Raw genomic sequence first — 576716 nt, forward strand, 5'->3', positions numbered from 1 at the left:
TGTTTCTGAATTGTGCAGGTGGGAACTCACCCTGGAACAATGACCCAGCCACTGTTTCTCCAGATCAAATTATTTCTGAATGGTAAGACTAAAGCAAGATTTGAAAACTCCTACTGAGAAGGTCTACCTTGGAACTTCTTTCACCTTAAAAGAACTGGATATAGTTTTCAAATATATCAAAAACAATACAGATGCAGGATCTACATCAGTAGTCATCAAACTTTTTTGCTCACAAGCCAGTACTGACATTGTGCTATGGTACCTCGGACTGCATATGCCCTGTTCTTACCATTAATTGGTACCCTACACAAATTAGTATGTTATGGGCCCCCAGTAGACTAGCTATAGTAAAGGTATGATAAGTTGGCCACCAACTCACAACAACACCAACATTTTAATATGTAGGCACCATTCATAACACTTCATGTCTACTGTTCTGTTCCAGATCGGCAACTCTCAATGACCCACAAGGTTGTGACCTTGTGATTGCCTGATGAAGTGTTGTGTTTTTGTGTGAGCGGATGATTAATTGAACAATAACAGTAATGATATTTATATTTAAATGTATTATGCAACATGAGACATAACCATTAATGTTTACTAAATGTTTTGCATGTCATTTTTCGTCTGCTCATTGTGTTGTATTACAATAGCCTTAATTTAATTTCACATTTATAGCTACAAATACATAAGACATGTTCATTCATTAATCCATGTTACTTTCGTTTGACACTAATACCATAGCAGTGGATCGGTATGATGCGAACATGCCCAAGAGGCAAAAAATAAAACGTTCCGCCTCTCATATCCTGTACTCCCACAGTGGCTACCCGAATTCACAGACAATTAAAATAAAGCAAAATCTATAAAAATTACTACCTCTATAAGCAATTTTGTTTGTTACTGAGAAGGAACCCTACACACTAAGAAGTTATTAACATTAGTTGATGGTTTTGGATTCAACTGTGACTTGTTAGATTCATATATTATACAATACAGCTGAGAACCAAGGGCCAACAAAGAGCTGATTAGTGCTGCATGTGGCCTGTTCGCCACAGTTTGATGGTTGCTGGTCTAGATTAACAAATTAAAATGTTCAATCTGCTACAAAGCAGTGGCCATTAAAAATTATGAGCACTTGCTTTTTAAAACGTTAAATTCCCAAATTGTATCAATAAGCCAAAGCAATGGGACTTATAAAGTCTGGGGTGGGGGGGGGGGGGGGGGGGGGGGTGTAGTTCCATCCAGTTTTACTTCTTTGTCATTTGTATGTGATGGAAACACTGATTCTAAATACAGTATCTGACTACAGACAAATGTCTCATAAAACAGCAATCGAGCTTTTGCTCAGTAAGGTCTTCCTGTTGAGGGGTCCTTAATTCTTTCACTGCTACAGACATATTCTTTGCATTTCGTGCTGAGGTGCCTTTTGTTAAGGCTGTACTACTTGCCAAATGCTGGTGTTTGTGCTGAGAGACAGTGTTCCAACTGATATGGAGTTGTTGCTTTTGTTCTGGTCTTCAGTCCAAAGATGTTTGATACAGCACTCCATGCTACTCTATCCTGCACAATCCTCTTCATTTCTGAATAACTACTACAACTTACATCCTCATGAATCTGCTTACTAAATTCCAGGGTGGCTATTCAAGACTGGAAAAAAAATTCCCTGTGAAATGCAGGTGCAAGCATGAGGGGCAAGATGGTCTCAAGAAGCTCCTGGTAAGTTAATGGTGAGTGGGGAGTGGCAGCACATCACAATAATGAATTTTCTTTCCTTTCAGCTAAACTACATACCAACAATTAGCAGTAATTTAAACACAGTTTTTAAACATTGATAATTTATGTGGAATAATATTGATATAAATAACACACTTTGAAACCTTAAATATTTTAAAATTTGTGATTTATGAACTTAATAAAATTCAATTTCAAGGAAAGATTAAAAATGCAAAATTCTGAGATTTTATCAAATTCCCCAAGATTTTCCTCCTCCCCCCCCCCCCCCCCAAACCAAGTAAAATGTAATCCCCTAAGAATTCCACACTTTCAAGAAAAATCAACAACACGTATTCATCTCCTGGTCTCCCTCCACAATTTTTAGCCCCAACATTTCCCACCAGTAATAAACTGGTGATCATTTGATGTCTCAGAATGTGTCCTACCATCCAATCCCTTCTTCTAAACACATTGTGCCGCAAATTCCTTTTCTCCCCAGTTCTATTCAGTACCCCCTCATCAGTTATGCCATCTATCCATTTTATCTTCAGCTGTCTCCTGTAGCACCACATCTCAAAAAATTCTATTCTCTTCTTGTCCAAACTGTTTATCGTCCATGTTTCATTCCCATGCATGCTATACTCCAGATAAATACTTTCCGAAAAGACTTCCCAACACTCAAATCTATATTTAATGTCGAAAAAATTTCTCTTCCTCAAAAACACTTTTCTTGCTATTACCTGTCTACAATTTATAAGGAAAGATCAGAAACTAATGCACAATAATTTTATTGCCAAGAAGTTTAATATGTAATAAAACAAAAAAAAATCACAAATGGACTTTTATCTATTAGCTACTTTTCTACGTAGTCACCAACATTCTCAGCACATTTCCCTCACTGTGATACCAGTTTCAATATGCCCATTTGGTTAGAGTATAGCCAACTATGGTCTGCTGATTTCATTTCCACATCTGTTGCAAAGTGTTGCCTAGCCAGGAATTTTTTTAAAGGAACAAATAGATGAAAGTCCGACAGTGCAAGGTCCAGACTGTATGGTAAATGCTGGAGCACCTCACAGTCAAATTTGGTGATTTTCTCACGAACAAGAGCAGTAACATGGGGTTGAGCCCTGTCATGAAGTTTGACACTGCCAGTATTAATATTGTGACATTTGTCATGAGCTTTTAATGTAGGCTACAGCATTCACAGTGGACCCATGTTCAGCAAAGTCAATCAATAACACATCATGCATATCCCAGAACACCGTCACAAGAACTTTCTTAACAGATGTAGTCACTTAATTTTTTTCGTACAGGGGAGCCAGCAAGTGTCCACTCCATAATGGCCTGCCTGGCTTCAGGCACACAGTGATACGCACGACTCATCAACAGTGACATTTGGTTTCAGAAAGTCATTCCCGTCTGCAACATAACACATTAAATGATCCAAGTCTGTCATCATTCACTGGCCCTTGTAGTTGTACGTCAGGTTCTTAGGCATCCACTAAGCACCAACTTTATTAAATTTCAATGTGTCATAAACAACATTGTACACTGCACCACAGGAAATGTTTAACTGTTGCAGTAAGGACCATGTGCCGGTCATTCAAAATTGCTGCCTAAATGGCTCCAACTTTCCACAGGTTGTGCTGTTACAGGCCACCCAGAGTGTGGCAAATCACTAAGGCTCACATGGCTCTCTTGGAAGAATGCACACCACCTGGAGACATTGCTACAGTCTGTACAGTCGTCCCCATACACATCATACATGTCCCTGTGAATTTCACTTGGCTTATGCCCTTTGGCCTAAAATTATCAAACAACATTTTGTTGCTCTTCACAAGTTGACGACAGTAACATGCATGCCATGTTTGTTTCGTAATTCAGGCTTCTCTCGCCAGAGCTGCACATAAATACAAAATACCTTCTGTAGCGCAAACTTCAAACAATATAATAATGAAATTTCAACATTCCAGCTACAATACCATGAGAGGAAAATAAATATTCTGTGTGACTTTTCGATCCTGCTCCACATGTCCTCTCTACCTCAACCATCATCAGTTGTTTTACTGCCCAAATAGCAAAACTCATCTACTACTTTTCATCTCTCATTTCCTATAGCAATTCCCTCCCCATCACCTTAATTATATCTACTGTATTCCAAAACACTCATTCTTCTTTTGTTAATGTTCTCTTATATCCTCAGTTCAAAATATTGCACATTCCATTCAAATGAATTTCCAAGTCTTTTGCTCTCATCAGCAAACCTTAAAAATTTAATTTCTTCTCGTTGGACTTTAATTCCTACTCCAAATTTTTCTTTTGTTTCCTTTACTGCTTCCTCAATATATAGATTGAATAATATCAGAGTGATAGACTACAACCTTGTCTCACACCCTTCTCAACCACTGCTTCCCTTTTGCCCCTCGACTCTTACAACTGCCGTCTGGTCTCTGTACAAGTTGTAAATACCCTTTTGCCCCCTGTATTTTACCCTTGCTATCTTCAGGATTCCAAAGAGTGTATGCCAGTCAACATTGTCAAAAGCTTTCTCTAAGTTTATGAATGCTATAAACACAGGTTTGCCTTTTCTTAACCTATCTTCTAAGTCCAGTTGTAGGGTCAAAGTTGCCTGTGTGTTCCTATATGTCCCAAAATCCCAACTGATCTCTGATGTCAGCTTCTACCAGTTTTCCCATTCTTCTGTAAAGAATGTATGTTGGTATTTTGCAATCCTGACTTATTAAACTGGTAGTTCAGTAATATTCACATCTGTCAGCATCTGTTTGCTTTGGAATTGGAATTATTATATTCTGCTTGAAGTCTGAGGGAATTTTACCTGCCCCCTACAGAGCCCTTCAGAGCTCTGTCAAATTATTCTTGCAGCATCATGTCTCCCTCCATCTATGTCCTCTTCCACTTCTATAATACTGCCTTCAACTTCATCTCCTTTTTATAGACTCTTTATATAGGCCTTCCATCTTTCAGCTTTCTGTTCTTTGCTTTGGACTTTTCATCTGTGCTTTTGATATTCACACGGTTGCTTATCTTTTCTCCAAAGACCTCTTTAATTTTTCTGTAGGCAGTATTTATCTTTCCCCTAGTGATATATGCTTATACACCCTTACATTTGTCCTCCAGCAACTCATGCTTGGCCATTTTGCACTTCTTATCAATTTCATTTTTTTAGACATTTGTATTCCGTTTCACCTACCTCATTTGCTGCATTTTTATATTTGTTCTGTGATCAATTAAATTCAATATCTCTTGTGTTATCCAATAATTTCTACTAGGTCTTGTCTTGTTCCCCTATTTGATCCTCTGCTGCCTTCACTACTTCATCTCTCAAAGATACCAACCCACCTTCTACTGTATTCCATTCCCCTCTTCTAACTAACTGTTGCCTTATGCTCCCTCAAACTCTTAACCACCTCTGGTTCTCTCAACTTATACAGGTCCCATCTCCTATATTTCCTATATTTTTTAAATTTCTTCAGCTTAAATCTACAGTTCACAATGAATAAAATTTGATCAGAGTCTACATCTGCCCATGAAAGGTCCTACAACTTAAAATCTGGTTCCGAGCTCTGTCTTCCCATTATATGCTGAATCTGAAACCTTCATATGTTTCCAAATCTCTTCCACACATATAACTTTCTTTCACGATTCTTAGTGTTAACTATCATTAAATTATACTCTGTGCAGAATGCTACCGTGCTACTTCCTCTTCCATTCCTTTCCCCTCATTCCATACTCTCCTACTACTTTTCCTTCTTTCTCTATCATCGAATTCCAGTCCATCACCATAAATTTTCATCTCCCTTAACTATCTGAATAATTTCTTTTATCTCATCATGCACTTCTTCAATTTCTTCATATGTAGAGCCAGATGTGGTGGGTGTGGGCTTCGTGTCTATCTTGGTAATGATACGTCCTTATCATGCTCATAAAAATATCATAATGTCAAGAATGATTCAAGATACCGAAAAGAGGTTTTTAGCAAGTGATAATACACAATGAGGCATATATGTTGCATGATAAATACTCTAATTTTTTTATGCACCAAGATATGGAAGTAACTCATATGCAGCAATGAGAGGTCAGTGGCTGAGGATTCATTCAGACATCCACAGCATTGCAGGAAAGCCTGCGGTGCTCAACAGAAAGTGCTTTGGACATCTGGCACTATGATTCTCCCCATCAGAATATCCTGCAATGATCTGGGAGAATTCTACACACACACACACACACACACACACACACACACACACACACACACACACACACAAACACAAACACAAACACAAACACACACAGAAAACAGCAATACAGTTAGTTTGGCCCATAATATTGAGGATGGATGTTACAGAGGTCAACTTATAGGTGTCGCTTTCATTGACCTTACAGCAGATTATGCTATGGCTAGCCACAGAAAGCTGGTTAGAAATGTGTTCAGTCACAAAGGATTACCACTTAACACAATTCATCCAATATTTGCTGCAAAATAGGAGACACTTTGCCACCCAGTAGTACCAAAAAAGAGTCAATGGAGGGTTCAGAAAAATGGCGCCTCTCATGGAACTGTGTGTATAATATAATGTCTACATGAAGAGCAACAAACAATGTCTGGAGTTAAAACATTTCATTATGCTGGTTATACAGGGATTGGTGCCAAAGGTAAAGTCTTTGCGGAAGTAAAATTGAAGCTGGAAAGAGCTGTCAAAGACCTGATGATAAACATTTGAAACCATGATCTGGAGTGACAAGTTTAAACATTTCATCTAAGAAATACGGAAGCTGAAAGGAAACTGAATATCAGCTGGAGAGGAGAACAACTATTTTGTTGTAATACTCTCAAATACTTTGGCATAAAGGTGGACCATTCCCTTACAGTCAAAGCAAAAAAAATAAATCAAAGTACTTGCAAGGAACAGAAACAATCCACAAACCTACAGGAATAGCCTGCGGTGCTCAACAGAAAGTGCTTTGGACATCTGGCACTATGATTCTCCCCATCAGAATATCCTGCAACGATCTGGGAGAATTCTACACATGCCAAACAGGTTGATACAGTTTCAAAAAAGACTGGATAAAGTGACAGGCTGTATACAACCAACTGCTTTCAGTAAACTGGACCAAATTATGGGTGTAGTTTTCTGATTATGATGTAAGCAGTGTTTGGATAACAACTGTGCAGTTAGTAGCATGTCACAGTCGGGAATCATAAGGAGTGATAATTCAGCAGCTTGAGTTCAATTCCCACTGCTATCCACATTTTTTATTCATTGTATTTTATTCCTCACAATATTAGACTATCAATTATAAAATTTAAATATAGTTTAATAGCCCAATTTATATACAAACAAAATTAATATATACAATTTACAATTTAAGATTATTTTGATCTGAATGATGAATATAGTTAAACTGTTCATTTTCATAACTAGATGAAGTTTTGAATAAAAGCAATATTTTCAAAAATTCTAGTAAGGAATTATCTTCATTCTGTTTATTACAGGTTGTGAACAATATACATGTTTTAAATATTTCTTTGACAATTATCACCCAAGAAAAGTAATGTTACAGGGCATAACACTACATTTTTTGGGTGACAGGAGTCAAAGAAACATTTAAAACATAAATATTGCTCACACCAAGAACATTTTGTGAATGCATTTTTTGGGTAAGACCATTTTTTTTAAAAAAATATGCTTGAGTGGAAAGCATACTTCATTCACATTTATGGGAGTCTTTCCTCTGTCAATTTTGATGCATACCGAGCAGATCTAATCACAGGGATGAAAACGGGAGCACTGAATTGATACTGCATGATCAAATGTACACTACTGGCCATTAAAATTGCTACACCATGAAGATGACATGCTGCAGACGCAAAATTTAACGAACAGGAAGAAGATGCTGCGATATTCAAATGATTAGCTTTTCAGGGCATTCACACAAGGTTGGCGCCGGTGGCGACACCTACAACGTGCTGACACGAGGAAAGTTTCCAACCCATTTCTCATACACAAACAGCAGTTGACCGAGGTTGCCTGGTGAAACGTCGTCATGATGCCTCGTGTAAGGAGGAGAAATGCGTATCATCACGTTTCCGACTTTGATAAAGGTCAGATTGTAGTGTATCGCGATTGCGATTTATCGTATCATGACATTGCTGCTCGCGTTGGTCGAGATCCAATGACTGTTAGCAGAATAGCAGAATATGGAATCGGTGGGTTCAGGAGGGTAATAGGGAATGCCGTGCTGGACCCCAATGGCCTCGTATCACTAGCAGTCGAGATGACAGGTATCTTATTCGCATGGCTGTAATGGATCATGCAATCACGTCTCGATCCCTGAGTCAAGAGATGGGGACATTTGCAAGACAACAACCATCTGCGTGAACAGTTCGACGACGTTTGCAGCAGCATGGACTATCAGCTCGGAAACCATGGCTGTGGTTACCCTTGACGCTGCATCACAGACAGGAGCACCTGTGATGGTGTACTCAACGATGAACCTGGGTGCACGAATGGCAAAACGTCACTTTTTCGGATAAATCCAGGTTCTGTTTACAGCATCATGATAGTCATATCCGTGTTTGGCGACATCAAGGTGAACGCACATTGGAAGCGTGTATTCGCCATCGCCATACTGGCGTATCAACTGGCGTTATGGTATGGGGCGCCATTGGTTACACATCTCTGTCACCTCTTGTTTGCATTGACGGCACTTTGAACACTGGACGTTACATTTCAGATGTGCTATGACCCATGGTTCTACCCTTCATTCAATCCCTGCAAAACCCTACATTTCTGCAGGATAATGCACAACCGCATATTGCAGGACCTGTACGGGCCTTTCTGGATGCCCTAGCCAGCACATTCTCCAGATCTCTCACCACCTGAAAAGTCTGGTCAATGGTGGCTGGGCAACTGGCTCATCATAATATGCCAGTCACTACTCTTGATGAATTGTGGTATCGTGTTAAAGCTGCATGGGCAGCTGTACCTGTACACGCCATCCAAGCTCTGTTTGACTCAATGCCCAGGCTTATCAAGGCCGTTATTACGGCCAGAGGTGGTTGCTCTGGGTACTGATTTCTCAGGATCTATGCATCCAAATTGCGTGAAAATGTAATCACATGTCAGTTCTAGTATAATATATTTGTCCAATGAATACCTGTTTATCATCTGCGTTTCTTCTTGGTGTAGCAATTTTAATGGCCAGTAGTGTATGTTAATTGAATCTTCCCTTGATAATAATTCTCACTGTTGTTGCAGCAAACCAAGGGCACTTTGTAATCTTTTAATTACATTTTTGACTTGGTGATAAGAATAGTCATCACAGGATTAGTAAAAGGAGTAAATTTTGGTAGAATAATCTTCACAGTAAATGTTAGCTTGCCTTCCTCATTGCTGAATGTCTCACAATACACCGTCAAAACTGCTGTGCCATTCCATGAAGTATAATATTGAAAATAAATAAAATAAAATAAAATAAAAAGTAACAGTGGGAATCTAACTAAAGCTGCCGAATCATAGCTCTTACACTTACCGACTGCACCACACCACTAACTGTACAATTGTTATTCAAACTTTGCTCACAAAGTAATCGAACAACTTTCAAGAGTGTTTTCTGTTTTCCAAGGCCCACTCAGACAAAATATTTCACAAAGTTCAAAGTGTCACACACTTGCTTCTACTCAAACACTGAGCCAAATTGGTTACATCCGTCCTGTGCCATCCACTCGCTATACTGTGCAGTACTCATACACCCAGTAAGTAAAAACAGAATTAATATATATGCCAATCAATTTACACATGACTTTATGATGAGCTTGAAATATAGAAAATATAAGACCAGTATATAATGTTCATTCAGTTCATGAAAATGGCATGTCTAACAAATGCAAATTACAGCTAAAAGAACTGCATTATCAAGTCACTGTTTTTCACACATGTAATACTGTTTCGGTTAGCTGTGACACCATTAAATATATAGATACATCTCTATTCAAACTGTTTACATGACACAAAGTAACATGTACCTCAGGAGCACCAGCAGTTGTGGCAGCAGGAGGAGGAGCATTGGGAGAAACATATGATGGGGCAGCATTTTCACGAACAGCAGCACGGGGAACAGCAACACCCTCTGGGAGACGCAAATCACGTGCAAGCCTCGAGTATTCCACATCCATGTGTTTAATGAAAGGACTGTTGAGTGCTGCACGAGCATTTTCAGCATCTTCTTCATCATAGGCTTGTAACAACATCTCCAACGTCTGAACCTATAGTAAGAAATGGTAGAGGAAAGTCATGTATAATTATTTAATTTATAATGCAACAGCATTTGATTTTTAGAGTTTTTTAAAACATCTTAACTATGAAGATAGCTCTAGCAAGCCTATGTAATAAGACCATTACAAATCTTCCTTTTTATTCTTTATGTTTACAAAATAGAGAACTGATCCGAATGTTACAGATTTTCATGATTTTCCTTTACTGGTGGAAACAAAAAGACAAGGACAATATTTGCATACAAAAGGGATGGGGGATAAGGTGGAGGCCAAATATTTAGGAGCCCACCCTCCCCCCTTATATAAATAGCACAAATGACCCGTACACAATTTAACTTTGCTGACAATTTTTATCAAATTTAAAGTACATTATTTACTACAGTGATTCAGAAAAGAGTTAAGCTACCAGGAACAGCAAAGCTGGCTATTGCTGTCCTTCTGGAGACAATTTATCATACTTGAACCAGAAAATACTATCTCAGCTTTCGAAACTTAGGTGCCTTCTTCAGGGAGGAAAGAGGAATTGGTTGCAAAGGTGAGATAGGTCACACAGACAACAGGTTAAAGGTACACACCCATTGTGGGGGCAAGGGAAAATAATGATTAAAGAGAAGATGTGAGAGTAGGCTATAAAAGATAATACACTTGTCTCAGGTTCAATGTGGAGATAACAGAAGAGATAGCAGTAAACATAAAAATTAAAAGAGCAAGTGGGAAGTGGAGAGAATAATGCAGTTAAAAAAACATGTTAATATAACCCCACACCCCTTCCAGATATTCACTGTGTTTGCCAATTTTTTTTAATTTATTCTCCACCTGCATAATTGCTCACTATGCCTTCCCCTCCCCCCTTCCCCCCTTTTCCCATGTACTTCTCACTCTACTTCTCCTTTCTGTCATAACTGAAGAATACTGGCACAATGGTTACTAATATTTCCCACTCCTTTTCCTTCACCACTGTTTCTCCCCTTTCGATACATGGTGAGCCCTCTTAGCCAATTCTCCACCACATCTTCCTTGCCCCATCATCTCCACCTCCAACTAATTAATCTTTGTAACCTAAGCTAAGAGTGTTGTCTTAAGGACGTAAAAGTCCTTTAGTATTAGTTTAGCATCATTCTTGCAGAACCTTTCAATCCAAAGAATCAGCCTTCATCCGCCGACTGGGAATGTGTAATGAGTATTTAGTAGAACGAGTGGATAAGAATGTCAACACATCAGATTGGAAGATTCTGCAAGAATGACGAGTTGCTAGCACTCAAAAACATTGAACTTTTTTTCCAGCAGTATGGTCAATTGTCCTTGTTAAAAGCACTAGCTGCCACCCCATCTGTCTCTGTGAATTTAATAATTTTTTTCAATTGACATTTTTTGATTGAAGTCTTGTTGAATTTGCTTCAAAACAGCAATTATTTGCATGTACAATATATCCAGCATGTGTAAGTACATTACACTTCACAATCTATCCCTGGTCCCATGGAAATAATTCTAATAGTATATGGACGTATGTTCAAGCAAAAACTCAAATTCTCCCAATCTTCTGGTTCTTATATGCGATGTTCAGATGTAGTTATACTAATATGAGTACGGTCGACTGTCTAAGGTGTACCTAGCTGTGAGGGTAAATCCTCGAATTACAATTCTGAATGTTATTCAGAAAGGTGATGATGAAGGATGAAAGATGACAACATGAAATTGTGAAGATGGACACTTTGAGAATTGAAGAAATTGGCTGAAGAAAGACAAGGGCCATTAAAGGCATGAAAATGAAAGACACCCTAGGCCTCCATACGTAATAAAATCGGGGTCATTAAAGAACAAGGGCTGACCAAGAGAGGTCAGATAAGACAGAGGAAAGTGAGGGGCCGGGCACAAGTAATTGTAAGCAACACCAGACCCAGCTTGGGGACCCGTGCTCGCCACAGACATCACGCAAGATGCATGATGGCCCTCGATGACATCATGACAATCTGGCAAAAAGAAAATCCATGTAAAATCAAAATTGGAGGAAAACCAGCAATAAGAGCAAACTTCCTTGGGTTTTCTGACAATTTAGCTCTCTTAGCCCTTGACATGGAAGAAATTTGTGCTCAGATCACAAGCCCCCAGAAAATTGCTTCAAAAATAGGATTACAAATATCTTTTGAAAAAACTGAAATCATGCGATGAAACCTCTTTGCATGGATAAAAATCTTCTTAAATGATCAAGCAATTAACATAGTTCTATAACTTAAATATCTTGGAGAAATTATTTTGCACAACTTGGGTGAGAAAGCAACATGATAAGTAGAACCAACAAAATGAAAACAGCACAACTTGGGGTGTAATCTGGTCAACATATAATAAGAAATGCCAGTCAACAGACACTAAGACCCAACATTATAAAACTGTAACACTCCCAAAAGCGACTTATGCTTGTGAAACTCTGTTCCAAATTAAAAATTAAAGAAGAACCAATCAACCCCTTAAAACTGAATGAAGAATTATCAGGACATGCGTCAATAAAAAAATACAAGTTTGATGGAGTCTGGAGAATCCTCCTTAATCAAACTGTCTATTGTAAGACACAACCTCCAGAACAATGAAGAAGAAAAGAATCTCTTATTTCTTTCATGTCTTACGACTGCCTGACAACAGGATTTTGAAACAACTGGTGATGAGAAGTCTTGGAAAGAAGACAGGACAGGGGGTCAAAGAAATTCAGAAAGCTCTTGAAGCAGTCGGACTTAGAATTAATGATGCAGAGAACAAAATCAAAATTAACACTCTCCTTATGAATCATGAATTTTCAGCAGAAATGATGCACAGAATACCGGTAGAGATTTCAGACGAGTTAGGAAAATTGCATTCAGAACAAATGAAAAAGTACTGGGCTGAGCGCAAGAAGCAAGCAGTCCAATCTTTAAAGAGCAAGTGAACATAGACTGACAAGGGGTCAAACGTGGCCAATCAAGTTTAGTAATAGTAATAATAAAATAATAATAGTAGTAATAATGGCTATGAAAAAAAAAATCATGCAAACACCTATAATTTTATATGTTAGGCTATGTTTATAATTAGAGCTATGACAACTGTTAAATATTTGAAATTAGCAAGGTGTGAGGAAAGAATGGTATCTGAGCCACTACTGACTCAGAAAAAAACGCAATTAAAGGAGGGACTGTTTGTTATGTTTCCAGAACATATGTTCCTGCCCCACATGAAATGTTAAATTAATTCATCTGTTTATATTTTTCAAATGTGACCATCTCTGAGGCAGCTACAGTCAAGTTACATGATTAAGTGAGACAGATATCTGCCCTGTGTCCAATAGAGCTGAAGGTGTGATTTACATCTGGCTGTCATAACAACTGAAATACAATATCCACTGAATGCTGTGAATATATGACAGAACCAAGCACAAATTGTTTCCTAATGTGTGAATCTTAGCTGAAACTATAGCAGAGGGGTATCTGTGTAGAGGCCAGACTAATTCATGATTTCTTAAGAGGAGCTGCAGCCTTTTCAGCAACTGCAGGTGCATCAATCTGGATGGTTGGATCATCTGGTCTCGTAAGAACAGCCAACATGACTCTGCTGTTCTAGTACAGCAAGCAGCTGAAAGCAAGGGTAAACTACAACAATAAACCCTCCACTCGCCCTGAAGGCATGTAGCTATACAGAATGACTTAATTATGTTCACATCCTCTCAAGTAAAATATCCAGGGATAAAATAGTCCCCCTTTCAGATCTCCAAGCAGGACACTACTAAGGATGATATTGCCATCAGGAAAAACAAGAGTGGCATCCTACAGGTCAGAGCATGTAGTGTTAGGCCCCTTAATTGGGTAGATGTGGTAAAGAATTTAAAAACAGTAATGGATAGCCTGATGTGAGAAATAGTGGGAATTAGCGAAATGCGGTGACAGGAAGAACAGGACTTTTGGTCATGTCAGCACAGGTTTACCAACACAAAATTTGATAATAGTAAAGCAGGAATAGGCCTAACAATGAATAAGAAAATAGAAATGCGGGTAAACTATTAACTGCACAGTGAGCACACTGTCATAGCCAAGATGGATGTGAAATGGACACCCACCACAGTAGTAAAAGTTATTTGCCAACTGCCTCTGCAGATGAAGAGATTAAAAGTTTGGTTGGTTTGGCGGAGGGGACCGAACAGCGAGGTCATTGGTCCCATCGGAGTAGGGAAGGATGGGTAAGGAAATCGGCCATGCCCTTTAAAGGAACCATCCCGCCATTTGCCTGGAGTGATTTAGGGAAATCACAGAAAACCTAAATCAGGATGGCTGGATGCAGGTTTGAACCATGGTCCTCCCGAATGCAACGCCAGTGTGCTAACCACTGCACACCTCGCTCAGTGAAGAGATTAAAAGAATGTACGATAAGATAAAGGAAAGTATTGAGACAGTTATAGACAATGAAAATCTAATTGTGACGAGACTCTGAAATTGGCTAGTGGTGAAAAAATGACATAAAAAAGTAGGAAAACATGGGCTGGTGGAAAGGAATGAGAGAGGAAGCCATCTGGCAAAATTATGCAGCGGATACTTTCATCATTCTTAATACTTGGTTTAAGAATCATGAAAGGCAGTTGTACACATGGAAGAGAGCTGAAGATGCTGGAATGTTTCAGACATATTATGTAATGGTATGACAGATATCAAAACCAGTTTTTAAACTGTAAGCCATTTCCAGGGGGGCAAATATGAAATGAATATAATTTGTTTTCCACAGCACACAACAAATAAAAAAAATTGCAAAAAAGTAGGAAAATAAAGAGATGGTGCCTGGATAAATTGAAGGAAACAGGGTCATGATAGTTTCAGAGGTATCATTAGGCAACAGGGAAAAGGAATACAACAGGAAACATATGGGTAGCTTTGAGAGATGAAATAGGGAACACAGAAAATCAAATAGCTCAGAAATCAAGGCATAGTGGGAATCCCTAGATAACACAGAAGATACTGAATTTAATTGACAAATGGAGGAAAAATATGAAAATGTGGCAAAAGAAGCTCGCAAAAGGGAATATAGACCTGTAAAAAATGAGGTCGACACAAAGTGGAAAATGGTTATGCAGAAAACGATGAAGGACGAATGCAAGGCTGTAGATGCATGTGTAACTAGAATTACGATAGCTGCTGTCTATAGGAAAATTAGAGACACCTTTGGAGAGAGAAGCAGCTCTATGAAACTCAAGAGCTCATAACAAGCCAGGACTAAACAAACAAGGGAAAACTGAAATGTGGAAGGAATATACAGGTGGGAGTGAAGATGATGATGAGATGGAGATACGATACTGCAAGCAGAATTTGATAGAGCTCTGTTTCACCCTGTATGTGAAACACGTGAAATACTCTCCAACTTTGGGAAACAGCAAGAATTACAACTGCAAAGACAGAAGGTGCCAAAAGTTGTGAATACCGCCAAACCATCAGTATAATAAATCAAGTTTGTAAAATACTGACCCAAATTATTTACAGAATAATGGAAGATCAGGTAGAGGTTGACCTTGGGAAAGATGAGTTTGGAGTCTGGAGAAATGTTGGCAGACACAAGGTAATATTGATCCTATGACTTGTCTTAGAAGATAGCTTGAAGAATCACACACCTACATTTACAGCATTTGTAGATGCAGGTAAAGCTTTTAACAATACTGACTGGACTACACTAGGAAATTTGAAACCAGCCGTGATAAAATACAGTAAGCAAAATGTTATTTACAATTTGTGCAGAAACCAAATTGTAGTTAGGAGTCGAAGCACATGAAACGGAAACAGATGTTGATATGAGTGAGTTGTACCCTATCACTGATGTTATTAGGCTGAACCAAGGAGAAATCTGGAAATGGAATTACAGTTATTGGATGAGAAATAAAATATTTGCAGTTTGAATGTGAAATTTTAATTCTATCAGAGTTGAACAACAATAGCAAAACAAGGGTAACGGAATGTAGTTGAAGTACACCAGGCTGAAGGAATTAGATTAGGAAATGAGACACTAAAAGTCGTAGATGGAAGTTGTTATTTGGGAAGCAAAGTATCTTGTGATGGCCAATGCTGAGTTGATATAAAATGCAGACTGACAACAGAAAAAAGATGAAAATGAAAAAGAGGAATTTGATAACACTTGATATAAATTTACAAGTTAGGATGTCTTTTCTGAAAGTTGCCTTGTATGGAAGTGAGATGTGGCCAATAAGCAGCTCAAACAACAAGACAACAGAAGCCTTGAAATGTGATGCTATACAATAATGTTGAAGATTGGACAGATAGATAGAATAACAAATAGAAAGTACTGAAATCCATTGGTGAAAAAAAATTATGATGCTATTTAACAGAAAGAAGGTTGGTTGGTTGGTTTGTGGGATTAAAGGGACCAGACTACCATGGTCATCGGTCCCTTTAAAAAAAAAAAAAACTATAACCATCCAAAAAGAACAAAAAACGAACAACAGGAAAGACAGCAGATGAAACAGGACATGAAATACTCTGACAGAGACCAGACAAAACAAATTAAAACACACAGTGTGGTGGTGGTTGGCCGACCATGGAGAAAAAAAAAAAAAGGAAAAGCCAACCACCAAGAACATATTAAAAACACAGTTTAAAATCAGAGGCTGAAAGCCAGAATCAATACTATAAAACAAACATTCAGATTAAAGTATAAAAACCCCCTGCCTGAATAAAACGCAAAACCAAGTCCACCATGGCAGAGTCATCTAATAAAAGAGCAGAGAGCGTGTCAGGCAGCTCAAACGTCTGCCTGAGCACAGATAAAAGTGGACAGTCCAGCAAAACGTGGGCCACTGTCAATGCCAAGCTGCAGCGGCATAGACGGGGGGTCCACACAACGCAATAAGTGGCCGCGAGTCATCCGTGTGTGCCCAATGCGCAGTTGGCAGAGGACGACAGACTCCTTGCGAGAGACTCGCATGGAGGAGTGCCACACAGTCGTCGTGTCCTTGATGGCACGGAGTTTGTTAGGGGTGGTCAGACCGCGCCATTCAGCATCCCAAAACGAGAGAACTGTGCGGCGTAAGACTGCTTGCAAACCAGTCGCCGGGAGGCCAATCTCCAGAGATGGTGCACTGGTGGCCTCTTTCGCCAGGCGGTCAACATTCTCATTGCCGGGTATCCCAACATGGCCTGGGGTCCACACGAAGACCACAGAGCAGCAGCAATGCGCAAGAGTATGCAGGGACTCCTGGATAGCCATTACCAGACGAGAACGAGGGAAACACTGGTCGAGAGCTCGTAAACCGCTCAGGGAATCGCTACAGATAACGAAGGACTCACCTGAGCAGGAGCGGATATACGCTAGGGCACGAAAGATGGCGACCAGCTCAGCAGTAACACTGCAGCCAGCCGGCAATGAATGTTGTTCAGAATGGTCCCCTAGAGTTAGTACATAACCGACACGACCAGCAACCATCGAACCGTCAGTGTAGACAATGCCAGAGCCCTGACACGTGGCCAGGAAGGCCTCCGGAGGGACTGAGTCCTTCGGGCCCGTGCCAAGTCGAGCCGAAGGCAAGGGCAAGGCACACACCATGGGGGTGTACGCACAGGGGCCCAGAAAGGAGGTGGAACAGGGAAACACCCAAGCCCGTAGAGGAGCTGTTTGACACATATGGCGATCGGACAACTCGACCGGAGCCGACATTCTGGCAGATGGACGACTGACTGCGAGAATAGGACACGATAATTTGGATGCCCGGGCAAGCTATAAACATGGGCAGCATAAGCAGCCAGTAATTCTTGGCATCGTAACCGCAGTGGAGGGACACCTGCCTCCACAAGTATGCTGTCCACAGGGCTGGTTCGGAAGGCACCAGTGGCAAGGCGTATCCTGCTGTGGAGGATTGGGTCCAGCACCCGCAACGCAGATGGGGATGCTGAGCCATAAGCCAGACTCCCGTAGTCCAGACGGGACTGTATTAACGCCTGGTAAAGCCATAGGAGAGTAGATCGGTCGGCGCCCCACCTGGTGTGGCTCAGGCATCGCATAGCATTTAGATGCCGCCAACACGCCTGTTTAAGCTGCCGAATATGAGGCAGCCAAGTCAACCGGGCATCAAAAACCACCCCCAAAAACCTATGTGACTCCACCAGTGTAAGAAGCTCGCTGTTGAGATAAAGCTGCGGCTCCGGGTGAACAGTGCGTCACCGGCAGAAATGCGTAACGCAGGTCTTGGCTGCCGAAAACTGAAAACCATGCGCTACAGCCCAAGACTGCGCCTTGCGGATTGCGCCCTGTAGCTGACGTTCAGCAGCTGCAATGCCAATAGAGCTGTAGTAAAGGCAGAAGTCGCCAGCATACAGGGAAACGGAGACAGTATTTCCCACGGCCGCAGCGAGCCCGTTAATAGCTATTAAAAACAGACAGACACTGAGAACAGAACCCTGTGGCACACCGTTCTCCTGGACTTGGGAGGAACCATATGAGGCTGCGACGTGCAAGCGGAAGGTACGATACGACAGAAAATTGCGGATATAGATCGGCAGAGGGCCCCGAAGACCCCATCCATGAAGAGTAGAAAGGATGTGATGATGCCATGTCGTATCATACGCCTTCCGCATGTCGAAAAAGACAGCGACCAGATGCTGATGGCGGGCAAAGGCAGTACGGATGGCCGACTCCAGGCTCAGCAGATTGTCGGCGGCGGAGCGGCCTTGACGGAACCCACCCTGAGAAGGAGTCAGAAGGCCCCGAGACTCCAGTACCCAATTCAAGCACCGGCTCACCATCCGTTCAAGCAACTTGCAAAGAACGTTGGTGAGGCTAATGGGACGGTAGCTGTCCACCTCCAAAGGGTTCTTCCCTGGTTTCAGAATGGGGACAACAAGACTTTCCCGCCATTGCGACGGAAACTCACCCTCGACCCAAATGCGGTTGTAAAGATCGAGGAGGCGTCGCTGGCAGTCCACTGAAAGGTGTTTCAGCATCTGAGAGTGGATGCTATCTGGCCCAGGAGTGATATCAGAACAAGCGGCGAGGGCACTGCGAAATTCCCACTCACTGAATGGACCATTGTACATTTCAGGATAGTGAGTGCGAAAAGAAAGACTCCGACGTTCTATCCGCTCCTTAATGGAGCGGAAGCCCAAGGGGTAGTTGGCAGAAATGGAATTCAGAGCAAAGTGCTCTGCCAAGCGGTTTGCAATGACGTCGGATTCAGTACAAACTGCTCCATTCAGTGAGAGCGCAGGGACACTGACAGGGGTCCGATAGCCATAGAGATGGCGAATCTTGGCCCAGACCTGCGATGGAGTGACATGGAGGCCAATGGTGGACACATACCGCTCCCAACACTCCTGCTTGAGTTGGCGGATAATGCGGCGGTCTCGCGCACGCAGACGTTTGAAGGCGATAAGGTGGTCGATTGAGGGATGTCGCTTGTGACGCTGGAGCACCCGCCGGCGAGCTTTAATCACTTCAGCGATCTCAGGCGACCACCAAGACACAGTCCGCCGCTGAGTGGACCCAGAAGAACGGGGAACGGCAGATTCAGCGGCAGTAACGATGCCAGTGGTGACTGATTGAACCACTGCATCAATGGCATCGTTAGAGAGAGGCTCAATAGCGGCAGTGGAAGAGAACAAGTCCCAGTCAGCCTGATTCATAGCCCAACTGCTAGGGCGCCCAGAAGACTGACACTGTGGCAGTGACAGAAAGATCGGAAAGTGGTCACTACCACACAGGTCGTCATGCACTCTCGATTGGACAGACGGTAAGAGGCTAAGGCTACAGATGGGAAGGTCAATGGCGGAGTATGTGCCATGCGCCACACTGAAGTGTGTGAAGGCACCATCATTTAAGATCGAGAGATTGAGCTGCGCCAATAAATGCTCAATGATGGCGCCTCAACCTGTTGCCACTGACCCACCCCACAGATGGTTATGGGCATTAAAGTCGCCCAGTAACAGGAAAGGTGGCGGCAATTGAGCTATCAGAGCAGCCAGGACATGCTGCGCGACATCACCATCCGGTGGAAGGTAAAGACTGCAGATGGTAACAGCCTGTGGCGTCCACACCTGAACAGCGACAGCCTCTAAAGGTGTTTGGAGAGGGACAGACTCGCTGTGAAGAGAGTTCAGGACATAGATGCAGACGCTACCAGACACCCTTTCATAAGCTGCCCGGTTCTTATAATAACCCCGATAGCCACGGAGGGCGGGGGTTCGCATTGCCGGAAACCAAGTTTCCTGCAGAGGAAAGGATGAAGGCTGATAAGTTGGCGGAGCTCAGCTAGATGGTGGAAGAAACCACTGCAGTTCCACTGGAGGATGGTGTTGTCCATGGCTGAAAAAGGCGTGACAAGACTGGGAAGGCAGATTACGCCACTGGGTCACCTGCTGCCTCCGATGGAGCACCCGTGCAAATGCTATCCATTGCGTCTGAGGGACTGGCAAGATTGAGGTCCTCAGCAGACACAAGAATCTCCGCCTCATCCTCAGACGCGGAGCTTGTAGGTAGTGGTGGAGTAGGAGCCATCGCAGGTGCCTTGGTCTTACGGGGCTTCAGTGTCATTTTGTCTCGCTGTTCCTTTGGTAGCCGCTGCTGATAGGGCTTATTGGAGTCAGTCTCCGGAACCGAAGATGATCGCGAAGCCCGATGGCCAGCGACCTGTGGCTTCTTCAGCCACTGGTTGGTGTCTGCTGTGTCACTGGTAGGAACCTGGGAAGGGAGTGACCCAAGAGATCCCTTCCGAGCGAGAGAAGCCGAAGAAGACTTACACTTCTCCGGCTTAGAAGTGGGGACTGGTGTCCCCGGTGGTTTAGTAGGTGCTGCTCCCGAGGTAGATGGTGTGGGATCAACAGCAAGAGAAGGGGCCCCTATCGTCAAGGGGGCAGGTGAGGTCCTCTGACGGTGAGAGCTGACTGACTGTGGTGCAGCTAAAGGAGCTGGAGCAGGAGTGACAGTGGAGGCATAAGATGACATCATGCGCACGGGATGTAGCCGTTCAAATTTCCGCTTAGCCTCAGTGTAAGTCAGTTGGTCCAGAGTCTTATATTCCATGATTTTGCGTTCTTTCTGTAAGATCCTGCAGTCTGGCGAGCAAGGTGAATGAGACTCTCCACAGTTGACACAGATGGGAGGCGGAGCACATGGAGTATCGGGATGAGATGGGCGTCCGCAATCTCGACATGTAAGGCTGGAAGTACAGCGGGAAGACATATGGCCGAACTTCCAGCACTTAAAGCACCGCATCGGGGGAGGGATATAGGGCTTGACGTCACAACAGTAGACCATCACCTTGACCTTCTCCGGTAATGTATCACCCTCGAACGCCAAGATGAAGGCACCGGTAGCAATCTGATTGTCCCTCGGACCCCGATGAATGCGCCGGACGAAATGAACACCTCTATGCTCTAAGTTGGCGTGCAGCTCGTTATCAGAGTGCAGAAGTAGGTCCCTATGGAAAATAACACCCTGGATCATATTTAAACTCTTATGTAGTGTGATGGTAACGTTAACATCCCCCAACTTGTCACAAGCAAGCAACCTGCGTGACTGGGCGGAGGATGCTGTTTTTATCAAAACTGACCCAGAGTGCATTTTAGACAAGCCCTCCACCTCCCCAAACTTGTCCTCCAAATGTTCTACAAAGAACTGAGGCTTCATGGATACAAAGGATTCACCATCAGCTCTGGTACAGACAAGATACCTGGGCAAATACATGTCACTATCATTCATTGCCTTTCGTTCCTCCATGGTGTGGCCAGGGATGGGAACGATTTGGGGCCATAAACGTTAGCTTTAAAATGAGCCCTTGAACACTTAGAGACTGCTGGTGGCTCGCCACCAGCAAGAGATGATGTACCACGCTTCATTGCGGGACATCCGCCCTGATGCCACTCCGACCATGGGCCCTCCCCATGGGTGCCACCCAGCCACAGCAAGAGCCACCTGGCAGGATGGCCATTGCCGGGAGTCCTGATGCCCCAGGGAGATGGGCATCTATTCCTTGGCATACGTGGGGAGTAAACGGCACAGGCATCAGTAGAGCGATCCCTGTGTTGTCAGGGGGCTACAACCAACAGAGTACATGGTGGCCCCACCACAACGGACTGGCTACCGTGCTGGATCTTAGGAGCAAAAATGTATACGGTCGTTGTCGCAGTGGAAAGCAACACTGCACAGTGCAGCGTGGTAATCGCACCCAGGGACGTATCCTTGCCCAAAAGATGGAAAATGAGCGGGACACCATTGCAACAACGAGAAAGCTGGCTAAAGGTCTCAATGCACCATGTAAGGCGCCCTTCCCCAATCGGCTCGCTCTGCGGAAAAATTTTGAAATATGGAGGTAAAACCCGAGAGGGGACCATCACATAAGGCCGAAAAGTTTGAGACTCCTTTTAGTCGCCTCTTACGGCAGGCAGGAATACCGCGGGCCTATTCTCACCCCCGAACCCGCAGGGGGAAACTGAAAGAAGGGATTGGTTGTCACACACCTTGAGGTGTATCAGTTTGATAATCAAAGGAAGTGTGGGGCTAAAAAACTGTACAGGGAGACCAAGGTTTGAATACAGTAAGCTAGTCCAAATGCATGTACACTGGGTAGTTATGCAAGGATAAAAAGGCTTATACAATACAGACTTGCATGGACAGCTGCTTCAAACCAGTCTTCAGACTGAAGAAAAAACAACAACAAGTGTATTACACTCCACCTCCTTAAAGAAGATGCCCGAATACTCAGCCATTCTGCACATTCCCCTCTATTAACCTCTGGCAGTCAATAAGATTCATTCTCTTTACATGTGGCTAGCCATGAATTATGAAAATCTATCTCCTGCAGGCTGCGCTCTTGCCAATTTTGTGACAAAGCAATTTCATTCCCAGAGTGATAAAATTATTCATTCAATTGTCAACATTATTTTCTTGCTGCAGTATAGCTATGAACGTATATCTGTAAATGTGTTACTGTGGTTTTCAAATAAATAATTCAATTGACTGCAATAAAGTACTTCACAAGTAATCAATGGGGATTGTTTGCAATGTTCACATCTTCTTCAAACGTGAAATGAAAGCGGGATGCTTACTGTTGACATTTTGAAGACACAAGAACATACTGCACAACCCTGCATTGTCAGCAAGAAAACTGTGCAGCCAGTTCCAATTGAAAGAGTCAGACCCATAGAAACGTCAAGACGAGTTTATTTTGTGTCACATGGAAAGCATCGAAATTGCAAGAAGCCTATAATACCAATGGAGGTTCTGACATGGATGTTTTAAACAGTGAATATCCAACTTCACTTACACTTGTTAAAGTTATGCATGAGAAAAACTTGTATTTAGGTGTAAGAAAAACTGCAGTGACCACCATTTGGAAATGAATGCTGTCACTTTCAAGAAGTAGTTCACAGTGCTGTTTTTGCCATGCCATGCTTTGCTTTAAAGTCAGTCATTGTAAATGGATAATACCAGTTATCATTCAGCTGTTACAGAGAAAACACTGACTACCAACAAAAGGGTAGCGGATATAGTGCTCCGGCTTAAAAATAAGACCCCACACAGTGTAAGCCAGGCTCCTGCTGAACTCTCGCAGCTCATTAATTTAAACAAGTCATGTGAGAAGACGTATGAACTTTATGTACTTGCATGTGAGTGTGGTCACACAGTTTTGTGAACACCACCATAATACTGTCCTATAATCCAATTGGATTATAAAAGAACGAAATGTTCAAGATAGCAGACACTGGATCACCTTGTGTATCAAGCACTAGACAACATCTCCTACTCAAAATGGGCAAACTATGTATTGCACACTGAAAAGTTTCAGGAAGAGGACTTTGATAGAGAGGTGAAGCTGGATACAAGCATCTAACCTATAGTGACAAATCTACAATCAGATTATTTGGACAAAGTCTCAGATACCTGTGACTGTGATACTACAATGTAGACCATGGAGCGAAGTAGAGTGATATTAGTTCTTAATTTTAAAGAGGCTCCAATTTAAAAAAGCGTTTTTGTTTGCCAGAATATCAGTTGCATATACAGTAACTTCTATGAAAATGTCGTACCCTTTATTGAATGGGAATTTGTATCCTAAGTAGTATGCAGGCATTCAATTGTTATGAATGACATGATTATAATTTGTGATTTATTGCTATAGACGCAGCTAGTTAGATTTGAACTTTAAGCTTTTGCCACCGTTTACTATGCTCTAATAAATTGCGACAATGCGGCCAGATAAATTTGTCGAGAACTCCAATATTCTGACAGGTAACAATCAGTCATTTTCAAGGTATGAACTGGAAAAGTCTTAAAATGGCAGGGAGGGGTACCTGTTGAAGTATCAATGGTTTTCGATGTACAGGGTGGTTATAGTTTAACTTTCACTACTTAAGCCAGCACAGATAGATAACTGCATACTTAACAGATATCCAGCTTTATAGGAATGATTTTCAGGCTGTGCACTGCAGGATTTAAGACTTGCCATTAGGCACCAATCCTGATATGACAACACAGTTTTGAAGCACGAACATAAATGTGCATTACAGCTGCAGACATTATACACGGGCCTAGACAAAGAGAGCAGGGATTTACTCATAAAACTGTTTGATTGAAACAACAACAATAGTGCTGCTGCTCTTCATGAGAATTGGCACTTCAAGGCAATATGCACTGAGGCTGGTGAACATGATCTGGAAGTTCACTGCTGAGAAGGGAATTGCTCCTGGGGAGGCCAACAGGCAACTGCACCAAAAAATTGTTGAAGTAGTTACTGCTACCATGGCTGAGAATGCTGGACACAATGTGTTATCTTCAAGCAGTCCATAAGCTGTGTCACCACAGCTGACCATTCCATACTTCACTATCATTTTGAGCAGTAGTAGAGCAACCTCTGGTGTGGTTGCAGGCTGTCATGCTTGCAGACAGTTATCACTTTGAGCGACATTTGTAACCAAGAATGTAAGCACGGTATGCAATTAAGAAATATTACCCTCTCATGTGGAAATTAAACTGTATCTCTTTGAACAGTCTATTCATTATTGTTCTTCCTCAAATCCTTACAAATGTTTCCACAAAGTTTCATTGTGTATGATCACTTGTTTTTCATGGGAGGGCCCTCTCAAGTAGCAAAAATTTATAATAATCACCCTGTACATACCAGTAGCATTCTCTTGAGTTATTTAAAAACTATGGTATGTTGTTGGCTTGTTCCACTGATAATAAATGTATTCTCTCACTGTAATGTGGAATGAGTTAGTTTACACTCTTCCTGCTCTTTGTCAGCAAACAATATGACATTTTGACTATTTACACAACAGTCTTTTGCGTTGATCTCTGCTAGCAGTAACACTTTCTTTTGTATGAGATGTGATTTATATTTAACCACACACACACACACACACACACACACACACACACACACACACACACACACTTAATGATTGTGGCTGAATATCTCAGCCATTACTGTGCCCAGCTGTGGATGACTGGTGATCAGTCTTAAGAATTTCTCTACCTATTACATTAATGATGAATGTTCATGTTGTTTTTGAATTGCTATTGATCACTGAAAACAAATTACATACAAACATGTTACAAACAGTGAGGCTGTTGACATTACATCTTAATGTTTAAGGAGCTGTCTTCACAAGATTCTACAGTGGACATAACATATTATCCTTATTACATACTTCTGTGTGACAAACATTTTCTGCCTCTAAGAAAACAAAGAATATGATGCCATAACAAATTAGCAGACAAAAGCAGAAAAATTAAGTAGCTTGTTGACATTTTCATCTACAAAGTCTGTTGTTAACCATAATACAAAAGATGTAGAATTAGATGCTCAGATCTGTAAAAATGAATTCCAACACATGTTCTTATTAATAGGCAATTGTGTATTACATTTTTACTTACAATAAAGCCCAAAACACACCACAATACAAATATGGTAACCGGTTTCCATGGCTTTATCTTTAGACAGTCCTTCTTTTTAATAAAAACTGAACTTGATGCTTTCACAAAGCTGTGGCCGGCACGATATGGACTGAGGCTACTCTCACAGTGGTACTGATAAGGGTCATCAGATGCCGTCACAAGAGGTTGCCTGATAACATTGCCGACAGCTTTGTCATAGTGCATCCCATATCTGTCAGTTTTAAGCAGTGTCAAAGTGGTTAGGTTAGGTTAGAAACAACTCTATGTATGAAGTAGTTTAGACTTTAACCTCCTAGGGTGGGATGGATACACGACATCTCTGTGCTTCGACAGAAGTGTTCCATCACAGCTTTTGTTATTAAAAAGATGCTGAATGCAAGTGAACGAGCTATATCTGTCCCCAAAAGAACATGACAAGTACCATACACTCTTTCCCCATTTACTGGGATAACCAGACAGTTTTAAGAACATATGAGGTGAAGGAAGAGATGTTCTATTATACATACATATTTGAGATGGTTCACGATGAAATTGAAAAGCAAGATTACAAACACACTCAACTTCAAATAAATGCAGCAAAACAGACAAGTCAACTAACCTTCAAAGCATAAGTCTAAAGGGAAAACAAATTCTAGAATGAGATATTCTGAACACACAGTACTGAAAAGGAGAAAAAAAGATACATTTGCAAACCACCTAATATAACAGAAACTCTACCCTACTGACATAAAAACACCAGTTGTTGTTGTTGTTGTTGTTGTTGTTGTTGTTGGTGGTGGTGGTGGCAATTTGTAGACAGATAATGTCCACTTACCACAACCCAAAAAAGATCCACTACAGTAACTTTAAACATAATATACACCATGCTTCTCACGGTAAAATATTAATTTTTGTAGGTTACAATTTCAATCTAAAATTTCTGATGAAGGTTGTGCCTACTTGTGGTTTCTATTAACACCATGATTTCAGTCCACAGATTCCGATCTATATCTCTATTATGATGCTTTTCATCCTCAGGATTCCACTACTTCTCTTTTGAATTCAACTTCTCTGTTTCTCACAGTCCATATTTTATCTGTGGGAATGTCAGTTGATTCTACAAAAGAAAACAAACTCCTTTGAATTTCACCAATTGTATTCCAAAAGTCTGTACATTTGAATGGTGAGGTAAGCTGCATTTTGACCGCACATGTACTGTCATACTGATTTGACACCCTTGGTCCTTTTGAAAATTTACTGAAGTTGGTGACACTGTGACTGCAGTCTTAAGCTGTGTATAAGTTGACTCAGCATTGTCAATACTGAAGTAAGATTTCTCACACACAGAAGGTTGATCAAACTGATTTTTAAAAAAAAAATCCAATGTACTGTAAGCAAATTAAACTGATTGTTGGCCACAGCGACACTGTTCAGCAACATAGCTTTTCTTTGCCCACACTATGCCTCAATGCTTACGAAATCCTCATCCCCTCGATGCTTCCCTATTGCGCCACCTCTATGTGTGGAAGTGCCTTCCCACATGACACAGCTGTAACATCCGATTAAGCAATGCATGAATGAGTATCATTCAAAATTTCGTTGTTATTGACATGCTGACACCTGTTTTCTGGGTTCTGTCAGGCAGAAGTGCAGCTCAGGTAGTGTGATGACTGTAGGTCAGCAAGACAGGTTTGGTGGTTACAAGTCATGAACAGGCAGATTTCATAGAGACTATTTGGTCACAGTAAACTGTGGCATTCCAAGCTGGAACAAACTTAATAGGTTGGACAGTTTTTTGATGTGGCACTGAGGGTATTCATCTAGTTGCAGGGCAAGGATTCTGGACTAGAGGATAGAAATTTAAGACCGCAGAGCTGGTGTGTATTACAAACAGACAAGAGATGTACTTTGACGGTGTCATTTGTTGGACTATGCAAGTAAAGGTCCAAGACTTCTGAAACCCAGACATAATTGTGAAAGAAAGGTTTGCAATCAGAAAGGGGATTTTGAAGGTGACAATGGAGTGGAGAAATCCTGTAGGTTAGACACTAATATACAGCAATGACTATTCATGCTGTGCCCAGAAATAAGGCTACAGGAAGATATCATTCCTTATAAATCTGTCAGATGCAAAACTCACAAACCTGATTTTTTTCCTACTGAGCCTGATATGATGGCAAGATTATCCCACTACTGGGTCAAACACATAAGAAGTATTCAGCTTGCATTTCTGGAACACAATGACTTAAGAAAGAAAAACATTGTTTTATTTACATAAATGTAATATACTCTGTTTCAGTATAACTATTTTGGAACTGGTACATGAAAACTTTTTTGTATATCCATAAGGGGTGGTATGAAATTCTGTACAATATATTCCTGTTACACATTTATCGGTCTGTTGTTTATCAGTTTCATTACATTCATATTTTGTTTGTCATTACCTTTATGAAATTTGCAATCCAGGTCTGTATCTTCACATTTTATGATCTCTGTAATATGTGCATTGCGCACTTCCACAGGTCTTTGCAAAAGTTGCAATCATAGAAAAATGGCATTTTCACTTCCATGTATATTCTGAGCCTTTGTATTTTATTACCTTAGATCTCTAAGCAATCTTTTCCACACAAGAGAGTATCATCATCATCATCATCATCATCATCATCATCATCATCATCTTCTTCTTCTTCTTCTTCTTCTTCTTCTTCTTCTTCTTCTTCTTCCATTCATTCATTACAACTCATTGCTGCTTACTTAACATCTCTGTAAAAATCATATCAACCAAACACAACTCCAGAAATCATATAGCTGCTCTTTTCTTCAAGTCGGTCTTACAGAGATATCAAACACTGGCAGCTAAAAATGTGCATTTACTGACAAGAGTAGCCAGAAACAAGGATGTGCTGTTTGTTAATTTTGTATTTTTATTACAATCACACAAAGGTGTAAGAAGACACAACGATTTGTTAATTAACATGCATCCAATTTGATATTTGAGGTTAATGACACTTAAGGGAAATGATCAGAGCATAATTTAAGTACAAAAAAGTGACAAAATATTAATATACTGATTATTTCTAATTAAATATTCAAGTACCAATTTCATATAAACAGAGATATGATCTGTAATTCTATACACTGATTATTTTTATGCAGTCATACATCAGGTTCAGATTTAATTTAAAGTAAATTCAAGGAATGTAGTGGTAACAACAAATAAAATTCCAATTTCAGTTCAGCTCTTACTTTACCATAACACTATCTCCCAAGTTCCACAACCACAATGAAGCTCATTTTCTTTATTAGCAATACCTTAAATGCTTCAGCAATGAATTTACCTCTGCTGGATCACAGCAATTTCCCCACTCCTTAAATGCTTTTTCTGCTGCTACTGTGTCTCCTCGAGCTAGCTGAACAAGTACAAGTGCAACAGCAAGCCTTCCAATTGCTGGTATGTTGTCCGACTGCTGGTGCAAGCCGATTTCTCGCCGAATAGCATCTGCTGCCTGATCAAACCTTTAATCATGAAACAACTGAATTTATTTAAGAAACAATATATGATAGTTCTTAACTACAGTTTTCTCATTTTATTATTAAGCACAAAATTAAAAAATGAAACCTGCACAATGCAGAACTATGAATTACAAACTACTTCTATGCTGAAAGACTGTCAGCGATGTCATAGGAGACTAACTCATATGTGGATGTTTACAGAGCAATCTCACGCACAAAACTCATACTGGCCAGTAAAGCACACTTTATCTCATTTTTTTTTTTTTCGAAAGCTACATGTCAGTGAGTTGTGGAATATTGCTGGACACTGAAGTATACATACAAAATCTTTGTTATTGAATTATTATGTAAGAGGATTTATTACAGATCAAGTCTTGTTTCACATGTTCTATTATTTGTTTGAGGTATTTCATGTGGGCTCCATGCTGTTCCAGGAGCATTAAAGCTTTACTTGGTGTCATGACATGAAAAGTAATCTTAAGTCTTATACTCAAAAGATTATAACAATAATGTGTATACTGATGTATTGAGACATTTTTTCTGGAATGTTTGGAATTTGCTCATACGAATTATAGCTAGACTATTAACCTCTGATCGCATTTTGTAACTGAAGACACAACAAAAATCCTCCTATAAATTAGAGTTAATGAGTCCTGGTTTTGGCAGAAGTTGAGCTCTCCTACAGACATAAGAAATATCAATCTTCTCAGATCTGAAGACCAGCTACAAGGTAATTTATAAATTAACTGAACTATTTCATGTGGCGGCCCTAGTGTGAGACAAACTGGAGGATGATTAAGCTATACTGGTACGTGAAATTGAAAATTAAATAGCAAGATTCAGCATCAATAAGGAAGAATTTGGAATGAAAGGAACAGTACTGTTATAACAAGTACCCATTAACCGGTTAAGACTGAAATACCTGAGGTATGCATTGTTCTTTCCAGAAATAATGATCTTAAAGGGTAACTGGCAAAACTGACATTACTATCTACTGTCGAAGACAAACAACTGCACAATGCTGTAATACCACAAAGCAGAGCAGACAAAGCCACAAAAAGTGAAATACAACAGATCTGAATAATACATGCTTTCACGCTGACTTTTTCATATACTGGAATGAATAATGAATGAATAAATAAATTCATTAATAAAGCTGCTTATAGCAACATGATTGGAATTCAGTTACTAAGCAGTTAAACGACCACGGATATACAAGAATACACTGTACAACCAGCAATAATTTATCAAATCTGAAGACAGGATTTGAACTGCAACAAATAATACATTTTTGGAGTGGTTATACTGATAATTTCAAACAAGTTACTAAGCAACAATGAAGAATTTCTGATACATCTACAAAGATACAGACAACCAAAACATATGCAACAAACAGCCCTATGTCTCGTTCAGAGTATAGAAGGTTGGCAGCTGTCTGCGAGGTTGCAGTTTGATGAACCACGATGAGACAGAATGCAGCATCAGTAGCAACAACAGCAGACAACGCTGACAGCAAGCAGATTTGCAGTCATTCTACATGAGAAGCAAAATGTTTTACCTCAGTGAGTTCAGATTTTTTCTTCTTCAGTGCAGTCTGGTGATCACATGAATGCAAAAATTAAAGTGAAGTATAGCTGAGTAAGATCAGGTCACTGTGACACTTAAATGTTCTTTTATTACAGCGAAGGCTGTCACATATAGTAAATTACAACTACACCATTACAACAAATACAAATAAACCCATTCCACTATTATGACAACTGACATTGAATACAGGTCACTGTAGCTACACTATTATGATATGTAGATATAAATTTTAGTTTGGGAATAATACGTGGCCAGCAGAGACCACAGCATGGCCAAGGAAGAGTTAATGCAGTCAGTTTTACAGCAGTTGGCTCACTTACACAATGCAATTATGCATATGTACAACAAGTTCATGCAAGTTGAAAACAGAGTGACAAATTGAGACCAGACTCATGAATTTAGAAACATTGCTTAATGAATTCACTATCCAACTTAATGACAAAATAGATACATTGTAAACAAGATTTACATGGGCCACAGTCATGTTTCCAAAACAGATATGTGATTAGAGATATCGGAAACCAAACAAGATGGTACTTTAGAGTACATACATTTTATCAAGACAGAAAGTTGCAAATTAGTACGGAAAAATTAGATGTTAGAAAAAGAACCAACAGATATGAGAGCAGTGTTGCGAACTTATACTAACAAAAAAATTGATGTTTTCTCAGTAATAATTAACGAACTGGAACCAAGATTACAAAAAACTTGAATTTACTAAATATGTACATTGTACAGGAGTACATACAAAAACTACAGAATTCGTAGACAACAAATCTACATCTACAATGACAACATGTGCATTGTCAGGAACACCAACAGTGTAAAGTAGCATTAGTTTTAGTGCAAATACAATAGCACTTGTGATGAAGCAAGCTGGAATCTCTAATCTGCATTTCCATAAAAGAGAAAGGTTGGCCACCAGTCTTAAAGAATAATAGCAACATGTCTAATTTTGTGCTTGGTTTTGTGTATGTAATTAATTTCCTAATTTATTTTGACTATTCCTACTTAATATCTTTTGCTTTAGGGGGGTGAAGTCAGCAAATGTTTCGTGACTTAAATGCTATTGTTGGCTTATAAACAAGTATAAATTCTGTACTAATTACAAATGTTTGGAAGAAGAACTATTAAGATTCTTAAAGCATTTATTTGGCTCTACTTGAAAACATATTAGCAAAGCCAGCCCTTAATTAATTTCAAAATAATTACCAGGTTTGTGAAAAGTATTGTTTGTATAACTATAGCTGTTAATTTCATTATTTAAACAAATGATTCGGCCTAACTTTTGTGATAGAATGAACTGTTAAATAGGAGGAATTTTTCTATGTATTCAGAAGAATTGAATGAGTTATGTTTTAATTCTAATTTCTTTAATTTAAGCATCACATAATGTATAGTTTTAGTGCCTATTATAGTGAGGATATATAAAGGATCGATTTTTGGTCCCAAGGCAGACAATCCATGGCCAATTTTCAGATGGGAATTATGTATTGGTTAAATTAACAACATTGCTTCAACTTAAAAATTGAATAAGTGAAACACAAATAGGCCGTGTGTTAGGACAATTAATGACAATTTCTGTTCAATTTATTTGAAAAATAGTGTCACATGTACCATATTATTCTGCAAGAACTGTGAAATATGTATTTAGTTTTTTACTGCTCATAGATGTTCAACAGCAAACTATTGTAGCAGTATGCTGCTGTTGCCTGCAGCCTTTTAATGAGCCTCATCAACATTTACCAATAGTGAGCTGGCCATACAATTGTGTAATATTGGGGGGGGGGGGGGGGGGGAGGGGGGTTGTGAACAGTGAAATTAAAAGAACTGTGAAATACAATTGTGCAACTGTCAGTTTCATCATTTACAGTAGTCAGTGTTGAACTTCCAAACCCATTTTTCAGCCAGTATAACAATGCAGTATATCGACACCGAGGACTACCAAGGAAGAAATAAAGCAGGCGAACGTCACTCATTAACACAAAATAACACCGAGCTTACAGGAGACAATGAAAGAATTATGAAAAGAGAAGACCCATAATTAAACAACATGATAGTACCTAATAACTGCAATGACTTTATCACAACACTAACCAAAGGAATAAATCAGAAATTCCCCAAATTTTCACCTTCAGGTGATATTCCACCCATTATTATTTCTCAAGTCATTTAAAAGGCACATTGCACAATAACTGGTTACATTCTAATAAGATGCAACTGGCTACAAACAGTCAATGCTGCACAGTGGGGTTTATCACAGCTAGAATAATTCACAACTTACACTGCTTTTGAAATTGCGTTTAAGAGAACATTTAGTGGAAGTTATCATTAGCCAATTATCATGGTATGTAAGGGACAAATTGTTAGGAAAGGACTGGGAAAAAGTGAACAACTTATTGGAATATCTGGAACAGGTGGACACAGTGGAAAGGCAAGCAGAAAGACGGCACAGAGGCAACACTACCAATAACAATGACCAACAGAGTAATGTTAAGAAAGGATCTTGCCCTACTAGAGAGGATGCTACAAATGCTGAAAACAGGGTACACAACGAACATTATTATAATCATTCACAGAATAGATACAGAAATGGGAACAGTAACAGAAATTATCACAACACATTTAACAGTACTGTTAACAAATCTCTTCTAGTTTAATTAGCAATGATTACAACCACAGTTTAACAGCTCTCTTACTGCATAAAGATAACACACAAACAGAAGAATATATGAAACCAAAACTGACATGCATTGCAAGTAACTTAACTGTGGTAGTTGTTTTTGATTCTGGTAGTGACATAAGGAGATCCCTACAGCAAAATAATTCACTGGATATCATTTGCTCGGTTACCTGGCACAGGAATAAGGATAAAAGGAGTGACAGGTGCAATAGGTAAATCAGTGCATGCAGAATTGTTCATTAAATTTACATTAAAGAGACACATTTCAAAAAACAGTGTTCGTAGTGGAAGGTTTAAGTGTATCTATGATTTTAGGCATAGTTTGGTTGTCAGACAATAATGTATCATTTAAATTCCAAGACGGAAAAGCAACATTCACATATGGACAACAAGAGTACTTTGCTGGTGTACATTTGTGCAAAGCAACCCAGCCAGACTAGGTTACACTTTAACGAAAGAAGCAATGCTCGAATAGAATGACAGGCACAAATTAGGTGCAGACATGGTACAAGAGAATGAAACAGACATAACTGATAACATTAACAGATCAAAGAACCTAGTCATTAATGAAAAGGAGAAGACGATTTCCTTATTATGTAGATATATAAAAATATTTTTAACATGCCCAGACATTATTAAAGACTTTGTTTGCGGATTGAAAATTAAACCACAAAATCCATTTCATGTCAGACTCTACACCGCATCAGTATCAATGAAGCCATTTAGTACAAAAATAAATCACAATAATGTTACAATGGAATATTATAGAAACATTCAATAGCTGTTATAATAACCCATTAGTAGTTGTTAGAAAACTGGAAGCCAATGTATATATAGTGCTGGATGCATTAACTGCAAATAGGATACAAGAGCCAGAGAGGGATAGGTCCCCTGTAATAGAAGAGTTGCACATGAAATTTCAATGGGTGCATTATATCAGCACAATGGATCTGAAGAAGGTTAATGGCAGATTGCCCTAATGAAAATTCACATGAGTATATGGCATTCTTGTTTTAAGGAAGGTCATATCAATGCCAAGTGCTACCATTCAGCCTAAACATATCAGTCTCAGTTTTCTTAAGAATGTTGGATAAAACAGTAGGCAAAAAGTTAAGAAGTAAAGTGTTGCTATACACTGACAATACAGCAGTAATATCCACAATGTGGGAGAAGACCTGCAAACATTGGGTGAATATTTCATAAGATTTCGTTCTCAAAGCGTCATCATTAAATTGTCAAAATCACAATTTGGGAGAAATAAGGTTAAGTACTTTGGACATTTAGCCTGGTCCACAAAGACTGAATGCTATCATGCAGTGCCCGCATCCTTCTAACAATAAACAAATCATTTTTCAGGATGGTGGGATTCTACAGGAAATTTCTTGCCAATTCAGTGTTTAATTCACCACGTTTGATGAGGTTACTAAAACAGAGCACTCTATGGAGCTGGGATATAAACTGTCGTGAAGAATTTTCGAAACTAAAAGAAGCGCTGGCAGCATGCCAACTAATGGTTCACCTGAATTTTGCTATTCCTTTCCATATGGCAGTGGGTACATTGAATTATGAATGAGGCTGATACATGTTCCAGAAGTATGTGATGATCACACATCAGAGAAAAATCCAATAGCTTTCTCTAACAGAATGCACATGCAACATGAACAAAATGGGAGCATTACGGAAAAGATTTGTTGATTGGCTAGTTTAATGATAAAAGGAAGCCAACTACGATGTTATCAGTCCCTCTTACGAACAGACAAGTCTTGTACACCAAGGAAGGGCCTAATGTGCAAAACTGAAGGAAAGGAAACCCTAAGATTTACTGAAGGTCAGCAAAGCCTAGAAAAAGAAACAATGAAGCAAAGGGAGGAAAGGAAGAAAGGTGGGCTAGGTGCCCCATCCAGTGAGCACCCAGAAGCTCCCAAAGGCAGAAAGTGTAACAGAGGACATACCCAACGCCACATACCAGAGGTACCCCATCCAACAATTCCCAACACAGAATAGCAACACGGACAGGGCATGAGAAACACATGAAGAACACTGAGTCAACAAGGAGGAAGAAGAGCAAACGAGTGGGAAGGGCAAGGATTGAGGTGTATCACACACCAATCCCAGAGAGCTGCTGCCCTTTCAGTGCAGAAGAGGCAACAGGGCACCCAGTCAACCCCTTAACTGGCCGACGAAGCTAAAGCGCCCTCTGTTTTTTTCATCAGTCTTGTGACTGGTTTGATGCGGCCCACCACGAATTCCTCTCCTGTGCTATCCTCTTCATCTCAGAGTAGCACTTGCAACCTACGTCTCCATATTCACTGGATGTATTCCAACCTTTGTCTTCCTCTACAGTTTTTGCCCTCCACAGCTCCCTCTAGTACCATGGAAGTCATTCCATCATGTCTTAACAGATGTCCTATTATCATGCCCCTTCTCCTTATCAGTGTTTTCCACATATTCCTTTCCTCCCTAATTCTGCGCAGAACCTCTTCATTCCTTACTTTATCAGTCCATCTAATTTTAAACATTGTCTGTAGCGCCACATCTAAAATGCTTAAATTCTCTTCTGTTCTGGTTTTCCCATAGTCCATGTTTCACTACAATACAATGCTGTACTCCAGATGCACATTTTCACAAATTTCTTCCTCAAATTAATGCTTCCTCGATGTACAGATTGAACAGGAGGGGCAAAAGACTACATCCTTGTCTTACAACCTTTTTAATACAAGCACTTTGTTCTTGGTTGTCCACTATTATTATTCCCTCTTGGCTGTTGTACATATTGAACATGACCTGTCTCTCCCTATAGCTTACTACTTTTTGCAGAATTTCGAACATCTTGCACCATTTTACACTGTCAAATGCTTTTTCCAGGTTGAGAAATCCTATGAACATGTCTTAATTTTTCTTTAGTCTTGCTTCCATTATTAACCGCAATGTCAGTATTGCCTCTCTTGTGCCTTTACCTTTCCTAAAGCCAAACTGATCATCATCTAGCACATCCTCAATTTTCTTTTCCATTCTTTGGTATATTTGTCTTGTCAGCAACTTGGATGCATGAGCTGTTAAGCTGATTGTGCGGTAATTCTCCCACCTGTCAGCTCTTGCCGTGTTTGGAATCGTGTGGATGATACTTTTCCAAAAGTTGGACAGTATGTCGCCATAGTCATACATTCTGCACAACATGAATAGTTGTTTTGTTGCCAGTTCCCCCTATGATTTTCAAAATTGTGATGGAATGTTATCTATCCCTAATGCTTTATTTGATCTTAAGCCCTCGAAAAATCTGTTACATTCTGATTCTAGTACTGGATCCCCTATCTCTTCTAAATCGACTCGTGTTTCTTCTTCTGTCACATCGGACAAATCTTCCCCCTCACTGAGACTTTCAATGTATTCTTTCCACCTATCAGCTCTCTCCTCTGCATTTAACATTGGAATTCCCATTGCACTCTTAATGTTACCACACTTGCTTTTAATGTCACCGAAAGTTGTTTTGACTTTCCTGTATCCTGAGACTGTCCTCCTTACAATTATTTCTTTCTCGTCGTCTTCACATTTTTCCTGCACCCATTTCGTCTTAGTTTCCCTGCACTTCCCATTTATTTCATTCCTCAGCGACTTGTATTTCTCTATTCCTGAGTTTCCCGGAACATTTTTGTACTTCCTCCTTTCATCAATCAATTTAGTATTTCATGTGTTACCCATGGTTTCTTTGCAGTTACCTTCTTTATACCCATGTTTTCCTTCTCAACTTCTGTGATGGCCCTTTTCAGAGATGTCCATTCCTCTTCAACTGTACTGCCTACTGAGCTATTCCTTATTGCTGTATCTATAGCCCTAGAGAATTTCAACCGTATCTCATCATTCCTTTGTACTTCCATAACCCACTTCTTTGTGTATTGATTCTTCCTGCCTAATGTCTTAAACTTCAGGCTACTCTTCATCACTACTATATTGTGATCTGAGTCTATGTATGCTCCTGGGTAGACCATACAATCCAGTCTCTAATTTCAGAATCTCTGTCTGACCGTGATGTAATCTAACTGAAATCTTCCCGTATCAACTGGCCTTTTCCAAGTATACCTCCTCCTCTTGTGATTCTTGAACAGAGTATTTGCTATTACTAGCTGTAATTTGTAAATGAACTCAATTAGCCTTTCTCCTCTCTCACTGCTTGTCCCAAGTTCATATTCTCCTGTAACCTTTTCTTCTACTCCTCCTCCTACAACTGCATTCCAGTCTCCCATGACTATTAAAGTTTCATCTCCCATTACATTCTGTATTACCCTTTCAATATCCTCATGCACTTTCTCTACCTGTTCACCTACAGCTTGCAATGTCGGCATATATACCTGAACTATCACTGTCAGTGTTGGTTTGTTGTTGATTCTGATAAGAACAGTCCTATTGCTGAATGTTCACAGTAACACATACTCTGCCATATCTTCCTGTTCATACAGAATCCAACTCACGTTATTCTATTTTCTACTGCTGTTGATATCACCCTACACTCGTCTGACCAGAGATCCTTGTCTTCTTTCCACTTCACTTCAACTACATCTAGATTGAACCTTGCATTTCCCTTTTCAGATTTTCCAATTTCCCTACCATGTTCAAGCTTCTAACATTCCACACCCTGACTTGTAGAATGTTATCCTTCCATTGAGTATTCAATCTCTTCCTCATGGCTAACCTCCCCTTGGCAGTGTCCTCTCGGAGATCTGAATGGGGGACTATTCCGGAATCTTTTGCTAAAGAAACGATCATCATGACACTTCTTCAATTACAGGCCACATGTACTGTGAATAAATGTTACATGTCTTTAATGCAGTGGTTTCCATTGCCTTCTGCATCCTCATACCGTTGATCACTGCTGATTCTCCCATCCTTAGGGACAGTTTCCTACCCCAAGTACAAGAGAGGGCCCTGAACCTCTGTCTGCTCCTCTGCCCTCTTTGACAAGACTGTTGGCAGAAAGATGGGCGACTTCTTATGCCAGAAGTCTTCGGTCGCCAATGCTGATTATTAATCAAAATTTAAGCAGCAGCGGGATTCAAACCCGGGACCAAAGACGTTTTGATTATGATTCAAAGACACTACCCCCAGACTACAGAGGCAAACCCTCCCTTAGAGAGAATGACAAAAACCCGCTTCACAAATAAGCATAAAACCAAGTCAGCCACTGAGGCATCATCCGCTAACACTACGGGTAACGCGACAGGAAGATTAAGTGTGTGCTGTAGGGCTGCTAGGTTATCACAGTCCAGCAAAATGTGGATCACTTTCACATGGGCACCACAATGACAGATCCTCATGATAGGGGGAATGACCATGAGTCAGCTAAGTATGGACAATGCAGAGCAGACAAAAGATTGAGTCCTTGCAAGAGCTCGGCATGGTTGGCCTCCACAGATTCGTGGCCTTCTTTATCGGTCATAGTTTGTTTGGCAAAGTCAGAGTATACCATTCCACACCCTTGCAACATGACGGCATACTATTGATCAAAGGTCCAATTCTGGAATACCAATCTTAAAAGGTAGCTTGTCAGTAGCCAATTTTGTTAGCCTTTAAATTGTGTGATACAGGATCCATACAAAGCCCATGAGCATCCACACTGTTCGGGGGCAAAAAGTGAATCCTGGATAGTCATGACCAAGGGACAGTAAGGGTAGTACTGGTCAAGAGCTTGTAAACTGGTCTAGGAGTCACTACAGATGAAGCACTCACTGGTGTATGGACGGATATCCTTGAGAGCGTGAGAAATGGCTAACAACTCCGCAATGAAAACAGTGAAGTCATCGAGCAAGTAGCAGAGTTCATTGCATCCCACATGAACAAAAGCAAAGCCAGTGTGACCGGCAACCATTGAGCCATCAATACAGACTATTTCTGAAGCCCGAAATGCACTGAGAATGGAGATGAATTGGTGGGGGAGGGCTTCAGGATGAGCTGAATCTTTTGAACCTTGTGATAGATCACAACAGTGTTGTGGATGAGGAATGCATCACGGACGTAAATGAACAGGCCTGGAGAAGAGGTGATGGAAGGGACAGCTTGTGTTCAGAAAAAAAAAAGAGGGACTGGATGCGGATGGCAATCATAACCCCAGACCTCGGCCGCCATTGCAGGGGGTATCTGGAAAGAGGAGATGGTAGTTGGGTGATCTGGGGCACAATGGGTGCATAAGGCAAAAGCGACCAAATGTTGTTGGCACAGAACCAGCAATGGTGTAACCCTTGTCTCCACTTGGTGGTTCACCACAGGGCTAGTCTGAAAGGCACCAGATGCCAATCATATCCCAGGATGGTGTATCAGATCCAACATTTGTGATACTGAAGGTGATGCAAGCTGTGTGTGGGACTCCAGTAATCTAGATGGGACTGCATCAATGTTGTGTAGAGCCATATCATAGTAGAGTGGTCCATGTCCCCACTGGTGTTGCTGAGGTATCAAAGAGCACTGAGGATCAATCATGTCCTCTTTAGTTGCCGATGATGGGGAAGACACGTCAACTGGACATCAAAGGCCAGTCCCAAAAAACAATGAGAGTAAATCACTCAGGGATGTGCCATCAAGGTACAGATCTAGATGGAGAAGGACTGTATGTTGATGACAGAAATGTACAATGCAGGTCTTGGCAGCCAAAAAATGGAAGCCATGAGTAAGAGCCCAAGATTACGCTCAGTATGTTGCTCTCTGCAGTCTGTGTTCCGCAATGCCCATTGTGGATGAACAAAAATAAGTGCAAAAATCATAAGCATACAAAGAGGGAGCGAGCCACAGATGCCCCTCTTGTATAAGGTACATGGATTTGGAGGCATCATGTAGTGTCATAAGCTTTATGTAGATCAAAGAAGACTGCAACAAGGTGTTGATGTCAGACAAACACCAATCAGATAACAGACTCAATGAAAACCACCTCGGTTGAAGCCAAGCAATCCCTGAAATCAAGGCTCCAACCAGCAATTGACTCAACATACATTCAAGTAACTTGGAGTGGTCACTGGTTAAACTGACAGACAATAGTTGTCCATCTAAAGAAGTGATTTACCTAATTTCAAAATTGGTATAATGGCACTTCCTCATCATTGTGAAGGGAATTCCCCCTCACTCCAGAGGTAGTTAAAAAGGGCACATACAAGACACTGGCTGTCACAGACAGGTGTTGAAGCATTTCCTTGTGCACCCGTTCCGGTCCAAGAGCCATATCAGCACAGAGAGCAAGGGTGCTGGCACATTCCCACCTGATACACAGGGCGTTATAAGGATCCAGGTCATGAGGAACAAAAGACAAAGGGAGTCTTTCCAGATGGTGTTTGAGAAGATGGAATGCAGACAGGTAATGGACCAACACTAATGCCATGGTGAAATGCCGAACAAAATGCTCAGCAATAGAGTCCGAGCTGGTAAGGATAATACCATTCACAGACATTCCCGGAACGCCTATCTAAGGATGGCAAGCAAAAGTAAGCCTGATCTTTGCCCATATCTAGGAAGGGGGAGTACGCACTCGTGTGGCAGCAACATATTATTCCCAACAAATCCATCTCGGGCCTTTAAGAAGATAACAGACCTGAGCCCAAAGCTGACAAAGCTAGGAGGTGGACAAGAGATGGATGCCATTTTAATCATTGGAGCAATATTTAATAGCCGCAGCAATTTCAGGGGTCCATCAATGGACAGTCTTCTGTCGAGTGGGCAACCAGATCATAACAGAATCGCCAAAGAGGCTGCTGAAAGGGCAGCATCACCCAAACTCCATGCAGAATCTTCAGTGTCATCATGTAGTGGAACAGTTGGGACAGCAGCCGAGGAAAACACATAGCAATCTGCATTAGTAATGGTCCAGCAGTAAGGGCAACCAGGCAAGTGATGGAGAAAAGATAAGACAGTCAGACAATGGTCACTGTCACACAAATTGTCATGAACTCCCCATTGAATTGAGGAGAGGAATCCAGGGCTACACATGAAAAGAGTGATGGCTGAAAAAGTGTTGTGTGCTGCACTACAGTGTGTGGGGCTACAGTGTTGAGGAGACAGAGATCAAGCCCTGCCAGTAGGTCACCCCAGTCGGTGATTGCAGTACCATCCCGCAGAGGGTGGAGGCGGAAGGAGAGGAGGGGGCTGTCGAAGGAGAGCAAGAAGTGTAAGAGGCAGATCTGGGAGGAGATAAAGATTGCAGATTTCAGAGTCTAAATAGGTCAAAATAGCCATCACTTCCAGTGCTGTATGAAGAGAAACCTAGAAACTACCAATGCCCATGTGGACCAACATACAAACACCACCACAGGCTTGCGAAGAGCGGATGCTGTTTCAGCAGAAGGGCTGGAAACCACAAAGAGATGACAAATGAGTATCCACAAAATAATGTTCCTGCAATACAAGACAAGTTACAGTGTAAAGATAAAGACAAGATTGCAATTCCAGGAGGTGACAATAATAACCATTATGGTTCCACTGAAAGAGACTGGACTGACATTGAACTCTGTCATTGTGGTGAGTCAGTGTCCATCACCAGTGAGGATTGAGTGACATCCACGAATGTAATATCGGACCCTGATTGAGAGGAAGTGGGCAGCACCCCCAGGTAAGTCACAAAAGAGGAGGGGGGAGGAGGGCAGGGGTGAGGGTGATGGAGGAGAGTGCTCATCTTGGAAGACTTATGCATCTCCTCCTCCTCCTCCTCCTCTGGAGGGTAAGAGGTGTGGTTGGGATGAGACAAAGTCACTGCAATATCAGGATCCGAAAGAGAACAAGTAGCCCTGAGGCCCACCGAGGAGGGGTCCTGTGTGTGACTCAAAGAAACAGGCTTCTGGTCCTCAATTCACGGGACAGGAGAGTTCTTATAGGGAGTTCCATCCTCAGCGGGTGTCAGAGAAGAGGGTTTTTTTCTCTGGCCAAGGAGAAGGAGTGGTTCCATGAGGGGATGGAATGGAAACCAACAGAAAGGAGGAAAGGGATGAGAGACGAGAAGGAGCTAAGGAGGAAGGAGGAGGAGGAGGAGGAGGAGGAGGAGGAGGAGGAAAGGCTGCAGCAGAAGCAAGGCTAGATGTTAAAGAGAATGGGTGGAGATTGTTGAATTTGTCTGTCCTCACAGTAGGACTGATCTAGAGTTTTTCCTTTTTATAGATCAGGCAATCCATTGAGCAAGGAGAATTTGGTCAGGAACAGTCCACGCATTTTTGGCGGTGGGGTGCAAGAACTCTCCATACGGAGAGAGTTAGTGAGTGGTGCAGCAAATAGGATTCGCGTCACATTGCAAAGACATGTTACCAAAACAGACACATCAAAAATAGCACACTGGAGGTGGGATACAGGGCTTCACGTTGCTATAGTTAACCATATCTGTCTTTTTCCGGTAGAGTATCCCCCTCAAAAGCCAGGATGAAAGCACTGGTATCACTGCAATTGTCCTTAAGACCTACTGGGACTCGTTGGACAAAATAGAACCCCATGGCCTGCCAAAGTAGCCCTGAGTTTCTCGTATTTAAAAGGGGGTGGGGGGCTGTGGAAGATAATGTTCTAGGTAATATTTGAGGACTGGTGAAGATTGATGCTCAATGGGATGTCTTCTAAGTGGTCACAAGCTCAAAGGGAAGCTAACTGACTGACAGAAGAGGTTCTAATCAGCAGGGAACCAGAGCGCATCTTATTGAGTCAAATTCAACTAAGTTATCTTCAATATGTTACACAAAAAAGAGCCATTTGGTAGCAGTGAAAGTACCCTTATCTGTCATAGAACAAACCCAATAATGGGAAAAGGATTTCACTCCAACCTGGCTGGCCTGGCCCTCCTCCCACAGGCTGGGCAGGGAGGGGAAAGTGGAGGAAGCAAAAGTAGGAGCAGAGAGGGAACTATTCCTGTCTAAAGAGACGGCTACACAAGAGCAGCCTAAAGTACGGAGCTTCATGAGCAGAGCGTCCACCCAGCCACCCATTCTGATTAGCGGCTCACCCTGTGGGCCCCACCCAGTCATGGCAAGAGCTGCTTGTCATAGCGGTCATTGCCGGCAGTTCCAATTCACTGAAAAGATGAACAACCACTCTTAGGCATACATGAGGCAGTGGCAGCTTACATACCATAAGTGTGACCCCTGTGTTGTCATGAGGTTCAGCCTGATGGTTACAAAACAGGAAACGTCAATGTGCTATGTGACCCATGGACTGGTGACCTCTGGTGACCTAACAAGCAGTTGGCACTATGGCGGGGAAGGAAGGGAGGAGGGGGGGTAGTGATAGGAACCCACACCAGAGATACCAGGGAGAGAGTTCTTCCCCATGTGGTTAACACTGTCAAAACAATTTCAGACTGGTTAAATCCCAAGCGGGACGGAGTGAGTGACACCATGAAACATGACCAAAAAGGAAAAGCAAAACCAAGTGAACACCTGGGTTGTCATAAATGGAAGCACTGAGGGAGAAAGGGGGTGGGGGTGGGGGTGGGGAGGAGTGGATGTGGGGAAGGGAATGCAGCCCGGGGAGAAGAAAGGCTGCAATACCTCGGGGTCCATGCACACCAAAAACATACCACAAAAGAGCAGTGGGTTCCCTGGGGCGATTTGGGGTGATTACAGAAAAGGAAACATTATCAGTAGTGTGGGTTTCAAGAAATTTAAATACCAACTAGAGCGATATGAGATATTAATATATGCAGACAATAGTGCATTGACATTTCTATTGAAGAATAAACTTTTTCAACACATCAGGCTAACACAATGAGCTCTCTTTCTACAGAAATTGTGCTTTACTATTACTACATAAAGCAGCAAGATAATACAAACCCAATGCACTGTCTCAAATACCTGTAGATTTTCAATTGAACCAAATTAAAAAAAAAAGAAAAAACAAAGTTAAAAAAGAAAAAAAGAGGGACAAATCTGCTACTTATTTTCTGAAGGTAAATACGTACAAAAAAAAAAAACCAATTTTTGTAGAAACTTAGAACATGGACAAAACTAAGACAGTCACTTATATTTAAACAGAGACGCCTTGCACCAAAATCATACTGATACTACTGAAAATTCGAAATTGCAAATTTTACGACATCAAGAATATTAATCACCTAGTCAGAAGAATCCAAGAGAACCTGTTAGATGTGTCAGAAAGTTTAGGTACAAACTATTGGTGTTCACACTAAATTGTATCCCATAGCTCCATGTAATTTGTGGGGTGTATCGACCATGGACTCTTACGGTCCACTGTCTCTTGAGCTGGGGAGGAATGATGTGTGACTTATGGTATTTGAATACTGCGCCAAACTAGTAAAGTTATACGCTTTAAGGAAGGCAACATCTCACAATGTTATAACAAAATTAACATTTTTAAAATGTGTGTAAACCGAAAAATTTGCTGTAGGATAATGGGACACAATTTCTAGATGAAGAGTTTAAAGAATTTTTGACATGGGAAGGTGTGAACAATATCTTAATTTCTAAATTTTATTCCCAAAGTAATCCAGTAGAATGAGTCATGCGCAAATTGGTCATGTTTTGTCAGACAATTGCACAGGCAGGCATTCAAAATGGACAGATGCGGTGATAGAATTTGAAAAGGTATTAAATGTGATGCTTCATTCAGTGACGAAGGGTTTCTCAATGGAAACAGGAGAGCGAAATGAAGGAGAATCACTGCTGAAGTGGGTGGAATGGCTAAGGTGGGATGCTGGTGCACATGAATTACTCATCAATGATGTGAATAATTTGCTAATGAGAGGGGCTGGGAGAAGGAAAACGAGATAGGAGAAAGATACACCTTTACAGTACAAGGTAGGGGATTTAGTTTTAATTAAGAGTAATAAAAAGAGTGAAAAAAGTGAACAAATCGTAAATGACTCGCCGTTTATATGGGGGGGGGGGGGGGGGGGGGGGAGTGATTCTTAATAACTAAGAGGCCAGTTGTAGTTGTATTAACTGAACAGGAGGCAGGAAAAGATAAGAGTATGTATAGCATTCAAGACTAAAGATCATGCATTAGTGAATAAGAGATGAGCAATAATAATCCACATAGTTTCAAAACTGTCTAGTAAATCAGTACATCACGAAACCTAAGAAATTTATTAATTATGAGAGAATGTATTTACTATTCAGCCAAGTCATAAGATTGTGTGAGATTATAAATATTCTCATGTTGTACAGTATGGAAGTATAAGAGGAAAGATAGTCATACAGATGAGACAATCTGTAATGTCATTACTGTTTTAGGGCTGTGAAGGAGCACGTTTCAAAAGGAGGCCATGGGAAACGTATGGCATTTGGTGTATGCTTATAGGATTAGAGGCGATAATGTAGTTGTTTGTAGGCAACTTTCGATTCTTACTTTCTTTTGGAGAGTCAACTAATCAAGTTTACTTTGCAGCCCTGTTTTAAAAAGTTGGTGTACCCAAAAAGTAATGATTGGATATATGCTAAATAGTGCAGGGAGAAAGCAGCACTTAGGAAAGAGGCTGTACTTGGTGTTGAAAATGTCTATACTTGTGTAAAGAATACTACAGGTGCGGATAGTGGTGTGGAGTGGAGATGTGGACAATAAAGAACACTGGTAACAAGAAATACCAGAGCAGCCTTAAGAACTGTGAACAATTAAAATGGATGAAACTTCAATCTTTACACAGCCTCTTATCTATGGAGGTCTTGCCCTAAATAGCCAGATGTTATGCTAGACCTACAATGGGTCATCAGAAAAGATAAATTCTTTTGTAACAGTTTAGTTAGTAAAACTGTAATTGAAAGAGTTTGTTTTACTCTTTCTTGAACACACGAGAAGTGTTTGCATTTCTTCTATGCAGAGGTAATTTTAATTTCAAAACACTTTATAGTGGAAAGTTTAGTACCTTGTTCTTATTTGTACAACACTGGCCAAACTGACTTCTCTTTTGAGGAAGAGGAATAGTAATAGTGAAACTTTCAAGACCATATGTGGTAACATGTCTTCTGATATGGTATGGAACTACTACAGTACACTGGACAAAAGAGACTACATGTTTGTAACTGTTGCATTAGTGATTTACCTGTTTCATTTGGTTATGCTAGACAATAATAAAACCACTTACAGTTGTACATGATTTTGTATATGCTGATGACACTCTTTTGATTGGTCTGAAAAGGAAAAGAGTGAGACACAAGCTGAAGAGCAATTTATAGAGTATAATATAATTAATGAACGCTATTTTCACGGTGGAAGTTGTTTAGCAATCAACACTTGTTTATTTACAAGGAGGTGGCAGGTGTGAGGTATGATTTTCCAGATGCTTAGTAGCCAAAGTTTTGTAAATAAATCATTTCATCGACTTATGATGAAATCTTTTACTAATTCTGAATATAAATGAACAAGCTTTATTAGCAGATCTATTCATTAGAAAAAATTACCGAGAACTTCAAAGGTTTAATTATTATGTAAGAGGATATATCGTGAACAGATCTTGTTTCGTATTATTTGTCTGAGGCACTGCATGTGGACTCCACCCTGTCCCACGAGTGTTAAAGCAACTTTATTTTCCAGAAGTTTGGAGTTTGTTCGAATTACAGGCATTATAAAAGCCTCCCTGTAAATCAGAGTTACTACTCACCAAACAGCAGTAGTACTGAGTCATTGATAGGCACATACAAAAGAGAAAGAAAACTTGCTGGCTTTCAGAATAACTTTACACACACACACACACACACACACACACACACACACACACACACACACACACACACACACAGAGACGGACAGACAGACAGACAGACACACAGACAGACACAGTGTCCACATAAGCTCCTGAAGGATTTTTCTGAAATCTGTAAGGTTGTTTTTTGGTTTTTTTTTTTTTGTGCCTATTAACAACTCGCTGCTGCTGCTGCTGCTGTTGTTGTTTGGTGAGTCTGCCCCTTTACTCCTGCTTTTCCTAATTTCTTAATCAGAAATGAAGATTTCGAAACAAAATTTCTCTTATACCCAAGAACTGACTATATATGGTAAGGATATTGTACGTATGCAACCATACTGCAGTTTAAATTATGTCAGAGTTTTTAAGTGGAAGCACGGTGTTCCTTCGAGTCTCCTTTACATTCTGCCATCAATGGCAGCATAGGCTGTCTGGGATACGTAATGACATTTGGAACTATCACCCGACAAAACCGATGAACCTCCCTGTACAGGAGAGTAGGAGATCATACTCCCTCTGACACTGTTGACAATCTGTCCATTGGATGAAGGTGCAAAGCTCAGCAGCCACCTTGGTGATATTTGAGTAACCTATGTGATGGCACCAGGTTTCACACTCTTCCTTCTCTGTCATCTCTATCACCTTCACCACAATTACAACATTACACCACCATACACAAAACAAGCATATGTGACAGACATTGACACTATGCATCCGCACATCAGAGAAGCAAATAACTGAAATGGTGCTCATCAGAAAAAGCTTGCACCAGACAGTGAGCTACATACAAAGGAATTACACAACAGCATCTCTGAAATCAATGATGCAGAAAAATACTTTGAATAGTTCCAACAACTCAATGACATCAATAGTGGACATTTGTAAGGACATAGTACTCCAGTGATGAATGATTTGATTTCTCTGATATGTCAATTCCAGTTTCACATTGTAAAAATTGACATCTAGACTGCAGTATACCAGCCAAGCATTATGGATCCAGAGCCCTTTGCTAAAATATGAACTTATCAATTTCATTAAGTACTCTGCTGAATGACCATGAACTTATGGAATGTTATTTCCAGCAAAATCTAACATCTCTAAGCACATCTGTGTGTGATAACGAAGACTTCTTTCATGGAAACAAGGGCATTCTCTGTTTTGTGCAGTGGTCATAACTAAAGTGCAGTTATTCACTGAGGTCCAGTGTGGGCTATAATTATTGCATGGGAGCAAAAGTTTGTAGATGTTCTAATGCAATACTGCAGAACCAATTTACGCTGGAAAAAATTAGTTCCAAGATGGAAATCTGGTGCTGTGAATGCAAGAATGAGGTACAGAAATGTTCCCATATGTATTTGATTAGGAACAGGACATAAGCAGAAAAGATCAAACAAGTGAGAAGAGCATAAAGTTGATAATGCGAGGGTTGTCCAGAAAGTAAGTTCCAGTCGGTTGTGAAATGGAAACCACAGTGAAAACTAGAAACATTTTATTTGCAACAGTTAGGTACACCTTCTACCTACTTCTCTACATAGTCACCACTCCAACTTCGAGTGTTGTTGTAGTGTTGTACCAACTTTCCAATATCCTTGTCACAGAAAGCAGCCACCTGTGCTTTCGGCCAGTTATCTGCACTGGTCTGCAGCTTGCCGTCTGTGGAAAAATTCTGTCTGCATAGCCAGCAGTTCTTGTGAGCAGAGATGACACTCAGGGGGAGACAATTACAGACTGTATTGTGTGTGATCAAACACTTCTCATTGGAAACACTGCAGGAGTGTCTTCATTGCCCTGCAGTGTGCAGCCAAGAATTGGCATGAAGAAGGAACTTCTAGACAGTTGTGCTATGTGGGCTGCACTACACAGGCGAAATCTCTAACCAGGCCCTCATACTTGGTGGGAGACTATTCCCTATGCATCTTTACGTGCCCACTGTTCACTCAAAACTGAAAAGACCGACGCGACACAATCGACAGGCATACTAGAGACACTGCCCAACACATCTGTGTAAAGCTTTACCAGATTTTCCCAATGGTATCCATTTCGCGACCGATTGGGACTTACTTTCTGGACAACCCTCATATCAACAGCTGCTTACAGAATTTGTTCAATATGAGCACTGAAGACATTTATGAGATGCTGTACAATCCCAGATTTACACCTGTTTGCCAAAATATAAACCAGTATAAAACAGTTCCACATTAACACATTTGCACACCAAGTGTCACTGCCATCTGATAACAGCCCACATCAGTCCTCGGTGAGTAGCTGCACTTTAATTATAGCCCCCGACACCTTCTTGTAACAAACATAATATTTCTGAGAGTTTCCATTTGGAACGTGTCATTTCTGACCATTTATGGAATGAATCAGCTGGCTAATGTAAACAAAATATACTTGTTCTAAAGAGGTCAAAACCCATACATAATCTTGAGCTGAATTTGGTTGAATGCCATAAATTCTACAATTCTATCAACAAGATTCTGTCAAATGTATTATAAAGTAATCATTCGTTTTATGTAGCACATGTGAATTACACATCAAGGATAGTAACAATCTTGGCATCACATTTACTAAAAGAATTTAACATGCAAGTGCTAAAAAAATTTACTACCAAGTATTTTTTTTACTCGATTCCTGTCAGTGATTGGTAGATAATTATGCCAGTAATTTTCATTTGCTGTCTATCAAAAGACGTGTTCTCTAATTATCACTCAATAATGCTGCAGCAGAATTATTCTTTCTACTTACATCTGAAGTTTCACCATGATGCGAGCCACTTTGCTGACAAATTCAGCGCCTTGCCTGGGACTATCTTCTATCTGGAAATTTCATAACATTGTATGAAAAATTATTAATACTTGGGTATAAAAACTGACAGCATTCTTGTCTTACACAAGACTTTCCACAAATTATTGTCTTCCTTTTTTAAGGAATGTATGTAAATCTAGACCAAGCACTAATAGTGTGGCTGTCTGATGGTATTCAACAGTAAATCTTATTGTATGAATTTAATGTCTTAATATTAGCTTTAGAGACGATTGCTTTTTTTTAGTTAATACTACAAATGTAAAGAATAATTGCACATATTCACATCTACATGTGAGTGAGTACTCCAAAAGGCAAGTGGTGCAGAGTACTTCTGATGTCACTATGAATTACACCCCTTCCTGCTCCAATCAATAATGGTGGATGAGAACAACATTGGTAAGCCCATGAATGAGCTCAAATTTCTCCAGTTTTCCCATTATGGTCCTTTTGCAAGATGTACATAGGAGGAAGTAATGTGTTGCCCAACTCGTGAAATAAACATTCAGTGCTGCACAACATTCTCTTTTAGCATCTGCAGCTAGAATTTGATGAACATCTCCCTACTTTAAGTTACAAAAAAAGGTTACTCCCACATATTCCATGTTTGTTACAATCTCCAGCGATTTACTGTCTATAGTGTAGTTGAACAGTAATGAGTCTACTATTCCATTTAAGCACAGTGTTTTACATTTAGCTGCCTATCTCTGTGCAAACTGATGATCCTTTACACATCTTCCTGCATTTCACTGCAGTTTTCTGGTGTTTTAACTTTTCTGTTTATGACAGCTTGAAAGGGCTGTTGTTATCCAAAATATAAATTGCATGGAGTGTATATTGGTTGGGTATCCACAATCCTCATGCCAGAAAAAACTGTGGGGATGTGTAAAAAGATTCATAGATGCTATCAGAATTTGAGAAGTATTATACTTAAGCATCCTACATGAGAAGAAGAAAAAGTGTCGTACTAGGCTTTTTTTCTCTTGAAATTAGAAGAAAAGATATCAATTTTTAGAATACAGTCCTCTGATCAGGAAAATCCACCAAATTTCAGTAAATTGTTACTGGTTAGGCAGTGTCTTACAAAATGCATTCAGATGCTGAACAGTAATGTTCAAGAGTGATAAATGAGCCAAAATGAGAATTCACTACGTGGGAGCCCTGTCATTCTATGTTTCTTGTCATGGTCACCACAACTGCACCATGGGAAGTCTGTCACTGCAGACCTGTTCAGAGAGGCCACAATCGACAGGACACGGCTTGAAACTAATCTTACAATCTCATGAACTATTCAGAACATAATGTAATGAATAGTAATGTACATAACTACAACATACAGGGGAAGAGAAAACTTTCACAGAAATGCAAGTAATAAAAAAGCTGCAGACTGCAGTAACATAAAATATGGACATTTTTTACAACATACTACTATTTGATTTTAAGACATAATTTACACACCTTAAAGAATAAACTGTAGCACTTTTTGAGAGAGAAACACTGTTATTCAACTTACTACGAGGTGTGACTATAAAATAATGGGGCTGACCATCTCACAGAGTAAGTACACATGCATCAATGATGAACAACCAATAGCTGTTAAGCTTTCTCAGTCGAATGCAGCATCTCTGGAATCTGTTTACAAATTAGTGTGGTTGTGGCCTCCATACGTGTAAGAGCTGCTATTTTGCTTTGATGGGTAATGAATGGATATGCTTTTACTGAAAGAAGTTTATGACAAAGACTGTTTATCATATATGCGAGTTTATGAATGACTCAAGCATTTCCAAGAGCACTGAGAAGACACTGAAGATGACACACATGGGACATCCTTCAAAACATATTGAAAAAGTAGGTAATCTGATAATCGGCTGAGTATTTGATTGATTGCTGAAACTGTAGGAATTGACAAAGAATGCATAAGACAAATTGTACACAACCAGTTTAACACCAGTAAAGTGTGAGCAAAATTGGTGCCAAAAATTTTCACGATCAAACAAAAAGAATCTTATGAAAATTTATGTATTGACACTTTGAATACCACTGAAAATGATACTAATGTCTTGGAAAGAGTAATAACATGTGATGAATTATGGTTTTTCACTTATGCATCAGAAACTAAATGCCAATTAATGTAATGGAAGGGTACGACTTCACCAAGAGCGAAAAAATGCTCAAACCAGCACATCGAGACTCAAAGCGATGATTGGAAAATAAATAAATAAATAAATAAATAAATATTGAAGGAATTGTGTATCTTCACTTGGTTTCTGAAGGTCAAACTATTAATCAAGATTACTACTTTGAGTTTCTTGCTCAACCCTTGAGAGAAAATAAGAAAATGCCACCCGAACTGTGAAAGGACAAGTCATTGGTTCTGCATCACTACAATGCATCGAATCATACCGCATTTCTGTTAAGAGATTTCTAGCAAAGTTCAACATCCCATAGTTACACCAACTACTTTATTCACCTGACCTGGCACCATGTGGCTTATCTATACCCCAAAGTCAAGTCGGCATTGAAATGAACAAGACTTCAGTACACTGAAGCAGTGAAAGAATGAGCAGCATGCGTCAAGCTCACAAAGGAAGTCCCCCTCCATGGTTTCCAATGGAAAATTCACATGGAGTATTGTAAGGACAGAGGAGGGAAGTATATAAATAAATAAATAGGTTTCTTAAACAAAAAGCCTTTCAGCAATAGTTCCACTGAGATCTCGGGTTGTCGGGTGTTCTGTCGGTTATCAGCATCATATTTGTACGTTATTTCGGTAACATAACTGTTAACGTTCATCAGGTGCGACCTGGTCCAGGTCCACTTCAGGAGCAGTCTCAGGTCACACTTGATAAAGATTACAAACTGCATTACTGAAATATTGTGTAAGTATGATGCTGATTGGTTGGTTTAGGGTGTAAAGGAACCAAACTACAGGGTTATCAGTACCTTTTTCCTGATGCAAGCATGGGTCAAGGTACAAAAACACCCAACACCACACCTAAAAAGGAAACTAATGGAATGAACAAAATATGGGGAAAACATACGCCACAAGAAAAAGAGGAAGAGGGTATTAAAGCCATTAGAGCATATGGTCTGGGCTGGCTGATCACAACAAAAGAGAGGAAGAGCCAGCCACTCGCAACACATTAAAATGTCTACCCCAAAAAGACAAGGTTAGATGAACGCATGTAGGGAAAAGACAACCATCAAGACAAACAAATGCAAAGAAAGTGCAACAGAGTTAAAATGGAGGGAGGTTGGCAACCTCAGAGAAGGCTAAATGCTCACTCTAAGATGGTACGATAAAAACCCCCTCACGAATAAAACAAACTAAATCTGCTATTGAGGCATTGTCGCCCAACACCGAAGGTAGGGTGCTGGGAAGGTTAAAAGTCTGCTGCAGAGCAACAAAGTGAACAGTCCAGCAAGATGTGGACAACATTTATATGTAAGCCACAGTGACACTACGGTGGGTCCTCCCAACACAGGAGGTAGCCATGTGTTAGCTGTGTATGCTCAATGCGGAACCGGCAGAGAACCACATAGTCCCTGCGAGAGGCCCGCATGGAGATCTTTCACATATTCGTAGTCTCCTTAAGGACAAGCAGTTTGTTGTGTGCACTGAGATTATGCCATTCTGTCTCCCATACCTGAAAAACCTAGCAGTGTAATAATAATCACAGTTCAGTTACAGGGATGATGATCTCTTGAAGCAGTTTCCATGTAGCCTGTTTGGCCAGCCTGTCAGCAAGTTCATTTTCTGGGATTCTGATGTGGACTGGGGTCCATATAAACACCACAAAATGACTGGACCATTCCAGAGCATAGATGGACTCATGGATGGTCACTAACAAAGGATGATGGGGGTAGCACTGGTAGATAACTTGTAGGCTGCTCAAGGAGTCAGTACACAGAAGAAACAATTCACCAGAGCATGAACGGATGTGCTCAACAGCACGAAAAATGGCCACCAGCTCTGCAGTGAAAACACTGCAGCCATCTGGCAAGGAGTGCTGTTCAATATGTCCTCCATGAACATACGCAAAACCAAAGTGACCATCCGCCATCAGTGTAAACCACTTCATAGTCCCAGTACATGTCAAGAATCAAGAGGAAGTGACAGCAGGGAGCTCCAGGGTTAACTGAGTCCTTGGGACCATGTGAAAGGTCCAGACAAAGCTTCGGCCTAGGTGTACACCATGGAGGTGTACGTGAATGGATCTTTGGTAATGGTAGTAAAGGCAAGGACGCCACTTCAGACAGAAGAGATCAGACGCAAAACAGCAATCTTAAGCCCTGACCTGGGCCTCCGATGTAGGAGATGAACCGCTGTGGGTGGGAAAAGGAGACGGTAATTCAGATGCTCAGGAGAACTATGAATGTGTGCAACGTAAATGGTGAGCAGTTGTGCACATCTAACCTTCAATGGAGGGACTCCGGCCTACTCCAGGATGCTGGTCACCGGACTCGTCCTAAAAGCTCCTGTTGCCAGTTGAACCTCACAGTGGTGCACTGGGTCGAGTAAACACAGCACTGAGGATGCCGCCGAACACTAAACCACACTCCCATAGTCAAGGCCGGATTGAACAAGGGCTCCATAAAGCTGCAGCAGCATAGAGCGATCTGCACCCCAGTTGGTGTTGCTCAGGCAGGGGAGGGAATCGAGGTGCTGCCAGCACTTCCACTTCAGCTGACAAAGATGAGGAACCCACATCAACTGGACAGCGAAAACCAGTCCTAAGAATCGATATGTCTCCACTACAGTGAGTGGATCATCATTAAGGTAAAGTTCTGGTTCCAGATGCTCGGTACGATGCTGACAGAAGTGTGTGACACATGACTGGAAGCAGTGGGCAGAGGACTTGACTGCACCTTGTGGATGGCTCCCTATAGGCGCTGCTCGGCAACACCAGTACTGGAGGAGCAGTATGAAATGCAGAAGTTGTCTGCATACAGAGAAGGTGAGACCGATGGCCCGACAGCTGCTGCTAGACCGTTAATGGCCACTAAAAATAGAGATACACTCAATACAGTGCCCTGCGGGACCCCATTCTCCTGGATACGGGGGTAACTATGGCAGGTAGCAACTTGGGCACGGAAAGTAGAAGTGACAGGATATTTTCGATAAAAATCGGGAACAGGTCTCTGAGACCAGACTCGTATAATATGGCAAGGATATGTCGCTAGGTCATATCATATGCTTTTCATAAATCAAAACAGACAACAACCATGTGTTGGCATCTGAAAAAGGCTGTTCGATGGCAGACTCGAGGGACACAAGATTATCAGTGGTAGAGCGACACTCGCTGAAGCCACCCTGACATGGAGTCAGTAGGCCACATTGACTCCAGGACCCAACCTAACCACCAACACACCATACGTTCCAGCAGCTTACAAAGAATGTTGGTGAGGCTGATGGGCTGATACTATCCACATCAAGAGGGTTTTTACCAGGTTTGAGTATCAGAATGATGGTGCTCTGCTGTCATTGTCATGGAAAGATGCCACTGCACCAGATCCGGTTGAAGATGATGAGGAGATGTCATTTGTAGTCGGATGAGAGATTTTTGATCATCTGACTGTGGTTCTAATCTGGCTCAGGTGCTGTCGTGGCAATGTGCATGAATACTGAGGAGCTCCCACTCTGTAAATGGAGCATTATAGGGTTCACTGTCACATTCAGTGAACTAGAGGGCTTTCCTTTCCATCCGCTGCTTGAGGGTGCAAAATGTTGGAGGTTAATGCTCTGACAGGGAGGCTCGAGCATAGTGCTCCGAAAAGTGCTCAGCAATTGCATTTGCACCAATAGATAACATGCCATTGATTTTAATGCCAGTAACACTTGTTAGGGTCTGGTAGCCACAAACACGCCTGATCTTCGTTCAGACTTGGGAAGGTGACGAATGGCACCCAATGGTTGAGACGTACCTCTCCCAACATGCCTGTCTCAATTTTTTTTTACAAGCTGGCGAATGCAGGCACTGAGCTGTTTAAAAGCTATTAGGTGTTCTAGGGAAGGGTGCCGCTTATGTCGCTACAGACCTCGCAGACGCTCTTTAATGACCTCAGCGATTTCTGGCGACCACCAAGGTACTAACTTTGGCCAGGGGGACCCTAAAGAACAAGGGATTGTGTTTTTCGCCACAGAAACAATCATTCTTGTGACCTGCTCAACTACCATAGCGATGGTACTATGTGGGGAGATTCAACAGTGAAAGCAGAGGTGAAAGCTTCCCGGTCTTCCTTGTTTAAAGCCCATCTCGGTAGACGTCCAGGGGAATGGCACTGGTGGAGTGACAAGAAGATGGGAAAGTGGTCACTACCATCATGGGCACTCCAGTGGAAAGATTGGAAAAGTCCTGGGCTGCAGAGCGATAAATCAATGGCCAATTAAGTGCCATGAGCCACACTGGATGTGTAGGGGCCCCAGTATTTAAGAGGCACAGGTCAAGTTGAGACAGGAAAGTTACGACATCTCTACCTCCGCCAATAAGCACAGTGCCAACCCACAAGGGGTTAAACATCATCATCTAGGACAGTTTCCAGCCTCTGACCAGGTCTGTATGGAACATAGGTCTCTCCATCATCTTCTGTCTTTCAACCATCTCTCTTTGTCTTCACTTTGATCCGGCCTCCCCTTTTCTTCTGGATCCATTCCTCTACTCCTTTCAGCCATCTGTCTCTCAGTCTTTCTCTTGGTCTCTTTCCTGCCAGTTTCAACTCGTGTATCCTCCTGGGTATCCTCTTCCCCTCCATTCTTTTAACGTTTCTAAACCATCTTAGCCTTGGTTTCTCTATCTCCTCATATAATGGTTCCACCTTTAGTAATACTCTGACCCTTTCATTTCTTAACGTGTCTATCTTTGTCACCCCAATACTGTTTCTCAAGAATTGCATCTCACTAGATTGTACTTTGCTTTTCTCTCTTCCTTTCGTAACCCAGATTTCTGATGCATAAGTCAGGATTGGGACACAGTATGACCGGTATATAAAAGTTTTGCTGATTTGCGGTACATCCTTGCGCCATATCAGGCTTCCGACACTCTTCAGGATTGTGCTTCGGCTTTTCTCCCCTGCTCGTTTATTTCTATGTTGTTTTTTCAATCTTCCTGTATCAGGCTTCCTAGATACTAGAAACTCTCTTCTTAATCGTTCCCCACCAATTGTTATTCCAGTTGTTCCTCTCTCCTTCTTTCTTGTTGTGATAATCATCTCACTCCTACTTATGCTAAATTCCATCCCATATTCTTGACCTGTACATTCCCATACATCCAACTGCTCTTGTACTTCGTCCTCCTTATTCCCCTAAATCATCAGATCATCTGCAAACACCATAGCTTTCATCTTCCTTTCACTAATTACTTGTGCTACTGTACTCATTATATCATCCATCACTACAATGAAGACTAATGGTGAAAGTGCACTTCACTGCCTCAAGCCATTCTTCTTTTCAATCCAAGCTGATCTCTCTCCTCCGACTTTCACACAGCTCACACTTTCATGGCACATTTCCCTTATCCTCCAAATAATCCATTTTGCTACTACTCTGTTCTCAAAGACTTTCCACACTTTGCTTCTACGTACACGATCATATGCTTTTTCAATGCCCAGGAAGGTCATTAGTAGATCTATTCCATATTCATAGTGCTGTTCCTGCAGTTGTCTTACAGCAAAAACTAGATCCACTGTGGACCTTCCTGTTCTGAAGCCATGTTCCTCTTCTCTCATTCTTCCTTTTAGTTTTGCCCGAATTTGTGCTTCCAAAATTTTCTCAAAAATCTTTGCACGATTCATCAATACTATCCCCTGATAGTTCTTGCACTCTTCTATTTCCCTTCTTAAAGATCGGGACAATTATTTCCTTCTTCCAGTCTTCTGGGATCACCTTCCGTCTCCAAACAATTTTCATTACTCGATATAGCCACTGTATCCTCACCTCTCCTGCTGCTCTCACCGTCTCTACGCTTAGCTCATCCAGACCTGGTGACTTCCCTCCCTTCATCTTGCCCAATGCCTCTTCCACTTCTCCCTATGCAACGTCTTTTTCTATTTGCTGTTCCTCCTCATCCAGTTCTCCATTCAGGTTCAGGAGTTCTTCAAAATACTCCTTCCACATATTCTTGAGTTCCTCCTCATTCTCTATATCTTATTGACTTTTGTTCACCATTCGAGCATAATCTGTCATACTGTTCTTCATCTTACTTTTAATCATCCTATATGAAACCTTTTTTGCTCTGCCACCACTCTTTTTGCTTCTTTCTTTCTTGCCTGATACTCTTCTCTTGTCTCTATTGTTCTCTTCTGGAACCATACCCTAAAGGCTCTATTCTTCTTCTGTACTATATCCTTTATTTTATCATTCCACCAGGGTGTTTCTTTCAATCTCTTTTTGTTGCTTGTCCTCCCACAAATTGCTTCCCCACACTTACTAATGTTCCCTTGAATCTACCCCATTCCTCTTCTACTGTTTTTGAGGCTTCCCTTTACTACTTGTAGGTACTGTAGCCTGCTTTCTTCCTCCTTCAACTTCCATACCCTTACATGTCTTTCCTGGTTTCTGTCCCTTTTTTATCCTTAGTCCCTCTCAGGTACATTACCAGCAAACGGTGTTCACTATCCACAGACGGTTATGGGGGTTAGGGGCGTTAAAATCTCCCAAAAGTAGGAAAGGTTTAGGGCATTGATGAATAAGTGCAGCCAAGGCGTTCAGAGGTACTGCACCATCTGGAGGAAGATATACGTTGCACACAGCTATTTCCTACATCATCCTTATCCTGACAGTCACAGCTTCAAGAGGGGTTTGAAGGGGCACAGGTTCACTGCATACTGAGTTCAGGACATAGACACATACTCCACCTGAAACTCTAGTATAGTCGCTATGGTTCTTGTAATATCCCTGATATTTGCAAAGGTCAGGGACCTGCATTGCCAGGAACCAGATTTCCTGGAGGGCACTGCAGAAAGCAGGTGTAAGGCTTAACAGTTGCCATAGTTCAGTCAGGTGGTGGAAAAAAAATAAAAAATTAAAAAAATAAATAAATGCAGCAATTCCACTGGGGATGACATTATCGTGAGGCTGGGAAGGCATGAAGCATGCAAGGAGGCAGATTACACCTCAGGGTCACCTGCTGCCACTGATTGAATATTTGTATCCATTCCTATTCTGGATGAGGCAAAAGTGAGACCCAGGCCCTCAGGAGACACTAAGATCTCCACCTCATCCACAGGTGCAGAATTGGTAGGGAGTGGTGGCGTTGGGACCACCAGAGGGTCCTTTTACTTAATACACATCTGTTTGCTTGCCCTCTCACTTCTCTTTAGGAGCTTGCTGGGAGGACTTCTCTGAAGTAGCTTTAGGTATGGAGGAAGAGTGTGAAGCTCTCCGTCCAGTAGCTTTTAGCTCCTTTAGCCACTGGCGACTGTCCGCTGTGGCATTAATGGAGACCTTGGGAGAGAGGCTCCCAAGACACCCCTTCTGACGAGAGGAGTCTGAGGAGACTGTTGTTTCTCTGGTTGGGGGGAGGGGACAGATGTCCCCTGCATTTGGGGGAGAGGTGGTCTTGCTCCTGAAGTAGGTACTTTGGGAGCAAAGGAAGGATATTTTCCCCCTACCATCAAGGGGGCGGATGTATTCTGAAGGCCGACAGGACCCACTGTTCGTCGCACAGAATGTGGTACGACTGGTACTTATGATGGTGATGGTAATGTAGCTGCATCATATGTGGACATCAACTGAACAGGATATAATCATTCAAACTTATGTTTAGCCTCATAGTAAGTCAACCGGTCCAGGGTCTTGTACTCCACGATTTTCCACTCCTTTTGGAGTACTGTGCAGTCTGGCAAGCAGGGGGAGTGCTGCTCACTGCAGTTGATACAAGTGGGAGAAGGCACACAGGGAGTATCTGGATGCAGTGGACGTCCGCAGTCTCGACATGTGGCATTGGAAGTGCAGAGGGAAGAAATGTGCCCGAATTTCCAGCACATAAAGCACCACACAGGGGGAGGCATGTATGGTTTAATGTCACAGCAGTAAATCATCATCATAACCTTTTCAGGCAATGAATCACCCTCTAAGGCCAAGACGAAGGCACCAGTCACAAACCTTTTGTCTTTGGGTCCCCCATAAACGCGCCGGATGAAATGAATGCTGCGCCATTCCAGATTGGTGCAGAGCTCGCCATCAGACTGCAAGAGGAGGTCACAATCGAAAATAATCCCCTGGAACATGTTGAGGTTTTAGTGAGGAGTGACAGAAACAGGAATATCAACCAGCCGGTCACAAGAGAGTGACTCCCGAGATTGGGCAGGGAATGCTGTCTGAATCAATACTGCACCGCTTCTCATCTTGGGCAACACTGTCACTTCCCCAAACATATCCTCAAGATGTTCAACAAAAAATTGAAGATTCATAGGTAGAAAGGAGTCTCCGTCCATTCCGCTACAGACTAAATACCGAGGCGAATTGGTTCCGTTCTTTCTGTATCCCTACATTATTCCCATGGTGTAGCACGGGAAGGAAACGATTTAGAGTCATCTCTGTCAGCACTGTACTCTATCTTGCCCTTCTTAGAGACTGCTGGCACTGTACAGTCACCAGCAAGAAATGACAGTCCACTTCATTGCGGGTCATCAGCCCTGATGCCACCCACTCCGATCAGGGGCTCTCCCCATGGGGGCGCCACCCAGCCACAGCAAAGGCCACCTGGCATGATGGCCATTGCAGGGAGTGCTGATGCCCCAGGAAGACAGGCATCTACTCCTTGGCATATGTGGGGAGTTTACAACTCAGGCATCAGCAATGCGATCCCTGTGTTGTCAGGGGGCTACCACCACATGGGTTCATGACAGCCCCACCACAACGAACTGGCTACCGTGCTGGATATTGGGCGCAGAGAAATCCAATATTATCATGGGGTGAAAGAGGACAGGAGACAACGGAAGAAGATGACATACTCCACAAAGTGTCCTCGCCGAAACAGCTGAATTGCAAGTGGAGATGCAAAGCCATGACAAGAGGTTTACGAGATCAAATCTAAGGGCACTATGGATAACTCATGCACCAAATAAGGTGTCCTCCCACATTTAGTCCCCATTTCTGTAGAATTTGGAAAGTGGCAGGTCAAACTATAAAATGGGACCTGAACTTCTACGGCCAAAAACTGTGAGACTCCTTTTAGTCACCTCTTATGACAGGCAGGGATACCTTGGGTCTATTCTAACCCCCGGACCCGCAGGGGGATACAACGCTGATATTCGGCAGAATACCCGACAACCCAAAATGTCATTAGATTGTTGGTAAAATCTGAAGAGTTGCAATAGTGTTGTTATTTTATAGCCACTTGTCGTATTTCAAATTGTAGTGTCTCCTTGTAGAACTGTTAGTTTATACAGCCATAACCTTTTTTGTAAGAGAAAACTGATAATTTCTGATCTTCACTATTTATATCAATATATACATATATCTTTCAGTAGTAAGATCTACATCTACATCTACATAACTACTATGCAATTCACATTTAAGTGCTTGGCAGAGGGTTCATCGAACCACAATCATACTATCTCTCTACTATTCCACTCCCGAACAGCGAGCGGGAAAAACGAACACCTAAACCTTTCTGTTCGAGCTCTGATTTCTCTTATTTTATTTTGATGATCATTCCTACCTATGTAGGTTGGGCTCAACAAAATATTTTCGCATTCGGAAGAGAAAGTTGGTGACTGAAATTTCGTAAAAAGGTCTCGCCGCGACGAAAAACGTCTATGCTGTAATGACTTCCATCCCAACTCGTGTATCATATCTGCCACACTCTCTCCCCTATAACGCGATAATACAAAACGAGCTGCCCTTTTTTGCACCCTTTCGATGTCCTCCGTCAATCCCACCTGGTAAGGATCCCACCCCGCGCAGCAATATTCTAACAGAGGACGAACGAGTGTAGTGTAAGCTGTCTCTTTAGTGGACTTGTTGCATTTTCTAAGTGTCCTGCCAATGAAACGCAACCTTTGGCTCGCCTTCCCGACAATATTATCTATGTGGTCCTTCCAACTGAAGTTGTTCGTAATTTTAACACCCAGGTACTTAGTTGAATTGACAGCCTTGAGAATTGTACTATTTATCGAGTAATCGAATTCCAACGGATTTCTTTTCGAACTCATGTGGATCATCTCACACTTTTCGTTATTTAGCGTCAACTGCCACCTGACACACCATACAGCAATCTTTTCTAAATCGCTTTGCAGCTGATACTGGTCTTCGGATGACCTTACTAGACGGTAAATTACAGCATCATCTGCGAACAGTCTAAGAGAACTGCTCAGGTTGTCACCCAGGTCATTTATATAGATCAGGAACAGTAGAGGTCCCAGGACGCTTCCCTGGGGAACACCTGATATCACTTCAGTTTTACTCGATGATTTGCCGTCTATTACTACGAACTGCGACCTTCCTGACAGGAAATCACGAATCCAGTCGCACAACTGAGACGATACCCCATAGCTCCGCAGCTTGATTAGAAGTCGCTTGTGAGGAACGGTGTCAAAAGCTTTCCGGAAATCTAGAAATACGGAATCAACTTGAGATCCCCTGTCGATAGCGGCCATTACTTCGTGCGAATAAAGAGCAAGCTGTGTTGCACAAGAGCGATGTTTTCTGAAACCATGCTGATTACATATCAATAGATCGTTCCCTTCGAGGTGATTCATAATGTTTGAATACAGTATATGCTCCAAAACCCTACTGCAAACCGACGTCAATGATATAGGTCTGTAGTTCGATGGATTACTCCTACTACCCTTCTTCAACACTGGTGCGACCTGCGCAATTTTCCAATCTGTAGGTACAGATCTATCGGTGAGCGAGCGGTTGTATATGAGTGCTAAGTAGGGAGCTATAGTATCAGCGTAATCTGAAAGGAACCTAATCGGTAAACAATCTGGACCTGAAGACTTGCCCGTATCAAGCGATTTGAGTTGCTTCGCAACCCCTAAGGTATCTACTTCTAAGAAACTCATGCTAGCAGATGTTCGTGTTTCAAATTCTGGAATATTCCATTCGTCTTCCCTGGTGAAGGAATTTCGGAAAACTGCGTTCAATAACTCCGCTTTAGTGGCACAGTCGTCGATAACAGTACCATCGGCACTGCGCAGCGAAGGTATTGACTGCGTCTTGCCGCTTGTGTACTTTACATACGACCAGAATTTCTTCGGATTTTCTACCAAATTTCGAGACAATGTTTCGTTGTGGAACCTATTAAAGGCATCTCGCATCGAAGTACGTGCCAAATTTCGCGCGTCTGTAAATTTTAGCCCATCTTCGGGATTTCGCGTTCTTCTGAACCTCGCATGCTTTTTCCGTTGCCTCTGCAACAGCGTTCGGACCTTTTTTGTGTACCACGGGGGATCCGTTCCATCTCTTACCAATTTATAAGTACAATTAGTACAACCTCGTATCTCAATATATATGTGAACTAAAACTAAGACAATTTTTGAAAATTGACGTATATGGACAGCAAATAAATAAAAAAATCACTCATTTAATAAATTATTTCCCCATCATAACTATGTAGCAGCATACCAAGCAAATGCACACAGTCCTAATTATGCCATATTTTGACATACAATTAGTGGAGCCTTCACCAAATTCTTCAGAACACAATATTTGCAACTTCTGATTCTTCCTTGGCATGACTTGGCCTCTATAATGGAAAGTGTTTAATGACAGAAATTATTTTTCTCCTTCAATGTAGGATCAGCAGAAAACAATTCAGAAGCCCATTTAGGAAGATAAGTCAGTCACATAAACAAATGTTGTGGCACCTGGGACAATAAAGTAAAGAAACGTTGAATTGATATGCTATTTTGATGCAATACAAATTGTATGATATTGATCACTTAATTAAATATTGTATTTTAATGTAATGTGACCTGTCACTGTTGGACTTTACTCATTAATAACACAGCATGAGGACCGAGAATGATAAAATCTAATCTCAAAATTATTAACAAAACAATAATGAATATAAGATTTTAACCACAAGCTGGAAATCTACATTTGACAATCATAATTGATTTATCAGTAACTGCAAGTTTATAAAGAAACTGGTGGTGTCCTTTGATCAGAACACGTAAAGTTCTTAATAGAAGTTACCAAATTAATGAAAACCGAGGACTCTTCTATACAGTGATAGGCAGCCAAGAAATGAATTTTCAGTGCAAGTAAGAAAACAATTATTGCACAAAAATATTCCATACCATCACAACATCTGCTGCTTGCTGATACAAACGCAGTGCCTGATCTGGCTGAGTTGCTTCTAACATCTTTGCAGCCTTATCAAGGGCAGCAGCCCCAGAATCTGGTGACCCGTGCTGCTGGTAAAGACTGCAGGCACGTTGTGCCAGTTGTGACACTTCTCGCAAATCTCCCAGTTCTTTGCAGATGAGGATTGCTTGTTCCATGCATCTATTTATAAAATAAAATTATTCAATAATACATTCCATCTGTGCTTATGTTACATCAATTTTCATAGTTTTTGAGATCATATTCATTAGTTTTGTAACCAACTCATACAGCAATAGAAATTTTCTATGCATAGTACAAATACAAATCTGAGATCAATATGTAAATCCAAAATTTTTAATGAAATGAAACAAACGAGAAAGTTTGCAAAATATAAGTGAGCATGAAATAGTTAGCAGCTACAATGACATACCAAACATGTGATTTTAATATTGACTACAGTTTTGAACAAGATATATGACAAAATGCATATGAAACTGATTCTGTCTCAATAAAATTCACAGCATGTAATGCACTTTTGTAATTGTGGAGATTACTGATAAACAAAGCAGGGTGTTGACAACTCTGAGCATCCTGCACAAATCTCGAAGCACTTGTAGGATGCATTGTGCTAAGTTGGCTAGTGCTTAATATTTGGGTGTCACCCTCAAGTGTTTGTAATAGATGCTTCTTAACTGTTTTTTTCATTACCATCCCACAACTACTTCACAAACTATCTGCATGAATAATGCAAAAACACACCATTTGTACACACATTCAGTGTGAACAGCAGTCACATCTTTGAATTCCAACATTCCTATGTGAATCTTTGTGTGTATCTGTAGGTGATAGTCATCATTAATCATTACTGGTGGTTTATTAGCAATTCTGTACTCTATATACGAGGGTCACTCCAAAAGCAATGCACACTATTTTTTTTTTCCCCAGAGAGATTATAGCTGACACAGAAGCATACCGACAATCCTTCTTTCCATAAACAATACGAGACTGGAACAGAAGGGAGAACCGATAGAGGTACTCAAGGTACCCTCCGCCACACACTGTCAGGTGGCTTGTGGAGTATGGATGTAGATGTAAAAGTTTCTTCTGTGTCGTCACATATGCTTCAGAATTTATGGTGGTTCCACTTGGCATGATGTCCATAAGCAAGAGTTCTTCGGACTCAAAAAACACCGTACCCATAACATTTCCAGCAGAAGGTGTGGTTTTGAATTTTTTTTCTTGGGTGAACTTGCAAGGTGCCAGTCCATTGATTGCCTCTTTGTCTCTGGTGAAAAATGATGGAGCCATGTTTAATCACCTGTCACAATTCTACCAAGAAATTCATCTCCACCATTCTTGTACTGTTCCAAAAGTTCGTTGTATACAGTTTTTCTTGTTTCTTTGAGAGTCACTGTCAACATCGAGGGAACCCACCTGGCACAAACCTTTTTTAACGCCAACACTTTCAGTATTCTGCAAACGCTTCCTTCCCCTACGCCAACGTAGCGTGACAATTTGTTCACTCTGATGCGTCTGTCAGCAGTCACCAATTTGTTAACTCTCTGCACATTGTCTGGAGGGTGTGCAGTATGAGGCCCGCCGCTGTGAGGAGAAACCTCAATATTGCCGTGCCTGCTTTCATCACGTAACCTGCTTGCCCACCGACTAACTGTACTACGATCAACAGCAGCATCTCCATACACTTTTCAACCTCTTGCGGATTTTCCCACTGTCTTGTTTTCACAGCACAGGAATTCTACGACAGCACATCAGAACGTCAAGTGTAGCAGCCATCTTGAAGGCATGCTGTGACGGCACCACTCATGGGAACAAGTTGAACTAAGTTTCAAAACAAGCAGGAAGGATGTATCTACACAATGTATAACTTTCACAAATTCACAATGAAAACTGTATTTTTATAAAAAATAGTGTGCATTTCTTTTGGAGTGACCCTCGTATATAGGGGAAAGATAGAAATTTGAGCTTATTTGCCAAGTAAAAATTCAAGCAAGCAAATGAAGTTTGAATTGTGGAAATATATTGTCATCTTCAGTCTGAAGACCACTTTGATTCAGTTCTCTGAGGTACTCTGTCCTATGCAAGCCTCTACATCTCCAAATGACTAATGCAAGCTACATCTATTTGAACCTGCTTACTGCATTCACCTCTTGGTTTCCCTCTACAACATTTATCACCCACACTTCAACATTATAGCTTCCCTTTCATGCCCTTCAACCCATGTAACTGCCACCTGGTTTCTGCACAAGTTACACAACTTGTACAGAAACCAAATGGCAGATATACGAGTTGAAGGAGATGAAAGGGAAGCTATAATGTTGAAAAAGTGCGAGACAGGGTTGTAGCCCACACCCTGTCACTCCTTGTATTTTATCTATGCTATCTTCAGAATGCTGAAGAGAGTACTCCAGTCAACATTGTCAAAAGATTTCCACTGTTGTGTAAATAACCCACATTCATATTTTGCAATTATGACTTATTAAACTAATAGTTCAATAATATTCACACCTCTCAGCACCTACATTCTTTGGAATTGGACTTATTACATTCTTCTTGGAGCCTGAGGGCATTTTGCCTGTCTCATTCATCTTGTGCATGAGGTGAAACAGTTTTGTCATGGCTAGCTCTCAAAGGACACCAGCAGTTCTGAGATAATATTGTCTATCTGGTTTTGACTTCCAGTACTCTGTTGAATTCTTCACTCAGTATCCTATCTTCAATGGCGGTCTCTGTTGCTTCATGTCTGTATGTCTTATGTTATAATACCCTACCTATGATCCCTGGATGGTGCTAAGCAAGCAACAATATTGGCTGCTAAACAATCCTTGTGATCTTGCAGCGCAACACATCATTATGGCTACTAATATCAACAACTGTTCTTTTAAGGACCAAAGGCCTAGATATTTTGGAACCACTACTACAATTTTACGGAGTAACATAGAGTGTGTTAGCAGATGTAAATAATGTGGTGAGGTACTATACAGATGGGGAAAAACTACCATGTGTACAGCACCTGTAGCTTTCCAAGAAAGGCTGACAGGTAGTGATGAAGGGTGCCCTCAAAATTCGTACCCTGGAAATCCCTCGGACTTCTTGGACACAGCAACAGATGTGATTACTTACATAGATATGTCTGTAAAATTGTAAATTATTTACATATTTCATTTATATTTCAAAAGTGATGTGTAACTGTCAAACAGTTAATAATATATCCTTCAATATGCCCAGTGTTAAAAATCTATACCATATTTCAACTGTTCCTTGACATACTATACCACCACAAAGCTACTGAACATTGTTATCAAATCAGAAGGCAAAAGTCTAGATCAGGGCTAATGGCACAGTTACTTGCTTCTTGCAGCAATGCCAGCACTCACTGTGAGGTATGATGGGAAGGAAAGAGGCTGTGTCAGCTGCTACGTCTACACAGCCAGTGAAAGAGTAGCAGACAGGTGATGTGTTTGAAAGGAATACTGTCACATCCTCATGACAATACACCCCGAAACTGACAAACATTTCCTGAGTATTGTGCCACATCATAATGTAAAGAACTATGCCAGAAAAACCAACATTTCGGCCACAGTTACAGTAGTGTTCTTGTGGGTTAACTGTTGTGCTCTAGCCGTGTGAGTCACTCATATTTTGTCATTGCTGCCCACTGGGCATGGTATGACATAATTTTATAAGGTCGTTGCTTTTGCTTGGTCACATGAGGCGAAAGGAAAGAGAACTTTATTGTAATAGATTGCTACAGCAGAGGGAGTGGGGATCTGTTGTTGTCTATTGCTTCTTGCATTGTTTGCTATGATCTGTGCTCATCAGCAAGTAAGGTGTGGGCTCCTGTTTTCCTCCTGCTGGATGCAGGCTGCATGGCGGCAGTTACTCACCACTAGCACTCATGTCACATGTTGTTGGAGCATCCTGCTGGACTCAGAGCTGGCAGCCAGGATGGGGCAAGCCTGTATTCACCCTCTGTACATGTTGTTAGGGTGTTTTATTATTTCTATGGCTTCTCTGAGCTTGCATTTTGTTAAGGCCAGCTGCTCAGCCAGTATGCAGCTTTCATTAAATTTGATTTTCTTGCCGCAGTCTAGCCAGTGTATGGCCACTGCAGACTTGCTGTGCTGCCCCAAACGATCCCCACTCCTTCCACCATTAGAACCTATTGTAATAAAGTTGCTGCTCCTACCACTTCGAGTGATCAATCATACCAATGGCCTTTTAAATTTATGATGATGTTAAGCTCTATGAGCACCAATGGCAAAATATAAGTGATTCCACACAGCTAAAGTGCATCAGTAAACCCACAAAGAGGTCACTGTGGTTTTGCCTACAGTAAATATTTGCTAGTATGTAACCTTCTAATATAAAATATATTATTTCACTGTATTTTAGCCCATGTTCTGTTATTACTAATACATGTGGCAAGTGTTCCTCTATGAATATTTGTAGAATGTCTAGTTTGTTTCCGAGATATTGCACATTTAAGTGCAGTAACGTTAAGGGTGTTATCCCCTCTTGTTTATTTACCATCTTACATGAATCAAAACTGTTTGAGTTACACTTTTTATGACATTTTGCATACACTGGCTTTTTAGAACTGACCTGCAATGACTGATCACTTATTTCACAGCCTGGGTTTTCTTTGAATGAACAGGACTCAGTCAAATCCGAAATATATCCCTGAAAACTATTATTAATGTCCTTTATTCTAAAAAAGTCCCGTGGTTGTAGCCAAGAGTAATTGGAGCTTTCTCCATACTGTCTTTCTCGCACAGTTTGATTATGTGGGAAACTAGCTTGGCCTTGCCTTTCCTGTTTAAATAGAATCCATGTTTTGTGTGTTCATCACGACTCCTCTTACGTAAGTCTATCAAATGTACATGGCTAAATTTATCACACAGTTTCTTTAGCTCAGAATTGTAGTGTCAAATCTCTTTGTTTACACATGACCACAGTGGTAAATCATGTCGCACTGGCACGTTTGTGATGACAATGGTCATTTGAAATAGTTTTGGTAATATGTTATGGAAACATCACAGGGCTCTCTTTCTTTCGTTATTGTATACGTTGTTTTCGTCACCAATAATCACAACATGAGCGTCTTTGTTCAATTGGCTTGTTTCTGTTCTAATACTCTCCACCACTGCATATAATGTTGCACCAGGCTCGTTTTTTGTGAAAACTGAATGCTTTGAAGGCATACGTTTGGATAGATCTATTCCATGACTGTCAGCATACAGAAGGAGCCCTACGGTGCATCTTAAGGTTGGCAAGTTCTTTTTTGGTTCTTTAGTGGGAGTTTTGTGATTACTTTCTGGTTCGTTTATGTTTGTTGTGTTGCCACAATCCACTACTAATGCTGAGAATTTGTTTGATAATGGTATCACTGGAGCTGTATGTGTACCACACACCGAATGCTAGGTTGGTGGGTGGCGGAAGAGATATGATCCAGCTTCAAGGCAAACTGCTCATAAGTACACCTGATGAAGGCAACATGGTCACTTGACCAAATATTATGCCTGTTAGACACTGCCATTAAGCCGTACACCCATGGACTATTTTGTCTTCAATATTGTATATTAATCACTACTGATTTTTGTGTGTTCAAGCCTTCATGAGGCACAAATGGTGTTTGAATTGACATTTTAGCTGCTGTTTCCAGTTATGGTACAGCCACACTTAATAATAATCCACAACCATGGAATCTAAATGCCTTGCAGCTACACTGTATGTAGTTGGTCACCACGTATTCTTACTGATGAAACCTTGAGCACTCAGAAATCTTATAGCAATTAATAAACAACATTACATACAGCTGTAGGAAATGAGTATTGCAGTAAACAGAATAAACAAATAATTCATTATTTCCTCAACAAGTAATATTTGACACTTTTCATTAGTAATCACATTAGATTATATTTTCCAATGGCCTAATAAAGAAAGCTAGATTAACATTTCACTTATTGAAGCCATGAGAACTTAACCATTACATAGTAAGCCTATTTAGAATTACGTAAAGTAGAAGTAAGATCATACTCACTTGGCAGAATGGAAAAGCCTTATCTGAAGTTAAGGAAATTATCAGCTTATGACACATAATACAAAGAATATGTAGTATTTTGTGTAATACTGGTATTTCATGAATAGCAATGGATTCATAATGTTATCGAACACAACAAAAGCACTAAAAAAATTAAAAAATTGATTTCATCATCTGTGCTAAATGGACAATTGAATAACGATAGTCCTGAAATTTACCCATAACCTCACAATTGCACCACAAATAACAATTTTCCATATGAAAATCAATTCAATGAGAATATCCAAATTTACAAACGAAATACACGAATATATATATTTTAAAAAATTATGTGTTTGAAACTCATGAAACACACGGGAAGGAGAAATACTGTTCTGCATTCCTTTTGTAATCATTAACACAGCAAATTAACAGCCCTTCTCACTGAGAGTCTCAGAATAAACGTTTACCAGCTGCATATGCATTAGCAATTAAGCATATGGTAATCTGCAATATCTGTTAACATAATTCACGTTGATGCATACATATAGTTTGAATATTATTCTGTACTTCAGTGTCTATTTTTATCAGAAATAAATTCCTCTGCAGAGTTTCATAATGCAGTTATCAAAACTATCATCAAATTTTAATATTAGTGTAAGTGTAGACCTACAAAAAGTGGCTACTGCAAGTACCAGCTGCTTTTTAATTTAAAGTGGATTTTTCTAAACATACTACTATTAATTTATCACATAATGGTACTGATAAAATACTGCAGTTAACTTGTCTTAATTATCTTCTAATAGAATAATTACCTTTTATTTCATTAATGTTTTTAATACTGCACAGCTAAATTTAATGATGTGCAATCTCTGCATTAACATTAAACTTTTTAAAGGAATCATAATCCATTTTGGAACAAAGTTTTATTATACAAAATTATTTGTTACAGATTGGACCTCAACTAAAACACTTAGGATAACTTTATTACTACATTACATTACATTGTATGTTTCACTGCAGTGATAAAACTGAAAGGCATTTAAAGGATACGCTCTATTTTGCCGATGACAGTCTGCAGCCTTCATTAAACAATCCTTGCATTGCTCATATGACTTAGCATTTTTGAAACACGTTGCTGGAGGAAAAAATAAGGTCATTAATTCACAACTCTCAGAACTTTTACGATGAGACAAACACTATGGTAACTGGAAAAATATTTTTATTAACCTGCTTTCTGGTATTCATCTGCTGCTGAATCATAATCTGGCCTCCACTTCAATAGTGATGTCTTCAGACTGAAAAAAAGATTAAACATTAGCAGCCAGTCAGATAACTTTGTTCATTCTTGTTTGATAGTGACAGCCACGATCATTATTCAGAGACTGGAAGAAGGAAATGTACTACCTACAATGAAGTCATTAGAGGCAGTGCACAAACTGTCGAAGGAAAGAGATATAAACCAGCCATGGTCACTTCAGAGAAACCAGGCAAGCAGCCTCATACTTGTGTTGATTTGTAAAAACCACAAAAACTAGATAGTCAGATGAGGACTTCAGACACTATCCTCTGAATGTTAGTCCATAGTCACTTTGCTCAGAGAGTGACTGAACGATTACATAACAATGAAATGCGCAGCAAATCAACTATTTTATGGATTCAACTCAGTGCAGCACTACAACTCAAGATCAGTATCCTATAAGCCATGAATACAACACTTTAATCAATGAAGTTAGTCATATTTCACATTAGCTCTGTGTAAACAAAGGTTGCCAACACTGCAGAACAGAAAGAGGTCACTTTCTACAATAGATCAAAGACGTCTAAATTACTTAATCACTTAATAGTGATCAGAAAAGTATGACTTAATGTCATGGAGATTGTCAGATCACCCAAAACTAATATTCAGAATGAAAAATAATTTATCACCTGACTAAAAACAGTCTTAGCCGCCGTAAACTTTAACAGTACCAGTACATATGCTTGTAGTTGTGGCACTTCCTAACAAAGTGGCCAACTAATTATGATCAGCACAGATTTAGAGAATGAAATGACTTGTATCTGTAGTTTATCAAACTACATGGAAAGGAAGATGGGAACACAAACATGAAAAAAATTATGAATGCATAAGCAATTTGCAGGATGGATAAAAGAATTAACTATGCCCATTTGACATAAAAATATTTTAGAGGTACATATTGACAGACGTAATGCAATATGTTCACTACACGTGAAACTGAAATGTTATCACAGAATAAAATTAAAAAAGGTAGCCAAACAAAATCATAATGACAGAGCACCGAAACTACCGTACATACCTAAATACTTCACAAAGAATACAAATATCGTCCGACAAAGAAGAAAAAAAAAACTTTACCAGATGAACTCTTAAGAAAGTAAAGAGGCCATATCACTTTAACATTTTACTGGTAATTGTTAGCAGCATGGGAAGTGAACTGCACAAGTTAATGTAACATATGTTCATAGAAGTTCGTCAGTAAATAACGCTTGGAATAAATTACGCGTAAAAAAGGTAATGAAACAGTATACGGCAAGTGATTTTGCTTTTAGTGGATAAATATCTTAACAATCAACAATTCTTTGGGAACTCTAGAGGGCAAGGAAAGCTTTCCTTCCGACTAAAGTACACACTCGTTACCTCTGGAAGAAACTGGTAAGTTAGGCGCTACCCTAAACCATTCTGCCACTGACAAATCTGAACTGACCACAAAAATCGACATCTACGATCGGGAACAACATTCAGTTTGATGAGCACTATATTGTGGGTTTGAAAATTGAAGAAATACCTTTACAGTCGTCTCTTGCCACCTGTCACTATACAGTTACGGAGTTATTATTTGACAAGAAACAAAAATAAATGCATCAGATTACCCGTACTTTGGAGAATTATTTGAACATCTACATATTATCTTTTAAGCTATCCAACAACGCGTTACTGTGCACCCTTGTATTTATAGGATATTGTGCATCCTTTTATACGAATGTGTATTTTTGCACAAAATGCACTTTTTTAACGAAATGCTTTGTAAATTGTCTCTGGATGAATAAACTACTGCAAGAATGGAAATCGTAAAAGCGAATACTATCTCCTTCGCCTTGCTGATAATCTAATATGGTATTCATAAGAATTGCTTAATAATATAAGAACGTTGTGGCAAACTATGGTAAATATAACCACACAACTTTTTGCTGCAGTTCATATTCAATATAAATCTTACTAGATGCAATTTTGCGGTGCACACTGCATGAAATACAGTATAGCATTACATAGCACGCACAATTTCATTGCACACCTAGCAATCCTCTACTATACAACCCGAAACAAAAAATTCAATTAGAATTATGTGCCGTTTTACTACTTCGTATTTCTTGATACCTGTTTAAATTACATTGCTAACGGCTGTTTAACTCACCTTTTTTCCGCACATTTAATATGATCCAATCCTTCCTCTATTTTCTTGCTGCTTGTCATTGCTGTAGTATGACAGCCGGCAAGAAACAAACTGACGAATTAAGAAGAAAAGTTACGTAGAGCCGGGAAGACAACAAAATCAAATTCTTTCTTAATATTAAGCCGCAAAACTATAAACATAAATACTATCCAATTCAATGCAGACGACACTGACAACTGTGAAGCAGTGACAATTGCCTGTCAAACATAATCGCACAAAGATTTTCCTATGACTTTCCATAGGAATAGACTGTGATCGATAACTATTTCAGTAATTTCTATCAACACCTTTTATTATCATTACAGACCTTAATCCTCATTGGCAAATCTTATTCACATTAGTAGTTTTGGTAAAAGTTACACAATGGATCCAGCTTGTATTTTTCGTAGTTTGTGTGCTCTAAATGTTCAAAGTATGCGTCAGAATACTTGTCAGAGGCGTGCACATTCTCTAATATATGTTTTCTGAATCTATCTTGCAGTTTTAGTTATAATCCTGAAAAAATCATTAAATGTGCTAGCCTATAGTGAGTTTAAATAAGAATCGAAAATAAATATTAGGCTACGCTATAGTCAATCTGTTATCACAACAATTATTTGCCATAAACATTCAACGGTTATCCAAATTCTTAACTAGGTCATCACCCTTCAACCTAAGCTAGATGCCAGACTTCGTTACAGACCAGCTTACCAGCGCAACCAACATTTTATGTGCCAAATAACATATATTTTATTGCATTCTTTTGCGAACATACTTTCGGGATAAAGGGACAATCATTCTTTCTTCCGATATTTCGACTGACAACTGTACAGTCATATTCATCTACATCTAAATTTATACTCCGCAAGCCACCCAACGGTGTGTGGCAGAGGGCACTTTACGTGCCACTGTCATTACCTCCCTTTTCTGTTCCAGTCGCGTATGGTTCGCGGGAAGAACGACTGTCTGAAAGCCTCCGTGCCCGGGCGAATCTCTCTAATTTTACATTCGTGATCTCTTCGGGAGGTATAAGTAGGGGGAAGCAAAATATTCGATACCTCATCACGACACGCACCCTCTCGAAACCTGGCGAGCAAGCTACACCGTGACGCAGATCGCCTTTCTTGCAGAGTCTGCCACTTGAGTTTGCTAAACATCTCCATAACGCTATCACAGTTACCAAATAGCCCTGTGACGATATGCGACGCTCTTCTTTAGATCTTCTCTATCTCCTCCTTTATTGATGGACTACATTTCCTAAGAACTCTTAACCTGGTACCCGCCTTACCAACAATTAATTTTATATTCTCATTCCACTTCATATCGTTCCTCACGCATACTCTCAGATATTTTACAGAGGTAACTGCTACCAGTGTTTGTTCCGCTATCATATAATCATACAATAAAGGATCCTTCTTTCTATGTATTTGCAAACCATTACATTTGTCTATGTTAAGGGTCAGTTGCCACTCCCTGCACCAAGTGCCTATCCGCTGCAGATCTTCCTGCATTTCGCTATAATTTTCTAATGATGCAACTTCTCTGTATACTACAGCATCATCCGCAAAAAGCCGCATGGAACTTCCGACACTATCTACTAGGTCATTTATATATATTGTGAAAAGCAATGGTCCCATAATACTCCCCTGTGGCACGCCAGAGGTTACTTTAATGTCTGTAGACATCTCTCCATTGATAACAACATACTGTGTTCTGTTTACTAAAAACTCTTCAATCCAGCCACAGAGCTGGTCTGATATTCCGTGGGCTCATACTTTGTTCATCAGGTGACAGTGCGGAACTGTATCGAACGCCTTCCAGAAGTCAAGCAAATAGCGTCTACCTGGGAGCCTGTATCTAATATTTTCTGGGTCTCATGAACAAATAAAGCGAGTTGGGTCTCACACGATCACTGTTTCCGGAACCCATGTTGATTCCTACAGAGTAGATTCTGGGTTTCCAAAAACGACATGATACTCTAGCAAAAAACATGTTCTAAAATTCTACAACAGATCGACGTCAGAGATATAGGTCTATAGTTTTGCGCATCCGCTCGATGACCCATATCGAAGACAAGAACCACCTGTGTCCTGTTCCAATCATTTGGAACCTTCCGTTCCTCTAGAGACTTGCGGTACACGGCTGTTAGAAGGGGGCAAGTTCTTTCGCGCACTCTGAATAAAATCGAATTGGTATCCTGTCAGGTCCAGTGGACTTTCCTCTGTTGAGTGATTCCAGTTAGTGACAGAATAAAAATCGCATAACACATATGGCGTAAATGCATGCTCATTTGCACCACACTACTGTGTCATTTGGTTTCGATTATGTCACCGAGTCAGCTTGAAGATGGCTGTGCATTTTTCAGCCGAAATACTGAAGAAGCAGTAGTACTGTCTTGGATGCATACCTGAAAGGTGATAGTAATGTGTGTGTGTGTGTGTGTGTGTGTGTGTGTGTGTGTGTGTGTGCGAGTATATTATATAACGCAATGCTTCATATTAACAGCCTTCCTTAACGTTATCAGGTGATTTCTGAAGTATACTGCTCCTCACAAGAATAATCTGTTAGCATCAGACTATGGCAGTCCCAGGAAACGCTTAGTATCCCCTTGCCTGATGATGGTTTAGTTTTTGCTTCTTTCGGCAGTGGTGAATCCATATGTTTTCAGAACTTCCTTCATTCCTTTGTTTCAGGATGTAGTGACGCATCCAGCGCTCTGGACTGGTCTAACACAGCTGTTGCTACCTTAATTCGGTGTCCTTTTTGAATGACTGTCTGTAGTCGCGGAAACTAGCAAGCGACGATCTTTCACATGTTCAAAATGTCAAGTAGCATGTCAAAAACCGTTTTTTACTTTTTCACCCGTGAAACACCTAGGAGTGTCCAATAACGAAGTTTCTGATAGTGCTATAAATTTCATTCAGGCAGAGCTTACGCAGAGTGTCCCAGGAGGAATGGTCAATATTCAGAGACCTGACACGAACGATCATTTGAAGCGAGAAATTTCATTTGAACATACACCCTTTTCTGAATGATATCCAAGATGGAATACATTCAATGAATATTTTTGTTTATTTTCTGTATGATTTGATACATTGTCAGCTTTAGACATGTACAATAGTAAGTAAATGTTACAAGTGTTTTACAAGATGGTAACTGTGAAATATGTATCGTTGTCAATTTACCTCTAAGCGTTACCATACACATCACATTACAGCTGTTGTACAGTACACAATAAATATTTGGATATCCCAAAATCAACTTTGCTACATATCTGCCCACTTGAGATAGTATATTGAATTGCTTATCTGAGAGTCTCTGCATGTTCACTAATGAGGGCAGCAGCATCCATCATGTGAGCAGGCTGTTCATTCGCGTATTCAGCTTTCGTTTGTACATTTCAGACTTCATCGAAACCCATGACGTAAGCTCTGGCGATCTTGGAGGCTGGTTAAGTGTAACTCAATGGCCTCTATTCCTTTCGGTATAAAAGCTGACGTGTCATAGCATAGACTATCTTAAAAGCAGAATTGTATATTAGATAGGAAGTGTTTCTCTTTATAATGGCACTGCAGACGTAAGAGACAAACTCATTTGAAGACTCTTGATAAAGCCATAAGAAACCTTATGGGTCGTAAAAAGGAAGTGGCAATTGGCCCGTCCCTGCTATGGGAATGGCAACAACTTCCATTCAGCTGGATATTGCATTCATCTCAATAAGCTGTTAAGTGCTCCTGACAAGGTGGTCATTTACATTACCATTTCACAGATCACAATATTTTCCAGATGCACTGTTATTAAAGCATTTATTCATGTTTATATAATTAAGATTTCTGATAGAATTCTGTCTAGATTGGAGAAGTATCAGTCAGTGTGAGTTTTTATGATACATGCATATGTAATTTATGAAATACAACGTAGAATATGTAATGTTGTGTCTGTACTGGATGCACCTGGTGGATATATCTACAGATACGAGTCTCTCAGAGGGATGTTGGTGGGGTGAGCTGTGGAAATGGTCAGCTTTCCAGTGGGCAGCTGCTGTGAGAAAGATAGTAGGTCATAAATGTACACCACTGTAAAAAAAAAATCCGCCTACCTAGTACTTTGCAAGTCAGTAATGCTGACATAGTTGAGCAACTACATGTCTAAGAAACTACAGAACCAATAGCGGTAGACAAAATCCAGACTCAGTCCAGTTCAATTAAATCTCTTTACTCATCCATTACTTACTTACTTACTTACTTACTTACTCATCCATTAATAATATACACTGCATTAATGTGTCAATTCATATCCAGAGCTAGTTCCAATTAAATTTATTATAGTTTGGTTGTTTACAAACTTATGTGTAAATACAACTGTATTTTATCAGTACATGTAAATAATTTTACTTTTTGAAATGCAATTATTCTTCAGTTACATAAAAGCTATGTGTTACACATACATCGTTGATAGCGTAATTTAACACTATACCTACTGACATAAATGCCTCCTCTGAATATCTGATACTTCCTAAGTTTTTTTCTGAACTGTGTTCATTCTGTAAGTTATGAAGGATAATATAATTGTATAGGCTTCCACTACCAGCCAGTTGACATAAAAGTTTTCTGGGTATTATTCAATATCATATGGTAAAAAATCATTAAGGATAGAGTTTTTTAATTAAGGAATCTAAATAACACAAAAACTGGCAAATGATGTCTGACAGTACAGTGTGGTGCACATTACAACATAGGTTGAAAATTATTTGAATAGTTATATTTTGTATGGCCATTATACATAATAATTAGAAAGTTTTCTTTGTACCATTTGTTTGGATCACAAAGTACTACCCAATCACTATATTCAGGAACTGGTCACTAACTTTTAACTATCCCCTTGAAAATATCAGGTTATAGTCACCAATATTGGTGACTGTGAATGACTCACACAGACCTTGGTTGCAACAGTGTGCATTTTGCTGTTAGTGAGTAGTTCCATGCTGTTAGTCATATTGCCATCATTTTGGAAATGACTATCTTGGAGTGATTAGTTCAAACAAGAAAAGAGGAAGAAGTATGTAGGTGACACATCAGAATAGTAATGGTGATGAAGCAAAATCTGGTACTCCAGATGAACAGCATTTCTAACTCTGTCATATGGAGCAAAAAGAGCCCATTAGACAGCTTCCTGCAATGCTTCATATTGACAGACTACCTTAACGTTATCAGATGCTTTCTGAAGTATGCTCCTGTGACGATTTGCTCCTCACAAGAATAATCTGTTAGCATCAGACTATGGCAGTCCCAGAAAACACTCCAGTATCTCCTTGTCTGATAATGGTTAGGCTTTGCTTCTTTCAGAAGTGGTGAATCTATATGTTTTCAAAGCTTGCTTCATTCCTTTGTCTCAGAGATGTATTGACACACTCAGCACTTTGGACTGGCCTGACACAGCTGCTGCTACCACAGTGTGGTGTTCGTTTTGAATGAAAGTCTGCAGTCGCAGAAACTAATGAGTGACAACTTTCACACGTTGAAAATATCAAGCAGCATATCGAAAACCGTTTTTCACTTTTCCTTTTTCACATTGTATGTGGTACGCCATTCTTTGAGCATCAGGGCATCCACTTCTATTGGCATTATGCGTTCTTCCCAGAAATGATCTGTCACTTTGGTCATCATCATTCAGACTTCGCTGACTTTACTGGAAGCATTTGTGCCAATTAACCACTATACCTTGTGATGTCACACTGTTGTGTATACTTTCACCAGTACCACATGGACTGTTGCAATGTTGTTCCCCTTCAAATACAGGCAACGAATTACTACATAATAGTCCACTTTATCAATGGACCTCTACATTTTATTTTGGCTTCTCTAGTGCATTCTTGTGATACTGTAGCGTGCTATGGCACTGAAGACTTGAATCGGAAAACAAACAAAGAAGAGTAATGCCATAATTTTATTTTTCTGTTTAATAATTAACACTTTATACGTACACATTGTGTATCACATGAATCATTAGTAATAACTATAGCATCTAAGCTTGATTGTAAAGGGAGCAAATTTATGCACATTCCATGTATTGATGAACAACATAGCTTCAAAAAGTACTGCAATTAGGCATTTCAGAATCAATTTTCGGTAATTCATGGGAATGGTCCTGTAAAGTAGAAAATGCTGGCCAACTTATAACCCAGTGAGTGAGCGAATTTTGTAGTATTATTTTCGACATTAAAAAGAGCAGAACCTGTGGTGGTTTAAGATGTGTCTCAGTGTAAACGTTTACAAACCTATAATTCTTTTCACCATAAAGGCTGCAGTAATATAATATTCTGGCTAAACATTAATTTGTACTCAAAGTTTTTCACTGTGTAATCGTGAAGCTATTAAAAGAATTGTGGTAGTATTTGGAAGACTGTTCGTGCTAGTCCATTGGAACTTTGAATTTTATCATTACCAGCAACTGCATTGTTATATTATTATATTATATATAGTAATATTATTATATTGCATGGAGTGTTAGGGAATCATTCATGTTTAAAAGTATGTGAAGACTTTCAATGAATTTCAGTGAACACACACTAATTTGGAAATCTGACTGAATTATTCATGTTGGGTAAACTTCTGCGGTTATTCTGTCTATGCAGTTCCTGATAGTGACATACTGCATAATTCTTTGCTTGCTCCTATAGCTTATATAGATGCAGCAGCCTCCTGTCTGCTTACTGAACCACTGGATATGGATTGACATTTAACTGTGAATTCATACACCAATTAACTGTTTATGTTGATGACATACTGTTTCCTATATCTCATTGGCTGGAGCCTTGTCTGTTGTTGAATGAAGTCCTGATCACCATGGTCGCTGGTAGCCTGATATTTAAATTAATTAACATCGAAGATGGTGCGAAGGAAATTAATTACCATGATCGCCTGAGTGGCGAGATAGGTGAAGTTCGAATCTCTATAAAGTTGAGAGCCATTCAAGAACTTAGTAGTCCAAAGAATGAAAAGGAGTTACAGGACATGTTTCCTCAATTTGGAATTTTCCGCTGAGTTGTTTGGATCTAACTGTCATTGTACTGTGCTTCATTCAGTTATGGAGTCACGAAACTGAACAAGCTACTGAAGCTATTGCAGATAACACTCAAAACGTCAAATCCAATCAAACATTCAAGTAAAATACGACATAAATTGAGAAAACTGGTTTTAAGTCTTTGTCTCTCTTGTATTGCGTACTTCTGGAAACAGAACTGTAGTTTACAAAAATCTCAAAACTTTCTCAATATTCATATTAAGATTTTTCCATATGTCACTACAATCAGAAAATCTTATTTGTTACACATGATCTCTTTCACTGATACATGGATGTTGTAGAGACATATCATGTGTTGATTTGCATGTGCACTTAGCTCTCCATCTAACCATGTCATCATCAACCAACAGGTGTCATTGGTTTCAAATATGAAAGGGCCTCTCGGTCGTTGTCAGTTTTCGTGCTTGGAGCCGCTACTTCTGAGTCAACTAGCTCCTCAAGTGGCCCCACAAGAGCTGAGTGCATCCCATTTGCCAACAGAGCTTGGCAGACCCAAATGGTCATCTATCCAAGTGCTAGGCAAGCCTGATACTTCAGTGATACGATGGGGAATGGTGTAACCATTGCAGCAAGGTCATTGGCTTTTATATATAAGGAAATATACCAAATAAAGTGTAACATATAATTTTTCATAAGAAATAAAATCACAAAAGCCACATAAAAGGCATAAATCATATTTAAAACCTTTCTAGTGTAACACTGTTTCAGTTCTGTTAAATAATATATGGAAATCTAATTATAACTTTTTATATACTCAAACACTCTGTTGTCAAAATGTATCTTCACCCTAGATCAGACTAAACAGTGATTTAAAATATCATAGCGGATTAGAATTGAATGTGAGGCTCTTTGTCTTTTCTGGGCAAGTGCTCCACCAACTGAGCTAAGGAACTAGATAAATACTCACTCTCTCAACGATCTCCAAGTGTTTAAATAATACATTCCTCCAATATACCATTTTTCTGGTTGGTAGAACTTCTGTGAAGTTGAGAAGTAAAGTTATGGATATTGGTCATCAGTTGTACTGGAGAGCCTAGTCAGTAGAGCACTAGCTCATGAAACGCAAAAGTGTGATCCAGCTCACAGTTTCATTTTAGCTGTAAGTTGTTTCTGGAATATTGCACTGCAGTGACAAACTTTCATATTTTGCAATTATTTTTTATAATTTCCTTATTTCTATGCATGCAAATATTTGATCCCTGTAATACTTTGCAAGATTACATTTGGCTAAAACTATTTAATTTATGGCGATAAATTGTGTCTGTATTTATATATATATTTATTTTATTACTGGACTAGTGTCAGGTGCATATCTACGTTGAGCACTTTCTGTATTACAAAGATAAAATACTTTTTACAAAGCATTTTATCTCTAGTGCACAGTGTTTCATGTGAGATAATCATAAAAAATGGGCTGATGAACACATGCAGCACTTCCAAAGAAATAAGATTGCATAATTCACACTTGTTCTTAGCATATAAAAGCATTTAAAGAACCGTATTTCCTGAACTGCATAGCGAGACTAGTACAATATTCACTACCATACCTATATCAAACATAACATTCACACTACAAACCTCAGAAAAACAGCTAAAACGAATGTTTGCATAAGACAACAAACTTACATTAGTGGACAAAATGAATACTAAAAAGATAAACATCAATGAAAACAGAATAAAAGAGAACATTGTCCTTGTGGAGACACATCACAGTGAAGACATACGATAATAAATGTTCAGCACTCTGTCATACCACACTGAGGAAAAATATCAGGTAACATTAGAGTTACAGTTCAAGACATCAACCTGAGGATAAGTTTCAGAACACAGCACACAATTCAATCAAATATAAGGAATTCTCTATAAGATTCAGTAAGTTTATCCATTCAGCTGTTTAAAATGTAAACTGTGTGACCATATACATAGGACAAACATGAAGAAATTTCAAAAAAAAATTTAGAGAATATTTCAGTTCCACTTACATGAACCAATGGTCCTTTAGTTCACAGCTAGAAGAACAAAAACCCACAGCAAGTGACATAATACAATGGCTGTCAAGCGCACACACCATAGAAATTTTCACGTATGTGATGAAATAACCTGATATTATCTGAAGTAATGGATCAACTTAAAAAAAGAAAAAAAAGTGATATATCTCACTGGTATTCTTGCAAGCATTTTGCCATTAAGCACATTCGTTTGTTTCTGTTATTGTGATAACACAAATAAAACATATTATAAAGGTAATTACACAGCAATCTATGGTATAAACATTTCATTCATAAACTACAGATCTAAAGCACATCATGATTGCCAAGTGTGTAACATTCTGTTTTTTATGCTGGTTATCATGATCATATAACTGGGTAATCACAATAACAGTATCGGCAGAAGTCTCTGGCATCTGCTAAAAAATCACCACATGTTAGCCAAGTAAAATGTAAAAAAATAGCATTCACTTTACATCATGTTAGAAATAAACATACTGGTATAGGTGTTTTGTGTTCTCTGATATTATTACAGATATATGAACAATATATTTTGTATGTGGGGGGGGGGGGGGGGAATGCGGACTGTATGAAGTGTAGTAGACATCTATGAGTGTACTTTGCACACTCTGTAGCATTATCTTAAGTACACACTTTAATACACTGTTCTGTCTAATTAAGGATGTTAAAATATACGTAGCTTGTCTTATTCCTGAAGTTTTGGTATTCAGAATTACTTATTACGCTCTTCTAGTTCCAACGGGTTATGGGCCCAGGACCCACTATAAGTATTCATACATATAGAAGGAAATACCATCGGAATAGTCTTCGAAGTGTGGTGCGAAAGCTTTCGGATTGGTCCGACTGTTGTGTAATTACGATTTGGGGACCTAGTGAATGGTACACTGAAGCCCAATCAGCAAAATTATACAAATAAGGACTGGAATGCAAGGTCAAAGCTGATATTACTGATTGATCCAGTGAACTATGCACACATAGAGAAAGGTGTGACGGCAAAATAAGTTTGGAACAAGTTATGCAGCACATTTGAGGATGGTGGCCACACAAAAAAAGTTGGGTTACTCCATGAACTTATAGCCATGAGACTGGATAACTGCAAGAACAAGGACAAGTATGTCAAAAAGATAATATTCACATCAGATCGACTAAGGGACATAGAGTTCGAGATTACCAATGAATGGGAAGGTACATTATTGCTAGAAGGACTGTCCAAAAAATATGCAACCATGATTGTGAGGTTAAAAACCTCAGGTATACCGATTATGGGAGACAGTGTAAAAGTGAAGATCCTGCAGGACGTGAAAAATATGTCAATGTGCCTTAATTCAGAGAAGAAAACAGTTGCAGCACTTTATTCTAAGAAGAAAAGGAAGAAAGCACTCAATTGCTACAACCGCCAGAAGAGGGGTCACACTGCATCCAATTGCCGTCAAAGGCCAAGTACAAACGGAAAAATGTTTAATGCCCATCGTCCAGAAAGGAGCACTGGTGATCATAGTAAGACACTCTTCATTTACTACTCTTTTACAGTGTTATGTAATAGAGAACCAGAATGGATATTAGATTCAGGACGTTAGTGTATACTATTACAGACAAAACAGCTCTTTATGATGCTACTAGTAAAACGCTTGTAGGTATATCTACGGTGGATGGTTCCAAGTATCAGTATGAGCTTGCTGTGGAAGTTGACTTTACGATAACTGTAAAAGGAGAACAAGAAAATATTATGGCAAATTTTGTTTACTGTGTAAAAGGTGTCGCAACTAATTTGTTATTTGTGAGTGAAATAGTCAGAAGGGAAACAGAGTAACTTTTGATATAAATGAAGTAAAAATAGTTAAACAATACAGGGAAGTTATAGCTAGGCAACATATGAAAGGGGCTTTCATGTTGAAGATGTAAGTGAAGATATAAACCATTCTGTGTATTCTGCATAAGGTAGCATAGAAGACTTGGCCACCTAAACAGAAAAGACATGTCGTTATTAAAGTATATGGTGACAGGAATGGAAGACTGCCATAAATAAACACACACCTGGGCTCTGAGAGTTCCGGAATCTGTACAGAAAATTGGGAAAGAGATCAACATAAACATCATTTCCACCATTTTTATTCCTCATGAAAACCACACACTGCATGTTGTACCACCGAGACCTTCAGAGGTGGTGGTCCAGACTGCTGTACACACCGATACCTATAATACCCAGTAGCATGTCCCCTTGCATTGGTGCATGCCTGTATTCTTCGTGGCATACTATCCAAAAGCTCATCAAGGCACTGTCGGCCATATTCTCCCACTCCTCTATGGCGATTCGGCATAGATCCCTGAGAGTGATCGGTGGGTGACACCGTCCATAAACAGCCGTTTTCAATCTACCCCCAGCATGTTCGATAGGGTTCAAGTCTGGAGAACATGCTAGCCACTCTAGTCGAGCTATGTCGTTATCCTGAAGGAAGTCATTCACAAGATGTGCATGATGGGGCCGAGAATTGTCATCCATGAAGAAGAATGCCTCGGCAATAGACTGCCAATATGGTTACTCTGTCGTTTGGGGGATGGCAGTAACGTATTGTATAGACGTTATGGCGCTTTCCCTGACCACCAGAGGCCTACGTCGTCCCCACATAACGCCATCCCAAAACAGCAAGGAATCTCAACCTTGCTGCACTCGCTGACTGGGTTGCCTCAAAACATGCCTCCAACGATTGTCTGCTTGAAGGCATATGCGACACTCATTGGTGAAGAGAATATGCTGCCAGTCCAGAGCGGTCCATTGGGCCCATCTGTACCTTGCTGTATTGTGTTGTAGTTGCATAAATGGTCCTCGCCGTGGACGCCAGGAGTGAAGTTGCGCATCAAGCAGACTATTGCGCACAGTTTGCGTAATAACACGACAAAAATCATTATCTAATATGGTGGCGTTGCTGTCAGCGTTCCTCCAAGCCATAATTCGTAGGTGGCGGTCACCCACTGCAGTTGTAGCCCTTGGGTGGGCTGAGTGACGCATGTCATCAACAGCTCCTGTCTGTGTGCATCTCCTCCATGTTTGAACAACATTGCTTTGGTTCACTCCGAGACGCCTGGATACTTCTCTTGTTGAGAACCTTTCCTGGCACATAGTAGCAATGCGGACGGCATCGAACCGCGGTATTGACTGTCTAAGCATGGTTGAACTACAGACAACACGAGCCGTGTACCTCCTTCCTGGTCGAAAGACTGGAACTGATCGGATGTCGGACTCCCTCTGTGTAATAGTCGCTGCTCATGCATGGTTGCTTATATCTTTAGATGGGTTTAATGACATCTCTGAACAAGGGACAGTCTCTGTAATACAATATCCACTGTCAACAACTATCTTCAGGAGTTCTGGGAACAGGGGTGATGCAAAACTTTTTTATGTGTGTATACAGAAACTTGTGAAATATGTGTGCAAGAGAAACACGCTAGATTATCCTTTAAGCCTAGCAAAAGCGGCAATACACAAGTCTTTCAGTTAATACAAATTGACGTATGGGAGCCCATAGAGGAGCCATTATTTAGGAGGAAGCCATTATTTTGTTACCTTTACAACCGACTATTCAACATATAACTATGTTTATTTTTTTAGTTCTACAGATCAAGTGAGTGATATTTTTGAGAACTTTCATGATATGGTAGAAAAATAAATGGAAAAGAAGATTAAAATTATCAGATTTGATAATGGGACAGTGCATACCAATCAAAAATTCGAGGAACTTTGAAGGAAGTAGTCATTAGACACCAAACCACCATCAGATACAGTCCAGCCCAGAATTAGCAGAGAGAGCAAGTAGGAATATTGTTGAAAAAGCAAGAAGTGTGTAAACTGATGCTGGGTTACATAAATGTTTTGGGCATAGGTGGTGGCGACAGCTGTGTATTTGATCAATCGATCTCCTACCTGTGCCGTAAAAAATAGTTGCCTCTATGAAGTTTGGACATGGAAGAAGCCAAATCTGAGCAACTTAAGTTTTTTCATGCAAGGCTGAGGTACATATCCTGAAACAACTAAGGCGTAAACAGGACCCAAAGTATAAGAAATTTATTTTAGTAGGTTATTGTGAAGACTCAAAGGGTTACCAACTCGTGAATCGTACAAAGAAGAAAATAAAGACTAGTAGAGATGTACTCCTTGAGAATAATAAAAACGAAATAGATGACGATCATCAAAAGAGTACAACCGCTGCATTAACGTCGTAAAGTTCAAGAAATACTAACTATGGAAATGAAACATAAAATGAAGAACAAGAAAAAACAGGAGAAGGTACAAGAAACACATAAATCATAAATATGTTCTATGAAGATGAAGATCGAGAACGTAAAGATTTTCAAACGTTCTTCTTGTATACCTAAACCTAAAAAATACCCTTATTATGAAATGTCACATAGAAGAAGGTGTATTAGATGAATCACGAACACTAACTGCACTTAACGAAGGTTTACTCAGCACTTGCACATACAAGAGTGCACAGCAAACTGCTTCCAGCCAGAACACAAACAGTATATACACAGCTTCAGAACATTCCAGTACAGTTATTCTTGACATTTGTAGATACTTCTAGAATGTGCTCGAACCGAATATAGAAATTAAAATTGTGAAGTCCATGTAAGTTTTGAACACACAGCCCTCCATGCAATAGTATTGTATCATATCCACTACAAGACAGTGCTAATCAGGTTCTGCTGCGACATTGCCCCCTCCTACAGGGTCCAGCGTTTCTGTGTTACGTCGTCCTAGTCCGGGAACGAGTCATTGGCCCTGCATACTCGGGCTCCTGATGACGAATTCTCATCCTGGCGGTGATTTTCTTAGAACATCTTTTGGCGCTACGCTCTTCGTCACCTTCCCGCTTGTTGCTTGTCGGAGGAGCTTCGAATTTATCCTGTGTTAAAGGATCCTTATACGGCTTCATTCGAAGGACGTGGACCGAATCTCTGATCTTTTGTCGTCTTGTATCGGAGTCGAAATCTCCAACTTCTTAAATAACATCAGACAACTGTCTTACAATCTTGTAGGGTCCACAGTAGCGCCTGAGAAGCTTCTCAGAGAGACCAATCTTCCGAACCAGGAGTGAAGAACCAGACGAGGTCACTAGGCTGGTAGACAACAGGGCGGTGGCTAGTGCCATACCTTCGGCGATCGTTTTCTTGAGCCTGCAGTGTGCGGAGTCGAGCTAACTGCCGAACTTCCTCAGCTCTGATTAACATCTGGCGCGTGTATTCATCGTCCACGTCATCAGGATATAACGGAAAAACAGTGTCCATCGTCGTAGTCGCCTCACGCCCATGCACCAGGAAAAATGGCGCAAATCCTGTGGTGTCTTGTTTGGTGGTGTTGTAGGCAAACGTCATGAAAGGTGGAACCTCATCCCAGTTGCTCTGCTCAACATTGACGAACATTGATAGCATGTCTGCTGAGGTCATACTAAGGCATTCAGTAAGCCCTTTAGCTTGCGGAAGGTAAGCAGTCGTCATGTGATCATGTTATGAGTAATGATGCACCGACGGTTTATCTCTGTCACAAGATTCGATTGAAAAACTTTCCATCGATCCATAATTAGCGACCTTGGGGCACTGTGTTTTAATATGATGTCTTCCACGATGAATTTGCTTGTTCTTACGCTTCGGTTGTTTTCACGCCTTTTTTAATAGCATAGCCTGACAGACAGTCAGCGGAAACAATAATCCATCTCTTGCCACAAGCAGGCGTTGTAAATCGTCAGAGGAGGTCAATCCCATCACGCTGAAAAGTCGTTTGGCTGGTGGAATTGGTATGAGTTGGCCAGGTGGTTTCTGAGGAACTGTCTTTCTCCTCTGGCACTCTCGACAGTGCAACACATAGTGACGGACACTCTTAAATAAACTTGGCCAGAAAAATCTCTTGCTGATTCTTAATAAATCCTAAATGTCCAGACTCAGGTGTGTCATGGAATTTCTGTAGAACATCAAAGTGCATTTGTTTAGAAATCACTGGTAGCCACCTCTTTCCAAACGGATCAAAGTTTTTCTTGCAAAAAGTAATACATTAACTACCTTAAATTGTCCTTCCACATCCTCCAACCGATTTAAGACAAGCATAATTTAAGATGTCTTGGCGTCCTTCTGCTCAGCAAAGAGATCCTGGAGTGCAGCGAGACAGTCACTATCTTCATCAAAGTCCTGATGGTCTTGCACAGGGTTTCTTGAGAGACAGTGGCATCTTGATGTTTTCTTCCACTTTTGTACACTATGGTGATGTCATACTCTTGAAGAGCTAGTGCCCACCTGGCGAGTCGTCCTGTTGGAACCTTAAGACCTGTAAACTAACAAAGCGAATGATGGTCTGTAACAACTTGAATGGCCTTCCATAGAGATGCTGTCGAAATTTGCGCATGGCCCAGAACACAACAGGACATTCTCTTTCTGTAGTTGAGTAGTTTATCTCGGGTTTGGTAGTGTCCTAGAAGCATAGGCTATAACCTCTTTTCCATAAGAAATTTGAACCAGTACAGCACCGGTCCCATACTCGCTGGCATCTGTGTGTAGTTCTGTAGCTGCTCTCTCATCATACAGACCAAGTACAGGGTCAGTCGTCAGAGCTTTTCGCAGCACATCAAAAGTATCTTGTTGAGCACCACCCCAGTTAAATTTAGTATCAGCTTTTAAGAACTCTTGGAGTTTCCTAGATTTAAAGCGATGGTAGTAAGAACATAATCTGAGGAAGCTTCTCACATCTCTAATACTTTTAGGAATAGGGAATTCCGTTATAGATCTCACTTTTTCTGAGTCTGGCCGCACATCTTTGTTTGACAAAAGGTGTCCAAGGATTTTGATTTCTTTTGCTCCAAAACGACACTTTCTTGGATTATTTTTCTGTCGTCCTTGTTGGATTCACTTAAGAACGGCCCTCAGTCTTCTTATATGTTCATCAAATGTCTCTGAGAACACTATATTGTCATCTAAATAACAAAGACACATCGTCCACTTCAGGTGCCTGAGAAGATTATCCATCATCCGTTCAAAAGCTGCTGGTGCATTACACAAACCAAACGGCATTACCTTAAACTCATACAGGCCCTCAGGGGTGATGAATGTAATTTTCTCACGATTAACCTAATCTACTTAAATTTTCCAGTATTCCGAGTACGTCTAGACAATCTAGAGTATCGTCAGTTCATGGAAGAGGGTAAACGTCCTTTTAGTTATCTTATTAAGCTTCCTGTAATCAACACAAATGGCAAACTGCCATTCTTCTTCCTGACAAAGACCACTGGTGACAACCATAGGCTCTGCAAACGCTGAATGATGTCATTCTTCATCATTTTCTTTACCTCGTCGTGAATTATTCGACGTTCCGCTGCTGACACACTGTATGCTCTCTGGTTTATTGGCTGACGGTCTCCAGTGCTAATCCGGTGTTTCACCGTCGATTTCTCCAATTTGCTCTTCACCTGTGGAATTCTTGAAGAATGGCAAGTAGCTTCTTCTGTTGCTCGTTAGTGAGATCTGGTGATAGTTGAGCTAGAAGATCTTGTCTCGTAGTAGTTGTGCTAATTTCGCCCATAGACTCTGGGTGGGAGGTTTCTATGATGTTCAGCTGTTCAGCAATTAACAGCTCAGCGTTTGATACACACATGCGTCTTGGAAGGATCTGCAGTTCTCGGCAACAGTTAACTATCCACAATTCACCGAATCCATTCTTAAACTAGACGGCAGAGGCTGGGATGGCCACCACAAGATCCACGGGTTGGTGCATGGCATGACACATGACAGTTACCTTTCCAGTGCTGACTGCAGGAATGATCACTTCATCCAGCACACACAGTCTCCACACACTCGGATGCGCATCTTCGTGTCCACAGTATCTCATCTCGTCTAGCATAATCTTCAAGTGAGCACAGTGTATAATTGCCTGAGAAGCTTTCAAAAAGTCCCATCTGAGAATGACGCATTGGCTACACTCTTGTAAGATGATGAATTCTAAGGGTTGTGTATGGCCACTTATAACCACATGAATGGTGCATCTTCCGGTAGCTTTTACATATTTCCCATTAGCCACCTTCAGCAGAGATGTTTTGTTGTCAATGAATACGGTTTTCTGCAACTGGCGAAGGTATTTCTCCGAAATGACTGAATACGATGCTCTAGAGTCCACAAGAGCTTGGGCTGATCGGCCATCCATAAGGATATCGACGTAGTTTCCTATCATCGACGGTGCAGGATTTTTCTATTTGGAGGCCTCACGTCCAAGGTAGGCTGCACCCTTCATTTTTCCAGGTTGCAGCGGCTAGGTGATTGGCCGGAGCTTCTAAATGGCTATGGAGACCTTGATCGGCTGGTTGTGGAGCGTCCTCTCCAGCTGCTAGTTTGCGGCGATGGTGATCTACGTTGTCCTGCACCCACATTTAAGTGGTCATCTTCGTCGTCCCAGAGTTGGCATCAGCTAAGATTGGTCTGTTGTCTTCTGGCGTGGGCGTCAGCAAATATTCTGGGATGGCCACAGTGGAAACATACTGTTTGATTATCCTGGATCCTCCAGACGTCAGTCTTCCTCGGTGCCCAAACAGGTTCCTCATGCGTCTCCGTTTTTTGCTCGCCGTGCAATCCAAGTGCCTTCTGAACTTCCTCTCTCACTATCTGATGAAGACAACATGTCAAATCAGCTGCTTCCTCCATCACAGACATCGATACGATGTTTGGAAGCCGTTCAAACTTCTTGCCTGTAATTCTTTTTTGATGCATTGTCTCGATATACTGGCACCATTTTATGGAGTCGTCTGCTGTCGAAACCTCCTTCAGGAGTAGGATTTGATACATGTCCTCAGCAACACCCTTCATGAGATGTGCAACCTTATCTTCCTCCTTCATTCTAGGATCCACTATTTTACACAGTTCCAAGACGTCTTGAATGTAGGAGGTCGTAGTTTCTCCTGGACACTGTGCCCTGCACTTTAATTTATCTCCAGCCTTGCACTTCTGTCGTTGTGTGTCGCTGAAATATTTGAGCAGTTCGGCCTGGAATGCTTCCCAGCTTGTGGTCCTCATACCATTGCCTGACAGTGGCCTCCAAATAGGAAAATACGTTAGCCAAACACACGGTGTCATCCCATTTGTTGAATTTGGCTATACATTCATATACCTTCAGCCACATGTTTCGATCTTGGCCATCGTCACCAGAGAACCCGGAAGGACGTCTCATATGGTGGCAAACAGTTGCTGTCATCGTATCGTCCTCGTCTTCTTCTGTCTCCGATAGATTGCGATCTGTTGAATATGACTCGAACTCGGGTTTCTCGCGACGTAAACGGCGGCTCTGTCGTGACCTCATTGGAGCCAATGTGTCGTCGATAATGTGCGCTACCACAAGTTCCAATACCCGTCGCCTTCACCAACATAACGTCACGTAGAAGAACGTGTAAATAGATGAAAGACGAACACTAACTTCACTTAACGAAGGTTTGTCCAGCTCTTGCACATACAAGAGCGCGGAGTCAACTGCTTCTGGCTAGAACACATACAGTACATATACAGCTACAGAGGATTCCAGTACAGTGATTCTTGACATTTGTGAATACTTTTAAACTGTATAGAAATTAAAATTGTACAGTCTGCGTGAGATTTGATCACACGACCCTCCATGCAACAGTTCTGTATCATATCCACTACATCACGGTGCTAATCAGCTTCTGCTTCGACAGTATCCTAAACTTTTAATCATGAACCTGCAACAGTTAAAAAGTCTATCAAAGGTCAGAATTCTCAACCCTGGAGAGGAACTATGGAAAGATAATTAGAGTAATTTTATCAAAATGAACCTTCTGAATAGGTTGGAAAGTTATAAATGAAAAAGCCGTTACAATCGCAATGGGTGTTTAACACAAACAATCATGAGAGTACAACAACAAATATAAAGCACTACTTGTAGCCAAAGGATGTTTACAAAAGGAAAGGATAGACTATAGAGAGACGTTTGCTAGAAATATTCGTCTAGGAAAAGGGAAGATCTGTTAAGTGAAGAAAAGTAATTATGGACTAAAACAAAGTGGCCAATTGTTGGCACAGATGTCTGCACGAAACTGTTCTAAAGATGGATATGAAACAATCTAAGGCAGATCCTGGCCTCTATTAAAGAACTAGTAAAGAGGAGTTCACAATAATGGCTGTATGAGTGGAGGATTTCTTCAATCTAACTAAGAATGAAGAACAGATAAAAGTTTTGAAAGGCAATTAAAAAATAAAGTTTAGCAAGCATGACTTGGGAGAGGTATATCAATACTTAGGTATACAGATTTTTAAAAATAAGAAGACAAAATAGTTATACATAGACCAATCATCATAGACGAAGAAAATTTTGAAAAAGTTTGGTATGAGTAACTGTAAACCCATTTTTACACCAATGGAACTAGAAGCCAAGTTAATTAGCAATGAAGTAGATGATTCTTGAGTTTCTCCCGGCGTATTTGATAATCAAAATATCCACAGGTGTACTACCGGTCTACAGTGTCCAACGGGCACAATATTTCGGCGATCAAACATGTCACCATCATCAGGTGAACTGACGGACTGAGCTCCTGTGAACGTGCCGGCATGGAGATCCGTACGCTTGTGAAAGTGGCATCTGAAAATCTGTTCCAAAGGGGTTGTTTGAGATGCATGATGCATGAATATTCTATATTTGAATGTGTGTGCAGCAAATAGTACTAATAGACCTGTGTCTTTGCTTTGCATACTCTGTGGTGTTACCTTAAGTACAGACTGTAACACACTGTTCCACGTAATTATGGATATTAAAATATAACTTGCCCTAATCCTGCATTTTTCATATTCAGAATTACTTGTTCCACTGCCCTAGTTTCAGCAGATATAGATCCATTGCAGACAGGCATATGCCTGATACTAGTCCAGCAATAAAATAAATAATAAGTGATTTACTCTGTTAGGCAACTACGAGGGTTGCCCAGAAAGTAATGCACCACATTTTTTCTTCAACAATTCCTTATTGAACATAATAAGAATTTTACACACAAAGGAATGGCGTTTTATCTACACACCCTATTTTTCCAGGTAATCTCCATCCCGTTCTATGGGCTTCCTCCAACGTGAAACAAGTGTGTGTATGCCCTGTCTTCCACAAATGGCATCATTGAATGGCCAAAACAACACCTTGTTGCAACATGTCAAGAGCGGCAACCGTGGATGGTCTCCACAACTGCTGCAAATCGTGGAGCTCCATCAAACAGGCTTCTAATGTCCTCACCCTCTGTGCCCAGCGACTACCTCTACTTCTGTCGACAGCAGATGCTCCACAGACTATGCACAAGCGTTTGTGAATATTTCCCACAGTTTCTTTCCCTGCAGTGAGAAATTCAATGACAGCACAGTGCTTGTAATGTCCATCACACCTACAGACACCATTTCGAAACTGTTCAGCAGCTACACTGTCTGGTTGGCGCGCTCACTCAGGAAACTTCACGTAATACATATGTAACGTTTTGCATCGATAGCATTGTTTTCCACTGAGAAAAAAATTCAGTGTATTACTTTCTGGACAACCCTCGTATATGTATATAAAGAGTGGAGAAAAATTGTATCATGAAATTTTAGCCCTGTATAGCTGAATCCAGTAGGAACCAAAATTACTAATGTTGTGTAGGTCGACAATGCACCATTTTTAAACTACAGAAGCCTGTTGCCACGCACTCCGATTGGTTGTGGGATTGCCCTGTTGCCATTCGTCAGTTGACAGGCAGCACTATGGTTATCAGTTCTGGCAACAGGGCAAGCCGGCGGCCAATCGGAGCATGTGTAGCCAAGTTCCCATAGTTCAAAAATTGTGCGTTGTCGACCTATGCAACATGACATATTTTCAATATTTGAATGCTGTCAACTACAGACAAGCTTAATTTCTGGTAAATAAAATTATAGTTATTCAGCATTTATTACCCTGCAATTCCGAAATGATAGTTCAATCACATGCATATTTGAGCAGACATTACATTCAATCAGACACACAGAAGTATTACTTACCTTCAAAATGATGACGGTTGGCACTATTGTTATATTGGGCACTTTTACAATTGATGCAGTTGATTATTCATGGTCAAGGCATTTATGACAAAAATACTGTACACAAACATCCTAAGGCTAAGATGCAAAGACAGACCACACATAGTAAAAAAACTTCCATCGATTCTATATGTTTTCAGCATTAATACATTTCAACAGTTCATTATAAAATCAGTTACAGATAATTTTATTAACAGTTTTCTGAGACTTCTTATAGAGTATACCATTTAGTATTTCCGCTAATGTTTAAGAAAATTATAGTCATTTGCGCAATTTATACTAACACAAGTATATAAATTTTTAACATAAAGCTCTCTCTATATAAGAGCATCCATATCAAAGATGGAAATATGATCAGATGATGGAAATTGAGACATAAGTTGATTCCTGCAGAAACTTATATGCTGAATCAAATGACGCTAGTTATTTGCGTCAAATCCGGATATGAATATAAATAAATGAATGTTAATCTAGAGTAGTTCAAACAAAATGTGAACATATGACAGTATAGTTTCAACCAAAAGCGGACACTTGATTAGAAACCTATCAAATATCTAGATTTCATCACATGACTGGCTAAAAACTTTGTAGGAGCTACTATTATGTTTCCTTTTAATGTGTATGGACCTAATAGATTTTCTTAGCTTCTTTCTGTGTAAACATTCTGTTCAAATGAGTCAGTTCTAGTACCATTCCATCAAAACTGGAATCTTCAAAAGAAGAAGCAGCTTCCTCTACAGTTTACAACGTAGTGCACAGAATTATTGTACTTTTGTTTAATATATTTACACTAAACATTAGTTGGTAATGTATTTTTGCCCTTAATGTAGGTATTCAGCTAATGGTGCACCTTTGTATCCAACAAACAGCCACTAAAGCCAATTCCAATGAAGGTTGTTGCTCACTATGAAGGATATTAAAGAGTTCTCTGATACAGGGAAGCATGATACTTGATACTGAAGTATGGGAGACCTAACGTTTGTAGGAAGGTGAATACAGGATGTATTCAGAAACCTAAGGGCTTTACATATGAGTATACCATTCAAAACCATGCTCATAACTAAATGTTTGTCTGTCGAGATAGTTTTCTAAAAGCCCTCAAGATTACTGTGCATAGAATAATAGGTGTGTTTAGAAGATTGAAAAGTGGTCAAGTGTCTGTTGAAACTCGTGGAGGAGATCATAAGGAAAAAAGTATGGAGGAAAGCGAGAAGCCAAAAATTATTTTTAAGGGTCTGAAAGCGTGTGAATCTCATTACAGTAGGGTAAAGTGTTCTGGGATCTATCTTTCATCTGGTCTAAGTGTTGGAAAAATTTTCAAAGCCTACCATGAAGAGAAAGTTTCAGAAGGGCGATCAGACTTACAGGTTAAGAAGTCTCTCCTTTACAGAACTTTTAGCAGTAAATTCAACATTGGATTTTCCGCACCTACTGTAAATGAATATAATACATGCTTGCAACTTGATATCTAGATAGAGTAGGTTAGAAAAACATTGGTAGGAAGAAACAACTGCAGACTCTGGAAAGAATTACTAAAAAACGAGCACAGCTTTTTCGACACTTGAAAACTAAACACGACATTTGTTTTTTGATCTCTTATGACTGTCAAAAGAACCTTGTTCTTCCAAAGCTTAGTAACCAACCTGCATACTATAGTAGGCAGCTGTATTGCTACAATTTGTCAAGCGATTCCCTGAACCCTAATAATGTTACGGTATACACTTGAAGTGAAGATCAGTGCAAGAAATTTTCTAATGAAGTTGCATCAGTTATTTTTAATAAGTTGAATTGACTTAGTCTGACAGATTATAAGAGTGTACGACTTACTGCTGATGTTGATAGCTGCACCAGCCAAAACAAGAGCATTATCATTCTTACTATATGCAGCACGTGGTTATGTGCTCATGCACCCACTGGTATCACACAAATGGAATTATTTTTTCCCATTACTGGTCATTCCTCCTTGTGTGCTGATCTTATTTTTGCAATGATTGATAAAAGGTTGAAAAAGATGAAAACCATTTTAAAAATTGCAAAATACCACACTGTTTTTATTGAACATGGGAAAGTGAAGGTGGTAGTGTGGAACTGGAAACCTTTAAACTTGAAAATTGCAGCTTAAGAGTCAGTCAATTGAACTGAACAATCACATTCCAATACTACTCAGTGGAAGAAAATCATTCTTCATAAAACAATAAAAGGGAACATTCTATTCCTAGTTGAATTCACATATAAACTGAAAACAAGTACAGCAAAGTCAATAACAAAGAAACGGAAAAACCTCCAGGACATGCAACCTTGTGAGATTGGTCTTGGAAACACTGTGATAGAAGACAAACTGCACGATGTGAATAAACTGCTCCAAAAGCATTTTAGTACAGATTGGCGAGATGTAGAAAAGCTTAAGTGGAGCACAGAAGTACTTACAATCAACGAGAAAACCTACTGCAGTGACGAAAATTGTGGTGAGTGTGAGTGCCTGTGGTTCATGGTTTGCTGACCAAGTGGAAAGTGTGGCAATGTGTAACGCCCCATCGACCACCTTAAAGTCAATTAAGAAATAACAAGAAGTAGAGAAAGTTATCTAGGCAGTTACGACATCTTTGCCGATGAGCTAACACCAAAGAGTTTTGTCAACAACTACATTGTACACCACTGAATATATCTGTTAGCGGAAGAGAAAGAAGAAACATCGTATTTCAGCAATGGACAAATTTCCATGAGACAAATGTGAAATTAATATCTCAAAAGTTAAGTCCAAAGTAATGTCATCAGAGATGACGTTTATGTGGAAGAGAGTTGTAAGTCCAACGAAGCAATTCAATGAGCCTACAATGCTCTTCCACAGAAGAAGTCGCTTGATAGAACTCATCCAGTGCAGAGGTACGAGAGCAGTTCTGATCTGAATTATTGAGATTGCGAATCGTGACGAGATTGTTTTCGAGTTTAGAAGTGTTTGTTGCGTGACGGGATTCATGGCTTAAGAAACTGATTTTATGAACTGAGACAGGAACAGATTGACTCATTTAATCGTGCACTATGGGTTCATTAAAATCTAATAACGGAATTATTGAACATTGGACTTGACTTTAAATTAATTGGACCTTAAGGAGAAGTGAACATTTCGTGAAAGAATACATGCAATTAGTCTTGAGTAGGATCCAAGTACACGACATCATGAAGATAAAACAATTATGCTAAAATGTTGAGTTGTGGCAATTGCCAATAAACTTTAACACAATCGGACTGACTTAACTAAACTATTCCATGTGAGTATGGTGCAGGAGTTATAAGTATTTAGTTACAAAATAACAATAAACTGTTCGTTACCAGTTAAATACCTGGTGCGTACTACATCATTAAATGACTAAATCAATGACTACTCATGAAACACTATTTCATTGAAATGCAAATATTCACGTCATTAGTTGAGAAGTGAACTTTACAATATTTTCGTATTATGATGCAATCTTACAAAGACTGAATCAAAGAGTATCTCTGGATGTCGCTGCATACCAGCACAGCAATTCTGTAGCAATGAGACAACAACGTAAGAAAAAACTGTTAACTAAAATATTTCACCGCAAGGAGTGGTCTGTGCTATGCGAACGAGAGAAGAATTAATATCTACTGCAAATCTGGGAAATTAACAATACAATATTAACAATAAAAAGCATCAATTATAAGAGTTCGCATAAGTGGAAATGCATCGGACTTGTAATTGAGATACAACGACTATGCAAGGAACGACTTTTCGGAAGTTTTACAGGTTTTTTTCTCCCGTTAATCTACGGGGACTGACATTATATCGTATCGTGTCTCTACTCTGCTGCGAGAGCTGTGGCGTCGATTACATCAGCACGTGTTTGTAATCTGTGGGCACGTGAGATACATGGCAATTAATTATTAATTAATTGTTAAAAATTAAACCTATTTTTTCAATTGTTCTGTAGTTTTCAGGTTTGATTTTATGGAGACACCTCTTGAATATTTTTACACTGCACGTGAAACTAAGTTCCATTTGATATATTATTATTTATGCCTATTCACGAAACACCTAATAAGAAATTTAGTTATATTCATTTGTATTCTTAAGAGCGTGAATTCTGTATGAAGCATAACATTTTCTTATCAGCCCTTGTAATTGTAATTTAGCAGTAATGATCAAATTGATGACAATCTGTGTATAAAACACTCTAAACATGTTTGCTCCAAAAGCAGACTTCTGTTGATATTTTTAAATCAACAATGGACAAACAGCAAACTCCCAATCTTCATTTTCAACAAGAACACTGAAACACGCAATGTGAAGTAATATTGATAGCATAGTTTTTGAAAGTGATTCACTAACTTAAGTTCTGAAAAATATTTACAACATGTATATGAAACAATAAATTGTCTCTCCAGAAAAATTTTACGCTAGTTCTCCCATATTCATTTACTTCTGTTACATTCTATTGTGTACAATCTACTCTTCTTCAGATAAGCTGGATTTCGTGTATTATGTATTCTCTTACATACTACTGAACTATGAAATGTCCAGTACCTGTACATTTTTACCTTACATTATTAACTTTCATGTAACATTCTTTGTAGGATTATAATTGAATCAAGATGCAATTTTTAACAACTGAATACGTGGATATTGATATTATAGCAAGCAATTCATGAAAATAATCTGATATCAGTGACGTTAATGGCCTTCTGTGGTATGCGTAAAAATAACAATTTTTTTTTCTCATGTAACATATAATTCATAGAAGAGGAGTAATAACGAAGTACAGTCAACCCTAAAGACTGGAATACACCAGTAAACCGAGAGAAAAGCCACTGAAAGTGTGGCTGTAATGTTGTTTTTACTCAGTGACAGTTTTTTTTTTTACAATATGATGTGGCATGATATGCAGAAAACATATATGTGAATTTTAAATATGTTACACGTTTTTCATAGTTCAGATTAGAACTATTATACAGCAGACTTCCATAACATTATGTAGTTTTATTCCATTGCATCTGAATTACATAAAATGCACATCTATAAATTCCTTTCATACAGAGTCCACTCACCATGGAATCCATTGAATATGACCAAGGTAATACAACATAAGACAACAGTAAATACCATGCACTATAAATTAACTCCCTTTTTAACAATGCAGATAATGTCCTCGAAAGGAGCCAACATCATTAATATTGAATGGCTACCAAATTATAAATAAAGAATGTGATTTCACAAATTTGTAAAAAACATTATAAAATGTGATTTTAATTTATGTAGCTAAATAATGGCTTATGGGCTACAAAATTTCTAAATCACATGGAAGATGTACTGTATTATTGATACGTTCTACAGTAACAGAGATAATCAATTTACATATATCATAATTTTTAAATGACGATTTTCTTCTTGCAACAAAAGTAACACTTCCCATTGCTCCAATTTCTATGACTGCTGTGTAAAAAGAGCATAATTATTGTGGCTAAGAAACATTAATCAATGTAAATATAAATGAGTCTCTGCAAACGAGCATAAAGCTTGAGACAAAATTTCATCTATAGCTGTGTGCAACAAGAGCAATTTTGTGTCACTGAAGCAAAATCCTTGTACAGGTTCTGACAGTTGGTAACCATCCATGACCAGTTTTGAGTCGCTGCTTGAACAACTTACTGTTGGTCTGGATTTAATCTAAGTAGTCAGTAGCATTGTTCAAATGCTATTTTTGTTCTGCACATTGATGTGTCTGCTTCGAATTACCGCTCGAACCCACCACCATTCATCAAGAATTGGTGCTTGAAACAATACTGTTTATAATATTTGTAAATTACCCTGCCCAGTACATGTAACGTAAATATGTATGTTATGCAGATGACACAGTTTTCACTAATCCGGGAAAGGAAATCAACCTAAACTCACATCTGCAGAACATGATGAAGAAAGAACTGTTTCTCAAAACACAAAGATCTATTTTGGCTAAGTAGGGGTGTAGAGAGCTGTCATTTTCAATGAAAGCTATACTGGAAGTTTCTTTTTTCTTGAAAACGAGTGTAATTGCTAAATTGAATGCTTACAGCCACAATTGAGTTTTTGCTGCACTCCTCGGTTTTAATGTTGCAATTTGGTTATGTTGATAGTCACGTCTATAAATCTTACTGGTGGCATCTCAATAACATCTCAAACATGTTATATTTGATTTACGTATGGGCTTATATAAAACATGTTCAACACTCTGATGACACACAGAGCAAGATGTGCATTGGAAAGAGATTGGACTCGTATTTTGGGGACATCGATTCAAATCCCTATCTAGCAGTCCTAACCTGAGTTTTACATGATTTCTCTTAATTACAGAAAGCAAATGCTGGGATGGCACCTAACAGAGGGCACAACTGATTCTCTAGCCTCTTCTTCCTCAATCTGAGGCTTGTGCTCCCTTCCTAATGACCTCATCATCCATAGAAGCAAGAGAGGATTATCAGTCAGAGATGTGGCAGTGATATGTTAAAACAATTATGCATAGAAGAAATCAATTTGAAATTTATGTAAATGGATGCAAAATTCCATTAAAGTAAGATTGGTGAAAAGTGTATCATGATCAGAGCAACAAATCATGAGATATTATAATTTTAATTGAGCCTAATGATTCGAATTCAGGATAGCCAGTGGCAGATGCAAACAGCAATTGTCCACTAGGAAGGCATAGATGCTTACAAAAAACACGTCACCATGGTAGGAATTCATACTATTGCATCTGGAAATGGGGGAGGTGGTATAAGGACATTAATAGTGACCAAAAATAAAAATGTGGCATGGTTTTCAGGGATGAACACTGTCCACTATGACCAGGCCCTCATAAAATTACAGATTTTCAGTGTTAGGAGGTAGGAGAAATTGTCTTTCCGAGAGTCTCTCCCCTGGAGACCTCAATTTACCATTATAATATGAGGAGTGAAAAATCAGTGGACTATTGACTAATTGGCTCACAGCTCTCTGGACTCCATACTATCCAGCCTACCTAATCTGGCCCACTTAAATCACATCATAATAATACTTCTCCATGATAAAATGAGAATTAATTTATTGTGTGTACTGTACTTTTCCAAAGCTTTAGGAAGTGGGTGCCAGTTTCAATGCTGTGAGGTCTTTCAAAACGGATTTGGCATCTGTTGTGCTTCTGGAGCATCTGGAATCGCAGTTACAAGGAACATAATGAATTTTTGATTCTGAATAAATTACGTATACCACACTTCAAGAAACGATACTTGGAAACCCTCATGCAGTGCTCAGAAACAACAATAAATACATGTTGAGAGCAGCTCTGTTATCAACACTGTGCTCTATGTTCTTTCAGTAGCATATAAGGTGTCCAAAATTGTTATTTTGGGTGGTGCTTTGTGATTTAATTAAGAAGTCCGAAATTGGTGATAAGTGAAAGGAACTTGTAGTGACTGTCAGTCATAAACAAAGTGCTGTAATGCCACTGGATTCTGGTATAGCACCCAAAATAAATTCTTTGGAGTTTGGGTTAGGAGAAAATTGCTGTTGGAGACTGGAAGAAAAATCGAGGAGATATTGAAAACTAATGTGCTTCCAAAGCTACTGAAAGAGGAGAAAAATAAGGAACACAATGTTGAAAGAAAAGTATAAATACGCTGAGGGAGCTTTATTTTTGTGGCATGAACATATAATAGAAAAAGGTTTACCTGTTACTGGGCCAATAGTGCAGGAAAAATAATTGCAATTTCAGCCGCAGATGGAGCGAGAAGATCCACAATTTGCTGCTAGTGACAGGTGGCTGGATCAACGCAAGACCGATTTAGTATACACCAGATTACCATTAGTGGAGAGGGTTTATCCACTGACAAAGAGGCTGCACCATCACTGAAAGACTAGCTTTCAAAGTTAATTAATGGTGACAGAATTTGCACAATTGTGATGAGAGTGACTTTAATTACAAGATAATGTCAAAGAAAATACTTGCTCCAGAGAAAGGAGTGCTTCATCCACATATAAGAAAAGTGAGGAACGAGTTACCATACTGGTTTGCAGTAATGCAATTGGTAACTACAAGCCTGGGCTTAGATTAATAGGGAAATCACAGAAAACTGGAACTTTCAAAAACCTTAAAATTCAGGAACCACAGTCCCTACGTTGTATTCCTCAAAGGAAACCATGGATGAATTCAGAACCCCTCAAAACCTGGTTTCGAAATCAATTCATACGGGTTGTAGACAAATATTTGACATTTTACTGAGCAAAGTCTTGCTGCTTTTCACAACACGCCTTCGCATCCTGTCACAGACTAACCCACAAATGGAGATATCAAAGCATTACTTTTACTACCAAATGTGACTCCCCTCTGTCAGCCAATGGACATCCGTGAAATGCTGTAGGAGAAGTAATGTCGATGTCTTCCCAGTTTGTTGATATCAGCTGTTGATAATAATGAAGACTTTGTAATTATTCTGAAGAGGATTGACTTGATTAATGTCATAAGGTGGTTGGCTGAAGTCTAAGACGAGATTTCGAGCATACCACATGTAAAATCCTGAAAGTGTACATTTTAACTTTGAATCCAAGTCAAAGAGGGAAACAGTGAGGTCGTTTTATCCCTCAGAAATGTACGAGGCTATGAGGATGTATATGCAGAGGACGCCACGGAATGGATGGCAAATGATAAAGTTGATGAACAAAGTGACTATGATATTATGGAAATGGTGTCCAGCAAGAAGTAACACCAGAAAAGGAGACAAACTTAGACGACAGGAGAAATCTCATCCCACAGTCAGAGGGGTTCAAGACGACTGAGGCAGCTCTGAAGTATATTGGCGAGCAGGAGGAAGCAAGCCAGATGATATGATCTGTTTATACATGTAAGTGGAGGGATACTGCAGCACACAGCACGCACCATGCAGCAGAAAAATAGTCATCTACCAAATACGTTTATAAAATTTCATCCATAGTTCATACTTTACAATGCAGATCGTTGTATGTTCCTCATAATGATTTGTGAAAGGTGCCATATCCATATAACAAACCCTTATCACTAATCTTGTATTACATAAGACGTCGGAAAATGTTAATAAAATTGGGGTCTGCTATAAAAATGGGTGTTTTGAATAGCACAGCTGGGGATAGGAGATTTATTGAACCCTGGTAGATCTGGATTTTTTGTTTACTTGGGTTGTTCTTCCATCACATTAGGCCAAATAGTCAAGAGTGTACTGTATTCCAGTAGTGAATGGTCTGACGTTTTGGCAGCCCAGAAAGATTAGCAGTGGGGGCGACAAACCATTGTTCAGAGAGAATACTGTTGTTGTTGAAAGAGGTCAGACATGCAGTGAATGTCAGCTCCATCTCTTTGGCATAAGAGTCTTTGTTTTTGCTCATGTTGAGTTAACAATGCCTAATCAACTATAATCGTGTAGGCAATGAATTCAATTGATGCTGATAAAGTATATTTTGATTTGTGATAATCTAAACAGACTAATAAGGTGGTTTTAATAAACAACACTGATGTCATGCTATACTCCATTACTCTAACACATATCGTGATGCTCTGCCTTTCCAAGTGTTTCTGCATCAGTGTTGTGTGTATATCGTCACTGATGATCACAGGGTCGTGATGGTGAGCTTAGATTATTTTTGTGTCTCTCAGAGAACATCGAGTTCTTAATTGCCAGTAGATCCTAAACTATTCTGCCTGTCTGGTTTTAGGTTCTGCATTGCAGAGTGTATAAATCATAGACTGCAAAGCATAGCTGAGATATGGCAGTTTAGAATTGTAAATTCATATGTGACTAACTTTCTCTTTTGTGTCTATAGGAAAATTGATCGAAACTGTTTATGGTCACGTGTGCTCCCTGAATTGTGGTAAACAGACTTGTAACTTTGTGCAACTGGTCTTACAAATGTACACCTACAAAATTGGAGGATGCTGGGCCTCAACAACATAATTAGATTTTACTAGAGTTATTTACTATTATAGAGGACTGTGACCTTGGTCTCTACAGTCATCAGTATAACATCACCGAGCATGCAGTACCGAGAATCTTTACAACGCCTAAAAGCATTAGGGAACCATTAATATCGGTTTATACATTAATTAACAAGTCTTCCTTAGATCACTGGCAGCCAGGCCAGCCAGCAGAGCGTTAAGCAGATGGTATTTGCTGGCGTTGACATGTTCCTTTGTTGGCATAACAGTGGAGCAGCTCATGCAGTGGCTGCTATGTCAGGGATGGTCGTCATCCCAGTAGTACCACAAACACAGCCAGCACTGCTCAGTGAGAAGCAGGTCTTCTACTGGATTCCAAGGGCACTGTCATTTATATTGCAAGCTGCACCTCGGAAAGGCAGCTTGTAGCTCTGCACAATATAGAGTTGTGCAGAATTACGTTACTGCATCTCTGAGAGAGACCAGCCTTTAGTGCTGGAGTTGTTTATAGCTGTGAGTCAGGAAGCAGCAATTACTGTGCTCCCTCAACACGATGGTGGTTGATCATCTCACCAAGGCCCATAATCCAAGTGAGGCCTGTAGAGGCCCTGGTATTGAAAGGGGCCAAGGTGTTCCTATCAGCCACGGAGCATGAGGCAACAACATCTCTCAGTAGTAGAACTGGCGATATATTGTAGCTTGTATTCATCTCAGTAGGCTGCAGATGAAGCATCACAGGTTCCACCTCAGTCCTGGTTGCTGCAACACTGAAACAAAACTGAGAACAATTGAGAACTAAGCTGTGGAAGGAAGGAATCGAATTGAGGCACATTAGAGATGGAGAACAAGCTCAGATTGTGTCAAGCATCGGGAAGGAAATCGACCATACAATTTCAAGGAACCATCCTTGCATTTGCTGGAGCGATTTAGGGAAATCAAGGTAAACCAAAATGTGGATGGCTGGATGTAGGTTTGAACCATCATCCTCCCAAACGCAAGTCTAGTCTGCTAACCACTGCACCACCTCGTTCGATACTAAACTGTGGAAGTCAGTAAGTATTTGTTGATCGATGTTGATGATGTTATTCTTTGATAGAATGTGCCCCAGTTTTCTGAGCTTCTCAATACAATAGGTACTTCAGGATATTGCAGCTTCACCTTTCAGACACACTTTTACACTGTGTCAGTAAATGAGTAGGTACTCTCATGTTATATCTGAGCTTTTTTGTTTATTTTTATTTTATTTATTTATTTATGTTGACCCTCTGAATCACACATTGAACAGAAATACACATCATGATATAAGACAGGTCATTTGATACATCTTAGGATTTATAACAAGAGGTTCATGTCTATAAATCTATAAAATGATTACATATTTATATCACATGTGTAATGTACTTAGGTCTTATATTTATTCTGTATCAGAATTTAGTATTTATACCAATAAAACTTACAATCAGTTATGTTACGTTAAGTCAGTAGTTTGGGATCCATTATCTGATTTTTTGCTGAACAGTTCCTTATAGCAGTTCTTTATAGCAGGTTGTTTTCTAGGAATTCCTGTATGCTCTAGAGGCAGTGTTTAATTGTGAGTGACTTTAGTTTTACTTTAAAATCTTTCACTTGTGTAATGTTCTTCATTGCTATTGAGAGATGATTGTAGAGTTTTATTCCCATATATTTGACACCTTTACTGTATAGTTTTTTTGAATGGGGAATTTCTCATATAGAATTATTTGACCAAGTATCATGTTGGTGCTAGTTTGAGTTTATATCTAAGATGCTCATATTTTTCTTGGTGAAACATAGTAGGTCCAGTATATACTGACATTGGAGGAGTAATGTTCAGATTCTGGAACAGTGGTTTACAGGATTCTTCCTGCTGTTTGAATAATATTATTTTAACTACCTTTTTTTGAAGCTTAAACAGCCTCATTGCTTCTGCACTGTGGCCCCAAAAGATAATACCATAGTTTGTATATAGTGAAAAAGAGCATAGTACATTGATGTGAGGGTACTGGTATTAACAATATTTCTTATTTGTCTAATCATGAAACATACGTTACTCAGTTTGGTGCAGATTATATCAATGTGACTTTTCCATGTAAGTGTGTCAGTAATGGTAACCTCCACAAATGTGAGTTTCCTTTACATAGTTGATTTTATCATCACTCAATGATATATTTGGTACTGGTGTTGTTTTTATTTCGGACTGTCTGGAAAGTAATACCAGCTGTTTACTTGTGCTGTGCTCCTGTTTATTGCATCTTGAAGATGTTCATTTGAGTCGGTTATCATAATTGTGGCATCATCAGCAAAGAGGAAGGTTTTGTTATTGCGTAAATTTAAGGGGAGGCCATTTACATAAAGTAATAATATTAAGGGTCCCAACACAGAGCAAAGTGGAACTCCGTGGTCTGTGATTTGGGTAGATGACTGTACAGTATTAGTGATTCCTGGTCGATTGGTTGCATTCATTTGGAGGTATTGTTTTCTGTCTTTGAGGTAGCTTTTAAATTAATCATGGCCAATGCCCCTTATTCCATGGGAATAAAGTTTTTGCAGCAGTATATTGTGATTGACCATATCGAATGCCTTTGTTAAGTCAAGAAAAATGCCTATGGCTGGAAGCTTCTTGTCAACTAGTGTTAAGGTGTAATGTAGGAGTTGCTGTATTCCATCAGATGTGGCTTTTCCTCCTTGGAAAGCAAACTGAGCAGGTGATATGACATTTTTTTCAGGAATGAATTTAGTGTGTCTGCCATACTGTATTCAAATATTTTTCTGAATACTGAGAGTACTGCTATTGGCCTGTAATTGCTGGTATCATCTTGACTTCCTTTTTTATGAATGGGTATGATTTTTGCGGTCTTGAGTTTATTAGGAACTATGCCATTGAGGAATGAAGAGTTTATTATGTGGGACAATGGTTACTTATGAGGTTGCTACAGTTATGGAGAAAAAAGCAGGGATCCGATCTTGTCCTGCAGAGGATATTTTCTTGATTTTTGTATGAATAATTTTTTCTATTTCTGTCTTTGTTGGTCATAAGAGCGGCGTGTTGGTGCAGTTGTTTTGTTCTAAGTTGGGAAGGTGATTATTTTTAAGGTGGTTTGTGAGACTTTCAACATTTTTAATAAAATATAAGTTAAATTCATCTGCTATTTATTTTTCGTTTGTGTCTGATTTCTCATTTATTTGTAGGTTCATATTACTTGTCAGCTGTTGATTTCTGCCACTGTGTTTATTAATGACTTTAGACATGGATTTGCTTTTGTTAGCTGATAATTTGAACAGGTTATCAATTTGCAGTTTTGCCTGCATTAACTACATTTCTAAAAAAAATTATATTTGGTAAAGTAATTCTCAAATTCTTCAGTATTGCTGAATTCAGTCTTGGTGAGGTTAACGAGTTCTCTTTTTCTTTTTGCTGAGGTGATAATACGTTGCGTTATCCACTTGGGGGATTTATTGTTATTGGAATTTTTTTATTTTTGAGGGGAAGTGGTGGTTGAAATAATAACTAAAAGTGTTTAGAAAAGTCTCAAATTTGTTATCTAGATTTTGAGACTGACATATATCCTGCCAGTTTTCTGTTTGCATGTGGGACAGAGAGGTGTGGATATTGCTTTGACAGAAATTTCTACTTTGTGTTGTAAACGTTTTTTGAGGGGGGTTACTTACTGGTATCTGTGTAATTAGGGCATTGTGGCCAGAGAATCCTAACTTTACAGAGTATGCTGTGCTTTCTGTGTCAGTAGCTACTTGGTCAAGATAAGATTCACTGTGGTTGGCTCGACTGGTTGGGGATTTAACTTTAGTGCCAGATTGTAGAGATTGATAAAGTTTTTGAAGTTTACATGATCGCTATCTTCTACTATGAAATCTATGTTAAAATCGCCACAGATTACAATTCTGTAGGATTTTCCTTTTTTGTTAGTTTTTCTAATACCAAGACCAAGTTCTTATAAAAACAGCTTAGGTTGCTTGCCTGAGGGTGTTCGGTATACTGATATTAACTAAATACCATGTTCAGTGTGTTCTATGCCCGATAATTCTGTCTTTTTCAGTGCTGTGGGAGTTGTGTGTGTCCAGTGGTATAGCAATAGTGCTGCTTTTTACAAATATGCAGCTCCCTCCACCCCTGAGTTTGTTCCTTGAGAAATGTTTTATCAGTTGCAACTGTGGTATCATAACACATTCAACTTCAAAACAGCTCATAAAGTGCTTAGTAATACATAGTATTTGCATATTTGATAATTCACTGTTAGTTTTTAATTAAATTTCTATTTCACTCACATTGTTTCTGAGTCCTTGTACCTTGCAGAAGCAAATTTGCTGGTTGTAAGAGTCAAAAATTATTGAACACTGTTGAGAGATTTTTGGTTCTACTTTACATGCTGCAGCTGCCTGGGTGATGGCTTTTTCCTCTTCAGTACTGTCAATAAAAAATTCATTGAATCTGGGAGGAGGAACATCAGTTCTTCTGTTGACCACCGTTGCTTTATTGCCACACATTGTGCAGTCAACCTTATGACATTATCCCTCTGTTGCTGTGATGTCAATTTGCTATGTTTGCTTGCTTGAGAACTCAGATTGTACAAATTATTGCAATAACGACTGTGTCTGCAGCAGCTCCATCAGCATTTTTCTCGAGCTAACTTTCTGCCTGCACGTTGACCCACTCTGCTTGGCATCTGGTGTTGTCAAGGAAGAATTTTAACATTTTTAAAATATGTGGCTGGAATATCATTCTGAGGAGCAGTTACACGTGTACCAGCCTTATTCAGAGTTCTGTTGTCTTAGAGTACTGTGTTGTCAATTTTCATATGTTGGAGGGCAATATACTGCTAGCTACACTGCAAGTAAACCACGTTAAGTTTAATAGGTCTAGGATGTGAAGCTGGACTTTGAAGATACAGTATGAACAGGTAGGTCAGCAATTCAATTGAGTCACCCACACCAGTTATGCTTTGGCTTCCTGGTGCAGGCAGCTCATTCATTGTACAGTACATTGTTAGTTTCGTTTTTTAGGGTTTGGGCTGTTATTTTCTCTAGATGTTAACCAATGTGTTTGTTCAAATTATCAATTGAAAGACTAATCGAAATTAATTTCATATATGAGAGGTAACAAATGAAATGTTTCAAAGTGGTGTACTGTGTTGCTGGAAAACTGTATAGAATACTGCTATGTCATTAATGCTCCAAAAGCTATATTGAATATCGTCCAAGAGTAAGTTTTGTTTTTTTAAAAGCAACACTGACCAGTATCAGCTGGAAGCTGCAGACTGAAAGGCGTCCTGCTTGCAGCAAGAAGTGAGAGTGTGATAACAGGCTGGGCAATTTAGTGATCTCTGATGACATCGCCGAATCGGTCATAAAAATGCTGCAATGGGAGGTGCAGTAGCAGGTGACGCGAGGGCGAGGTAACACTGGGCATATGTCGAGCTGAATAGCAGAATGGCCATTCACTTCAGCAGGAGAGGCGACATCTGGAGCCGTTATTTTCTCTCGAAGTAAACTACTATGTCTCGTTTCGATTATCAGCAAAAATGCTAAACCAAATTAACTTTAAACACAAGAGGAAGAAAAAAAGCTTCAAGGCTGTCCTTCTCACAAATCCGAAAAAGGTCCATTTGACTTGTAAATACTGATTTTATCTTTCTATTGTAATCACATGTATCTTATTATTCAGTGTCTGTTAATGACATACAATAAGCAACAAATATTTGCACATTGATCTCTCCATCAACACTTTCAGAAACCAGAAAGTGTCTACACAACAACGAAATTCTTGTATCACTGTTGTAAAGATGGTCTCATCTAAAGCAGTTTGCACAAATGTATGTGAAGGAATTAAAATTTTATCTCATGAATTTATATAAATTTTAATCTAAACGAAAGTAATGCACCCAAATAGAGGATGAGAAAGTATATTTCACATGGAATAAATTTTTCAGAATGAAAGACACTGTTGTCTTGCCAAATGCCAGGAGCACAACCAAATTTAGAGTAGGTCACGACAAGAGCATAGCCTACTCTAAGCAAGCCACAGCCTTCAGTAGGACAACATTGTAGAGCAGTCAAATATGTTAATGGTATAATGTTATTGTTGCTTGAAGGTGTCAACATTGTTTTTGGTCTATATTAACAACCGTTTTCGAGTCATTTTGTTATTCTTAGCCTCTGTGTGAGTCATTGGCGTCCACCATTGAGTTGTGCACTACTATATACATGAAAAGTCAAAACAAAAAAAAAGGAACGACCCACTATGATGAGTTATCCAAATGGGACGGAAGCTGGCATATGTGATGGTTATGTACAGACAAACAAATTTCATAAAAACTGTATGATTTTCTCAGGAGAAAGAGAGTCACAAGTAGAGCTAGTCAACAATGCATTGGTCAAACTCTGGGCCTTATCCCAGCTGTTATTTGGCTTGGCATTGGTTTATAGAGCTGTTGCATGTCCTGTGGATGACTATCATGCCAGATTCTGTGCAATTGGCACATTCTGTCCAATTTGTGCTTTAAACAGTCAAAATGCTGAGCAGGTTCTAGGGGCCTGCCCATAATGCCCCAAACGTTCTCAGTTGGAGAGAGATCTGGCTTCCTTCCTGGCCAAGGTAGGGTTTGACAAGTATGAAGACACACAGTAGAGGCTCTCGCCATGTGATCGAACATTATTTTAATGAAACGTACACCGAGGATGGCTTGTCTTGAAAGACAACAGATTGGGGCCTGTTGCCATTCATGGAAAGCCATACTAGGCTTTCATTTCTGCAAGATAATGCCCACATGCACATGGCGAGAGTTTCTACTGCCTGTCTTCATGCTTTCCGACCCTACTTTGGCCAGCAAGGCAGACAAATCTTTCCCCAACTGTGGCATTATGGACAGGGCCCTCCAGCCAACTAAGAATTTTGAGTACACAACACCACAATTGGATAGAATTTGACATGAGATCCCTCAGAAGAACATACAACAACTCTGTCAATCAATGTGAAGGCTAATAACTGCTTACATACTGGACAGAGGTGAACCAAAGGGTTATTGACTTGCTCAATTTGTGAAGCTTTTTTGTCTTGAATAAAACATCCATATTTTCTGTAATTATAATCATTTGTTTCTATGTACATGTAGATCACAACTACCGATAACCATCCCACTCAGATAATTCTTTCGTGGTGCTCTGTTTTGTTTCTTGTCTTCGTGTTTTTTACTACATTTACTACCCCAAATATAGATCGTGGGTCTAGGTGCATTACTTTCTTTTTCAGGTAGTCGCAGAGTGCTTTGGTGATACCACTAGCAACAGCACATTTAACGACACCGACGTGGTGTTGGCTTCGCGTGATGGAACAGTCGCTGCACCAGTGCTTAAAGTTTTCTAGAGGGGACAATTCAGCTGTGAGGAAATTTGAAGTGGATGTGATATTTAGAGGAAAAGTCTATTTAGATACTGTCAATGGTAAATGTATTAAGCCTCTAAATAACAAACAACCTGGGAAAATAACATCCCTGGAAAGGCACACGAAACCACAAGAACTTACTGTGACATGGATGAAGGTTATGCCACTCCCTCACCAACTGTCATGTATGACATAAGCTGGCGTCTGGGTTAAACTAAAGATTGTGAATGAGAAAGAGACCATGGTAAGCATTCAGCTCCTTCAGCAAAAGTTTTTCTCACTACAGTTTGGTGATGACTCAGTGGTTACAGTTATATCGAGAATAGAAAAAATTAACACCAAACTGATGCACGTTGGTGAGCCATTGTCAGAAAAAATGATAATAAGCAAGTTATTGACGTCTTTGTCGGAGAGACATTAACACTTCCATTCAGCATGGGAGTCAATCCCCTTCGACAAGCAAACACTTAACGAGCTAATTTGAAATTTTCCATTGAAGAACCGAGAAACAATCAGTCTGATCAACCAAAGACTGCTTTGGCCAGTGTAAGCAGGCAGCAAAAATTTACTTGTTATGCTTGTGACAAAGGGGACCATTTAACAAAAAACTCTAAAAAAAGAAGCGATCAGAGAACCGAGAAGCTGTGATTATTGTAAGAAAAGAGGTCATTTGAAGTCAGGTTGCAGACTGTTAAAGTCCAAGGAAGGCTAAAGAGCTCAGGTTGTAATTGCCTAAATGTGTATTAGTCAAAGAGTTGACCTAGAAGATTATTTGTTCTTAGATACAGATGCTAGTGAACATATGTGTCGTAAGAGAGAATTGTTTAAAAAACTGGATAGTGTGTGAAGCTCAATGAAAGTTGCTGAGGTCGATGGTAAACTTCTTGATGCGACTGGGCGCAGTTTTGTGAACTATATAAATGCAATGGAGTGAAGTTTATCAAACCAGTAATTGAGGAGTGCTTTTTGATAGCAACTTTGTTGGCCAGATGTATGTGTTTAGTGTCAAACGTGGGACAATGTGAATTCTTGAGCGATAAAAAAGAATTTCTTTAATTATCCAAACATGTTAATAAAATTTATTGAATGTTGTTTTCCTTAAATGGAATGCAATGAAAAATGACAATTGTTACATTGACATAGGAAGATCAAACGCACTCTATGAGTGATGGTAATGACACTAGAGACTTTTTATTGGTCAATATTGTAACTGAGTGTGAGTTAACGAACTTTGGTCTGATACGAAACTTCCTGGTAGGTAAAACAGTGGACTGGACCAAGACTAGTTCGATGTGGCTATGTCATGTCTACACAGTATCCTTTCTCCAAGGAATGCCCGTCTTGCAAGTTCCAAAGGAGAGCTTATGTGAAGTTTCAAAGGTAGGAGATAAGGTTCTCGTGGAAGTAAAGATGTGGAGACGAGTCGTTCGTCGTGCTTGGGTAGCTCGGTCGCTAGAGCACAGGCCAGTGAAAGCCAAAGTGCCCGAGTTCGAATCTCAGGTCTGGCACACATTTTCAATCTGCCAGAAAGTTTCATATCAACGTATAATCCATTTTAGAGTGAAAATCTCAATCTGAAAACATATCACAGGCCATGGCTGAGACGTTTCTCCACAATATCCTATCTTCGAGGAGTGCTACTCTTGCAGGTTTCACGGAAGAGCTTATGTGAAGTTTGTAAAATAGGAGATGTGTTACTGGCGGGAGCTGTAGCTTTGCTTGGATGACTCAGTCGGTAGAGCACTTTTCCATGAAATGCATAGCTCCTGAGTTTGAGTCTTGTTCTGGCACATGGTATTAATCTGCCAAATTGTCTGCTGGATCTTTGTAGCGTTTTTCTCTATGGAGAGATAGTTGGAGACTTTTGTGTTAAATTAGCTACTGGAAGTTGTAATAAAATGGATGGTAAAGTTTGCAGACTTAGAAAGGTTCTGTATGATTTAATGACTATGAATAATCAATTCCAAGCTGTAATAACTGGCTTAGGATCTGTAAGAAGTAATTTTGAGTATATCTCATATATATAAAGACAGAAAATAGCAATAAATCATACTTTTTTACATTGATGATACGCTGATAGTTACAAATACATACAAGATAGTAAGTCCACAGGTGGTTATCTTTTTGAAGTTTTGTGTTGTAGTCTTTCATGGGCATCTAAGAGGCATTCCTTAGTTTCTCTGTTGTCATCAAAGTCAGAATCTGTAGCCTTAAATGTGGCTACTAGCGAAACCTGTTGGTTCAGTAATTTGTATTATAGTCTTTTTTGGTGTCAAGAAGCTGTTGCACTTTATGAAGATAATGTACAAGTAATAACCCTTTGCAAAAATCTACAGTTCCATCGTAAACTAAAGCATATAGATATCAAAATTTTATTTGTTAGGGGGAATATTTTTGCTAAGAAATTTGTGTTAAAACATTTAGCACAAATGAGCAAGCAGTGATGCTCTGATGAAGCCAATGGGTAAAACAAAATTTGAAAAATTTGCAGCATCACTAGGGCTTATTTAAATCTTATAATAATTTTTAAATCAGTAAACCGCCATTTGACTGTGTATTTTTATATTTATCTTTTGTATTATCAAGACTGTGGCTTGTACGTCATTATCAAGTACAACGCTTAAGACTGCCTCAACAGATATGACTTAATAATGGTGTAACAACTTTTAGTATTATACTTTAGAGTGCATGAAAGTCAAAATTTGGATAGTATAAAAGATAAATATAATAATACGCAGTCAAATGGTGATTTACTCTTTTAAAAATTATTGAATGATTGTGGCTCAACTCCAACTGAAGTGTACAAAGTTAGTGTGAAATTACCTCTGTTCGAGACTGAAAAGCCTGACATGTTTCTGACAGGCTGAAGCACAATTGCAAGTTAGTACAGTTAGAGCCCCAATTTGTCAAAAACATGAGATTTTATGAACAATGGTGAATGCAACAAATAATTCATTAACTAAAGAAATACAGTTACTGACCTTAAAGAAAATTCAAGAACATCAAATTAAGAAACTAGTTAGAAATTGGTGATAAGGAATCCAGTAACTTGCTTCATAAAATGAAAGTTTATGGGGGAACGAACGTTTCAGATAAAATTATAAAGATTTTCTGACTAGATGTCCGAAATATTTTAATATTTTCTGAAGAAAATGTGGTCAAATGAGTGCAAATGGCTGATCAGAAATGGCAATGTGAAGCACTCAGGGAATTCATCAAATGTCAGTGGAAGTGATCCACATGGCCTGTGATTCCTTTGTATCAGTGAAAGATCTTGTGTAAGAATCGAAGAGCTTGAAAATGAAGCCCAAAAATCCAGGTCTAGGGAGGAACAGTACCAATCGGGATTATATTCTCATACCAGAGACAACATCAACCCAAGATCAATTCTTCAAGGAAGTACTGCTAATTTCATTTTCTTGATGGCTCAAACTGCACACTGGAGAAGTTTGTACAATCTTGCCAATGAAAAAGTGTGGGAAACTCTAATCGGCAGACACCTTAGTTGCTGAGTTTTCTGTCACAAAGTTTATAACAGGCTGCTTACATCGATTGTTTGTTAGAGGTACAACTTCAGGATTACGATTCCCAGTTGACAGGTAGGCTGATGTTTCCATTATACCAGCATGTTCCATGGATAAAGTTAAATAGATAGACAACGAATTTCAAGCCACAAATGGATCTGGGTTTAAAAATTACAGATCAAACTTATCAAATCTTGATTTAGGTTTCAAGAGCAGTTCTGAGTAGCCTTTCATTGTAGCCAACACAATAAAAGGTATAATGGATGCAGACTTTCTTCATCAATTTGGTTTATTAACAGACCTGAAAAGAGAATTATGAGTTTGGCTGCATCACAATGAACATTTGATCTGTGTGATTCTGTGAGTTTACCCCTTGCTAACTGTAAATACTCTGAACTAACTGTACTTTAAAAAATTCATGAACTTACAAAAGTCACCCTTATGATGATGATGATGATGATGTTTTATTTGTGGCATGCTCAGCTGCACAATTATCAGCACCTTTAAAAATTTCCAACCTTTGCTCAGCCCAATCTGCCACATTCGTGAATGATAGTGAAATGATGAGGACAACACAAACACCCAGTCATCTCAAGGCTCACCCTTATGCCAGGAGATACTACACTTCTTTTTAATTATTATGTATGAGCCAGCAGTGGCCCTTGAGTGTACTCAAAAACCTGCATGTTAGATCCATATTAACTAAATTTGACTAAACAAACATTTCAGTTCTTAATATCATTCGCCTCATGCATCCCAGTGAGTTGTTCCTCTCCAGATTGTAGAAAAACTCGATGGACAGCGGCGGTGGGACAGTGCCGCTTTCATGGAGACTATCGACGTCTTAGTGACTGGACCCTTCCTGAGCTCTATCCAATTCCACATATAAATGATGTAAATTCCATGCTTGTGGGCAAGAAACTATCCTCTGTGTCCTCAAAGTATATTGCCAAATACCACTACCTGAAAGTCATCACACCGTTTGGACTGTATGAATGCAGTTTCATGCTGTATGCTCTCAGAAGTGCACCCACTACCTTTCAGGGATTTATTAATGAAGTTTTGAGAGATGTAGATTTCTGTTTTGCATACTTATATGGCATACGAATAGCTTCTTGCTCTGTAAAAGAATACATTAAACATTTAACTATCATATTTGAACTATTTAACAATTTTGGTTTAATGATTAATGTTGGCAGATACGAATTTGGAGTTCAAGAAACTAACTTTTTAGGTCATGTGAATACTTCAGAAGCTTCCAAATCAGACCCAAAACGAGTACCTGTGCGAACTAATTTCAAAGTCTAAGAATTGTGTCAGAATTACGTCGTATTCTTGGCATACTGATTTTTACCGACCACATTTGGAATATGGTGCAGAACATCTATCTTAAACGATCACTTGAAGAACACCAAGAAAAACGACAAAAGAGGTATTAAAGTGGACAGAAGATGCAATAATGCAGTCGAAAAGCGCAAAATGCATCTTGCAGATGCACACACTTTAACATTCACTAATGTAAACAATAAACTTGCAGATTCTAAATGTAGTACAGTGCTGCAACAGAGAAAAGAAGGAATGTGTAAATCAGTTGGTTTCTACTCCAAAAAGTTATCGCCATCTCAAAAGAAATATTCAGTGTATAATAAGGAACCTCTCAGCTGTGCTTGGCAACAAGCTATTTTAAATACCTTCTTGAAGGATATTCATTTGCAGTATATACAAACCATGTTTCTTTGCTGCTTGCTTTTAATCAATGAAACGATGAGGCAACCCCTACATAACTGCGCCACTTACAGTTCATATCAAAGTTCACAACAGATATCAGACACGTGTCTAGAAAGAAAATACTGTGGCTGACAACCTATCCAGATGCAAAGAAGTAGTACCAATTAATTAAAAGAAGATAACAAATGCTCAAGTGAGTGATGAAGATATCAGGAAACTTTGGCCTAACCATCATACCTCATTGCTGTTTAAACAAAGTGAAATCGCTGTTGGAAGATTAGTATGGTGTGATGTATCAACAAGTAACAGTCGTCTTTATATTCCTCTGCAGTTTAAATACTCAGTTTATCAGTTTTGCCACAGTATGAGAGACCATGGTGTTATATCTTCTGTGAAGTTGTCGTGTGTAAATTTATTTGGACAAACATCAGGCAAAATCTCCAAAACAGAGCGAAATCATGCATAGCATGCCAAAAGAACAACTGGTTAGACAGTTTATAAGCACACATGGGCTATTGAAGGTGGTACACATCTATCTGACTGGTACACTGCCTCCCTCAGATGAATTCATGTGCTACTTAGAGTGCCTCGATCGGTTCAGTAACAGGACAGAAGTTATTCCACTACATGATGTTCTGGAAGAAACAGTAACATGAGCGTTTTAATATTGGGGGTCACTAGACTTGGAGCACCTAACAAAAGGAGCAGAGTTCCAGTCAGAGCTCTTTTGTACATCATCACAGTTTTGTAATTCTAAATTAACACAAACTGTGGCATACCACTCAAAATCAGATAGGAAAGTAGAAGGACTGAAACGAGAATCGGAAGCAGCCATCAGAACACATGGAAAAAATAAATGGCATGACATCGTTTCTTCAGTTCTCCAAGGACTGTGTCCCTATGTGAAGCAAGAAAGTAACTCAAAAGCTGCTGAGATGTTGTGTGATACAACTCTAACATTGTCTGGTGAGTTCATTGTAAGGTCAGGAAGTAGATCTACCAGCTTTCACTTCTTTGTTACGCCAACATATGGATAAACACAAGATAAAGGAAGCACCATTCATTAGTTAAGATCCACGTGATACGATTCATGTATCTATGAGAAATGAAATTCAAAGCCAAACTAATGCCTCTATACAAAGGTCTCTATAAAGACCAAGGGAGGAAAACAAAATACTTCATTTTAAAAATTAAAGATATTCCAAATAACATCTTACTTGAAAGATTGCCTTCACCCTTGTGAACTCAAACACCAGTGGTCTAAAGAACAATCTACAGAGCATTTCACCTGTGATTGAGTTACACACACCTCCAAGGGTCTCGCCAAAGAAAGTTATTCGATTTGGTTGAGTTGTGAAATTCCCTAGAAAGAATAGGTAATTGATTTACATATTGAGGGGGGAATGATGTAGGATTCTGTTTATGCTCACAACCTAAAATTCTGTAAATCGCAGCCTTCAGTAAAATTAGATGACTGTGCTTTTACAAGAATGTTCCCGATTGCGAGAAATTCTCCCAAATCATGGGTACCTCCAGACAATGTAGAGGATAACTTATGTAAACGATATATTTAAAATTTTCTTAAATTAATATGTGTGTCTATTTGAAATGACTTTTCCAAAAAGAAATGTCAGAAACAACATTTCTTCCAGTAAATCATGGTTTACAGAAGGAATTAAAATTTCTTTCAGGGTTAAAGGGGGATTTCATGTCTTTTAATATAGTATCAAATGATACATTTGCAAGACATTATCGTAAACTGTACCTTGAAGTTTTGAAAATGGTGATGGTCAAACCCAGGACCTTAGATGTTAAATCTGAAATTGATTGCTCGAAGAACAAAACAAAATCAATTTGGAACATCATTTAGAGAGACTGTGGCAGGAGTAATAGGAATGACAATATGGTAAAGATAAACTGTAATGATAAAATTGGAAGTAATTCTGCAGCAGAACATGTAGGCTGTAAGGGCTCATTAAATACGGCCATGAATTTATTACAATGAGCTGACCACAACATTTAGGACCACGTTAATATAGCTCCAGCCACAATTAATGAAGTTAAAAACATAATAAAGGTACTGAAACCCAAACTACCACAGGTATTGTACACATTTCATCTAAAGTTGTTAAGTGCTGCAGTGTCATATTTTCAACGAATCTTTGCGGCAAAGTACTCTCCCAGAGAGATTAAGGTTTGCTATTGTGGAACCACTTTTTAAGACGTCTTCTTTCATTGTTTCTTTTGCTACTGCCTTCATTACGCATTGTGCGCAGGGTCGGCGGTGTTAACGACGGATTTGGCATGGTGAAATTTAAGGGTGTCCGGATGCCCTTCTTGCCGCCATCCCATACCCCCCCCCCCCCCCACCCCGGGATGGAATAAGTGTACCCCAGCTGTCTGCATCTAGTGTAAATCGTGAAATAGTGTGGACGTGTTTCAAATGTCTGCGGGTCGTGGAACTGAGGCGGGACGTGGGGACCAGCCTAGTATTCACCTAGTAGGATGTGGAAAACCGCCTATAAACCACACCCAGGCTGGGCGGCACACCGGCTATAGTCGTTAATCTGCCTGGCGAATTCGCTCCGTACCTCTGTTACATTGCTCCTCGAAAATATTAGAGAAGAGAACTATAGAACACCTGAGGTTCACAACACCCTCAACAAAGTCGATTTGCTTTCCAAAACACAGATCAATAGAGCAGGCTATTTTCTCTCTCGCAAATTAAATTTTTGAATCTATAAATAACAAAATTTCATGTACTAGAATCTTTTGTAAGTTGTCAGAGGCCGTTGAATGTGTAGACCACAACATTCTCTTAAGGAAGGCCAATTTTTATGGTTTGAATGGTAGTACCTGTGGGTGCATTCGGCTGTATTATGTGGGTGTGTAAGTTCGTAGTGTTTCCATAAGTGTTATAAAAGACACACATAATAGAGACTTTAGTCATCCATAACATGTTCTTCAAAATTTACAAGAGTCTGCCAACGATATGATAAATTTTCTATTTAGTGGTTCTAGAAATCACGTGGTTTTGAAGCGAAGAACCTGTCGAGCCACGTTCGGAGCTCATTGGCATCTAAGGAGGAAGTTTCTTGAAGGTTGTTCGATAGAGAGAGGGAGGTTGAAAATCTGAGGGTGGAAGTTCAGGTGAATAATGCGGTGTGGAATGACTTCCCAACCCAACTCCTGTAAAGTGTTTCTTGTCAGTGTAGCACAATGCAGGCATGTGTTTTCATGAAGAAGCATCACTTCATTCAATCTTCTAGGTCGTTGTTCTTGGAGAGCGTCTGTAAAATGTCTCAGTTTTTGACAATAAATGTCAGCAGGGATGGTTACACCTCGGGGAAGCAGATCATAGTACTTCACACTCCAGGTGATCCACCAGATATGTAACATTATCCTCTGTGGATGCATTCAGGTCTTTGTATGGGGAGTTGTCACTTTGTTTGGGCTCAACCTTTCCTTTCTTTTCCTTACATTAGCGTAAAGATACCATTGCTCGTCACCTGTAATGACAGTTGATAAAAATGTTTGTTGTTGTTCACAAGCCAGTTGATGATGAAAAAGCAGAAATGCGCAGACTGCAACTGCTAATTTCTGTGATTCAGGCTTTAGAACATGAGGTGCCTGTACACCCGATTCTTGACCCTTCATCATTGTGTGCAAATTTCGCATGATGCTGGAATGATCACAGTTGATCACATTTGCCATTTCTTGGATCATCGTGGATTAATGCTTTTAAACAATCTTAATTTAACCCCAAAGGACTTCCTGAATGTGGAGAGTCACTAATGTCAAAACGATCCTCGTTAAAACGAGAAAACAGTTTTCTTTCTATGCTCTGTCCAATGACATTATCCTTATACATAGCGCAAATATTTCCGGATACCTCCATTGCTGACACCCCTGTACTGAAATCAAACAGAAGAATGCTGGAAATGTTTCCGATTTCTCCACTTGGCATTCCATTTTCTACCTTCTGCAACTCCACTCACAAAATGACAATACGTAAACTCTAATAGCAACAATGAGCTAGAAATGGAAAAGACAATCGATAAATAAACCCATAGCAATCAGAGCACCAATATAAAAAACAAAACGCTACAAAGTTGTGCACCAACCTAATACCCTTACAATAGTAATCAGAAGGTGATATTTAATGGTTATTGTTGGCTGTCCTGTTTCGTCTGACCAGAGCACATTACAGGTGTGGAGTGCCACAAGGATACATTTTGTGGTCTTTACTGTTTCTTATCTTCATGAACGATCTTCCATTTTGGCAAACAATGAGAACAAATTTACTATTTTTGCTGACATCCATACTATTCTGCTTGAAAGACGAACAGTCAGTTAAATGGAAAATAAATTAAATGCTATGCTTGTAGTCATCTTATATTTGGTTTAACTCTAGTGGATTGAAACCAAATATTGAAAAAACACAATAAGTGCAATTTTATGTATCTCAGCAAGTAATTGCTGCAATCGATTTGAACTGTAATAACCAAAAAATAGCACACTGTGAACCTTCTAAGTCCCTGAACATTTTAGCTGATGACAAGTTAAACTGGCCTGGGCATATTCTAGACATTCAGATAAGACTCAGTGTGGCAATACATAGCCTATGTGTAATTAAACCGTTTGGTTATATGAATGCTAGCAAAGCCGCTTATTTTGGCTACTGTCATTCTATCATGTCTTATGGTATAATTTTTTGAGATAATCAGTCTTTCTCCATAGAAATTTTTATTGCACAAATGAGAGCAGTTAGTCACATTCATACAAGATATTCGTGCAGAAACATGTTCTGTAGGCTCCAAATATCAACCACCACATCTCAGTGCCTATATCTTTGATGTTTTTGCTCTCTAACAACCATTCTCTTTTTACACCTAATTGTGGATACAATTATTACAATACAAGGTCTCAAATGATTTATGTATGAATCTAAAATACCCAAGTTTGTACAACAAGTTATTCACAGTTCTGTCAAAAAAGTTTTCAATACTCATCCTGCAGATATTAAAGCCCACATTATTGTTAGTAATAGGGCAAAGTGTGTACCAGTACATTGGATGTGGGTGGCATATGTTCAGGGACAAATTTGATTGATTTATGAATCCTTCCCCACTTCCTTAACCTATTGTTCTGTTAATTGATTTATGGCCTTTTGGGTGTTGATGTCAATTACATAGCAAAGAATACACTACTTATTTATAATATTCAATTCACAGCAGTTGGATCTCTCTTTCATTTGGTGGGAAAAGCTCATCTTTCTCTGCTGTTTTGGAAGACATGGGTCTTGTAAAATACCATGAACACAACTAATTAAACAGAGTGCTCTTTAGAGATTGCGCAACGTATACTGTCATGAAGCACTCATCACACATAATTGCACTGTCACAGATCGCTCTAAATGTATCTGGCGCGGTAAAACAAATCCCGATCACGTCGCTGACAGCCAGGTCAACTGCATTGCACCATGTACACCACCAGCCAGGAATCACTCCAGCTGCGGGCCCGTGCTAATCCTCCACAAACAAAGCATCAGGTAGTGGCATCCCTTCAAAATGTGATACCAGGCTCACTTCCTGCCTATCTCTTTCCCTCGCTCACTCTTGCCCTGTCTCTGTCTCAAGTGGTTGCTTCCTGTTTATGTGAACCAATCTATGCAAAATCAAGATGTCCTCCCTACTCCTCTTCCCTCTCATCCCACTTTCCTGCCTCCCTCGCCACTTATGGATACCTGGTGTAGGAGGTTGGTACATCCCTTTGTTCTCTCACTTCCACTGCTACAGAAACGTGTAGTGGATAGAACAAAGACGATTGAGAACAAGAAGGCAGCATCCATCTTAGTGGTATTGCAAGCACTCACACACCAATCCAACCCCTCTGCAGATTGCTTAAGCTACCTTGAACTTAATGGACTTCCTACCTAACTGTGCCATTATCCATCACTAGGAGACAAGAGAAAAAATTCTTAATGGGGACGATTAGGGTTTGGAAACTGGGCAGCTGAGAAATCGAATCCAACCAAATATACCAGTCCTAGTATCGACCAATAAGATGCTAGGAAAAACTGGTCACACACAAAGTGTATCGATTTAATTAATTAGTCAATCAGTCTGATGGAGTAAGGGAATATTTTGAAAAAGTCGACAGCTGGAGGTTACCAGGTATCCACTACTTTATTCAGTGTAAAGGTGGGGTTAGGGTAGCACAAGATGTACGCTGCCTATTTGTTCTCGAATATCTTTGTTCTATCTGCTACAGATTTCCATGACAGTGGAAGTGTGAGAACAAAGGGATATTCTGACCTCCAACTCCAGATATGTATAAGCGGCGAGGGGGCAGGGAAATGGGATGGAAGGGAGGAGGGTTGGGGAAGACATCTTGGTCTGCGTGTGTTTGCATACATTGGTTCACACAAACAGGAAACAACCACTTGAGACAGAGAGAGGAAAAGAGGAAGAGAGGTAGAGAGATAACCAGGAAGTGAGCCTGGTATCAAATTTCAAAGGGATGCCATTACCTGAGTCTTTGTTTGTGGAGGATTAGCACGGTCCCACAGCTGTGGCGATACTGACTGGTGGTTTGCATGATATGGTGCGAATGTCGGGGCAGTCGGGAATTTTTTTCACCAGATATGTTTAGCGCGATCTGTGACAGTGTAATTATGTGTGATGAGTGTTTCATGGCAGTATATCTTCAAAGAGCTCTGTCTTTAATTACTTGTTTTCGGGGTATCTTACAAGACCTACATCTTCCCAAAACACCAGAGAAAGATGAGCTTTCCCCACCAGAGAGAGATCCAATCCCTGTGAATTGAATTGTAGATATAAACAGTATATATTTTGCTACATAATTGACATTGATTTGAATTTCCTGTCATGAGATCCTTCCTCCACATGACAGACTGAGTCCTTTTCCCATCAATTTGGAGATGGGGAAGGGACGGGGAGTGCTGTGTGGGAAGGAGGCCTGGAGGTTAATTAATTTATCGATATAATTAGTTAGATAATTCAATTGATATTAAAAGTGTGCTTGTATTGGCGAAGGTATTTTTCAAAGGGGTGGGGGAGGAGGAGGATGAGGGGGAGACGTGTGATGATTTCCGAAAAGGTCATTATTTCCAGGAGGTAATAAGTCAACCCCCCAAAGGTGCCATAAATAAATTAACAGAACATTAGATTAAGTCGATGAGGAGATATTCATAAATCAATGTAGTTTGCCCCTGAATACATGCAACACACACAAAGAAAATGCCATCGTATGCACTTTGCCCTACTGCTAATGTCCCATCCACATTTAAATCTAAATTAAGAAAATATCTTGGGCATATGTCTATCTACTTTCTTGCAGATTAATCAATGAATGTTTCTATAAATTCGTGATGTTATTTGTATTTATCTTTTGAGACTTAGTTTACGTAACATGTTAGCCATTTAATTCGTCTTCATTGTTTAAGATAGTGATTCTATTAACATTATTTTTTCTGAACTTTCACTTGGTTACTCACTAATTTGCTCCACTTTTGTTGGAACACATTTGTTTTTATATCTTTATGGTGATGTAAATCTGACTCATTCCTTATATTACTGATTAATCACATTATGCAATCACAAAATTGGGAATACATAAATAAAACTAGAAATAAATTTCATTGTAAAACTTTAAAAATGTATGTTTCTATTATGTCATTTCGTGTCATCTCTTGGGAAGAATGCGGCATTACCTTCTGATGGCTCTGTGGGTGTTTGTGTCTCTTGGGAACTGGTGTACCGTAGTGCAGACTATCATGTTACTGTAATGATGATTGCCTGCACATTCTGGAACGTAGTGTTTATGAGGCTGTCGAAATATGTTACGGTATTTAATTAAAAAACAAGCAAACGTTTTCTATGATAAACACAGTATTTTACGAATGCGATATGTCTATGCAGTTTAATGTGGTTTCATACACTCTCTCTATCTTTAAATGTCATTTGTATATTAACAAATGATTAAGAAAACTTGCTCTTACATACAGACCTATGGCCTTCCGACGTCTATTTATTTATTTATATAATTTAATGTGATCTGATCTCACGTCCTTCTCTTATATCAGACCAAATTTTCACAAAACAGTACCTTTTTTCCATTATAGGTTCCTTAGAAATAACAATTTTAATATTTCAAATAGTAACAAAATCATTTGAGTTTCTAAAGTGGTCATGTGGGTAAATAATACTGGCTATGAACTAATAAATTTAATGCTGGCCATACTTGTACTGTTCCAGCTACTGCCACTAATAGCACTAACGGTGATAATAAAATAACAGTAATGGTTCCAATTATAGCTATAGTGATAGTGACAGATAAAAAAAAGAATTATAGGTGTAGAAGATAGACGTTCCCTAATATAGCGAGTTTTGTGGAAAGAAAATTTAAGTAGACTGCACATGATAAGAAGGGGTACTGCTAAAAGAGGAAGAATTGACATTTTTAAAGTTTTTCGAGGAAATTTATTTTTATTTCAATTTATTCATTACGAATCCATATTGTGATGAATCGCAGGGAGGTGTTATTGATACTTCAATAGATATGTCTAAGGCATTAGTTTCCCAGAAGTGTCACATCGGAGAACGATCGAAACAGTCGTAATTTGTATTCCTTGGTAGTAGGCCGCCTTCTCGGCTTTGTTACTTGTCATGACTTTTGGCTTGTAAAAAGTCGGCTGTGGCAGTACCGCAGTAGGGTATTTTCACAGGCCGGTCGACTGGCAGACGCATTGATGGCAGGATTTGTGTGCAAGTTTTTGTGGCCTGTTGGAGACACCTGATCTAATCATAGCACGATTTCGATCTATCGTTCTCTTTGCATGGTTTTCCTAAGATAAATTCAAAATCGTCTGCGAGCCTGGGTCTTTGTTTACATTATGTGAAATGTCATAGGTGTAAGAATTAATAGCTCCAGGCCCCTGCAATAGTAGAAAATATGTGAAAACGAACGGATTGTGTGACAGTTTATTTCTCAGAAGTAAAACTGTTCCATCATAACAAATAAATTTGTTGCTGTATTGCCAAGGTATGATTTGCTTCGGATAAAGCTGAATGACTGCAGTTTGTTTTGATTGTAACACAGAAATTTTTGTTTCCCAGCCTGGCGAGGAATAACTGTTTGTGGCTAATTACTAGATAATTCGTAATTGTTCCAACGTGTAGAATATTTCAGGCTTTGAAGTGCGCCGTCAGAACATTTGGTGGAATATTTCACATAGTTGTCACAATGAGCGTTACGAACGTAAGTGGCAACAAAAGACCTGTTTTCAGCCTGTCTTCATCAGAAATTGATAGCTTGGTTATTAGAGATCTATTTCCTTTTAAAAATCCTAAGCGTACATAATAATAATAATAATTTGGCTCTGTATTTTGTTATTTTTGAGTTTCGTAGCCCTGCTTACACTACAGAATCAGAAATAAAATTCTTTTTGAAAATAAAAAACGTCACCGATAGCAGTGAACGTGATGTAGAAATTAATGTATGAGCTCGTATACATAAGGAGAACTGCCAGTGAATAGTAAAGTACATAACAAAGTTGGGAAATGCCTCACATGCTGCTGCAATACGTGTAACGTGATGTATGTATCTGTGGTAGGTATTAGAAGAAAACTCATAATTGTACAAACGATTCTGATTTTGAATACGAACAACCACTTACTGTAGAGCAGAAATATAGTAGGCCCAATGACTAAGCACACTGATCAGAATGTTGCGATCATCACCCAAAAGTGTAAGATAGGTAATTGGTTACAGGTTTGAAAAGTGGGGATAAACCATTAAGAAAACTGTGTGGAAGTTCATTGTGAATGAGGGAAGAGGACTTAGAAGGCTGCTAAAATGTTTACATTGATGCTAAAGATGTGATTAAAGTAAGAAACGGTGAAATACTGAATGGATTTTAGGATGGTGGAAAACGGAGGATGACTGGCAAGGGGGAGGGGAGCTTATGGAAAGAGATGGGCAAATTAGCAAGAGGGCAGAAGTAGGCATAGACTTGAGTCTAGGTGATTAGATTAGATTAGCACTTATTTATTCACAAGCAATATAAAGGAATTTTTTTTGTGAATTATAGAGCGCAGCAATCAGTCTTTTTTTTCATGGTCAGGCAATACAATAAAAAGTTATAACTCATGGAATAACCTATGTGGCATATACATTAGATTACATACCAACATTTAAAGGAAAGTAAAAAACTTCAAATTTGCACGGGAATTACATAAAATAAAACTTAGGTAAGATTCTTTACATTACTGTTAAACTTTGCCAGTAAACATTGAAAACATAAAAAAATTCCAGGTTCACTCCTTGTGGGTCAGTTGTTTTATTCTTTAAACACGTATGTAATGTCAGATGGGTAAATTTATTTACAAGGCACAAAAAGGCACATGCTATATGTAAGTATTAGAATTGATCTGATTTAAATGTTTCTATCTTTGTATTATTTTTTTCTCTATATTTAAATATCATGACAGGTATGTTGTTCCTCATATTTACTGAATAGTTCGTAGGTGGCGCTAAATGTCAGCAAGATTGATGGTTGTGTGGTGAATCGCATCACAGTTGCTGTGTACTCCCACTTTCCTAATGGAAGGCAACTTGATAAAGGAATTCTTCTTACAACTCTAAATTCTTAAAGACCACATCTTTGTGATTTTGATACCATGTAAAGAGACTGAGCGAAGTTTTGTAAAATGCCAGGATGGTTGCTTTTGAAAGAACACAGCTGATTTCCTTCCACATTCTTTTATAATCTGAGCTTGTGCTCCATCTCTAAATGATCAAATGGACACAATCCCTTTCTTTCAATGCAAAGACATCCTCTCCTCTTTTGAGTCGAATTTCAGACCTGTCTGTCATGGTGATTTTTTTAAAAATTTTCCATAGTCCTCTTCTGTACAGTGAGCTGATCTTATCTATAAAACTATTTTAAACCAACCAAACGTTAACATCACTTCCAGATTGATAACTGTTGCAGTTTTCACTTGAGGAATTCCCCTCCCTGATGCTGTGCTACTAGTGGGTGATGCATCTGAAATAAGTAATTTCTTTTGCAATGTTCTTAGGCTTTCACATACAGGTGCTACTTTTCTCACCTGGTTAACAAGCATATTTGCCATGCCATACTCCCCCATAATCCAAAATACACACTTTGGATAAGTCTCTTAATAATCAGATAGTGTGTTTCTGATGTTTCAGCAGATATTTGCAATTGACTAGGCCTATATGTAATATTTAGATAGACTCACCCCAAATAAATTCTGCTCATCACTTGTAATGCTGTGGCCTGTGTCAGTAGAAAATGTCAGTTTGTTTCTCATTAACAGCAAAATATTTTATTAAGTGGAGTTTTGTATGTGTATTCTACAGGTCAGCTCAAATTGGTCTAGCGTCATATCGTATTTAAAAGTGTTGAAGTGTTGATAGGGATAACAAAATATCTAAAATAACTAGTACTACTTTGGTGACTGAGTACTGTTTCTGCATGACAGAGGCAGATGCACAGCCCATTGTAACCAGGCACGTGATAAGGAACAAGTGAGACAGAGTAGAGTGTTTTTTTTTTCTGTCTGCTCTGTACATAGCATTAAACTGAATACAGAACTAAACCAGTTTGATACTCCTCAATTGCATACATGCATAAAATTTTACTTCAAAAACAATTTGTTCATAGCAAGGAACAAACCAACATCTTCTGTTAGCCTTGCCTCCCTCCCCCATCACCACACATACATGACTCTCTCACCTGTCTTCTTCTCCCAGTAGTCAGTCATCTCCACTAAACCTTTATGGGTCTAGTAAACAACTTGACTCAAATCATGGCACACACTAGAACTAAATGACATATTGTCAATAAAACACGCATATAGCACCCACGGCAATGAGAGGGAGGGGGGGGGGGGGGGGAGAGAGAGAGAGAGAGAGAGAGTGCGAGTGCAGGTACCATTTACTTAATATGAGAGGTAACACTTTGAAGAATAAACCCATGGATTGTATTGTTTACTAAACAAGGAAACCATTATGTTAGCTAAATAACTAGCCTGTAAGTTCTTGAGGATTGGCTCAAAGGTGTGTGTTTCAAGGACGAGCAGGAAGATATTCAGGTGAAAGATTGTGTAAGAGACACGAGATGTACTGAGGTGGAAATTTGGGAATGGTCACATCTCTACAAAGGTTTAAATGCAGACCTATTAGTTGCAAGGCCGGGCTTCAATCTGGGAGATTGTAAAGACTTGTGTATCACAAAATAGAAGTGGCACTGAAGGTGTAGGGGTGATTTGAGCTTGCCTATCTGTAAGACTAAGTTAGTAATGGTTCTAGACCTAAAGAATCTGATTACTTTGTATTTGTGCAAGGAGTTGTTAAGTCAACAACATGTCCTTCAAAATCCTCAGTCCTACAGAAGTATGTCTTTTCCAAATGCCTTACCCTCAAATTCAGTCATGCTGGGCATTTTTAAGACCTCTCCTTCTTCGAGTCCCTACAGTGGAATCACTTTCTCACCACCAACCTTACCAATCAGACTCAATTTAAAACTAATACTAACTCCACTTGACTCAATTTACTCCTCCTTCTAACTGTGATTCATCCCCACTGTTCCCACACTTTCCAGTAATTGAACCTTACCTCATCATCATTCCTTGCATCATTGAACATGGAAATCAACCTCCAATCTGCAGAAAGAATTGCAATCCACCACATAAAAACTGATCCCAATATTGTAATCATACCTGCTGACAAAGGCTCAACCACTGTGGTTATGAACTGTAGGGATTATCTGGTGGAGGGGACACCCCCCCCACCCCCCTCTGACTTTTCAGATATGGTGACCACACTCCTGAAATCCAGCAGGATCTCTATTTCCTCCTCAGGTTTGTAGGTCCGTCCCAGAATCTCTCCCCCCGAGTCTTTCTCTCCATGCTTCACTGCTCCATGCACTCTTACTTTTACATGCTTTCTAAAGTACCTAAGCCTAACCATGCAGGACAGCTAGTTGTGGCTGGTTGCTGTGCCCCCACAGAGAGAATCTCTGCTCTTGTGGACCAACACCTTAGTTATATATTTCAGGTTCCTTGGGTAATTTGCACGATTAATCATAAAGATAAGGAAGAAGTCATTTTACTTTCACATTACACATTCATACATAAATAAGGCTACATGCTGACCATCTACAATTTTTTGTAGTACTGTTTTGAGTTAATAATTCCCATGCTTTGCATCATAAAATTATAAATTCTTCTATAGAATGGAAGTTTCAAAGGAGACTTTTTCAGTTTGTTTTCAGATTTAACTTTTCTGTCTGATAGACATTTCACATCATTGGTAAATGACCAAAAATTATGATGGCAGCATTGTGCATTTCATTTTGCAAACAAACTTTAATGTGGAGTTATGACTGTCTTTTTGTCTTTCTGGTATTTTAATTATGTACATGGTTGTACCTGCTAAACTGCAGTGAGTTTGTATCAAACTTTATGAAGGAGTAAATATACTGTGAAGCAGTAGTCAAAAGGTATAATTCATTAAACAGATGTGCCCTTGGGCTCAGGATTGGTTTGCTGAATATGGGCTTGGTGACATCGGCATTCCTGATCTGGGGGCTAGTAACAACCACCAGTCCACTGTCACTGTGAGTGCTGGGCATGTTTCAGCAGCCACTGTGCAGTGTTGTGGTGGAATATTGTGTATCATAGGGAATACGTATCTTGTCATTGGGAATGGGGGGTCTTGTCTTGACAGACCAGATTGTAAGTATGGTAAAAACCTCCCCAAAGTTGAGGTGTGCTGCGTGATGATGAAGTGTGTGGCTGTTCAGTTAGAACAGTCATTAGTGGGCAACGTCTGGGGTACCTGCCACACCTCGGTTGTATAAGGCTTACTTAGGCATGCAGGAGTCTGTCTAGTGCACTTTTATTTCCCTAGCTGTTCACGGGACTAAGATGGATCCTTCGAAATTTTCTCTTCCTCCTCATTGCGGAAAGTGTGGCCACTGGAAGGTACCAACACCAAATCTAACATGTGGGCTTCTGTAGGCAGTTCTCCCAACTCAGAACTTTTCAGAATTCTAGTATATATAGTAACAGAAGACGTGCTGGTAGTCAGAATGTGTTGTTATTATCTAAAAGAAAAGAGCAAAATTTTGAATGAGTGTCACCTTTTTGCATTCAAAAGGGTTTGATGTGGATTGTGGGTATGTTAAAATCTGTTAAGCGGTTGCAAAATGGGAGGCTGTTGGCTGAAATCTCAAGCTTCTAACAAATGACAAACTTGCAGAAGGCCATAATCTTTGGGGAATATGCAATTGAGACTGAGCTCCATACCTACTTGAACCACAGTAACGGTAGTGTGACATGCAGGGATCTGGAGGACATCCCCCAGGAAGACTTGAAAGTTGAGGGGGTCCCAGAAGGCACATGCAGATTACTGTTAAACGAGTCGAAGGTGATCTGGTCAAATCCAGCTCATTCATCCTCACATTTAACTGTGTGAAACTCCTGGAGCATATTATGGTGGGTTTTCTTCATTTAACAGCATGGCCCTGTATCCCGACCCAAAGTGCTGTTTTAAATGCTAGCCCTTTGGACGCACCACTCTTGGATGTGAGGGAGAAACCACTTGTAGCAAATGTGCTTAAGGTGCCCGTGAAGGATTCCCAAAGTGTGCGATCTGCTCTGGAGTTCACCCTGTCTGGAGTAGGGACTGCTGTGTCTCGCTTGAAGAACTGAAGACATAAGAGATCTAAACAACAAAACGGATCCCCTTTGGTGAGGCCATGCAGGTCTCCACGTTTGCTAGCTTCTTTGCTTTGGTTGCTAAACAGCCAGGTTCAGAAAAGTGATGCTGCTACACGAATGGATGTTGCTAGTCTCAATACCAATACCTGTGTTTGTCAGTGCACTTGTGCTGCTGCAGTTACTTCTAAGCCTGTACCTCCTCCCACAACATCAGACAAAGCTGTGGTACCTGTTGCAGAACTCCCTGCTCCTCCAAAGGCTCATCTGGGCCACACTGGGGCACTGGGACTCCCAGCTATGGCCAACCTGCCAGGTGACCTTTGCTGCGGCTGGGTGGCACCTGTGGGGAGGGCCCCTGTCGGAGTGGATGGCATCAGCTGATGACAGGCGATGAAGTGTAGTACATCATCTCTTGCTGGTGTTCAAACACCAGTAGTCTCTTAAGTGTTCAAGGGCCCAATTCAACGCACAGAAGTACAACCCTAAACTTGTTCCCCTCCCTGACCACACTGTGGGTGGAAAATCAGGCTAAGGATGGCAGCTGCTCTTATTTGCCCTGATACCTTGTATGTTCGAGAGCTGATGGGGAATCTTTCATGATGATGAACCCTCAGGTTTTGTTGATTGTCTAGAGAACAAGTTTGGGGAGGTGCAGGGCTTGTCCAAAATGAGATCTGGGCCAGTCTTGATCAAAACAGCATCCTCTGCCCAGTCACAGGCGTGACAAGCTGGGGGATGTTTCTGTAACCATTATGCCCCGTTAGAGCTTAAATATGGTCCAGGATATCATATTTCACAGTGACCTTTTGCATTCTCACGATGAACTGCTCACCAGTTTAGAGGGGTGTGGTGTACATTTATTTGGCGTGCCCACCGGGGTCCGAGGGATAATCAGGTTACCACTGGTGCCTTCATCTTGGCCTTTGCGGGCGATACATTATCTTAGGTGCTCAAGGTGCTTGTCTACCGCTGTGATGTAAAGCCCTACATCTCTCCCCCAATGTGGTGCTTAAGTGCTGGAAGTTCGGCCATATGTCTTCATGCTGTACTTTCAGTGTCACATGTCGAGACTGCAGATGCTCATCATATCCCAATACTCCATGTTCCCTGCAGCCCATCTGTGTCAGTTGCGGAGAGCACCATTCGCCTTGCTCACCTGACTGTAGGATTCTCCAGAAAGAAAGGGAAGTCATAGACCTACACTGAGGCTAAGAGGAACGCCTACATCCTATAAGTATGACATTGTCTTACGCTGCTGCTACAACAGTTCTAGCTCCATCAGCTCCCCCAACCCCAGTCACCCCTCAGAGCCGGAAGACTACACCTGCCCTCTTGATGGTGGGTGGCATTTCCATCCCTGTTGCTCCTGGCCCACCTACTTTGGGAGCAACACCCCTCCAACCATCAGGGATATCAGTCCTGACTTCTGTGCTGGAGAAGTGTAGGTCTTCTTCGGCTCTTGTTGATAGGAGGTGGTCCCTTAGGTCACGCCCTTCCCAGGTTTCCCCTAGTGGGAAAGATGATACCTGCCAGTGGCTGAAGAGTCCAACAGCAGCTGGTTGTAGGGCTTCATGCTTATCCTCAATCCCAGAGACTGAACCAGTGAAGTCCTCCCAGCCAGGGAAACCCGAGGAGCAGCAAGAGAAATCTAGAAAGAAGATTCCCAAGACCAAGGAAATTGTGGCAACATCCACACCACTGCTACCTACAAGCTCTGTAGCTGCAGATGAGGTGGAGATTCTGATGTCTGCTGAGGACCTAGACCCCCCGGACCCTCAGACACAATGGAAATAGATTGCTCAGGCAATAAGTCAGTGACAGTAGATGACCCTGAGGCGTAAACTGCCTCATTGAATGTTCCATGCCTTCAAAGTCTCATGATGACTTATCCTTCCCTGGAAATGTGGTTTTTCCACCGCGTGGTTCAGCTACGGCAGCTGTTAAGCTTTACACCTGCTTTCTGCATTGTGCTCCAGGAAACCTGGTTCCCAGCAATGCGGATCCCTGCCCTCCGCGGCTATAAGGGACATTTTGGAACCGTAGCGACTATAATCGAGGGTAAGGTGGAGTTGGCATTTATGTCCTAAACTCAGTCTGTAGTGAAACTGTGCCCCTCCAAACCCCTCTTGAAGCTGTGGCTGTCAGAATAAGGACGACACAGGAAATAACTGTCTGCAATATATATCTTCCTCCAGATGGTGCAGTATCCCTGAATTTATTTGTTGCACTGATTGATTAAGTCCCTAAACATTTACTCCTTTTGGGAGATTTTAACACCCACAACCCCTTGTGGGGTGGCACTGTGCTTACTGGCTGAGGCAGAGATTTCGAAACTTTATTGTCTCAGTTCGACCTCTGCCTCTTAAATACTGGGGCTGCCACACACTTCAGTGTGCCTCATGCTAGTTACTCAGCCATTGATTTATCAATTTATAGTTAAGAACTCCTCCCATCTATCCACTGGAGAGGACATGACGACCTGTGTGGTAGTGACCACTTCCCCCATCTTCCTGTCACTGCCCCAGCATCAGGCCCATGGACGTTTGCCCAGATGGGCTTTAAACAAGGTGGACTGGGAAACTTTCACCTTTGCTGTCACCATTGAATCTCCCCTACATGGGAACATTGATGTGATGGTTGAGCAGGTGACTACAACAATTCTTTCTGTGGCAGAAAACGTGATCCCTCACTCTTTAGGGTGCCCCCGGTGAAAGGCAGTATCTTGGTGGTCGCTGGAAGTCACGAAGCAATTAAGGAGCGTTGGTGAGCTCTACAGCAGCATTAGTGGCACCCTTCCCTGGAGCACCTCATAGCCTTTAAATGGCTCCATGCCTGCGTTCACCAACTTATCAGACAATGGAAGCAGGAGTGTTGGGAGAGATACGTCTCAACCATTGGGTGCCATACGTCACCTTCCCCAGTCTGGGCAAGGACCAAATGTGTTTATGGGTACCAGACCCCAACAGGTGCTCCTGGTGTTAACATAAATGGCATGTTATCTACCGAAGCAATCACGATTGCTGAGCATTATGCTTGAGCCTCTGTGTTGGAGAGCCTTTCGCACTCTCAAACGGCGGGTGGAAGGGGGGAAAGTCCTCTCTTTCACAACACACCACAGTGAATCGTATAATGCCCCATTTACAGAGTGGGACCTCCTCAGTGCCCTTGCACATTGCCCCAACCCTGGTCCTGGGCCAGACTGGATTCACAGTCAGATGTTTATACATCTCTCATCTGACTACAAGTGACACATCCTCATCATCTTAAACTAGATCTGGTGTGATGGCATCTTTCCATGACAATGGTGGGAGAGCATCATCATTCTGGTACTCAAAACTGGTAAAAACCCTCTTGATGTGGATAGCTATCGGCCCATCAGCCTCACCAACGTTCTTCGTAAGCTGCTGGAACGTATGGTGTGTCGGTGGTTAGGTTGGGTCCTGGAGTCACGTGGCTTGCTGGCTCCATGTCAGGATGGCTTCCACAGAGGTCGCTCTACCACTGATAATCTTGTGACCGAGCGAGGTGGCGCAGTGGTTAGCACACTGGACTCGCAATCGGGAGGACGACGGTTCAATCCCGTCTCCAGCCATCCTGATTTAGGTTTTCCGTGATTTCCCTAAATCGTTTCAGGCAAATGCCGGGGTGGTTCCTTTCAAAGGGCACGGCTGATTTCCTTTCCAATCCTTCCCTAACCCGAGCTTGCGCTCCGTCTCTAATGACCTCGTTGTTGACGGGACGTTAAACACTAACTACCACCACCACACAAGATAATCTTGTGTCCCTTGAGTCTGCATCTGAACAGCCTTTTCCAGAGGCCAACATCAGGTTTTCGTCTTTTTTGTTTACGAAAAGTGTTTGACATGACCTGGCAATGTCATATCCTTGCCACATTACGCAAGTGAGGTCTCCGAGGCTCGCTTCCGATTTTTATCCAAAATTTCCTGTTGGTTCTACTTTCCATGCCCAAGTTGGTGCCTCTCATAGTTCTCCCCATATCCAGGAGAATGGGGTCCCGCAGGGCTCTGTTGAGTGTATCTCTATTTTTAGTGGCCATTAACGGTCTAGCGGCAGCTGTAGGGCTGTCCGTCTCACCTTCTCTGTATGCATGTGACTTCTATATTTAGTACTGCTCAACCAGTACTGGTGTTGCTGAGTGGCACCTACAGGGAGCCATCCACAAGGTAAAGTCATGGGCTCTAGCCCACGGTTTCCAGTTTTCGGTCACACAGTTGTGTTTTATGCACGTCTGCTGGTGTCCTACCGTTCATTGGGAACCAGAACTTTACCTTAATCATGATCCACTCACTGTAGTGGAGACATGTCAATTCTTAGGACTGTCTTTTTTTTATGTCGAATTGACTTGGCTTCCTCATCTTCATCTTCATCAGCTTAATCGGAAGTGCTGGCAGCATCTTGATGCCCTCTCCTGCCTGAGCAACACCAACTGGGGTGCAGATTGCTCTTTGCTGCTGTGGCGCTACAGAGCCCTTGTTCAATCCTGCCTTGACTATGGGAGTCTGGTTTATGGTTCGATGGTACCCTCAGCATGGCATTTACTCGACCCAGTGCGCCAGTGTGGCATTCACCTATCAACAGGAGCTTTCAGGATGAGTCTGGTGGAAGCCGGAGTACCTCCATTGCAGGTTAGATGTGCACAACCGCTGGCCAGTTATGTTGCATATGTTCGTAGTTCTCCTGCACATCCAACTTACTGTGTCGTTTTTGCACCCACGGCAGTTCATCTCCCACATCGGCCACCCAGGTCAAAGTTTCGAATTGCAGTTCATGTGCAATCCCTCCTTTCCGGACTGGAGTCCTTGCCCTTACCACCTATACTTGAGGTCCATTCACCTACGCCTCCATGGTGTACACCTAGGCTGTGGCTTCGCCTGAACCTTTCACATGGCTGTAAGGACTCAGTTAACCACGCAGCTCTCTGCTGCCACTTCCTCTCGATTCTTGACATGTACCAAGGTCATGAAGTGGTTTACACCGACGACTCAATAGCTGATGATCACATCGCATTCATGTATGTGTATAGAGGATGTATTGAACAGCATTCCTTGCCCAATGGCTTCAGTGTTTTCACTGCCGTGCTGGTGGCTATATCTCGTGCTCTTGAGCATATCCATCCTCACACCCTTGGGAGTCGTTTCTTCTGTTTCTGACTCCTTGAGCAGCCTACAAGCTTTTGACCAGTGCTATCCTCATCATCCTTTGGTAGCGGCCATCCAGGAGTCTGTCTATGGCCTAGAACGGTCCAGTCGTTCAGTGGTGTTTGTCTGGACCCCAAGTCGTGTCGGAATCCGGGGCAACAAACTTGCCAACAGGCTACTCAGAAACTGCTTATGGAGATGGGCTTCTCTGCAACTGACCTGTGTTCAGTACTATGCCACAAGATTTTGTGGCTTTGGGAGATGAAATGGCATAACCTCAGTACGCACAACAAACTGCGTGCCATTAAGGAGACTACGAACGTGTTGAGGACATCCACGCGGGCCTCTTGAAGGGACTTTGTGGTTCTCTGTTGGCTCCGCATTGGCCCCGCTTGCATGACACATGGCTACTTCCTGTGCTGTGATGACCCGCCTCATTGTCGGTGCAGTGCCTGGCTGACAGTGGCCCATATCTTTGTGAGCTGTCCTTTTTGGGTACCCTGCGGTGAACTCTTCAATTACCAGACTCTTTGCCATTAATTTTAACTGACAAAGCCTCATCAACTAATTTAGTTTCATGTTTTATACATAACGGTGGATTTTTATCATTCTGTATAAGTTTTTGCACATGTCCTTTGTCCCTTTGTGTTCTCCACAGTAATGTTTTTAGGCTGGATATTTTAATGTGTTGCAGAGTGGCTGGCTTTTCCTTTTTCTTCTCATGGTCAGCCAGCCATGGTCATGTGCTCTCTTATTTTTATCCCTTCTGCCTGTTTCTTGCTTCTCTGTGGTTTTCTTTTCCTGTTTTGTCCATAGTAGTATTGGTTGTCCTTCTGTCGTTCTTCTGGTTCTTCCATTCTCCTATCATTGTGCTGTATGTCTCCTTTCTTTTCTTCTTTCCCTTGTGTAATTATTTTACAAGGAACTGATGACCTCGCAGTTTGGTCCTTTCCCTCCCTCCTTTAAACCAAGCAATCATCTCTCCCACCCTTCCAGACTCAGCTCAATGGGAAGCAACTGAAGTCCTGCATTCCAGTCATCACTTCCCATTGTGGATCCACCTACTGGACAGAGCATTCCTGAACAGAAGCTACCAAAATGGATGGTCAGCAGGGCTAACTGGACACTGTTCAGCCAACTGGTGACCTTTGAACACCGTGACAGCATCCAGGAATGGATGGACTACATCACACAAGTGATGCAGCATGCCTCTGACTTAACCATCCCCAAGTCCTCAGGTCACCTTCAGAGGCAACCTGTACCTTGGTGGATCAGTGAGTGCCACCCAGCTATATGGGAAAGATGTGCAGCTTGAGGCAGGCAGGCCTTGAGGCCACAACAGAGCAACCTATTTCAACCTACCTGTAAAGACAGCTGTAGAGTTGTGGTTCTCAGCTAAAATGTCCTTAAACAATATATTAAAAACATATGCAGGAGTGCAACATCACCTGTACTGCACTAAATCAAAAATTACACTCTGCCTCTGCAGTAACCAGGGTGGCAGATGGTTAAAACCATGGATTTATGGTTGTACTTGCTCCACACCAAATGATACCAGCACGTGCTGCATTTGGATCCCAAATGGTCTTGCTGCTCATGGACAATTGATGAAAAGGCATTCCAGAGGCAGATGAGTTACAGTATGGTGCACAGGTGAATTCAGCGATGTGAGGAATTTTCATGCCTGACACACCAGGAGGAGTTGCCATTGAATTGTAAGTGGTGGTTCACCAGCCTCAGCACAGAGACTGGGTATGGGGCTGCTCCTATAAACACCTGTGGCCAGCCCAACCCCCCCCCCCCCCCAACCCCCCCGGTGGATAGTGTCAATGATCTTCAGATACGAAAGGCTTGCTGAACTGTATACTCCCCATCCATAGTCTAGCAGCGAATACACGAAAGACCTGTAAAACTGGAGCAGACATGCCCTGTCCACTCCCCAAGACCTGTATCTAAGGCCTTTTATGATATTCAGTGCCTAAAGAATCACTTCGAAAGGAAAGACTGTATGAAGTTGGGGAGGTGGACACGAAAGCACCATTGATGAAGTTGCTCTACAATACTATGTCGCCAAGTATGTCATATGCCTTATTGAAGTCAAAGAAAATACCAAGACAGTGATAGTGTCGTAGGTAAGCCTGCTGAATAGCTGCATCCTACAGAGTCAGGTTGTCTACAATGGACCAAAATCTCTGGAATCCCCACTGAGAGCAGCAAAGGAGTTGCCTGGTTTCTAAAAACCAGACCAGATGAAGGTTAACCATTCGCTCCAGGCTCTTTCTGACACAGCTAGTTAAGGTGATACTCCGGTAATTACTCTGACAGTTGTGGTTCTTTTGTGATTTGAGGAGAAAGATCAAAAACCCTATCTTCAAGAGTTGGAAAAGTTGCCTGTCTGCCATATCAAAATATGCAAGAGGAGGATTTCCTTTGACGCTGTTGGCAAATGTCGAAGCACGCATACTGAATTCGGCTGTGACCAGGTGCAGTACCATGAGGCTCAAACAGTGCCGATTCCCATATGGAGAATGGGCAGTTGTAAGACTCAGAATTGTCGGATCTGAAGTCCAATTTGCCCCTCTCTACAGTCACATGGTAGCAGCAAAACGCTGGAGCCTGGCTGGTATTCGCAGTTATTGCCGCAAAATGCACTGTTATCACCTGGGCATTGTTTGGACACACTCCTGTTTCAGCACTGCTACTGTTTATCAACAGCTGTGCTTACCGTAAATCATCCTGATGGCTTCCCATACCTTTGTGGAACACATTGAATGGTTGATGGAGTCCAGAAATGCTTGCCTTGACCTTTCCCTGACCACTTTAATTATGGGCTGACCCTCGGCTCTTGTGATTCTAAAGGTTTTGAAGCTGTGTATTGTTGGGCAGTGCTGTCTTTGACGCAGAATTAGATGCGATCTTGCGGGCACTGGAGCAGATGAGATGTGATTTGAGCACTAAATTCCTTGTTTGTTCCAATTCTCTGAGTGCCCTTCACTCCCAACAATGCTTGTACCCAGCAGATAAAGTAATTCAGAATATCCAGGAAACCTTCCTCCAACTACAACAGCTAGAGAAGGAGGTGTCTTTCTGCTGGGTGCAAGGGCACATGGATATTGTGGGGAAAGAAAGGGCAGATGTGGCAGCCAAGGAGATGTGTCACAATCCTCAGTTAGTTTGGTGTGCCATCTACCTGCATGTTCTTGCCTCGCTGTTGAGATAGAGAGTCTTACGTTGATGGGAGGATGAGTGACTGGAAGAGAGAGTCAGTAAGCTTCCTCTAGTAAAGGCTTATATCGTTCCAGCCACGTTGACGGGATGAGGTCCCTCTTATTCATCTTCATATAGTCCACAGCTGAATGGTGCATGAAGGCATTGCTTCTTGCTCCACTGAGAGGACCCTCCAATGTGTGGTGCTTGTGGCATGTAGATCACTGTGTGTGACATTTTATTGGACTGTTTTATTTTCAGATCAGGGGGTAGCAGAAGATTTGCTGACAGACCTGCCGTCTATTGTAAGTGACTTTCTAATGAATGTTGTTTGATTTTTAAAGTTTTGTAATTTGTCCAACATTTCTTTCCAAGATTTTAGAGAGATTGCAATAATGTGTTGGAAGGTGACTGTATTACCCATATTTTTTGTAGGTGGTCACATGTGCCTGTGCCATTTTTTTGGCTCCTCTGTCATTTAACTTGTGTTTTAATCTTTGGTATAGCACCTTTCATGCTTTCTCAATTGTCTTATGGCAAATGAGATAGAATGATTATGTTAGTGGATGTGAGATTGGGAGTGAGTGCATGGGTGTCATTTTGTAGGTTTTATCCTCACTTTGTGCAACAATTTTAGTGATTTTACTCATACTTATTCCTCCTAAAATATGCCATGATGCTGATAACATCGGCATTGAGCATGCATCAAGTAAAAATGCACTCTTACAAAGGTGTCAACAAGATGATCGTGGGTCACCACTGCACATTAATCACAAGCAAGTTTTTGATCAAAGAACACTTTCTGTCTTAAACTTGAATTATCCCAGAATGTTGTTCCATATGATATCATTAACTGAAAAGAAACAAAATATGTCAACTTAATGATTTGCCATCCCCAAGATTTGCAGTGATTCATAGCACAAATTTGACTACACTAAATTATTTTAGGAGTTCTAATTTTTTTTTTTTTTCCTGTTTACATTCTCATCAATATGGACTCGTTATTTCCTCATGATGTGTTACACTTATAACTGGTGTAGTCTGTTTAGATGTGCAGCACTGAAAAAGTTCTGTCTTTTTGAAACTGAGAGTTACAGTTTGCAGAAAACCCCTTAATAATACTTTTAAGAACATAATTTTCCATTTCTTCTATTTCTGTGTGTGTGTGTGTGTGTGTGTGTGTGTGTTTAGATTGATTACAGTACTAGTGCAGTCCATAGGAAGAACTAATTCTGCTTGTTGCATGTTAGATGGAAGGTCATTTACTCATATGAGAAACAGTAGGGGACCTAAGATTGAGCTTTCTGAAACCCTATAAGTTAGTTTTTCCCAGTCAGAAGAATCTCCCGTTTTTACATTGGTTGAATTATTAAGTGTAACGTACCACATTCTTTTACTTGGGTATTACCATCCACTGGTTTGCTATACCATCAGTCCCATAAAACCTCAGTTTATTTATGAGAATATTGTGACACACACAATCAGATGCCTTAGACAGGTGGCAGAAAATACAAACTGGTGCTATTTTGTTATTTAGCACTTTTAAAATTTGTCAAGTGAATCTGTAAACTCAACTGAAATCTAAACTGTAATTTACTGAGGATATTACTATTGTTCAAATGGGATACCATTCTAGAATACATGACATTCTCAGAAATTTTGGAAAATGATGTCATTAGTGAAATAAGTTGGTAGTTATTACAAAATTAGTAGTAAAATACATCAGTGAAAATTCTGTGAAAATAGTGAGAGTAGCAAACAGTAAAGCTATAACTGCTACCGAATCAAAACAATCAGCCAGTTATCCATAAGCTACCCTCCTATATCAAGTATACCAATCATTTCCTATACTGACTCTCCACAGCTCCTCTTTCTTTACCAGCTGGCACTCTGCTCATCACTGTTGATGCCATCTCCCTCTACTGTCTAACATTCTCATTGCCCATGGCCATGCCACTATTGAATGCCCTACTGACTCTAGACCTACACCTACTCCATGGTCACGATGACCGACTGTATCCTCACCCATTATTAATTCTCCTCTGAAGGCATCACCTACGAGCAGATTTGTGGTTCAGCAGTGGGCACCTATGTAGCACTGTTCTATGGTAATGTGTTTATGGGCCATCTAGAAGAATCCTTCCTGACAACCCAGAAACCCAAAGCCTCCATCTGGTCCAGATTCATTTGATGACATCTTCTTGATCTGGACCAAGGGTGAGGACACACTAGCCCCTTTCTTCCAGAACTTCAACAGCTTCTTCACCACTCACTTCAACTGGTCTTCCTCAGTCCAACAGGCTACCTTCCTCGATAACGACCTCTACCTCAAGGATGCTCTCTCAACCTTTGTCCGTATCAGACCTACCAACCACCAACAAGACTTCCATTTAGACAGCTGCCACCCCTTCCACAGCAAGAAGTCTCTTCCATACAACCTAGGCACTGGTGGCCATTGCATTTGTAGTGATGAGCAGTCCCTCTTCAAATATACCAGTGGTCTCACTGAGCTCTTCACAAGCCAAAATTACCCTACCAAATCTTGTCCAGAAACAGGTGTCCTATGCCTTGCTGCATCCCTCCACACTCCCCTTCCCCCTACCCCACATATATAGTGTGCGGCCATAAAGGAGCCAAAGGAGCACCCATCTCATGACTGAGTACCAGGTCTGAATCAACTAAATCACATTCTCTGCCAGGATTTCAGCTACCTCTCATCCTGCTCTGAAATGAGGAAAATCCCACCTCCCACTAGTCTCTTCACCCCTACCATATTGGTGTTCCCCTCAACCTACACGGTATCCTTATGCATCCTGACCCTTTGCCTTATGGCCCATATCCCTGCAATAGACATAGATGCAAGATCTATCGTATATATCCTCCCACTACCGCCTGCTCCATCCTTGCAAAGGTATCTCCTACACAAAGGCAGGGCCACCAGGGAAACCAGCCACGTGATCTACCATTGTAGCTGCAATCTCTGTGCTGAATTCTATGTGGGCATGGCAACTAACAGTCTGTCTGCCCACATGAGTGGCTATCATCAAAACTGTGACCAAGAGGCAGTTAGACTACCCAGTTGCAGAGCTTGCTGCCCAACATGATGTGCAGCCAATTAATGACAGCTTCGCAACATGTGGCTTCTGGATTCTTCCCACCAAAACCAGCACTTCTGAACTGGACCAATGGGTTCTCTTCCTGAAACCCATACTCTGCTCCCACAGCCTCCCTGGCCTCAAATTTTGTTTGTCTCTGTCTTCTACCAGCCTATCCCCTTCCCTGCTCTTGCTGCAATACTACAAATGCCTTCTATGCTGCAGGCACAGTTGTGTACTCCTTTTCCCTTCTCTGTTTATCTCTTTTCCTCATGCTTTGCCCCTATTCTCTCACCTTCGCAACAATCCCTCCCCCCAAATCTGTTGCTGCACCTAACAGCCATATTCTGCCCCCATTGTGCCCCTGCACACTCTCACTGGCAGCACTAGCTTCTTTCCCCACTCCCAACACTATCCTCCTAACCATTCCCCTGCCCAGCCCACACCTCGTCCTGCTGCCCACTCTGGCTAGAATGCTGGTAACCTCAGGCGCAACTGCAGTTGGGTCTTAGCATCTGGAGACGATGGTGGCCATGTGTGTGAGATTTGTCCTTCTGTGAATGAATGTCCGTGTATTTTATTCTCCTTTGAATATTTGTGTACACCTTTTTAACATGTCATCATAGCTATGATTATTATGTTACTGTTACCAGCAAACTGATATATGTCTCCCTGCATGACACTTTCTGGGAAGTTATTAATATAGTTCAGAATAGAAATGGACTCAATATACTTCCCTATGAGACTTCTGTGTTGGTATGTTTATCATCTAATAGGTGGTTATATATGCAACTGAGATTTCTATTGGTCTGTGAAACTTTTACGAGGGAGGATCGGAAATTAATGTACAGTAGTTTTTGAATCCCCTCATATTGTTGCTGGAATGTCGAAATTTCACAACAATATAGTTTGATGTTTGTGCTACAGTGGGTAGTTTTTGTTTTCATATGAAGTTCTAGTGAGAGAAGCATGAACTATGAAACAAACATGATGTACATGTCATTGTGAAGAGCAGTAAAGTGTAGTTCAATATTTGTGGGCCAAAGGCAATAAACTGAGTGAAATTCACCGGACATCCGTGGTGTGTAGGGGATGACAGTGGACTGTAGCAATGTCTCCAGGTGGTGTGCATTCTTCCAAGAGGCTATGTGAATCTTAGTGATTCTCTACATTCAGAGCAGCTTGTAACAGCTGCAGCCCCACAGAATGTTGTGCAACTGCAAACCTTATCACAGCAGTTTAACATTTCCTATAGTGTGGTGTATGATATTGTTCATGACACATTGTTATTTTATAAAGTTAGTGCTTGCTGGGTGCCTAAGAATCTGACAGACAATCCCAAGGACCAGCGAATCACGACAAGCTTGACTCACTTAACATGTTACCCCACAGAAGGGCATAATTTTCTGAAAGGAATGGTCATTCTTCATGTGTTGTGGGCGTACCACTACATTCCCCAAATCAAGCTGGCCTCAATGGAGTGGAAACATGCTGTTTCCTAGTATGGGGGAGAAAAAAATCAGTGCGACTGAGTCTGCTAGGAAAGTTTTTGTTGCTGAACAGGGGACACCGTGAATGCTGCAGCCTGCATTAAAACTTTAAGTTTCATCACTCCCTTCGTGACAAATGCGACAACAAACTTTTTCATGATAATGCTTGTCCCCATATTGCTGCCCCTGTTCATGAGAAAATCGCCAAATTTTGGTGGAAGATGTTGCAATATCCACTCTACAGTCCGGACTTTGCACTGTCATACTTAGATCTGTTTGGTCCTGAGAAAAAATTCCTGCCTGGCCGATGCTTTGTGACAGATGTGGAAGTTAAAATAGCAGTCTGCAGATAGCTGTACACCAACTGAATGGACTTCTACAAACAGGGGATGTTGAAACTGGTACCATGATGAGGAAAATGTTAGAACTTAGTTGACAGTGTAGAAAAGTAGGTACAAGATGGAAGTTCATTTGTGATTTTTCTTTTCTTACCTGTTAATTTTTTTGGTAATACAATTATTGTACGTTGCTTCCTTTGTACCTTTACTCTCTTCATGAGAGATAACTAAAACCACCTGTTTACTAGTGCTGTTATTTCTCGCCCCTCTTGTTTGTGCAGTAGCAGTTTATAATCTGCTATGCCAAAAAGCAAGACAAATAAAAAATATCCTTTACACAATCACCTTCATCCAGGGCCTCCGTTATGATTCCAGTAAATTCTGCTATTGCTGCGTATGTACTGTTACTTTGTATGAATCCAAATTGTGATTTAGTTAGCAAATTACATTTATTAAGGTAGTCTGTATGTCATGGTACTCTCTATTATCTTTTAAAATGAAGATAATAGTGCTGCTCGTCAATGTTTTCAGTATCATTCTTTTTGTATACTGGCAAAACTCAGACTAGCTTTGACCTTTATTTAAGCCTGAGGATTATTATTTTTATTTTTTATTTTTTTACCTATTTCCTACATTTCTGACTTCCTGCTCTGCAGCAGGTAAGAACACCATTGAGTTTAAGTAGCGTCTGCCATTTGATGTGTATGATTATGGGAAGATTTGCTGTAGTTTTGTTGCAATGTTGGTGAAGTAACTGTTTGTTAAATTGACCTGTTTCTATATATTTCAAATTAACACTCGTATATTTGTTATTTGTAGTAAAATTGTGCACCTCACAAGACACAGAAACGCCAGTTCAATGGGTACATCATCTGTGAGCCACAGCTGGAGACAGTCAATTCAAACAAATATTTGAGTGTAAAAATTTGCAGGTACTTGAAATGGAATGGTCACAAGTGCTCAGTTGTAGATAAAACAGGTCTGAGTCTTAATTGCATAAGTAAGATACTGGCAAAACACAATCAATCTACAAAGGAGATTGGTTGTAAGATATTTGTGTGACCCGATTAGGATATTTATCAAATATGGAAGACGTTTTAGTAGATGGTAATGGAGCTTTGAATGTGTGGTAAAGAGAGCAAATTTGTGCAGTTTTTTTCTCTGTATCTCCAGAATTCTTTAATAAATCAGCAGAGGTGTTACCTGTTCCAGTCACTTTGTTGTTGTTGCTAAAGCTATTTAAAGCATTGCTGAACATTGACCTAGAACCCAGTGGTCCAATCAATCCTTTCCCATACTACTTCCTTTATATTTATATAACTGAATCGTCTCTGACCTTTATTCAATCATACAGTTTTTCATTGTATTCTTTCCACTTATGTATTATATTTGCCCCCCCCTCTCCCCCCTTGAGTCGAGGACCTTGTCATTGGTGGGGAGTCTTGCGTGCCTCAGCAATACAGATGGCCGTACTGTAGGTGCAACCACAACAGAGGGGTATCTGTTGAGAGGCCAGACAAACGTGTGGTTCCTGAAGAGGGGCAGTAGCCTTTTCAGTAAATGCTGGGGCAACAGCCTGGATGATTGACTGATCTGGCCTTGTAACACTAACCAAAACGGCCTTGCTGTGCTGGTACTGCGAACAGCTGAAAGCAAGGGGAAATTACAGCCGTAGTTTTTACCGAGGGCATGCAGCTTTACTGTATGGTGAAATGATGGTGGCGGCCTCTTGGGTAAAATATTCTGGAGGTAAAATAGTCCCCCATTTGGATCTCTGGGCGGGGACTACTCAAGAGGATGTCATTATCAGAAGAAAGAAAACTGGCATTCTGCGAATCAGAGTGTGGAATGTCTGATCCCTTAATCGGGCAGGTAGGTTAAAGTTAGATATAGTGGGAAGTAGTGAAGTTCGGTGTCAGGGGGAACAAGATTTCTGGTCAGGTGAATACAAGCTTATAAAAACAAAATCAAATATGGGTAATGCAGGAGTAGGTTTAATAATGAATAAAAAAATAGGAGTGCGAGTAAGCTACTGCAAACAGCATAGTGAACGCATTATTGTGGCCAAGATAGACATGAAGCCCACACCTACTACAGTAGTACAAGTTTATATGCCAACTAGCTTTGCAGAGGATGAAGAAATTGAACAAATGTATGATGAGATAAAAGAAATTATTCAGATAGTGAAGAGAGACAAAAATTTAATAGTCATGGGTGACTGGAATTTGAGAGTAGGAAAAGGGAGAGAACGAAACATAGTAGGTGAATACAGATTGGTGGTAAGAAATGAAAGAGGAAGCCGTCTGGTAGATTTTTGCAGAGAGCATAACTTAATCATAGCTAACACTTGGTTAGGGTTGTATACATGGAAGAATCCTGGAGATACTAGAAGGTATCAGATAGATTATATAATGGTAAGACAGAGATTTAGGAACCAGGTTTTAAATTGAAAGACATTTCCAGGGGCAGATGTGGACTCTGACCACAATCTATTGGTTATGACCTGTACATTAAAACCGAAGAAACTGCAAAAAGGTGGGAATTTAAGGAGATGGGACCTGGATAAACTGAATAAACCAGAGGTTGTACAGAGTTTCAGGGAGAGCATAAGGGAACAATTGACAGGAATGGGGGAAAGAAACACAGTAGAAGAAGAATGGGTAGCTTTGAGGGATGAAGTAGTGAAGGCAGCAGATGATCAAGTAGGTAAAAAGACGAGGGCTAGTAGAAATCCTTGGGTAACAGAAGAAATATTGAATTTAATTGATGAAAGGAGAAAATATAAAACTGCAGTAAATGAAACAGGCAAAAAGGAATACAAATGTCTGAAAAATGAGATCAACAGGAAGTGCAAAATGGCTAAGCAGGGATGGCTACAGGACAAATGTAAGGATGTAGAGGCATATATCACTAGGGGTAAGATAGATACTGCCTACAGGAAAATTAAACAGACCTTTGGAGAAAAGAGACCCTTGTATGAATATCAAGAGCTCAGGTGGAAACTCAGTTCTAAGCAAAGAGGGGAAAGCAGAAAGGTGGAAGGAGTATATAGAGGGTCTATACAAGGGCGATGTACTTGAGGACAATATTATGGAAATGGAAGAGGATGTAGATGAACATGAAATGGGAGATAAGATACTGAGTGAAGAGTTTGACAGAGCACCGAAAGACCTGAGTCGAAACAAGGCCCCAGGAGTAGACAACATTCCATTAGAACTACTGATGGCCTTGGGAGAGTCAGACATGACAAAACTGTACCATCTGGTGAGTAAGATGTATGAGACAGGCGAAATACCTTCAGACTTCAAGAAGAATATAATAATTACAATCCCAAAGAAAGCAGGTGTTGACAGATGTGAAAATTACCGAACTATCAGTTTAATAAGTCACAGCTGCAAAATACTAACACGAATTCTTTACAGACGAATGGAAAAACTAGTAGAAGCCGACCTTGGGGAAGATCTGTTTGGATTCCGTAGAAATGTTGGAACACATGAGGCAATACTGTCCCTACGACTTATCTTAGAAGTTAGATTAAGGAAGGGCAAACCTACGTTTCTAGCATTTGTAGACTTAGAGAAAGCTTTTGACAATGTTGATTGGAATACTCTCTTTCAAATTCTAAAGGTGGCAGGGGTAAAATACAGGGAGCGAAAGGCTATTTACAATTTGGACAGAAACCAGATGGCAGTCATAAGAGTCGAGGGGCATGAAAGGGAAGCAGTGGTTGGGAAAGGGGGGAGACAGGTTTGTAGCCTCTCCTCGGTGTTATTCAATCTGTATATTGAGCAAGCAGTGAAGGAAACAAAAGAAAAATTCGGAGTAGGTACTAAAATCCATGGAGAAGAAATAAAAACTTTGAGGTTCGCCAATGACATTGTAATTCTGTCAGAGACAGCAAAGGACTTGGAAGAACAGTTGAATGGAATGCACAGTGTCTTGAAAGGAGGATATAAGATGAACATCAACAAAAGCAAAACAAGGATAACGGAATGTAGTCGAATTAAGTCGGGTGATGCTGATGGAATTAGATTAGGAAATGAGACACTTAAAGTAGTAAAGAAGTTTTGCTATTTGGGGAGCAAAATAACTGATGGTGGTTGAAGTAGAGAGGATATAAAATGTAGACTGGCAATGGCAAGGAAAGCGTTTCTAAAGAAGAGAAATTTGTTAACATGGAGTATAGATTTGTTTCTGAAAGTATTTGTGTGGAGTGTAGCCATGTATGGAAGTGAAACATGGACGTTAAATAGTTTGGACAAGAAGAGAATAGAAGCTTTCGAAATGTGGTGCTACAAAAGAATGCTGAGGGTTAGATGGGTAGATCACAGAACTAATGAGGAATTATTGAATAGAATTGGGGAGAAGAGGAGTTTGTGGCACAACTTGACAAGAAGAAGGGACCGGTTGGTAGGACATGTTCTGAGGCACCAGGGGATCACAAATTTAGCATTGGAATGCAACGTGGAGGGTAAAAATTGTAGAGGGAGACCAAGAGATGAATACACTAAGCAGATTCAGAAGGATGTAGGTTGCAGTAAGTACTGGGAGATGAAGCAGATTGCACAGGATAGAGTAGCATGGAGAACTGCATCAAACCAGTCTCAGGACTGAAGACAACAACAACAACAACAACAACAACAACACTATATTTGCAGAATGAAATAGAATGTTACCTTTTTCATCTCTAACTATTTTGTTACGAGTCCTTCATTTAAAATGTAGTGGTCTAATTTATGAGTACATCTTTTCTGTGTTTGCTTTTGTTGGTTTTTTCTCTTCCCCACTATCCCCTCCTTGCATCCTTCCCTAGCCCCTTGTGTTCTAAATCTAAACTCATACCCTGAAAACCATGATAAAGTGCGTGGAGTATGGTACTTTTGACCATATCAAATATTAGGTGCTCAGGGAGAATGACTACTTAAATGTATCTCTATGTGCCATAATTAATCTCGTCTGATCCTATCTTCATAGTCCTTATGGGAGTGGTACATTGAGGACTGTAGTATATTTCTATATTCTTCACTTAATACTAGCTGTTGAAACGTAGACATAGGTTTTCACAGGATAGCTGCTGTCGACCTTCAAGTGTCTAGTAGTTAACAGTACTGGGTAGAATTTCTGAAGCATAGTTTAGTAATGTCAAGGTTCCAAAATTTAAATAATCAGTGACATTTCCTTTTGTGAGTATGGTAATTCTTTTACTTTTTGTTAATTTCACTGGTTCTGGTAGTGTTCCGTATTTACACTAGTCACACACAAGATATTAACCAACATTTAGGGGAGATCCATTTGGATATAGAAAAGGAAAAAGGGAAGCTATAATGGTACTATGAATGATCTTAGAAAGAAGAATTGACATGAACAGGGAAACAAATGCTACACTCATTGACCTTCAGAGTGTGCAGAAAGGTTCAGGTTTTAGTTTGGGAAGGCCTCGTGAATATTTTTTAGATTTAAATTTTTTGTACTCGCATCACATCCATCAGCTCAGACAATTGCTTTCAAAAATCAAGCATCAATAATTAGTTTTACTTTTGGCACAGGTGTGTGTGTGTGTGTGTGTGTGTGTGTGTGTGTGTGTGTGTGTGTGTGTGAGGAATTATGAGTAGATTCCAGTGTCGTAAACCATACTTCATGCAGAATAAGTTTGGATGGTCTGCACACCGATCTGTGTTATAAACAGAATGGTTAGTCATGTCTGAAACACGTGACTTGAGTTCTTTAGGAATCACATAAAGACAAACTGACTTTGAAATGATAATTTTGTTATGTGACTTGTGGTCCTACTCGTTCTCAATTAGTAGTGTTTGCATCAATCCCAGGCTCTGAGACAAAAAAAACAGTCAATACTGCGTGGAGATGGCTGAGTGTAGCACTGCTAATGTATAGCAGTGTTCATGTATCTCATCCATCAAGCTCTGGCAGGCTAGTGTACTACTTAAGACTTCAAGTATGTTGGTATTTCAGTACAAGTTAAAGAATATTTACATAAGTAAACTGAGGGGACTTGGACAGTGGTTTTGGCTGCGGGGCACAGAAAGGTACTTTTGTGCCCAAATGTTACTACACAAAGCTCAATAAGCAATAATATTGACCTTAGAAATTAAAACTATTAGTTTCAAAAGCAAGATAGTGTGTCCATTTTACCTTTATAAATGTCGTATCAGCAGCACTATTAATTTTCCCTTCAGAAGGTAAGTAACGGTCAGAAATACAGTCTCATAGTTCATTAGTAATATACTTACTTACTTGGTTTACCAATGACATTATATTTCATACCTCTAGTACCTTGAGGAACTTGTCAGAGCAAATTTGAAAGCAAGCCTGAAAATCAACTGTATTAAGACAAATTATTTACAGTGTACACAACAAAGAGAAAATGCTACAGATCAGTAGTGCATTTGTAGAACTTGTATGAGTTTTTGTATTTAAGGCCATTTGAAGAGCAACTAGATGAACTGAAAAAGAATTAAGAAGCAAATGATGGTGCTGGGAGCCAAAAACATAATGAAAGGTAATGGGGGTGAATATTTTATGCAGTTTTTCCCTCCTGGACTCTTTAATCATAAGACCATATGTCTACTGTGCAAGACAAACTTCTTCTTTCATGATGTGTATTTTAGATAAGTGTACATTCATGAGCTAAAGCAAAACTCTGACTGATACTGTTCATCAGCTTCCTTTTGACACTTTTTCCTATTTGTGTTATCTTTTTGTCCATGGAGGTTCACCTGACTGGAGAACTCAAGAGCTGCTCCTTGGTACTCCATGCCACACTGGTGGCATCTGCTGCTGTGGTGGGATTTCTGGTAATGAATTTTGTCCTCCACAAGTAACCCAAAGGGTGCTTGAAACAAAGTAACACCAAATATAAAACAAATATAAAAACACACAAAAATGTTACACATAAAAAGACAATGAATTGGATAGATCAGTACTGTTAGCTGTAACATTGAGCATCAGATGGGCACTGGGAAGTGAGGGGGAGAAGACAAGCAGTGAAAGACTGAGGACTGTGCTGGTAAGAATGCATGTTTTGGCCTGGAATGGGAGCAGGAAAGGGGTAGGTTGGGAAGCAGTCACTGAAGGTACCACATTGTGTTGTGCAGCATACTTGTCAGTTAGGCTGTACAACAGTCTTGTGACCATTGTTGGGCAGTGGCTGTTCAAGCAAACATGCAGCATGTTAGTGGACATGCCCAGAAAGAATATCACACAATGGCTGCAGCTGAGTTGGCAGATTACATTGCTGCTTTCGCAGGTGACAGTGCCTTTGTTTCCCCCTGCAGGTCCGGGGTAAGAATAGGCCCGAGGTATTCCTGCCTGTCGTAAGAGGCGACTAAAAGGAGTTTCAAACATTTCGGCCTTCCATGTGATGGTCCCCCTTGGGGTTTGACCTCCATTTTTCAAAATTCTACAGAAGTACGAGCCTTTTGGGGAAGGAAGCCTTACGTGGTGTATCACTGGTCCTCAGTGCACTAAGACCTTGGCACTCAGCAGTGTAACGGCGTTGTAACCGCATCCACTATTCCTCATATTGGGCCTAAATGCCTGATGGGTTGCACAAGTTACGCCCATAGTGAGTCCCCATCTGCACCTACGATCATGATGGACTTTCCATGGCACCCGAAATCCAGCACGGTAGCCAGCCCGTTGTGGTGGGGTCGTCATGTACCTTCTAGGTTGTAGCCCCTGACAACACAGGGATCGTACTGCCGATACCTGAGCTGCACCCTCCCCACGTCGGCCAAGGAGTAGATGCCTGTCTCCTTGGGGCATCAGGACTCCCGGCAACGGTCATCCTGCCAGGTGGCCCTTACTGAGGCTGGGTGGCGCCCGTGGGCAGAGCCCCTGGTTGGAGTGGGTGGTATTGGGGCGGACATTTCGCAGATGAAACGTCAACATGTATCAGGTCGATCTGCGGCTGAGTCTTTTAAAAAGAAAGGTACTGTCTCTGGTTCTGGTTCTCTTGCCCTTTCCCCCTTGGCCATTCCCTGGGAGGAAGGACAGGCCCGCCGGCTTGGGGTGAAGTACTTCCCCCACTATTTAGTCTGTTCTCAGACCGATGGGGGGACGTTCGCCACCTCCAAGCCCATGTTCTTTGTCCAGCACATCGAGGACATGTTTGGGGAAATCGAGGCTCTCAGTAAAATGCGTTCGGGGTCTGATCTTATAAAGACCACCTCCGCCACAGTCGGTGACATGCGACCTTACGTCCCGCCTCCTATGCGCTGCTTTCGGTGTTTGCGCTTCGGGCACATGTCGTCACGGTGTGAGGCTGAGCCCCTTTGTGGCGATTGTGGACGTCCTCTTCGTGAGGAACATACGTGCACCCCACCACCTCGGTGCGTCAATTGTCCTGGCATCCACTCGCCTAGATCTTTAGACTGCCCCGCGTATCAGAAGGAGAAGAAGATTCAAGAATTAAAAACTTTGGACCGTCTCTCTTATTCTGAGGCCAGGAAGAAGTATAACCGCGTCCATCCCATGATGTTGACAACTTCGTTTGCCTCAGTTGTGTCCACTCCTTCCACAGTATCCTCACCCCTATACTGTCCCTCCTCCACCTCCTCACCCCATCCGGGGCTCTACCTCCGCCTCCCAAATCCATCCCTTCCAAATCCTCCTCCCTCGCGGCCCCTGCACCCTCTGCCCCAGGGGCCACCCTTCCTCCTCCTTCTCCTCCTCCTCCTCCTCCTCCTCCTCCTCCTCCTCCTCCACCGCCTGAGAAGCGATCCTCTTCTCAGGCATCCATCGGGGAAACGTTCCGGACCCCGGCTTCAGAGGTCCAGCGTTCCAAAACGGACCCCGCGCGTGAGGACGTTCTTCGGGTCCAGCCCACCTTCCCCGTGCCTCATTGGATTTTCAAGAAGGCCTCCAAGAAGAAGTCTTTATCCCCTTCTCCACCCCGGCGCATTTCGTATGATGCTCCATCCATGAGTCGCTGCTCCCGGCCATCCTCAGTTTCGCCGGGACGCTCTGCTGCCAGGCGCTCTGCTGGCCTGTCATCGGCGAATGATGCTACCCGTCCTATGCAACCCAGGAATGCGGCTGCAGCTGGCGACGACTTGATGGAACAGGATCCACCTCCCGCCGGTTGTAGCGTTGTTCCCTCGAAACCTGGCCCTCCGTGGCCGTCAAGGTGACCAGCTCTTCACCCGTTTCGTTCCCCCTTTTGTCTCACTAGAAATGGCTTTGTTACATTGGAACATAAGAGGTATTCGATCTAATCGGGAGGAATTAAAACTGCTCCTCCGCCTGCATTGTCCGCTCGTCCTTGGTCTCCAGGAAACCAAGTTGCGCCCAACTGACCGTATTGCTTTTACCCACTATACCTCGGAGCGGTCTGACCTCACCCCTGTGGACGGTATTCCAGCTCATGGTGGAGTCATGTTGCTCGTTCGGGGCGATGTCTATTACCATCCCAACCCATTGACCACCCCACTCCAAGCAATAGCTGTCCGTATTACTCTTTCTGCCTTTACTTTTTCTGTTTGTACTGTCTACACTCCTTCGTCATCCGCAGTTAGTCGGGCTGACATGATGCACCTGATTGTTCAGCTTCCTCCGCCGTTTTTATTGTTTGGCGACTTCAATGTCCATCATCCCCTTTGGGGCTCTCCTGCATCCTGTCAGAGAGGCTCCCTCTTGGCGGATGTCTTCAACCATCTCAATCTTGTCTGCCTCAATACTGGCGCCCCGACTTTCCTCTCGGACTCTACTCATACGTACTCCCACTTGGACCTCTCGATCTGTTCTACCACTCTTGCCCGTCGGTTCGAGTGGTATGTCCTTTCTGACACCTATTCGAGCGACCATTTCCCCTGTGTCGTTCGTCTTCTGCACCACATCCCATCCCCACGTCTTTCGAGCTGGAACATACCGAAAGCTGACTGGGGACTTTACTCCTCCCTGGCGACCTTTCCGGACCACGATTTTCTCAGTTGTGACAGTCAGGTCGAATACCTCATGGCTGTTATCATCAATGCTGCCGAACATTCCATTCCTCGTACTACCTCTTCTTCACGTCGCGTTTCCGTCCCCTGGTGGAATGAGGCTTGTAGAGACACTATCCGTGCTTGACGGCGTGCTCTACGCACCTTTCGGTGCCATCCTACGTTGGCGAATTGTATTTGGTGCAAATGATTCCAAGCGCAGTGCCGTAGAGTCATCAAAGACAGCAAAAAAGCTTGTTGGGCCTCTTTCACCAGCTCCTTTAACAGTTTTACTCCCTCTTCTGTCATCTGGGGTTGCCTGTGGCAGCTGTCGGGCATTAAGGCGCACTCCTCGGTACCTTTCCTGACTTCAGGTAATGAGGTACTTGTTGATCCTGTGGATGTCTCCAACGCCTTCGGCCGCTTTTTCGCGGAGGTTTCAAGCTCCACCCATTACCACCCTGCCTTCCTCCCAGGAAAGAAGCAGAAGAGGCTCGGCGACCTTCCTTCCACTCGCTGAATCTGGAAAATTATAATGCCCCCTTTACTATGTGGGAACTCGAACATGCACTTGCAGTGTCCCGGTCCTCTGCTCCGGGGCCAGATGCCATTCACGTTCAGATGCTGACACACCTTTCTCCGGCAGGCAAAAGCTTTCTTCTTCGTACCTACAATCGCGTCTGGACCAAACGTCAAGTCCCCATGCGTTGGCGTGATGCCGTCGTCATTCCTATACCCAAACCCGGGAAGGATAGACACCTTCCTTCTAGTTACCGCCCCCATTTCTCTTACAAGCTGTGTCTGTAAGGTGATGGAGCGCATGGTTAACGCTCGGTTAGTTTGGATTCTTGAATCTCGATGGCTACTTACCAATGTTAAATGCGGCTTTTGTCACCGCTGCTCCGCTGTTGACCACCTTGTGACCTTGTCGACATTCATCATGACCAACTTTTTGCGAAAGCGCCAAATGGTAGCCATGTTCTTTGATTTGGAGAAGGTTTATGATACCTGTTGGAGAGGAGGTATCCTCCGCACTATGCACAGGTGGGGTCTACGCGGTCGCCTGCCCCTTTTTATTGATTCTTTTTTAACAGATCGAAAGTTTAGGGTCCTTGTGGGTTCCGTATTGTCCGACGTCTTCCTCCAGGAGAACGGAGTGCCTCAGGGCTCCGTCTTGAGCGTAGCCCTTTTTGCCATAGCGATCAATCCAATTATGGATTGCATTCCACCTAATGTCTCAGGCTCTCTTTTTGTCGATGACTTCGCGATCTACTGCAGTGCCCAGAGAACATGCCTCCTGGAGCGCTGCCTTCAGTGTTATCTTGACAGCCTATACTCATGGAGTGTGGCTAATGGCTTCCGGTTCTCTGAAGAGAAGACGGTTTGCATCAACTTTTGGTGATTCCTTCCGGCATCCTTACATCTCGGTCCCGTTGTTCTCCCATTCGTGGAAACAACTAAGTTTCTCGGCTCACACTGGACAGGAAACTTTGTTGGTCCCCACACGTCTCTTATTTGGCTCCCGTTGTACACGTTCCCTTAATATCCTCAGAGTTCTTAGTGGTTCATCTTGGGGAGCGGATCGCACTGTCCTGCTTCGCTTGTATTGGTCCATAGTCCGATCAAAGCTGGATTGTGGGAGCCTCGTCTGCTCGGCCATCCCTCTTATGCCGTCTTAACTGCATCCACCATTGAGGGTTAGTCTTGTAACCGGAGCATTCTAGACTAGTCCCGTCGAGAGTCTTTATGCTGAAGCTGCCGAATTACAATTGACCTTCCAGCGCGGCGTACTGCTTTGTCGGTATGCCTGCCGGCTGTTGTCAATCCCGACCACCCCTCTTATCAGTCCTTCTTCGCTGATTCTCTCGACCGTCAGTATGGGTTGTACGTGTCTGCCCTGCTGCCCCCTGGAGTCTGCTTTTGTTGCCTGCTTCACCAATTGGATTTTGCCCTCCCTACCACCTTCAGAGATTGTGAGAGCCCGACACTACCTTGGCTCCAGGCTCCGGTTCATATTCATCTCTACCTCAGCTCGCTCCCGAAGGAAGGTACTCCGGCTGCAGTGTATTGCTCATGGTTTGTGGAACTTCGTGCGCGACTTGCCAGTCACACCTTTATTTACACTGATGGCTCCAAAACTGACGATGGTGTCAGCTGTGCCTTTGTCGTCGGGGCCATCACCTTTAAATACCAGCTCCTCGACCAGTGTTCCAGCTTTACAGCCAAGCTTTTTGCTCTCCATCAGGCCATTCAGTATGCCCGCAGCCACCGCCATTCATCGTATGTACTCTGCTCTTCAGAGCCTGGGAGCTCCATATCCGGTCCATCCCTTGGTGCAACGGATCTGGCAGTCCCTCCATTCTTTTACTGATGATGGCTCACCTGTCAGCTTTCTGTGGGTTCTCGGCCATGTAGGAGTGCCTGGGAATGAGGCTGCTGATGCTGCAGCCAAGGCTGCAGTCCTCCTGCCTCGGCCAGCCTCCCATTGTGTCCCGTCATCTGACATTAGTGGGGTTGTTTGTAAGAGGCTTGTGTCATTGTGGTGGGATACTTGGTCATCACTTCAAGGAAACAAGCTCCGATCTGTAAAACTGTTCCCAACTGGTTGGACAACCTCCTCTCAACCATCTCGGCGAGAAGAGGTCCTTCTGACCAGGTTGCAGATTGGGCATTGCCGGTTTAGCCACCGCTAATTCAGTTGCTCTAATCCGAATCTATATGAACACAACCACGATCTATCTTTCTTCGCATCTGAACAGCTACTGCCAAATTGTGCCATATGGATTCTGTGCACCACCACCATCAGTTTTTTTGAAATGTGCAGGTCAGAACTTTCCTGGCAACATATCCTTTCTATAACCCCTCTGACCCCAACCTCAATTAGTCCCTGTCTCCCAGCTATCTCTGTCCTCTTCCCTGCTCTCATCCCAGCCCCACACGTTTTTCCATACCCTAAGTCAGTTGCGTAATCCTTAGTCCTATTCCTCTCTCTGATTCTCTTTGCCAAACCCCCTCCCCCTCCCTCAAGCACTGCATCCTGATACTGCACCTGGCAGCCAACTATCCTGTCACCACCACATCTTCCTCCACTTACGTAGGGAGCTCTAGAGTATTTTCTCCCCACCCCTATCCTGCCATCCTTCCTGATCCCTGACTCATATCTCCTTTATACTCCCACATCCACCCCAGTCAAGATTACTACTCATTGCAGTGAGGCCAAGTGCCCAGTGATGGTAGTCAGTAACCATGTTTGTTCAAAATTGCTCTCTCTCTCTCTCTCTCTCTCTCTCTCTCTCTCTCTCTCTCTCTCTCTCTCTCTCTCTCTGTCTGTCTGTCTGTCTGTGTGTGTGTGTGTGTGTGTGGGGGGGGGGGGGGGGGGACACCTGCTGCTCAGTACTTCCCTATATTGTGATTAGCGTTCTATCCAGTTCATATAGCTACCGTTATTCCATTCCAGATTTTCCACTGTTTGCATATAAATGACATTAAGTGACTACATGAACATTTTTATTCCTCTCAATTAGGCAATTATTGTGCATATTTTACCACTTGATGCAGCTGGATGCTTGGGATACTTTTATTATTTTATATTGCCATGAGATCATGCACTTTTACAAGCAGTACAGTTGTCTTAACACATTTGCTCTTTTATAGATGTTTGAGGTACAGAAATTTTCCCATATTTAATACACACAGGTAATTTCGCAAAATATGCTTACAACTCTCTTAACAGAAGAGTAAAAAAATTAGTTTTGGTGAAGTAAATACATTTTGGAAAACACACCTCCCAATCTGAGATTAAAAGTTTAAAATAAATGTGTGATATATGTTGACTTAGAGCAGCACGCCATTGAGTTCTTACAAATACCACTTAAAATGTGGGTTGCTCTGCAAGATGAAAAATATTAGTAGAGACAGAAAAGCAAGCCAGTCTATCAGGCAAGGGACTAGATTAGAAGACATAATTATGACAGAAATAAAATGGATATGGATCGAATGTGTAGCCAGGTAAAAGAATGATAATGTACCAAGGAATTCCTGCCTTCATCGCAAGGTATAAGAAAAGACCAGAAGTATGGCATTGCAAAAAATGTGGGAGAATATTGGACTTGTGTGGCTGAAGATTAACGATGGGGATGTGTAGAAGCCTTTGTGTGTTAGTGGATGATGATGATGATGATGATGATGATGATGATGATGATGATGATGATGATGATGATGGTAACTACATTTTTTGTGTGCTCTTACCTGTTTTATTGTTTCTGGTAGACTGAAGACCCCCTGAGTTTAACACTACACCACAATCTTTTTGAATGTCATTAAGTTTTTTCCTCCTTTTCAAATATACCAATGAAATGCGCTCACCAGATATATTCTTAATCATAAGCAATGTTATTGTGAAGATTGTTTGGATTATTACAACTGCATTTTGAAATTAACGTATTAACAGTTAATGATTTTATAGTTTGTAATAAACGCTGCTCAATTGGTTAAGAAGATAGGATGTAATCCAGTAACCTTCACATGAAAAGGGGTACCTAAGCTGCATCAATTAGTGGTTGTACGCTTCATTTTTTCCCCTTGTGTGGGATGCGACAAACACATGTTTTTGAACTCGGCAGCACCTGGATCGCTTTTGAATATACCAAAAACTGCTACATTTTTTCAGTTTTTCCAGTCATTGTGACCATGGAGGAGCACATTTTCAATGAAGTCCATTCTATACATTTTAAAACTAGATTGAATTTTCTGCAATTTGAGACCAAAATGGGCTCAGAAGACCTAATAGTTTCTGAGATACCACTTTTTAATTTTTGACAAATTTCCTAAACTTGAAAATTCTAAGTTAATTCTCATGTATCATCATATGAAACTGTCTTTATATATTCAATGACTTGTCTGAAATGATTCAGTTAACAAAATATTTATTCAGTTGAATGTTTTGAAGGGGGCCGATATTACATAGCGAGAGATCGGAACCTAATAAAATTTCTGTGAACCTAATACCTTAAGTGAGTTGATAAAAAAAGTAGAAACAGAAATGAGATCATCATGAATTATTTGAGGTGAAGCTGATACAAAGAAGCTGTGCAATTGGTATTTGAAGCACTGTCCACTCCGTATAACAATGTGTTATTGTCCTGAAGCAGTGGAGCTGTAGGAGAGAAAGGGGCCAACTGTCATATGGCCAGAGATATTGGGAAGAAGGCAGTGTTGTAGGTTAACGGGGGAGGGGGGGAGACTTCCAAAATACCAAATTCAAGTGTCAAACCAAAGTTACCTCTTTCTTCTGCTGCTCATACTGTTACTATTGGCAACTGGCAAATATTATCAACCCACTCACACTGTTTCACAGGATATGTGTTTTGAAAAAATCATATGCACAATTAAAGAACTTCTTCACGCATGAGCTTTAACCATTCACAGCATCTCTTCTCACTTGAGGGAATGAGGAAGGGCAATAAGCTTTTGTTATGCGCAGCATTCCAACCTATCAGTAGTGGTGAGTTTCAAGGAAATACTAAATTTGTTGTTGTAGGTGGTGGTAATCTCCCTCACAAAGTTGTGTGGTGCAAGCGCTTCTCATTTGAGTTGTTAGCTGCCTGATATGTACAATATCTCGAGGCATGGTATGGTCAGAATGTAGCTATAGTATTGATGGTTATCCAACATGGCCTGACCACAGCAGTACAGAGAGCTTAGAATGTAATTGCCGAACTCAGGAAAATTCTCCTCCTGAGGTGGTATATGAGGAAACAACTACTTCCAATGTTTCTCAAGAATTTTTTTAATCCAATGATAAAAACAAATCATACAGCTGCTGAAGGTGAAATTTGAAGCCAAATGCTTTGAGGTTTATCAGGCCAAAGATGATGATGCTGATATGCTTATCATTACTACAGCTATCAGAAAGGCCTCCAATTTTCAGGTCGTGATTATTGCAGAGGGGGATGCAGAATTGTTAGTCATCTTCACTGGTCCCAGGGGTCCCACAAGGGCTGCCTTATATCTTCAGAAGTGTGGAAGAGGCAAAACAACAGGTGTGTTCCACTCAACTACTTCAATATTTGCAGACAGTCACATCATCACTTTCACTTATGCCTTCAGTGGCTGTGATTCTGCCTCATGCTTCTTTGGCCAGGGGAAACTGAAGTTGCTTCAAATACTACAGAAGCATGTAGAACTTAAAGAGGCAGCTGCAGTTGTTCCTAATACAGTTGTGATGCATGCCGAAGTAGCTGAAGCCAGAGAGAAAATCCTTATTGAGCTGTATGGTGGTGAAAGGTTCAGTCAAACCCCCAATGAGCAGCACTGCCTGCTCTTCACAAGGGCTGCAACCAAAACCAATTTCAACCTGGCCAGACTTCCTCCCATGCAAGATGCTTCAAAGCTGCAGGTACATTTGTTTTGCGTATACTACCAGGTGCAGAAGTAGCAGCAACTGGATTACAAAAAGAATCTGCTGGAATGGGGAAGGCTTGCTTCAGTCCAAGACCTTTCCCCAAAGATGATGTTGAGGGAAGTAGCCCCTCTCAAACCTGCTAAACATACTTTCTTGCAGCTGGAAGAAGGGGTGTGGAAATGCTAGCAGCTGCAGGAAAGCAGGTTTGAAGTGTTCAGTTGTCTACAGAACCTGCAATGACCAGTCCTGCAAAAACCTGCCTGGAATTGCTGCAGATGTTTAGGCTGCTCGAACAAATCGAGAAACAATATCAGGTATATTTACACTCATATTGTTGTTGAAAGTTACCATCATTTCTGTTAATTAATGCTTACCCAGATATTATTGATACCATTATTTCTATCAATGAATGCTTACCAATATGTTGCTTCATTTATACTAGGACTTTTTGACAAGGTTTTACCTTGGGGTAATTAACAAATATTTATTTTCCATTTCAGGGTGCTCAGGATGATGAAAATGGTACTGAAGGAAGCAGATTGATGGATCTTGTTGGACCTGGTCCTTTGAAGAGGAGAAAACACTTTTCATTTCCATTTCTTGTACACTATTATTCACTTAATTTACACTTTGTATACACTTGATGTAAACATTTGTTAAATAAATTTTTTTATATACTTTTTTCGTCAAATTCAGTCTCCTTGCTGTGAACAGTGACCTATCACCAAATATCCCATCCTCCCCCCCCCCCCCCCCCCCCCCCCACCTCCACCACCCTTCAAAATCTCCCATTGAACAAATGCGTACTTCGCTTATCATTTCAGAGTTGTTGAAAATACGAAGACTATGATTAAACATGAAAATTAGCTAAAAATTTTCGAGTTTCAAGAATTTTCCAAACTTTGAAAATTACGAACTATTTGGTCTTCATAGCCCATTTTGATCTCAAATTGTATCAAATTCAATATAGTTTTAAAATGTATAGGATGGTCTTTTGTCAAAAACATGATACGCCATGGTCAGAATGGGGAGAAAAGAAAAAGTGAAATCGTAGCAGTATTTGGGATATTCTAAATTGATCTGGGGACTCCTGAGATCATAAATGTGGATTTTGCATCTCGGACACTTTCTGTACAAGAAAGAAAAAAGAAACCTACTACCGCCACTTTACGAACTTACAATGTACTAGGTTACTGAATAAAAGATAAAAGTGGTATGTCAGCTGTTTTTACATACATGAAGAGGATTTGAGAGATTTGGGGAGGGGGGGGGGGGGGGGGGGCAGAAACAGATTGATGGCGGTGGCAGGAAGGATGGAAAGAGGCAACCACTCATCTGGAGCTGACTGATGCATGCTCAAATTGTAACTGCTCAGAAAATTGCATATTATGTCCTCAAAGCAATTTTCCTCTTATTGAATCAGTGAAGAGAAATTTGATATTGTGGATGGCTGGAAATCACAAAAAAAGATAACAAACATCAATGCTTCATTCGCCTTTGCAACTAAGCAAGTCAGCTATTGCTGAATATTGTACCAGCACCTGACATTCAATTTAATATGATGAAACAATTACTTTCACCAAAGCAACTTCTGTTTGGGAGTCCATTATTAGAGAGTACATGGAAATACAGATGGTGGAAAATGTGATGAAGCCAGATAGTGGCGACCAGTTGGATAATGTGTGGAACCGTATCTATCATTTGCTGTAATAGAAGACAATAGAGTATGCCAATGGCTGCAGTGAACTGCAACCCTGAGAACAGCTGAGTTCCACAATTCCACTAGAGAGGGCACTGCCCACCAGGTAGTGTGATCAGTGTGTCACCACAATCTCAATGCATGGGTGGAACAGTCACAGTTCACTAATAAACTGCGGGATAGAGGATATCTTTGTCAATCTTTGATAGTTACCCTGATGATCATTGACAGATGCCCATTCAAAATGTTGCATAATGTAGTTAAGATGGCTGGCTGTATTTCCTTTGAACGCCCAGTTTGCCAGGAAAATTTATAAAGTTACACACTGTGTGTTCCTACAACACCCATAAATCAATCAGTTGCAGGCATGTGGAGGCCATGCCTCAGTGCTTTTTCCCCTTCGTCCTAGTATTTCCATGGATATAATATTTGCATCATATCATACATTGTGATCATATTGAATGCCATGATGAATCTTTGAAAAGGGAAACATCTAGTTACTATCTCAATAATGATCTATTCACACAGCTGGTTTGTTTCTAAATGATATGCGTTTTCTTTATGGATGAAAAATCTGAGGATAAAAATAAACTAGAATAACCTTCCGTTTGTGACAAAACTTTAATGGCATTAGAACACACAACAGGTAATATTCAGAATTTATGAAAATTATGAAGAACTTCTCTTTAGTTTACTGTGATGAAGTATTTTACTTTAAGTCATTAAAACACTATAATAATAATAAAATAATAATAATAATGCTCTGACCCTTAATTGATACTAGCTCCCAAAAGTTTACCTATTCTCTTCTTTCTCTTTATGTGACAGTAAATCTATTCATTCTGTTGCAGATGTTGGAGTTCCTTTGTTCTTGGCCTGTGACATTTCATGGAGCATTGGTGCTTTTGCTAACATGGAGTGGAATCTTACATGTTGTAACAAACATCCACCTGGTAAAGTTCACAGCTTGACCAGACGTCCATCTCAGGTGAATGTCAATCATTTGAAATCCTTGTCACACACAATGCAGACTCAGGACAGGTAAATACCTATACAAATTAATTTCAAAACTTGCACGTATCAGAAAGCTTCTTGACAAATTGTCTGTTTCAGTGAAAAACTGGTAGCTATCAGCCCAAATGTGTCTGTGTGCAAAGAGGTGTCAGAGTGCCTCAGCAGCTGGTTTAACTACTTGCAGGTGAGTTGTCTGCTGCTATTGTATGTATACCATGAAGCTTTTATTTAAAATTATTTTACATAGACTTTTTATATTGGGCAATTTGTTAATCATATATTAGGCTACTATACCATAATGTACATGTTCCACCAACCATAACATTTGGAGGTAAAATTTTTGTATCATTATTGGATAGTCAATTTTAGATTTTTAATCTGCTTTATTAGTTTTGTGGGAATACCATTTTGTCAAATTACAGCTACAATGTCCTAATCATTACATTTTTAATCATTTAATTATTGCATTGACAAAACAAGATTTTTAATTGTGCATCAATGCTCATGATTTTGAAAGCCATGAATGTTAATTGCAGCTAAATTCACTAAGTCTGATAAGACAATTCTCAGTAATAATTAAAGTACATATGTCATTCAATGTTGGGGGTAAATAAGAATGAGATGCTACACTCCTGGAAATTGAAATAAGAACACCGTGAATTCATTGTCCCAGGAAGGGGAAACTTTATTGACACATTCCTGGGGTCAGATACATCACATGATCACACTGACAGAACCACAGGCACATAGACACAGGCAACAGAGCATGCACAATGTCGGCACTAGTACAGTGTATATCCACCTTTTGCAGCAATGCAGGCTGCTATTCTCCCATGGAGACGATCGTAGAGATGCTGGATGTAGTCCTGTGGAACGGCTTGCCATGCCATTTCCACCTGGCGTCTCAGTTGGACCAGCGTTCATGCTGGACGTGCAGACCGCGTGAGATGACGCTTCATCCAGTCCCAAAGATGCTCAATGGGGGACAGATCCGGAGATCTTGCTGGCCAGGGTAGTTGACTTACACCTTCTAGAGCACGTTGGGTGGCACGGGATACATGCGGACGTGCATTGTCTTGTTGGAACAGCAAGTTCCCTTGCCGGTCTAGGAATGGTAGAACGATGGGTTCGATGACGGTTTGGATGTACCGTGCACTATTCAGTGTCCCCTCGACGATCACCAGAGGTGTACGGCCAGTGTAGGAGATCGCTCCCCACACCATGATGCCGGGTGTTGGCCCTGTGTGCCTCGGTCGTATGCAGTCCTGATTGTGGCGCTCACCTGCACGGCGCCAAACACGCATACGACCATCATTGGCACCAAGGCAGAAGCGACTCTCATCGCTGAAGACGACACGTCTCCATTCGACCCTCCATTCACGCCTGTCGCGACACCACTGGAGGCGGGCTGCACGATGTTGGGGCGTGAGCGGAAGACGGCCTAACGGTGTGCGGGACCGTAGCCCAGCTTCATGGAGACGGTTGCGAATGGTCCTTGCCGATACCCCAGGAGCAACAGTGTCCCTAATTTGCTGGGAAGTGGCGGTGCAGTCCCCTACGGCACTGTGTAGGATCCTACGGTCCAGGCGTGCATCTGTGCGTCGCTGCGGTCCGGTCCCAGGTCGACGGGCACGTGCACCTTCCGCCGACCACTGGCAACAACATCGATGTACTGTGGAGACCTCACGCCCTACGTGTTGAGCAATTCGGCGGTACGTCCACCCGGCCTCCCGCAAACCCACTATACGCCCTCGCTCAAAGTCCGTCAACTGCACATACGGTTCACTTCCACGCTGTCGCGGCATGCTACTAGTGTTAAAGACTGCGATGGAGCTCCGTATGCCACGGCAAACTGGCTGACACTGACGGCGGCGGTGCACAAATGCTGCGCAGCTAGTGCCATTCGACGGCCAACACCGCGGTTCCTGGTGTGTCCGCTGTGCCGTGCGTGTGATCATTGCTTGTACAGCCCTCTCGCAGTGTCCGGAGCAAGTATGGTGTGTCTGACACACCGGTGTCAATGTGTTCTTTTTTCCATTTCCAGGAGTGTATTTCTAGTAGCGTAATAAAACAGAGCCCTCATACTGGTGCTTAAGCTAAGGAAAATCATTTGTGTTACAGTTTAGTATTTTTGTGGACTATCATCAGTTTTCTTTTATTGCTTGTTTCTTTGGATAGCAAGAATAGCTGAAATTAGAAGGGTAGGGTGAAAATTTCTCAAATTGGTACTGAAGTATAGTGCCTTTTTCTTAGATAAAAATTGTACTGAATTTTTTTTTTTACATAATAGACTTTTGAGTCAGTGCATGTCGTCCATTGCTTTTTCAGCACAATATTAACAAATGGTTGCTGATCTCTCTTTATTGGGCTCCAAATAATTTCTTGTCTCATATTTCTTTAGAAGGATGGTGGGTAGGACAAAGAGGATGCTAAATCTGGTAAATAGAATAGATCATCCCACAAATCATGTTTCATATCCTGCATTTTTTTTTTTCCTATTGCTAAAGCAGTTTTAGGGACAGGTGAATTTCCCTGATGAAAGTCTTCTTTCTTCCCTTCCAGATCTCTTTACATTTATTTCTTCATTCCCTTGCTCCTGAAGATTTGTGCAGTATTTCCTGTTTATTGTTTTACCCATTACACGGGAATTGGTAAGAAGAATTTCTGTTGCATCACAGAAAACACCTCCCTGGAACATGAAATATACTTCATCTTCTTTGGTGCAGGGCTGCCACATTCCACCTATTACTTTGATTACTGTTCTGTTTAACTCAGGAAGTAGTGGACCCATCCCTCACCCACAGTAACAGGCTATCCAAATCAGTTGGATTCTTTTTAAAATGATCCAGACATTCCTTAAAAATTTGTCTTTAGATTTGATTTCGGTCATTGTTCAACAAAGGTGGCACATTGTTTCTGTAATGTGATGTGTGCAGTACTCTTTATGTGATACACCTAAGGTGACATCTAACTCATACACACATTATCATCTATTGTTCAATTTCACATTGTACCCATATTCAAGGTTTTCATTTCTGGTACCAGTTTTGGAACTTTTTTGGCGTGCATTGTTCTCAAGGGTAGTATGAACATGACTAAATACTGCTGTGAAATAACTGAAAATGAAGAAGCAGATTTGTAAATCACCTGACTTTCATCAGATTCAGTTGTGGACAATAAACCGTCCCAAACAAAGAATTTTAAGGTGGTATATTATTCCAGTTTACCACTTTCAGCAGAACACACACATCAAAAAAATATTTTAAAAATCTGTATAAACAATGTTTTATTCAAGTTACTTTGGTATTTGGACTGCATTAATGCAAAACCTTTACCAGCACAACTTTAGTATCTGCACAGGTGTGACAATGCCACTTCACTGCACAGGCAATGCAGATAATTCACAGGCTGATGGTAGCTCGACACTAGGGCTGATGGTAGCTCGACACTAGCTGGAGAACAGAACCCTTTGAGAGGGGAATGAATCTGCTGTGTGAGATGATCCATGGGAAGCAGAACGTCTGAACCCACATGGAGATGAGGACGGGAAGAACTCAGCACATGGTCAGCACGGATGGCTAACGGCTAAGAACTTAGCACAACAGATGGTACGAAATGCGAGGTGAGGTCCGCAAAGGTCAAACCCTGAGTAGGCATTGGCCCACCCAGCATACTGCCACCTGCAGGTAAACACCTTCGCCACTGGGTCTGCCTATACCATGTGTCACAAGCACACTCTATGACAGGTTTCTGTATTATTTAGCTGCACTACTCACTCTCATCTGCGTCTATTGTTATGTGTGCTGGTGGAGATACTAAATCTCTCCTCCCTGTAAAAGCTATATACGGTCAAAAATAATCAGGCTAGGGCCATGACCTATGGCACAGAACAGGAGAGGCCTCTGGAGAACCTGATGATGGACCAACTGCCAGAGGAGCAACGCCAATGCTGATGACTCTGCCAGAAGCACATGGAAGCTGTGGCACTTGGGGTCTGCCAGCAGCAGTGGAGGTCATGCCGTGTCCATTGGTCAGGAGGTGGGGAGTAGGAGGTGGCGGAGGATGAGGATGAGAAGGGTGGATCAAAATCCATGGGCTCCACACTGGCAGGTGCAGGGTGCGGACTTCAGTGGGGGTCGTTGCTGCTAGCAATGGGAGGACTGCGGGGTGCGGATAGGGAGTGGTAACAGGGCAGCATGCTGCTGCACGTGGGAACCCTCACCTGGAAAAACATCATGACTCAACCTGCCATCCAACAGATCAAGGGGGTGATATCCCAGTGGTAAATCAGCTACACCTTACCAGCAGCCACCACAAATGACTGCCGATCCTTATGGCCCACCAGGACACCCAGCCGCCACTCCAGTGGACGGCCAAAGGGCTTGGCCCAAATGGTGAGGAAAATGCGGCAGTTTGCAGTCGCCCACAGGATGCGTCTCAGGGTGCAACAAATCCAGGAGACTCCAAGGCTTGCACTAATGCAAACATTCTGTTAGAGTGAATGTACTGTCAAGCTTTGCCCCGTGTGTAGCCAAATAGTTGAACAATGCATCGTCACAGGAAGTGGCTAACATGAACTTTTTCATTTGAGTCTTAAATGTACGCATCAAGTGCTCGACGTATAGATTAGTAGCCGGGCGAAATGGGGTAGTAATTGGGTGCTGGAAACCATTACCAATGCAGAAGTCATCAAACTTCTGTGACACAGATTGCTAACCGTTTTCAGGTACCAGCATTCTGGGGATCCCTCAATGCAAAAATGACTTACAACAAGTGAACTGTGACAGTCAACAACGTAGAGGATAGCTTGGTTATGTATGTGAAGCTGGACAATACAACAACCACGTGCTGCCCAAAAAGGAGTGCCAAACCTAATGAGCACCCTGTTCCAAGGATGCTCCATTTCCAACCAAGGAGAGAATTTGCGTGGTCATGTAGCCTGGTTCTGAAAATAAGCTCTGCAAGAATGTGGTGCCATTGGCTTCAGACGAGTCATACCCCAGCATGATGCATGCAGCAACTGAGTATGCAAGGACACAACACAGGTTGAATGATCACATGATAGTGTTGCTCCTCCGTGGCAAGCATGAGAACCCCCTTGAAAATGTTGAGCCGATCACATAGAAAGACAAACAATAGCCATACACAAAGAGACGTGATCCGGCCAATCCAACTGAACCACAAAAATAATTTTCCCGAAAGCAGGTCAACAGCCATGGCGATCGTGGCTTCTCATGCGATCAATGGAAAGTCAAGTAGGGTTTGTTGCAAGGCATCATCCAACATGAACACAAGATGTCATCAAGGTAACTGATGGTCCGTGACCCAGATGTCATCAAGGTAACTGATGCAACAGTGCTCCAAATACCATTGTTAAATTCCCAGCACAGACAAGATTCCAGAAAGCAAGTGATTAAACAGGTAAAGCCCAAAGGGGGCATTGAGAACCAGGAAGATTTGAGAAACTACGTCCAACATGAACTGCAGGTAAGTATTGCACAGGTCAGGCTGAGGAAAATACTGGCCTCTGACAACATTGCCAATAACTCTGCCTGGCATGGAATGGGATATGAATCTGTGATATATTGTGCGTTGACTGTCCATTTGAAATCACCACGAAGGCACTTATCACCGTCTGGCTTCTGCATCACCACCAAAGTGGTGGCCCACTCACTCAATGAAATAGGAGAAATGACACTGATCCTGCTGACACTGCAACTCAGCCTTTACCTTGTCACACATGGTGAAGGGAATGAGGTGGGGATGACAAAATTTGGTTGTTGCCAAATGCTTAAGAAACATGGCCTCTAAATTTTCTGTACAGCCCAAGGTGTTATACAGCTGGCCATAGGACTGCAGTAATGAGTCCATATCGTGAAAAGGAATGGATTGCGACACTAAATACTCTTTAATGATCTGAACAGAAAATGCTTTTGCCTTCAGGGGTTCATCATTTGTTTGGTGACCACAGGGTTCCTGAGCTGGGGACTGGTATGTGCCACCAGTCCTCTGTTACCGTTAGCTCTGGATATGCTTCAGCAACCACCATGCGGTGCAGCGGTGGAACGTTGTGTGTCTCAGGGAATGGGGATCTTGGATCGAGTGCCCGGATCGTGAGGACAGAATAAACCTCTGAAAAACCTGTCGATCTCAAGGTGTGCTGCATGCTGATGGAATGCATGACTGTTGAGGTGGTACAGTCATTAGCGGGCAACCTCTCGGTAACCTGCCTCACATCAGTTGTATAAGGCTTACTCATGCATATGGGGCTCTGTCTGAGTGGACCCCTCTTTCCCTAGCTACTCATGGGACCAGAATGGATCGTCTGAAATTTTTGTTACCCCTTTCGAGTGGAAAGGGTGGGCCGCTGGATGGTACCAACACTCTGTCTAACAAGGTGGCTCGTGTAGCCAGTTCTTCTGATTCAGTCAGTAGTAACAGACTGCATGCTGTTTCTCAGACTGTTTCTTATAGTTAAAATAAAAAGATGGTACTTTTGAAAAAGTTTCGTTATTTTACATACAGAAAGGCTTAGAAGGCATTGCTGGCACCTTAAAATCTGTTAAGCGCTTGCACAATGGGACCCTGTTGGTTGAAACATCTAGCTCCCAGCAAGTAAAGAACCTTCAGAATGCCTAAGGGAGTATGCGATAGACACTGAATTGCACAACACCTTGAACCAAAGCAACGGTGTTGTGACTTGCAGGGATCTAGTTGACATTACCTGAGAAGAATTGAAAGCTGAATGGTCACAGGAAGCCATTGTTGATATGCAACACATTATGAAATGGGTGGATGGTGATCTTGTAAAATCAGACTCTTTTATCCTTACTTTTAACAGCACCGAACTTCCAGAGCATGAGAAGGCAGGTTTCCTATGCCTAAGTGTACGACCTTATTACCCAAATCCAATCTGGTGCTTTAAATGCCATCACTCTTAGCTGTAAAGGAGAAACCACTTGCAGGAAATGTGGTAAAGCCCCCCATGACAGAGTTGGTTGCTCCTCTCCTCCAAAGTGTGTCAGCTGCTCTGGGGATCATCCTGTGTGGAACAGTGACTGCAGGGTTTCCCTTAAGGAATGGAAGATCCAGGAGATCAAAACCCTTATGGCGAAGCTATACAAGTCCATGCAGCCTCCCCCCCCCCCCCCCCCCCCCTTGAACTTCAGAAAAGGCTGTTGTTGCTGACATTGTGGATCTTCCTGCCTCTCCACAGGTCAAGTGTTTTGCACAGCCCAGCATTGCTACACCCCCTACCCCTTCTAAGGTTGTGGCTCAAAAGCCACCTCAAACACAAAAATCAAAATTGAAGGCAAAGAATCTCCTGCTGAAGGATGCAGGAGGTACACAGTCCGATGATGTCGACATCATTCTATCTGACGTCTGTCTTGAATCTTCTTCAGAGGCAATGGAGGTTGATGTCAGACTGGGGCAATCATCTCACCCCAAAATTGAGCCTCCACTCATTGTGGGCTCCAGCCCCTTGCAGAAATCTGGGTGAAGGTACTAACGCCCTGATAGATGGCTCCCATTATACAATGGAACATGAATGGATTCAGGACACATGTGGAGAAACTGAAACTCCTAGCACAGCAACACGCCCTGTGCTTGTGTTTACAGGAAACACATTTAAAAGCATCTGATGGCCCTGTACTACAGGGCTATACACTATATTGCAAGGATGACCTGACTGGGGAAAGGGCCAAAGGAGGGGTTGCTGTGTTTGTCAATAATGGGCACCACTCTTGTGCTCTCCCCCTGGATACCGACCTGCAAGAGTTGCAGTTGAAATTCATTCACGTTGGAGGCTTACATTTTGCTGTATTTATTTACTTCTATGTGATGCAGTAGACTCTGAGACTGTCATGGTCTTATGGAACAACTGCCCAGACCATTTCTCCTTCTGGGAGACTTCAATGCCCATCATGTCCTGTGGGGCTCGACCTCTACTTGCCCTTGTGGTTGAGTTTTGGAGAGCCTCCAACGTGCAAGAGCTGTGCATCCTAAACACTGGTACTCAGACTCATTTTTGTGCTGCTACTGAGTCATTCTCAGCCATTGACCTATCTCTTTGTTCTCCAACCCTTGCCAGCTCTGTTCACTGGGAGGTCATTGACGACCTTCGTTTCAGCGACCATTTCCCAATCTCCATTTACCTACTGGATAGTGCATTGCTGGAGCAGGGGCCAGCAACATGGATGATTGGCAAGGCTAACTGGACAATGTTCAGCCACAGCTGTGTTTGAACACCGTGACTGCGTCCAGGAATGGATGGACCACATCATGCACGCTGCTGACAGAGTATCATTCTGCCATCTGGGACAGGCATGCAGCTCTTTGCCAGTTTAAATGCTGCCCAACACTTTACAACCTCACAGCCTTTCAAATCACGAGAGCCAAGGCCCACTATGTCATTAACAAGAGCAAAAAAACAGCCATGGCAAGAGTTCCTGGACTCTATCAACCGTTTCACTTGTTCTACAAAATTATGGGAAGCCATCTGGAGGATATCTGGTAAACACAGTCGTTTACCAATAGCAGCAGTGCTGAAACAGGGGCATCTCCAAATGATACCCAGAGACATCACTCAGATGCTGGCCAAATATTTTGCAAATACTACAGCTGACGCAAGCCAGGATCCAGCATTTAGACACTACTGTACAACTGTCGAGAAGGGAAGTTGCACTTCAGATCCAACTGTTCTGAAGTCAACAACTCTCCTTCCTCCATTTAGGAGCTCAAGTCAGCATTGTCTGAGACTCGCATTACTGCACTCAGTCATGACCAAATCCACTACTGCATGCTTCGCCATTTGTCAGTGACGTCAAAGAAAATCCACCTCAAATGTTTTAATCTTATTTAGCAGACAGGAAACTTCCTGAACTCTTTGAGGGAGGTGTTCCTGATACCCCTACTGAAACCAGGAAAGGACCATATGTCTCCCAGTAGTTCCAGGAATATCACCTTAATGAGCTACATAGGAAAGGCCCTGGAGTGAATGGCTAACCGTTGTCTGGTCTTGTTGTTAGATACAAGGCAACTCCTTAGCTGCACTGTGTGGATTCTGAAGATTTCGGTCCACTGTGGACAACCTGGCACTCCTAGAGGAAGCTATTCAGCAAGAGTTTCCTCTTGAAGCATCACTGTATAGGTATATTTTTTTAATATCAGTAACGCATATGATACTATTTGGAGACACTGTATTCTCGCACAACTGCATCAATGGGGCTTTTGTGGCCACCTCCCCATCTTCATACAGTCTTTCCTGTCTCAGTGTTGTTTTAGGACCCGAGTTGGTAACACACTGTCTGATAAATTTGCACAGGAGAATGGTGTTCCTCAGGGCAGTGTTTTAAGTGTTACCCCCTTTGCTATAGCCATAAACAGTATCACATCTATGTTAAGGAGTCCTGTACAGTGCTCCTTATTTGTGGATGATTTTGCTATTTTCTGTTCCTCCTACAGTGTTGCAACAGTGAGCCGTCAGTCACAACTTACGATGCAGAGCTTAGAGGAGCGGCTGCAAAGACGGATTTTCAGTTTTCTACAGATAAGTGTGTGTGGGTTCATTTTAATGATTTCAGTCATCTTTTTAATTTACCTGCTTTGCATATGAGGGGCACTATCCTACGTTTTAGAGACTTCGTGAGGTTTCTGGGCTTCATTTTTGACTCAAAATTGTCACAGTCATCACACCTGAGAGATCTGAAAGCCAGAACCTTGAAGGAACTGAGTATCATCAAGTACCTTAGCCACAGGTGTTGGGGGGGGGGGGGGGGGGGGGCAGACAGGGCACATCTCCTCCAGTTTTATTGGGCTTTCATGCGTTTGTGGCTGGACTATGGGTGCATGGAAATGCAAACAAAACAGGTACGGAGACTGTTTAATAATGTGAGATGCAAAGGACAGTGGGCTAAATATCATGAGGCCCTTGTCAGTTACAATCTTGCAATAAGACAAGCAAAGGAGGCATCCTGGAAGGCATTCTGTGAAGTGGAAGGCACGGCTGCACAAGCCAGACTTCACAAGATTCTCACTAGAGTACCAGTTAATCCAGGAGGTACGCTGAGGAAGGAGGATGGGTAATATACAAAGACACCACATGAGACGCTGGAATTGCTCCTCAAAACTCACTTCCTCAATATGCTCTGTTGGATAACACAGACCAGTATGTGACCCCAGAGAGACAACGGTTCTCAGGCACTCGAAGAGAGGACTGGGAATCGGCTAAGGAGTGTATGAACTTCAACAAAATCCACTGGGCGGTGGGAACATTCCAGCTGTTCAAGTCACATGGCCCACATGGAATTTTTCCAGCTCTCCTGCAAAAGGCAGGAGGAAAGCTTATAAGAATCCTATGCAGGCTATTTAGGGTTAGCTTAGCAGTAGGAATCATTCCCAATGTATAGAGGGCAGTGAAGGTTGCCTTCATTCCAAAGCCAGGGAGAACTGATCATACATAGGCCAAGGATATGAGACCAATCAGCCTATCCTCCTTCATTCTCAAAACATTGGAAAAACTGGTTAATGTATATGTTGGGGAGAGGAGGCTATGTAGGGTACCTCTACACCTGAACCAACACGCATACCAACCAGGTAAATCATGTGAAACAGCTCTCCACCAACTCGTCGGGAAGGTGGAAAAAGCACTTCACTTCCAAGAAATAGCCCTCTGCATCTTCCTGGATATCAAGGGTGCGTTTAGTAACACGACCTTCGATTCCACGGTAAGGGCAGCAGAGGTGCATAATCTGGGGACCACTATATGTAAGTGGACCAGAGCCATGCTTAGTAGAAGGAAGGTAGAGATTACCATGATGAATGAAAAGATGGTTATTAAGACCATTAGAGGCTGCCCACAGGGAGTAGTTTTGTCTCCTCTATTGTGGAATCTAGTGGTGAACGAACTCATTGAGGAACTAAATTCCAGACAATGCTTCTGCCAAGGATACGCTGATGACCTTTTCATAGTAATACTTGGCAAATTCAGTCACACAGTCAGGAATATGGCACAAGGAGGGTTGGACATTGTGAAAACAGGATCTGATAGTTAATCCTAAGAAGACTGTTGTGGTGCCATTTACGAGAGACATATTCAGCATGCAAGTTGGAATCTAAAGCTCTTCAATGAAACTCTATCTCTGAAGGGGACAGTGAAATATCTAGGGATAACCTTGGATGAGAAGCTAACTTTGACTCCTCATATTAAGAGTATCTGCTCCAAGGCAAAAAGCACTTTATTGAGGACTAGGAGAGCTTATGGCAAAAACTGGGGTCTAAGCCCCAGCGGTATGCACTGGATATACACCACAGTGGTTAAACCTAGGATTTCCTGTGGGGCCCTAGTGTGGTGGAAGAAGGTAGAACAGTGGGTTGCTGCTAAAGAGCTTGCGAAAGTGCAAGATTGGCCTGCTAATTCTGCCCGTTATGGCTAAACAGAACACCAACCGTTGTAATGGAAACCATGCCGGATATACCTCCACTTCACCTTTGGGTTGAGATGGAGGCAGCAGTTGGGGCATAAAGACTTAAAACTGGCCAAAACTGGGTCTCATTTGGATACCCAGAATCACACTCTAACATAGTGAGTGAGGTAAATATAGGTATGGCTGGGGAAATGCCAGCTGACTATATAATAACTCCGAACTGCTTCGACAAGCCTTACAACATAATAATTGGAAGTAGGGAGCAGTGAGAGAAAACAGTTCGACACTGTACGGAAAACATTGTTTGGTTCACCGATGGGTTGAAAACAGATCAAGGTGTTGGGGCAGGGTTGTACGGGGTTCAGCCAAGACTGGAGAGCAGTATCTCTCTAGCGAAACTGGCCTCTGTATTCCAAGCCGAAATTACTGCAATCAGGGCATGTGTGGAGGAGAATGAGTAGGTGCTACAATGATCGTAGCATCTACATCTATTCAGACAGCCAGGCAGCCCTGAAATCATTGGCAGCTACTGCAACAAGATCTAAGATTGTTGCAGATTGCCACAGGGCTCTGGTGGATCTAGCGGGAAGCAATAGGGTGTACCTAGTGTGGGTCCCTGGCCATTCAGGGATCTGTGGCAATGAACAAGCCGATAGATTGACTAGGATGGGGGCAACAACTCCATTTATTGGACCGAAACCTGTCTTGACAATCACCAAGGCTATGATCAAATTGGAACTACGGAACTGGCTTAGGAAACAGCATGTAGGATATTGGACCAAGGTCCATAAACAAAAACATGGTAAGGTAATGATGCCCAAGCTATGTTTGAAAAGAAGCTCTGTAATCCTGGGATTGAACAGGAAAGAGATCAAACTCATGACTGGACTGGTGACTGGCCATGTGAATTTCGAAAAACACATACACACAGTGGGTATAATGGAAGAGGACCCTAAGGGTAGGATCTGTGATGAGGGTGAAGAAACTGCATCACACATAATCTTTGAATGAATGCATGGCATTGGAGAGTAAAAGATACAGAATCTTGGGGCCAACTAGACCTGAAGAAATTATGTCTAACAAAAAACTGAACTGGTAGAGGGACTCCTTGCAGTATTTAAGGGCACTGGTTTGCTTTACTAGATATACAGGAAGCGATACCACACAATAAACCTAGTTTCAGTGTGGGCAGTGGCGGGTTAGACCTAAGCTGTTTTAGCTCTCCTGTTAGAATCAAATCAATCAATGGGTGTGTGGTGTATGGGTCAGCGAGGTCCTCTTATTTGCGTATCATTGACACTGTCCACCATGAGAGGATTTGGCTGGCCACAGGTGCTTATCAGACCAGTCCCATACTTAGCCTCTGTGTTGAGATGGGGGAACTGCCATTTACCATCCAGTGCCAATCCCTCATGGTGAGTCAGGCATGTAAGTTCCTTGCAGCTCGAACTTCACCCGCACATATACTGTTGCTCATCAGCCTCTGGAGTGCCTTTTTTTTTCCAACCGTCCACGAGCCACGATGCCATTTGGGGTCCACTTGCAGCATGTGCTGGAGTCACTCATTGTGGAGTCAGTACAGCCCTAAATCCAGGGGTTTAACAGTCTGCCACCCTAGAGAGGCCCAGAGTTATTTTAGATTTGATGTGGTACATGAGAGATAGCACTCCTGCTTCTGTTTTTAAACTGATATTTTCTGACATTTTATCAGAGCACCACAACCATGTAGCTGTTTGGGTGGGTCTAAGCAGGACGACTCCATTGGTTGCTCTGTTGTTTTTCTGTATCATGTCTTCAAGGTCAGACTGCCTCCAGAATTATGTACTATCTTGTGGGCTCTGGAGCAAATGAGACGTTCTCCCAGTGTTAGATTTCTTGTCTGCTCTGATTCTCCGAGTGCCCTTTACTCTCTCCAACATTTTTACCAAGCAGATAAAGTAATCCAGAATATCCAGGATACTCTCCTCCAACTACTATGACTGTGGAAGGAGGTGTCTTTCTGATGGGTACCTGGGCACATTGGAATAGTGGGGAACCAAAGGGCGGATCGAGCAGTCAAGAAGGCTTATTGTGATGCTCAGGTGTTTTGGAGTGCTATCCTCCTGCATGCTACCACCTCGCTGTTGAGGTCCAAAGTCATGTGTTGATGGAAAGATAAGTGGCTGGAAGTGACCGATGACAAGCTCTGTGTCATCAATCTCACAACTCAGCCATGGAGTTCTCCCTTCCAGCCATGTCGATGGCACAAAGTCCACCTTACTCCTCTCCACACAGGCCACAGCCCTACAACACATGGATACTTATTTCAGTGAGAGGACCCTCCAATGTGTGGTGCTTGTGATGTGCAGATCATGGTGTGCTGCATTTTATTGGACTGCATTTTCTTTGCTGACCAGTGGACTGTGGCAGAATGGCCAGCAGATCTGCCATCTATTTGAAACAATATTCAAATGATGCGATTAAAGTTTTAAAGTTTTGTGAATTGTCCAACATTTTTGACAAGATTTTAGGGAGACATTATTAATTTGTTAACAGAGTGACTGGCTCACCCCCGTATTTTGTAAGTGGTCAGCCAGTCATATTTCCATGTGCTTTTCTTTTAGTTCTTCTGTGTTTTGTTTTCTCTGTGTTTTAATTTGTTGATGAGCTATCTTCTCTCCAAATTGGTTTTAGTGCCTGTGACAGTGCATGTGAGACAGAGTACTGTGACACACACACACACACACACACACACACACACACACACACACACAGAAAATGCTTCTGGCTCCAAGATATTTTGTGCCAGTGGTAAATTGATGACTAACAAGATAAGTTGCCATTCCATATTCCTATAATGTGCAGAGGTGGAGAATTGCCCCCATGAAGGAATGTGTGGTCTTCTTGAGAGAGCAACTGTTGCAAGTCTGGGCACCCCAAGAGCCCATACATACTTGAGGTAATCAGACTGACAGTCACTCATATGCCTACCTAAAATTTGGCCCATTCTCTACCAATCTCAGCGAAATATGCCAGAACAACCTGTGAGGGGTGTCAGAGGCAGCCCAAGAGTCCATTCAAAACACATGGTTGTCCATTAACTGACTCACAGCTCATGGACTGTCACAACCAGTCGCCAAATGATCTGTCCATTGACATAGCCCATTTATGGCCTCCATGTGCAGGCTGTCATGGTGAACATGCAACAAATGACTGTCGGGGCAGGACCGATAGTTTGCCTAATGAGCCAAAGGAGAATGACACTGAGGACCCATAAAATACTGCTAGTGGGAATTATGAAGCTGCAAGTTAAGCGAACCCACTGAGCTTGGCACAGGCTAGGATGGACAGTGCAACAGCACCATTGCACTAGCATTGTCAATGGTGGCAACACACAGTGACTCGCCAGTAGACGAGGCCAACTTTGCTTTCCCACAGGGCACAAGGTGCTGTTTATCTTGCACACCCAATTAAGCCACCTGCCAAATACCACAAAAGATGTCCCTTGCTGCCGCTGTAAGCTCATGCGATTCCAAAATGCCGGCTAAAGAAGGGTCAACCAAGTGATCATCATACTCCGAATCTTGTGATCAGGAACTAATGTGACAGTCACATCCCGAATCAGCAAGTCTGCATAAGAGCTAGCACATGTAGGACCCTCAAAATGACAAGCACACTAGAGGTTCTGTGTATTGGTGATCCAGGCTGTATGTGACTGCTGGCTAACGTGCAACCATGGCACTGCTACATGGGTTTGTTGTCCAACATACTGCTTAAGCAAATGAGACAACTCGTCAAAGAGAAGTTATTTGTACTCAGTGGAGGGCAACTTTGTTTAAACCTACACTGCTGGACAACAAAAAGGCAGCCATATCAACTGGATTGATGATATACCTTACCTGACAGTGCAGCAAGAACCAGTGCATGTAATTCTCCCACCTACCTATTGAGCCTCTGAAACTGTGAAACTCCATCACACTTAATCTTCGAATGCACGGCATTGGAGAGCAAGAGACACAGATTTTGGGGACAAGCAGACCTGAAGAAATTGTCTCAAAAAACTGATAAAGGGACTCCTTGCACTATTTAAGGGCATTGGTTGGCTTTACTAGATATACAGGGAGTAATACCGCACAATAAACTCGGTTTCAGTGGGGGCAGTGGTGGGTTAGATCAAAGCTGTTTTAGCTTCTCCCCAAAATCAAATCAAATCAGAATCACCAAAACTGGCAAATGGTGTTGGTGGTAGCACAGAAAAGGGAATAGCTGACATCTGGTCCCCCACTTGTGAGGCAAGGGCACTGTAACAAACTTTTATTGCAAGGTAGGAGTGGACAAATGGTTCTCTGCTGGAGGCAGCAGCCAGTCAGGTTATAGAACACTTTATTGATGAACATGAACAGACGTGGTTCAGCACATCTGAAACAGACACACTGAGGCAACGAGAATTGGTTTCCAGACCACAGCACACCTGACAATGCAGGTGTTTCCCATGGATGGTAAGGGTAGCCCGGCTACCACAATATGCTGGCAGATGGTGGCTGATCCTGTGGGATGGCGGTGTTGCAGTGTCTGTGCCCAAGATAACACTCAGGCAATCATCTTTGGTTCTTGGCTGGTCATCGGTTTGCAGCCTGCCGGAGGCAGTGTCATAGATGTGGCAATGATCAGCACAGGCTCCGCGTCATCAGATGAGCCAGCTGTGACAAATGCTGACAGGCTGGTCATGCTAGACTTCATCCCGATTCCATGTGGTGACAATTGTGGAAGGCCCCTTTTATTGAGGCTGAATTGAAATATTTGGAGTGTCGTCGATGGCCCAGTGCAGCGCAATAGTCACTGATGTGACGGGAGTCTGCGTGACATCCCTTACATGGATGCGGCAGCTGCAGAAGCTGTGTCTGCTGATGCAACTGAGCTGACAGTGTGTTAGCTGGTAACTGCAACCTGGTTTTAGTTGCTGGGCTGTAGTCTTGTCTGTTGGTCTTGGAGCCATTACATTTTCTCCCTCCTTAGATTAGTCTGGTCCTCCAGATTCCTGTTTCATTGGCTTGACTGTAACAGAAACACATTTCACCTGTCAGTGTTTCTTCATTGCTTGCATAAAACTATGCTGTGTCCTCTTTTAATTTTATTTTGCACTAGGTAGAATGCCTTACTCTTATGATGCTTAAGCACTAAATTTCTTTGCCCCTCTTTGCTTTTCTTCCCACCATTTTACAATTTGTTGTTGTTCACTGTGGTTAAGTCACTTCCTCACTGTTACTGGTATGACTATTGTGGACCTGCAGGTTGAAGGAAGTTAATGGCAGGATATGGGCAACGCTGTCTGAGATGGCAGTACACAATACTTATTATGCTAAAAATTACACAAACAGCTGATGTGCTAGTCACTATGGTTATGAATATATTTCACTATTCATTCTGATGTTTTCTTATGTGGCTGATTTGATATGCTGTTATTACACAACGATTTTTTGGTGCTTTCTTCTGGTCCAGGGAGCTAGAAGAGTTGAGTCTAATGTGGCATTGACAGAAGTCAGGTTTTCGTCGGGCAGGATTTCGAAAGGTGGGTCCAGTAGTTAAATGAACAAGCAGCTGCTGTTAAGCTCAAACATAATGAGGCATCTCGAACAGAATGACCTCCTCAAAGCCTACCAGCATGAATTTCGAAAGCTTCAATTATGTGGAACCCAGCTCACACTTTTCTCACATGAACATGCTGAAAGCTTTTGGACCAACGAAGTCAGGTAGCTGCAGAATTCCTTGACTCTGAAAGCATTTGACTCAGTATCACACCTATGCTTATTGTGAAAAGTACGATCATATCGGTTATCATATGAAATTTGTGACTGGATTGAGGATGTTTTGGTGGGGAGGACACAGCATGTTATCTTAGATGGAGAGTGACTGCCAGATTAGAAGTACCTTCGGATGTGCCCCAGGCAAGTGTGTTGCGACTCTTGCTGTTCATGTTGTTGCAGATGATGCAGTTATCTGTAATGAAACACTGTCTGAGAGAAGCTGCGTAAATATTCAGTCAGATCTTGGTAAGATTTCAATGTGGCACAGAAATTGGCAACTTACTCTAAATGTTCAGAAGTGTAAAATTTTGCACTTCACAAAACAAAACAAAAAAGTAAAATCCTATGACTATAATATCAGTGAGTCACTGTTTGTATCAGCCAATTAATACAAATACCTGTGTCTAACACTTTACAGGGATATGAAATGGAATCATCACACAGGTTCGGTTATGAGTAAAGCAGGTGGTAGATTTCCATTTATTGGTAGAGTACTGGGGAAGTGCAATCAGTCTACAAAAAGATAGTTTCCAAATCACTCATGCGACTGATTGTAGAATGTTGCTCAAGTGTGTGGGTCCCTTACCAGATAGGACTAACAGTGGATATTGAAAATATATAGAAAAGGGCAGCACGAGTGGTCACAGGTTTGTTTAATCTATGGGACAGTGTCACAGAGGTACTGAAGAAACTGAGCTTGCCAACTCTTAAAGACAGATGTAAACTGTCCCGAGAAAGCCTATTAAAAAATTAAAAAAAAAAAAAAGCTTTAAATGATTACTCTGGGGATATACTACAACCCACTATGTATTGCTCACATAGAGATTGTGAGGATAGGATTAGGCATTCAAACAATCATTTTTCTTGCAGTCCCTAAATGAATAGAACAGGAAGAAACCCTAATAAATGGTACAATGGGATGTGCCCCCTGCCATGCACCTCATGAAGGTTTGCAGAATAAAGATGTAGATGTAGAATTATGATTCTGGTAATGGTGGAAGGTAACCAAAAAGGGAAATGTCACAGTGCTCACCATTCCTTAACAGTCCCTGACTCTCTAGCTCGATGTATTTTCTTTGTGGGGCAAATATTGACTATCCTTGGCTTGGCACTGCAATGAGCCCATGGTGGGTAGTAGTACTTCCTCAAATCCCTCATCATGTTAAACAACTTAATTAACCTAAAAAATCTGTTATAAATAATCTTCATTCTTAAAGTTACCAAGGTGTATCACACACATACTCATTCATTCTCAGTTCCTGCCTGCTTATCTGTGTCTATACCAACTACATGAGAAAAAAAAAAAAAAAAAAAAAAAAAAAACAAATGATTCAAACTAGAGAAGGTGCTGTTCTATTAATAGTTCTGTAACCTACCATCTGTATGCATATATTACCCATCAACCTTTCTCATAAAAATAACCCAAGATAAATGTAATAGATAACTGATACGTAAGTACATATATTCAACTCCTGGGACCACCTTGCAGTCTGAAAGTGTTGGAGCAATCTCAGGTACACTCTGCATCACTGGCTTATTTCTACCTTTCTTTCGCTTTCTTTACCCAATTCCCATCCCCCTTCAGAAGGACCTCCTGGCATTTGAGACAGTGCTTCTAGTTCACTTTGAAATGGATGGATTTTCTCAAATGGGAAACCATGGATCAGGGGGGAGTTTTATTTTAAAGTTAACTGTGGATGTCATTTCTACTACCTGTTAGTCCTTGGTACTGCGGAATGAACCTCTTTGTGTTCCCCTTTGCAATGTGATAGTTAGACAACAAAACCCACTGCCCAGCATGATACTTGGGTAATTTTGCTTTTTTATTGTTAGCATTTTCATGTCTTCCTAGAGCCTATGCATCCTTTTTTCACCTGACACCATATTCCTTTATCCTTTTAGTAAAGTCCCAAACAGAGGGTATATCCTCCTCTCAAGTAGGTTGATGTAATTAAAAAGGTGAGGGTATTTTTACACCAAAAACAATCTCGCTTGGTGAAAGACCTTTCTTTTCATGGATTTTTGAATTATACTAACTCACAACATATTGTAATGGGGTGTTGATACTTTTCAGGTAACAGCCTAGTATATTGCTCAGTGTCGTGTGCACTCTCCCTGTTCCACTGTTCATTTGCAGGTCAAGGGTTCCAGTTCATAACTTCTTAATATGCAATAGTCGATGTAGCTGCTTAAACAATCAGACATAATGTTTGTACCTTGGTCTGTTGTTATTGCTTCTGGTGTGCTGAATTTCAGTGGCCAACAGTTGACAACAGCATGAGCCACTGTGTCTGTCTGTTGGTTTGGTATGGCGATTACGGCCAAGTAATGCAAAAAAATGATCATTTATGATTAGTACATATTGGTTTCCCATTGGTGTTTGTGCAAAAGGGCTAAAGGGGTCAAGGTAAATTAATGGGAAAGGTTTCTCTGCCTCAGGCAGTCCTTGCAGTTGTATTTGCTGACAAACTCAGCACAGCTCACTGAGCCCCAGGCCTTTATGTAGCCCTCAAAATATAGCTTTCTCTATGGCCATAAGTAATTTTCCACACTGCAGTGATCCGTGGCTAGTCATCCATTGTATCCAGCTAAGATGGAATTTTGGGCGTGCTCAACACTTTGTTTTATAAACAGGCTGGTGCAACAGTATGTTGGCCGCATTGTGTTCGCTTGTAAAGCACCCTGTCATCAGAGCTGAGCTGTATGTATTTTGAATATAGCTGACAACTGGGGTCGACAGCCTGAGCTTTGCACCACTCTTCTGTGAATATTTCGGTGGGTTCTATGGCATGTACTTTGCAGCTTAATCCACTTTTTCACTATGTACCTACACAAGTTTCACTATCTGTATGCCTGTGGACAGTTTTGAACAGAGTGCACCACTTGCTTATATCTCTGACGTTGTGGTTTCATACAGAAATGTTAAATGTGTTTCACAGCACCATACCTATAATACAAAATCTCCAGATTGAACACTACCAGCTTCTCCCTTAGTCTTGTTACAGAATCAGTTTAAGTCAAAGCTACAGCAGTTCCCTCACTGCTTCTTCCATGGTTCCTGTAAATTCCATGCGCACTCCCTGCGACATTTCAGAAGGCAGGCCTCACAAAAACACATCCGGTGCCTGATTCCTGCAAAATGGTGTTATTGGCACAATCCTCATTCGATAATTCATACGTATTGACTTGATTCACCAGATGCAGTGCACAAAAACCTTCTAATGATTCTCCCTGTTTCTGTGCTGCACCATATAGTTGTTCACGATAATACCACAAGGTATTCTTCCTGTAATAACCCACTAACCCCTCCTGAAAGCCGACAGAAGACTGAGCATCCCACAGTTTCTCATTGCACATAACGTACGTCCTGGCATCCTCTACCAATTTCAAATGAGCTACACTTAACAGTTGTTCATCACTCCAGTTCCCTAATTTTGTGGCCACATGTAAACTGTCCAAGAATACAAAAATATCTTCCCCGAATGTGCCAGAAAATGATGTCACCAGTGAAGTCACACCAGCTTCAAGGGTAAGTGAAGACATGCCCTAAGATGTGCCTTCCCTTCTTACACCCTTCAAATGATTCACATCTCTACGTAAAACTTCATTATCAGCTGTAACCTTAGCTACAGAAGTTAGTGGATGCTGAATTCTCTCCTGGGTTGTTGGTTCCTCAGGGACAGTGGTTTCACATGGAACTACCACCATCATATAGTACACCCAAAATAGGAAGGAAAGGGCCCTCACGAGACAGGCACAAAATGAAACACTTGTTGCCAGCATGTACTTGAAAACTTGTGCTGAAGGCCACTACCATTGCGCTTCCCCTTTAGTGCTCCATTGCATCACCATTTCAGGCTCTGGTGGATATCCTGACACCAATATTGTAATGATTGTGATGAAATGGGCTGATTGGTTGAAAGAACACTTTACTGATGAACATGAGTGGACATACTTCAGCACATCTGAAACAGACAAATTGCATGCAACCGGAATATGATCCTTATGCCCCAGCAAACTTATACGGGCATACTGACACAGGCGTTTCCCATGGATGGTAATGGCAGCCAAGCCACCAGCACACAGTGTGTCACTGAGGCAGAATCCCTGTGACTGGGTCGGCCACATGGGCAGCCATTGTTAGTACACATGGCAGCATCATAGATGTTGCGACGACTACATAAGCTGTGTGTCATCAGGCGACCCAGCTGTGACGACTTGTTGACGGCCTGGTCCAGCATGTTTAAGTCCTGTTTCCGAGTGCTGACAGCTGCAGAAGGCCGTTATTGAGGCTGCGTTGAAACTCTATAATAGGGTCAATGGCCTGGTGTGGCGTCATAGATATGTCGATTGCTTGTGTGACAGGAGTCTGTGTGATGTCCCCCATGTGGAAGCACTGGTTGCAGAAGCTGTGTCTGCTGATACTGTTGAGCTGGCAGGACATTGACTGGTAACTGCAGCATGGTTTCAGATGCTTGGCTGCTGTCCTGCCTGTTGGTGTTTGAGCTGCTACAGCATGAAGCAAGTCTGCCTTCTAGGTTATCAGCCCCAGCGTTTGCTCCTGATGCTACAGCTGTTGCTTCCCCTTCTGTAGGTGCAGCTGTTTCTGCCAGAATTGCAGAAATGGGGGGGGGGGGGGCATTGTCTCTCAATTGAACACTGGGATAAGTAAAAAGAAAATATAGGGACCTCACATGCTTAGGAACATTCTTTGTTGCCACTTTGGTTTGTGCACAGTCAGACAACACCAGTTCGCTACACGGACAGCACAGATACTTCATGGAGTGACAGTGGTTTGACAGCAGCCATGGAACAGAATCCTGTGAGAGGAAAATGAAACCACTGTGCTTCCACAGGAAGCAGAGAGTGCGAATTCACACAGAGATTGGCACAGAAAAAATTCAGCACGCAGCCAGTTCAGACAGCTAATGACTAAGCACTTGACACAATACACGATACGAAACACTAGGTGAGGTCTGTGCTGGTTGAACAGCAAGTAGGCACTGGCCTGCCCTACTGCCACTCGCAGGCAAGCACATCTGCCAGGCAGTCTGCCCATACCATGTGTTGCGTGTGCCCTCCATGGCAGGTTTCCGTGTTATCCTACTGTGCTACTCGTGCCAGTTCATATGCCTTCCCCGTCATGTCTGCCAGTCAGTTCCTTTGATATTTATGAAATTTGTTTAGCAATTTGAGAGCTATTGATCATTAGCCTTGTATATAACGTGTCTTGAACCACCATGATTGGTCAAAATTTTGTGCAGAATTGATAGCTGAACACAAGCCATTATTAACCAGTTCTCTTCCAGGTGAACATTTAGAACATTCACAGGCATTTTCAGACATGCTGCTCACTTTTATCTGAATATGATTTTAGGCTTATTTCAAACAACACTCCTTGAATGATGTGTGGGATGTGCACTTAAAATTTCATCCAGCATTACACTTTGTCACACATACTTTTTCACTTTTGTGGCATTGTATGCATTAAGTTTGCATGAGTCATGTGGCTTTGATGTTACTGCAGTTATAAAAATATAATAACAAAGATATCATTCAATTATCCTATATGTTTAACACAAGTACTTAACCACACTTGTAGTAATTTCTTTCTTTATAACTTGTCTCTTAAAAAACAAATGCTTTCATCAACACAAACATTATTACCCAATGTAATTATGTAATGCAGTTTATGTAAGGCAATGTCTTCTCACAGCAATTGAGCAAACAGATATACTTACAAATTTATCCATAAATTATTCGTGTGAAATAAGAAACTAAGTGCCTCAGTGTCTTTAACAAATTCCTAATATACTGAACGTAGGTGGATAAGGTGATGACATCATCAAGGCAAAAATTAAAAGGCCGAGAGCAAACTCTAAAAGGCATCAGGAGTTCACAGATTTCAGGCTTTTCATGTTTTTAAACACTTGTGACACTTGCAATATCTGAAAAGACTAATGTGGATAAATCCAAACTTAGAGGATGCCCAGATCAGTGTGCCAGCAGTAAATATTTATGACTACATGTAGTTCGAGCAGCTCCCTCTCCTGTGTGTGCCCGGGAAGGTCAGTGTTATGCTTCGAGCCATCAAATGATATGACAACAAAAAATTAATTGCCAAGATGCCTTCTGGAAGTATTAGCAGATGACTGAACCTAAAGAGGGCAGAATTTCTATCTATGGGAAATGTATTTGATACATCCTAACACTTTGGCTTTTACAGAGCTTGATACTGCACCATGATTAAAGTGTCTTTGTGAGGGACATTTCAGTGAGTCATGAGGTAGTGGCCAACTGTTGTGTTGTTATATACATAGCCTTGAAAATGTGGATAGCTGCACACTGGCAACATTCCCTTCTCTGCCCCCCCCCCCCCCCCTCTCTCTCTCTCTCTCTCTCTCTCTCTCTCTCTCTCTCTCTCTCTCTCTGCTACTGCCTTGTTAATCACAGTTTTTTTTGTTTGATGTTTATGACAGTGATTAGAGAATGAGTGTGTAACCAGTGGACAGAAGTGGGTCACACACTGTGACCATTGAAAAAGATGACTGCCATATTACCTGCACTGTTGTGTACGATAGTTTAGTAGCGGTGTAACATTTTCTCCCATTTAGGTCCGATTGTATAAACATAACTGACTAGAGATCAAATCTGACATTAGATCAGAAACTGAGTTATGTTCAGGACTCGGCTCTATTGTATAACGCTAAACTTGGATCCATCGATGCAGGTTCAGATTTGATCTAAAGTAGCACGTAACATGCTTGGCAATATGGCTGAAACATTGCACTTTGACCACAGATATTTATTGTACATCATAGATACACGGTATTTATTATCGAAGGTGGTGTGCTATAAACATTGAAGCAAGTAAAGAGAAAAAGGTGTGTTCCTCAATCTTTTCTCAATATGAGAAAGATTTGCTGCTGGAAACTTCGTTGGGGCAGCATAAAGATATAATTGAGAGGAGGAGGAGGAGGAGGAGGAGGAGGAGGAAGTAGTTCCTGTAACGTCGGAACAAATTGTGTTTGGAAGAGCTTGAAAATGTGTTACAAAAAGTTAAGAAAAAGACCGAGAAAGCATTAGCGCATAAAAAGGTATAATTTCAAGATGTGCTTTCTAATTACTGCATTTAATTTTTTATGTATTTGGTGTGTAAACTGGAGCAAAAATCATGTCAAATCTCTTCAAAGTTGAAATGCATGAAACTGGAGCTGTTAATTTCATAAGGCCTACTGTTACAGAAAGTGGGCAAAAGCTAATTGCAGCCCTGAAGCAACAATTTTTTCTTATTTCCAACACCTAGGATGATGATGCAGTTTTTATCCTGAATTTATGTGCAATGGTCTGTAAACATTTTGATGCGGTTGCATAAATTCTTCTCAACAATCTGCTGCATAAAATGTAGTTCATAATGTTATTCATTATGTTCGTGTCTGATACAGATTCAGATAACACATGTTGCAATTCATTCACAACATCAGTAAATGAGGAGACAGCTGCAACTTCAAATGAAAATATTGCTCTTGGTGGTGACGATGAAAATGAAAATGAAGGAGAGAATGCTTACATTGAGCTGGTAAGAATGATAATGCACTAAAATAATGTAATACGTTCACTGTGACAGCACAACACTGTGTATTTTGCACATAAAATAACTTCTAATTACAGGCAAATGCGCAACCTGCAGACATGATTCTGTTATATCAGAATCTCGTCCCAAAAACAAAAGAACAGAAACAGAAGATTAGAATGCCTTAAGTGTGAACATAAAATCAGAGTACAGTGCTTGCTTGCAGAACATGAGATAAGAATGGAAACTCATTGTATTGTGACTGCTGCTACCTTCATTTTCTGTTGGTATGTAGCCTACTGGAATTTCTTTGTGGACAGATTTTCGTCCCAAAGTTATATGCAGTGTTTTCTATACATTTTAGTACATTCTGATTAATGTTTTGAGATGAATTCATCGCGTAAGAAGTAGTTTATAAACATTATTTGTGGTGTTCTTGCTCTGATAACAGAATTCAATAACCAGGAGACAGAGAAGTAACTGAACTAAAAGAAAGGAAAAGAAAATCTGGCTTTCAAACTGACCCTTTGTACATTTATTCCGGCTTTTTAACTTCTTGCATAAATATATTGTTAATGACTGCCACTCTCACTGCATTATGACTCCTGTTAACTTCATGTTATGCAGGTACTAGAATTTCTGCATACACTCTTCTTCCAGCATACACTCTTCTTCCAGCAAAATACATTGTCATCACTATCAGGCTCCTCCTCTGATGTGCTGACACCCATATTGTGCAACACAAATGCTACAACTGTTAAATTGCTGGACGATTTACTTTCACTCTGAGTCCTAAATTCAAACAAGGAAATTGTCTTTTTTACTACATCAGACATTCTCTTGACTGCTGATTTTGTTATCTTGTGCACATAATTATAGATTCGCTCAGCTGCTGTTGCTTCACGAGGTACCAGCATCAACAAATACATGTGAGACTGATAGCCACTGTCTCTCAGAAGTAAGCCTTCTGGAGTTTCTTCTGTTTCCAACTGAGGGTGTACACGTGTGTTTCCGAAAATATTGCTGTCATCGACAGATTGTGTTCTTTTAGCTGTGATATTTAAACGTTGCAGCTTAGCGTCTGAGATCACTTGTACATTTAAAGAAAACCAACAGTGAGTTTCTAAATATCTCAGCATTGTCACCACCAGGTGACTCGATGGGGATGTAAGTTTAGTCAGTAGAGCCTAAAATGCCAGGAAAATTTGCTATTTGATCAAAATCACTCTGTGTGTTCCTAGTGTCATTTTCATCCTTGGCATTTTGTTAAATTCATTTTTCAATGAGGTGCTGCAGGATGATATCTTACGGACAGCTCTGCAAGCTGCTGCTGTGTCTAATTTAAACTGATCACCAACTACACTAATTGAAGTGTTTCTATGGCATGAAGTCTCAAGGTTAACAGAAACATGCACACTTCAGTCAATGGCTGGTTTCTATTGGTTGGTTTCATCAGAAAGTCTCTAAGCCTTAGTTCCAACTGCTCTATGGTACTTCATCCAAACAAAACCTCAGCTTAAATGACATGTTTTTTAACTCCAAAAGTGGGTTTACCCTTTAACGGAACTAGTGGGAAGCTCGCTGGAACTCGTTGTTGTCGTCCTCAGTGGAGATATCCAAATACTCAGATGTCTGTAAAGTAACCGAAAGGAAACAATGTAATTCACATCACGTAGGGTTGTTGCTCACAGGATTTTGCCCAACACTGATCCAGAATGCTCGGAAAATGGAGAGTATGGTATGGAACGGTGTAGTAATGTTGTTATCATTATATGTATGACCAATGAAGTGGAGAAAGTATAAGGGGTATTCAAATGAAACCGGTGACTAGTGACGATTTTATTAACTTAAAAATGTACTTGTACACAGTACACATACTCAAAAGTAGTCGCCAACTGTTGGCACAGTTATCCTATTGCGACACTAGCCAGTCGATTCCATCCTTGAAGCTAGTAGGCTGTTGTCAGATCCAGGCCTGGACCCAGTCACACACTTAGTCATCTGTTGTGAATTGATGTCCATGAATAGCTTATTTTAGAGGTCCAAACACATGAGTCACATGGAGAAAGGTCAGGACTGTACAGTGGGTGTTTCAGCATTTCCCACCAAAACTGCTGCACTATCATCTTTACTGCATTGGCCACGTGTGGGCAGGCATTATCATGCAGAAGGATACTACCATTGGACAACATGCCTTGCTGTTTCGACTTGATGGCTTGTCTAAGGTTCTGTAAAGTGGCCTGATAACGCTGGGTATTGATGGTGGTTCCCCATTCCAGGAACTCGACAAGAGTGGGCCCTTGTGTTCAAAAGAGGAGGACATCGTGACCTTACCAGAACTGGTGTGCACAGCCTTTGATTTCTTTTGAGGTGGTGAAGTCGCATGTTTTCACTAATTGCTCCGATGGTTGCTTTCTGGTTCAAAATGGTCACACCATGTTTCGTTACCTGTGATAATACGTGACAGAAAGCCGTATTCCTCCTCATGATAATGTTGCAGATGCCTCAAAGACAGCACCATTCGAGTATTGCGCTGTTCAACGATCAGTTGGTGGGGAATCCACTCCGCACAGATTTTTCAAAAGTTCAAATGTTGATGCATTATGGTGTAGACAGTGCCCACACTAATACCCAGTAACCGATACATCTCGTCCACGGTGATTCTGCAGTTTTCCAAGACAAGACTTCTGCAAATCACTTCTGGTGTGATGACACAATGAGCCTGTCCAGGACAAGCATCATCTTCCAGTGACTCGCGCCACTCAACAACATTTGAACGACTCAGATTGTACTCACCGTACACAGCCTTCACCTGTCAATACATTTCACTGCCTCCAGCTCCCTCTGCCGCCAAAAATCGAATCAGTCCTCGTTGTTCCTGCTTACCTGACTGCACGTTCGGTAGTGGATGATAACGTGTGTGACTGCCTTCTCTTCGGCGTGAAATCACACTGGTGCTATGCAACATCACACAGTGCACATGTATCAGTTTCTCGTCCAGTAGATGGCGCCACCATACCCGCAGTTACGTGGTGCCACGTTACGTGTAAGGCAAAGGTAGATGCACTGACTAGGTTTCATTTGAATGAACCTCATAGTAACACGATCTCCTGCACAGTAGTCAACAACACAACCTCTGAGCTACCCACTCGTATGAATTATTGAGGTCTTCCAAGACCATTGCTTCTATTTACTGTCATCCATGGAATTGTCATAGCAGTTTAATGATGTGTTCTGTAGTCAAAAATTTAATACAAACTGCATAGTCACTGCTCCTCGAGCTGAGAGAGAACATATGTAAGAGATGCTGAATAATTATTAGCTGCTGTCAAAATTTCCATACTTTTGTTCACTGCAAACATTTCGAATTTTCCTTTCTTACCCTTCTAAGTGTCTATAAAATGACTTTGAACTAATTTCATAAATTATGAGTCGTCTCCCAAGAACTGTTATGAGATTGATCATTGCATACACACAGTAGCTGGTAATTACCTTAACCTAATTGGCTATATATATATATATATATATATATATATATATATATATATATTAAAAACAAAGATTCCAAGACTTACCAAGCGGGAAAGTGCCGGTAGATAGGCACAATAAATAAAACGCACAAACACACACACAGAATTTCGAGCTTTCGCAACCGGTGGCTGCTTCGTCAGGAAAGAGGGAAGGAAAAGGAAAGGTAAAAGGATGTGGGTTTTAAGGGAGAGGGTAAGGAGTCATTCCAATCCCGGGAGCGGAAAGACTTACCTGCCTGTGTCCATTCATGTGAATGGACAGTTTGTTGCTGGTCATTCCCACATAGAAAGCGTCACAGTGTAGGCAAATCAGTTGGTAAATCACGTGGGTGCTTTCACATGTGGCTCTTCCTTTGATCGTGTACACCTTCCGGGTTACAGGACTGGAGTAGGTGGTGGTGGGAGGGTGCATAGGACAGGTTTTACACCGGGGGCGGTTACAAGAGTAGGAGCCAGAGGGTAGGGAAGGTGGTTTGGGGATTTCATAGGGATGAACCAAGAGGTTACGAAGGTTAGGTGGACGGCGGAAAGACACTCTTTCACACAGACCCAGTCTCTCCCATCTACTCAATCTCCCACTTCCAGCTCCATTCCCCCCAACACCTCAAAATACTAGTCAACACAATCTGGAACCACAACACCCCAATTGAGTAGTTAACCTTTCCTCCAAACCTCTCTCCCAATCCGAAACCTCTGTCCTATCCAAAGGCCTCACCTTCAGCCCCACTCCCAGGTTCAACCAAACTGCCCTTGTCAAAAATTTACTGTCCTACACTCGTAGTCTCTGCTGGAAATATCACTTACCCACGAAGAAAAATAATCCTGATCCCACTCCTAATGATCCAACTACCCAAGACACTATCCAAATTGAACCCTGCCTGGAACAGTTCCGTCCTCCATCACACCGGGACCCACCTCCTCTTCCTCAAAATCACCCTCTCCAAACCTTCCAGGAATTTCTCACTTCCATCCTTGCCTCTCAATCTTTCTTGAAAAACCTTAATCCTACTCCCAACATCACCACAGCCGAAGCCCAGGCTATCCGTGATCTGAAAGCTGACCTATCCATCATCATTCTTGCGGCTGACAAGGGTTCCATGACCGTGGTACTTGATCGTCAGGAGTATGTGGCTGAGGGACTGCGTCAGCTTTCAGACAACTCTACATACAAAGTTTGCCAAGGTAATTCCTGATGTCCAGGCGGAGCTTCAAGGAATCCTCAGAACCTTAGGCCCCCTACAAAACCTTTCACCTGACTCCATCAAACTCCTGACCCCACCGACACCTCGCACTCCTACCTTCTACCTACTTCCTAAAATTCACAAACCCAAACATTCCGGCCGCCCCATTGTAGCTGGTTACCAAGCCCCCACAGAACGTATCTCTGCCTACGTAGATCAACACCTTCAACCCATTACACGCAGTCTCCCATCCTTCATCAAAGACACCAACCACTTTCTCGAACGCCTGGAATCCTTACCCAGTCTGTTATCCCCGGAAACCATGCTTGTAACCATTGATGCCACTTCTCTATACACAAATATCCCGCACATCCAGGGCCTCGCTGCAATGGAGCACTTCCTTTCACACCGATCACCTGCCACCCTACCTAAAACCTCTTTCCTCGTCACCTTAGCCAGCTACATCCTGACCCACAACTTCTTCACTTTTGAAGGCCAGACATACCAACAATTAAAGGGAACAGCCATGGGTTCCAGGATGGCCCCCTCGTATGCCAACCTTTTTATGGGTCGCTTAGAGGAAGCCTTCTTGGTTACCCAAGCCTGCCAACCCAAAGTTTGGTACAGATTTATTGACGACATCTTCATGATCTGGACTCGGAGTGAAGAACAACTACAGAATTTCCTCTCCAACCTCAACTCCTTTGGTTCCATCAGATTCACCTGGTCCTACACCAAATCCCATGCCACTTTCCTTGACATTGACCTCCATCTGTCCAATGGCCAGCTTCACACATCCGTCCACATCAAACCCACCAACAAGCAACAGTACCTCCATTATGACAGCTGCCACCCATTCCATATCAAACGGTCCCTTCCCTACATCCTAGGCCTTCGTGGCAAACAAATCTGCTCCAGTCCTGAATCCCTGAACCATTACACCAACAACCTGAAAACAGCTTTCGCATCCCGCAACTACCCTCCCGACCTGGTACAGAAGCAGATAACCAGAGCCACTTCCTCATCCCCTCAAACCCAGAACCTCTCACAGAAGTACCCCAAAAGTGCCCCACTTGTGACAGGATACTTCCCGGGACTGGATCAGACTCTGAATGTGGCTCTCCAGCAGGGATACGACTTCCTAAAATCCTGCCCCGAAATGAGATCCATCCTTCATGAAATCTTCCCCACTCCACCAAGAGTATCTTTCTGCCGTCCACCTAACCTTCGTAACCTCTTGGTTCATCCCTATGAAATCCCCAAACCACCTTCCCTACCCTCTGGCTCCTGCCCTTGTAACCGCCCCCGGTGTAAAACCTGTCCTATGCACCCTCCCACCACCACCTACTCCAGTCCTGTAACCCGGAAGGTGTACACGATCAAAGGAAGAGCCACATGTGAAAGCACCCACGTGATTTACCAACTGACCTGCCTACACTGTGACGCTTTCTATGTGGGAATGACCAGCAACAAACTGTCCATTCGCATGAATGGACACATGCAGACAGTGTTTGTTGGTAATGAGGATCACCCTGTGGCTAAACATGCCTTGGTGCACAGCCTGCACATCTTGGCACAGTGTTACACAGTCCGAGTTATCTTGATACTTCCCACCAACACCAACCTATGCGATCTCCGGAGATGGGAACTTGCCCTCCAGTATATCCTCTCTTCTCGATATCCGCCAGGCCTCAACCTCTGCTAATTTCAAGTTGCCGCCGCTCATACCTCACCTGTCTTTCAACAACTTCTTTACCTCTGTACTTCCGCCTCGACTGACATCTCTGCCCGAACTCTTTGCCTTTACAAATGTCTGCTTGTGTCTGTGTATGTGCGGATGGATATGTGTGTGTGTGTGCGCGAATGTACACCTATCCTTTTTTCCCCCTAAGGTAAGTCTTTCCGCTCCCAGGATTGGAATGACTCCTTACCCTCTCCCTTAAAACCTACATCCTTTCGTCTTTCCCTCTCCTTCCCTCTTTCCTGAAGAAGCAACTGTCGGTTGCGAAAGTGGGGTGAGAGTGGATTAGCCTCATATTTACTTACTATTTTCTGTGTTAATAACAATTTTTTTACTTATTTCAATTGGTATCTTGAAAAAACAAAAGTGTTGAGTTGTAATAGCACAGCACTATAAACTATCAGAGCTGAACCTGACTTTGAACAGTGAGATTTTGAATCTCAAATATGATCCGATTTAATGGCGATATGGTCTGGGACTAGCATTCATATGATACAGATTTCCAGGTTAAGCTGACCTGAGGTCATTTTCTGCCTTAATCTACGGTTAAATGCTTTATACAATCAATCCTTAGTGTTCTAGGTTTAACGTACAACAGACAACAAATATGGACTGGTCTTCTTTGATCCTTCAGTACTGTCTGTTGTGGAGTGGGCTGAGGGCGTGTATTGCATTGCATCACTTTCCATTGTACAGAAACATCAAATTTCAATGGTAATATGAATAGCATCACTAGCTAGCTGAGTTGCAAAATTTAGTGTTTTCAGGTGAGTCCCAGTTCCACCTAACCTACAGTGATACACATTTTAGGTGCTACTGTAATAGCTATGATATACCAGTCTGCATTATAGTGCACTGTAGTGAACAAACAGGTAGATTTATTTGGAGTATCATTGGATGCAACTAATGATGATTCCAAAATACTGAGGGGAAATGAACAACAACAGCTTGTCCTAGATTCTGTTGTATTCCCCTTCCTTCAGGCAACTCTACTTGCCACTCATGAGAACAAAACATATCTGCAACTGGCAAGGAAAATGCAAGTGTCGTTTGAGGAATAATATTTTCTACTAACTGAGTAGCAGAAGTGTTGAGTGGTCAAGAGCACACACAAAAGAAAGTGAAGGCTTTGATATATTTGGGAGAAATCCTTTCATGAGCTACAGTAAAAATATACGAACAAAAACACACTCACATACACCTGTGCACCTGAATAGTGGTGGCTAGACACACAATGCTGGGTTGTGCTTCGGCAGGTGGACTGGGGCTGGTGGTTGTGTCAGGTGGGGCAAATGAGTGGAGAAAGAGGCAGGAAGCAGGAGGATGGGTCGGGGCCAGCTATCTAGCATTTTGGAAGAACACAGCAGGTGTACAAGATAGGAGTGCTAGACAGAAAGGTGGCAGGTGCACAGGCTAGGCATGTGACACACAGGAACCTGAACCAACGAAGTGCAGCATAGCGCACAATCAACTTGGCATGAATTGGGAGTGGTTGACAGAACATCCCTGCAATGGAAACACTTCCTTGCTATCAATCCTTTCAACCAACGCCAACCTAGTTTCAACACTCAAACTTGCCACCATCCACACGTGACCCCCCCCTCCCGATCCCCTCCCCCCCGACCCCCTCCCCCTTCCGATTCCCTTCCCCCCGACCCCCTCCCCCTTCCGATTCCCTTCCCCCCGACCCCCTCCCCCTTCCGATTCCCTTCCCCTCGACCCCCTCCCCCTTCCGATTCCCTTCCCCCCGACCCCCTCCTCCTTCCGATTCCCTTCCCCCTGACCCCCTCCCCCTTCAGATTCCCTTCCCCCTGACCCCCTCCCCCTTCAGATTCCCTTCCCCCCGACCCCCTCCCCCTTCAGATTCCCTTCCCCCCGACCCCCTCCCCCTTCAGATTCCCTTCCCCCGACCCCCTCCCCCTTCAGATTCCCTTCCCCCCGACCCCCTCCCCCTTCAGATTCCCTTCCCCCCGACCCCCTCCCCCTTCAGATTCCCTTCCCCCCGACCCCCTCCCCCTTCCGATTCCCTTCCCCCCTTCCTGATCCTCTTCCCCCCTCTCAATAATCACCCCCCCTCCCCCCAGAGGGCTCTCCACTCTTTGGCAGGCTTGTGGTAGGGGCCCCAGCCTTTAGCCTTTCCAGCATGTTTTCCCTTCCATGCTGCATGTCTCTGTTCCTGATATTCCTTTCCCCCTGCCTTGGGGAACATTTCTGGGATGTTTTTGAGAATGTGTTCCACATTTTCCATAGCTGACATCAGAACAGTCTCACCACTTTTTTTCTTTCCTTTTTCTTTATTTGTTCACCTTCTTCTATCCTTTTTCCACTTTGGCGTTTGACGTTCCTCCTTTTCTTTTTCTTCCTCGTGTGCTCTTGAAGGCCAGCCCATGTGTTTGATGCATAGCAGATGACTGGGTAACACGTAATTACCATGCCCAGGTTGACAGGTAGGGTTTGCACGTACCCCCTGGTACAGGCCAGGCCCAGGGAGGGGTGATTGCCTGAGCTGCTATCTTTCCAAAATGCCAATTGGCTCTTCTGTCAGGTATTCGGGAGGTGTGATTTGATGAGTGAACAATCACCTAAGGCGGGCGAGCCCTCCCTTTGAAGGGGGTCCCCCAGTTGAAAGGAGTGCACCATTGGAGACACTGGTAATTGTGGAGGATTTTCTTGCAATGAGCCAATCATCATCTTTGAAGTCAATGTGTAGCAAACACAAATGGAATGAAACTCCTGGTACAAAGACCCTCCCAGCTGCACATAGATTCCTCGTGGTTTCACGTACTGAAGGCAGTCAGTTCTTTGGAATGGTAAATCCATTTCTTATTCAGAAAGGTGATGTTGCAGTTGCTGGCCCTGTGAAATCCTGCTCTTATTAAGCAATGGCACTTTGCTTCTGATTCTCAAGCACCACAACTGCTTGCCGCTTCATATCTCCACAGCTATCTATCTGTTCATGTCGAGGCCCATAGGACTCTGAATTATTCTCATGGTGTAATTTGATGGTATGGTATGAGGCAGAAATTGAAACATACCTCTCTGATTAGGATGTCATTGCCATCCATTGGGTGATGAAAAAAGTAGATGTCTTCTTAGTGCCCACACATTCTCTTTTTCACTTTTGATAGTCGTGCTTCCGTCCAAGACCAAATCAGGTTGTGAATTTATCACAATTCAACCGTACATTCCGAATCCGCTGCGCTGCTACCAGTGTCATCGTTTCAATCACACTCTAATGTCCTGTCGACACCTGGCCAAATGTGTAACCTGTGGTAGGGATGCTCACAAGGGCAATTGTCCACCTCTTTATCCCCACTGTATCAACTGCAATGGTGACCACACTGCCTCCTCTTGGGATTGTCTCATGTATCTTGATGAGTGGGCACTCCAGGAGATCTGAGTAAAGGAAAAAAGAGCCTTACCAGGTCACTCGCAAGTTACTGGCTACTCACAAACACTGCATTCTACCATCTGGCACTTGCAGTACTGTTGTTGCTACATCATGATCCACGAAGGACATGTCCACACAGATGTGCAACCTCAAATTCAGCACTGCATTTGTGAAATCACCCAGTGCCATGGTAGCATCACCGTCTCCTCGTCCAGCTGTGCAAGTAGCCACCAAACTTTTGTCTCATCAGTGAAATAACTTGATACACAATTGACAAGCCAGAAAGGACAGAAGGACTACACTCGCGCAGACTTTCTACATTCCTCCAGCCAACCTACATCTGAGGCTTCCTCTGCCAACTGCATAGGCTCTAAGAAATCAAACAAACAGTCTTCTCCTTTGCAGACTCTGAGATCGTCTTCGACAGTGTTGCCATGTGATGGCCTTCCCCAGCCAAACTCCATGTCGCCAGTGCACACCGCCAACTGCTTTTCTGCCCTGGACTCCACAGATTGACAGAGGTAGAACGCTGATGCCTTTGTAGATCTCATGGAGCAGGATCCTCCAGCCTCCGCACACTGGAGCAGTGAGTCTTTGAAGGCTGGCGCTCGACTGCCGCTGAGGTGACATCCCTTCATTTTTTCCTTCCTCCCCTTTTCTCATTATGCCTCTCCTTCAATGGAATTTTCGTGACCTTCGATAAAACTAAGAGGATTTACTCTTAAAGTCGCAGTGTCCACTTGTACTCTGCCTCTAGGAAACAAACTTGCATCCTCACAACCGTTTTGAGCTCTCACATTTCTTCCTTGTCCATTTTGACCTTCCCCTGAGCACAGCATTCCATCTGATTAGGGAGTCCTGCTGCTCAAACGGGATGACTTCCATAGTCAACCTGTTTCCCTGCCTACTTGCCTTCAAGCTGTTGCATGTCACCTCTTCCTTTCTCAACTGACATTTTCCGTTTGTAGCGATACATCCCTCTGTCATTCTATGCCACTAGGGCAAACTTCCTCCAGCTTATTGGGCTGTTACCTCACGCCTTTCTGTTGCTAGGTGACTTTAATGAACACTGTCCCCTCTGGGGCTTGCCCAGAATCTGTAAGAGAGGTGCCCTCTTGCCTAACCTTGTCAATCAACTTAACCTCCTTTGCCTTAACACAGGAGCACACATGTTCCTTTCAGACTCCACACATAGCATATTTTTGTACACTGATGGTTGCAAGTCTGCCCAAGGTGTTGGCTGTGCTTTTGTCATCAGGGATGATAAGTTTCAATACCAGCTTCTTGACAGGTGCACAATTTTTACCGCAGAGCTTTTTGCCCTCTATCAGGCTGTTCACTACATCTGGAGGCACCAGCTCACTCACTGTGTGACCTACTCTGACTCTCTCAGTGCCCTTCAGAGTCTGGATGATCCAGATCCAGTCCACCCCATTGTTCGACAGATCCAGGACTGCCCCATTTATTCTCAGATGGGGGAGCCCAAGTGATGTTCATGTGGGTTCCTCGCCATGTTGGTGTGCCTGGGAATGACACTGCTGATGCTGCATCCAAGTGCGCAGTCCATCTTGGTCAGCCTGCTTCGTACTCTGTTCCCTCACAAGATATTCATAATTTTCTCTATCAGTGTATCACGTCACATTGGCATGACCACTGGTGCTCCCTTCATGGGAACAAACTCAGAGAAGTCAAACCTCTCCCAATAGCCTGGTCATCTTCCTCCTGGCTGTCTCGCCATGATGAAGTAATGTTAGCTCAGTTACGAATAGGGCACAGCTGCTTTAGTCACCACCACATGTTGAGTGGCGACCCTACACCCAGCTGTCCTTTCTGTAGCCAGCCATTAACAGACAGACATTTCCTGATCCTCTGCCCCTATTTGTCACTTACGTCTCAGGTTCGTGTTGCCGCCCGCCTCGCCAGACATTTTAGTGGATGACATGCGAGCTGTGGCTCATGTTTCACTTTTTAAAAAACCAGTAATAAGACAAAAGAGATTTGATTTCTACCTGGTGACTCTGGTGTCTTGTCGACATCTTTTAGATACTCTTCCGTAATGTCTTGACATTTTAGATTTGTTTTTTCTTCCTTTATGTATTGGACCTCGCAAGGGTTTTTTACCCTCACAGTCTCAGTATTCTATGGTTCTATACTGGGCACTTATGACCTTTAGATGTTTTGCACCCAGAACCCCCCTCGCCAGAAAAAACAGGCTCCACACACACTTATTCCCATTTGCACCTATCCTTCTGCAGTGCCCAGCTTGGCCATCATCTCGAGTGACTCTCTCTCTCAGACACATACTCGAGCGACCATTTCTCATGTGCTATCTGTTTGCTGACTCCTACCACAACTATGTGCACACCCAAGTGGCAGCTTTCTAAGGCTGACTGAAGACTTTACTCCTCCCTGGCGACCTGCAATGAACATTTTCCCAGTGGTGATGACCAGGTAGAATATCTTACAATCGTTATTTGTACTGCTGCAGAATGTTCCATTCCTCGCACTTCCACTTTTAGCATACCATGTCCTGGGCCCTCGGTGGCCGGAGGCATGCCACAATGTAATTCGTGCTTAGATATGTGCTCACCACGTTTTTCGCCATATATCCTGTGATGGCAAACTGTATTTGTTAATAACAGTTGCGTGCTCAGTGACATCATGCTCTTTGGGATAGCAAAAAAGCTAGCCGGATTTCATTCACTGGCTCTATTAACAGTTCCAATCTCTCTTCCATCATGAGGGCTAACCTCCAACAGCTCTCTGGGACCAAGACCCATTCCCCAGTTTCTGGCCGACAGTGGCAGTGTCATAGTGAACCCTATTGCTATCTCCAACACCTTGGGCCATCTTTTTGCAGATATTTGAGAACCTCCCAATATCACCCTGCTGTCCTCCATCGGAAATGAGTGGAGGAGGCTCGGGCAATATGCTTGTCTTCTTAGAATTGTGACTGCTACTATGAGGTAACAAGATCATACTCACTTCGTCCAGAGTCTCTGTTCCAGGGCCACATGCTGACCACATTCATATTTTGCAGCACATTCCTCTTACGGGCAAGCACTTTCTGTGTACACATACAACCACATCTTGGCAGGGGACAAATTTTCCAGATGCTCGCATGAAGCCACTGTCATACCCGTACCTGAGCCCAGTAAGGACAAACACCTCCCTTCTAGCTATCATCCCATTTCTCTCATGAGCTGTGTTTGCATGGTGATGGAACATACGATTCATGCCCAGCTGGTATGGTGGCTCAAGTCTCGCAATTTACTAACCACAGCACAGTGTGGATTTTGAACATGCCGTTGTGCAGTTGACCACCTCATCACTTTGTCCACCAATGTCATGAATGGTTTTCTGCAGAAATCCCAGGCTGTGGCAGAGTTTTTCGGTTTGGAGAGAGCCTATGACACCTGCTGGAGGACTAGTGTCCTTCGTACTTTCTACACATGGGGTTTCCGTGGTCACCTACCCCATTTTCTTCAGGAATTTTTAAACTACTGAATTTTCAAGGTATGTGTGGGTTCTGCCTTGTTGGACACCTTTATCCAGAAAATGGTATGTCTCAGGGATTCGTCCTGAGCGTCATCCTCTTTGCTATCACCATTAACTGTATAATGGCCTGTCTCCCACTGGGCACCTCTGGCTCCCTTTTCGTTGATGATTTTGGCATCTATTGTAGTTCTTCATGGACGTGGCTCATTGAACAGCGATATCTCGACCATCTTTACCCATGCTGCATCAACAGTGGTGTTCATTTTTCCACTGACAAAACTGTTTGTATGACTTCCTGGTGGCGTGATTGGTTTCTTCCTCTGTGTTTGTATCTTGGGACTGTTGCTCTTCTGTTCTTTGAAACTATGAAATTCCTGGGTCTCATGAAACTTTCTTGGTCCTTTCAAGTGTCTTACCTGGCAGCCTGGTGTTGTGGTCCATCAGTGTCTTACATGTCCTCAATGTTACTTCCTGAGCAGCAGATCAAACCACTCTCCTCCGTTTGCATGGATCCTTTGTTCATTTGAAACTAGACTATGGGTGTTTCATTTATCCGTCTGCATGTCTGTGTCTCTTACACCGTTTTAATACTATCCACCATCGTGGCATCAGTTTGGCCTCTGGTGTCTTTTACACTAGCCAGGTTGAGAGTTTGTACACAGGAGCTGTGGAACTGCAGTTGTCCTATCGCCATGACTTCAACCTCAGCAGTTGCACGTGCCATTTGTCTACCTTGCGTGTCCAACCACCCAATACGTCCTCCTTCAATGACTCCTTTGGTTGTCAGTATGGGCCATGTCCCTCATCTCTGTTACTTTCTGCAGTTAGCATTCAGCTCTTGCTTTGGCAGCTTAACTCCACACTACCTGGAACTTTCCCGGTGGGTGAACCCTTCACCACCTCGGCTTAGTTCAGCGGCCCGTGTTCAACTTGGCCTTCATTTGCTTCTTAAGGACACTATTCCAGCCTCGTTCTATCTCCTTTAGTTTTACAACCTTCACACAGAACCATGGGATAGTACCTTTGTGTACACTGATAGCTCTCGGACTGACCATGGTGTCGTGTGTGCCTCCATCATTAGCACTGATGTTTTTTGGTATCGGCTCCTGGAACACTGCTCAGTACTGATAGCAGAGCTCTTCCCCCTGTATCAGACCATACAGTACATCCGACAACACAGGCTTTTCAATTGCATCATCTGCTCAGACTCTCAGCGCCCTTCAAAGCCTCTGTATGCTGTAGACTGTCCATCCCTAAGTGCAACAGGTGCAGGTAAGCTGCCACTTGCTTACTCTTGAAGAAGCCAGTGTGATGTTTATGTGGGTTCCTGTTCACATCGGTCTGAGAGGAAACAAGGCCGCTGACACTGCTGGAAAGACTGCAGTCCTCGTACCTCAGCCCGCTAGTTCTTATCTTCCCTCTGATGATCTCTGTGTTGCTGTCTGTCATTAGGTGGTGTCACTTTGGCATCACTACTTGTCCTCCCTTCATGGGAACAAGCTCCGGATTATTAAGTGCCTCCCATTGGCCTGGACAACCGACTCTCAGCCCTCTCACCATTAGGTGGTCATTTTAGCTAGGTTCATACTGGGCACTGTGTTTTTAACCATCACCATTTGTTACGTGGTGCTCCCCCACCACTTTGTGCTCATTGCACTCAACCTTTGATGGTCCACCTTTTCCTGACAGAATGCCCTTTTTTTTTTTAACCACTTATGTTCTTGTCTGTGTTTGTTAACTGAGTAATCAGCAGTTCTAGCAAACAACGCGCATGCTGTCAATCACGTTTTACTTTTTATCCGTCATAGCAATATGGCAAGAGCCATTCGATTTTTAGTTCAAGACCTCCATTTCTCTATGGCATATTTTTTACGCATCCCTGTTGTTAGCTGTCTTCTCTTCCACCGCTTGGGCTTAAAATGTAGTCATTTTTAACTCCTCTCTTTGTCTTCATTTTCTACATTTCAGACATGGGCGTGTATGACCATAGAGTTTTTTGTGCCCTAAAACAAAACAAACAAACCCAGGCAAGACATCCCCGATTCCCTCAAACCTGAACACATTCCAGAAACTTATTACCTCCAACTTGGCATGACCATCCTTCCCCATGCCTCTTCCCAAAAGCACAGATACAACAGAAGAAAGAACAGCCATGTAGCCTCAAAACAGACCTTGATTTAATCATCCTTGCAGCAGACAAATGTTCCACCACTGTTTTGATGTACTGCAGTAACCACATGATAGAAGGCTTCAACCAACTGAATGACTCTTCCACCCACAAGCTCTGCCATTGTCCAGAAGTCCAATATAACCTTCAATCACTACTGAAATTCTTTGGCCCATCGTTCCCCCAAGACCATCTCCCTCCTCACCCCAGCGACCGCTCATACGCCTGACTTCTACATGCTTCCCAAAATTCACAAACATGGCAATCCTTGAATATACCATTGTAGCTGGTTATCGTGCTCCCATTGAAAGAATTTTCACTTTTGTTGACCAACACTTCCATTTTTGTATTTTTTTTTTTACCCGCTTCAGGCTGTAATGGCTTGTCAACATAGCCCGTTGCCATGAAGACAACTTAGCAGTCCATTGTTGCATTTGTTCTTGCCATTACAGGGCTTTGTATTCACTTTTGGCACATGGTGCTACATTGTCTTTAACCTGTTCGTCAAGTTGTGTACTGATGCACAGTTTTCTCCTCATTCTGAGTTTCAGTATCTCAAGTAATGATATCTTCCATCCATCCAGTATGTCGATACAGTGTTAGATGCCTACTTTCATGAATTCTCGAATTGTGAGGATCCACTCTGTAATCTAGTAATGTGTCCTAGTCATCATGATGACTGTTGACATAGTGGCTCCGTTTCATGCTGTGGGCCCGTTGACTTGCGCCATTTGCCTGTAGGTGTAACAGACTTGTTCTTAATTTATGAATTTGTAGCAAACGACAAAATTGCTTTATCAGTTCCGACGTGAAGCCAGTAGCTTGATTTGGAATCAATATCTCTGGAATTTTTCATCTTGAATAAGCAGTTGTAGTCATGGCTTCAATACATAATGGTTCCCTGCTGGCATCTGCACAGATGGACATTAGAAGTCCACACTGATAATCTAAAATGGTTTCCTTGCTTCTGGTAATCTCTACAGTGAAATACACTAATTTTTATTCGGCACGCACATAGCTCTTCATATACTACTCTACTCCTGCTTACGTGTTCTCCACCAATATCATTAGACTACACATCAGTTTGTTTCACTGCTGCAATGCCCTGCTAACCTGTGATCATGTGCTTGCTGTAATACTTCATTTAACATTACAACAATATGAAGTCTGAATTTTGTTTGTATATGTTGCATTCCATCATTCACAGTGAACTTTAGTTATTGTTGTAAATAGTTTGATATCTTCATCAGCAACTTGCATTCTCTGCCACTCTGCAGCAGTGTAACCTAATCATTGCATTGCAAGTGTAACCTAATCATTGCGTTGCACAAACTTTCCTACTCAAGTCATCACATATCCATGCGACTTGTCATGTCAACAAAATACCAAACACATTAACCTGGTCAATGGATATTTCAAGCCTGATAGGCATTATATCACTACATGATCCAGTATGACTTTCAACTTCCTCTGCTTTATATAAACATGGAAAATAAGTTATGTGATAATGAAACCCAGCATCTTTTTCTCCATTATAAAGTAGTGCAGCCGAATGTTCTGCCCATCCACTTCCTGACTCAATAGCATTTGATCATCTTTGACCTATCCTCTCGTGCTACCTGTAACTGCTGATAACTACTCTGCAAACCCATAGTGTAAAAATATGTGGGCTAAGTTCAGATGTAATATGTGCTGACGCATGCTAACGTGCAATCAAATTTCAAGAGCGCTCAGATGATAAGCGGTAAGGCATATTAGTCACTGCAGTTTCTCAGTGTCTGTTTCATTTCAGATATTTCTCAAGCAGTTGTTCAGGGGCAGAGCTACACTATTCACAAAAAAAAATAATTATGAAATCACTTGTACATGGAGTAATTCGCCAAGTATGCGACGTTATCTGGATAGAATTAAAAGTGATTGTGATGCTAACACTAGATGAAGAAAAATGCATTAAAATACATAAAGGATTTCAACAGTGCACAATGTTTCCTCTTCGTTGCATCATCTCTCTCAATGGTAAACATTTCAGAATGCAAAATGCAGAACATCCTTCTTCTAATTCATATAAACATTTTTTTCTCTAATCTTGTCGGTGGTAGGGGACTCTATTACTTTAGCTGGGTAGACATTCACACTTATGAAAAAAACAGCGACTTGGGAATTTTCAGTGATTCCATTCTATATGAAAAAATCCCATGAAAATCTTAGGACATACTGAAAAAAAGCACCTTATAGAAAACCGTGAAGTGGCACTTCCTTGCATTATAGTAGGTGCTGATGGAAAAGTTAATGAGGCTACGGCATAAAGCAGATGACTTATGAATGGCCTATTATTTAACTGTCAGCTAACTTTAGCATGTAGGTATGTTGAGTGTGCTTTCAGTATAGTGTGTGATAAATGGATAATACTACAATGCCCATTAGATATCAGTGTAGATTGCCCCGAACACATTGTAAAAGCAATTGCAGTACTTGACAACTATTTTGGAATGAGAGATGGATTTAAACACGAAGACATCTTCGAAGGAAATCTCACAAGTGTAAATGCTACTCACAATGGACAACCAATTTTATCAGTGGATAACATTCTGGCTAATTTACCGCCTATTTCGTTAATGAAGATAGATTTTAATATGCAGACTTTGTACAATATGAACAAAACTGTACTTGTTACCAATAAAGATTTTCTTTCTTGTATTTTTTCCTTGCATTCATTCCCTCAGAGAAGATCAAAATCAATTCTTCCCAAGCTCATTGCCTCAGAATTTTGTTTTGATATGATTCTGATGCTATAACTGAAATTGCTGACACTGTTTCTACTTTGTCAATTAGTAGCTTGATGTCATTGTTCTCATTTCATTTTTCACTCATTGTGACATTTGAAATGTCCAATAAACTAAACTAACAGAAACGCACGCAAAATACAGCTGCTCATAATGGAAATGTGGTCAAATGAACAGCACAATGTGTTTTCAACATCTTTCGCTTCCGCTCTGAAAAAATCGATACAAATGGCCACTGTTGCTACGCAAACAGAGGTTGCTAATGTTAGCTCTAATACCTGCGTTTGCCAGTGCACTTGTGCTGCTGCGTTTGTTTTGCAACCTGCGACTCTCCCCGCTATGTCGGACAAGGCCATGGTTGCTGACATTGGGTACTTCCTGCCTCTCCCCATATGGCGCCTTCTGCCCAGGCGAGTAAAACTCCAACTGTTGACAAGGCTATGCATTCCAAGCCCCCCCAAGACAAAGATGTCGAAGGTGAAGGTTTAGCCACCTGAGGAGACTAGTCAGGTTCGGTCCGATGATGAGGCCATCGTACTGTCTGACATCTCCCGTGGGTCATCACCGGAGCTTACGGACATTGATGTCGACCGGGGGCGATCTTCTCACCCCAGGAATAAATCTCCGGCCAGTATGGGCTCTACTCCAAAGCACAGAGGCAGGGTGAAAATTCAGCCACCCTGATCACTGGCTCCCATATTACAGTGGAACCTACATCTACATGACTACTCTGCAATTCACATTTAAGTGCTTGGCAGAGGGTTCATCGAACCACAATCATACTATCTCTCTACTATTCCACTCCCGAACAGCGAGCGGGAAAAACGAACACCTAAACCTTTCTGTTCGAGCTCTGATTTCTCTTATTTTATTTTGATGATCATTCCTACCTATGTAGGTTGGGCTCAACAAAATATTTTCGCATTCGGAAGAGAAAGTTGGTGACTGAAATTTCGTAAAAAGCTCTCGCCGCGACGAAAAACGTCTATGCTGTAATGACTTCCATCCCAACTCGTGTATCATATCTGCCACACTCTCTCCCCTATAACACGATAATACAAAACGAGCTGCCCTTCTTTGCACCCTCTCGATGTCCTCCGTCAATCCCACCTGGTAAGGATCCCACACCGCGCAGCAATATTCTAACAGAGGACGAACGAGTGTAGTGTAAGCTGTCTCTTTAGTGGACTTGTTGCATCTTCTAAGTGTCCTGCCAATGAAACGCAACCTTTGGCTCGCCTTCCCGACAATATTATCTATGTGGTCCTTCCAACTGAAGTTGTTCGTAATTTTAACACCCAGGTACTTAGTTGAATTGACAGCCTTGAGAATTGTACTATTTATCGAGTAATCGAATTCCAACAGATTTCTTTTCGAACTCATGTGGATCATCTCACACTTTTCGTTATTTAGCGTCAACTGCCACCTGACACACCATACAGCAATCTTTTTTAAATCGCTTTGCAGCTGATATGGGTTCAGGACGCATTTGGCCGAATTACAACTCCTTGTACGAGAGTGCCCTTTGTGCTTATTTCTACAAGAGACACATTTTCGGGCCACTGATGCTCCTTCTTTACGGGGCTATACCGTAAATCGAAAAGATGATCTGACGGGGGAAAGGGCAAAGGGTGGTGTTGTGGTTTTTGTCCGTGACATGCACCCCTCATCTGAGCTCCCTCTCGTTACCGACTTGCAAGCAGTTGCAGTTGACATTCTTGTCTGTCGGAGGCACACAGTCTGTTCAGTTTATTTACCGCCTCAGGATGCAATAGACTCTGAGGCTCTCACAGACCTTATTAGCCAACTCCCCCGCCCATTTCTTCTTCTGGGGGACTTCAATGCTCATAATGTCTTATGGGGCTCTCCGACTACTTGCCCCAGGGGTCGCATTCTGGAAAGCCTCATGATGTCTGAAGAACTGTGCCTCCTCAACTCTGGTGCTCCCACTCATTTCTGTACTGCTTCAGGGTCGTCATCGGCTATTGACCTTTCCTTTTGCTCTCCAGCACTCGCGGATTCTGCTCTGTGGGAGGCTGCTGCTGACCTACATTCTAGTGACCACTTCCCCCTTTGGATTCGCCTCCTGGATGAGGCTGTGGTATTAACAGTGCCGCTCCGGTGGCACCTCTGCAGAGCTGACTGGACACTTTTCAGCCAACTGGCTGTTTTGGAACACCGTGCCAGTGTCCACGAATGGGTAGACCATGTTAAAACCGTGATCTCCCATGATGCTGAATTGTCGATCCCACGGTCCTCAAGTCATCCCAAGAGGCATCCTGTCCCTTGGTGGACCACTGACTGCCGCTCAGCCATCCGAGCCCGCCGTGCAGCTCTGCGCCGCTTCAAGTGCCGTCCCTCAGCTGACAATCTTGCGGCCTTTCGGGTGGCAAGGGCCAAAGCGCGTCGAATGATTAAAGAGAGCAAACGATGGTCATGGCAATCGTTCTTGAACTCCATCTCTTGCTCCATTAGTTCTACGAAAGTATGGGAAGCCATCAGGAGGATTTCCAGGAAACTCAGCCAACTACCTGTCACGGGATTGCTGCATCAGGGATGTCTCCTCATGGTGCCGAGAGACATTGCCCAGACACTGGCCATGCATTTTGCGGACTCCACCGCCACTATTAACTGTGATCCAGATTTCTGCCGCTACCGCACTACCATCGAGAGGGGTCACTTGGACTTCTGGTCTCTAAATTCTGAACCCTACATCTGCCCCTTCACAATGTGGGAACTGGATTTGGCGCTGTCTGTGGCTCATGATACTGCGCCTGGTCATGATCAAATCCGGTACAGCATTCTGCGGCACTTGCTGCTGCCATCCAAGGAAGTTCTCCTGAACTGTTTTAATATGATATGGTTATCCGACTCCTCAAACCAGGGAAGGACCGAACGCATCCCAGCAATTATCGAAGTATTGCTTTGACGAACTGTGTCAGGAAGACTTGTGGAATGCATGGTCAACCGTCGCCTGGTTTGGCTGCTCGAAACCAGGCAGCTCCTTAGCCCCTCTCAGTGTGGCTTTCGGAGATGTCGTTCCACTATAGACAACTTGACCCTGCTTGAGGTGGCCATCCAGCATGCCTTCCTATGTAACCAGCATTGTCTAGGTGTATTCTTTGACATTAATAAGGTGTATGACACTACTTGGCACCGCCTTATCGTCAATCAACTCAATGAGTGGGGCTTTCATGGCCGTCTTTCCATCTTCATTTGGTCCTTTCTTTCTCACCGCCTCTTTCGGTATCGGGTTGGTAATGTGCTATCTGATTTATACGTGCAGGAGAATGGTGTTTGTCAGGGCAGGGTTTTAAGTGTCACCCTCTTTGCCATCGCTATTAACAGTATCACGTCCACTATCCGGAGTCCTGCCCAATGCTCCTTGTTTGTGGACGATTTTGCTGTTTTCTGTTCTTCCTCCAGTCTTGTCACTGCTAGTCAGCAGTTGCAGCTTACGATAAAGCGCTTAGAAGCATGAACTGCTAATCTGGGTTTTACCTTTTCTGCAGACAAATGTGTGTGTGTTCATTTTAATCGTTCTCGGCGTCCTTTTACCTCCCCTGAATTGCGCCTGAGGGACACCGTTCTTCCTTTTAGAGACACTATGAGGTTCCTGGGCCTCACTTTTGATTCCTCAAGGTGCGGGCCCTGAAGGCACTGAATATTTTGAAGTGTCTGAGCCATCGGTCCTGGGGAGCAGATCAGGCGCGTCTGCTGCAGTTTTATAGGGCTTTCGTCCGATCGCGTCTTCACTATGCTTGCACCGTGTGTGGGTCAGCAAGGCCTTCGTATCTGCAGATTCTTGACGCAGTACACCATGAGGGTATCAGGCTGTCCACTGGTGCCTTCCGTACCAGTCCCATACCCAGCCTGTGTGCTGAGACAGGGGAACCGTCGCTCGCCATCCGGCGGAAACTCCTCATGGTGTGACGGGTGTGTCATTTCCTTGCCTGACCTATCTCCCCTGTGTACCCTACTGTTGCCCGACCGCCTATGGTACGTCTCTTTTCCAGTCATTCCTGGGCAACAAGACCATTTGGGATTTGGGATTCGTGCCAAGCATTTGCTGGAGTTCCTTGGTGTGGAGCGTGTGGCCCCCCAACATCAAGGTTTTACTCGCCTGCCTCCCTGGTTGCTCCAATGTCCCAGCATCCTTCTAGACTTGTCGGAGTTCCGGAGGAGCTGCACTCCAGCTTTTGTTTTTACCTCCTTATTTTACGATGTTTTACACCAGCATCCGGACCATGTACCTGTATTTACAGATGGCTCTAAACAGGGGGACTCTGTTGGTTGTGCTGTTGTTTTCCCTGATCGAGTCGTCAAGTTACGACTTCCTGCGGCGTTTACCATCTTTGATGCCGAATTGTTTGCGATCTTGCGGGCATTGGAGCAGATGAGGTGTGTTCCCAGCCTTAAGTTCCTCATCTGTTCTGACTCCCTGAGTGCTCTTCAGGCCATGCCACACTTGTATCCAGCGGATACGGTCGTCCAGAACGTCCATGATGCCCTACTCCACCTGCAATGGCAGGGGAAGGAGGTTTCTGCTGGGTGCCGGGGCATGTGGGTATTAGGGGTAACGAATTAGTGGATGTGGCTGCCAAAGATGCATGTTCTCTCCCTCACGTTGTTGAATGTGCCGTCCTCCTCCATGCTGTTACCTCCCTTTTGCATTTTCATGTTATGCCTCAATGGGAAGAGGAGTGGCTGGCAGTTGGTGACAATAAGCTGCGTCTGGTCAAGGCCACTACGCGGCCATGGCGTACGTCCTACCAGTCATGCAGGTGGAATGAGGTTCTCCTCACTCGCCTCCGCATCGGGCACAGCCCCTTAACGCATGGTTTTTTACTCCGGCGGGAGGACCTCCCAGTCTGCAGTGCTTGTGGCGTCCAGATTACTGTCCGCCACATTTTACTTGACTTTCTTTTATTCTCTGACCAGAGGGCGGTGGTTTCTTTGCCACCGGATTTGCCCTCTATTTTGCAAGACGATGCAACAACTGTGGTTAATGTCTTACGGTTTTGTGTCCTGTCCAATTTGTTGCCTCGGATTTCAGGGAGAGGGTTTTAATGTGCTGCTGGGTGACTGGCTCACCCAGGTTTTAGGTAAGAGGTCCACCAGTCACGATTTCCTCCTTGTTTCCCTTCGGTTTCTGTTCTCTTTTCCTTGTGTTTCCTTTCTTTTTTTAGTGTGTCCCTTCTCCTCTTGTTTTGCCTCTGTATGTGGTGATTTGGAACTGTGTCAGGTCTGCGTCTTTTAGCCATTCTCCTTGATCGCTGTTCGTCTTAGTCCCTTCATTGCATGTGTTCCTGTTGTTATGTGCTTGGGCGCTTATGACCGCGCTGTTTAGCGCCCGTAAACGCCAACACACACACACACACACACACACACACACACACACACACACACACACACACACACACACACACACAGCACAATGGCACTACGTATCTGTGTAACTGTGTGTTGTTACATGTTGGTCTGCATCTAGAGGCTTTTTATGTTAACCCACATCAACCTATGCTCAAGTGATCAGTTGTAAGTTGAATGTTAAATGTCTAACTGCACAATTTGAAAACGTGTCGGAGTTCCATCATCTGAACATAGCATTATCCAGACTTTTGGTTATATTAGTTATTGGATAAGCACCTTTTACCGTTGCTTGTCAAGGTACTGATAGTCACAACAAAAAATATATGGCTTCATCCCAAGTGCACTTTTCTTTCAGGCGATCATCACTGGTGCTCCCCAGGGACTTTTCTGCAGTAATACTGACTTCTAAATGTTGGTTAAATAATTCGTTACCAGATGGGAATCTATGCTCTCTCAATGGGATCACTGGCAAAGACTTACAAAAATTAAACAGTTCCTTGCATTCTAACAACAACTGTTCCATCACTGTTTTCTCTGCTCCTTCCAAGTGCACTATCTTCTCTTATAATGCAGTTAAACTGGCTAGTTGCTTAAGCTCAGGGTCCGATTTTACTCAGTTTAATTCATCTTCTTGAAAAATCTCCAAATTGGCGACCATCAATCCCACAGTCCCAGAATTATCTATTCTGAAGGGCACTACCAGCTCACTTCCTAACTCCTGTATACACACAATACTCCTGTGTAAGAAACACCATGCTTTATCTAAGTCCCAATTTTCCTTCAGCAGCTCTGCTACACACTATATGATTACCAGAAAACTAGTTCCTGTGTTCACCCATAGTAGTTTCCCTGTACCTTGTGGCATTTTGACTTGAGCCAATACTAAGAGACCGTTTATGATGATTAGGTGACCTCCTCCCCACATCCATTGTGTGCCCTGAGGCTGTTTGGTATTCTTGGCAGTAGAAGCTAAACGGAATGATGTACCATACAGATATTCTTTGCACTACTCTAACTTGACTTAAGTGTTATGTTTAAGCAAGAAATCTAACAGTAAGATAGCACAGTAATAAGTGCCCCGGTGAGGTAAAACTTCCACAAAAACTTGGGAATTTTTTGCACCAACTTGAAAACCCAACCCTGCTAAGCCCAGTGAATGCTTGTTATTTCCACCCTCTCCACTTAACCTACATTTTAGCTTGCCATGGGCACCTTTCAATCCATGTCCAATAAAAACTTATGCTTCTGTCAATCCATTAAGCCATCTCAGCAAAATTATGCCACTGCATGTTGTGCTTGTGCTTATATTCAGTGGGATCACTGCACAATGGCTTCAGAGGCCTCTTTCTAATTTAATGGGGAGTTACTATTCTCATGCCCTGTTAGGATTTTGCCTGCAATCCCATTCCAGATGACCTCTTTGATACATTTCTTACAATGCAGTTCATAGTGTTCCTGACATATTTGATCTGTTTGTCCACACCTGTAACATTTAACATCGATGGTGCAAATTCCTTTTCTATCACTGTGTCTCTCTCTTTTAATGCCCTTTGCAGTCACTATGACATCAGTTAAGTTCTTAGAGAATTCTTCCTGTACTTTTCTTGACACATTTGCTGGAAATCCTTGAAAAAATGTGTCCAGTACTCTCTGTTCTGCCTCTTACTGAAGGACCCTGTTAAAATCGTCATGTCCGTCAAACTTGTATTTGTTGATATTTAGCTTTCTGATCCTGTCTGCAAAGTTTTCAGTATGCTCCCCTTGTTTTTGGTAAGCATTTTTTCTTCTCCGTCACTGCTCCCAACCTGTTCACAGAAACTGAAATGTTGTTGCATTTCTTAACACCTCACGATATGCTGACATGTCCTCTCCTGCCTTCCCTGAAAATGGAGTGTCTAGGGTACTGGTGCTAGTGTCTGGGATGGGTACGGACATACTGGATGAGGAGTGGCCCCTCTTATCCTCTCTCAATACATCCAACTGCTTGCACAGTTCCATATTGTTTGCCTACATTTGTACCTTCTCAGCCTCTAGTTTTCCCATTTCAAAGCCTGTGTCCACATTAAAAGGAAAAATACCATAGGAAAGGAACCAACGCCAAAATCATAACTGCATTTTGTACCACTGAATACACCAGATTCCTGCAACTGAGTGCTAAATATAGGCATTCCCTACATTCTCTGGTGTAATGTCCAAATCACCTATTTGGTTGAGTGGACACTGCTTGCTTAATCCTATCACACACAAAACAGTTAATTTTGACTCGCTATGTTGGAATGCATTGCTCTGTGATGTCACTCATAGGTACTGGTTCTCCTGACATTAAAATATATTGGTCACATTGTGCTACGACTGCTATGCTGACAGCCCTGTGAGCAGGATGGCAACTTCTGTCTCCAAAGTGGCGTGTGCAATGAGATGTGAGATTGGATCTCCAATTCTGTGGCAAGTGCAGTGTCCAGGATACTTAGTTAACAATATCATTCTTTATTAATTGGTGTTTTCATATAGCAGGTCAGTTACTGCGCCCCTAGAGCTGGTCCTGTATTGTGGGCAGTGGGTGAGTACACTGAGGCAATGAAATGCTGTGAGAGCACGACAGCAGCTGGCCATGGTAGTTGCTTGCTGATGCAAGTTGTATGTATGCCCCACAGCAAGCAAGTATAGACAGGTGGACTGGTGTCAACTGCCCATTGCCAGAGTCGGCTGGCAGAGCTTAATCGAGGACTATTTTTGAGACTGGCAGGAGGCTCAGGCGATAACATGTAATGAGTGACTTTGCCTTTGTGGATCTAGTTCGAAGCTCATAATTATCAGGGGTTTGCTGATGACTCATAGTTAAGGAGCTTTGACTAGTTGATGGCACTGCTCGATGAGGCTGTAGCTGTGTAGCTACAAATCTGCACTGTGATGCGGAGTTTGTGTTGGATGAATGCACAGTGCTGACAGAAATGCTGCTAACAGCGACGCTGGGGCCATATACACGGTGAATCACATAATACTTGTACTGCAGATACTGCGGAACTGAAAAGTACTATTGATGTGCAGTTGTCACAGAATGGATTGGTGGTCAGCAGCTTGTATTGTTAGCCAACCAAGAGCTTGTAATAATATTTAGAATGTGTATTTTTTGTGCTAACATACATTTTTTAAATGGAACAATGCCTGTTAACATCAACAAACTCAGGTAGGGTAAATTGGAATGTCAATGGTGTTTGTTGTCGGACTCTAGTGGTAATCATTTATGATATATCGTATTTTGAAAAGTTCCCACACAGACACTTGTACAATAACTGTGATAGCATACACTGACAAAAATACAAGTTCATACACTAGTTTTGTGCATTCAGACCAGTAATGAGACAATTGACCATCACAGGCTGTGTTCAAAATGACCACTGGTTGCGGCGATAAACAGATCCCGTCTGGTATAGAACAATTGCTGCACAAGTTCTAGCTTTCCAGCAGAGATGTCCGAACAGGCTGTAGTAATATGTCATAGCATGCCACCTGGTGTAGTTGATATGTCCTTGTAGACAGAATCTTTCAGCTTTCCCCACAGAAAAAAAGACTACAAGTGTTGAATCTGCGGACTGGCCAACCATCATGTTGGTACCACAGGTTTCTCCTAGTCTGCAGAGGAATGCCTTCTGGCATCCGTGAAAGGTGGCCTGCTAGGAGGCTATGATTGTGTACATACATTGTTCTGTCTGTGAAAAGCAGGCCTGTGAGCTAATGGTTCACCACCCCACACCATATGTTTACACTCCATGGACACTGATGTTTCATCTGACGAAGCCAGCAGGGATTGTAAACAGACCAGTAGTGCATGTTCAGTGTTTTGTCACTAAACAAGATATATGATACATCTCTAGAATCCTGTCTTAATGCAAATGTACAGGAGTTAACTTTCTTCTCATAATTGTTTGCATGCAGTTCTTGATGAGGAGATATGATAGGGATGGAACATAAATTGATGGAGAATGTTTAGGACACTTGCCTGACCCATGCCCCAACCTTGTGCAGTTGCACAGTAACTGATGTGCAGATCAACTGCAACAGCAGCAAGAACATTAATTTCCCCTCTTCTGTTGTCAGTGGTTTTCTTCTGTCATGTTGTCTAGGTGTTACACTACCACATTCTTGTAACATGTTAACGAGGTTGACAAATAATTGCTGAGATGGCTGGTGTCTATTGGGATATTTTGCCAAATACCCCATACAAGAAAAAACTGCATTCTTCCTACACTCTCTGTACACCATGAGCATATGTTGTACATTGGTAAATCCCACTGTCCACTCACGACTTACTTCTTGGACTGTCATGCACTGAGTGACTAGCAAGTTGTAATGCACTCAAGGAGCACGGAAGCACACTGTAAGCAAACATAACACAATGTACCTATACAGGTTGAATGGTAGGTTGATGAAAGAATGGACTCAAAAAATTACAGAACAATATCCCTAACTTCAATTTGCTGCAGAATCCTTTAACATATTCTCAGTCTTGAATATATTTAACGTTCTTGAGACTGAGAAGCTTATGCCCACAAATTGGCATGGTTTTAGAAAGCATCGCTTGTGTGAAACTCAGCTTGCCCTTTTCCCACATGATATATTACAAACTGAAGGGCGACAGGCTGATCCCATATTTCTAGATTTCCGAAAAGCATTTGACTTGGTGACCCATTACAGGCTGTTAACAAAGGTATGAGCAAATGGAAAAGTTCAGATATGTGAGTGGCATGAAGACATCTTAAATAATAGAACCTAAATAATAGAAGCAACAGTAAGTGTTCATCAGAGACAAGGATATTGTCAGGAGTCCCTCAGGGAAGTGTGATAGGACAACTGTCGCACTCTATATACAAAAATGATTTGGTGGATAGAATGGGCAGCAATCTGTGGGTGTTTGATGATGATGCTGTGGTATATGGTAACGTGTTGAAGTTCAGTGACTATAAGAAGATGCAAGACAACTTAGACAAAATTTTTAGTTGGTATGATGAATGGCAGCTAGCTCTAAATGTGGAAAAGTGTAAGTTAATGCAGATGAGTAGGAAGAACAAACCTGTAATGTTTGGATACATATTACTAGTGTTCTGCTTGACACAGTCAAGTCGTTTAAATATGTGGGTGTAACATTGCAAAGTGATATGAAATGGAACGAGCCTATGAGAACTGTGGTAGTGAAGGCGAATGGTTCACTTCAATTTATTGGGGGAATTTTGGGAAAGTGTGTTCCACCTGAAAAGGAGACCATGTATAGGATACTTGTCTAACCTATTCTTAAGTACAGCTTGAGTGTTTGGGATCGGCACCAGGTCGGATTGAAGGAAGACATCAAAGCAATTAAGAGGTGAGCTGCTAGATTTGTTAGCAGTAGATTCAAACACCACATAAGTATTATAGTGATGCTTCAGGAACTCAAATGAGAATCCCTGGAGGGAACTCAACGTTCTTTTTGAGAAACACTGTTGAGAAAAGTTAGAGAAACGGCATTTGAAGTTGACTGCCTCATGATTATACTGCTGCCAATATACATTGTATGTAGGACCACGGTGATAAGTTAAAAGAATTAGGGCTCATGTGGAAACATGTAGACAGTTGTTTCTCCCTCACTCTATTTGCGAGTGGAATAGGGAAAGTAGTGGTGCAGGGTATCCTCCACTACGCACAGTACGGTGGGTTGTGGAATCCCTATTTATATGTATATCTGGATGTAGAATGGCACAAACAAGTGTCAGTGTGGGAAATTTTCAAAATACAATATCTCATAAATGAGTTGCACTAGACTCCTGTGCCCGCATCTCGTGGTCGTGCGGTAGCGTTCTCGCTTCCCACGCCCGGGTTCCCGGGTTCGATTCCCGGCGGGGTCAGGGATTTTCTCTGCCTTGTGATGGCTGGGTGTTGTGTGCTGTCCTTAGGTTAGTTAGGTTTAAGTAGTTCTAAGTTCTAGGGGACTGATGACCATAGATGTTAAGTCCCATAGTGCTCAGAACCATTTGAACTAGACTCCTGCAACAAACGCCACCAACATTCTGATTTACTTTATTTTTAGTTTGTTAATGTCAATAGGCATTGATCCATTTAAACAGTGTATGTTTGCACAAAAAATACACTTTATGAGTTTTATTACAAACTGTTTATTGGCTAACAGTGTGAGCCCCTGACCACCAGTCCGTTCTGTGACAACTGCACATCAATTGCACTTTCCGTTTCTGTAATATTTGTGGTGCAAGTTTTAGGTGATTCACCCTGTATACTTCCTCTGGCTGGGAGTTTTGTGGCAACCATCAGGCTCCCTTCAAGTAGCCAGCTGTGGAAACATAGCCTTGTGCTATGGCATGTATAAGCATGATCTACCATACTGCAGAATGCTATGCCAGCATTGTTGCAGCACCCAGCTGCAGAATTGTGATTATGTAGGTGGCTGGTTTGTTGTGTAGCCCTTGGCTGGTTATGGCCACCTTCCTGAACCTGATGTTACAACAGTATCTAGCCTCTCTTTGATTCTGTGCTACAATGTTTAGAGGTTCTAATCGGAGGACATAAATGGTTCTTCCATTTTTAATTGTTGAATGTAGAGATTGTGTACAGTTCTATAATTTTTGGACTTTCGTATACTTATTATATGTTAAAAAAAATTCATTTCAGGTACTTTCATTCTTTATTTCAAACTTTTATGTGTGAGAAAAGTTATGCCACTGTTTTGCCTAAAATTTAAACGTTATACTCGAGTTAATATGTTCCCTAAACTTCAGGGATGACTGAGAAACAAATGTCTAGGCCATGACTTTTAGACCATTATATGGTAGGACAAACTTATACCAGTAACTGCTGTATTTTTGCACTCAGATATTGTAAAAGGCAAGATAAATGTGTTTCTATTGTTAAAATAGTAGAGAAATTAATTTCTGACATCACTCATGAGAAACAGAAAATTATTTTCAGTGGAGCATGTGAATAAAATAATTACATCTCATTAGACTACATTGATGGACAAAAAATCATAACACCAAGAAGGAGTTGTGTGACATAAACAAAAGTTGGTAGGCATGTTTCTACATTTGAAACATGATGCATGTTCAGATTTCATGTCAGTCTCATAAGAGTGGCACTAGTAGCGCCACTATGGGCACCATTTTGTGGAGATTTCAATCTCCTCCTATTATCACCCTGTCTTCCTCCATCAGAAATGAGTGGAGGAGACTCGGGCGATACGCTTGTCTTAGAATCGTGAGTACTGCAATGCCGCCTTTACTGTGAGGGAGCTAGAAGATCATACTCTCACTCCGTGCAGATACTCCACCCCAGTGCCAGATGCTGTTCACATTCAGATATTGCAGCACCTTTCTCTTATGGGCAAGCACTTTCTGCTTTCACGTACAACCACATCTGGGCAGAGGGCATGTTTCCCAGATGCTCACATGAAGCCACTGTCATACCTAAGCCCGGTAAGGACAAACACCTTCCTTCTAGCTACCACCTCATTTATCTCACCAGCTTTGTTTGTAAGGTGGTGAAACATATGATTCATGCCCAGCTGGTATGGTGGCTCATGTCTCGCATTTTACTAACCACAGCACTGTGTGGATATCGAGCACTCCGTGCTGTAGTTGATCGTCTTGTCACTTTTTTCACACGTCATGAACGTTTTTCTGCAGAAATCTGAGACTGTGGCTGTGTGTTTCAAAAGTCTACAACACCTGCTGGAGGACTGGTATACTCCATACTCTCTACACACTGGGCTTCCGTGATCGCCTGCCCAATATCCATCAGGAATTTTTTTAAAACCATGTTTTCAAGGTATGTGTGGGTTGTGCCTTGTCGGACACCTTTATCCAGGAAAACGGTGTGCCTCAGAATACCATCCTAAGCATCGTAGTCTTTGCTTTCGCCATTAACCCTATAATGGCCTGTCTCGTGCCGGGCATCTCCGGCTTCCTTATTATTGATGGCTTTGCCATCTATTGCAGTTCTCCACATATGTATCTCAATGAGCGGCATCTTCAACGATGTCTCATTCGCCTTTAATCATGAAGAATCAACAATGGCCTTTGTTTTTCCATTGACAAAATCATTTGTATGAATTTCTGGCGGCACTATTGGTTTCTTCTACCACATTTACATCTTGTGTCTGCTGCTCTTCTGTTTATTGAAGTTATGAAATTCCTGGGGCTCATGCTCAATAGGAAACTGTCTCGGTCCTCCAACATGTCTTACCTGGAGGCCCACTGTATGCGGTCTCTCGGTGTCCTACATGTCCTCAATGGTACTTGCTGGGGTGCAGATCGAATCACCCTCCTCCATTTGTACTGGTCCTTCATCCATTCAAAATTATATCATGGGTGTTTCGTTCATTCATTTGCACGTCGATCCCTCTTATGCCGCCTCAATACTTTCCACTATTGTTGCATCCGTTGGGCTACTGGCACCTTATACACTAACCTGGTTGACATTCTGCATGCAGAAGTTGCTGAACTGCTGCTGTCCTACCATTGCGACTTTCTCCTCTGCAGATATGTATGCCATTTGTCTGCCATGCATGGCCACCTATTCTTTACATCCTTCTTCGATGACTCCCTAGATCACCAGTATGATGTGCGTCCGTCTTCTCTGTTGCCTCCTGTCGGCTCTTGCTCCAGCAGCTTAACTTCACGCTACCTGCAATTTTCCCAATGGGGGGGAACCCTTCACCAACTTGGCTTCATGCAGCAGCCTATTTTCACCTTGGCCTTGATTTACTTCCTAAGGGCACTTCTCCAACCTCACTCTATCGCCTTCAGCTCCATGACCTTCGCATGAAACTTCACGATAGTATCTTTGTGTACACTGATGGCTCTCAGACTGACCATAGTGTCGGGTGTGCCTTTGTCATTGGCACAGATGTTTTTTGGTATTGGCTTTCGGAACACTGCTCAGTATTGACAGCAGAGCTTTCCGCCCTGTATCAGGCCATGCAGTACATCCGGCAACACAGGCTTTTCAATTGTGTCATCTGCTCGGACTATCTCAGTGCTCTTCAAAGCCTCTGTGTGCTGTACGCCATCTGTCCCTTAGTGCAACAGGTGCAGGAAACTGCCACTTCTCACTCTTGATGAAGTCACTGTTAAATTTTGTGGGCTCCTGGTCACGTCACTCTGACAGGAAACGACGCTACTGCCAAGGCTGCAGTCCTCGTACCTAAGCCCGCTAGTTCTTATCTTCCCTTCGTTGATCACTGTGTTGCCATCTGTCAACAGGTGATGTCTCTTCGGCAACACCACTCATCCTTCCCTCATGGGAACAAGCTCTGGGTATTAAGCCTCTCCCAGTGTCTTGGACAACCACCTGTGGGCCCTCTTGCCATGAGGAGATCATTTTAACTAGTTGCAAATCGGGCACTGCGTTTTTAGCCATTGCCATTTGTTAAGTGGTGCTCTCCCACCACTCTGTGCTCATTGTGCTCAACTTTTGACTTTCTGCCATTTCCTTATGGAATGACTTTTTTTAACTGCTTATGTTCCCATTTGTGTTTGCTGTCTTGAGTTATTGTCTGTTTTAGCAAATGATGGGTGGGCCGTCGACCACATTTTACTTTTTATTTGTCATAGCAATCTGATGAAGGCCTTTTAATTTTTACTTCTGGACCTCCATTTCTGTATGACATATTTTATAGACCTTTCTCCATGTCCCTGTTTTTAGCTATCTCCTCTTCTGTCCATTGGGACTGATATGTAGTTGTTTTGAATGCCTCTCTTTGTCTTCGTATCTACAATTTTGACATGGCCGCATATGACCCTAGTTGTTTTTGGGCCCTAAAAAAAAAAAAAAAAAATCAAAACAAATAATCTTAGTATTGTTGGTAATATGTAAATACTGATATAACATAGACTCATAATAACTGATGATTAGGACTGTGACTTCTGATCAACGTATGAACATTAATTTGAGTTTAAATCAAAGAAGCAATTCATGTATGTTTCCTCACTCCATTTCCTCCCTCTCCCTCCCTCCATCCCCCCTACTCCCCCTCCGCCCCCGAGTGTGCCTTCAGCTCCAAAAGCCCATATCGATTATGGTTCGTTGAATAGTTCACACGCTGACACTTGTTGATGGACCAGCATTGAATTTTGCTGCAATTTGCGGAAGGGTTGCACTTCTTTCACGATGAACGATTCTCTCAGTTGTCGATGGTCCCACTGCTCTTGCAGGATCTTTTTCATGACGCAGCGGTGTCAGAGATTTGAAGTTTTACCGGATACCTGATATTCACGGTATACTTGTGAAATGGTCGTACAGGAAAATCCTCACTCGATCACCGCCTCAGAGATGCAATGTCCCATCGCTCGTGCGCCGATTATAACATTATGTAAATACTGATATAACATAGACTCATAATAACTGATGGTTAGGACTGTGACTTCTGATCAACGTATGAACATTAATTTGAGTTTAAATCAAAGAAGCAATTCATGTATGTTTCCTCACTCCATTTCCTCCCTCTCCCTCCCTCCATCCCCCCTACTCCCCCTCTGCTCCCCCCCCCCCCCCCCCCCTCTCTCTCTCTCTCTCTCTCTCTCTGAACATTAACTTCCCTTCTTAGCCTCCTGCCCTGTCCTCCTACCAACACTGCCTCTCTTTCTACCATTGCCCTTCCCTCGTAGTATCAGCATAAAAGCATATAAAGGTATGTGCGTAAGGGCAGCCGAGCCAGCCGAAGAAGGACGTCAGTGAGTGTTAGATGTTCTGTACCAATTTCCAGATGCTTTTAAATATGTAGTGGAGAAAAGACAGACTAAATGGCCCATCATAAAACAATGTGTCAACACTGGGGATCATTTATCAATTAACCAGCGCTCAGGTAGGGTGTAGTGAGCTGGACAATGGGTGAACAGGAAAGAAGTAGAGAAGATGCTGCAAGATATCATTGAGCTTTCAGAGAGTCCTTGGTCCTCTCCTGTGGACCTTTTGAAGGAGGAACATCGTACATGGCATTTCTGCATCAACTACCAATTTCTAAACAAAATCATGAAAAAATATGTCTACTAATTGTCACTCACTGATGACATCCTAGACCGCTGGAAAGAAGCAAAATATTTCTCAATTGCAAACATGCAGACAGGCAGGTGGCAAATCAAAGTTGATGAATCTGACTGGGAAAATACTGCCTGCCTTCATAACACTTAATGGTTTCTGTGAGCTCAAGGTTATACAGCTTTAGATAAAGTTCCATCCAACCTCAAAATATGGTGAATAACCTGCTTTAACATCTGAAATTTATGCAGTGTTTTTGCTATCTCGATGACACAGCATTTGAAGGACATCTTAGCCTCCTGACAATTGTGTTGAAGTGTGTTCAGACTGACAGGCCTCAGTATAATTCTAAAAGTGTGCATCTTCACTACCCAAGAAATAAAAATATGGGGTCACCTAGTGTATAGTGATGGAGTTTGTCCTAATCCAGAGAAAATATGAGCAGTTATACTTTCCACTAATAGGCAGATTTATGATGTGGGAAGTTTTCTCGGAATGTACTCTTACTACTCTCATAAAGGACTTAATAATACACATCCCTAGCAAGAACTACTACAGGGAGTCACCAAATTTTCCTGAAATGATGTGCCAGAAAGGTAGCTCTGTGTCCTTAATGGGGCCCAAATATCTTCTCTTGTCTTAGAAGTGTATGACAAGAATGCTGAGACAGAACTTAATATCGACGATAGCGGTTGCATTGCTAGTACAAATTAGGAAAGTGCTGAAAATATGATATGTTATGCTTCCAGCCTTCTAGGAGTTCTGGCCATATTTCTTTGACAAACCATTCATGATTGTGACAGACCCCCATTGTCTGTGGTGGCTGACTTGTCTGAAAGATACGTTGGGTCAACTGGCGAGATAGCAGTGAGATGTCAGGTGAATGTTACAGTGGTATATAAAATCAAATACAAACACAAGGGTGCTGACTGCCTATCAATGTATCCTTTAGCAGAACACAGCAGTGTGTATGAAATCTGTCGTTGCTATGGTAAATGATGTTACTGCTGACCAAAGGGAAAAGCAACACTGATGAAATCTGTAGTAACCTTGAAGAATGAGGAACTGACCAAAGGAGAATTCCAGTAAATAAATGGATCATTGCTTAAGAAGAACTATGAGCTAGTGGAACAGAACTGGTGGCAGATGCAGGTATCAGTGTCACCAAAGCTGTACCAAATCCTGAAGCTCTGGAAATTTCCGTGTAGAATACGTAATTTTGAATCACTGGGCAGGCCTTCTGATGATCTTTGATAGTGGAAAAGTTTTCTAGTTGACACTACTGTCAGGTAATTTCATGTTGTGACATCAACCACAGGATTACAACTGCCTACCACACAGCTGAATGACCTCGCAGAATGCTTTAATAAGACATTGACAAATATGCTCTTGATGTACAATCACCTTGAACAGAGAGTGGGATACAATACTGCCCATTGTGACATGAGTATACAACACAGGATTCACACAGTTTTTTTTCTGCACCATGGTTGTGAGGCTGAAACAACAGTGGATTCACTTTCAAATAACTTCCGGGAATTCATCCCGGTAACACTTTCAGCGACTGCCGATATTTTGGCGGGAGAACACCCCGCCATTTTCAAGGCAAACTGCAACGGACAGGTGACGTATGTGCAAATTTAAAACCACGGTTCTCAGACTGAAGCAGGAAAGATAACACACACACACACACACACACACACACACACACACACACACACACACTGAACACTAGTGCCACCAAAGATGAGAAAAGTCAGAGCTATCGATAGTGAGACTACGAATTCACAGGTGAGGTAGCATTGACTGTCCCTCTGTTTTCTGACAAGGGAGAGAGCCGGATTCCAAAAAGAGTTTAAACAGAAACCTCCATCCCTGTTAACGAGGTTGCTTGCTAATTTAATCTCGACTGCCTCCTTAATAACACTGTCCCAATAGCTGGACGTGAATGCCAATATCTCGGTGTTGTTATATACCATGGGGTGACCAGTATCCAAGCAATGTTCGACAATAGCAGATCTACTTGCTTACTGTAATCGTGTGTGCCTTTTATGCTCAGTACATCAGCCCTCCATGGTCATGATGATGGTTTGACCAATATATGCCATGCCGCAGCTACAAGGAATACGATATACACCTGCCTTACGCAGTCAAAGATCATCCTTAACGGAACTCAAAAGTGCTCTAACTTTAGCTGGAGGTCGGAAAACACATTTCACATCATGTTTCCGTAAAATACGACCGATCTTGTTGGACGTGTTTCCGTAAAATACGACCGATCTTGTTGGACGTGTTTCCTACGTAAGACAAAAAGGCAGTTGACTTAGGTGTTGACTCAGAACTATCATCAATCACCCGATGTATAGTTGGTCGATAGCACAGTGCACGTTCACTCCGTCTATCACTATAACAATTTTGACGAAATGTAGCTTCAAGATGGGACAGCTCAGCTGGCAAAGTCTCAGCGTCAGAAATGACATGTGCCTTGTGTACCAAGGTACAAAGTACCCCGCCACGCTGAGCCGGATGGTGACAACTATTAGCCTGTAAGTACAAGTTGATGTGAATACATTTCCTGTAGACTGCATGTCCCAATGATCCATCATCCTTCCTCCTAACCAACATGTCAAGAAATGGAAAGCAACCATCCTCTTCCACCTCCATTGTAAAATGAATGTTCGGGTGAATCGAGTTCAGATGTTCTAGAAAGGCATTCAAATTCTCCCTACCATGAGGCCAAACAATGAAGGTATCGTCAACGTATCTAAAGAAACAGGCGGGTTTCAAAGGCGCCGACTCCAATGCACATTCCTTGAAGTCTTCCATAAAGAAATTTGCGATCACAGGAGACAACAGACTACCCATCGCCACTCCACTTGTCTGCTCGTAATACTGGTCATTAAATAAAAAGTAAGTGGACGTCAACACATGCCGAAAGACTTCTTACATGAAGAAGACAAAAGCGTAGACACATCACTCTTGCCCTACTACAGTCCTTAGGCACAAATCGACAATGGGGACTTACAGTTCAAGTAAACTCAGCACATGCTCAGCAATAGTGAAACTTCGATAGAAGGAGCCCATAACCAACGCTCATCTTGGTGAAAGGGATGTGACAACACGACCAGAACACTAGGGCCCACCAGTGCTGCCATACAGAGAATCATCGAAGAGATCTAGATCCAAGGTGCTGTAGTCGGCTCCAACAAGAACTTCTGAAACTGTGGGTTGTTGTCCTCCAGAGACAGAGCAGTGCCGTGAGCTGTGGTGTATTCACTGTGGCATAGCAGATAGCATCAGTGCATGCTTTGCCTTAGGTCACCAGTTCAAACCTGACTACTAGCAGTTATTTGTTATACAGTATTTACTGTTTGTGGAAGGTTTTCGAAATTTCTTATGTTTGTAGCAGAACTCTCCATCCAAGAGTTCTGTTCTGTTCTGGCAGTACATTGATGTTTGTAATAAATATGCTATCAGTGCTAAGTGCTGTACTTTATTGATGACCCTGCTTTCTGATTTGGACTTGAGTGTGCTGACAACATGACAGTGTGATTGATAACTTGAGTCAAGTGAAAGAGTTCCTCCCTAAAACAGTTCAGAATGGGTGCCAAATTTACTAGTTTTGTATTCATATGTTGCGATTGATGCTACTGCTCATAGAGAAGTATTAGTCAATTTTATCACATTCTGCATGTGATGTGAAACACAAATGAAGTTAGCCAGATGTTCAAAAAGTGTTTACTTGGAGGATGGTTGCACTATAGATGACACTTCAATGATAAACTTATGAATTTTTTTGTAGTCCCCAATTTAGATCACAAGTGTTATTTAATAACACTTTGATGAATATACTGAAACACAGAGTAAATGATGCATAGTTCATAAAGAGTTACTTATACTGTGAATTTTACAGGGCTGAAAGGGATTGGCAGAAAAGGTTGTGTTTCATGGTCACCAAGGTCCCCAGACTTTACTGCTTTAGATTTTTGCATGTGGGGATAGTTGGAAGGTGAAAATAAACACAAGAGATGAGTTGGGCATTTGGATAATAAGTTGTGTTGCCTTCATAGAAGAATGCCAAGATGAAATCAGAAGATCTACAAGTGGTGTTGCCAAAAGAATTTGAGAGTTCATTCAAGTCAGAGGTGGAGAGTATGAAAACTTACTTTGAACTTAATCATTTGCTTTAGCTTAAGACCTTCTAGGAGCGTGTGTCTGAGTTGCATTCTGAGAACTGTATATCTGTAGCCAATAAAAATTAGGCAGATGTTACATGGAATGTTTTATTCAAATTAGTCAATATTACCACCCCACAAAAATATTTACTACTACCCTAATAAAAGTGCAATAAAATAGTGGACTTCTTATAAAGTAAGCAGTCTCCTCCATACTAGATTTAAAGGACGCAAACAACTGTACATCACAGACCACAAGTTCATCTCTTCACACTGAGAATAATTAGTTTGTGTCCAGACTAAATGAAGATCCAAACACGTGTAAGATATATATTGCATTCTGTTTGAGAGAACGAGTGGCCATTTGGACAACCCTCAATCTTTGTCAGTATCTTCAGCTTGATGGAAATGTAAGGGGTGGGGGGGGGGGGGGGGCAAATAAAAATTTATCATTTTACTGTAAGCCTTAAACAGTTTAAGTGTACATTTGAGTTAACACTTATTTCCAGCACAGTACAGTTGTTCTAATGGTCACCACAACAATGAATTTATTAAATTAAGATGACATTTTTTCACTTGGATTGTAACAAAGAAGAGGTCATACTGCAGCTTAATTGGAAAAATACCACTTTCATTTAACAGGGTAGTTCCTTGGATTTGGGTACCACTTCCTGACTGCAGTGTTAAATTCTAACATAAAGGTGTTTGATCCTTCTGTGCCCATTTATGAATGGGTTTTTATTCTGACAAATGGTCTAACCTGTTTTTGATGCTTGTCATATACAGGGTGAACCTGAAATTCACTAACAAACTTTAAGAGGTGGTAGTAGTAGTATGGAACAAAACAAGATAAAAAATTGTAAATATGGCCCTGAAATCCTACACGTTAAGAGCTATTAGCAGCTGTCCCTCTTCACTGCTGTGAAACACATCTCTTCTAATAAACAACTGCTCATAGCTCTTAAGGGTTACGTTTTAGAGCCCAAATTTATTGAATACTTTTTCTATTTTTGGCCTATACTATCACCTCTTAAAGCTCATTGGTGGCATTCTGGTTCACCCTCTAGATATCATACAATTCCACAATTTTAATGGAGTATTGTTAGTATTCGTTGGAGATATTTCTGAGACAAGGCCATGACCAGCAATTTCCTCCACCTAATAAGGGGGCAGCTATAAATTGAAATAGGAAATCTTCCTGCTATTTTACCTGATGACAAAGTTTTGCATAGACTCCAGCATAATTCAGAGATCAAATATTTTAACGTGTGTTACACAGTGTCTGTCTCATCTGTTTCTATGTAATGATCTCCATTTCTATGGTACAAATTTTTGAACTGGATGACTTCACAGTCTCTCTCTCTCGTGTGTGTGTGTGTGTGTGTGTGTGTGTGTGTGTGTGTGTGTGTGTTAGAGAGAGAGAGAGAGAGAGAGAGAGAGAGAGAGAGAGAGAGTGTGTGTATGGTAGAATTGACTTTGGGAATTAGGTTACTGTTGCAAATTTCTGTGTACTTGAGTAAGAGGTATAATTTTTTATTGCACAGATGCTAAATGGCCTCTGTAGTGCTGGTTCAAGACTATCAGAGGCTCTTGGGGGCATGGTACGAGACACAAATTCTCCATCATATGCCATTGCAGTCCAGTGTCACTCTGCATGGGAAGAATTAGTGAAGGCAACTGCAGCTGCCACTTCAGCAGTAAAAAGTCAGGTTACTACGACTTTGCAGGACGTCAATAATCAAGATAACACCGAAAGTAGTCAGGTAACAGTTGCCCACAAACTTCAATGGCATATTTGTGTATTTTAGTTTATCTTGAAAATGCTGTTTTTTTTAACTGTTTTCTTGCAGTTTTGTGGCGTGCTCAGTAAGGAAATGTGTGACATAATATTAATTACATTATTAATTAATCTTCACAAAAAGCTAAATGCTAGAAGAAATGTGATAATTCAAAGTTTCAGCGAAGTTCTGAGACAAACACCACTATGCAAATATATTAGTTTATTTTTTGTATATGTAATTGTACTCTATGATAGAGGCTTCCTGTAAAGACAATTCCTTAACTAAGGGCAACAAGTTTAAAATAAATAAATATATACATGTTTTGTGTGCTTCTTGTTTCTATGACTTTTATTGCAGTATTATATAATTCACAGAAATCTGCTCAGGGGCAAAGCTACAAATCCTTTAAATGTAACTATTTGATGATGCACAGAAAAAATGTGAACTGTTGAAATTTCTTGAACAGTGATATTTAGTTTACTATGCGCCCACTTTATAATTTGTCTGTATTAGCAAACAACTTTGAGAGACCGGCAAATTTCCAATTTTATCATTTGGAACATGGAAATGACTGCTCTGTACACCAGTTGTTTTCTAAATTGCTTCTGGTAATGATTATCATTCTCTGTTGGAGATAAGATTGAAGCAGAATTTACAATTGCTAGAATGCATATGATTGACTGTAGTGGCTAGAGGTATTGTAATTTAATATTATTAAAATCTTTGAGGGCATTCAATTTGGTCCCCAGTGTAGTAATTAGAGTTGTAATTGCTGTACCTGCTATTTAAAATACTTTCCTAATCATTTCAGGTGTATTTAAGTACAGCTAACTAGAAACATCATAATAACTTTTCTCTTCCAGTATGACCATCAACACACTGTTTTTAACATCTGTGCTCTTAATTATCATGTCACTTGTGCTAAATGACTCATTGGCCAGTCACTGTATCCTGTTCACCCTATCATTTGTGTCTATCTCAGTGTCTTAGTACAGTCACTTATTAGACTATTCATTCATGATGAACAGGTGGTTTGTGGCAGCCTCATGACATTTGTGAAGCTGCAGCAACAGTTCTGTGCTTCATGTAGCGAATTCTTGAGCTCTGTGCCAACGTGCAGCTGTAGCTCCTCCCATGACCCTGACTGTGGCATCGGTGTACTACAGCAGAGTCTGGCACGTATGTATGCCCCAGTGCCACCGTGGCCACATCGCAGATGGTCAGAGGCTGCAGCTACCGACCTTGGGGGAGAGGGGGATGCAACTGCTCCTCGCCGCTGGTCTGTCCCATGCCCACCCCAGCGGGGAGCTGCCAAACTTGGAGTTCCTTCACAGGACCGAAGCCGATCTGCTACTCCAGGTAATTGTATTTACTAGCTTTTTCATTGGAACTCATGTATGTATTTGTAGTTTTTAAAAATTGATAATTCTGTGCAGAATGTTCATTATCATTTGCTGCATCTGTTTACTTATCCAGTAAAAAATAATAATAAACCACCAAACTTGAAGTTTGGTTTGAGCACCACAATCGTTTAGCAGACATGGTTCTCCTATAGGTGCTACACTCTTGCTTTCTTCCATTATGTGGTATCATTCACCCTTCCATTTGTAGGCCACACAAAATTATTGTGATATAGTTTGATATGTTTATCATACACAAAGAAATTTTGACATAGAAACGAGGTACAAGTAACAGGAAATTCCTGACTTACTAGGCATTGAATCAAGACCTTCTCAAAATAATCTCGTTCAGATCTCCAGTCTGCCATGAAAGATATGACGAAAGTTCACGCAAATTGTGTACTGTTTTGTTCATGGAGCTTACATTTCTGAGAGATATCAGTGTAGTGGTATTTGGTCAAGATTTGAAACCCGCCTTTACATACACATTTGAATCCTAATGGGGGAAGGAACGTACATCTCCAGTATTTGACCACATGGGAAAAAGAGGTGGCTTCAGAACCAGACTGTAAACTGAAGTTCTCAGTTAAATTCCAAACTTCTCAGCATGATTTGGTAAGTGAGGGCAGAAAAAGTTTGAAGCTCATGTGCTGTTGTAGGGAAGACGGCTTGTGTGGTGCCACTAGTCTTCTCCTTCTCTCTTCCTATTAGACCATACTCATACATAACAACAGAAATTCAAAACCACACTGCAGGAACTTTTATCATTGTCGTCATACAATCCTGATGTGCATTTTACACTCCATAACAGTTCAGATGTTGCTAATCACCTTCACTAAGACCTTTCCCATGGTCACAGTAGGATTAGTACTTTGTGCCACTGCTTATTTACTGCACAGGGAGCTCTATGAAATACTTTGAAAGCTACAAAAATATTTTTTCACTCACAGTTAACATAAGTCACATCAAATTTTAGTTGTTAATATATGCCAGAAGTTAGCTATGAAAAAAGGTAATAATAACTCCTCATATATATGTCTGGTTGGAAGAAAAAAGTTTTTTTTTTTAATGTAAAATAGTATAGATGGAGCAGTGAAGTTGTGGATGAGATATGGGTGAATCAAAAAGTATGGTGACATTAAATGTTCATCTAATAGATAACTTTTCTCAAAGAACAGAGCAGTAATTTATTGGAGTGATGTTATCCAGTGTTACTGGAAAATTAATATGAGGAAATTCCAAAATAACTATGAAACAGTGCCCTGTGCCATCAGGAGGTGACATTTCAGGTCCTGCTGGCAGCTCCAATTAAAAACCATCTGAAGTTTGGAGCTGTTTATTCTTTACTTTGGGAGGAAGCTAGAAGCATGACAATATGTCAGTAAAAGATGTGATCGAAACTGAAGGAGCTGAAGCATATTTCTGGTTTTTGTGAATCTTGTATCAGTAATACCACTTCTAGGGACACAGTGTTATTGAAGGCACTTACATTATGGATGATGGAGAGGTTTTCCTGTTTCAGGGGTGGAGGGTAGGAGGGGGTGTAAGCTTGTCTGTGGAAGAAGACATAATAAATATATTTAAAAAATGGAACACTAGATCGCGTGTTAAGCTGGAACAGTGTACAGTAAATATGAGGAGGATTTGAAATGTGCAGTGGGAATTTCAGCAGTTCAGGAGACTAGGTGGGAGAGGTAAACAAACAAAAATTTTCACTGTTCTACTCACGAGAATATACAGTTTGGTTTCTAGTGTCCAGGTCTATGCCCAATCCTGTTGTACACTTTTAGAGTCAGAGAAAAATTTCATGATGTTACATCTGTCAATTTATGTGCCCCTGTAGAAATGCTATATGAAGAACACCTGAAGAAGGAATAGATGAGGCCAGACAGAGTATCAATTTCCCCTACAAAGATCTATGTGCATCTACAAAAAATAATGCTAGGCATCTGGCAAAACAGCAACAGTGTGGTGTACTATGAATTGCTTATCTGAGGTGTAACTGTCACTGCTGAAATTTTTTGTCAGCAATTGAGACAGACATTTTGCAGATGCAGTCCAAGAACAACCACCCGGAAGACTGCCTGAAGTGATGCTACTCCACGATAATGCCCACCTGTATTATGTTAGACTGACAAAAAACACTATACAGCAGTTGGGTTCGGATGTCACCCACCTAATTCACCAGATCTTGCACCCTCAGATTTTCGCCTTTTGTGCTCTCTATCAAATTACTTTCAAAGAACTTCAACTTTGGATGAAAATGTGCTCTGAATGTGGTTTGATGAGTTCTTCGCCTCAAAACCACTTGATTTCTGCAGCCATGGATTCAAAACATTACTCCAGCATTGGCAAACTATTTTAAATAGTGAAGGAGAATATATTATTGATGGCTAGAGTCTCTCTTATGTGTGTCTGTTGTGTTTATTAAACTAGTGGGAAAACGGTAGGCTTATGCACCAACCCAATTGTTCATGACCTTTACTTTAGTTGGAGAGATAGGCCAAGTTAGCTGATCTGTTAACAGAAAATATAGGAGGGGGATGGACCCCACCATACAAAGGCAAATTTCTGTGTATATAGGGACCAGGTGAGACACCAACATCAGGACAAATACAGACAGACAGCATTAAAGGAAATTAAACAGACAGAGACTCCCAGTTCATCTTGTAATAATAAAGAGAAAAGTGAAATCACTTGCTTCGTCAGAAAATTAGGAGGTAAAAATTAATGTAAAGGAGTTGTTAATTTTTTTTTGGAAGATGTTAGTAGTTGGAAGTAAATTGATGTCATTTGTGTGTCTCAGCACCATACAGCCACAGGTATAGAAAATCTTAGTGTACGTGGTTATAAGTTAGCTGTATATTCATGTAGAGTCAGTAAGGATAAGGTGGAGTTGTCACATTCATAAAATAGAATATAAATATGAAAATTTAGAAATGTGTGAATACTGCATATATCACCCCCCTGTGGGTTCGGGGGTAAGAATAGGCCCACGGTATTCCTGCCTGTCGTAAGAGGCGACTAAAAGGAGTCTCAAACGTTTCGGCCTTATGTGATGGTCCCCTACCGGGTTTGACCTCCATCTTCTAAATTCTTCCGAAGAGCGAGCTGATTGGGGAAGGGCGCCTTACAAGGTGCAATGTGTCCATCGCTCATTACCATCTCTAGCTTGGTGGTCGTCATCGCATAGCTGTCCCGCCCACTCACCATCTCTAGGGCGTGGCTTTGTTCTTGGTGCGGTTTTTTGCAGTCTGCTCTGCTGTGTCGCTTTATGCGCCAATGACGATCATGCGACTACATTTCACCTGGAATCCAGCACGGTAGCCAGTCCGTTGTGGTGGGGCCGCCATGTACCCTGTCGGTTGTAGCCCCCTGACAACACAGGATCGCTCTACTGATGCCTGCGCCGTTAACTCCCCGCGTATGCCAAGGAGTAGATGCCTGTCTCCTTGGGGCATCGGGACTCCCGGCAATGGCCATCCCGCCAGGTGTCGTTGCTGAGGCTGGGTGGCGCCCGTGGGGAGGGCCCTTGGTCGGAGTAGGTGGCATCAGGGCGGATGACCCGCGATGAAGCGTGGTACATCATCTCTTGCTGGCGGCCAGCCGCCAGCAGTCTCTAAGCGTTCTCGGCCTCAATATAACGCTCAGGCATATGATCCACAATCGTTCCCCTCCCTGGCCACACCATGGGAGGAACGAAAGGCTACGGTTGGCAGCGAACCTTATTCACCTCGCTATTTAGTCTGTACACGAGTCGATGGGGAATCGTTTATGGCGACCAAGCCTCAGTTTTTTGTCGAGCACTTGGAGGACAAGTTTGGGGAGGTGGAGGGCTTGTCCAAAATGCGCTCTGGGGCAGTATTGATCAAAACGGCATCCTCTGCACAGTCACGGCGGTTACTCGCTTGTGACAAGTTGGGGGATGTTTCCGTCACGATCACACCCCATAAGAGTCTCAACATGGTCCAGGGCATTATATTCCATAGGGACCTACTCTTGCAGTCAGACGACGAGCTACGTGCCAATTTAGAACGGCGGGGTGTTCACTTCGTCCGGCGCGTCCATCGGGGTCCGAGGGATGATCAGGTAGCCACCGGTGCCTTCATCTTGGCCTTCGAGGGTGACGTCCTACCCGAAAAGGTCAAGGTGATGGTCTACCGATGTGATGTGAAGCCCTATATCCCTCCCCCGATGAGGTGTTTCAAATGCTGGAAGTTCGGCCACATGTCATCTCGGTGTACTTCCAGCATGACATGCAGAGATTGTGGACGCCCTTCACATCCTAATACTGCATGTGCGCCGCCTCCCATCTGTGTGAACTGCGGCGAACACCATTCCCCTTGCTCGCCAGACTGCAAGGTTCTACTGAAAGAACGAAGGATCATGGAATATAAGACCCTGGACCGCATGACCTATACTGAGGCTAAGCGGAAATACGAGAGGCTACATCCTGTGGCTCTGACCAGCTCCTATGCCACCGCTGCCAAAACAGTAGTTTTGTCATCTGCTGCACCGATTCCACTGAACACTCTGAGCCGGAATACTACACCTGCCCCCTTGATGGTGGGGGGCACTTCCCCATCTGTTGCTCCTGCACCACCTACCTCAGGAGCAACGACCCCCCCAACCATCGGGGACACAAGTCCCCAACTCTAAGCCGGAGAAGCGTCCGACTTCTTCGGCGACTCTCTCTCGCAAGGGATCCCTCGGGTCCCTCCCTTCCCAGGTTTCCACCTCTGGGAAGGGTGACGTCAGCCAATGGCTGAAAAGCAGGCCAGCGGCTGGTCGCAGGGCTTCCCGCTCCTCCTCCGTCCCGGAGACTGACTCGGTGGAGCCCTCCCAGCCAGTAAAGCCCAAGGAGCAGAGAGAGAAGACGAAGAAGAAGAAGAAGGCCTCTAAGGCCAAGGAACGCGCGGTGGCATCCGCCCCACCGCTCCATACAGGCTCTGCATCTGAGGATGAGGTGGAGATCATGGCGTCCGCTGAGGACCTGGATCTCGCCATACCCTCAGATGCCAAGGACGCCGATTGTTCTGGTCCTCGATCGGTGACAGCAGGTGACCCAGTGACGTGATCTGCCTCCTCGGTCCCTTCACGCCTATTTCGCCCATGGACAATGTGATTCTCCAGTGGAACTGCAGCGGTTTTTTCCACCACCTTGCTGAGCTCCGCCAACTCGTCAGCAGTCACCCTTTCTTCTGCATTGCCCTCCAGGAAACGTGGTTTCCGGCAATGCGGACCCCTGCCCTACGAGGGTATCGGGGTTATTATAAGAACCGGGCAGTTTATGAGAGGGTGTCTGGTGGAGTCTGCGTCTACGTCCTTAACTCTATCTACAGCGAGTGTGTGCCTCTTCATACACCCTTAGAGACTGTCGCTGTACGGATGTGGACGCCTCAGCCTATTACTGTCTGCAGTTTGTACCTTCCGCCGGATGGTGATGTCCCTCGTCATGTGTTGGCTGCATTGATAGGACAACTGCCGCCTCCCTTTGTGTTGCTGGGCGACTTTAACGCCCATAACCCCTTGTGGGGTAGCGCCGCGATTACTGGCCGGGGCAGAGATGTCGAGACTCTTCTGTCACAGCTTGACCTCTGCCTTTTAAACACGGGAGAGGCGACCCACTTTAGTGCGGTCCATGGCTCGTTTTCGGCCATTGACCTTTCTATTTGCAGCCCCGGACTTTCACCATCCATCCACTGGAGGGTCCATGACGACTTATGTGGTAGTGACCATTTCCCCATCTTTCTGTCACTACCACAGCGTCACTCTTCTGAACGCCCCTCCAGATGGGCTCTGAATAAGGCTGATTGGGACTTATTTACATCTGTCGCAGTGATCGCACCTCCTTCCACTGATCCGATTGATGCGGTGGTTCAGTCGGTCACCACCAGCATCGTTTCTGCGGCGGCATCTGCGGTTCCCTGTACATCCAGGTCACCTCGGCGGAGGACTGTGCCGTGGTGGTCACCCGAGATCGCAGAGGCGATTCGAGATCACCGGCGGGCTCTTCAGCGCCATAAGCGGCACCCGTCGTTGGAGACCCTCATTGCTTTTAAACAGTTCCGCGCCCGAGCCCGACGCCTTATTCGCCAACGGAAGCAGGAGTGCTGGGAACGTTATGTTTCCACCATTGGCGTCCGTACCTCTGCATCGCAGGTTTGGGCCAAGATTCGGCGACTCCAAGGCTATCGGCCACCTGTCTCTGTCCCTGGGCTTTCGCTGAATGGAGCAGTGTGCACCGACTCTGACACGATTGCGGACCGGTTAGCCGAGCATTTTGCTCAGTGTTCCGCGTCAACGAACTACCCGTTGGCCTTCCGCTCCCGGAAAGAGCGGTTGGAAAGTCGGAGGCTTTCCTTTCACACGCGCCACGCGGAGTCGTACAATGCTCCTTTCAGCGAATGGGAATTCCAGAGCGCACTTTCTGCTTGCCCTGATACGGCTCCTGGACCAGACCGCATTCACAGCCAGATGCTGAAACACCTCTCAGTGCCTTGCCAGCGACGCCTCCTAGATCTTTTCAATCGCGTCTGGGTCGAGGGTGTTTTCCCGTCTCAATGGCGGGAAAGCATAGTCCTCCCCGTATTGAAACCTGGCAAGAACCCGCTGGAGGTGGACAGCTATCGCCCCATAAGCCTCACCAACGTTCCTTGCAAGTTGCTGGAACGTATGGTGAGCCGGAGGTTGAGTTGGCTCCTCGAGTCTCGGGGCCTTCTGGCTCCGTCTCAGGGTGGGTTCCGTAAAGGCCGCTCTGCCGTCGATAATCTGGTCTCCCTGGAGTCTGCCATCCGTACAGCCTTTGCGCGCCGCCAACATCTGGTTGCCGTCTTCTTCGACATGCGGAAGGCATACGATACGACTTGGCGCCATCACATCCTGGCCACACTTCATGGGTGGGGCCTTAGGGGCCCGCTCCCGATTTTTATTCAGAATTTTCTTTCGTATCGTTCCTTCCGCGTGCAAGTAGCTGCGTCGCATAGTTCCTCCCGGGTCCAGGAGAACGGGGTCCCACAGGGGTCTGTCCTCAGTGTGTCCCTGTTTTTAATTGCGATCAATGGGCTCGTTGAGGCGGTGGGGTCGTCCGTCGCGGCTTCTTTATATGCGGACGACTTCTGCCTATATTACAGCTCCAGTGGCATCGCCGCTGCTGAACGGCAGCTGCAAGGTGCCATCCGCAAGGCGCAGTCATGGGCTGTAACGCACGGCTTCCAGTTTTCGGCCGCGAAGACCTGCGTTATGCATTTCTGCCGGCGTCGCACGGTTCACCCTGAGCCGCGCCTTTACCTTGACGGTGAACCTCTTGCTGTGGTCGCGACGCATCGGTTCTTGGGACTGGTGTTCGATACCCGGTTGACTTGGCTGCCCCATATTAGGCAGCTGAAGCAAACATGCTGGCGGCACTTAAACGCTCTCCGTTGCTTAAGCCACACCAGGTGGGGTGCCGACCGGTCCACCCTCCTCCACCTATATCAAGCGCTGATCCAGTCCCGCCTTGATTATGGGTGTGTGGCGTACGGTTCTGCCTCGCCTTCAGCATTGCGATTGCTGGATCCCATACACCACTGCGGGATCCGCCTCGCCACGGGAGCGTTCCGGACAAGCCCCGTCGACAGCATACTCGTGGAGGCTGGTGTCCCTCCATTGCGGTTCCGGCGTGACCGCCTTCTGGCCGCCTATGCCGCACACGTTTATAGCATGCCAGGGCATCCAAACTACCGTCTCCTGTTCCCGTGCTCGATCGTCCATGTTCCGGACAGGCGGCCCCGGTCAGGGTGTCCCATTGCGGTTCGCCTCCAGGACCTTCTCCGTGGCCTTGACTTTTTTCCTCTGCCATCTGTTTTCCGGGCCAATCTCCGTCTGCCCCCGTGGAGTGTGCCCCGACCGTGCCTTCGGCTCGACTTGGCACAGGGTCCGAAGGTCTCAGTGCCTCCGGAGGCACTCCGCCGCCGCTTTCTTTCCATCCTGGCAGAGTTTCCGAACGCGGCGGTGGCCTACACCGACGGTTCGGTGGTCTCTGGCCACACTGGTTACGCTCTCACTCTACGGGATTATTGTGAGCAACGGTCATTGGCAGCTGGCTCCAGTGTATACACTGCCGAGTTGGTTGCCATCTATCGTGCCCTAGAGTTTCTCCGCTCCCGCTCAGGTGAGTCCTTTGTCATCTGTAGTGACTCCCTGAGCGGTTTACGAGCTCTGGACCAGTGTTTCCCTCGTTCCCGTCTGGTGATGGCCATCCAGGAGTCCCTCCATACTCTCGTCCGTTGCGGCCGCTCTGTCACCTTTGTTTGGTCCCCGGGTCACGTCGGCATCCCGGGTAATGAGCGGGTTGACGAACTGGCGAAACAGGCGGTCAGTTCCCCGGCCATGGAGATCGGTCTTTTAGAGAGTGACGTCCGATCCGTATTGCGGCAGAAGGTCCTTGCTGCTTGGCGTGATGAGTGGCGCACCCTGCCCTCTCCCAACAAACTTCGGGCAGTCAAGGAGACAACCAGTGTGTGGCGCTCCTCCATGCGGGGGTCTCGCAAGGACGCTGTCGTCCTCTGCCGGCTCCGCATAGGACATACCCGGCTCACGCACGCGTATCTCTTGTGCCGTGACGACCCGCCTCTCTGTCGCTGCGGATTGGCCCTGACCGTGGTACACGTCTTACTAGACTGCCCACTTTTAACTGCCCTCAGGCAGACGTTCGCGCTGCCTGATACACTCCCTGCTCTTTTAACCGATGACTCTACTATGGCTGACTTAGTTCTCCGTTTTATTCGAGCAGGGGGTTTTTATCATTCAATATGAGAGTCCCTTTTTATTTTTTTTAGTGTCGACTGTGGCTTTTGGCCTGGGGTTTTAGTTTGTGGTGTTTTAATGTGTCCCTTGGTTGTTGGCCTTTCCAGTTTTATTTTCATGGTCGGCCAATGACCGTCGCAATCTGTGTGTCTTTTAATCTCTTTTCTCTGGTCTTCGTCTATGTCTTTCTTGTACTGTGTCGTCCCTTGTCGTCTCCGTTATGTGTTTATTGCTTGTTGAACTTTTCTTCGTGTATTATTATGGTCATGGAACAAGGGACCGATGACCTAAGTAGTCTGGTCCCTTTAACCCCCACAAACCAACCAACCAATACTGCATATATCAAGATGTATAAGACATGTGCTTGTGACTTGCTACTGGGAAATGTAATATTTAGTATTCTTATAATATACAGGTCTTCAGTGGGCAATTGGGAAATTTTTGTGAAACACTTTTGATTAATTATTGTATTCTCTGTCAGAGAGAAGGAAGGGGTTATTAATTTGTGATGTTTTAATGCATATTTCTTGAAGGAACCCAACAGGAAATGTGAGGTGCTTTTAGCTGTTTATAATTTGGTTTGGTCACAGACTTCCATACCCAAATTGCTCAAGATAGTCGTACCCTTATAGGTAATCTATTCATCCAACAAGCAGTAGTTAAGGACACGCGTGCCTATCCAGCGGTAAACAGATTTGTCAGATCTCAGTGCACAGTTAGCCACATTATATACCGTAACTTAGTTCCACGTACAGTTCAGAAACACTCTTAAAAAACAGATCTACGCCATCTGTCTGACTACTCACAGAATATGCTGCCAAGATCCCCTCCATGTGATTCAAATTGACCTGCAGTCTCTCCAGGCCCATCACAAGGACTTACACCTCAATCCAGGGAACTTCTTACCCCACCCAAACCACATCCCCCCCTCCCCCCCCCCCCCCCCCCCCCCCACACACACACACCTTTTACCTTCTTCCTAAGATCCACAATCCCAATAATCTTGGCTGTCCTTTAGCTGCTGACTTCGATGCACCCACTGAATTTATATCTACCCATGCCCGTCCCACTCCCACATTACACCTTTATTGTCACTGTTTTGCCATCTCCCTCTATAACAACATCCCTCATGTACATGCTCTATCTGTAGCTGAACATTTACTCAGTCAGTGGCCACCTGATTCCAGACTTATGACAACCTTTCTGCTTACCTTAATCAACTTCTTACGTACCAACAATTACTTCTCCTCTGAGAGGCAGAGATAAAAAAGATCAGGGGTACGGCCATGGGAACCAGGATGGCTCCTTCCTGTGCCAACCTTTTTATGGGTTAATGGAGCGGGCTTTGTTGGGTTTCATAAACCTTCACCTCCAGTTTGGTTTAGATAGATCGATGACATCTTTGCCATGTGGACTCCTGGTGACGCTGACCCATTAAAATTACAGAAATCTCTTAAATACTGACTTCCAATTAAATTTCACATTGTCTTATTACGAATCCCATTCCACTTTCCTTGATGTTGACCTCATCCTCACTGAAGGCCAGCTACACACTTATGTCCACATTAAACCCATTAACAAACAACAGGACTTATGTTTTGACAGTTGCCATCCTTCCAATGTCAAAGTTCCTCCCCATAAAGTCTTGGCATTCAAGGCAAACATATTTGTTTGGATGCAGACTCTTGACGGCAATAAACTACCATTCTCACCTCAGCCTTCGCTGTACATAATTACTCCATCAGCCTAGTTCGAAAGCAGATTTTCCAGGCCATCGCAGCCAATCCTGATACTGCTACTTCTTCAAAAAACAACTTTGGAGCACATCACTTGTCACTCAGTGTTATCTTGGTCAGCTACTTTGACAAGGCCATGACTGTCTAAAATCGTGCCCTGAAATAAGACCCATTCTGTCTCAGATTTTGCCTACCACACCGAGAATAGCTTTTCATTGCCCTCCCACTCTCCACGTATCCTTGTTAGACTCTATGCTCCTCCTGCACCCACCTCCCTCCCCAATGGCTACTACCCCTGGGACCACCCCTTGCCAAGGCTTGCCCTATGTATCCTACTATCACCACTTGCACCAGCCCTGTAACTGGCAAAACATGTACTTTCAGAGGGAGACCCACATTTGAAATGAAACAATGTTATTTGCCAACCATTATGTAAACACTGTTTGGCATTTTACATTGACATGACTGCAACCAAGTTATCAGTTAGAATGAACAGCTGTAGGCAGTGGGTGTATACTGGCAACACACCAATATCCAGTTGCAGAGCATGCTCTACAATGTAATGGTCATGACCTTGGTGCCTGTTTCAACACACGCACCATCTGGATTCTTTCACCAGATAGTTTTCTCAGAACTCCACAGGTGGAAACTATTGCTAAAGTGTGTCCTTGGTTCTTGCCACCTACCTGGCCTCCATTTACATTAATTCCTTCTGGCTCAGCATTTCTTCATGGTAACTGCTCCTTTCTTCAATCCATTTTAGTTTTCTACATCTTTCATTTTCTGATCTGTCTATTTTTTGCTGTACCCCCTCCCACCTCTGTTACATATAATGCACGTAGCTTTTCATTCTTATTACATTGTGCATGATGTTTCAGCAATAATTTCTCTCTTGTATATTATCCTGTCCTCTACCTTTAAGCTCTCAGTTAAGTCTCGTCCGGTGCAATCTCCAACAATCAATCTTTTCTCTTTGTCCTGTCTGGTAAGTCTCCCCTGACCCGTAGTTATGGGTGACTTTTCTGAACTGTACCCCTTTTCCTAAACTAGTCCAATCTTTTCCTTCACCCCTCTTCATTTCCCTTCAACTCTTCTGCTGGGAGAAGGAGCCACTCGCTCCAAAAGATTGTGTAAGTTAAACCTTTTTGTATGTGTGCGTTCTCCTGCCACCACTTGCTGAGTAGATTTTTGTAATCTTATCCAATTACATTATACTGTTAGAAAACAGCAAGGCTGATTGACAGAACTACTGAAGATTTTTAAAGAAAGCTTAATGATGTTGACTGGAGTGAAGTTTACAATGAGCCTAATGTTATTCTGACATTTTTCTTAAAAATTTATCTCTACAGGTAAGAGAATCTCTTCACAAGAAGAAGAAGAAGAAAAGTGTGAGTAGTACATGTGCTTTGAGCATTCCATACAAACTTAATTATGTACATTGGTGATAACAATTTTGTTTAGCACAATGGCATGCTGCAAGCCTTTCTACTGGATGCCATGTTGGTAACTTGTGTGTCCGTAACCAGAACTACAGTTTAACATGTAATCAGAACCACATGTTGTTTCTGGCAACTCATCACAGCATTGAAAGTTGAAGGCTAGGTAGGTTAAAACGAAGACTGAAAAATCTATAGTCTGACTGAGATTTGATCCCATGACGTCTTGGTTTCCAGGTATATGGTTTACCGCTAGACCAGCAGGCTCAACAGGCATGTACAGTGATCGTCTGTAGGTTTCAAAGAGAGAGTTTGTGAGTATTAAAATAAGTGACATATATGGCCATATCTTTTGATTACATTGACTTAGAAGCTTAAACTTTTTACACTGCCAAGGAACTGCAGACCTTACTAACTGACATAAAGTTCAATTTGATACCTAAGCCCTTACCTAAGAAAGAGCGCGTTTTAACATGTGGACAGAGAGACAGACTACAAATGGCAAAAAAATTCCTTTTTGTGATTTAATTTCAAATCAGCAATTTTCAGAATTTTTTTTCTTTACTTGTACTGTGAAACCTTGCTTCTTGTGACAAATTTCATTATTTTTGATCAATGGGAGTACTCTATAGGTTTTGATGAGTGAGTTTGCAAGTATCAAAATATATGACATAAATGGCTGTATCTTTTATCTGCATTGACATAGAGACTTATTTTTTTCACTCAGTCAAGGAATCACAGACTTCAGCACGTGCAATAAATTTCAACTAGATACCTCTACCCATCCTGAGAGAAAATGGGTCTCAACAGCAGAGAGACGGAAAGATAGGCAAACAGATTGACATTAAAGTGATCCTATAAGGGTTCTGTTTTTACCGATAGATCTATGGAATCCTGAAAAGAACTTGCACAAAATAGCCAGAGCATGTAATGGCTGAGAAACAGTTTAATATATTTAGCAAAGTTGGAAGAAAGAAGTAATCCAGGAATATGTGTATCTTGTCTGAAATTGACAGATTACGTAATAAAATAAAATCTGATGAAGTAGTGTTAAAAGAAAGACAAGGAAAGAAGCCACAGAAGGTGACACTACTTTTGTTAAAGAGAGTGGGAACATTGTAAAAGACAGTTAATGTGTAGCAGATAATTTTAGTAAGTGCTTTTTAAAAATAGATTAGAAAATTGGTGCAAATTGTTCTTAAGAGAAAGCAAAGCAGTACACCGAAGAAGCAACACAGAGGACATTTAGTGGAATAAAAATTAATCTCATATCCCCATCTGAAATAAGGAAGATCATTATGATTCTAAAAAGCAAAAATTCATATGTACTGGGTAATATCACCAATAAGACACTAAAATGTTGTGGGGCAGTAATATGTAATGTTCTCAGTAATTTATGTAATGCATCGTTAACTCATGATGTTTTCTCATTAAGATTGAGATATGCCATTGTTAGGCCTCTCTATAAAAAAGTGACTCCACAGATATAAATAAGTACCGTCCAGTGTCACTCCCTACATCATTTTTAAACATTTTTGAGAAGGTAAAGTACTCCAGGCTTGTCACCCACCTGTGCAGTAATAGCATATTTAGCCAGTTGCTGTTTGGATTTAAGGAGGTTCATTCTACTAAATCAGCTATTTATACATTTATTGAGCACACAGTAAAATCCATAAATGATAAAGTATCACCAATTGCCATTGTCTGTGACTTATCAGAGACACTGGATTGTGTCACTCATAATATTCTATTAGAGAAGCTAAATTTTTATGGTATCTATAGGTCAGTAAATGCCTGGTTGAGTTCTTATTTAAGAAACAGAATGCAAAAAGCTACTTTAGGCTGTTCAAGTAATACAAAATTGGATGCCACATCATTTGCATGGGGAAAAATTACAATGGGAGCCCAAAAGGGGTGACCATTGGCCCACTACTGTACTTGTTTTATGTTATTGATCTGCTGCTTTAGCTGAATCAAGAAGCAGAATTAGCCCTGTATGAAAATGACAATAGTGTTGTTGTGAAGCTGAGCAAAGAAACAGCAACAGAGAGAACAGTAAATGAAGTTTTAGTTAAAGTTACTTAACCACTCTGCACAAATGGTCCAGCTTTGTACTGTCAAAAATATCCTACCTTCTATTAAACTAGTATACCAACAAGAAATAATACGTGGGGTAGAAAATTGTAAGTTATTACATATGCATATTGATGAAAAGCTAAACTTGAAGCTGGTAAAACATTAAGGTTTGTCTACTTTTTCTATAAGAGTAATTGACAATTTTGGAGATAAAGAAGCCAGTAAGTTAGCATATTTCGCAGATTTTCATTTCTAGATGTTTCATGGGACAATATCTGGAGTAACTCGTCACTTAAAGTATTCATTGCGCAGAGGTAAGTTACTAGAATTGTGTGCAGTTCGCAAACATACATCTTGCAGGTATATTTTTAAGCATTTGGGAATATTAAACACAGCCTTACAGTACATATGTTCAGTTATGAAATTTGTTATTAACAACCCATCTAGGTCTGAGAATAACAGAGATAGACACAAGTGCAACACAAGGAGAAAAAATGATCTGCATTATCCTATAATGAATATAACTTTCACACAGAAAGGAAAAGGAAAGAAATGTGCAGCTATGAAACTCTTTGATGACCTATCAATGGAAATAAAATGCCTGACAGGTAGCAGAAGTATTTTCAAATATTCAGTAAAGATGTTTCTCCTGTAAAACTTCTTCTATACATCAGAGGAATTCTTGAGTAGAGATAATTAACTGTTAAAAAAAATTAAAAATCTGTGAATGCCTGACATGTAGCCATAAATATTATTTAAATTTTTTTAGTTGTATATAAGTGTTCTATGTTTGTTCTGTTGACACATACCATGTCATAACATATATAGCAAATTTGGTCTAAGGAACTAGTAACTAACTAACTAACTAACTAACTATAAATTACAGATCAGAAGGGAGACATATTGCAAAACATACTAAGAGCAACACACAGCTATAACAGCAGAAGAGGAGAAAGATGTGGGTTAGAGATGGCAATTATCACTGAAGCAACCGGTTTTTGGTTGTATCAGATTTTTTCAACACCATTTCAACTGCATAATTAAAACCACTCTGAATAACCAATTTCTGAAATAACTGATTTCAGTTTTTTATTCCTGTGATCAACATACAAATTGAACAAAGATTTAAAAGTTTTCATTCCTTCAGTTTCAGAATACAAAGAATCAAAATATTAAATTAAATAGGTAAATAAAAGAAAACTTAGTCAATCCACTGTTCGCTGCTTTTCTCAAAAGGTGATAAATGGTTGACTACTACAAAATTCACTAGCAGTGTCTATTGATTCCAATATTTTGAAACTCTGCTCAAAAATCATGTTTTAATTGGGGATCATACCAGTATTTGGACATTACGAATACTCAGAGCTAAAAGATGACAACTGAGGTTGAAGAACTCATTTTTTTGTGTTAATTTGTCCATTTTCTGGGCTACAAGCAGATAAAGGCATATTATGTAGACACATGCAGCAGATTAGCTGCTCTATATTTCTGTTGTAAACTTTGAATGAAATATTGAGTTTTAAGATGTCTCCTTACATTATGCCACAAGAATGTTGTGACTCCTTCTGTTTTTAATCTTTCAAAGCAAATGGAGCATTGGACTTCATTGATTACCGCCTTAATAAAAACTTCAAGATTTGAAATGACACCATTCTGTAATACAACTGATATCTAACAACGACAGTGAGAAACTATCGTAGAGACCAGATAGAGCAAGAGTTGCACACTGCCTGTACACATGTACCATCTAATAGGCCATGTCACATGGTAACAGGAACATTATTGTCTCAGCAGTGCTGTATCAATTCTTATGCCAAGTGTTTGTTGCTCATTTCTGTTGGCATTGGTATTAAAATTGTACTGATAACTTTTCCCACTTTCTGTAATAACACAACATTTCAAAACAATGGAAACTTTTTGATTATAAATTATTTATTCTTTGAAAAAGGTTTACTTAAAAATGAGAAATTTTAGCACTGTTGCTATGGGTAATTGCTATTTTGGTTTTCTTACCCAGTTATTAGTAAAAAGTGGAAGCACCTCTTATAACCAAGACGAAACAAATACCAAAAAATGCCGGTTATTCAGAACTAAAATACTGACATTGAATTTTAACTAGCCAATTTTTCCCATTCCTAATGTGTGTGCAGTGTGGATCAACCTAATTTTGAGAAAGAAATTGATATTAAAAGAACACATCATTGAACTCTGGGAAAAAAATTGCTTGTTGATTGTATGCACCATGTCTACACTTAAATATTTACCTGCAGTGATGCCTGTAATCAGCCTAGATTGTTCATCATTCTGTATCATACACTCATCTTCAAAAGCAATAAGAAATTTATACCACCTGTTCAGTGATCATTGTTTTGTGAAAGGAAATTTGTGATAGATACACAAAACTGTATAAAAATGGGAAAAATATTATCTTTTTCTCTTGTGTTTCTTTACCTCTGTTTTATGAGAAAAAACTACTACTACATACTGTACCAGTTCATAAAATTTCTGAATCATCTGAACTTATTTCACCCTACCCTGACTACAAAGTGCATGTACTTCAGACTGAACCTGGTGTGACATATTTACTTCTGACATAGACCAACAAGTTTACATCAGTGAAAGTTGTTTTCCAGTATATTACTACATAAAATTAACATGAGCAGAACACTATAGTTCTGAGTGTACCACCACAAAACATTGTTCAGTTACAGTCATTATCACATTATTAGTATTCTGTTCTTCAGTTTAAAAATGTGATGAAATATGTGCAGTATTCTTCAAAAATACACATTTACTGGGACTAAAGGCATTTGTAACTATGAACTAGTTATGTATAAAAATGATGAATTGTGACTGTGACTCACAGGATTATTAAATGTCATCTTTACTTTCTGTTCATATATAATTCTACATTATATCAATATTTTATGTTTTTGTAATAGTTGTAAGAAGCAAATGTTGATGTGCTAGTAATTTTGGATTTAGGTGCATACCCATTGTTATTTTGTGTTATTTTGAAAAAGTAATTGTTATGTATTAATTTAAATAATTATCTGTGAAATGCTACTTGTCTTTCTGTGTGTTTTTCTTTTTTTTTTATTCAGTTGGCTGTTTACCACCTTGATTTGTCACATAGTGCAAAACTTTTGAGCTACATGCCAAACAGTTTTAAAGTGCATAAGTCATCAAAGAGATATTAAAAAGAAAGATGTTAACACTATTAAAGATTCATTCTCGTGTGATTAAGGGACCGCATCAAACGTGTCTTAAACTACCAAACAAGTAGTGTGACAAGTAGCCCTTAGGGGAACAGTTTACTTGAAGAGAACTAGATTAAATGAAAAAAATTAGTGACGCCATAGAATGACAGATATCTTATCAATATAGAAATTGTAAACCTTCCTTTTTAGTGTTAGTACAGTGATGGAACATTTTATCAGGCATAGTTCTTTTGGCCCCAGACGTTGATGGTAACTTGCAGCCAAAGACTAAGTCCAGGCTTTAACTGCTGAATTTTTAATACTATGAGTTAGAAGACTGAATTCTTAATACTATGTAACATGAAGCTTGAAAGCAGTGATGATATTATTTGAATAATATTTTACGCTGTTTTAATGGAAACGTAGACATCCTTATAATATGGCTATTGCTGCTGTTGATGAGCTCAGCTACTACGAAATAAATATGTAGGCATGAAGAAAAAAATATGTAGAATATTAATGATGCTGGTTTTATTTAAAAAGTTTCAAGAAAAAAATTCAGAGGCATTGCTTTCAGTACACCCTCATATGGAAGGGGCTCCAAATTGTGACAGTATTGTGCAAAGGATACATAGCTACTCACCACATAGAGGAGAAAATGAGTCACAGGCAGGCACAACAAAAACACTGCGATACATTTGAGCTTACAGCCAAAAGACCTACTTCTAAAGTAGAAAATGCGCGCGCGCATACACACACACACACACACACACACACACACACACACACACACACACACACACACAGGCACGATCACTGTCTTTGGCTGCTGAGGCCAGACTGCCTACAGCATCTGATAGGAGAAGCAATCTGTGGGTGGCAGGGGTAAGCATGAGGTTGAGATGGGGTGAGAGCGGTATAGCAGAGTACGGATGGATGAATATGTAGTGGTGCTTGTAGGAGCATGTAGACATGTGATGCGGAGAGGGTAGGCATGCTAGGTGCAGCCAGGAGGTTTGAGAGAGTGGGATGGGGGAGTGGGTGCAAGGGAGTGGGAAAGGAGACAAGTAGAGGAGATGAAAAAGAGTAGTGGGGTGTGTTCATGGAATAGAAAGCTTTGTAGTACCAGAGAGTGAGCAGGGAAGGTGATAAGTAGGTGAAAGATGGGGACTAGCAAAGATTGAGGCCAGGGTGCAATGGGAACACAGGCTATATTGTAAGGAGCATTCCCACCCGCACAGTTCAGAAAAGTTGGTGTTGGTATAAAGGATCCAGATGATGCATTTTTTCAAGCAAACACTGAACTGAAGCTTGTTGTGTTGGGCAGCAATTTCAACATCAGAACGATACAGTTGTCTCTTGGCCGCAGTTGGATGGTGGCTATTCATGCGGAGAGCGAGCTTGCTTATTTCCATGCAGAAAGCAGCATAGAGGTGTGACTTACTTCGTAGATCACATGACGGCTTTCACAGGTAGCCCTTCCTTTGACTTGGTAAAAGATGCCTGTGATTGGACTGAAGTAGGCGGTGGTGGTGGGATGTATGGTACAGGTCTTGCATCTAGGTTTGTTGTAGGGATATGAGCTGTGATCCAAGGGTTTGGGAGAAGGGCTGTGGTTGGGATGGATAAGGATTGTTGCTGGATGGAGGAATACAACTGTGAAAGGATAGGTAAAGGTAGTGGGTAAGATATCCCTCATTTCAGGGTATGGCGAGAGGTAGTTGAAACCCTGGGAGACAATATGATGCAGTTGCTCCAGTCCTAGTTGAGATTGAGTCACAAGGGTAGTGCTCCTTTGTGGCCAGATGGCAGGAATATGGAAAGTGGTAAATGACTGAAGAGGCAAAGCATGAGGGATCTGTTTTTGTATGTTGTTAGGAGGTAATTTTGGTCTGTGTGCAGTTTGTCCATGATAAGTTGATGATTGGGGCAGTGGCTGTTGGGAACAGCCCCACATTATGGCTGCTGAGGGGAGAGGAGTGGTGAGGGAATGGTAGCATCTGCTGCTTGTAGCAGTGCTGGCACCACTACCTGCATTTTGCACCTAATATGAAATCTGAGGCGGCACTCCACTTAAGTGACACTTCTGTCTGATCGAAAATCACCTGATTCGTTGACATACCCGCAAGTTATGTATTATTCATTTACTGAAAATTATGATAAGTGAAAGCAGATGACTGCACAGCTTTGTGAATCAAAAGTCAAAAACTGATTTTTGGAATCTGTTTGCACATTGCATTCATTAAAAACAGCACATAAATAATGTTTACAAAGGGCAATTAATTGTGCCTGAAAGATTTGTCAGAATGGTGTTCACTAAGGATCAGTGTCATTTGTGTTTGATTCAAGATCATCATCATCACCATCACCACTTCAGAGCATGATATTGATGATTTCTTCGATGGCTGTTTCCATTATTTCATTTTGTGCCCAATACTATTGCTGCAGCTGCTGCAGTTTCTTACTGTAGCCTTGCCAGTCATGTGCAATAATGAACGGAAAACAGCATTAACAGGATTCTGCACTCTTTCCTTCACGTTGAGTTCTTCCTCCCTGAAATTGTTTTTTATGTTGGCCTGTACCAACTCTGAGATACAGATTGCAATTTCAGGGTGGTTAATAGACTACTTTGTGCCCCTTCTCTTAATAATTTGATTCATGGCGTAAGAGTCATGGCAAATTATTTGCCTGTCTCGAAACCATTCTGGTACTGTAATCATGACATCATTTTTATTAGGCATTATGCCAGACTTCCTGCTGTGGCATGACACACATCCATACAATCACAGAACTGGGTGGAATATTAGGAACTTCCATATCTGAAATCCCACACCCTCATGTCGATGTCTGCTAGGTTTGTCAACTTCAAGAAGTTCACAAGCTAGTGGAAACAGTTTCTTGCATGAAACTTCCTGACAAATTAAAAGTGTGTACTGGACTGGGTTCCCTGGTTTGAGTCCCGGTCTGGAAAACAGTTTTAATCTGTCAGGAAGCTTCAAATCAGCACCCACCCACTGCAGAATGAATATTCTTTCTAGTTTCTTGCACTTTATTTGCGAGTAATTTCTGAATTATTCATTTTGTGAGAATTTTTCTAAAACTTAGAAAAGTAGGCTGTGTTCAATACTGGTGCAAAAATATCAGTGTCGAGAAAAAGAATGGGACAAAGACAGATGGGCCACAACAAAGTACCAGTGGACCCACTAAACACACATAACTGGCACCACCAGTCAAGGAAGTGTGAAATGAATTTAGTAATCAATTTGTTTCATAAGAAGATAAAGTAGAATGATAATACAGACATCTTTAAATTGTAGCTGATTTTTTTAATGCTACTGTAAACATAAATGCATTACATTTGTTATAAAAATAGTAAATAATACTTGCTAAACTTGACAGTAATTAAAACACAATCTCTTGGTGACATACTGTGCCTCATTTTTTATTTACTGTTATCCAATATTTGATTATGCGATAGACAGGAGATGTATCAGTTGAAGACATGAAGACAAACGATGTTTGAAATTTGCATGTGTCATCCTCATAGATTTTAATTAAAATGAAGTTCTCTGATTTTAGATAATTGAATAGTGTCTCTTAATAATAAAGCAACAACAATGGCAACTGCTCTTGGTTTTTAAGAATAACTACAGTTCTGCAACAAGTACTTGTAGCAGGTTCCTGAAATAAACTTGCCCCAATGACTTGAAGAAGTAAACTTGAATAAGTTTTTATTCTAATGTAAACACCACAGCAATGGCTTACAGATGTTGCTTGCATGTGGACACCAAGCCTTCCGTAATACTTCGCAACTAGAAGCAGCTTCACGTTGAGTTCTTCCAAGTAGTGCCAATTTTCTCTGCTTCTGGTAGCACTAGTGAAATGGTCAAGTTATTGCGGCCAAACTGTAGGCTTCATTTAGACTCCTGAAATATTTTAAGAGGGACTGCTAATTACCACAGATGCAATAGCCATGGGCAGTTGTGGTGTATGGAAGGGACTTCTTGGAATGTAATGCGTGGCAGCTGTCAAAATAGTGGTATTGCTTGTGGTTGGTAGGTTTGATGTGGGCAGGGGTAGAGGGAGGTGGCATCAGTAGTGATGAGGAGGGCACTATTTGGTTAAGGAACAGGAACTGTGGAGAGTCGTTGAAGAAAACGGTTGGTGTCTCTCATATAGAAGGGTACGTTTTGTGTAACAGTCTGAAGGTGTTGGTCCATGAGAGCATAGATTCTCTCCGAGTGGGTATAGTAATCAGCTACAATGGGGGTATCCTGCGTGGTTGGGTTTATGGACTTAGGAGGCATCTAGAATGTAGGAATACAGGGGGTGGTAGGGATGAGAAGAGAGAGAGACTTAGGAGGGAGAGGTTCTGGGATGGACGCAAGGATTTGAGGAGATTCTGTTGGATTTCGGTTATGGGATCACTATAGCAGGGTGTGTGTGTGTGTGTGTGTGTGTGTGTGTGTGTGTGTATTTTTTCTACTTTAAAAGAAGGCCTTTTGGCTGAAAGCTCAAATGTATAGTCATCATTTTGCTGTGCCTGTCTGCAGCTCAGCGTCACCTCAATATGGTGAGTAGCAGTTTATCCTGTTCATAATATTGTTGTTATGCCATCTTGGATTTTCCATTGATAGTATATGCAAATTCTGTTATCTGATAGTGCCACAACTCTTTGGTTACCATTTCATTCACATCTTGTCACCAGTCTCTGCACACATTTTACCTGATGTGCTCACTGCACTTCTCACTCACAGTTTTTGTGGACACGGGGAATATATTCATTCTTCTCGCTTTAAGTTATGTGCTTTGTGCAATCCCATTTGTCTGTCTGCTAAACTTTTATATAGTCCATCACAAATCTTGGATGGAAGATATCCCAGTATTTAGGCAGCTCAGTAGTTTTAGAGGGAATGCATTGCCTGTTTTCATAGTAGCCAGGTTTTTGTCTTAATATACAAGATGTTCCAGTAGGATCACAAAATATTTCAGGGCATGTTAGTACAGACTAATTCAAATAAAACATTACACGTAAAATGTGTCCTATTTTATTGGGTACTTAGATACAGCTGTTTGAAAGTAACTAAAACAAACTACCCACAGAAGATATTAAGCAAATGCAAATGATTGAATTAAGAGTTGGTTTTCATAAATTTTACTTACGACTTCAATGCACTTTCGAATTGCCTTGAAAAAACCATTTGTTTCTCTACTGATATCACCCAGGCATGCATTTATGAGGGTAGCACTCTTCACAATTTGAACAATTAACTCATACTTTTTGTTTACTTCTTCTTTGAAAAGTTAAGCTGTCAGCCACACCTCGGGCAAAAATATGAAGATTTAAGGTCTGAGGATTTTGGTGTCCAAGAAATGAGGTCATTCCTATGAATCAATCTTCTGCAGATTGTCAGGTTTAGATTATGACACCAGACGACTACAGTGTCTTGCTGGAAGAACATACCCATCCTTCAGACAGAGGAATGTCATCCAGTAATCGCAGAAGCTTGTTTTTAAGAAAATCTAGATAACAGGTGCTGTGGCAGCACGACAGACACATATCAATTTATACAGTCATACCACACCAAACATTTACAGAGAAGAGTTCTTGAAATGTGATTCTACAAAGGCATGTGGGTTTTTGTTGGAACACCAGTCTGAGTAACGGGTGTTATTGAGACTGTCATGAGTGAAAGTAGCTTCATCACTAAACAGTATGAGTGGGAGCACCGAGCAATTTGCAATCAACAAATAACAAAAGTCCAATCATCTATCATCTTCTTCTTGAAGCTATCTGATCTATGGCAAATAATCAGAGCAGAGGCCATGCATGTGTAATGTCCAACATATTATTGTACGTGTAGAAATTCTGAATGTGTTTGTTTGATGTACATTCAGAAGAAATGTGACTTCTGGGCTCTATGCCAATCTCGTGCAGTTCCGTGAAAACATGAGTAAACACCTTGTATCTAGTACTTGTCAACAGTGTTCTCTGCATACAGCTGCAGCATCTCCGTTACAAAACATGTACACAATATCATATCAGCATACTCAGCATTTGTAAATACATGTGGCATGCTAAATATTCAATATAATTGCCCACAAATCACAATAACAGTTCAGAAATTCAATTATGTAATCTCAAGTAAGACCTCACAACTTGAACTTAAAAACAAAAATTGATCACCGATACATACACCCAAAGCAACTGGAATACCAGCACTTGAAAAACTCATTTCTGTACACTGTTGCATCTCTGTAACTATTAAAAATTAGACCCATGTTGTATGCCAGGTGTACCAGTATGAAATGTATCAATAGGGAACATTTATTGTGAACGAGCCTTAATATTTTTTTGTTTGGTTGGTATGACATCTGTCAAAGATATTTAGTATGCATCAAGTCATGGAACAAACAATATCATATGTTTTCATAGTGTTAACAATGTCGAATTTTGTATCAGAAAGTGATGATTGGCGGTAATCATGAATGTTTTCTTTCCATTTGAAAAAAAGTCGCATCGAATGCTTGTCGAGGCATATGGTGATCATGCTCTATTTGAAGCAACATGCAAAAGATTGTTTCAATGGTTCAGAAATAATGATTTTGATGTAAGAAATGAAGAATGTGGAAGACCACCAAAAAAGTTCGAAGATGCAGAATTGCAAGCAATGTTGGATGAAGATGATACTTTGAGGCAGAAGCAAATGGCAGCAATGCTAAATTTTGCACAACAAACAATTTCTGACCGTTTGAAAGCCATGGGAAAGATCCAAAAGTGTGTAAAATGGGTGCCACATAAATTGAATGAAAGGCAGATGGAAAACCGAAAAACCATTTATCAAATTTTGCTTCAAAGACATGAAAGAAAATCAACTTTGCATCGAATTGTTACTGGCAATGAAAAATGGATTTATTTTAAGAATCCTAAACGGAAAAAACCATGGGTTAATCTGGGACAACCATCAACATCGACTGCAAAACCAGATTGATTTGGCAAGAAGACAATGCTGTGTGTTTGGTGGGATCAGAAAGGTGTGGTGTATCATGAGCTTCTAAAACTTGGTGAAACTGTGATCATTTGTTGTCTGTAGTGATTAGTATTCAATTTGAACTATGCATCTACATCTACATGACTACTCTGCAATTCACATTTAAGTGCTTGGCAGAGGGTTCATCGAACCACAATCATACTATCTCTCTACTATTCCACTCCCGAACAGCGAGCGGGAAAAACGAACACCTAAACCTTTCTGTTCGAGCTCTGATTTCTCTTATTTTATTTTGATGATCATTCCTACCTATGTAGGTTGGGCTCAACAAAATATTTTCGCATTCGGAAGAGAAAGTTGGTGACTGAAATTTCGTAAAAAGCTCTCGCCGCGACGAAAAACGTCTATGCTGTAATGACTTCCATCCCAACTCGTGTATCATATCTGCCACACTCTCTCCTCTATAACGCGATAATACAAAACGAGCTGCCCTTCTTTGCACCCTCTCGATGTCCTCCGTCAATCCCACCTGGTAAGGATCCCACACCGCGCAGCAATATTCTAACAGAGGACGAACGAGTGTAGTGTAAGCTGTCTCTTTAGTGGACTTGTTGCATCTTCTAAGTGTCCTGCCAATGAAACGCAACCTTTGGCTCGCCTTCCCGACAATATTATATACACACATGACTGCATGACTGCATCGATCGAAAAAAGACCAGAATGGGCCAAAAGACATGGCAAAGTAATTTTTTTACACAACAATGCACCTGCACACAAAGCAAAAATGGTTCAGGATACAATCAAAACACTTGGCTGGGAGCTGCTACCCCACCCACCGTATTCATCAGACTGGGCCCCTTCCGACTACCATTTGTTTTCATCAATGGGTCACACGTTGGCTGAGGAACACTTCAATTCCTACAAAGAAGATGAACATTTCTATTGGCGTGGTCTCCACAAATTGCCAGAACTGGTCAAAATGTATAGAGAGCAATGGTCAGCACATTGAATAAAATGTTTTTACTTTTCAATTAGAAATTAGTGTTTCATTTTAACAAAAAAATGCTCATTTCATACCGGTACATCTGGTAGAATGCTTTGATGAATTAATCTATGTTACCATCTCCCAAAATGTTCACTAGTTCTCCTGAAACAACCAATAGAGCAAGGTCACACAGTGATTAGTACACTGGATTCATATTCAGGGGATGGTTGTTCAAATGTGTGTCTGGCCATCCAGATTTAAGTTTTCTGTGATTTCCCTAAATCGCTCCAGGCAAATTTCAGAGTGGTTCCTCTGAAATGACATGGCGGACTTCCTTTCTCATCCATGAAATTTTTCTTGCTTGTGCTCCATCTCTGATAACCTTAATGTTGACATTACATTAAACTCCAACCTTCCTTTGTGAAACACCCTGCATAAAGTAATCTAAAAGTTATATTCATAATAATTGGTAGAAGTAGATTTGCACTATGCATAATTGGTTGTTGTTATACCTTACAGAAGTATCTTGCAATGCCCATCTTGCTTATTAATATATAATTTTACTTGTTGCACATCAATGAAGGCTCTCCTTCATTACAGGGTTTACGGACCACAATGTGTGAATGAATGGGAAATATGGTGAAAGTAGACTGTAGCTTTAACTGTGTTTGTGAGTACAGGGATGTTGGTTTTAGTTATTTATTGTGCCATTTACTGTAAAACTTATTCCCTAATAAAAAGTTATATGATGACATTTTTAAGATATGTCTCTTGTTCCATGATATTGTGAAAAGAATAGATAGCTGCTCATCATAAACATGACATATTGGATTACAGACAGGTGCAACAAAGAGATGGTTACACGTTGAGCCTTCTTCAGAGAAGAAAACACACACACAGTCACACATACCTCATACACACATGACTGCTGTCTGTGGGCCATGCAGCTATAATGCAACTCTCACATTGAACGAAATCAGAGTGGGATGGGGAAGCCGGAGAAATAGCATGGGACAGGTGGGGGGGGGGGGGGGGGGGGTACTGTCTGGAAGAGAGTGCAGGGACTAGATGGCAGGCAGACAAGGTTGTCAGCTGCAGTGTTGGGAAGCTTTGAAGTGGGAGGGGGGGGGGGGGGGGGGGAGGGAGGTGAGAGGAAGCCAGAGGCCAGTTCACCTGTGAAATCAGCCATGTGATATATCAGTTCTATTGCAATCATTTCACAACATATTTTATTGGTATGACTACCAATTAGTTGTCCACCAAGTTGAACAGCCACTGCCAAACTATGGCCAAGAGCAAAGTGGACCATCCTGTGGCATAACATGCAGCTGAACATAACATGCTTGATTTCAATAGCTGCTTCACAGCCCAGGCCATCTGGATCTTCCTCTCCATCTTCAGCTTTCTGAAATGCGCAGATGGGCATTACTGTTGCTACACAAACTCTGCTCTCAAAATCATACCAGCTTCAACCTGCTGTAATGTACTGTCTCCACACCATCCATTCAACAGTTTCTGCTCACTCTGTCCTATCACCTGCTTCCAGTTCATGATCCCTCACCCCATGATGCATTACTTTCTGCCAATGTGCCCAATGATCCTTACTCTCTCCCTCCTGCCCCTCTCCCCCACAGCTTCCCAATGCTGCAATTGGCAGTCTAATCATGATGCCATGTAGTTCCTGCACACTTTGTCAGACAGTGCTCTTCTCTCTCCCCACCCCTCCTCTTTCCCCACCCTTCTCCTTATTCTTGCTGTTATTCAATGTGAGAGTTGTATTGTAGCTGCAGCATCTTGAGATAGCAGTCATGTATGCATAATGTGTGTGTGTGTGTGTGTGTGTGTGTGTGTGTGCGCGTGCTTGTCCTTTTTTTTTCTTTTCTGAAGAAGGGTTTGGATGAAAGCTCAATGTGTAATAGTCTTTTCACTTTGCCTGTCTGAAACTCAGTCTGTCATTTCTATATAGAGAGTAGCAATCTACCTTTTTCATAATATTGTTCGTACTCCATCCTGGACTTTCCTTTGTTATATCTTGCTCCATAATTGTTGATACAGCTGTTACTTTAATATTTACTAATGTTTTTCTTGATGTGTAAACAGATGTACTTACACAGTAACTTTGTAAGCAGCACTTCACAGTGAACTTAATCACCCCCACCCCTTTTTTCCCCCCCCCCCCCCCTTATGGTCCTCTTTGTAGTTTGAATATTCAGTACATGTTTTGTGGCTATGATTCCCAAAAAACAATTCTATAATTCTATAGCTCAAGACTGAGAGTACATAGTATGTAACTGTGGAAACATGCTGAAGACAATCTCATTCTTAAAATGTGTGTTCATCATTCCATTCAACTGATAGTCATTATTCATCATTTGCAATTTTATACCTGTAAAATGATACAGGAAATTATTATATACATTTAAGTTGACAGAATTGTGTTCCTGGGCTAAGTTAATGAGATTACTTTCATTGAGGTCCGTGTTACGTTATGACATTTTGACCCACTGTGAAAGACATTGAGGGTCCCATTTGCTTTTTCACCAGGACTTCTTTCTGTGACTACAACATTGGTGCGATGTAAGTAACACATGGTGAAGTGGAGCCTGTAGCAATAATTCTTGACTCATTGTTTCTTACAGGCCATTGTTTTTTTTTTAATTTTTTGTATTAGTGAGCATTGTGTTTTTAATACATTCCCCTAAACATTTCAGTTGCAACAATTTTTTAATTTGTATTCCAGATTCAGTGTGGCGGAGCTCATTGGCAAGCCAAGATGAGCTTCAGGAGGTCATACAGTTGTTGTCTGTGCAACCTCAACAGGCAACACAACTGCATCATCCAAGTATGCACATGCCAGGTATAGTAAGATTCTAATAATTTGATCGTGTAGTAATAAACTTCAGTGTTTTACCGACTGAAAAGATGTAAACCATATTTTCGGTTAGTATATTAACAGGCAAAATTTTGCACTGTATTTGGCTAAATTATTTTAATGATTGTTTCCATCTAGTGGTTATTGTTGTTGGCTGCCGATGCATAGTTGTTGGATTATTTGTGAACATCTCTGATTATTCTGGGGTAGCAACATTGATACTCCATTTGACAAAGTGGTATCAAATAGGACGGCATGTGCTAAGTGGGAACAACGGGCATTTGTTTTTATGTCATATTGATACACTATGCTATTGCCCTTCTTTGTGATAAACTTTCATTTTCAAGTATGCTGAGTTAAAAGCTTGCTCTATCTGTTGTTTAGATTTCTTTGTAGCACTAAGTGTTCAGCATCATACTCTGCACAAAATAAGAAAAGATTGTTCTCACTTGTCTTCTCATTCAATTTATGGCGACTTGTCATAGCTGGATTTCAGGTTTTTAGTGGCAGCTGTTTTAAAGTGTTACATGGAAAATTTGTTCAGGGATTAAAGTTGATTCAGTTTTAAGTTGTCATCATCAAGATTTAGGTTATTATTAAAAACATGTCTGCTTACGGTGTATGGTTATTAGATCTGTATCAAATTCTCTCTACATTTGCTTGATGTGTCATTGCAAAGAAAAAGAGAGGACACTCTGTCTTGCTCCGTATATAATGGTTTCTTTCTCTGCCATCCATAAATGGAATCTGTGCTATTATTAGTCCTGTTTTATTTTCGTAGTGTGTTTTGGCATGATGCGTTCTGAAGAATATCTGTGGATTCAACCCTTAATAATTTTCTTGGGTTGTTCTAGGTGACTTGTTGTGAGATATAAATTTTTTGTAGAATGTCTGATAGTTAAGATTTTCAACATTGGTGATACACTCCCCCATGAGGCAAATGCTCAAATATCCTGTGAGGCAACTAAGCCTGTAGCAGTTGTGGTGCCATTCTTTTCATGTGGTTTATGTCTCCTGTACATCAATTCCACATTTTTGAGTGTTATTCCACTGGAAGCCATACATATCTTTTATAAGAAATACTTTTCATAGACGAACTGGAGTTTTCTAATGACTTACAATTGAAAGTGTGTGATTGTTGCATTTCATACCACCACACATTTTTACTCCATATATTGGTATGAGCAGTAATTATTAATCAGTAATCTTATGGCCAATCTTTATTCATAAAGAATTACAAAATTCTAGGTTTACTACATGAAGAACTATTCATTAGCCTTTGTATAAGATCGAAATTTTTCAGAATTTGACTGATATTGACAAAAATTTGATCCAGCATTTCCTCAAAGATTGTTGTCATCTTCAAAAAGTCAGATTGAAATCAATACGGTCATAGAAGTTATTAATGTGCAACATAAACAGAGAAGGCTATATCACTCTCCCCAAGACACACATGGAATTAATTAACTTATGCACTTAATGAGGGTGACTGTTGGCTGATAATAGTGTGATTGATTTTGCATTGGCAAGGAATACTCATTTTATTCATAAACCTGCCTAATATTCTATACAAATCCATTATCAACCAGATAACACTGTCATATGTCAACCTTTTCATTGATAACACTTAACTTCATTTATCCTAAATCTCAGAAATTTCTTCCCCATTCATTTCACCATCAGTACTTCCACATTAATAGCTGTCATCTGTTCCACACCAAAAAGTGCCTCCGACATAGCCAGACACATGTGGATGTATTCTGCTAGCTCTGCTTGCAGCAGAGTGAACATAGCCTCTCAGTATAGTGTCTCCCACTTTCTATACCAAATTCATATGGTATGTGAGGGGAAAAATTGTTGGTACTTTTCTGTATGAGCCTGACTTTATCGGATGTTATCATTGTGACCATGACACAGGTGGATACTGTCCCTGCAACGTATCCTCCTTTTCCACAACCCCCAGACTTGATTGTCATAGTCCTTGGCCCCCTACCTGTCTTTTGAGGGAAAAATAGACATTATCTTTTCCACCTGTAGTCTCAGTGTTCCTTCTGACAGTGCCCTAACCTACCACTGCACACAGTATAATCTCTCCTAATTCCCCCCAGTTCCAATTTAGCATAATCCCTCCTAATCCCCTCCAGTTCCAACATAGCGTAATCTCTCCTAATTGAGCAAGCAGCTGCTGGACGGTGCAAAAACACACATTTATACAGAGCCTGTTGGTAGCATTGGGAGATGGGGATACACTCGACATGGCCTGCACCTAAATAGTCTAGGGAAGGATAGATTAGCTGATTTAATTGTAGGTCGTCTAAAGGGGCCCACTATCAGTCAAGGCAAAACCCCTGTGACCCGAAAGGGCATAGGGGCACCTTTTTTAGGATGAACAAGATGTCCAGACAGGCAGCTCTTAAAGGTAAAAAAATAAATGGTTCGAATAAAGGTAGAGGAAACAGTTGTGTTAATATATTTCACCAAAATATCAGGCGATTAAGGAACAAAATAGACGAACTAATAATTTGTTTCGAGAATATTAAAAATACAACAGAAGTTGATGTACTGTGCCTGTCTGAACATCATATAACTACACAAATGGAAAATGTAAATATTAATGGGTATAAACTAGCAACTTATTTTTGTAGAGACAATATGGAGAAAGGAGGAGCTGCCATTTATGTTAAGGGGGAACATAGTTTTAAAAACATAGAAACCGCAAAATTCTGTGTAGAACAGCACATTGAAGTATGCGCTTGTGAGCTTAAATTGGACAGTGGTAAATTCATAATTGTGACTGTGTATAGGTCCCCACTTGGAAATTTTCAAATGTTTCTTAAAAACCTAGATCTCTTGCTGCGTTATCTGTCAGAAAAGGGAAAACACATTATCATTTGTGGAGATTTTAACATAGATTTTCTTAAACACTCAAGCAAGAAGAACGACCTTGAACTATTACTTTGCTCTTACAATCTGACATCAGTCATTGATTTTCCTACTCGTATTGTACAAGACAGTAGCACCCTGATAGATAACATTTTCATAGACCAAGATAAATTAAAAGAAGTAAGCACCTATCCTATTAAGAACAGGCTTTCAGATCACGATTCACAGCTACTTTCAATTCATGACTTTGCTCCATACAGTAATGTGAAAAAAAACAAACAAAATAATATGCCCAATTAACCATATAACAATTCAACAATTTAAGGAAAGCTTGAAAAGGGTAGACTGGGAGGATGTTTATCGGGAACCTGATGCAAATGTTAAATTTAACTTATTCCATGATAAACTTGTGGGTATATTTGAAAACAGTTTTCCTAAGAAATTAGTGAATCATAATTCAAATAAACTTGATAAAAAACCATGGCTGACTAAAGGGATTAAAATTTCTTGTAGCCGGAAATGGGAACTATACCAAGACACTAGAATAAGTCGAGATGAAGAAAAGCTCAACCATTATAAGAAATATTGTATTATATTAAGGAAAGTTATAAAAAAATCCAGAAGTATGTGTATCAAGTCTGAGATTAGCACCTCTGATGACAAAGTTAAAACAATATGGAATATAGTTAAAAGGGAAACAGGGCAACCAAGGTCACAGGACAACAGTATTACTGTTAAGCACAATGAAAAGCTTATAAATGAAAAATCACAGGTTGAAAATATTTTTAATAATCATTTTATAAATGTAGTGGAAAATATAGGCACCAGCTGCTCACCAGATAGGGCAGAACTCTATATGAAAGAGACATTCCCGGTGCAAACAAATGAAATTGAAATCCTACCCACCTCACCGTCTGAAATTAAGAAAATAATAAATTCACTTAAGAATAAAAACTCACATGGAACTGATGGTATCTCCAATAGATTACTAAAATCTTGTCCACACCTGATTAGTCGAGTTCTTAGCCATATATGTAATAGCTCATTGAATCAGGGAATATTTCCTGACAGATTGAAATATGCCATAGTTAAACCCTTGTATAAAAAAGGTGACAAGACAGACAATAATTATCGTCCTATTTCACTTCTGACATCCTTCTCAAAAGTGTTTGAAAAAGTAATGTACTCAAGAGTAACTTTACACATTAGTGGGAATAACGTTTTAACAAAATTTCAGTTCAGTTTTCAGAAAGGTGTTTCAACAGATACTGCTATACACGCTTTCACTGATCAAATTTTAAATGCTATGGATAGCAGAACATCACCAACTGGGATTTTCTGTTATCTCTCTAAGGCTTTTGATTGTGTGGATCATGAAATCCTCTTAGATAAGCTGAAGTACTATGGAATGAATGGTTCAGTACACAGATGGTTCACTTCATATTCAACTGGTAGAATGCAGAAGGTTGAAACAGTAAACCCACATAGTACACAAAGGGCATCAGATTATTCAGACTGCTCACCAGATATGGCAGAACTCTATATGAAAGAGGCATTCCCGGGGGAATGGGGTACCACAGGGTTCTGTCTTGGGGCCTTTATTGTTTTTAATATATGTTAATGACTTGCCTAATTATATTCATGAAGATGCAAACTTGGTTCTCTTTGCAGATGACACAAGTATTGTAATCAAGCCTAAAAAGCAAGAATCAGCTGAGGAAAATGCAAATAATGTTTTTCAAAGAGTTATTAGGTGGTTTTCCGCAAATGGACTTTCATTGAACTTTGAAAAAACACTGTACATACAGTTCAGTGCAGGGAAAGGCATAACACCGGAAATAAATATAGAGTGTGGGGGAAAATCTTTAGCTAAAGCAGATTGTTCAAAATTTCTGGGTGTCTGTATTGATCAGAATTTAAACTGGAAGACACACATTGACAATCTAATGAAACGATTGAGCTCAGCTACCTATGCTATTAGTGTCATTGCAAATTTTGGAGACAAGCACATCAGTAAGTTAGCTTACCATGCATATTTTCATTCATTGCTTTCTTACAGAATCATCTTTTGGGGCAATTCATCACTAAGAAAGAAGGTATTTATTGCACAAAAACGTGTTATCAGAATAATGTCTGGGGCTCATCCAAGATCATCTTGTAGACAATTATTTAAAGAATTAGGGATATTGCCAGTAGCTTCACAATATATATACAGCCTAATGAAATTTGTTGTTAGTAACCCAGATCACTTCAGAATTAATAATAGCACAGTCCACAGCTACAATACTAGGAGACAGGGTGACCTTCACTACCGTTCATTGAATTTGACATTGGCACAAAAGGGGGTGAATTATTCTGCCACAAAGATTTTTGGTCAATTGCCAAACAATATCAAAAGTCTGACAGACAACCAATCGGCATTCAAAAGTAAGTTAAGGGAATTCCTGAATGACAACTCCTTCTACTCCATAGATAAATTTTTAGACACAGGCCAAAGAAATACAGTAAGCATTAACAATTGTACCGTATATAAGACTAACAATGATTATTTGGGATAAATGAATCTTGTGTACTTTGACACGTTCCACATCATTACGAAAGAATCGTGTTCATGATCCATGGAACAAGTAATATAACTAACTAACTAACTAACTAACTAACCTCCAGTTTCATTTATCCATCTCCTCACTCAACACACCTTCCATTTCCCAATTGCCAGTCCTAGCCAAGATCGCTACTCGCCCCAGTCAGGTGGAAGCATTGAGAGACAACTGTGTGTGTGTGTGTGTGTGTGTGTGTGTGTGTGTGTGTGTGTGTGTGTTTATTATCAATGACAAATAACTTACTTTATCCAAAAGCTAAGCAATTTTCCGTCTTTTCTACATGCCTTTCCACTGCTCAGCACCTCCTGTATTTGGTGAGTAGGGATCTATCCTTGTTTACATATTATTTTCTTTATTAGGTGTTGATGTGGTATTGAATTAAAAGTTTGTAGATAGTCAAGAAGCACTGAAGCCAACTGGCTTCCCCTGTCCATACAGTACATACAATATAACAGATAAACGCTGCAAGTAGATGCCCATGGTCATTGTTTACAAAATCTGTGCTATAACCATAGAGAACCATGTCAGAGCTCAGGTTATGTGCTAGAATAAGGCTAAAAATAGAAATGGGTGATACAGAATGGTAATTCTTAGACTCAAGTTTTGCTGTGTTTGTAGATTTGCATGGTTTTTACTCTCATGGAAACGTGGCCATTAAATAAATTTGCAAGGGATATACAGTAAATCATGATCAAAAGTGGAGTTAACTCAGATTTCTGCATTGAACCGGACAGACTATTAAGCACTGTGACCTTGTTAAATTTTAGAAATGTCAGTAGGTTTTCAACACTATATGCATTGATTGTTATATGACTCATCTTTGCAGTTGTACTTCAGATGAACAATGGCAGTATTCCATGATTTTCCATGTGCTAGAATTATGAATGGAATTCAACATTTCAACTATAGTTATGCTATTGTGTCCTATGCCATCAATGTTTATTATTGTTTATTAATAGTTCTGCTACTGACAGGCTTTACTTGTGACAAGGATATCGTATGTTTTTGGGGTAGACCCTATGACGGGATTTTACTGTGGTACTTACTAAAGGTTTCAGGCATTGCCCCACTAATAATCAGATTCATTTTTATTAAATATTGCCTAGTTTCCTCTTTTTAGTTCACATTGTGTCTATTGTGGAGCAGGTACATACCTGCTTGTTCTTCAATGTACATATTTTGATAGAACTTGATAAGAAATTCATTTGATTGTCATCCAAACTTTCTTGACATGTTCGTTGCCTGAAGTAAGTGATTCTGCTTCCTATTGCAGAGATACGGTGATTTCCTCCTCCTTTAATACACTGAGTGTGTAGTCTTTTCTATTTCTTTCTGTAATCCTTAGTTCCTTGAAGATTATTATTTTTGCAACCCCATCACTTCCCCATATAGGATGAGAGGGTAATCTTATTGGGACCTATGTAAAAGGCAATTCAGTTAGAAATCTGTCTGATTGATGTCTGACAAATTAGTGTTGATGATTAAGTAAAAATTTGGGTTAGTACTGGAGGTAGAGAATGTGTATGAGGAATTTTCTCAACAAGTCATTTTTATTGGATAATTAGAAAAATTTTGTGAAACTGCAAAATGTGAGATTTCTCTGTTAAGACACACTGTAGTTTTACTACTTCCATTGACTCTGATGTGTTCTATAGATTGGTGTCTTTGGACAAGAAAAGGGGAAAAAAATGGAAAACTGCTCATAACAGTGCAGAACTTCTGGGAATTATTATCGAATGAAGATGAAATAACTTTTCTGACACCCTAAGATGTCATTGTTTCTCTGCATGCAGGAAAATTACAGGATGGTTATAAGCTACTGTTCATTGCTTCTCTAACTGTTGTTAAAATTAATTCTGTAGTTTTTTGTGTAATCTTACATTAGAGTATCTTGGGCCAAAATAATACAATAGTTTAGACAAAAATTATCAGTATTGTAGAAGAAAATAATTTTCAGTATGTTTTGCAGCATTTATTGTTGTGACTGTGCCCTCTTGTAATGTTTTGTGGTTCCTAGCTGGATTAGGCGGAGGTGGTATGGTAGGTGGGTGGCCAGTTTCTACTCACTACAACACAAAATGCACACGTGGTTTTCACTTTATTACAGGAACCAATTGAGTACTTAACTTCAGTGGCATCTATTCTAAAGTTCTGTGGTTAACAGTAATCAACTAACATGAACTAATTCTTGAATATTGTCCATGTCCATATCACAACTATATACAATGACTAACAATCCCTCACAGCTAACTAAGGTGCAAGGCGGAGACTATCTCGGCGAAAGACTAGAGCACTGTGTGACGTATTGAGGTGAAAAGCGAAGTGAGTCCCGATGTGATGTACAGAGATACAGATTGGCAGATTGAGGCATTGAGAGAGCTCGGTTGGTGGTGGCGGCAGCAGCCTATATACAAGCTGCCTGGGGAGGGGAGGGGGGGGGGGGGCGTTATCAGAGTTTAGCCTCGAGGCGTGTCTTCGTCTTCTGTTGTCATAGGCATGCCTAGTTTAGCACCTGCTATACAATGAATCCTAGTGCTGACCAGTGTGTTGGCTAAGGCATACACCAGCACATTTATTATGACCCCTGGTGCTGCTGTGCTTTGCTATCACTAGGTATAACACCACCTTCTCCATGTCTGGTTGAATGTACAATATTTTAACTCTTTGCTAGTGGCCGGCTTTAATAATAACTATGAGCTCGACTTGTTAGTCAGTTTCGACTTGCTTTCTTGCTGTGCTCAGTAACTTCTTTTCCGAAGTGCAAGTGCTTCACTGGAAGAGAGCATGGGGACTGCTATCTTTAGCTATGTAAATTAATTTCAATAGCAACTATGGTTGAAGCACTGTATTTTCTCCCATAAACTTACACAATTACAACTCACAACCGTATAACAATAACTGTTAATCTGTACATTCATCCAAAATCAGCCAATCTCTTTTGTGCCTTTACTACTATTGACATTCTTGGCGTGGTCTGCTTGTGTATTCTATGGCTTCCCCTCCAAAATACCTTCAGCTGGTGGCAGTGTGGAATAGCACTCTCCAACAGCAAGTGGAGATGCCTGCTCACTGCTCAGGCTGCACATACAAGTAGCACCTTATCTCACTTGACGATGCATAAAGAGACATCTCTTGTTGGTGTACTGTTCTTACAAATCCATCTAAGCTATATATAATATCTGTATTTCATTCACACAGCTGTCATCCATAATTTGAAGAGCCTAACTGTTTGCTATGGCCTTTCCCATGAAATGTTAGGGAACACCATAGTTTTTGTACATGTGCTGTAATCCATTCATCATAAGAATAAACCTGATGTAAACAAACACAAACGTGATGAGTGGTCAGAAACTGTAGCACACGTACACTGGTGTTACGCTGTTCGAAGTAGGTCCTACTAATGTATTAGGTATCTTGAAGGTGGCAGGGGTTAAATACAGAGACTGAAAGGCTATTTACAATTTGTACAGAAACCAGGTGGCAGTTATCACAGTCGAGGGGCATGAAAGGGAAGCAGTGGTTAAGAAGGGAGTGAGACAGGGTTGTAGCCTATCCCTGATGTTATTCAATCTGTATATTTAGCAGGCAGTAAAGGAAACAAAAGAAAAGTTCAGAGTAATTATCGAAGTCCATGGAGAAGAAATAAAAACTTTAATGTTCGCCGATGACATTGTAATTCTGTAAGAGACAGCAAAGGACCTGGAAGAGCAGTTAAATGGAATGGACTGTGTCTTGAAAGGAGGACATAAGACGAACATCATCAAAAGCAAACCGAAGATAATGGAATGTAGTCGAGTTAACTCGTGTGATGCTGAGGAAATTAGATTAGGAAATGAGACACTTAGAGTAGTAAAGGAGTTTTGCTATTTGGGGAGCAAAATAACTGATGATGGTTGAAGTAGAGAGGATATAAATTGTAGACTGTCAATGGTAAGGAAAGCGTTTCTGAAGAAGAGAAATTTGTTAACATCGAGTATAGATTTAAGTGTCAGGATGTCTTTTCTGAAAGTGTTTGTATGGAGTATAGCCATGTATGGCAGTGAAATGTGGACGATAAATAGTTTAGACAAGAAGAGAATAGAAGCTTTCGAAATGTGGTTCTACAGAAGAATGTTGAAGATTGGATGGGTAGATCACATAAGTAATGAGGAGGTATTGAACAGAATTGGGGAGAAGTGAAATTTGTGGCACAATTTGACTAGAAGAAGGGATCAGTTGGTAGGACATATTCTGAGACATCAAGGGATCACCAATTTAGTATTGGAGGGCAGAACGGAGGGTAAAAATCGTAGAGGGAGACCAAGAGATGCATACACTAAACAGATTCAGAAGGATGTAGGTTGCAGTAGGTACTGGGAGATGAAGATGCTTGCACAGGATAGAGTAGCGTGGAGAGCTGCATCAAACCAGTCTCTGGACTGAAGACCACAACAAGAAGAAGTTACTTTAAATGAAACTTTAAGACACGCAAATGTATTAACAGCCATCAGCGATTTCCTTAATCACACTTCATCCACGTAGTTTTTATTTAAAAAACCGTGTACAGTCACAGCCTCTGCAGTGTTGTGCTCTGATTGTCATGATGTTAATGTGCAGTATGAAAATAGCTGAGGTTTCTGTCTGATCTGCAGTGAAATATGCACATGGAACATGGTTAAAAAGTGCTGAGAATAGGCTGTTCTTAATGTTTTTCATAAATTTATGGAGGTAATCGGTTTTGAAGGTTACCCACCATTTTATATAGTGTAGTTGATAAATAATCACAAACTGCATGTGCAGCACAGTTGGTAGTGTAGTGGGATGTGAACGAATTGCGGTTTTTCGTGTATAAATGCAAATCTCCCCAGTGTTAATTTTTTTCTCATTACTTTGAAATACCTACATCTCGTAATTATAAAACTCGTCATCATTTTTTATGAATAATGCTCGTCTTCTTATTTATAATTACATATCGGGTGCAAAATTCCTGTTTCCATTTCAAATACACATGCTAAATGCAACTATCATACTGTAACTAATGCACGCAGCTATTTCAAACGTCACTGCCAAACGCTGGCAGTAAGTAATACCTTCAGTGGCTTCAGTATTTAACTATATGGTGAAATCCTTCAGTACTCCAGTACTCTCTTGTGTTACACACAGCTTATGCAGAAAAATTACCCTGTGGTTAAGTCAGGAGTTTTCATCATCCTTGTTTTTAATTAAAATAGTACATTAGCTCAAAATGATAATGTATTGCAGTTTTCATCTAGTCATTTAAGGAGCATATTGTTGAAGATTTGCAGTGTATTATTTCATTGTTGTTGTTATGGTTTTCAGTCCTGAGACTGGTTTGATGCAGCTCTCCATGCCACTCTATCCTGTACAAGCTTCTTCATCTCCCAGTACCTACTGCAACCTACATCCTTCTGCTTAGTGTACTCATCTCTTGGTCTCCCTCTAAGATTTGTACCCTCCACGCTGCCCTCTAATACTAAATTGGTGATCCCTTGATGCCTCAGAACATGTCCTACCAACCGATCCCTTCTTCTGGCCAAGTTGTGCCACAAACTTCTCTTCTCCCCAATCCTATTCAATACTTCCTCATTAGTTATGTGATCTACCCATCTAATCTTCAGCATTCTTCTGTAGCACCACATTTCGAAAACTTCTATTCTCTTTTTGTCCAAACTAGTTATCGTCCATGTTTCACTTCCATACATGGCTACACTCCATGCAAATACTTTCAGAAATGACTTCCTGACACTTAAATCTATACTCGATGTTAACAAATTTCTCTTCTTCAGAAACGCTTTTCTTGCCATTGCCAGTCTACATTTTGTATCCTCTCTACTTCAGCCATCATCAGTTATTTTGCTCCCCGAACAGCAAAACTCCTTTACTACTTTCAGTGTCTCATTTCCTAATCTAATTCCCTCAGCATCACCTGACTTTATTCGACTACATTCCATTATCCTCGTTTTGCTTTTGTTGATGTTCATCTTATATCCTCCTTTCAAGACACTATCCATTCCGTTCAACTGCGCTTCCAAGTCCTTTGCTGTCTCTGACAGAATTACGATGTCATCTGCGAACCTCAACATTTTTATTTCTTCTCCATGGATTTTAATACCTACTCCAAATTTTTCTTTTCTTTCCTTCACTGCTTGCTCAATATACAGATTGAATAACATCAGGGATAGACTACAACCCTGTCTCACTCCCTTCCCAACCACTGCTTCCCTTTCATGCCCCTCGACTCTTATACCTTCCATCTGGTTTCTGTACAAATTGTAAATAGCCCTTCGCTCCCTGTATTTTACCCCTGCTACCTTCAGAATTTGAACGAGAGTATTCCAATCAACATTGTCAAAAGTTTTCTCTTAAGTCTACAAATGCTAGAAATGTAGGTTTGCCTTTTCTTAATCTTTCTTCTAAGATAAGTCGTAATTTTAGTATTGCCTCACATGTTCCAACATTTCTGCGGAATCCAAACTGATCTTCACCAAGGTCCGCTTCTACCAGTTTTTCCATTGGTCTGTAAATAATTCGCATTAGTATTTTGCAGCTGTGACTTATTAAACTGATAGTTCGGTAATTTTCACATCTGTCAACACCTGCTTTCTTTGGGATTGTAATTATTATATTCTTCTTGAAGTTTGAGGGTATTTCGCCTGTCTCATACATTTTGCTCACCAGATGGTAGTTTTTTGTCAGGACTGGCTCTCCCAAGGCCGTCAGTGGTTCCAATGGAATGTTGTCTACTCCAAGGGCCTTGTTTCGACTCAGATCTTTCAGTGCTCTGTCAAACTCTTCAAGCAGTATCGTATCTCCCATTTCATCTTCATCTACATTCTCTTCCATCTCTATAATATTGTCCTCTAGTACATCGCCCTTGTATAGACCCTGTATATACTTCTTCCATCTTTCTGCTTTCCATTCTTTGGTTAGAACTGGGTTTCCATCTGCGCTCTTGATATTCATACAAGTGGTTCTCTTATCTCCAAAGGTCCCCTTAATTTTCTGTAGGCAGTATCTATCTTACCCCTAGTGAGATAAGCCTCTACATACTTACATTTGTCCTCTAGCCATCCCTGCTTAGCCATTTTGCACTTCCTGTTGATCTCATTTTTGAGACGTCTATATTCCTTTTTGCCTGCTTCACTTACTGCATTTTTATATTTTCTCCTTTCATCAATTAAATTCAATATTTCTTCTGTTACCCAAGGATTTTTACTAGCCCTTGTATTTTTACCTACTTGATCATCTGCTGCCTTCACTACTTCATCCCTCAAAGCTACCCATTCTTCTTCTACCGTATTTCTTTCCCCCATTCCTGTCAATTGCTCCCTTATGCTCTCCCTGAACCTCTGTACAACCTCTGATTCTTTTAGTTTATCCAGGTCCGATCTCCTTAAATTCCCACCTTTTTGCAGTTTCTTTAGTTTTAATCTACAGGTCATAACCAATAGATTGTGGTCAGAGTCCACATCTGCCCCTGGAAATGTCTTACAATTTAAAACCTGGTTCCTAAATCTCTGTCTTACCATTATATAATCCATCTTAAACCTGTCAGTATCTCCAGGCGTCTTCCATGTATACAGTCTTCTTTTATGGTTCTTGAACCAAGTATTAGCTATGATTAAGTTGTGCTCTGTGCAAAATTCTACCAGGCTGCTTCCTCTTTCATTTCTTTGCCCCAGTCCATATTCACCTACTATGTTTCCTTCTCTCCCTTTTCCTACTACCGAATTCCAGTCACCCATGACTATTAAATTTTCGTCACCCTTCACTATCTGAATAATTTCTTTTAATTGATCATACATTTCTTCAATTTCTTCGTCATCTGCAGAGCTAGTTGGCATATAAACTTGTACTACTGTAGTAGGTGTGGGCTTCGTATCTATCTTGGCCACAATAATGCGTTCACTATGCTGTTTGTAGTAGCTTACCCACACTCCAATTTTTTTTATTCATTATTAAACCTACTCCTGCATTACCCCTATTTGATTTTGTGTTTATAACCCTGTAGTCACCTGACCAGAAGTCTTGTTCCTCCTGCCTCCGAACTTCACTAATTCCCACTATATCTAACTTTAACCTATCCATTTCCCATTTTAAATTTTCTAACCTACCTGCCCGATTAAGTGATTTGACATTCCACGCTCCAATCCGTAGAATGCCAGTTTTCTTTCTCCTGATAACGATATCCTCTTGAGTAGTGCCCGCCCAGAGATCCGAATGGGGGACTATTTTACCTCCGAAATATTTTACCCAAGATCATCATTTAATCATACAGTAAAGCTGCATGCCCTCGGGAAAGATTACGGCCGTAGTTTCCCCTTGCTTTCAGCCATTCGCAGTACCAGCACAGCAAGGCCGTTTTGGTTACTGTTACAAGGCCAGATCAGTCAATTATCCAGACTATTGCCCCTGCAACTACTGAAAAGGCTGCTGCCCCTCACACGTTTGTCTGGCTTCTCAACAGATACCCCTCCGTTGTGGTTGCACCTGCGGTACGGCTATCTGTATTGCTGAGGCACACAAGCCTCCCCACCAATGGCAAGGTCCATGGTTCATGGAGGGAGGATTATTTCTTTCTGTTTACAAATTAAATGACATTGCAAGCTATATTGCTCCTCTGCTTGTCTCTTTTTACATGTTAACTGCAGCTGGCCATGTCACTGCAGGCTAGCTGTACCATCTGACCAGCCAGTGCCGTTGAAGTTAAGTGCACTGGTAAAGCCATTGTCCCATATTATCGCTAAGTCGATGTGTGCGTGACCCACAGCACAACACGTACCCTTATTATTGTACTTGACAGTACTTGAGACAGCTTGTCTGCAGTCCCACATGAAACTGAAATCCAATGAGGTTCCAGCAAAAGTGGAGGAATACGTAGTGCAATGTTTACATCAGGTGTATTCTTATGATGAACGGATCTGTCACGGAGCTGGAGTGTGAATTACTTTTCTTACACCATTTTACATCTGATAAATAGGCTCTACCCATTAATATTTCTCTCTCTTGTTGTGGGATGTAGCAGGTTTTCCAATAAGTGCAGTGTGTCTCACAGGCTCAGTTGCAATTTCAGTGGAAAATGGCACCTTGGACATATTGGTTAAGGGGGTGAGTGTAATACCCTGAGTTCACCCTGACCCATGTATTCCCTGTAAAGTGCCCCTAGTCCCACTACCATTTACATGCTTCTCACAGCCAAATGGATGAGTAATGGTAGAGCTTATAGTTTCTGTAGAGGCGATGATATCCACAGGGGGGGGATAGTCCTTGAATTATATTTAGTATCTTGCTCCCACCATACTCATTTGCAGCAGCTTCCAGTTGCTTCACAGTAATCAGGATAATTTCCAGTTGCTTATGAATAGGAGTTATCTTATCTCTACCCACAATCAGCATTCACAGTGGGGCAGTATGATTAATGCCTGGTGCAGTGTTATACAAAACAGTAAGCAAATAACTTTAAGCATGCTGTTCCTCTTTTAATTTAATTTCTGGATATGGTATGCTACATGAATTAAAAGTTTGCTTTAAAAATTGAAGTGACTTTTACCCAACAAAGAGATTTCTGTTTTATCAAGAGAAAAATGAGGTATAAATTTTACTGTTCCATTAAGCTACATGGGACTTCGTAAAAAAAATGTTGAAAGGAAAAAATAATTTTAGCATGACAAGATAGTTATACAGGGTGTTACAAAAAGGTACGGCCAAACTTTCAGGAAACATTCCTCACACACAAATAAAGAAAAGATGTTATGTGGACATGTGTCCAGAAACCCTTAATTTCCATGTTAGAGCTCATTTTAGTTTCGTCAGTATGTTCTTCCACCTACTCTCAATGGAGTACGTTATCATGATTTCATACAGGATACTCTACCTGTGCTGCTAGAACACGTGCCTTTACAAGTACGACACAACATGTGGTTCATGCATGATGGAGCTCCTGCACATTTCAGCCGAAGTGTTCGTACGCTTCTCAACAACAGATTTGGTGGCCAATGGATTGGTAGAGGCGGAACAATTCCATGGCCTCCACGCTCTCCTGACCTCAACCCTCATGACTTTCATTTATGGGGCATTTGAAAGCTCTTGTCTACGCAACCCTGGTACCAAATGTAGAGACTCTTCGTGCTCGTATTGTGGACGGCTGTGATACAATATGCCATTCTCCAGGGCTGCATCAGCGCATCAGGGAATTAACAGTGTTCCTAATGAATGGCACTTGATATTCTTTTTGAAAATAACTGCAGATGAAAGACTTTCCTGACTGTGCAGAAATCATTAATGGTGTTCTACAAAGTTCACTCTCAAGTCCCTTGTTTTTCCTCATATTTGTAAACGAACTTCTGTTAGTTGCATGTCAACCAGAATTAGTTTTTTTTTTACGAATGATACAAATATTACAAAAAGCCCTAATGGACACTTGAAACAGAGAAAATTGTAGACAATCTGTGTGGAAGGGTTATTGAAAGGCAAACAGAACCTCCAAACTTTTGCAGTGTACATTTACAACTCACTTGGTTATGATTATTGATCTATTACTTTGTTGGTGAAACACTACTGTACACACTTCTCAGTAGTCAATATACATTACATTTTCTAGCTTGCTTCAAAGCATTATTGAAATGATATGTCTGACTGGCAGTGCAGGATGTAAATTCAGTGAAAACAGTTTTTTTTTACAGGAGCGAGGGATGTAGCTACCCTTCTCTGGTTATATATATCCTTGGCTGCTTTCAAGCTAACTTTTAAAGACTGAAGAGCTCTATTACAGTCTTTTATTCCTTTCACAGATTGATCTCAAAATCACCTGGTTGGATTTAAAGGGGGGGGGGGGGGTTGAATTAGGATGATGGTGGCTTACATTCTCTAAATTGTATATGTGTATTTATTTTAGTTAGTCAGATTTTCTTTCAAATCCATCCAGAGTATACACGAGCACATTGTTCAAAAAAGAAAAAAAAACCTCTGCGGAGATTGTAGATCCCAAATACATCAAAAAGGTAAAACAGATTGTTGTAGGCTAAGGTAAAAAGAAAAACATGAAATAGATACACACTATGGACAAATGAATGTGTTCATGGGTGAGAAGAGAGCTGTGGATAACAACTTGAGGCTGTGGGAAATGAAAATGTAAGAGAAAATTGTACTGTGGGCTGTACAATGGTTCTATGGTGTGGCGACATCTATTTGCACCAAGTAAGGTGGCTCAGTGGCTAGCTCACTGGGCTTGCATTCAGGAGGATGATGGTTCAATCCTGCATCCGGCCACCCTGATTTATGCTTTCCGTGATTTCCCTAAATCGCTCCAGGTAAATGTCGGGATGGTTCCTTTGATAGGGCATGGTGACTTCCTTCCCTAATCCGAAGAGATGGATGACCTCGCTTTCTGGGCTCCTCTCCCAAACAACCCAACCCAACCCTTTATTTGCATGTTTGCAATCATTGTGTGGGGCTAAACGAAGTTACCTCGTGAATATCCCATCAACCCAAAAAGTTTTGGGACTGGATTAATAAAAAATTGAGTATAGTTAAGATGTGTTCTACATAGTCTCCCTCCATTGGACTACAGTGCTCAGAACATTCTTAAACAATGTGAGACTGTCAACTCACACATCACATTGCCTTGAATGTTACCTTTGTCGTTAAAACATTGATCCTACATTTTGTCATTTTGTGGTAGGTTTGTATTGATAACACCAATTTTTGTCACTTCTGACGATTCTTTCCAGAAAATTCATCAAGTCACAACAGTGTCCATACATAGTTGTTTTTATTTAGGAGTTGAGGTGTGCGAGTCAAACTTTGCGCACACTTTCCTCTTCTTCCAAACATGCTGGAGAATGACTTTAACACTTGATTTAGAGATGATGCTCCACGGAAATTTGTACCTCTGTGATATTCACACACTATGACTGCACATCCACTACTTAAAACTGCCTGCTCACAACCATCTCATTGAATGCACATCTGTTGTTTACAGTTATTAGTTCAAGCTGTCATGTAGTTACTTTATTGGTGTTATATGCCAGGAACAAAATTAGTCTCTGATCTTTTTGGGTGGATGAGATTTTTGGAAAAAAGGGTTATAGATTTAAAGATAAAATGAGGTAATTTGCTGCCTAAATAATGCTGAATTCTAGCTAAGATGCTACCCATCGTTCCACATTGATTTTCGTATCTCCAGACTCTGCCATTCCCTATCCTTGAGTAAACTGATAGTTGAGAAACAAATGTTTATGACACAGACATCCCTGAAACACCTCTGCTCCTTTAGCAAAATACTGTTACCATGCAACCCCAACTACCTACATCCTATCCCCCATACTGAAACCCTCTGTCTCCACCATCTGGAAGAGCACTCCAGAAACCATGCACCACCTCCAAAATTAAAATTATTCGAATTTACTGACATCATATTCCCCCAATGGAAGTATCACTGCTCATAAATATCTGTCATATTCCCCTCTCCCATGAACTCACTTTCCAACTGCTCACAGCACAGAGAACCTATGTTTTGTCTGCCATAATCTCCAAAACTCACTCCCAGCATCCTACAAAATACGGAACCCAAACAAATCCAAAGCACTGTTGTCGACCTTTCTACCAAAACCTTCAATCCTATTCAAGTTTCAGTCCTACTCAAAGGTCCCACCTTTATTCTAATAGTCAAGTCCAGTTATTTAAACTCATCAGAGACCCATTATGCTTCTCCTGACGCATACAGTGGAAGCACTTGTTTTGCCAACAGTCACTCGAACCAAACCAACACAAATCAAACATTCAGCCTTGCCTCTGCCAATTCATACCTCCATCTGACCATGTCCCTCCCCTACTCCTACCTAACCATCCCTTGCTTACCTTCCAGGAGTTCCTTACCTCCAACTTCATCTCACCTTCCTTTCTGAAACCCCTTCCTGAAAACACAAACTTCTCAACAAAGAAAAGAAAAGCCATCCACAACCTCAAGGCAGACCCCCGATATAATCTTCCTCCCTGCAGACTAATGCTCCATGAACAACATCGATTATCTCATAGAAGACATCTATCTGTGTGACTCTCTTCCACCTACAAGCCCTACAGTACTGTTCCCATTCCAAAAGTCGAGCATCATTTAGAATCCCTACTCAAATGCTTGTGACTCGTCCTAGATTCTCCCTTCAAATCCATATCCCTTCTCACCCCAATCACACCAGTTATTCGTGCTTCCCAAAATTCATAAAACAAACAATCTTGGTCCTGGACACACCATTGTAGAAGTTGGCTTTTGTTGACCAACACTTCCAATCAATTGCCCCTGGCCTAGCTTCTCATGTCAAGGACAGGAATCACTTCCTTCATTAACTCTCAATCATCCCATTATGTCACCATATGGATACCTGTCCAGCACTGTTGACTCCGCCTCCCTATACACCAACATCGTTATATCCGTGACTTTGCCCTTATTGAATACTACCTCCCCCAAAGTCACCTAATTCCTTATAGATCAACAAACTACATCCTTATACTTCTCTTTTGAGGGAAAGATAAACATAAAAAAATATATGGCACAGCTATGGACACCCGCATGCACCCTCCTATGTCAACTTGTTTGTGGGCCATGTAAAAGAAACCTTCTCACACCACTTGCCTGCTACAGGTTTATTGATGATGTCTTCATGATCTGGACCCAGGCCCAAGAAACACTGATGTCATTCCTCCGCAGACACAACACTTTTTCTCCCACTTGTTTCACCAGTTACTCACCAGCCTAGTGTGCCACCTTCCTGGATGTTGACATCTGTCTCTCTGATGGCTCTGTGCAAACTTCCGACCCCATCAAATTTAGTGGCCATCAACAGTACCTGCATTTTGATAGGTGTCATCCCTCCCAAACCAAAAATGTGTACCATGTAACCTGACGATGCATGGGCAGTACATCTGCTTTGACAAGGAATCCCTTACTTAATATGGTCTTACTATGCCTTCACAGGCAGTAATTACTGCCCCCCTACCCAACCCTAGTCCACGAACAGATTTTCTGTGTTACGTCCACACAAACTCCCCTAATTCTTCAGCTGCACTCACAAACTTGCTGCAACAGAGTATCTCCCACACCACCATTTCCCCATACCGGAACAACTTAACCACATAATTTTCCAGCACTTCACCTACTTAACATAGTTCCTGGAAAAAGAGGAATATTCTACCCACAATCCTTCCCATCACTATGTAAATGGTTTGCTATTGTCGCATAAGTCATCCTTCACTTTGCCAGGGGGGCTCGCACCTCTTTTATGAGTACGTGCTTGGCCAACACAGAGTTCCGGCCATTGCGGCTACTTCCCTTTCCGCACTGCCGATCCATCAGATCAGGCTTGGAGTCGGTTTATGATTTTGGACACACATTGGTGGATATTGTGTGCTATGACTCCTGTAGTGTAATTGGTATAATGTCACATTCATCCTGATGCCACATGTCCCTGACTTCCTCAACCAGTTGGATGTATTTTTCAGTTTTTTCTCCTGTTTTCTTTTGTATATTTGTTGTATTTGGTATGGATATTTTGATTAGTTGTGTTAATTTCTTCTTTTCATTGGTAAGTATGATGATGTCAGGTTTGTTATGTGGTGTTGTTTTATCTGTTATAATGGTTCTGTTCCAGTATAATTTGTATTCATCATTCTCCAGTACATTTTGTGGTGCATACTTGTATGTAGGAACGTGTTGTTTTATTAGTTTATGTTGTATGGGAAGTTGTTGATGTATTATTTTTGCTACATTGTCATGTCTTCTGGGGTATTTTGTACTTGCTAGTATCGTACATCCACTTGTGATGTGATCTACTGTTTCTGTTTGTTGTTTGCAAAGTCTGCATTTATCTGTTGTGGTATTGGGATCTTTAATAATATGCTTGCTGTAATATCTGGTGTTTATTGTTTGATCCTGTATTGCAATCATGAATCCTTCCGTCTCACTGTATATATTCCCTTTTCTTAGCCATGTGTTGCATGCGTCTTGATCTATGTGTGACTGTGTTAGATGATACAGGTGCTTGCCATGTAGTATTTTCTTTTTCCAATTTACTTTCTTCATATCTGTTGATGTTATGTGATCTAAAGGGTTGTAGAGGTGGTTATGAAATTGTAGTGGTGTAGCCGATGTATTCATATGGGTGATTGCTTTGTGTATTTTGCTAGTTTCTGCTCATTCTAGAAAGAATTTTCTTAAATTGTCTACCTGTCCGTAATGTAGGTTTCTTATGTTGATAAATCCCCTTCCTCCTTCCTTTCTGCTTAATGTGAATCTTTCTGTTGCTGAATGTATGTGATGTATTCTATATTTGTGGCATTGTGATCGTATAAGTGTATTGAGTGTTTCTAGGTCTGTGTTACTCCATTTCACTACTCCAAATGAGTAGGTTAGTATTGGTATAGCATAAGTATTTATAGCTTTTGTCTTGTTTCTTGCTGTCAATTCTGTTTTCAGTAGTTTTGTTAGTCTTTGTCTACATTTTTCTTTTAGTTCTTCTTTAATGTTTGTATTATCTATTCCTATTTTTGTCTGTATCCTAGATATTTATAGGCATCTGTTTTTTCCATTGCTTCTATGCAGTCGCTGTGGTTATCCAATATGTAATCTTCTTGTTTAGTGTGTTTTCCCTTGACTATGCTATTTTTGTTACATTTGTCTGTTCCAAAAGCCATATTTATATCATTGCTGAATACTTCTGTTATCTTTAGTAATTGGTTGAGTTGTTGATTTGTTGCTGCCAGTAGTTTTAGATCATTCATGTATAGCAAATATGTGATTTTGTGTTGGTATGTTCCAGTAATATTGTATTCATAATTTGTATTATTTAGCATATTGGATAGTGGGTGTAGAGCAAGGCAGAACCAGAAAGGACTTAACAAGTCTCCTTGGTATATTCCACGCTTAATCTGTATTGGCTGTTATTGGACTATTGCTTTTCACAATATATATAAATGACCTAGTAGATAGTGTCAGAAGTTCCATGCAGCTTTTCGCAGATGATGCTGTAGTATACAGAGAGGTCGCAGCATTCGAAAATTGTAGCAAAATGCAGGAAGATCTGCAGCAGATAGGCACTTGGTGCAGGGAGTGGCAACTGACCCTTAACATAGACAAATGTAATGTATTGTGAATACATAGAAAGAAGGATGCTTTATTGTATAATTATATGATAGGGGAACACACACTGGTAGCAGTTACTTCGGTAAAATATCTGGGAGTATGCGTGCCGCGCGTTTCGTCACAGGGTTATTTGGTAACCGTGATAGCATTACGGAGATGTTTAGCAAACTCAAGTGGAAGACTCTGCAAGAGAGGCGCTCTGCATCGCGGTGTAGCTTGCTCGCCAGGTTTCGAGAGGGTGCGTTTCTGGATGAGGTATCGAATATATTGCTTCTCCCTACTTATACCTCCCAAGGAGATCACGAATGTAAAATTAGAGAGATTCGAGGGTGCACCGAAGCGTTCAGACAGTCGTTCTTTCCGCGAAACATACGCGAGTGGAACAGAAAAGAGGGGTAAGGACAGTGGCACGTAAAGTGCTCTCCGCCACACACCTTTGGGTGGCTTGCGGAGTATAAATGTAGATGTAGCTGTAGATGTGATATTATTTGAATTTGTTTGGATATTAAGTGTGGTTTTCCAATTTTTCATTACTATGTTCAGGAACTGTATCAATTTAGGAACTACTTTGTATATTTCCAATATTTGTAGTAGTCATGAGTGGGATACACTATCAAAATCTTTTTGGTAATCAATGTATGCGTAGTGTAGCGACCTTTGTTTAGTTTTAACTTGATATGTCACCTCTGCATCTATTATCAGTTGCTCTTTACGTCCTCGTGCTCCTTTGCAACAGCCTTTTTGTTCTTCATTTATAATTTTGTTCTGTGTTGTATGTGTCATTAATTTCTGTGTAATGACTGAAGTTAATAGTTTGTATATTGTTGGTAGGCATGTTATGAGGTGATATTTTGCTGGGTTTGCTGTATCTGCTTGATCTTTAGGTTTCAGATAAGTTATTCCATGTGTAAGTGTATCAGGGAATGTGTTTGGGTCTGCAGTGTAACTGTTAAATAATTTATATCTAAAAACAAAGATGATGTAACTTGCCAAACAAAAGTGCTGGCATGTTTATAGACACACAAACAAACACAAACATACACACAAAATCCAAGCTTTCACAACCAACGGTTGCTTCATCAGGAAAGAGGGAAAGATGAAAGGATGTGGGTTTTAAGGGAGAGGGTAAGGAGTCATTCCAATGCTCTGAACAGGCAGTGTGGATGTGGGACTGGAAAGTTTGAGGACTTTTTTTAAGGATAGGAGTTGACGCGTGTGTTCGTTGGCTGAGTTGATGTGTAGGTGTAGTATTAGGTGGGTGAGGGCAATGGATTGTTCAGTTTGGAACTGGTGTAGGGACTGATGGAAAGAAGGGTTACAGCCAGAGACAGGAAGTTTAAGTGTGAGGCCTTTGGGGGTAACGCCAAATGTCAGACAAGCCTGAGTAAATAAAATATGGGAGCATAATCTGGCTAGGGCGAAGGCATTTTTGCGAAGGGAATGTAAATAAAACTTAATGGGGTCGTTGTGGGGATGTTGTGAGGGTGACATGGTATTAGAAGGTGGAAAGTGTAACATGAGGCTGAAATGAAAATGAAAATAAAAATATATGGGTAGAGATAAAGGTGAACTAGAAAGCAACTGGAGATCTGGTGTGAAAAAAAGTCGAAAAAGTGTTGCTTGAAGCTGAACTATGTTGATCCTGTGGTGAACTTGGTTTGGTAAACAATGATGTGCACAAAGGTTAGGTGGTTGTGTTGCCGCCAAAACACATTAAAGGGTGGAGAAATTTGGGAAAATATCGAAAAAACTGCATGTAAATGTATTAAAAGGAATGGTTTTGTGGTGGCAGATTATGAAAATTAGGCTAACAATTGTCTGATGAAGAAATAATGACGTGAAAACTTGTGGGAAGCGGCTAAAAATGATCAGTGATGTGGGAAAAACATAAATGGAAATAAAGCGAAAGTTGTTAGAACTAGCCGAAATGGTTGTTTAGAAGGTGAAAGGAACTGTTTGTGAACTGGACACGGTGGATTTTATAGCAGCGGTAGTGTTGAAACCAGAATTTTTTTTTCCGTTATGGTTTGGAAGTGGGTTACGTATTATTGAGTATATATATTCGGGATAAAATTGTGTGGTAAATTACGGTAAAAAAGAGAAGGTGAATACAAAGTGAAACTACTTGCAAAAACAGATAGAGAAAGTAAGATGACAGAAAAGATTTTGAAATGCAACAGTGACAATAACAAACGTAATTGTTGGGTCCAAATTAATGATATGAATATAATAGAGGCAAACATTCCATGTGGGAAAAATATATCTAAAAACAAAGATGATGTAACTTGCCAAACAAAAGCACTCTCATGTTGATAGACACACAAACAAACACAAACCTACACACAAAATTCAAGCTTCCGCAACCAATGGTTGCTTCATCAGGAAAGAGGGAAGGAGAGGGAAAGATGAAAGGATGTGGGTGTTAAGGGAGAGGGTAAGGAGTCATTCCAATCCCGGGAGCGGAAAGACTTACCTTAGGGGGAAAAAAGACAGGTACAAACACACACACACACACACACACACACACACACACACACACACACACACAAGCAGACATTTATAAAGGCAAAGAGTTTGCGCAGAGATGTCAGTCGAGGCGGAAGTACAGAGGCGCAGATGTTGTTGAATGACAGGTGAGGTATGAGCGGCGGCACCTTGAAATTAGCGGAGGTTGAGGCCTGGTGGGTAACGGGAAGAGAGGATATACTGGAGGGCAAGTTCCCATCTCCGGAGTTCTGACAGGTTGGTGTTAGTGGGAAGTATCCAGATAACCCGGACGGTGTAACACTGTACCAAGATGTGCTGGCTGTGCACCAAGGCATGTTTAGCCACAGGGTGATCCTCATTACCAACAAACACTGTCAGCCTGTGTCCATTCATGTGAATGGAGAGTTTGTTGTTGGTCATTCCCACATAGAAAGCTTCACAGTGTAGGCAGGTCAGTTGGTAAATCATGTGGGTGCTTTCACACGTGGCTCTGCCTTTGATCGTGTACACATTCCGGGTTACAGGACTGGAGTAGGTAGTGGTGGGAGGGAGCATGGGACAGGTTTTACACCGGGGGCTGTTACAAGGATTGGAGCCAGAGGGTAGGGAAAGTGGTATGGGGATTTCATAGGGATGAACTAAGAGGTTACAAAGGTTAGGTGGACGGCAGAAAGACACTCTTGGTGGAGTGGGGAGGATTTAATGAAGGATGGATCTCATTTCCGGGCAGGATTTGAGGAAGTCATATCCCTGCTGGAGAGCCACTTTCTGAGTCTGATCCAGTCCCGGAAAGTAAAATGGGGCACTTTTGGGGTTCTTCTGTGGGAGGTTCTGCGTTTGAGGGGATGAGGAAGTGGCTCTGGTAATTTGCTTCTGTACCAGGTCGGGAGAGTAGTTGCGGGATGTGAAAGCTCTAGTACCTTCCACCGCGGAAGTCGAACACGCGGCAGAACAAATGGACGTGGTCAGTCCGTAGAGGACTCCATCTCCGTGGCGGCTATTCTGCGCAGCGGGTGCCACCGCTAAGCCACGTGCAGACAGTATATAGGGACCAGCTCTGTCCTAGTCCAGCCAGTCTTGTACTCGCTCTGGATTTTGTTTCTATCTTCGCCGGTACTGCGTTCTGGTCATTGCTCGTTGTTGACATTTTCCTGGCTCTGGTTCTGAGTGGATTTATGTTTGGTGTTGTGGTTTCCACAAACTTCTGTTGTTTATCTCTTCCTTGTTGTGTCACTCATAGTCGGTCATGGTCAGTTGTTGTTGGTCTGTCGTCCGACTCGTCCTGTGTTTACCCGGTGGTGCGTGCTCCACCACCGGCGACTTCCCTGTCGGGCGGCTCCGATCCGCAGCCCAAGGTGTTCCCACTGTTGGTTGTGGTTACTACAAAAGCTGTTTTCAGGTTGTTGGTGTAATGGTTTAGGGATTCCGGACTGGAGCAGATTCATTTGCCATGAAGACCTAGGCTGTAGGGAAGGGACGATTTGATGTGGAATGGGTGGCAGCTGTCATAATGGAGGTTCTGTTGCTTGTTGGTGGGTTTGATGTGGACGGATGTGTGAAGCTGGCCATTGGACAAATGGAGGTCAACGTCAAGGAAATTGGCATGGGATCTGGAGTAGGACCAGGTGAATCTGATGGAACCAAAGGAGTTGAGGTTGGAGAGGAAATTCTGGAGTTGTTCTTCACTGTGAGTCCAGATCATGAAGATGTCGTCAATAAATCTGTACCAAACTTTGGGTTGGCAGGCTTGGGTAACCAAGAAGGCTTCCTCTAAGCAACCCATAAATAGGTTGGCATACGAGGGGGCCATCCTGGTACCCATGGCTGTTCCCTTTAATTGTTGGTATGTCTGGCCTTCAAAAGTGAAGAAGTTGTGGGTCAGGATGAAGCTGGCTAAGGTGACGAGGAAAGAGGTTTAAGTAGGGTGGCAGGTGATCGGCGTGAAAGGAAGTGTTCCATTGCAGCGAGGCCCTGGACGTGCGGGATATTTGTGTATAGGTAAGTGGCATCAATGGTTACAAGGATGGTTTCCGGGGGTAACAGATTGGGTAAGGATTCCTGGCGTTCGAGAAAGTGGTTGGTGTCTTTGATGAAGGATGGGAGTCTACATGTAATGGGTTGAAGGTGTTGATCTACATAGGCAGAGATATGTTCTGTGGGGGCTTGGTAACCAGCTACAATGGGGCGGCCGAGATGATTGGGTTTGTGAATTTTAGGAAGTAGGTAGAAGGTAGGAGTGCGAGGTGTCGGTGGGGTCAGGAGTTTGATGGAGTCAGGTGAAAGGTTTTGTAGAGGGCCTAAGGTTCTGAGGTTTCTTTGAAACTCCGCCTGGACATTAGGAATGGGCTTACCTTGGCAAACTTTGTATGTAGTGTTGTCTGAAAGCTGATGCAGTCCCTCAGCCACAAACACCCGACGATCAAGTACCACGGTCGTGGAACCCTTGTCCGCCAGAAGAATGACGATGGATCAGTCAGCCTTCTGATCATGGATAGCCTGGGCTTCAGCAGTGGTGATGTTGGGAGTAGGATTAAGGTTTTTTTTTTTTTAAGAAGGATTGAGAGGCAAGGCTGGAGGTGAGAAATTCGTGGAAGGTTTGGAGAGGATGATTTTGAGGAAGAGGAGGTGGGTCCCGCTGTGACGGAGGACGGAACTGTTCCAGGCAGGGTTCAATTTGGACAGTGTCTTGGGGAGTTGGATCATTAGGAGTAGGATTAATAATTTAGTTAGATGTGAATATGTTGAGGTGAACTTCTTTGGCCAGAAATTTGCTATTTTATCTTTTACAGGTGCTTTCCAATTGTGCATAGAATTAATTGCTCGGGTGACCTCATGTTGTAAAATTATCACTTTAGGCATTTGTGGTAGCATCTTGTATGTGTCTGTTTCTGCTTGTATCCACCGTGCATGCGTGTTATGTTGTACCAGGTTTGACCATGTGTTGCTCCAGAAGTGTTCCATGTCTGTTATGTTTGGTGGATTGTCTATTTTAATGTGTGTGTTACCTATTGTCTGGTAAAATTCCTTTTGGTTTGTGTTGAATGTTTGGTTTTGTTTCATTCTATCTTCACTTTTTTTGTATCTTCTAAGCTGTTTGGCCAATGCTTGTAATTTCTGCTTCTTTTCATCTAGTTGCTCTATCGCTGCTTGTTGTGAGATTTTACCTAACCTTTTTCGTTTTTTGTCTGATATCTCATTTCTTATAAATTGTGTTCGCTGTCCGATGTCTTTTCTCAGTTTTTCTATTGTGATCTGTAGCCTGTGTCGCTATGCTGGTTTTGTGGGTTTCTTCTGTGTGTTGGTTGGTTTTGATCTCTGTCTAGTATGTATATTTAGTGAAGTGAGTGCTCCTATGTAAACCAGTAGATGTAACTCTTCCATAGTTGTATTTTCATTTATTTTGTTGTGTATGATTGTGTTGATAGTTTTTATTGTTGTTTCGACTTTTGGGTTATTTGGTGGACTATGCAAGAATGATTTCTGTATCTGTGTCTTTGAATCCTATATATATGTCAACTGAAATTTTTCTTCTACATCTAACATGTGTGTCACTTCTTGTTCTATTTGTGCTTGTTCTGGTGGCTGTCTTAAGATTTCATTTTCCTCTGATTGTTTAATTGATGCATGTTGTTCTTGTTTGTTTGCTCTGGGATGTTTGAGTCCATTACTGTATTTTCTTCTTCTTCTGATTGCACATTATTTTGTGCCAATATTTGTTGTACTTGTTGTTTGATGTTTTCTAATTCTGACTGGGGTATCCTGTTATTTTTGGTTATTACACGGATCTGATCAGCTAGTCGTTGTACTGTTAAAAATTTTATTTCTGGGTATCTGGTAATAAATGTTGTGTATACTTGTGATCTGTATCCAGTTGTGTTGGTACCTAAGTTTGTTGCTTGGTAATATCAGAACATGAGGTGTCGGTTAACTTCACCTGACCATCTCATCCTCTGTCTTTGTTTTCCTTCTAGAGTGGTTGCAGGAAGCATATCATGCAAAACACCGTATTTAGATTTAAATCATTTTCCGCATGGCTAGCAGTGTCGTTACCATTGTGGACGGCCATCGGGTTCAAGCCTCATCCCCGACCATGAGCGTGCTTGTCTGAGGCTTCATTAGTTCTGTCCTGAACCAACTAATCACACTAAAATGGGAGTTACCCCTATTAGTGGTTCGTTCTTTTCTTCGCCTTTTACAACTGGCAGAACATACCGGAGGCCTAGTCTTTTCCCGGGCCTCCACGGGGTTTATTATTATTATTATTTTTTTCTTTTCTCAGATGTTATGTCTGGTCAAAAATGGAATGTGACGCAGACCTTGATCAAGCGTGACTTCCTTTTAACTGTACGGTTTATGTTATATTGCATTTAGGAACTTTCGGATAATTGAACATGTATCAATAATTACGGATTTCTGTAGTTGTGTATATAAGTTTGGATGTAGCTGTATTGCATTGATGTACTGGTGGATATTGTGTGGTATGACTCCCGTAGTTGATAGTGCAATTGGTATAATGTCAACTTTGTCCTGATGCCACATGTCCTTGACTTCCTCAACCAGTTGGATGTATTTTTCAGTTTTTTCTCCTGTTTTCTTTTGTATATTTGTTGTATTGGGTATGGATATTTTGATTAGTTGTGTTAATTTCTTCTTTTCATTGGTAAGTATGATGATGTCAGGTTTGTTATGTGGTGTTGTTTTATCTGTTATAATGGTTCTGTTCCAGTATAATTTGTATTCATCATTCTCCAGTACATTTTGTGGTGCATACTTGTATGTAGGAACGTGTTGTTTCATTAGTTTATGTTGTATGGAAAGTTGTTGATGTATTATTTTTGCTACATTGTCATGTCTTCTGGGGTATTTTGTACTTGCTAGTATCGTACATCCACTTGTGATGTGATCTACTGTTTCTGTTTGTTGTTTGCAAAGTCTGCATTTATCTGTTGTGGTATTGGGATCTTTAATAATATGCTTGCTGTAATATCTGGTGTTTATTGTTTGATCCTGTATTGCAATCATGAATCCTTCCGTCTCACTGTATATATTCCCTTTTCTTAGCCATGTGTTGCATGCGTCTTGATCTATGTGTGACTGTGTTAGATGATACAGGTGCTTGCCATGTAGTATTTTCTTTTTCCAATTTACTTTCTTCATATCTGTTGATGTTATGTGATCTAAAGGGTTGTAGAGGTGGTTATGAAATTGTAGTGGTGTAGCCGATGTATTCATATGGGTGATTGCTTTGTGTATTTTGCTAGTTTCTGCTCATTCTAGAAAGAATTTTCTTAAATTGTCTACCTGTCCGTAATGTAGGTTTCTTATGTTGATAAATCCCCTTCCTCCTTCCTTTCTGCTTAATGTGAATCTTTCTGTTGCTGAATGTATGTGATGTATTCTATATTTGTGGCATTGTGATCGTATAAGTGTATTGAGTGTTTCTAGGTCTGTGTTACTCCATTTCACTACTCCAAATGAGTAGGTTAGTATTGGTATAGCATAAGTATTTATAGCTTTTGTCTTGTTTCTTGCTGTCAATTCTGTTTTCAGTAGTTTTGTTAGTCTTTGTCTACATTTTTCTTTTAGTTCTTCTTTAATGTTTGTATTATCTATTCCTATTTTTGTCTGTATCCTAGATATTTATAGGCATCTGTTTTTTCCATTGCTTCTATGCAGTCGCTGTGGTTATCCAATATGTAATCTTCTTGTTTAGTGTGTTTTCCCTTGACTATGCTATTTTTGTTACATTTGTCTGTTCCAAAAGCCATATTTATATCATTGCTGAATACTTCTGTTATCTTTAGTAATTGGTTGAGTTGTTGATTTGTTGCTGCCAGTAGTTTTAGATCATTCATGTATAGCAAATATGTGATTTTGTGTTGGTATGTTCCAGTAATATTGTATCCATAATTTGTATTATTTAGCATGTTGGATAGTGGGTGTAGAGCAAGGCAGACCCAGAAAGGACTTAACAAGTCTCCTTGGTATATTCCACACTTAATCTGTATTGGCTGTGATTTGATATTATTTGAATTTGTTTGGGTATTAAGCGTGGTTTTCCAATTTTTCATTACTATGTTTAGGAACTGTATCAATTTAGGATCTACTTTGTATATTTCCAATATTTGTAGTAGTCATGAGTGGGGTACACTATCAAAAGCTTTTTGGTAATCAATGTATGCGTAGTGTAGCGATCTTTGTTTAGTTTTAGCTTGATATGTCACTTCTGCGTCTATTATCAGTTGCTCTTCACATCCTCGTGCTCCTTTGCAACAGCCTTTTTGTTCTTCATTTATAATTTTGTTCTTCATTTATAATTTTGTTCTGTGTTGTATGTGTCATTAATTTCTGTGTAATGACTGAAGTTAATATTTTGTATATTGTTGGTAGTCATATTATGGGGCGATATTTTGCTGGGTTTGCTGTGTCTGCTTGATCTTTAGGTTTCAGATAAGTTATTCCATGTGTAAGTGTATCAGGGAATGTGTATGGGTCTGCAATGTAACTGTTAAATAATTTAGTTAGATGTGTGTGTGTTGAGGTGAACTTCTTTAGCCAGAAATTTGCTATTTTATCTTTTCCAGGGGCTTTCCAATTGTGAGTGGAATTAATTGCTTTGGTGACTTCATGTTGCAAAATTATCACTGCAGGCATTTGTGGTATCATCTTGTATGTGTCTGTTTCTGCTTGTATCCACCGTGCATGCCTGTTATGTTGTACCAGGTTTGACCATATGTTGCTCCAGAAGTGTTCCATGTCTGTTATGTTTGGTGGATTGTCTATGCAAGAATGGTCTAATGTCTGTATTTGTGTCTAGGCGCTCAGTCAGGAACCGCGCGACTGCTTGCGGTCGCAGGTTCGAATCCTGCCTTGGGCATGGATGTGTGTGATGTCCTTAGGTTAGTTAGGTTTAAGTAGTTCTAAGTTCTAGGGGACTTATGACCACAGATGTTGAGTCCCATAGTGCTCAGAGCCATTTGAACCATTTTCTCTATATGTGTCTTTGTATTCTACATGCCAGCTGAAATTTTTCTTTTATGTCTAACATGTGTGTCACTTCGTGTTCTATTTGTGCTTGTTCTGGTGGCTGTCTTAAGATTTCGTTTTCCTCTGTTTGTTAATTTGTTGCGTGTTGTTCTTTGTTTGTTTGCTCTGGGATGTTTGAGTTCATTACTGTATTTTCTTCTTCTTCTTCTTCTTCTTCTTCTTCTTCTGACTGCACATTATTTTGTTCGAGTATTTGTGGTACTTGTTGTTTGATGTTTTCTAATTCTGACTGGGGTATCCTGTTATTTTTGATTATTACACGGATCTGATCAGCTAGTCTTTGTTCTGTTAAAAATTTTAATCCTGGGTATCTGGTAATAAATGTTGTGTTTACTTGTGATCTGTATTCAGTTGTGTTGATTTCTAGGTTTTTGCTTGGTAATAACAGAACATAAGGTGTCGATTAACTTCATCTGACCATCTCATCCTCTGTCTTTGTTTTCCTTCTATAGTGGTTGCAGGAAGCATATCCTTCAAAACACCTCTATTTGGATTTAAATCCTTTTCTAGTTGGCTAGCAGTGTCGTTACCATTGTGGGCGTGCATAGGGTTCAAGCGTCGTCCCCGACCATGACCACGCTTGTCCGAGGCTTCTTTAGTTCTGCCCTGAACCAACTAATCACACTAAAAGGGGGGTTAGCCCTATTAGTGGTTTGTTCTTTTCGTCGCCTTTTACGACTGGCAGAACATACCGGAGGCCTCTTCTTTTCCCGGGCCTCCACGAGGTTTAATATTATTATTATTATTATTATTATTATTGTTATTACTTTCTTAATTCCCCCTCTCCCCTTGTGACTTGTGCAGGGGAGGTCACCCAGTGGAATGTGCATTTTATCTTTTGTGCCTTTATACATTTGCACCATTCCTCTGAGATGGAAGTAATACACCCAGAACCCAACACGGTAGTCATCCTATTGTGGAGGATCATCAAGTACCTGTATGGTGGTTGGCATCTGAGCACTCAGGGATTGCTCTGTTGGTGTCTGCACTGTAAATTTCCTGTATTATGCCAAGGGGTATGTGCCAGTCGTTGCTGGGGCATGGGGACTCTACTGCAACTGTTACCCAGCTGGGCAGCCTTTGCTGTGCCTCAGTGGCACCTGTGGACAGAGCTGTGTTTGAAGTAAGACATCAGGACAGATGAATCTTAAACAAAACGGCACCGACTTGCTTTCCACTGGTGGCTGCATGACCCTAGTAGTCCCTTTTGAAGGTAAGGATTACTGCAATGTGGAGAGATAGGACTACACAATGTTCCTTGCATGGTGGTACCATGGGAGGGAAGTAGAGCTAAGAGACAAGGGGAGACATGTTCCCCAGTATAGGTAGTTTGCTGTGGGATCAATGGGCCATGCCACAAAACCATTATTATTTGTTGAACACCGTGAGGACAGGTTTGGGGAAGTGGCAGCAATTTTAGAAATGAAAAGTGGTTCAGTTCTGATTAAAACAGTGTCCCCTGCTCAGTCAAATGGGCTGCTTGCCAGTGACAAGCTGTTGGCATTCCTTTCCTATAATAGTATCAGTATGGGACAGCATATAATCTTCAAACACGACCTCCTTTTACAGGCTGATGATTTATGTACTATTTTAGACTCGTGGAGTATGTACTTTCTCAGTCCTGTCCAGCAGGGACCAAAAGACATTAAGGTTGATACTGAGGCCTTATCTTGGGCTTTGAAGGCAACTTCTTGCCTGGAAAGATTAAGGTGAATGTGTATTGATGTGATGTGAAACCATATGCTTTCCCCCTCCTGTGTGGTGCTTCAAATGCTGGAGTTTCATCACATGTCTTTGCATTGTAACTTTAGCCCCATCTTTAGGGATTGTGGATGTCAGTTGCTCACAAATGCTCATTGTGCCCTTTTGTCTGTCTCTGTCAGCTGTGGGGAGCACCATTCACTTTGTTTACCACACTGTACTTTCTTCCAAAGAGAAAAGAAAACAAAGAATACATGTCTTGTCTGATCCATGTTTCAAGAGGCCAAAACGAAAAATGATGATTTGCATCCTGTACATATGACGATTATGTTTGCAATGGTTCTGACATCATCATCCTCTCCTGCGACAGTAACCTTATTGTTCATGCCTTCTATGTTGCATTCTTGGGATCATTCAGTCACATCCACTCCCCAGATGGTTGGGTCCCCCTCCTCCTACAGTCCCTACACCCCCTTTGGGAAAGTGAAGTCCCAACCTACCAGAGATGCCGGTCCCTAACCCCAGCAGGAGAAGCAACACCCTCCTCCAGCAACTTGCACCAGGAAGTGGTCCCTCAGGATGCTCCCCTCCCAGGATTCTGCTGCTCTGCAACAGGGTACCAGCCAGTGGCTGAAAAGAGCCACATGTTGTGAGTTGAAGGGCTTTGCATTCCTCCTCTGTCCCTGAAACTAGGGCAGACAGACTCTTTCGAACATCGAAATCATCGAAAGAGAAGAGGGACAAAAAGAATACCTCCAAGCCAAAGGAAATTCCAGTAGTCACCGTGCCATCATATCCTGCTTGTTTATATCCTGTACACGAGGCAGAGTTCCTGGTGGTGTCTGTGACACCAGATCCCCCCACACAACCTGCTACTGAACTGTTGTGAATTGGTGATGTATTCTTACAACCAGTGGCTGTTGGTGACTCTGAGGCATAACATGCCTCTTTGGCCCCTTCACGCACCCACAGGACACTGATAGCCTGATCCTCCAGTGGAACTGTAGCAATTGTTCCACCACCTGACTGAGATACAATGTCTATTATGCTTTTCCCTTGTTTTCTGCATTGTCCTCCAGGAAATGTGGTTCCCGGCATAGTGAACCCGTACCTCAGCAGTTATCGGGACTGTTTTAAGAACTGAGCTGACTTGAAAGATTATCAGGCAGACTTTGCACATACATTCTGGAATATGTCTACAGTGAACATGTACCAGTTGATACAACTTCAGAAGCTTTGGCTATTTGTACGAGGGTGTATATTGGTGAAGTGTCTCAGAATGTGTTGTTTGCATTGATTTCTTAGCTGCTGCACCTCCCCCCCCCCCCCCTTCCTCATTTTGGGTGACTTCGATGACAAAAATCCCTTGTGGGGTTGAACTATGAACACTGGCCATGATAAAGCTATCAGAACTTCACTAGTAGAGTTCGATCTGTCTCTCATGAATACCGGTGCCCTCACATACTTCATTGTGGCATCTCATCTTATTTGGTCATTGAGCTTTCCATTTGCAGCTATGGCCTTCTCCCTTCAATCCAATGTAGTGTCATCAATGACCTGTGTGACAGTGATCAGTTTGCGATTGTCCTGTGCCTGCTTCAGCATCACTCACTTGGATGTCCACACAGATGGAATCTCATCAATGCTGACTGGAATTCCTTTGCCTCCACCAATGTCCTTCATAGCCCTCCATGTAGAGGTATCATTGTGGCTCTCCAGAACACAACTGCAACCATTCTGTTGACAGCAGGCTTAGCAAACAGATACCCCCATCGGAAGACATTACCTCGGTGAACTTCAGAAATTGCCATAGCCCTTAGAGCTCACAGATAAACTCTCCAATGCCATAAGTGATAGCCATCAGTGGAGTACCTCATTGCCTTTAAATGGCTACATGCCTCGGTTTGGCACATAGTAAAATGACAGAAACAAGAATGCCTGGAATGGTACACTACTATCTATGCACAGCGAATACCTCCTTTGCAGATTTGGGAAAAGGTGTGATGCCTGTGCAGATGCCTGTCCTCCACAAGTGCATCTAGTGTCTCCCTGAATGATATTGTTTACACTGACCTAGATACTGTCACCAAACATTTTGCTCTGTGCTATTTTCAAGCTTCTCCATTTGTGGATTACCAGCCTGGATTTCATGTCCTCAAACAGTAGATGGAGCAAATTCACTCACCTTTCACTATGCTCCATTCAATGGGTGGAATTCCTCAGTGCCCTGACACAATTCCAGAGCAAAACTGCATACATTGTCAAATGCTCAAATACGTATTTTCAACCACATCTGGAGCAAGGGTGAGTTCCAGTCTCAGTTGCAAGAAAACGTAATCATACTGCTGCTGAACCCTGGTAAACACCCCCTTGAAATAGACAGCTATCGCTCAGATAGTCTACGAATGTTCTCTGGAAGTTGCACAAATGTACGGTAAACCAGCAGCTATGATGGTAACTTGAGCCTTGTGTTCTTCGGCTCCGTCCGAGGGCAGTTTTTGCCAAGACTGTTTTATTGCTGGCAATTTGCCTGCTTTGAATCTGCTATCCAGTCAGCTTTTGTCCAGTATCAATATGTTACTGTTGTCTTCCTTGACTCAAAAACAGCTTATGACATCGTATGGCATCATCACGTGCTTGTTACGCTACAAGAATGTGGTCTCCATGGCCAGCCCCAGATTTTTGTCTGGAACTTCTTGTCACTTCGCATATTCTGGATTCCAGTTGGTGCTTCCAACAGTGCCTCTCGCCCCCCCCCCCCTTCCCCTCCCCTCCCCTCCCCTCTGCTCCACTCCACTCCCTTCCCCTCCCCTCCCCTCCCCTCCCTTCCCCTGGTCCTGTATCAAGTGAGTCCCATTTTCTAGTGGCTATGATGGTCTAGCTGCAACTGTGGGGTCTAAAGTGTCACCCTTCCTATATGCTAATGATTTTGCATTTACTGTTGCTCCTCTACTGTGGATGTTGCTGAATACCATTTGCAGTGTGCCATAGAAAGGCACAGCCATAGGGTCCCACATGTATCTTTCAGTTTTCAGGTGCCATGATGTGTCTTCTTTTGCCGTCATACTGACTATCCACAACCAGAACTCTACCTTGACAACAAATCGCTCATTGTGGTGGAGGCTTATCACTTTCTTGGACTGACCTTTGATGTTCAGTTGATATGACTTCCCCATCTGCGCCAGATTAAGTTAATGTGCTGGTCACATTTTAATACTCTTTGCTGTCTCAGTAAGATCACCTGGGCCACTACACTTTAGTGGCTTTTACAAAGCTCTGACCCGCTTTGTTTTTACTGCGGGAGTCTGGTATATGGCTCATCATTGCTTTCAGCACTGTGGATGCTGGACCCGTTTCACCATTGTGGGGTCCAACTTGTGACAGATGCCTTGTGGACCAGTCCTATGAACAGCCTACTTATGGAGGCTATGATCCCTCCCCTATAGATCAGGTGCCAATAACTGCTGCTCCCCTGAGCGTCTAAACTATTATGTTCTTCTTCATGGCAGGGAGATCCTCCTCCGACAACAAGGCAACAATGGTCAAGATTGCCAGTCATCTACAGTGTCTGTGCTCGGAACTCCAGCTTCATTCGCTGTCACTTTTTACCGGGGAATGATAGAGTACAACCCCACAATGTGTGCCTTGGACCTGTCTTGACCTATCTCTTGGACTGAAAGACTATTTTGACCCCATGGTTTTTCACTGCCTGTTCCTGGCTGTCCTTGTTGCGTTTCCGGGTTCAGAAGGGGTATACACTGACGGCCTTACAGTCGACAGATGAATGGGTTTTGTCCACATATATGCAAGGTTCAGTGAACTACCCTCCCTGCCAAACAGATGCAGTGTCTGAATTGCAGAATTAATGGCCAACCCTTGACCTCTCAGTCATGTTCATCCTTGCACCAACAAGACATTCTCAATCAACAATGACTTCCTGAGAAGTCTTCAGGCTATTGACCAGTGCTACCCTGCACACAGTTTGGTTGTGGCTATAAAGGATCTCTTTTCTGATCTGCATGATGCTGGACAGTCAGTCATATGTCTGGATACCCCAGGAAACAAAAATGCTTGCTGATTGCCCAATTAGGTTATAAGAATGCCGACATTTGAAATTGGGGCACTGGAATCAGACCTTCAGTCAACTCTGTGGGGGCTTGGAACACAGATTGGTGTGCCCTGGTTTCTCTGTACAAAATGCAAACAGTAAAGGAGACCACAACTGTGTGACAGTCTCTTCATGCTTCTCGCAGGCTGTGTATCATTCACTGTCAGTGTAGTGCCTGTATGATGGTGTACCTCTGGTGCTAGTGGATGACACCAAAGCAACTGATGAGGTTTTAGGTTTTACCCGTGAAAGTGATTTCCAGTCCTCTCATTGAAATAGAGCAGATTGGCCTCATGGGCAACTTGAGGGATTGTCTGGTGCCCTGTTGCCTTTCATGACCCAGGGGACCCATGGCTACCCTTGATTGGTGATCTTGCCTCACACCTGCCCATCCTACCTTTTTCATTCTTCTATTTCTTCTACATCTGTTTTCTGGGAAGAGCAGTTCACCCACCTTTGTTCTCTTACCCTTATGTCACTTCTCCTTGCCTCCATTTCTTGGTTTTATTGATTCTCAATTCAAATTGGGTGCAGGATTTGTATTCTGTGTTCTTCGTCTCTGAGGACTCTTCCTGGTTTGACACCTGTAGGATGGAGGGACTGATGACATTTAGTTTCATCTCTTTAACACCATCAATCCAATCCAATAGTATACAGTCCATGGATTGTTACCCTGTGGAAGACTCAGTCATGAGATCTGTGCAATATACCCACCCAGCATATCCTACTCCAGTCGTGTCATATACCAGCTCTGCTGTGATTTCAGCACAGATTTTATGTTAGGGTGACTACCAACCAATTGGCCACCTGAATGAATAGCCACTGCCAAACTATCAGTGACCTGATTCACAACCCTATGCCATTTGGATACTTCCCCCAACAGCAGCTTTTTCACATTATGTAAATGGGAGGTGACCTTTGCAATACATCTTTTGATCCCATAATCTTCCTGGTGCCCATCTTCATTAGGCCTTGCCCCACACCCACCTCAACCTGAACTTATGTCCCCCTGCGGGTTCAGGGGTTAGGATAGGCCCGCAGTATTCCTGCCTGTCGTAAGAGGCGACTATAAGGAGTCTCAAACATTTCGGCCTTATGTGATGATTCAAATGGTTCAAATGGCTCTGAGCACTATGGGACTTAACATCTATGGTCATCAGTCCCCCAGAACTTAGAACTACTTAAACCTAACTAACCTAAGGACAGCACACAACATCCAGCCATCACGAGGCAGAGAAAATCCCTGACCCCGCTGGGAATCGAACCCGGGAACCCGGGCGTGGGAAGCGAGAACGCTACCGCACGACCACGAGATGCGGGCTCTTATGTGATGGTCCCCTCTTGGGTTTGACTTCCATTTTTCCAAATTTCTGTTGTTAGTGTGTGCCATTTGGGGAAGGACGCCTTACGTGGTGTTTTTCTATTGGTCCATCATGCACCACCTTCTTGCATGCTACGTATTGTCATGTGGCGAGATTTACACCCAACGTCTTCTGGGTTGCCTCCTTCTCGTCTTGTGCGCAATCCCCTTCTTAGTGCCCACAACAACTGTGGACCCTTTCAACACCTAAAATCCACCACAGTAGCCAGTTCATTGTGGTGGGGTCATCATGTACCCTCTTGGTGGTAGCCCCCTGACCACGCAGGGATCGCACTACAGATGCCAGAGCTGTTTCCTCCCCATGCATGCCAAGGAGTATGTGCCCATCTTGTCTGGGGCACGGGGACTCCCGGCAACGGGATATTGGCCAGGTACCCGTTGCTTTGGCTGGTTGGCACCCTTGGGGAGATCCCTCGTTCGGAGTAGGTGGCATCTGGGCAGATGTGGTGCAATGAAGCGCAATAAATCACACCAAGCTGGTGATCGCACAGCCACCAGCGTCTCTAAGCGAGGCAGAGTTGACAATGATGCTGCGCAATATGACCCTCAGTCGTTCGCCTCGTTGGCTGCGCCGTGGGAGGGACGCAGATCTAGTGCCAAGTGGGAGCCTTACGTACCACAGTACCTTGTCTGCAGCAGGACTGATGGTGACTCCTTTCTTACAATGAAGCCTCTGTTTTTTGTGGAACACCTGGAGGATAAGTTTGGGAAAGTGGCGGGGTTGTCTAAAATGAGGAATGAGTCCATCCTCCTCAAGACGTCCTCCCCAGCCCAGACACGGGCGTTGCTCTTGTGTGATAAGCTGGGTGACGTCCCTGTTACCGTCGCTCCCCACAGTAGCTTACGTATGGTCCAGGGTATTATTTACCATTGTGACCTATTGTTACAATCAGACAACGAGCTGAGAACCGACTTGGAACGACGTGGTGTACATTTTGTCCGTCGTGTACATTGAGGACCCAAGACTAACAGGGTGGCCACCGGTGCCTTTATTTTGGCCTTCGAGGGTGCTGTATTGCCCAAGAAGGTCAAGGTAATGGTTTACCGTTGTGACATCAAGCCATACGTCCCTTCCCCGATGCGGTGCTTCCAGTGCTGGAAGTTTGGGCATATGTCCTCCTGTTGCCCATCCAGCGCCACATGTCGAGATTGTGGACGCCCCTCTCATCCCGATTCTCCATGTGCGCCTCCGCCTGTATGTCTCAACTGTGGGGAGCACCACTCTCCATGCTCACTGGATTGCCCCGTTCTTCATAAGGAGCAGAAGATAATGGAATTTAAGACCCTGGACCGGCTTACTTATCGAGAGGCAAAACTGAAATTTGAAAGGTTGTATCCTGTTTGCCTTCGAACATCTTATGCTGCAGCCACGTTATCGTCGCCCTCGCAAGTGGCAGTTGTCGCCTCATCAGTTCCGCCTTCAGCGGGCCCTCGGGGTCATGCGTCCCTGTCTGCCCCCATAGTGTCTGAGGGCAAGCCTTCCTCTGTTGCCCCCTTAGCAGTTGGGAGCAAACCCTCTTCTGTCGCTCCCCCCCATGCTTACTACGGGAGTGACATCTGCTCCAAAACCGGGGAGGGGGGCTCGATCCCTCCCCCTCCGCCTACGCCGGCATTGCCTCTGCCGGTTCCTCTCTCGTGGAAGGGGTCCTTCAGGGTTCTCCTTTCCTCCATTTCTTCTCCTACCCAGCTGGATGTCAGCCAGTGGCTGAAGGTTCCGCCACCTGCTGGTCGTAGGGCTTCTGTGTCGTCGTCAGCCTCCGACATTCCTTCAGAGCATATCTCCCAGCCCTCTAACCTGAAGGACAGATGCGAGAAGAAGGAACGGAACGTGTTCAAGAAGAAGGACGTTCCGGCGGTTTCAGTACCGCCTACTGTAAATAGTTCTGGCTCCGGGGTGAGGTGGAAATCCTCGCCTCTGCCGTGGATCTCGCCCTCACAGAACCCTCGGGGGCCTTTCCTATGGACACAGCTGACTCTCCCCCGGTGGCGGCAGTTGGCTCTGAGGCGCCGTCTGCCTCTTAGTCGCCTTCACGCCCTCCCGTCCCTTCCTGCTTCCATTCTCCAGTGGAATTGTGATGGTTATTTCTGCCACCTGCCTGAACTCCGGATGCTTCTGAGTGTTTCCCCTGTTCTCTGCATTGCTCTTCAGGAAACTTCGTTTCCAGCAATGCGGACCCCCGCCCTTCGCAGTTTTCGGGGATACTATAAGAACTGCACTGCCTGTCAATGACCGTCAGGTGGAGTTTGCCTCTTTGTTCACCACTCTGTCTGTAGCTCGCCAGTACCCCTTCTGACACCTTTAGAGGCAGTCGCTGTCAGGGTAGAGCTCTCGCCGGCTATTACTGTTTGCTCTGTTTACATTCCTCCGGATGGGGAGCTCCCCTGACATTCTTGGCTGTGCTGCTGCATCAACTCCCGCCACCGTTGCTGCTTCTGGGCGATTTCAATGCCCACAATCCTCTATGGAGTGGGACTGTCTCCGATGACTGTGGTCGTGCCGTGGAGCATGTGTTGGCTCAGCTTGACCTTAGTCTCTTGAACACCGGTGCTCCCACACATTTCAGTGTGGCCCATGGCTCGTTCTCGGCCATCGATCTCTCTCTTTGCAGCCCTGGACTTGTCCCATCCCTCCACTGGAGAGTGCATCCTGACCTGTGTGGTAGTGACCATTTTCCCATCTATTTGTCACTGCCTCAATGTCATTCTTCTGGGCGCCTGCCCCGCTGGGCTCTCAACAGGGCTGACTGGCCAGCTTTTACTTCCGCTGCCACCATTGAGTATCCCCCACAGGGTGACATTGACGAGGTGGTCCGTGTCTTGACCACGTCAATTATTTCTGCAGCCGAGGCTGCCATCCCCCGCTCTTATGGAATCCCTCAGAGGAAGGCTGTACCCTGCTGGTCGCCGGAGATTGCTGAGGCTATTTGCGACCGTAGGCGGGCTCTCCAGCGTCATAGGTGGCACCCATCTCTGGAGACCCTCATCGCCTTTAAGAGGCTTCGTGCCTTGGCCTGTCGTCTTATTGCACGGCGTAAGCAGGAGTGCTGGGAGAGGTATGTCTCATCCTTGGGCTCCCGAGTCTCCCCCTCGCTCGTGTGGTCCCGGATCCGGTGGATTTATGGATACAAGACCCCTATGGATGTCCCTGGGATCTCCCTGGACGGCGCTGTCTGCACGGACGCTGCCGCCACTGCTGACCACCTTGCCGCGTGCTTTGCTACGAGTTCTGTGACTGCAACTTACCCCCCTCCCCCGCCTTTTGCTCTCTAAAGGAGCGAGCCGAGTGGACGCCGGTATCATTCCACACGCGTCGTTCTGAAAAATACAATGCTCCTTTCAGTGAGAGGGAATTCCTCGCTGTCCTCGCCGATTGCCCTGATACAGCACCAGGACCAGACTGCATCCACGCGCAGATGCTGAAGCATCTCTCCAGGGCCTGCCAGAGAAACATCCTCACCATCTTTAACCGCATTTGGAGCGAAGGCGTGTTTCAGTCGCAGTGGCGAGAGGGTTTTATTGTCCCCATCTTGAAGCCCGGTGCGGATCCCCTGGCGGTGGAGAGCTATAATCCCATTACCCTCACCAACGTTTTGTGCAAATTGCTCGAACGTATGGTGGGGCGGCGTTTGTGTTGGGTCCTTGAGTCGCGCGGTCTCCTCGCTCCATCCCAGGGTGGCTTCTGTCGGGGTCGGTCTGCTGTGGACAATTTGGTGCGGCTGGAATCTGCTATCCGTACGGCCTTGGCCCAACGTCAGCATCTCGTTACTGTATTTTTTGATCTGTGGAAGGCATATGACACCACATGGAGGCATCACATCCTTGCTACGTTGCATGAGTGGGGTCTTTGTGGTCAGATCTCGGCTTTTCTTCAAATGTTTTTATTGCGCTGCTCTTTCCGGGTGCAAGTCGGTGCCCCCTCTAGTTCATCTTATATACAGGAAAATGGGGCCCCGCAGGGCTCGGTGTTGAGCGTCTCCTTATTTCTTGTGGCCATTAATGGTCTGGCTGCAGAAGTTGGGTCGTTGGTGTCTCCTTCTTTGTATGCCGACAACTTCTGCATCTCATTTAGCTCAATGGCTACAGGAGTCGCCGAACGCAGGCTGCAAGTAGCCGTTCGCAAGGCAGCATCATGGGCTCTGACTCAAGGTTTTCAGTTCTCTGCAGCCAAGACTCGAGTTATGCACTTCTGCAGGTGTCGGACAGTCCACCCTCCTTGAAGTGGTGGACACTAGCCACTTCTTAGGACTCGTCTTTGATGCCCGGCTCACATGGGTTCCTCATATTACTCAGCTGAAGCAAAAGTGCTGGCGGCACCTCAACGCCCTCCGCTGCCTGAGCCACACGTCTTGGGGCGCAGATCGCTGCACGCTGTTGAGATTGCACAGAGCCATTGTGCAGTCCAGGCTTGATTATGGGAGCCTGGCCTATGGGTCTGCATCACCCTCAGTGTTGACGTTGTTGGACCCCACACACCACTGTGGGGTTCGGCTTGCAACTGGAGCTTTCCGTACAAGCCCCGTAGATAGGCTACTGGTGGAGGCCGGGGTTCCCTCGCTGCGGATTCGCTGCCATCGACTGCTTGCCGACTATGCTGTCCACATGCATCGCCTGCTTTTCCCTGCCATTATCCTCCATCTGCCCGAATGGCAACCTAGGTCTGGGCTTTCCATTGCTGTCCGCGTCCAGTCCTTGCTGTCGGAACTGGGGTCATTCCCTCTTCTGCCTCCCTTCCGGGTCCATGCACCTACAACTCCCTGGTGTCTGCCCCAGCCGTCCGTCCGCCTGGACTTGGCACAGGGACCCAAGGACTCGGTTCTGCCTGTGGCCCTCCGTCGCCGTTTTCTTGCGCTCCTTGCCTCATTTTCAGGCTGTGAGACTGTCTACACTGATGGTTCCCTGATTGATGGTCATACTGCCTACACTTTTGCTATCGCTGCCCATGTTGAACAGTGCTCCTTGCCGGCTGGCTGCAGTATTTTTACTGAAGAGCTGGTGGCCATATTGCGCGCTCTTGAGCATATGCGCTCCTGCTCAGGTACGTCCATCGTCATCTGCAGTGACTCCCTGAGCAGCCTCCAGGCTATCGACCGCTGCTATACCTGTTCTCCTGTAGTATCTGTTTCTGCCATTACCCGCTCTGGTCGTTCGGTGGTCTTTGTTTGGACGCCAGGTCACATTGGCATCCCGGGGAACGAACGTGTCGACAGGCTGGCCAAAGGGGCGATCAACGCCCCAGCTTTTGAGATCGGCCTCCCGGCTCGTGATCTGCAGTTGGTGTTATGCCGTAAGGTGCTTGGGATGTGGCACGATGAGTGGCCTAGCCTGACATCGCCGAATAAACTGCGGGCTGTTAAGGAGACGACCGATGTGTGGCGGTCCTCCCTGCGGGCTTCTCGCAGGGACTCTGTCGTCCTGTGTCGACTCCGCTTCAGCCATACCTACCTGAGGCACGGCCATCTTTTGCGTCAGGAGGATCCTCCCCTGTGTAGGTGTGGGTCCCGGCTGACGGTCGCCCACATTTTGTTGGAGTGTCCCCGACTGCGTACCCTCTGGCAGTCTTTTAATCTCCCGGGTACTTTGCCTTTGGTTTTATGCGACGATGCCTCCATGGCTGATGACGTTTTAAATTTTATCCATGGTAGTCCTTTTTATGGTTCCATTTAGGGCCATCCTGCACCTTTCCCTTTCTGTGTCTCTTGTCCTCGAGTCTCTCATCATCGGTGGCAGACTTTAGTGTGTAGTCGGATGGTAGACACTTTCCCTTTTTTTTGTTCTCGTGCTCAATCATCCAGTCTCCAGCCCTCTTCTTTTCTTCTGTTTGTTTCTGTCTGGTGTTCATCTGTACTCTTCTTGTCTGTAGTGTTCGTTGCCGCATTTGTGTTCTTTCAGTGCCTGGGGGGGGGGAGTCTCCATCCCCTTGGGGTTTTACCTGCTCCGCAAATTTTCGTCTCGCCTGTTTTTGGAATGGGTAACTGATGACCTTAGCTGTTTAGTCCCCCTTCAACATCCCAACAACCACCACCACCACCACCACCACCACCACCACCACCACCACCACCACCACCACCACCTGAACTTATGCATCCTGCATCAAAGCCTTTTGTCCACTCTCCTTTTTTCTCTATATTAGAAACAAAGATTCCAAGACTTACCAAGCGGGAAAGCGCCGGCAGACAGGCACATGAACAAAACACACAAACACACACAGAATTACGAGCTTTCGCAACTGGCAGTTGCTTCGTCAGGAAAGAGGGAAGGAGAGGGAAAAATGAAAGGATGTGGGTTTTAAGGGAGAGGGTAAGGAGTCATTCCAATCCCGGGAGCGGAAAGACTTCCCTTAGGGGAAAAAAGGACAGGTGTACACTCGCACACACACACACACATATCCATCCGCACATACACAGACACAAGCAGACATATTTGCCTTTAAATAGGGCTTACTCTTTGCCTTTAAATATGTCTGCTTGTGTCTGTGTATGTGCGGATGGATATGTGTGTGTGTGTGTGTGTGTGTGTGTGTGTGTGTGTGTGTGTGTGTGTGTGTGTGTGCGCGAGTGTACACCTGTCCTTTTTTTCCCCTAAGGGAAGTCTTTCCGCTCCCGGGATTGGAATGACTCCTTACCCTCTCCCTTAAAACCCACATCCTTTCATTTTTCCCTCTCCTTCCCTCTTTCCTGACGAAGCAACTGCCAGTTGCGAAAGCTCGTAATTCTGTGTGTGTGTTTGTGTGTTCTGTTCATGTGCCTGTCTGCCGGCGCTTTCTCGCTTGGTAAGTCTTGGAATCTTTGTTTTTAATATATTTTTCCCATGTGGAAGTTTCTCTCTATTTTATTTACTCCTTCTTTCTCTCTTATACCTCCATCTCCAAATTCAAACCTTCACTGTTCACAACTCCCCCAACCTGTGGCCAGAGTGAGTTAACCGATGTGATACTCCTACCCCAAGCACCTGTTGCCTCCCCCTCCAAGCCATTAGCCCCCCCCCCCCCCCCCCCACCACCACCACCACCAGTCACTCGCTCCACCCACCACAAGCCATGATTGCAAATACTGCAGTGCCAATACAAGGTAGCTGTACAGTCACATGTCTACTCTACATCTCAGAAGAAGAATGTTTAGTTGATCTTAATCCAGTTCCACGTCCAGAGGAGCTACCGACTAGGTTATCAGGGGCCTACTTCTATTCTAAATGTAGCTGACACTTAATTGAAATTATCATTAGATACAGTATAAAACCATTTTATGGTCATCAGTATGCCTAATGAGCTATATCAGTATAGTAGATTACCTTTTGGTGTTGCAAATGCCCCGACAATATTTTAAAAATATTTAGAACAACTTGTACAAGGGTTACCACAGACTGCAAACTATTTAGATGACATTATAGTCATTAGGTCTGCCTGGAAGTGCCCCAACAATTTATATCAGATATTTAGGAAACATCAAGTTAGTTGGGCTCAGATAGAAATTAACTAAATGTTTTTCCAATCTAATGTCGGTAGTCAGTATCTTGGTCACATACTGAGCAGAGGTGTCAGTCTGTGTCAAAGTGAGTAATTATTTTCTTCACCCAAAGTTTTAGAGGGGCTCAATTTGTACTTGAGCAAGATAAATTATTTATGATGACATATTCACAGTGAAGGCTGTGCTGGTATTATTGTAGCTTTTATGACTGAAGGGAAGAACATGCTACGATTGTAAAGCCCAGTAGCAAAGAACAATTATACATTTATTAAGTCTGAGGATCAGGATACAGTGAGACAGTTCCTTGACACACCTGTTTGCACTGTTTGGTTCACACAGAAAGTCAGTCTCTTATGTTGCACTGGAAAGCACTTAAACAAACGAAGAGACTGTGGTCACTGGAGAGCAGCAGGCTGCTCAAGATGAACTGAAGATGGTGCAGTGAGATCGTGAGCTTGAACGGGTGAGGCTTGAACGGGTGAGATGAGGCCCAGTGGAGTGGTAGCTCAAGTTTGGTTGAGATGAGGTCCAGTGATGCGGTAGCTTGGGAATCTGTGGACACTGCAGTGAAATACTTGTTGGCTTGGCAAGGGGAATACAATTGATGAGCTGCTAGGTACATCTGGCACAAACCTGGAGTGTGAACTGACACAGAGCTGTCAGGCAGTGACCTAAATACCTGCCAGGTAGAAGGATGCCAGTGGAGGCACATGACTTGTGGAAGTGAGGCAGTAGTGCAATGGCAGCTTCATTTGTGGTTGTGCTTATGCCTCGGTGACTAGGCTGGCACCACACAGTACCATGGCAGCTGCTGAAGGCTCAGTTGAAGATGATCTGGCATGAGTCTGTTGATGCAGACTGTTTTTATCAGATCTCCAGAGGATCTGTTGTTGTTGTTGTTGTTGTTGTTGTTGTTAGCAGGCAGAGCTGTGGCAACCCACAATACAGGAATGCATGGTTGGTGGTTGTGGCACAGCAACAACCTGGGGTTGCAGTTACACCACCTGAGCAATGTTCAGAAAAATTTAGGTGAAGCTCAGTAGTCCATCAGTTGTGGAGCAGCAAACTTACACCTAAAAAAAAGTGTTTGAAATCTGTTCGTTGCCTGGCAACATTTATGGCAGGAAAATGTTTAATCCTATTGAGTGATGCAGCAAAATTAGGGTCAGATAACTGCTCTGTTGCAGGAGCCCCCCAACAACATGGGACAACTAATTACTTATACATCTGAAGCACTTACAGCAGTACAGATGATAGATAGCAAAGATAGAAAAGGATTCAGTGGTTATCATTAATAGCAGGGTGTTTCAGCTTGTGCACTTACCCAGGAACAGACAGGCAGGCCAGGCACAGTGTAGGCAGGAGCGGGCAAATGGCTGCCACACAGGTAGTCCTGCAGATGGAGCATGCTGTATGCGGATTTTAGTTCATTGGCCGAGCCCAGGCAACCACTGCAAGCCAATTAGGACATGCATGCACAGAATGTGTACAGTTGAGTCATCTGGTGTGTTGCCTGCAGCACCTGCACCTGCCTGCAGGTTAGCTGAAGGGCACTCATGGCTACCTGTGCCCTAGGGCAGTGTTGGAACAGCCTGATTCAGGGTATCAAAAAATTCCATGTTTTTTCATGTGGAATGAAACACCACGTCAATCAGTAGGCACTTATGCTGGCTGCAGAAGAGTCCAAAGCACCAGGTGGTGAATCCATGATGTTCCAGATTCATTTCCTCAAGCTGTTACACGAGTTACATTGGGGATAGTTGAGGATGAAGGTGTAGATAAAGCATTATGTCCACAAAATTGACAATAATATCAAATTTGCAGTACGGACCCACCAAAAGTGAATGTGGATCCATCTGATGTGGTGTGATGTTTCTTCCCATGGCCTACTCCTGGTGCGATGTGCATATTGAGTTTACAGACCTGTTCAAAGTAGCTGTGTAGTTATTTGTGGTGGATGCTTCCTCTAGTTTCCTACATGTCATGTAGATGTTATCAGTGAAATCAATAGCTGCAGGTCAGGACCTGGTAACTATCTTCACCGTAAAAGAAGTGCCACAACCCACCCTATCTGTCAATATCTCACACTTCAGTGTGTGTTCCATTCCTTCTGCCAAAGGTATGGCACAACACTTCGTGGCATCGGTCCTTGTTATTCCATCTCTATATTGGAAGCTGAGTGGTTCGTCAGAATGTTCAAGGCCAAAGTAAAAATGATGATAATGATGTCTCAGGAAACCCTTACAGACTTCTTTGCTATGTATCAATTCACCTCTATATATTGTCATAATCCAGGTAAGATGGTCATGGGTGTAAACTCTCTTTCCAATCTCCTATACATTTCCCAGCCTTCTGCACCTGACCTATTGAGCCCAGTCCTCAGAGCCACACTTGAACTACTGTATGAACTCTTTATTGTGGGCTCGCTACATCCAGAAAGTGAATTTTTTATTATAGGTGACTCATTATTGAAAAACATAATCGTACCAAACTCCGAAATTGACGTTCGGCCTGGAATCAGGACGCATCAATTGCATACACACCTAAACAACGTCTTAAACTCAAGAGAGAACGCAGGAAATAAGCATAGCAGAAATCCAAAAGGTGTTTTTATCCATGTGGGAACAAATTCGCTTCGAACCAACAGTGAGGAAGAAATTGTAAACCACACAAGGAACCTCATCCGAACGGCCAGAAGACTGTACCCGAATTCCAGAATAATAATAAGTGGCATTGTGTACAGGAGATCGGTGAGTGACAGCTATGTGCAGCGAATAAACGGCGATATTAAAGAACAGTGCAATAAGCTAGGAGTCGTTTTTATTGATCCCAACAAATTTCTAAGTGCAAAGTGTCTTGCCAAAGATGGTCTACATCTGAACAGGTTGGGCTCAAAAATATTCAGTAAGATGTTCTTAGATACTTGCCAGATCATAAAAAATAAGGGAAACTTATAAGTAGTGATGGGGGTGAAAAAACGTGTGTAGCATTAAGAAAGAAAAAACCAAACCATTATCTGGCAAGAAATATGCTAAAGCCTGTAAGAAATAGTCAAAGTAGGTATGTTATCCACTGGAATATAAATGGCTTAAACACTGATGCTTCTAATAATAAAAGCTCCAAAATAGATGAATTGGAAATCATTCTGTCAGAATATGCAAATATTAAAGTTGTTTGTTTAAATGAACACTGGTTGACTGAGGGGACAATTAAAATTCTGAACAAAATAGGGAACTTCAGATTAGCAAGTAGCTTTTGTAGAAGAAACAAGTTACGTGGAGGCTCATGTATACTTCTACACAATGACATAAATTATGAGACCAGAAACTGTTTTAATTATTTAAATGAAGAATGTGTGTTCGAGAGCTGTTGTGTAGAAATAGTGGACTCGCTAGCAAATGTTATAATAATCTCAATATACAGAATTCCAGGGACATCAACAACAGAACTATTCTTATCTAAGCTTCAAATTATGCTAGAAGACCTTTGTAGAGAAACAAAGAAAAAAGTTGTAATAGCTGCTGATTTTAATATTGATATCACATGTAATAGTAGCCAAGCTTCAAGGTTCACTGACTTAGTTAAGAAATATGGTTTCAAATTGAATTTCTTTGAATCTACCAGGGACAATGGGCAATCAGCAACATGCATTGACAATGTTCTAACTAATTATGTATATGAAGATGTGTATAAATTTTGTGTAGATCTAGGTATTTCAGATCATTATGTATTGTTTATTGAGCTGCCACAGACAGACACAAACATTTCACATACAAGAACCCATATGAGCAGGAACTTTAGCAAAGAAAACTTGCTAACATTTAGTGAGAAGCTAAGAGATAAAACATGGCCTTTTGATTATGGTAACTCAAGTGATAAAAACTTTGAGAAATTCCTAAATAGTTTTCTTGCAGACTTTAATGAAACATTTCCACCTAGACTCTGCAGCAATAAGATAACAAATACAGTAAAGTGGATTACCCAGGGCATAAAAATTTCCAGTGTAAGGAAAAGGCAACTGCACAGAGAACTAAAATATAATAAAGATATAAATTTCATTAAATATGTTAGACTCTATAAAACCATATTTAAAAGAGTTGTCAAGGCAGCAAAACAACTGGCAAACAACAGGTTAATTTTAAATCATAAAAATAAGACAAAGGCTGTGTGGTCAGTCATTAAATCTGAGTTAGGTGTTAAAGCCTGTAACCAAGAAATTCCAAAAATTGACATTGAAGGAAAAACTGTTGTAAATCCAACTCAAATACCAGAGTACTTTAATGAATTCTTTATAAATGTAGCAAAATCTGATGTAGATGTAGCAGATTATCACAACAAAGTAAATCCCTTTGGCCTAGGCAAAAACTCTGAAAACTTTACAAAATTCTCAAAAGTTTCTTTTGAGGATGTAGAAAATGCTATTTTAACATTAAGAAACAAAAAATCTGCAGGTTGGGATAGAATACCCACCAAAGTTATTAAAGTGGTACACAATAGAATTGCAAACCCACTAGCTCAGATAATAAATCAATGTTTTGAAGAGGGCTGTTTCCCAGAGGTACTGAAATATGCTGAAGTCAAACCACTCTTCAAGAAGGGATCAAGAGAGATCATGGGAAATTATCGTCCTATCTCAATTCTCCCAGTCCTATCTAAAATATTTGAAAAACTTGCTGTTGCTCAAATCCAAAACTTCATTGCAAAATATTCTGTTATTCTAAACAATCAATTTGGTTTTCAGCAAGGGAAAAACACCGTAGATGCAGTTAACAGTTTCATTGAGAAAATAAGTACGTCATTAGACAAGAGAAATAAGGTGGCAGGAATTTTCTGCGACCTCACAAAGGCATTCGATTCCGTAAACCACGCATTGCTTGTTTACAAACTTGAAAAGTATGGCATTGGCGGCAGTGCCCTACAATGGCTTAAATCCTACTTATCCAACAGAAAGCAAAGAGTTAGCATTTCTTCAAATGGCGCATATTATTTTTCTGACTGGAAAAAAATTACTCAGGGTGTTCCACAAGGCTCCATATTAGGCCCAGTCCTATTTCTCTTTTATGTTAATGACTTACCATTAAATATCAGCTCCCCATCAGTTCTGTTCGCAGATGATACTTCTGTCTTAGTTGAAGATCAGGATTCAGAAAAAATTCTCAAATCTGTGATCAGTACCCTCAGTACCTTAGAAACTTGGTTTCAGCTAAATGGGCTGAATCTAAACATATCTAAGACTCACGTGATGCAGTTCAAAACCAAACAGTCAAAATGTGAGCAAATTAAGATTGTACACAACAACCAAGTTATAGAAGAAGTTGACTCAGTCAAATTCTTAGGTCTAAAAGTAGATGAAAATTTGAGGTGGCAGGCACACATTGAATACCTTGCAAACAAATTGAGCAGCTTTGCATTTGCAATGCAAATATTATCAACTGCAACGGACATTGACACGCGGAAAGTAGCATATACAAGCTACTTTGAATCCATTATTAGGTATGGTATTGTTTTTTGGGGTAACTCGACAAACATAGTGCGGATACTAAAAATACAGAAAAAAATCATACGAAATATGTGCACTGCCAATCACAAAGAACCATGTCGACCATTATTTAGGAAACTCAAAATATTAACTCTGCCATCCTTATACATATATGAGATTATTATATTTTTGTACTCCAGACGCGACTTACTTGAGGGAAACCATTTTGTCCATTCACATGATACCAGAAACAAAGAAAATTTTATGCTCCCCACCCACCGCCTCAGACTGTTTGCCCAGGGACCTCAATACATGGGAATGAAAATTTTTAATAAATTAAAAGGGAACAAGTTGATGCAGATGAATTTAGGTTCACTTAAAAGAAAGCTATATGAGGTACTGACAATGAAGTGTTATTACTCAGTGGATGAATTCATGCAGGACAATCTGGAAATTTGAGCTGGCTACAATGTGTTACATTTTCCAAGAAATATCCTTATAGTGTTGTTATTTATTATAGTGCTATCATTAATTAATGTAAAAATCATTGTAATTGTTTTATAAATTTTTGACATGTCTCCTGTACGCAAACCAAATGGATTGCAAATGTACGTCATGAGATGAATAAAACACAATTCAACAAAAAAAAAAAATCCATAAATAGTGGCAGACTTGGGGATTGTTACTGGTTGTGGGGGGATGTCAATAATTTGAAGTAGCAGCCTGACAGGAAGATCTTGTGCGAGATTGAAATCAAGCTCTATCTGTGATAACTAAGTGATGATATGCCCTGTCCCCCAACACGACCTTGGCAGGGTCCAAGTAGCCACTTGAGGTGAGGTGTGGGCATAACCTCTGCCCTCTCTGTAAGCTAACGTGCCAAGACCACCAAAGGCAATAGACTTTGAAAAGCCTACCTCAGTTTTTGACCTGGACTTTGAGTTGGAACACTGATTGTGTGTATTGTGTGTTAAGGCAGTTTTTACCTTGTTCATTGGTACTGATTTGAGATTATATTACTTTCATGAATTTCCAACATGCTGGAATATCTGTGTGTCAGTAACTTACATTGATTTGTACAATGAAAAAACCAGTCCAAAGTTCCAAATTTCACTTCTTTTATACACTAGATGATTAGTTTTAGGTCGGGACCCATTTCAGATCATCATAACATATTCAAAAATGGTATTTCTGAAAATGCAAAACTATGTCAAAAATGTGCAAATGACAGTTACAGCACATACAGAAGATTGCAGTCTGTAACTCTGCTTTAAAAATCATGTAAAGTAAATCAAAATAACCACAGAACTGGTGAGCAGTTAGAAAATTTTACTACCAACAGAGATGCAGAAGCAGGCACTAAGTAAAAAAAGTTGTCTACCCCTGATCTATGGTATTTCTTGATGTGATATTAATGGACACACTCCAGTTGGGAGGCAATGTGGTGCGTTTCACCCAATTCCTCTACTATTCTGAAGGCATTCTGGCAGTGACTATTGCAGTGTTGTCAATGTTTTTGCAGAGGTCTGGTATAATAGTTGAAAGTTTCAGTCCATCCCGAGATCCCACCAAAAATGGTGGGATGCTGATGGAATAGGAACTCATTAACTGATATATCACCATTAAAACTCGGTATGGATAACACAAGGCTACCGACTGATGCACTCTTACTTGAAGGGCATGGGCTAGTGAATAGTGTTTATAAATTATGCTCACTTAATCTCTTTTTGAATTAACCCAAATAATACAGAATGATTAGAGCCCATTGCCTTCTGTAAAACACTCAATTCTTTGGCAATTTATCTGGTAAAAAATATGCAACCAGTCACATTTTGATGATTTATTCAACCATGAACATGTTGTTGAGCCACTGCAGGCTTGTCATCAGATGAAAGTTTTACAAGTATAGCTAGATGCAGTGCTGACACTGCTGGTGGAAATGACAGAAATTGAGTAATCAATGATGAAACAGTTACTAACACAAAATGATTGAATAAATCATAAAAAAAAGACTGTTTGCATATTTACGACCAGATAAATCGCCAATTTAAGTCGCAGTCACAGTCACAGTTCGTCATCCACAATGGATATATTGAAACTCAGTTCTTTATTTATTTTTTATTTAGTGCTTGCTATTGAAAAATAAATACTTTTTTCATTGTAGATACATAACTCCAAGTGGTGATTCTGCATAATAAAAAGGAATTAAATTATGTAAAAGAATTGAAGCTTTCTGTTTGCAAATCAAAACAGAGATGCGTATTTCTAAATTTGAAAGACAATGTGCTGGCTCCATTTCAGCTTATTCATCAACAAGCCACGGAATATTACACATAGAATCTTTGGAGGGGGACATTAGACAGGGAGGGGGAAAAAAGGGAGACAATTCAAAAACCAAAGTTAAGGGAGATCCACCTTGTATGATGAGGAAATTGTGAAAGATATGACAAGGAAATGGTGAAAGATGAAGCACAATGCAACAGAGAGCATATGTTTGCATCCGTATAGAAAGAAAGGACGAGAGATGGAGAAAAGGGTGCACCTACTAAAGGAGAGTAAAAATAAGCAAGTAAATCAATTGAAATAAAATAATGTGGCATTATGATGCACACTAAGATAAGAAGAAAAGGAGTAAAGGTTTTACGCTAATTGAGCTGGCGTTCAGTAGGGTGATTGGTTGAGAGAATATTATGAAAAATAAGTTCCTATCTCCACAATTCTGGAGACTGGAGCTACGTGGGAGAGCCCAAATAACCCATGTGATAACAGCAAGCACACTGGTCTTTTGAGTCATACTCAGCATTCAGTGCTGTACACTCCCAAGGCAGCTAGTTGGTGTAACCATTCAGACATTCTACTGGATTGGTGATAAGTCCTATACAGGAACTTCCATGCAATGAACATATGATGTTCTGCCTTTAATGTTGTAAAGTATGCCAGAGGTGAGGCAGAAATATATGAGAGAGGGCAGACACACACAGCAAGTTTTAAAGTGTGGGTGCTTGGACGAGTAAGAGCTTTGAGGTAGGGATAGCAATGTGGAAACATCGTATGGCATGATAGTGCAATATAATTTGATAGATAAAAAAATCTACTCACCAAGCAGCTGCAGGAGATCGCACATATCAAAAGGGTTTTTCACATGCAAACTTTCAGAGCCAGTGGCTACTTCTTCTGGCAGAAGGGTACAAAGGGAAAGAAGAGGTGCGAAGGAAAAGGACTGGAGATGTTTAGGAAATGGGGTAAATTTCAGAAATGCTGTGATGGAAGAAGGTACTTACAGATTCTAGAAATTTTAACAAATCAACTTCACCATGAGTCAATATGGAAAAGATGTCTTGAATGTTTCTAAACCAAACGAGGGCCTGAAGTCTTATGGATCCCAGGAAAGCCCTCTCCGACCCACGAAAAGGTTGGTATAGGGTGGAGCCATCTTGGTTCTCATGGCTTTACCCCACATACAAACTTTAACCCATTTCTTAAACCTCTTCAATCCTTTTTCTTCACCCTTCTTCCTTTCCTTTCAACCCTACTGCCAGAAGAATACATGGTGAGTAGATGTTTTATCTATCCAATTACATTATATTGCCATACCATATGATATTTCCACATCACTGTCCCAATCTCTAGGCTGCTACTCGCCCCTCCATCCATACTGTAAAATTTGCTCTATGGTCTGCCCTCTCCATATATTTCTGCCTCACCTCTGGCATACCTTACAATATTAAAGGCAGAGCAACATATGAAACCACTCTTATTTGTTTTCCAGGTGACATGTTCATTGCATGGGAGTTCCTTTACGGGAATTATCACCAAGCTAATAGAATGTCTGAATGATTACATCAACTTGCTGCCTTGGGAGTGTACAGCATCATTTGCTGAATGTGCTAAAAAATGTGACTCAAAAGACCAATGTTCTTGGTATATCACATGGGTTATTCTGACTATCCCACCTAGCTCCATTCTCCAGAACTGTGCAGATAGAAGCTTACTTTCAATCATATGAAGACATGCTCGAAAAATGGGTAACCCACAGTATTCAGAAATGGAGAAACATTGGGTGGTGTAAATAATGCTGTAAAAATGTTATTTGATTCTTATTTGCTTAATGGAAATCCATGCACTATGGACCAATTATTGTTCATAATTTGTCATATCCTTTATACTGGAACATACCATGAAAAATAATAACTAATAAAGGAGAACAATAATATGTGAAGATTTGTTTTGTACATTATGAAACATCCACAACCACAAATTGCCGTTAGCTGTAGTAAAAAGTATTGTAAAAGAGAAAACTGGTGAAAATGCATCATTTATGGCTCAAGTAAATTGATTCAGTGGCCACTTTCATAGTCTGATGTCGCAGAACAGTGCATCCATTGATGAATGCAATGACCTTGAAAGAATTATAAGTTTTTGAATATTGTGAGTCTTTTTTCAGATTTTCATAGATGGTACTAGCCTGTTTAACATGGAAGTTCGGTTTTGCTTTTATTTCTTTAATTTTCTGACCATGTATGACCAGGCAAAGACCATAGGGACTTGACCAATGTGAAGTGGGATTCCATACTCCTGGATGAGAGTAATTCACCCAAGTTCATAGTTATTCTGGGCGAACCATCGTATGGCAAAAGATGGGCAATTGTAATGCACCCAGACCATTGTAAAATGCTATCGTTTTGGTTGTCCTGATGTTACGATGAGGAAAGGTGTAATGTTGATAGGGGTACTGACTTCCAAATCATTGAAAATAGCACAGTAACTGGTAATTGTTTTTGTGTCACTGTACTCCTGACCCCTTTGTGCAGCTTTTCAGTATGTATCTGGCACTGACTCCGTTTTTATGAATGACAGTGCATGTAAAGGAGCTCTTGAAACGGGAGTATATGTAACAAATGGACTGACCTGCCTGTTTCCCCAACTTAACTTCTATTGAATACATGTGGGATGTGTTGGGGAGCTTGTTCACATGCATTAACGACTGTCTAGCAGTTGCTAGCCATGCTGGTGGAGGAATGGAATGCCTTACCACAAAAACTCTGTACCAACCTTGAGGCCAGTATGGGTGCATATTGCAGAGTATGCATTGCTGTCTGTGGTGTAAATACATCCTATTAAAGACCCTGTCCTGCCTTTTGTAATATCAGACTGTCATAAATCACTGTGACTTCAGTATAATTGGTACCTTTGCATAAAAGTGCAAAGGCAGTTGTGGGCACTCAGCCTTGCATACTAATTCTGACCTTCATGACCAACAGCCAAATTCCAGTTGTCATATTGGACATATTGTGATGCCAGCAATGCCAACAGTGTGCATTTGCCCACACTGTGAGTGCCACTTGAGCCATGGTAGTTCCAGGCAACACATCCTCCACACCCTACATCCTACTATGATGAAGGCTTGAATCTGACTAGGGTGATGTAAGGACTAGGGGTTACCATAAGGTTCTGTTCTGGGTCCATCGCTTTGCTTGATGTGTATGGACGATCTGCCACTTAACATGACAGGTAAGTCAAAAATTTCAGTCTTTGCACTTTGCAGATGACACAAGTGATATTGCAAAAGACATAGAGTGCAATATAAGTAATGTAGATAATAGGGTAGCCAGTAAGATCAGCACATGGCTCTCAGTGAACATATTAGTTTGTAAGTGTAACAAATTGCAATATGTACAGTATCCGATATAGAACTCGTGTAAAAGCTAAATTTTACTGTCTCAAGGTGGTCAGACTGACTGTGAAATTAACCCTTTTACATCATCAGGGCTGATGGTAGATGAAAGGCTTTCTATGAAACATCATGTTAAGGATATTGTGCAGAAACTGAATGATGCTGTCATCACTATAAAATTGATCTCCTTTGTCTGTGACACTGAAACACAAAGGCTAATTTATGTTGCTTGCTTTCACTGTATTATCATTTATTTTGGGGTTCCTGTGTGTACTCACCAAGAATATTTTTAGCCCGGCGAAGTTTATTCAGTCTGATGTGCAGCATGAGTTTGTAAACATTGCATAGGCTGCTGTTAAAGTGTAGCAGAATTCTACCTTTACTATCTCTTCACACACATTCCATATGAGCTTTGTTGTTGATAACACTGACTCATTCAGAAAAACTGAAACATACATTCAGTGAATACCAGAGGGAAAAATTAATTACAGTTGAAGGACACATCCTCAGGCACTGTTCAGAAAGGTGTACATTATTCAGTGGGTTTCATTTTCAGTAGACTTCCAATTAATTGAAGGAATTGACTCATGAACCTCAAGTGTTTAACATCCAAGGTGAAAGGTTTCCTTGTGACAAACTCCTTCGATTCTGTGCAGGAGTTCCTTACGGTAATTGTGAACTTTAGATAATATATTATCAGTCATATATTCCTAACACATTTTTTGCCTTTTATTAATTCCTTTTGAAATGAACAAGTACCTAAAATACAAATTCACTGACATTACTGTCAAGCAATTCTTGAAACATTGCAAAAGTGATGCTTGGCAGTAACTGTATGTGTATCACTCAACTGTGGTGCTAACGTGGTAGGCAAGTGACAAAAAGTTAAGAATTTTAGAAATGGAAAAAATGCTGACAATATCAGATTGTACCACAGTCTTCTAACTGACACGCAGTTTCCATTTTAAATGACTGGAGTGGAGGCTAGAACACGATTATGTACTGGTTAGCAACCAGTGTTGTTGTGGTCATCAGTCTGAAGCAGGTATCTATGATCACCTGTGCAAGTCTCTTCTACTCTGCATAACTACTACAGCCACAGCCTACAATCATTGGAACCTGCTTACTGTATTCAAGCCTTGCTCAAGCTGTACAATTTTTACCCCCCCACTCCACCCCCAACTCCCTATAGTACTAAATTGGTGATTCCTTGATGTCTTGGATTGTGTCCTATCAACCAATCCCTTCTTTTAATTAGTTAGTGCTATAAATTTCTGTTTTCCCAATTTATATCCAGTCTCTCTTCATTAGTTATTTAATTTACTCATCTAATATTCAGAGTTCTTCTGTAACACCACATTTCAAAAACCACCATCCTCATTTGTATAAAATATTCTCGGACTTCTTACCATGTCAGTTCAGGGTAATACTTCAAGATTTTGACAATTACCTCCATCAAATTAGTCAGGGTCAACTGCAGGAAGTCTAAGAATGTTTTAAACAACAGTGCCGTTGCAAAAGACTTTGTTCTCCAGTCTCTTTTGTGTGAACTGTTTATTGTTTTTGTCATTTATAAAAGACTAAACTCCAGGCAAATACCTTCAAAAAAAACATTTTCAAAATTTAAATTTATACTTGATTTTAACAAATTTCTCATTCTCAAAAATGTTTTTTTGTTCCTGCCAGTCTTCATTTTACAGCCTTTCTACATCAGCTGCCATCTCTTATTTTGCTACCCACACAATAAACTCATCTACTACTTTTTGTCTTATTTCTTACTCCAATTATGTCAGCAATACCTGATTTAATTTAAATGTATTCCATTACCCTTGTTTTACTTTCATTGATGTAGTCCAGTAGTACACACAACATATACTGCTGATATTAATACTTCTTTACAAAAAAACTGTTAGACTGTTACTGTAAGACAATGATACGATGTGTGCCTATCCTAAGAGACGGCAGGCACTTTTTCTCTGGTGTTGTGGCAGATATTTTCAATTTCATTTTTGTAATGTGTTAGCTAGAGTCATCCAGATGGATACTGGCTGTCACTGCTTTCATGCAGTGTCCAATATCTGTGGAAAGTGTTGATTTGTTTTCTTTTTTTTAATTAAGTGGAATGTTAAGACCCCATTTGATCAAGCAGTCTGAAGTTAGCCTTTTTTAATATTCATTTTATCAGTATACATTAACAGGGACCATAAAACATGAAGAATGACTGGTTCTTGAACAACACTCCATGGCTGACTTGCCCTGTCTCATTTTGCCCTGCCGAACGCCATCTGCTACCATCATGCACTGCTGCTAAATCTCGCCGGAGTACTGATTATTCCTCATGTTTTACTGTACCTGTTATTACATACTGCTAAACTGAATATTGCACTAGACTAATTTGGGATGCTGTATAAAATGGGCATGTAAAATTTTGCTTTAAAGGTTATTTTGTCTATAATGAGAAACAAGCTTAAATTTTCTGTTAACACTGTGCATCACATGAAACATATGATGAGCAGTACTTGTTTGGACTGATTCCACCTTAACATTGCACAACCGAAAGTGCTGCCAAAACACTGTGAAAAAAATACCAGACTGTTCTTAGGTGACACACATTGTATGTCTTTACTCCATAGCCACGTGTCTCAAAGATACTTGCCATAGACTAAATCATTTTGGCTTATTCCATGATAGTTGTTTGATAAAAAGTATGCTAGCTGTATCACTTTGCGTATCTCAAACAGTTGTTTTGACCTCCAAATGTGGACATCTCAGTGGTATGAAGATTCACCAGAAATGACATGTTTTGGATCCCACATTAAACCGTAGGCCCTCTTTCCATGGCAGAATTTCTGGGACAGGTTAGGGACATGCAAGCTGCCAAGGTGGTGTCCAATGAAAGACTTGCACCATGTCTTAGAGCCACTTGAAATTATAATTATCACTATGTCATTATTAAGCAAGTCATTACAAAAGATGATTTTAATTTGTTTTGATTGGGCTGAATATTTAAGCATGCTTCACGTCTGCTTTTGCAAATACTTATTACAATGCACAAAATATTGCTTTGGTGCCTGTGTTGGGTGTGAGAGGTGGAGTGCTTTACCTCTGAACTACTATTCTCCCTGCACAGGCTGTGCAAAGAGCGTGTGTGTAATATTTTGATGCAAATCTGTAGCATATTTTTTAGAAATAGGGCAGCAAAATAAGTAATTCTGAACACTAAATTGCAGAAATAAGGCAAGCTATATTTTAGCATTCATGATCACACAGAATAGCTCATAACAATATGTTGTCAAGGTAAGACCAAAAATTATACAAAACATTGCTGTAGATGTCTGTTATACTCCTTGTCGTACATTCTGCTGCCTTCACAAACACATATGAAATATATTGTCACATACCCCCAACAACGCTCATGCCAAAAATGGAGAACCAACTGAAAGCCTTTGGAAAAATGCAATGATAAAACTTCATCTTATAAGAGAAATCTAATACAATTAATTTGGTTTTCTAGAGTAAAAGACTGTAACTACTGTTAGCAGCATGGTGAGCACCAATGTTCACTGTAAACAGACACATAATTTTAAACTTGTAGATAAGTAACATTCTTAAAGATTTTTTTATGTTATCATGTAAACCTCAAACAAATAGTAAGACTCGCAGATAAACAGCAGCTATGTAGTGTAACCGATGTAGCAACAATATTTTTTCCTAAATAGTGTCTTCCCTCCTAATTTGATTATGTTCAATTATTTTCTGTGTGAGTATGTATAGAATATTGCAGGCTTTTTATAGTTGATTGTTAGTAATTCTTACAGAAGTATTTTCTGGCAGTGCTTTTCTCTTCTAATGTATGCGTCAATAATTCAATGTCCATACTTTTTTTCTTTTGTAATAACATGTGTCATACACACATGGATGGATATATATCACACACACATGGGTGAATGCATGTAGTAACGTGGACATTCTTGTGTTTTCCTTATTTCTTATCCTCTGCTTGTCCTCGTTGTGTATCAAGATGAACAATATGTTGTTTCTGCTGTCATTACAAACATGGTACTTAATGTAATAGGATATTTTGATTAAAAGACAGAAATTATTTGTTATAAAATTTTGCAGGAGTCACCTTAACAAACTGTTCTGGAGATGGAAACTTGCCTGAATCTGGTACTGGCTGGGGTGAAGGACACTCAGAAGAGCGGCGGGCAAGTGCACCATTAAGAAACAATAGTGGCTCTCCACAGCCTTCACAAAGCACTCATCGGGCTAGTTGGCATGCTCCAGATCCACATTCTTGCACGTAAGATGATTTAATGTAGTGTTCATCTAAAGGAATTTTTGTCATGCAGTAGTCATAACTGTTTGTGCATTTTGTTTCTTATGAGCTTTATTATTTTTTGCCTGCTGATAAACTATTTGTCTGATAAAAACTTGTTTTATTTTATTTCATCTTTACCTACAAACACAAAACTCATGTTGACTGCATACAGTTATATTCCCATCTCTTTTTGGTGTGTTTGTGTGTGTGTGTGTGTGTGTGTGTGTGTGTGTGTGTGTGTGTGTGTGTGTGTGTGTGTGTGCGTGTGTGTGTGTGTGTGTGTGTGAGAGAGAGAGAGAGAAAGAGAGAGGGAGAGAGAGAGAGAGAGAGAGAGAGAGAGAGAGAGAGAGAGAGAATCTTTTTCTTTGGTTACTTTCTCATCTTGTCTGTGTGTGAACTCCTTCAGCTCTTCTTCTAACTTCGTTTCCCATATTTGTGCTTTTGATTTTTGCATTTCCTCTGAGTCACTTGTAGTTTATAGGGCACCAGCAGGTGTCGTCTTAAACTTCATAAAGCAATTGTAGACAATTTTAATAAGGCTGTGTAGAATTTTCTGGAGATCTCTTGTTTTTGGAGACTATAATGTTGATTTTTTTGTTAGACAATACTGATTGAGAGCATCTGATTGTTAATATCCAGCTTTGGATTTTTTTGCCATTATGAAATTTCCAGTGAGTGTTGAAGGATATAGTGTAACACCCATTTAGTTTTAAACCCAACAATAGGCAGTGATTTAGCTGTTAAACCAATAATGAATTGTGAACTTTAAAATTTTCCCAGCGAATTAAGTGCGCGAAGAGATTTCGGGACTGCAGCTGGTTGTCGTAAACTTCACATCATGATATTTCAAGTGGACACCTGCCTGTCATCTTCAGGTGTCCAGTTGAAAAATTGTGGAATGAATTTATAATGATAGGCTGCAATCCCAAAATCTCCTCAAACAATAATGAATTGTTTATTTGACGAAGATGGTAAAATGTTAACACTGAAATAGTCTAAGCAGTCATGTCCAGATCTTAGAAGAAAATTATAATGTCAAACAGCCATAAAGAATCACCCAATCATTTTGTTTAATGAGGCATTACACAAACAAAAAAAACTATAAAACAAAGAAGAACAAAGACAGGGAATTGATAGCTCCAGAGTTTAAAGTATAATATGCTACAAAGAGTGAGGAAAATTGAGAAAACAAGTCATACTCAAGAAATAGAACTCCATAATAGTCAGAAATCTTCTGATCTGTTATTAAGGAAAGTTAAACACTATTGTTATGTTCAAAAAGATCAAACACTGTATGACTAAGGCAAAAATGGTTTAGAACATTAAACTTTTCAAACAAATGAAAGTTGTGACACAAAGGAAATTGGGCCCCAGAAAACAGCTCTGTCAGAAATGTTGATGCTTTTAAATCATTGACCTCCAAATTCAATCATTATTTCCTCAGAGTGGCAGTAAACATTCCACCCACCTATAAAGAACTAAATATGGTTGCATTAGATATACTCGCGCAGGCATTAAATGCACTACCAGCAGACACTAGTTTCCAAAATATAGCCCCTTAGGTGCCTAAAAAATTCATCAGGTCACTAAAAAGAAATAGTTGTCTGGTGTTTCTAGCAGAATATTAAAATCTTGTATTGATCTATTATCCAGGAGTTATTCTTGTAATCCGTCAATGTCTAGGGATATACTATATTTCCTGACAAACTTAAATATTATGTAGTTACACCCATCTATAAAACTGGAGATAAACAAACCACCTGTAATTACAGACCAGTTTAACTCCTTCTAATCTTTCAAAAAATATTTTAGAAGGTGGCCTTTGTTGAAATATTGCATAATTTAACTGAGCAGAACTAGTTAACTGCCAATCAGTTTGGCTTTTGTACAGTATTTCCTACAGAGAGAGCAGTACAAAACCCCGTGAAAACTACTGTAAGAGCTAAACCAGAAAACTCATCCTGTTTTTGTGAGCTAGCTGAAGCCTTTGCCAAATATATTTTTGTAATCACAATCGAACTGAAGTGTCATGGCACTGATGGTACCCCTCTTACATGTCTAGAGTTTTAACTTCACAAAAGAAAGCTGAGGGGCTCTCTGACAGACTGGGTCACAGGCATGATCCAAACCTGAGAATGGGGTAACATAATACGTGGATTCCCCAGAGATCAGTAGTGCTCTCCTCTCATTCGTAAGCTATGTAAATGATCTCCCAGCGACTGCAAAGAGTGGTTTCAAAACTTTTTTTGTGATGACACAAACATACTAATCAACTGTCAGAATGCAGCCTTAGCAGACACAGCCAAGATGATTGCTGAAGAGGCTTCAAAGTCATTCACAGTTAATAGTTGATGTCGTAATCTAAGAAAGGTGTCTTAATCTCAGAAGGGATGATATTATACAATTTGAAACAAGCAAAAATAACCTCCTAACACCAAAAGTATACATTAGTGGCCACACACTAAATACAATACCCTGCGTGGTCCAGTTGTATAATCAGTACAAATGAATCAACAGATACATATACTAATCAAGAATTTTCATTAAACATGTTTTGCTCTTAGAAGCATCTCTCATTGTGTTAACACAAAGGCAAGAATGTTGATTGACTTCCCATATTTGTAATCTGTGTTGTCATATGCAGTTATCTTTTTGAGAGTGCACCTAAAGTAAATAACCTGTTCATTCAACAGAAGTGACCAATGAGAAAACTGTGTAAAGTAGATAACTGCACGTATTGCAAAAGGGTTTTTACAGGCTGTGAAATTCCTACCGCTCATTTCTTAATAAATTTTATTCCAAATGGTTTTTGTTACTGTCTCTGAAAATCAGTTTCAGCTGCACTGAGGGGTACACAATCACAATTTAAGGAGCAAACAAAATTATCGTGTTGCCTTTTCACTCTTGTTTTGGGTCCAGAATGGAGATGCGTACTATAATGCAGTCGTGTTCAACAGCCTTCCTTCTAACATGAAGCGAGAATTTTGGAATCCTAACTGGTTGAAAAGGAAGTGAAAAACATACCTCATGAACTACTCCGTCTACAAATTATCAGAATACCTCGATTCAAAAACCAAAAAGTTCTGTTAGCTGCATTGCAATTAGCAGTGTTTGTTCTAGAACTGCTTAACAAGTTGTAAAATACTGTGTTCACCATCAGTGTTTAAAGAGGTAAGTATTTTTTTTAAAAAAAAATACCAGTGAAATTAAGTAAATGTTAAACTACCAATAGGACATTAAAAAAAACTGCTCTTTAGTATAACTGAAGAGTCAGCAGCTTTCCGGATGGTAGTAGCTGTCTTTCTGATCTATTTGATTAGATGTAGCAGGCCGTAGGCCAGAGTGGACAGGGATAGCGGTCATGGGTGTGTGACGTGTTCTTGCTTGTGTGAATGTGTGCACATTTTTGTTTTCTGCAGAAGTCTGGCTGAAGGTTTATATCTAAGAATCTATTCATCATGCTGTCTGCAACTCAATGTGTCATCTTTACAGTGAGAAGCAGTCAATCCTTTTCATAATATTATATCATCAAATATTCTTTTTTTATGTATATATTGTGGTTTTTGCAAAAATTTCACACACACACACACACACACACACACACACACACACACACACACACACACACACACACCTACTGGAGTAGAAAATCAGAATCCATTCCATTTTATCTCCCCATTAGGAGACTGGCAAATTCATGTAAGGAATGGTTAGTGTGAACTGTAGGAAGAGAGCTCAAAGTATTTCAGAGCTGCTGGCACTAAATAGCCACTCACTTTTGAACTGATCTAGTAGATGTCGGCATGATAAAAAAAAAAAAAAGTCTGATCTCGAATCCCTCTAGTCTCCCTTCACCACAAACTTAAAAGTAGTTGCTGTATTATATTCTGAAGAAAAATTAGATCTAAACTGTCTTCCAGTAACTGTAAAGTAATAGATATCTTGTTGGATTTGCCAACGGTTCTGTAGGACTTATGAATGCCTCGTGTCATAACCATTCAATGTAACTATATGCTGTAAATAAAATAGAAAGAAACTTCCACATGGGAAAAATATATTAAAAACAAAGATTTAAAGGCCTTTAAATATGTCTGCTTTTGTCTGTGTATGTGCGGATGGATATGTGTGTGTGTGTGCGCGAGTGTACACCTGTCCTTTTTCCCCCTAAGGGAAGTCTTTCTGCTCCCGGGATTGGAATGACTCCTTACCCTCTCCCTTAAAACCCACATCCTTTCCTCTTTCCTTCTCCTTCCCTCTTTGCTGAAGAAGCAACCATCGGTTGCGAAAGCTAGTAATTATGTGTGTGTGTTTGTGTGTTTTGTTCATTGTGCCTGTCTGCCGGCGCTTTTCCGCTTGGTAATTCTTGGAATCTTTGTTTTTAATATAACTATATGCTGTGATACATCTGGTAGAGACAATGCTGATGTACACCTGGGAGATGTAATGTTACATTCTTCAGCACTACTCGGAACATGCCAAATTTGTTTGCTTTGAGCCGAAAGATAAATTAAGAGTAATCGAATACAACCATAATGAAGACAATATATTTGATTTTGAATCATAAGTGAATTCCGTGATAGCATAATAAAGAAAGCCATTGAAATTAAAACCACTAATGACTTGGTAAGCTAGAATGGAGATTTCCAACTAAGATGTGTTTGGGACCCAGTTCTACCCACTATTGTGTTTTCTTGTGCTGAATTTAGAACTGTTCATTCATATTGATTTTCTCTAACCAACATCTGAAGATTCAATGACAATGACCACATTGGACTTAATAGGTAAAGAGCAAAGAAAGCTTGATAACAGAATAGCTCTTCTGCAGTATATTGCTTAGGAAGGTTTGATAAAAATAAAATTCCTTCAAATAATTTTAATTTTTTTTATTTCAGCCTCAGTTTACTCAGTGTTTGAGTAACATGAGGATGAAATGGATATAAAAAATTTTACTAGATGATCAGTGTGTTTCCCTAAGGTCATGCACCTAGTCTGTGTAAAATTCTTTTACTACTTGTTTAGCTTTGACTTCAGATAATAATTGCCGCCACATGGTAAAACAGTAAATGAGGACAGCTCTGATAAATGTGACTATAAAAGTGTTAGCAATTGTAAGATGTGCGACAAAAAAGTGATTAAAGGTATTCGGTGTCAAGGCTGCCACCACTGGTTCCACGAGAAGTGCGTTAAATTAAGCATAAAATTTGTAAATGAGGACTACATATGGACTTGTTCCACGTGTGTTAATGATGCTGTGGAAAACAAATTTAAAAACACCATCATGAAAAAACACGAAAAAATCAGAGTACTGCAAAGTGATTTACTTACTCTAAACAACAAATACACTACTCTGAAGAATAAGTGTACATGTAGTACAAAGGTACATCTTTAATACAAGGAACCAAGTGTAAACAAACCAGACTCCTCCTCGGTAAGAGAAAACGATTTCTCGTCTAAGGAAGATTATGGACACAAAGGAACATCGAAAGAAGTCTTCTCAGTGTCATGTAAAAACGATTCTATGAAGAAGATACAACAGAAGAAGATGGTGAAAATATTCGGCGACAGTCACGGCCGCAACATTCGGGAACTCTTGACAAACTGTGTAAATAACGATGTTCAAATCTCAGGCATTATAAAGCCTGGTGCCAGTTTTGACAATGTGGTTGAAAGTGTTAACGAAGATTGCTCAAAATTCACAAAAAAAGACAGTGTGGTGTTAATAGGAGGTGCAAACAATGTTTACAGAAATGAAGCCACGGCCTTTGTTAAGAAGCTGATCACAGTGCTGCAGTTCCTGCATTTTACAAAGGTAATTGTAACAACACTCCCACAAACATATGATCTTCCGGACTGGTCGTGTGTTAACAAAGAAATTCGACGAACGAATTATAAGTTAAAAAGTTTTTGTGCCAAATTTGTAAATGTAAAGCTCACAGATATTGATACTTATGAAAGAAACTGTTTTACACGTCATGGAATGCGTCACAACAAACATGGTAGGGAAAGATTAGCTGCGAATATTAACGACGTACTTGAACTGATATCTCATGATAATGAAAACAGACCTGTTATTGCAATGGAAGCTCCTTCACTGGGAAACTAATACGGCGGATCAATTCCTATGGAATTAGGTCCGAAAGAACCAACAAAGCGAGGGACTGTAAATTTGGAGTAAAAACTCACATCGGTGTAAACTTTGCCGACAGTTTAATAGATACTGTAAATTCTTTAGTCAGTAAAAATAGCTTCATAATGCACTTAAACATAGGTGGTGTGTCGGGAGAAATGATGAACAAACTATATGATTTAGAAATGCTCTTAGGGCAAATTAACTCTGTAAAAGTCATATGTTTGAATGAACATTGGCTTAAATGGTACAATGTCAAGCTACTAAATTCACTCTCAGGATACAAGTTAGCATCGAGTTTTTGCAGAAAAAAGGGGTATGGGGGATCATGTATATTAGTTGAACAGACACAAAACTTCGAAGCCAAAACGACATTTGATTGTTGAAATGAGGAACAGGTATTCGAAAGCTGTTGCACTGAGCTGTCTGAATACGGTTTACTAATCGTAAGCATATATCATGTCCCGGAATATTGGGCTACTAGGGCATTTCTAGAGAAATTTGAAACTCTGCCAAGTAGGTTGCAGGTAGGGAAACCATATAAAAAGATTGTAATTTGTTCCGATTTTAATATAGATATAAGGGACGAAAACAGATTTGTTACCACCCTGAAGGATTTGTTGGCTAAAAACGGCTTAACACTAAATTTTACTGAGTACACCAGGGTAACAGCCACTTCTGCCACAAGCATTGATAATATAGTGAGCAGCAAAAATTATGGGAATACACAAAAAACATGTATTAGACTTAGGAATATCTGATCACTCAGCACTTTTTATGTCATTGCCATACATAGACAAAACATATAGGCCCACAGTGATGTTGGTCAGAAATTTCAGCCAGCCAAATATAAACACATTTATCTTGAAATTAAAGGAAACCCATTGGACCTTCAGCAACCAGTGTTCATTAAACAATAATTACAACAGTTTCATATCTAAATTCAAGAACATTTTCAATGAATGCTTTCCCCTCATATCAACAAATGATAAATACAATAAAAGTAAGACATGGATTACGGAAGGTATCAGGATCTCTAGTATCAGAAAGAGGGAAATGCATAATGAAGAGAAAACCAACCATGATGCTGAATTTATTCGGTACAAAATCAAATACAAAAAAATATTTGATCGGGTAGTTAAACAAGCAAAACAATTGGCAAACAGTAAACATATAGCTAATGCCTCAAATAAATCAAAAGCAGTATGGCAGGTTGTCAAGAAAGAAACAGGTACTGAAGAAACAAAACATTTTAATTACAAACTAGAAATTGGTGGGAATACTGTTACTAACACTCAGTACATCTGTGAAGAATTTAATAAGTACTTGATAACCACAAACAAAATTCATAACTTCTTACTTCCACAAATAAGGCCTGATGCAGTACTGCAGGAATCAAGAGTGTTTAAATTTACTGCAGTATCATGTCATGAAGTAGCTAACATCATACAATCCCTAAATCTGTGGGCTGGGATGAAATTCCAACAAATATCATAAAGGCAGGAAGTGACAGCATTGCACCTCAACTCTGTAAAATAATAAACCAATCATTTGGTGAGGGCTGCTTTCCAGACAGACTGATATATGCTGAAGTCTGTCCAGTCTACAAAAATGGAAAACAAGATGATTTAGTAAATTTCCACCCAGAGTCTATACTCCCAGTTTTCTCTTAAAATAGTTGAACGAATAGTATGTAATCAATTACAAAAGTAAAATAAAGAAGGTAATATTATTCTCAATAACCAATATGGGTTTAGGAAGGGACGAAACACTTTACAAGCTGTAAATCTCCAAAGTAAGTAAATGCCTTGACAACAAACAAAGTGTATCTGGTATTTTTTGTGACCTCTCAAAGGTGTTTGATACAGTAAACCATAAGCTACTGCTCCAAAAATTGGGTACCTATGGCTTCCATGGAAAATTTATGAGATGGTTTTTATCTTATCTCAAAAACAGATACCAAAGGGTAGTGATACATCAAAAGGGAGAGAGAACTTGCTCTAGCTGGAAAGAAATTTAAGCAGGCATGCCCCAGGGCTTGATATTAGGACCACTTCTGTTCTTATATTACATAAATGGCATGCCTAGCAAATTAAATACAGATACAATACTTTACGCAGATGACTCAACTGCTGTAGTCTGCTGCAAAAACACTGACGAATTAGTAAGGACCACAAAACAAACTCTACGAGAACTTGAACAATAGATAAAAGATAATGCTATGAAATTAAATCTTGAAAAAAATCAAATCATACACTTCAGGACCAAACAAACTACTGAATGTATATCACAAATAGAATATTCAGGTAAAGAACTGACCACAGTTGATTCTGTAAAATTTCTTGGGATAACTTTAAATAAAAACTTGCAAGGGACCGACCATGTGGACAGTTTACTGAAGAGATCAAATAGTTTAATTTATGCAATGAGGGTACTACACAAAGTAACGGATTTAACAGTGAAGAAAACTGTATACCATGCGTATTTCATAACACTTATAAGATATGGAATAATATTTTGGGGTGCTGAAAAGACAAACCTCCTTTGAATCTAAAAAAAAAAAAAATCAGAGCAATGACAGGAACCAATAGTACACATTCATGCAAACCACTATTCAAAAGCCTGGACTTCATGACAATCCCTTCCATCTTCATATATTTCATAGGTATGTGTGAATTTTGTGTGGCCAAAAATGTGTGATACATTACATCTGAACCAACATTTATTACATAGAATTTAGCTTAAAATGAACACACAAGTTTTCATATGAAAAAATTTATTTATTTAGAATAGATCAGTGGTTCACAGCCAATCTTGAATTAATGGAAAAAAGCAGCAATTTGAATAGAATTATATCATATTATTACAGTGTGAAGTCCTCAAAACAAAACAAAAAAAAACTTCTCTCTTTATTGCAATAAAGACTCTCTGACACTGTTTTGTTGTTAAAATAATCAAGGTCTTATTTTCAAAATGCATTTCCTAGGGGACTGTCCACACTAGCACTGTCAGTTATACAGATGTTAAGATCTCTGACAGGCCACCTATACCATTTAGAAATTTCTTTTTGTGTTTGTGACGTTCCATGTTATTTCCATGCACAGCTGGAGATATATGTAAACCACCCAGCCAGAGGTCTGCTCATCAGGTTAAACCTTATACCACTGAGGTGCAGCAGTTTCCGCAGAGTTTCTCCTCTACTGGCTGTGTGTCCTCATCCTCTGAAGCCCTTGCTGGAGGCTGTGAAGTTGCGTGCTTATCAGGCAGAGACACTGACTTGGGCAGAAGAGGAGGCTAGAACAGAGATGGCTTCATGTAACAGTTGTATGACCTCCCACAGCAAACTCCTGGGAATAACCACCCTGAGAGCTGCGTGAAGACAAAGTAGTTACAAAGCTGATTGGAAGTGCTTTCTGGAGGATAAGATGGATGAGGCAGATGACCTGCTTTAGGACAGGGTCAGATGCTGAGGGCTTGATGACCCAGGTACTAGTGATGGAAACCCATCTGCCACTTGGTGGGGCGCAATATCCAATGAAAACACATAAGCTCCTCCCAATCAAACTTCGTGCCCAGGCAGCTGGGTTAATGCATCCATGTTGGCATGGCACATAGTGAGGCAAACCTGTATGTCATACTGGTATTTGGAGAGGAATGAGGCCCACTGCTGCAATGTGTGGGCAGCCTTATTGGCAACCCAGGCGAACAGACTAAATAACAAGACTAATGTCTTGTGGTTAATAAGGAGTTGGAATTTGGTGCCACACAAGAAGACATGAAATTTGGTGACTTCATACACAGTGTCCAGAGCTGCTGCCTCAACCCGAGAGTAATGGTGGACCTGCACTGGACTGAGAATTCTGGATGCAAATGCTAGAGGTTGCTCCAAGTCATCTGGATTCCAATGGATGAGGACTGCTCCTAAGCCTTACTGCAAGCCATCCATAGTCAAAACCAGTGATTTATTGGGATTGAAAGTAGCTAGACACTAGAGACAGTGCTGACCTGAGGCAATCCTTCAGCATGGCGGTGTGGTGGAAGCCTGGTCACACACCAGAGACAAGACAAAGAAAGCACTGTTGCAGAAAAGGAAGTAGAGAGAGTATGCAATGGTGGAAGCCCCAAGAATGAATAGGTGGTAATTGGTAATAGAAGATTTTACCCAGGAAAGCCTGCAGTTCTTGCGAGAACGAGAGATTCGGCAGGTCTGTAATGGCCCTGACTAGACTAGGGTTTGGAGCCCTGCCGTGGTATGGTATGGCCCAGATAAGCTAGAGATGGCTGGAAAAATGGATGTCTGCAGATTGTAACCTAGACCCACGACTCAGAGTTTCTGGTAAAGGGACAGGAGTTTTTGCAGGTGGTCCCTCATAGAATGTCCATGTATAGTTGAAACAGTGCAGAATAGTGGACCTGACCTGTTCTGGATAGTGTTGAAAAATTGTGGGGAACTTCCCACCCCAAACATCAATCATTGGTATTGTTACAGGCCAAAAGACACGTTAAGAACCATGATACTCTTGGACTTCACATCCAAAGGTAACTGGTAATATGCTTCAGAAAGATCAAGTTTGGAGAACAACTGACCCCCTGGTAAGTGTGTGAACAGCTCGTTTGGATGAGGCAACAGTATGTGTTGTCCACAAACAGTGAATTCACGGTGACCTTGATAATGCCGCGAAAAGTCGCAGTTTACCGTATGGTTTCCTCGGAGTGCCAGTGGGTGTGGCCCATTCACTAGAGGAAAATGAGAACCGCAACACAAAGAGGGGCGAGCCAGTGCATCTCCGCCTCGGCTGGGAGTGGGAGTGTCTGGCTTTAGGCTAGCCTGAAAAAATCTAGGACAAGCTGACTGCTTCAACATTATGTAGGCTTGAAAATCTGTGCTCCACCATAGACCTTCCACAAAGATATTCTGGAATTCTGAGCACAGAGATTCCAGTGACTAACAGGGGACTTCGGCAGATACCAACTGTATGGAGTCTGTGACTGAAAGGCAAAGGCCTGAAAGAATGACAATGAGGAAGGTTCCTGCAGCAGGGCCAACTGCCACACCACCTGATACAAGGCTGATGAAATCCATGACAAAAACAGCAAATGAAATACTTATGCATCCCTAACTTGGAAGCCATGGATATGTTGCCATAGGCAGTGTTCATATGCTTCCCAATTTTGTGCCGCCTCCTCAAACGGCAGGACTGGAGGAAGAAATATTGTTGGAGATGAATGGGGAGACAGCAACACTGGCACTGCTTGTCGCATGACCATAAGAAGTGCCATCTGTTGTTGCATCAACATTTGAAGCAGAGACTTCATGTCACAAGAAGATGCAAAAAGCAGCCTCACAATAAACCACATGAAAAAATAAGCCTACTCATTGCCAAAGTATTCTGACCACAAGAACTTACAGATACTAACAGACACAATACTTTATTATGTCTACAATACTTGTACAAGAAGACACTTGCCAAAGGGTGGTGCACTACTAGTCCGATAAACATAGGTCAAATTAACATGTGACTGAGAGCAAGGCTGGCCAGGCCCAACTCTTTAGACCATTGGCTGACCAGTAGAGTGCACTGCGGAGAGGCTGCACACACATCCAAGAGTGATGACCTCTGCCAGTGCTTGCATCTTTAGACTTGCTTGGTGTACTACAAAACTATCCACCCAGATTGTAGGTGTGTTGCATGTACTTCTGGTCCACCACTGTGCAAATTATCTCCTCGTATTGAGCTTTCAACATAATTGACTTTTACCAGTTAATCAGTAAAAACCTCCCGTGTATTTCATTTTTATTTGGCAGTGATGAAGATGCTGGGATGGTTTATCTGTCACTAGGTGATGACTTTGATAGGATTAGGACATTTCACTTGGAGGCAGAAGCTATGTGAGGCAGCTAAGACTTCTGCAGACAGTAACTATGCTGGGCAAACTGTCTGCTGTCAAGCCACTGATGAAGTGTGCTACAGTGTGTGCCAGAACAAATCACTCCACTACATGAAGCTGCTCAGAACACGCCATGTTTCCTCACTGTATATTTGGATTTTGTATTGGATTTCTCTTTGGACAACTCCAACTCTGCCAGTGATAGACTTTGTTGTGTTTATGAAACAGTTGTCTCTAAACTTCTCCTGTGAAGTTGCTCATCCCCATCTCCAGGTATCTACAAAATCCTTTACATTCTCCAGTTAATCAGTCAGTATTTAATGACTGTGTAATTGCATCTGAGCTCCAATTTGCAAGGCTCTCTATGGCAGGAGTAATAGACAGTGTTTGTCTATTCTAGGATACAAAAGTGGTGGCGATGATTCAAATCTAGTGTACTAAACCAAGACAGTATGAATCCCCAGTTCTTGATGCTGTGGCAGTGGCATGTAATGCTGTTGCAATAACAGCAGCAGCAGCAGCAGCAGCAGCAGCAACAGTTGCTGCAGCTTCTCATGATACAGTACGAAGTTCCAGTTGCGTCACCATCACCTTCTTCAGTGCCATCACCCTCCTCAACTTTTGATAAATTGAAGCGGAGATGGGAAGTTTACCTCTGTTTTGAGCTATAGTGGCAGGCAAGAGCTATTCAAGATCACATTAATCTTTGTTTTAGTAGTAGTGAGATAGTGCAAAAGCAAAAGCTGTTTGCTGGCCATTTTAGTTTATCATTTCTGGATAAATGGTGTTCATTGCCAAAATACTATGGGCACCAAAAGCATGTAGTAGATGCTTGCCTTTAACTTAACCAGTACCATAAAAAAGTGGTTAGTCTTATGATCTACAAGGATTTAGACAACAGTGCAACTTCAAATGTCAGACCTGTGAAGAATCATAAGCTGAATCTGTCATATGAGATGTGATAGTAAGTTTAGTATTGGATCATGTAGTGCATGCTAAAGCACTAAATAAATCAGATCCAAGCCATTGTGCTGTTCTAAAAATCACTCAGGCATTTGAGGTAGGTTCATTTTTGTAAGAAGTGTTCAATGACAACATTGAAGTAGCTAGCATTCAGCAACCTTATCTTTAGCACAACAAATCATTACAATTCATCCCCAGTGTACACACACCATTATGAAACAATAAGCCAATAATGTTTAGTGATATTAATAGAGACATGGTTAGTATAGAACCAGTCAGTACAAAACCGCTTCAGTGTTGATAGGTGAGCAGATTGAAGAGTTTTTAATACACCATCAATCCTGTTCAGGTGATATGTCTTCAGTTAAGTGCCATTACTCTATGGTGATCAAAACAGACCAAGTTCAGAGTAAAAAATGTAGCATCATGTCCTGCGTCTCATGTCCCAACTTTCATAACAATAATAGCCACAAATATTGCTATCACTGGAATGCAGTATGCTCTGCTTCTACTAAAAGAGGACACATGGCAGCCGTACACCAATTCACAGTATAAAAACTGTGTCTAGTATAGTATACACAGGATCTGAACATCAATGCCAACAAAGTGGAATTCTTGATCGACAGGGGTGCTACAGTGTTGCTTACCAATGTGCACACATCTACAGTTACATCCATACTCTGCAAACAACTATGAAGTGTATGATACAGAGTACATCCCATTGTACTAGTTATTAGGATTTCTTCCTATTCCATTCGCATATGAAGTGCAAGAAGAATGATTGATTGAGTGCTTCTGTGCACACTGTTATTATTGTAATCTTGTCCTCACGATCCCTATGTGTGGGATGCATAGGGAGTTGTAGTATATTCCTAGAGTCATCATTTAAAGCAGGTACTTGAAACTTTGTTAATATACTTTCTTGAGATAGTGTACATTTATCTTCAAGAGTCTGCCAGTTTAGTTTCTTTGGCATCACTGTAACACTCTCCCACAGGTCAAACAAACCTGTGACCATTCATGCTGCTCTTCCCTGTATACATTCAGTATACACTGTTAGTCATGTTCGGCACAGGTCCCACACAGTTGAGCAATATTCTAGAATGGTTCACATGAGTGATTTGTAAGCAATCTGCTTTATAGGCTGATTACACTTCTCCAGTGCTCTGCCAATAAGCCAAAGTCTACCACCTGCTTCAACAGTGACAGAGCTTATGTGATCGTTCCATTTCATATCACTACAAAGTGGACAAGAAGAGAATAGAAGCTTTTGAAATGTGGTGCTACAGAAGAACGTTGAAGATTAGGTGGGTAGATCACGTAACTAATGAGGAGGTATTGAATAGGATTGGGGAGAAGAGAAGTTTGTGGCACAACTTGACTGGAAGAAGGGATCGGCTGGTAGGACATGCCCTGAGGCATCAAGGGATCACAAATTTAGCATTGGAGGGCAGCGTGGAGGGTAAAAATCGTAGAGGGAGACCAAGAGATGAATACACTAAGCAGATTCAGAAGGATGTAGGTTGCAGTAGGTACTGGGAGATGAAGAAGCTTGCACAGGATAGATTAGCATGGAGAGCTGCATCAAACCAGTCTCAGGACTTAAGACCACAACAACAACAACAACAACAACAAAGTGTTACACCAGTGTGTGTGTTCTGCCACCACTTGGGAGCAGATTTTGTATCTATCCAATTAAATTATTTTGTCAAATATTGATTGTTTCCGTTGTTGTACACCCAGATATTTGTGAGAGTTGGTTGATTCCAGCAGTGACTCATTGATGTTATAGTCATAGAATACTTTTATTTATTTATTCTTTTTTAAGTGCACAGATTCTCGTTTCTGAATATTTAAAGCAAGTTGCCAATCTTTGCATCGCTTTGGAGTCTTATCAAGATCTGCATGATTATTTATGCAGGTTCTTCCAGACAGTTCTCATACTGTAGTCTGGGCTCTCCACCACTCTAGTCAGCACAGCAGCAAGTGGTCTCAAACACTAAACAACCAACATCACTCAAAGGCAAAATTGTGGTGCTAGCTAGGTATAAAGACATACACTATGTGATCAAAAGTATCCAGACATCTGGTTGAAAATGACTTAGAAGTTCATGGCGCCCTCCACCGGTAATGCTGGGATTCAGTATGGATTTGGCCCACCCTTAGCCTTGACAACGGCTTCGACCCTTGCAGGCATACATTCAACCAAGTGCTGGAAGGCTTCTTGGGGAATGACAGCCCATTCTTCACAGAGTGCTGCACTGAGGAGAGGTATTGATGTCAGTCGGTGAGGCCTGGCACAAAGTCGGTGCTCCAAAACATCCCAAAGGTGTTCTATAAAATTCAGATCATGACTCTGTGCAGACCAGTCCATTACAAGGTTGTTACTGTAGTATAACCACTCTGCCACAAGTCGAGCATTGTGAACTGGTGCTTGATCGTGTTGAAAGATGCAGCCGCCATCCCTGAATTGCTCTTCAACTGCAGGAAGCAAGAAGGTGCTTAAAACATCAATGAAGGCCTGTGCTGTGATACTGCCACACAAAAACAAGGGGTGCAAGCCCCTTCCATGAAAAACATGACCACATCATTACACCGCCTCCGAATTTTTCTGTTGGCGTTACACACACTGGCAGATGACGTTCACTGGGCATTCACCATACCCACGCCCTGCCATCGGATTGCCACATTCTGTACCATGATTCGTCACTCCACACAATGTTTCTCCACTGTTCAGTCGCCCAACGTTTATGCTCCTTACACCAAGTGAGGCATCATTTGGCATTTACCAGCACAATGTGTGGCTTATGAGCAGCTGCTCGACCAAGAAACCCAAGTTTTCTCACCTCCCGCATAACTGTCATAGTACTTGCAGTGGATGCTGTTTTAGTTTGGAATTCCTGTGTTATGGTCTGGATAGATGTCTGCCTATTACACATTACGACCCTCTTCTACTGTTGGTGGTCTCTTGTCAGTCAACAGACGAGGTCAACCTGTACGATTTTGTGCTGTATGTATCCCTTCACGTTTCCACTTCACTATCACATCAGAAACAGTGGACCTAGGGACGTTTAGGAGTGTGGAAATCTCACATACAGAAATACGACACAAGTGACAGCCAATCACCTGACCATGTTCAAAGTCAGTGAGTTCCGCAGAGCACCCCATTCTGCTCTCTCATGATGTCTGATGACTATATGAAGTACCTGGCAGTAGGTGGCAGCAAAATGCACTTAACATGAAAAATATATGTTCTTGGGGGGCGTCCAGATACTTTTGATTGCATAGTGTAAGTAGAGTACTAATATTTTTAATAATAGTGTAATCAGTGGTTGCTAACATTTTTGGCCTTGACACTTTTTTGTTACCCAAATTTCAAATTATTAAGAATGTAAATCTCGCCTCTCATACCATACCCTCCAACCACATGGAAATATCATGTCAACAATATAAGAAATTGTTTGTCCTCAGCTCAGCTGCAGTTTTGCAGACCACCTTCAGTTCTGTTTGCATGCATGAGATGGTGCAAGGACCACTAGATGTAGGCATCCAACAAAAACTCATAATTATTGATAAATTGCATGATATGTATGTATAATAGGTTACCTTTCAGTGTTACGAGTGCAATGACCATATTTCTAATGTTCTTCGAAGAATCCATCTAGGGAATTCCTCAGTGACATGAGGAATATCTACAAGCACTCTGTGATGGACTTCAATGAAATGAGTTATGCTGTCATTTGTCTAAGTGGAGGTTTTTCTGTCCAGATATTTAGGGTGTATGTTAAGTAAAGCAGGACACATCAACCAACAGTTGAGAATGTTGAAGCAATAGATAATGTGCTTGCCTCCAGAAACCTGAAAGCTTTACGCTCATTCCTAAGAAAAATTAACACGCTTTGGGAAGTTCACACCATACATGTCTCGCATACATAGATCACCTTTTATAAACCAACTACACAAAAGAGTATTTGTTTAATGTGCTCTACAGTCTGCTCAAAGACTTGTATGTTGTTGAAACATTACCTACAATCTCCACCCTGACTGGCAACCAAAACATTATCAGTGGCACAAATAAACTATTCTCAGATAGAGAAGGAACAACTGGTGCCTCAGAAATTCCACATATACTTACATTACACCAAATTTTATTTACTCACACCCCGCAAGCTACTCATTTCCTTGCTTAGTTCCCGATCGGAGCTCCTGAAAAAGAGTGCAGTGAATACAGAGGTGGGCATTAATCAATGTGACCTTCATTACAGGCCCACCTTTTGGTACACTAATGCAAATGCAGTGTCCTTGAACTGAAAAAAAAAAATGGTTTGATACATGAGCAGCACTACGTTTTCAACTTAACAACAATATATTGCTCGGACATTAGATGATTTCCCCATCACGGGCCATGAAGTGACCCAACTTGCAGACCACGTATGGTGCTGCACGGGCTACAGCTACCCACAGCAGTTATCAAAAGGAACAGACCTAGCTTATCACATCTATTTCTCTCTCTGACACTGTTTGAATACCAAGGAAGATGTGCTAATATTGGAAAAGGAAGAAACAGAATGCCCACTCATCCTTCCACCAATGCTCTGGCCAAAAATTTAATGGTTACTCCACCAGTCACACTAGGGCATTATTTGAATGAAGTCATTAGTGTGGTGACACATATAATGACCAGACATAAATGGGGAAATAAAAAGAACAGCGCACTCTTATCACTCATGTGCCCAGAAGCAGGTGGAACCTGTGCAGCATTTCCCCTCATGGCTGAAACTTGAGCACCCACAGAAGAGGATTCATGTAGCTTGTGCCAAACTGTTAAAAAGAGCAGTGTGGTAGTGGCTTGAGGAGAGCCTCTACAATTTCTCATTTGTGGCTAGTTCTCAAAATTACTCTTGCAACAATCTTGGTCCAAGCAAATATGTTCACAGTAGAGGAAGCATCTTGCACAATTGTATCAATCTGGCCCTCAGTTTGTATCATCTGAGTTTGTAAAATTCTGTCACAGAAAAGGAATATCCCACCAGATGACCATTCATCTCCCTCCTCTCCTTCCCCCCCCTTTCTCCCCCTCCCCCCCCCCCCCCCCCGTCACTCCTGCCCCACCCCCGTCTCTCCTGCCCCACCCCCGTCTCTCCTGCCCCACCCCCGTCTGTCCTGCCCCGCCCCCGTCTCTCCCGCCCCGCCCCCGTCTCTCCCGCCCCGCCTAACTCCATGTAGAGGTGGAACTTTGAGAGTCTAAACGCTATATACATTATCATCATTATGATTTTGTATTTTGTTTTTTATTTTGTCATAATAAATACTGAGCTTATATTAAAAACAAAGATTCCAAGACTTACCAAGCGGGAAAGCGCCGGCAGACAGGCACATGAACAAAACACACACAGAATTACGAGCTTTCGCAACTGGCAGTTGCTTCGTCAGGAAGGAAGGAAGGAGAGGGAAAAATGAAAGGATGTGGGTTTTAAGGGAGAGGGTAAGGTAAGGAATACTGAGCTTGTCAGACAAGAGTTAATAAATGTATTACTATCAGATAAGTAGATAGGTAAAATGATTAATTTGTGTTTCATTCTTATAATTTCCATTTGGAGGATATCTTGCAGCATAACTCACTTTCAGCCATTCAAAAAGAGTTAGTAAATACATTTTTCATTGTTATTCTGAATCTCATCTTGGTGGTCTCCAAAAACAGCAACAGAAAAACTAATGTTGAACTACAGCTTGTGTAAAGTTCATGCTTATGTAACTATACCTGCAGTCATCTTACATACTACATTTATGAATAGCTCGTGTAAACCAAGATTTTTTTCCATGAATGCCACTGTGAAAGACTCTTACAAGACAACCAGAAACAACTAAATTACAGCTTTATTTCTTTTTCCCTCTTTTTGGAAGAACTCTAGAAGAGCTTCTCCTGAATTTATGCAACCACTTCCAAATGTACTTAACTGAATAAGCATATCTTTGCAGACCATCGGTTAAAAATAAGCAAAAGAAATTAAATACCAAACTGCCTAATCACTGTCAATAATTCTCTGGATGGAAGTAATTTCTCTCTGAAGTTTTCTGAAGGGTTTCTGCTGTTCTGTTCAACATGGAAATACATTTCAACTTGTGTCACCAGCTCAACATGAGACGAGACAATATCATACTCAACAAACACCAATTTTAAGATTGATATCCTTGTTATGTTCTTATCTGTTTTATCTGCTCCAGTCCCCAGAACTTGTACATAATTTTCAGTTACTTCATCCACCAATACATTCCAACAAATCATCTGCCAGTCTGTAGGCACAGCCTGAAATTCTGCTATCGATAGGCCATATCCATACTTACTAAATCTTGCATGTAGGCTTTCAGAGTGAGGCTGCTGGAGAGATTTACACCAGTACTGTGGCACATGTCAGTTTCTTGTGTCACCTTTCACTTTCCTTAACAACAACAAAATACGTACACATCTTTTCCGTTGATGCGCGTTTTCTTAACTACACATTACTGCTTCCAAATTTTTGTTTATTGTCACAGATTCTCTCCTTGTCATTTCTCAAATAGTGTGATTTATTTCCTTCAAAGTTTGTTCTAGACTTTTCTGCTCTTGTAGTTCACTATTTTTTTCCATTCACTGGTAATCATTCCCCTCTAACTAGTAGCATCTGTTTCCTTATACTTAAATTTTTTACTTTCACATTAATTTTAACCTGTAGCTTTTAATCTACCAGTAGAACAGTACTGTCTTTCCTCTTTCTCTTCTTCATATCCTTGTATACAGTAACAGCCCCCAAACACCCCCCCCCCCTTTCTCTCTCTCTCTCTCTCTCTCTCTCTCTCTCTCTCTCTCTCTTTCTTTCTCTCTTTCTCTCTGTTGCCTAGAATACTGCATCAGATGATGTATGATGCATTTCTCTGTCTTGATCAGTAGACTTGAATGAAGCAACTACTCTAAAATATATTAAAACTTCCCCATTGAAAGATCAGGGAAAGATCCAACAACACACAGATATCTGTACCTGTACAGCACACTCGGCCCATTGCCATATGAAATGAAGAGTAGGACACAATTTATGTATGTAATTTTCCTAGAACATAAATTGATCCATATGCCACAAGCATTACAAGTTGATAGTCTTCTATATTGGTGAAAAATGACAGGTATAAGTTGGCAGTGCCCTATATAGAGATACATGATGATAACTGTTCCCATTAGGGCTACTAGAAGTACTAGAAGCCCATAAGTAGAAAATTACTTTCACAGGCTACAAATTTTTCATTAAGCATTTGTGGCCAATCTGTTTTCACAGTGATGGATGACTGTTTGTGTTAACAATGAGATGAGAGATGGCAGGGGAATGAAACACTCTTCAAACCTGCAAGCCTGCAGACTACTGGAGCTGCAATATCAGCTTAAATATATAGCAACCTGGTGTATCTGTCATGCCATATTCAGGCCAGAGTTAAAATTGGAGATGATGAAATATTTATTTCCATAGTCACACCACATCTTGCTCAGCATATTCAGAATTCTTTAAAACATAACACTAAATAATGTGAATTCATTAGGAAAACAAATTTTCAGTATATTGTCAGAGGAATTGACTGAACAGCCAAGGGAGCCCCTTGTTTCAATCTGCATGCGTTGTCTACTTTCAATCTGTGTGCAAGTAAATACACAGCATAACACCTCTTGGAGGACACTTTTCTTTCTTAATCATCTGTTTGAGAACAACTCTGTGTCCTGTAAGAAGTCGTAGTGAGTCTTGGCTAAAGTGTTGTCATGGAACATCAAACTCTCTTAGTCTGTTACATATTCATACTTCTAAATGGTAGCCCTCTGATAAGGATCCAAAATTGACTCATTGCTTACTGGTAACTGTTGTAGAAAAGTTGTTTGGAGTATAGAAGAGCAATGGTATGGCATGCAGCTACATTTGGAACAGAGTAATTTTTGTATGCTTATTTCACCAAAGAGATATGCAGAGAGAGCTTAAGTGGCAACTCACCATTCTCAGCACACGTAGTGGGACAAGACTGATCCTAAGTGGCCCAGTGACATTCAAAAATTCATTGGTTTTATTCAAAGCCTCCATAAAATTGGAGGAAGCATCCTAGTTTTGATCCCTATGCGTCTTGGCTATTAAATGTTAAAATTTTGAGGTCTTTGAGAAACCATGCTTTAATGTTGCATAACAGTTGTTGTATAAATTCTTTCCACTGATATATTATGTCTAAAAGAGATTAATGTCTTGGCGTAGATTTGACATTGCGTATTTGGTTGGTACCCTGAGGTTTCACCCAACACCAAGTATATTAATCAAAAATGTTTGTAATATTACTATCTCTGTCAACTTACCTGTTGGCAGTTCTTAAGATATTCTTTTCTGCAGGATAGTTATTTTTGTTACGACCTCACATTGCAATGGAATATTATTGGAGAAAGGCAAAATCATATGGCAGAAGAAAAAATAATTGGGTGAAAATTGATCAATAGATGGCACTGTATATGTCAGAATACGTAAATGAAAACACCAGTCTTGTACATAACCCACTGCAGTCGGTATAAATACGCTGGGCATACGGCTTTCCCTCCTTTAGCGTCTGTGACGTTCACCATGACTGTCTCAATACAGGATCACGCTCTACTTGTAAAGCTGTATTACAAGAATGATGCCTGTGCACACATCGCTCTGCTGAAGTTCTGGACACTGAAGAGTTTGGAAAAGGTGTTGGCCTGATGACTGCCGTGGGTCTGGAGAAAATAATTTGGAAATCGTAAACAATGGGTTCTTTTCGTGTGCAACCTGCTAGAGGGATGAAACAAATTCATACGTCGTCACTGGATGCAGTGGCCACAGCAATGCAGGAGATGAGTGGAAACATGTAGTGCATGGAGAATTGCCTGAACATTGGACATCCTCTTGAGCATGGTGCAAAAACTCCTATGAAACATCCTCCTTTGCTATCCATTCAAAATTATCCATGTACACGAGTTGCTTCCTGTTGACCTGCCAGCAAGAGACACCTTTGCTTTAGAATTTCTTGCTTGCATGGAAATGGACAATGATTGGCCTTGGAAGATTTTGTGGAGAGATGAAGCCTACTTCCATCTAACAGGATATGACAAAACACAGAATTGTTGAATATGGGCCATGGAAAATCCACATGCAAATCAACCAGTATGACTTCGTCCAGAAAAGATTGCTGTGTGGTGCGGGTTTAAGGCATCATTTATCATAAGGCCATATTTTTTTGTAGTGACAGGTGCTTCTGGTCCTGTCACATGTACCATCACTGGTAAGCAATATAAGTGTCTTTTGCACAACCACGTCATTCCAGCTCTCCAACAATGTGGATGTATGGATTGGATCATTTTTATGCAAGATGGCACACCACCGCACACTGCAAATGCAGTTTAGCAGCTGCTGAAGTGCCATTTTGGAAATACTAGAATTATCAGATGCCATTTCCCTACAGCTCGGCGGTCCCAATCAACTGACCTTACTCCGTCTGACTTCTGGCTGTGGGGCTATCTGATAGTTTTGTGTTCAGTGTTCCAAATGCAATCTTAGCTGCAGTGAAGGCACTCATTGCCCAACACATTCTGAATGTGACCCCAGAAACACTTCAATCAGTTGTGGAACATGTTGATTCTCGATTTCAGCATGTTGCGGAAAATGGTGGACAACATACTGAACATGTTTTGTACCAGTCTCTCAAAAATTAAAAGTCCGATTTCATTTTGATTGATGCTTTTTATGCGGTTTTTGGCCTCAGGGCAAGTAAAAACCGATGTGATTGTTGCTTATTATTTGGTGTCTGGCCTCAGGACAATTAAAAACTGATGTGAGTGATGCTTTTTATGCAGTTTTTGGGCTCAGGAGAATTAAAAACCAATTTTTTCCATCCATTGTGATATGACCTTGCTGTGGTGGATGGACTAGTGTAACTAACAGTATCACATCTGTACACTCATGCACACTGACTAGTATAGTTTGTTTAACATCAAATGTACAACTTTAAGCATTGTTGTATGATTCAGTTGTCATTTGTAATTGACCACTATTAAATTATGATGCTTACAGCTCCATCTATTGCTCCATTTTGTAACTATTTATTTTTCTTCTGCCACATGTTTTCTCCCTTCTCTGATAATATTCTGTTGCAATTTGACATTATTCCAATCAGTGATGTTATTTCTACAGTGGTTTGAAAGTTTAACTTTAATTATAATCACCCTCTATATCAACACATTTCAAAATTTCTACATTTATTAATTGTATAATATAACTTAACTTCTGGTGGTGTAATGAAGTAAATATAATTAAAGTATACTTTACATATTTATTCTGTTTAAAAATTTAATGATACTTTAAATCTTATAACACAGTAAAAATAATAATGTAGTTTATTTGCTTCAATTCATATCAAAATATGCTTAGAACAATGCTTTTGCCTCTGTTTGGCAGGTGGGGAGAGCATGAGCTGTTTCCTCCAACACTAGACCCAGCAAATTTTGCATCCCGTAAAAGCAGCTCTTCTACAGATTCATCCTCCAGTCATTCATTGCACAGTCGTTCAACAACAGGGTCCGAGGGTGGTGCAGTGAGTTGCTTAATCTGTTGTTACCTTCTTGTAATAGTCAAAATACTGAATACTTTGTTTACAGTGAGTGTAAGGAAGCTGCGTTTTCCATTTCCTCCTTGATCCTATTCGGACAAGGAGCAAAACTTCTATAATAGTGAACAGTGTTTCCATAGTCTTTAGGCAAACCAGTTACCTCATGGCCAGGGCATTCTGTTACTGCTACAGTTGATCAGTATAAATCAAGAGTCACATTCTTTAGAAAACCTTTATTTAATTTTTATATGTGAAATAAAATTTTAGTACCACTGTACATAAACTTCAGTGCTGGATGCATTTGTATGTAGGAAGAAAAATTATTTACCTTGAAAGTGCCGAAGTGTATTTTTGCTCATCACCTACACAGATGATAGTGAAATATTCAGTTTTACCACATAAACAATTGTTAATATGGGAAGTATATGAGTGTGGCTTCAGTTGCCAGAGACTGCAGTCACGTGTGTGAGGAGTTGCATTTGCGTGATCGTGTGTGTGTGTGTGTGTGTGTGTGTGTGTGTGTGTGTGTGTGTGTGTGTGTGTGTGTGTGTGTGTGTGTGTGTCGTCTATTTTTGACGAAGGCCTTGTTGACCAAAAGCTTATTTGTGACAGTCTTTGTTGCACCTATCTGCGACTCAGCATCTCTGCTATAAGGTGAGTAGCAATTTTCCTTTTCATAATATTGTTACACACAATTCTGTATTTTCCATTGTTTAATTATATTTTTGCACTGATGAAATATGGTGGGAGCCTTAATATTAACAGAGACACTCTAAGCAAACATTAGATAGATAGATAAAGCCATGGAAATGCTGCTGTAATCAAGCAGGTTTAGGGACGAGTAGGTGATTTGATATTTGGAGTAATGTGGAGAGGAACAATTGTGACAACGAGACACTGGATTTAAGTGTTAATAATTCATTTAGTGGGTACAGAATGTGTGATAGGCCTGAAGTCGACACCCACCACACTAGTACCATTTTATATGCCATCTAACTCTGCAGATAGCGAAGATGTAGAAATAAAGTGTGAGTAGGTAAAAAAAAATATTCAGTTAGCTATGGAGCACAGTTTAATCGGCAATAACACATGGTTTAAGAATTATGTATATTTATAGTGATTGTTGAGAATTTCAGGGGGAACATTAGGAAACACTTTACTGAAATCTGGGAAAGGAATACAATAGAAGATGAATGGGTAGCTTTGTGAGATAACATACTGAAGACAGCAGAGGAGGAAAAAGATAAAAAAACAAAGCCTCTTAAAAATCCTTGGATAACGCAGTAGATACTGAATTTATTTGGCAAAAGAAGAAAATATACAAATGGAGTAAATGGCAGATGAAGCAGGCAAAAGAGAGTACAGATGTCTGAAAAATGAGGGCGACAGAAAATGTAAAATGGCTTAACAAATCCAAGGCTGTAGTGGCGTACATAACTATTCCTATAAGGAAATTAAAGATACTTTGGAGAATAGAGAAACAGCTGGATGAACAACAAGGCTTCAGATGGGAAGACAGTACTTACCAAAGAAGGGAAAACTGAAATCTGCAACGAATATTTTGAAGAGCTGTAGAAGGTAAAGTAACCTGCAGGCAATGTTATAGAAAGGAAACTGTCATACCATGACATTTAACATTTAAAAAACGTGCTACTGCAACAGTGCTCAGTCTGTGGAACCAAGAGAATCATATTTAGAGTTAAAAACAGATAGTGGTTCGTTTTTTGCGACAGCTTCACAGAGTGACTCTAGTATTGTCTGTGTGTTAGTTGTGTATGAACTGCCTACCCAGCAATCTGATAATCTCTGTATTCAGTGCCAGAAACAGGCAAACAGATTTATGTTGCAGAGAATTCAAATTCTGAACCCCACGTCTGGTAAGAAAATAGCAGACGTGCAGGAGCTCCTTTTAGGCAAGTCATTGTTTCTCTTTTGATCAAGAACAATAGTGCTGAATTGTGATCACTACTTAACATGAATGCTTCCTCACTACCCAATTTACCAGATAAGACAGCACACTGAAATTTCTGTCTCAGGTGCTCTCTTCCTGCAGCATCCATCCGTGTCACAAACCTAATAATGAGACGTAACAACTTATTCATGACACCCATATAAATGTGGCAGCCTTAAGAGTTAGTTCCTTCTTTTGTTCTGATCTCACACTCCCTCCCTTAAAAACACATATTTGTTTCCTGCAGAGGCAGTGGCTATCATATAAACTCTTTATTTCATCAGGTCACTTACATTACAGAAGGTATAGAGGTTCAGTGAACTTCGTCATAATACCAGTAGATCAGAGCGTGTTTGTACCCCTCACAAAGGACACAACAGGCAATTGCTTATCCCCAATTTCAATGCATCCACAATATCTATCAACTTAAAGTGAGAACGTACATCATACAGAAAGAGAATGGGAATCAAAAGAGTGACACAGGGGCTGCCAGGTGATAGTACTATACATACTTTTAAAAAAATCTTTGTTGTATAACAGGAAGGTTATGAAGCAATTTTGTTTCATAACAAGTTAATGTTTTGTATTATTCTTTACCTTATTTTTACACCATAAAATAAGTGAATTGTATTTGTTACTATGTTGTATTTATGCGTGTTTCAGATTTGCAAAAACCACTTTATTAGCTTTAAAATAACCTTTAACACAAAATGACATTCAAGTGACAGAGCAAACAAAACAACAGAATAAAATATCAGGAAAAACAAAGATGATCTTGCACAGAACCTTCATTTGCATGGAACCTTCACTTGCAAGTAGCGCTACACCTTAAACACTTACTGTACCTTACCCTGCATATACTTCACTACTCCCTCCCCCCGTCCCCGTAGTGTCACTGGTCACTGATACTTCTTGTAGAACTCGATGCGTCATCCGGATTGTGCACCAACAGGTCATTTACTGGTAAAGGCTGGTTTCGTGATGGTGGGCTCTGATGCCCATTGCATGTTGGTGTGGCAGATGTGCTTGTCATGTCCTTGATGAGTGCAGCAGGTTCATGATATGTGGTGGTGGCATGAAATGATGGCTTAAGTCTGTTGACATTGATGGCCATCAGTGTGCCCATTACTTCTAAGATGAATGTTTCGTCGTGCCTGCTAACTACAGGATGTGGTCTATCATGGGTGGCTACAGCATCTTGCGCATTGCATCATGTGACATTAAAATCTAGTAACAGTCATGTAGCTAATTTTAATGGCATTGGACGTAGCTGTCACACTTGTGTACATAGGTTATTCACTAACTCAGGCGGGTCAATCATTTCATTTTGTACATTGATGAAGAACTCACCTGCAAGGCATATAGGTTGACCATACATGAGCTCCGCTGTAGTTTCTTGGAGGTCTTCTTTCAGGGACATGCGTAGACCTAAGAACCAGGTGGCATCCCTTTTCACCATTGTGAATCATGGCATCACAATAATGATTTGAGCTGCCGCTGGACAACGAGTGCTTTGAAGAGATAAGATTCAAACTGTCTCCACTGGTAAGTTGTGATCCACAGGAGTACGTAAAATAGGTAATCCACCCACAAAAGAATCAAGTTGTGACAGTTTCAATGTTTTTATCAGTTACCTGGCACACTTCATGCCAGTGAGTATAACAGGAGATAACTGTGAGATGGTAAGTGTTTCCTTGTGACAGCAGGAGAGGTTCTACAAGATCTTTATGGATGTGTTTAAACCATAGATTTGGAGGTATGAAGCATCCCATGGGTGACCTCACACGTATGCTAATTTTATTGCATTGACTGGCCACACATTGTCATACAAATTGCTTGTAAACCCTATCCATATGCGACCAGATGAACACTTACTTCACCATGTTTGTTATGGTTCTAACTTCTGGGTGTGACATGTTGTGCAGCAAGATAATTGCTTGTTGGCAGAACTTGACTGTCATGACTGGTCATCATGTGTTATTGGCAGCATCACAATATAGCTGGGCAGCTAACAATGGTAGCGTGATAAGGTGGAGTTGCATGCCTGATGATTGCATCAACAAATCGTGTAATTCATCATCTGATGGTTGTGCCACTGTGATAGCTTTAAAGTCAGTTGCTTCAGAAACATGTTCTATAAGTGTGAGTGCATTATCTGGCATGTTCAGTTCACCTTCAATATGGATGATGTTGATAGTAAATTGATTGATGAATTCGAGATGTCAGAGCTGTCGTCATGAAACTTTCTCTGGATTCGGCCAGAAATCATATATTAGTGGCTTGTGACCTGTTACTAAAACAAACAGCTGTCCCTCCAGCATATGTCAGAACTTTTTGATGGACTGACCTGTTGTGCTGCAAAGGAGACAACTTTCTACTGAAGAAGGCTAGTGGTTGCTATTATCCATCCATGCGTTGTTGTAATTCAGCACCAATTGCCGGAGCAGACACATCAACCACCAGTGCAAGTTGTATGTGTGTGGTACTGAGTGCGCCAAGGGTGCTGCTTCAGTCATGGCAGTCTTCAAATCTAGAAATGCCATTCTAGCTTCTGGACTCCACTCTCATTTTTCCTGTGGTCTCAGTTTGCCTTGAATGAATTTGTTCAATGGCGCAGCTAGGTGGTGTGGCTATGGATAAAACAGTGATAAAAGTTCGTGACACTGAGGTAGCATTGTAGTTCCTTGATTGTCACAGATAATGGAAAACCAAAGTATTGCATCTTCCTTCTCTTTTGATGGTCAGATTCCTTGAGCATTAATGCTATAGCCAAGAAGTTGAACATCTGCTGCCCCAAAGATGCATTTGGACAGATTAATAATGAGGCTGCACTCACATAGACGGATAAAGAGTTGTTGTATGTATGGCAGATGCTCAGTTTCTGAGTGCAGCATGACCAAAATGCCATGTATATATACATAGCAATAATCCAAGTCAACTGCAACCTCATCAATACATCTTTAGAATGTCTGAGCATCATTACGTAGCGCGAAAGGCATGCGTGCGTATTCTCACAATCTGAAAGATGTGCATACAGCTGTCTGGGGAAGGTTGTCTGGTGCCATGGGTATCTGATGAAAATCTCTAATGAGGTCCTCAGTAGAGAGAATGTGCTCTTGCCATAGACATTGGATGTGAAGCCCTTGATGTTTGGTATAGGATACCAGTCTGATATCGTTCTTGAGTTTAGCTGTCAGTAGTCTCCAGAAGTACGCCATACATTTTTCTGTTTTGTTACCACATGCCCAACTACTACTTGAAGAACAGTATAGCCCCTTCGTGAGCTTGGGTGCAAATTCCTTTTTAACCACATTCAGTTTATGTGGTGTTAAGTGATGTGGTTGAGTGTGAAAAGGGGGTCCAGGTGAGGTCAAAATATAGTGCACTATGGAAGCTTGGTACATGATCTTGGGGGGGAACTGTTTCAAAAGTTTGATAAACAGAGAATCTCATTATCACCCAGATACCAGCATCATCCACATGACGTACTAGTCCTCGTCTAGCTAAGTTAGTGTTAGTGTCCATCAAGCATTGATGACGGAAGTTGAGCCCAAGTCCATAAATGATAGAAAATCTGCTTCCAATGTAGGATGTGTTATGTCTGCCATGACAAACTACCACTCAAGCCTGCATTGCAGGCCTAATTAACACTAATGTGCCTCATCCATATGTAACTATTGTAGATACATTGGCTGCAATGAGGCAGTAACCATCAAGCCTACAAGGTGGCAGATGGATGGTCAGAGAGACTGATACATCTGCACCTGTGTCTACTGAAAACTGTAATTTCATATGTTGGTCTGTGATAAACAATTGATGGCTGCCATTCAGAGTGTCAGTGGGCATCATCACTGAGCTCCTATTGTTTCCCTGCTTACAAGATGAGCTTCACTTCCTTGCCTCAGCCCCAAATCGGTGGTGGTATCAGCATACTTTCATAGCCAAGGATGAACAACTGGTTTTCCCAGTTGAGTGATAGCAGCTGAATTCACAGTGCAGTGAGCTGTCTGGTGAGTTTGGTGATCTAAATTTGTAGTGCAGCAAAGCTGCTTTCTGTCTGTGGTTGGGGGCTAACTGCTGCAGCACACACAGATGAATACATTTCAGATATTCTGTTGGCAGCTTGCACTAGTGCATCTAGATCACCAGCACATACAGTTAAAATCTTTTGTGTGTAAGGCAGTAGGTGTGACAGCCAAATGCTTCACATAATGTTGTTGGTTACTTCATTGCTTGCAAACATATGTTGTCAACTCATCATTTCCAATGATGAGTAGCTCTGATTTGTTCTCCAAATTGATACTGAGGCTGGGTTAAAAATTCAAAGCACTGTTGGATACTAAAACCCTTTCCCAATTAATTGGCACACAGGGCTGGAAGTGGCCAAGCCTTTGCCAACTATGTTGAGGATTGACGCTATAAGGGGTGATCAAAAAGTTTACATTTGTATACCATACAGTCCAGAAGCAGAACACCAATTGAACAAAATTACCATGAGCATTGAGGCATTCGTCCCATTGACACACCAGATTGAAAATAACTGTTTGGTCAAACATCATGTCCTGCTGTGTGAAGAACTCTGTAATTGCCTCCCAGATCAACTGATGTCTTGTTTTGAATTGCAACGAGCACAAAACTTTGGCACACCAGTCCACAACAGTGGTTTTTGAGACACATGCTGCCCCAGACATATGCTTAATTCTCTTACAGATGTCTACGGTTGTTTATCCTCCTGCGGCCAAGAAAAGAATAACTGCATGTTAGTCCTGTTTGGACCCATTCATAATAATGTCGCCATAGTCCAAATTACCACATTTACTGCATACATGTCGGAAAGATACAGCTGTCACACTAACCCCTTGTCTACATGTCAATGCTTCTATACTCCTACTGAAATTGCTCTTTGTCACATTTACACTGCAGCAACATTTGAATCATCCCATAGGGAATCCCCACCAAAGCCACCATAATACTTTTTGATCATGATCAATGGGTCAGATGTTAGTGCTAGCTCAGGGGTTGCCGTTCAATTGAACTGACAGCAGTACATCTGAGTCCTGCCTGCAGGAGGGATGGGGGTGGAGTGGGGTGGGGGTGGGGTGGGGGTGGGGGGTGGGGGGTAATAGTTGCAGTCCTGATGGGGGTGTAGTCTGACCTCCGTGAGTGCTGCTGTCTGCATATGGTGAACACCCACTTGTTGCCCAGAGAGGTGGTCACTGGCATTGCTGAGAGCTGGAAGTGGCTAAGGGTGTGACAATTTTTCCATCTCCATCTGTTCGCACCATTGTTCATTGTCAACTCACCTGGTGACACGTAAATGTAGAGCAGAGGTTGTAGCAGAGGCAGGCCGTTGGCCACACTTGTCTCAAGCATGGTTGTAGGAGTCTTGGCCAGTCAGCTATAGGGTAAGGGGGGTGTGCACAGTGTCTTGGTGCAGTGGGAGCTGATTTTGATGTTTTATTTTATTCTCCTGACAGGCTACAAATTCAAACATTTGTTGTCCTCTATTCCTGACAATGATGCCTGGGGTAGACCAGGGATTCTGGACAAAAGTTCATGTAATAGTGTTGTGTGCATTGAGTAGGCCATAAGCTCATTCAGTTGCATGCAGCGAATCAAACATGGTATGGGGTCTGCATTCATATAAAATTTTGGCCAGACTACATCCATTTACAGGGGTGAACCAGTATGTTGTGATGAAGCTGGTGAGTGCTTCCCTGGAGATGGCTGTCATCATTATCTTGCATGTCTGTGATTTGAAGGTCCTGACCATGCCGTGAGATTCAGAATTAGTTGCTGGATGGAAAGGTACTCAATACCATTGTGTTTAAAAAAATTCTGAAATGCGAGTTCTGTGAATTGAGAGCAGAAATCAGGGTGGAAGGTGCCCCCTGTATTGCAATTGTTATGCAGAGAGCACTGATAATAGGTGGTGGTGGTGGTGGTGGTGGTGGTGGTGGTGGTGGTGGTGGTGTGGTCGTCATCCATTCCACATATGGAAAGAAAGGGCGTCAAAAACTAGGAACCACATTGCTCCTCGAAATAACCAAGTGAAATCAGTATGGCCTCTTTGCCAGGGCTGGTCAGATTGGAGCCAAGGATTGGAATGCTGCAATGGGGGTAATTGGTTATGGGCGCAGACCTGGCAGGTCTGAGACGTATGGTCTGTGACAGCATCAACACTAGGCCAGTACACGTAGTGCCTTGCTATTGCCTTCATTCTGGGCATTCCCCAAATTCATTGTGGAGAAACTTCATTATGCAGTGCCAGAATGTCAGTGAAATTACAACCTGGCATTCATATTCATCCATGCCTAATAATAAGTCACCATCTGTTGCATTAAGCAGCTGTTATAACAAAAAATATTTATGTCGTACCAGGTGGGCACAGTTAGGCAGATGGTCCACGACAGTATAGAAAAGGCAACACCCTGCAGAGAAGTATATTATGGGCTGTTTCTGTAGCTACATCATGCATAGTAATTGGGAATTCATTGAGGGTGCATCACTGATTGGCTTCTAAGGCAAAATATAGTGCTTTGTGATTATCAGACTCTGCATCTGGGCCACACACCATATGGGGAAAGTGCGTCTGCATTTGAGTGCTGCATTGTGGGCCTGTATTGGATTACTGCCCACCAGTGCAGCATTATCAGAAAGTTTTGGGTGAGGACCGAATAGTGAAATCAGAGGCTTGTAAATCAGTGATGAGGTGAAACTTAGTCCATAGAGATATATGTGAAACTTATTGAAGCCATATGTGGTAGCAAATGCCTTTTTCTGTATATATGTGTATTTTCATTGTGCCCTATTTAATATTCTTGACACAAATGAGATGGGCCATCGGTCTATGTATGGGACATTATAGTACCAGTGCTGCAATCTGAGGCATTAGCCACTAGCATTAAGTGATGCACGAGTTGAGTGTTACTAAACAAGGCATCAATGTAAGGCTCTGTTTAAGTGGCAAGATAGCTTTCTAGTTACCTCTGACCACATGAGTTTAACTCCTTTTTTACCCAAATAGTTAAGTAGGTAGGAAATGTGAATGAATTTCACATAATAATTAACATTGTTCAGGAATGACTGTAGTTCTCTTCGGTTCTTGTGAACTGATAAGTTACTGTATGTCCACATTATTCTGTGTGGGCATGAGCCCTTTGTTACCTTGGATAGCCTAAGTACTTTATATTTGATTCAAAAAAACTACATTTGTAGTTGCAATAGTGCAACCCATACACTTGACTGGCTTGGCCATTGGCAGCCACAACAGGTGGTTCTGGTGCACCACATGTAGCTGTGTTAAACAGCGTCTGTAGATTTTGCAGGTGCTGCTTCCATGTTGCCCTGGTAATTAGGGCCCACATCTTGTGATCATGCGGTAGCGTTCTCGCTTCCCGCGCCCGGGTTCCCGGGTTCGATTCCTGGCGGGATCAGGGATTTTCTCTGCCTCGTGATGGCTGGGTGTTGTGTGTTGTCCTTAGGTTAGTTAGGTTTAAGTAGTTCTAAGTTCTAGGGGACTGATGACCATAGATGTTAAGTCCCATAGTGCTCAGAGCCATTTGAACCATTTGAATCTGGTAATTAGGAAGTCATCTAAATAATTCACGCAATGGAAGAGTCTTTGCATGAGTTGCTCCTGCAATCTTTGAAATACTGTGAGGGTGCTTATGACCTCAAATAGCAATATGTTATCATGATACATGCCGAATGAAAAAACTGTTTTGTCTAATCATCTACAGATAATTGAAAATAATTGTCAGCGGAATACGTCTTGGGGAAATAATGGCTCTCAGCCAATTTTTCCTATTCCTGTGGCCTATAAATTGGATACATGTCTTCAGTACATTAGCCTGAGCCTTAATGGTAGACTTATTGGAACAAATTCTAAAAGATCCATTTGGCATCTTAACTACTGCCATGGGCATTGTCCACTGCTCAACAATACTAGGGATATTGCTCCCATATTTTGCAATATATGCATTTCTGCTTTAACCTGATCACTCGTGGTGAAAGCCACTGGAAATGCTGTACAAAGATTAGGTACTGCTGATTGTTTAAGAATACTTCGGCTTGCAATACTGTTGTGCAACATAATGTTGATTCTCTTGGGCATTAATTTGGAAACAAAAAACTGCAAAAGCGTTTAAGCTAAAAACATTCATTGTTATCCAAGAGTATACTAACTGCAGGGATTGTTGTGAAGCAACATTTTTATACTTAGCTTGGACTATGATCTGACCCCACAGTGGATTAACTGCCCATTGAACGTCATTGTTCTGCATTGATGATACCACAGCTGTGGGGGCTTGATGCACCAGTACAATCTGTGATTGTGTGGGCTAGTTTTCCCCATTAAACTTGGCATTATTCAAACCACCTGTAGTTCAGTGAACTGATGTAATGTCACTTTTATCTTGAAGCCAGTGGTGCAAAGCCCCCCTTATATTATTTTCCTTTTCATTTATTGTATTCAGCTGTCTGCTTGTCATATACTTTTGCATGAGATGTTTCTCTTTAACAGTTAATTTGGAAAAAGATTTCTACTTTCAAGTAAGTTTTGTTGTATTCTTGAGACAATTTGTCACTTCTATAGACAAAATATTCATCTTCTGGGGAAATAAGCTGTTGAAAGAGCATGTGATTAGGCACTATTGAAATCTTCAAACTTGCACAGACTCTCTCCAGTAGTCGGCAAACTCTCTTTGTCACTCACTGCACAGACTGAGCATCACTAATTTAATTTGAGTTTATTTCCACCTACAATCACTAATTTCTGGTTAAAACACAACTGCACTTCAGATATTTCAGTGTTTCACTGTAAATTTTAATAATGTATATGTTGTTATGTACTTAATGTAAGCTTTAAAGCTCAGTTTAGTGTCATTATTCATGCTGCAGTTTCCATATATGAGAAAGTTACTGTGTTACATCGCAGAGCTTTGTTTGAACTCCACAGTGCTTTGTTAGGCCAGGTCCTATTGTAGGTAGTATACCATTGCTTTCTTTCAACCAATGAACTGACATACTCATCCACTACACTTTAATGTGGGCCCCTATCCGTGGTGTGACTTGGTATTTCGTCATTAACAAGTTATTGCCAGAGAAGTGATTGGTGACTATTGAGCCATCAGACCACACCTTCTTTTTGTACAGATGAACAAATGCCTGTTTCAAATAACTTAAACATACTGTATGAGTGACTGTTTGGTGGTGCCAACTTTCATGGTAGTTCCTCCTCCTCCTCATTCTTCATCATTGTCATCATCACTTCATAATTTAAGTATGTTTCCTCTTCACAAATTTTTTTTATATTTTATTATGTCTACCTATGATCTTATTTCATTTATTTTACATGGCCCAGTCACATTAATATGACCACCACCTATGTTCAACGTCACAGTGCAATAACCACCCACAGATGGCACTAGCAGTGGTGGGTATATAAAGCACCTTGGGGGACATAGAAAACAGTTCAGTCATTGTCATAAAGTGGAAACAAAGTGATATATCTGACATCCAAAAGGTCAGTGGCTATCCGGCCAAGAGTACAAGCATTTTGCAAACTGTTTGTGTGCTGCTATGGTTAAAGTATATTGTGTGCTACAAAATGGCACTGGTTTAGGATAGCACCAAGGCAACTGTGATGCACCACAGACCATAGATGATATGAGTGAATGAGGGCTGCAGAGATGCGTCCGGTGTATAGATGTTCAGCTGTTTAGCAATTGACTGGCCCTATGAACCATCACCATCTTGTCAACAACCATTAATCAAACGTTTCTGCATATGGGCCTCCACAGCAGGCACTTACTTCATGCACCCATACTGAGTGCTGTTTATTGGCAAGGAAGGCTAGAATTTTTACACCAGTACCACAACTAGACATCCACTGAGTGGCAACAGGTGAGTTTTTCTGATGAATCATGTTTTATGGTCTGTCAGACATATAAACGTTGTTGTGTACATCATGAAACGTCTGAAAGAAAACACCCTGGAACAGCATAATTGTCTGAGGAATGTTTTCTTGGCATTCCCTGGCAGATCTCATCATTCTGGAGGGCACAATGAATCAACACACAAAAAAACTGTTATACTGGTGTTTAAACACTGGCGCTGTAAGAAGGTGCAAATAATGTGAATACTTTCATCAGCAGCAATTCACTTCTCTAAGTTTGCACCTCCACAGTCTCTCATTATGAGTACCAATGTAAAGGTCTAAATTGATTGATATATTAACTCTCCTTTGAACAGACTGATATTTATCTCTCCTTTATTGATGAAAAGGATGCACCGCCCAGCTCCATGGTAAAAAATGCAGTATAATCCAGTCATAAGTATGCGGGTTATGGTGTATCCAGGTATCATTTCCAGGATTAAGCAATTTAGAAATGAATGAAACTGCCAAACTGCCTTCATTTCCAAAAGATATATCGTTGTCTGATGTACATGCAATTTATCTACCCAGAATCATAAAAGGTAAAAGACAGATAGTTGAAGAGTGAAAAAAATTCATATCAGCTTAAGGAAACATTAGAATACATCTTTCTTTTTGTACATCTCTCTTTTTGGTATGGGCATCTTTAAATTGCATCTTTGCTACGTACAGTGTTCTGATACGTATTAAATGTCATATACTTTATGGCTAAACCAAAATAAGATCTATCACAACTGCCCCACCCTGCTGTAAACTAGCATTATCCATGAGTACTGAATGACAGTATACAGTAGTGGAGCATTGTACAAACATACATAACGTAAATAATCAAATTTAACTACTTTTTGGCCTGGCTGGAGATCAAATCCCTTTATTTGTGGCCAAGTTTATATCTTATTTAGCCCCTGCATGTCAGCTTTATTTATATTACAATTAATTTATAAGAAATTTATTAAACTTTTACAGTTTTGAGAGATCATGACTCGACAAAGGGCATGTTTCAATTAGAATCTTTTGCTCCATTATTGAGATGTACCACCAAACATAGTGCATGACCACATCTCCAAACGTTAAGCAGTGTTCATTGTGCATGTGCCTTGCGGTACCATCAGTGCTAACAACGGAAAACAGTTCAGCCTCGTGTCTGTAACTTCGTTGACAATGATGAATTGCATGTCGTCATAGTGTCTGGAGGGTAGCTCAGTAGGACAACTGCATGTTGATGTGTATTTGGTTAAAAAGTTTGATGCCACAATGGAGAAGCCGTAAATTTCAGACCATGGTTATGTGGACCACATTGTCCACCACATATTTCAGTGTCCAAAAGGCCACCCATATCATTAGAATCATGTTGAGAACTCACCACATTCCAGGTAAGTCCATGAATTACTTGCTTTAATTGCTCATTGGCAGTAAAGTTTGGTGTCCAATGTCACTATAAAGGGCACTTAGCAAGTTTTCATCATTGTAGGCACACACAAGTTTGATCACTGCTTCACTTGATTATATATTCCTTATTCAACACACTTTAAACATAAGAAATGTGAACAGTTTTTGTTGAAGTCCATTTTTATTTCACATATGTTAAACACCCTTTTCATATACAGTTTTCCGTACATGTCTTTGTACAAGTACATAAAATTTTACATGACTTATGTAAAGAAATTAAAACATGACATAAATTTGCTCCTTATACCTGCACATAAATGTCATTTCAATAATAGCCAACACACAAAGTCTAATACAATTTACTTACATGCCAGTTTATTCATGAATTTCTCACATCATTTTTGATGTTTGCATAACAGTATTTAAATACAAGTGAATAGCGTTTAAGGAGTTGTTTTCGCCTACAAAATTCCTGAGGCAGCATTTCAGTGACAAGTTATTTTATATGAAATCTCATCATTAATAAGTCATTTATGTTTACCACTTCTATGATGAGCTAGTACACCCTTTAACTTTTAAATTCATGACGTAATCTTTGTTTACATGAGTAATTTGCAAACCATGTTACATGTCAGGATGGGAAATATATAATAGAAAGAAACTTCCACATGGGAAAAATATATTAAAAACAAAGATTCCAAGACTTACCAAGCGGGAAAGCGCCGGTAGACAGGCACAATAAAAAAAAAAAAAAAAAAAAAAAAAAAAAAAAAAAAAAAAAACCACAGAATTTCTAGCTTTTGCACCCGACGGTTGCTTCTTCAGGAAAGAGGGAAGGAGAGGGAAAGACGAAAGGATGTGGGTTTTAAGGGAGAGGGTAAGGAGTCATTCCAATCCAGGGAGCGGAAAGACTTACCTTATGGGGAAAAAAGGACAGGTGTACACTCGCACACACACACACACACACACACATATCCATCCGCACATACACAGACACAAGCAGACATTTGTAAAGGCAAAGAGTTCAGGCAGAGATGTCAGTCGAGGCGGAAGTACGGAGGCAAAGAAGTTGTTGAAAGACAGGTGAGGTATGAGTGGCGGCAACTTGAAATTAGCTGAGGTTGGTGCCTGGCGGATATTGAGAAGAGAGGATATACTGAAGGGCAAGTTCCCATCTCCGGAGTTCGGATAGGTTAGTGTTGGTGGGAAGTATCCAGATAACCCGGACGGTGTAACACTGTGCCAAGATGTGCTGGCCGTGCACCAAGGCATGTATAGCCACAGGGTGATCCTCATTACCAACAAACACTGTCTGCCTGCGTCCATTCATGCGAATGGACAGTTTGTTGCTGGTCATTCCCACATAGAAAGCATCACAGTGTAGGCAGGTCAGTTGGTAAATCACGTGGGTGCCTTCACATGTGGCTCTGCCTTTGATCGTTTACACCTTCCGGGTTACAGGACTGGAGTAGGTGGTGGTGGGAGGGTGCATAGGACAGGTTTTACACCAGGGATGGTTAGAAGGGTAGGAGCCAGAGGGTAGGGAAGGTGGTTTGGGGATTTCATAGGGATGAACCAAGAGGTTACGAAGGTTATGTGGACGGCGGAAAGACACTCTTGGTGGAGTGGGGAGGATTTCATGAAGGATGGATCTCATTTCGGGGCAGGATTTTAGGAAGTCATATCCCTGCTGGAGAGCCACATTCAGAGTCTGATCCAGTCCCGGGAAGTATCCTGTCACAAGTGGGGCACTTTTAGGGTTCTTCTGTGAGAGGTTCTGGGTTTGAGGGGATGAGGAAGTGGGTCTGGTTATTTGCTTCTGTACCAGGTCGGGAGGGTAGTTGTGGGATGCGAAAAGCTGTTTTCAGGTTGTTGGTGTAATGGTTCATGGATTCAGGACTGGAGCAGATTCGTTTGCCACGACGGCCTAGGCTGTAGGGAAGGGACCGTTTGATATGGAATGGGTGGCAGCTGTCATAATGGAGGTACTGTTGCTTGTTGGTGGGTTTGATGTGGACGGATGTGTGAAGCTGGCCATTGGACAGATGGAGGTCAACGTCAAGGAAAGTGCCATGGGATTTGGAGTAGGACCAGGTGAATCTGATGGAACCAAAGGAGTTGAGGTTGGAGAGGAAATTCTGGAGTTGTTCTTCACTGTGAGTCCAGATCATGAAGATGTCGTCAATAAATCTGTACCAAACTTTGGGTTGGCAGGCTTGGGTAACCAAGAAGGCTTCCTCTAAGCAACCCATAAATAGGTTGGCATACGAGGGGGCCATCCTGGTACCCATGGCTGTTCCCTTTAATTGTTGGTATGTCTGGCCTTCAAAAGTGAAGGAGTTGTGGGTCAGGATGAAGCTGGCTAAGGTGACGAGGAAAGAGGTTTTAGGTAGGGTGGCAGGTGATCGGTGTGAAAGGAAGTGTTCCATTGCAGCGAGGCCCTGGACGTGCGGGATATTTGTGTATAGGGAAGTGGCATCAATGGTTACAAGGATGGTTTCCGGGGGTAACACACTGGGTAAGGATTCCAGGCGTTCGAGAAAGTGGTCGGTGTCTTTGATGAAGGATGGGAGACTTCGTATAATTGGTTGAAGGTGTTGATCTACGTAGGCAGAGATAAGTTCTGTGGGGGCTTGGTAACCAGCTACAATGGGGTGGCCGGGATGTTTGGGTTTGTGAATTTTAGGAACTAGGTAGAAGGTAGGAGTGCGAGGTGTCGGTGGGGTCAGGAGTTTGATGGAGTCAGGTGAAAGGTTTTGTAAGGGGCCTAAGGTTCTGAGGATTCCTTGAAGCTCTGCCTGGACATCAGGAATGGGATTACCTTGGCAAACTTTGTATGTAGAGTTGTCTGAAAGCTGACGCAGTCCCTCAGCCACATACTCCCGAAGATCAAGTACCACGGTCATGAAACCCTTGTCAGCCGGAAGAATGATGATGGATTGGTCAGCTTTCAGATCACGGATAGCCTGGGCTTCGGCTGAGGTGATGTTGGAAGTAGGATTAAGGTTTTTCAAGAAAGATTGAGAGGCAAGGCTGGAAGTGAGAAATTCCTGGAAGGTTTAGAGAGGGTGATTTTGAGGAAGAGGAGGTGAGTTCCGCTGTGATGGAGGACGGAACTGTTCCAGGCAGGGTTCAATTTGGATAGTGTCTTGGGGAGTTGGATCATTAGGAGTGGGATCAGGATTATTTTTCTTCATGGCAAAGTGATATTTCCAGCAGAGACTACGAGTGTAGGACAGTAAATCTTTGACAAGGGCAGTTTGGTTGAACCTGGGAGTGGAGCTGAAGGTGAGGCCTTTGGATAGGACAGAGGTTTCGGATTGGGAGAGAGGTTTGGAGGAAAGGTTAACTACTGAATTGGGATGTTGTGGTTCCAGATTGTGTTGACTAGAATTTTGAGGTGTTGGGGGGAGTGGACCTGGAAGTGGGAGATTGAGTAGATGGGAGAGACTGGGTCTGTGTGCAATGAGAGGAGGTTGAGGTTTGTTGGAAAGGTTGTGGAGGGTGAGTGAGTTGCCTTTCCAGAGGTGGGAAACCAGGAGATTGGATAGTTTTTTGAGGTGGAGGGTGGCATGCTGTCCTAATTTGCTTGTGTCTGTGTATGTATGGATGGATGTGCATGTGTGTGTGTGTGTGTGTGTGTGTGTGTGTGTGTGTGTGTGTGTGTGTGTGTGTGTGCGCGCGTGCGAGTATATACCTATCCTTTTTTCCCCCTAAGGTAAGTCTTTCCGCTCCCGGGATTGGAATGACTCCTTACCCTCCCCTTAAAACTCACATCCTTTCATCTTTCCTTTTCCTTCACTCTTTCCTGACGACGCAGCTGCCGGTTCGAATGCTCGTAATTCTGTGTGTGTGTTTGTGTGTTTTATTTATTGTGCCTATCTACCGCCGCTTTCCCACTTGGTAAGTCTTGGAATCTTTGTTTTTAATATATTTTTCCCATGTGGAAGTTTCTTTCTATTATATATATATATATATATATATATATATATATATATATATATATATATAGTCTGATGATATACATGAACTACTACCAAACCTCATTTAACTCTAGGAGTTGTAATTCCAGTTTCTAATGATTGGCATAGAGAACTTCACTCTCACATTTCCACCACAAGCAAGTATAACTATGCTTACCCACACCTCTCTCTGTCCTGGTCTAAAAATTCTAGAAGGAGTTGTGATAAGGGATGAAAATAAACATTTATCCTCTCCTGCTGGATTCCATCATTTACACATCACACAATAATCGAGCTCTCTGGGAACGCTTCTTTGTGTTTTGCGACAAACTATTTACTTGGTGTTTGCAGTACTATTGATGAAATTCTAAGATCATTGTGTCATGAAACTTCCTGGAATCATTGTGTTGTACAAGATTATTAGTGTCATTTGCTCAAAAGTACCTGTAATGATTATACTTCAGCGTACATAATTTATACTGTCCCAGAAGAAGACGAGTAGCACCGTGGTATAGTGGTTATAATACTGAACTGTTGCGTGAAGGGTCATGAGTTCAAAACTCACCTGGACTGTACAATTTTAATTTCTACATTTGATTTGAGTACATTCTAGAAGTATCCACAAATGTCAAGAATCATTGTACTGGAAAGTTCTGTAGCTGTATATATACTGCATGTGTTGTGGATGGAGGCAGTTCACTCCGTGCTCTTGTATGTGCAAGTGCTGAATAAACCTTCGTTAAGTGAAGTTAGTGTTTGTCACAATACCAGAGAAGGAAAGTTGTTACTCACCATATAGTGGAGATGCTGAGTCATCTCAGAGAACTGAAACAAGATTGCGAGCAGTAGTACCAGTGTATGAGGGGAGTGCTGACTGGGTGGGGGTAAGGAGGAGACTGGGGCCGGGAGGGGGGGGGGGAGGGGGGATTGTATGGTGGGAGTGGCGACAGTGAAGTGCTGCAGTTTAGACGGATGTCAGGAGGGAGCGGGTAAGTAGCGGAAAGAAGAGAAATACATAGAGATTAAAAGACTGAGTGTGACGGTGAAATGACAGCTGTGTAGTGCTGGAATGGGAAGAGGGAGGGGGCTGAATGGGTGAGGACAGTGACTAACAAAGGTTGAGGCCAGGAGCGTTAGAGGAATGTAGGATCTATTGCAGGGAAAGTTCCCACCTGTGCAATTCAGAAAAGGTGGTGGTGGTGGGAAGGATCCATATGGCATAGGCTGTGAAACAGTCATTGCGTTGAGGGATATCATGTTTGGCAGCGCGTTCAGCAACAGGGTGGTCCACTTGTGTACTAAGAAAGGTATAGTTTTGTGGAACTTTAGTATCTTATTGTGTTTGTTTTATAATATGCCATAAATGATACAACATTAACTATGAAGTATGCCATTTTGATTCCAAGTCCTTATTATCATTATTGATAATATGACATCCCAAATAATTGAATGGGAAGCCTAACATGACTGTCTTACCATAGTATCACATTCTTTATTCGAATGGGTGGTTTGGTTTTATACTCATTTTCAGTGCCTCAATTTGCTGAACTATTAAGACACATCAACATACATAATATATTTAGAAAGTTTTTATTTTTATATTCCAATTTATTTTAAATTGTGTGATTTGAACATAGTTCTAGAATATGTTGTGCATAAAAATAATTAATAGTTTTAGTTCCTGGACAGTTTAGTAGGAGTCCTCCATTTGCTATCAGGTTACCTTCCATCAGGAACGAAGGTGCACTCAGCAACTGTGATACGACTTTCAAGTGATAGAGTACAGCAGTCAGTCGTCCTTTTCTTGCAGGTTTTCTTCAACAAATCTAGACTTCAGCTAGTGCCTAGCCATTACCAATGCCAAAAAAAAAAAACAAGATGTACATGGTCAAGCAATAGTCTGTCTGTGAAAAAACAAGTGATCAGTGAAGCTTACACGGGTTACATTTTGAACTGCCAATGTACTTCCAACTTTAACCTTTGACACATTGTACATGGTGTTAGGAACACAGTGGATAATGTGGTGCATAAAGCAAAGCAAAGACATCATAATAAGATTCTGGGGCTGGAAAATATGGCAACAGTGATTAATGATGATTATATATCAAGTTCGACATCTTCCCAATAGTATTGAATTTGACTGTCATTGTACTTGATCAGAGTGAAATGGAAATGCTTAGTAAGGGTATGAAGTATACTCTAAATAGGAAAGTGGATTGCACGGCTATGAAAGACATGATAGTCCATACTAAGTATACTGTTCATTCACTGAGAGTGCCAAAACTTGTTCAGAATAAGATTTGCTTAGCAATTAATAACATTATTATGAAAAAGGTAAATAAACCTGTCCCCAGTTCTATAAAGGAGAGAGTCATTGAAAGTATTAATGCTAAGCTTTCTGAAAGCGACACCATATTAACTAGTGTGGACAAAGGGGGAAGAATGATGATCGTTGCAAAAGATGTCTTTATTGCCAAACTCTAAATTTCTTTGAAGATAATAATATTAAGACAATGAATGAGGATGTAATGCTCAAAACAAGAAATTGCATGATCAGTTTAAAACCTGCAGTGAAATAATATCACCAAGGGAGGCATAATGGCAAAAGGTTGGGGCACAAGTAAAGGTACACAAAGATGGCTATCCAATATGCTTGGTGGTGGATGCTAGTAGTAGTCCTCTCTGTAAAATAGATGGAAAATGCCTGCAGTTTCTTAAAACTCATTATAAATTCTATAGCCAATTTTCCATTAAAATAGTTTTGAACTTATCAGTACACCAACAATTGATGACATTTAATTGGTTTCTCTTGATATCGTCAACTTATACATGAACATAGCTATTGCCAAAACTGTGCAGGTAATTCAGCGTAATTTAATGGAACAAAACAAGCTTTTGATGAGACTAATAGATGAATTCATCGGGCTACTTACCATAATTTTGAAATTTAACTACTTTAAATTTAATAGAGAGACTTTTTCCCAACAAGACATTGAAAGTAAGTGGAGCTCAATATCTGGAATGATTGCTGACATATTTATCAAATATCTAGAAAACAGATTCTTTACTGAAGATGCCTCATTGGCAGACAAAATTGTGTACTACTTTAGGTAGACACTGCTGTTAATACAGGGTAGCAAATAGATCTATTATATTTCTAGATCTATCAGTTCGGAATGAAAATGGCAGGCACACATTTGGTATCCTTCACAAAGAAACTTGTACTGAGGGTATTGTGGATTTTACTTCAAACCACTCAGTTCAACATAAAAAGACATTTTTCAATTTTGCTATCAATTGGTTGTTCAAAATTCCATTGTTTAGAGACAAACTTGTTGATGAAATGGCAACAATAAGGCACATTGCAATAGTGAATAACTATCAACGTGACTTGGTAGGTAGTATATATAAGAACATAATTAATAAATACAGAAAAAGGTGACACTTTTCAAAAATATGGACTCAAAGAAAATACTGAGTTTATTAGTTTACCTTACTACAGAAAAATGAGTACAAGAATAGCAACTGTCTTTAGATAGCACAATGTGACAGTGTCTTTTTGAACCGAAAATAACTTAGGATGTATTTTGCAGCATACTGTAGATACAAAGAACTATTTCATGCTTCTGGAATTTATAAAATTGATTGCCTGGACTGTGGGGCCTGTTAGATTGGCCAAACAGGAAGGAGGCTGGAAATTAGGTTTGGGAAACATGTTGCATTGCGGAAAAAAAGATACCAAGGAGAAATTGAGTATGACTACTCATTTACTTACAACAAAACATAAGTTGCTGACTTTGACATCTAATATGTGGTTGTCACATAAGTGTGAGAAGGGCAGGTTCCTTGACCTCCTACAAGAGCTGGAGATCTTGTGTTATCACAAAAATCTCAACTGCAACCTGATGAATGATCAGGTCATTATGAAAAATGTGCAGTTTTGGGAATGTCTGAAAACTTCTTGGTGGGGAACAGTGAAGGGTTTGACCCAGGGAGAACGAAGTAGCTCCTGCCATCTTGCCAATATGTAGCATAATACTACACAAGTACAATAGTTATAACATTGAGTCTACAGAACTTTCTCCATGTATGTTAGTTCAGATGCATGTACATTTATAATTAAAATCTGAAGCGGCACAGTGACTAGTACTCTCTACATCTGTAACAGAACGGAAAGCCATGCTAACATCCATCTTGCTGACATTTGGCGCCATCTATGAACTGTTCAGTAGATAAGAGGAACCACATACCCGTCAGAATGATTAAATAAAGAGAAAAATAGTACAAAAAATAAAAACATTTAAATCAAATCAGTTCTAATCGTTGCAGCATGTAGCATGTGCCTCCTCGCATTTTGCAATTACAAAGATTTCAAGACTTACCAAGCGGGAAAGTGCCGGCAGACAGGCACATGAACAAAACACACACACAGAATTACGAGCTTTCGCAACTGGCAGTTGCTTTGTCAGGAAGGAAGGAAGGAGAGGGAAAAATGAAAGGATGTGGGTTTTAAGGGAGAGGGTAAGGAGTCATTCCAATCCCGGGAGCGGAAAGACTTCCCTTAGGGGAAAAAAAGGACAGGTGTACACTCGCGCACACACACACACACACACACACACACACACACACACACACACACACACATATCCATCCGCACATACACAGACACAAGCAGACATATTTAAAGGCAAAGAGTAAGGGCTTACTCTTTGCCTTTAAATATGTCTGCTTGTGTCTGTGTATGTGCGGATGGATATGTGTGTGTGTGTGTGTGTGTGTGTGTGCGCGAGTGTACACCTGTCCTTTTTTTCCCCTAAGGGAAGTCTTTCTGCTCCCGGGATTGGAATGACTCCTTACCCTCTCCCTTAAAACCCACATCCTTTCATTTTTCCCTCTCCTTCCTTCCTTCCTGACGAAGCAACTGCCAGTTGCGAAAGCTCGTAATTCTGTGTGTGTGTTTGTGTGTTTTGTTCATGTGCCTGTCTGCCGGCGAATAACAAAACAATTGACTCACAAGGAGTGAATCTGTAATTTTTTATGTTTTGTGTGTTTACTTTTAAATGTGGAAATAAGTTGGGCAGCAACAGAAATAATTTTACTTGTATTTTATTTTGTGTTATTTCTATGTATATTTGAAATTTTTTACTAAAGATGATAACGGCTTTCATTTGAATGTTATATATTATGTAGTTGATATAGAAGGCACAATACAGCCAGTTGATGTGTTCTTCACAGAAATTACCTTCATTATACAGTAGTCTTGAAAAAACTGTGACAGAAGCCTGAGCAACAGGGGACTGATGTACCAGAACACACATTGATACTATGAAATAGTGGTGTGTAATCTGATGTATAGGCCATATAGGTTATGCCAAGAGTTGTAACTTTTTATACAATCACCTGACTATGTACTACTTGTATTTTTTTAGAATTGCTAATGGCTAGGCACTAGCAAAAATCTTGATTCGTCAAATAAAATTTGTGAGAAAAAGATGACCGACTTCTGTGCTCTATCATTTGAAACTCCATATGCTAGTTCATCACTCAATGTTGTTGGATGAACAATTCGCAGAAGTGTACCTGTGGAGACCAATCAGCTGCTGATAGTGCCTGCACACGCTGTACATGGTACGGAAACAACTGGTTCTCCCGTAGCACTGTCCATACAGTGACGTGGTCAACATTACCTTGTACAGCAGCAACTTCTCTGACGCTGACATTAGGGTTATCATCAACTGCGTGAAGAATTGCCTCATCCATTGCACGTGTCCTCGTCGTTCTAGGTCTTCCCCAGTCGCGAGTCATAGGCTGGAATGTTCCGTGCTCCCTAAGATGCCGATCAATTGCATCGAACGTTTTCTTGTCGGGACACCTTCATTCTGGAAATCTGTCTCAATACAAATGTATCTCGCCACGGCTATTGCCCCGTGCTAATCCATTCATCAAATGGACATCTGCCAACTCCGCATTTGTAAACATTGCAATGACTGCAAAACCACATTTGTGATGAACACTAACCTGTTGGTGCTACGTACTGATGTGCTTGATGCTAGTACTGTAGAGCAATGAGTCGCATGTCAACACAAGCACCGAAGTCAACATTACCTTCCTTCAATTGGGCAATTGGCGGTGAATCGAGGAAGTACAGTACATACTGACGAAACTAAAATGAGCTCTAACATGGAAATTAAGCATTTCTGGACACATGTCCACATAACATCTTTTCTTTATTTGTGTGTGAGGAATGTTTCCTGAAAGTTTGGCCATACCTTTTTGTAACACCCTGTATACATTGTTAGCAATGGAGGCATGACTGTGCATGGATATATATGTGGCCAGCAGTTAAAGGATGAAGAACCAATGTCAAGTATTCGAATACTGCATTTGAGAATAAGGTTCCAATTTCTTGATTTTGATACACATACTTCTGTTTGTTTCATTGACATCCCTTACTACTAAAAATCAGCGAGCCTCATTCACTTGTTATTTCAGATGGAAATACTGAACACAAAATTGTTCAGTCATTGATGCAATTCTTAGAATTCACTTCTCAAAAATTTTATAACCTCCACAGCAAGACATAACAGCATATGGTTATTGATTTAAAAAAGGAACAAATGTATTTGTTGTAAATTACAAGTCTGATGTCAGTACTAACTATAATGGAGATGTCTAGGTGTCTCTCTGATGGTGATGTACGGTCTAACATAGTCTCTTCCTTCCAGTATGCATAATTTTAAATTTATGTGTGATAGTAAAGTGTTGTCAAGAGTTAGGATACATCACATTGCCAACAATAAAAGAAAACGTAATCGTAAAATTGTCACAACAGTATATGTATTCTGTATTCTGTCTTTTCTTATGTCATAAAAAGAAACATTTTTAAGCTCTGCCGAGAACACTTGTGGCAGAATATCTAGAAGGGCAAAGTGTAAGAAATGAGCAGGCAAAGGAAGCAATAAAAGAAAAGAGGAATGTGTGGCATGAATGGAAAAGAGGTAAAAGGAAAAAAGAAAAGGAAATATCACAACAGTAACAAGAAGTGTACGAAAGTGGTAGCAGAAGAAACGTGGATAAAGCTGGGAGGAACTCACATGCGAGTTGGGAAAGGGTGTTACTGGGGCTAACAGAATGCTGTACGGAAGTACAAGGAGTCAGAGGAACGAAAGCACTTACACAAAGCTGACGAAAGGGGAAAAAGGAGAGCTATTAATGCAACCAGAGGAGATAAGGAAAAGATGGCAAGATTACTTTGGCAAATTACTGAAAGTGAAAAAGAAGCACAGTGCAGGGTCCTGGGCCTGGAAGAAGAGAAAGACATTACAATCTTAGAAGTAGAACTAGCACTGAGAAGAAGACAGGAAAGGCACCTGGGATAGATGACGTACGTGTGAAATGATGAAGATGGCTGGACCTACTGGGCCACAATGGTTATATAGATAGTTAAGATGCATATGGAGTCAGAGATGTGTGCCTGGAGAATGTGGAAAGGGAACAATAATTCCAGCATTCAAGAAGGGAGACAGAAAAGTATGTGATGATTATCAAGGTATCACACTCATATCACAAGTAGCAAAAATAATGGAGAAGATATTGAAAAGAAGACTGAGGGAAAAAGTGGAATGTTAGTTAGAAGAGGAGCAGTATGTATTTCGACATGGTGGACTCAATCTTTAGTATGGGATAGTTGAAGGAAAGGCATTGGGAGTATGAGACCTGGTGATGACATTTCTTGACTTAGTGGAAGCATATCATAATGAGCCCAGAGAAAGGGCTTGAGGAAACTTTCTAGAGAAAGGGAAATGGAAAACAAACAATTGACAACTTTCAAGTGATGTACGACAAAAGCTTCAGCTGTGTTCATATCCAGGTTGAAGGAACTGACAGCTTTAGGAAAGTTATAGGGTCAAGACAGAAGAGTACCGTTACCACTATTTTGGAAGAGAGAAAAGTTGCTCATAAAGGAAGGGAGAGGAAGTTACTGCTATTTTCCAGTCATATTCTGGTGTGGGAAACCAACACTAAGGAGGTACAAAAACAAATAGACTTCTTAAATGAAAAAAAAAAGAGATATAGAATAAAATGCAGTGTGGGGAAAAGCAAAACTATGGTGGTAACCGATGGGCAGGAGGGGGAGGGGGGGGGGGGGGGGACAGAGAAGACAATGGACAAATTAACATTAAAGGACAGTATACTGGAAGTGTGGGTAACTTCAACTATTCAGGAAGGGTGATAATGCAAATGCAAAATGCAAGAATGATGGCAAAAGTTAGCAAAAGGAACAACAGAGCAATGTATTTTTCCAGTGTGTGTGTGAGGGGGAGGGGGGGGGGGGGGGCTTAGTCTGGGGAAGGGAGGAATCAATGAAGTGTAAGGATATTCATTGGAGACCTGGACAATAAGAAGAAGAGAGGAGACTAGATTCAAAGCCAGTAAAATGAAATTCCTAAGTAATAGGTTAGGGACAATGAGGAGAGACAGAGTGAGAAATGAAGATGTTAGGAACATAGAAAAACTGAAAGAGAGAATTGAGAAGAACAGGTCAAAATGGTTTGGACAAGCACAGTGAATGGTAGATGGAAGAACACCAAGTTTGAAGGCAAGAAGGAGACCTACAGCAAGTTGGATTGATTCAATAAAGATGAGTTTAAGAAGAAGGAACCTGGAACAAAAGGAGAATAGTGGAAAGACAGGAAAAAACTGGAAAAGAACCATAAATTTCCCAAACTGGCTTGATTCTAGATAAATGGGAAATGAAGACGACAATGATACAACGATACAACGATTTTTAGCTTCAGGCCAAGTATCATTGGAAAGCAGAGAGTTCGGTGACACAAAATCGTGTTATTGTTAATCATTAATGCAAAACATTAGCTATGCATGATAATAATAACCACAATAAAACTTTGTTAACAACATAAACTGCAGGTATAACTTACAAATATTGCAATGAGAAGACAATACCAAGCTTATGTCCCATGATCTTTGCATCACTGAACTCACTGCTTCCAACTAATTTACAGACAAAGAATTAAATAAAACAAACTCCATTAGTATAGGAACAGTAGGTTGTGTACTATGTTGCCAAAATAAAGAGGAAATTATTTAAATTGCACTATTTAACATAAGTTTCTAGTAGTGAGGCTCAGATAAGAAGAAAGGAGAAATATCAGTTCAGTTGGTTTAATAACAAAAAAGATCAAAAATGTCATTCATAAAATAGTGAATACACAAAGGTAAAGTTGATTTTCTGAGAAGTTATGTTATCTCTAACATCAAAATGTCAGTTTTAGACAGGGTATCTACATGAAATAAAATATTGTGCTACAACTAACAAAAGTAGAATTCCTATCAAAAACATTAAAGAAACACTGCAGTCGCATTGATTGTTTAGAACAGACAAAAATATCAATGTCTCTTTGAATTACATATGTATTTCCAAATATATAAAAAATGAACACTCATTTCTAAAAGAATTTCAGCTTTCTTTCTAGCATAACAATGGTTATTTAGCATGCACTCAAACCTTTAATTCCTTTTAACTCATTACTAACAAGTCTCAAGTTCCAGTGCTTCATCACTTGCTCATTAGAAGCATTGTGAAAATTTCTTCCCCAGACAACCAAAAAATGAACATATAGAAAAGCAGGTATTTTGTACCTGAGGACAGTGCACAATTTGGCTTTCATTGGCTGCATACTGAAAATTCTCACTCGTTTATGTTCCAGCTGAGTTCTTAATTTCATCCATCACTACATTTCAGCATCAACAGTAGTTTAAAAGTAAAAACTATAAAGGAGCTAACAAATGTCTTAACATTACTAAAAAGCTCCAATTCCTTCGACAACAAAATCGTGGAATGACTCGACAGAACTCCTTACACCAGCAAATGAAGTATATTTTCTGAAAGAGTCAAAGACACAATAGGTACACCAAACTCTTTAAATTTATTTAGGGAATTGCTTACAACAGATTACTGATTCACATTAGTTAGCAAAAACTGGTTTTCATGAAGGATATCTTGTGTCGTAAGTACGAGTGGAGCTACAGTTTTCTTATCCACTAAGTCTAACTGAAAATGCTTGATTCGGCTTATCTAGCAAGTCTATGCATTTTGTCCTTTTATACAGTGGCCATTCAGTTTCCATTTTCAACCAAAACACCTTTTGTGAGTTGCAGTGTTGATATTTATTACCCAACCTGTGCTTCATATTTTATATAAAAGGTATATCCAGTGCACTTTCTGAAATAACTCTTAATAATTACACTTCTGACTCTGCTGGTGACTTTCGGACTTCCAGGAGCGTTAGCAAATATATTCAAAAGACATGTTCAATGCACTATTTTTACAAAAATAGTTCAAAGAACATACTATACTAGATCAGATACACAGATGAAAGCCTACACTTAATGGATGAGCAACAAAAAACAATAAGCAGCATATATAAAGATTCAAATATTGAAGGAAGGTAATGTTGACTTCGGTGCTTGTGTACAGGTACACTTCTGCGAATTGTTCATCCAACAATGCGTCAATCCTAATTTTAGTGCAAATGTTCTCTTTACGGATGAGGCTTCATTCCAATGTGATCAAATTGTAAATTTTCACAATCAACATGTGTGGGCTGGCGAGAATCTGCACGCAATTGTGCAATCACATCATCAACACAGATTTTCTGTGAACGTTTGGGCAGGCATTGTTGGTGATGTCTTGATGGGGTCCCATGTTCTTCCATCTACGCTCAATGGAGCACATTATCATGATTTCATATGGGATACTCTACCTGTGCTGCTAGAACATGTGCCTGTACAAGTATGACACATGTGGTTCATGCACGATGGAGCTCCTGCGCATTTCAGTCGAAGTGTTCGTACGCTTCTCAACAACAGATTCGGTGACTGATGGATTGGTAGAGGTGGACCACTTCCATGGCCTCCTTGCTCTTCTGGCCTCAACCCTCTTGACTTTCATTTATGGGGGCATTTGAAAGCTCTTGTCCACGCAACCCTGGTACCAAATGTAGAGACTCTTCGTGCTCATAGTGTGGACAGCTGTGTTACAATACGCCATTCTCCAGGGCTGCATCAGCGCATCAGGGATTCCATGTGACGGAGGGTGGATGCATGTATCCTTGCTAACAGTGGACATTTTGAACATTTCCTATAACAAAGTGTTTGAAGTCACGCTGGTACGTTCTGTTGCTGTGTGTTTCCATTCCATGATTAATGTGATTTGAAGAGAAGTAATAAAATGAGCTCTAATATGGAAAGTAAGCGTTTCCGGACACATGTCCACATAACATATTTTCTTTCTTTGTGTGTGAGGAATGTTTCCTGACAGTTTGGCCATACCCTTTTGTAACATCCTGTATATATGACAGTAGCTGAGCATGCCAGAAATACTATCATCAAATATATACACTTCAAGGTTTTATTAGTACATGATGCTATAAAACACACTGTGTATGTGGACAATTGATATACAAGTCTATCTCTCCTCCATTACTTGCATTAAGAACAACTAATGCAGTAGCTACCTATACATTTCCCATGAACAGGAAATTATGCCAAAATTTGAAGCCAAATGGCAAAGATCTGAGAGAATTTAGCTTAACAGACACTATGAGAGCTTTGAAGTGGTGTGACAAAAGAGAGGGATGTAATTGATGACAGTATGGTGAAAAGGAAAGTTGCTACTCACCATATAGCAGCGATGCTGAGTCGCAGATAGGCACAACAAAAAGACTGTCTCAAATATTTTTCCACTATATGGTGAGTATCAACTTTCCTTTACACAATATTGTTACAGTCCACCCTGGATTTTCCACGTGTTGATGACAGGCCACACAGCTGTGAAGTGGACCACCAAAGTAATACAAAAAAATTTAAATCAAAATGTGCATTGGATAACAATTACTCTATGGGTGCAGTGGACAGATATAAAATGCTAGTTAGCTGAACAGAATGTTTTCGCAAAATACTGATGTTATACAAAAATTCTTTTTACGATCCTACTGTGTATGCAAGTTAAAGTTCATACCAGAAAGAATATTTCTGTCACCAAATTTCATCTGGGCCTCATTCATGAGATGAAGGCATACCACCAAGAAAGGAAAGTTCAAGAGGTTGGTGATCAGACGAGAAAAACCCATTATGGTTTCAACAAAGGCACTTTCGAAGCATCACTGAATTTTGAATTGTCAGTAAAACAATGGCAACCTGTAAGAAAATGTTTTATATGTAGCATGAACAAAAAATGACAGTAATCACTTTATTGTTGTAAACAGGGACTATGAGTTTGCCTTGTTTTGAAATAAATCACACAAAAGACTTTCTGAAATGTGCTTCCTTGTAATGTTGTTTAGTTTTAGGAACTTCGGCAATAAAGACTATTCAAAGTACAATTTATTTTTAGAACTTATTGGTGAGAATAAATGTAGGAGAGTCTGCGATGACAATGACTCAGCGCAAAAGGCGCTGCAGCGTTCAGCACGGTAGGCACTGCCGTGTGGTGCATCCAACCACACATATATGTGCATTTTGTTATGGGAACTCAGCAGTGAAAGAGATAAGAACATCCAGAACATTTTGCAGTCAAGAATCTCTTGGTTCTCAGATTGCACATCTCTAATACTGTGTAACTGAGTAAACCTATTGCAACTCATCGTGGTTGTTTATTATTAGTTTTATATGTGCTGACACTGTTTGGAAGTGATCTCTACACCCAGAGGCTAATAATGTCAGTGAATCATAATTTTTTTCTGTAGTTATTGCAGCCTTCTGAATTAAACTGAATTTTGTGTTCCTGGGATAAGGTACTTTAGCACTTAAAATACGTTTAATCCCAGTATCTGCCCAGCCTTTCTCATTGCTTCCATTAGATTTGCTTTAAACAAGATTAAGAGCGCTACATAAATATGTTTAAGATACAATTCAAATTTCTTGTTTATACCTTCTCATTGAAAAATATGTATCTTCTTTGTGTTTGACACTAAATAAAAATGTAAATGTCATGTGACTAGGGCCTCCTGTGGGGTAGACAATTCGCCGGGCGCAAGTCTTTCAATTTGACGCCACTTCCGCGACGTGCGTGTTGATGGGAATGAAATTATGATGATTAGGACAACACAACACCCAATCCCTGAGCGGAGAAAATCTCTGACCCAGCTGGGAATCGAACCTGGACCCTTAGGATTGACAGCCTGCCATGCTGGCCACAGCTACCGGTGGTGGACGTGTTTGACACTGAGCTCAATTAATTAGCAGTCATTCTTTTACAAACATATTTTTCTTTTATCAAGAAAATCTAATTATTTGGCATATTTTGTGGGAAACATTTAATCACTTTGGTCAAATAAACCCATTATAACTTTTATGTGTAAGTCACTGGAGGTAGTTGACTATAGATAGGGCCAGGAAATGGTATCATAATACCTATTAGCAGTAAGCATACTATTTAATTGTTATCAATTGTCAGTTATCACAAATCTCTCAAACTACTATGGCCATTTTAAACTGTGGCTGGCACTAGGAGTGGTTATTTATTGCACTTTCAGATGAATGAAATATATGTTAGTGTCAGTCTGTATTATTGAATGGCATACTGACAGACATCAGGTGCAATGGTGTTGACAGAATTTCAAACAGAATTTTGAAAATTGCTCTAACTTAATAAGTAATGTTCTTAGCGATATGTGTAATGCATCACTGGCACAGGGAATTTTTCCACAGATATTACGTTATACAACTGTCAAACCTCTTCATAAGAAAGGAGACAAGAAAGACTTAGATAAGTATCACACAATCTCCTTACTGACATCTGTTTCCAAAATATTTGAAAAAGTAATTACTCACCAGTAGCCTCAATTTTAAGTAGGAACAATTTACTTAGCATATCATAGTGTGGATTCCAGAAGGGTTGCTCAATGGTGAATGCTATTTGTACACTCACTCAGCGAATATTAAAAGCTATAAATAATAAAATTTTGCCAGTTGGAATTTTTTGTGATCTTTCCAAAGTGTTTGATTGTTTAGACCATTTTACACTCTTAGAAGAACCCAAGTTTTATGGAATCGAGGGCTGTATATACAAATGGTTTTAATCATACTTAACAAACAGAGTGAAACATTTGTCCCAAATAATTCAAACAATGTTGAAAGGTAGAAAAGTTTAGTAACTAGGAAGAAATCACAAAGTGAGTCTCATAGGGTTCAATTTCAGGTCCACTCCTATTCCTTACATAGCATGGTACTTTTTGCAAACAATACTAGTGTTATAATAAATCCTATTTGACAGAAAGCAATGAAAGACATTTTTAATGATGTTTTTCAAAGAATTAAGTGGTTCTCAGGAAATGCACTCCCCCTAAATATTGAGAAAACACACTAGATTCAGTTCTGTACAACAATTAGAATCATACCAACAGTTGATATAGCACATGAACAGGAGACAATAAATGGGACAGAATGCTCAAAATTTTTGTATGTACATATTCATGGAAACTTGGGCAGGAAGAAGAGTATTTCTGAGTTTCTCATACAAAAGTTCAGCTATTTCTGCTCTTCATATAATTGCTGGTCTTAGAAACAAACAAATCAACCTTGTGATATATTGTCATTCAGTAATGTTTTCTGGAGTAATTTTCTTAGGTAATTCACAATTCTGATTGCACAAAAGAGAGAAATAAGAATAATATGTGGTGTTCACCTACATACTTCACATCAGTATCTCTTAAATGATTTGGGCATTTTAACAGCACCATCACAATACATTTATTTGCTAACAAAATTCATCCTGAACAATCCATCACATCTTGAGAAGAACAGAGACGTCCATACTTACAACACCGGAGATAAAAATGATGTTTATTATTTATTATTAAAGTTGTCAGTGGCTTGGAAAGAAGTTCAGTAGGCAGCACAAAAATTTTTAATTATTTTCCCACTTACATAAAATGTTTGACAGGTAGCAAAGCAAATTTTAAATCCAATATGAAATCATTTCTGCTGGATGACTCCATCTATTCCATGTACAAATTTCTATTTAAAAGCTGGTAGCCTGAGAGTGGCCCCTTGTTTGTAAGTGTACTAAAAAAAAAAGGCTTATTGGTGTTAAAACAAGTCAATTACACATATCCTGCAAATTCAGTCATTCCACATCAGTTCAGTAAAAGAATCATTCAAATAATCTCTGGAATATGTAAGTGACTGACTGACTGACTGACTGACTGACTAACTAACTAACTAACTAACTAACTCAGTGCAATATGGATGTTAACCACCATATCACAGAGGTTGTAGAATTCGCTGTATAAAGCCCTGTGTGAGATACTCCACATGCCATATTTCAGCTGGACAAAGTGTGATCAAATCGGACAATGAAGATATGAGCCACATTCGAAGAATGGTGGGTAACACTGTCATATTGGTCTGCACATTTACCTGGCTTGTCACCCATTGACCAGGTCAGCAACATGAATGGTTAGCAAGTTATTTCTTGTGGTCCTCCAGTAACTGCTCATAATGTTTTTGCACTCACATTAAAACTGAGTGGATGAAAGTGGCTCTGGACAATGTCCACACTCTTTAACTTATTGCCATAGTAGTAGCCCTGATTGTAGAACAGGAGGATTTCTTACTGTACTGAATTCTTGAAAATCAGACATAATGTTCAGTTCTGTAGTCCTAATCTTTTGTGGATTGTCATCTACCAAATCTGTGATATGGTGTTCATTTCAGTCACATGTATGCTTGGTGTTGAACATTTGAAACTGTTAGTGTAGTTTGATTCATAAAGATTATTCAGTAAAGGCCACATCTCTTAGTTGCTACTGCAGAAGCTAAGATTAATGGCAGTTCCTGATCACTGTATAACTACAAAATCAGACAATAATATACTGCTAATGTTTTTGTGAACATTGAAGAACACGGATTTAGTAAGTATTGTGGTAATTGTTCTGAAATGGAAATTTATCATGCAGTTATATCTCATTGTGAATGTACACAACTACTTTCACAGCTTGAATGCAAATGTACTGGCTGATTTTTGGGTGGAACATGAATTTCTCAGTAAACTATAGCATGTGTGTGTGAATATTGGAAGTGTAATCTGTAAGATGGATGTCAACAGAGAAGTGTATACGCTTGCAGTGCATAGAATGAAGATAGGGTGAGGAGATTTATAATATTAAATAGGACTAAAGGTTGACTGAGGTGATAAATGGTTATTTTAGCTTAATCAAAGTCCATATGATAGACACAGGTTAGCTATAAACTTGAAACAACAGTTACATATTTGTTAATCATTTCAGTGTAGATACTTGAAAGGCAATATCTAAACATGTTCACATAGGCTCTCACCTCAACTCATTTCCCCTATTATGTCTGATGTTTTTGGAACTTGAATTATGCAGACATGTGTTATACATAAGTAACTCTTCTTTTTTCCAAACAAACTATTTCAGGCAATTTTCAAAGGTTGGATTAAGAATGACACTGCAAACTTTATCTCAACATACGTCATAAGTGGAGTTTTTCTGAGTGATTAATAGTGTATGAAACTTTTCTTTACATATTGCAGAATGATCTAGGACAAACCTTACAATCAAACTGAGTATTTCAGTAGATATAAGATTCCTGTTCATAGTGAAGAGAACATGCCTTCAATTATAGCCCATTCTGCCACCAAAAATTCCAAATGAGCTACTTGTCCTTTGTAGTACATCCCTTTGATTAGGACGTCCTGAAAGTACCCTTGATTAGAAGGTAACCATCTTTGCTCTTGGCTGCTTTGCTTGTGTATTCTCTCCCTTAGGTGAAATGCTATAAGCAGATACCAGGAAGCATGAAAAAAAATTATAATAGCTAATATTGAAGTTTTCTGAAATTTATACATATTTGTTTAAACTGACTTGGTTTATTAATGTGGTTTTCACTAGTTAAAGATAGGATAATAGCTGGAGTACATAAAATATAATGATATTAAGACAATTTTTCACCTGTGACTTAAAAAGTTGAAGTTGCCATTAAGTACTGCTGTTCAGCCAGGGTTCTTAAATGAAATAAGCTGCTCAAAAAAAGTTTTGATTACCTGCATATGTGTGGACATCTGTACGATTAGATTCAAGTAGAACAAGGAATGGAAGAATAAATCTTATGACACTAAAACGAAATAAATGTGCTATGAAACTAAAACATAGCATTAACCAAATTTTGTTCAAAAATGGACATCTTCACTCATTCGTTAAATTAAAAGTTGCTGTTGGGTAACATTTAATACAATGTTGCCACATAACATGCACTGTCAAATGCTTGGATCCCCCTGGCATACTGCACATTATGTGGTCCAGACATTGTTGCCCAAGTCTGTCCCACTCTTCGATGGCTGCTCTTCTGAGATCTTTCAGTGTGTGAGGAGAGTTCTTGGAATGATGCAATTCAAACTTTAGCTGGCATCAGATGTGCTTAATTGGATTCATGGCAGCAGATATAGGCAATTCCATTTAATTGAGTCCTGCTGCATGGAGGAATGTGTTCATGAGATGGGCACATTAATTTCATGCAGTATCATCTTCAAAGAAGGATCCACCTCTAAAAAGTCGACTGTAGGGCTGGATAATAGGTTGGAGCATCATATTCTGATATTATACATCCCCGTACAGTTATAAGAAATGACATCCATTCAAGATAACAGTCCGAAACATGACTGTTCCACCTCTCTGCTGAACCCGTGTTACTACAAGCCAGGGATGTGTGTTGGCACCTGTATGACAATCACTAGACATCAAGCAAATCTTACATTAATAAGTGAGCAAAACGTGGCACCCATGATCCAGGTTCCACTCCACATTTTCTCTACCCCACATTCTTTATGCACTATTGTGCTGGTAGGTTTGTGCTTTTTGAAATGCACATCAAGTGGCCAAATTGATCAATTGAAGATAGTTGCATAGTTACAGGCGATATTTTATGATAGCAGTCATGAGCTGCTGTTGTGAATGCAAGTGAACAACTATGAGGCAAGTTTTCAGTATTTGGTTGAAAGATTGAATTGTGTTGTTGAGGTGCATACCAATCAAGTGAACAACTTCCTACACAGACAGCCCCTCTTGCTGTACAGTAACACACCATTTACACTTTAAATCACCTTTTGAGGAGCCTTGACAGGTGTAACAGAGTACATGAGCTGCAGTGCAGAGTTGGTGATTCGGAGTGTAGCAAGCTTTAATGAACTGCACTCAGAATGCAGGTTCATTATTACTTCTGTTATACTAGTTGCTGTACATAATGATTTCCTGTGGTCAAAAAAGTGTGACAAAGATGTGTACTACACTAAAATAAAAGCTATGCAACTCACGAGGGTTGTGGAAAATTTTTTTTGAGCAGCTTATGATAAACTTGTAAAAAAACCATAATTATAAATACAATCAGGGGATCTATAAATGCGCATGGTAATCATTTTTACTGTTGTTATTTCAACAGTTGTGACCTCAGTACCTCTCAGTGGCCAACTTATAAACGAGAAATTGGACAACATTTTGCAACTTCACATACTGAGATACTTGATCAGTCATGAACAAATTCATCATAAAACCATTGTACTACCTTTCATTGCCAATATTGGTGGAAAAATAAGGTAATTGTGTACATTTTCCATTACATGTCACTAAATTTATGGCCTTGAAATAGCTTTAAAAAATAAAATAAAGAAATTAACTTTTTAAATAATCAGAAATCTCAGTCTCACAATTGTGAACCATTTTCAGTTTAATATATTTATCTCACGGAGAGTAAGAGAGTCTAATTTTATGCCAAATTCTATAGATGAGTTTACAACTGATGTCAGAGGCAACAGAAAATTTCCAAATGTAACAGTGAAAATATAAATAGATATTTGTAACACAGTATAACATGTGCTAAATAGTGTGTTTTTGCTTGCCAATATATATATGAGATAAGAAAGTTCTAGCAGACTGCAAATACTTTAGAAGCAACAGAGACCACTCGCGAAATAGTAGAAGCATTGAATTGCATTAAAAAAACTTGCAAGCAGGAAAGAGAGGGGGGTTGGGGTTGGGGTGGGGTGGGGGGGGGGGGGGGGGGAGTAACTGGCACCTCATAGGGAGTCAGAAGGTATGCAGGTTTGGGTACAGTGTGTTAGCAGAGATTGAGACCAGGAGGATTATGAGTGCAAAGGATGTGCTTCAAGGATAACAGTTATCTGTGTAGTGCAGAAAAGCTTATCTGACAAAAACACCAAAGTTGGTCGTAAAATAAAATGATGTTTCCCTGTCTCTGTTAATAACTAATGTCAATATATTGCTCATATCATGAAATTCCTTCAGTTCATGGAATGGGTGCTCTAGTTGTCAGCTGTAACTCGGGAAGTCTAGATCTATTTATTTTGCCTCTGGCGTTGTGATGCATATCGTCTCTTGCACTTAACATAAAGTAGTACAGCACAAATATAGAGGTTTGTAATTGAAGGTATTTTCATGTTGACAAAGAGGGGTCAGCAACAACTTTCCACTTCAATCTAACTACTTCCTGTATTTTCAAAGTGTCTGTGATATGGCTGGAGTGTCACCATAACAACAGACTGAAAGAAATGTGAAAAAAAGTAAGCCATCCTCAGATACTCACCCATGACTAAACCTACCAGTTTCTGTGTAGATAGGACACTTGTGCTGTATTTCTAAAATATTTTACTGATTTGACTTCTATGACCTCAGAGGATCATAGTGGAAGGTTCTGCATTTTGTCAGGGTTACAGAGTAGTTTATTAGGTACAATAATTCTTTGCCCAGCCCAGGGTTCCTTGCAAAGCAAAGTGCAACACTATAGCGTTACCAGATAAATGACAGTGGACCAATATAACTGAACAAATCATTAATACCCACTCTGAAGAAAAATGGCCCCATGACTGCACCCTGCAGTCACTACTTCCTTCACAGCAGAGTGCTGTTGTTTAAATAAGAGTGAATTACAGCTACAGATAATTTACTTATCCAATAAATTCAAATTTTGAAAGCAGTAAGTCATCTGTTGATAACCAAACTGACTTGTGCAAAGAGTATTAAATCTTTAAAATGTTTGCACAATTGATCGTGTATTGAAGACTCCTAACTTTTTAGAGAAGACTGGGATTATGGGAACAGGTCAGTAATTTTGTGAAGGCAGGTACATTTTTTTCCTTTCTTTTAATTGTGTGATTAAATACCACATAATATTCTGTAGAATCGGTGAGGAAAGGAACATATAGGAAATACTGTCAAGAGTAAGGGACAGGATGATAGGACACCTGGTACAGTATCAGGAAATAACTTCAGTGAAGCTAAATGGAGCTGTAGAGGATAAAAACTGTAGAGCAAGACAGAGATTGGACATCAGGACATAGAGGACAGAGGACATAGGTTGCAATTGCCACTCTGAGATGAAAAGGTTGTCACAGGAGAGGAATTCATGGCAGTCCACATCAAACCAGTCAGGAGACCCATGACTTAAAAAATAGACATTCATACTTTTGGAGTAGGAGGATTTAGAAACATCTGTGGGTGTGATAATATCCTAGTGAAATTCATACTTCCAAGGGATCTCTGCATGCAGAAGATATGTTGTATTGATTTTGCATCTCTGTTGCTTTCTGAGTTCAGACATGAGTGATTTCAGTCATTTGGATTGATCATTCTTGTATGTTGATAGGAGTACTCTTGTCTTATGGTTATACCATGCTACTTGGCACTTTATGGGAGTATATAGTGTTCATGTGATACTCTTTTTAGCTAGAGTAAGTCTGTCTTTGTAGTGTTCCTTGCACTTCAGGGAGCAATAGGCTATACATGTGGTGTTTTCTACTTGGTCCCACCGCAACAAGAGCTTATATAAATTCTAAGCAATGTGAGGATCTCTTTCTTAATATGAGCCAGGTCATCAGAATTAAATTTAACTGGATATTTGGGCAGATCTTCTCAAGTGGTTAACAATAGTGCTATAAATCAATGGTTCTTTACAATAAATGATCAAAAAGAAGTTCCTCAGATTGTTAATTTGAGTTTCATACCCAAAGCACCAACTTACATCTCTTAGATCATTTATGATCACATTAATATAGTCATCTCTCAGACTTCTAACCCATACAAAACTTTGCTCAATATTTATTAGGGTGTTTACATCTAAATGAGAATGTTGTTCAAAACAGATTGAGAGAAGTATTTTATCGTGTTCAGCAAAGCATCCCCCTCCCATGATACTTAGTTTGAACATACTCTTGAGAAGGTAATAATAATATTATCTCAACAGACATTCGTACAAGTTGGTCAGTAGTTTGTGCAATACTAATTTAAAGATCTGAAAAGTTTTTAAAAAAATCACCACAGATGTTGACATTAATTTCAGATTTTTGAATCTGCCATCCTAGATTAAAATTTTTCCCAACACTTACTTCCATCTGCACTTGGAGACCTGAAAAGAACAATATTCTCTTCTCTCTATCTTATACAGCAAAATTCTGCATCAGGATGAAATTTCATAGTGGTAAGACACTGGGTTGGAATGTGGAAAGATGGTGGTCCAAATTCCTGTGCAGACATCCAGTTTTAGGGGTTCTGTGATTTCCCTAAATTGTTCCTTTGAAAAGGTGTGGCAGATTTCTTTCTATAGTTCAAGCCTCTACTGTGTCTCTAAAGACATCAATATAGATGGGAAATTGTAACCTAACTCTCTTTCCTTCCTTCCTTCCTTCATCAAGCTCAGTACAGTACAAGTTTACAAATACCTTTGCAAATGTAAATGAAACTTTAACAGATTTCCAGAACCTGTATATTTTCTTATACTTCAACTCATAATGGCTCCACTAACACACCCATGTGGGATGTAAAACTAATTTTGATTGTTAACTAATGTTTTGACTCACAAGCAATATGTCAACATTTTCAATGCAACAGACATGTTCTAATTCTAACATTATTCCTGATGCAGAGAATATTAACTTGCAATAGTGTAACTTTTTTATTTCTGTCATTATTTTTCTGCAGTCAACATTCTTATCAGTAGAACACCTCATTTGTGATGTCTGTAGGCTACAGTCTCAGTACATCACATTATAAATTTATATTTGGACAAGAGGACCGAGATAAGTTTAAGTCAGTTACTTGGTAAATAATCAGCCTGTCACATTTCTTCAAAGTTTTAGCCTTCTTTGTGTTTCTTTATTTAGGTGTTAAGCTCATTTTTAGGATACAGATGATGTTTATGGTTAAAATGGCGAATAAGAGTAGTAATGGGTGAGTGAGTAAATATGACTAATTGAATTTGTATTTTACAGCTTTTCAAGTTTTATTTCACATACACAATAAACAGCAGCCCTTTTTGTTAGATGACATTTTGTGGTGTTAGTACATATTTACAACCATCTTGCAATCAGTGTTGGATTAAACAATTATATTTACATCTGAGGAAGTTCCATTTCATACGTCTTCCTGTAATTCCCAATAACGAGATGCTCTTCCTAATAATTTATGAAACAGGTTGCACATTTGGCTCATCACCTATTGTAATGGAGTGTACATTAACTGGTAGTGATGGCCCTCACTCCAGAACAGAAGTTCAGGAATCAGCAGTCTGTGATCTGCTTGCAGATTTGTGTGAGGCATTCCTTCTGAAAGGAGGCATCCAACAGTGGGGGGAGGTGGGGGAAGTGTCACCAGTCATACCTTATTGTCCACTGCTTACATCCAGAATTCTTTCCACTGAGCCCGACTCTATTTTGACAGTAAGATGGCAACACATTGGGGAGTGGGATACTGAAGTTCAATGTGTGTAAAGCAGACCATAGCTCTTGATTTGTCACCAGTACTTCTCAAAGTGCCCTGGACCCAGCAGCTAACTGCCAGCTTCTCCCCAGCTTTACTAGGCAGAGATGAGTGCCTTTGATGGCCTGGGCTTCTCTATCTGTTGTGTTGATCAGATATGGCTTGAGATCTGGAGCTTATGAAGAATTTCGCAGTACCAATATGCCTCATTCGTTCCAGTGCCCAGAACACAGAATGTAGCTCCACATCAGATACTGTAAATCCATTGGGTAAATCAGACTTGAAGGAGGTAGCCTTTAGTGTTGTCCTCATTATGGGTGGGCCCCTCTCATTCATTTTTAACCTTCCCCCAACATATCCCTCTCTCTTTGCTGAGGAAGGAACAATTAGTTTGGAAAGGTAGTTGGTATATAGAAGCAGTTATGTTACATGTGTGTTTGCAGCACTGACAGTTCTCCTTAAGATAAATATTGGCCAGAAACGTCACTTAGCTTTATAGATTTCTCAGCAGAATTTTTTTTTGATACACTTATTTTTTTAATAATTTATATAAGTATTTATGGCTCTCTGCATTTCTCTCGAAGCAAAAAATTCAAAATAATCCAAGAATTTTATTAAAGTGTCAGAAATAAAGAAAGGTTTAATAGAATTCATTATTGTATAATGTCTCTCCAAATTATGTGAGTGCCATTTTAACCCTTTGTTATTTTCAGACAGTTATATGAAAAAATAAATAAAAAAATATGTACCACAAAAATTCCACATTGCAAGTTTGTGAAGCTTTTACTATGGAAAATTATTAATTATTATTATTATTATTATTATTATTAATTTTTTTTGTTTTTGCAGGAAGTTCGTGCACATTTATACTCAATGTGGAGTGGTGGCGATATGGCTTTCATGAGGGTGCCAGAATCAGCTGAGTTACCAGATGGTCCAAGTCATACTGATAACTGAACTTAAAAAAACTTTTAGCTATAAATGTTGTGTGCATGTGATTTTAAAGGTACAAATTATGAGATTGTTTAATATAGTTTATGAATGTTCATATTTCTTCTTTATAAACTGTGGTGCTATACCATTGCAGACGTCACCCATAATAAAAGAGATCTTCCTTATTGCTATATTTTTCTATTATATTTGAGAGAATGTTTGAACTGGCTTTTTTTTGAAAGATTGTTTCAAAGTGTTTTTCCTTTATTATATAGTCTGCCCCAAAAATTTATAACTGTTTCCCTTTCAAATAATTACTAGCAGATTTTAAATATAATGTTGTACATATGTATGTGTGTAATAAAGTGGTTTGTGGGATAAGGTATCCTGCATGAGCAGCTCTCTGCCAGTGAGGGTTTGGTCCTCAGCAATCTTTGCACTGGCTTTTTACTACAACCAGCAGCAATAGGACATAATTTTTCGTCTCTACCAACAAAGCAGATTACCATTTGATAAATTGTCAATATCATCCCAATGCTAATTTTTCAGTGTAAAACACTTAGGTATCTATGTTTGTTATCTTAAAGTTTTTGCAAGCTGTGTATTGTAGGGTACTCGTTATTACCTGTTAAGCACCAGATTTTTATCATGTTTCATGTACAATTCCTTAGTGTAACATTGAAGAAAAAGATGTTTATGTAATTTATACATTCTAGAAATACTCTAATTTTATCATCATAATTTCTTTATGGTTGTGTACCTCCATATCCTTTTATGTGAAAAATGGTGACTAGTACTATTTATATAATTTTTGCTGAGAGAGTCAAGGGTTCTCTCCTCACACATCCTCCTAAAGGCAAGGTATACCAACCAAGTCAGCAGCCTTTTATTGAAACTAATAAATCTGAATGGTGGCTTGGTCATTCCTGCAATTATCATATGATATTAATGCCAACCAAACTGGTGTTGAATAAATCAAACAATGGAAAATCCAGGATGGAATGTAAACCATACCAGAGAAGGGGAGTTGCTACTCACCATATAGCGGAGATGCTGAGTCGCGATAGGTAGAACAAAAAGATTCACACAATTATAGCTTTCGGCCGTGAAAAAGGCCTTAATGGCCGAAAGCTATAATTGTGTGAATCTTTTTGTTGTGCCTATCACGACTCAGCATCTCCGCTATATGGTGAGTAGGAACTTTCCTTCTCTAATATTGTTGGTGTTGAATAAACTAATACAAAAGATAGGTCACATAAATAATACTGTAATCAAAGCTAGTGAACCTCATAATTCAGATCTTCTTCATTAGTAGCAGCAGCCATTTGACACCCACTGCTTTATGATGGTCTCATCTTTAGTTTAGCTAGTAGAATGTTACTGGTATCCCATCAGGTGCAGTGGCCTCCTTCTGTTGAGCAGTTTCATTTGGTTTTCTATCTCATGATAGAAAATTCATTTTGATACCTATCATTTTGACATTTGTCTGATGATCTAAATGAGCAACTACAGTGTGATCTTTCTCAGTGAGACAGTTTCAGAATAAGATGTTTAGTATTTTGGCCTGTTCTGTCATTCTCCATTTTGACGCCATGTGATCACAGTGTGTCTGGATAGTTGGCTTTGATCCTTTATTGCTTTAGTAATTTACAACATGCATATATCTATTGCTTGATGAGTGGCCCTCATTTTTGGTATGGTTCTCATATTAAAAGTACCTGTCTGGTAATACACACTGTTTGTAAATTTTTCTTTCCACACACATCAAAAGCTTAAATTCTTGTAGAATGGGTCCACAGACTGTACAGATTCTTAAAAGGATATCATGTTCCACTCATGGCTGTCAAATTTTTTATTTTTGCTATTGTCATTTAGGTATTTTGTACAGCTGGTGTGGGACAGCTTTTAGGAATGGTAAGCAATACATTATACAATACACAGCTGTAAAAGTTATTTTATTATTGACTATCGATTTCAGTCCACCCTTGCAATGTTTACGTATTATGAACATGTCTACTGCAGTATAATGTGTTATACCCAACATGACTTTTGTGTTAGCTTCTATCCTCCTCTTCTCTTATCAGCTTATCATCCACACTTCACTTCTGTATAAGGCAATGTTCCAAACAAATTCCTTGAGAAAAGACTTCCTAATGCTTAAATGTATATGAGATATTAACAAATTCCTCTTTCTCAGAAATGATTTTCTTGTTATTGCCAGTTTGCATTTTATATCCTCTATACTTTGTCTATCATCAGCTATTTTGCTGCCTAAATAGCAAACCTTATCTGCTACCTTTAGTGTCTTATTTCCTGATCCAATTCTGTCAATATGGCCTGACTTACCTCAACTATATTCCATTATCATCGTTTTACTTACAACCTCTTTTCAAGAACTTTCATTCTTTTCAGTTGCTCTACCAAGCCCTTTGCTATCTCTGACAGAATTAGAATCCCATCATCAAACCATAAATTTTTTGCTTCTTCTTCCTGAATTTTAATTCACTTTCCAAGTAGCTCCTGCTTGCTTAATGCGTAGATCAAATAACATCAGAGAAATGCTACAACTCTGTTACATTCCCTTTTTGACTACTGCTTCCCTTTCATTCCCTTTGACTCTTATAATGGCAGTCATTATTGCCTCGTGTATTCCTACATTTCTCTGGAACTGAAACTATTCTTTTATGAAGTTGGTGTCTGCCAGTTTCTCTATTCTTCTGTAAATAATTTGTTAGTATTTTGCAATGACAACTTATTAAACTGATGGATAAGTAATATTCACATCTGCGAGGACTTGCCTTCTTTGGAAATGGAATTATTGTATTCTTCTTTAAATATGAGCATATTTCATCTGTTGATACCTTTTGCGTAAATGGTGGAATAGTTTTGTCATGGCTTGCTCTCGATATCGCGATTCTCAGAAGTTTCACCGTTTGACTAAAAGGCTTCTAAAAATTATTTTCAGACATGAATGACAGAAGTGTAACAGCATTTGTGAGAGTTTTAAACTCATTCCTCGTGTATAGTGTCTGAAGTTATGTTCTCGGAATATTGCACTCAAGGAAAGGGACATATTTTGCAAGACCTCTGCAGCAATATTTGTGGAAATTGACTTGGATACAAAACAAGCTTTTTTGGCACTAAATAAATTTGTAGCAAGGAGATAGGTCTGTACTATAAAGCTGAAGCATTCAGCAATCTGAGCAATAATTTTATCTCACACTTCTGTTGCAACAAAACTTTTTTGAATCCATTTCCCTGCCTCTGTCACAAGATGCAGCAGCTCTCTGCATGTGGAAATATTGTCATTGATGATATCTCAGAAATATTTTTGAAATCTTCTACCCCTTGTACAGACAGCAGATCATCTACTCATTTTTATAACTGACCGTACAATATAGCAATTTGTGACACAATATGATCAAATACAGACAACCAAAATTGAAATGCAGGGTGCCTTAATTTTAGATGGAGCCCTGTTGCTTGAGTAATTGTAGTGGTTTGTTGAGACATATAAGCTCAGTTTGCTCCAGGCCCTCTATTCTCCATTTTTATGCACAACTTGCACAGCTCTTGGTTTAAAATTCCATCTCATGTTGGAAACATGAGGGAATTTTCTATTCACTATGTCAGTAAGCACCATTATTGTTGTGTGAAGAACTATGGAAAAAACTAAGAATCTAATGAAGGTCACAAAAAAATTGTAACATCCGTATTCTGACTCATTGCTTAGGTTAAAATCAGATTCAAGTTATGGGCATAACAGTGAGCAAAATAGGCATGTCTAAAATGTTATTCAGAAGAGTCTGTACACCTGAATGATGACCCCTCACAACAGCTGTGCCATTGCAGCTCTGAGAAATACAATATCCAGTAAAGTTTCTTTGAGTGATTCTGCTAACATTTTTCAATCATATCCACAAGGAGTAAGGGAAATGTAAACCGTTTCTGCAGGTTTACCCTCAGTGAAAACATGTCTGATTACTATGACAAACTGTGATATCGTTGAAATATTATTGTCTTATCTGTGATAACTAATAAAAACAAATCAGGGGCAGCAGTTTTCTTTCTATCTCGGTCATGATAAACCTCCGGCATACAGGAAAACAAATCAGTTTTAATATGTTTACATGTGCCATTGTAAACTAGCCTTCAAAAGACAATCACTAAGCACAGTGTCAGATCCAGCAGTGAATCCTAGCTGACCTCTGAAAATTCCTGGATTTCATGAATTACTGCATTCGTAATGTCCATAAACTGCAAGCTCAGAAACAGCACAAATTTTAATACAGTGCATAGTTTTAGAGATTATGTAATGATATTTATGAATCTGATCATTTAGTCTTTCAACTGACTGCCTATTAGCATTATCTAGTCATTTTCTAGTATCCCATTTCCCAAAAATACTGTGATCTAGCTGTGCAGTCATATATGGTCTTCACTGCTCTCTTTTTACATGATCTGTGATAAATGTCCAAGATCGTCAGAGCCTCTTAGCATCCAAATTGTACTGCACCCAGCTTTGTCTTTTGCAAACAACAAACATGGAAAACAGTACCATTTCTTTACTTATATTTTTAGTTTTCTTTTCTAACTTGATTTCCGACTTCTCCTTAAGTCTTTGAACCAAACCTCTCCACTGAAATATTATGTATATTGACTTTTTATTGTAGACAGTCGACATCTCAGAACTCACATCTTCAGACTCACAACGATTTATTGTATCTTCCTGCTCGGCAAACAGTAAAACTAGACACAGTATTGATAACTTAACTGCAACAATCAAGAGAAAACTCCTGCCAGCCGTTGCTGACTACACTCCTGTTGTTATTTCAGTTTCAGAAGTATAATTGCTCAGAGGAATCAATGACCAACAGATAATCCAGAATAGTGTAGACATGAATGACATTCAGCATCTGCAATTTGTGTTTCATATTGACAGGACGACTAGGAAGGAAAAGGAACCACACTTTGATGAGATTCTAAATCAGGAGGGGAAGCATAGGCTCGTGGTGGATACAGTCCGGAACCTTGCTCTAGTGCTCAGTATATGAGGTGTCTGCTACCCTCACTCCCTTCTTTGCTCCTCAGCAGTGAATTCAGCAGCGGGTATGCTGTCTTCCAGGATGCAGAACCAGATTCTGAGTTGCATTGAACAGAGCACGTAAGAGCTGATCACCAGTTTCAAACATGACTGTGGATGTTGTCAGGGAGGATCGTATGTATATTACTGAATAATTATTTGTCACATAGGCAGGAGAATCGATGATTTCAAATTCAAAATCTTTATGAACTGTACAATTCTCTCCGACGTGAGTATTTCTATGGGGTGTCACTGCTCCGTTGCACCACAGGGCAAACCACCACTGTAGAGATGGCTACCTTCACCTTACCATGCAGTCCAACATCAGACCACTGTCACATCTGAATGCTCCACAAATCTAGATATTGCACAATTTGATCAACCAGCCAAATGGAGACCTGCAATGCGGCCAATTCCATACTCTATCTAGTGCTGATAACACTGTCTCATATGAGTGTTTGGCATCTCCATGTCCTCCACAGGGACCATTCAACATTTGATGCTGTTCACATCCCTTATAACACCTTACCAGACATAGCATCTACACTAAACACAGATAAAATGAATGCACTCTGGTAACCATTCTACCTGTCACAAAACTGCAGCTGTAATCATTTGCATACCCACCCAATGGTGTGCTCATGTACAAAGTTACGTTCACATCCGACCATGTCTTCTGGGTGCTTGTCTTTCTTTTTTGTCGGGAAGTGAATATTTTTAAGTGTAACAACATAGGCATAGTCAGTGGCTTGTTTTTAAGGGCAGTTAGCAAAGATTTTGTTGAAACTCAGTCAAAAAAGTTCTTCAAATTGTATGAATCCTACATATATGGTAATTGGTACTCATTGCTTCACAATTTTACAAATAATCCATTGTGATGTATCAACATTTAAAGCCAATTTTTTTTTCCTTTCCCTTATTACATTGTAAAACCTTTTTTTTTTTTTTTTTTTTTTTTTTTTTTTTTTTTTTTTTTTTTTTTTTTTGCAGAGGTAATAACTATAGTGAAGATCTTGGCACTATAGGGCTGCGACTAAGTCTGTGGTATTTTTGTGTCTTGTCTGTCTGCTTTCTTGTGCAGCAGAATATTTTTGGCATTGTTTCAGCTTCAGGGAATTCTCTTCATCTGCTTTCATTCTGATCTTTAGTGCTTTTGCTTCAGGTTTAACTATTTCTGTTGAAACCCCAGAGTCTGCAGATGTCTTCGCTTTCTTCATATCTCAAATTGCTTTGTACATCTCACCTGACATCACTTCCATAATATCATTACTAATCCGTTTGTGTTTCTTATTAAATATTTGTGTGGATTAAGAAATTAAAGTGCTTGTATGATTCTCTCTGTTGTTAGCTACTGTGTCATCTACCATCTTTACTTATGAAATGTGGTGTCTACCCAACATACTTTTTCAGTTTGATTTCTTCACACCTAACTTTCAGTTATTATTTCATAATATGAAATGAAATGAAACATGGGGTACATTACATTCTATAAGCCTTTTATGAATAGTTTGCTTATTTTAGAATATTCTATCACATTTCTGTTATTGTTTGCCCAAAGCCCACACATTCTTTTCAATAGCTGCCCTGTTTTATGTGAGATAGTTTAATCTTTCATTTTCTTCATGTCTGCAATATTTTTGGATGTATGCATAAGTATATTTTCTAAACAAATATCCCTTTTATCTGTGACTTATATTCATTATTTTCTAAAACAGCAAACTAGTTGATTAATTTAATGTGGTATACCCCCAAATTTTTAAATAAATTCTCAGAAATCTATGTTTTACTCTGTCTGATGATTTTCTTTCCTCTTACCTTTGCATTTATAAGGGCATTGGAATGAAACCAGGTCACTAGTGTAAAGAAATGGTAACAAATTTTATTAACTCAAAACTGTAGTTATACACAGTACACTTACTCAAAAATAGTCGCCAAAACTGTTGGCACATTTATCCCATTGCTACATTAGCTGGTCATTTCCATCCTTGAAGAAGCTAGTAGGCTGCTATCGGATCCAGGTCTGGACCCCGTCACACACATCATTGTCCATTGCAAATCGATGTCTGCGAATATCTTGTTTTAGAGGTCCAAACACATGAAAGTCACATGGTGAAAGGTCGGGACTGTACGGCGGATGTTCCAGTGTTTCCCACTGAAACTGCTTCAATGTCGTCTTCACCACATTGGCCGTGTGCGACCATTATCACACAGGAGGATAATGCCAATGGACAACATACCTCAGTGTTTCGACTTGGTGGCTCGCCTACGGTTCTGTAAAGTGCCTTGGTAATGCTGCGCATACATGGTGGTTCCCTGTTCCAGGAACTTGACAAGCAGTGTGCCCTTGTGATCAAAACAGAGGACATTGTGACCTTACCAGAACTGGTGTGCACGTCCTTTGATTTCTTTGTAGGTGATGAAGTCACATGTTTCCACTGCCTGCTCTGATGCTTGCTCTCCAGTTCAAAGTGGTGACACCATGTTTCGTCACCTGAGACAATAAATGACAGAAAGTCATATTCCTCCTCATGATAACGTTGCAGATGACTCAAGGACAGCGCCATTCGAGTATTGCGCTGTTCAGCAGTCAGTTGGTGGGGAACCCACTGTGCGCAGATTTTTCAGAAGTTTGAGTGTTGATGCATTATGATGTGGGTGGTGCCCATGATAATACCCAGTCCAGGACTCGAGCATTCACTTCTGCAACGATTTGTGGTGTGATGACATGAGCCTGTCCAAGAGGAGCATCGTCTGCCAGTGACTCATGCCCCTCAAGGCATCGTTTGCATCATTCCACAACACTTGAAGAACAACTCAGACTGTACTCACCCTACACAGCTTTCATTCATCAATACATTTCACGGCCTCCAACTCCCCCCCACTGCCAAAAATCTAATGACTTCTTGTTGTTCCTGCTTTCTCACCTACATGTTCAGTAGTGGACGATAACTTGTGTGACCACCTTCTCTTCCGTGTGAAACCACACTGGCGCTATGCAACATCAAATCGTGTGCACGTGTCAGTCTCTCTACCAATAGATGGCACCACAATACATGTAAAGCAAAGGTAGACGCACGGACCAGGCTTAATTTGAATGAACCTCATACTTTTATTCTGCAGGAAGTAAATCAGCTATGCCCATTCAAAGCAACCATCCCAGCATTTTCCTTAAGCAAATTAGGGAAATTATTGGAAACCTAAATCTGGACAGGGACTGAAACCATCATCCTCCCAAAACTGAGTCTACCGTGCAATCTCACTTGGTAATTAAAGTGTTATTTAAAACCATCACATCTTGCAAAGTTCCTGTATTATTTGATAAAATACAGTCAATTTCAACTGTAGTTCTGTTTGTTGTCTTTTGGAAGAATGCATTAATATCAAATGTATTAATCTGCTTGAAAAATTCTACTAATGTATAATCTGTTTGTGGTACACTATCTTAATATTTTTTTCTGTTAATGTGCTTCCTTTGTGTGGAGTATTTTTCTATGTATATTAAAATGTTGTTCTTTGCTGTGAAGCAGTATGGCCCTCAAGCTTTGCAGTAGTTTATTGAAATAAATATTGCTAGGGTGAGGCCTATGTGTAAAAAAGAAGATACTTTGGGATCATATGACTGTTTGTAACATAAGAAATTCTTTTTCTAACATTTTCAATATGTTTACATGACTGCCAGGAAAAAGAAATTACTTAAACCGTTCTATAGATGCTCATGACTGCGTTATTTGTATCTTCTATTACTTATTTTCTTAAGTACATTTCTCTACAACATTAATCATGAGTGAGAAAAAATAATAAATTGAGCATGTGTTTCACTTCACTGCTGGTAGTGTTGTCACATTCACTGCTGATAAATGGACACATCTTTTATGTTTTTGTTTCATTAAAAAGACTTTTTCACTCATTCTAATTTTCTATAAGAATTTAAAAATGTCATCTGAGACTTGTGTGTGATATCTTTTTTCTTCCATAATTGCTAATGCTGTAATGTTAAACAAGATAAGTGTATCATCTGTAAAAGGAGTAAAGTTTCATGTCCAAAAATATTTTGCAGAGAAAGATACTTCAGTATAGTATTATCATATGTAATAAACTCGTTTCCAGTGTAATCAGCTAGTGCAGTGATTGTGATTGAGTGCATGGTATTTCAGTGGCTAGCTTCTCCATATTTAAAATGTTGTCAACAAAATCAAAATAAATTTTTCTAACTAATTTAATGATGTGTGTGTTTGGGGGGAAAGGGGGGGGGGGGGGGGGGAGGGAAGAGAGAGTGTGCTAGTATACTAGTAGTGCATATGCTTCATTGTAATGCTCTCCAGCAACTAGAATATTTTCTGTGGATACACTTAAATGTACATTGCTTACAAATGTGATTCGATTTCCAAAAATTGAGTGAGAGACGTCTGTAACATTATATAAGAGTAAAAAGTGTTGAAACGATATTGTATATTCTTGACGCAAAAACTATAATTGTTAAATTTTTCATTTTTGTAATTAATATATATAAGTGAAGACATATAGAAATAAGCACAAAATTACTTTTGATCATGTGGTCTAATATATGGTGTTATATCTTACTATCTTTCAAATTGTCTACTTGTCCATTAATTGTAATCTACATATGTCATGACCAAATGGAATACATGCAGCCTAAATTTGAAGAAGAATAAAGTTGATTTTCAATGTGTACCTCAACATTTTATTTGTGGTACCCTGTTATTTTATGTTGCTGTATATCAAATGAAATGTGTAATTGTGAAACCATTGCGATCTCAACCAGAAGTTCCATAACAATATTTGAAAGTTCAGTTTTTTTTTCCAGTTTTTGCAGATTAGCTTTTCCAGTTATGTTAGACAGTGTGATACAGTATACAAGTATTTGTTCTGCTTTTTAGCTGAATGTTTTATTACAGTGGTGCTGTCCCTCAGCCATTAGAGAGAACTTATCTGTGTGTTATTATTAAACACATGTGATAAGAATTAATGTGTGAAGTGGTTACTCAGCAGAGATCATTCTTGTTTTATTGGTAGTCAAAGTAAAAGAATGTTCATAAACTATATGCACTGTCTATTAGTGTGATGATATTTCCTGCTCGATACTCCACACTTTCGTGTCGAGAGACTTGTAGACATCAAATAGTCTGATAATTTTTATTTATTTATTTTGGAAGTGAAGAGTCAGAGCAGGAAAGGTGAAGAATTACTGAATTCTTATAACCATATATCTGCAGCACTATGTGGTGAGTGCAATGCTATTTTACAATGATTACCTGATGTCAGCTACATCGGAGGTGTCCTCAGAATCGAAACATAGTTGTTCTTCTTATTACAGAAGCTTATTAACACAGATTGCATAAAAATAAAAAATGATTACTAGTTTCACTGAAAATAAATGACCACCTTCAAACCATTTGTATGGAAAAAAATCTTTAGAAGGCCAATCCATTTTATCTGTTGTTAACATTAATTGGACAACTTATAGAGACGATATTCGATAGTACCATCTCTCATCATACTATAGCCACAAATAAAATACATAAGACGTTTATAAAATCCTTTCATGTTGTGTCCTTGTTGACATCTAATAAGAAACTCAGATATCCTATGAGATATCAACAAGGACACAACACGAAAGCATTTTATACGTGTCTTATGTATTTTATTTGTAACTATTGTGCGCTGTTCACACAGCTATTCTCTTATTGTATGATGAGAGATGGTGCTATGGAATATTGTTTCTATAAGTTGTGTCAAACAGTTGATGAAATGGATTGGTCCTTTATGATTTTTTTCAATGTAAATAATCTCAAGATGGCAATTTAATTTCACTGAAACTAGTAATCATTGTGTACTTTTATGCAATCAGGGCGAATAAACTACTGTAATAATAAGAAAAACCATGCTCCAATGCTATTTATAGTGCACTACACTTCTAGAATGCAGACAAAAACAATACGGATGAACCCACATGTGAAGTCTTCCAGATACCAGCCGAGAGTAGCCTATTACAGGACAAAGATCAACAGATTCTTAAGAAGACCTATAAAGTATCATATTTACCATACAGTCAGTTTACAAGCAATACACAGCTGACAGTTACTCCTATGCAGCCCAATGACAGACAGATTGTATTTGCACACAATGTGGCCAGTAAAAGCAAAACTCCACCTTCAGATAAGCTCTCAGTCAACTAATACAATGATGATTTATGGTGGAGTGCCCTAAAATAATACAATGGTAGTGCTCTCTGTAGTTTTTGTTGAGGGAATAGATAAAAATATCACTGGGCACATGACAAAAGAATTAAGTCGTGTGGTAATGACATAGAAAACAACATACTGAACATAACAGGATCAGGGAGGAACAGAATTAAAGATGTAACAACAAGCAGTACAATAGCAGTAGGCCTGAATATCAGTAAAGAAATAATTCTAAGTAACATAGAAACTTGCTTCACCATGTCCCTAATAAAAAAGGAAGGTATTTTGAAATGTTGAGATATCTGTCACAGGAAGAATTAATATCTGAAATTGAATGTGGGATTTTGATACTGCCGGTAAGAAGTTACTACAAAAGGGCAATGGAAGGTGATGTGCACAGCAGGCCCTTGCCACTATCAACATGTGAATTCAATGCATGACAGGAGCCTTACTTTGTTAACATACAGGGGGAACAGGGTCCAGTACAGTCTTACATCTCCCCACTGTTACAAATTTTTGCCTTATCTATATAAGGAAATAATTCATGATGAAAATAAAATAGAAAGAAACTTCCACATGGGAAAAATATATTAAAAACAAAGATTCCAAGACTTACCAAGCGGGAAAGTGCCGGTAGATAGGCACAATGAATAAAACACACAAACACATACACAGAATTTGAGCTTTCGCAACCGGTGGCTGCTTCGTCAGGAAAGAGGGAAGGAAAAGGAAAGATGAAAGGATGTGGGTTTTAAGGGAGGGGGTAAGGAGTCATTCCAATCCCGGAAGCGGTAAGACTTACCTTACCTTAGGGGGAAAAAAGGATAGGTATACACCTGTGTACACACACACACACACACACACACACACACACACACACACACACAAACACACACGCATATCCATCCATCCATACACAGACACAAGCAGACATATTTAAAGGCAAAGAGTATGGGCAGAGATGTAAGTCAAGGCGGAAGTGTGGAGGCAAAGATGATGTTGAATGACAGGTGAGGTATAAGTGGCGGCAACTTGAAATTAGCGGAGATTGAGGCCTGGTGGATAACGAGAAGAGAGGATATATTGAAGGGCAAGTTCCCATCTCCGGAGTTCGGATAGGTTGGTGTTGGTGGGAAGTAGCCAGATAACTCGGACTGTGTAACACTGCGCCAAGATGTGCAGGCTGTGCACCAAGGCATGTTTAGCCACAGGGTGATCCTCATTACCAACAAACACTGTCTGCCTGTGCCCATTCATGCGAATGGACAGTTTGTTGCTGGTCATTCCCACATAGAAAGTGTCATAGTGTAGGCAGGTCAGTTGGTAAATCACGTGGGTGCTTTCACACGTGGCTATGCCTTTGATCGTGTACACCTTCCGGGTTACAGGACTGGAGTAGGTGGTGGTGGGAGGGTGCATAGGACAGGTTTTACACCGGGAGCGGTTGCAAGGGTAGGAGCCAGAGGGTAGGGAAGGTGCTTTGGGGATTTCATAGGGATGAACCAAGAGGTTACGAAGGTTAGGTGGACGGCGGAAAGACACTCTTGGTGGAGTGGGGAGGATTTCATGAAGGATGGATCTCATTTCGGGGCAGGATTTTAGGAAGTCGTATCCCTGCTGGAGAGCCACATTCAGAGTCTGATCCAGTCCCGGGAAGTATCCTGTCACAAGTGGGGCACTTTTGGGGTTCTTCTGTGAGAGGTTCTGGGTTTGAGGGGATGAGGAAGTGGGTCTGGTTATCTGCTTCTGTACCAGGTCGGGAGGGTAGTTGCGGGATGCGAAAGCTGTTTTCAGGTTGTTGGTGTAATGGTCCAGGGATTCAGGACTGGAGCAGATTCGTTTGCCACGGAGGCCTAGGCTGTAGGGAAGGACCCGTTTGATATGGAATGGGTGGCAGCTGTCATAATGGAGGTACTGTTGCTTGTTGGTGGGTTTGATGTGGACGGATGTGTGAAGCTGGCCATTGGACAGATGGAGGTCAACGTCAAGGAAGGGGCATAGGATTTGGAGTAGGACCAGGTGAATCTGCTGGAACCAAAGTAGTTGAGGTTGGAGAGGAAATTCTGGAGTTGTTCTTCACTGTGAGTCCAGATCATGAAGATGTCATCAATAAATCTGTACCAAACTTTGGGTTGGCAGGCTTGGGTAACCAAGAAGGCTTCCTCTAAGCGATCCATAAATAGGTTGGCATACGAGTGGGCCATCCTGGTACCCATGGCTGTTCCCTTTAATTGTTGGTATGTCTGGCCTTCAAAAGTGAAGAAATTGTGGGTCAGGATGAAGCTGGCTAAGGTGACGAGGAAAGAGGTTTTGGGTAGGGTGGCAGGTGATCGGCGTGAAAGGAAGTGCTCCATTGCAGCGAGGCCCTGGACGTGTGGGATATTTGTGTATAGGGAAGTGGCATCAATGGTTACAAGGATGGTTTCCGGGGGTAACAGACTGGGTACAGATTCCAAGCGTTCCAGAAAGTGGTTGGTGTCTTTGATGAAGGATGGGAGACTGCATGTAATGGGTTGAAGGTGTTGATCTATGTAGGCAGAGATACGTTCTGTGGGGGCTTGGTAACCAGCTACAATGGGGCGGCCAGGATGTTTGGGTTTGTGAATTTTAGGAACTAGGTAGAATGTAGGAGTGCGAGGTGTCGGTGGGGTCAGGAGTTTGATGGAGTCAGGTGAGAGGTTTTGTAGGGGGCCTAAGGTTCTGAGGATTCCTTGAAGCTCCGCCTGGACATCAGGAATGGGATTACCTTGGCAAACTTTGTATGTAGAGTTGTCTGAAAGCTGACGCAGTCCCTCAGCCACATACTCCCGACGATCAAGTACCACGGTCGTGGAACCCTTGTCAGCCGCAAGAATGATGATGGATCAGTCAGCTTTCAGATCACGGATAGCCTGGGCTTTGGCTGTGGTGATGTTGGGAGTAGGATTAAGGTTTTTCAAGAAAGATTGAGAGGCAAGGCTGGAAGTGAGAAATTCCTGGAAGGTTTGGAGAGGGTGATTTTGAGGAAGAGGAGGTGGGTCCCGCTGTGATGGAGGACGGACCTGTTCCAGGCAGGGTTCAATTTGGATAGTGTCTTGGGGAGTTGGATCATTAGGAGTGGGATCAGGATTTTTTTTCTTCGTGGCAAAGTGATATTTCCAGCAGAGACTACGAGTGTAGGACAGTAAATCTTTGACAAGGGCAGTTTGGTTGAACCTGGGAGTGGAGCTGAAGGTGAGGCCTTTGGATAGGACAGAGGTTTTGGATTGGGAGAGAGGTTTGGAGGAAAGGTTAACTACTGAATTGGGGTGTTGTAGTTCCAGATTGTGTTGACTAGAATTTTGAGGTGTTGGGGGGAGTGGAGCTGGAAGTGTTAGATTGAGTAGATGGGAGAGACTGGGTTTGTGTGCAATGAGAGGAGGTTGAGGTTTGTTGGAAAGGTTGTGGAGGGTGAGTGAGTTGCCTTTCTGGAGGTGGGAAACCAGGAGATTGGATAGTTTATTGAGGTGGAGGGTGGCATGCTGTTCTAATTCGCGGTTGGCCTGTAGGAGGATGCTATGAACAGCCGGTGTGGATGTGGGAGAGGAAAGATTGAGGACTTTGATTTGGGATAAGAGTTGACGGGTGTGTTCATTGGCTGAGTCGATGTATAGGTGAAGGATTAGGCGGGTGAGGGCTATGGATTGTGCTGTTTGGAACTGGTATAAGGACTGATGGAAAGAAGGATTGCAGCCAGAGATTAACCCCAAAGGCCTCACACTTAAAGTTCCCAACTCACTCACCCTCCACAACCTTTCCAACAAACCTCAACCTTTCTTGAAAAACCTTAGTCCCACTTCCTTTCACGCTGATTACCTGCCACCCTACCCAAAACCTCTTTCCTCGTCACCTTAGCCAGCTTCATCCTGACCCACAATTTCTTCACTTTTGAAGGCCAGACATACCAACAATTAAAGGAAACAGCCATGGGTACCAGGATGGCCCCCTCGTATGCCAACCTATTTATGGATCGCTTAGAGGAAGCCTTCTTGGTTACCCAAGCCTGCCAACCCAAAGTTTGGTACAGATTTATTGATGACATCTTCATGATCTGGACTCACAGTGAAGAACAACTCCAGAATTTCCTCTCCAACCTCAGCTACTTTGGTTCCAGCAGATTCACCTGGTCCTACTCCAAATCCTATGCCCCTTCCTTGACGTTGACCTCCATCTGTCCAATGGCCAGCTTCACACATCCGTCCACATCAAACCCACCAACAAGCAACAGTACCTCCATTACGACAGCTGCCACCCATTCCATATCAAACGGTCCCTTCCCTACAGCCTAGGCCTCTGTGGCAAACGAATCTGCTCCAGTCCTGAATCCCTGGACCATTACACCAACAACCTGAAAACAGCTTTCGCATCCCGCAACTACCCTCCCAAAGTGGTACAAGGGCAGATAACCAGAGCCACTTCCTCATCCCCTCAAACCCAGAACCTCTCACAGAAGAACCCCAAAAGTGCCCCACTTGTGACAGGATACTTCCCGGGACTGGATCAGACTCTGAATGTGGCTCTCCAGCAGGGATACGACTTCCTAAAATCCTGCCCCGAAATGAGATCCATCCTTCATGAAATCCTCCCCACTCCACCAAGAGTGTCTTTCCGCCGTCCACCTAACCTTCGTAACCTCTTGGTTCATCCCTATGAAATCCCCAAAGCACCTTCCCTACCATCTGGCTCCTACCCTTGCAACCACTCCCGGTGTAAAACCTGTCCTATGCACCCTCCCACCACCACCTACTCCAGTCCTGTAACCCGGAAGGTGTACACGATCAAAGGCATAGCCACGTGTGAAAGCACCCACGTGATTTACCAACTGACCTGCCTACACTATGACACTTTCTATGTGAGAATGACCAGCAACAAACTGTCCATTCGCATGAATGGACACAGGCAGACAGTGTTTGTTGGTAATGAGGATCACCCTGTGGCTAAACATGCCTTGGTGCACAGCCAGCACATCTTGGCACAGTGTTACACAGTCCGAGTTATCTGGATACTTCCCACCAACACCAACCTATCCGAACTCCAGAGATTGGAACTTGCCCTTCAATATATCCTCTCTTCTCGTTATCCACCAGGCCTCAATCTCCGCTAATTTCAAGTTGCCGCCACTCATACCTCACCTGTCATTCGTCATCATCTTTGCCTCCACAATTCTGCCTTGACTTACATCTCTGCCCATACTCTTTGCCTTTAAATATGTCTGCTTGTGTCTGTGTATGTATGGATGGATATGTGTGTGTGTGTGTGTGTGTGTGTGTGTGTGTGTGTGCGTGCGTGCGTGCGTGTGTGTGTGCGCGCGCGAGTATATAGCTATCCTTTTTTTCCCCTAAGGTAAGTCTTTCCGTTCCCGGGATTGGAATGACTCCTTACCCTCTCCCTTAAAACCCACATCCTTTCATCTTTCCTTTTCCTTCCCTCTTTCCTGACGAAGCAGCCGCCGGTTGCGAAAGCTCAAATTCTGTGTGTGTGTTTGTGTGTTTTATTCATTGTGCCTATCTACCGGCACTTTCCTGCTTGGTAAGTCTTGGAATCTTTGTTTTTAATATAAGGAAATAATTCCTAAGACAACCAAGAATCAAACCCAATGGTAATGCTGCCAATCAGCAGAGTGAGACTGTATTTCCTCCACTGCACTTACCTTCAGTACAATACCTGACCAATATGTTCAGTAACAGTGCCTCTCTCCAACTGTAGATGGGATATGTTTGTACTGCTAATTATGCAGACAAATATGATGTTCCAATTTACACTACTAACATATCAATTGAGGCCTCTGAAAAAACAGGCATATAAAGTACATTCTTCCATTTCACTCATCACTAAACATCAGGAGATGCAGAGTTTTTGTGATGGGCCAGTAAATACTCAGCAACATCACTCACATTGAATCCTTATCCTCCAAAGTTCCAGTGAGTAAATAAGAGTGAACAAATGAAAGACATGTTAATCAATTACATCCATATCTTCATACCAGTAGACTTTTCAACATATTATGCTATCTATCATGGAGTATACTTGCATGATAGTACCGTCAGACATTGTTTTTTCTGTCACCTGTCATTGCTTTTTGAACTAATGGCTGTTAAGATCACGTAAATCCAACAAGGAGACTCTTATGCACTACGCCAAAATACACCAATTTTAGTCTACTGTTTCTGAAATGTGGCACACACCTGCTAAAGACTTCCATTTTAAAGTATTACATACCATAAAGTGACAGAAACAAAGAATATGATACTGTTGCTGTACTTGTGAAATAAATGTTTCTGCTGCACCTCAGATCTTGTAATCTGACCTGGTCATTCTGATTATCCACAAGGAACATAATGTGCCTCCATCAAATGCAAAATTTTTTAATATGAGCAGCTGGTTGACCACTACTTGTATCAGTAAGGAGAAAGGGGGGGGGGGGGGGGGGGGGGAAGCTGAATGACTGTCAATTATTCTGTGGAAGATAAGCATCTAGTACCACTGAATTATTATTTTCCAACAAGAATAGCCCCTTATTTAAATTACTGAAATAGCAGTAAACCTCAGCTTCTCACCATCATTGGTGGCATTAGTAATCAGCTGAGAAATGGAAATAGATCCTTTAAGTTCCAATCACATACTAATTGTTTTACTTTCCCTGGTTTAGCAGAAGAGGCACAGAGGCAATCCTCCAAAAAAAAATTATAGAAAGTCAATTTAGTTCCGGGATATGGTGTGATAGGTGCTGTAGTTTCTTTCATTGGGGCGAATGAAGTGGCGTAGGAAATGGGGACATAAATGAGGCTCACCAGTGGTATTGTAGGATCTGCAGTAGAGATAGGAAAATACTGGAACAGGAAGGGAAAATTGCAGCTCTTCAAGCTGATCTAGACAAGGCAAGGGAGGATCTGGGCAGGTTAAAGAGGGAGAAGTGTGAACAGAGGTGGGAAGTGGCGACAGGTAATAGGGGGAACAGGCAAAGGAGAGCATCAGACAGCTTTGTCATAAATCTTGAAAATAGATTTGACCTGTTGCCTCAGTCAGATTGGATGAGCCTCATGTAGCTGAAGCTGTAGAAAGGGGGCAACAAGCTTTCAATGACTTGAAGAAGCAAGGACTTGAAGAAGGTAGGGAAATTTGTAAAGAGAAAGAAAGTTCTGTTGTTAGGTAGTTCCCATGGTAGAGGTGTTGGCCAACTACTGCAGGAAAATCTAGGTCCAGAGTACCAGGTCACAAACTTTTTCAAGCTTAGTGCAGATCTGTGTCAGGTAACAGAGGTTGTAGGTTCTTTATGAAAGGATTTCACAAAGGAGGATGCCATGATTATAGTGGGTGGTCTGGGAAATAGCATTGACAAAGACTCTGAATATTACATGGAGAGTTATCTGGTGAAGAGAGCATCAGCAACGAAGCATACGAGTGTGGGATTTGTGTCTGTGTTGAGACGCCATGATTGGCCTAATTTGAACTCTTCCGTCGGGAGGGTGAACTTGGATTTGGAGTGGCTGCTTAGGACAGATATAGGGTCCCATATTAGTTTGATTCCTGTGGATGCTATTGATAGGCGGGACTACACTAGGCATGGCCTTCACATCAATAGGAAAGGGAAGAGAAAACTCTCTGGGTTGATTGCAGAAAACTTAAGGGGGGACACTGTCACAAGTGGTAAAATTCCAGCGATCACAGGTGTCAGAGGGATGCCTTTTTTAGGATCGGGAAGGGGGAAAGAAAATGAGTTTTGAGAGAGATTGGCTGACACACTCAGTTTGAGAAAACAGATGAACAGGAGCCAGATTTTAGCATACAGCCTCCATTTAAACAATGTTTAATAGAAAGTAATCAGAACCTGCCAGTTCATCTATGCCAAAGTAGTTATAATCCCATTAGTATGCTGTATCAGTTATCTTTATTACATCAGAACATTCCGGGACTCAGGAATAAAGTTGATGAACTACTCATTTGTATTGACGAAATGAATTCATCTAACCAAATTGACATAACCTGCCTCTCTGAACATCAAGTGACCACTGGTATAGATATGTTAGACATTTTAAGATTTAAGCTAGCTTCCTACTTCTGCATAGTAGATATGCATGGAGGAGGAGTTGCCACATTTATTAAAAACTGCCATAAATTCAAGAACATTGACATTAATAAATTCTGTTTGGACCAGCATGTAGAAGCATGTGCAACAGAAGTAGAGTTCCATAACAGATCCTACATAATAGTAACTATTTACCGAGCACTTGCAGGAAATTATAATCTATTCATAAATCATCTAGAAGCTCTTTTGGTTTATTTAACAGGAAGAAACAAAGCAATTTTGATTGCTGGTGACTTTAATGCAGATTTTCTAATTCAATCTCCCAGTAAACATTTACTGCAGTTAGTAATGTTGTCTTTCAATCTAACTCACACTGTAAACTTTCCATCTAGGATCACTAAATCCTCAAGGACAGCCACTGATAACACTTTTAAAGACAAATCAAAGGAACAAAATCATATCATAAAACCTGTTATAAAATGGACTATCAGATCATTACATGCAGCTCCTTGTTTTAGATGTAAATTCTAAGCAGATTATCAAGACTGCTAAATCTGAGTACAGGAGAGTAGTCAATCAACCAAAAATTGAGTGTTTTAGAAAACTGCTCAAAGATATGAACTGGAAAGATGTTTATAGTGCTCATGACATGAATGAAAAATATAACACATTCATTAACAATGTCAGTACCATGTTTGAAAACTGTTTTCCTCTAAAAGTTACTCAAATTAAACACAAGTCTATAATAAAACCATGGATTACACAAATAATAAAGATTTCCTGTAAGACAAAAAGGAAAACGTATCTGTTGAGCAAGAATAGCTCCAATGCTGATGATTTAGCTATATACAAGGAATACTATAAAATATTTAAAAAAAAGTAATTCAGACATCTAAACAAATGCACTATGAGAAGAAGATAACAATGTCAAGGAACAAAATAAAAACAATATGGGATATAGTGAAAGAGGAGACTGGTAGAACCAGAAAGGAACAGGAGCAAATAGCACTAAGGGTAGATGACACATTAGTAACCGATGGGCATAGTGTGGCAAATCTATTTAACAAGTACTTTATATCCGTTACTGATAGAATGGGATTATCAGGATCAGTAAATAATGCCCTTGAATATCTGAAACTAGCCTTTACAAATAGCTTCAGGTACATGAATATGTCACTCACTTCACCAAAAGAAATAACTTCCATAATAAAATCTTTAAAAACAAGCGTTCTAGTGGTTACGATGAAATATCAACAAAGTTAATTAAGGCATGTTCTTGTGAATTTAGTACAATTCTGAGTTACTTGTGTAACCAGTCAATTATAACTGGAACATTTCCTGACTGGCTAAAATATGCAGATGTTAAGCCTCTATTCAAGAAAGGGGATAAAGAGATACCATCACACTACAGACCGATTTCACTTTTGCCAGCATTCTCAAAAAGTACTGTAGAGGCAGCTTCTCAACCATCTGACCACAAATAACATATTATCAAGAACACAGTTTGGATTTCTGAAGGGTTTTCATATCGAGAAGGCTATTTACACCTACAGTGAAAATGTACGTAATTCATTAAATAACAAGTTACAAGCAGCAGGTATTTTCTGTGATTTCTCAAAGGCATTCGATTGTGTGAACCACAACATCCTTTTAAATAAATTAGGATTCTATGGTGTCACGGGCAGTGCTGCAAAATGATTCAAGTCATACCTTGCTAACATGAAACAAAAGGTGTCAGTGCAAGGAACTGGTGAATTAAGTCATCAGTCATCATCAGAATGGGAAGAAATTACATGTGGTGTCCCACAAGGGCCATTGCTTTTTCTTGTGTACATTAATGATCTCTCATCAGTTACACTACCAGAAACAGAGTTCGTTTTGTTTGCAAATGACACAAGTATTGCAATAAATAGTATGTCGAGTGTCGTCCCAGAAAGATCTGCTAATGATGTTTTCATGGATGTTAATAAATGGTTTAAAGCCAACTCACTGATATTAAACTTCGAAAAGACTCATTATATGCAATTCAGAACCTGTAGGTGGTTTCCACCCAGCATATGCATAAAGTATGAAGAAGAGCAGATAGAAGAGGTTGATAGTCTTAAATTCCTGTGATTACAACTTGATAATAAATTCAGTTGGGAGGAGCACACCACAGAACTGCAGAAACGCCTTAAAAAATCTATATTTAAAATTCGAGTGTTAGCTGACACAGGTGACATAAAAATGAAAAAGCTTGCATACTTTGCCTACTTTCATTCCATAATGTCATATGGTATAATATTTTGGGGTAACTCTTCAAGTCAAACAAAAGTTTTCAGAGTTCAAAAGCGTGTAATACTGGGTATACTAACTACTGCCTCAGTATATTTACTCCTTAATGAAATTTGTCCTAAATCATATATCTCTTTTTCCAACAAACAGCTCAGTTCATATATACAATACTAGGAACAAAAATGATCTACACAAGGACTTAAAAGCACTTATCTTAGTTCAAAAAGGGGTCCACTATTCAGGAACACTCATCTTCAATAATTTGCCAGCAAACATAAAAAATTTAGTTACAAATAAAGATCAGTTTAAAAGGAGCCTGTAAGACTTACTAGTGGCCAACTCCTCCTACTCCACTGACGAATTTTTTAATAGAAACAAATGATGTATTGTATATATATTCATGGTATTAGTATTGTTATTTCAGCTTTTTATTAAAAAAAATGACATGTTCCACATCCACGGGGATCTCCTCAGCACAGGTCTATGGAACGAAAAACTAATCTAATCTAATCTAAAAAGGGTCTGAATGGAAGAAAGAATAACCATCTGAAAGCTGAAGATAGACAATGACTAATCATCCTCCCTACAGACAAAACTCTACCATTGCTGTGATGAACAAAGTTATTACCTGCCAGAAGGCATCTGCAAAATGTCTGATTCCTTCACCCACCAGCCCTGCAATAGTGATTCCATTCCAAAACTCCAACTTCCCCTCTAATCTGTACTCTAATCCTTAGGTTCATCCTAGAATGTGCCTCTTGAATTCATCTCAGTCCACACCCCAGCTTCCCTTCACACACTGACCTTCTGCATGCTTTCCAAATTCCATAAACTGAACTATCCTGAACACCCAATTGTAGCTTGTTGACCAACACCTCCAACCAATTGCTCATAGTGTAGCCTCACATACCAAAGGTACAAACCACTTCCTTCACCAACTCTCTACCATCCCCACCTCATTACCATCTGGATCCCTGCTCATTACTGTTGATGCCACCTCCCTATACACCAAAATCATCTATGCCTAGAACTGTGGGCCTTGCCACTATCGAACACTACCTTTTTCAACATCCCTGATAAGGGTCACAGAACACACTGTACGGATAAATAAAAGTATGAATTCTACATCTACTTCTATATTCTGCAAACCACCATGAAGTGCATGGCAGGGGATATGTCCCATTGTACCAGCTATTAGGATTTCTTCCCATTACATTCACATGCGGAGCCTGAGAAGATAGATTGTTTGAATGCCTCTGTGCATGCTGTAATTATTATAATCTTGTCCTTATGACCCTGATATTAATGATACATAGGGGATTGTAGTGTATTTATAACAGTCATCATTTAAAGACAGCTCATGAAAATGTGTAATTTCAGTTCTCACTGCATCAAGGCCTTCCTTGAAACATCATGCAGTAGTTGATTGCCCCAGAAGGCTCACTATTTGTGAAAGATGGAATTTCTGTTAGCAACCACAGCCTCTTGTATGGTGCACAAAGAACACTTATGGCAGAGTCAAGTCATTCAAAACTTAACAAGCATCAGAATGTAAAAAGCTCACATGTTTCAAAATAAAATGGAAACATATTTACTAACATAACACTTGTTATGCTTACCTTTTCCTGGACAATTTTGTGCTCATTTAGGTAAGTATGAAATTTTGTACATTTTACACTCAGGGAAAAATTTCAAAGTTTAACTCTAACAAAGTTCTCTACTTTTTCTCCTGATAGTTCCAAAACCATTGATTCTGTAGGATCTCCATTCTGATTTACCTACAAAGGCAAGCATCATGACTGTGGAATGTGGAGTCATACTAGAAGCATTACATTTGTATTCAAAGGTGTCATAACACCACAAGTTATAGCTGTAATGTGGTCACTGATTCAGTCCCTGCTCTTAAAATTGTGACAAGGAAGACCTATTGCCAACACAATGACTGAAGTGATGGAATCAATTTTATAATAGAAATTCATAAACTTGTCTTGGGTGAGAGAATATTGTAGAATCACCACAATTGAAAGTTGTTGACCATCTAGCCAAAGAAACTGCTGGAGCAAAGGTGTAACTTTGACTGACATTCTGAGCACACATTACACACAGGTATAATTTAGAGGCATCTTAGATGACGAGAACAGGAATGGGATCAGACAACTAGACTCAAATGAAAGAAATATGAAAATATTCTCACAACATTCCCAATCCATGAAATACTACCCATGCTGTCTCTAGGCACATAGGATCTTTATTAGCCAAATGTACAGGATGTTGAGTGATTATGACATAGGAGGATGCATCCAGAGGAGATTTTAAAATGAAAACAGGAATATTTGCTAAACACACGAAGTATAGAGAATGTGCCTGGGGAAGATAACCAGACAGCCTGTGGCTTGATGGCAGCACAGAGCAAGGAGAGGAAACCTGTTGCCAGTTTTGGAGGTGATGAGCAATTTTCAGTTGCCCTTTATGCTCACAGCCACCACTGCCCTTTATCTTCCTACCATGAATCCTATTGGTGGCTACTTCAGGTGCTGTGTATTGACATGCTTTGCAAGCCATATCTAACCATGGAATCTCTGTTGAGCCCAGCAATATGGTCCTATATGGAATGTGAGCTACAGGAGCAACCTTCAATTTGCAGCTCTCTCTCTCTCTCTCTCTCTCTCTCTCTCTCTCTCTCTCTCTCTCTCTCTCTCTCTCTCTCTCTCAACAGTTTGAAATTATGGCAGACCTTATACACAAGTTTATAAAGATTTCCCATCTGTGCTTCAGCTCTCTTAAAAATGCAGCATCAGAGAATTCATAATGCATACTTCAGACATACTGCTGCAGCAGACACTCACATCTAACTTACCGTTATGCAGCCAATGAATAGTTCATAATAATTTTATAACATTTTAATTGAAATTTAGATGCTTTAGAAATTCTTACAATATAATGAAAGCATTTTAGTGTTCCAAACAATGTGTAACAGTTACACAAGCTCTCCGCTAAATGCTGCACTGCTGGCAACCTGCAAAAGTAATTATTATACATTCCACATGTCTTTGAATATGGCAAATAGTCAGACTTTCAACTAGTGCTCTAATTCTTATCATAAACTTGATGCTGATTGATAACTAGCATTACAAAATCATCATCATCATCATTTAAATCAAATATGACTGCCAGTTTGTATGGTTGTGTGTGTGTGTGTGTGTGTGTGTGTGTGTGTGTGTGTGCGTGTACATGCACTTTTGCTCACTCGCATAGTAATTAAAAGCAACTTAAGCTGAGTTACAGTGTTTACTTGTTGTTTATGTACCTATACAGGGTGCAGAAAAAATGAAGCACTTGGAGATTAGCAGTGATTCCTCATTCGGATTCAGGACAGAAGTATACCTAGCAAAATCAGATTGAGTGCTTTCTGAAAACACGTGTATGAAAATGAGGAGCTGGCAACTCTTTCAAATCTGGCAGTGCATCAGAATGTACAGAGGAACATTTATCACTCTGGACTACCATACCAGCCATTCCAGCTCACTTTATTTTTCAGACATCCCTTCCACAGTTCTTGTCATCTAGGAGCAGGAGATCATTTTGCGACATGGCAGTAGCCTATCACATGGCGGTGGGATCCATTAATCTTCATGCATGTGTCTGCTAATCATGCAGTGCACAACCGTAGCTGGTTCTGTCAAGTTCATGTAGGGCAGCTTCCCAATGGAATACATGATTGATGAATACGTCCATGTGCTTTTGTTACTGGGCGCATCCAATAATCAAGCTGCTTCTGTTGCTACTGTTGCTCCTCCATATGGTGCATGGTACCCTCAAAGGCACGATCCTAATAAGAATGTTTTTCATTGTCTGGAGCAATGTCTTTGGGGAACAGGTAATCTTCATCCACATGTAATGGACAGAGATCATCCAAGCACTAGACATACTCCACAAACAGAGGAGACGATTCTTGAAACCATTCACCAGTCATCTTGAAGAGTACCTGTGTAATGCAAGGCAGTTCCAGATATCCTTACACATTAACTTAACAACAATGTCCATTAGAGTGCATTTGATGAGTGCAGTTTTGTGAATGGCTTTTTCACCAAGTGGAAGATAATGAAAGTTTTATAAATAACATGATAGGGGCTGATGAATCTAGCTTCACTCATTAAGGTATTTTAAACCTCAGCAACAGCCATTATTGGTTGGAACACAAGCCACATGTCACCTGTGAACATGGCTTTCAGGCAACCTTTGACATAAGCCTGTGGGCTGGAATCATGGGAGGAGTGATTTTGGGCCCTTATCTATCACCAGACATGTTGAATATGCACCTGTATTATATGTTTCTTTGCATACTTTGGCTGATGAATTAAAAAAAGTTCCATTTGGTGTTCAGTGGCAGCTATGGTTTTCTCATGAAGGTGCACCACTACACTTTGGAAGGAACATGCATAGTAGTGATTCGAGAATTTCTGTGAAAATTCTACAACCACTCAGCCTTCTACCATATTGAATACATAATATTCTGGATATGAGTATGGGATGGTAGAATCCTACCTACTGTGTGTCACATGTTTGTGTGTGCAGGTTTAAAATCAGTAGCGGGAAAAAAGTACAAGCGGCAGTCGGATGGCACGAAGTACCTGTCGGGCAACCCTTAGATGTTTTAGTGAATGTGTAAGGAAGAACTATGGAGTTTATATGCAGCTCTGTGCTTATTGTGTCATTGACTATTGTTATTGAAACAAGAACAGTTGAAAAAGTATTCTTGTAGGCGCTTGACGCAACCTTGTTAGAGGCAAGACTCATTTTATGATTCATGTTAAGAAAGGTCATGGTATCCAAGCCAACTTTACATTAACTGTAATTCAATTTGTTTCTAACATCTGACTGTATGAGAGACTTGCAGGAAGTTACATATTCATGTGGAAAGTGAGGTTTTTATTGTGTATGGAGGTCAAATACATCATTAGGTGATGAAAAGTAAAGTTTGTATGTCTACTTATTTCATAAGTAGAAAGAGTCTAAAAATTCTTGTACCTAGCATTATTCAATGAAGAAGAAGTCAAGAGGGTTTCCAGCAGCCGGCTATTCAGTAAAGAAGAATGGCTGCAAATTCCAAGTGAGTCATCTCATAAAGAAGTGGAAGGTGGTTTTGGGGGAATAAACCGATATAACCCAAATCCACACTCACAGTAAGTTGTTACAACACATCAGAACATGGCAACCTGTGTGAAAGTACTGAGAAAACAGGAATTTTAAGTCAAAAATGAGAGAAGAAGCTGTTATGTGTTGCCATAGCAACCAAACATAATAAAACAAGGGAATTACTTCGAGACATTGGAATATGTTCAAGTATCCAATGGAGCAAAATTTAAATGAAAAAACATTGAAGAAATTAAAAATTCACAACAATAGAAGTAGTAAAGAAGATTTCAACGTATTTATCTAAGAAGAAGTATGCATAGAACACTTCAGCTAAGAAGATGCAGTGCGGGGAGCATACAGCTCACACACACATTGCGGAGACACAGACACAGAAACCAACATATATCCGACATGCCGGCACCAGCTGCTGTTTACCAGTGCTGTCCTGCCTCCACATCCACTCACCTACGCAACAAGAATTCTATGCCGGGTGAGCATGAAACAAAACTTGATTACTTTAGTATGAAGTGGTACAAGATACTGTTGAGTGAACTGTTATTGTGTACTTATCATATTTAAAGTTAGTTTTAAATGCTTACAAGAGCTAAGGCATATAAAAGTATGGAAAATATACAACAGGTTGGGGAAACTCAAGACCCCATGGCCATGAAAATTAGCAAATAAGTGCCTGACTGGGCCGAGTTGATAAATTTAATCAAAGCTCAGAGTCTTAAGTTAAATTCAGTAAGTTCTCAATTAAATACCCAGAGTGAAGCTTTAAATGCTCAGAGTGTGACTCTAAGTAAAGAACTAGACTTAGTAAATTCTCAATTAAATGCTCAGAGTGAAACTCTAAATATTCAAACGACAAATTTAGGTTTTAAAACTCCGAAGTAAGCTATTAAAGCAAAGAATTTAGTAATCTATGCTAAGGCATGGGTGCTTTGAAGGCATTAAAGATGATGAAAGAAAGAAAGAAAATAACCATCTTCACAGCTCAACTCTGAAGAAGGAGACTCGTAAGTTTTTCCAAAAATATGAGGGACCCTACCGGGTACAAATTGTGATCCCTAAATTTTAGTAGATCCCACAACTGAATTAGAGAAGGGTAAATAAAATGTAAGGGATGTAAAATTGTATATCCCCCCAGGGACCTTAACATTCTAAGTTAATGGGTGGAGTAACAACCGTCGGACCCCGAGTTGTTTTCGGTGTTTTTTGCAAATTGTTTCCTGCACTGAATTCCTTTAAAACCCAGAACTATTCTGTAATCTTATTGCTTAGAAAACCAGATATGACTATGAAATAGAGGCCAACTTAAGAGAAGCACAGAAAAAAGTGATATCTAGACAAAATAAACTAAACAGAGTATTATATTTGTGGAAAATATAATAAGATGTGACTAGCTGAACAACTGTTGTATCGTAGTGCATAGATTTTCTATTTTGTATAGAGTATTTTATATCTCTCATGAGATGTGATATAGATGGGAGGGTTTGTATAAATTTTTAAAGGGCTGGGTATTGTAGATAAAAGCATGATTTACAAGAACAGATAAATCATGATTAACACAAACCACACGTCACACCTCTCAAACAACCCTCACAAACAAGTGTGCCTGATTTTTCATCATTTGCCATTTTGTTAGGGTTGCTAGAATTTCCTACGGGGACGTCAAAGGGTGAAGGTGCAACAAGTCCATTCTGTAGTAGTCAATTTAACACCAAACTTCCTCCGGTGCCTCACTCAAGTACCTGAGGGGTAGGGATCCTCTGGAAGGGGGGTGGGAAGGGTTTCCTGTCTTTGGGTCTATCTTCCTTCTCTTCTTTGATCCTAGCATCTATATGTATTTTTTCCTTCCTTACTTCTCATTTGAGGACCTGTCTATTTGTTCCCTTTTTCCATATTCAAAAACTTCTATCACTGAAGTCCTTCCTTATTTCTGTGGTTACTAAAAACCTACTTCTTATCTTTAGATAAGAAGGCTGAAGAATCAGACTACATGAATATACATCCACATATACAGAAGTATACACTTCTACACAAACATTAAATCACAATGTGAGAACAGCCAGGTGTTGTAGGGAAAATGTTTGTACATGTGGAAGTATGCGCACATATAGAGGAAGCTATGATGGTTCTACTTCAAATATACATCACAAGAGGTGCACATACATAACGACCAACTATTAAGTAGATATGAGTAAACGATAAATAAGAGAGAGGCGTGAGCAAAGAAAGAAAACAAAAGTAGGAGTAGAATTAGTCATGTTAATCATAAAGAAATGTCAGTGTAATGAATACTCTGATGAATTGAAGGATAGTGGGATGTAAATAGTATATGTAGATATAGTATCTATTGAAAATATAGAAGTTGATAAGTGGAGGAGGACTCTAGCGAGTAAATGATATATTAAAGAATGAATGTGAAGTTTAAAATAATTTATATCTTTACCAGAAGATATTTAATTATACATAGAAATGCATACTAGGGTAATGAACTGTGAGGCCTACTCAGAAAGGATAAGGGGGCATACCCAGCATTCACTAAGTATAAAGGGACCTACATGGAGATAGGACGATCTGTGGCCTAAAAGATAGGGATGTTTTGTAAGGGGCATACCTACCAGAATGGAAAGAGGAACTGCTCTCATAAGGTCAATGCACAAGCTAGGAACAGGTGCTGATCCTAGGAGAAGGGGACAGTATCGTGACAAAAGTCTCACATTTTATAGGGATTATTCTGGAGAGTGTGAATTCTATGAACAACTAGCATTATTATGTTTCGTAGAACTAAATGAGTGTCAAAAGAACACTTTCATTTCGTCCAGAGTTCCTCCATGCTACAAATAATGAAAATAGCACATACTAGGAAAAAGGTAGTACAAAACATACGAAATAAGAATAGAAAATAGATTACTCATGTGTCAAACATCTGAAGTTTACGATTGGGGGGGGGGGGGGGGGGGGAAAGAGTCCTCAAAATTCCTAAATATTAGTAAAAACACAGTATATACAGTTCCGTACAGTAAATGGCACAACTCCAGTAATAAATATAGAATTTGAACAGAAGTCTGTAGCTAAGGTAGAATTTTCAAAATTTTTAGGTGTGTCCATTGATGAGAGGTTAAACTGGAAGCAACACATTGATGGTCTGCTGAAACGTCTGAGTTCAGCTACGTATGCTATTAGGGTTATTGCAAATTTTGGTGATAAGAATCTCAGTAAATTAGCTTACTATGCCTACTTTCATTCACTGCTTTCGTATGGCATCATATTCTGGGGTAATTCATCGTTGAGTAGAAAAGTATTCATTGCACAAAAATGTGTAATCAGAATAATTGCTGGAGCCCACCCACGGTCATCCTGCAGACTTCTATTTAAGGATCTAGGGATCCTCACAGTAACCTCACAGTAACCTCACAGTATATATATTCCCTTATGAAATTTGTTGATAATAATCCAACCCAATTCAAAAGTAATAGCAGTGTGCATACCTATAACACCAGGAGAAAGGATGATCTTCACTATGCAGGGTTAAATCTGACTTTGGCACAGAAAGGGGTAAATTATGCTGCCACAAAAGTCTTTGGGCACCTACCAAACAGCATCAAAAGCCTGACAGATAGCCAACTAACATTTAAAAATAAATTAAAAGAATTTCTAGATGACAACTCCTTCTACTCATTGGCTGAATTTTTAGATATAAAGTAAAAAAAAAAAAAAAAAAAAACTTAATCATTAGTGTCATGCAATATTTTGTGTAATGTAATTTCTTGTACAGACATCTTTTATTAACCTGACACGTTCCACATCATTACGGAGTGTCGTATTCATGATCTATGGAACAAGTATTAATCTAATCTAATCTAATCTAATCTGACTAAAACCATGAGTAAATGCTTATGTCTTAATAAAAAAGAAAAGTAAGAAAAGAGCAGAGAAACAATAAGTGACAGATTGTTCAAGAGATGACAGAGAATTGTTATTGAAAGAAAAGATATGTATAAATAAAATAGAAAGAAACATTCCACATGGGAAAAATATATTAAAAACAAATATTCCATGACTTACCAAGTGGGAAAGCACTGGTAGATAGGCACAATAAAAAAACCCACAAACACACACACAAAATTTCGAGCTTTAATTGCAAAGGATGTTACAAGACATATAGTAGTGGGAATTACCATGATAGCATTCAGGTACTTTTGTCCAAACAGTGGCACATCATCTGGATTTACAACTTACAAAATTCTAGGCATCCTCAGTATTGTACTGCAACAATATGGGGAAAGTCAGCCTTTATAGTGTCATGCGGAGAACTGTTAAGTTGTTTTAATTTAGGAAAATTAAATAATAAATTTGAAAGCACCAGAGTACTAACTACCAGAGATGTAGAATTCTGCCGGGAAAGAGTTATTCTACTTAATATGAGTGCTTTAAATTGTCTAAGTGCAAAACAGGCATTACAATAGTACATAGGTAAAATAGAGAAATCTTGAAGTCTAATTGGACAATTAGCTCACCATGCCAGAAGAATAAGAAAAAAAAATGAAGAACTGAATTTTGTTGGGGAAATTGTGAGATATTATTTGGAACTCCAGATGATGATGATGATGATGATGATGATGATGATGATGATGATGATGGATCTTATTTTAAGGGGGGTAGGACATCAAACAAGCCGACTTGGAGCAGGAGAGGCACCACAGGACATTTTAATTTCCACTGTCTATACTTTTACAGGTAAATTCATAAAACTTTGTCAGCATGACCAGGAAGGCTTCAGGATTCACACTCATAGCAGCGGAAGTTCAAAAACATAACAAAATAATTTTTTTTCACATGTGAAATTTCATCATTTTTCACTTACTATTGACTGCATTTGTTGCTTTAGGTGCACTTTTCTTCATAAGTAAGAGAGACTGTTTGATGAATTTTGCACAGCATACAAACCATACTTACAGGTGTCTGAAACTCTAGAATCTATTTAATTTATGAAAAAATGAATGAGCTGTTACGTTTTAACCTTTATGTTTAGAAAAAAATCAAAATTTGTAGTTAATTATCCCAATTTTTACCACAGTTTTTAATAGATTTGGAAAATTCTAGAGTTTCATACACCTGTAAGTATGGTTTGTATGCTGTGCAAAATTCATCAAAGAATCTCTCTTACTTGTAAAGAAAAATGTACCTATAGCAACAAATGCAGCCAACAGTAAGTAAAAAATGATGAAATTTCATTTCTAAAAAAAAAAAAATTATTTTGTTATGTTTTGGCACTTCCACTGCTATGAGTGTGAATCCTGAATCCTTCCTGGTCCTTTCAAAGTTTTATGAATTTATTTGTAAAAGTATAGACAGTAGAAAATAAAATGTCCTGTGGTGCCTCTCCCACTCCAATTCGGCCCGTTTGACGTCCTATCCCCCTTAAGGACAAATTGATGTGTTAGAAGGAGAACAAAAACATCTGTAAGGGTTAACTAGGGAGCAAGTTAGAATAGTAAAAGCCACATTAACTAGTGTGAGACACAAGCAAATCATTGCACAAAGAATGAAAAGGCTTAGTAAGCATATAATTCAGTTCAAGAATAGCACTCATAGAAGGTGAGAGATATCTGAACACGCCGTGGAAATAAATAAAATGGTGACTGGTAACAGTAAACTTGCTGTTTCATTTCATGTCAATAACAGTCATGGTAAAGCCTAACCTAAAATGTTTGCATTTAAAGTATGTCAATGATATTCTATGCCCTATTTTGGTGCTCTTCTTTGCACATGATCAGCAAGATAATGCCTGTCTACACATGGCTTGTCTTCTTATTTGCCAAACACTCAATTGTCACCATGGTCACTGGATCTCTCCTCAGTTAAGAATATTTGGAGCATTTTGGACAGGGCCCTGCAACCAGCTCAGGATTTTGAGGATTTAGCATGCCAATTTGATAGAAATTGGCACATGTCCCTCAGGAGGACATCCAACAGCTTTATCGTTCAATGCCAAGCCGAATAACTGCTTGCATAACAGCCAGAGGTGGACCCACACATTACAGACTTGCTCAATTTGCGAAACTCACTCTCTTGAATGAATCCTCCTCCTTCTTTTCTGTACATGTAGATCACATCTACTGATTTACAGCCCTTCCAACCCCCACCCCAAATTGCACAGGAGGTAGTTACTCTCTCTGTAATTCATTATTTACAAAATGTTCTCCTTGCACTTTGAATATGTGACATTTTGAGGGGAAAGTCGATATTAAAATAATGGTAAATGGTGTTTCTGGAGCATGGTGATCTCTATTGCGGCTTCTTCGACATGGCAGCAGAGAGAAGCATGCTGATAATGGTACATGCAGTAGCCCTCTTTGGCCCTCTGCATACACACTCCAAATTGCCTATATATGGTGGTACTCCAGAGTGACACACTGGAGTGTGCTTTAATATCCATATGGAATTTTCAGATTGACAATACCACATCTGAATATATATTGAGATTAAAAAAGCCGCATATTGAAACAATATACCATTATGATGAATTGCATTCCACTAGATGAATGTTTTGAAAATCATGTCCTCCAAAAAGCTAAAAACTCATGCAGTTGCTTGTGCTGCATTATATATTTATTAAAACGCAGAAAAATGTACAAATAGGCAAGTATGGGATAAACATGGTGTGAGGACAGATATTGTTGTGGGCAAATGCCTCTATTACAGTAATCCTAGACATTTTAATAATTATTTTTGGACACAACTGAATATATATAGAGATTAACGAAGTTGCTGATATTGAAAATATATGCCATTATGGGGAAATGCATTCCAATAGATGAATGTTTAGCAGCCACACTTCATTATTGGAAACTGGGCAGTTGCTAAAAGTCCTAGAGTTGTGTACTTCAGGTTCTGAAATATCACTTTGTTATATAATACCACAACCAAATTGAGGAAATTTAGACCATACTAATTGTAAAAATTATATATCTGCAAGTAAATAATGCATATTTATTTTTTTAAAAAATCATGTTTTACTAAGTAGTGGACACAATTTTCACAAACTGACAATTTATACTCTAGAAGGCCAAATTGTTTGAGAGTGAATGTAGATAGCAAATAATTTCTTGAAGCTACAAAAGTACATTAATCATTAAATGAAACAAGTTATTCTTGGTTATTTTGTGGTTGTAATTTTTCATGTGTGTTAACTGGTTGTGGAGAGCTCTGTATTGCCCTTGGAGTTGTAGAACTGGATGTAATAGCAGATTTGCAGTTTATACTGCATGCTGGCAAGCAAAAAAAGTTCCACGTTTTCAGAATGAACTTTGTTAGGAATGGTCTACTTTGACAACCCTTTATTCAAAATAAACTGTATTAACCTTTCAGTGTATACAGCCTGAGTGCTGCCCATCTCCTCCAACTTCCTGCATACGTTAATGCCAACAGGTTCATATTTGGTTGTTTCAGATGTAGACTTCAAAGCAGCCTGACAAATTTGCATAAATTCCATTGTTACTTTCTATTCTCTTAATTTCCTGTTTATTGTTTTAGATAAGTAAAACATTTTTGTAGTGCATGTTGCCGGCCGTGGTGGTCTCGCGGTTCTAGGCGCACATTCCGGAACCGTGCGACTGCTACGGTTGCAGGTTCGAATCCTGCCTCAGCATGGATGTGTGTGATGTCCTTAGGTTAGTTAGGTTTAAGTAGTTCTAGGAGACTGATGACCACAGCAGTTGAGTCCCATAGTGCTCAGAGCCATTTGAACCATTTTGTAATGCATGTTGCAGATGCCTGAGATGTATGTTTTCTTGGTTTCATAGTTTCAAACAACTTCTCAACATTATCAGATGTGAGATTCGAGTCAAGAATACATGCCCTACATTTGTTACACCTCGCATTTACATGTGTGCTTTTGGACAAGAGCACACCTGCAATTGAGAAGTGCACATTGAGAGCGCACTCCTCATATTTGATACATCTCACATCAACACACACACAGTGTTGGTATGTGTATGTTCTTGGAGTGTACATTCCAAAAGCATCAGAAAAGCTGCCCATGTAAACAAAGATAATGACAACACTGGACATAGGAGTAGATCCACACCACCTCATGTGAGTGCTGCGTCAAATGTTTTTGTTTCTCAATGGTATGGATGGAGCAAGTGACGTAGTGATGGCGCATATTTTTGTAATTATGATCATGTAAATTTAGTACAGTATCTGCAGATCACAGTGTCCGTGTTAATGTATCTCTTGGTGAATTCAGTTTATTTATCTAAAAAATTACTGTAGGTTCCCAATTGTCTTTTTTGGCAAAGTGTTGATGATTCTGTATCACTTGCTGAATTGTGCTGTAGAAACAAGTCACACTTATTGTTTTTTACCATTGTCACTGTGCCCTTTTGTGCCTACCAGTGCAATTCTGCTGATCCTGTCACAAGCATACTCATTTAAAATGATGTGTAAATCTGATTTCTTTTTCATGATAAGCCGCTTTCCTTTTTTTTTTTTTTTTTTTTTCAAACAAAGATACAGTTTATACATTTGAGCCAAATTTAACAGGGAGGACAGACACTTTTGAAACGAATTTAATAAACCAAACAATGGTGAAGTGAACAAACATAAGTAATCACCACATGCTGGAGGTGCTGAGCTGTATACAGGGTGAAGAAAAAATGCCACACTTGGCAGTTGGCATGCGATTCCTCATCACAATTCATGACAAAAGTGTATCTAGCAAACCCTAGTCAGAGGGTTTAGTAGAAACGCAATTTGAAAAACAAGGGTCTGGAAACATTGTAACTGTGTACCGTGTGGCTAAGATCAGGTAGCATGAACTCTGCTCTATGCTGAAGCTGTCTCACTAGCTGAGGGAGATGAGACAATGCTTTGTGGAACTGATATACAAACTCGTCTATGTACAACTCGCATCCAGTTAAAGCATTAAATTGTATCCAATTTACAGCTTGACAATATGTTATTTGTGTATTTCTTTCTGTTACTGTTACCTTTATTTAAACATGAAGGCACAATACAAAGCTCTTACAGACATAAATGACCACTTTGTTTTTTTCGTGACACAAATAAAGCCAATAGAAAATAATAGAGAATACAGTAATATCAATCATATGCAATGAAGTACAACAACATAATAGGCAGGCTACACTGGATTGCATATAATGCTGTGCACAAAATTCCATTCTGTATGTCTGATGTGCAGGCTTATTTTCACAGAGCCAGTACATATACTTACGAGACAAATTCACTTTAGAGAAATGAAGTTCAAAATGACCATGTAGCATTTGTGAACACTTCGCCACTTGCTGGATCATACTTTGCTGGGCCCTACGCAACACACCTGTATCCACCATTACCACAGTGGCATGCACGTGAGCTGTTAGATCATATACATCCATGAATGGAGTACTATAAACTTGTTTCTTTTAAGTGTATCCACAAGTAAAAATCTAAGGTATTAAGATCTGGGGGACATGGAGGCCAGACATTGGAGCTCCCTGATAATGCATTTCCCTGGAATGCTTTGTTTCAACAGTTATGCTAACATGTTGTAAAGACTTAAAGCGTGAGTGTGGATCGGGGTTATATCGGCTTATCCCCCCAAACCACCTTCCACTTCTTTACGAGATGACTTACTTGGAATTTGCAGCCACTCTTTCCTGAATAGCTGCCTGCTGGAAACCCTCTTGACTTCTTCTCCATCAAATAACGCTAGGTACAGGAATTTTTAGACTCTTTCTACATATGAAATAAGTAGACATACAAACGTTACTTTTCGTCAACTAACGATGTATTTGACCTCCATACATAATAAAAATCTCTTGCATGAATATGTAACTTCCTGCAAGTCTCTCATACAGTCAGATGTTAGAAACAAATTGAATTACAGTTAAAAGAAAGTTGGCTTGGATAACATAACCTTTCTTAACATGAATCATAAAATGAGTCTTGCCTCTGACAAGGTTGCGTCAAGAGTCTACAAAAGTACTTTTCCAACTGTTCTTGTTTTAATAACAATAGTCAATGACACAATAAGCACAGAGCTGCATATAAACGCCATAGTTCTTCCTTACACATTCACTAAAACATCTAAGGATTGCCCGACGGGTACTTGGTGCCGTCCGACTGCCGCGTGTACTTTTTTCCCGCGACTGATTTTAAACCTGCACACACAAACATGTGACACGCAGTAGATAGGATTCTACCATCCCACACTCATATCCAGAATATCGTGTATTCAAGATGGTAGAAGGCTGAGGGTTCTGGAATTTTCACAGAAATTCTCGAATCACTACGTATCCCCCCCCCCCCCCCCCCCCCCCCCAATCGAATATGCGATATTTTATATATAATAAAAAGTACGCAAATAATATCACTCATAACAACATTTCATTCTTATCAGTATACATTTCTTACTTATGTTTATATACATACCTTTTCAAAACAAAGATTCCATGACTTACCAAGCCGGAAAGCACTGGTAGATAGGCACAATAAAAACACACACACATAAAATTTCGAGCTCTCGCAACCCACGGTTGCTTCGTCAGGAAAGAGGGAAGGAGGGGGAAAGATGAAAGGCTGTCAGTTTTAAGGGAGAGGGTAAGGTGGCTGGTGTTAAGTCTCAGATACTTCCTCCCTTTTAAATGTACGATCACATTTTATCCTTTAATTTGGTTTACAATATATGGGCCTCAGCATTGATTGTCTAATTTAGTCAATCTTCCCCTGTGTGCATTTTCGTCAAATAACGAAACTTCATCTTCTGGTCAGAATGTTTTTGGATGTTGGGTTTTATCATAATATTGTTTACTCCACAACTCAGGCTTAACATTAAAAGTTTGTGCACATTGGTGCATAGTTCTCATTTGCTCGTTAACTCAATAACCATAATTGAAAATTATTTATGCTTTGTTCACTTGCAAAATTCCCAGTACATTACACACACTCCCTAAGAACCATGAGGTGTGTATTCAGTGTGCACTATGTGGTCTTGGATTGGATATGAAAACTGCATTTGGGATCCAAGTATTGTGGTCAGCCTGCGCTTGATCTGTATAATGTTTCAGTATTTCAGTTAAAGTTCTGTGTGTTCTTTCTAACACTCCATTACTCTGCAGATGGTAGCAAGTGGTTTGGATTTTCTCTGCATGCAGCAATTTGCCTACTCTTCCCATTGTTTCACTGATAAAGTTACTACCCATAACACTCAGTAGTTTGGCTTGAGGAGCCAGAGACTGTGATCATGGGTGTGTGTTGTGACGGTACCATTCTTTATTTTTTCGCTTCTTGTCCTTCTTGCCAAAGTACTGCATTGTGATGCTTGCTGAAAAATGGGGTGTGGAAGTACAACACGGACTGCTTTAAATAATGTAGCCAATAGGTGCACAGGTGCATTTCATAGTAATTTACTTTCACTGTTCACAACCCCCCCCCCCCCCCCCCCCAATAATACACAGTTATATGTGGCCACCGCATATTGTTTTAACTTTCCATAAGCCTCGTCAATAGTTTGCAGGCAAACCTCCACATACTGCTACAATAGTTTACTATCGAACATCTACGATCACTAAAAACCTAACCACAAAGTTCACAGTTCTTGAAGAATAGAAAGGTACATTTGGAGTAGACACTGTCATTGTTTTAACACATGACCTAATTGTGTTACATTTATTTTATCGATGCATTGTTGTTGATCTAACCAATACAGGTTCCTTGTCCGAAACTCGGCTGTGGACTGACTGTCTTGGGACCAAAAACTGGGGTCTTATATATCCTCACAATAATAGGTACTGAAACTTAAAACTTAACTCATTACATTAACTGAATACATTGAAAAGTTCGGTCCCTTTAACAGTTTCTTCTACCACAAGGTTTTTGGCGAAATTATTTGTTTAAATGATGAAATTAACATATATAGTTATGCAAACCACACTTTTGACAAAACTGTTAATAACTTTGGGATTAATTAAGAGCTGGCTTTGTTAATATGTTTTCGACTAGAGCCAAATGCATACTTAAAGAATGCTATTGTTTCGTTTCCCAAATCTTTACAGTTAATACAGAATTTATATTTGTTTATACGTCAACAACAGACCTTAAGTAACGAAACCATTACTGATTTCACCCTATAACAAAAGATACTAACTAGGAATAGTCGAAATAAATTAGAAAACCAATTACATACATAAAGCTAAGCACAAAATTAGATTTGGTGTTCTATTCTTTAAAACTGAGGGCCAGTCTTTCTCTTTCATGAAAATGCAGATTATTCTCACTTATGTTAATGGTAATTAATTCAAAAATGAATTTTAAGGAGGCAAATGGCAAAACAAGAGGGGAAGTAAAAATATCCCAGCTTGCTTCATCACATCACCCCCTCATTGGACTGACCAGACAGATATTGCAAATTGCTAACTGGGAAATTCAATGACCACAAATGACCCCAGACAGTGGGTTAAAAATCTACACACAAAAAATATTACATAAGAAATCAAAACTGAAGTACATATGTTTTTTTCAGATTTATACTTACATGAACTGGCCATACAATACAGTGTATTGTACATTTGCACAAAATATCCACAAGTTATCCTTTTTATAAAAAATTAGATATCATCATCAAACATGATGTCCTTTTTGAGTAAACAAAGATTACATTCAAAGATACATATCCCTTTGTACAAGTCCTGTCTTGCTTAAAACAATTAAATTCCGTGGGATGCAAATAATTAAATTACACTGCACATTGCAGTTCACTTTACGCAGACAGAAGTTTAGACAGAAAATTTTACTTGTTCAATGCTTAGTATTCTTCACAAGCACCTACACTCTTTTAATGAGCTTTAACACACTTTCTCACAAAGCTGACCATACCTTCCTACTTTAGTACACTTACTTTTACTTATAACTTAGTCTAAGACAAAATGTTTCATACTAAAATGATGTCATTACTTCATAAATAGATACATTACACAGTTCTCATAACATTACATTAACTAGCACTACAACTGACCATAGTATGACAGGTGTGGCCTAGAAAACTTTTTTAAAATCAAGTACACATTACAAAGCATTACTTTAAATCTTAACTCTGTCTGAAACTGGTCAAACTGGAAAGATTTTTGTTTCTTTTCCATTTGCAAAATAGCAAAAACTCAAGATGTGCAGTAGCATAGATTTACTAATCATTACATTATGAAAAAAAAGAATAGAGTCACCATCACATAACTTAATTACTACTCAAATCAAAATCAAGGGGATGCAAGTTGTACCAAATCATTGCCCCACTTCTCCACTCAGCTCTGAGCACTATTCTCATTCAATCAGAAAATTAAATCCTCAAAAATCACTAAATGTTACCAAATAGTTGGCCTGTCAGAATATTCACATCAGTTTAGGACCACGGTTATCAGCTAATTAGCAAAATTACTTTTCTTCATCCCAGTATTATCACTTTAAGCTCATAATTCCTCTGAACACAAATACAAGTTTTCAGGTAACCTATAGATCCAATGGTGCAGCATTATATTACTTGAAACTCACTAAAATACTGCTCTTTCTGATAAGCTCTCATTCCCAGCTGCAGTGTCGTGAATTGCACAATGTATGCAGTACACAATGTTGCCTGGTTCATAATTAGATAATCAATACAGTTACACCACATTTGTTTGTGTACAGTTATCTTTTTCATTACTCAAGCATGTGTGTCATCTCCATTATTTTACTTACCTTTCTCACTTAGTTAACTAGTGGAGTGCATTCTGTCTCCCTAACCATTAAGACCCCAACATGATTCATTATTTTATTATTGTTTCATTATCTAATAAATGAACACCTGCTCTGCTTATCTAATGCACAATTCATTCTACAGAAAAAAACTCCACAGTAACAGATCCTAATGCTAAGGTAAACTTAAGTCTCATTACTGATCAGACAAAATTATCACTCAGAAAAACTATCATTTCTCTGTATCCCATCAAATTGCTTAAGATTCTAGCCCGAAGGGTGATATACATACAAATCTTGCCTTTTCTTTCCACAAACATTACTCCAGGCAACAATATTTAAAGTTGTAATTCCTTAATGTTACAAAATGTTGTACCATGACACACTTCTAGAGGTAGATAGTTAGTTCAATATACTGACTGCAATGAACACAAACACTTCTGTTATATCACAATTAATATTAGGACCTCATATTTAAGATGGTTTTACAGCATATTGCCTCTGCTGCTGCACGAATGAGCTGATTACTTCAGATGGTAATATTTTTAGATAAGTTGCACCTTCTCCTCTACATGTGCTAACACCTTTTATTTTCTGTTTACCCTACCTCTTCGTTTGGTAGAAATTCTTTAATCGTTGTACCAATTTACTTTCTTCCTTCCTCTTATGATTGCATTACTTATAACTAACACAACAAAATATGTCTACATGAAAGTATCTTACGATACAAAATCACACAAAAATCGAAGAAGAATGTTTCTGATTCACTTCTAAACTGCAGATAGGATGGGATAGAAGAGCTTGAATTCATCAGGAAAAATGAAAAATGAGACAGACACGGGGGGTAAGCATTATCGCCACATAATGAATCCAACACAGAATGCTGAACCCCCTACTGCACAAGAAATTATTCCCAAATGTTACATCAATGCTGAGATTTTGAATTACCAAGAAATTGCACCCCAACAGCTGTCCTGCCAGTTCCTCTTTTAATAGTACCTCTTGTTTCACCCTCTTTGATGTCTTACCAGTAGCATCAATAATTTGTTTTCCAGAAACGTGCATTATCACTATACCCTCTGTGTTCTTAATGGATTCAAAAAATGCCTTTGAAATGCCATTCAAATCACTACCACTGTTCAGTAAACACTTAAACATGTATACATTGTACACTTGCTGTTATTGCAGGGTGCCACACTTCCTTTTTACTTACCATGTGATCTTCTTCATACAACAAATCCTCATTAATCTTTTCCCTGGAAAAACTATCATCTTGCTTACCAAAATGATTATCAGACACAGTCAAATGACAGATAGCATGGTCCTCTTCCTCATTACCACTCTCAAACTCTAACTCTTCACTTGGCCTAATACTGTCCTCCTTTACTCTTTCTTTACTTAGCACATTGCCATCATTATTAATTATGAATTAAAATAATTAGTCCTCATCACTACTGGATTTGTCACCACTATCATCATTAAAACTACCGTCAGAATCAGACCTACTGTACTTTCATTGTCCTCAAATATTGGCTACTTAGTAGATTCTTGTTTCCAGTATTATACCTGAATTCCTTATGTTCTCTTAAAATTTAACATCCATTTTGACACTTTGGACATCATGACCAACAGTGACACACACTGTTTCATCACTTGATTTTATTGTAGTAAGTTCCTCCTCTTATTTATGGGATAAACATTGCTACCCACACCATCATTCAACATCACACCAGAATTTGACATTACACTCATCTTACTACTATCATTTACATTACCCTTACCTGTGATTACATCACATGTATATACAAAAGGCTCTTCATGACTACCTGCTCTAGTGCGAGCCAAAACTGGAGCATTATCTAGTTTAAATGGTTTGATCCAGAATTAAAATCATTTCCTCCATTTCTTTTACTTTAATTTTGCCTACCCTTTCCATGCCCATTCTGGCTATCCTCCACCCAACCATTCCTTGAATTTTGACTATAATTAGTCCCGTTCATCCTATTTGCTTGAAATTTTCTCCCTGATTGATTATTGTCTCAAAATTCCTCCTACGATCTTTCACTGAGGGCTTCACCCTCTCCACTTTATCAACATAATTCAAGAAATTACTAATATTTCCCCTAGGGGCAGGTACAAGCAGTTCTCTAACTTTCTGAGGCAACTTAATTTCTAAACCCATAATTATTGATTCACTAAATAGCACTTTATCCAAACAGTTCAGTTTGTTTACCCAAAGCTGACAGAAACCTTTCAGTTCTCTTCCTGGAGTCAAATCTCTTGCCTCCCCAAAATTCTCTGCTGTTTCTCTCTGGACCAATATTCATCTAAAAATGCTTTCTCAAAGCATTGTCATGAAGTACAACAATCAGTTACCTGAGCTGCCCTTCTATAAGCACCCCCTTTCAAAAAGCCTCTTACAAATGACATTTTCTCTTTTTCATTCCACAATTCAATCATATCATTAAATTCGTAAATGAAATCCAGTGGATGCACTTCTCCATATGGTTCAGAATTAATAAATTTCTTACAACTAACAAATGAAGAGGTACCCAAGTTGAGTGTGCCTCTGACGTCCTCAGCAATGATCTTCGACGGTGCACACTGTCTGTCCAATATAAGTCTTCCCACATTTACATGGAATCTGGCATATTCCGGCGTTCCACAAACTGAGATAGTCTTTGACACTTCCCAATAACGCTCGCATTTTATTTGGTGGGCAAAAGAGAGTTCCTACATGGTGTTTCCTCAATATTCGTCCTATTTCCCCTGATAGTGCGCCAGTATATGGTATATACGCAGTGGCTCTCTCTTTCTTTATGCCTTCTTCTGTCTCCACACGCTGTACTGTAGAGGTGGGGCAGAGAGCACGTCTGATCTGCCATTCTGAGTACCCATTTTTTCCAGAATACAGTTTTGAGGTGTTCCAGCTTTTGGGGCAGACGCCCTGCGTCAGAGATGGTGCGTACCCTGTGCACCAGCGTTTTTAGCACCCCATTCCGCTGCACAGGGTGGTGGCAGCTATTTGTTTTTCAAATACAGGTTGGTGTGCATTTTATTCCTGTATAACCTGTGGCCCAGGGTGCCACCTGCTCTTCTTTTGACCATGAAGTCCAGGAATGGTAATCTTCCTTCTGCTTCAGTTTCCATAGTGAATTTGATGTATGGAGTTCAGGTGCGTAAGGAAGTCTAAGAGCTTCTCCATTCCATGGGACCAGATCACGAACGTGTCATCAACATAATGTAGAAAACAAGTAAGCTTCCATTTGGATGACGCCAAAGCTTCCTCCTCAAAGAACTCCATACAGAAATTCATGACCACAGGCGAGAGCGAGTTCCCCATAGCGACTCCTCCTATTTGTTCATAGTATTCTCCATTGAAGAGAAAATACTTGGAGGTCAGAATGTGCTTGAAAAGGTCAGTCATCTTTTTGTCAAATTTCTGTGTAATAAGGTCAACTGACTCTCAAAGAGCCACCCTGGTGAATAATGAAACAACGTCAAAACTCACCACGATATCGGGGTCTTTCAGCTTGAAGTTGTCGAGACATTTTATGAAATCCACATAATTACGAACTAAGATGAGGGCATTACCCGCATAAGGGCTTACCAATTCTGCCAGGTATTTTGCCAGCAAATATGTAGGTGCCCTAATGTTGCTGACAATTGGGTGTAATGGCACCCCTGCTTTGTGAACTTTAGGGAGTCCATAAAGTCTTGGCGGTACTAGTCCTTGAAATGTCAATTTCTTGGCAACACTCTCTGCCAAATCTGCATCCTTGAGAAGAGTTCTAGTCTTATTCCCCACCTTCTTTGTGGGGTCAGCATTGATCTTCCTGTAAGATTTGTCCTTTAGCAGGCTCTGCATCTTCTCAATGTAGTCCTTATGGGAAAGAACAACCATAGATTTGCCTTTGTCAGGCGGTAAGGCAACAATCTCAGGGATCTGTCTCAGGTCTCGAATGGCTGCCCTCTCCCTGCTGGTAATATTCGACTTGATTGACTTAGTTCTCATCAGAGCACAGCAGGCTTCCTGGTGTACTTCTTCAGCTGCTTCAAGTGCTAATTGCACAGCAACCTGTTCAACTGTACTGACAATGTCTACTACCGGTTTGAACCTAGGTGTGAGAACACAGAAGTAGTCATGGGGAAAGAGATAGCCTATATACCATATACTGGCACACTATCGGGGCAAATAGGACGAATATTGAGGAAACACTAAGTAGGAACTGTCTTTTGTCCACCAAATAAAATGCAAGGATTATTGGAAAATATCAAAGACGATTTTGGTTTGTGAAAGGCCAGCATATACCAGATTCCGTGTCAATGTGGGAAGACTTATATCAGACAGATAGTGCGCACCATTGAAGATCATTGCCAAGAACATCAGAGGCACACTCGACTTGGGTACCCCAACAATTTGGCTGTTGCAGAGCACTGTTTGTCCAAAAATCACAAAATGGACTACCAACATACCAGGGTCCTGCCACAGACATCTAAATACTGGGAGAGTTTTGTTAGAGAGGCTATCGAAATTCATACCAGGGATGGATTCATCAACCGAGATTGCGACTACAGCCTTAGCAGGGCATGGGACCCAGCATTGAGTCTATTCAAAAAGACGCTCAGCAAAGGACACAAATGGGCGACTAGGGAGGAGAACACTGGTATCTCACCGACTGCTGACACGGGGGACGGACGACTGCAGAGAGAATGCCTAGCGAGGGGAGGGGGGATTTAAGACGGCTGCCCTCTCTCAGGAGCTAAGTTCGTCAGCGCACTTGACGATGGTGACATGTCTGATCACCAAAATATTGTGCCCATTGGGCACTACTGACCGGCAGTACCCCAGTGGACTGTTTGAGCATTTTTAATCTGATTGATTTGTTTCTCAATTTTAACCTTGTTTTCAGCACAAAATTTCCCAGCAGCTTTGACTTCATACTTACACTGGTTTTTGGAAGCCTCCACCTTCCTACTACTATAGTCTTCGCGAAGCTTCTTTCTCTCTTCTACACATCTACTACTCATTAATGTTAATTTATCATTAGTATTCTACTCTCCCCCTCGTGAACCATGGACCTTGCCGTTGGTGGGGAGGCTTGCGTGCCTCAGTGATACAGATAGCCATACCGTAGGCCAGACAAACGTGTGGATCCTGAAGAGGGGCAGCAGCCTTTTCAGTAGTTGCAAGGGCAACAGTCTGGATGATTGACTGATCTGGCCTTGTAACAATAACCAAAACGGCCTTGCTGTGCTAGTACTGCAAACGGCTGAAAGCAAGGGGAAACTACGGCCGTAATTTTTCCCGAGGGCATGCAGCTTTACTGTATTATGAAATGATGATGGCGTCCTCTTGGGTAAAATATTCCGGAGGTAAAATAGTCCCCCATTCGGATCTCCGGACGGGAACTACTCAAGAGGATGTCGTTATCAGGAGAAAGAAAACTGGCATTCTACGGATCGGAGAGTGGAATGTCAGATCCCTTAATACAGCAGGTAGGTTAGAAAATTTAAAAAGAGAAATGGATAGGTTAAAGTTAGATATAGTGGTAATTAGTGAACCTCGGTGGCAGGAGGAAAAAAACTTCTGGTCAGGTGACTACAGGGTTATGAACACAAAATCAAATGGGGTTAATGCAGGAGTAGGTTTAATAATGAACAGAAAAATAGGAATGCGGGTAAGCTACTACAAACAGCATAGTGAACACATTATTGTGGCCAAGATGGATATGAAGCCTACACCTACTACAGTAGTACAAGTTTATATGCCAACTAGCTCTGCAGATGACGAAGAAATTGAAGAAATGTATGATGAAATAAAAGAAATTATAAAGATAGTGAAGGGAGATGAAAATTTAAGTGTCATAGGTGACTGGAATTCTAGCGTAGGAATAGGGAGAGAAGGAAACATAGTAGGTGGATATGGATCGGGGCTAAGAAATGAAAAAGGAAGCCACCTGGTAGAATTTTGCACAGAGCACAACTTAATCATAGCTAACACTTTGTTTAAGAATCATGAAAAGAAGGTTGTATACATGGAAGAACCCTGGAGATACTAAAAGGTATCAGATAGACTACATACATCTACATCTACATTTATACTCCGCAAGCCACCCAACGGTGTGTGGCGGAGGGCACTTTACGTACCACTGTCATTACCTCTCTTTCCTGTTCCAGTCTCGTATGGTTCGCGGGAAGAACGACTGTCTGAAAGCCTCCGTGCGCACTCTAATCTCTCTAATTTTACACTGATGATCTCCTCGGGAGGTATAAGTAGGGGGAAGCAATATATTCGATCCCTCATCCAGAAACGCACCCTCTCGAAACCTGGCGAGCAAGCTACACCACGATGCAGAGCGCCTCTCTTGCAGAGTTTGCCACTTGAGTTTGTTAAACTTCTCCGTAACGCTATCACGCTTACCAAATAACCCTGTGATGAAACGCACCGCTCTTCTATGGATCTTCTCTATCTCCTCCGTCAACCCGATCTGGTACGGATCCCACACTGATGAGCAATACTCAAGTATAGGTCGAACGAGTGTTTTGTAAGCCACCTCCTTTGTTGATGGACTGCATTTTCTAAGGACTCTCCCAATGAATCTCAACCTGGTACTCGCCTTACCAACAATTAATTTTATATGATCATTCCACTTCAAATCATTCCACACGCATACTCCCAGATATTTTACAGAGGTAACTGCTACCAGTGTTTGTTCCGCTATCATATAATCATACAATAAAGGATCCTTCTTTCTATGTATTCACAATAAATTACATTTGTCTATGTTAAGGGTCAGATGCCACTCCCTGCACCAAGTGCCTATCCGCTGCAGATCTTCCTGTATTTCGCTACAATTTTCTAATGCTGCGACTTCTCTGTATACTACAGCATCATCTGCGAAAAGCCGCATAGAACTTCCAACACTATCTACTAGGTCATTTATATATATTATTAAAAGCAATGGTCCCATAACACTCCCCTGTGGCACGCCAGAGATTACTTTAACGTCTGTAGACATCTCTCCATTGATAACAACATGCTGTGTTCTGTTTGCTAAAAACTCTTCAATCCAGCCACAGAGCTGGTCTGATATTCCGTAGGCTCTTACTTTGTTTATCAGGTGACAGTGCGGAACTGTATCGAACGCCTTCCGGAAGTCAAGAAATATAGCATCTACCTGGGAGCCTGTATCTAATATTTTCTGGGTCTCATGAACAAATAAAGCGAGTTGGGTCTCACACGATCGCTGTTTCCGGAATCCAAGCAGATTCCTACAGAGTAGATTCTGGGTTTCCAAAAACGACATGATACTCGAGCAAAAAATATGTTCTAAAATTCTACAACAGATCGACGTCAGAGATATAGGTCTATAGTTTTGCGCATCTGCTCGACGACCCTTCTTGAAGACTGGGACTACCTGTGCTCTTTTCCAATCATTTGGAACCTTCCGTTCATCTAGAGACTTGCGGTACACGGCTGTTAGAAGGGGACAAGTTCTACTCTGTGTAGAATCGAATTGGTATCCCGTCAGGTCCAGTGGACATTCCTCTGTTGAGCGATTCCAGTTGATTTTCTATTCCTTGGACACTTATTTCGATGTCAGCCATTTTTTCGTTTGTGCGCAGATTTAGAGAATTAACTGCAGTGCGCTCTTCTTCTGCGAAACAGCTTTGGAAAAAGGAATTTAGTATTTCAGCTTTACGCGTGTCATCCTCTGTTTCAATGCCATCATCATCTCGGAGTGTCTGGATATGCTGTTTCGAGCCACTCACTGATTTAACGTAAGACCAGAACTTCCTAGGATTTTCTGTCAGGTCGGTACATAGAATTTTACTTTCGAATTCACTGAACGCTTCACGCACAGCCATCCTTACGCTTACTTTGACATCATTTAGCTTCTGTTTGTCTGAGAGGTTTTGGCTGCGTTTAAACTTGGAGTGAAGCTCTCTTTGCTTTCACAGTAGTTTCCTAACTTTGTTGTTGTACCACAGTGGGTTTTTCCCGTCCCTCACAGTTTTACTCGGCACGTACCTGTCTAAAACGCATTTTACAATTGCCTTGAACTTTTTCCATAATCACTCAACATTGTCAGTGTCGGAACAGAAATTTTCGTTTTGATCTGTTAGGTAGTCTGAAATCTGCCTTCTATTACTCTTGCTAAACAGATAAACCTTCCTCCCTTTTTTTATATTCCTATTAACTTCCATATTCAGGGATGCTGCAACAGCCTTATGATCAATGATTCCCTGTTCTGCACATACAGAGTCGAAAAGTTCGGGTCTGTTTGTTATCAGTAGGTCCAAGACGTGATCTCCACGAGTCGGTTCTCTGTTTTATTGCTCGAGGTAATTTTCGGATAGTGCACTCAGTATTTTGTCACTCGATGTTCTGTCCCTACCACCCGTCCCAAACATCTGAGTGTCCCAGTTTATATCTGGTAAATTGAAATCTTCACCTAAGACTACAACATGCTGAGAAAATTTATGTGAAATGTATTCCAAATTTTCTCTCAGTTGTTCTCCCACTAATGCTGCTGAGTCGGGAGGTCGGTAAAAGGAGCCAATTATTAACCTAGTTCGGTTGATGAGTGTAACCTCCACCCATATAATGGTAAGACAGAGATTTAGGAACCAGGTTTTAAATTGTAAGACATTTCCAGGGGCAGATGTGGACTCTGACCACAATCTATTGGTTATGAACTGCAGATTAAAACTGAAGAAACTGCAAAAAGGTGGGAATTTAAGGAGATGGGATCTGGATAAGCTGAAAGAACCAGAGGTTGCACAGAGTTTCAGGGAGAGCATAAGGGAACAATTGACAGGAATGGGGGAAAGAAACACAGTAGAAGAAGAATGGGTAGCTTTGAGGGATGAAGTAGTGAAGGCAGCAGAGGATCAAGTAGGTAAAAAGACGAGGGCTAGTAGAAATCCTTGGGTAACAGAAGAAATATTGAATTTAATTGATGAAAGGAGAAAATATAAAAATGCAGTAAATGAAGCAGGCAAAAAGAAATACAAACGTCTCAAAAATGAGATCGACAGGAAGTGCAAAATGGCTAGATGACAAATGTAAGGATGTAGAGGCTTATCTCACTAGGGGTAAGATAGATACTGCCTACAGGAAAATTAAGGGGACCTTTGGAGAAAAGAGAACCACTTGTATGAATATCAAGAGCTCAGATGGAAACCCAGTTCTAAGCAAAGAAGGGAAAGCAGAAAGGTGGAAGAAGTATATACAGGGTCTATACAAGGGCGATGTACTTGAGGACAATATTATGGAAATGGAAGAAGATGTAGATGAAGATGAAATGGGAGATACGATCCTGCGTGAAGAGTTTGACAGAGCACTGAAAGACCTGAGTCGAAACAAGGCCCCCGGAGTAGACAACATTTCATTGGAACTACTGACGGCCTTGGGAGAGCCAGTCCTGACAAAACTCTACCATCTGGTGAGGAAGATGTATGATACAGGCGAAATACCTTCAGACTTCAAGAAGAATATAATAATTCCAATCCCAAAGAAATCAGGTGTTGACAGATGTGAAAATTACCGAACAATCAGTTTAATAAGCCACAGGTGCAAAATACTAACACGAATTCTTTACAGATGAATGGAAAAACTAGTAGAAGCCGACCTCGGGGAAGATCAGTTTGGATTCTGTAGAAATACTGGAACACGTGAGGCAATACTGACCTTACGACTTATCTTAGATGAAAGATTAAGGAAAGGCAAACCTACGTTTCTAGCATTTGTAGACTTAGAGAAAGCTTTTGACAATGTTGACTGGAATACTCTCTTTCAAATTCTAGAGGTGGCAGTGGTAAAATACAGGGAGCGAGAGGCTATTTACAATTTGTACAGAAACCAGATGGCAGTTATAAGAGTCGGGGGACATGAAAGGGAAGCAGTGGTTGGGAAGGGAGTAAGAGAGGGTTGTAGCCTCTCCCCGACGTTATTCAATCTGTATATTGAGCAAGCAATAAAGGAAACAAAAGAAAAATTTGGAGTAGTTATTAAAATCCATGGAGAAGAAATAAAAACTTTGAGGTTCGCCGATGACATTGTAATTATGTCAGAGACAGCAAAGGACTTGGAAGAGCAGTTGAATGGAATGCACAGTGTCTTGAGAGGAGTATATAAGATGAACATCAACAAAAGCAAAACGAGGATAATGGAATGTAGTCAAATTAAGTCGGGTGATGCTGGGGGAATTAGATCAGGAAATGAGACACTTAAAGTAGCAAAGGAGTTTTGCTATTTGGGGAGCAAAATAACCGATGATGGTCGAAGTAGAGAGAATATAAAATGTAGACTGGCAATGGCAAGGAAAGCGTATCTGAAGAGGAGAAATTTGCTAACATCGAGTATTGATTGAAGTGTTAGGAAGTCGTTTCTGAAAGTATTTGCATGGAGTGTAGCCATGTATGGAAGTGAAACATGGACGTTACATAGTTTGGACAAGAAGAGAATAGAAGCTTTCGAAATGTGGTGCTACAGAAGAATGCTGAAGATTAGATGGGTAGATCACATAACTAATGAGGAAGTATTGAATAGGATTGGGGAGAAGAGAAGTTTGTGGCACAATTTGACTAGAAGAAGGGATTGGTTGGTAGGACATGTTCTGAGGTATCAAGGGATCACCAATTTGGTATTGGGGAGCAGTGTAGAGAGTAAAAATCGTAGAGGGAGACCAAGAGATGAATACACTAAGCAGAAGGATGTAGGCTGCAGTAGGTACTGGGAGATGAAGAAGCTTGCACAGGATAGAGTGGCATGGAGAGCTGCATCAAACCATTCTCAGAACTGAAGACCACAACAACAACAATTCTACTCTGTTTTCTTAGCTTTTCATCACAATCTTTCCCTACTGCCTCAGCCTTCTTATTTAATTCTGAAAGACTAGAGCTAACTACCTTGATTTTCTTTTTTAATTTATTTCCTCACTTCATCTTTTAGGGTAGTCATGTCAATTTTAACCCTCGAGCAGGAGCGTCGTTTTTCATAACACGGGCCAGTGCGCGGCGCATTTTGTACACATGGAAAGAATAGGTTTCCTTATGTTACCAAGGTTAGTCAAGTATGATAAAAATCACAGTTTAATCTGAGTTTATTTAAACAAGGAGAAAATAAACTTACAATAATGAAATTAATTTTCCTAGAACTCTTTGTTCCCAAGGACAGATGTTAAAGGGACAGATGACGCATTCGAAGCATCAAGCAGTGCAGTCGCATCAGATCTGTCAGCTGGTTATTCGATCACTAATTATCTCATAGACAACTGTCTCAATGTGGGATCATGTTGCTAGTTTGTAACTGGGGTCATTTTTTTGTACTGATCGTAAATTTTCTTTCACCTAGCTCCCTTTGTATTTCATTTTACTCCTGCTCACTTGGACGTACGACAACACAATTTATCGCTGTGTTACCTGAAGCAATACTGAAGTAATAGGTATAGGTCTGCAGCTGTACAGTGGGAGCCGATACTGAATTGATTTATTAGTATAAAGTTTAATTTTTATTTTTCACTTGATGTTTGTCAGTGCCTTCTGCCTGGCAGTTAGTTGAAGTGTCTCACTCACGTTGCCCAAAACCGGATAGAACCACCCTGAAACTCACAATTGAACCATCAGCCCATCAGCAGCTAAACTCACATGTTGCTGATGAGGTAATGCTACCGAACTATGCGTCTTATGATCTGACTGACCAATAGGGAGGCTTGGAGGTGGTCAGCTCTCTTGGGCAGCTGCCCATTCAGTCTCAGCAGCTTCTCCAGGCCTTCCTTTCCCTTTTATGGCATTAAAACTTCATACCATCAAAACTATGTTTGATTTTTCTCCTCAAAGGGTGTCTACTGCTTTCCCCTCCTGGCCAATCCTGACTCATTAACAACTGTTGTCAGAAGTGGGATCACGCATGACATCAAGCTAGATGCGTTGTTACATTGGGTTCTGTTTAAAATTACATTATGCCATAGTAAATTGTTCATAAGCGACAGATACATCACAGCAATTACGTAGTTAGGCATTATACATAAAATATATTCAAATAAATTCAATACCTTCAATAGTGCAGAAACGCTAGCTTGTTACCCAGATCCTCCTACATAATAGGCTTCAGTCGACAACGACATGTGTTGACACAGCTTGGTACTCTGGCAAGAAGTAAGAAATGAAATAGAAGATTCGGAGTGTTGGAATCGAAGAAGAAAAGATGACAGACACAAAAGACAGGAAAATCAAAAGAATAAGGAATTGAATTAGAAATGACTAAACTGAACGTATTTTCTGAAGGACTTTTCCTTTATGAAGGTAAAGTGCACGGCGCATCATTGATACGACGGTATCGTCTACTTAACTGTGTATACGACAATTCTGCAATTCCAAGACAGCTGCTACCTACTTCTTAAAACTACATCTCTCTCTCACACACACACACATATATATTAAAAAAAAAAAAAAACCACTTTACTGTGTGACCAAATTTGTCGTCCTTATGACTCTGTAGTGCCGGCCTCATTGGGCCCAGCCGGTTGCTTAAAACTCCCATCTATCCTTGGGTATATCGCAGTGTCCTGAGACACCTCATACAGTTAAGTAATACTAATTCTGTAGTTGGTATTCCTTTGGAAAATACAATGGAAAAACAGTGTCAAAGAGGACTCAATTTTTGAACAGAGATTTCCACTTACTGGCTGTTTACCTGCGGGCTAGACATGGTTTGCGTCTGATGGTGTCTGATCAGCTGTCATCGGAGAGCACGGAACACTGTTCTCGTGAACTCTGATGGAAACCCCCGTCTAATTGAAGCAGTTAGAACCTTCCCTTCCTCCTAAGAATGTAGAAGAATTGCAAAGCTTTCTGGGACTCGGCAATTATTATACGTGTTTTGTAAAGGACTGTGCCACAATAGCTAAACCCCTTACCCACCAGTTGAAGAAAAATGTACCCTCCCTATGGACCACCGAGAGTGAAGTTGCTATGCAGCATCTCAGAGATTTTCTAACCAGTTCCCCCTTGGTGACCTATCTCCATTTCGAAAAACCACTTATTCTCTCATGTGATGCATCCGACCTTGCCGTAGGAGCTGTTCTGAATCAGGATTGGCCAGGAGGGGAAAGCAGTAGGCACCCGTTGATGCGAAGAATAAAAACTAGTGTAAACTGTGTGAAGTTTTAATGCCGTAAAAAAAAGGCAGGCTTGGAGTAGCCACCGAGACTGAATGGGCAACCACTCAAGAGAGCAGGTGAGGAGGGCATCTGATCAGTTTGGAAGCTGCCAGAGGAAGAAAGTGAACGGTGAGTCCCTCGTATAACAAGCAGAGGGAATAATTTACCAACAATCCACCCTGACTCCAAAGGCAGCCGGGAAACGGTCGAGGGGCAAGTCACACCACCAGACTGCACCCCCTGTAACATTTATGCATCCAATCCATCACGGTGTCGTAAATGAGGTGGCAAGTATCCTCCTCCAGGGTAAAATTAGAGGAAAGAAGGTAAGAGTACTTATTGACATGGGAGTACAAATGAGCATGTTATTCATAGGGCATGGGGATAGACTAGTGTTCATCACATTAATGGTCTGAGTGAAGAGACAATCATACCCACTGGGTATCGTCAAGTTAAGTTGAAAATCGGAGCCAACTACTACCCTTTTGACATGGACATAACTTGGAAATGAATGCGAGATTTTGATGTCATCCTGTGGAGTGATTTCCTTCACCACTACCAGAGTGTAGTCGATTATAGAACACAAACCGTCCGTCTTAGTGATGAAACCTGCCATTTTGGCGTCTCTCATGTCATTTTGTGTACACGGCTTGTCCTCTATCCCTTGTAAACTGCACAAAGGAAGAGTCTTGGGAATTAAAAAAATAAATCTCCACAGGTGATTGTGTCCTCTTAGATCTCAACCTCATCTGACTGCAAAAACTTTATCATAATAGAGGAATAATGTACTTTCCTTAGGTTGCCAAACTGCCAGATCTTTCATAACCAGTAAACAAATTAAGGATACGCTAATCTAGCCAGCATCAGGCTAAATACACAACACATGTAATTATTAAAACAAATTGGTTAATGTACATACAAATTATATAGAAGCTTATAATATATCACAACAGGCAATAAAGACAATCTCACGTCATTCCGTCGCAAGGAATTTGGCTTCCACAGGTTCCTTCCACGCAAACGTGGGAGTTACGTACAACTACCTCTGTTAGAATCAGCGGTGGCCCGGGATGGATTCTCTGGCTTGGGATCAAATCCCGCAAACTGCCGAGAACAGCCATATTGGTGGATCCTCTCCTTCAAAATGATGTCCTCGACAGATTACAAGTCCATGTTAAAAGTGGATTAACAACAGCAGAAGTGCAGGGGAAGAAATTTTACATTCCCGTCTGTTTGGACAATTTTGCGATGAAGGAGGTAGAGATTCCTAGTGGCACCATTATAGTTAGTGGCCATGAGATTGAAGAAGACTACCCTGTACCGGAGAAGCCAAAATCTAACCAAAAACACTGGCTCCCGAGACATAACATATGTCATATCGCTCCCGTGCTCTAAGACAAATTTAAGGATAAATTAGCTCATCTGCCTGTGGCTGACCAAAATAAATTGTAGTCCATCTTGGAAGAACACTCCTGGTTATTCGAGGAAAGGCATTATCTGCTGGCTACAGACCTGGTTTACCATAAAATTCCCACCGGAGATGCAAGGCACATTGAACAGAAACCGTATAGAATTCTGTACCACCTCCAGCCCGATGTGGAAGAAACTATCCAACAGCAGCTAGAAGCAGGGATAATACAACCCTCCGCCAGTTCCTGGCCATCCCCAATCGTTGTGGTCCCCAAGAAGTCAATCGATGGAGAGAAGACCTACCATCTTTGCATCGATATGAGAGCATTAAATAAGGTAACCACTCCTGATATTTACCCTCTCCTCCGTACTGATGAGACACTAGACAGGTTAGGAAATTGTAGATACTTCACTACCCTTGACATGAAGAGTGGGTACCACGAAATACCAATTGCACCACAGGACAGGCCAAAAGCAGCATTTGTAGTTCTATCCGGTCTATATGGATTTCTGAGAATGCCATTCGGGTTGTGCAACGTGCCAGCCACTTTCCAAAGATTTGTCGACCTATTACTTAGAGGATTGAAACCCACAATGTGCCTAGTCTATCTAGATGATATCATTGTTTTTTCCAGGACCATAGATGAGCATGTTACCCAGTTAAATGTTTTGTCTAGACTAAGAAGTGATAATTTAAGCTTAAAAATAGAAAAATGTTCCCTTGCTGAGAGTCAAGTGCAGTATCTTGTGCACATTATTAATGCTGATGGAGTAAAACTGGACACCCGTCTAATTGAAGCAGTTAGAATCTTCCCTTCCCCTAAGAATGTAAAAGAATTGCAAAGCTTTCTGGGACTCAGTAATTATTATAGGTGTTTTGTAAAGGACTATGCTACAGTAGCTAAACCCCTTACCCACCTGTTGAAAAAAAAAAAAAAAAGTACCGTATCAGTAAACCACTGAGTGTGAACTTGCTGTGCAGTATCTCAGAGATTATCTAACCAGTTACCCCTCGTTGATCTATCCTGATTTTGAAAAACCATTCATTCTCTCATGTGATGCATCCAACTTTGCCGTAGGGGCTGTTCTGAGTCAAATTATTGATAATGAGGAAAGACCAACTGGTTACGCATCCCATCAACTGAACCAGGTGGAAATCAACTACAGTACGACAGAGAAAGAATTACTGGCACTAATGTTCGGAGTTAACTACTTTAGATTCTACCTTTACGGAAGAAAATTTACAGTAACAACAGGTCACACAGCACTTCAGTGGCAATTATTTAAAAGACCCTAGCAGCCGTCTCACATGCTGGGCCCTGAAATTGAGTCAGTATGATTCCAAAGTGCAGCACAAAGCTTGAAGATTGCACCAGAATGCCGACACACTTAGTAGAAAGGTGAGAGTAGCTCAAACAGGTGATGTACTAATTGATGAATTAAACGACTCCCAGGAAAATGATGCAAAATGCTGCCAATATTGCTCCCATCTGGATTTTGTTACAGAGGATGGAATTCTATATCATAAGAACCCACCCGGGTAAACTTATAGTAATACCAAAAGACTTGCAATCAAGAATTGTTACCCAGTGCCACAACAGCATCCAAGCTTGCCACAGTGGACAAGGAGCCACAAACGCCAGCATTTTCATGAAGTATTGGTGGGACAACAGATGGCGAGATGTTGCCAAGTATATAAAGAATTGCCTACCATGTGCCCGAAGAGCACCACCCCCATGAATCAAAATTATCTTACAATCTCTTCCCAAGCCATCAAAACCTTTTCCGTTTGTCGTTTTAGATGTGGTTGGGCCACTCCCAGTAAGTACACATGGAAGTAAATATATTCTATCTATTATTCATCAGTTTTCCCAATACCTTATTTTGGTACCCATCGCTGACATGTCAGCTGAAACCATAGCACGAGTTTTTGTAATTCATCTTGTCCTTCCTTTCGGAAGCCCTGAAGCCATTATAACCAACCAAGGAACCAACTTTATGTCCACCTTATCTATCCAAGTTTGCAAATTGCTGAGAATTAAAAAAATGGAGAACCACCTCTTTTCACCCCCAGGCAAATGACTGCATTAAATGTGTTCATCACATCGTGAAACGAATGCTTTCCTATTACGTTAACTCAACCCACAGGGACTGGAAAAGACACATTCCGTATGTGGCAAGTGCGTACAATAGCCGTTTCCAAGAAGCCACTTAACATACCCCTTACAAGATAGTGTTTGGCCATCCTATGGACTCTCCCTTTGAGATCAATAAATTACCTCCAGGAGATCGATCACACAGCCGTTAAGGGGCTAGACTGCCACCTTAAGGCCATTTGGAAGAAGGTACAAGGGAACAATCGCAAGGTAACCACGAGGCAGATAGAAAGAAACAATAAAAGTGCCATCCTCCGCCCTAGAAACCCGGTGATTTGGTTTTACTAAAAAATCTAATGTAAAGAAAGGAAGAGTGAAGAAACTTACCCCTGTATGACAGACCACATTCAATTATTTGGCTTACTTCCCTGTTAATGCAGAACTACAACTACCTGACTGCAAGGTCCATTTTGACAGGTTAAAACCCTATTCAGGAACTATGCCCCTCCCACCGCCTTCTGAGACATGCACCGGACCTTCAGCAGATCCTGCTCCTCCTGTGAAGCAGAGAAAACGGAAAGTTCCCCCGCCCCCAGCTCGAAACATCCTTATGCTCTCAGGTCCAGGGATTAGAAAAGTAGATGCTATTTTGTGCCTACGAGATTCCTAGTTTGTTCAACCAAAGGAGAAAGTAACAAGATTCAGGCAACCACTTTTTTACAAGATAGTTCTAGTAAGCATATAGTAATTTACCTCTCCCTCCTGCCCCTCTCTCTGCATGCCTGTCTTCCGCCATTAAATTACTATATGCTTACTAGAACTATCTTCGCTAGCAATGCATAGCACTTAAAAATAGAAAGACACCACATTGTTTATGCACTACCTACTTTAAACGTAATTTCTTCCATCCTTCTGCCCGAGTAACTTCACCTCGTAAATTTATTTGCATTCCTAAGCCCCTAACATGTCCCCTAATCATGTACGAAGTGTATTAAGGGTTTAAACGTACCCTCTATCAACCACTGTATAAATATTTGTCATTTGATAATATTAAGCTACTTGCCATATGCAGCTTTGTTGCAGAATTTTTGTATTGTATTTATGTCCATTTTAGATCTCCTTTACTGATAATGATTTTGTTTTGCCTTTTGAAAGAATGATCAAGTTTACCCTCCTAAGTCATTCTCCAATGCAACTTTTTACAAGCCTACATCACAGAACTTTTTTTTGTTATCAAACCTAGAATGTGAAGCCCCTCCTTGTGTTGTCTATTCTATTTACCTTTAACTGTTCAACAGATTGCGATATTTCAGATTTCCATCTGCCATGAGGAATTAATGTCCCACTGTTTTGCAGATGTGCTAAGTCTACTGTCGTTTTATTAGCATTTATTTCCCCGTTTTCTTTCAAGCTGTCTAAGATTACAAATGACTGAGTTTCTCACTCTCATGTCTGCTAATCAGGCTATACCTCCAAGGGAAGTTTAGAAGCAAGCGACCTCCAGCTGAAGGATCGTGAAGTGGAAACACACCACAATAACAAAGCACGTCCGAAGAATAGTACCACCTTCTCACCCACCTTCTAGTCTCGCGTACCTTCATAACCGACTATCTACTCTTTTACCAAATTCATAAATGGCTTCACCATTACATGCTCATAACAGCCTATTCAACCCTTCTTTACCATTTCATTGGTCAATACTATTCACATCAATACTATTCGCTACAAACACTAAATTAGCTTTAATTTTCCTAATTTTTATGGACTATGTCTACCACTGGTTCATTACAATGCTGAAGGCGTCGCTCACTCAAGATGCGCCGCTCTTGACCAGCTCAGTGTCACACGTGCCTCACAGATGTCTCGCTATCTCAGCATGCCACCTGCACACACTGCACTGACCTCAGCATTAATTTGAAACCTGCTTCTGTTACCTCTGTCTGTTACTGCCTCCAGCCAGCTTCATAACGCAACCTGTTTTCCAAGTACAGAGTCCGATAAATTGTTTCACCACTCTGTGTTGTATGCCTTTTGTATGCTTAGCTGTGTTGAGCGATGTCCGACCCACTATGCATTGTCAGTTGATTCCAGTTAGTAATTGGTACCAATAACTTGTATTTTTCTGTTTTTTTCTCCCATTATGGCTTTATGTTAGTTTTCAACACTTCATCATCATTTTGCTGCACAGGAACGCCCTTGCTATTTTCCATATGTTATTTCATGCACGTATTTTTATAATTTATGCCATTTGTGTTGTATCTTATGTACTTCCCTGGATTTTAGATATATTGCACTACACCAATCCTCCCATTTTGTAAGACTAGCCCTACAGTCGAGTTATCTGACTTTGTGAGTTAGCGATTCCGGAATCTTATTATGCACCATGTGCGTACCCAGAGCCAGACTGGTATGTTTAGAAGTGAGTGAAGCATCCCAGTTACATAAAATACCCAATAGAGATTATTTGAACATGCCCCTGAAGTTGAAAAGAAGTACGCTAACCTCTCGCTGTAGAGCGGTAAGCGAGATAGATTTTGTGGTAAGAGAGATGTGATTAAGTTTTACCCCAGCAAATGAAAAATAGTAGTTAGTACCCCATGTACATGTTGCACATTTAAGAGTTCATCCAGACGAATTTAGGTTTTGTTATTATTCACCCTACTTCTTACAAAGTAATTGATTGAAGAAGTGAAGTTGTTACGAGCTAGCATGACAACTGACACTGCTACCTTTTGGGTACAGTGCCCCGCCGTGTGTTTGGAAAGTGAGAGAGACCCGTTTGTTTATTAAAACAAACACACCCATGATGTTCCAAGATGGAAGCTCCCACTGAAATAAGCATTTGTTTGTGGATGATTAGCGCCATGACGTGACGTCATCGTCCAAGCATGGTAATGTGCTATCTTGTTGAAGATTGTACTACTACACTATAGTAATTTATTATACTTTATTGCGGTAGCTTGTGCCCCTATTTTTCATAGTTCACCCTGTTACTTCAGGGATTTTAGGAATTTTGTAGTTATTACCTCCCCAATATGTATTAGCCCTATGTCTTCCTTGCCAATGCATTCCACCGGGTTCCGGCCGTTGCTTTGAGTTGCTTGTTCCACCTCAACAATTACTTTCTACCCTCCTCCTCCAGGGTCGTGTACCTTGCACGTTTCAGTTAGCACCCGCAGAGTGCCCAGCTGATCAACTTATTCTTTCAGTTTTCAATTTCTTAAATCGATCACCTACCTATCCCTTTCGTCTATGCGTCAGTGGCTCTTGTCTCTCAATGCAACTACTATAGTCTAGCAGTGTTCTTCCTGCACCATTGTACTCTCAGGCCATTGTAATCAGAGCTCAATCAATGTCTTGCCTTTAGGCTATACACCCATTCTTGGGCCCTTGTCATTCATCCCATAATATTTTTTCAATGCTGATATGTAGCTCCTGTGTTATTTTCTTTTCCTGGGGGCACTTCAGATAAAGTGATGGAACAGATTGCCACATTCTACAGATAGAACCACCAATCTGCCAATTTGTCTGAGGGCTCCTTTCTGATATTCTGTCCTACAATCCTCCAGTGCCGTGTACCTCACACATTGTGGTTAGCGCCCAGCTGATCGGTTTATTCTTTCAGTTTTCAGTTTCGTAAACCGATCGTTTTCCTACCTCTTCATCTGTGCGTCATTGCCTCCCCCCAGAGGGAGGGGGAAGGATGTCTTTTGTAATCCAATACGACTACTACAGTCGGCATTTCTCTGTTATCACTTCTGAATCAAGTTTTACTCTGAAACCTGTCACCTGAGCTCATTCACAATTACAACCAATCCCTTATTCTTTACCTTGACCACGCACCCAGTTCGCCGCGAGTGGGCCGTTTGGCATAAATGGCCAATATGTCGGACTACCCTGACATTGCGATCACAGACGGCTGTACACGAATATACCCAGAACAAACTCCTCGTTAAATGTGACATTATTTTTCCCCTTGGTAAAATCCCTTTTCTTCCTAAATCCCAACATCTAGTACTAAAGCTTCTGATTCAGCGAGTCACTTATGAAACCCCTACATACAGTGAATTCCACCTACGCATTGATTACAGGCATTTATTAATGCAACCCCTCGTTGTTGCACCCTTCCTGATCTAGATGACTAGTAAGCATGACCATACCCCCCTCATTCCCTCACCACCCTGTTGCTACTATGGTCTACCCCTGTAATTCTTTGGAATCTTTCCCGACTATTAATTCTTTTTCTCTCCATGCCTTCTGTTTTTCATAAGTGGTAGTTCCCTGATTGCTTAACTTAATGCATGAAGCTGTGAAACAGAATTGATCTGTTCTACCCCTGTAAGTGTATAAGAGAGGATATGACGACTTCCAGCTGTTAACCCCCAGAGGGCAGCAAAGTTTTATTGATGATGATAGAGAACTGACTCGTTTTATCCTTGTAAGTTGATTTGCGTACACGCAAGAGTTCCTGTGTGTGTTATTGTAGGTGATGCTAAATGGTCTGTTTTATGCTGTCACCCCAAGTCAGAGCAAAACCGTTAGCCATCATTCACTTTACCATGCAGCGAGTTTCCAGTTGATACAAAGTTTTGGAGTCGTTTAAATTGCATGTCATGCTACCAGGGAACATTTAATATAAGCAGAGCATGGTGCAAACACGCGGACTGGCACAGCTGTCGCCTTGCGATAAGCCAGTCACATCTCCAAACACTACCACTTCGCCTCGTTTGCCATATTAATTTCTAAATTTCATGTGATTTATCAGTCATTTTTTGTACAAGTTTTAAGTAACAGCCACTATCGCATGTTACGAACAGTTTCGAGCAACTCAGTCCTACCGTGTTCTACTTAACGATATCAGTTTACTATTTAATAGTTCTCCCTGTGTTATCATTAGCCCCACTGAGGAGGTGTTTGCATCCTTGTCCTAGTTCTGTATTACTCCTTTAGAAATTATCTTTATTGGTTTACCACTCTGACTAGAGTTTAGAAAAGGACTTTTTGTGCAACTTCGTCACCCCCCTTCTGCTGTCCCTGAACAATATTCTCCCGGGGAATACCATGTTAAGTTGTGAAATGGGAGCACGAGAGTTTCTTGCTGCCCCCATACGGCAATAGTCAGTAACAGATAGTAGTGAGTAGAAAGGAATAGTAAACAAGTAAAATCTACCCAAAAGAAAAGGCATGGCCCTCCTTTAGATGTATGCAACAAAATGTGTGTGTGACGTGATCCACCACTGTTAACTCCTTCCACCCTCCCCCCTCTTGATCTATGCATCAACCCTTCCGGAACCCCCCACTTATACACTCTGACGGAAGTTGCAGCGTGTCATAGTGCACTGCTGCCTGCCGTGGTCATCAACCTCCGCCGCTGCCACCGCCTACAGCTGATCGCCGCAACCAGTGCGCTACTGGCCCACACCACCGCCGCCATCCAAATTTTACCAAACAAGCACTCATCACCTAATTATTGTCATTTTTTTTTAATACAAATCTAACACAAAAACACAAATAATCACGATATACTGTTAAAATTATGTAAGGCCATCCTTCACAGGTGCCCTTTAGTAACTGTCAATTTACCATCCCCCCATGCTTCACTCTTGCGGAGGGACAAGGGTGTACAGTGGGGGCCAATACTGAATGGATTTATTAGTATAAAGTTGGATTTTTATTTTTTGTCTCAATGTTCGTCAGTGCCTTCTGCCTGGCGGTAAGTTGCAGAATCTCAGTCACATTACCCAAAACTGGATAGAACCCACCCTGAAACTCACGTGTTGAACCACCTGCAGCTAAACTCACATGTTGCTGATGAGGTAATGCTACTGAAATACGAGTCTTACGATCTGACCGACCAATAGGGAGGCTCAGAGGTGGTCAAGTGGGGGTGGAACTGTGGTCATCCACTGGGAGCGGACACGCCGTTCTCTCTCTTCTGCTGGCAGCTTCCAAACTGACCAGACGCCCTCCTCATCTGCTCTCTTGGGTGACTGCCCATTTAGTCAAAGCGGGTTCCCCAGGCCTGCCTTTCCGTTTTACTGCATCAAAACTTCATACCATCAAAACTGTGTTTGATTTTTCACCTCAATGAGTGCCTACTGCTCTCCCCTCCTGGCCAATTCTGACTCTTTAACACAGTTGTGAAACAAAAATGGAACTGCACAAAATCATTTTATTTTTGGTTGGCGCACTTTATACACAGGTGCGCCGGCTCCAGAGTTAATATTACTACTGTCTACTTTCATACTACTAATGTCTATTTTCATACTATATTCTACCCTACTAATGTCTTCTTTCATACTCATATTACTCAAACTACTTATAATTTGCCTTAACTTCGCTTCCAAATTTCCATCTGCCATAACCTGTTGCTCTTGCTGACTTTCGCTACCAGGTTCCTCCTACTTAACCTTAATGATCTCACCCACTTCAGTACTGTTTTTGACCATTTCACTCACATCACCACACAATGTAGATGACGCTTGTATCATTCCATCTACAACAGGACTTTCATTCCCAACATTCAAAGTTACATTCATGTTTGATTTATAATAGTTGTCGTCTGCCAAACCAGGCCCCTGTTGTGCCTTGTCTCCCATCACACCGTGTTAGTTCATTAAGGCCACTCTTATTTATCACTTAATACAAAACAGATTTTGCTATGAAATTACTTTATTTTTTTAATCACTCATTTCCAGCTGCTACCGTTGCAGTTGTCATCTCAACTTGCTATCACATGCAAGTTGTAATTCTCTCGGCGAGGCCTCTTGTTTATCTCTGTCAGCTGTGTCCACCTGTGAGCTGCTTGGCTGCTCCTGTACTCAATGGCTGCTTCCACAGAACCCACTCGCTTATTGGCTGCTGTACTACTGTGGCCATGAAACCCCAGTGCTGATTGGCTGCATCATCTCCTCCATTTAAAACTGTACTTCAAACCACTCGAGTTCACACTTCACTGTCAAAGTTCGTGAGTCCTAATTTATTGTGCCCACATACAATAGTCCTCATATTGGGGCACCAAATGTGACAGTTCGCCCACTTTTTTTTCTTCGTTGATTGTCCTCGGTGTCGACGTACTGCATTGTGATACTGGATGAAAAATGGGGTCTGGAAGTACAACACTAACTACTATAAATAATGTAGCCAATAGGTGCACAGTTGCGTTTCACAGTAGTTTACTTTCACTGTTCATAAACCCCCTGATAATACACAGTTATATGGCCAGTACACTATTGTCTAACTTTCAATAAAGCCTCATTAATAGTTTGCAGGCAAAGCTCCACATACTGTTACAATAGTTTACTACTGAACATCTACGAGCAATAAAAACCTAACCACAAAGTTCACAATTCTTGAAGAATAAAAAGGTACGTATGGATCAGACACTGTCATTGTTTTAACACATGACCTAACTGTGTTACATTTCTTTTATGGCTGCATTATTGTTGATCTAACCAATACAAGTACCTCATCCGAAACTCGGCCGTGGACTGACTGTCTCGGGACCAAAAACTGGGGTCTTATATATCCTCACAATAATAGATACTGAAACTTCACATTGTTCGATGTTTAATTTACAAAAATTACAATTAAATCTTAACTCATTACATTAACTGAATACATCAAAAAGTTCGGTCTTTTTAACAGTTTCTTCTACCACAAGGTTTTTGGCTGAATTATTTGTTTAAATGATGAAATTAACATACATAGTTATGCAAACCACACTTTTGACAAAACTGTTAATAACTTTGGGATTAATTAAGAGGTGGCTTTGCTAACATGTTTTCAAATAGAGCCAAACAGATACTTAAAGAATGCTTTTGTTTCGTCTCCCAAATCTTTATAACTAATACAGAATTTATATTTGTTTATACGTCAACAATATACTTTAAGTAATGAAACAATTACTGATTTTACCCTATAACAACAGATACTAACTAGGAATAGTTGTAATAAATTAGAAAATCGATTACGTACATAAAGCTAAGCACAAAATTAGATCTGGTGTTCTATTCTTTAAAATTGAGGGCCAATCTTTCTCTTTCATGAAAATGCAGATTATACTCGCATTGTTAATAGTAATCAGTTCAAAAATGAAAAAAAATGAATTTTAAGGGGGCAGATGGCAAAACAAGAGAGGAAGTAAAAATATCTCAGCTTGCTTTGTCAAAGTGTGTTCAACAAAGGCCTTGTTGCCAAAGTTCACTTTCCGACAGTTTTTCTGTTGTACCTATCTGCGACTCAGCACCTCCACTTTATGGTGAGTACCAACTATCCTTTTCATAATATTATCAGTAGTATAGATGGTATACCAAACTTTTGAATAATCTTTTCCACTAACCTCTTGCTACTCTTTCAGCAACCCATTTCTAGATGGTTTCTTCATATATAAATTTTGTCAGCACATCCTGAAATGTAAGAATGTACTTATTGACCTCATCTATTTGATTAAGGACCCATGATATCTATATCACATCTTTCAAAGACACACTCAAGGGTTGTTGTTATTTCCTTCTATATCATGTTTCTTGCCTTCCCATGCACAGCATTCGCTTATTTTATCATAAGCTTTCCCTATTCCTTGACAACCACCAATTGGTGAATCATGGAACTACAGGATTGCTTTCATTTTTTTGGGAATCAAACTAGCACTTGGTTCCTGCTGCACAACTGTGTTCCCTGTTATGGCCTGTGTATTCACTTTTCCACATGGCATGGATTACTGGTCTCACTTATCTCTCCTCCTCCTTCAGAAGTCCTATTGTCATTGCTGCTTGCGACCTCAGGGACTGATTTTGAACTTCCACTCTGCCAGCTGTCTCAGTTACTTGTATCCAGTCTCTTTTATTGTTTCCAGTTTCATTGGTAGCTATCCTCATATTTCCAATTTTTTGATATGGCATCTGTGACCTAATTTCACCTACCACTTTAAAGGATAATCATATTCTTCTGATTTCAGTCTAAATTTCAACAATCTCAATGAATCCAAAATGTTGCTTACTCATGTCAGTGGTTTGTGATTCATATACACACATCAAAAAATTTTTTGCATTACCCCGGTTCCCAGAACTCTGGAAGATAGATGTTGACTGTGGGTATTGTATCACAGACACAGTCTCTGACTGTTCAGAGATGTCACTAAGCCTACCCAAAGATGTAAACAACCATGCATGTGCAGCGCCTATTAGACAGAGGGGGTCAGACAGCTGATCAGTTCCAGTCATTTCTCTAGGAAGGAGGTACACAGCTTGTGTTGTCTGTAGTTCAACCATGCCTAGACTGTCAATACTGCGGTTCGATTGCGCCCACATTTTTATTTTGTGCCAGGAAGGACTCTCAACAAGGGAAGTGTCCAAGCATCTTGGAGTGAACCAAAGTGATGATGTTCGGACATGGAGGAGATACAGAGAGACAGGAACTGTCGATGACATGCCTCGCTCAGGCCGCCCAAGGGCTACTACTGCAGTGGATGACCACTACCTATGGATTATGGCTCGGACGAACCCTGACAGCAATGCCACCATGTTGAATAATGCTTTTCATGCAGCCACAGGATGTTGTGTTACGACTCAAACTGTGTGCAATAGGCTGCATGATGCCCAATTTCACTCCCGACGTTCATTATGAAGTCCGTCTTTGCAACCACAAGACCATGCAGTGCAGTACAGATGGGCCCAACAACATGCCGAATGGAGCACTCAAGATTGGCATCAGGTTCTCTTCACCAAAGCGTGTCACATATGCCTTCAACCAGACAATCGTCAGAGAAGTGTTTGGAGGAAACCTGGTCAGGCTGAATGCCTTAGACACACTGTCCAGCAAGTGTAGCAAGGTGGATATTTTCTGCTGTTTTGGGGTGGCATTATGTGGGGGCAGACGTATGCCACTGGTGGTCATGGAAGGCGCCGTAACAGCTGTACAATATGTGAATGCCATCCTCTGACCGATAGTGCAACCATATCGGCAGCATATTGGCGAGGCATTCGTCTTCGTGGACGACAATTCGCACCTCCATCATGCACATCTTTTGAATGACTTCTATCAGGATAATGACATCGCTGAACTAGAGTGGCCACCGTGTTCTCCAGGCATGAGCCCTATCGAACATGCCTGGGATGTACTGAAAAGGATTGTTTATGGATGATGTGACCCACCAACTACTCAGGGATCTACACTGAATCGCTGTTGAGGAGTAGGACAATCTGGACTAAACAGTGCCTCGATACACGTGTGGATAGTGTGCCACAACGAATGCAGACATGCAAGAAGTATAAGAGGTACCCGTGTGTACAGCAGCCTGGACCACCACCTCTGAAGGTCTCGCTGTGCGATGGTACAACATGTGTTGCATGGTTTTCATGAGCAATAAAAATGGTGAAAAGGATGTTTATGTTGAGTTCTACTCCAGTTTTCTGTGCAGGTTCTGGAACTCTCAGTACCGAGGTGGTGCATAGCAATATGGTGAAAAATGTTTAATTGTCCAACACATTGCTAACATTTCCCTCTCTGTAGTGCTGTTTGATTGTTGCTCTTTCTTTAATGTTCTAGATACGTGTGCAACAGGTAAGTCACTCTTAAGTTTTCCTTGGCTAAGAACTGCACCAATTGAAATCTGACTAGTGCCAGTTGTAACAATCAATTCTTGGCTAAAGTGAGGACACTAAAATATTGGAGGGCTTAACAGTTTTTCCTCCAAATGTTGAAATGCCTCTTCCTGTTCCAACTGCCAACTGTATGCCACTCCTTTTTTCAACATGTCATATGGAGGTTGTGCATGTTTACTGTAATTACTTATAAAACAATAATAGTACCTGCTTACGCTCAGAAATGCTTTTAATTTTGTAGTAGAAGTCTTTGGCTATGGATGCCATTTCACTGCCTTGATCATTTTTAGATCAGGCTTTAATCCCTTTGCTGCAAGAACATGCCCAGAAAAGTTCTCTCTTTGTGCAGGAATTCACAATTTCAAATTGTATTGTCCAAGTTTCTCAAAGACCACCTCGAGGTGATTGTTATGCTGTTCTAGTGTGGAGCCAAACATTTCCACATCATCAAGGTATATAAATGCCTTTTCTCCTAGCAGTCCCATCAAAACTGAATTCATTAATTTTTGAAATGTACGTGGGCTGTCTTCAAACCCACTGGCATTCTTTTATACTCATCATGCCCTTACGACTAACTAAACAAAGTTTTCCCTTGGTCTTTCTCATGCAATAACACTTGATAATACCTCTTGGATAAATCAAATGTTAATAAATACTTGGCTTTACCTAGCCCATCCAACATTTCATCAATCAAGAGATGATATACATTATTAACAGATATCTCATTTACGCATCTACAGTCCACAGGAGCTCACTATTTTTGTTTCACACTAGCGTCTATTTCTTTGGAATCATAATTACGTGAAAATTCCATGCACTCTTATTCTGAACTATAATATCGCTTATATTTTATTAATTTCCTCTTACAAGACTTCTTGTTATTCAATATCTTTTTGTACATAGTACCCAAACTTCAGCTTCTGGTATTAACTTGATTTCATGTCTTATCACATCACTATGCGTGAAGTGATTGACTGGGAAGTGAATCATTGTATGCAAAACATATGTACATAATGGCACTTCTTTCTTTGCTATTCAGATGTCCAACCTGGAGTTTTCTTTTAACTTACTGGTTCTTGACTTCATTTCTATCTTTACTCTTCTCACTTGCCATACTTTAAACACCACACCAGGTGCCACTTCCTAACCACCAGTACCAGACACTTCATTGATGTATTTTCCTGTGTCACATTTACCACACTCATTATATATGTGGAATATCTTACCATCACCAGTGCTTCTGGTACACGAACTCCTGGCCTCACTTCTTACTTAGGAATGATCACCTCCGTATGTCTACACTCACTCTCAAAACTTGTTCCTCTCTGGGACCCATTTACAATGCTTGCCCTTTTTTTATCTCTTCTCACATGGATTCTCTGTCCACCGCTTCTGCTGCCATCGAACTGGTTCTGAACATATTTGATAAAACTTATCTGTCTTCAGTTCTGACCACAACCAAACCTATACCTTGCTGTCTTGCAGCTCCTATCATCAATGAATCAGCACCTGCCATGTTTGACACAACTTTTCTCAGTTTCGCGAATCCAACCACAACTGAAGAGCCATATTGCTTTCTCGCAACTCCTACCATTTCCACCTTAACACCCTGCTTTTCTGTGGCTCCTACTGTTATCAAACATGCCCTTCTGTCTTCAGTTATATTTCTCCCAGTCTTGCAACTCCAACACAAACACATCGCTGATTTGCGGCTTGTACTACTAGCGAACCAACACATAGCTTTCCTGAAGCTCCTATCACACTTGCACCTAACGTAAGTGTTTCCCACGGCTTCTACCACTCTAACATCTTTACCATAAAATTCTCTCTCTGGGAGCTGACTTTCCTGTAACATTTGCAACTCAATTCGCTTCCCACAAGTCTATATGCCTTTTGCACTGTAACCAATCACAGCATTCCATTCTATTACGAAATCCCTTCCTAACAAAACCTCGAGTGCAGATATACCTCTGCCTCAATAATATGAACTTCATGACTCAGTAACAGGTCCCTTGTGGCCTGCAATTCACTATCTATAGCACCTTCTATCTTGGCAATAGTATTTATAATCTCTCTGATCCTAATACTTCCACCTAGATCACGCATTACATAAAATTTTATATTCAACTTTACTCACTTATAATATCATTCCTAATCATATAGTCAAGAGTAAATATTTTGCCTCAAAAGATGCTATGCAACAGTCTCACTACACCCCTTTTTAGTTTTCTGGACACACTATTCTTTCTTTTCACCAGCCACGCATATTCATGACATTGTCTTGCATAGTGGCCCTATGATTACACTTAAAATGTATTGCATTGCTTGACTCTGCACATGGTTTGCTGTGGCCCAATAACTTACACTGGGAGCACTTTACTGGCTTTAACCATTCTGTTTCTCGGCGGTGCTGTTTTGTTTCTGCTAGCCTTTCTGTCTTTGCTCATTCCAATTTTGCCAACCAGTCAGGCATTTCTTTTTTCTCCTCAATTTTTGTTTCCAGTTTTGTCTCAAATATCCGTATCAGTCTACGTGTACAACAAGCTTTTACCATGTGCCCTCGAGTATTACAATTCTAGTATACTGGGCTTTAAGGTCAGTCTGTCTGTCTGACTGCATCTTCCCAACTACATTTATTGCTATTGGCTTTTCTTTTGCCGATGCAGTAGCAACCACCTCCACTGAGGCAACTCATGGCTTCAGAGACTGTTACTGTCTCTCCTCTAGCCCTTACTATAATATTAATTCGGATGTCAAAGACCCTGTATGAATGCTGCTCTGCCCAATTTCAGAACCAGAGCAATTCTTCCACCTATCCCAGCTAATGTCATTACACGCCTAATTGCTTCTCTAACATGATGATGTAAGGCATCAATATTCGAATCCTACTGTGCAATGCTTTCACTATGCTCTTGTCTACCAGCAAATATTTTACAAGACTAATAGTCCAATGTCCATTTACAAGCATGATTTTTCAGTAAAATACCACTTTCAGCAGACAAGGTGGTTGTCAAATCCCTAACAATGTACTAATGGTAGCTCCTACGGTTTGTGCCCTAACAAAGGTGAGCAAAACATCATGCTGTTCTGGGGCCACTAACTTGAATGCACTATCATAGTTATCCAAAAACCTCATTTAATTGCATTTTGTTGCCATCAAAAGATTGTGGCAATAACTTCCTCACAGCTAGCAAACTTCTCTGGTCTGTCATCTAACTGATGTCACCACCTTTCCGGAATATCATGTTCCTGTGCCTCACTGTCAACTTGCCTCCCACTAAGTTGAACCTGCGCCTTGGCAGACGTTCCTGGCCTGTCAGAAGATCTCGCTCCACTTCCTTTTTTTGCTTGCCTCAGAATGCTTACCACACTTCGTCTCAGTTCTAATTCTCAAAGCCATCAGTCCTTTCCTAACTTTCCTTCCTAAGTTAACAATGTCCTACACCAATTTATCAAATCCGTTTCCTGTCCCATTCCAATACTTCGTTAGAGACAGTAATGTGGTGGCTTTCTGATAGCCAAAACTGGCAAAAGCGGTGCCTAACTTATGCCAACTCCGCAGAATAAGGTACCTATTTTTAGCCAACCCCATATGTGGCACCAAAATAAATGGCATCTGTAGTGTCCTACAAGGAAATCAGCATGGGACCTGGCACTATTTCCACCTGTGAAATAGCTCATCCAACTCAGTCTTGAAACCCTAGAGTACATGTTGGAAATATCTGCAGATAAGGGAACTTGTTTGGAAAAGGATAAGGAAACCTGATTATTTTTTTTTTAACTGTGGCTTCACAGCTATGTGGGACAGGAAACTACTCTCAGAGGTACTAACACTCTGACTATATATTGTGTAACTCAGCATGTACCCTGTGCAGCTAAGTGCCACGAGAAACTGTCCCGTCCCATCCCATAGTCACAGTAATGCAAGTCCCATGTCTGAAGGAGACTTTAGTATGGAATCTCTGGTGTCGCTGGCTAGAAAGGCTCACATGATGCACCTCCCATGTGTTCGTGCGCCATCCTGATCTCTGGTCCTTCCAGAAACTTCTCTTAGCCTGCACTACCCTGACCACAAAAACACAAGCTCTACTGCTTCCTAGCATATGCTGATGTTCGGTTACACTTTTACCCACACTCATTGTGTAACGTTATAATTTTAGCTACTCACTCCTAGTACCTCGCCTGACTCATTCGCAACAATATTGAAATTAAAACATCCTCTCATACTGTGCTTAAAAAACATGTAAGCACTACTGGAAACAGTAAGTAATTTTTAACTGTTGGCTCAATTTTGTAAAAATCGTAGTTACAATGTGCCAACTTTTAATACACCTACGTACTATTAATTGTACCGCTATTAACGTCAAGTAGAAAAATGATGTAACTGAGCAAGCACCTGAAAATGAGGCCCCTCCCATGGATTGAAAAGTATTGTGCTTTGAATTAAAAATCACAAATTGTGACAAAGTGTTTTTTTCTGTTTTATGAAAGTAGTAATAAAGCCATGGAAACAACACTAAGAGCAATGGATAAAATTAAAAAACAGCAAAGTGGCATACACACTATTCGGTGCCGTCAGAAATGACCTTACCTTTATGAATCCCATACCAGTAAGTGATGAAGCTCAAAAGATTGAACAGTCTGTACTATGATTTTTGAAACCTTAGTCAGTCCTGTGATACCACAACACTGAAGACAGTTGGATTTTGTATTATTACATTCAAGTAACACTTATGACAGTCAATCGTAGGGGTCAGCACATAGTAAAATTTTTGTGATGTAAAGGAGGCTCATAAAGATAATGAAACAGCTGTCTCCTCAAACATCCACTAAACCAATATATATAGAGAATTACAAATATTGCCTGTTCCCTGCATTTATATACTAGACACCTTTGTTAACAAGAACTCGCATAAGTCTGTATACAGTTATAACACATTCCAGTGTAAATATCCTACAAAACACAGAATGACCAGGAATCTAGTTGAGCAGTGTGCTCTATAATAAATTACCCCGACCAGTTTGTAAAAACAGCCCGACTTTTCAGAATAAAGTTAAGAACGTTTTGCTTACACCCTCTTTTTATTCATTCAATGAAAAACCATTTTGTATTAACTCTACTTTAACCTTTATTATACTTACAGTTGGTGTTAATTACTCTTATTACTTTGAATGTTACAGTGTTACTAACTTGTAGTGTATAAAGCTGGAACATAAGTTAAACAATTTTTGTTGATATAATTTTATTATTTTTGAACTTTACCACATTTTGCTGTCAGATTTTTATATTTCTGTGTACGTGGTTTGTCCTCTATCCCTTGTAAACTGCACAAGGCAAGAGTCTAGGGAAGTAAATAAATAAATCTCCACAGGTGATTGTGTCCTCTAAGATCTCAACTTAATCTGACTGCAAAAACTTTATCATAATAGAGGAATAATGTACCTTCCTTAGGTTGCCAAACTGCCAGATCTTTCATGACCAGCAAACAAATTAAGGATACACTAATCTAGCCAGCACCAGGCTAAATACACAACACACATAATTATTAAAACAAATTTGCTCGTGTACATACAAATCATATAGAAGCTTATAATACATCACAACAGGCAATAAAGACAATTTTACATTCTTTAGGAGAAAGGGTAAATAACAGTATGAATAGAATAATTTGCTATGAAGTGATATTACAACTTTATTTCTTGGTCATATGGTGGCATCTTAATGGCAGATTAAGCACTACAAACGTAAGATAATACTGCCGGACAGACTGTATATGGTATTGTGCATCAGTTCTCTGTGAAATAAGCAATTATATGTTCAGGTTACAATCTCTCAAAAGGCTCATGTGGATCCTGTAAGTTTTTGCATCTTATGATGAGTGTAAAGAAGTGGTGATATTGGGACATTAGTGAACCAGTCTGATTAGTCTCCAGCACAAAATTACTGTGATTGCAATATCATCTGCCTGAAAATAACTTGAGATGTAAATCACTTTCTGACATTGAATTCCGCATTCACAAGTTGGAGGGAGCCTCTGGCTATACTGTGGATGTGAGGGAAGTTTTACAGATTCAAGCACATCCTTATGATGGACATTAGGTCCTCACATCCAGTTCATAAACCACGATTTTCTGGTAACAGCAGATTGCAAATTACAGTACTGGGAGCCTCTCTACTGTTGTGTTTCTTCCTATACCTCTTTCTGCGCACTATATGCCCTTAGTTTAAAGTTCAGGGTTGTGGTTGGAGTCACTGAAATTGGTGCTAGCTATGTGCTTCTTATTTGTTGGACGTCAGTTAATTTTTGAATGACTGGGTACTCTGGAGTTTCGATTCTCTAGAGCCTCTTGATATCCTGTGTATGCAAGAAATGTCATAGCTCAGCTGAATGTGTGACAACAGGTGTGAAACAGCCCATAGACACCATGATGGATCTGGATTTTAACAGCACAAAGGGATTTCTATATTACCTCACGAAGTCAAGATACTGAAGAAGACTTGGTCAGGACGATACACCACATGAACACAGTCCAACCATCAGTAATGAATGTCAGGCTAATGAATGTCAATGCCTGAGGCAGGTTGAAGGTTTGCATGACTATCAACAGAAGTTCCTTTAATGTACTGAAGATAGCATAGAAAGTGATTCTTCAACATGAGAGCAAATGAAATTACTTAACACTTGACAGATGATGGGGGCAGCTGTGTTCACAAAATAATCTATCCAGCCTGTGACTATCTTTGATGAGCATAATTTTTGTTTATAACCTCTTTACTATCCATATGTCCACCATGTTAGCATTGTGTGCCAGTAAGCCACACAGTGAGTCTCAAATGTTAGTCATGGATTGTTCCAAGAATGCTTTATCTCAACACCAAAGCATTTGTATTTTAGGGACATTTCCTCTGGAGGCTGCCATCTAAACTCTTGCAACAATTATCTTCTTAAAGCCATACTGTAAGAGCATCCAGGATTCCACCATATTGTAGCTTGCTTCTTGCAAGTACTGTGAACAGTTTTCCTTGGAATGATTAAAGAAGCTGCTCTTTGCAACATGTCGATGAAACAATCATGTACCATACATCCAACAAGGGGAGGAGGGAAATTCATTTCCTCTTTTACATTGGTTGAATAACCTTCCCACTAGGTTTTGTCAGTTCCATTTCCCTGGTCCAGCTACCCAGAGGAGAGGAGGAGAATTTGTAGTCAATGTGATAACAATGAGATAATGATGTGATCCCATGAAGTCTTTCATGACTGCCGAGTCACGTATCAGAATAAGAGACAAGAATAGACACATATTTATCAAAAGCTGAATTTATTAGAGAAGGTGAAGGTACAACATTGGGTGAAAGCTCATATTGCTAAATGAGGACTTGACCTTCTATTAGTGAAGGAATAACCACATTATTTTAGTCTGTTGTTTTGCAGCCACATTCTCCAGTATGAGAATTAAGATCACTAGAAATTAAGCATGATGGCTGAGTTTGTGCAAAAATTTATTGTCTTGTATCATTTGCGGTGTGGAGCAAAGTGACATGACTGGTAGTTCTTTAACATATTGTTATAATATAGTTCAGTAGGTCAACAGAGCAGTGTCCCTCTTTCCCCTTCACTCTGGTATTCTAGGATTATGTTGTTTCTGGAGAATCTAACAAAGATTTAAGCTTGAATCATGTTTTCAAAATGAGATTTTCACTCTGCAATGGAATGTGCGCTGATATGAAACTTCCGGGAAGATTAAAACTGTGTACAGACCGAGACTCAAACTCAGGACCTTTGCCTTTTGCGGGCAAGTGCTCTACCAATTGAGCTACCCAAGCATGACCCATCACCTGTCCTTCAATTCTGCCAGTGTCTCGTCTCCTACCTTCCACACTTCACAGAAACTTTTCTGTGAACCTAGCAGAACTAGCACTCCTGGAAGAAAGGATATTGCACAGACATTTTTGAATCATGCCTGTGATTGTGAAAATCACTGGATGGATGATAATCGCTCAATGGAGCACCCTTTCTGTATTAGAACTCGCTGATTATGCATTCTATTGGACGATTTTTAGATTTCTTTTGTAGATTTCAGGACATGGATGATTCTACCTTGAACAAGTGGCACACCATTTGGATCCAGTTGATCATGGACTGCCTGTTATACCAAAAGAAATCTCGCATATACATCAGTCAGGTTTTGCCCCGAAGTGCTCCCATTTGGCTGATGAGTTATGGTAGGCTGTGCCATTGAAACAGAGCAAGTTGGAAGTTTTTACAGATGTTACATTTTCTACTCCCATGAATATATTTTTTCCATTCTATTTTCAATGCAGTTGTACATGTAGATTAGATTAGATTAGATTAATACTTGTTCCATAGATCATGAATACGACACTCCGTAATGATGTGGAACGTGTCAGGTTAATAAAAGATGTCTGTACAAGAAATTACATTACACAAAATATTGCATGACACTAATGATTAAGTTTTTTTTTTTTTTTTTTTTACTTTATATCTAAAAATTCAGCCAATGAGTAGAAGGAGTTGTCATCTAGAAATTCTTTTAATTTATTTTTAAATGTTAGTTGGCTATCTGTCAGGCTTTTGATGCTGTTTGGTAGGTGCCCAAAGACTTTTGTGGCAGCATAATTTACCCCTTTCTGTGCCAAAGTCAGATTTAACCCTGCATAGTGAAGATCATCCTTTCTCCTGGTGTTATAGGTATGCACACTGCTGTTACTTTTGAATTGGGTTGGATTATTATCAACAAATTTCATAAGGGAATATATATACTGTGAGGTTACTGTGAGGATCCCTAGATCCTTAAATAGATGTCTGCAGGATGACCGTGGGTGGGCTCCAGCAATTATTCTGATTACACATTTTTGTGCAATGAATACTTTTCTACTCAACGATGAATTACCCCAGAATATGATGCCATACGAAAGCAGTGAATGAAAGTAGGCATAGTAAGCTAATTTACTGAGATTCTTATCACCAAAATTTGCAATAACCCTAATAGCATACGTAGCTGAACTCAGACGTTTCAGCAGACCATCAATGTGTTGCTTCCAGTTTAACCTCTCATCAATGGACACACCTAAAAATTTTGAAAATTCTACCTTAGCTACAGACTTCTGTTCAAATTCTATATTTATTACTGGAGTTGTGCCATTTACTGTACGGAACCGTATATACTGTGTTTTATCAAAATTTAAAGAGAGTCCGTTTGCTGAGTACCACTTAATAATTTTGTGAAAAACATCATTTACAATTACATCACTTAGTTCTTGGTTTTTGGATGTTATTACTATACTTGTATCATCAGCAAAAAGAACTAACTTTGCATCTTCATCAATGTGGAATGGTAAGTCATTAATGTATATCAAGAACAGTAAAGGACCTAAGACCGAACCCTGTGGGACCCCGTGCTTGATAGCACCCCAGTTTGAGGAATCAGCTGTTGTTTTAACATTACACGAACAACTTATTTCAACTTTCTGCATTCTTCCAGTTAAGTATGAATTAAACAACCATTTGTGCACTGCCCCACTCAAACCATAATGATTTAGCTTATCTAAAAGAATTCCATGATTTACACAATCAAAGGCCTTTGAGAGATCACAAAAAAGTTGTGAATACTCCAGACTGTTATTTAGACTAAGTTCCAGACAAATTTATAGTTCATTTGGTCATATTTATCTTCCCAATGCCAATGATACAATTAGTTTAACTAGCTCAAATAATTAAAAGTTATGACTAATTGAAATTTCGACATAGTGAGCAAGGGGGGAAAACACTCTGAGCTAATAGCATACATTATTATTCATTTGAAAGTAGCTATTTCAATCCTTTCGAAAACCTACTTGAAATCGCTTGAAACTAACTAACTTCCAATATAGCTGGCACTGAAATTTCAGTACCTCTTAATTTTGATTGCCTATTTTGCATTAATGCTTGCAAGATTCTTATATCTTATCAATTTACTTTTGTTACAAATTTTTTTCTCTGAATCTGACAACATATCTCACTAATTGAGACACTAAGATTTTGAATAACACAATCATTTTACAAGTATTACAGACTGCTGAAAATACCTAACATGAATGGGCAAAAACTGTCTGGTAATCAAACATAAATTTCAGCTGCAAAAGACGGAAGTTTTCTTATCTTTATGATAAAATACAACTGAATATTTTCAAAATAAGTGAAGCTGGTGTATGATAAAATCGTGGTCCAGTCTGTGATAGAACAAGATATGACTATGGGGATGGAATAAGATGGGCCATGTGAATGCATAAGACAGGTCTTGCACCTCTATTTAGCACAAGGGTATAGAGCCCATGTGGCAAGGTGCTGGGAGTAGCTGTGGCATAACGATGAACCATGATATTCCTTACTTTTGGTGGGCACTGAAATATCACTTTGGGAAGGGTGGAAAGGATTATGGTAGGATAATCCTCATTTCCAGAAATGACAACTAGTAGTCCGAGCTCCACTAAGTCATTTTCCTCTGGAGGATATTGGGTAATTAGCAGGATGCCCCTTTGCAGCTGATTCATGGGTGTGGATATGGCACAGGAAATCTATTTGTCAATTACGTTTGAAATGTAAAGCCTGAGCCTGAATGCCTTAGCAAGACCTTCAGTACACTGAGCAAGAGACTGCTCATCATTGCAGATGTGCTGTCCACGGATGGGCCGACTCTATGGAAGATGACTTACATTAATTATGGTAGAAGGAATTGTTAAAGACAATCATATCCCACAGTTATTTAAAGAGTATACATGTAAATGCAAATTCACCACATTAAAATACATAGTATGTTATAGTTCAAATGGCTCTGAGCACTATGGGACTTAACATCGGAGGTCACAAGTCCCCAGGAACTTAGAACTACTTAAACCTAACTAATCCAAGGAAATCACACACATCTATGCCTGAGGCAAGATTCGAACCTGCGACCGTAGCAGACGCGCGGTTCTGTACTGAAGTGCCTAGAACCGCTTGGCCAATGCAGCTGACCATGTCGTGGTTATACCCAACTTAGAATCTTGTGGACACAAACTGCATAAAAATTTTACACTTGAGTAGATTGAGAGCATTCCCTACGATAATATTTTTTTTAAAGTTTTATGACATGTAAAAAAGACCCCTTGAAATGAATTGCATAGTTGTCATGCATTACACATATTGTTGCATATGGGTTGTAAGATGAGAACATGGATAATCTCACCTCTTCAAGGATGTGTGGATAAAGTTCCAAATGTTATAAATTACTTTTGCTCTTGTTCTGAACTGTGGCATGAGCAGACCCCGCACGCACACGCACACGCACGCACGCACACACAAAGAAACACTTGCAAATAAGAACACTTTTAGTAAAAAGTGAAAAATATAATTTCTCAACAGTATACAATTGAGATTCTCCAGAATGTTGTATATACAATCAGTCTATCACCAAATGGCTGGCATTGCCAAAAATAAAAATTAAAAAACAGTTCGGCCAACTGAATGAGTATTATAATTCCATTTTTCTGGCTTGTTCTCTTTTAATGACACCATGTTGCTGGAATGGTATTTTCATTAGTAAGTACTAATTATTACCCTTTCTTCAGAGCCATTATATATATGTATATATAGTGTTAGACAAACTACCGAGAAAAACTAATATAAACATGTTAGTGCAATGCATTACTTACAACCACAGAGGATATATACCATCATTAAAGAGAAATATCAATATTAATGAATATTTTGTAGGTAAAATTTCAAAAGTGTGCAGAAATCTTCAGAACAAACACCTTAGTAGACTATAACCTCAATGGCTCATTAAAAAAAGGAATGTCTCACATTATGAACATATTATGCTATTGTTTCAATACCTTCAACAAGTGTTTGGAAACACGCAGACACATTACATGTGTTTGGTCTTCTTTAGATCTATGCCCCAAAAAGGCATTAATAATTGCAAGCACCTTTTGGAGAAATGCCTCTCCTCATCCTTCATATCCAAAACTTCTGTATGAAATTATCAATAAAAGACATTAATGAAAAATTTGAAGAAAGCATGACTGTCATTAAACCATCCAACAAGTATAGATACAGTATGACATGGTGCGATGACCGTCAAAGTACAAACTCAGAACTCTCCCAGGCAATTTCATCATTCACCTATCAATATATTGAAAATTAAAAACACAACAAAACCCTGCATTTACAATACAACAATCAGTGATAACAATTTTAAGTAAATATACAATTTTAAGCAAATTCAATTTTAGCATTATACTAGAGCTCACAATTGTTAAGATCTACCTTATACATTAAGCATTTACAGTGAGTACAACCCACACAACTTATCCTTTCTTTCTTTCACAGAGGTTTATTAGCAATGAGAAAGAAAGCTCTTGGCTGAGGTATGAGTGTAACAAATGACACTCCCATGTAGTTTGTGTATGGAGGTCAAAATGAGAAATTGGTTTTGCATTTAATATTTCTTGGTAACTACATTATTACTTTAAAGGTAACGTGTAAAAATGATAAATAGCTTATTTTAAACACACAAAGTTTTCAATCCACAGATGCACACAATTGTGTATGTTGACAAAATGTAAATTTTATTTTTTTCACAAATAATAAATTAAAGAAATGAGGTTTGTGGCACTGATGTCATTGTTACAGTACTTAAATATTGTTTGACCGGAAAGATTGGTGGTTGTTGAAGAAAGCTTTTTACCTAATGTCTCCAACTTATGTCAATTGAAGAGCAGGGTATGAAGAACAAATTAAGAAATGTGGAGATAGCAGCATTGACTGATAAGTACTAAACATTCATTGTGTGTAGCATAGAAACTGGCAACATAAAACAGTATTCACATGAACTTTTGAGCTCTTCCTCTCTCTCTCTCTCTCTCTCTCTCTCTCTCTCTCTCTCTCTCTCTCTCTCTCACTCTCACACACACACACATGCGGACATTCCTCCAGCTGCAGTGAGACTCGCTGTGGCAGTGAATATTTGCGTGTCTGTGTGGATGTGTGCACTTTTACAAGAAAGAGAGCTCAAAAGCTAGTATGAATACTGTTTTCTGTTATATGTTTCTACTCTCCACACATCAGTCCACTATAAGGGAATTGTTTCGTTACCTTTATTTTATGTACTATTCCATTCAGTAATTTCCATTATTGTTAAACATTTATTACTAATCTTTGCCAGATATTTTGTAAGTGAAAAGTGGACAAAATGTGCACTCATTACTCTACTTACATAGTAGCGTAGTGTATTACTTTGTGATACTGGGCGTGAATACATGAGTAATAAGGATAGCAGATCTGTGTTGTGGTACATCAATATAAAAGACACCTGGATCAATCTGGGAAGGTATAAACAAAATCAGATTGAAGGGACAACTTGCACAATGCAGCCCACAGACAAGAAGTAGACAGTAATTATGAGCAAAAATGAAAAAGACACTACCTGATGGCCGAAAGTACAACAGAAAGAACACACTGACTGGACAAAGAGCTCAGCTTGGAGCGACAGAGAGCAAACGGGAAGATCAACAAATTAATGGAGTTAAAAGAGAATGAATGAATGAGAATTAAATGAGAAAGAGGAGAGAAGAAAAAATGTGAGACAGACAGGAAAATTAGCCAAAATTTTTAAAATAATGCAACAGTTAAGGAAATAAAACAATCCCTTTGTAGAAGTGAACCTTATTCTACATTAACATACCATGTTGTTATTCATACATTATCAGGTCATTTAAGTCAAAATACAAAATATAATTATAATTCGATAGACAAAAAAATCTACTCACCAAGTGGAGGCAGGAGAATATACACACAAAAAAAGATTTTATGTATGCAAGCTTTCTGAGCCAGTGGCTCTTTCTTCTGGCAGAAGGGTTGAAGGGGAAGGAAGAGGGATGAAGGAAAGGACTTGAGGGGTTTAGGAAAAGGGTTAGAGTTTGGAAAAGTCACTCAGAACCCCAATTCAAGGAGATAAGAAGGAAAGACTGATTGTTCAGTCCTCTTCCTTCCCCCTCACACCTTCTGCTGGAAGGTGGAGCCATTGGCTCCAACAGCTTGGATATGTAAAACCTTTTCTTATATGTGTGTTCTCGTGCCACCACATGAGCAGCTTCTTTTATCTATGCAATTACATTATACTACAAAGAATTGACTACTTTCATTAAAATACAAAATAAATATGATACTCTAAATATAAATTCTATCAGTAATTTAGAATCATGGGAAAAAAGAAAAGAAAGGAAAAATATTAGTCTTGCAAGGAAGGAACTGTTGGTAAATGACTACAGTAAAATCCATAGCATGATTCTCTGCAACTAATGTTCTTCTTTATAAAAACAATTCCTATGTGCTAGATTAGTGTGACTCAGTGAAGGCTGATGGCGAGGAATTGTGTAGTAGCAAACAGAAGCGTGCCATGTGTCATGCCAGTCAACAGTGCCTTCTGCCAGTTCTGTTCATTTCTCCCATTTTGAAATATGGGTTAATATGTTTGTGTTAGAGCAGTAGTCATGTTTTTTTTTTTTTTTTAATTACAGGCAACAGGAGAGGATATGATTCGAGTTCCCTGTGTAGAATGCACCTGCCAGAGGATTTCCCACTTCTCTAATACTATATTACTTATTTCATATTCTATGGTTTATTTAAGTTTTTTATAATACTCAATTTTCTTTGAATAATAGAGCCCACTTAGCTTTTTTGAGGAACATCATCTGAATGTCATTTACACTCCGAGTTAGATATATCTATTGCAAAATGCTCTTAAAACTTAGTATTTTGTCTGATAAAATGTTTTAATTACTTGCCATAACACTTTTCATAGAACCATGAGCATTTCATTTTCGTAATGAGGATCCGACTTTCTGAGGAGTAAATATAACAATGTTCAATTTACTTTGTAGGAATTTACATTATCAATAGCGTCAAAAAGTAAATATTAAAAAAGAAAAAGCTATAGCACATATAGATACACAAATATCAATAGCTGATACATATCACATTATTTTTCCTTCACATATTTTCTGAAGGTGTCATAACAGTTTTAGTATTAATGTATGAAAGATTCAATGGGAAAGGTTAGTAATTCTAAAGTTTCAGTTCTTGTTCTGCATCTGTTACACTGCCATCACCATAATCATTCTGCAGCACATCATCTTCTTCCTCATCGTCCTGTGACAGACGACACTCTGTACACCTAAAATGAAGCATGTTATACAATTCTTCAAACAAGCAACTTCAACATAAGACACCTTAATCTAACATGTAAGGAGCATAAGGAAAAAATAGGCAAAATACATTTAATAAGTCTACTCATAGACTGTACCTGCTTTCATTGATTCCATAGTTGATGCAAGTGTGCCCAACACATTCACAACAACCATCATGAAACCACCTGTAACTGCTGGCACCCATAGAGCGGCAAGATTCCTTGCATTTGTTCCAAGGTGAGCAATGTGCCATGTAAGTTACAGTGCAGTTCACTACAGCCAGTGAACTCTTCCCATTAGCTGTAACATGAAAATTCCATACTTAATCCATTTACCAACTTTCTGGGTCACATTAGTGACTGCGGTCATTAAGTCAAATGAAATCATTGTTGCTAATATTACAGTGCTATAAATAATGAGAATAGTAAAATCATTTATTTGTATCTGTGTACAGATAAAGACAAAATTTTTCTATCAAATTATAACAGAGTTTAAGACATCGGTCCACCACATTGATCAAAAAAGAAATATCAGACACTAAAAGCATATTATAGTGACTGCCAGAAATGAAGATGAGATAAATGTTGGATTACAGTGACAGTCTTCAATAACTGATAGGAAAAACACACCACCTTGTGAAATTCCATAATGAAATTACAGCTTTCACATTAGGAATGTTTGCTAAAAATTTCCTGTTTTATAAAATAGTGTGTGTTGGCTACCGCTTTGCTGTTATGTAGAAATTTTAATTAGGGCCAGAGTTAGAGAGAACTTTTTAGTTATGGCCACCACTCTTGTTTGATTAGAAATCTAAATGCAAAATTGGCAAAGGATGGGGTGGAAGAGGTGGGAGGTGAGGCATCAACTTCCAAAAACTGATTACATAAAGGCTCCAAAAATATAGTTTTCACCATTGTAATACATTTTATTGATGAAGGTCATTCTTTTGGGAATATCTCTCAGCTCTTACAAGTAACTTAAAAAAGGTGAAAAGATGAAATTCCTAGAAGAAATATAAACTTGTGTATGAAATAACACATCCTAAATGAACAGATGTATGTTTACAAAACTCCTACAACATGCTTAACAATACATAAATACAATTCTGTAAAAGAGACATCACCATTATACATGGATTCTGAAAAACAACTGCTATTGCCAGTGCAGCAGGGTGCTGCAATTTACGGACAGTAGCTGGCCACTCATTCCCAAGAAGCTGTCTAGACAATACGAATGACTTGTCTATTTGGTATAGCAACTGCTTTTTGGCAAGGAGCCTGACAGCAGCTTTAATACACAAGACTGGTGCAAAAACATGATTTGAAAATCCTTTGCCTATTTGAAAGGAAACTTGGGCTGGTGGATCTGGAACACACTCGCAAAGCAGCAGGTGAGAAACTCTGACAAAGAAATTCTGTAATCACCTGACTTGAAGAATAAAAGTATTTTGAGTGAACTGTATTTGTAATTAATATAAGAAAGTATTTTTCTTGCTGCAAAGTGTCTTATAATCCTTTAATTACAAAAGAAAGATTAACATCCCGCTGACTTCAAGGACACTAGAGACGGAGTACGAGCTTTGACTGTTTCAAAGAATGGGAAGGAAATTGGCAGAGCTCTTTCAAAGGAACTATCTCGACAATCACCTGGAGCAATTTAGGGAAGAAATCACAGAAAGTCAAAACGAGGATGACCGGACACAGATTTGAACAGTCGTCGTCCTCAATGTGAGTCCACTGAGTTAGCCACTGTGCCACTTCACTTGTTTCAACAGGAAAAGAGAAGAGTTAATGTGTACATAGGTAGACATGTCAGTACACATTAACAGAACAAAGTTTAGCAGCTATGTAAGTTCTGCAACCATGAGAATAGGGAGTGGTGACCTGCTGTGGACAGGTTGAAACAAGGAGAGAAGTAACATTGCTACTGAGACTCGGGGAACTACTATTCCGAAACAACATTGTGGTACTGAAATAAACATTGGCCCATAACATTCCACCAAAATCTTGACACAGTAAGTATACAGTATTTCAAGTATAACAGTGGTTTTCTCACTTTCATGTTCTTTATACAAAGCTTGATAAAAAAGTGATGCCCTCAGAGTGGGAGGGGGAAATAAAACAAAATTGCACAGGTTGAGAGGGTATAAAAAAATTGACTCAAATTTATAAAGACTTGTCAGTATGGTGTGCACCCCCTCTGACATGGCTGCATGCACCAATTCACTTGGTAAGAGTGTTACAGCTGTTATACCCTCTCCTGAGGCAAACTGGGAAACAAGAGTTGCAACTGGTCTTCCATATACTGGATACTATCGCTGGGACAGATTTGACTTCAGAGTTAGTCCCAAATACGTTCTGTCAGGGACAGATCTAGATATCTTGATGGCCACAGGAGGGCCTCAGAATCATACATACAATTTGTAGACACACGTCATATTGGACGAGCACTGTCTTGTTGAAAAATGATGCCATGATAATGCTGCACGAGAGGCAACACAAGAGGACGCATGATGTCTGTGGCTGTGCTGTCGCGAGTTCCCTCAATCACTAAGAGGTGTGACCGAGAGCCAAACCTGATGGCTTCCATCACCACAATGCCAGAAGTAACACTGCTGTTCCTCTCCAAAAAATTTGAAGAATGGGACCTTTACACAAGCCGAAGCCATAATCACTGTTGATGGTCATCTGGAGTAGTGCAAAATCTTTATTAATCATTGAACACAATGAGATGCTATTCGTCAGCAGTCCATGCTTCTTGGTCACAGCAACATTCTAAATGCTGCCACCTGTATTGTGATGTTAGCAGCCTATGCATTGGATAGTAATTATGTAGTCTGACTACTGGTAGTCTCTGACCAATGGTTTGCAATGACCCATAATGTTGCAGGGAAGCCATTACTTGTTCTCAGATGGCGGGCAAGGATGTGAAGGGGTCATGATGTGCTGGTACCCAATATGGTGATCCTTACATACCTTTGTAAATGATTAAAAATCATATATTTCTGTGACAGGTTGAATGGCCACTCAAGTGCACTAGTGTTCTAAGTGTATAATGTTGTTACCACACCTGGTAGTGTATATAAGTGATGTGAGCGGCATTAGTTATTGAGTGATCACTGTGAAGATGCCATGTGCTTGCGTAAGACAGCTTTATCAATACCTGACTAAAATTTGGCTGGCTGTTTGAATCTGACAATATCCAGATTTGTGGGGTGTTAGGATGTGAAAATGGCCTGATATTGGACTGCATGGAAACAAGATGGCATGCATACTTGTCATCAAGGTTCGGGTTGACACCTGACCAACACGAAGAAGTATTGCCATACTGGGAACCAGCACTTCGTAACCCCTTCATATCTCTGCCTGCCATCTGAGAACAAGTAGTGGATTCTGTGCAACATTCTGTGTTGTCCCATCGTGCCAATGGTATGTCCATTTCCAAAGTTACACTGACATCCAACCATGTGCTCTGGGTGCTTCACTTTTTTGTCAGGCATTACACATGAGTAATTTAAATTAGTTGGTATGTGATGTTTTAAGTCTGAGACGGGACAGTGTTGCAATAAGTATTGTCTGCCTACAAAAATCATACATAAATACTACGTATATGCTAACAGTTTCTGTAAAAAAGTCTAAAATTTGTTAGTAATACTAATTTGGAACAGAGTAAATTGATTTTTTCAACACAATAGATTTTTTTCTTTTCCAGAAAATAGTTTCCAATTTACCATATGAAATCTTGAAATCCATCGAACTCAATTAGGCATCCCCCCAACCCACCTCCAGACTGTCAAAATACCCTGTTCATTATATCATTATGTACCATGTTTGGTTCTATTTAAAATGTTAGTTCCACATTTCACATGAAAATAGCGTCCCTATGAAAGCCAAAACTAAATGTGGAGTGAAATAAAGAACTTTTTAGCAAGTGAAACAGTCTTCAATAACAGAAAAGTACATGTCATCCTTTTACATAAATTACTTTACTTTAAATACTGACATCAAAAATAAGGCACAGTTATCTTTTAATGTTAGGTACATTGACAAAAATGCGTGAACATTTCTTTTTTATGTCTGATGATGTAGACATTACTGCAAATGATTACGCTTCACACGCGCGCACACACACACACACACACACACACACACACACACACACACACACACACACACACACACACTCTCTCTCTCTCTTTATTTTCAATGGTGAACTGTTGTGTTGCAAAAGCCTAGATGTGTGGTGTCATTTGTAGGATAACCGAATATGGAAACACCTCAGAAAGTCTGCTGGGTTGTGAAAACAGGGGAGGAGGCTGATCCGAGTGTTCATTAGAAGAGTCTTAGGCATTCAAATAGAACAAAAATATGGAAACTAAAAAGTAAGTCATATGTTTGTACAGAAGAAAGCAATTTACTAGAACAATACCAACCGAAAAAATGTGTGTGGAAGACAATCAGAGAATGTAAACTGAACAGCCAACAGGCAGCAGACAGCTTTTGTGGCAAAGCTGGCAGAATGGCACACAATGCGGCACCAGATGTAGAGTAGCTATGTTTGATGGCACCTATACTGGGCTGAAAGTGTGTGTGCGCGTTGACCTCTCAGTACAAACTTTTTTAGAAATTCTATACAGTTTGTGTGTCTTGATTTGATGGTTAGTTCGGGGTACTGTTCCAATGGTGTGCACTTTCAAAAATAGATTTTGGAATGTTCACAGCAAGAATAGTGTTTACTTGCTTGCTACTCAACACTGTGACGTAACATGTGGCAATAGGTCGAAGCATGTAACACACAAAGGAACTCTAGTGAGAACTACGTGTGGTTGGCTTCAACACCTTGTTCAATAGGTATTGTTTAATGTATCCATGGCCAATTGTCTAAATGAATTAATACAGCTGTTGATTGGACACTGACTGCATTTTTCAAAAATTACAAACAGTTACTCCTGATCCGCTTTCAACTATCTCAATTTATGATCCACCTCCAAACTCATCTTAAAGTGCCTTTCCAGTGCACAGATCAAACATACATTGAAATGTGCAGAATCTGCAGTGACGAAGTATGCAGTAGCCACTGTCACTGAGGGTGCTGCATCATCGACATCGTCAAGAAGTGAGACACATACATGACACTGAGATGAAACAGACCCACCACAATAAAATTCATCTCGCAAGGTCTCAAAAACTAAAAGATGACTTTCAGTGCCACTATTTTCAAAAACTTAACCACTGGGGTGTCCCAAATTTATTATGTTTTGTTGTTAGATTTTTCTCTTTTTGTAGCTTGCATGTAGCACCAGTCCTTTTCCAGTCTGGAGATTTTCTTTCAGCACTGCTACATACCCACTGAATTTGAGCAGTTTGGAAAATTGGCAATCAGTTCTGACAACTAAACAATTATTTCAGGCACCTCTCTATAGAAAGTGACAAGCCACCAGTGGTGGGAAGCAGAGCAAGGGAGGAGGGCACCACAGAACTCTGCTGCGTCCAGTGAAGAGACAGATAGCCACAGGCAGGTGGATGGGAAACAACCAAAACATTGGTAACTTTGGGATAGCCAATAGCTTGAGTGTAGACAGCCCAAGTGGTGTCCCTTCTATCAGTTTTCTTGACTAATTTGATGCAGCCCTTCACAGTTTATTCTCCTGTGCCATTCTCTTCATCTCAGAGTAGCACTTGTGCCCTATGTCCTCAATTATCTGTTGGATGTATACCAATCTCTATTTTACCCTGCAGTTTTTATCCTCTACGGCTTCCTCTAGAATCACACAACTTTGCCCTGATGACCTAACATCCTACCCCTCTTGCCAGGGTTCTCCCCGAGTTTCTTTTCTGAGCACTCATGAGGATAAGCACCTTACTTGTTTTCAGTCCACTAATTTTCAACATCCTGCAATACAACCCCAAGTTTCTTTTTAATTCTTCTGTATATAATTCTTTTCTGCAACTCGGATGTTAAGCTGATTTAACAATAGTTCTCCATCTTGTGTGTGTGACGGGTGCTGTAGTTTTTTCCATGTGGGTGACTGTAGTGGCGTGGGAATAGGGGAAGTAAATGAGACTCATCAGTGGTTTTGTAGAATATGTAGTAGAGATAGGAAGATACTAGAACAGGATTGGAAAATAGCCGCCCTTCAGGCTGAGTTAGACAAGGCCAGGGGCGATCTTGACAGGTTACAGAGGGAGAAGGGTAAAGAGAGGTGGGAAGTGGCAACAGGACGAACAGGCCTAGAACTTTGTCTGACAGCTTTGTGGTGAATGTGGAAAATAGATTTGACCTGTGGCTTCAGTTAGAAGCTGGTGAGCCTCAAGCAGTTGCAGGTGTAGACAGGGCACAACAAACTTTCAGCAGCAAATTGAAAAGTATGAATGTAGGAAAATCAGTAAAGAGAAAAAGTGTTGTTGTTAGGTAGTTCCCATGGAAGAGGTGTTGCCTAACTTTTGTAGGATGAACTAGGATCAGAATATCAGGTCACCAAGTTTTTTAAACCTAGCGTGGTCTGGAGCAAGTGACAGAGGATTTAGGATCACTTTGTAAAGATTTCACTAAGGAAGACACAGTGACTGAACAAGTCTGGCTGCCTTACATTCATAGTCCACATAAATCAATGAGACATGCCAGCTTAGATTTGAATATGCCTAGTTTTACAGAGTGGAAAGTGTTACTGGACACCTATCATTCAATTCCCACAAATTGCAAATGTTGCAAGTTTTTAGAGAAAGTGACAAAGGAAAACAAGGTGAGTTTTGGGTAGATATGTTTGACAAAATGCAGAATGAAGATGATTTTCTTGATAAAATTGTATTCAGTGATGAAGCCACCTTCCATACCTGCAGTACAGTGAATCAGCATAATGTCTGAATATGGGATGAGCAAAAACCGCCACATAATCAACTTACATGGGAATTGCCTAAGGTAAATGTTTTTGTGCTGTAAGCTGTAACAAATTTATGATCCTTCCTTTTTTTTTGCCACGTCAAATGTAACTAGTACATCAAACCTGGGAATGCTTGAACATTATCTTAAGCCTCAAGCAGAACAGGATATGGGCACACAGGCAGTTGTCACCATACATCATAGGATTTGGCACGAAACTGATTACAGATGCAACATATGCCATTTTATTGAAGGGTATCAAACATTTCTGTAAGTTATTTATCTTTTTCACGATTATTAAACACACTGTATATGGTCAGCAAAATGGATAAAAGAACTATGTAATGACTAAAAAATAACAACTACTAAATACTGAGATATTTTATTCATTTCTATATGAACAAGAATTAAATAATTATGCTTATTGACTCACTGTTTGCCATTATTATCTCATTGTCTATTTTTGGGCTAAACAGAGAAATATCAAGTTCCTGTGGATAAGTATATGATGTCCATCTTCCCTCTGTGTCAGGATCCATGGTCAAGGATTCAAACAGCGATGGTATGGGATCAGTAAACTCTTCAACATGGCTTATTTTGGTAAGTGGACTACCAGTGGAATTAGACTTTGTACACATATCTGAAAAACGAAAGTATTAATAAACACAATATTAATTTAGTTTATATTGAAGGCATTAATTACTATGGCCATTTCTTATATAATATGATTTAAACATTGGAAATTCTGGATGGAATACTATTGTCATGATCTAAACACTTCTACTGCTCATAAATGGAAACTGTGCTATCCCTTCCCCTTCTCCGACCTTTGTTGGAGATGGTGGTCATTTGTATGTGAGGCGTGCTTGGCTGTGTGAATGAATGTGTGTGTCTTTTTCTGAAGAAGGCTTCGGTTGAACACTAATGAGTAAAAGTCTTTCATTGTGCCCACCTGCAACTCAATATGCTGTCTTTACAGTGAATAGCAATCTCTCTTTTTCCTTACTGCTGCTACTTCTCACAAGGGCTGTATGTGTTTGTGTGTATGGGCATAGATACTGGATCAACAAATGTCTCATCACACATGCAAATAGACTTAAGTTGGTTCACTGTCACCTTTTATTACCTTCCACTTATTTTATGAAATCTGCAGCAACAATGAACAAGCAAGAGCGTTATCACTTGTTTTCATTAAAATGCGGTATTATCATCATTTTTATGTGATTCTTCTTATCACCACCACCACCACCACGGAGATGTGGTCCACCTATATAACTAAATAAAAGTCTTGTTTTCATGCCCTACCCATTTTGCTTCCTTTCATTTAAAGATCATCAATGGGTTGTAGTACATCACATGTCATAAATAAAAGTAACTGAACTGCTTACGACATAAAAACAGTATTTTATTTACCTGCATAGATGGACCACATCTGCAAGAATATAATAATCATAATCATTTATTGTGTGCATGCGTGTTCCTACATTTGTCTGCAAAAACTCAGTTTCATCACATTATGATATGTCGTTGCTAAAGGATGTTATGTTAAAATACAACACTTGTTTATCCTGCAACTGAAAATAAAACATCATTGTCACTGACTATACAAAACAGCTGTTCCATCATCTCAGCTACCTACGATTGCTCGCAACAGGTATTACCAATGTACAGCTCAGATAAGAGTGTGGATGGCCCTTTGTAAAGTTTTACCCAAAATAATAACTGCTGAGACATCACATTGATTACAGTTACAGTAACTACAAGGGCAATCACATGAGAAAGCGAATCAAAGTTGACTCAAACTACCGCATAATGACCAACAATAAATTTATATACAATATTTTTCAAGTTTAATATAGCTGAAGACACAGTCACTTCGAAATTTTTTTCTAATACAGTAATTTACACACACTGCGGTAATAAATGACAGCATCATTTTCACTCGTCTAACAAAAAATCTGTGGTTACATTTTCTTTTCAAAAACATTACCTGCAATTCATGTAATACATACATCTTTTCTGTTTTGCTTTGTTTTTATTTGAAGAAAGAAAGAGTAGTGTTTTATAACCTGTCAATGATAATGGAGCAGAAACTGACTGGGGAAGCATTAGATTGGAAATTGGCCATGTCATTCTCAAAAGAACAATCCCCGCATCTGCTTTAACCATTCTAACAAAATCACAAAAACCTAAAATAGGATATCTGGGCTGTAATTTCAAATGCTGTCCTCCCAAATGCTAATCCAATCTCTTAATCACTGCATCATCTTGCTCAGTTCTTCTTATGTGAGCCACACATGTTACATCTATTTACCAGCAATTTTTGGATTGATAAACTACTTTGTTTTGATCACTAATGACTCAGACTATCCAACTGAACATGTACCGATGTACCATACTGATCTGAATTACTAATCTTAAAAAACTGACACCTTCATACAAAATGCAGAACAAAGTAATAGTAAGTAATTTGTAAACTGAAATGCCAAAAATATATTAATATAGCATTGTCCTCTGCTTCATAACAAATTAACATTTTATTGTGTGATGGTGTTCTTTTTTTTCCTGTATTACATCTTTGATACATTCACGTAAATAAGTAGTATCTGGTAGGTTGGGTGTTAGAAATTGCCAGTTATCCACTCCTAATATGGGTGGGTGTCAACAACAATTGTTAACATCCTGCTTCTGTCCCCTTGGGTATCCAGGAAAATAATATTTAACACAAGCAGAAACATGCACTTCATGGTTTGTCTAATGTATGCAGTTTGCCAATTAACACTATTCCCTTCTCTGAACTCCTAAATTCAATGTTTCCCTCTGTACAGCGAGGGATTCCTGACAGACATACAAGCCCATACCAGAACCATAGAACACAAAGACAAAAAAGGAGTTAAAAGTGATGGAAGGAAAGACAGCTAAAAATAGTAACTTACTCTTGGAGAAAGGTCACAGAGACGAGAGAGACAAAAAGTAAAACACGATCTACAGTCCAAGTGGTGTTCACTAAAACAGACAGCGTTAAGTTAAGCTACTGGAGCAATATCTGAAAGCGAACTCCAGGAACAGTAAAGAACCTCAGATAGCAAACATAAATTGGAGTGGTTAAAAAAAGGACATTATGTCTGGAAATGGCAAACTGTCAAACGTTGTTGACAATCAGCACAAAGTGGTGGGGGATCACTGCTTAACAAATGGCAATGGCTAAAACAACAGTGCCCAATATGAAACCTAGCTAAAATGATCTCCTTGTGGCAGGAGGGCTGAGAAGAGGCTGGCCAAGCTGCTGGGAGAGGTTTAATTCTCCAGAGCCCCTGAAGGTAAGACCAGTGTTGATGACCTGCTGACAGATGACAACACAGAGATCACTGGAGGGAATGGAAAAACTAGCAGGCCGAGGTACAAGAACTGCAGCCTTGGCAGCAGTGTCAGTGGCCTTGCTGCCAATCAGAACGACATGACCAGGGACCCACACAATCATCATGGTGGCTCCATCAAGAGTGAGAAAGTGAAAGCTTTCCTGGACCCGTCACAGTAAGGGATTAACGGTGTACAGCACACAGAGGCTCTGAAGGGCAAAGAGTGTCAGAGCAAATGACAATTGAAAAGCCTGTGTCACCAGATGTTCTGTGTAGCCTGATACAGGGCGAAGAGCTCCGCTGTAAATACTGAGCAGTGTTCTGGAAGCCGATATAGAAAATTGTCAGTGCCAATGATGAAGGCACACCCGACACCACAGTCAGTTACAAAGTTGTGTGTGAAGGATGAGAAACTTCCAGCGATAGAGTGAGTCTGGAGTTGTGTCCTTAGGAAGTGGGTTAAGTCCAAGGCAAACGCAGGCCGCCACATGAAGCCAAGGTGATGAAGGGTTCACACCCATCAGGAAAGTGGCAGACAGCGTTAAGTTAAGCTACTGGAGCAATATCTGAAAGCGAACTCCAGGAACAGTGAAGAGGGATGCACCCAATAGTAAATAGTAATAGGTTCCACTATGACATCATCTGATATGGTGAGGTTCCAAATTGGTGCCAGAAAATGTTTTTGTTTGCTATCTAGATGAATGCATCAACACTGCCCACACAACTGTTTATAATGAATACAATTTGGTTGGTTGGTTTATTTGGGGGAGGAGACCAGACAGTGAGGTCATTGGTCTCATCGGATTAGCGAAGGATGGGGAAGGAAGTCGGCTGTGCCCTTTCAAAGGAACCATCCCGGCATTTGCCTGGAGCGATTTAGGGAAATCACGGAAAACCTAAATCAGGATGGCCGGACGCGGTATTGAACCGTCGTCCTCCCGAATGCGAGTCCAGTGTGCTAGCCACTGCACCACCTCGCTCGGTGAATACAGTTTGCCATCGTAGGATGATGGTTGAAAATGCGGAGGGCACGTCTCCGTGCACGAATTGTGCCATGGCACACCTCAGTCCAATAAAGGACACAGTGCAGTAAAGATGAAGTGTGAGAAATGAAACGTTCTGTGGCAGTAAGGAAAAGTTTGATAAGGTATTCTACCTGGTCATCACAACTGGAGAAAAGTTGTTTGTCGAAGGTTACCAGGAAGGAGTAAAACCTCCAGTCGGCCTTAGAAAGCTGCCATTTGGGTCTGCAAAAACGTGGGGTAGGATCAGATTGAACCATGGACCTTGCCGTTGGTGGGGAGGCTTGCGTGCCTTAGCGATACAACCACAACGGAGGGGTATCTGTTGAGAGGCCAAACGCGTGGTTCCTGAAGAGGGGCAGCAGCCTTTTCAGTAGTTGCAGGGGCAACAGTCTGGATGATTGACTGATTTGGCCTTGTAACAATAACCAAAACAGCCTTGCTGTGCTGATACTGCAAACAGCTGAAAGGCTTCCTGAGGGCATGCAACTTTACTGTATGGTTAATTGATGATGGCGTCCTCTTGGGTAAAATATTCCGGAGGTAAAATAGTCCCCCCATTTGGATCTCCGGACGGGGACTACTCAACAAGGCGTTGTTATCAGGAGAAACAAAAATGTCGTTCTATGGATCGGAGCGTGGAATGTCAGATCCCTTAATACAGCAGGTAGGTTAGAAAATTTAAAAAGAGAAATGGATAGGTTAAAGTTAGATAGTGGGAATTAGTGAAGTTCGGTGGCAGGAGGAACAAGACTTTTGGTCACATGAATACAGGGTTATAAATACAAAATCAAATAGAGGCAATGCAGGAGTAGGTTTAATAATGAATAAAAAAATAAGCGTGCGGGTAGGCTACTACAAACAGCATAGTGAATGCATTATTGTGGCCAAGATAGATACGAAGCCCACGCCTACTACAGTAGTACAAGTTAATATGCCAACTAGCTCTGCAGATGACGAAGAAATTGATGATGAGATACAAGAAATTATTCAGATAGTGAAGGGAGACGAAAATTTAATAGTCATAGGTGACTGGAATTCAACAGTTAGGAAAAGGAAGCGAAGGAAACTTAGGTAAATATGGATTGGGGGGAAGAAATGAAAGAGGAAGCAGTCTGGTAGAATTTTGCACAGAGCATAACTTAATCATAGCTAACACTTGGTTCAAGAATCATAACAGAGGGTTGTATACATGGAAGACTCCTGAAGATACTAGAAGGTATCAGATAGATTATATAATGGTAAGACAGAGATTTAGGAACCAGGTTTTAAATTGTAAGACATTTCCAGGGGTAGATGTGGACTCTGACCACAAGCTATTGGTTATGAACTGCAGATTAAAATTGAAGAAACTGCAAAAAGGTGGGAATTTAAGGAAGTGGGACCAGGATAAACTGACTAAACCAGAGGTTGTACAGAGTTTCAGGGAGAGCATAAGGGAACAATTGACAGCAGTGGGGGGAAGAAGTACAGTAGAAGAAGAATGGGCAGCTCTGAGGGATGAGGTAGTGAAGGATCAAGTACGTAAAAAGATGAGGGCTAGTGGAAATCCTTGGGTAACAGAAGATATATTGAATTTAATTGATGAAAGGAGAAAATCTAAAAATGCAGTAAATGAAGCAGGCAAAAAGGAATACAAACGTCTCAAAAATGAAATCGACAGGAAGTGCAAAATGGCTAGAGGACAAGTGTAAGGATGTAGAGGCTTATCTCAGTAGGGGTAAGATAGATACTGCCTACAGGAAAATTAAGGGGACCTTTGGAGAAAAGGGAACCATTTGTATGAATATCAAGAGCTCAGATGGAAACCCAGTCCTAACCAAAGAATGGAAAGCAGAAAGATGGAAGAAGTATATACAGGGTCTATACAAGGGCGATGTACTTGAGGACAATATTATAGAGATGGAAGAGAATGTAGATGAAGATGAAATGGGAGATACGATACTGCGTGAAGAGTTTGACAGAGCACTGAAAGACCTGAGTCGAAACAAGGCCCCGGGAGTAGACAACATTCCATTAGAACTACTGATGGCCTTGGGAGAGCCAGTCCTGACAAAACGCTACCATCTGGTGAGCAAGATGTATGAGACAGGCGAAGTACCCTCAGACTTCAAGAAGAATAAAATAATTCCAATCCCAAAGAAAGCAGGTGTTGACAGATGTGAAAATTACCGAACTATCAGTTTAATAAGTCACAGCTGCAAAATACTAACGCGAATTCTGGAAAAACTGGTAGAAGCCGACATCAGGGAAGATTAATTTGGATTCCGTAGAAATATTGGAACACGTGAGGCAATACTGACCTTAAGACTTAGCTTAGAAGAAAGATTAAGGAAAAACAAACCTACGTTTCTAGCATTTGTAGACTTAGAGAAAGCTTTTGACAATGTTGACTGGAATACTCTCTTTCAAATTCTGAAGGTGACAGGGGTAAAATACAGGGAGCGAAGGGCTATTTACAATTTGTACAGAAACCAGATGGCAGTTATAAGAGTCGGGGGACATGAAAGGAAAGCAGTGGTTGGGAAGGGGTAAGACAGGGTTGTAGCCTCTCCCCGATGTTATTCAATCTGTATATTGAGCAAGCAGTAAAGGAAACAAAAGAAAAATTCAGAGTAGGTATTAAAATCCACGGAGAAGAAATAAAAACTTTGAGGTTCGCCGATGACATTGTAATTCTGTCAGAGACAGCAAAGGACTTGGAAGAGCAATTGAACAGAATTGATAGTGTCTTTAAAGGAGGATAAAAGATGAACATCAACAAAAGCAAAATGAGGATAATGGAATGTAGTCGAATTAAGTCGGGTGATGCTGAGGGAATCAGATTAGGAAATGAGACACTTAAAGTAGTAAAGGAGTTTTGCTATTTGGGGAGCAAAATAACTGATGATGGTCGAAGTAGAGAAGATATAAAATGTAGACTGGCAATGGCAAGGAAAGCATTTCTGAAGAAGAAAAATTTGTTAACATGTCAGGAAGTCGTTTCTGAAAGTATTTGTATGGAGTGTAGTCATATATGGAAGTGAAACGTGAACGATAAATAGTTTGGACAAGAAGAGAATAGAAGCTTTCGAAATGTGGTGCTACAGAAGAATGCTGAAGATTAGATGGGTAGATCACATAACTAATGAGGAGGTATTGAATAGAATTGGGGAGAAGAGGAATTTGTGGCACAACTTGACGAGAAGAAGGGACCGATTGGTAGGACATGTTCTGAGGCATCAAGGGATCACAAATTTAGCATTGGAGGGCAGTGTGGATGGTAAAAATCATAGAGGGAGACCAAGAGATGAATACACTAAGCAGATCCAGAAGGATGTAGGTTGCAGTAGGTACTGGGAGATGAAGAAACTTGCACAGGATAGGGTAGCATGGAGAGCTGCATCAAACCAGTCTCAGGACTGAAGACCACCACCACAACAACAACAACAACAACAACAACAACAGGATCAGAAAATGGATAGCACACAGGAAATGGTCGCTCAAGTACACGTAAGAGAGAACCGAGCACTTGAGACGCCTGGCAAGCTCGGTAGTGCAGAACGAGGGGTCCAAATGGGAATAGATGTATGAGGAAGCTGAAAGGAACATGAGTGCTCCAGTGTTAAGGCAGACGAGTCTGAGCTGGTTGAAAATGTCAGCCAAGAGGGCACCCCCTCATAGGTTCTGGGAGAGCCCCGAGCCCCACAGTGGATGATGTGCATTAAAGTAATCAAGTAGCAAAAAGGGGTGAGGCAGTTGCCCAATAAGCTGGAAGAATTCTGCCCTGATGGCACCGAATGATGGAGGGATGTAAATGGTACAAAGAGAAAAGGTGAAGCAAGGAAGGAAAATGCGACCCGTAACAGCTCACAGATGGGTGTTCAGGGAGATGGTTTGACAATGAATGGCATCCCGGATGACTAGCATGCCTCCCCTATGAGATGAAGTGCCATTCCCAAGAGGGAAGGTCAAAGTGGACCAGAAAGAACGGCGAGAGCCCAAAGTGGTGGTGAGGATGCTGCGATTCCAAGAGCAGCTATAATTCCTCCTCATTGGATCTAAGGCTGCGAACATCCCATTTGAGGAGAATCATGAAGAGGAAAGTGGCTGCAGAGTGCCAGGCTTTGAGGACCTCCGCTAAAGGGTGCAGAGGCTGAAGAATCCTGCTACACAAGATCTACAGAGGCATCGGTATTCTCCCACAGTCGGTCTGCAGAGTCCAGGGTAGAAAAACAGTTGGCGGTGTACACTAGCGACATGGAGGTTGGTCGAGCGAGGGTATCATGCGGCGACTCTGTTGATGAGGATCTCCAACTTGGTGAAGGAGAAGACCATTTGCCTTTGTATGATTTCTTGAAGTCTTTGTGGTTGTCAGATGACGATTCAGGTGATTGGAGGCACATGAAAAGCCTTTGCACGAGTATTCCTTCTGGCCTTTCCGGCCTGCTGGTTGTGAAGCAGGTGATTTCACTGTGTGAGGTGAAAATTTGGTGGCTTGTTGCACGGCTAGAGGAGGAGACGGGGATGATACCATTTGACATTGGATGAATTTACAACTGGAGTGCTGATTTTGAGGTCGCATACCTGCGTGGCCATGTCCTTCATGGAGTGAGAAGTAGCAAAACTGGTACTGTTAGTGGTGCATGGTAAAACACAGGGTTTCTCACTACCCAACAACTTGCGAGCGATGGGGTAAGGCACTTTTTCCTCCACCTGGATATCCTCTAAGGCCCATCCTTTGAGATACATGGGACAATGTCGGGAGGAAACTGCATGTTCTCATTGCAACTGATGGAGCGGAGAGAAGGCAGGAGGTTTGACTGTGGTTGTAATGATGACACTGGTAGCAGTACATAAGGTTTGGAATGTATGGTCAGACTGTGATAACTACACAGCCTGCTCTGATCTTCGATGAAAGCACTACTCTATCAAACATGAGAAAAAGAGTGCATGTGGACACTAAGGGTGCATTTACCTTTTTCATTACCCAACGGCCTGCAACGATCAGAGAGGTAAGTTTGGATTTCTGCCTTGGTCAGACCATCAACAGCCTATTGTAAATAACACCACGTGAAGAATTTAGCATTCGATGGGCCTCAACACGAACAGGGTAGCCGTGGGGGACCGACGTGGCAAGCCACTGTTGCGCTTGAGAATCACAAGTAGTCTCCAAGAGCTCTCCAAGTGAAAAGCTCCAGTGCACAAAGAAGAGCAGGATTTCACACAGCCAGCAATTGCATCAATGACTTTCTGAATAATAAATGGATTAACCATAGCAAAAGTACTGACAGTCTTCAGCATGCAAAACCATGAGGAACCGAGGTGTAGCTGGTAGTGCCTTTGAATCATTAGTGTCATTATGTTTAGTTGATATAGACTGAGAAGATGACGATTGGCTCATTGCGAGAAAATCCCCCATGACTGCCAGCATCACTGATGGTGAATGACTTCACACCTCCTGAACACCTGGCAGAAGAACCAATTGACAATTTGTGAAGGTAATAGCTCACACAATCATCCCTCTCAGGTCGGCTGCTGTGGCTGAGCACTTCTAGATGCTTCAGTCCAGAACCATGTGGCTGCTACGGTCACAGGTTTGAATCCTGCTTCGGGCAAGGATGTGTACGATGTCCTTAGGTTAGTTACGTTTACGTAGTTCTATGTCTAGGGGACTTATGACCTCAGATGTTAAGTCCAACAGTGCTTAGAGCCATTTGAACCATTTTTTCACCCCTCCCTGGGCCTGGCCTGTGCGAACCCTATCTGTTGACCCAGGGCTGGAAACTGCGCATTACCCATACACCTGTTACGCATCAGACACATGGGCCAGCCTTCAAGAGTGCACCGGGAGGAAAGAGAAAGAAGAACCTCAAACGCCGAACTGGAGGGGGGAAAAAACCTGAACGAAAAAAACAGTGAAGGGATTCTTCTGATGTCAAGCAACTGGAAATGCAGAACAAGTTCCCAAAAATATACCAAAAATGTTCCTCAAGGTAGGGGAAAAAAGAATAACAAGAGGATAAACATGCAGCATGGAAGAGAAAAGATGCTGCAAAGGCTAGGGCCTGTGGTAGCCCAGCACGAACTTGCAAAAGAAGGCTACCTGTCTCGACCAGTCATGTGAAATAGTATTGTTTCTGTTTCTATGGCAATGTGTCAGTGTTACCGCAATTCTAGGCAGACTATAACAGTCAAATAATACCAGCAAATGTATTTACACTTTGCAGTTGAAAACTGCCAATAATGCAGGCAACTATCAGAGACCTATCACTGTATGGAGTACAGGTTCATTGTAATCTACTTCAATATTTCTATCTGGTCATAACATTTCAACTGCAGCGTTAATGTTCAACATTTCACGGCTTATGACCAAATTTATGTCTGCTTACTGACTGGAAAACTCATACTCATTATCAAACAACAATATGAATAATATTTTATGTTTAACAGTATGGTTAAATAAGAGACTTTTCGAGAAGACATCACAGTTATGTAACACAGGTATGTTATAACGAAAATATATTGTTAGCCAAAACTCATTTAAATAAACAGAAACATTCTATTTAAAAACATAAAACAGATGAGTATGACAACTAGTAAATACTTACCAACACAAGAACAGCAATCGTCAAACCGTTCACCAAGACAACTGAAGCACTCCTTACAGCATGAACAATTCTTTAGATCACACTTGCAAGACTGAGTAAGCATACATTTGCTCACCACACTTGCACACACAGCTTCATTGCATCCATCAACAATCAATGACGACACCCCCAACATTAAAGTGGCAGCTACCACAAATAACACAAAACGCAACATGATGTACCAGGTCAGTTCTGAAAGACAATGGACCGCATGTTACAACAGCAATTCTCTCAATATTAATAAATGCATAATTAATTTTGAATATTGTAAAACCATGCTGAAAACTTACATCTTGTTAAAATTAGGGGCTTCAAATGCAGCCCATCAGTTTTGTTCAGCATGGTCATCAACATTATAACATTCATGACATACATAACCTATTCACAGTGACTACTTCTGAATCACTGCTTCAGCTGTTCAGTAAGTACAAACAACTTCTTCCGACATTAAATTTTATGGTTTGGCCACTCATAACCACACCCGTATCTTCGAACCTAACCAAGACATCAAGCTATACTATCCCCTTCCACTCCAAGAGAAAATTTCTTAAACTGTTCTCTGATATATACAAATGAGCAGAGTGGCTTCAAAGTCTGTGAAAGAAAAGTGGTTCTCATACAAAAAAATATTATCTAAGCATGAATGTGTCTCGTCACATGTGCAGTTCCGAATCAACTTGAATGCAGATTGCAGCAACAGCATTTTGTGCAGTGTTGACGATATTGGCTTTTGACAAAATGCTTAGAGAGAAATACAATTACTACCCAAGAGACATTAACAACATGAGTATACATAACAATATCCAAACTGAATGAAATTGCAATACATGAAACAAAATTAGCATTTTGTTTATAATATTTAAGCATTTTGTCAAAAACCAATATTTTCAACACTGCACAAAATGCTGGTGCAGCAATGTGCATTCAAGTTGACTTGGAATTACACATGAGACGAGACACTTTCATGCTTAGATAATATTTTTTTGTATGAGAACCACTTTTCTTTCACCATCTTTGAGGACACTTTGCTCAGAGTATAAGTACAGCCTGTTGCTCTGGTGATATTAACTTCACACAAAATATGAGAGAAAGAAAAATCATTATCAGGTCAACAGAAGGACGGGTATGGTCCATGAGGATGCATGAACCTTACTGTAACATCTCCTCCTCCACAATTCACCTTCTCAACAACTCCCAAATATCAAGAAGAGTCACATGCACATAGCAGTTGGGCTGCACAGTGCACTCTGACATTAATGATGGAAGTGCATCTGAGAAATCCGTATCACAACTCAACCTTTTTGCTCCAATCTTGGTTGGTGATATTCGTACAATGTGATGCATAGATCGTGTTCCAGGAATTGTTTTTACATTTGTGAAGTGCTGAGACAGATACTGTCTGACTTGTACCATTTCACCTTTTGAAACAATGGGAAGTGAAATGCCTTGCAGGTTCTTGCGACAGAATTCAAATACCTGTGAAGCTATAAGTATTTGATCTTTATAAGCTCTTTGTAAACTTGTTTTTGTGACAAGTCTTAACAGTGCCACCAACACCATCACAGGGAGATCTTCCATGGCTGGCAGCAAAAAAGGACCATGCACTTTATGTTGGAAGTCATGTTCATGGTAGCAGATATTTCTGAAATTCTTACAATTTTTTTATTGTGCAGCACAACCATCAGTGAAATATTCAACATATTCAAAATGAATTTATCGAAATTCACACTTTAAAAAATTCAATACAGTCTTCTGAGTCTGGTACACCAAGGCAACATCATGTTCTAGATCATCAGAAACAATACAAATACTTCTTGCATGCAACTGTTTGTTCTTTTTGTAATATATATGGACAGTGTGAAGAGAGCAGCTGCCATTGTTCCAATGGTACCCCTGTACTTCATCTTGAACAACAAAATTGAGATTTTCACTGAAATCCATTAAAATTAACACTGATCCTTCATTAAGTGTTTCCTTATTCATTTTCAAATAGTCAGATTTTGATTGAGAAATAAAAGAGTGTGGAGTTAAGTTTTTCAATTTTCTTAGTGAGTCACAGAAATCTGATAGAGAAGGGATTTGAACACTTAAAAGTCATTCTATTTTTATTTTCTAAGTGGATTTGAAGCAATGAACTGGTGGGGCATTTTTCACACAGACAAAGCATACAGGCTCGCTTATTTATATCAAGTTATTATTTTAATTAGAACTTGGTATGTTTCTTTAATAGAAATGGAATTTAGAAGGAATTTTAACATTTTGGTGGTAAATGCACACACATACAGTATGTGTTCCTGATGATCCTCTTAGTATGCACTGTTTTAGTTGAAGAGAAGCAAATTTTGAGACTCCACCTTAGTCTTCAGGATACTTTTTTTTATATATTAAGAGAATACAGTTCAATTAAATTACTCAAAACAAGACACTTTTGTTCATACGTATTTTTGCTGGTGCTCACTTTGTCTTTTTTCCCAGGTATTATTCTTGTGTTTTCATCATCCAAATAAAAGTTCTTTACTTTTTGCACTGTATCGTGTGGCACTGTCTTTCCTCTTTTCTGCTGAGCCATCAATAAAATACCTGTCTCCATTAAAAGAGATCTTGCTTGTCTTAACAAATATTCATAAACCTAAAATTTGAAACTGACTTTCTGTTGAGACCAAGTTGGTAGCACAAGAGTAAGTAACTGAACTTTTTTCACGATTATTTGCATATTCCATGTTCTGTTTGATTTTGTCTATGAGTTCATCATGTTGTTTTGCCTTTTCTTCCAGTTCTGTTAAATCACTGTCAGGGATAATGCTTGCATCAGCAGCCTGCTCAACTTGATACATATGTGAAATTTTAGTTTTCAGAGTCCCAGCTGCTGTTTCCAATTTTCATTTGGCTGCTGCATATTAACTATGTCGAGCAACTGAATGCAGCTTTTCAGGAGATACTCCTGAGCTAGTTAAGCCAGTATTGAACACACATTTTTCAGGACTCTGCACCTTTGCATTACTGTCATTTATATAGTCTGGTGATGAGTCGTCACTTGCTTGTTTTTTGTTAGTAAAAGTGTGATATAGGTTGGGCACATTTTCTCCCCAGGAATAACACTAAAGCCTCTCATTTTGAAGGTCTCTGCCTTTTCTATACTCATTTCACACAATTCAGATGAAACAGATTGTTTATGACCTTTGAAGGGATCACAGCAAATTTTCTTATGCAGAGAGAATCGGCACAGATACCTGTCTTTGTGTTTAACAGGCACACATGAAACACACAGTATGAATGACTGTTGTTTCGCCATAATAAAAGTTCTTGTTCTTCACTGGTCAGTTCATTCACAAAAGCCAGGGTATTATCACATGTATCTTGCAGAGAGTGACCAAGCAAAAACTGTCTACTTGTACTTTCCATACTGCTTCAGTCATAAAGCCAATATTTATCATAAATAATTCAAAAGATGACTGGTGTAACCTAAAATGTAATTAAATAATGAAAAATCTATCCCATTGTTTCATTACAAAAGTATTTCACATTATTATTGTAACATTAGGGGACTTACTTTTGCTTTGGAATGAACAGTTACAAACTGCAACAATTGAATTTTTAACTAATAATTGACTCTAGGTACAACTCAGTACAAGAGCTCAGAACTGCATCCTCAGTGAACACATGACTCAAAACAAAGGAACTGGATTACACGATACATGTAGTGGCAATAAAAGTGTTCTCAGATATGATTTGTTCCCAGGGAAATCCAGTGTAGCCAAATTCTGTTCAGCAATTCAGCGGTGACATGGTACTCAGCACCTTCAATGTTTCTTTTACAATAACATTGTTTTTCACACTTCCCATTATTTCTACAAACTGATTCTTTTTGTGTGCAGCATAATGGAATATTTATAATAATATTTTAAGTTTTTCAAAGGTACCTATGATGGGGCAATACCTTAAAAAAATAATGTCCATGCATGGATTTTGTTTAAAAGTAATTATTTAGAGCTTTTTTTTGAGATGTAGATAATGGATATTCACTATAATAAGCACGATTATGAAAATATAAACCTTCCTTTTTAACTAAAAAAATTCAAGCTTCCACTGCAAAAACTATAGGAACTATTGCATTTTTAAATTATAAAGGAGATTATCTATGAAAGCCTGAATTCCTGAATCTATACAACTTGTTTTTATTGTAAGTGAAAAAGTAATTGACCTGCAACATTTACATTTTGTAAATGTGAATATATCTAGGTAAACTTCCACTACCCAAAATTTCAAGGATTTGCGTGATGATGGGTGTCATTTCCTAAAATTTCTGGACGATCTGACGTGGAATGACCCACCACTGATTCTACTCCAGTCACATTTTGCACAGTTATTCCCAACTGTATCATTGGAGGGTGAGTGGATTTGATCACAGAGTAAACAGATACCTCTGGAGTGAGCATTCAGATGCAGAGAACAGATGTGTTACAACATATACTGTCACTCTGGTCATGTCATGCCAGGAAGGCATACGTTTGTCCATAGTGCTACCTGTAAATTTTGAATGTTATTACCTCGCTATTACAGAGAGATTTCATCATGTGTGCCGTGGATTTTGTATAGGCATCTTGTAGATGCCACAACATATTGCATTTGCTGTCTAGAATACAATAGGCCCTTAGCTTTGAAGAGAAAAATCAACAAACATCTTGCTTCTTTGTGAGAAGAGTTACAGCTAGGATGTTCATATTTTTGGTTCATGGGACAGTCACAGCTACTTTAGAGTCTTATATGCCACTTTATCATACTGCTGAGTTTGCTCTGGTTTTCTGTGATGACACTGCAAAACGACTTGATCATAAGACAGTGACTTTCAAAAGATCTCCCGATACACTAAATTTGCTGCACATTGGCAATTATATAAAGTGCTTATTCACTACTTTTCTCAATTTTTCTTCTTCTTCAGGTTAGCACATAATTCTGCCTATTGGCAGCAATTTTAACAAGTCACATTCTATGCACAAGCTCTTAGCCCTTTACAAAAATGGTAAAATGTGGAAGCATTCAAACAACTTTGTAAATGGATCAAAAATATTAGAGAGAGAGAGAGAGAGAGAGAGAGAGAGAGAGAGGGGGGGGGAGGGCGGGAAGGGGAGGTCACAGAGGGGAGGGAGGGTGGGAAGGAGAGGGAGAAGGGATGGGTGGGAGGGAGGACAGAGGCGGGAGGAGAGAGGCGGGTGGAGAGAAGGGGGAGGGGAGAGGGGGAGGAGAGAGGGGGAGGAGAGAGGGGGAGGAGAGAGGGGGGAGGAGAGAGGGGGGAGGAGAGAGGGTGGGAGGAGAGAGGGTGGGAGGAGAGAGGGGGAGGAGAGAGGGGGAGGAGAGATGGGGGGAGGAGAGATGGGGGGAGGAGAGAGAGGGGGGAGGAGAGAGAGGGGGGAGGAGAGAGAGGGGGAGGAGAGAGAGGGGGGAGGAGAGAGAGGGGGAGGAGAGAGAGGGGGAGGAGAGAGAGGGGGAGGGGAGAGAGGGGGAGGGGAGAGAGGGGGAGGGGAGAGAGGGGGAGGGGAGAGAGGGGGAGGGGAGAGAGGGGGAGGAGAGAGGGGGGAGGAGAGAGGGGGGAGGAGAGAGGGGGGAGGAGAGAGGGGGGAGGAGAGAGGGGGGAGGAGAGAGGGGGGAGGAGAGAGGGGGGAGGAGAGAGGGGGGAGGAGAGAGGGGGAGGAGAGAGGGGGGAGGAGAGAGGGGGGAGGAGAGAGGGGGGAGGAGAGAGGGGGGAGGAGAGAGGGGGGAGGAGAGAGGGGGGAGGAGAGAGGGGGGAGGAGAGAGGGGGGAGGAGAGAGGGGGGAAGAGAGAGGGGGGAGGAGAGAGGGGGGAGGAGAGAGGGGGGAGGAGAGAGGGGGGAGGAGAGAGGGGGGAGGAGAGAGGGGGGAGGAGAGAGGGGGGAGGAGAGAGGGGGGAGGAGAGAGGGGGGAGGAGAGAGGGGGGAGGAGAGAGGGGGGAGGAGAGAGGGGGGAGGAGAGAGGGGGGAGGAGAGAGGGGGGAGGAGAGAGGGGGGAGGAGAGAGGGGGGAGGAGAGAGGGGGGAGGAGAGAGGGGGGAGGAGAGAGGGGGGAGGAGAGGGGGGGAGGAGAGAGGGGGGAGGAGAGAGGGGGGAGGAGAGAGGGGGGAGGAGAGAGGGGGAGGAGAGAGGGGGAGGAGAGAGGGGGAGGAGAGAGGGGGGAGGAGAGAGGGGGGAGGAGAGAGGGGGGAGGAGAGAGGGGGGAGGAGAGAGGGGGGAGGAGAGAGGGGGGGGAGAGAGGGGGGGGAGAGAGGGGGGGAGAGAGGGGGGGAGAGAGGGGGGAGAGAGGGGGGGAGAGAGGGGGGGAGAGAGGGGGGGAGAGAGGGGGGAGAGAGGGGGGAGAGAGGGGGGAGAGAGGGGGGGAGAGAGGGGGGGAGAGAGGGGGAGGAGAGAGGGGGAGGAGAGAGGGGGAGGAGAGAGGGGGAGGAGAGAGGGGGAGGAGAGAGGGGGAGGAGAGAGGGGGAGGAGAGAGGGGGAGGAGAGAGGGGGAGGAGAGAGGGGGGAGGAGAGAGGGGGAGGAGAGAGGGGGGAGGAGGGGAACGGGAGAAAGTTTGCATGAACTTTTAATGTAGCGGCCCTTTTTAGCACTTCAGTGCAATCTGTTGTACCGACCAGCATGTCAGTTGAACTGTACAACACACACAGAAAAGTTAGCTGTCATGTAATGTACTAATATTTTATGCTTGTCAATCAATGGTTAATGCAATACAAAGATGGCAAAATACAACAAAGCAGCTAAATTTGTACTTAAAAAAGACTGTGTGTATGTGCGTGTGTTATTCCTTCAGTTCCCCATTGTTATGATAAAAATTAAATCTGTTTACTTCCCACTGACTTATATGCAAAGCAGAATATACAACCTAGACCTGAGGACACCTGTGTTTTAACAAAAATAAACAAATTAAGTGATGTATTGCAGGACACTACTGACCTGTATTTAAACTACATAGGCTACTGAATATCACCCAATACTGCAGATCATATTTTATAGATTTCACTTGTTTCACAATGCTACTAGCACACATGTAAGTTCTTATTTACTTTCTCCGCACTATAAAGAAAACATTTCACAAACATTTGGTTTTGAACGCTACACAAAACTGTTTCTTCATTTTACAGAATACCATACAGTATGTAGGCCTATATTCTAGTTTCAAACAAAAACCATTAATTGTCATGCAGGTGGGAACTATCAAAAATGTGTCAGGAGGAAGAAAGAATACTCTTACATAGTCTGCTATGAGGTTCATCATTATCAAAATAAATGGAGATTTTTCAAGCTGTGGATTTTGACTGCCTTATATCTGTGTGTTCACCAAGATGCAATTTGCTATTATAATAGACTTTAGTAGATGGCCAAAGACTTTGCTCAACAATGCTACACATTTTGCACACAATATAACACCACATTTGTTCAAAATGCAACCAAAATGGCACAGCACGCCAAAGTGCTCATACAACTAATTTTTCCTTTCATGTATTTCTCTTTGCACATGTGACAACAGTAATTCACCAGTGTTTTTACAACAAAACAAAAGTTAAAAATGTAACAAATACATGTAACATACATAATTTTTGAACCCTGCAGAAAGCATAAACAACAGTACCATGAGATCACACAACAATCACAGCTTAATGCTGACAACATGTGCAGAACACAATGCTATCTCTAGAGATACCTCTACTCTACAGATTTGATAAACTATGATTTGTGACCAGATATCATGTCATTGTAGGACAATGGAGTTGCAGGAAACGTTTGCATCTTCATGACAGTTTAAGCAAGGTTCACAACTTAATTTTAGAAAACTTGCAGTAAAATGAATTGCTACGGCTCTTGATACAGGGAGAAATCTGGTGGCTTTATCCAGCAGTGGCTATGATAATGATATTGATCATGAAAACAAACTAAAGCTGAATTCTTGCCCTTAAACCTTCTTTCTTTTCTTTAACACACAACTGTAATGACATTCACTTTGTCTGTTTTTCTGAACTTAACTGCAATCATCTGATCAGTTCAACAGAACACACATCAGGTAACTGCTTTGCATCTATAAAACTATATAGCCACAAATCCCACAAACTGGAATAGCAATTTCGCTAATCTAATCCATTCTTATATTAAATGATGCTACGTAAGATGGTAAAAATATTACATTCATAATAATACTGAAACCTTCTCATTCTAGACTTAAGTAAGCTCACCAGATGAAGTATTCATCATGCTGCTTGAAAGACCGCACCAATTATTTTGGAGCACTGTATGTGGTGTACAACTGGTATCAGGAAAGTCAGGTAACCCCTCCCCCAGACAGTAACGTAAATAATCACAGTGAAGTGGTAGCCCAGTTCCTTGTTATATCAATATTCTGAGTGACTAATGTGTCTACAAAGAAAGGTGTACCACTTGCAGCCATGCAACATGGCCTAAGATTAGTGGTTTTCAAAAGTCCTAACTTACAATGACCAGAAATGAATATCACATCTTGCAATGACAGTTTCAAATTCAATAGGGATTGCTGCTGTCAGTGAATGCAAGTACATCTCAACAAGTCTGCTGGTAAACAATGTGAAAGTAACCACAATGCAAATTTATAGAGTCTGGCACCTTCTTACAGACTACATAAAACTGTTTCAATAGGCCAAACACCACACAAACAAGACAGTACCTTACCGGCGGCAAATAGTGTGGTCCAAAGTTATGTTGTTATCCCTTTCTAAAAGATGCAAGGTGTCAAATGCCCTATTAGCCCAATAAGGCATTTAATCTGCAGTATCTGGAGGGCACAGTTTAGGCCTGAGGTGGTTCTGTGATGTTTTGGAGCTATTTTACATACCATGGCTTAGACCCACTCATTCGGGTTACTGTGGACATGAAGCAAAATGTTTATTTCAACATTCTTAGTGACCAAGCGTTTCCCTTTATTCTACACCTTTACGATGAATACACTGTGGACACTACCATCTCCAAGATTCGCAGGGCTCCACGCATACCTTCCTGGCTTGATTAACACTTATGCAACTTGTCGCATCTCAACTGCCCTTTTAAATTGCCTGATCTCGTTGCCATAGAAAATGTCTAGGAGATTTAGAACAATTAACATTCGCACAATTTGGTAGCTCTAGTGGATCTAATCACACCAATATTTAGCCTCATCTTTGACGGAAAAAGAGAAGACATTAGCCAGCCTAGAGGTAATGTTACATGATTTTAATGAGAGACCTCCTGTGGTGATTATCATGAGTGCACAGAATCAGCTAAGAGAAAAATCTGTGCAAGAAGCATGTTTATTTATACATAAATACTGACTTAGGAATTTCCTACTGTGTGAGACTGCATGCACAAGATCATATGCCAATTATAAATTCACATATTTTACTATTTGTGTTGCTTCTGTGTAATCTTTCATTGATTGTATCAGTACCCAGTTGTATTGTGATATATTGTGACATTTCAAACATTTGCGAGTGCTGCGATAAACTTACTGCTATCGTCAATTGCAGGCTTAAACAACATAATCTGTATCACTTCAGGCAGGGGGGTTACCTTTACAGTCTCAGATGATATTGAAATTAGCATATGTTAAAATTCAGGTGTACGTAATAAATACATATTTTTTGTTTTCTCCAAAAAAATTCCTGCCTTGTGATACAGGTCTCTAAAGGTGCTGCGAACACCATTTTAAAGACACGAATTTTGGAAAAAATTTTAACATGCTGTATCTCTGGAACAGTTCTAGATATTTTTATTTTTTTTTATTTAAAAGATGATTGCTTTATGATTACAAAGCAATCCTCCATTTGGATTTGAACTTCTTATACTATGGAATTTTTTTTTCTTTCAAGAATATCAATCCATAAAATTTATTTTTTTCTGTTGATTAGTACCATAGAGTTCTACATTCCCTGAAGAAGCAAGTTTCCACTTGTAAGTTGGACCGATTTTATTTATTTCTTTTTTTCCAAGGGTAATTATGTCTTTACTGAAGTTGTTTCTTACTGATTTCTTTGTTACAATGTTTATTTCTATAGTCTTTGTTGCAGTTCTTTATCACTTTCTTTGTTACAGTTATTTCTTTTCACTTTCATTGTTGCAGATCTTTCTTACACTCTTGTTGTAATTTCTTGTCAGTTTCTTTGTCGTAGTTGTTCATTGCAGGTTTCTGTATTGTGTTTGTTCAGTGGAAATTTGTTTACTGAAGAGGCTTTTTAAGAAATCTGAGACCATCCAGTGAGTTCTGTGTTTTCGTGACGAAATTGCCAGTTGACACAGTGTGTTTTGTGAAAAGGACTGTTTGAAATGTCTTCTGGCTGGGACCACAGGAGAGTGAAGTGTGCTGACTATTTGCATATCCATAAAAAACAGACTTTGTTCAGGTTGGGAAAATGTGTTCTCATTTGAAGATTCCGTTTCAAAGTGAAGATGTTTCTACTGACGACTTTTGGTGTTCTAAATGTTTTGGCACAATAACGACAACGGTAGTATCTGAACAAGGTGAAGCCTCCCACGGTGCAGATGATGCAGATTTTGCATCAATAGAGGTAGAATTGGCTACCCTGCATCAACCAACTACAGATGTAGGTGTTAGTGCTGTTAAGAAACCATGATAAGTGAAGTTGAGTTGTAAGCTCTGTGTGTTAAGAAAGTGCAGAAAAATTACTAAAGCTATGTATGAATAGACTACAGCAAAACAGTCCACGTTCTTCAAAGTTGAAATTCCATCTTCAAAAGAAAATGAAAGCACTCTTGCACCTCTAGCCAGAAATTTTTCACGAATATCAATTTTGAATATTGCATATCCTACAGAGAAAAGGTGCAAGTTTTAACTATTATTCCAGAGACAAAGAAAATTTTGAACCAATTTCCGTCAGTATCAAAGTACATGGTAGACAAATCAAGAAATGTGAGGTCTGTAAAAGGAGTCTTTTTGAAAGACCAGATCCCTATTATAGCCATTCTGTAGAAGCAGCTCAAGTTCAAATAGTGCAGTCATTTTATTTGGAAGATAAATGGGACTTTTTTCGCCAGAGTGCCAACAAAAAAGGCACCATAACTGTAGCAGCAGTTGAAGGTCAAAAAGTTGTGAAAGTGAAGAGGTACATGACTCAAAGTATTAAAGAAACTTTTGCAATTTATAAGAGCAGCTATACAACTTCACACATTGGAAGATCAAAATTTTATGCACTACAACGTAAGTAGGTAGTTCCACACCCACGCAGAGATGTCTGTTTGCACATCGTGCACTAATTTTGAACTTTGTGTGGTAACTTTGAAGCACTTACTGGAGCAAGTGACATATGACGCCTTGGTTGGACGTGTGAAGTCATTAGCAGTCCGTGACGTTAGGCGAGAGACTTGTTTGTTTCTAGAATGTTGTGAGTGCCCTGGAAAGGAAGGAGTGTCCTTACTGACACTTGGCCTGGAAGACATAGCAGACAACTCTGCAGAAATTACATATTCAAGATGGGAGGAAAATAAACTAATTAAGAAAACTGTTGCCTTTGACAGCTTCATTGATGAACTTGGTAAATGGTCCGTGAAAGCAGTAACACACCAGCATCAAAAGAAATTGCAACAACACATTGCAAAAGTGAAAGGGGGTTTACAATCTGAAGAACTATATTTAGTGCTTCACTGTGATTTTCCTTAGAACTGGTCTGTACTTCTCCCACAAGAATTACAAGGATATCATTGGAGTAATGACCAGGTTTCAGTTTTTACAGGAGCGACATATTTTCAAAACAAGACCATAAGTACTGCAGTGATGACACAGGACATGTCTCAGCTCATGCTTTGCTAGCAATGCGCAAAATTCTTCAACGGCAAAGAGGAGCAGAGAAGATCATCATTATTTCTGATGTTGCTCCTAGTTATTTTAAAAATTGTTACCAGCTGTTTGAATTGAGTAAGGCACTTGTGCCAACTGACTGGGTATACAGTGCTGCTGGTCACAGGAAGGGGCCTTGTGTTGGAGTAGGAGGCCTGCTGAAGCACCATGCTATGAAACAATCTTTCCAGACCAAATACAGCTGTGCTTCAGAATGCTGCAGATTTTAAGAGAGTTGTGAAATCTTACACATCCACAGCCCTCATTCAGGAGGAAATCGAACAATTCCATGACCAGAAAAAGAAGAATGGCCCACACAAACTACTTACTCCTATGAAAGGAATTCAGGAGACACATTTTTGGACTCAAAGTGATGGGCAAACTCATATTTCACGCACTTTAAAGTGCAAGAAAGAAGAAATTTCGTTTGTTCGGCCAACAACTCAGAAACAGCAGGATAATATTCAGATTCACAACCTGAGAAGGGAGTGTTTGTGGCTTGTGTGTATGACTGGCAGGTGGATTGCAGAGATTATAGATACCAGTTACGAGTTAAACAAACTTGTAGTGAACTTTATACTACCACATGGAGCAGCTCATGGATAAAGGTTTCCAGCTGAAGGACAGCAACAATGCCATTAGTGTTACTTCCTATTGGTTTAACACGAAGGCATCACTCTACATCAAAGGAAGGTACTGAAGCAGTGGAACACAGTTTTAGTTCTTTGACTGGCTAATTTCAGTACAAAACAGAGTGCAAAGAAGTTGTACAAATTGAAACCTTTAAGTCTCTGGACCTTTCACAAACATTTTGGAACCATTTAAAATGCTTGAAAAATGAGTCTCTTACTCATCTTTCAAAACTAAAATTATGTTAAATAAGGCTAGGTTTTAATTTTTATGTAATAATGTGGTAATAAAAAAAGGTTTTATGTATGGCAAAAATTTCAAATGTTCATGTCACCTCTTCAACCTCAAAGTGGAAACTCTCCTTTTCACGGAATGTAGAACTATGTGGGGGGGGGGGGGGGGGGGGGGGGGAAAGAGCTGGCATTTTTTTTTAAATTTTCCATAAATTATAAAAAACATTCAGAACGCTATAGTAAAAGAACTTTGACAGATAATCCCGATTGAGGATTTCTTTGTAATCACAAAGCAATTACCTTTAAAAATAAAAAATCTAGAACTGGTCCAGAGAAATAGCATTTTAAAATTTTTTCTAAAATTCGCATGTTCAAAATGGTATGTCCAGTGTCAGCTTTGGAGGGCTGTATCTCGGAGCAGAAATTTTTTTGGAGATAAAAAAAAGTGAGTTCCTTACTTTATTTTAACATATGCTAAATTCAATGACAACCGAGACTATGAAGGTAAGATTTTTTCCTAGCCTGCCTGAATCGATATGGACTATGCCAAACTAAATTGTGCTCTTTTAAAATTTTACAAAACTATATTTTTGCAGGTTACCAGTATGAATTATTTGGATACATAATTTATTTTGTAGCAAATCAGTGTTTGAATTTCACAGTTCTGCGAAAGAATGTATCACCCCTGAATTTCACTGTAGATCAACGCAAATAAATGTGAATTTTTGAGAATTTTCAGTGGCTACTGTTGTTGTTTGCATAATCTATGAACAATTTGTAGCAAATTTGTGTTCATGATTTAGTTACTGTAGCAGATTTTCTAACTAACATATTCTGTTACATCTAGTTTTCCCTTGAAGAGGAGTAACCCTAAATATTATCTGGATTTAATGTAAATTAACTCTCTTTTGGGTTTGCTAACAACTATAATTAACATCAAAACATTTTAGGAAACTAGTAAATTTTCCACAGGTTTTTGTACAGCCTTAACAGAAATCTCATTGTGTGTATTTGCTTCAATTATTATAGGGAATTAGCATCTTTTAGCTCAACAGATTAAAAGATAATCAGAGGGCTTAATTTAAAGTTATCTGTGCACTGCCTTGTAATACACTGCACCAGCCAAAATGCAGACCCACTGTGAATGCTGTTCTCGAACACAGAATGAGTTGGTTAATGTTTTTAAACAGCTGGAAATTGCCCTGACTAATGCTAAACAATTGGCAGCTGCTGCTAATCAGTGTGTTGGGAGAGCCCCCAAGAGTCGTGTACATGTGATACATGTACCAAAGATACCTAATGTATTATCCTCTCCTGTGGGTCCTACTTCCTCTACAGAAAATAGAGGATCTGTTACTACCCATCCAGTCGACTGCGAGTGGCGTGTCAATGGTAGATCTAGGCATCTTTTACAGTGTGGATGGCGACTAGGGAAGACAGGGAGGACTCAGGCTGTTGTACTGATCCCCCAACCAACAAGTTTCAGGTGCTGTTTTTCACTAAAACTGAAACTGAGCCAGTTTGACTCACTTCACCTATTTTGAGGAAACATGTTTTCTCCAGTGTAAGAAGAAGGCAAACGCAAAGGGATAGGGGCCTATTAAGCTCCAAATGTACAGTGAATGGTGGTACCCTTTAGGGAAATGGCAGCAAAGGACAGGAAAGGACAATGGCTGCTCTTAGTGTGTATGCCTGGGGCCTCATTTAGCATGTTGAAGAGGCTATTCCAGCAGCCATTCGAGAACCGGGTGCAGCCAACCAGAGAGTGTGGCACACATTGAAACAAACGACACCTGTCGTCTGAGCTCTGAGATCATTCTTGGGCCATTCCAGTGAATGGTGGAAAAGGTTGAGAAGACCAGCCCTGTGCATGGAGTTTCAACGAAACTCATAATTTGCTTAATTTTCCCCTGAACTAATAGTGACCATCTGCTTCTGAGTCGAGTGGAAGGACTGAACAAGATACCTCAAAGGTTCTGTGAAAAGCTAGGCTGCAACTTCCCGGACTTGCGCCATATGCTTGAGAACTGTAGTGTCCCTCTAAATACGTCACATATGCACTACACATCACAGGCTGCTACTCACTTAACTGATTGTGTCACTGGAGACTTTAATTATCCAACAATCAATTGAGGAAATTACAGGTCTCTAAGTGGTGGGTGTGATAAGACAGCCTGTGAAACTTTACTAAATACATTCTCTGAAAAATATTTAGAGCAGATAGTTGGGAACCACACTCATGATGGAAATATATTGGATCTAATGGCAACAAGTAGACCAGACCTCTTTGAGGACATCCACATCAAAATTGGTATCAGTGACCATGACATGATTGGGGTAACAACGATTACCGAAGTACAAAGAATAACTGAAACAAGCAGAAAGATATATACGTTCACTAAAGTATATAAAAAAAATCACTAATGTCATACCTCAATGAGAAACTTGAAACTTTCAGCAAAAGTCAGGAGCATGCAGAGGAAATTCTGGCTAAAGTTTAAAAGAATAGTTGACCACACACTGGATAGATATGAACCCAGTATAACAGTTCATAATGGGAGGGAACCTACATGATATACACACACTATAAAGAAACAGAGATTGATGGACAGTAGGTGCAAAATAAAGAGTAGGGCTATAGATAGAGAGATACTGAATGAAATGTGTTTGGCTGTCAAGAGAAAAATGCGTGATTCCTTCAATGACTACACAGAATATTGTCACGTGAGCTTTCACAGAACCCAAAGAAATTCATGTCATATGTAAAGGCTGTTGGTGGCATCAAAGTTAGTGTCCTGTCCATAGTGAATGAGACAGGAATGGACATTGAGGGATACAAAGCATAAGCTGGATTGTTTAACTTGATTTTCAAAGGAAAATACAGGAGAATTGCCCCAATTTAATCCTTGTACAATTGGAAAAATGGATGAAATAAGTACTGCATCAGTGGTATTGAGAAACAGCTGAAATCATTTAAATTGAACAAAGCTCCAGGGCCAAATGGGATCACTGAGTTAGCTCCTCACCTAACTATAACCTATCCTAGACCCCTCAGACACAAAACCGTGTACAGTTCTTGGAAAAGGGCACGGTTAAGTGCAGAGTAGGGGAGTAGAAGTGATCCACAAAACTGTACCGTCAAATATCCTTGACGATGATTTGTTGTAGAACCTTAGAATACATTCCAAGCTTGAACATAACGAGGTACCTCGTACAGAATGACCACCTCAATGCCAACCAGCACGGTTTTCGAAAACACGATCGTGTGAAACCGAACTTTAACATTTCTCTCATGACATACTTTGGATCAAGGCAACCAAATACATGCACTATTTTTTTTAATTTCTGAAAAGCGTTTGACTTGGTACCGCACGTAAGTTTACTATCTAAAGTAAGAGATCATATGGCATAGCAAGTGAAATTTGTGACTGGACTTACGGTGGGGAGGACACAATATGTTATCTTGGATGGAGAGTCATTGTCAGATGTAGAAGTTAACTCCGGTTGTACCCAGGGATATGTGTTGGGACTCTTGCTATTCATGTTCTATATTATTAACCTTGAAGACAATATTAATAGTAAAGTCAGGGTTTCTTCAAATGATGCTGTACTAACTGAAAGAAGCTGCATAAATATTCAGTCAGATCCTGATATGATTTCCTCTAAATGTTCAGAAATGTAAAGTCTTGCACTTCACAAAATGAAAAATGTAGTATCTTATAACTAATATCAATGAGTCAATGTTAGAATTGGCCAGTCATACAAATACCTGGGTGTAACACTTTGTAGAGATATGAAACGGAATGATCACATAGGTTCAGTTGTGGGTAAAGTAGGTGGTAGTCTTTGGTTTATTGGTAGATTACTGGGGAAGTGTGATTAGTCAACAAGAAATTGCTTACTAATTACTCATGCAAGCAGTTCTAGAATACTGCTCAAGTGTGTGGGAACAGTAAAAGATGGGACTATCAGGGGATATTGAAGTTGTGGCAGTGATATTTTTCATGTCTGGTGCAAAGTGATATCAAAAGCGCGCGGAAGTTTTTTTTTTATTTTTTTGTCGTGTGTTGTTTTTTATCTTTGCCGTAAGACTATAGAATCTCCTAGTTTTTGTTACTTCTCTGTTGTTTTTTTAGTTTTCTTCTCATTGTGAGTTTTCACGAATAAATATTTTTTCGTTAACTCATTATTCTGGACGGCTATTTGTTGTAGGCAAGTCGCCTACAAAGTATATAGAGAAAGGCAGCACATATGATCACAGATTTGTTTAATTAGTGGGAGAATGTCACAGAGATACTGAAGGAACTGAACGGAAAGACTGTTGAAGATATATGCTATGTAAAATATCCCAAGAAAGTCTACTAAGAATGTTTCAGGAATCGGCTTTAAATGACGACTACAGGTATGTACTACAACCTCCTAAAGGGATTATGAGGATAAGATTAGAATAATTACTGCACACACACACACACACACACACACACACACACACAGAAGCATTCAAACAATCTTTCTTTCCATGCTCTGTTTGTGAGTGGAACAGGAAGAAACCCTACAAACTAGTACAATGGCTTGTACCAGGTGCCACACACCTAATGGTGGTTCGCAGTTTATAGATTTAGATGTGTTTAATTTAGTGCCACACTCTTGTAAGTACAACTTATTAAGAGTCAAGTTTAACAGATGTCATGTGATTAATGCAAGAATTCATCTTTATTTATTAGTAATCATTTTTATCTGTTTTTGTTATGTTACATGCACAGTTCCAAGACAGCCATTACACTATTACCTACAAGTTTAGAAACAAAAACAACCAAAGAACTGTCTTAACATTGGCGGGACTCTATAACAACAAAAAAAGTGGAAAACTGCAGAAATCACAATTCTAATTTCTGGTGTGTGAAAACAAAAAATGCCAAAAATTTAATCTTAACGACACAATCACCTACAGTATACCCATGAAATAGGCGACAAACTCAAGGCGGTCAGCTCATAATACAAGAAGCATTTGTTGGACAATAAAATAAAATGTCATTTGAAGTCCTTGCACCCAGCGATTGCGCTCGAGGGTGAAAAACTTAGTATGCATGCAACTAAATAAAAGCAACATTACGTGATCGCACTATGCACATAAAAAGTGTAGAATCTGGTTGAGGGGCGAATGGGGACTAAAATATGTGAAACAACTATAGCAACGGAACCCATACGATACACAACACACGATAAAGTACAATAAAGATATGCCAATCACAGGTACTCCACATTTACGAGATAACAGGGAAATTATTACATACGATTTTAAAGACAAGCGATCTATGTACTTGAACCCTGTTTGTAATACATACCAACCTCAAACTTTTCACAGACCTAAATTTAATTTCCCACCACATTTTGAAAAAAACTAAATCATAATATTATGATATTATAGGCTGCTCATAAATACGAGCAATAGGAAAACCTAATATTACAAAGTAATATACGCTGCTGTTTGTTGCTTTTAAGAATGCCCATTTCCATCACAGCAATCGTATAGTACAGCAGTGATATGGCTTTATAGACGTACCTAATACACGTTTTACTTGCCTAACTCCTGCACTACCCCTTCCGATTCTTTTGATGTTAGTCGAAATCAGCTAAACGTTTACACACTCATTTTACTTGACAACACTCAACATGCCACCATTAAACAAACAATAAGCACTGCAGTGCATCCAACACTCTAGTTTGACAATAGGCGTCCATCATTCGAATGTTTTACTTGCCATTTGCCAACATGAAGAAAAAAAACGTTCATTACTGTCATTACTGGAAAGTGGAAAATATGTGAACTATCCTTGCATGGACTTGAAGTTGTTCTGTAAGACTTTTTTTTCCAATTAGAAATATTAAGAATAATCCGTCCTCACTGACTATATCTACAATTAAGTCGAAGCGAGCACACACTTGTGCATTTCGAATTTATCTGAAGTTCGTTGTGGTGTTGACAAGTACTCGCTTTGGAGACTACATTCGCATTTCGCACATTGCCAGGCATCTAGTCATTCTGGAACAACGAATAGACCTTAGTCAGCATCCGTGTGGAATGGAAATGCTTCTTATCCTCAATAAAACTAGCTTTCTTTTTCCATAGGCGATTTCTGTCGCATGTAGGCTCATTTAGTTCCAGCTCCTTTTCTCGAGCTTAGCTCAAGGAATACTATTAAATAATTCTCCTTTTGCAGTCGTATGTCTTTTTGCGATTCACATTCATCTTTCTACGTTTTCAAGCATCGTAAACGGCATTTCTTTTTTTCACGGATCGATAAAGATGAATTCCAAATTATCGGTTTATTTCTGTACCATAGGGGCAGTTAATTTCTTAAAGACCAGTGCGATAACAAATGGTCAAATGCGTTCGCTGAACGCGAATACGTAATAGACTCCAGGGGGAAAAAAGGAACGCGAAAGGAAATTCCATTGTATTGAATGCGACATTATATACAATTTACATACGTGAATTGTTAGTCAGTAGAAGATGAGTAATATTTCTAAGTTCTTGTGGCAAGAAAACAATATCGAATAATTAGATTGTTGAACGGATGCTTACCCAAGAAAGATTGTGAGCAGAACCGGACAGTGGACCTAACTGCTATTCCAAAAATACTTGGACGACGTTCATGGCTGCGTCTAGACGAGAATGTTTACCGATACTTTAACGTGACACACACAGCGGGTATAGGCGAGCACCAAAGCTTACAGGTATTTGGTAAACAGCTGTCCACACATCCCCTCTACTCGACTGTTTTGGAATTTCCTTTAATGTGCACGTTTCGATTCCTGATCACAATGACGTGAATTTGCGCGGTATGCATATAAGTTGCGCTTCCCCACTATGGAACCCACAGGCTCTCGCTCGGCTCGTATGTCGTCATGCATTCCTGGAGACAAGACTTATCACTCCCGCACTAATACTCCCTTCCGACTGATTATCGACTTACCAAGTTTACGAAATCCACAGAGCAGAATCCCGGTATTACTACAGTGGCAAATGAAACGACAGGCAAACTGTGAGCCATTCGGTTCGTTATTGAATCGATTTTAGCAGCATTCATACCTCAACGATATGCTAACGAATATCTTTTAACAACATGGAATACAAGACGGCTACAGATTGCTCACTAGTAACATCAAACTGCCCGTTGCTACAATTTCTGAATATTAAACCTTTTCTAATACAATTGTACCATGCAATACTACACTAATGGAGTTACTTTCTGCTATAATATTTACCATGAACATATTAGGATGCTTGGGAAAAAAATTAGCACAGCATGCTGTGCCTTACAAATATCAGTCACTGTGTGCAATAGTTCATGCCAGACAATGATATACTTTGCACACATACATTCTATAATAAGTTACGACATAACATTCTGGGGATGCAAATGCCCAAAATGTGAAATGTGTGTTCAGATTGCAAAAACGAGCAATCAGAATAATGAGCAAGAGGCACAAAAGAGCACTCTGCAGTGAGCTATTTAAAAAATGGGGTATTGTGACAATCCCACGTGAATATATGTTGCAAACTACAGTTTTTATTCACAAAAATATTGAGCAATATTTAGCAAACAGCTGCATACATGATCACCAAACCAGAAACAGTAATTGCTTGTACCTAGACAGAATGAATAAAACTAAAACCCAAACCACTATGTTTTACTGAGGTGTCAAAATATACAATAAATTGCCAAAAGAAATCAAAAACATAAAGCAAGTCTGTAAATTTAAAGAATTCCTTACCGAATATGTGTTAAAAAATAGTTTTTACTCAATTAGAGAATTCATGCAGCATAAAATCTGCGTAAATAAATAATCAGGTTAATCAATTACAAAGTGGACATTCTAGATTGTAATTTACCCATACAAGTATTGGAGGATTCTTGTGATCTATTTCTTTTGATTGAAGCAGGTTCTTCTGCATTATGTAATTCAATGATAAATTGTGTGTGAAAGAAACTTCCACATGGGAAAAATATATTAAAAACAACGATTCCAAGACTTACCAAGCGGGAAGCACTGGTAGATAGGCACAATGAATAAAACACACACACAGAATTTCGAGGTTTCGAAGGTAAGTCTTTCCGCTCCCGGGATTGGAATGACTCCTTACCCTCTCCCTTAAAACCCACATCCTTTCATCTTTCCTTTTCCTTCCCTCTTTCCTGACGAAGCAGCCGCTGGTTGCGAAAGCTCGAAATTCTGTGTGTGTGTTTGTGTGTTTTATTCATTGTGCCTATCTACCGGCTCTTTCCCGCTTGTTAAGTCTTGGAATCTTTGTTTTTTTATATACACTCCTGGAAATTGAAATAAGAACACCGTGAATTCATTGTCCCAGGAAGGGGAAACTTTATTGACACATTCCTGGGATCAGATACATCACATGATCACACTGACAGAACCACAGGCACATAGACACAGGCAACAGAGCATGCACAATGTCGGCACTAGTACAGTGTATATCCACCTTTCGCAGCAATGTAGGCTGCTATTCTCCCATGGAGACGATCGTAGAGATGCTGGATGTAGTCCTGTGGAACGGCTTGCCATGCCATTTCCACCTGGCACCTCAGTTGGACCAGCGTTCGTGCTGGACGTGCAGACCGCGTGACACGACGCTTCATTCAGTCCCAAACATGCTCAACGGGGGACAGATCCGGAGGTCTTGCTGGCCAGGGTAGTTGACTTACACCTTCTAGAGCACGTTGGGTGGCACGAGATACATGCGGACGTGCATTGCCCTGTTGGAACAGCAAGTTCCCTTGCCGGTCTAGGAATGGTAGAACGATGGGTTCGATGACGGTTTGGATGTACCGTGCACTATTCAGTGTCCCCCGACGATCACCAGAGGTGTACGGCCAGTGTAGGAGATCGCTCCCCACACCATGATGCCGGGTGTTGGCCCTGTGTGCCTCGGTCGTATGCAGTCCTGATTGTGGCACTCACCTGCACGGCGCCAAACACGCATACGACCATCATTGGCACCAAGGCAGAAGCGACTCTCATCGCTGAAGACGACACGTCTCCATTCGCCCCTCCATTCACACCTGTCGCGACACCACTGGAGGCGGGCTGCACGATGTTGGGGCGTGAGCGGAAGACAGCCTAACGGTGTGCGGGACCGTAGCCCAGCTTCATGGAGACGGTTGCGAATGGTCCTTGCCTATACCCCAGGAGCAACAGTGCCCTAATTTGCTGGGAAGTGGCGGTGCGGTCCCCTACGGCACTGCGTAGGATCCTACGGTCTTGGCGTGCATCCGTGCGTCGCTGCGGTCCGGTCTCAGGTCGACGGGCACGTGCACCTTCCGCCGGCCACTGGCGACAACATCGATTTACTGTGGAGACCTCACGCCCCACGTTTTGAGCAATTCGGCGGTACGTCCACCCGGCCTCCCGCATGCCCACTATACGCCCTCGCTCAAAGTCCATCAACTGCACATACGGTTCACGTCCACGCTGTCGTGGCATACTACCAGTGTTAAAGACTGCGATGGAGCTCCGTATGCCACGGCAAACTGGCTGACACTGACGGCGGCAGTGCACAAATGCCTAGCGCCATTCGACGGCCAACACCACGGTTCCTGGTGTGTCCGCTGTGCCGTGCGTGTGATCATTGCTTGTACAGCCCTCTCGCAGTGTCCAGAGCAAGTATGGTGGGTCTGACACACCGGTGTCAATGTGTTCTTTTTTCCATATTAAAAACAAAGATTCCAAGACTTACCAAGCGGGAAAGCGCCGGCAGACAGGCACATGAACAAAACACACAAACACACACACAGAATTACGAGCTTTCGCAACTGGCAGTTGCTTCGTCAGGAAAGAGGGAAGGAGAGGGAAAAATGAAAGGATGTGGGTTTTAAGGGAGAGGGTAAGGAGTCATTCCAATCCCGGGAGCGGAAAGACTTCCCTTAGGGGAAAAAAAGGACAGGTGTACACTCGCACACACACACACACACACACACACACACACACACACACACACACACATATCCATCCGCACATACACAGACACAAGCAGACATATTTAAAGGCAAAGAGTAAGCCCTTACTCTTTGCCTTTAAATATGTCTGCTTGTGTCTGTGTATGTGCGGATGGATATGTGTGTGTGTGTGTGTGTGTGTGTGTGTGTGTGTGTGTGTGTGTGCGAGTGTACACCTGTCCTTTTTTTCCCCTAAGGGAAGTCTTTCCGCTCCCGGGATTGGAATGACTCCTTACCCTCTCCCTTAAAACCCACATCCTTTCATTTTTCCCTCTCCTTCCCTCTTTCCTGACGAAGCAACTGCCAGTTGCGAAAGCTCGTAATTCTGTGTGTGTGTTTGTGTGTTTTGTTCATGTGCCTGTCTGCCGGCGCTTTCCCGCTTGGTAAGTCTTGGAATCTTTGTTTTTAATATATTTTTCCCATGTGGAAGTTTCTTTCTGTTTTATATATATATATATATATATATATATATATATATATATATATATTCTCATGTGACAAAATAATGTACATATGTATGTATACTGACAACATCCATACAAAGAAATTTGTTTACGTATGAATAAATAAATTAATAAACAATTTAAGCTCATGAAGAATATCAGGTTTATTACGGACACCTCTAAACCTGGGCCACAGAGAGAGGATTCTTTTTCTATTGTCTGTTAGTGCGTTGCACAAGAGTTTGGTTAGTGTTAATTACTGTTGAAAGCATGCCAGGGTTTATTATTTTGTTTCATTCTTTATAGTTTTCAGTTTTTAGTATTTTCATACAACTGGCTTCTTCAATGTACACAGTGGAGTCAAGATTTATACAGTTAAGAAAACGCTAGAGAGAAGAGCTTGTGTTTGGGGGCAGTCAACTGGCAGCAGTCTGGAGACACCATGAAGCTGTGTTCACCACAGTCGACAGGTTTCAGACTGATACACCCAGAATGCAGCAGTTTATGTTCACTTAGAGATGTCACTGAAATAAGCAAGAATTTTCAGGAGAAATGATAAGGACTTAACATCCTGTTGAGGACAATCTTTATTATACACAGAATAAAAGTTGGAATTAGGAAGTGATGTAGAAGGAAATTGCCCTTTGCAAAGAATCCAGTCCAAAATTTGCATCAAGTGATTTAGCAATACCATAAACAATGTCAATCTAGTTAGCCACATAGGTATGTGAACCAAATTACCATCCTCCTGAGAGCAAACCCAATGTCTTACCAGCTGAAAAGCAATAACTCCTATGATTATGATGGTATTACAATCAAAGCACAAAAATCTCGTGCTGTGATGGTAGTTCCCCAATTGATTTGACTCTGTAAATAATCAATGAATCAAGATTCATTTCCCAAAACACTGACAGCAGTAATGCTCTTTAATAAAAAAAAGGGGGGGGGGGATAAGCATATGACCTCTAATTGCAGATCCATCTTACTCCTTACCACGTTCCAAAACATTTCTGAGAAGGTCTTTTATTATAGCATGTTATTAAGTTTTCAACAACAGTTCTTTCATTCATTCATTCATTCATTCATTCACTCACTTATTCAAATGTCATGTTTTGCAAAACCTATCAAGAAGAAGAACCTTTAGAAATGTGCAACATGACAAGTTACGCATTAAAACACAGAAGCAACCCCTGATGTAAAGTACACGAACAAAAATTATGACTCACAGTAATCTGCTTAATCTGATAATTATGGAAATTACTTCTAGATTACCTTATATATGTATGTTTAGAAAAAAAAAACAGCTACTCCAAAAAAATCACTGCCCCTCCTACATTATGCAAACGGCTGTTTTTATCTGGCACAACTAGACTTCTGTGAAGCCTTCTCTATCTAGAAAGCAATAGACGATCTCTGAAAATGAATCCCCCCTGCTCCCTCTGCTCAAACTCAGTTCTGATAGAACTAAACAACAGAAATTACCCTCCAGTCATTTTGTGAGATCTTACAGAGGAGTTGTGTAGATTCTAAAATTCTATTAGGGAAACTGACATGTTATGATGTCACAAACACCTCTGTTGCCTGGATGGAGTCAACAAGAGAAAACAGAAGGAATTTAATAAATGATATCAGAGGGAACAAAAATATCTGCGTGAGAAACCATTAAATATGCAGTCCCACAAGGTCCAGTTCTCGGCCAATGCCTGTTCTTGTCATTCATAAATAATTTGGTAAAGGCTTTGGACGGAAATTCAAAACCTGCTATGTTTGCAGATGATACATGTATACTGATAAGGGGGCACAAATACAGCCATACTAGATACACGCTGTGATATAATGGAACAAACTTGCCATTGTTTCATAACAAACACCTTTACTCTCAGTATTACAAAAACTCAAATCATTCAATTTCAAAGAAATAGACTTGGCTTACAAGTACCAGAAAGAGAGATTGACACATACAAAATGAAACTTGTCCTAGCCATCCATACAGATGATAAACTGAGGAAGCACAAGCACAGTTTTAAGTTAATGAGCAAGCTCCTTTCTGCCTACTTTGCACTTAAAAATCTCTCTCATTCTGTTGTCCTAGAGTCAGGATTGTATGCATACTTCCACTCAGCAGTGTACTAAGGCATAAACTTCTGAGGCAGTGGAGACAAGGCCAAAGAAATGTTCATTATATAAAAGTATGAAATAATAATGTTATGTAAAGCAGGTATTCAAACATCGTGCAGAGTTCTCTTCAAGGATTTTGGGATTCTTACACAAATGTGGATAATACATTTACTTATTAAGGGCATTTATGGTTAATCAGAGTGGATTCAGGAGAAACTGTGAATTTAAAATAAAATTAATTTCCATGAAAAAATTGCATTTCTTTCTAGGTTTCTGATTAGAGGTTTTATATTCTGGTGCTAAATTGATAACAGGTTAGCAGTAGACAGGCAAGAAATAGGAAGTTTCCCAATATTAAAAACTGAAATAAAAATGTAAGTTATTAGCGACTCCATCTAAAATTTATTATACTGTTTGGACTGAGGGATGTAAATAACACTCAGCTCTAATGTTTGTATTAACCAGATTTTGACTTTGTCACAATATACCTTATACTGTTCTGTGTAAAGTTACATAAATGCTTTGATGAAGTATTGGCCATTTCTCTCTCTCTCTCTCTCTCTCTCTCTCTCTCTCTCTCTCTCACGCAAACTCAACTCACACATATGACCATAGTCTCTGGCTGAATCCAGACTCAGAGAGTCTCACTTCAGCTACCAGAGACTGTTCGTCGTGTGTGTGTGTGTGTGTGTGTGTGTGTGTGTGTGTGTGTGTGTGTGTGTGTTTGTTGGGCTATACGGTGAGTAACAGCTATGCTCTTCATAATCTTGTTATAATCTATGCTACTTGGCCATGACTGCATTTGCATATTTTTAAAACATATTTATTTCTGAAATAAAGTGGAGTTATCAAACTGATTAATTAAAAGCAAAATTATAGTCTGCATATGGTCACATACCTCCAAGCAGTATTAAGGATTCCTAGTTACCAAGGGACCTTGGTATCAGCACAGGATGCCTCATCAGTTGGGATAGGGCTCAGTCTTCCTAAAATGTTAGGAGAACCAAAGAGGTTGGTGTTCTAGATATTGTGCAGACAGTATATCACTGCAGTCAGCCACAAATGTAAACAAATGAGAACTTGGACTGTCCAAGGGGAGAGGAGCAGTGCGCTCTTTAAGAGCTGCCATCCTATGTCCACAGTCTGTGTTTCCACAAAATGAAACTGACATAACAATCATAGGGATCATTGATTCCTTTTTTCTGGTGAGAGTCTCATTCAAAGCCCTTTATGCACCAGGATTAGTCTCATTTCAAAATTAGGAAAAAACTAGCAATCCACAATGCAAAGCAAATTGGAGTCCAAAAAACATTTGGTAAATGCTACAGCACAGTTGTTTGCTGCAGATGGCAGTGGTAGTTCAGGCCCGGCCTCTACCAGTAACGTACATGACCATAGTACAAAACACTCCCCAACTAAAACTGCCAAGATGTAGTGTCCGCATGATACTTTTAGTTATATATGAGGTGAGTGATGGACCCCCTTCCCCTCCCCTCCTGCCCCACCCTGAGAAAAGTGGCTAGCAGATCAAAAAGGAAGAGCACTGTGCACGCAGTTTATTTTGTGGGTGATATTGTCTATTTTATGGAATGTCTATTGAGTACACTTGGTGGAGCCAACTGCAAGTCATGGCACACATTAGCACAAACAATGCCTGCTATTCAGGTTCGTAGGAAATCTTATTTTCCCTTTGGTGGTTGAATGAACTTGTAAAGGCAGCTACTGACACACAAAACATTTTATTTATTTATTCATCCATCCATAAACAATATAAATGGTATAGATGTTGTCAACACATAAACAGCTACATACATTATTTGCTTTACTACATTACATGTTTGTATGTAATATTTCAATATTCTATTGAACATATTGCAAAAGTGCCTCTTAACGGCAGTAATTAATCATTAGTTTAGTTAATCCTTTATAGTACAAATCACTTTTATAACAGGTAATTTTTTAGGGTACTCCTGAAGGTATGTTTTCACTTTTGTCTTTCATCACTTGTGGAAGTTTATTGTGTAGTTTAATTCCATTATACAGCACAATTTTGGGTTTTTGTTTTTCCTACTGAGATGTAACCTAGAGGTGGTTCAATCAGGTTCCACATTCATGCAGACACCTGTTCGATGGGTACTGACTGGTGTGTTCCTTTATGTAGATCACTGTTTGCAATATGTCCTCAATAGAACATTCAAGGTTCACATAGATTTAAACAACTGACTGAAGTGAGTTCTATTGCTACTTTTTGTCATAATCATACAGCAGTTTTTTGTAGCTTAAAGATTGTTTGTTTATTATGCTCATTTGTGCCACAGAACATTATCTCCTAACTAATTATAGAATGAACATATGCAAAATATGTTGTTATGGAACATTAGCTACCACACATTGAGTTTATTATTCTTAGTGCAAAGCATGCTTAAGTTATTTGCTTCCTGATGGCTGTAATATGCTCAGTCCTCTTTAGTTGTGCGTCAACAGGCACCCTTAGAAATGTTGTTTTTGACACACATTCTATGAGCTCATCTTTCAGTTTTTAAAAGTTATTTTTCGATTTTCTGCTTATATGGAAACCAATGCCATTGGTCTTTTTTTCCGTTTAAGGTTAATTTGTTGTGATCTAATCACCTGCATACATGCATGAGCATTTCTCTACGCTGGTGATGCATCACTGATTGTAATTTTACTGTCATCACCAAACAGTTCTGTTTCATTGTATTCGACACTTGGCAGAAAATCAATAATATATATCAAGAAGAATATTGGGCAAAGCCACTTCCTTGGAGGACTCTAATATTAATGTATTCTGGGATAGAACGGTGTTTTACGGTGTGATTGGCATTTACTTGAGATATTTCTCCCCAGGTACTCTGTTTTTCAGGTATAAATGAAACCATAATTTCATACCAGCCTCACACATCCAGACCTTGTCATGTACGTGAACACCACCATCTAGTGGTATTTCAGAAGTTTTTGCCATTGTTTTGTGCTTGAAAATGCGCATTGGATTAAGTTTAGTACCGTTAGCACAACATGAAAGGACAACAGCATAATGTTCACTTGTTTTTATAGTTACAATGTAGAAAAAAACAGGTTGCTACTTACTCTAAATAAGACACATCAAGATGCAGACAGACACAATTAAATGACACTTACATAAACCTTTTGGCCACAGTCTTCATCAGTAAAAGAGAAGCACACACTATTCACACACAAAGACAAGCGCACCTCACGCACACATGACTGCCAACTTCAGCATCTCGGTCCAGAATACAGCTATCATGTAGGATACAAGCAACAATCTGGAGGGTGTGGGGAAGGGGAAGGTGAAGGGGAAGGGATGGTAGTGTACAGGTGGGGAGAGAGACAAACACTGTCTGGTGGAGTGTGCAGTAACTAGAATTCTAATAGGTGCAGTGCCAGGAGATTGTGGGGCAGCGAGGTGGGGAAAAAAATGAGCAAAAAAGGAGAGGAGCAGGGACAGACAAGTAGAGGGCTCCAAATAAATAGGGTAGAAGATGAGGATGGGGAGGAGATCAGCTGCATCAGTACTTTGTGCTGCAGCAGTGGTGATGAGCAAAAATGAGTGCCAGACTGGGACTTGAACTCAGTATCTCCTGCTTGCGAGACAGTTGTTAACCACTCTGCTACCTGGACACAGTGTTTATTACTAATGAACAGACTACCTCAGCATGGCTCTCTATCGGCCCACACTCCCACCTAGCGCCATGTATCCATAGCCCCTATCCATGTCCTCCATGCTCGCTACTCTGAGATTACCACAGGAGGTCGGGCATAATTGTGCATCCGTAATGAATGTGGTGGATTCATTGCCCATCAAGGCAAATGAATTGTTGAATGCTTGGTGCCTGTTGCTTTGGACATGTCCAAAAGAACAAACACCACCCAGAATCTGCAGCTGTGATACATATTATGTGATACATAATGGATTCATTGCCCGATGAGGTGAATCAGTTATGACTCATGGTGTTTGTTCTTTCTGATATGTCCAAAAGAACAGACATCGTGCAGAATCAGGTTTTGCACCTGGGTCTCCCACGGGCAAGGGGTTGGGAATGGGAATGACATAGGGATGGACTAGGATGTTGTGGAGGCTGGGTATGTGATGGAACACCACTTTGGGAGGGGTGGGAAGTACCTCAGGTAAGATGTCCCCCATTTCAGGACTTGATGATATGTAATCAAAGCCCTGGCAAAAGATGTGGTTCAGTTGTTCAAGTCCGGGGTTGGCACTGGGTGATGCAGGCGACACTCTTTTATGGCTTTTTCTGGGGGGGGGGGGGGGGGTTGTCATGGGAGATCTGTTTGCAGATTAGGCCTGGGGGATAATGCCTGTCTGTGAAGACCTAGGTGAGACTCTCAGCATATTGAGCAAGGGAGTTTTTGTCACTGCAGATATGGCCAGGCTCTATGGTAAGGATTTCTTGGTGTCAAAGGGATGACAGCTGTCAAAATGCTGGTAATGTTGGTGTTTGTAGTGTGTTTAATGTGGACAGAGGTGCAGACACAACCATCATAATGGAGAGAAGTTGTTAAGGCTGTGAAGGAATGAAGATAGGATGTCTTAGCTCTGAGTCCAGATCATGAAGATATCATCAATGAGTCTGAACCAGACTGGGGGTTTTGTGTTTAGGATGGCTAGGAAAGTCTCTTCTAGATGGCCCATAAAAAGGTTGGCAGAGGAGAATGACATATGGGTGCTCATGGCTGTGCTACAGATTTGTTTACATACCTTCCCTTCAAATTATAAGTAGTTATGGGTTGGATAAAGTTACTAAAGTTAGTTCCTCACCAGCCAGCAGCCACCACTGAATCCATGCCACAAGCAGGCAAGTGCTAGTGAGTCATAACTTCCCACGTGCACTATTGCTGCCGTCGCCCTTCGCATGTAATGCCACATTAAGTACCTTTGAACTTTTTGCTCTGTGTGCACAAAATGCCCTCCACACATTCTCAATATGGAGTGCACCAGGGGGAGTAAGTAAAAGTTGTGTTAATGATCCACAAAATCATAAGTTAAGAAATCAGTAATTAGGCGAATGATTGTGGGCAAGACAGGAATTGCCACCTGTCCCCAAAATTGACTTAAGTATGCAAACCACCCCTGATGTGGCTGCTATTGATCTGCAACCCCTCCCCTTCATGTCACAGACTAAGTTATAAGAATGTGTGGTATCTGTTCCTTCAGACATGTCTGAAAGACCAGGCACCATGCGAAATGCGCAGCAGCGACACATAATATGTAAATTGAAAGAGGAGTGGGGAGAAAGGAAAGGGAAGGGTCTATTGATATCAGTTGCATCAGGACTGTGTGGCATCAGCGATAATGAGAGAAAATGTGTGTTGGACTAGGATTTGAAACTGGGATCTCCTGCTTATTAGCAGTTGCGTTCATCACTGCACCACCTAGACACAGCATTTATCCCACCGGCACGAACTATCTCGGCTGACCCACATTGCAACTTAGTGCCACCTATTTGCAGTCCCTGTCCATTTCCTCCATACTTACTACTTGGAGATTTCCACAGGAGGTTGGATATAATTGTGCATCCACACTGAATGTGACGGATTCATTGCTCATCAAGGCAAATCAATTATGTGAATGCGTGGCGTCTGTTCCTTTGGACATGTCTGAAAGAAGAGGCACCACATGGAATCCACAGCTGTGATACATATTATGTGATACATACTCTCAACACCTCCATCTTGAATGTAGCCAGAGTAAGCCATCCAGTACCGTGACTAAATTAATCACCTTCACAAGTGAAAAATTCAAAATACCACCTGCAAAAGCACAAGGACCATCAAGGACAGCATGCAATGCAGTGCCTTTCACCTTCACTTCATTTTTCTCCTTGTCCCCAGTGGTGATTTCAGTATCATGAATGGCCTTGTAAACAGATGTGTGTGAGTGCCAAACACCCTAAAATGATGTATCTCATGAGTAGTTCAAAGCAATTTACAGCCTAATCCAGACTACCAGTGCCCACAGATGTCGCATACTTTATAAAGGCTCACGGTGCCCCCCATGAACCATGGACCTTGCCGCTGGTGGGGAGGCTTGCGTGCCTCAGCGATACAGATAGCCGTACCGTAGGTGCAACCTCAACAGAGGGTTATGTGTTGAGAGGCCAGACAAACCTGTGGTTCCTGAAGAGGGGCAGCAGCCTTTTCAGTAGTTGCAAGGGCAACAGTCTGGATGATTCACTGATCTGGCCTTGTAACAATAACTAAAACGGCTTTGCTGTGCTGGTACTGCGAACGGCTGAAAGCAAGGGGAAACTACTACGGCCGTAATTTTTTCCGAGGACATGCAGCTTTACTGTATGATTAAATGATGATGGCGCCCTCTTGAGTAAAATACTCCGGAGGTAAAATAGTCCCCCATTCGGATCTCCGGGCGGGGACTACTCAGGAGGACGTCGTTATCAGGAGAAAGAAAACTGGCATTCTACGGATCGGAGCGTGGAATGTCAGATTCCTTAATTGGGCACGTAGGTTCAAAAATTTAAAAAAGGAAATGGATAGGTTAAAGTTAGATATAGTGGGAATTAGTGAAGTTCGGTGGCAGGAGGAACAAGACTTCTGGTCAGGTGACTACAGGGTTATAAGCACAAAAAAATAGGGGTAATGAAGGAGTTGGTTTAATAATGAATAGGAAAATAGGAATGCGGGTAAGCTACTACAAACAGCATAATGAACGCATTATTGTGGCCAAGATAGATACGAAGCCCACACCTACTACAGTAGTACAAGTTTATATGCCAACTAGCTCTGCAGATGACGAAGAAATTGAAGAAATGTATGATGAAATAAAAGAAATTATTCAGATAGTGAAGGGAGACGAAAATTTAATAGTCATGGGTGACTGGAATTCGAGTGTAGGAAAAGGGAGAGAAGGAAACTTAGTAGGTGAATATGGATTGGGGCTAAGAAATGAAAGAGGATGCCGCCTGGTAGAATTTTGCACAGAGCACAACTTAATCATAGCTAACACTTGGTTTAAGAATCATGAAAGAAGGTTGTATACATGGAAGAACCCTGGAGATACTAAAAGGTATCAGATAGATTATATAATGGTAAGACAGAGATTTAGGAACCAGGTTTTAAATTGTAAGACATTTCCAGGGGCAGATGTGGACTCTGACCACAATCTATTGGTTATGACCTGTAGATTAAAACTGAAGAAACTGCAAAAATGTGGGAAATTAAGGAGATGGGACCTGGATAAACTGAAAGAACCAGAGGTTGCACAGAGTTTCAGGGAGAGCATAAGGGAACAATTGACAGCAGTGGGAGAAAGAAATACAGTAGAAGAAGAATGGGTAGCTTTGAGTGATGAAGTAGTGAAGGCAGCAGAGGATCAAGTAGGTAAAAAGACGAGGGCTAGTAGAAATCCTTGAGTAACAGAAGAAATATTGAATTTAATTGATGAAAGGAGAAAATATAAAAACACAGTAAATGAAGCAGGCAAAAGGGAATACAAACGTCTCAAAAATGAGATCGACAGGAAGTGCAAAATGGCTAGATGATAAATGTAAGGATGTAGAGGCTTATCTCACTAGGGGTAAGATAGATACTGCCTACAGGAAAATTAAAGAGACCTTTGGAGATAAGAGAACCATGTGTATGAACATCAAGAGCTCAGATGGAAACCCAGTTCTAAGCAAAGAAGGGAAAGCAGAAAGGTGGAAGGTGTATATAGAGGGTCTATACAAGGGTGATGCAGTTCAGGACAGTATTATGGAAATGGAAGAGGATGTAGATGAAGATGAAATGGGAGATACGATCCTGCCTGAAGAGTTTGACAGAGCACTGAAAGACCTGAGTCGAAACAAGGCCCCCGGAGTAGACAACATTCCATTGGAACTACTGATGGCCTTGGGAGAGCCAGTCCTGACAAAACGCTACCATCTGGTGAGCAAGATGTATGAGACAGGCGAAGTACCCTCAGACTTCAAGAAGAATAAAATAATTCCAATCCCAAAGAAAGCAGGTGTTGACAGATGTGAAAATTACCAAACTATCAGTTTAATAAGTCACAGCTGCAAAATACTAACAGGAATTCTTTACAGACGAATGGAATAGTTAGTAGAAGCCAACCTCGGGGAAGATCCGTAGAAACACTGGAACACGTGAGGCAATACTGACCCTACGACTTATCTTAGAAGAAAGATTAAGAAAAGGCAAACCTACGTTTCTAGCATTTGTAGACTTAGAGAAAGCTTTTGACAATGTTGACTGGAATACTCTCTTTCAAATTCTAAAGGTGGCATGGGTAAAATACAGGGAGCGAAAGGCTATTTACAATTTGTACAGAAACCAGATGCCAGTTATATGAGTTGAGGGCCATGAAAGGGAAGCAGTGCTCGGGAAGGGAGTGAGACAGGGTTGTAGCCTCTCCCCGATGTTATTCAATCTGTATATTGAGCAAGCAGTGAAGGAAACAAAAGAAAAATTCGGAGTAGGTATTAAAATCTATGGAGAAGAAATAAAAACTTTGAGGTTCGCCGATGACATTGTTATTCTGTCAGAGACAGCAAAGGACTTGGAAGAGCAGTTGAACGGAATGGATAGGGTCTTGAAAGGAGGATATAAGATGAACATCAACAAAAGCAAAACGAGGATAATGGAATGTAGTCGAATTAAGTTGGGTTATGCTGAGGGAATTAGATTAGGAAACGAGACACTTAAAGTAGTAAAGGAGTTTTGCTATTTGGGGAGCAAAATAACTGATGATGGTAGAAGTGGAGAGGATATAAAATGTAGACTGGCAATGGCAAGGAAAGCGTTTCTGAAGAAGAGAAATTTGTTAACATCGAGTATAGATTTAAGTGTCAGGAAGTCATTTCTGAAAGTATTTGTATGGAGTGTAGCCATGTATGGATGTGAAACATGGACGATAAATAGTTTGGACAAGAAGAGAATAGAAGCTTTCGAAATGTGGTGCTACAGAAGAATGCTGAAGATTAAATGGGTAGATCACATAACTAATGAGGAAGTATTGAATAGGATTGGGGAGAAGAGAAGTTTGTGGCACAACTTGATCAGAAGAAGGGATCGGTTGGTAGGACATGTTCTGAGGCATCAAGGGATCACCAATTTGGTATTGGAGGGCAGCGTGGAGGGTAAAAATCGTAGAGGGAGACCAAGAGATGACTACACTAAGCAGATTCAGAAGGATGTAGGTTGCAGTAGGTACTGGGAGATGAAGGAGCTTGCACAGGATAGAGTGGCATGGGGAGCTGCATCAAACCAGTCTGGGGACTGAAGACCGCAACAATAACAACAACGGTGCCTTATCAAAACTGCAACAACCTGCTTCAGTGTGAACAATCACCCACAGTGGAATGTAAAACTAATGCCACTGCAGGGGCAACTGCGTGGTGTCTGTCCTTTTGGACATATCTGAAGAAACAGACACCATGGCAGTCAGAACTGATTCACCTAAATGGGCAATAAATCAATTATTTATCACATAATATGTATCACAGCTGCAGATTCTGGGTTGTGTCTGTTCTTTTGGACATGTCCAAACCAACAGGCACCACACATTCATTCAATTCATTTGCCTTGATGGGCAATGAATCCACCACATTAATTGCGGATGCACAATTACGTCCGACCTCCTTCGATAATCTCCGAGTAGCAAGCATGGTGGACGTAAGTCCAGGGAGTGTGGTGGATGGTACAGTACTTCCCAGTCCCATTGACTGAACACAGTAACCATAGCTCGCGCTGTATGTGGCCACGCATTGTCATGCAAAATGATGGGTGGATTGCGCAGAAAGTGTTGCCACTTCTTTTGCAAAGTTGGTCGCAAGTGATGCTCCAAAAATGAACAGTAATATGACTTAAGTCCTTGTGACTGATTTGATTCCGAAGATGAAGGAACCATTTCATGGCATTCACTTCAACACTGTTCCAGAGATTCGACAGGCAGTAGATCACTCCATTCACACCATCAACAGAACAGGCTCTGCTAACGGTATACTATGCCTTCCACATTGCTGGCAACGGGTTCTATGCAATGCTGGTGACTACTTTGAAGAACAGTAACAGGTGCAAACATGTCAATTTTTGTATCAGTTGTGAATGAATAGTTGCCATTATTTAAGTTCCAACCCTTGTATTTCAATTTTCATGTATTTCTTATTTCGATCTCAAGCAGATGCAAGTCCATGAAGCTCTCACTAAGCTAAGTGATTAATATTTACATAAGAGCTAATTTAGTTAATATTATATTTTAGACTAGTGTATTTACTTCCTCGCTATGCTGTCTATTGAAGGTTTTGCTTTTCTGAGCATATTTAGATAGAAAAGCAAGTATTTCATAAAGGCTGATAGTCATTAGTTTTGTTTACATTTTAGGCATAAATTTCATGTGAGTGTAGATCTTTATTTTTTCTTACTAGACTTAGCACTTCAAAACTAAATTAATTTGTGTCTGTCATATAGACTTTAGGTAGTTAGTTAAAACTTTCGAAAGTAAGCTTAAAAGTTTGTTTACATTAGCATTTAGTTACTGCTATGAAACATCAGTGCGCTTGTGCTAAGTTATTCTCTGCTTTTGTGTACATTTTTCTATCAAACCATGTTTAACAAATGTGGTGGTTGCTGTAGAAATCTGAAGGAGGTGGGTGTTCTGTGAAGACTGTAGGTTATGGTTTCAATGGGGCAAATGTAGTGGCAAGGAAACAGGGGTAGATAATGAGGTTCTTCCATGGCAATCTAGGTTATGTAGAAAGGACAGAAAAATTTCTGAACAGGAGGCAAAAATTTGTGCCCTTAAAGCTGAATTAGAAAACGCAAATTTGGAATTATGTAGGCTACGGGAGGAAAAAGAGACATGATGCTTGGAGAAGATAGCAAGAAGAGGGTGAAAAAGGGAAACTGTTGAAAAAGCTTTAGACATTCAGTTAGTAAATCATATAGCAGAGATGCTGAGTCGTGATAGGCACAACAAAAAGATACACACAATTATAGCTTTCGGCCATTAAGGTCTGTGTCAGCAGTACTCACGCATACACACATGCACACACACTCACACAAATACAACTTGCATACACACTGAACTGAAACCACACTGCAAGCAGCATCACCAGTGCAAGCCACCTTCCTATATGTTGACCTCCATCCACATCAAACCTACTAACCACCAGCAATTCTTCCACTTCTACAGCTGCTACCCATTCCATACAAAGAAGTCCCTTCCGTGCAGTCTAGCCACCAGTGGTTGTCGCATCTGCAGTTACGAGCAGTCCCTTTCTAAATATGCCGAGGGTCTCACTGAAGCCTTCACTGACCATAATTACCCTCCCATCCTCGTACAAAAACATATCTCCTGTGCCTTATCTTTCCAGTCTCCCACCACCTCCCAGAGTCCCACAGTCCGGCCACAGAGGATCATTCCCCTCAAAACTCAGTACCATCCAGAACTGGAGCAACTGAATTACATTCTCTGCCAGGGTTTCGATTACCTTTTGTCATGCCCTGAAATGAGAAATGTCCTGCCCACTATCCTTCCCGCCCCTCCTACCATGGTATTCTGCCGTCCACCAAACCTACATAATATACTCTTCCATCCTTATACAATCCTTGCTCCAAATCCCTTACCTCATGGCTCATACCCCTGTAATAGACCTAGATGCAAGACCTGTCCCATACATCCTCCTACTACCCAGTCCAGTCACTAACATCACCTATCCCATCAAAGTCAAGGCTACCTGTGAAACCAATCATGTGATTTACAAGCTAAGGTGCAACCACTGTGCTGAATTCTATGTAGGCATGACAACCAACAAGCTGTCTGTCTTTATGAATGGCCACCGTTAAATTGTGGCCAAATAAACAAGTGGACCACCCTATTGCTGAACCCGCTGCCAAACATGATATCCCTCATCTAAATGACTTCTTCACAGCCTGTGCCATATGGATCCTTCCCAACATCAGCTTTTCTGAATTGCACAGGTGGGAACGTTCTCTGCAATACATCCTACATTCCTGTAATCCTCCTGCCTCAACCTTCGTTAGAAAGAGCAAAGGTAGTCCCAGTCTTCAAGAATGGTCGTCGAGCAGATGCGCAAAACTATAGTCCTATATTTCTGACGTTGATCTGTTGTAGAATTTTAGAACATGTTTTTTGCTCGAGTATCATGTCGTTTTTGCAAACCCAGAATCTACTCTGTAGGAATCAACATGGATTCCGGAAACAGTGATCTTATGAGACCCAACTCGCTTTATTTGTTCATGAGACCCAGAAAATATTAGATACAGGCTCCCAGGTAGATGCTATTTTCCTTGACTTCCGGAAGGCATTCGATACAGTTCTGCACTGTCGACTGATAAACAAAGTAAGAGCCTATGGAATATCAGACCAGCTGTGTGGCTGGATTGAAGAGTTTTTAGCAAACAGAACACAGCATGTTGTTATCAATGAAGAGACGTCTACAGATGTTAAAGTAACCTCTGGCGTGCCACAGGGGAGTGTTATGGGACCATTGCTTTTAATAATATATATAAATGACCTAGTAGATAGTGTCGGAAGTTCCATGCGGCTTTTCGCGGATGATGCTGTAGTATACAGAGAAGTTGCAGCATTAGAAAATTGTAGCGAAATGCAGGAAGATCTGCAGCGGATAGGCACTTGGTGCAGGGAGTGGCATCTGACCCTTAACATAGACAAATGTAATTTATTGTGAATACATAGAAAGAAGGATCCTTTATTGTATGATTATATGATAGCGGAACAAACACTAGTAGCAGTTACCTCTGTAAAATATCTGGGAGTGCGCGTGCGGAATGATTTGAAGTGGAATGATCATATAAAATTAATTGTTGGTAAGGCGGGTACCAGGTTGAGATTCATTGGGAGAGTCCTTAGAAAATGTAGTCCATCAACAAAGGAGGTGGCTTACAAAACACTCGTTCGACCTATACTTGAGTATTGCTCATCAGTGTGGGATTCATACCAGATCGGGTTGACAGAGGAGATAGAGAAGATCCAAAGAAGAGCGGCACGTTTTGTCACAGGGTTATTTGGTAACCGTGATAGCATTACGGAGATGTTTAGCAAACTCAAGTGGCAGACTCTGCATCGCGGTGTAGCTTGCTCGCCAGGTTTCGAGAGGGTGCGTTTCGGGATGAGGTATCGAGTATATTGCTTCCCCCTACTTATTCCCTCCGAGGAGATCACGAATGTAAAATTAGAGAGATTAGAGTGCGTACAGAGGCTTTCAGACAGTCGTTCTTCCCGCGAACCATACGCGACTGGAACAGAAAAGGGAGGTAATGACAGTGGCACGTAAAGTGCCCTCCGCCACACTCCATTGGGTGGCTTGCGGAGTATATATATAAATGCAGATGTAGTCACTGTCCTAACCCATCCGACCCCCTCCCTGTTCCCATTCCAGCAATACACAGCCATCATTTCACTGCCACATCCAGTCTTAATTTCTTTTTATTTCTCTCCTTTCTGTTACTTACTCCCTCCCCCCTCACCACCCCTCACCACCTTCTCTCCTACCTCTGTCTAAACTGCAACATTTCACTGCCCGCCACTCCCACCATACTATCCCTCCCCCTCCCTGCCCCACCCTCCTCCTTACCCCCACCCAGCTGCCACTCCCATCATGCACTGGTGGTGCTGCTGCTTGCAGTGTGGTTTGAGACTGCATACGTGTGTGCAAGTTGCATTTGTTGTGTGTGTGTGTGTGTGTGTGTGTGTGTGTGTGTGTGTGTGTGTGTGTGTGTGTGTACTGCTGACAAAGGCCTTAATGGCCAAAAGCTATGGATCTGAGATATAGTTGTAGAAGGAACCCGGACAAAATAGGAGCAGAAACTGGGCACACAAATGTGGGGTTTAAGGAGGCCTTTCAGCACCATGATTGGCATGGGGTAAGCACTGCTGTATGGCATGTTAACACTGAGCTGAACAGGATGCTTCAGACATCAGAAAAATCTCACTTAAGTGTTGTTCCAGTTGATGCTATTGGTAGGTGGGGATACACTACACATGGCCTGCCCCTAAATAGGAAGAGTAAAGATAAGTTAGCTTCTCTACTAGCAGATAGTGTAAGGAGGAGCCACAGTCACACAAGGGATGATCCCTGTGATTAATTGGACCAGGCAGACAGGTTTTTTAGGTTAAAGCCAAAGCCCGGACAGATAAAAATCAAGAAAAATAGAATAAAAATGCTTCATATGCACAAAATGGGGATAAAGCTAAGGTTGGTATCAATTTACTTAATCAAAACATCAGAGGAATAAAAAATAAAGTAGATGGTCTGTTAGTGTGTTTAGATGGTCTCAGAAAATAAGAATGAGATTGATATACTTTGTCTGAACACCATGTAACTGTGTGAATGGAAAGATTCAGTATCAGTGGGTGTAATTTAGCATCTTACATTTGCAGATCTAGCATGGACAAAGGAGAAGTCGCCATTTATATAAAACAAGGTTGTAAGTACAAAACTGTAGAAGTAAGCAAATTTTATGGTGATCAGCACTGTGAAGTTTGTGCATGTGAACTACAGCTAGATAATGTAGTGTTGATATTAGCAATAGTGTATAGGTCCCTATTAAGAGATTGGGAGCTATTCATAAAAATGTTTGACTCCCTATTATGCTGTCTGTCAGACAAAAAGAACAAGTTATTAATCTGTGGTGATTTCAATGTAAACTTCCTAAGTAATTTTGATAGGAAAAGTGTTACTAATGACATATAACTTAGAATCAGTGATCAACTTCCCGACACGTATAGCTCAAGACAGTAGCACTCCATTCAATAATGTATTTGTACAGTAACAGGATGTAAAACTAACAGGTTCTTTTCCAGTGATAAATGGGTTATCAGACGATGATGCACAAAGGCTGGTCAACCCAGTATCTATAGAGCACTTCAGATAAAACAAAATTGTTAAGACTTTCGTGGCCACTTGTTGACAAACTGCTTATTTGCTTCTGTCTCGGGTTCTTCGGCCGACGTTCGTGTGATGATTTTGCTGACGTTTCACCAGCACGAGTGGCTGGCATTGTCAAAGCTTCACCCTCCATTGCCGGAGGTGAACTGGAGCCGGGCTCGCGGCCGCAGACTATATGTACCTTGCGCGCCAACGTCCGAGGGCTTCTCCGCGGTCATTTCCGCGGTCATTTCCGGTGCGTTTCTCCTCTTGCTACCTGCTACGGTCGTTCTCTGCAGTACGGGAAGCCAGGAGCCGTTTACCTTAAGGCTTTCTTCTTTCTTGTTGAAGCTGTTCCCGTGTTTGTGTATTTCTACAGCTTCTCTGTACAAGCAGGTGTGATAGTGCTTCTCTACAGCCAGAACTTCCGTGTCGGTGAATTTTATTACATGTACCTGGTCGGTCTCACTCAGTGCGTGTTCTGCCACGGCCGATTTTTCCACCTGTCCCAACCTGCAATGTCGCTTATGTTCTTTGATCCTGGTGTTGATTGATCTTCCAGTCATTCCGACATAAACTTTCCCGCATGTGCATGGTAAGCGGTATATTCCTGACATTGCAAGTGGGTCCCTTTTATCCTTTGCCGATCTAAGACATTCTTTGATCTTCCTTGTCGGTTTGAAAATTGTCTTTACGCCGTGCTTGTGTAATATACGGCCGATTCTGTCCGTCACTCTGGGAATGTATGGCAGAAAGGCCGTACCCGACATTTCTTTTTCTGGTTTCTTACTTCGCCGGTGGTTTGGCTCTGTTACACTTCTAATATCATTTGTGGAGTACCCATTGCTCCTCAGAACACTTTCCAGGTGTTGCATTTCGCGTTTAAGGTGCTGCGGCTCACATATTCGTGCTGCTCGCGTTACGAGCGTCTGAATCATGCCTCTTTTCTGGCTCGGGTGGTGGTTTGACAGTTTGTGCAGATATCGGTCAGTGTGTGTCGGTTTTCGGTACACGCTATGTCCCAGGTTTTGGCCATCCCTTGTGACCAGCACATCTAGAAATGGTAGTTTTTTGTCCTTTTCCACTTCCATGGTAAATTTTATGTTGGCGTGGAGGTTGTTCAAGTGTCTTAGGAAGTCACCGAGCTGTTCTTCACCATGGCTCCACACGACGAAAGTATCATCGACGTACCTGTACCACACCTTAGGTTTACAAGTCGCCGAGTCCAGTGCCTGTGCTTCGAAATGTTCCATGAAGAAGTTGGCCACCACTGGACTAAGAGGACTACCCATGGCAACGCCTTCCAGCTGTTCGTAGAAATTGCCATTCCACGTGAAATAGCTCGTGGTGAGACAGGCATGGAAGAGCTTCATGATGTCTTGCGGGAAAATCGGCCGTGGCAGAACACGCACTGAGTGAGACCGACCAGGTACATGTAATAAAATTCACCGACACGGAAGTTCTGGCTGTAGAGAAGCACTATCACACCCGCTTGTACAGAGAAGCTGTAGAAATACACAAACACGGGAACAGCTTCAACAAGAAAGAAGAAAGCCTTAAGGTAAACGGCTCCTGGCTTCCCGTACTGCAGAGAACGACCGTAGCAGGTAGCAAGAGGAGAAACGCACCGGAAATGACCGCGGAAATGACCGCGGAGAAGCCCTCGGACGTTGGCGCGCAAGGTACATATAGTCTGCGGCCGCGAGCCCGGCTCCAGTTCACCTCCGGCAATGGAGGGTGAAGCTTTGACAATGCCAGCCACTCGTGCTGGCGAAACGTCAGCAAAATCATCACACGAACGTCGGCCGAAGAACCCGAGACAGAAGCAAATAAGCAGTTTGTCAACAAGTGGCCACGAAAGTCTTAACAATTTTGTATTGCGCCTCTACGGGGAGGAAATTTGCAGATTGTACCGACGCCTTGACCAACAACGGAAGAAGAAAGCGCGATTGATGTCCTCTCTCGCCTTCCTTTCGCGGTGCAGAGATGAAGATGCTACACCGAAGTTCTTGAAATGTAAGCGCCTATTCACCACCGCCCAAGCTCATCGTATCTACAACAGAATGGAACGAGCTTTTCTTCGTGAGCGAATTCACACAATACGGAGAAACTTGGCAAAAACGGATCAGGAACTTTTGGACATGTTCTACCAACTAAGTAGCAGAATGCATCGAGACGACTGGGACAAGATCGACAGCATCACTTACAGGAGCATGCAGAATGAACTCGAGCGCTGCACAGAGCGACAGAAGAAAAAGTTTGAAGGATTCCGGAAGAAGACTGACAAGGCGATTCCCGACATGTCACACACTGTGGTCAACCTCACTGAACGACAATAGACCGAAGAGGAAGTATCCGTTCTTCAAAAAGGAGGGAATTTCGCTGTCATCCCAAGAACTATACCTGTGGAGGACATCATTGCTAACACCGAAGCGGCCATTCGGACCCTTCCTTGTGAAAGGGCAGAGGAAATACGCACTGAAACAGCCAGGATACTGCGCCGAGCTAAACCACCAGCATGCAATCTGAAGAAAGAAGTAGTACAAGCTATTAAGAATCTTAACGCTGACAAGAGTATATTGGTACTGCCTGCCGATAAGGGGAATGCGACCGTCGTAATGAAGACCGAAGATTATGAACAAAAGATCCGAGACCTATTAGATCCGACGACGTACCGAAAACTATACGCAGATCCGACGCAGCGTATCACACGGAATACGAATCGGTTAATCAAGGCATCTTCTGTTCCGGAGGACATACAGAGATACCTGCGCAACACAGAAGCCCTACCACCTCGCCTGTATGGATTACCTAAGATCCATAAGAACAACGTTCCATTAAGACCGATTGTTAGCGCTCCTGGCTCACCGACATATAAACTGGCAAAACACTTGGCCTCTCTGCTCCAGCCGCACGTGGGGAAGACCGACACGTACGTAAAGGACTCAGGACATTTCATCGAGAAGCTGAAGAAACTAAAACTTGCACCAAACGACATCCTGGTCAGCTTTGATATTGTTTCTTTGTTTACGAAAGTGCCACTCAGTGACGCTCTGGAGCACATCGGTTCCATTTTCCCGCAAGACATCATGAAGCTCTTCCATGCCTGTCTCACCACGAGCTATTTCACGTGGAATGGCAATTTCTACGAACAGCTGGAAGGCGTTGCCATGGGTAGTCCTCTTAGTCCAGTGGTGGCCAACTTCTTCATGGAACATTTCGAAGCACAGGCACTGGACTCGGCGACTTGTAAACCTAAGGTGTGGTACAGGTACGTCGATGATACTTTCGTCGTGTGGAGCCATGGTGAAGAACAGCTCGGTGACTTCCTAAGACACTTGAACAACCTCCACGCCAACATAAAATTTACCATGGAAGTGGAAAAGGACAAAAAACTACCATTTCTAGATGTGCTGGTCACAAGGGATGGCCAAAACCTGGGACATAGCGTGCACCGAAAACCGACGCACACGGACCGATATCTGCACAAACTGTCAAACCACCACCCGAGCCAGAAAAGAGGCATGATTCAGACGCTCGTAACGCGAGCAGCACGAATATGTGAGCCGCAGCACCTTAAACGCGAAATGCAACACCTGGAAAGTGTTCTGAGGAGCAATGGGTACTCCACAAATGATATTAGAAGTGTAACAGAGCCAAACCACCGGTGAAGTAAGAAACCAGAAAAAGAAATGTCGGGTACGGCCTTTCTGCCATACATTCCCAGAGTGACGGACAGAATCGGCCGTATATTACACAAGCACGGCGTAAAGACAATTTTCAAACCGACAAGGAAGATCAAAGAATGTCTTAGATCGGCAAAGGATAAAAGGGACCCACTTGCAATGTCAGGAATATACCACTTACCATGCACATGCGGGAAAGTTTATGTCGGAATGACTGGAAGATCAATCAACACCAGGATCAAAGAACATAAGCGACATTGCAGGTTGGGACAGGTGGAAAAATCGGCCGTGGCAGAACACGCACTGAGTGAGACCGACCAGGTACATGTAATAAAATTCACCGACACGGAAGTTCTGGCTGTAGAGAAGCACTATCACACCCGCTTGTACAGAGAAGCTGTAGAAATACACAAACACGGGAACAGCTTCAACAAGAAAGAAGAAAGCCTTAAGGTAAATGGCTCCTGGCTTCCCGTACTGCAGAGAACGACCGTAGCAGGTAGCAAGAGGAGAAACGCACCGGAAATGACCGCGGAAATGACCGCGGAGAAGCCCTCGGACGTTGGCGCGCAAGGTACATATAGTCTGCGGCCGCGAGCCCGGCTCCAGTTCACCTCCGGCAATGGAGGGTGAAGCTTTGACAATGCCAGCCACTCGTGCTGGCGAAACGTCAGCAAAATCATCACACGAACGTCGGCCGAAGAACCCGAGACAGAAGCAAATAAGCAGTTTGTCACTTCAGATAAAGTTTAAGAAATGTTAAATGAGGAGATGTATATAATGAGCCAAATGCTGATGATAAATGAAACATATTCCTTGATAAATTTATATTCCTTTTTGAACATTACTAAATATAACACCAAACAGTTTTCAAAGAAACCTTGGATTACTACAAATATTAAAGTGTCTTTAGAAAGAAAAAGAAAATTGTATGAGACAGCAAGTAAAGACCTAGAAATAATTTTACACTATAAAAATTATTGTAACAAAGTGAGAAAAGTTGTCAGGAAATCAAAAAATATGTATATTAGAGATGAAATTAACAACTCAGGCAAGGAAATGAAATCAATATGGAATGTTATTAGAAGAGAGACATGAAAAGTAACCACTGGGGTAGGTATTATTACTATTAAAGAGAATGAGACCATCTTAACCAACAGTACACAAGTAGCTAATGTATTTAACAACCATATTCTTAAGTGTAGGTGAAGAAATTGGTGAGAATAGTTCAAAAGAAAAAGCCAAACAGTACATGGAAAGAGTCAGTATTGAGAAATCATTGTCAGTTAATTTCCATGCAAAAACCTCTTGTGAGATAAAGAAAATTATTAAATATTTGAAAGATAAATGTTCTGTTGGAGTAGATGACATCTCTAACAAGTTATTAAAACAATGTGGTGTGGTTACAGCTGATGTTCTGAGTCACATCTGTATTGCATCACTAAGTCAAGGTTTTTCCCAAACAGGTGAAAACATGCCACTGTCAAGCCTCTCTACAAAAAAAGAGGACACCACAGATGTCAATAATTACTGGCCAGTATGCTTGTTTACGGCATTTTCAAAAAATTGTCAAGAAAGTAATGTGCTCAAGAGTGGTTAGCCATATCAAGAGTAATGGGATACTTAGAAAATCACAGTTTGTATTTCAAAAACACTGTTCTACTGACACAGCAATATGCATTTTCACTGCCCACATGAGTCTTTAAATAGTAAAATGTCACAAAAAGGAATATTCTGTGACTTATCCAAAGCATTTGATTGTGTGAACCACGACATTATGATACAGAAATTAAAATCCTGTGGTATAAATGAAACATAATATGAGTAGTTTGAGTCATATCTACAGAACAGGAAGCAATAAGTTTCTTTATAAGGATTAAGTGATTTAAGGAAGTTTCCCCACTTCATCTAACTGGGGTGAAATTACGTTAGGTGTTCCACAGGGTTTGAACATGGGTCCTCTTCTGTTCTCAATATATATGAATGACCTCCCTTCTTATCTGAAACAAGGGGCTAAACTTACACTATTTGCTGATGATACCAGCATCATTATTAATCCAGCAAAATGAACTCCAGTAGAAAATGATACAAATAATGTCTTTGGAAAAGTTATTCATTGGTTTTCTGCAAATGGGCTAGCTACGAACTTTGAAAAAACACAGTACATCCAATTTCCTATTACAAGGAGTACAGTTCCTTCAATAAATATAACACATTAACAGAAATCTATAGCCAGGGTAGAGCAAACTAAGTTTTTGGGTGCACATATAGATGAGACTCTTAATTGGAAAATTCGTATTTGGAATCTCCTAAAGTGACTAGGTTCAGCAACTTTTGCAATAAGAATAATTGCTAATTTGAGGATACAGAAATTAGCAAGCTAACATACTTTCACTCTCTGGTGTTACACGGAATAATATTTTGGGGTAGCTCAACACTTAGGCAAAAAGTATTCATTGCTCAAAAGAAAGTGGTTAGAATAATGTGTGGGACTCATAATCACACATCTTGTAGGCATCTCTTTAAAAGGTTAGAAATTCTTACAACAGCCTCGCAGTATTTTTATGCGGTAATGAAATTTGTTCTCAGTGACATAGACCAGTTTAAAAACAGTGACATTCATTATTACAATACCAGAAGAAAGAAAGACTTGCACTATCCTCTACTTAACCTTTTTGGCACAGAAAAGGATAAAATATGCTGCTGTAAAACTTTTTGATAAATTACTAGATGAAATAAAATGTCTGATAGACAGCAGTAACAGTTTTAAAAATAAATTGAAATCATATCTCCTTGACAACTCCTTCTGTACCATAGATGAATTCTTGAACAGGACTAAATGAATCTATAGGTAAAATATATGTATGTTGTGCCATTTAAGGGAGTGGGATAGGTAATAAAAATTACACATGAATTCTTTAAGGTTACTAAAGAATATACTATTCAGTATGATGTGTGGTAGCAAGGAAAAAAGCTTTAAAACAAAAATCATGTGTACATTTCTTATGCATTTGACACACTCCACATCATAACGGTTTCCATGAGACTGACCTGTGGAACACATAACTAACTAATTAAGCTGATGAGTAGTTTTCCTGCAATAAATTTTATTTGCTCTTTCTCTAGGAAACCTTCTGAAAATGTAGATATCTCTTTATAAAATGTCTGTGATGATGTCACATTTGTTCATGGCCTGAGGGTTCTCTCTTGAATATGGCATGCATAAAGTTATTAGGTGATGCATGTTAAAGTCAGTAGATGCTTTGAAAAATTCAAAAAAGTTTGATATTCTGGTGAGGGGATTAGGGGAGAAGTATTTGGGTAAGATGAACATGAACTATTATCATGATAAGTTGCCCACGCTTATGGAAAGGGAAGGATAAGATTTTGATGTATTTGTGGATAGAATTTGTACAATCTCATGTTCTACATATACTTTGAGGGAAGATGTGACAGAACCATTTCCTGCTAGAAGAGGCTGAGGCATTGAGATAATCCCACAAGTTGAAGTGACATCACCTTTGTCTTTCGATGATACAGTCCATATTGCCCTATTACATGAGGAAGCCAGGTTATTTATTTCGACACTCTCACATAATAATGACCCTTGCCAAGTGTTCACAAATGAGACAAGCTGCTGGAAATACAAATGGCTGGGTCACACTACCGACACATGCTGTTCTTCTGTTGCATGCATCGATTGTAAAGCAGAAACTCCCATAAAAGTTAATGCTCCACAAGTAATAAAGAAACTATACCTATCAGGCGAAAAATATATGTGGAAGAAGAATTTATTCAAACCTAAGCATTATCCAGAACTGCTGAATTTTTCTAGAATGCAGATACAATATACCCCTTTCTCTCTTTATTACTGTAACACATTTTGTTCTGTTTTCAAATCAATTTCCTTTTCAGTTTCCAGATCCATTAAACACTCCCTCCAGTATTTTACCCCATATATTACACATGAATTATTTAAGGTTACTAAAGAATATACTATTCAGTATGATGTGTGGTAGCAAGGAAAAAAGCTTTAAAACAGATGCAAATGAATTTAGGAAATTTATAGCTGTCAACCTGATTATGGGTCACATCAGATTTCCTTGATTGTGATTATACTGGATCATTGAGTATGTCTATATTCCAGTTTCAACAACCATGTCAAGAGACAGATTTCTGGCACTCAGAAATACTTTTTACATGGTGGATGCTTTCTCTCCCCCAGATAATAGTAAGAAATTGCAGAAAGTACACCCAGTTATTGATGCAGTAATAAATGTGTGGTCAAGTCTTCCATGGGATCATGTAACATGCTCAGTTGATGAACAAATGGTACCATTTACAGGTCACTATCCACTGAGGCAGTTTGTAAAAAACAGACCTTCACCAGTTGGATTAAAGAATTTCATACTTACTACATCAGCTAGTCTTGTATTAGACTCTGAAATATATCAAGATGATTCAATTGCTCTATGGACTAAAGAGTTTGGATTAGGCCCTTCTGTCATAGTTAGGTAGGCACAAACTTTACCTGAAGAAAGCTTTATCTACTTTGATGATATTTTGTGTATTGCCTTTACTGGAGAAACCAACTGAAATGAAGCTGAATGGAAGTGGAACAAATATGGCCAACAGACTAAAGATGTTGCCTCTCTCCAAGGCAAGCAAGATGGTTTATGAACAAAGGATAGAACACATTGCTCAAAACCATAATTTAGTAGTTGTAGAGTGGAAAGATAGCAACAAAGTAATCATGGCTTCAAACTGCTGTGGCTCCACACTGACTGAGCCTGTGCAACATTGGCCCAAAATAGAAAACAAACACATTGAAGTTGATTGTTCTTCTGTGGTGCGTGTAAACAACCAAAACATGGGTGGACTTGATGTTTGTGACCTGCAGATACAACACTATACAGCCTGGTTCAGAAGTAAAAAATGGAAAGTAATCTTGCACTCTGTGGACCTCAACGTGATAAACACATGGAACCAATAAATGAGAAGCATCACGGGAATAATATTCCAAGTAAATAATGGAAAGATTTACTACACTTCACATTAAAAGTAATGTATAATTTGCAATACCAAATTATTTTAAGTTTACACAATTGTTATTTGATTTTATTATATGTTTCTAGGCAGTAGAAGGACTGCTTGGAGTTCCAAGTATGTTAAGTAACTGTGAGACTGATCAAGATGAAGATAAATTTCCTGTGGCCAAGAGGCCTAAATCTTTTTATCAATCTACTAAGCTTCCATACAGTGATAAGCACTATGACGGATATGAACATTTTCCAAGTGCTGATGATATTCCAGCACCATGTACTGGCAAATGTGAGCCATACAAAAGTTGCAAGAAAGTGCAGTGCAAAACATGTAATGGATACTTGGGCCTGTCAGAGGAGAAGATGTGTTTAAAGGACTTTCGTGTTTCTTCCAGTTAAAAACCAAGAAGACAAAATTGCATTTACAGAAGAATGGAGTATTACCTTTGATCTTAAATTTAGATACATAATCGCTAATACTACCTGGATTATTGGAAAACACTACTTCATGGTCTAGCAGAATGCTGGATAAATCTAACTTTTGGTCATTTGTTAATATTTGGGATTCGTTTACTTTGTTTTGTATGTCTGCCCGGTGTGATATATGACTTACATTTTACTTTCTCTGGTGACAATTTTGCAGTCACTGTTAATTTCAAACTTTGAGCCTCTGCTGTTTGTTTACCCTCATCATTGTGTGTCACAAATGGTACACAACATTTATAGTCTCCCTTTCCACAATAAAGGAAATTTTCCTCAAAATTTAACATGATGTTAAATTCTGATAGTCAATCTAAGCCAAATAACACATTCCTATTAATATTTTCTACTACCAGCAGTGTTTGATGGAACGTAATATCACCGAAGTTACAGTTTACTTGGGTTTAGTATTTGACAACCTTACTTTTAGTTCCAGTTATACCGATTATATATACTCCTGTTACTGATAATATAGGTAAGTGCTACTTAGTTCTTAATGTGTTAAAGAAACTCCGATAAATAAGTGACACTTCACTACCTGAATCTATAAATATGTTAGCGTCAAGATCTTCTACCCTTCCAATTATAATTTGTCATGGATTAATTCTGTTAATGGTATGTTCTTCTAGTAATAACTATTCTTTGGTGAGTACCTTATGCATAAAAGTAACATATTTATTATGATTTAGGCCTCCTAATGTATTTCTACAACCTGGGCCCGGCCCTGGGTCCAGATCGCACAATGTTTTCCTCACTATTTGTAATCACAGGCTGGTTACCAAATCGAGGTATGACATTCCCATTTTGTACTCTATTATTACTAGGTACATATTCCTGTGTAGTTACTGGGACTATATTCAAAGGTGGATGTCTTTCTTGATAATTTTCATTACCACTGTTCCAATTATATCAGTTTACTCTAGCCAAATTAGTTTCATGTCTTTTAAAATTACTATTACCATTATTATTATTATTATTATTATTATTATTATTATTATTATTCCTTCTGTAGTTCGGATTCTCATTTTGATGCACATTCTCATTTCGGTCCTTATTTATGGCATCAAGTGCATCTACAAAGGATAACAGTTCTTCTACCGTCTTCCACCCACTACATATGTCTTTCCTAATGTTAGTGGGTAATTGCCTTATCAAAATTCTTACCAGTCCCTGTTCCTCCATGGGTTTATCTAAATATTTTGCTTATGTTAAATGCCAGTCAAAATATTTTCTCATTGTACCCCATGTACTGTTATACTTTGGGTCCTGCAAGTAAGATATTAACTTTTCTTGGACACTTGTTGACCAATATTTCTCCTTAAACCTTTAATGAAAGTTGGCCCTAGATGAAAAACTCTCAGTGTTTGCAGTGTCCCTTCTGATGCTTCTCCCAAAAGGTAACCTACTGTAAATTCTATTCTTTTTATTTATTTATTTTGGGTCTTCTCAGTTCTTAGGCAAGACTTGGTTAAATTGTTTCAAAAAATGAGTTGGGTGTACATTCCCATCTCGCTTAAATTTTGAGAACTGCCTGGACAATCCTGAATTCACTCCTCATTGTAGATCTGTCGTGACTTCACTAGTTCAGAGAAGTCACCCCATTACTTTCTCTATCCAGCATAAGCTTGAATTCATTCCATAACTCATTAACATTTTTCTTAGTGTCATAGAGTTTATAACAGAGAGTCGTAGACAAGTGTTGGAGGTTACCCTCGTGGCAACTTTTCTGTCTATCATTTCCTCTAACTGTTTCTCCAGACCACTTATATTTAGGGTGTCTGAAGTTACCAGTTTTTCCTAAAAAATTCTCTCAATGTCATCAACTCGAGTGTTGATGCCTGCAATTTTTGACTGTACAATAGGGATCGTCTCATCCTGTCTTTCTTCACTGTCTTTTAAGGAATGCAACCTTTGCTTTACCACATCGAATGTAACATTGCATACATTTTGAAATGATCCAAATGTTTTGACAAGTCCCATGTCTACTCTATTACATTCATCTTCAATATCAAATTCTAATTTTTTTAGTTAAATTCTGAAATTGCTCATCCTGTCTTTGGTTGAACTCAGTAAATAGTTTTTCAATGTGAGTATTCGAAGAACTGGTGAGTTCACTCTTTAAATCTAATTTCAGATTTTCTACCTTATTATTTAAAGAGTCAAATTCAGTCGTTAACAAAACTCTATCAGCTGCTTGATTGTTCAAGGTTTCGCTTTGGTTACTCAAAATTTCACTCTGAGCATCTAACTTGGTGTTCAACTGCATATTTACTGAATCTAGCTTAAGACTTAGATCACTTAGTTCTTGTCTTAAAGAAGCACTAGGAGTATTTAAATCTGCTCTTTGAGCATCTAACTTAGCATTTAGTTTTTTTTTCTTAAAGCCACTGAATCTGCTCTCTGGGCTTTAAGTAAATTCACTACCTCAGACCAGTCTGGTTTCTCTTTACTCACTGTTGTAGCCATGGCTGGTTCTGAAGTCTCCCCTGTTTTCTGAATGCTATCCATATCCCCCCCCATGAACCATGGACCTTGCCGTTGGTGGGGAGGCTTGCGTGCCTCAGTGATACAGATGGCCGTACCGTAGGTGCAACCACAACGGAGGGGTATCTGTTGAGAGGCCAGACAAACGTGTGGTTCCTGAAGAGGGGCAGCAGCCTTTTCAGTAGTTGCAGGGGCAACAGTCTGGATGATTGACTGATCTGGCCTTGCAACATTAACCAAAACGGCCTTGCTGTGCTGGTACTGCGAACGGCTGAAAGCAAGGGGAAACTACAGCCGTAATTTTTCCTGAGGACATGCAGCTTTACTGTATGATTAAATGATGATGGCATCCTCTTGGGTAAAATATTCCGGAGGTAAAATAGTCCCCCATTCGGATCTCCGGGCGGGGACTACTCAGGAGGATGTCGTTATCAGGAGAAAGAAAACTGGCATTCTACGGATCGGAGCGTGGAATGTCAGATCCCTTAATCGGGCAGGTAGGTTAGAAAATTTAAAAAGGGAAATGGATAGGTTAAAGTTAGATATAGTGGGAATTAGTGAGGTTCGGTGGCAGGAGGAACAAGACTTCTGGTCAGGTGACTACAGGGTTATAAACACAAAATCAAATAGGGGTAATGCAGGAGTAGGTTTAATAATGAATAAAAAATAGGAATGTGTGTAAGCTACTACAAACAGCATAGTGAACGCATTATTGTGGCCAAGATAGATACGAAGCCCACACCTACTACAGTAGTACAAGTTTATATGCCAACTAGCTCTGCAGATGATGAAGAAATTGAAGAAATGTACGATGAAATAAAAGAAATTATTCAGATAGTGAAGGGAGACGAAAATTTAATAGTAATGGGTGACTGGAATTCGAGTGTAGGAAAACGGAGAGAAGGAAACATAGTAGGTGAATATGGATTTGGGCTAAGAAATGAAAGAGGAAGCCGCCTAGTAGAATTTTGCACAGAGCACAACTTGATCATAGCTAACACTTGGTTTAAGAATCATGAAAGAAGGTTGTATACGTGGAAGAACCCTGGAGATACTAAAAGGTATCAGATAGATTATATAATGGTAAGACAGAGATTTAGGAACCAGGTTTTAAGTTGTAAGACATTTCCAGGGGCAGATGTGGACTCTGACCACAATCTATTGGTTATGAACTGTAGATTAAAACTGAAGAAACTGCAAAAATGTGAGAAATTAAGGAGATGGGACCTGGATAAACTGAAAGAACCAGAGGTTGTACAGAGTTTCAGAGAGAGCATAAGGGAACAATTGACAGGAATAGGGGAAAGAAATACAGTAGAAGAAGAATGGGTAGCTCTGAGGGATGTAGTAGTGAAGGCAGCAGAGGATAAAGTAGGTACAAAGACGAGGGCTGCTAGAAATCCTTGGGTAACAGAAGAAATATTGAATTTAATTGATGAAAGGAGAAAATATAAAAATGCAGTAAATGAAGCAGGCAAAAAGGAATACAAACGTCTCAAAAATGAGATCGACAGGAAGTGCAAAATGGCTAAACAGGGATGGCTAGAGGACAAATGTAAGGATGTAGAAGCTTATCTCACTAGGGGTAAGATAGATACTGCCTACAGGAAAATTAGAGAGACCTTTGGAGAGAAGAGAACCACGTGTATGAATATCAAGAGCTCAGATGGCAGCCCAGTTCTAAGCAAAGAAGGGAAGGCAGAAAGGTGGAAGGAGTATATAGAAGGCTTATACAAGGGCGATGTACTTGAGGACAATATTATGGAAATAGAAGAGGATGTAGATGAAGATGAAATGGGAGATACGATACTGCGTGAAGAGTTTGACAGAGCACTGAAAGACCTGAGTCGAAACAAGGCCCCTGGAGTAGACAACATTCCATTAGGACTACTGATGGCCTTGGGAGAGCCAGTCATGACAAAACTCTACCAGCTGGTGAGCAAGATGTATGAGACAGGCGAAATACCCTCAGACTTCAAGAAGAATATAATAATCCCAATCCCAAAGAAAGCAGGTGCTGACATATGTGAAAATTACCGAACTATCAGTTTAATAAGCCACGGCTGCAAAATACTAACGCGAATTCTTTACAGACGAATGGAAAAACTGGTAGATGCAGATCTCGGGGAGGATCAGTTTGGATTCCATCGAAATGTTGGAACACGTGAGGTAATACTGACCTTACGACTTATCTTAGAAGAAAGATTAAGAAAAGGCAAACCTACGTTTCTAGCATTTGTAGACTTAGAGCAAGCTTTTGACAATGTTGACTGGAATACTCTTTTTCAAATTCTAAAGGTGGCAGGGGTAAAATACAGGGAGCGAAAGGCTATTTATAATTTGTACAGAAACCAGATGGCAGTAATGAGAGTCGAGGGGCATGAAAGGGAAGCAGTGGTTGGGAAAGGAGTGAGACAGGGTTGTAGCCTCTCCCCGATGTTATTCAATCTGTATATTGAGCAAGCAGTAAAGGAAACAAAAGAAAAATTTGGAGTAGGTATTAAAATTCATGGAGACGAAGTAAAAACTTTGAGGTTCGCCGATGACATTGTAATTCCGTCAGAGACGGCAAAGGACTTGGAAGAGCAGTTGAACGGAATGGACAGTGTCTTGAAAGGAGGATATAAGAATAACATTAACAAAAGCAAAACGAGGATAATGGAATGTAGTCAAATTAAATCGGGTGATGCTGAGGGAATTAGATTAGGAAATGAGACACTTAAAGTAGTAAAGGAGTTTTGCTATTTAGGAAGTAAAATAACTGATGATGGTCAAAGTAGAGAGGACATAAAATGTAGACTGGCAATGGCAAGGAAAGCGTTTCTGAAGAAGAGAAATTTGTTAATATCGAATATAGATTTATGTATCAGGAAGTCGTTTCTGAAAGTATTTGTTTGGAGTGTAGCCATGTATGGAAGTGAAACATGGACGATAACTAGTTTGGACAAGAAGAGAATAGAAGCTTTCGAAATGTGGTGCTACAGGAGAATACTGAAGATAAGGTGGATAGATCACGTAACTAATGAGGAGGTATTGAATAGGATTGGGGAGAAGAGAAGATTGTGGCACAACTTGACTAGAAGAAGGGATCGGTTGGTAGGACATGTTTTGAGGCATCAAGGTATCACAAATTTAGCATTGGAGGGCAGCGTGGAGGGTAAAAATCGTAGAGGGAGACCGAGAGATGAGTACACTAAGCAGATTCAGAAGGATGTAGGTTGCAGTAGGTACTGGGAGATGAAGCAGCTTGCACAGGATAGAGTAGCATGGAGAGCTGCATCAAACCAGTCTCAGGACTGAAGACAACAACAACAACAACATCCATATCCCTATTGATTTTCGACCTAGTGATAATCTAAAACAACTTCCCCTCTAAATGTACTAACTACAGTACTATAGTCTTTGAACAGTTTTTTTTAATTTCCTACTCAAACAATTATTGTTGTTTGCTTACCCGGCATAGAGTTTTATGCTGCGTTAGCGAGCAGTTGTAGAATCTGCACTGGTGAATAGAACACATGTTGGCAGCATCGAACGTTGGTTGTGGTGTCAGTGAGCGGATGTGAAGTCAGCCATTGCAGTCAGCAATGGTGGCGGGTTACTGCGTCGGTGGCTGGTTACTCCATCAACGTTGGTGGCAGCGTGTGTGAGAATTGCTTCCTCCCCACACTCAAATCTTCTTATCCGAAGTATTTTCTTCGTCTTCGTTGCGTTTACTAAATCATTCACCCCTTTTTATGTTTGGGCCACACCCAATTTCTCAGTCCTGTTACTCTTGGTTGCTATGGCGACTCCCGATATCTTCTTGTCTCAATTCACTTCAAAAATTCCTCCTTTTTGAGTTCTGATCACGTTGGTTGCCACGTTCTGGCGGTTTCCGGTGACTATAGGAAGCCGTGTGATGCTGGTGTGCAAGACTCTTATGTCCCCTTCATCATTGGACTTACTTGGAGGTGCTGATCTTCTTTTCAGGATAGCCGGCTGGGCTTATCTCTCCAACTTCTTCTCCAAAGATATAAGGCTGTTTGGAGGAATTTTCTCTATTCTCAAAATGATTCTGTACACTCAAGATACTTTTAAATAAATACCACTATGTTTTCACTTCCACAAACAGAACATCACATAATAGTTTTCACATAAACAACCAGTATTTTGTAAGCTCAATGACTCACGGACCGTCAGGACTACCAAGTACTTTTATAGTAAATTCAGTTCCAGACATCTCTCAAAGTTCTCGCAAGTCCACCATCAGACTCTCAAGAGAGTAAGTAAGTGTCTTTTCCTTTTTTTATAACATAATGACTGACGTAGCACCATCATGGAGTAAGGAGCGCTTGCTCCTTGCGCTGGACATCTAGCTTCTGTGGCGAGTGTGGCAACCACTTGCCCATGTCAATCAACCGCTCACTTGGTAGCATTCTCTTGATACACATCCACCCTGCACGCATAGAAAACCAGCACAAGTTAGACACTCTCCCATCCCTCACTCTCATACATAAAATATCAGGTGTTCGAGATGGTGGAAAACTGAGGGTCTCTAGAACTGGCATCAAAATTCTCGAGGCACTACATAGTGACAATATGGCATGGATGTTTGTATGGCATAAAAATATAGCCAGACAGAGGTCAGCAGAAATTACATCTTGCCTCCTGAAATACTGTATATAATTTTGAATTCTGAGTGCTAAAGTCAGGTGAAGAAAGTACTTTAGTGGTGTGGTCAGGTCAATGTACAGGACAGAACAATAACTGGAAAATTATTGTTTTTCATCAATATCTGCTGAACCTGAAGTATTTCCCAACTGTTGAGCAAACGTTTATAATTACAAAGCTTAGGTTTTTTCCTTGTGGTTGAGATTTTGAATTAAATGAGAGAAACAAGAGAACCAACTAGTGTAGGAGCCATTTGAATGAGTCCATGTAACAGCAACTGCAAGATAAATGACTTTTTTTTTGTCTTTTACATCCAGCAAGAAAATTTCAGTGATCTGAGCACTATTGAAAAGCAAATCTGCAAGGATCCAAAATGGAGCATATTTGAACGAAGATACCTTCAGACTCTCCAACAGAGCTTCAGTGCCGCCAGAGTCACACCTACTTGCAACCTTGGTACTTCGCAAATATAGCAAAATTGTGTCGGGGTAAAAACAACATTACAGTGCAGCCTGTGATAATTAGTTCAAATTGCCTATCAAGACTGTATGAAGGCCCATTGTCTGTATCTGTAGAAACTAAATCTAATCTGCTAGACATAGATATAGTCCTAAAAAATATTGAGCCTTTTAAGAGAACCTAAAGGTATAGTACAGTGTTAACGTAATGCTTAACCATTGCAAAACATTCTTTTGCAATAATATTTCTAGTGTTCAGTGAAGTCTGTTAAACAATGTGAAGCTCTAACAATGCAGGATTGCAAGTATAGTTGCATTATTTTTGTACAGAATAAAACCAACAAAATAGTATTAAAAAGCTAAATATTTTCAGTGGCATAAACATTGTAACCCATAAAAATGTGCTACTTCTTTTAAGGTTACAAGATTTTTGCACAGACATCCAATAATCATCTCTCATACTTAAAGTTGCACATTGTCAAAATTATTGCCCAGTAGATCAATAACCAGTGAACTCATTTAAACTGATTACCAATGCCAGAATAAGCATTCACAAACATTTTGCTTCTCTCCTGAAAAAGTTGCATTTTGAGGGTTATAATGTTTTGGCCAGCAGGTATTCAAATGCGAAGAAACAGGAATGCCACTCCACTTGGGAGATAATGTCGAAATGATCTGCAGAAGTATTAGGATACCCTTTTTATGTTGGTGTATTTCTACTGTTACCTTCAGTAGAGGCAGCAAGATAATGGAAATGGTTACACAGGTAGTTATCATTACAAATCACAAGTTACTTTTGAAGATGTTTTATTTTGCACCATCTGTCACCTCTGAATGCATGCCGCAAGCAGCAGACTACACAGCGAGAACATATGGTCTAGCACACAGGTGTTGGATTTGTGGTAAGCCAACCAAGCAGAGACATATTACCACCTCTTCTCACTCCTCCATTTCCGTCGACATGTATGTGGCAGCCATTACCAAAGCACATGACATTATATACCTCGTTTCCATACTCTACATACACATGGTTCACTTCTGTCATGTTTAAATACCAATGGGACAACTGCACCAGCTGAGTACCTCATCGCCTATGTCTCAAGCCCCTTGTCTTGTACCTCAGTGCAATAGAAACTATAATATTCTAGGAGGACCATAACTGCTGTTGATGCAGTACCGAGAGGCATGAACTCTAATATGCCTCACAATGGTTAAGTTTATACCTGTTAAGTGAGTTCTGTATTTAGTAATAAATTTGTTTATTCATTATATTACATGAAACTCCAAGTATCTCAGCTGTATGTCTGATATGGAAACTGGTGGCACAGAAATCTTTCATGCAAAATTGATGCCATAGGGCCATTACACATTGCCATAGAGTTTTTAAGAATATTATTTTCATTAAGTTTTATGGTAAACACAGTGCTACCCAGCTGCTGTTGTATATCTCTACGTTAGGGCAACTGAAGACAACAGATTCATGCTGAAATTATATAAACAGAATACTGTATGTGTGCTTATCATTCCTTGTTTTTATCTGAAGTACTGTAGTTTCAAGGATATGCCTAGTTAACTTGAAAGAATATTAATCTTCCACAATTCACATATTGCCATGTTGTCTCCCAGTGCATGGTGGACTGATAGAGTGGGAAAAAAGCTTAAATTTTAATCCAAATTTTTAATTTTTCAAGTTTCATTACTTATGCAACTGAACTGAGCTTCACTGCAGAGCTATGGCAAGGTATGGGCAGGCTCAGTACCAGCTACTGTTGGATATCACCACCAGCCCACACCTTGTACATGTGCACACCATTCTCACTGTGAGTAATGTTGGAAAGGTGACACTTAAGTGAAGTGGGGCTGACAAGGGAATGCTTCTAGAAGCCCTCCAGCAATCAAATTACAGAACTGAAAATGTGCACTTGGCTGGCGAGTGCAAACTGGGACTGACTAGGCAGTCTCTGGGCCTTCTGCATCCTTCTCTCGGGTGACATGCCATTCAGCCTGTTGGTGGCCTCCCAGGCACCCCTCCTACTCCTTAGAAATAGATTTTGGTAATAAACACCCATCAGTTGTTTTGAACCATACTCACTTCTTCCCTTTTGAAAAATTCCTTCAGTTTTCATGCACTCCCAGGTGCCCACATCCTAAAATTGTCTTACCCTTGCTAATTTCGGAACAACTGGTATCAACTCCAGGATTCAAACACACCATTTCGTCTGGCATATGGATATTTTCTTTCACAAATGGATGCCACATTATTAATCCATGTTAGGGAGCTGGTTGCATGTCATTAGCCTGTGGCATTGCTATACTGTCTTGGACATGTGACGAGCTGGCTAGGCTTTACTGTAAGGCATTTTCCCAACCTTTCTTGGCATTCAGATACATCCATATATCCTATGCCAGCATGGAAAGGTGGGTGGAGCGTAACACCATGGCATTCCTGTCACAGATGGCAGCTTTGCCATGCAGGCACATTCTGTAGTCCACATTGCTGTTGGTGCCACGCCTGCCCAAGCCATTGTTGCTATGCCTTCATTCAATGAGAGTTTGCACTGTTGTGGTGGTTGTAACAGTGACCGGAACAGTCGCGGGGTTGTAATGATGGTAACGCGGCGGGACCCATGGAGTGGCCCGCGAACAACAACACAACGGGTGAGGACGGACACGACCAATGAAGGACCTTATAGCACAACAAGAACAGACAACAGAGTCATGAACCAAACAACGTCCACTCTTAAGAAACACGAAAGTCAATACGCTGTCTAATTCGAGGCAATATGTCCTGAGCCGAATGCCAGGTTAGACTGTCAGGCTGAGACACAAGCAGGTGCTTAAGTACTCGATCGGGGATGCTGCAACCACGTGTTCCGCTGTGGCGCCCACTGGGAGACGTGACAAAGCATTCACATTAGTGTGGTGGGCAGTAGGCTTATACCGGATGGTGAGAGTGTAATTATGTAAAAACAACGCTCAGCACTGGAGACGTTGAGCCGTCCGTTCCGAAAAGTTTAACCAAGTGTTCATGGACCGTCAGGAGGGTGAACTTTGCCCCAAAGAGATAAGTGTGAAATGTTTTGACAGCGAACATGATCGCCAGAGCCTCCTTTTCGACCTGGGAGTAGTTCCATTGCGCTGGGGCCAACGTCTTAGGGGTATAAGTGATGGGCTGTTTGGAGCCGTTGGCATCCCGGTGTGCAAGGATGGCCCCAATGGCGTTCGCCAACGCATCAGTTGCCACAACCAAGGGGCAGTCCGGAGAAAAGGGAGTAAGACAAGGGGCGAACTTCAGCATCGCCTTTAAGCGAAGAAAAGCCTGGTCACAGGCAGGGGTCCACTCAAAAGATACCGCTGTATGAAGCAAGTGATTGAGGGGTTGAGCAATGGAGGCAGCCTGGAGCAAGAACTTTAAGTAATAAGTAACCTTGCCCAAACACACCTGGAGTTCAGAGAAGTCTTTGGGACGAGGAAGGGCCTCAATGGCCACGCAATTACGACCCGAAGGGCAAATGCCATCTTTGTTAAGCCAGTGGCCTAAGTATTCCACTTCCAGTTGAAAAAAACACTTGTCCAGCTGACAGCGTAAACCAGCAGACTGCAGAGCATGAAATAAGGCGCTGAAGTTTTGCAAATGTTCCTGAGGTAACGCCCAGTGACCAAGATGTCATCCAGATAATTCACACAGGCAGGGATAGGCTGCATAAGCTGCTCCAGGAATCACTGGAGAAAATGGCCGGAACCAAAGAGAGACCAAAGGGAAGGCGCCTGTACTTATACAATCCGAAAGGCGTGTTGACAACCATGATTTTCTGAGATTCAGCAATCAAGGGCAACTGGTGGTATGCCTCAGCTAGGTCGTTCTAAAATACTCTCCCCTGGCAAGCTTGGCAAGAAGGTCTTCCTGTCGGGGAATGGGGTAAGTGTCAACAAGGGATTGAGCATTGACTGTAGTGCCGAAGTCGCCACAAAGCTGAAGCGACCCATTGGGTTGCCATATGACCACCAGTGGTGTCGCCCATGCACTGTAAGTGACAGGCTCCAGCATGCCACTGGCATGGAGCTGATCAAGTTCCTGCTTGACCGTGGGCCGTAAGGCCACAGGAACGGGCTGGGCCTGTAAAAAGCGAGGCTGTGCATCCGTCTACGTCGTGAGGGCGGAACCTGCTGTGATGCCGCCACCTGCGGTTGCGCCATAAGACGCTCGTTAGCCGCTTGAGCAGTTTCAAAGGCTGTGCGGAGAATCTATTCCAAGGTTGGGTTGTCGAGCTTCAACACCGCAGTATGGACCTCAGGATCAGGAGCCAGCTGAACCACCACATCCTGGATCAGGGAGTCTGCATATGAAGCCTTACACTGCTGACTGGTGCATGTAAAATTGCATCGACGGCTCAGACCCTGCAAGTCCGTGACCCAGGAACAAGTCCGTGACCCAGGAACAAGTCCGTGACCCAGGAACAAGTCCGTGACCCAGGAACGATATGATTGACCAGGCTGTTTATGGTACTGGTGGAACTCCAGCCGAGAGGCAACCACATGGAAGTGTCGGGAATAATAGTTTGTCAGCAAAAGGCAGATCCCTTGAAAAGAGAGAGCCACAGGATCGGCAGGACTGGACAACGGTGCCAGCTTGCGGAGAAGAAAGAACGTGTCCGGGGAGGCCCAAGACAAAAACAACGACCGCTGCAAGGAGTTTTCCATGACTTGAAAAGCCGTCAAATGTTGTTTCAGCCAATTTAAGTAGGTTTCCCAGTCCTCGTTAGCGTCATTAAAGGGTGGAAACGATGGCGAACGTGGGAAAGCATCGGACACCTGAGGACCCTGAAGCTGTTGTGGTAACATGTTCCGGGCATCAACTTTGTTTGTTAGCAACTGCAGTGACTTTTGTAAGCTGTCTAACTGGAGCTGCTGCTTCTGCTGCATGAGCTGTTGCTGTTGCTCCAGCAGACAGACCAACTTCGCCTCCATACCAACAACAACCACCGTTTACCTTGTGGTCAAAATGTTGTAACAGCGACTGGAATGGTCACGGAGTTTTAGCGAAGGAAACATGGCGGGACCTGCGGAGCAGCCCGCGAACAACAACACAACGGGTGAGGACGGACACGACCAATGAAAGACCTTATAACACAACAAGAACAGACATCAGTGTCATGAACCAAACAATACAACTACATCCACTCGTAAAGAAAACACGAAAGTCAATACGCTGTCTAATGCGAGGCGATATGTCACGAGACGCACACGAGGTTAGACTGGCAGGCTGAGCAACAGGCAGGGGCTTAAGTACTCAGTTGGGGACACCGCTATTAGCCGCTGCAATCACGTGTTCCACTGTGGCGCCTTCACTCTAAATGTGGGCCAGGAGGCGCGCGCCGCTACAGCTTATGGCGCGATGGTACGTAGAACTCTATGGGTCTTGAACGTCCATGACATCTGATGGAGATTCAAATTCTGCAGTGCACAGTACCAGAGTGGTGGGCCAATGCTGCTGTCTGCTGCAAAACCTTCTACGATCCTGGTCATCATCCCTGCCGACAATGTGCTGTTATTGATGCTGACACCGACGTGTTACGCTGTTGCCCTCCATGTCAAAAATTAAAGTCAGTCTCACTACCCATGCTTGCTTACATTGCATGAGCCATCATGACTACGAGCTGCCATCATTGTAATTAGGACCCAATTTTCATTTGAGTAGTTTCACCCCTTTTGTGACAGTTCTGTGGTTTTTAATTAACTGTTAGCCTGTATTTTGTAACCATACCCAAGACACACTCTTGAGTGAATCACGTGCCAGTGCAGACCCTGTTGACACACTCGCTGAACAAATTAATATACTTACCTATCAGAAGCTAGAATTACACGAAAAATGTGAAGAGAATTTGTGCAAAACTGAAGCAAAAGACCTGCTAGTTCTGCAGTAATTGTACCGACCCTTGAAAGCAGCTTCCTGCAGCATCCTTTATACCTACTTCTTCAGGAAACCTGAATGAAAATGTTTCTGATTTCCTACAGAATGTTAAGGACATAAGATGTACTTGCAGTTGGTCAGATGGATTTCTGTTAAATGTAACATGGTTAAAGTTGTCAGGTGATGCACATAAGTATGTAGAATCTGTTGACAGGTTTAAAAATGCAGTAACATTTTAAGCCCTGGCATAAGAATGAGCAGAGCAGTTTTCTGACAAAAGAGGAGTCAGCTATTACAGAGACCATTTATCTCTTTTTGCTGACTGAATATGTGATGTGTCGTGTTGCACATACATGTTAGGATGGGATGCTGCATGTAATGATATGTTAATTGAGGAAGCAAAAGCCAGACCAACTGACGTCTTTATACATAGAATAAATTTGCTGACAGACAGTGAAGTCAAGGTGGCTCGCCTACTTGTTGTGTGGGGGATTTGGACAGTTCGTTTCTGCTCCACTGCAAAGTAATGAGCAATGCCATGTCTTTGTAAACTACATGAATTGCAAATGCTTTGGGAAGCCAGTCCACACTGCTGAGCATTGTCACACACAATGTGGTATGACACGAGATTAGTAGCTGCCCACAAAATTAGACACAGAATCCCCAACAGTGGAATTCTCTGCGTCTAGGGAGAGGGCCTCTTCCACAAGCATTAACATAAGTATACATGGGCACTGAAAGCTAACACCTGTTACAATCAGTGGTAGCATAGGGGACAGTTCTCTGGATATGTGTCAAAACCTGAACTTTCTGGTTGATCCATTCAGTCAGAATGTAGTTCTCGACAGCTAGCAGATTCAGTTAAAAAGAGGTAAAACAGAGAGATTGGGAAAGAAGTTTTGTTTTCCAGTATGTAGTGATAACTTTGGGCAGAGAAATCTAGAAATTCCAAGTGGAACAATATTTACTAGTGGTCAGGAAGTAGTACAGAAGGAATTTCAGTGTAAAAATAAGTGAAAGGGTAAGAGAAAGAAGCAGTGCCAGTAAGGAAAGTTTGTGCAATTGCACCCTTACTTAAAAATCAATTATTTGAGAAGTTAGCACATTTGTATGAGTCAGGGGAAATCTTTTGTATCCAGTATTTGAGGAAGAGCCTTTGTTGTTAGAGGAATGGCAGTATTTGCTGGCCACTGACATTATGGAACACGAAATTTCAATTGGAGATGCTAGGCTAATTGCACAGAAACCATACACGTTCCCGTTTAATCTACAATCCATTGCTGAAGATACTATTCAACATCAATTGGATGCAGAGATACTTCAACCCTCTGCAAGCCCCTGGTCACCGCCTCTGTTGTAGTGCCCAAAAAGGCAATCAATGGGAAAAAAGACCTGTCACCTATGCATTGATATGCAAGTGGTAAATACGTTAACTATATTTGATACTTACTGTCAGTCCCCCCGCCTCCCACTATACTTAATACTTACAGCCAGCCACTGCCCCCCCCCCCTCCCCTCTCCTCTCTCTCTCTCTCTCTCTCTCTCTCTCTCTCTCTCTCTCTCTCTCTCTCTCTCTCTCTCAAAAGAAACAGAAACACTGGACAGATTAGGGAACTGTAAGTATATGCATTCTGATTACCACCAAGTTCCACTTGCATCACGGGTTCAACAAAAAACTGTATTTGTGGTTCCCTAGCATTGTATAAGCTTTTATGCATACCTTTTGGCCTTAAAAATAAGCCAATTTCCAAACGTTTGCACACTTCTTGCTAAGAAGACTGAAGCCTACTATGTGTTTAGTGTATTTGGGTGACACCATATTTTCAAGGACTACTGAGGAACATGTAGAGAGATTGAGAAATGTATTACCAAGGTCACAGGATGCAAATTTGAGTTCAAAGACACAGAGATGTTCTTTTGTACAGTCACAGACTGTACCGGGGACATATTACCAGTTCTGATAGGGTTGAGCTGGATCTATGGCCAACCGAAACAGTCTGGAGTTTTCCAGTGCCCACTAATGTTATGGAGTTCCAATCTTTTCTTGTCCTCATCAATTATCATTATTGTTTTGTGAAAGATTAGGCTGTTTTAGCCAAACCATTAACTAAGTGTTAAAGAAAGGTGCAGTGTCTGAATGGACAAAAGAATTTGAATGAACTATGAGGGAAATTAAAGATGACACAATCGAAAGTCCAAGTGGGAAATCAAAAATTTTATGAAAAGACAGTAACATATTTAGCTTCTGCCCAGAGTCGCCTCCAGAAAAGAAAACATACGCAAATTCGAACACACAAGCAAGGATCATGCGCACGACTGCTATCTCCGGCTGCTCTGGCTAGAGCAGTCATGTATGCATGAGACTTGCTTGTCTGAATGTGTGTGTGTGTGTGTGTGTGTGTGTGTGTGTGTGTGTGTGTGTGTGTGTGTGTGTGTTTTCTTTTCTGGGAAAAGCTCTCACCAAATGCTAAAAGTGTTAATCTCTTTGTTGTGTCAGTTTGCAAATCTACATCTCATCTTTATGATGAGTAATATTGAAAATTAAGGATGTTTTGACAGGTTCGCCTTTATTAATGTATAGAGATTTTGAAACGCCTTTTATGCTTCCCAGAGATACCTCAGATTATGCTATTGGTGGTGTTCGTAGTAAGGAATATAAGGTTATGGAAAGGTCAATGTGCTTCTAGGCAGTTCAACCAAGCAGAGAACAATTACAGTACCACTAATAAGAAGTTGACAGCACTTATATTCAGGATGAACTATTTCCAACATTATTTGCAAGTCACAAAATTTACTGTGGTCACTCTTTTGTGGATGCTCAGTTTACAGGACACTCTTAGTCATTTAACTCACTGGGCATTAAAACTATCAGAATGTTGTCGTTGTTGTAGTCTTCAGTCCTGAGACTGGTTCGATGCAGCTCTCCATGCTATTCTATCCTGTGCAAGCTTCTTCATGTCCCAGTACCTACTGCAGCCTACATCCTTCAGAATCTGCTTAGTGTATTCATCTCTTAGTCTCCCTCTACGATTTCTACCCTCCACACTGCACTCCAATACTAAATTGGTGATACCTTGATGACTCAGAACATGTCCTACCAACCGATCCCTTCTTCTAGTCAAGTTGTGCCACAAATTCCTCTTCTCCCCAATCCTATTCAATACCTTCTTAGTAGTTATGTGATCTACCCATCTAATCTTCAGCATTCTTCCGTAGCATCACATTTCGAAAGCTTAAGCTTCTACTCTCTTCTTGTCCAAACTATTTATCGTCCATGTTTCACTTTCATATATGGCTACACTCCATACAAATACTTTCAGAAACGACTTCCTTACACTTAAATCTATACTCGATGTTAACAAATTTCTCTTCTTCAGAAACGCTTTCCTTGCCATTGCCAGTCTACATTTTATATCCTCTCTACTTCGACCATCATCAGTTATTTTACTTCCTAAATAGCAAAACTCCTTTACTACTTTAAGTGTCTCATTTCCTAATCTAATTCCCTCAGCATCACCCGACTACATTCCATTAACCTCGTTTTGCTATTGTTGACGTTCATCTTATAACCTCCTTTCAAGACATTGTCTATTCTGTTCAACTGCTCTTCCAAGTCCTTTGCTGTCTCTGACAGAATTACAATGTCATCGGCGAACCTTAAAGTTTTTATTTCTTCTCCGTGGATTTTAATACCTACTCCGAACTTTTCTTTTGTTTCCTTTACTGCTTGCTCAATATACAGATTGAATAGCATCAGGGAGAGGCTACAACCCTGTCTCACTTTCTTCTCAACCACTGCTTCCCTTTCATGCCCCTCGACTCTTACAACTGCCATCTGGTTTCGGTACAAATTGTAAATAGCCTTTTGCTCCCTGTATTTTACCCCTGCCACCTTTAGAATTTGAAAGAGCGTATTCCAGTCAACATTGTCAAAAGCTTTCTCTAAGTCTACAAATGCTAGAAACGTAGGTTTGCCTTTACTTAATCTTTCTTCTAAGATAAGTCGTAGGGTCAGTATTGCCTCACGTGTTCCCATATTTCTACGGAATCCAAACTGATCTTCCCCGAGGTCGGCTTCTACCAGTTTTTCCATTCGTCTGTAAAGTATTCGCATTAATATTTTGCAGCTGTGGCTTATTAAACTGATAGTTTGGTAATTTTCGCATCTGTCAACACCAGCTTTCTTTGGGATTGGAATTACTACATTCATCTTGAAGTCTGAGGGCATTCCCCCTGTCTTACATTTTGCTCACCAGATGGTAGAGTTTTGTCAGGACTGGCTCTCCCAAGGGTGTCAGTAGCTCTAATGGAATGTTGTCTACTCCTGGGGCCTTGTTTCGACTTAGGTCTTTTAGTGCTCTATCAAGCTCTTCACGCAGTATCATATCTCCCATTTCGTCTTCATTTACATGCTCTTCCCTTCCTATAACATTGACCTCAAGTACATCACCCTTGTATAGAGCCTCTATATACTCCTTCCACCTTTCTGCTTTCCTTTCTTTGGTTAGAACTGGGTTTCCATCAAAGCTCTTGATATTCATACAAGTGGTTCTCTTCTCTCCAAAGGTCTCTCTAATTTTCCTATAGGCAGTATCTACCTTACCACTAGTGAGATAAGCCTCTACATCCTTACATTTGTCCTCTAGCCATTCCTGCCTAGCCATTTTGCACTTCCTGACGACCTCATTTTTGAGACGTTTGTATTCCATTTTGCCTGCTTCATTTACTGCATTTTTATATTTTTTCTCCTTTCATCAATTAAATTCAATATATCTTCTGTTACCCAAGGATTTCCACTAGCCCTTGTCTTTTTACCTACTTGATCCCTCAGAGCTACCCATTCTTCTTCTACTGTATTTCTTTCCCCCATTCTTGTCAATTGTTCCCTTATGCTCTCCCTGAAACTTTGTACAACCTCTGCTTTAGTCAGTTTATCCAGGTCCCATCTCCGTAAGTTCCCACTTTTTTGCAGTTTCTTCAGTTTTAATCTACAGTTCATAACCAATAGGTTGTGGTCCACATCTGCCCCTGGAAATATCTTACAATTTAAAACCTGGTTCCTAAATCTCTGTCTTACCATTATATAATCTGTCTGAAACCTTCTAGTATCTCCAGGGTTTTTCCATGTATACAACCTTCTTTTATGATTCTTGAACCATGTGTTAGCTATGATTAAGTTGTGCTCTGTGCAAAATTCTACCAGGGGGCTTCCTCTTTCATTTCTTACCCCCAATCCATATTCACCTAATACGTTTCGTTCTCTTCCTTTTCCTACTGTCGAGTTCCAGTCACCCATGACTATTACATTTTTGTCTCCCTTCACTATCTGAATAATTTCTTGTATCTCATCATACATTTCATCAATTTCTTCATCATCTGCAGAGCTAGTTGGCATATAACGTTGTACTACTGTAGTAGGCGTGGGCTTCGTGTCTATCTTGGCTACAATAGTGCGTTCACTATGCTGTTTGTAGAAGCTTACCCGCACTCCTGTTTTTTTATTCATTATTAAACCTACTCCTGCATTACCCCTATTTCATTTTGTATTTATAACCCTGTATTCACCTGACCAAAAGTCTCGTTCCTCCTGCCATCGAACAAGGCTAATTCCCACAATGTCTAAGTTTAATCTTTCCACTTCCCTTTTTAAGTTTTCTAACCTACCTGATTAAGGGATTTGACATTCCACGCTGCGATCCGTAGAACGCCAGTTTTCTTCCTCACTGTCAGAATATGATTATGGAATATTTTTTCCTTTAGTTACCCCCAAAGAAAAGAGTCACCGGGATTGAGGTCTGGACTACTGGGGAGGGGGGGAGGGGGGGCAATTTTGTTCATCATTGAAGCGACCTGGAAACCTGAGTGAAATGATCTGCATGTCGAAATGCTCGTGTAAAAGCTCCAACACAGTGCTTGCAGTATGTGGCCTTGCTCCCCCCCACTGTGTGTTGAATGGTAAGGGAGTAGCAAGAAGCTGTAGAATGAAGCTATTGTGAAGCTTGCTCAAATAATGCTCACTGTTCACAGTGTCTTCAAAGGAAAAGGGTCCAATAAGTCCGTGACTGGAAATTGCTGCCCACACTGTAATCCTTGGAACATGATGTTGTCGTTCATGAAGCACTTGTGGGTTTCAGTGGCCCTAAAGAGTACATTTTGTTTGTTGAGCACACCGTCTAAATGAAAATTCGCCTCGTCTGAAAACCATATGTTTTTGAGAGATTCTTGCCTATCCTCTGCCCACTGAGCAAACAGTAGTCTCTGCTGCTTGTGTTCTTTAGAGAGCTTCTGTGCACAGATAATCTTGTATGGGTACATATGGAGGTCACTTAAGAATGTGTTGAACGGAGCGTCTGGATATTCCCAGTTGCACTGATGCCTTTCTACACGATTTCCCGTGACTTCTCTGTACAGCAAGTCGTACCGCTTCAATATTCTCCGGCGAACAAACAGGCTTAGGCCGAGGTCGCTTCGCTTCCAATACTGTTCCTTCCCGTACAAATTTATCGTGCAACCTGTGGACGGTCTTCTTGCAAGGGACCCATCGTCTGTTAAACTGTTGTCGAAAACCCTCTGAGTCACAACAAGGCTTTTCGTTTCATAAAAAAGTAATACAATTGCCGATCGTTACTGTGTCGTCAGTCTTCCATTATCAGCCATTGCTGCTTACTAGTCTCCTAGTGGCAGTATCGTGAATTACACATCTCTTCGTAACTCATTTGTTTTTCCAAGCTCTGCTGGTACTGCTGTAGAGATCCCAGCGGTATATCTAATGTACTTCGTAAATTGTGAAAGAAACAATTGCTAACACATTTCGGGTGCCACCCTGTATATACAAAATTGCTTGCCTTGTGCCCAGAGCTGTCTAATCCTAGTGTAATAGTACATTATGACTAGTTAAAAGCTGTATTACAGTCAAGCTCACCCCCCCCCCCCCCCCCCCTGTGGTTCTACCTAGTCCACCTCAGAATAATTTGCTGCCACATAGAGGTACTGTTGTGAGAAAAAACTCAAGTCGGAAGGTTGCTGTCAGCACGTCCTCAAAATGGCTTGAGAAATAAACACCCTTATGTCCTGATGTCAAGGGTATTTTGTTTAGTGTAGAATTGATTTCATTTAGAAAAGTAACGTGCTTTATTCATGTTGTTATGGGCAATAAAGTTGCTGTTCAGTCAGTTATTTTGTGTTCTGCATTTTAGTGTAAAGGAATTGTGGTAGGTTGTTAGAAGCAGTATTCACTTGATGTTAGTTAACTGCTTTCTTTTCGTGGTTTTGCTGTGTAGGGAGCTGCATGAAATAGCTTTGTAAAATATAAGGCACAATTTTGTACTGTAAGTTATGGTATATTAAGAGCAAAGATACAAGAGCAGTAACAAAGTAATGATGTAACAGTTTAGAGTGCTTACCAGGATTAACTGCTTATGCAGGGTACAGGAGTTTAAAGAGAAGTTATTCTAGTTGCTTTAAAATATTAATGCACCAACTAAAGAGTGTGTGAGGGTGTTACTATTCAACAGCAATACAAGTTTAACATGTTACTCAATACAGCTTTAGACATTCATGAAGCGAGAAACACACTTTGGTGATACATAAAATATTGATTAGGTTTGGATTACATTTTGGGAAAATTTTCTATACCATGTGACATGGACTTTACTAACATATTAACATTACTGCAAATGATGATTAATCAATTCTTGGCTGTTGAAAGAAGAGGATTCCAGTTTTGAGATAGAAGAATGTTTTACTTCACTGGTTCATAAGCAATGTTAAGTTAAATAGATAATGGGAGAGTTAAGCAACAAAGTGTTCTCTCTGGTACCCGTTATTAATATATCAGAAGCCATTTTATTGCCAATTTACAATCAAAGTTTACTATCAGAATTAACTTTTCCTCGTCTGTGAAAGGCAAGCAAACTACTTGTTAAATAGATAACTGTTTTAGAGATAGGAAATTAAAACTTTATGTCTATTACCTCCATACTAGAAGTAGTTTCGTAACACAATGTTTCAGTTATCTGCTACAAGTAAATCAGTTCTGCATTTATGAGACCTACATTCTAATACCGTTTGATGGAGCTCTGCTGTTAGGGACCACCTATCTCACTTCTCTGAATAGCATAAGACGGAATTTATTTCTGTAATTGTTGAGAACCAAATTTACAGAAATCAGTGAAGCTTTACACTGTGGGTATGGATTTAACATTAACAGCTAATTCATACAGTGAGTAACACAGAGATCACGTAGTTGCCACACTTTCATAATATAAAAAAAAACAATTATTTGAAATTGCTGTTGATTTTCCTAGTACACACTAGTGGGAACTGATAATTTATAAAACAGCAGTGTCTGGACATTGTATTAGTCTTTTGTGTACATTTCTTTTTTATGTCTGATGATGTAGACATTACTGCAGATGATTACGCTTCACACAAACACGCACGCACGCACGCACGCACGCACACACACAATAAAGCATTTATTATTGAGTGGCAACTTTGTACACAAGACAATACTTCATTTTTCTTCTCTGAGATTTGTGATGCAGAGTACCATGTTCTCTGCGGACTGATCTGTGTAACAAACTACGCAACTAGCGACACATTTGGTATAATATGTAGAGGAGTTTGGTGTTACTTTGTTATAGGAAAGTTTTAAGGGAAACTGTGAGTAAAGCACTTTGTAGTTATAACAAATGAACATTTGCGAGCTGTGTTGACAGTCTGTGGCATCCCATGTGCCATGTGGCTTACCAGCCATTGAGTTTTAGTACTGTGAACTAGATTGCACGTACTAGCCAAGTAATGTCATACTTTTTTCTTAATTGTGGTTATTTTACTACCATCATTCTCACGTATAGGAGTAAATGCAACAAGCTGTTCCCACATGCCTGGCAGTAGTTACCTGTATTACAAATAGTTAATGTTCAAGTGACAATAATTTTGATACTACCTGATGTTATGGATGAATATATAACTTTCGACTTTTACCACTTTTATGTTCCTTTGTACCTCAATATGCTGATGAGTCACAAAGATTCATCTACAAACAAGCTCACATAGTTTCTTTTAGTTTTCTTCATACTTAAATGTACACTGCATCGCAATTGCAATGCGTGACACCACTAATTTTTCTATTCTTGTGTTTTCATATTTTGACTTAATATTGTCGTGTTCTGCCAGCTGTTCTTTTCATCTGATTACTGACAAGGCCAATTACATCCCTAAGTACATGGAAGAAAAAAAAGTGACTAACCTATTACAAACACATACCTCCCATTTCTCTATTGTGAACAACTGTTCCAGGTTCGTAACATGGGAGGCTACCTAGTATGGTGTGCAACGCGCCGATTTACTTAGGATGCTACGAGTTTGAACAGCTGATCACGAAGGCCTTCCTAGCTTACCGAACTTTCTTAGTGCATCCTCCTATATATTTAAATACATTACATGCATTTGAACAATACTAGGAACCTTAAATTCATTATCAATAATAACAACTCATTCGGCCACAAACACAAGTGACTAATTGAAATGACATTCCGTAAAACTGCATTCACGCTTTATCAGATTTTCTCTCAAAGGACAGAATTAATGCAACTGTAACAAACTTCCCACAACAGCTGACTGCTGATACAACTCTGCCATGTACCTGGCCACTAGTTGTCCTATCCCTCCTAAAAGTATGTCCACACGAGTATCACTACAAGCCCCACTACTTTCTCCAATAACTGTGAATTAAGCACTACTGATATACAGACCTACTTATTATAAATCTTCACAATCATTTCGCAAGCATAATAAACTTGTGCAAAAGTTCAGAACCACTAGTGTGTGCCAACATGCTATAAATTCTGCAGTTGATCATTTATCATTTTTGCTGCAAGACAATCAAACCTCGGTACCCTGTTACGCTTGTGTCCACGCAAGTGCTGACTCTTGCGACTTTCATGCATGAATGACCAGACAATGTCTCTTGCTTCCTCTGACTTTTCATGCTGACTTAGGTCTTTTTCACTGCATTATGGGCATGGTTGGATCAGTGAATGTCCAGTTGACTATTTGGGTGTGAAGTCACCTCAGTCTACTATTGTGCATCACTGTTTTACTAGTTCGGTGCAACACCCCAAAGGTAACTACCAACATTGTATCTACTGCCAGATCTCTTCTGTAGGACATACTATTTTTAAAACTAAATCAACTATGGGATTTTCCTGTCATAACACACTGTGTTTGTGCATTTTTAGGTAGTCAAGTTTGTGAGTGACACACCGCCAACTGGTGATAACTTTACGTATTGATTCAACTTGAGCTGTTGTGTCTCTGCCTATTGTTACCAGTTAATTAGGATGAGGTTCTGCATTTTGTTTCCTATTTTTATCAACATTGCGTGTACTCCGCCATTCCAAAACCACCCATCTTCCGGTATAAAGTTTGAATAGTTGGACAATTTGTTTTCTACTCTACACCATGTCATGATAAGAGCTGGTATGAATTTAATCTTATTAAAAGAAGAAGAAATAGGTTTGCGACAAGTTACAAATTGTTTTTAATGTGTGAACCACTGTTAAGGCAGTCTGGACAGAGGGAACCAACCGTATGTCATGGGATTTAAAACAAGTACTTCCTAATGCTCAGGAATAGTTGCAAAGTATTTCTGACCAGTACGACTTCACCGCACTAAGCGTTGAACATGGGTGGAGCTGTTTAGAAGATAGTATTTGGTACTCATCATAAGGCTGATGCTGATTGCTGGGATATGGCCCTCCACCAGGCTACATTCTTTGCTGCTCAGAATCATAAAATCCTTGCATGCAGGCAAGACTGACTCACACTGAAGACAGCCATTCAGCTACTACTAAATAAATCTGTAGTAGAGCCACTGAGCTAGTACAGCAATATAAGGAATCTGCAGATTTGATCTAGTGTGATTTACACAGCGAACTGTCAAACCTAACTGCTACTTTGGAAGTAACTGAAGCCTAACACACAATGCAGTTGCATGTTAACACCTGCATGCTAACACCTTACACGCTGTCAGGCCTAACTTACTGCCTGCTGAATCCTTGTTGCAAACATTAACAAATAATTCATTTCATTTATCAGCACCCACGCAAGTGATCTATGTCATATTGGAAACAACTTTGTTGTATTATTACACTGCTGCTGAGGCACAACTGCCATGATCTACAGGTATGTTAAATACATGGATATTCATAGGTGTTACTTGTGTCAATTGTATGTTTGATTGTTACCACCTTAACTCTTCCCCAATCATCAAACACTCCATGCTATGTTGCTCACTGAGGTCCAACTGTGCATCAACACAAACTCTTACACATGTTCTACCTTATTGCTCTGCACTAGTAAATCAAATTGTGAAACTGTATTTTTTTTTTTAGAGTAAAATAAAGCATCCCCTTGCTCTTACACTGGACAAACCGTGGTTGGTTCATGCCTGTTGGCAAGAGCTTACTGTATTCTGTATCACAGACACCCCCCTCCCCTCCCCCTGTAGTAGCATGTCTTTGCTATAAACATGTATTTACTTCTCAGACTTTTTGATCTACTTTAACAGTCGACTTTCAACAATTCTTATTGTGATGTAATCACACCCTGTTAGGTTATCTGTTAGTTTTAAATCCTTTCTGCAATATTTGCCTGTAGCACATTTTGTACTGCCACCATCTGACAGCTTGCCTATGCTACAAAATAACTCAAAGGCTAGCCTTCTACAATCCGTTGGTGAACTACTAGCTCGGGAAAAATGGCAAATTACCCTTGATCATGCCACCATGCAGATTGCTGAGTGGAATACTCAAGAATACCAACATAGAGTGGTTGTTCCCTGTGTTGTATCTGTTCCACCAACTTTAGTTGTTCTTTGACTGATTGTACAAATCATATGTAACCAATGATACTATTAGTGAATCACATCATTAAAACCAGCAGTTCTCGAACACAGCTAACGGGTGATTATCTTACTTAAAAGCATTTTGGAACCTGGTGCTATTCAGAAATGGCCTTCCTTTATGACTAAGCATTAAAATATAAGACGTTTATACATAATGGTTTGTTTTCATTGGACAATTTTGTCCTTTTTCCATATTTCATAATATGTGAACCAAAACAATAACTTGGAATTTAACAATTAATATTAGTATCATTGGAAGTATGTGAATTATGTTTTTGATTGTCTTCGAGGAACCAACTCATTATGGATGAATAATGAGTTTATAATGTACCTTTCAATAACTTCTCACATTATAACTTTCATAAAACAAGCTTTAGAGTTACAGAAAAAGTGACAACTGTTACCAATTTTATTCATCTAAACTCTCCTTTGTATTCAAATACCCCCATGATCTAGACCACCACACTTGATAACCATCTTCGGCAGCACTAATGCCATTGTTTCCAATTGCAATAATCCATTATTGCACTGAGGCATGGCCATCATACCCTAAATATTATTGAGTCAGCGTTAGTTGATATGTGACAGTTGCAGTGTGCTGGGCATGACAGCATCGTAGGACTACCGCAACCAATAACGTAACGAAATTTTTTGAAGGTCTCTGTGGCAATGTCTCAGTGTTGTCACAGCTCTGTAGATGGCTGTTTTCACCTGCAGCCATCAGTGCATCCCACCTGAAGGCTGACAACAGCAGTATGTGCTGTCAGTACAGCTGTCAGGGATCTTGCGCCATCTCAACTGTAGACACAGCACTGCAGACACATCTCGGCAGCCCTCATGCTGGCCCTACTGGCTGGATACACCACCCCAACACCTCGCGTTGTCTCTGTGCCACTATGCAGCTGCATCAGTGCACCACCTCAATTGACCACATATCTTTCTATTCTCATTAATCAAAATTGGTCACTACGAACTACAGGATATTTTACTATAATTTGTAAAGAAAACAAAATTGTCAACATTTTTATCCTTACCTGTTTTTTCTACTCCGAAATTTTTTCTATATTAATTAGCCTCCATTAGAAGGTAGCTGCATTCCTTAGCAAGTGCCACTTGTCCAATGGAACACTTTTAATCATTCAGCTACCATGTTTGTAATTTTGGGATCAGTAACCTTCTCCTATGGAAGGAGGAGGGAACTTGCACCATGGACTGACACATTGAGTGGGAAAAAGCTTTATTTTTAATTCAAATTTTTAATTTTTCAGTTTTGTTCTTTATACACCTGAACTGAGATTTACAGGAGAGTTGTGACTAGGCATGGGCTGGCTCAGTACTGCTAACAGCCGGATTCCATCGCAAATGGTTCAAATGGCTCTGAGCACTATGGTACTTAGCATCTGAGGTGATCAGTCCCCTAAACTTAAAACTACTTAAACCTAACTAACCTAAGGACAGCACACACATACACGCCTGAGGCAGGATTGGAATCTGCGACCGTAGCAGCAAGGTGGTTCCGGACTGAAGTTGCTAGAACCGCTCGATCACAATGGCCAGCTTTCGTTGCCAACCCACGTTTGTTCATATGCATACCATCCTTGCAGTGAATAACGCTGACGAGATGAGTCTTGAGTCAAGCATCATCAAGCGTCACCGGCAAGGGAAAGCTTCTTGAAAAACCTACAGCAACCAATCACAGAGCTGAGAAAGGTCACATGGGGGCTGCCTGTGGGCTGGTGAGTGCGAGCCAGGACTGACCAGGTGCTCTCTGGGCAACCAGCTTTTGACCCGATCAAATGTGCCTCTGCACCCCTCTCTCGGGTGATATGTTCCAGTCTGCTGGTGGCCTCCCAGGCGCCACTTGTCTCCCTCAGAGGTAGACTTCAATAATAAACATCAGTCATTTGTCTTGAACCATACTCAAGTTCTCTTTTGAGCAAATCCTTAATTTTTCATGCACTCCTGGATGCCCACATCCTGAAATAGTCTCATCGATTCCTGAACATTCCCTATCAGAGTGACATTTTATCTGTTGTCCCTACACATCTCTTGGTATATCTGGCTAATTTAACCAAACATAAAATTTATATAGAGTATTTGCTTTAGGATTTACTTACATGCATGTTAAGAGTAGTTAAGCTGCACAATTCAGTAGACTCATTGGTGTGTCTACCTTCTTTAGTGGAACTATTAACTATTTTGTAGTGTGTGTTGTTACAGAAGTTTAAGTATCAGTTTTATTGTAATTCCAACTTCTTCCTCAAGCAATGTGTCTGGACTATTTTTGAACATTTCTCAGTAGTATGGTTTCTTCACACTGCCAAGACTGCGACCACAACTGTTTAGACTGCTGAGTAATTTTATATCAGCGGGCAATTGTTGTCTGACACTGGAGCCAATTTTGAGCCCACCTCTGTTTATTCTAACTCAGTTGCTGTGCCACTTGTGCTATTCTGTCTTATCTCTTCTGTCGAAGAAGAGTAAGAAGTTAATGCTGAATCCTTCCAGCAATACCAGTTTTCCTATCACATCTTTCCAATAATAACTGCTACAGCATTGAGCTTCCCTTATATCATAATTCAATTAGCACAATTTTGCAGCTCAGTTGTGAGTATTTATGCCTCCTTCACTTTATGGCCTACAACAGTGGTCATCAAACTGCGGCCCGAATCAAGTATTCGTGTGGCCCGCGATTCTCAGTTGTATTTTATAACAATATGCATCTGACAACTAACAGCCAAATCCAAAACGTCAACTAACATTAATAACTGTAGTTTTCCTGCTTAATAACAAAAAAACACACAGCCAGGACAATTTTAAGATGTGCTTCCTTTTAATCAATGTTGATGAATTCGTCCATGAGCTAAGTAAAGTTGGTCGCTTACCTCAGGGGTATAGGGGTCAAGTAGTGTGGCCACTGCTATGTTACAGTGGGAAACTTATTGTTTTGTCTTCCAGTACTGACAACTCACATGTGCGAGCGTCTCGTAGTGATCAGAGTCCACGGTATGAATTTTGAGACGGATGTAACATGGATTTGTGAATGCACGTTACAGAGATTGTCATCTTCAAATGTGATACTTGCTTGCAGCAAGGAACATTACATTAAGGATCTTATCATACAGTGCAATGAGCAGAAGAAAACTGACATTCAAATCATATGTCATAGTGTCTCGTATAGAATAATGCTTTAAAATGTGATTCTTGAGTTTCTCCCGGTGTATTTGATAATCAAAATATCTGCAGATGTACTGCCGGTCTACAAAGTCCAATGGGCACAACATTTCGGCGATCATACATGTCGCCATCATCAGGTGAACTGACGGACTGAGCTCCTGTGAATGTGCCGGTATGGAGATCCATACGCTATCGCTGCTCAGGGTGAACTGGCTTCGGTCGCGGTGTCGGCCAATTTAAATACCCTCCGCCCGCGATGCACTTCCTCCGCTGTTCGCGCCCTGCGCTACGGTCACGCAGTTGAACAGATTGCGACGGCGTCTGAGATGACGTCGGTGTGATGGCTCTGTCCGCTGTGGTCGTCACAACTATATGTTTGCTCGATTTACTCTTGATTAAACCAATCGCTGGTTCCCAAGCCTTGCTAAGATTATAGGCACAGTCACGGTTTATGAGGTCGTCATTGGTGCAAATTTCGATGGCCTCTCTAACAGCGCTGTCCCAGTATCTCGACGTCTGTACCAGAATCCTCGTGCATTCGTACATATTTGTTGGCCAAATACCGGATGGGAATATCAAGTCCTTATGTGGTTAAATGCCCTCATCACATCCGTAAATCTGTGGATTTTGTTAAACGCCTTGATACCTTAGGTTGGATGAGTCAGATATCATGGTGAGTTTTGATGTCGTTTCCTTGATTACGAGGGTTCCCCTGCGCAAGTCACTAGAATTGATTAGTCAGAATTTTTACGAGAAGACCACTGAACTTTTTAGGCATGTCTTGACCTCCACTCATTTTCTTTTTAATGGAGAATACTATGAACAAATGGAGGGAGTCGCCATGGGTAGCCCACTCTCACCGGTGATAACGAATTTGTACATGGAGAACTTCGAGGAGGAAGCCCTGTCGTCATCCGAATTGAAACCTACTTCCTTTTTCCGTTATGTGAACGGCACGTTGGTCATCTGGCCACATGGTATGGATAAACTCCTTGACTTACACATCTAAACTCCATACACCCCAACATCAAATTCACTATGGAGACTGAAACGGATGGTAAATTACCTTTCCTTGACGTTTTGGTCAAGAGAAGGGCTGACGGCACCGTAGGCCATGGGGTGTATCGGAAGACAATGCACACTGATCTGTATTTGCAAGCAGACAGCTGCCACCACCCTTCACAGATGAATGAGGTACTTAAAACTCTAGTACATAGGCCGTGCACTCTCTCTGACGCAGAGTGTCTACCCCAGGAATTGGAACATCTGAGAACTGCATTTCGAAAAATCAGAGTGGCAGATTCATCGTGCTCTCCGCCCAACCACTACAGCACAACCTGTGGAGATGGACGAAATCACGAGGGAGGAGGTAGGCACTGCGTTTACTCCATATACAGGCGCACTCTCGGGGAAAATTGCATGCATTTGAAGAAACACCGGCTCGGAACTGTGTTTTGTCCTCCAAATAAAACTCGTGCACTGGTGGGGAGCGCTAAAGATGACCTCGGTCTGAGCAAGGCCGGCGTGTAGCAGATTCCGTGTCAATGTGGCAAGTCGTATATTGGTCAGACGATGCATACCGTCGATGCCGTGAACACCAGAGGCACACTCGACTGACGTGTCCGAGCAAGTCGGCGGTCGCTGAACACTGTTTGTCGCAAAATCACGCTATGGAGTATGAACACACAAGGATTCTGGTACAGACGTCGAGATACTGGGACAGCGTTGTTAGAGAGGCCATCGAAATTCGCACCAACGACGACCTCATAAACCGTGACTGTGGCTATAATCTTAGCAAGGCTTGGGAACCAGCGATTGGGTTAATCAAGAGTAAATCGAGCAAACATATAATTGTGATGACCACGGTGGACAGAGCCATCACACCGAAGTCATCTCAGACGCTGTCGCAACCTGTTCCACCGCGTGACCGTGGCGTGGACAGCAGAGGGAGAGCGCCGCGGGTGGAGGGTATTTAAATTGGCCACCGCCGCGACTGAAGCCATTTCCCCCTGAGCAGCCACAGCGTACGGATCTCTGTACTGGCACGTTCACAGGAGCTCAGTCCGTCAGTTCACCTGATGCTAGCGACATGTATGATCGCTGAAATATTGTGCCCGTTGGACACTGTAGACGGGCAGTACACCTGTGGATATTTTGAATGCTTTAAAACTTAAGTACTGTCACTTTTATTAATCAGTTAACCAACTGTTCCCACAGACAACACAAGACTGACTTATGCAAAGTTGTGGTACGACTTTGGCGTCACTGAGGGTGCAACAATCTGAAATAGAGGACAGTTGACACGAAGTGGTCTGAATGGTGCTGCTTTTTAACAATCACTACACGGGGGCCAGCTGCCAACTTATCGCTCCCTTACCACAACTAGTCTAATGGACGCTTGCAACATACCAATTTGTATAGCTTACCAATTAATAATAAGATTTGTACATACGTGGCCCAAGGTGTCGTCCCTCAATGTTAATGCTGGCTCTTTAACAAAAAGCTTTGACGCCACTGGTGTAGAACCTGGAGGCATTCACTCCCTAGCCACGCATTTATACCCAATACTGCCCCTTTTAATACAGTACCTACTTATTTTATTTGTATGTTTCAATATTACTGTTGCTGTACCAAACTATATACTCTACATTACTTGCCTAACCTTATGATACATGGAACTGTCACTCTTCATAGCAAGTTATCCTGATTTAACCATGAGCTAATTATTAAAGATTTGATAGTAACAGAAAGAGCTATATATACTTATATGGATTTCAGGGGTGCATGTGTTTGCACTATCTTAGTCTCCGTAGTAGTGTAAGTTCAAGTTAAATATGGTTATAAGATGTAAATGGGTTTCAAGGGTTTTTGTACAATTTTCTATACGCAGTTAGAGAGCGGTTCAAAGAATTTTGATGTTTACATTTGATGTGAATTATTTCAATTAATATTAATTTGCCCATGTATTAGGAATGTGGGAAGCCAATAAGTATTTTTATAACAGCTATCAAATAATGGGAAATCCAGGATAGGATAATAAACAGCATTACAAAAAGATAGTTACTACTCACCACATAGCGCAGATGCTGAGTCACAGATAGGCACAACAAAAAGACTGTCAAACAAAGCTTTCAGCAACAAGCCACCACTTCCTGCACTTTACTGAATAAACTGGCTATATGTGACACCACAGCCAAGCAACAGGAAGAGTAAAAAGGGGGTTACATCCGGCCACTGTAAATTTTGAATGTGAAAAACCTTCTCTTTTCTCTCCCTCTTCCTACATCTGTATTCAACTATCATTCAGACTGGCAGATTCCATGAGCCCCCCTGAATGAGCCTTTATGTAACCCATAATTTCAGAATATAGTTCATGTGTACTTCATTTCACTCTTCATTTTGAAACCTACCAATCCAGTACCCTCCTCTTCCATCCTGGTCAAGCTCTCCTTCTTAAGCCTGTACAACAATATCCTGTGTCCACTGTGATAATGAAGAGATTATTACAGTCATATGCTTATGTAAAATACATGCAGGAACTTCACACATATGGCAGCCTGCAACATATTCTGTCCCATCTTTAGGTAAGAAATATACATTTGGCAATTGAAAATAACTGATAACTTCAAACCAGTTCAACCAGCTTCACTGTTAAAATAAATGTGCTTGTTGTTGCTCTAGGCGAGATACATGGCACATATGAACATTGTAATGTTTAAGTAGATCATCACTGACATTTTTGATGGCCATTCTCAAGTTAATCACTTTTGCATTTGAATATAAATAGAAGTTGTCAAAATACACATTGACAAGATGTCAGGAATGAGCAAAACCATTGTGTTGCATTACACAGAAAAATTTAGGGTGGTAAGTCTGGCAAATAAAAAGTCGAAGTCTATGTACTAAAGGCTTTGCTAACATCCATGATACACCTGTTAAAATGGGTGACAAGTCTTGATGTTTTATGAATCCTGAGAGAATTCATCACAAAGTACTCAGACTGCTTGTCATGGGCTACATATGCTAGATGACAAAGTAACACGTAACACGAGTTTTTTGAAAGTATAGTCAGTAGTATGGCTAAGAAATAATCTTTTGCGTGGGCACTTGATACTACGAAATAATTGGTACATTGTAGCTTTGGTTGCAGTTTAGTGATGTTGCTGGAAGAGTGAAGCCCTGGTTCCATTCCTCGTCAGAGGCAATGATGAGCAGCAGCCACTATTTTCTCTATATCCAGACCACACACACACACACACACACACACACACACACACACACACACACACACACCCTATAGGACATATAGTCTAACTCTCTCATCAGTTAATGTTTTGGTGTGCCTAAGTTTAGTGTCCTTCATGGAACAACTGACTGTTCCTTATCTGCCTGCAGGCAGTACGATTTTACTGAATTGGACAGCATTTGTATATCCTATCTTAGTAGTGTCGGATTTAAAGAATGCTGCATATGCCTGAATTTAATAGCATTATAACTGTTGTACAGAAAATTTATGTTGCTTTCACTGGCAGCAATTATATATTCGTACACTGATGTAAGACTAGAAACACAGTTTTCAAACATGGTATCCTGCCTACCTTCAGGAGTTTGCAGCAGAGATAAACAGGGATTTTCTGTTAAAGTATTTGATCTTCACAAACATATATTTGATCTGGTTGTCTTTCGAGTCGCTTTTATCACAAACAACTTCCTACCTTTACTCTTCTGAGTTGCTCTTATCGCAAACAACTTGCTACCTCTACTCTGAGTAATGGACATGCACTTTGACAAACTGTTCTACAGTGTTGAATATCATTTTTAATTAACTTTGAATGAATGTTAACTTCTTACAGAAAAGAGATGGTTCACCAGGCTTTCCACAGACGCTGGTAATGCACCTCATTTTGCATATCCCTGTCACACTTTATGCCTTCATAATAGACGGGGTGCAGGTATGATACTTTCTGGCAGATTAAAACTGTGTGTCGGATTGAAACTATGTGAGAAAGTGCTCAGCTGACTGAGCTACCCAACCACAACTCACAATCTGTCCTTACAGCTGTCACCAGAACCTAATCTCCTACCTTTCGAACTTCCTGTGAAACTTGCAGGAGGCAAAGGTCCACAGTTTGAGTCTTGATATGGTACACAGTATTAATCTGCCACAAAGCTTCATATTAGCTCACTCCTCTGCAGAGAGGAGATTTCATTCAGGATTGAGGCAGCCCAGTCCTACGAATCAATAAACAACACAACTTTGGTCTAGATACGATTTAACACAGACTTTTTACATGTGCAAAAATCATGCACTGTCTGGGCCGAGAGTGTTGCTATTGAGACACTCCAAGAATTTAAAGGAAATTGTTTTAGAGAGGCTATTTGTAGTGAACTATATACAGAGGAACTATTTTATCAGGGTTAGTTTGAAGTAGCATCATTTTGTGCATATAAATATACAATGAAGCGCCAAAGAAACTGGTATAGGCATGCTTATTCAAATACAGAGATGTGTAAACAGACAAAATATGGTGCTGCACTTGGCAACACATATATAAGACAACAAGTGTCTGGCAAAGTTGTTAGATCGGTTACTGCTGCTCCAATGGCAGGTTATCAAGATTTAAGTGAGTTTGAACATAAGCGATGGGACACAGCACTACCGAGGTAGCAATGAAGTGGGTATTATCCCATAAGACCATTTCACAACTGTACTGTGAATATCAGGAACCTGGTCAAAATCAAATCTCCAACATCACTGTGGCCAAAACAAACTCCTGCAAGAATGGGAGCAACGATGACTGAAGAGAATTGTTCAACATGACAGAACTGCAACTGTTGCAAAAATTGCTGCAGATTTCAATGCTGGACCATCAACAAGTGTCAGCATGCGAACCATTCACCGAAACATCATCGACTTGGGCTTTCTGAACTGAAGGCCCACTCGTCTACCCTTGACTGCACGACACCAAGCTTTATACCTAATGTGGGCCCGTCAACACAGACATTGGAATGTTGATGACTGGAAACATGTTGCCTGGTTGGACGAGCCTCGTTTCAAATGGTATCAAGTGGATGGATGAGTACGGGTACGGATACCTCATGAATCCACAGACCCGGCGTGTCAGCAGGGGACTGTTCGACCTGGTGGAGGCTCTGTAATGGTGTGGGGCTTGTGTAGTTGGAGTGATACGAGCCCCCTGATATGTCTACATATGACTGTCAGGTGACTAATACGTAAGCATCCTGACTGATCACCATCATCCATTCAGGCTCACTGAGCATTCCAACGGACCTGCGAAATTCCAGCAGAACAATGTGACACCCCACATGTTCAGAATTGCTACAGAGTTGTTCCAGGAACACTCTTCTGAGTTTAAATACTTCTGCTGGCCACCAAACTCCCCAGATATGAACATTATTGAGCGCATCTGGGATGCCTTTCAACATGCTGTTCAGAAGAGATCTCCATCCTCTCACACACTTACAGATTTATGGACAGCCCTGTAGGATTCATAGTGTCACTTTCCTCCAGCACTACTTCAGATATTAGTTGAGTCTATATCACATCACGTGGCAAGTCTGTGTGCTTGTGGTGTCAAAGAAAGCGATTGCAAAATAAAAAGTTCACAAACGTAATGATATGTCAATGCACTTGATGCTCCATTGCTGTACGAACTGTGGGTGGATGAATGGTCTATATAAAATACACATCCTGTAATGGAATGTAATACTCAGCCATGGAACCCAGCAGCTTACAACAAAGAACAACATTCATTTGTCTGCTAGCTGAAGTTCAGAAATGGATATAATGTGGCTATATTTAAGGTGGCTGTTTCAGGGAGCATGTATTTTGAACTGTGGTTGTGTCAAATGCTGGTAAAGATTGAGCCTGAAATATCTTGTTAACAACATTGTCAGCCTCAGCATGTAATTGTGTGGCAGCCATTACCAAATTCTCTGTGTTGTGCATTGTTCAACGTCAGAGTATTTTGAAAAGCATGAAGAAACTAACACTGATCTGTCATGGCGTTCAATTAGGAACCTTACAACAACAGAAAGGATTGGCATTCCCTGTGACCATGTGTTCTGCTTTGGCAGAAATGCAGTACACAGGATTAACCTGCAGCCCTTCAAGGGAGGGGTGGGATTTATTTCCTCACACTGCTGCTCTCCCCTCTGGGAACTATAATTCTAGTTTGTTTACTATCATATCCATCTGCAAGTCTATACTGTCCGCACTTGGCACCATAGCAACAACCAAACAAAACCTTTAAATGTATTTCAATTGTGCCAAAATTCTTCCCCTAATGTGCAAATAAAAGAGTTACTTGTGGTTCTACTTCTACATTAAATACCTTGTCAATCCTACCTGTAGTGTTGTCAACTGTGGGCTGTGCAGCTGTGAATCCCCATGAAAAGTCAAAATTAATATTCTGCAGATTTTGTAATTATTAAATTGTGTGGGAAAACATCTTAAAACAGAGAAACACGCAGTTCACTGGTGGGAAAATGCTACTGCTTCTCAATGTAAACAATCATTTGTTGACTGAAATACAACTGAAAGAAGAAAAGCAGCAAAGACATTTTTGGGAAAAAGCTGTTGAAATTTCTGCAAAAAGCAAACAATCCACTCAAAAACTTCCCCATCACCAGACAGTTATTTCAAAGCACTGAAGCATAATCTTCAGGCACACAGCATTACAATCTTTTAAATCTGTTTGTCTAATTATTTACAGAAAAGATGATAATTTCATCAGAAGTATTTGCAAATTCTGCCCAAAATAGATGCTACATATTCAGTCCCTGATCAGTAACTATTGTACCTGTTTTACATGGCTGGCAGCTTTTGGCTGTTTTCAGTAAAAAAAAGACTGCAAACTTTATGTGGCCTATGTCTCAAAAAGTTTAAGCACAAGCTTGAATGCATACATTTCACCCTAATCACAGATCATAAAGGCACCCATGTTTAACTTCTATGAGAAGCAAGACATCACCACACAAGCTGCATCATTTGAACTTTATTACAGCTGTTCAAGACAAAATTGATCATCATTAACTACCTGACATTTTCTTGCACAGATGTCACTAAGAAAGAACTTTACTTCATACCACTTCCCACCACTAAGGAAGGAAACAACAAACTGAAGACATTCCTTGAAACATCATTAAAATTACAGCTGTAACAACTTCATCTTAAAATACCATGCTCAAATATAATGCTATATTGTGATACAGCAGTGTCACAATTCTACTGACTGTTACAGCAGTTTTCTGCTGGCAAGCAATATTCCTTCTCCACAGCCCCTTTCATTCAGGAGTAAGGATGACCATACAGTTGATGAAATTAGGCATTTGTTTGCCACAATACCAACAAGGATTGCAAGACATTTGTCAGCCAGTGCACTGTTTGCCAGAGCAAAAAAATAATTTGACATGTTATGGCACTGCTTGGTACTTTCATCTCATCAAATCAATGATTTGAATGTGTCCGTTTTGACATCACAAGATCTTTACCACTGGCAAAACAATATTAATACTGCCTGAGTGCCTGTCCATATAAGATGCAACATCAACAACTGTAGCCACAACCTTGCATGGGCAGATTGCCCTCTTCTGTTTACCTCTGTATATCACAGCCAATCAGGGCAAACAGTTCAAGTCAAACCTCTTTAAAGCACTCTTGACACTTCTTGAGGAAAGCAATTTTCCTGCAAAGGCTGTTTTATTTTTGAAATAATAATTTTATTTCATGATTTAACTATTAGCTAATTGCTCTACTTTGGCATTACCAGCTACCTCTACTCAGGAGGCCAAAATTAGCTAACAGCTAAATCATGAAATACAGGCATTATTTCAGAAACAAAACAACCTATATAGGAAAATGATTTTCCTCAAGAAATTCACAGCAGCTGTGAACCCTTACATACAAAATATTATAACTGATTCTTAATTGTTTCCCATGAGCTGAATTTAAACCTGCCATTATCGTTCTGTTGCTAATGGTCTCAGGCAATGGCTCCATCACCAATTAAAAACCTGATTCGGAAGTCACACCACAGAACACTTAACTGACAGCCTCCGTATTATCCTAGTGGGGCTCTGAAAAGATTTCAAACAAAATCTGAATTTGTCAGTGGTCAAATTAGGCTATGGTCAAAAACTGCGATTAACTGGAGAATGCTTCACTGACCCTTCAAATAATATCATTGAAGAATCAGACTTTGCACAACATCAATGCTTGCAGATAAGCAAGTTCCACCCAGCTGTTTCAAAAGAAAATACTACCCTGTGACTATTCCTTTTTTAAGACTTGCATTCTTGCAAACAGGTGTTTGCATGTGTGGCACCATTCAAAAACCTCTCTAACCACTACACTATGGCCCATACACAGCACTGGCAACCCAGGACAGGACATCATTATTGACATCAATGGTTCTTACATCACGATATTAAGTGATAGACTTAAGCCATCCATTACCCCAGCTGACACACATGCGCCCATAGACATCTGCTAATACTGAGACATTCATTGCAGTCTATATTTACATGATGTAATTGACCAGTATGCTCTGTTAAATAAATACTATAATCACCAACATACATCTGTTGTCTTCTTGTCTATCCTGTTTATCAACCACATTTCACTTCAGTATGAGACACCGTATCTGATGCTTTTTCTAAATTTACAAGTGCTAAAAATGTCTTGCCGTAACCTATCTTTTAAGATAATTTGTATGGTCAGTACTGTTGTGTGTTCCTACATTTCCCTAGAACCTAAGCTGATCTTCCTCCAGATCATCATCTTACAGTCATTCCATCCTTGGTCTTTCTCAACTGCGGCTTTCATTCCTTTCAACACCTACTTCCTTCAGCATTGGAATTATTACATTCTTCTGAAAGTATTTTGCCTGTTTTATTTATCATGCATAACAGGCAGAACAGTTTTGTTACTGTTGATTCCCCCAAGGATCTTAAACCCCTAAACGTCAGATGACATTAATTCCCATCATACCAATGTGTGACTAATAAGTGAAAGGGTAACCGTTTTCGAGCACTAGTGCTGCTTGGTGCAGATTCTACACGGAGCTACCAAATATTATGACACGTGCTGTCATCTCCTGAGTGTTCTGGGTACTGCTAGAGAAATATAATGTTTAATTTCTTTCTTTCATAAAGAACTTTATATAGGTATTAAGATGTTATATCTACTTTAGGTATTTTGTTTTGATTTATGCGTTTCAGCATTACGTCAAATTCTTTCCACAGTATTGCATCACCTAGCTCTTTTCTCATTAAATGCGTATCCTTTATTTAGCCCTTCTATGCATTTCTACCACCTTTCAGTATTCTCTCATTTGGTAGTGTTGAGTTGCCATCTGACCTCTTGACGTTATTCCAATTGCTTCTCTGTTCTCAAAAGCTTTTTTTCCTACAAGGTAGACTGTTCCAATATGCGTGCATGCTTCTACAGCTTTGAATTTCCCTTCTAGTCATTTCTTTTTACCATTTTGAACTTCTTGTGATCTTGTTTTTTTCGGTGTATAAATTAGATTTTGTCTGTTTCATTTGCTACATTTGTGTATTTTTTCTCCTTCATCAAACAAACTTAGTATTGAATACCTTCTGTGTTACCAAGGATTTCTGCTGGGCTTTGTTTTTTTTTCTTAAATTGTTTTCAGCTGCCTTCATTATTTCATCTCTGTTTCAAACAATGGAAAAAAATGAGGGATAGAATAACAATGTGAAATGGGAACATTAAAAAAAAAGATTGCTAGGTATTAGCAGCAAATGTAGACAAAACAGCATAACACACACACACACACACACACACACACACACACACACAGTCATTTCAGGCAATAAGGCTCAATCTTCTACCATATTTAGCCGAGTATAACGACCCCCTCTTTTTAAGAGACTCCATGAGAAAACTCATTTTTAACATATTCTGACTGATCAAAATTACAAATTGTTACACGGAGTAAAGTATCTGCCAAAAAGTTAACATTATACCTATTCAAAACTTCTCATTTGTTGATCTACATTTTCATAATAACAGGAGACATAAAATAAACAAAAAGAAATGGTTTACATTAATTTTCTAACCCTTTTCTTTTCTACCTTTTCTGTTTACTAACGCTGTTGTTTGCAGCATCACTATTTTTAATCATAATAATCATGCTAATAGCACACCTGTTAAATTTATATCTTTCTCATTTCTTCTGCATATGTTGCCATTTCTGAGGGTGTTTTTACAGAGAGGACTTGACAGCACAGCTCTTTTTTTTTCCAAATACGTATTGGACTTCGCTACTATACTGACATGAGAATGTTGCAATGTCTCTTGCTTACAAACAATTCACCTGCTTGCAGCTCTCAAACTGGCTGTGTAGAACCAGCTGACACACTCCTTTCATTTCCGTCATATGTAAAAAACGAAGGTACATGGTATAGATTCCCATGGTTGGCAACATGACAAAATTTGCTGCTCGCTAGTCATTCCACTTCCTGCAATCATCGTAGCTCTCAGCCAAGCTGGTGTCACTTCCCCTTCCTAACTTTCCACAGTGCTGAGCTTGAGCAACTGAGAAAAACAGGCTCCAATATCTTCAAGTGTCTAGATCATAGGTAACAACAGCAACTAATACATAAATAAAAGATCACAACTACGATTCACTCCCATTCTTGAAGTTTCGCTCGCCCCATGATCTAGTGATATCTGTTGATACTATATCCACAATCGGTCTTGCCACTAAATTTATTCTCATGATAAAAATTACAGCCAGTTTAATATGATTTATTTCCTTTGTAAGACATTTCATTCTTGTTTCAACTGAATTTCTTTATCACCTTCTAATGCTGATTAAAAGCTGGTAACATTTTTACCCAGTATCCTGACACGTAGAACAGTGACCGAATTTCTTGTCTGCAATCCACTTAGCAAATCATTACAGTCTCTCATAACCAAATGAAATACTGGTCTGTGTTCTGAATAAAATAATGCTTCTGGAATGTTATCTTCAGTTAAAAAGCAGCATTGATGCTTGTATAGGGTACACCTATCCACATACGTATGAGAACGTTTATTGCAAACCTATTCAAATACAACAAAAGTTTGTAAGATGATGAAATTTAATGCTATTTCCTCTTGTGTTTCGCAAAAATGTCAAATTTTAATCAGAGTAATATACTTGGCTAGTTCATAGCTTCTTGCATATCTCTTGCACAAGCACTGTGAGTCAAATTTCATTTGATTGTTCCAGCATTGTCGATACTGTATCAAGTCCTTTGGTG

General features: G+C 40.8%; 4 protein-coding genes across 13 annotated transcripts in view; 1 reads left to right on the forward strand and 3 right to left on the reverse strand.

The window, feature by feature from the left end:
* LOC126266880 (gamma-soluble NSF attachment protein-like) overlaps nt 1–74142 on the reverse strand; it is a 140945-nt gene extending 66803 nt beyond the window's left edge. Inside the window, exons 1-8 of one of the 2 annotated variants that reach the window (XM_049971542.1) lie at nt 73874–74114; nt 71670–71737; nt 71493–71577; nt 70461–70478; nt 64372–64579; nt 50065–50135; nt 29233–29410; nt 9767–10006 (exon numbers count right to left, since the gene is read on the reverse strand). In XM_049971542.1, the coding sequence (XP_049827499.1) occupies nt 9767–10006; nt 29233–29410; nt 50065–50135; nt 64372–64579; nt 70461–70478; nt 71493–71577; nt 71670–71737; nt 73874–73932 (927 nt within the window). In that variant the 5' untranslated portion in view covers nt 73933–74114. Of the gene's footprint in view, nt 1–9766; nt 10007–29232; nt 29411–50064; nt 50136–64371; nt 64580–70460; nt 70479–71471; nt 71578–71669; nt 71738–73873 lie in introns of both variants that reach the window. The other variant, XM_049971541.1, reaches the window with a different exon arrangement.
* Nucleotides 74143–126496: 52354 nt separating this feature from the next.
* Nucleotides 126497–395302, forward strand: LOC126266879 (uncharacterized). Of its 5 annotated transcripts, XR_007548941.1 has the most exons (11): nt 126508–126713; nt 141049–141092; nt 164602–164791; nt 164864–164948; nt 229949–230167; nt 231214–231544; nt 259538–259654; nt 320750–320930; nt 344397–344532; nt 380267–380420; nt 385444–385518. XR_007548941.1 is itself a non-coding variant. In XM_049971537.1 (10 exons), exons 3-10 carry the CDS (start codon nt 164664–164666, stop codon nt 385549–385551), a joined length of 1305 nt encoding a protein of 434 aa, XP_049827494.1. In that variant the 5' UTR covers nt 126508–126713; nt 141049–141092; nt 164602–164663; the 3' UTR covers nt 385552–395302. The 5 variants fall into 5 exon arrangements, 4 of the variants coding, with proteins under 4 accessions (XP_049827496.1, XP_049827494.1, XP_049827493.1 ...); XM_049971537.1 differs by lacking the exon at nt 380267–380420 and having other exon boundaries at nt 385444–395302; XM_049971536.1 differs by lacking the exons at nt 141049–141092; nt 380267–380420 and having other exon boundaries at nt 385444–395302.
* A 69350-nt stretch (nt 395303–464652) lies between these two features.
* LOC126266881 (protein twisted gastrulation-like) lies at nt 464653–506182 on the reverse strand. Of its 3 annotated transcripts, none has more exons than XM_049971543.1 (5): nt 506097–506182; nt 486366–486596; nt 475828–476034; nt 468632–468815; nt 464653–468502 (listed from the first exon to the last, which is right to left on the reverse strand). In XM_049971543.1, exons 2-5 carry the CDS (start codon nt 486577–486579, stop codon nt 468394–468396), a joined length of 714 nt encoding a protein of 237 aa, XP_049827500.1. In that variant the 5' UTR covers nt 486580–486596; nt 506097–506182; the 3' UTR covers nt 464653–468393. The 3 variants fall into 3 exon arrangements, with proteins under 3 accessions (XP_049827500.1, XP_049827501.1, XP_049827502.1); XM_049971544.1 differs by lacking the exon at nt 506097–506182 and adding an exon at nt 505706–506082; XM_049971545.1 differs by lacking the exon at nt 506097–506182 and adding an exon at nt 504683–505183.
* Nucleotides 506183–576459: 70277 nt separating this feature from the next.
* LOC126266882 (paraplegin) overlaps nt 576460–576716 on the reverse strand; it is an 86494-nt gene continuing 86237 nt past the window's right edge. For all 3 annotated transcript variants that reach the window (XM_049971548.1, XM_049971546.1, XM_049971549.1), the window contains exon 11: nt 576460–576716. This exon is cut by the window's right edge and continues 792 nt beyond it. The gene's annotated coding sequence lies outside the window, so the exon portion shown is untranslated.

This window comes from Schistocerca gregaria, chromosome 4 (assembly GCF_023897955.1).
Source record: "Schistocerca gregaria isolate iqSchGreg1 chromosome 4, iqSchGreg1.2, whole genome shotgun sequence".
Classification (NCBI taxonomy): Eukaryota; Metazoa; Arthropoda; class Insecta; order Orthoptera; family Acrididae; genus Schistocerca; species Schistocerca gregaria.

Bases quoted from the DNA above. Each gene is read 5' to 3' on its own strand.
- LOC126266879 (XM_049971537.1), top strand. From the start codon at position 164,664: ATGGAGTGGAATCTTACATGTTGTAACAAACATCCACCTGGTAAAGTT. The intron at 231,545-259,537 runs GTAATTGTATTT...TTTGTATTCCAG, and splicing joins AAGCCGATCTGCTACTCCAG to ATTCAGTGTGGCGGAGCTCA. The intron at 320,931-344,396 runs GTAAGATGATTT...TCTGTTTGGCAG, and splicing joins CCAGATCCACATTCTTGCAC to GTGGGGAGAGCATGAGCTGT.
- LOC126266881 (XM_049971543.1), bottom strand. From the start codon at position 486,579: ATGTTGCGTTTTGTGTTATTTGTGGTAGCTGCCACTTTAATGTTGGGG. The intron at 476,035-486,365 runs GTAAGTATTTAC...TTCGTTTTTCAG, and splicing joins CGATTGCTGTTCTTGTGTTG to ATATGTGTACAAAGTCTAAT. The intron at 468,503-468,631 runs GTACAGTCTATG...GCTTCATTTTAG, and splicing joins TATGGAATCAATGAAAGCAG to GTGTACAGAGTGTCGTCTGT.